Here is a 576716-nt window from a genome sequence, read left to right on the forward strand (position 1 = left end):
TTGGGACTCACCCTGCAGGAAAACTCAGTAGCTCTATGTACATTTTAACCGTTTGGTAATTCATGTTTGTTCTGCAGGAACGGAACGTAGAGTTTTCATATGCCTTGGTGACTGGCAGTGGTGCTCTCTCTGGGTTTGCATGGAAGAGTTTAGTGAGAATCCTTGCAAATACCATTGTCTTCAGCATATTGCCCTATACTTTATATCTGCAATTTCAGTGCAAAGGAACTTCTGCCATGTTATGAAAAATAAAAATAAATACAGTCATTCTATTTTTTATTTTTATATTGTACACTCATTTAAGTGGGGAGCAGGGCAGGATTGCAATTTATAGATTAACTCATTTGGAGGCATGAGCTTTCATGAGCTACAGCCTACTTGTCAGATGTTTCATAGCATGCTTTGTCATAGCATCTGACAAAGTAGGCTTTGGCCTATGAAAGCTAATGCAGCCTAACTTGAACCTTACGTGGCTAACTACCTCTCTCTACATACATTTAATTTGCATATTCCTGCATTTAACAAATTTATTGCTTACATGGTAGAATAGCCTTACTTGAAATCATCAGTAAAAGTGCTGTCAAATACAGGCTTTGTTCGATTAATTTAGTGTGTGATGTTTTTATTGTTTTTTGGTAGTCACTGAAGTTGGATCACATTTTGAAATGTCAAAACTTTTGTGAGAAAAGCAAGGATTTCTTAGGTTGATATCTTTTATTGGACCAGCTATATAGTTGGAATAGTTAGACAAGCTTTTGAATGCAAGGTATTCTTCATCAGGTTTCGCTACTGATTAAATACTAATAGTCCACTATTTAAGTTGGTCAAACACACTGAAAAATTCTGCAAAGGCACGTGCAAAAAATAGTTGAAATCTTAAAACCTGTGAACATTTTTCAGAGAGGTAAGCTAATTAGCTGAAAGTGACTGGTTTGGACATTGGAGTGATTCTGCCAAAGAATGTTAAAAAGGATACATGAAGCTATATACATATCTTTTAGAAACATTTTAAGAATTACTACCCTCATGCCTTTAAACAAAATATTCTCTAGTTATGTGAGGTCCCCCTTAAACTGAATAAAGGATCCAGAATGTTTGCCAGCACCCTGTGCTAATCCTTGCTGTAGGGTTTTATCCTGAACAATTTTTTTTTCCGTCAACCTGACATGGACATAATCAAACTATGTATTTTATTGCACCTTTGGCCCAATGTCCAAAACCACCAAATCTAGGTCATGTTTGTATTCAGCATATAAACCATATATATGTATCAAAAAAGGAACCTTGTCTTGACTGGCATTGCCAAAAGAGGTCTGACAATAAGTAGCTTAAAGTCAGTTTCAACAAATAGTGGTCTTCTGTAAGTAAAGATGTGGCACTTGTTATGCCAAAGGTGTTTTCTGTATCTGAACATGCTGCCATTTAGGTTCTTTTTTAGTACATGTGATGTACCAACTACCAGCTTCTAGGTTTGACTGTAGAATTGTAAAATGAGTGTGTCAATACTCTTCTTGAAAGCATTCAAAGACTATTTAGTTCTGTGCTTAGGGCCATATCCACAAAGGGTCTTAAATGTGATGATGCTGAGCATTACTGTAACTGACTTTTAGATGCCTGATTTTCAGTAGAATTCACAAACCTGAATTTGACCCCTAAGTTTCATACACAGTGAATAAGGAGCGTTATCCATCAGGAAAGGAATTTGCAGAATCCAGCACACAAACAGGGGGTGCCTAATAGGAAGTGATGAAAAGTAGTTAGTTGACACTCAGCTTGGATTTAATGAGTTTCTTCCATGTAAAGAGGAAAGAGGGTCATCTTCTCTTAACCTGTTGCCTCAGAGATGAAAATAGTCTACCTAACTAGTAGACATATAAATTTCAGAAGAGTAATGAAATGGAATACCCATCTCACTCCCAAAGATCAGTCTACATCAGCAAGACTCACTTTAGATGTGTGGTATGGCAGAAATAGACTGTTTAAAGGAGTGGATAACACAAAAGATTCCGATTATCCTCAGAACTGATAGAAACACAGAGCATGGCCATATGGCCAATTTACCAAGGTATAAAGGAAATTGTGCAAGGCAGTTACTACAAAGAGGCCAATGCATGTTAAATCCCCATCCATTTTTACCCCACAGAATTTGTTTTATATATTTATAATCACCCAGCATCATTTGCTGTTTATTGAACAGACTACTGGAACTCTACCTCCATGTCTTCTAGTATTTGACCCTTTTTCATCTGAAGTCCTGAACCTCTCCATGTATTTGTAGCTTTGTTGCTTTCATGTTGGTAAGCTCTCCTGTTATTAGAAAATACACGCTGATTTTTTTTTCCTAATGTTTTCAGTAGCCAAGACCCTTAATGCTTTTCATTACTTTAGCTATCCTTTCTCATGCCTTTTCCAATGTTATAATGTTCTTTTTTATCAATAATATAAAAAGAAAAATATGTAGAATTTCAACCATGACCTTGCTAGTCCTGTTTAAGGTGTTGGGATAATTTTCTCTCACACGTAAGATATCCAGTACTTCTATTTGGCAACACAATTCTTCTACTTTAGTTGAAACTTAAGCTGGTATATTCATCTCAGACCATTTCTAGACCTCTTTCCAGCATTTTTATAATATGTAACTGTTGATCACTTATCTCTATAGATCTACTGCAAGTGGAATAATATTATTATCTAATAACTTTATCTGCATACATTGTAGAAAGACATTTACCTGCCTTTGATATTTTTTATTATTATTATTCCACTTCCCAATTACATTTGCATCTAAGACATTTTGTATTTATCTCATGGTGCTGCTAAGATATTTATACAGAAAGGATACATTTTTGTCTATTAAAGTAATTAACTTCACTGAGAACAGAATAAGGCCCAAATATGGAAAATAACACATTATAGATAGGTGGCTTCTTCCTCATAAAAAAGCTGCAAAAAACATTTCAATTCCTATTTCAGCACCACAGTAATTATAACAACATGGGACTGAAGCAAGCAAATGCCGGGTAGTCAGCCACATCCTGATTAATAAGCCCTTCACCAGCCATGGCTTTATCACTGACAAGTTGTCTGGTCTAGCTGGCAGCTTGACACTGCAGATCCTATGATGGCTCACTTCCTTTCCCTACTCCCTCCCACACAGATGCTGACTACTTCTATAGATATTGTGTTACAAATGTCACTATAAATCATGATGCTACAAATTCTTGCTTACAAGGATGGGTCATAGTGTTGGAGTTCACTGGATTAGTCCCATCCTGTTATCTGGTTTTGTGCTGCATGTGTATTTGTGTGACTCGCCTCCAAAGGCACTAACCACAAAATTAACAATACATTATTTCATACAATGTTTAATTGTTTTTCCATCTCTCATTGATTTCGTAGAAGATTGGAGTTGGGAGTTACCTCAGTAGGTCATTTAGTCCAACCTCCTAGTCAACGGTTTGTCTTCCCAGCTTTTAAAAACCTGTAAGGCTAAAGATTTCACAACCCCTGTGGGTAACCTGTTCCTGTCCTTCACTACCCTCCTAGTGAGAATTTTTCGTAACACCTAACCTAAATGTCCCTGGCTGCAACTTGACACCATTGCTCCTTGTTCTGTCATCTTCCACTACTAAGAACAGTCTGGCTCCATCCTCTTTGGAACCATTCTTCAGGTATTTGAAGGCTGCTATTCAATCCCTACTCCAACTTCTCTTCTGCAGACTAAATAAGCCCAGTTCCCTCAGCCTCTCCTCAGAACTCATGCACCCCAGTCCTCTACCCATTTTCACTGTCCTCTTCTGGACTCTCTCCAATTTGGCCACATCCTTCCTGTAGTGGGGGTCCCAAAACTGGACACAATACTCCAGGTGTGGCCTCACCAATTGCGAACACAGGGGAAATAACAATTTCCTTTGATCTGCAGGCAATGTTCCTACCAATGCAGCCCAGCCCTCTTTGCAACAAGGGCCCACTCTTGACTCATATTCAACTTCTTGTCCACTATAATCCCCAGGTCCTTTTCTGCAGAGCTGGCATTTAACCAGTTGGTTCCCAGTCTGTACCAGTGCATGGGATTGTTCCATCCTAAATGTAGGACTTTGCATTTGTCCTTATTGCATCTCATGAGATTAATTGGACGATTGGACCAAAAGTAGTCTAGGTCTCTCTGAATCCTATCCCTGCCCTCCAATATATCTATTATTCTATCCAGCTTGATATAATTTGCAAACCTGCTGAGGGCGTACTCCATCCCATCTTACAGATTGTTGATAAAAATATTAAATAAGACTAGCTGCCAGAACAACCCCTGGGGTACTGTACTTGATACCACCTGCCAACTAGACATCAAGTCATTGATTACTACCCTTTCAGCCTGATAACCCATCCACTTTTCTGTTCACCTTAAAATTCATTTGTTCATCAAACCCTTACTTCTTTAGCATGTGCTGTTCCCTAAGTCCAGAGCTAGATCTTCAAACCCTGACCACAGTACCATCTAACCATGAAAACACATGAATCGTATGTGCTTATATGTACACCAGTAAAGATCCCTTGATGACAAACACACCCATCTGCTGCTGGACCCACTAAGAACTAGCTAGATGTTGATGGTGCCAAACAACTAGACACTTAAGGTACTCTTATATGCATGGGCGACTGGTGCCTCCTGAGTCAGGGGAGGCACTTGCCCCCTCACACCAACCCAGTGGGGGAGTTCCCCCACAGCTGATCATGCCAACCCACAAGTGCCAGGGGTCCTTCTTCTGGCACACCCACTCCCTGGCAGGAAACAGTAGTGACAGAAATTGAAAGAAAACTACTTGAAAAGTACTAAGCCCAAGAAAGAATAAGGAACAATAACAGAGAGCAAAACCTTAGTGTGTGCTACTAAAGCAAGGAAAATATAATAAGACAATAAAATCCAGCTCTGTTCTTGGATACAGATGTGGGTAATTGCATATAAAATATGGAGAGACAGTGCTACCTTCCATAGCTCTGGGGTAACAATATTTAGAATACTGTGTTGATTTCAGTTTTGGCAGAGGTACTATTGCAGGACTACAAAAATTCAACAGACTGCAATATAAATGTATATGATTTGTAGTGAAGTGAGCCTGGGAGACTTTCAGTGAAGCAAAATCTGGACCAAAATAAATAAATTGAACATTTCCTGAACTAGTTTGCAAATTCAGATTCAAGGGGGGGGAGGGCAGGGAAGAATAAAGAATAAACCAATAAAAGGCAAATGATCGCTGTGTCCAAACAGATAACTCAAGTCTAACGTGTGATATGACTGGGATAATTATATAAAAGAAGAAATATTTCCTCATATTTTTAGGAGATACAGCAATAGTTACAGAAGAAAAAATGCAGCATATGAATCAAGTATACTGCAAGTTACTGGTTACAATAAATAGGATGAAAGTAAAACATACCTAATGGAGGGGTCAGGATACCACCAATGCAGACATTCATGACTTAATTAGATTAAAAATGCATTAGCAGTCAAGATCATTTCTTGAAAATGAAGGGGGTCAGACTGGATCACAGAGAGCCTTTTGTGGCTTTGCATTATAAGGTGCTAATTACCACCTTGATTATTTAGTGCATAAAGAAGCACACCTTCTATTCTATTCTATTCTATTCTATTCTATTCTATTCTATTCAATATGTCCAAGGCTGCCTTATTCCTTAACTGGTAAATGATTTGATTTTGGTGCAGTCTATATAAGCACGTACTATAGGTACAGATTCCACTTTAAAAACATTCAAATCAACAACCCCCCACTGCAAAAACATAAGCAACATGCCCAAGCATTGTTTTTAGAAATTTGAAAAAAACAAGCTGAATATTGACACCGTTTATAGAAAAGACTTTGGGATGTCGATGGGAGAATCATATCTCATGAATGAAGATAGCTGTCAATTATGCATGACACAGATGCACAAGTCAGCATAGCTCTTCATGTTTTATGGAGTAGGTACAAATTATTTCCTAAACTGCTAACTGCCACCCTCATGTCCATCCCTAAAGAAATCAATGGAGAGCATGAAAAGGAAGAACTCAGGTTTTACAGGTTTTTTTCCATGCAATTTTCTGTATCTATTTTTCTTTTCTTTTTTTTTTTTTTAATTGACAAAATTCAAGTTGGCAGCATTCCTCTAAGGATCAAGTAAGACCATTTAAATTAGACACAGAAATGCCACAAATGCATGAAATACTTCTGGCATCCTCCATTTCAATTTTTCTTTTCTCCACTGAGATTCAGACCCCCAAAAGCTGAAGAGCTGGAGTGTTTAGCATAAGTGACTTCCTTCTGTTGCTTTTTATGATTTTGATACTTATGCGTAACAACCACTCCTCCCCCACTTCACTGGAGGGAGGAGCAGGCAAGGGGGAGTTTTTAATAGCTTTTAATAGCCTATTGATTTCACAGGATATAAATATTTCCATGCAAGCAGTATTGAATTACAAAAGAATCTATAACTATTAAAAGAAAAGAGAAACCCTTGGTATGGTACACAATATCTTAATAGACAATAACAATAAAAATGGAAATGGAGAGTTTCATCTGATGTGAATATATGTTACAAAGTATTTTTACTGCTATCAGCCAAGGAAACTAGAAGTAGTGTAAGCCAGCAAAAATAACATAAGCTCCTTCACACCCGGCTAGTAACTGTACCTTATTAATGGGCTGAATGGACTGCACACTTGTGGTGAGAGGCCAGTTTATTCTTGCACTGTATCAGGAAATATGGACAATCCATGCATGGTTGTTGCTTGTATGATATAAACGTCAATCCAGTAGGAACCAGAGTGCATTAAACCATTCTTTTTCTTAGGTCCCCTCTACATGTTACTGCCATTGTGCAATTAGTTAACTGGGCAATTACACTGAGACCAGCTACACATGAAAAGTGCCTATCACACCATAAAAGGGTCCAACCAGCTATAAAGTGAGACCTAAAAAATGTGTACTAACTTTATAGCTGGTTGGTTGCTATTCAGCTTTACATTTGCATATATAGCAGGGTATCCCCAGCAGCCACAGGGGTGCACCATGCCCAGCAGAGGCTGATGGGACTCTCAGCTCTTGCAGTGCTCAGCAGCTGCAGGGTGTGACTGTGAGCTTCCAGCCTCAAGCATCCATAGTATGCCCCTATGGCTGGAAGATTGCAGAAACTGTGATCTCCTAGCTGTGAGGATCATATCACGCTCCCCATAACTGGGTATTCATAGTCCCACAGCTGCTGGAACTCACAGCCTTGGCTACATCCCACACACCAGGGTTGCAAGTGCTCTACTTGCTGATGTAAAGGGAAAGTGCGTTCCCTGTTGGCACTAAAGGGCTTGTGCTTTTCAACGTTAGAGTGTTTGCAGTTAGCAATGCACGAGCTTTACCTCTATAGAGGCAGAGAAAGACATGGAACAGAAGGAGGGGATACAGCGCTCTGGCAAGGGCTGGACTTCAGGGGGTTGTTTCAGCCCCATATAGGATAGACTAAGGGACAGCTTTTGTTATCAGAAAGAGTGGGTGGGGGCTTTGTCAGTACCTTTCTGTTAAGTATCGATGTGTGAACCTGTAGTTATATAAGAAGCAAGGGTAAGATGTTCACTGAATAACACTGGAGTTTTAAGCAAAGTGAATGAGATGTTGTTTATCATGTGAGTATTATGTAATTTCTTAAAACTGTATTTGTATTCCCTTTGTGAGGCCTCAGGTGGGGTCCTTTTTAAATCTGTTTGATATTGCCTTTTTTCTAATAAAATGTTACCAAAAAAAAAAAAAAAGGGGAGCCCAGGAAGGTGATCCCAGGTCCCCCTGTACTAGCAACAAGGATCTTATTCTGGAACCCACAATCATGCCTCCTGCCATGCAGAAGGATCCCATTTTAGATCCTATATTGTGTGGATCACAGTTTGGATCCTATTGTGCTTTTACATGCATACATACAGGAGGCCTTATGCCACATAAAAACTCATAAGATAAAAGCATTGGGTCATTACCAGAAGCCAAACAGAGTAAGTTAAAAATTCAATTTACTAATGAAAAGCTCAGGTGCTAAATCAAAGGCCATCTCTTATCAATTCATCATCAATACTTTTTAAGTTTATGAGCTTCCAAGGCAAGCCAAATATTTATTTCACTGTCAGAACAAAATGAAAACACAGGGCTCTAACTTGAAGAAGGTAGAGTACCAGCTCAAACTAGCCATCAGTAAATGTAGTTTGTCTGTTTACCTTTTCTTACTGTTCTATCAGACCAGGACTGTCTGATAGACTCAAACATGAACAATAAAAAAGTATTCAACCTTTTCTTGGGCATGTAAATTCTATAACATTCATAAGAGACTTCTGAATAAGTAGGATGAAAAGGATCTATATACAGTAAAATTAGTAATCAGTGAACTCAGGGTAGCTGCTGGTCAATTTTGCAGGCAGATTGGGGCTGGCAGCGCCCCCCTCCCCCCAGTATCTTATTGGCCAAGGGTCCCAGCAGTCTTCCCCCTCACCACTGATTGGCTGCAAGGGGTGTCTATCATACAGCCCTGACCCTCACCCCTCACAAAGGGAGCCAGCATTTTATTGTTGGTAAATTCCCCCCACCCCCCTCCAGGGAGCCTGGCAAAAGCACAGAGCCCTCACTTTACCACAGAGCCTACCCAAAATCTCAGTTGTCCATGAAAATTACAAAATTGCAATTTTAGTAAGTCCCTAGGAAATAGCTCTCAGAGGATATTAAATTTGTTATGGTCACAGATTTAGGCCTACACAAGCTAAAGAAATAAACTGGTTTACTCTCAAACAGCAGATTCCTGTTGAACTTCCCAGCACCATCAACTATTTATTGTGCTACATTAGCAATAAAATTATGGCTTTACAAGGTCTTAGCATTTATTCTATTTCTACTTGGAATCAAAGCTATTAAGATCTGAGACCACTTCAATTCATGTTCACTGTTAAGAAAGCTCATCATCCTCAAAGAACATACTGAATAAATATGTATAAGCAATTGTTGAAATATAAATCTGTTTGCTCCAGTCTGTGAAAAAATTAGAGTTCTAGATAAATGCTCAGTACAGTTTTCATTTGAGAATAGCTTGAGTTTAAGCAAAGTCTGGATGAACTGGCAAATGGACAGATTGTTGTAGATCTGGAAGCTGAAACAGACTAGGATGGAGGTGAATTTTTTGCATCTTTGATGAACGTAGTTTTACTTCAGGTTTTCCTTATTCAGCCTGATTTAGCCACAGCAGTGTAACAAAGGAAGCATAAATGGGAAGGACAATGGGACAGCAACCCCAGGTGCTACCTTCATGGGTGGCAGGGAAATAGTCATTTCTGCAGCTACTTGCACCACTTCTATTGGCTTGGTGGCAGCTCATGCTGCCCCAGATGTCATGGCCAACCCAGGTACATAGCTGCACTTCTGCTCAATCATATTTATGGAGATGGAAGAAACTAATATTTATTATAATTAGTTAACTTCACATCCAGAAATAAATCTCAAGACCACAGGAAGATAAGTATAGGTCATGACAATGTAGAAAAGGTTGAGAAATGTAAATATTAAGGAGCAATAATCACTGAGATCAATCAAAAAAATGAAGAAAAAAAATCAAGGGAAGAATTTACAGTGCTTATATATGCCTGTTAAGCCTGGTTAAAATAATGGTGTCAAGGAATTCGACAGAGTGAATTAAAGGTGAAGACTGTAGCTGAAGGAATGTCCTGATTGCATGGATCCAACTAGAGGCAAATAGCAACTTATAGCCACATTGCATGTTATACTTAGCATGTATTAAAGGCACTTAAAAATGTGAGTAACCCCACGCTTAACCAGTAAAACATGCTAAATGTGCTCACATTGTAGCAAAGTCCCTATTTTTTGCACAAGGAGCATCTCCAAATCATATTAAACATTATGCATTTGACCAACACTAGACTGTTCCACTGAGATAATAAGAAATCTACAGTCCTCACTCAGCCATAATATCAGCCATGGATCCCTCTGATGTACCAAGCCTCTAGATAAGATAAGGAAAGCCACATGTCAAGAGTAAGAATCCTGGATTTTTGACCTATCAGATTCTTCAAAGATCAAATAGAAAGCCATGTGCTTTCAACCGCAAAGGGTCCCAGGGCAATCCGCTGATCATTGGTAACAGTCCTGGCACCATACCACACCGCACCATAGCTGGTTCAAGGCTCCAGTGAGGTACCAGGGCTGGGACCGACAATCAACAAGCTGTGCATAGCACGGATCCTAGTAAACAGTACCATGTGACTGATCAGAACACAGTTTTAACACTAAAGGCATTTACAAATGTGTTCTGGGAGGCGGCAGGGGGGAGGTGCTTTAATTAGTGCGGTTCCATATAGTACAATGTGACTTTACACAGACTAATACACAGTCTCATTTCATTGTGTCCAATCCACTTTCCTATTCTGAAGTAGCATAAAAGCTTGGTACCTTCTTTCTGGGATTTCTACATCTCCAATATCAGTTGTGCTGAAAAATAAAATGACAGTAGGACTGTTATTTAGATAGTTAATAAAATGTTGTAAATAGGGATCCTGGTAGTAAACTCTGTGTCCAAACATTCAAATCAAGTAGTTGAACTTCAGCAGTTGAAATTCAAACTGGCAGTGGAAGCAGGGGGCAGGAACAAAAGGAGAAGTATCAGCTCCCTGACCTGAGCTTGTAGGGATTTGGTAAAGAAGGCGAAAGCAGTACTAGAGCTTAGATTAGCTTCTGGGATTATGGATAACAAAAAGTCCTTCTTCAAGTATATAGGTAGCAAGAAGAAGTCTCAGGTAACATTGGACCCCTACGAGGCAGGACAGGGCAGTTGCTGATGGACGTACGAGAGAAGGCAGAACTCTTCAACAAGTTCTGTGCCTCCGTGTTCCTGTCTACTGACAATAAGGTGCTCTCGGGTGACAGCGTAGAGAGGCCCGGGAAGGATGTGAGTCCCTTGACTGTTAGTTCAGACCTAGTTAAGGATTACCTGGAGGGCTTAGATGTGTCCAAGTCGGCGGGCCCAGATGACCTTCATCCGCGGGTGCTGAGGGAATTCACTGGTGTCATTGTGGAGCTATTGGCACGGCTGTTCGAGGACTCCTGGTGCTCGGAGCAAGTCCCTGAGGACTGGAAAAGGGCCAATGTGGTCCCTATTTTCAAGAAGGGGAGGAAGGAAGAGCCTGGCAACTACAAGCCAGTCAGCCTCACTTCTATCCTGGGGAAGGTCTTTGAAAAAATTATCAAGGGCCACATTTCTAAGGGCCCTGCAGGGGAAGTGATGTTGAGAGGTAACCAGCATGGGTTCATGCAAGGCCGATCCTGCCTGACTAACCTGGTCTCTTTCTATGACCAGGTAACAAAAAGCTTAGACGGGAAGGAGAAGTCGATGTCATCTTCTTGGACTTCCAGAAGGCCTTTGACATGGTGTCCCACCCAATTCTGGTGGGCAAGCTGAGGGACTGCAGCATTGACGAATGCACAGTCACATGGGTGGCAAACTGGCTCCAGGGGCGCACCCAGAAGGTGGTGGTGGACAGGTTGATATTGATGTCAACCTGGAAGGGTGTGGGCAGCGGAGTCCTCCAGGGCTCAGTCCTTGGGGGCCGGTGCTGTTCAACATCTTCATTAGCAACCTGGACGAGGCTGTGGAGAGTACCCTGTTCAAGTTCACTGATGACACCAAGCTGTGGGGTAAAGTGAATACACCGGCAGGCAGGGACCGCATCCAGGCAGACCTGGATAGATTGGAGAAGTGGGCGGATCTGAACAAGATGTGGTTCAACAAGGACAAGTGCAAGGTGCTGCACCTGGGGAGAGGGAACCAGCATTATGGTTATAGGTTAGGGGCTGACCCTCTCGGCAGCACAGAGGCAGAGAGAGATTCCTTGGAGTCAGGATTGACTCCAGGATGAATATGAGTTGCCAATGCGATGAAGCAATAGGCAGAGCCAACTGCACCCTGTCATACATCAGCAGGGGCATCAATAACAGGTCCAGAGAGGTCTTGATCCCCCTCTATGCAGCACTGGTCAGGTCACAGCTGGAGTACTGTGTCCAGTTCTGGGTGCCACAGTTCAAGACAAACATTGAGAACCTGGAAAGGGTCCAGAGGAGGCCACTGGTATGGCTGAGGGCCTCTGTGGCCAGCCCTATGAGGAGAGGCTGAGGGACCTGAATCTCTTCAGTCTCCACAAGAGGAGACTGAGGGGGGATCTTGTGGCTGCCTACAACCTTATCAGGGACCACCAGCAGGGACTCGGGGAAGGTCTGTTCAGCAGGGCCCTCCTTGGAGTCACCAGGAACAATGGCCACAAGCTGAGGGAGGATAGGTTTAGGTTAGCTATTAGGAAGAACTACTTCACCGTAAGGGTGGCCAGAGCCTGGAATAGGCTTCTCAGAGAGGTGGTGCTCTCACCTTCCCTGGAAATCTTCAAGAGGAGACTGGATAGACACCTGGCTGGGGTCTTATGACCCCTGCCACCCCCAGTGCTCCTTCCTGCCCGTGGCAGGGGGTTGGACTAGATGGTCTGTCTAGGTCCCTTCTGACTCATTGATTCTATGATTCTATGAAACTGTTGATTTTTTTTTTTCAAATGGCTTAAACTACATATAAGTGAAAAGGGGATCTGCATGCTTTGCAGACCAGCCTGCAATGTGAAAAGGACCTAGCCAGGGGACCCAAACCATACATCCCATCATGTTTTGCAGGCTCCTGTCTGCCTGGTTATGGGAGACAGCAGCCCAAGGCCACAGCTTAGGGCCAGCTGGCTGGTGCTCCAAGGGACTCTGCTTCCCCATTCTCCACACCTCCCCTCCAACAATACCCCTTCCCTCCCTTGGCTGTCAGGCTGTCATGCAGTAAACCTACGTGTCTGTGGTGCTACATACTGCATGGCCACGCTTGTCTGGATGCAACCAAACTGTGGGGAACTGGGCCCATGAGATTCTGCTCCCACCCCTGCATGGACATGGCCCAGTGGCCTAGGTTGGATCTGTGGTGAAGGGATGGTGGGGGGCAGGGACACTGGAAATGATAACTGCCAAAACTACTTATAAACCTAAAAATGGCTCTGAAGCAACCTTAACTTCTTTATTTGTAGTGCTTTCCTGTGAAAGTCTGAATGATCAGAGGTTGACATGAGAAACATATCGGCAGATTTAATATGTAGTTGGTTCATAAAAAATATGAAGGTGAGACCAGTCTTAATTTCTTGAGCTATGAGAAGTTTATGCTAATCATATTTCAAGTGTAAGATGTTTTACACTTAATAGGTATAAGAGATTGAGTTTATTTTCCCTTTGACTGGTCCGTTATCTCTTTTCATGATTTTTCTCTTTTATAATAACGTTCCTTAGTATACGATGATGTTTCTTTGACCATTTTAATTGTTAATAAAACGCATTTGGTACAATGAAAGGTTTAATTGCAGCACTATAGCAGTTATAGTAGTGAGGCCTATGGCTATAATTTTACTGGCGTGTGAGCTAGCTAAAGTAAATATAGTCCAGGTAAGTTTAATCTGTACTGCAGGTGCAGTGCAATGCAATGATTATTACCTTGGTGGAGGAGAGGAGGGTGGAATCTTAAACTACCATATAACCCTGCTGCTTCCTGCTGGATATTTATTTAATGGTGTTGGATTTTCTAGTGACTACTGTAACATGTTTCTGCCCTGTTGACCTCTAACAGGTGGAAAATAAGGCCTCTTTGAGTGTGAATCAAAATAGAGTTATCCTGTCACCTGTAACAGAGTGTCATTCAGCTTGGCGGGCACAGTGCTTGTTTGGAAGAGCTGAAGCTTCTGTCTCTAAAACAACGTGATGGAAGGCTGACTGCATACATCCAGGCACTAGCTAACAATTTATTTGTTATGCCTCTGGACTCATGCATTTCTTTCTATACTTCCCTTTATAATAATGCAAAGTTAGCAGTTCACAGTTCTGTATAATATCTGAAACAAATTGACTTAAAAGAGAAAGGGAGCATACTGCAGAGCAACATATTCTGCTTTTTGCACATCTGCTTCTACCATGTAGGTAGTAAGTAAACCCTAATTTGGGGAAGCTGAATGAAACAGGGCTAAATTACCAGTTTAGCTTGTACTTACCATAAGATAGGAATGAATACACAGAATTACTGCAAAGCAGCTGCTCTGTGGTAAATGCTTCCCTCCTTCCTCCCCCACTTTGCCTTCTTAATTCAGCATAAATGTATTTGCCCATGCCCTTACATTAATTTTTTAATATCTATATTAAAGGTGTTATGATTCATAACATAGAGTTAAATAGCCTGATGCAATATCTAACCTTAATGGTGTGAGTTTCAGATATCTCTGACCCATTGGCTAGATACAGACATAACACTTATTACGCATTACGTGTGCAGAAAGTGTTCTACAGCCATAATTGAAGAGATGTTCACAGCGCATAGGGTGCATCTACACTTGAATTAATGTGACTGAATACTAGGCCTGTGAGAAATTTCAGCAACCATTTCATTTAGGAGGTGTTTTGGGCTGTTTCAGCACCTGAAATACCTAATCCAAATCAAAACAGAAAGCTCTGAAACAAATCAGATGGCTCTGAAATAGTTTGGAAATGTTTTGGAGAATTTCAGAGTTTTGGAGCCGGGCTTGCAGGGAAACAAAAAATGAAAAGAGGGACGGGAAAGACAGCTCTGATATTGACATCTAGCTCCCAGTTTGCTTCCCCCGGCTCTCTTATCATTTCCCCAGCTCTTCCTGGGGGGGTGCAGGCCCCAATCTGTACACGATCAGTCTCAATCAGCAGGCTGGGGCCAACAGCAGCTACTCGGTGCACCCCATGCCAAATGCCAGGAAGACTGCAGTGCTGCTGCTGGCCCCAGCCTGCATTGGCAGCCTACTGCAACCTGGCACACAGATCCAGGGGCCCACACCCTGCAGGAAGAGTTGGGGGAATGATCAGAGAGCTGGGGAATTGAACTGTGGGCTGGAGAATCCCTGCTGTGGGACTTGGCTCTGCAGAGATCAGAGATCTGTGCCCTACTCTGCCCTGCCACACTGGGTCCTGCCCCTGGAGGGAAGGCAGCAGGGTGGGGATCCCTGAGCCCACAGTGGCCAGTCCACATACACCTCTTCCCCATGCACAAGTCTGGGGGGCATGCATCTGCCATGCTCCCCGCCAGGAATGCAAGCAGTGGTGGGGAGCCAAGCATCCACCACCCCCTGGATAAGTTGCTTGTGGCTTCATTCCACTGTCCTCCTGGGTCTTGCAGCTGTGCATTCCCACCTGGGCCCAAAGCCCTGGACCCCACACACCTCTCCATCCACCACCCCATCCTCAGCCCTGACAAACTCCCTCTCTTCCTGTCTCACTATGAGAGCCTCAATCTCCCCTCTCTCCCCCCGACTTACCTGTGGGGAGCTGATGGAGGTGCTCTCCATGATGCCTGGCTACTATGTGTGTAAGTGCATGTGCATATGCATGTGGTGCCTCCTGCTTGACCTGCTCCCCACTCCACCCCCAGCCCCTTGCAGGCTAAAACTCTTCCAGGCTGCAATGAGAAACCCACTCTTTCCCATGTTTTTTCTCCTTTAAAGGAAAAAAAACAACATGTTTTTCTATGGTGAATGGAAAACCCAGATACCTGTTTATCAGCTTATAGCTAGTTGGTGTTTAATCCATTTGGTGTAGGAGTTAAGGCAGTACAGCTGCACTGGGACACAATGTATGTGTGTTAGAGAGAGAAAGAGAAAGAGAGAAATATGTGTGTGTGAGAGAGAGAAAGAGACGTGTCTGTCTAGCTCTCCCTGTACCCCTTCCATTCCCACCCCCAATCTGTGGCAGATCCAGGCAGGAAAAGCACCCCCACCTCCCATCATGGTTCCAGGGAGATGCCAGTGCCCAACCTGCCCCTGGAAGCACTTGACAAACAAGCAATCCCAGCCCCTGGGCATTGCCAGCCAAGCCCAGAGGCCCCTTAAAGGCCAGCTTCTCAATGATTTCTGTTGGAGACAGAGCGGGAGGCTGGTCCTGAATGCCAGGCAGCTATTCAGGAATGGCCTGCCCATTAAGCTGTGCTGTGGAATCTATGGCAGCCTGGGGAGCCTGTGGTACAAGATGGAAGGTGTGCAAGAGCAGCCCCAAGCTGCTGGCCCTGACTAGTGCAGGCAGGCTCCAACCCACCTCCCCATCAGCAAACAGTGCATGTTTGCTCCGTTCAATCCTGACCTGATCTAGAGTGATTTGAGTAAAATGTGATACTTAGAGTGCTTCTGCCCCAGGGCTTTTGAATGTCTGTATTTAGCCACTAATTCTACCTTCTGAAATTAGCAGCAAATATATTGCATACTGAGGAATGTTATAATAGATTATATTACTTTCTCTGGAGTAGAGAAGGATCTATACAGTAATTAGCAATAACATCAAAGATATATCAGGCTTACAGAGTACCAAACGATTATAATGTCAAAGGAAAAATGCCAACAGTTCAGTACAGCACAGGTGGAACAGCTGTCTTTCTGCAAAATACAATCATTTTGTTCTCAAACTAGCATATTAATTTGACCAGACTTGTTCTTTGTATGTTCTCATAAATGAATAGATGGCAAATACAGCAGCATTTTGAAAAAAAGGATGCAAAAATAAATTAATCTTCAGCTCTTAGCTGTTTCTACTTGGAGCCTAACCTCAATCCTCTAGCACTGGTAATATTTCCATACATCTGCAACCTGAAATAAAACTTTGACAATATATACTTCTGTGTTGCTGAAGTGGATGGTTAGATTAATGAATGTGGTTGAATAATCATATCTTCTAACTTGATAGCATCTTAAAAAGCAAAACCACCTTCTACAGGGTTGTTGGCTGTAGAACTGTTCATACTAGCCTTTAAACAACCACCGAACCTGGCTAACCTCATTACCAGAAGCAAACTTCCTATGGTCCAAACCACACTGAATGGATCCAGATCATGCCAAGACAAGAAATGTAAAACTTGCCAACACATCTCTACCACACCCACAATAACTACACCCCACAACAGAACCATCATCATTCCTGGATCTTACACTTGCACCTCCAGAAATGTAATATATGTCATCCAGTGCACCAAATGCCCTCATGGAAAATATGTAGGAGAAACCAAAAAACAATTGTGCATCAGAATGAATGCATTCTGAAAATCCATCAAAGACAAAATGATCCAATTACCTGTGAGTGCACACTTCTGACAAGACAAATGCTCTCTCTTCAATCTCTCAGTTCTAATCCTCAAAGGAAATTTACAGAACACCTTTCATAGATAAGCCCATGAACTTCACTTTATAAATCTACTGGATACAAAAAAATCATGGTCTAAATATAGACATTGGATTTATGACACATTACAACCTGCTGGACATCTGATAACCCCAGAGTCTCCCTATGCCTAAAGAAGGGTGTTTGTGGCTGAAAGTTTGCAAAGAACATTTCCCTGCAAATATTTAGTTGGTCTAATGAAAGATTTCATAGATTGCATAGACATTTGGGCTGGAAGGGACCCTGGAAGATCATCGAGTCCAGCCCCCTGCCCCAGGGGCAGGATGTCAGCAGGGATCATAGGATTCCAGCAAGATAAGCATCCAAATGTGTTTTGAAGGCAACAAAGTGGGTGCTTGAACCACCTCCAGTGGCAGCCTATTCCAAAACTTGGGGGCTCGGACAGTGAAGTTCTTTCTTATGTCCAGCCTGAATTGGGTGCGGTGGAGTTTGTGACAGTTCAATCTTGTCATCCCTTGGGGCGTTCTGGTGAACAGACATTCCCCCAGATCCTGATGAGCACCCCTGATAAATTTATAGGTGGCCACTAGATTACCCCTGAACCTGCACTTTTCCAGGCTGAAGAGCCCCATGGCTCTCAGCCTCTCATCATAAGGTCTGTTTTCCTGACCTCTGATCATGCGCATGGCTCTCCTCTGCACCGTCTCAAGCTCCTTCACATCCTTTTTGAATCATGGAGCCCAAAACTGGATGCAGTACTCCCATTGTGGCCTCACCAAGGTTGAGTACAATGGGAGAATGACATCCCAGGATTTGCTTGAGAAGCATCTATGGGTGCAAGCCAGCATTTTGCTCACTTTACTAGCCACAGCATCACATTGAAGGCTCATGTTCATCTTGTGGTCAATCATGACCCCCAAGTCTCTTTCATCTGTAGTGCTAACCAGCGTAGCATTGCCGAGCCTATAAGCATGCTTCAGGTTTTTCCTCCCAAGGTAGAGAAACTTGCATCTTTCGGTGTTGAACACCATCAGATTCTCATCCGCCCATTTCATAAGCCTGTCAAGGTCTGCCTGGAGCTCCCTTCTGTCCTCAGGTGTGGATGATTTACCCCAAAGTTTGGTGACGTCAGAAAACTTAGCCAGTACGCTTCTGACACCAATGTCCACATCACTGATAAAGATGTTAAATAGTTTAGGCCCTAGGACAGAGACTTGAGGGACACCACTGGTCACAGTGCACAAAGACGATTGGCTCATACCATCCTCTGGGTACTACCACGGAGCCAATTCTCCAGCCAGCAGATCATGGTGAGGTCGAGGCCACAGTTAGCCAGTTTAGCCAAGAGGTGATCATGGGATACTAGATCAAAGGCTTTTTTAAAGTCAAGATATACAATGTCGATCTCTTCCCCCTTGTCCAGGTGATAAGTCACCTGGTCATAAAAGGAGATGAGATTGGTCAAGCAAGACGTACCCGCAACAAACCCATGCTGGGTATCCCTCAGGATATTGTCTTCTGCTAGTCTGTTAAGGATGGCTTCTTTGATAATCTTTTCCAAGACCTTCCCCAGGATAGAGGTCAGGCTGACGGGCCTGTAGTTTGCTGGCTCTACTTTCCTCCCATTCTTGAAGATAGGCACAACATTGGCCCTCTTCCAATCATTGGGCACTTCAGCAGAGTACCAGAGAGCTCTCAAAGATCTGTTCCAGGGGCTGAGCTATGATGCTTGCCAACTCCCTGAGTACCCTTGGGTGTAACCCATCAGGGCCAGCTGACTTGAAGGTATGCAGCCTGTTGAGGTGTTCCTTCATGAGGTCAACTTCAATGGAGAGCAAGGAATCTCCCTCACCTGGGCCTCCCTGACCCATAGTGGGCAGGGCCATCCCATGGGACTTGTGAAAAACTGATGCAAAGTACCCATTTAGCAAGTTCACTTTTTCCTGGGCGTCAGTTGTCCCAACTGGTTTAGCAGGAGTCCAATGTTGCCCTTGCTTTTCCTCCAGCTCCCCACATATCTAAAAAAGAACTTTTTATTTTTCTTGATATTTGTAGCTAGCTGGAGTTCCATCACAGCCTTGACTTTCCTGATATGCTCTCTGCAGGTCCAGAGCAGAGTATTCCTCCTTGGTGGCAGTTCCAGTCCTCCATCCTTTGCAGGTCTTCTAAGATATCACATCTACCCAAAAAAAACTCCTTCTGCACCTTGGTGGGGCAGAGGGGTTGTTTTTCTTTGATTTTCTTTTTCTGTAACATATACATACCAGTTAGGGCAATCTCAGGGTCATTATATATTTGGTATATCCTGCATAAGCCTCAGGAGACAAATGATGTCTTTTGAAGAATACATCGCTTAAGATTTCTGTCAAGAAAAGGCTTAAATGATGACGAAGCTATCCTTTCCAATGCTGAAGTTGTGATTTTGAATTTTTTTCTCCAGTTCTGATTTGTTTTGAACTTATAACCTGAAGTACTTACCTTCTTGATTCTACTCTACCAAATTTCTGGAAACTTTCTTGTCATGTCTGTACTTCCAAGTCAGCTGTGTTCCTACCAATCTAAAACATCTTAATAGGCTATAATGATGCACAAGTTCTTTAGTGAATCACAGTTCATAACATTATCAGCCATGCTTTTTTTATGTGTTTGATCCTGTTTCTGCTGAATGCTGACTATCTCTAATAGATTATAAGTACCCTGTACATCTAATTAGTTCAAACTTTACTACGAGGAAGAAGGGGGGTGGAAGGCATACATGGTCCCTTTGTTAGAATGATGCTGTTGTGAAACGTAGTTTGTTGACTTTCATCTAGGAATGGCATACACAAGCACTCAGTTCGACGCAATAAGACAGAATGAAAATGTCTCTTGTATTATTAGAATGGAAATCACTGGTCTCAATATAAAAATAAGGTATTGTCTAATAACTGATGGAGTTGTTGAAGGAAGTGTTATACTGGGGACTGTCAGTTCCTGTTGTTCAGAATCATGAGCCAGACCTCCAACGTCATGTGATTGGGTTAAAAATGAAATAATAACTAGGAGACTCTTTATGTTTCCTTTTGGGAGAGAGAGGAAATGTTAGTGGTCACATTTACCAGCATTTCTCTGCAACCATTAGTGCTAGAAAGTTACTTAAGTGCAACTCCTGCACGTGACTCCAGGAGATAAGATCATAAGTAAGATATAAAATATCAAAGGACATTATAAAATTTAAAGAGCTGGCAATACAGAAAGACATTAAATGTACTCATGCACCTTTACATACAAACTTTTGCAGTGGGGTTCTTTAACCTTGCTTAAGAAAATCGAATATATGTCTACTTTGGTTCTCTCCATGTGTCATGTCTTCTGCGTCTGCCTCTCAGGCCCTTATTCTGCCATTTTTCATTCACTATTCATGGACAGGCTGATTTCAAGCCTCAGTGATTTCAGAAAGCTACTTCAATTTTTCAGACAGCATCAGATACCAACATCAGGATGTGTATGATGACTGTATACTCTTCTGGAAGGAACCAACCCATTTGTAGCCTGTGTATGCCTGAACAGATTATTTGGGGCTTGGCAAATATATTATTACTGCTATTTAGCATTTCTGATGTATTTGCCTTGTATAACTTGCCTGGTCAAATGGACAACCACCTTTTTAATGATGTCATTTGTATAATTTTTATATTTTAATTGAGTAGAACATTTTTTTTGTCCATCCTGTGATGTGACATTTTTATTGGCGCAATTGAGCTCTGAAGAAATGTTTACATTTTCTTTAATTGTTTTTAAATTAGAACTTTTATCTTTCTTACTGCTGACTTAAAAAATGCTCTACCAATTCTGGCTTGATGCATAATGGTCTCTGCCGTAGCTCTGGGTAGTTGGGAAGACTGTAACATCATTCTTTGCCCAGTAGGGACAGTTCTACCATGTAGCATATCCAACAACAAATATAGCTTTGTGAAAAACTGAAGTGTACAGGAACATGAGACAAGAGGACACATTCCTTCTGATTTTTAGTTCAAAGTTTGCAAAATGACAGAGCATTGTTGAATGCATGACAGTGCAGACTAGTACTACCAGACTGACTCTAAGAGTAATTTCCCTAAGAAGCTGCCACTGAGTTCTTCAGATGCTTTTATGTAGTGTGACAATAAAGAAAGGAAAACATATTCTGACAGGAAATTAAAATCCAAGGTGTATTGCAAAAAATAAATAAAACTTTGAGTCTACTCTACTGCCTTATTCATGGGACACTTGAAATCCATTGATATTAATAAAGTTTTGAATTAATTCAAAGTTATCAATGGGCTGCTTATCTCCAGTATTGCTATTTTTATACCAGGTCCAACATAATCATGCAAAGCGAGAGAAAATATATTTTTTATATTTACAATATTCTCCAAAGCTTTGCACTGCCAGAAAGGATACTTGATGTTGTAAGGAACTTTCCATTGAAACATCCACGGACAATATAAATAAGATACATGGCCTTGCTAATTGGAGAAGATCAGAGTCTGCCTGCATGGCCAATTTTGAAAAGAAAAGTTCAGGCTTTTGTGGGTGGTCAGACAGTAAATCTGTCATCTTCTCTCTGGCCCACTGTTGCCTTATGGCATCTGTTCTCAACCTTTTGAAACTTACATCCCACCAACCATTTTGTAAAAAAACCCTGGTCCCACCATGATAAAACAAAACCCCCACAAATTGAACTGTTTGAGATTAATTAAGAGGTTGTAGATTTCATAGATTTCATAAACGGGTCCAGAGAGATCTTGCTCCCCCTTTATGCAGTGCTGGTCAGGCCGTAGCTGGAGTATTGTGTCCAGTTCTGGGTGCCGCACTTCAAGAAGGATGTGGAGACCCTGGAAAGGGTCCAGAGGAAGGCCACTTGTATGGTTGAGGGCCTCTGTGGCCAGCCCTATGAGGAGAGGCTGAGGGACCTGAATCTCTTCAGTCTCCGCAAAAAGAGACTGAGGGAGGATCTTGTGGCTGCCTACAACCTTATCAGGGACCACCAGCAGGGACTCAAGGAAAGTCTGTTCAGCAGGGTCCCCCTTGGAGTCACCAGGAACAATGGCCACAAGCTGAGGGAGGATAGGTTTAGGTTAGATATTAGGAAGAGCTACTTCACTGTAAGGGTGGCCAGAGCCTGGAATAGGCTCCCCAGAGAAGTGGTGCTCTCACCTTCCCTGGAAATCTTCAGGAGGAGACTGGATAGGCAGCTGGCTGGGGTCTTATGACCCCTGTCACTCCCAGTGCTCCTTTCTGCCCATGGCAAGGGGTCGGACTAGATGATCTGTCTAGGTCCCTTCTGAATCATTGATTCTATGATTAAACATTAGGGCTGGATGGGACCTTGGAAGATCATGGAGTCCAGACCTCTGCCCCAGGGGCAGAAAGCCATCTGGGGTCACAGGATCCCAGCAAGATAAACATCCATTGTTTCTTAAAAGAGTCCAGAGTAGGTTCTTGCACACCACTGGAGGCAGTCTAATCTAGGCCATGGGGGCTTGGACAGTCTAGGAGGAGTTTGTGACCATTTGACCTTGTTGTCCCTTGGAGTGCTCTGGCATTCCCCCAGATCCTGATGTATACCCCTTACCACCACAGCAAGGCCACTGGGCAACTTTTGCAAATCCAGCAGGCTGAGGCACTCAAGGGAACCCACCCTTACCTCAGCCCCAGTACGAGGTATAGGGAAGACTAGGGCCTCCAATGAGACATTTACGTGCCTGTACACCAATGCCAGGAGCTTGGGGAACAAACAGGAGGATCTTTTCCTCCTGCTAAACAAGAATGTGGTTTTCTTTTCCTTTTGTTCTTACCCTTCTGCATAAGATGCAGGCTACCACCATTTCTCCCTCAATTCAATAAATGGGAAGATTTAATATAGAAAAACATAGGGACTTACTATTATACAATCTTTTTGTGTTTACAGAGTGCTTCAAAATTTGGTCAGTGGGAAAAACCATTTGTGAAAAGTGAGAGTACAGAGGATCTGGATGAAAGGAAAAGGTTTTTTTAATGGCAATCCATTGGGAGTTGAACCGATTGTTCTCTAGGAAGGAACAAAGGACTGATGCAGAATTCATAAGCTTTGAATCCGGTTCCCAAAGCTAAAACATAACTTAGAATGATACATTTGATTTATACATTTTTCTTCCTACCTAAAGTTGTAGCTTTGTTTAACTCACTTTCACCCTTTGCTTTTAAAGTCCACTTCTAATGGGGCAAGCACATGCACCATTTTCTACTATGCTCTTCTTTTAAACTGACAATGTTCTATCAATAGGTATCACTGAAGAAAGCATCCTATCAGTGTTAACATGCAACAAATCTAAAAGATTCAGAAGGTTAATTCAAAAATATTCTCCAATATTTGGATTTTTACTCAAATTTTGTTGAAACACTCCTAGCACATTAGGCCTAATAAATTAAAATAACATCTAGGAGAATAGAGATTTGTGGTTACAGTCAGGATAGCTTTAGAGTAGGGACATTATGTTTGTAAGAAGGAGAAATTCTTGGGATATTCCTCCTTCTGATCTCAGTAGGAACCATGCAATGCTGTGCAGATGATAAAAAGTAGCTGATATAACATATTGCCCAAACTCTTTTAAACAGAAAGTTTTCAGAAAAAAGCAGAAACATGTCTCCCCTTGTTTTAACAAATTGATTTGATGATGGGGTTGGTTAAAACTAGATTTTTAGAACTCTTCAGATCTTTAAGAACAGAAAGAGATTCTCCTTTCATTGTAAACTGCCTGTCTGGAAGCATTCTATAAATACTAATTAATTAAGGCCAAGTATGTTAACTGAGGCAGAAAATAAAGTGAATTGTTCAGTCACTGAAGAAATTGGTAGTAAAAGGAAATGAATGTTCAGGAGTCATAGTCCTCAGTCATCACCTTAATTCGGATACCAAGTCAAGTGCTGGAAATGAAGAACCAATCCATTTTAAAACAGTTATAGAGTCATAGAGAAGTACAGCTGGAAGGGACGTCAGAAGTCATCTAGTCCAACCCCTGCCTGAGGCAAGATCATCCCTATCCCAACCAACCCATATAACTATTACCTAAACTCTATATATGACTACCATCAACTCTGACATAATAGAGGTCTAACATTCGAACCTGCTACAGATAAAGCAGCAGAATCATGGCAGCCAATGTCCTGCTTCTAGAAAATTTTGTCAATAAATGCTCAAGAGGTAGGGGGCCATATCACCTCACTATAAAGGAAGGCAAAAAAACCCTACAGCCATACCAATCTGACCATGGGGCAAAACCTGACCCCAAATATGGCAATGGGTCTTTTCCTGAGCAGAGGGGCAAAACTCTACCTAGGAACTTCCAGCTTTACTGCTAGCAAGAGAATCAGCATACCTCAGTTGAAATCCCCAGCCTTAGCTGCAACCAATACCCAGTGCTTCTGGGGAGGCTTAAAAACACCCTGACATGTATAGCAGCAAAGAAAGGGAGGGTGGCAGGAGCAACCAGCAAAGTCCAGAAGCCTGGAAAATACCCATGGTAGAAAATAGGTATAGTTCTGCTAAGATCATTTCCTAGATCATATTGATTATATACAGATCATATCAGATCTCCTAGATCATATCAATCTGTATAAATGAGAACTGTGACTCTCCATTATAAAAGTGAAATTACTGTTTTCCTAAAACGCAACTGTCAAAATTGATAATGCCATAAATATCTTAAAAGGCTAAAGTTACCAAGAAACATGGCATATGAATTATTTGTGTTAATAAAAGGACTCTGTACCTCGTGGTATAACCAGTATGGTCTATGACTGGGGTAGAAGGATGATCTTTTCAGATAGCATCAATAATCTGTCATTTATAACTGTTAATCACAAAAAAATTTACCTTGAAACTAATTGTGCAGAATTAAGTACTGTGCTTTAATAAAATTAAATGTGTTTATTATCTGAGAAAGATGTTTTAAAATGAACATAAGAGCTAAATGGAGCTACTTTTGCCAAATACATAGCTGGTAACAACACCGATTTTGTACATATCTCCAAAAGAAATATTTTATGAATGATCCCTAGGAAAATTAAATCTTTTATGATTATTGCCAAACATCTAACATTTGTTTTCATCATTAAATTTTGTGTAATAAGGTGAGGCACACTGGGTGCATCCATACATGCAATTAATGCAGTTGAATAAACTGGTACAAGTTGAGTCAGAGTACACCAATCCCAACATCACCATCTACACGTGTGTTTAAAGCACAGTAATTTACTCCGCTGTTGGATAGACCCATCAGACACTGATACTATCTGACAGCACTGTAAATTAGTCTGTACCAGTCTGGTTGCTGCTCACATGTAGATTGTAATGTTTCACTGAACAATAAATTCATCTACTGTGCAGTAAAGCGCAGGTGTAAATGCACCCACTGAGTATTATACTTTCAGGTCCACGTGAGACAAGTACAGATGACCTTTCCTGCAGCAGTAGTCGTAAAGAAAGTTTGAGTAAGGTCATACTTATGGATCAGTGATAGGATCAAGAAAATGTTTTGGATAGTTCCTCATCTGGCGTAAATTCATGTAACTTCACAGAAGCCATTGGAACTATGACATTTTATACCAGCTGGAGATCTACATAACTCCTCCCCCCACCTCCACCCCCTGGTTAAAGAATCATAGCATAGTAGGGTTGGAAATAATTTACGGAGGTCATCTAGCTCAACTCCTGACTCAAGGCAGGATCATCCCTAGCTAAACCATGCCAAGCAAGTACCTGTTTAACTTGCTGTTAAAAATGTCCAAGGATGGAGAGTATAAAGCTTCTGGTGTAGCATGTTCCAGTGTAAATGGCCCTCATCATGAAAATGTTCTTGGTAACAACCAACCTGAATTTTCTTGTTGCAATTTAAAGCCATTGTTCCTTTTCTTGTCCCCTATGGATGCAGAGATTAGTTTGTCTCTTTTTTCCATATAGCCACTCTTGAGGTATTTAAAGATTGTCATCAAATCCCCTATCATTAATTTTCTCTTCTTCACTCTAAGTAATCCCAGTTCTTTTAACCTATCCTCATAAATTATGTTTTCCATAGTTCTAAAAATTGTTGTCACTGTCCACTTGATTCTTTCTAATTTGTCCACAACTTTCCTGAAGTGAAGGGCCTAAAAATGGACACAGTACTCGAGGGGAAGCCTCACCAGTGCCAAATAGAATCACTTCCTTTGATTAACAAGAACATCACTTGTAAATACAGCCGAGTATGCTACTGGGTTTTTTGGCAACAAGAGTGCACTCTTGACTCATATTCGATTTATAATTCACTGTGACCCCAGGTCCTTATTTGCAGTACTGTAGCAGAGCCAGTCCTTCCCAATCTGTTCCATCCCAAGTGTGGGACTTTGCATTTGTCCTTAACAAATGTATTAAGTATGTATTCAGTCTCATCCTCCAAACTGTTGATGGAAATATTAATTAACCCTGAGCCCAAACCAAGTCCTTAGGGAACCCTACTCCTTCTAGATAGAAATTAAGCTGTTGATTATTTATCTAGCGCAATGATCCAACCAGTTGCATATCCATCTAGTCTGTATTTCTGTAGTTTACTAATGGTAATGTTGTAAGAGACAATGTCAACATTACTGCTAATGTGCATTAACAAATCTAGCTATTAAAGTAATATCCTGGTTATGCTGATGTCAATGTCTGGATTGTAATTAATTTCAGTGGAGCCAGGGTTTTACCTGTAAAACTTAACCAAAGAAGATACCTACAATAAGATAATGTCTAGTAAGATAAGATAGGTTATCTACAATAACATGGTTTGATTCCTAAAAAAAGGTTTTGCTGAGTTCATAAAGGATGAGCCAAGTTTTCCTCTAAAGATGTCTGTTGAGTTATATCCAATTTCCACAAATTAAAAATTAAAACAAAACAAAAAAATCAGAAGACAAAGAAATGTTTGCATGCTTCATAAAATAGATACACTATTCCCAAACTGTACATAACTATTTAGATTTATATTGTAGTGAAAATGTTACTATAATACATAATCGTTATTTCATATTCAAGATAAAATATGCATTCATTATAAAATGTGATTGAATAAATTAATATACAATATGAAATACATTATTACTATGTTAAGAGCTGTGAAGTCAATTGAAACTGAGTATTATACATGGCACAGTGATACCTGGAGCACAGACTCTGCTCATAGATATAAGTGACTATGACTGAGAGCAGAATTTGATCCTATGTTTTAATTTATGCAATACAATTATAATTCAAAAAAACCAAAACCAGTATTTTACAATGTAAACAGTTTTGTTTTTAACACATTTCTTCGTTTCCCTCACTTCTTCAGGCATTAAGTATAATAATTTTTCTATTTTTTTTCTAAATCATATCTAATATTTTGATTTAGATTACCTACCCACTGCCTTATGTTTTATTACCTTGGTACAGCTACTGTATTTGTGCCAATTTTTATTAAGGAAATGTAGTCTATTGCTTCATGGAAAACCTCTTCAGCCAACAGTGCTCTCTCCTATCATGTTTTTGTTACCATTGCCAACTGTTCTTTTCCCGTTTGAACAAGATATTCCTAATTTTCTAGTCTGAGCATTCATGTAGCACCTTGTAATTAAAAAAATGAGTATTATATCATATCAGAAGTATTAGTATTCTGCTAAAATATGAGAAAAAGGACTATTCAATGTTATGTCATTATGATAATGCTGTTTAGTATATGAACAGTTAGCATTTATATTTTAGGGTTCCATTGTTCAAGGTGCTGCACAAATATAGTGACAGTTTAGAGTCTAAAAATCATTTTCATTCTTTAATGTATATAATAACTTCATTTACAAGGAAAAGCACATTGGAAAAATGTCTGTGAAGACTGGAACTTGCTATCGTATTTTAGTCTGTTAAGGAAACTTTCCGTCACAGCACTTAAATACAGTGTCTGCATTTTACCTATGTGTTCCAGCTCAGAAATTCCAGTCCCTTGTCTCAAATAACTTCTGTATAAAGAGCTCATTTTCCTCATGGAATTGAGTAAGTATGTGAGGGGCAACTGAAGGTGGTGCTTGCTCACACTATGGTGGCTTCTTAGCATGAGATTTCACATTACAGTTAGACTTATATCAGGAACACTTAAAACTTCAACAATTGCATATTAAGGTTCATTTACAAGTGCTAAGAGCCCTCTAGGCATCTTAAAGTTATGCCACTTTGTGTGCAGATTATGTTTGAGCTACGTTACCTAGGTTAAGTTAAGTTAATTTCTGCATATTCATCTGCAATAAAACCACCACTTTGTGGACCTCAAACATCCCAGAAGGCACTGCTTCCAGGTGGATTAGCTGTCATCCAGAACACCATAGCCCTGGATTGATAGCTGGGCAACAGTTGAGTGGGGAGAGGGGATGGAAGGGAAAAGGGTGAAGGGGGGGTGTATGGGAAATGGGGAAAGGGATGGGGAACAGGATGGAGGGAAGAAGAGGGAGGTAGAGAGCAGCTGGGCATGTAGCTGCCAGGCTGCTGTGCCCCCCACCCTGATTGCCCCCTGCCACTTGGATCACTGATCTGTTGCCCCCTCTGCATCCCCCAACAATTATTCCATCTGCTCAGGTAAGTGAGGCCCTGGGCTCCCATCCACTAAGGCCCCCCTACTGCACCCAGAGCTATGCAGGTAGGGCTGGGAAGCTGGGCAGTTTTTGTGGCTCCAGAGGGCTTAAGAACCCCTGGTCTAGATTTTATAAGTGTTGGCTTGGTAACACAGGAACCTATGGACTGTGTAGGTTTTAAATTGCTCTTAATGCATTTTGCAGTAGTTTAATTTTCAATCAAAATCCCATCTGCACATTGTCATTGTAACGCTTCAAAAATATATATTCTATTACTTTAATAAGTATAAATGTCGTTTTTGAGACTTAATCAATTTTTAAACTAAACTAGAGTCTGTAAGGAAGATTCCAATGTGAACTTCAATTAAACTATAATTTTTGTGTAACAATTTGGGAGTTTAACCTTGTTTTTCCCCCCAACAAAGTTGAACCAGGGCCCCAGTTATGATTCAAAACAGTTAGACAAGTAGCGAATAATATAATTACCTTTTAAGAACACTTCCTTTGCACCCTGTTTTTATATAATCACAATGCTTAGGATGTTCAATGTATAACCTAAAGTTTTCTAAATTTGAGGTAGTTGTAAAGACGGAATGTACCAGCATATTCCAACACAATCCTGTCATTAATCAATTTATTAAATTATTTATTTAAATCTGTGGGTGAACAAAGGGGAAATTATGCTTTTCCCTAATTAAAAATAAATGTGTCCCAATTCTGAATGACAAAACATTGCATGCCTTGTTCATCATTGGAGACATATGTTAATTCATGGATAGAAAAGAGTTGGATTTAATTGAACAAAGTGAGGAGCAATTTAAAAAGTGCACACTGACAATCTGAGAATAATTTGTTGAGGACTTGCATACTGTGCTGAACTATTGTCTTTTTGTACCCTGGCCTCTTTCCCTGTTCTTACTAATATCATTCATGTGAAAGAGTATGATTGAACAGAGTATGGGAAGATGGAGCTTTGCAATGTTTTGTAGATTTAAACTGATTTTATACCTAAAAGAATGAAATCTGTTTAAACAGCTTCAGCTGTGGCTGTTGGCACTGGTTTTATGACCCATATACCTTGTTTTGGGTGGACTCAAACTCTCAAACTGACCACTACCTTTTTATTTGATAATAGGTGAATGTTCTTGATACACAGTGGTAGCAGATAATAATAATGCAAACAATTGTATATCTACAGGCAGTTTTCAGACTTATGACACACTTGGTTCCTGAAAACTGCATCTTAAGTCAAAATGTCATAACTTGGAACCGATTTTCCCATGAGAACGATGTTTTAAATGGGGGGCTGGTTCCTGAACCAAGGCCTGACAGCCTATTTTCACCAAAAATAACCCAGAATTTTGTACTCAGTCAATTATAGATGAGTAATATAGCTACATTAATGTATTTATATTGTAAATAGCAGTCATATTGAATTGGAAGGACTTCTTTGAGGTGACTTTGCTGGACTTTTTGAAGGGCTCTTTTTTGGATTTTTTGAAGCCTTCTCAGGAGTTTTGGCTGCAGGTTTTTTGGAGTCTCGTCTGCTTTCTTAAAGAAAATGTCCAAGGAAGTTTGGACAGTTTTTCTCCAGGGAGATGGGTGACACAGCAAATTTGTTTGCTGGCATTGTATTGTGTCAGATCAAGCATCGTAAAGTCAAAGCTGATGTCAGAAAGTCGAAACAGGGTGGCAGTTTGTAAACGTTGTAAGTGCCATTTGTTGTAACTTGAAATGGCTTAAGTCCAGGACTGCCTGTACCAGTCTAAGAGTTCACAGAGTCAAGGTATGTTTGGCCAGTACATGAGCTTCACTCTGAGATTCTCTCGTGAATATCAGATGTCAGCAGCCTAGAGGTCAGAGGCCAAGGCCCACCCTCCCCCAGTGGGGTCGGTGAGATGAGCTGGTAGTGTGCCCTCATCCATAGAGGCCTCAGGTTCCCCTCTCAGGGACCCTTTTCTGCTCTGAAATCTCTCCTTTTTGTATTCTTTCTCCCATCTGATGACTCTTCATCTCTGGTCATCATTTCTTGGTCTCCCTGTTGTTGTCATACTGTCCATGTTCTGTCGTGTCAACATATTTATTTGTTTTACAAGCCCATCACATGTACACATTGGCTTTTACCAGTTTCTCCTAATTTGGTCCATTCACCAAAGCTAGAAATTTTAAGGGCCCTGCAGTTGGGCAATATGACTTAGTCAATGCGGCAGAGTCCCTTATGTCTTTTATGGAACACTGCAGTACGTCTTTAATTTCCCAGCCTGTGTGTCTGCTTGCCACTTGCCTGTGTCAGACACAGTGGGCCTTCCAAAAGCTGTCACAAACAGGCTTTGAGAATCAGTTAACCCTTGCCATTGCCATGTACCATTATTCTAATGCATATCTACTTTACCTGTAAGCCAATTCCCAAAAGCAAGCCTCTAAATACCATTTTCTAGCCATCAATTACTGGGGGCAGTGAGGAGGTATGGGGTGGGGATGCAGGGAGAGACACTTGCCAGGACTTTATATTCCTTATACTTGTCTTACACACTTAGAAATCCAGTGTATACATACTTAGGTATGTCATCTACATTCTGCCTTTAGGCTTATGCCTTTGCAACCTAGATAAATTGAAATGAGTTCCATGGATACAAGTGTGAACTGAATATGGTCCCAAGTCCACAATGCTAAATTAACTGGCGACCCTGCCATGTGCATTGGTTGTTACTAATCTGGAATAGTAGTTTACTCATTGGTGCCTATTAGTTACAGAACTGGTGACTTTTTACTTTCAACTGTATGTACACATGCAAGTTTTAAAGTTCTCAAAACAATATTAATTCAATCTTATTATTAAGATATATCAGTTTTAATTGCTATTTTAAATGTTAGTTTTAACACTATATGGTGCATGCAATGCAGCAGGCTTAATAGATTTTTTCATTTAGCAAACATGCCAAAAACATTTTGGCATGTAGGAAGGAGTGGGGAGTGGCAGGGATTGAAAAAGGAGGACAGTTGTTTATTACAAATTACCTTGAGTTAGAATTCCTGTCATTGAATTGAACAGCATATACTATATTACTGGTATAAATAATGCATTGGTTTGTCTGTTAAACTTCAGAGGTCAACTCTTTCTTTGTAAAACACTCTTCTCCTAAATGGCATTTCTATCAATGAGTACTTATGAAGCTCCATTTTACAGTATATACTCTACCTATGATAGAAGCCTCTACTTTTCATTGAAAAGGACTAACTGTACTTACTTGAATGCTTATGCCACTGACAGAATATGCTAGGGTCATTGCCTGGTTTTGCAGGTTGCTCAGGTAAGAGCACACTAAGTATACTCCAGATGCATTTTACTGACTTTCCTTGACCTTCAGGCAGAAAGAACAACTGAAAGGACATTAGACCTTGTGCAACTTACTGCCTTAGAACAGAAATGTGGAGTTCTATGATGCTGGCATGTTTAACATTTTTTTGTAGCTAGACTCTTCTCATTGGCTTTCCAATCCAGCTTCAACAGAATGGCCTTAGTTCTGTGAAATGAAGAAAAAGAGAGCTGGTAGAAAAAGAGAGAGAGAGACTATTCTTATTAAGGACCTACAGAACTTGAATCTGAAAGAACCATGTGGATTTTAAAACTATTGGTTCCCTAGTTTAGAACAGTTATCTATGAAGGTTTTCATATATACAGTTACTGGGCATAATAGTGTCAGAGGCCAAAACTGGTTGACTTATTGGTCAAACCTGCCTGAGGTTCTAACCAGCAGCCTCACCCTGACTAATAATCCGATTGGTCAATGTTAGGGCTGCCTGAAGGCCTGCTGTGGTAAGCCTCTCCTGTGCAGCTCCTGTGCTTTTCGTTCTGTGACCCTGTTCAGCTCTGCTTCTGGGGTAATAATGCTAAGCCATGCCTAAGAATAACTATAACTTAATTTGGTGTGGGACGAGAAAATGATTGCAGAAGTCAGGAACAATAGAAATGCATTTTGAAAGATTTGGTGGAGCATTTTGATTTTTAAAAAAAGCAGTCGTTGTATAGAAGAGATGACTAATAAAGAAAAGTGAGCTAGATTGGGAGAGGAAGATGGATAAATGTGTTGTTTTAATTTATGACTCATTAGTTGTTAGCAGTGTTCTCAGCACTGTGTTAACCAAAGAGAAGGCCTGGCTGCTGCCCCAACTATATCACAGTCTTATATGTAGCATGGGAAATGCAAGTTAAGGTCCAAGCAATACACCCATTGTGAGCAATACACAAATTGTGATTCACATCTTTGGTATATCAGCCTCAATTTTCTGCTTGTTTGTTTCATCTTGTTCTGTTTTTTTAAGAAAAAACAAGAGAGGAACTCTGATTTATTCTAAATCCCCTTCACTCCCCACCACAAAGAGAAAAAGAAAATGAAGTATTCCCCAAACATTGTTTTTCGATCTTGCAATTTGTACACCAGTGCCATGATTTTTGGCATCTGAATCTTATGAGTTTGTACAAATTGGATTGCAAATACAGTTTATCCCAGATAAAGCCCCCAAGGTCTGGAACAGCCTGCCATCGGAGGTGGTTCAAGCACCTACATTGAACACCTTCAAGAGTAAATTGGATGCTTATCTTGCTGGGATCCTATGACTCCAGCTGAGTTCCTGCCCTTTGGGCAGGGGGCTGGACTCGATGATCTCCTGAGGTCCCTTCCAGCCCTGATGTCTATGAAATCTATGAAATCTATGAAAGGTCCTTATTTGATGTTTTGGCTTAAAGTCCTGATCCAATTTATAAGTTGTAAAAACGAAAGTGGCTTTATCAATGCCACTGTACAGAAAATAGCTATTGTGTCCTGTGTATTTCTATGGTAATAAATAAGAGTAGATTAATAAGCAGGGATCTGAGTTTTCTGTTTCCTGTGGAAAAAAATGGGGGGAAAATGAAGATTTTCCCTTTTAACTGAGAAAAATGCAAATTTTTCATTTGAATGGATATTCCACTTTTGCAAAGAGCTCTCTGCAGGCTGGCAGAGTTCCAGCCTGCAAAGGGCTGGGGGGAGTGGGAGGAGGGCAGTCAGCAGGACAGAGCCATGGGTGGCTCGTCCAGGAGGTGGTGGGTGGGACTGACTTCCCACTGCTTCGTACACTCCTATAGGGGAGAAGGGGGCCATGTGAGATCTGTGCATTGAGCAGAGGCAGGAAGATCTATCACCTTTCCCCCAGGGCCTCTGCAGCCCAGTGGGTGAAACTTGGTGCAGCAGGGTAGAGCGGGCCTGGGTGGAGAAGCTCATTGCCACCACTGCAAGCCCTGTGCCTCCCTAGCAAAGTACCCCCTGCCTGCCTGCCTAGAAGCAGTGGGGGTGGTGGGGAGGAGTTGTGCCCCTCACTGCTGCCAGGCAGGCAGAGGACACCTTGCTATAGCAGCACAGGTCTCCCAGCAGTGGCAATGAGCTTCCCCACCCTGCTGCACCAGGACCCACCACTGGGTCACAGGGACTCTAGGGGGGAGGGCAGGAGGGTAAGGAGTCAAAGCCCACAGTGGGCAGCCTGCACCCACACCTCTGTTCCTGCTACCTTTGCAGCTCTGCACTGCTCCCTGCTGGGGTCATAGCAGACACTGCCTCCCACGGGAGGCAGCCAGGGCTCAGGAGTTGCTGCTGGGGGCAGGGAGCTGAAGACCTGGATCCCTGGCCCCATAGCCCTGGCAGCTGAGGGCCTTTCCAGCAGGACTGGGGGAGTGAGGGCTGTGGGTGGGGAGTGGGGGTACCAGCAGGGCTGGGGGGCTGTGACTTGGGAATAAGGGGCCTGGACTTATGTCCTTGTGAGTGAAGGGGGCAGAGACGGCTTCGATTTTTCCCTGACAAAAACCCCAATACCAAATACCAAAATTTATAGAATTAATTTTATTATAGTAATTGAGGCACTGGTAAACTTACAAATTGCTTTAAAATTGTAAATTTATCAAAAAAGCATTGTGTTCAGTAGATACCTATATATATAGTGGCATTTCATGTAAATCATAGATTTGGGGGGTTTTAATGAGAGAGTTTGTGATTTTTATCAGAGAATTTGCCATTTTTAAACAGAGAAAACCAGGATCCCTGCTGATAAGAGTGTAATAGGGCTCACTTGAGTCATCTGCAACATTGTAACACAATATGCCAGTTAGTTTTTTTTAATATTTTATTTTCTTCTGATCTGAAGATTTCGCAGGGGGGGAGGCATCTTTTAGACTCGTTTATTTGCTGCTGCTGCTTTTTTTTTGCTTAGAATGAAGTCATTCAAACTCCTAAAAGTTAAATAAATTACGTGAGCACTCTTAACCATTTATAGTATTCTTCATAAAGAAAATGTGCTAATAGTACTATATCTGTGCCAGACTAATCCAACATATATTTCAAACTGCCAAATGAGTTCTGTTCACAAATTTATTAATAGCAAATGGTAATAGTACAAAAAGTCCTCTTTGGCTTTTTAAGAAACATCAACAGATTACATTAAGAGTTGATTAAGCTGTTGTTAAATTGTGATGGAAATGTTTGTTTGAAGCAGTGTATTACCTTAAGGATAAAAAACACAGAAAATTCAATGGTTTATTACACCATTTCCAGCTCTTTGTCTTATCACTTACGATCCATTGACATTGATACATGTCACTATAATGCTACCAGAGTGCTCAAACTTCAGTTTCTATTGTTGCTTATTTTCAGTATAATCAAGGAGGAAAGATTTCTTAAAATAAAACAGTGAACTACTGAAAAGAGTAAGGAGGCCAGTATAGTGTATAGTACAGTGTTATCTAGTGTAACAAAGAAAAGTGAAGTTGGTAGCCAGGATAAGGGAGGAGATAAGCAGCCTAAAGTAGTAATATAACAACTTGGGGATTATTTCCCTTCCTCAAGCCAATGCTCAAGGACTAGATGACCTCCTAATGTTCCTTTCAACTCTGGTATATTATGGTTCTACGATCTATGTATTTTCATGTTTTGTTAAAAGGTTTTAAAACAGATTTTGAGATAATTTATTTCAAGTTTCAGTCACACAGGGATTGAGCAGCAGCTAAAGCAATTGAGGTAGTTTAATTGTTATTCAAATCAATCTGTTCTTTGTGTTTCTACTGCCAGGATGTGTGCTGTAATATACAGTTTGTAAATAGGAAAGTATCCTTGAAGATCTAGAGTAGTGACTATAAGAGCCAGTGTACCTTTCAGATTTTTACATAATGTTACTTATCTAAGCTACTCCAGAACCCACATTATAAAAAAAAAAAAAAAAAAAGTAGATGCTGGTAGTCTTAAAATGAAGCATAGGATGTGTGCAGATAAAATGGGGGCCCTAAATTGAAGCTGTGGGTTTTTTATCCCACCACTTCAATTTAGGGCCTTTAAACCCCAGTGTCATGCACACACTCCACACTTACCTGACTCTCCAGCAATGGGGAGGGGAGGGAGATCTGCCAGTGTGCGGAAAAGCAGTCTCTGGGCTGGGAGGAGTGGTGTTCCCTCCGTAGCAGCAGTGCCCCCCACAGGTGGCACCCACCCACAGGCACCTGGCTTGGGTGGTCCTGGGAGGGCATTGTAGCTGGTGAGGGATGTACTGGGCCCCCACTCAGCTCAGGCAAGCAGGCAAGCTCCAGGGGGCATGGAAATCAGACTTGCCACTTTTCTTAGATGGAGTCTGCCTTCCCAGGCTGCTGCCAGGCTGCCTGTAGGGCTTTCTGCATAGCCCCTGAGCTGTATGGAGCCCAGTGCTTTGCTCCGTGGCTGTAGGGCGGCAAACTAAACTCCTTCTTGGAGTTTAGTTTGCTGTGCTCCAAGTCATTAAAGGCAAATTACATCACCAAATTTGCTACAGCAGCTGAAATTACTGCGCAGTACACCACCAACGTATGCAAACACTGACACCATTAAAGCTGTGCAAAAGTTTTTAACCCACTTTAAAGTGTTGTGTACACATGCCCTTCATTTTATCTATACATGGTTATTCAGACACTAAAAAAGAACTGAATAAAAAAAAAAGTTTTCCTATCCTATACCAAACATTGTAATTGAAATATTGTGCACAGATCAGCAACTTTATTGAACCTATTGTTCCTGGAAGTTAGCTAGTCCCACAATTATTTAAAAGTTATATGATCTGTTTATCAAGACTTTTCATATATATATACATATATACATATATATATATGACAAGCGCTCTGTTAACCAACACCTTGCAAGCCAGCATGTTCTATTAACCAGCATGCCAGCTTGTAAGGTAAAGTGAAACCGGAAGTGCCCACTGTGACACTTCTGGTTTCACTGAGCCCCCACAGCCCGGGGCAAAGCAGACTGTGTAGGGCTCACCTCCTTGTCCCTCAGGGCCCACAGGGCCCAAGGGAGGGGTGGCGAGGCCCTGGATGTGGCTGGAGAAGTGGCAGCCTGAACAGGCAAAGAAGCCTGTTCAGGCCTCTCACTTAACCAGCATATTTTGTTATCCGGCACCCCTCATTCCCCATGGGTGCTGGATAATAAAGCTTTTAGTGTGTGTGTGTGTGTGTGTGTGTGTGTGTGTGTGTGTGTAAATACAACCTTTGTACATACAGGTCTTGATTTGTAAAGTTACTCTGAATATGTGCCTAACTCCAAAGGTATCAACCCAAGTCCCATGTAGCTTCTGTGCTAAAATGACCCCTCTAATTAATTATCCAGCAATTTAAGACCCTAGTATTAAAATGGTAAGTTACAATTTTAACACATGCTTACTTGTAAGTTAAATCCACATCTTTACCAGGCCCAAAAATAAATTTTACATTATGGTGACTTAAAAATATCAGAATTTATGAAAATTTGTTGGCCTTTCAATATTATGTTTGTAAACAATACTGTGCAGAAGCTTGTAAATACTTGAGTACATTTATCTAATGATAAGATAATGGTATAGTTCTTTATGCTTTACGTATAAGCTTGTTTACACATGAATTTACTTTTAATCTGTTATAATTTCATCCCACTTTAACAGTTTTAATTCCATTTACTGCAATGGAATTATTTCTGTTTTTCACCTGAGTGAGATTTATGAACCTTGAACTGTATTATTAAACAGTTCAGTTCAGTTCAGTTTAAGCAATTCAGGACATTTGTCCTGCACCAACCAGACAAGGGTTATGGAGTCACCAAGGGATTGAATAAACCTTACCACATCTGCAAGATGCTTCAGGACTGTAAAGAGAATTCAAAAGAGGAGAAGCCAGGTTTAGTGGGAAACAGTTTTGAGAAGAGGAATGACTTCTAAACCCCCATTCCATTTAGTCTAAATGAGGACAGATCTCCATATTTCATCCCATTTGAGCTCCCTAAAAGGAAGCTGGACTGTTGTCTAAGGTTAATTTAACTAGAAAACATTAAGCTTGATTGCATTTTACCCAAGTCCACAGATGGATAAGAAGCTGGTGGTTTATATAGGCCCCTCAGTTGGTTAGGATTTTTTCTTCTGTCTGTCCTTCTATTTCTTGAAATCTTGGAGAGGGTAAATGTAAAGCTGTAAAACTGATTTTTGGTCCATGAGCCAGTGATAAAAATCTGAATACATGCATGATTATATCATGCCCTGAGGACACATCATAGAGAGAATATGTCCTTGTCAAGGGATGGAGAATGCAGTCAAAACTGCAGAGCTGTTAAAGGGAATGCCAAAAAAAAAGGAAGATAGTATTTTTTAATTTTTTTTTTTATCATCCCAACAGTGTAAAGTGAAGAGTCAGGCATGAGATGGAGTGAAAGAGATTGTTGAAGTGGGTGACTGAGAATCACCAGGAATAGATTGCACTGTAACAAAAACAGCTTATTGTAGCAATAGGAAACCCAATAGCAGCAGCAGCATCAACATCAACTTCAACAACAGCTTGAACAGTTTGTGTAAACCATTATGCCCAACAAGAAGACAAACAGCAACACTTCTCTTCTATTGTGTTGGTATTCTTAAAATCTCTTTGTCTGTGATTTACACAGAAGCCAATAACTGGGGCTCCCACCCTGCTGAATCTATCAGTACTAATGAGACTTGTGAAAATGGGCCTGACTAGAAACCCTGAAGCATTTATTCTAACATGTAAGCAAGCAGCCATTTCAACATTTTGCTGGCTCTGCACCTACAAGAACTTTTGACCCAATACCTGCCCAAGACTCCCTCTGGGTGAAGGCAGGCTTACTGGATTTCTTAGACAACACCTAAGAAATAGGGCTGTGCAAAGCTTCAGTCCCTGATTCAATTTGGCAGAGATTCAGCCCAATATGGAGGCTGAATCGCTGAATCCAAATTGAATCCAAGGGTCCTTTAATCTCTCCGAATTGATTCGGAACCCTCCAAATCGATTTGGAGAGATTTGGACAGATTCAGCAATTCAGATGTAGATACAGCTTTAAATGTTTTTTCTACATATCTCGAGGTAGCAGGGGCTCTGAACACATGGTGCTGGGGCAGATGCAGCATCCCACAGAAGCAGGGAAGGCTCCTGAGTGTGCTTAGCAGCAGACCCAGAAGTGGACCAGAAGCCCTTCCAGTCCACTTCCTGGTCCATTGGGGAGTGCGCAGGGGTCCTCCTCCATACTCCCCCCAGCTTAGCAACTGTTGCCTTCTGGGTCTGGGGGGAGGCACCCGGGGTCCCCTTGTGGCTGATCGCTGATCCAGGACGGCATGAGGGGCCCCCCCAGCACACTCCCTGGGAGACCTGGAAGTGGACCAGAAGTACTTCCAGGTTCACTGCTGAGCACACGGGAGAGCCCCCCCATGCTCCTGTGGGACGCTCCATGTGCAAAACACCAAAGCAATCATAAGCTGCGCTGCTACCTCCAGGTATGTAGAAAAAAACCTTTTAAAGCTGTGCCTGTATCTGAATTGCTGATTCATCGAATCTTCAGATTTCATAGATTCATAGATTCATAGATTCATAGATGCTAGGGTCGGAAGGGACCTCAATAGATCATCGAGTCCGACCCCCTGCATAAGCAGGAAAGAGTGCTGGGCCTACATTACCCCAGCTAGATACACATCCAACCTTCTCTTGAATACCCCCAGGGTAGGGGAGAGCAGCACCTCCCTTGGGAGCCCGTTCCAGACCTTGGCCACTCGAACTGTGAAGAAGTTCCTCCTAATATCCAATCTAAATCTGCTCTCCTCTAGCTTGTGGCCATTATTTCTTGTAACCCCCGGGGGCGCCTTGGTGAATAAATACTCACCAATTCCCTTCTGTGCCCCCCGACGAACTTATAGGCAGCCACCAGGTCGCCTCTCAACCTTCTCTTGCGGAGGCTGAAAAGGTCCAGTTTCTCTAATCTCTCCTCGTAGGGCCTGGCCTGCAGGCCCTTAACCATACGAGTGGCCCTTCTCTGGACCCTCTCCAGATTATCCGCATCCTTCTTGAAGTGCGGCGCCCAGAATTGCACGCAGTACTCCAGCTGCGGTCTGACCAGCGCCCGATAGAGGGGAAGTATCACCTCCTTGGACCTATTGTCATGCATCTGCTGATGCACGATAAAGTGCCATTGGCTTTTCTGATGGTTTCGTCACACTGCCGACTCATGTTCATCTTGGAGTCCACTAGGACTCCAAGATCCCTTTCCACTTCCGTGCCACCCAGCAGGTCATTTCCTAGGCTGTAGGTGTGCTGGACATTTTTCCTCCCTAGATGCAGCACTTTGCATTTCTCCTTGTTGAACTGCATTCTGTTGTTTTCTGCCCACTTGTCTAACCTGTCCAGGTCTGCTTGCAGCTGCTCCCTGCCCTCCGGCATGTCCACTTTGCCCCATAGCTTAGTGTCATCTGCAAACTTGGACAGAGTACATTTCACCCCCTCGTCCAAGTCGCTGATGAAGACATTAAAGAGTATCGGTCCAAGCACCGAGCCCTGCGGGACCCCACTGCCCACACTCTTCCAGGTCGAAACCGACCCATCCACCACAACTCTCTGGGTGTGACCCTCCAGCCAATTCTCCACCCACCGGACTGTGCAGTAATCCAAGTCACAGCCCCTTAACTTGTTCACCAGTATGGGGTGGGATACCGTATCAAAGGCCTTCCTGAAGTCCAAGTATACGACATCCACCCCTCCTCCTGCGTCGAGGCGTTTTGTGACCTGGTCATAAAAAGAGACTAGATTGGTCAGGCACGATCTACCTGCCACGAACCCGTGCTGGTTTCCCCTCAGCATAATTTGTCCTGCCGGGCTCTCACAAATGTGAGCCTTGATGATTTTCTCAAAGATTTTGCCAAGGATGGAGGTGAGACTGACTGGCCTATAGTTACCCGGGTCCTCCTTCCTCCCCTTCTTGAAAATGGGAACCACACTGGCCCTTTTCCAGTCCTCCGGGACTTGACCCGTGCGCCACGAGCATTCAAATATTCCCGCCAGTGGCTCTGCAATGATGTCAGCCAGTGCCTTCAGTACCCTCGGATGGAGCTCATCCGGGCCTGCCGACTTAAAGGCATCCAGTTCCTCCAAGTGACCCTGCACCACCTCAGGGTCCACGCATGGAAGTCTGGTGCCTTGCTGCTGCCTCCCTACACTCCCAGTGAGAGACTTGTCATGCCTCTCGCTTAGGAACACTGAGGCGAAGAACTCGTTGAGAAGTTCAGCCTTGTCCCCTCTGTCCGTCACCAATTGTTTCTGCCCATTTAGCAGGGGTCCTATTCCTCCCTGGGCCTTCCTTTTACTCCCTATATATCTAAAAAACAATTTCTTATTGTCTTTTACTTGGGTTGCCATCCTCAGCTCCATGGTAGCTTTGGCCTGTCTAACTGCCTCCCTACAAGCACGAGCAGAAGAGGTATATTCCTCTTTGGTGATCTCTCCCTGTTTCCACTTTTTATGTGCTCCCCTTTTGGCCCTTAGTCTGCCCTGGATTTCTCTGGTCAGCCAGGGAAGCCTCCTGGCCCCTTTCCCTCTTTTACCTCGCACGGGGATCGTCTCGCTTTGTGCTCGAAGGATAGCTTCCTTAAGGCACAGCCACCCTTCTTGGGCTCCCATCATTTCAAAACTACTACTCTGCAGTGCATCCTTCACTAATCGCCTGAGTTCGCTGAAATCAGCTTTCCTAAAGTCCAGCACGTTCACCCTACTGGTTACCTTACCCACTCGACGCCTTATGTTGAATTGTACTTTTAGGTGATCACTGTCCCCCAGATGGCTACCGATCTGTAGGTCCCCTACTATGTCATCCCCCGTTGCCAATACCAGATCCAGTAAGGCATTCCCCCTAGTGGGACCATGTACCTCCTGCGTCAGGTGGAGGTCCTGTACACAGGTTAGAAACCTGCGTGAGCGGTGGGACTTTGCTGTCTGTGTCTCCCAGCAGATGTCCGGGTAGTTTAGGTCCCCCATGACCACCGCCTCTTTAGCTTTTATGGTCTCTGAGAGTTGCCTCAGGAGCCCCAAATCTATTTCTTCCCCTTGATGTGGGGGTCTGTAGCAGACCCCTACCACCAAATCCTTTTCTCCTTGCCCCCCATGTAGCCTAACCCACAGTCCTTCTACTTCCTCATCCTTTGATTCTGTCTTGATGAGGGTTGATGTATATTGCTCCTTAACATAGAGCGCAACCCCTCCCCCCCTTTTCCCCACTCTGTCCTTTCTGTACAATCTATAGCCCTCAATATGTACCGCCCAGTCGTGGGATGGATGCCACCAGGTTTCCGTCAGCCCCACTAAGTCGTAGTCGTTTAGTGCAACCGGGAGCGCTAGTTCATCCTGCTTGTTCCCCATGCTCCTAGCATTAGTATATAGGCACTTGAGCCCTGTGACTGGTGCTTTTGCTACCCCCTCGCTCCAAGTCCTAAAGGGCTTTTTGTCTCTAACCTTCCCGTTCCTTACCTGTGCCGTATTGCTGTCCACCCCCTGTCTTTCACGTTCCCAAAGCTCTCTTTCTTCAGGCTGGGCTGTCCTTGTGGGTGCCACCTGGTTTGGTGGTCCACAGCCTCCCCCACCCTCATCTTCCCCTCCCCCCGATGAGCCTAGTTTAAAGCCCGCCGGAGGAGATCCGCCAACCTGGAAGAAAACACACGCTTACCTTTGGGGGACAGGTGAAGCCCATCCCAGCTGAGCATGATTTGGATTTGGACGAATCAAATCGGGGACAGCGAGCTGAATCAACGGATCAAATTACTGTCCCCAGTTGGGGCTGAATCCCAGTCTGAATCAAATAGGGCCCATTTCTCACAGCCCTACTAAGAAACTCACTACCAAGATTTTTTGTGAAGAGAGGTATCCACAGAATGCCCAGGCAACAAAGGTAGAGGAAATGCTCATTCTGGTTGAAGTGTTTTGTTGAAAGTGGTCTGCCTAAGGGAGAAATATTTTGTTGCTGATAGTGCCTTTGGGGATACTGGGAGGTAGATACCCTAGGGCTAGATGCTTGAGATTAGTCTCTTTTCCATTGTATTTTCAGCCTCACCGAGATAAACCTGACCTATCACCAAATTGTGTAGGTGCCAGAACAACATGTCCAGAAGAAACAATAACTGCTTTCATATATAATGTGGCACAGAATTTGTAAGGGCACACCACAGTAGACCTGGGAGCTGTAGAATAGTTGTACAGTGGGTAGAAGAGTTGCATTGGACTTGAGCTTGATGGCATGATGAACTGTGGCACTGATTATTCAAGAGATCAATGTCATATGATGCTCATCCAGTGTTGAGGGCAAATTGATTACTAGAACAGCTGAGACTTCCAGGTATGTCACATTCCTTGGACTCAGAACATCTGCTTGAAAATCATGTCTCCATAGTCCTGTGAGGGATTATATGGCAAAAATATTCTCACTTCCCAAATGATTCAGGCATAATTCTGCACCATACCATCTGAGTATTTATGGCTTTCCAGTTGATGATGTACCAGACTGTTTGAAAACCTAACCAATAAGCTATGGTCTGCTTGGATAATGAAGTTAATTACAGCCACATCTGTGACAACCATCTGAAAAACACCAAAGCTGTTCTCCATTTACTAGTGGATACAGATCTATTTGCAAAGACAGATAAAATTCATGTAGGAAACTATGTGTGGAAAAAGCTACTATGCCCACTGTTTACTGGATTTCAAATCTTGGACAAAAACTTGACACAATAGGTTCTGGTGATGAAAAGGGGAGATGGTGCTTATTTGGCTAGTATATTGCAGATTTTTTTTTTCTAGGGTCACCACTTTTGTATCTTCTTTCACAATTCTCATAAAGGATAGCAACCCCAAAAATATAACCATATTTTTCAAAATATGATTCAAAAGCTTGTCATGCAGTCCTTAGAATGCTAGAATACTGCCTATGATGGGATCTAGTTATTTTTAAACTGGACTTTTCAATAAAAAAAAATGTTATAAATGTATGCCCCAGATCTAGGCAATGATCCTTCTGCAAGACATTAATGAACACCATCCTCTAAGCAAGAAGAAAACTGCTAATGTGGGAAATACTCTTAATAATTTAAAAGAAGGCCTTGGCGATTTAGTGATCTATACACTTGTTTGAATACTACCTCTTTGGGAATCCACTTAATCGAGTCAATGATCATATTCTCCATTGGTGACTGAACACCCATGAAGGATGTTAACTCTCAGATACGACCTGTGGACTCAGGTAGCCCACCTGATCTCTAAGGTGTTGAAGAGAGAGTTCAGAAGGGAGAAGCATGGCTTATTTGAAGGCAGCTTTAGGAGAAGGGTACACCTCCTAATCCCCAGCACCATGGGAGATGTCTCATTGAAGACAGAATGTGCACACCTTACTTTGTGTGCTTCCCAGAATCCAGGAGGGCTAAGCAATTCCTTAAAGGGACTTCCAGGTGCTAGATTGCAGCTTGCCCGAGGCCCCAGAATGGAAAGATACAGGTAGCTCATTTGGAACTGGTTGTCTTATAATCATCATCATTATCACTTTTATTATTTTATTTGTACCCTTTCCAGGGTTTCAAAAAAACAAAAGGAGGAAGAGAATTTCTAAACAAGGACTCAGTGTAGAGCTGCATTTCATCTTTGGACTGATAATGGGAATTACCTTGATATGGACAAGTTTGGACTAAGAAAATGCCCATATTAACTCAAAAGGGGCAGTATAATTACAATATGTAATGTCATTTTATATAAGGGAACATAGGAAAACAGTTATTCTTGCCATATCTACAGTTTTCTCTACTTTTACAATCACTTTAATGCAGCACTTAAACACTTGCCAATAAACTTTCTCATGAGAACCTTTCTTCTAAATCCATCTTTTTAGGAAGCATATAGGGGATTGTAGATGACTACCGGGGAGCTACACTAACAAATAAAACTTTTTATAGTTTTGTAACTATTAATTTACCATCACAAAGGAACTGAAAATTGTACTGGGGAGTTTTTTTCTCCTATATTTTTAACAGATGTGTCCTGTTCCTTCTGCTTCTCTTGCCAACTGAAAGTAAAGGATCAAGAAGAATCATGATTGAGAAACTTTGTGGATGGCTGCCAGTTCTCATCTCACCTGATCTTTCCCAAGTCGTCTTCATTTTCAAGTGGTAGGTTACAGATTGTCATGACAATGCTTCTAGACCCACAGAGTAGCTTGTAGGTTGAGTTTTTGATGTGTATGTATTAATATACAGATATGATACAGATTAAATGCAGGGAAAAAAAGAAACACAAACTTCAGATTTGTTACATCCTTATCTCCTCAGTATTTTATTACACATTCATTGAACTCTTATTTTAGGTCAGTATCTTATAAGGCCAAAACTTTGAAGAAATATAGTTAATCTGGAAAGATAGGGTATTTCCAGAATTTTGTTGTGCACAAGCTTGCAGAATAATCCTAAATATCTATGCAGGGGGATATTTGTGCGTGTAAAATATATGCACCCATGGGGCTTGACAAACTATGTAGAGATACAGAGACCAGCATTCAATTGCTCTCCAGCAGCTCATCTTTAATTTTCTTTTACCGTTAATATCTATATGTTAGAGTTGATGGGGGTGGGGAGGGGGGAGAAAGGGAGGAACACCTTGAAAATGCACTGAAGTGCAATTGATGCAATGCTGTCTGCTTGACTTGGCAGAGAGCCTGAAACAATAGCTCAGAAATTTGAATTATCCCAGTGGTTTTTCACTTGGAAGGCAATGTTGATACTTTACAATGACATTTTAAACTATTTTACTGCTTATCAAAGCAAATCAGAAATGAGGAAGTGTTTTGTTACAAGGTTATAATATACTGCTCTTAGTGATTGCTTATTTTTGTTATACCTTTAACAACCCAAAGTAGATTGGGAGCAGTATGCCATGGATTGCATTTCTTTGTTAAGTTTTCTTTTAAAAAAAATATTTTATATAGTCTTTAGCAGTAATAGCAATTTTAACCAAGGTTTAAAACCATGCTGAAAAATTCAACTTTCTGCTGAGATGTACAGGTGTTAATTATGTTTTAACAGAACTATGACTTTGCACCACTTATTTCTATCTATATTGTGTAGCATGCTGTATGGATTGATGCAAGGAAATAGTTTATACATTGAAAATTCTGAAGAATTGTGTCCTTGACATTCAGTTTACAGAACATCTGCTAGGCCATCATTTTACAACGTGCTCCTGTATCTGCCTCAAATTTAACATCTCACCCTTTCAACATGTCCTTCTAGCCCTTCCTGATGCTGTTGCTGTCACTTATACTGAGAGGATACATCTGGTCCTTTCCCTAGGCTATATGGATGTCAACCACTCCTAAAAATAATCTTGTATTTTGTTCTGCTGCACAATTGTTCTTTAGCTGAAGTTCCTGCTTTAATCATTCTTTTGTGACACATTTGCCAAATCCCAGACATGCTGGTACTGCCCCACAATGCCCATATTCATTTCCTGCCTTAGCACAGTCTTATCATTTTGAGGGATGTTGACTTCTTGTTCTAATTCAGTATGCCACTAGCCTTCTGTACAAAATGTGGTCTTGGATATTGCTCTTTAATTTGGCTGTTTCTGATATGACAACTAATCATTTGAAGCAATAAAAATATGCATAGTATTATCCCTCAATAGAATGGTTTATTACATTGGTCACAAAAGGAGCAATGGCTTCTGATTGTTCAAGCGATTTTGTTGAAAATTAGGCAGCATCATGCCTGACAAAGTAAAACCAGGTAAAGGAGTTTTTACACAAGAATTAGAAAACCTTGGGAAAGCAGTGGATTTCTTAGTGTTATTTCAAGTTCTGAATTTTATGTTTAAGGACACGCCTGAAATTATACCAAAATACATGAACATTAAGAATAATACGGCTTTTGATTATACCATAATACATGGAAGCCAGAATGTCATATAGAATGTGGACTGGTAGAGCTGTGGACTGGTAGAGCTGTCCTCAATTCGGAGGAAATTCGGCCCAATTTGGTGACCATATCTCCGAATCTGAATCATATCAGGGGACCAGTAAAAAGGTCTGAATCGATTCAACGCTCTCTGAATTGATTCGGAAAAAATTTGGAGACCTTTGACGACAGACCCCACCCACTGCAGCAGGGAGCTGGAGCCAGACTCGGAGCTGGTAGGTAGGGGGTGCGGGAGGAGAGGCTGGAGGAGGGGGGAGGGGACTATGGGGGGAACCCCACCAGGCCCCATTCCCTGCCTGCTCCCCCAGCCCCTCCAAGAACACCCAACCCTTGCCCGCTCCCCCAGCCCCGCCCCATGGCTGCCCTGCCCATCCCCAGCTCCTGGCCCTTTAAAAAAAAGCCCCCCACTCACCGGGTGCTTCCTCACAGGGTGGGGGATGATCCCTGCTGCCCCCCCCCACTACCTCATGCTGCATGGGGGACTCTGCCACAAGCACTCTGACCCCCACTCCCCTAGCCACCCCTGGCTGCCCCATCCACCCCAGCTCTTGCCCTTTAAGAGAAACCCCAAAAACCCCAAACTCATCAGCTCATACAGCAGCCTTGGGGCTTTGGGGAGCCCCCCACACATTGTGGGGCAGTGGGGATTGCCCCCTTCTGGGCAGGAAAATCTTTTTCCTGTCTTCCGCTTCTTCATTCAAATTACATTATTGTTGCTGTTTTCTTTTCTGTCGATATTTATGCATGTTGTAGTCTTTTTCCTTTATTATTATTGGGTCTGCCTTTCAGTCCAATGAGTTCTTATTATTCCTTTTCTTCTTTTCCTGTCTTATATGTTCTTCCTGTCACTTTCTTCATAACTTTCCTCAATATCTATTCCTCTTTCTTGCCAGTATTACACCATTTGTTCCCAGTAGCCATGCACAAGATCAAGCTTGTATCCTACAGATTCCCTTTCATAAGCATTTAGACAGAGGTAGTTATTTGCACTTTGATATCATTCTATACTTACTTAGGGCCTTGTTGCACAGGGAATTTAGGATGTTTTATTTAGCTCATAGTAAGAATTACCATAAGTTAGAATACTTTCTGAGCAATCACACTGTAATGCTTACTAAGATCTCTCAAGCTGGGCCTCTGCCACTGGCAATGTGCATGGAGAGGCATAAGGAGCTGAGCCGAGGAAGGGGTGCTACCCCTGTCACTGGATCCCATGAATGCCTCAGGATTGGAGTCAAATGAAGACTCTGGTGTGGTCCCTGGACTTCATCAGTTTCCAACTGGCTCTGGTGGGTGCTGAGGCTGACACTGAAAATCAGCTGATTGCTGGTCCCAGCTCTGCACTGCACCAGAGTTTTGAGCTGGCCCTGGTGCAGGAGCTAAGATGAACAATAAGTCCTAGGCCCTGCACTGCACTGGACCTGATTCTCAGTCCCAAGGCCTGCAGATTCAAGACTCCAGTGCTGTGTCAGGGTTAGGACAGACACTCATCTGACTTTCAGTCCCAGCTCCTGCAGAAGAGTTATTTCAAGACTGGTGCTTTGTTGGTCCGAGCCCTGAGATTGCACCCCAGTTTCCAGCCAGCTTCATTGAGGTCTTGTGGTTGGGACTAAAAATCAACTGACTGTTAGTCTCTGCCCTGGGACTGCAGTGGAGCTGCTACCATGCCAGACATGGGCAGTAAGATTTGGGATCTCTTGGGGATTGAGGCAAAGACCAGAGTCAGGCTGAGTGAGTAGAGTCAGAGGAGGAAGAGGGTCACAAAGCAGGGTTTCAGTCTATGAGTGAGATCGAGGTGCAAGCTGCATCAGGAAACCTAGAGATCAAACAGAGAGAGAAGCCCAGGAGAAAGCGAGAGCAACCAGCAAAGTGATCTTGGGTCAGATTATGTTTTGTTGCCCAGACACACTTTCTGTTCCAGTTCAAGGGTTTATATGAAGGAGGCAGTGCCATCTGCCCCTGAATGACCATTCTGGTGACAGGGAGTTGTGGAGGGTTAGGCTTTAAGTCAGCCTTGACTAGCCTGGTTGTCTAGCTATTATTGGTTGGCAGGCTGGGATGAGCAACTGTGCTGCCAGGCTGAGGCCCCAGGTGTGGCCTGACAGCTGATTAAAATCCAGTGTCCAGCCTGAGACTGATAATCAGCTGATTGTTGGCCCCAGCCCCTGCACTGCAGCTGCTTCAAGACCCGATGTAGCATGGGGCTGTAACCACACCAGAGTCTTCAACCAGAGCAAGTTCCAGACTCCCTTTCAGTCTGACAGATTGTGGGTCCTAGCCCCAGGACCACAATGAATTGTATTACCTCACAGACAAGTCTGATGTTGGGTCAGCAAGTGCTACATAATACCATCTGGAAATACTTCTTTCTGGAAAAGGCTGAACTTTGCTACAATAAGAGCTCCCTTAATACATATTATCCTGCTTGAACACAGGATGCTTGGGTTTTAAGTGCATGTTACATGTGCTGTCTTGGGTGACATAGGTCTATAGAGCATCTGGAATGAGCTTATCTCTTCCCTATTTCATTCCCCTCCAATTAACAAGAAACAGAATTTTCCCTGCCCTGCCCCCTTGCAAAAGTTTTCATGAGATTGAGAGAAGGAGCTTTGATTCTGCTACTTCCACGAAGTATTTAAGCTGAATATCAGCACTTCTGCTTTGCCTCAACACCCAATCCAAAGTCTGCTAATAGTTTTATTTTTTTATCTATTATTCCACACATGCTTGTGTATGTGTGAAATAATAGACAAAATGCGTGCATCCATGCATGCATGTACACGCCCCCCCCCCCCGTCTTCTCTCTTTCCTCCAAAATTGTGGCCTTCTGCAAACATCTGTCATGGAAACATTTCAGTCCAAAGAGCGAAATGCTCACAAATTTATAAGAGATGTCTTTTATGGGAAGTTTCATGCAACCTTAATAAGAGGCACAGCAGCCAACCTAATCCATAATGTATTTGTGTAGTATCATAGATATGCATGAAACATTACAAACAAATGAAGACAAGTTTCTTGTGCCTTTCACTCTACAGTCTAAATTAGATCAAGGATATGTCAAATGTATGTGAAAGAACAGTAACTTGGGAAGGAGAATAAAGCAAATCGGGGAAGGATATTTAGTGGAAGATGTTCCTGAAGAGAACAGATCATTTGTTAAGTAGTTTTGTGCTTCTCATTGGTTATTTCTTTTTGTTTATTTATAAGTTCTCTGTTTTCCTTATGTGACATGTTTTGTATATTTCAAATGCTCTACTTATACATTTTGACAAGGTGTCACTGGAGAAGCTATTTGACAGAAAATAAACTTGACTGCATGATATTATAACCAGCCTGCCACAAATGGCTAGTTTCTGGAATGTATAAGTACTTGGATTTTTCTGCTACAACCACACAATAGCTCAAAGATGAAAGTATTCTAATTAAACATTGTCCTTATATAATGGCTGTCTTTTCATTGCCTATTTAATTCTTATCTATTGAAAAAATCTTGGCTTAAAAAAGGGAAATTTGGGAAGCAATATGTCCATTACTTGAAATTCTGCAGATGCTGAATAATTTCTCTGGCAGCTATGACACATTAGTTCTAGCATATGAAAACATGAACCTCACTTTGCTATTCATGTGTAGTGTGACCTCTGAAACCATTAGCCACATGCATTTTTTTTAATCTGGGGAAAATTAATGTTTTAGTGTCTGGTATAATCTTCTGAAATAACTTTGCAGATAAGGTAGATATGTGGCAGCATTACAGTAATCTTTAGGGTTTTACTATGCCATACTTTATTCAGTGTAAAGACTAAATTGTATTCTAAATTGTAATGCTGATCACTGTACCTGGTTACACAAACCCTATAATATTGGCATGTACTCTACCTGCCTGACAGTTAGTTGTATATGGCTATTTCATATCCATGGTTTTAGCCGACTATATAATTAAGGTGTTATCCTTAGCTTTGCTGGATCTGCACTAGCTGGGTGGGTTTTGGCTTTACAGTGTTCCTTCTCAAGAGCTGTTTCAGGCTTTAGGGTAAATAAGAGCTAAGGATAGAAACTACTGAGCTAAGGATAGAAACTACTCATAAACTGGCATAAGTGATCAGGAACTTTTTCAAATCTATACACAAAAGAAATTCAGTGCACATAAACCATTTTCAAAATAGCCAAAGCCAGTTAAAGATAAACCTGGATGCATGTAGTATCAGACATAACTAATTTAGGTTAATGCAGTTTATTGAACTTCTGCCCCAGATCCTTTCCACATTCAAGGTAACTCACAGTCCCCCAGCATCCCAGCATGCTTTGCACCTCAAAATCCCCCCCTTACAGGCAGGGCAGGCTAGTCTTGGCCCAAGCTGTCTGCTCAAGTCCAGCAGGGAGGTGTGTTCTAGCACCACTTGGCTTCTGGCCGGGGCCATTGCAAGGTTGTGGCTGCATTTCCAGAGACAAAAGTGAATGTCTCTTCACTTAGCTTGGGTTAAACCTGTGAAGAGTGAATTGATTCAACCTTGATTTTTGACTGTATGTACTTAGCCCTGGTCTTTGTTGTTTAGGTAATTTTTAAGTGTGGTTATATGGTGGCATTCACGTACATCAGTTGAAGCAGAACAGAATATTTTACTAGCATCTCATCTTGTGTATTAATAATGAAGGGGTAACCTAATAAGACAGAAGCTGCCCAACTTGATGTTTGAGAAAGGTATGTAGGTTGCTATGATTTTTTGTTTACTCAGGTAGGAATTAAAATGCTTACTTCAAGGAATGTGTATTGCAAATTTTCCTTTAGGTTCTAAAATAAACAGTGCTACATTCACATCCAGCCTGTCAGGAGCCCCATGGTCTGGATCCAGCCTGGAATGTAGGGTGAGTTTGACACTTATGGTTTAGGACTGGCTCCTAAGCAGGCATATAACTTTCTGGCTGGCCAATAGCTACCCAGATGACTGACTTCTCACTTTCAAGGCTGCCTACATGAAGGGCAAGGAATCTACATAGGTAGACAGAGTTCTTTGGGTAAATCCAATATCTTTTTTTAGACCAACTCTGCATGTCCTTTCTGGGTACCCAGGTTGCAAGCGCCCCAAACTTCATGCTGTTTCTGCTGCCCACTATATAAGTGAGTTCCTGGCTTCCCAGTACCAGTTACAGAGGGATAACAAGAATAACAAAGGACTACCTACAATATTAAAGAAAGCAAGGTGTGGGGGGACTGAGATCTTATATTAGACCCACTGCATGGTGCCAAACATCTAAATCTGTCTCAATCATGCAGTAAGTCCAACTGAATATATCACCTGCAGAAATCCATGCCTCACATGTATCCTGAGCTATTAGGTTACAGCAGCACTCCAACACTATTTACTTGAATATCTAGCCAATTAGAATACTAATTCCCAATTAGATTATTCATTTTAAAACAAAATATCAGTTATAAAATAATAACATCATAATGTACTTTAAATTATAATTTAATAGGCCAAATGTGTTACTGTTCATTTTATTATGTTATGGCATGATATAATTGAAATGCTTTGATATTTTTATCCTATAAATTATATCATTAAAACAAATTAAATATTTTAATGAAGTTATTCCAATATTATTGTAACACAGGTAAAAACAATATATATATATCTATACATATATTTCATTCTGATTGAAACAACAGATCACATTTTCAAACAAATACCTTTTCACATTTTTCTGGGAATATGAGTTTTTAGTTCTGCTTATATTTACTTCTCTTTAGCTTATAGTGTATCAGGAAATACTGCATTGTAATAGCCACTGGAAAATAACTTCTATTTTTCCACCAGTACATATTTTATCTTAGTATCACCACTCTAATGGAAAACGTATATTAAATTATACCTTTTTAAAACATACTCATGGTGTAAAAGTGCTTGTGATTAAAAGCGTGGTATAAAGGCTTAGACTGAGCTGATTTATGCAGAGAGTATTGAATTGGAAGTAATTTTTTCATTGGATACTTGCTAATGAATAATAATCCCCTCAGCCTTTTCATTCTAAAAATACTGAGCAGGATTTTAGTATTCTTCTATTAAAAATGCGTGTGTGTGTGTGTGTGTGTGTGTGTGTAAATTTTCAGACTTCCAAAATGATTTATAATTTGTCTCATATAGTACAGATATCTTAATATTATTTGTATTATCTGAAATCAACTTTGAGATTTTAAAATCTTTGTTGATGTCATAATCAACATTAGTAGTACCAGAATATTATGGGCTAGCTGGCAGAAATCCTTGAACTTATGATTTATTTGTCATTTTCCCATATACCTGTTGTTGTTTAAGTTATGACATTTGACCTCTTATTGTCTCTAGTAGTAAAAGCAAGCTTTCAATAAGCAATCACACTAAACCCATTTGCAGAAATGTTAGAGTACATGAATTTCCATCCTTTCTTGAAAAAAATTAACCGAGGTTTATAATGCAATCTCATGTTTTCCTCAAAAACAAAAATCTCCATTAGAGAGAAGTAGTATCCTATTGTGATAGATACATTTTTTCCAAGCTAGTATAGTATACTACAATGGTCCAGATCTTCAGCTGGTTTGGATCGGCATAATTCCACTAACGTCAATGGAACTGCACTAATATACATCAGCTGAACATCTGGCCTAGTGTATATGTGTGTGTGTACGTATGCATGCATGCACGCACAGACACACACACACACGATGGGTGTGCTATGATCACTACATTTCTGAGAACATTCCATATGCTAAACTCAGTGTTTTATAAATACTTATTTACTTTCATAAATCGTCCATGCGAATCAGTTTGAAACTATTTTATGGGTGTAGAACCAAGCTAACCAGGTTGCTTATAACTTTCCTCCAGCCTGTTTAACACCACATAGACATTAAGGGACTGGATATAACTCAAAGGGAAATAATGCTAACATAAGAACTGAGGCCATTTTGCATGGACTGCCTTGTGCACGCAGGCAGAAGTTACATTTGTTCCACAATTAACCCCTTGAAAGTGCTCCATAGCCATGCCCTGAAACAAGTGCATGGCTACGGAGTGCTTTAAAAGTGCTTGATCACGCGAAAATTAACCATCATTACATGAGAGTTTAGAAAAAGGTGCTCCAAAACAGAGCTCCTTCTTTAACTTCTGTTTAATTGGGACTGGGGTGCATCAGCTCAGCCCTGTCTCTGGTGCTCTGTGTGTGGTGGGAAGGGGGAGAAGTTAAGGGAGGGAGCTTGGGCTGGGGTTTGCCTAGTCTTTGCTGGAGGCAGAGGTGGGTAAATTGAAACACCTGCTGAGGGGTGGGGAGGGACGACACTCTAATCCACCTACGCCACTCCAGTACAGGCTGGGCAAACTCCAGCCTGAGCTCCCTCCTTTCACATATCCTCTCCCCCCACATCATGCAGGCAGCACTGAAGCTGGGAGTTTTAGGGGAAAGAACCTGCAGACATGCATCTCCTTAGCTGGATCAGCTCCAGAATGGAGCTTAATTCCTCAGCCTCCTGACCCAGCAAGAAATGTCTGGTGGGTCAGGAGGGTAGATCTAAGTCATGGTGCTTTATGTGAAGTGCCATGATTTAGACCAAGGAGCTACACATTTGTCAGCATCTTGTATGTCCTAGCATGTGGGTCATCCTAGTGATAGGCCTGGGGTTGAAAAGCAAATATTAGGAATAGGGTGCAATTCATATGGGAGACTGGGAAGTATGACTGTGCTACTTAGAACAGACTGCTGAAACATTGGAGGGCTCTCTACATCACCAAAGGTACACATGTGGCCCCTAGAACAGTAAGGCTGCGGGGAGGGGCAGTTGAGTGATTTAAAGTGGCTTTAATATGCACCAGAGTTCAATGACAGAGTGAGAGGTTGAACCCAGAGATCTCCTAGTTCCAGTCATGTGCTGTAACCTCTCACAGAAGGGAGGCTGGTCCTGAACACTGCTAGTTAACTCTAAAATTTCAAATTGGTCTCCTATTCAAATAATACTCTTTTTAAAAACATTTTTAAACAAAAATAATGATTGTTACTCACTATCAGTTCAGTTTTACCCAAGTGAAGTCAAAGAGAGTCTGAGTTCCAGATAAAACAATTTGTAGTTTTAGAGAGATTGTATAACCATCAATAATAATAATTTAAAAAATAGAGCCATAAGCAGGAACACAACCTAATAGCTACTGTAGCATATATTAATTCCCTTAATTTTGCATTGTGCTTCATTAGATTCTTGACAAACTTGATTTTTTTACAGTGAATCCTTAATTGACACTGCTGATTAAGAACACTTGCAATTAAAATAAATTATTACCAGCAAGTAAATATCCTTCTTGTTTTAGCCAATTTCAAATGAATTAAACATTTCAAAACCTTGTTAGCTGCTAATTGCTAGCTTTAATTCTTTTGAAGCATGAGCTTTGCTAAGAGCTGGATGTTTCATTTAAAAGCTTTGTCAGGTGATTACATCCTTCATTTCTGGAAGAGCACACATGATTGGTAAGTTTACAGATTCTATCTAGATTTAAGCACTATTACCAGATACCTTAAAGCATGTGCAGAGTGGTAGCTTCAAACTTCCTGAGTATCTTTTAATTGATATTAATATTCACTCATTTTAGAGTCATATAATGGACATGAAAAAATCTATATTCTTGCATTCCCCACCCCCTTCCTCCCACACCACTTCCACTGACTTAAGCGGGTCTTTGTGGGTATGTCTCGATCACCTCCAGAGTTAGATAAGGAATAATAAGCTTCTTACCCACTTGTACCCAGCTGTACCTGTATTAAGGTTCTCCAAAGGCAGAGATGGCAAGTCTCTGACCATAGTGTTGGAGTGCCTGCTTACAACCACCTCTTAGTGATTTACTCTTGCAATATGCTCAGGGCTGATACAAGCCACTCAGATTTGCTTCTGAGCCCTTAATACTGCCTATATGGTGCTGGTATCAATAGGTGTGGTTTATTTCTTGGGAGTATTCCTGGATTCACTTGGGAGGTGGTACGAATACCTGGTGGGGGTGTTTGACTCTACTAATGTGGAACTGTACATTGAAATGTATGAGTTGGTACAATATTATGATCTTAATTAGTACCTTAAATAAATATCAAAGATGCATAATTTAAAAAGAAAATGTAAATTATGTATTTCCTATAACAGATGTATGGCTTGAAAAATACACATCAGAGTAGGGGTTGGGCACATGTATAAATGCCCTAAGGTTTTAATATGATCTTTTTGGGTTGACAGCCCTGCACATAAACTCCCACAAATTATTCTGGCGTCAACACACAACTGGGCTGGCTGGAAACTATGCAAACCACTTCATTTTACAATGTCACTTTATTTTTTCTTTCCAACATCTTAAAACCAGTTTTGTTTTTATTTTTTAAACTATCTAAATCTGAAGAAAGCCACTGGTCAATAATTACTATTCCATCTTAAAAATCTCTTCCCTTGCTTGAAATAGTCTTTGAATTATTTCTGAGTAAGAATTATTGCACAGCCAAAAAATATTTTTTCTCTTTCCATCATGTAAACATTTACAAGAAGCCCCGTTGACTTAAAAAATGGCATTAACCATAGAACCAGCATATAAAGAGGTAATTTCTTAATCAGGTACCAAATATAGAAAATTTAATTTCCAGAGGAGTGGTTTGTTGAAATTCAAGGTTCTGTTTGTAACATTAATTCAGGTTATGCCAAAAATCCAAATATAAGCTGAATAATAGCTTTCACAATAATGTCAGCCATGCTTAATTACCATGAAAATTTACACACAGAGGCAAAAATAAAGAAAAAAAAATGTCCAACACATTCTGGTGAATAAGAGGAAAAAGAAACAATATTTTACTCACACAAAAACCACGAATTATTTATCCTAGGTGCATGAGTTAATAGAGAATGGCAAGTATTAAAAGGTATTATAAGCCAAAATGTATTGTTTCTATGGAACAATATATGAATAGAAAAAAATTTACATATAATATTGTATTTGACTCTGTACCCCAAAGAATAAATGGTGTTTCTAACTTAGCTCAAGGTATTCTCAAAATTGTATACACATTATATATTTATTACTGTTGCTCAGGCACATGGAATCCTCTTTATGCTATGCCTTAGAATTTTTTAAAAATATTTGATACACTGTATCACAGAACTATTTTGTGCAATTATCTTACACTCTACTAGCAAATGGCTTGATTTATTAGGAAAAACAGAGTGAAACCCAACTGCTCAATGAATTTTGCTAAATGGAACAGACTTATTTTAGATCTAAAGGCCACCATAGTCTTCAACTAAACTAATAGTTTTTTACCCCTGGATTTCCCTTTAGAACACACATGCTGTAACATTGTATGTCAGTGCATATTTGTTTTGAAGTATTGAATAAATGCATATTCTGTCAAGGGGGTATCCAATTCTGTTCTCAGCCTATCTCACATAGCTTCATAGATGTAGGGTCAGAAGGGACCTTGCAGATCTTCTAGTCCAACCTCCTGCCCTGGGCAGGAGAGAAAACTGGGCTCACATGACCCCGGCTAAGTAATTATCAAGCCTCCTCTTAAAGACCCCCCAAGGTAGGAGCCAGCACTACTTCCCTTGGAAGTTGGTTTCAGATCCTAGCTGCCCTGACTGTGAAGTAGTGCCTCCTGATGTCTAGTCTGAGCCTACTCTCTAACACCTTATGGCCGTTATTCCTTGTTATTTTAAGAGGCACTCAGGGGAACAAGGTCTCTCCTATTCCCCACTGGTAAGTTTATAGATGGCCACCAGGTCCCCACTCAGCCTTCTCTTGCGAAGGCTGAACAGGTTAAGGTCCTATAGCCTCTACTCATAGGGTCTGCCCTGCTGTCCCCAGATCATGCGGGTGGCCCTCCTCTGGACCCTCTCAATGCTGTCCACATCCCTCCTGAGTGCAGCACCCAGAACTGGATACAGTACTCCAACTGTAGTGACCAGTGTCACATAGAGGGGGAGGATCACCTCCTTGGCCCTACTTGTGATGAATCAGTGGATGCACAAGGTGCAGTTAGCCCTACTGACTGTGTCCTCGCATTGGCAGCCCATGTTCATCTTGGAATTAATAATGACTCCAAGATCACTTTCTGCCACTGTGCTTTTGAGAAGAGAGTTCCCCAGCCAGGTATGCTGCTGGTTCTTACTGCCCAAGTGCAGCACCCTGCACTTGTTAGTATTGAATCCCATCCTGTTCTCATTTGCCCACCTCTGTAATCTGTCCAGGTCCAGTTGTATCCTGTCCCTCCCTTCTAGCATGTCCACCTCACCCCAAATCTTGGTGTCATCTGTGAATTTAAACAGGGTGCTTTTCACCCCTAATCCAAGTCGCTAATAAAGAGATTGAACAGTACGGGCCCAAGGACCGAGCCTTGGGGGACTCCACTGCTCACATCCCTCCAGGTCGAATATGACCTGTCCACCACCACTCTCTGAGTGCGGCTCCTCAGCCAATTTGCTATCCATCTGACATATGTTATTTGGTTTGCATATACAGGCAGTCCCCGATTAATGCTGTTTCACTATAACACTCTTTTTATGGTGATACTTGATTCTACTTAGCACTCAAGAAGTTTTGTTTTAAAACTCATGGACATCGTACAGCTGGCACTGAAACTGACACTAATCCTGGCAACCTGACTCTGTTGATTTTGGTGGCTTTAGAAAGTGAAAGTTGGTTTCACTTAACAATTGGTTTTGCTTACCGCTTGGTTTTTCAGGATCCAATTAAGACCTCTAAGTGGGTGTTGTTTGTATACAGAGATGAGCTAAACAAGTTTTGTATCTCAGGTTTTGGAGAATAGGCCAATTGTAAGAAAGAAATGAAGAAGGGAAACCTTATTCACTTTTCATAGATATATGTGTATCTTACTGTATTTACCTCTTATGAAAAATACACATAGCATTTTTCCTGGATAATTTAACTGTGGATGTTTGCTTTGCATGGTTACATACAGAAACTATACATAAACCAGTATAAGGGATCAGAAACCCATCTAAACCAGTAATGGAACAGAAGTTTAGTGCACATAGACTGGTTTAAAAATGGTGAAATCCAGTTTAAGATATACCAGGATAGAAATGGTGTCAGCTTTAATCTGTTTAGTTTATACTGGTCTATTTAACTTCTCCCAACTCAAGTTAAGTTTCTGTCAGATCCCCTACCAACTCAATGACTCAAAATAGGTCATTGTCTCCAAGCATCTCGTGCTTTGCAGTCCCTGCTAACCTCACCCCACCCCACCTCATGGGGCTCTTCTGCTCCTGCTGAGCCAGGCCAGGCCCACCCAAACCCCAACCCCAACCCCAGGCTGTCACAGAGCTGAGACAGCAAAGCCTCTGCTCCCCAGCCCTGTGTCCTGCCTGTTACCCCATCTTTCCTCCCTATTACCCCACCTGGCTGACAGCTGCAAAGTCCCTAGCCTTGGCCCCAGTCTGCCTGCAACCTGGTGTCTGTTGAACTGGTGAGGGCCATGCAGCAGGTGCTTTTTCACCACTGCTGTGCCTGCATGGATGGTATTTGTTAGTGGTGAGTTCATAGTTTAAAGATTCATTTTACTTTTTTTTAAATCATACTATCATTTTTCAATGTACCGTCATTCATGTTTTTCTTCTTTCTAGAAGAAAAGGTAAATTGGAATGATTGTAAGCTATTTTACCATTAATTTCTTGACTCCTGTATGGGAAAACTATTATTCCTACAATTTAATTACCCAAAGGGTTTTTTTTAGACAGAGGACTGAAGAAAAGGTATTTCTCAGCAGATGCGCAACATCTAGTTTAATAGTGAGTGCTTTCCACCCCAACCCCTTCCTTCCTATTTTGTGTAGGTACATACAGCATTAAAATGGCTGTAAGCATGATTATAATGAAAAATAATACTGTAGTGAGGCTTAAATGATAACGTTGTGTCCAAAGTAAGGAAAGCATTTGGAAAAGAGTGCCTATTTGAAAATAAATGTATACAAAGATAAAATGCTGCACATTATTAATCCCATTGCTCTGTAAAGGAATCTGAGAAATTTGCATCTAATATTATAAAATATTTCAAAACAAAGTGCACATATTTGATAAATGTAGTTTTATTCTGGGAATTAAATACCTAAGATGTTTCCCAATATTTTGAATTTGGACAATATTTTAATAGAGATCATTAAAATAACAATCCAAAGGAGCCATGGATCTTGGCAATTATGTAACAACCTGCACTAATTGATTTTCTGGGAAAGTAGCATATTTAGCTTCTCTTACTGTCCCTTAGTAAGTGTGTGAGTGGGGAGGGGGAGAAAGGGAAAAGCAAGCATCAAGTGATGAGCAAGCAGTTTGACATGGCCCATGGAATATGGTTTGAGAACCACTTTATCTTTCTGAACAAGTGTCTGTTAGCTATGATGATGACCATAGCACAAGTGGCATGCATAGGCAACTGTGTGTCCCGGTTTCCATAGCGTGGTCCCAACTAGTTGGTTAAATGTCCTGGGCCAGAGTCCAGCAGGGAAGTGGAGCAGCATGGAGCCAGGCAGGCTGCTGGGCAGGCACCAATGTTCCTGTGTGGGAGCGAGAATGTACTATGTGTAGGTGTGGTAGCACTCGCTCCTATTCACCTACCTTGCTCCCACACAGGAGCAGCAGTGCCTGCCTGGCTGCCATCCTGGTGTACCATGCCGCTCCACCACCCTGCCAGACTCTGACCTGTGACTCTTGACCAACGCTATGGAATCCTGGAGTCTCCTGGCCAAACTGGGATGTATAATCACTCTAGGCACAGAGAACGTACAAATGCTTCAGGGCGTACAGACCTTCAGAAAGCCTGAGGTGGAATTGATCAAACCTATGTGGGTTTTTGTAAGTGATATAGGTTAGATCAAGAGCAAAAAAAGAACACCCATTTACCCTGTGGTGGTGGGGCATGTAGGCTGCCTGTACTGACTGAGGCCAGCAGGTTGGGGCCACTCCCATGTGCCTGTCAGCATGCCCCGTAGGCTCCCTGGGGTGCTGCAGAATGCTGAGCACAGATGAGCATCTGAACTACCCCGATCAGCTGCCAGGCACAAGCAAGCATACCCTCAACCTCCTGCCATGCCACCGTGGACCTTCTCCCATGCCCAGCCCTTGATTTCCAGGAGAGTCCCAGAGCAGGTCACTTTTGGCACATGTGGCAGCCTAGCCAGTGGAGGTGGGGGGGAGGGCATTGCTCAGAAGGAAGGTTTGGGCCCCTCAGAGCTCTGGCATGAGTGGCAGTGGTGGCAGGACACATCCTGCAGCCTAGGAGGCTTGCACCTTACCTTATGGAGAAAGGGGACATGGCGGGGAAAGGACCACTCATGCCAGAGCTTCAAGGGGCATGATCCTTTCCTCAGTTGAGCCCCCACTTTCCTTGCCACCCAGTGCAAGGCTTCTGGGCACAGCCTGCTGCCAGAGCTCCAAGGAGCCCGATTCTTCCTTCTGTGGAACAAGGCACCCCCACCCCTCCGCCACCACCAGCCAAGGTGCTGGGGTCACACTGCAGCCACCAGAAACCATCCTTCATCCTAGTAGTAACTGAACATATTTAAGGCATTCCAGCAGTAAAATGTAAATGCAGTTTGTCCAAAAATACTTGGATGAATATGTATCACTTCCTACTTTCTAACATGTAAACACATCGCACAACATAGAAATGAATGTAAGTCTTGGAATAAATTCATTTTGAAGCAATTATCTTTATTTTCCACTCACAGTTGGCTGCAGGCAGGGCTGGGGAGTGGGGTTTTGCTGGCTTGGCTCTCCTCTGTTCCCTTCCCTTGCTGCCTGTCTGTGGCCAACAGCTGGCCAGAGGCTTGCGGAGAGAAGCTTTTCTGGCTCAGCTCTCCACTCCCTCTGCCCCACTCCCCTGTGCTGCCTGCTTGTGGCTTGTTGACAGCTGGCCAGAGGCAGAGCTGGGGAGAGGAGTTTTTCTGGCTTGGCTCTGGGAGAATTGAGGGATGGGGCCTACTGGGTGCTTGGCCAGAGTAGCCAAGCATGGGGTGAGTGCTAGTGTAGCTAGTCTGCGTCCCTCTGTTTTGTTAAGGGTATAGACTGGTTACTGATCACTTAAAGTGTAATGTCTGTACCTGGCCCAGATATAAAGTCCCCAGTCATGTTAAACACTGTGGGCACCTATACACAAATGACGCCTGCTCCAATGTATGCTGATTAGCACACATTGGAGCAGACTCAATTGAGTTTGCTGGATTGTACTAATTAGCATGTTCCAGAAGTCTTGGTGTCACACGTATTCAGTGTCCCCATGGTTCAAAATGGCGGCAGGGGCACTTTCATTAAAGCTTGTTGAATGAGCTTTAGTTAAGGTGCTCCTGCCACTATTTTGAAGTACAGGATGATAAATACATGCAATGCTGCTGCTTTAATTAGAGAAGCTCCTGAGAACCACTCTAATTAAAGTGCCCCTCCACCCCCACCCCAGAGCATGTGTAAAGATGCCCTGTAGCACTAATGGAGATGCAGACTTAAATTTTTGCTACTACATCTTTGTGGAGTAAACAAACTCTTTGTCATGTAAATTGAGTAATTCATTCAGATGTCTTTTTGTAATGATATGTCATTTTAAGGTCACTGTATTGTTACCTGATGAAGTAGGTTGTCACCTATAAAAACTCATTCCTCTCTGAATCAGTTTGTCTCTAATAAGATGCCAACCTGCCATGCCTTTGGTTTGTATTGTTATTTGTGAACTGTGCACTTCTAGCACTGCTGGAAGTTAGTCAAGTGATGAACTGTAATGCTGAGGGACAGACTACTGGAGCTCTGCATAAAAGAGAGAGAACATTATCTTTGACCCCCTGTATGTGCCTGTATTTTCTTCTGCAGGGGAACCATACTTAGTTGCAAGGATATTGAACCTTTGCTAGGAAATACAAGAAAAAGTAAAACAGAAAGGGAGAGAAAATAGAGGTGGTGAAAAAAAACAGAGTGCAGTAAAAAATATATGAAAGGGGTCACCACCTGCAGTCAGACAGTATCAGGCACATGCTAGGGGGAAAAAAACAACAAAAAGGTAAGAATAGGCCTGCTTAGAGCTGGGAAGCCAAAATGAGGTTGCTTACTGGGTACTTAAAATTTCAGTGTTTAGGAAAAATGCAGCAACTATTTCTCTTTGAAGGCAAATGAAGCTACAGAAAATATTAATGGAATGTTTTTTACACAAGGTGCACATCAATAAAAAGAACTGGTAGCAGCATATTATGTAGGAGTCGGACATAAACTTCAGAGATGACACAGATAGAATGAAAATAAAAATACTTGAAATAAGAAACTTTAAAATGGCCATAATGATCTGTGGCATGGATACAAACTGCCCCAAAATGTATAGGAACTACCCAACATGTGATAGGTGTCAAGATCCAAATTAAAGTACCATAATAAATCTGCATGGAAAGTTCTAATTTGGGGTTTTTTTCTGAGAAAAAGAGAGAAAATGGTCTATGAAACATTCTATCTTCAGACAAGAGAGAGAATTGGATGAAATACCAGTTTCACTGTCAAACTGTACCAGCCGATGATCGTAGGAAAACTTGTTAATTTAAATCCTGACATTAAGTGCATATTGGAAAATGCAGCCCATCATGCAAGCTTTGCAAAACGGTCTTTAGTCAGTCACAGCTTATGTTGGATATCCTTTTGTGCTTTTCATGAGTTACAGAAGTGACAGACTCACAGGACTCAAAGATGCAAGTCTATAGCTGCAGCAGGTTTATCATCAAGAGACAAGTTTTGCCAGCACCTTTTGAAGGTGACATGGGCCTATTATCAGTTTATTTAACATTTGTAAAGGATTTTCATAAATATGGCCAAAAAACTTACATCCTTGATCTAGTGATAAAAATCTTCATTATTATAATAGCAGTCATGCCTGTTATGAAGTATTTGAGAACAAACTACAAAAATGGGTTCATTAGCTCTTGGTGAACTTGTAAAGCAGACATGACAAAGTAATGATGCATCTCTTTTGAGTCATGGCCTTGTAACCTGAAAAACGTAGCACTGTTAGACATTCTAGAGCACCAGCTGAAATGGATTGAGTCCTTTCAATACAAAACATGAACTCTATCTTCTTATGTGCACTGGTTTTCACCCTTTCACCAGCAGATACTTTTTTTATGTATAAACAGCTATAGATCTGGGCTGTACGAAGCTTCAGTTGCTGATTCGATTCAGAGGAGATTTGGCCCAATTCAGTGGCCAAATCTCTCTGAATCAAATTGGAAATGTCCGATTTCATTTGGAGAGATTTGGAGAGGTATGACAATTTGGCTATAGACACAGCTTTATATGTTTTTTTTCTATGTGCCTCGAGGTACCAGGCACAGCTCATGAATGCTGAGATGGTGGGGTGGATGGAGAGTCCCATGGGAGCATGGGAGGGGTGTCCCCTGCACACTCTACAGCAGACCCAGAAGCGGACTGGAAGTACTTCTATTCCACTTCTGGGTCCACCGCAGAGTGCACCCCTTCACCCCACTTGGTGACTGCTGCCTCCTGGGTCTGGGAAGGCACCCAGGGTCCCCCCACAGCCAGTCACTGAGATGAGAGAACATAACAGGGCCCCCCACACACTCAGCAGCAGATCTGGAAGTGAACCAGAAGTATCTCATATCAGTAACACCCTTCTGCTTTTACACCCCCCAAATATCACTATCCTCCAATGACTATTTATTTGATTAAAAAAAAAAAAAGCTAAATGTATTGTATTGGTATGCAAGTATTACAGATACAGACCTATAATGGTAATAATTGCAGTTTTCATGTAACATTTTACAAACACTCCAGCACTTTTCTGTCTTCTCTATCATTGCATTTTTCAGCACTCAGAGGTTTCCCAAAAGTAGACACTCTAATAAATGAAGTTACTTTCTTGGAGACAGAATGTTTGTGAATAAAAATTTGAGTGCAGTAGGGAAAGGGAGGAGTATTCATGCATTAAACTTTTTAATTAGGGGTAGAAGTCCTTCACAAGAGGGAACCTTCTGAAGTCACACTTAATTGTTCCTTTCTGAAGGGTTTCTTTCCAAGTACTCTTACTTTGAAGAATAAATGGAAAATAAGCTAATGGTTACAATGAAAGGTCAATCATACAGACGAATAAGTTTGAATGTGTAGTGCAATGGGAAGTTGATAGAAACATCTGATCTCACTTAATTACACTTAATCAAATCAGTTGGTGTGCTTCATAAAAACCAGGAACAACTTTTCAGCTTCACACATATTCCTAGCCTCTTACAACTTTGATCTTTCCTCCTTTTTATGTAATGAATATAAACAGAGCTCGTACAGTGGAAGACAGTATCTTTCTACTTAATTTAGATAACTATGTCTTGCAATATCTATTCGTTCTTGGATTGAATTTTAATGAAAACTTTCTCTTTGTTTTAGACAAATATCACTAGCTGTGCCATAGCACATGGATTTCAGGACTACCTGTGAAGAGGTAGGGTTAGCATTTTTTCTTTTCAAATAGTAGTATAATGAATATCAAATGCAATTTTTAATTTTGGTTTTTTTTAAAGGCTGAAGTAAGAGGAATTATAATATAAGGTACAACCAACTCAGTACATTTTTATGTGGTGGGATTTGTTTTCTAATGGATTATAATGTATCTATAATCTGTTATTTATCTATTTGCATAATCAATTATCTGCAATCCACTCCCACTTTCATTTAGGGGTCATTATTGGGGTAGAAGTCTGTTTGGGTTAGTTCTCTTTTCAGGATCTTAGGCAAGCATTTCTAGCTTCAGTCTGTACATGAAGAAGAGTATCATTGGAGAGGAAGGGATACCCTTTCCACTGTTGGCAAAATCAAAGAAAAATTATGGAAGGAATAGTAATGAGCGCAACAAAAAATGAAACTTTTCCTCCTTTTATTTTCCTTTCTATCACAGGCATTTTGGGTATGTGGTTGTTCAAAAGCAAAATACAAAGATGTTTTGGAAAGTAACAGCAATTTTGAAATAAAAACTTTTTGTGTGCAGTGATTGTTTTCTGAACTACATCACTTCTCTACATAGTCGTAAATGATGGGAGCATTCAACAATGCCTGCCACTGTCAGTATTCCCCACTGCCATTGGGGATGCATGCGGGGGCATGTGCACCCCCTGTGCTTGTGGTGCAACCCCTGCAAAAAGGCTCTGCTGACACTGTTGGCGGCGCCTGTGGCCAGTCACCGCTAGCCCCCCCCCTTCACTGCCGACACCACCGGTGCTGTCTTCAGGCAGTCCCCAGTTGCCACTGGCCACTGCTGACACCACCGGTAGTGTCTGTGGGTGGTTGCCAACTGCTGATCGGCACTCACCACCCTTCCTCCCCCCACACTGCCAACAGCACTGTGGCTGCCTGTGGGAGCTCACCACTTGCTGCTGCCATGCTCCCACTGCCACCAGTACTGTTGCTGCCTGTGAGAGCTCACCATGCCCTCCCATCCTCCAGGGGCACATGACATTCATGCCTACTGCCGTACAGTTTCCCACTCATTGTACACAAAATAGTTTTATTTCAAAGTAACAGTTACTTTCTGAAGTACCCTCAAACACACATTATCAATTCTTTATACAAAACCAAGCAAGCCACACTGCTGAAGATTTGCTGTTTGATACAGAGACAGCAATTTACTACTTCTGTTCTGATTTTGCTTGCAAAACCATATAAGTTCTGGAAGGGAAGGGACTATATTATATGTCTGCCGGCAATAGCAGAGGATGGGACTGGATGACTAATGAGTTCCATATCAGTCCCCTATTGGTATAATTTGGAAAATTTCTTGATTTTAGATGTGAAAATATGGAATCTGATTAGGTTATTTTTTGGAGATATTTAATAAATGAAAGAAGAAGGTAAAAGTTCTGTTCATTTGTGGGATAAATAATTTTGTTATTAAAATCATAGGCCAGTCATTTTTTAGACAAATTTACTTCCTTTACTTCCTATTGTTACACACTTTGGTCACACCCTTCTATTGGTTTTCCCCAGATCAAAATGTCATCCACATAGACTTTCAATGCCCAGTATTTTTGTATTTTTCTTGTGAAACACATCATATTCAAAACACAAATCAAACAGCAGTCTGAGGAAAGTGTCTCCTACAGGGAACATAGAATACATACAAGTGTATGCTATTATTTTTTAAGCACACCTGCCACCCCCTGCTAAGGCATCAAGTGTTGACACATCTTTGTCATCAGCCACATCTCTGCAAATTTGTTACTTTGTAAGAAGTAGAAAATGTTCTTTTTTCCATATTTATATAATTCTTATGACTCTATACATAAAAGTTTCCTTTCTCCCCCCCGCCCAAGTGACTGACAGGTGTTTCCACTTCGGTGATTTTACTTAGAGTATGGATACATGTACATTTGGAGCCATTTCAAAAGAGGTAAAATCTTGCTCTGAACTATACTGCAGCAGTTTTGTTCTACCATTTAGGTATGGACAAGATGGGAATGATACAAAAAACTGTTCTAATGTTATCACTGGATGAAGCAGTGTTGGTACAGTTCATAGTTTTGCTACCTTTGCATTGTTCCTGGTTTGTCCCCATATAACTTAGAATATAATAGCTGTTGCATGCTTCTGCTCAATAGCTCCCCTTTTGAAACATGTCCCTTTTGAAAAGGCTTCAAATGTATCTGTGTCCATATCCTAAATCTATGATTTGCAAAGCAATGAACATATGCAGCTCCTTTTTTAGTATCTGTCTTAAGAACTTTCTTAAATAAATGAATTGTGGGATGACTGGGTTGTTTTATATGGTAACCATCTTTCCCAAGTGTCAAAACTTCCTCCTCATCTCTTCAGCCATAGGTCAGACACAACTTCTTTTTTTTTTGTACTTTCTATTTGAACACATGCATTTGATTCATTTTTGTGGAGTAGAGTCTTTCCCCTTTACTGTAATACAACTAGAAAGTTCTGTATTTTCTGCCTAAGCTGAGTGAAAATTATTTTTAAAAAATCAGGTTCTTCAGAATTAGATACTGTCAGAAATGAAGTTAACTTCGACTGTCTTTCTCTTTTCCTAGCACCCATTGCTTACATATGTAATATATAAAATGAAGAGCTCTATAACCTTTCTTCATTTGTATTACACATTTCTAGAAATTTCAGTTCAGGTAGTTCTAAGAGTAAAACAGAAAACCTCCTGTGTGAAGGAATGGAGGGGCTAAAAGAGCTATGTAGTGCTCAGAAGTCATCCACAACCAAGGAATCTGACAGAGTCCTGCTTCATTCACTCTGAGCACATCTAGATGAGATGCTTTACTATGCATTAGACTAATCTAATGTGCAGTAAAGTGCTACTGTCTACACGTACACAGGATTTACTGCTCAGTAAATTAGGCAAACATGCCATTTGCTAGTATCAGGAAATCCAGGTACTAGAGAAACAGTGTATTGTGCAGTGGTGCAGGTGTAGATGCTGACTGGGTGTGGTCAGCTCAGGCAGCAAGGGCCCTGCTGCTGCCTGGTTGCCACGATGCAAAAGCAACTGTCTCCCCAATATGTGAGGATCCCCAAATGGCTGGTAGAATTGTTGTTACTGCTATCAGATCCCAAGCTGATCCCCATGTGTCCAGGAGAGCTGTCCTGGCAGCCATGACTGCTGTATCCCAGCCAAATGGGGATCAGGAGGGTCCTAGTCCCATGCAGCAGGAAGCATCCCTGCCAAGCTGGGACAGCTCTCCCAGCCATGTGAGGAACAGGACTGGTTCTGGGGTCCCTACCAGCCCCAGGGCTGGCACCCAGGGGAGTCTGGAGCTCCCACTGGCTGCTGCAGGGGGGCAGAGCAGGGCAGGAGCAACCCTGAACTGCGCTGCTCCTGTCAGATGCAATGTGTTCCTCATGGCAGTGCATATGTAGACGTGTACCGAGGAGTGCTTTAACGAGCCTGAATTTTCTGTGAAGAAAATTTAGGAGCATTAATTGAATGTGTGGATGCATCAGCATTGATAACATGAGGCCCTGCAGCATACAGATGAAACAGACACCAGGTCTTAATAAGAAAAATATTAAAATGTTTATCTACTGGGGTTTTACTGTTTTTCTACTGGGGTTATACTGAGGCTCTTCAGTTTAAATCCCTTCCTACCACCTGGACTCATAGAATTCTTTAAGGACTCAAAACAGAAACAATAAGAACTAAACAAATATTGTTAGAGATGCAGTATTTTGGATAACTAACTCTCCTGTCTCTTTGGGAGCTTTTTTTCCTTGGTGGACAGCCTTTTCATCTCTGCTTGGTCAGGAAACAGAGAAAAGTGAGAAGCCCTCTGTCAAAGCTGAACTCTTCCTCTCATATTTGTTGCTTTGTTTATTATAAGGAAGAGGACTGATCTGATAAAAAACCTCTGGCGGTGTTGACTGATTATAACCTTATAGTGTACCAGTGGAGGAGTAAAGGCTCAAGTCTGAGGTGCATTCGGAGTGCAGAAGCCCTATTTGCAAGGATAGAAAGGCCATGAATCATTGCATCTGCTTTAAAACGGCAACACCAGGAGAAACCCCAGTGACTCCATAGCGAGAGGCTGGGGTAGTCCTTAACTCCTGCATGTTGTCTGGGCACACTCAAATGATGATATGCTAGATGCCTCTACACATGGGCCTGCAGTTGTTACTGCACAGTCATTTGCTAAATGACTAAATAGACTAAATGACTGCACAGTAACCACCATGACTGCATGGTCCCAGCACTGCATGGGTCGTTTCTGACTCTACTGTCAAGTAGTAGTAATCTACTGCACAGTAGCTTGTTGTTACTGCACAGTAGCAGCAGTGTTGAGGTGTACCCCTCACATCTCTGGGGTGCACCTTGGTAAGCAGGGAAAGTCAGATAGGCACTCCCAGGGCTTGAGGGGACAATTCTGCATAGGAATTCCTAGCACAAAGGCAATGTAAGGAAAGATCTGTTTCCATCCTAAATTCTAAGGTTGCCATGTAGAAGGGACATACTAGAGAAAGAGATTCTGTTGTCTTTTTAATCTGAGAATGTTGGTACATGATATAACTAAAAGGATCTGCTAAAACATGTTCTCTACATTCTGCATGACAAGCCAAGCACAGATTGGATGAATTCCAAATGTGCCTTGATCCTATAAACACGGTCCATCTGACTGACAACAATCCAGCAGCTTGAGTAGTTAGACTATATGAAAAACTTCCTTTATGTGTCACTGACATGTAGTGATGGTACAGTGTCCATCTCTAGCACCTGCTCTCATTGCCTCCTGAAACCAGTCACTCTATTTACCTTTTCTTATTTTTATGTTCACCTTTCTTGACAAGACTGGGCAAATCTCCAAATGTTTCAAAGTCAGATTCAGTTCATCCCAGTGTCTAGAAGAGTAGAATAGGCCACACAAACCAATAAACTAACTTTCCCATGGTCAACAGTCACAGAGAATTCAATCATTATTGTTGCTTAATGTTAGTGACAGGGAAAAATGCAAAACCAGAACAAACAAAATCTTACCCTTGTGGAAAGACTAATATTATCTTAGCATGTTAGGGAAAAGGAATACTTGAAGGTCTATTTGAAACTAGTTTGAAGCCTACAATACTTCACATGTACATAAAAGAACATTGTATAAGCTTAAAAATATGTTTTTAGAAACAACTTATTTTTGACATAGTTGCCTGTTTTAACAAGAGCTTGTATATTTCCTCCAAAATTAATTTGAAGGATGTAAATGTTGAACCAAGATGTTATCATTAGATAAGTATTCCTATACACATTATTTAAAAGATACTAGATTTGGAATTTTGGGTGAGATTAAAATGCAAAGGACAAAAATCTGGATTTTGATGGGCAAAGATGTCCTATATATCTTTTTTGCACTGCCATGATGCTGATGATGATCAGTTGGTTATGGTAGCAAATTGGTGGTACACTGTATGGTGGTACACTGTAGACAAATTCAAAGGTTGCTCTTACTTTGTTAACCTATAACAGTAACATAAATTAGAAAACAGAGTAGATTAGCACAGTGAAGCAGAGAGGTTTCCTTCATTGGCAAAAGTGGACTACAAGGCCTAAATGTTCTTTGTTGGCATTCAGGATCATACTAAAGAAAAACATTGATGTGAAGTATAATGCTATGTGAGTTCATGTCTCTGGGTGATCCTCTATAGGTTCATATATTGGATAACTTTACTTGGTCCGCACCTAAAGTATAAGGTTTTCTGTAGCAGTGACATAAAAGTATTGCATTGCTATTGCATTTCTATGTGGTATTTTGGTAGTGTAGGGCTGGACAAAAATGAAACATAATAGAGAACAGTCCAATGACTTTCTCCTATACCTAAGAGCTTTGCTTGAGATTATTTACTCATTTCAATCTTCACTTTCCTCTTCTAGAATCTGCTAGGTTTCAGTACTTTAGGCTTTCCTCTTTATCTCTAATAATGCTGCTCTCAGGGAGGAAGGTGGTGTGACTGCAGATTTAATTTAGAGATATACCATAAACCAGTTTTCTCCCAACAGAACAATGGTTACAGTGCTTCATTCTGTTTTAGATGGCCTCATGTAAATAAGATCTGTGAATATACCATCAGTCTTTCAGAGAACCAAAATGTTTTACTATTCCCATGCTTGTTTCTCTTGTATAGACTGAATAAACTCTGCCCACATGCATCTAGAAACGGACTTGAATCTTAATTTTATTGTAAAGCCTAATTGTGTCTGCTATGCTTATGTGCCACTTACTTCCCACAAAGAAGCCCCTTAGCTTTGTGCTAAAAGCTTCTTTGGAGGTTTTTATAGTGTAATTGACTGAATCAAACATGTGCAGTCAAGTAAATCAGAACTACAAAAAACAATGTTATAAAGGTTGAATTTATCCCAGGGCTAGCTGTAAATCTCTTATAGTTTTGGGGTGGGTAAAAAACTTGGCTACAGCCCTGATCAGTGGATGACTGCAGGGAGTTTGGGGGCTGTAGGTGTTTATAATTGTCCTTTTGTGGCTCACAGTAGTTGTTACTACCCTGTTCTTTTCAGCACCTAATGTCACTTCCTGCTTCCAAAATACATCCCATAACAGCAAGCAACAAACGAATGCTTTTATGACATAGGCATCAGGAGGAGTCTTCTTCCTGCAATATAATAGTCATAGTGTATAAACGAGAAGATTATCAACTAGATATAGAGACACTACTATTTAAAGAGAGAGATTTTCTTGCACTTGAAGCATCTAACTCCTTTTTTTTTTGGCTTTAAAATTCTCTCCTAATACATTTTTTTCACCATGTTTGGCCCTTACATTTAATCCATTTTACTACTTCCAATTTTTAAAAGATATAGTAATGTTAGAACAACAGCACTGTGCTGGAGCATGGGTGGGGTCACCCCCTGCCCCTACCTGCCCATGAATGGAAACTGCCTGGCAGGGACAAAAACCTTTTCATTCAGGTGAAGCTGAGGGAGTCAGTTGACTTAATGACACATTCTAAACTACTTGATTTTGCTAATCTGTTCTCTCCAGAGGTATTAACAACGCCTGATCTTCCTCTAATCAAGGTAGCCTTTCTTCTGCAGTTATCTTGCTACATAGTCCTGGTACTATTTCTCTGCTTACCCCTCAGAATGTCCAATAAGAGTGTGCTGTCACCTAGGAGTGTGCGCTGAGTGGCTTTGTTCCTAAGGAACTTGAACCCACGACAAATCAGAGACAGGGAAGGGAGGGTCAAGGCTAAAAGCAGACTGAGCTGTGCAGTGGTGTATCAGTCGGAGGCAGGAGGGAGTTGCAAAGGTGAGGGAAAGAGTTAACTTATTGCAATGACCTTTTCCTTGTGTTTTCATTGTAGCAGAGGATGGAGGCCGAACCAGTGGTGCAATCAGGGTGGCATAAAACCTGGCATGGTTGGAGGAGACGGCTCAGCCACCCAGAGTAGGGGTACTGCCAGCAGCTGAAGCGAGTCCTCCTCTGACCCAGCCATTTGTTTCTATATGTTGAGAGTAGAAGGCAGTGATTGGCCAGCTCTGGGCATGGTATGGGGGAAAAGTAGAGCAGGGGGCAATTACAGCTGTGCTCCCACCTGCCATATGGTCAGGGGCTACGAGGGGCAGAGAGAATTGCTTAGGAGGGGTTTTGAGGGGAAAGGGTTCCCAGAGACTATGGGGGGCTGGATGCGGTATCACAGACACCATGGGCCTTTTGGGATGGGAGCCTGTGGAGTAGAGGGGTGTGGGTTGAGGGGAGGCTGGGTCCTTATGGGGACAGGGAGGTGTGATGCTGAGGGGAGTGGTGGGGTTTCTAGTATGCCTGTGCGAGTAGGCAGCTATTCATTCGTATCCGGCTGCTTCAGGTGCCAGGGATCTGATCCAGGGCTCCGGACCAGGTTCCTGCCTTGATCCGGCTGAAGCAGCTCCGAAGCTTTAGAGCCACCTCAGATGTCTGGCCATAGGGTATAATGAGGAATCAATGAAATATCTATAACTTCGTTGTTTTTGTCTGATTTGGATTAAACTTGCCGGGGTGGTAGCTTCTGCTGAGAGCATGAAGCCTGCCAAGATTCAAGAAGATCGGTGCAGAACATGGAACTTATCCATGCAGGGTGCAGTGGGTTCATTGGGGGGGCAGCGAAGGGGCAGGATGCAGGGGCGGTGGTGTGTTCTGGGATTAGGCCATGATGGGGTGGGGTTGAGCAAGTGGGATAATGAGGGACAAAATGGAGCAAGGAGACACTTGAGGTGTCAGTGGCAATTCATAAAGGACAGTCAGAGGCATTTTGGGGCCATGGTGGGGTGTCTGGGGGACTTTTATGGAGGTGCAGGGAACAGTACTGTCTGTGGGCAGGCTGTGGGTTAACAACTGACACCTCGCTGTACTGGGTGCCTTCCCCACACCACAGCTGAAACCCCTCCCTGACAGGCTCAGTTATTTGTTTTTGTTTGGATCATAAACTATATAATATAGCCTAGCCACCTAGCATATTAGTAAAGTTTCTAGTTTATTTTTAATTGGATAACAACATGCTTTGTGTTATAGGACAATGCACCGCATCACCCACATTGTCCTTTTCAAAATCTGAGCTCTGCCCATGGTGCTGTGTATGAGGTCAGCAGCCCCAATGTTCTCTAAATCTAGCATCCCATAACTTTAGTGGGAGTTGTGCATGTGGAACAGTTACAACATTGGGATAACTAATACTTTCATTTATTTTTTAAAAATATCTTATTACACAATGAGGTAAATTAGAAAACAAAGGAGCAAAATATCTTAGATTTGTTTATAGCCTTTAACATGTTTTCAAAACAAGAAGCTTTCTAATTGAAAAGTACTTTACCATATCATAAAATCACTATAGGTATTTCATATTTTGCGGGGGGAATGTCATATGGGGGTTCTTGTGGGGGGTTAATTTTTTAATGAAAAAACATTTTGGTGAAGACTACTGAAATGTTTGTTTACAAAACCCCAGTTTTCATGAAGCAGAGACATTTTGTTTATTGAAATAAATGAAAACAAAATAATGCATACCTTTTAAAAATAACCAAATGTTAAAGTGCTTGAAAAATCAAATCAGCATTTTTCCTGCCAAAAAAAAATGTTTTTCTTTTATAACTAGCCCTTATTTTGTTAATTTTCTTGGCATCCTCCTTGTCTGAGTTCCTTTCTAAAGAATACTTACAAGTGGTAAGTGCTTTTTACATGTTTGAAAGAAAGCCAAAAATCATACTGAAGAAATCTAAAAACTTGATCTATAGGACCATGCTTCAAGCAGTTAATAGCTTCATATTTACTACTCTCAAGTTATAGAAGCCATTAGTTCCAGGAGTCCTTGTCCTTCTGAGAGAGGGTGAATGCATCAAGCACCAGTATCTCTCTATATTCAGAAATAGGACCTTCTTGTGTGCCTTCATTTTTTTGGACTTATTCATGTTCTTAGGATGAAAGCTGGGTTGTAAGAAAGCTGAGCACCTGTGGGTGTTCAGTTTGTTCTCTGTTCATCCCATTCTTTGCCTCTCCCACTCAATATGACTCACCGCATTGCAGTGAATGAGGTGGTCATCCACCTGAACCAGCGGGCTGCTACCCTGCTTTTTATGATCATATGCCTCGCTCTTTTATTATGTCTAATGTGTTTACCAAATAGACAAGGAAAACCTCTGATGGAGGTCAAGTCCATGTGTAACTGCTTTTCAATACAAGGGGCAAATTGCACAAGTTCGATCGTGGGTGTCCATGGAAAAAATAATCCCAGGACTGCATTTGAGTTTCTTTGTACTGTAGCAGCAAAAGAAGAGAATGTGTTAGCGTGAAGAAGTACAAGTAGTTTGGATCTCCAGAACACTATCAGACCCTGAAGTCTTTTGTATTCCCTGTGCAGTAGATTCAATAGTTTCTTTAGATTCTGATACCCCTCTCATAAATGTGTACACATTCTTTTTCTCTGCACAATCCTGAAGTAAGGTGTCAAGAGCTTATTCTAGGGCTCTATTCCCCAAAGTTTGTTGCCCATAAATGAGTAGCTCACCTTCCTGTTATTGACAATGTTATTGTATTATCGTATTAGTGTCTTCCTTGGCAGAAAAACCCAAAGAAAGCCTTGTTTAGGTCCCTATACCCATTCATCACCACACTGAAGAAAGGGAACATTTAGTGTCCAGTAGGTAAAATCCTGCTTCTAAGATACGTAGTTGAGAGTTCTAGCATTGGCATTTAATGGGATCAAGTTATTACTCAGCATAGTTTATTAGCAACAGATATATTGAATTTGGGGATAGACCACAGAAGGGAGTTGAATTCTCAACCATCTTAAATCCTTAAATTCACCTTCTGAAATTGTCTTAGGTTACTTACACTAAGAAGCCATGGAGTCTAATGTTAGATACATCAGACTCAATGATAGTCCTTATCTAGAGAAAGGGCAGGTTCATTCTGCAACACTGCTTCTATTATCCTCCGACTCCATGAATTAATTGAGCAAGACTCGAGTCCACAGTACGTGGTTGCCTACTATTTCCTGGTTGCTGAAACAATGCAAAAATGTTCACTATCTGGCAAAATACAAATATAATAGAAAAATGGTACTTTCAGGCTTTTATACATTTTTTTAATTTGTAAAATATACTTGATTGGTGTCATTTTTTTAATACACTACAAAAAAAAATCCTACTAACATGGAAGCCTTGGGTTCTGGCTTTGGACATTGCATGAACTCTTATAGAATTTAATATTTCTACAGTGTACATGGTGTATTTTCAGCACAGACCTTGACAGAAAGATTAATAAGTACTATATGTACACACACCTGTATCCACTTGACTTCTCAGACCTGCAGTGTATGCTGTATAAATGAAAGTTGTATAAGAGGCAACTCTACAATTACATTGTTCTTTGCTTGTAAATTGAGCAAGGCTACAGAACTGTTGATCTATTTATTTTAATATATTTTATATAGTTCTAAATGTAAATTGTACAAATCATAGCATAAAGTGAATTACCAGAGGCGGTTTGGTTCTTTGATCTCTTTCTCTTCTGTGCTTAATTTAGCATGCCTCATTTGAAAAGTAAGGTTAAGACATGAATAATATGCTCTTCTTATAGCCTGGTAAAGTACATGACTGTGTAGCACAGGCTTATATATAGTATTCTTTTTTTAGTTTGTTTTTCTCTTATTATTTTGGCAGTATTAAACTCATTCACCTTCCTTCAGTCTTAGCATAGCCTCTTTGAGCGAATGGTAATTCCTCTCATGTTCAAATGAGGAATTAGTACTTAATCATTGGAAGAGGACGCAAGAACCTGTTACTACTCCCAGCTGAACCTAATAATGAATGTTATTATTCATTATGAGTAGAATCAGGTCCCAAAACTAGGGAGAAAAGGAAAGGAACACAAGACTTCTGTGCACATTGCATAGATTGTGGTAGCACTGCTGATAAAGATTGATATCTGTCTTTGTGTATATTTTGGGGGAATGGATATGCCTTTGGGTGTTAAATCTGTTATTTTATGGGTTGGATTCCTTAATAAATAATGTTTTTAAAATGTCAAACTTATCAACTATTATCACAAGCTTACCACAGTTCTCTTCTATTCTGAGTAGAGCAAATAGGTACAGCAATCTCAGGAAACATTTTGTCATATCTAGTGGGGAAATATTCATGGTGAACACAGCATTAACACCATGCCTAAGAAACACCAATTATTTTGCTTCATGGTATGGCCACTGGAAACAATACAGACACTAAGCAAACTTTTCTCTCTGTTCCTTCCTTTGAAGACAAAGACAGGGATTTGTTTGCTGCAGGATGGTAACCAGGAGCCTTTCAAAGTGCGACTGCACTTAGCCAAAGATATTTTGATGATCCAGGAGCAGGATGTGATCTGTGTGTCTGGTGAGCCTTTCTATTCTGGTGTAAGTAGTCTTTATTCCTTCTGTTAAAGTGTATTATGTTAACAACACGGGAAGGTTATATGTGTGTGGGGGCATGAGCAGGAGTATGTATACATGTGCAAGTATACTATATATCTGTTTTTTTCCACTTGCTGTTCCCTTTAATGGAGATATATCTAAGTACATTTTGAATATGGTATCTGTATTGAGCTAATGCTTCACAGTACTGGTCTTGGTTTGGCCCTCCTCTGATCCCATAGTATGTACTCTCTCTTTCTCTCTCTCTCCCGCTCTCTCTCTTTTCTTTATCTTTCTTTCTCTCTCTCTCTCTCTCTCTCTCCTCTCTCTCTTCTTTCTCTCTCTCTCTCTCTCTCTATATATAAATAAAATAGTTGCAACAGTTCTGCTTAAAAGTATGTTTATGGAGTACCTGTGTTAAAACATACAGGAATTTTTCAAACAGTAAAATGTATCAGTTCTGGGCAAGATTGATTACTACAGGCATGCTTATTTAAAAATCTGTGTTTTCAAATATGCCATTTACGTGCTCAGGGTTTAATAGTAATGAGTGGGGTGGGAGGAAGGAGCTGCAGGAGGAGGGAGGACAGAGAGCAAGGTGTCTACCTGACCCCCAATTTATTTTCCTTGCTGTAGCAGTGGGAAGGAGAAAAATTCAAGACTAAACATCCAATAACTAAATTACATACTTGGAAAGTTATAACAAATTTATAAATTTCCCATGTATAGAATCTAATTACGGGGTGGGGTGGGGGGAGGGTTTTGTATATTCAAGGTCATCTTATATTCAAGTAAATATAGTCTGTAGATATAACTGTTCCTTTATACTGATATTGGTTGCTTATATATTGCCTTGACATTGAACTGCCTCTTAGCTACATTCCGGAAATTCATTAGTATTACTGAAGTGATTGATTGGAGTTCAAATATTGAATCCATTGACTGATGCACTTTCAAGGCATTTTGATCATTTTTGCTGAGTTTTAGGTGATAGAAGAGAGCAACCTCTTACTTTAAACTCCTGTTGAATTTAAAAGGCAAGGATGGCATTTTTTCTGGGTTTTTTGTTGTTGCTTTTAAATAAAATTTCATAGGATGTTTCAAAAACTCATAGAAATCCACTTACTTTTAATATCTATATATATTTTTATAGATAGTATATTATCCAAAGGGGGTGCTTGTTTGCTCATAATTTACTGGAAATGGTTATAAAATCCTATACTCCTTTTGAGCTAATGAGGTTATCAGAGTACTTCATGTTACATGCTATGAGAGACAACAGTGTAATGTAATATGCAACATATCTGGGATTGCTCCTAAATCCAATAATACTTCTGTCATGCCCCTATTTTATAGTATCTCTAAATATAATTGTAGTAAAAATATACTGAATACATAGCCAAAATCCACTCAGAGTATGTCACCAGTAGTAGAATAACTACCCAGGGCCATGTCCAGACAAGCACAGGCATGTGGTATGTGGTGCATCTGTGATGCCACATACCACACATTCAGGTGGAGATCCCAGGGTCAAAAAAACCTGCATGAAAAAAAAGCTGAGCAGTGTACACAGGGGCAGCATGCCCACCCAAAACTGGAGCCTGGCTGGCCAGAGCCATGCTCGAGCTGCCGCCAGTCTTCAAGTGGCAGGATCACCACTGCTGCAACCCCAGGAGGCTCCCAGGACCCCAGGTAAGGCTGCTGGGGTCAGCACAGTGCTGGCCCCAGCCTTCCCTACTCCACCCAGGGTAACCTGCCGTGTATGGCACTGGCATTCCATGTGGAAAAGTAACAGTGACACAAGGTGTGCCACTGCTTCTTGTCCCTGGGGAAAAAAGCATCCATACTCCCTGGATGAGGCCTCCAGAAATCCATACCTACAAAGTGAACAATCTTCCATACTCTATTTAGCCACTGAGAAGTAAAACCCCACCTGAAGTAACCAAAGCCATGCACATGTAGGCCAAACCAAGAGACTGATAAGAAAATCTCAGTGGAAGTGAATACATAGGCTTTTTAAAAATCTCTGAAAGGCTGTAAGTCCTCCTTCTGTGAATTGTGTGGTTATTTCTGTTGACACTGGGTACATCTATGCATGCAATTAATGCAACACAATAAACTCCGGAGCCATTTTGAGTCACAGTACAATTCTCCCAGGCATAGCATCTATATGTGTGCTTGGGGCAGCAGCAATTTAAGCCAGGACAGAGCAGCCTTGGGCTGGCATGAGTCACAGGGGGTGCATCCACACATGTAGGCACGTGCACTTGCAGCAGCTCAAACAGAAGTGGTGCAAATGTAATAGTTTCATAGATGCTATAGACATTTGGGGTTGCCAGGGACCTCATGAGATCATCGAGTCCAGCCCCACCAACATAGCCAGGAAGTCAGCTGGGATCAAGTGGCCCCAGCAAGAAATACATCCAAATATTTTTTGAATGAGTCTAGAGTAGGTGGTTGCACAACCTCTTGGGGGAGTTTGTTTTAGACCCTGGACACACACACCATAACGAACCTTTTTCTTAGGTCTAGTTTAAATCGGCCTTCCTGGAGTTTATGGCCATTAGACTTTGTTATCCCTTGGGGACCTCTGGTAAACAAGTCCTGATGTACCCGTCTTATGTAATTATACACAGAGGTAAGACTGACTGACCTAAAGTTACCTGGCTCATCGCTTCTCTCCTTCTTAAAAAATGGGCACTACGTTGACCCTTTTCCAGTCCTCAGGGATGTGGCTGGAGCACCATGAGTGCTCAAACAGCCATTCCAGTGGCTCAGCTATGACACTGGCCAATTCCTTCAGCACCCATGGATGGAGGTCATCTGGGCCTGCTGACTTGTATCCATCCAGCCCCTCCAAGTGCTCCTTAACTAAGTCAGCAATAACCATTGGTAGTCTAGTGCCTCCCGGACATCTATCCATGTTCAAATTGAGGGAATTGTCTTGGCCAGTACTTAGGAATACTGAAGCAAAGAACTCATTGAAGAGCTCCAACTGACCTGATTTGTCCTGCAGGGGCCCTATGTTACTCTGTGCCCCCCTTTTGCTCACTATGTATCTGTAGAAGGACTTTTTTTATTGTCCGTGATTATTGTGGCCAGCCTAAGCTCCAGCCCTACCTTGACCTGCCTAACTGATTCCCTGCAATAGTGAGCCAGGGATGTATATTCCTCCTTGGAGGCTGCCCCCCATGTCCACTGCCTATAGATCTCTTTCTTTGCCCTCCGTCTTTTCTGGAGTTCCCTGGTTTAACCAAGGGGGCATTTTAGTCCCCTTGCCCCCTTTCCAGTGTAATAGAATAGTCTCCTTTTGTGCCCCAAGGATCACTCCCTTGAGAAACCATCTTGTCTCACTAGCAGGAATTCTGGTGTTGCCTATTTAAAAACTGCAAAATCCCTGATAGAAAAAATCCAGAAGTCTTTCTTTAAAATACCTCCAAATCCATGTTCTTTAACAAGTAAAACAAAAAAACCACTAAACATACAGAGACAGAGATAAATTGGGCAATGTTTTATTGATATATTTACTACTTCAAAGCAATTTGGAAACCTGCCAGTGCCTTCATCATAATTATACAATACATTTTAAATATCTATACAGTTTGGCATTGATTTTTGGCTTTTTGTCACAGAAAAAACAGAGCTGCCCTTACACCCTTCGTTCACCAGGCTGTGAAGCACTGATATGCCAGTGCCCTGCCCCTGCCCTTGACCCTCACTCTCAACCCACAGCCTGCCCCCCACCCCAGTCTCCTCACTCCTGACCCACAGGGTCAGCTATGGGAGTATGGGAGTCCCTGACAGTGCTATCTTATGGCAGAGTTAGTTTACTGCTCCCTAATCCTGGTGTATATGCAAACAGTGATACTTTATTGTAGATGCACCTGCTGTGACTTAACATCTTGTCTGTTCAATGATCTTTCAATGTGTGTGGATTTGTATACTGTCTTTGGAGTTTGTATATTATAATAGTGAGCTTGTATATTGTATATGGAGTTTGCCTGTCATTATTTATCATCTGTAGAGTACTGTACAAAAGCTGTGTTTGTTCCTTCCATTCTAATGACTGTTCTCAGCAATGTGCTGAACTTCCATTAATCCAGGCAAAAGAGCATGAGTTCAAACTCATGCCTTGTTGGTTCTTGCTATAGCACCCTACTACTGCACTGCCACTTCACCAGGCCAGTTTTATTTATTACAAGATTTTATCATTCAAAAAATAACTTTCATTAATGTGTTGCAACTTCAGTTGCTTATGCTGAACATGGCATTTAAATAACTTCATGGCATGCACATTTAATATTTTTCATTTAGCCTGAGGGCTTTCCCTTATAAGCTTTGCCCTCTTTATTTTACTTTATTATAAAAGATAGCAAATGATTTGCTTCATTGATTATCCTGCTCAATTTTATTTGCAGATTAAATGCATAACTCATTAACTGATTTATATCAATGCAGCAATGAGGATTTTTCTTTTCTCTCAGCAGTGCCATTGTTGGGTGAGAGAGTTTTAAGCCCTTTACCCTTCTTTCCTCTGGGATTAACACCAGGTCTTAAATCAATAGGTTCATTCTAACTAAGGATGATTGGCATTTCACAGACTGTTAACTATCCTTTTGTCACAGGCCATTTAAATCATCTTGAATCATGTGCTCCAGTTGTCTAGGCTGATTAGACAGGTCTCAAAAGACTCCTCTATTTTCATCTTTACAGTTTAAGTCTTGAATTGTTGGGTAGGGATTTCTTGCTTGTTTTGGTTTGTTTGTATATATTTATGCATGCGAAATTCTACTGAATATGAATAGCCCACATCCCCTGTTGTATTACAAACCTACTATAAAAGGATGTGATTTTTATCTATATCCAATAATGAATCATGTGCAAAATGTGCAGTAAAAAGATATTTTTAATTGAAAAGAATACTGATAAAGATGCAGATTACTGTGTGTACTTCTTTTTCAGTCGTTATTAATAATTAAAATGAATAATAAAATATATTTTGGATCACATTTTGAACCTTAAAAGTACAGAATAATGTTTTACTTTGGTTCCAGCTCAGCAATTCATGTTTATTTAAGGAAGGACACTTAAACATGTTGTTAACTTTAAAGTGCAGAATATATATGCTTTTGTAAAGTATCTGACTTCAGCATGTACTTAAGTGAATTCTTGATGTAGGTGCTTCAGGTATACTGTTTTTGAAATCATAATGAGGTGCTACTTCACATGAACCAGTTATTCGACTCTAGCCCTTAATTTGATTTACTTACTATGTATTGCAAAAGTGGTTTAATTCCAAGTACTAAGGAGATCTGAAGGACAGTTTTCCTTTTGTTGTATAAGACTTTGAATATATGAGTAGGAAAATAAAATCATTAAAAGAATATAAAATTACAGAGATGGTGCTAACCTTTCAAGAAGGGTATCTCTTGAAGCATCTTTCAACATTATTAGAAATAATTACCCAAGATTACTTCTATGACAGTTCTATCCATATACAGCAATCCTGTAAAAAAGCTCTTGCCCAGGCTTTCATGAATAAGCTCAAATTTCACAGCAGCTCTATACAGCTCTACATATAATAATATTTTCTAGATTTAGTATCATCTGCATTGTGCTGCTGGTAGCCCTCTGATATAGATCTGAGCTCCAGTGCAAAGGCCTGATACTGCCTAACAGCAAGATAAAAAACTGTTGTGGAATACACTGGCCAGAAGGTCATGGTTTCCGTAGCCTAATAGCTCAAATTATTCTCTTTGTCCTTTTCTTTTTTTCATGAGGGTTGGCAGAGGACACCAGGTATGTCCATGGTTATCTATAATGAGCAAAACAGGAAACTGAGACTGGTAATTATGAAAGAAAGACTGATCTGTGGAAAAATTATTGCAATGTAGTGGATTATCACAAAATGTCTATCTATTTTGAGTAGAACATTACTGCAAACTCATGGAGCAATACTTTTTTTTGGAGTATTGGCAGTTGGCAGAAAAACCTCTGTTTGCTGAAGACCTTTAGTGGTACAGTCAGGATTTTCATTCCATTTGGTATAAAACCAAAACAGCTCCATTGTAACAGATATAGTTTGTCTAAGCAAGGAGAGTGAATTGCAGAAAAATAAAGAGGGGTTTTTTTATAGCCGATTCCTAAAATTACTCTGAAATTATACTTGCAAAAGACTTATTTACCGGCTGTTCAAAATAGAAGCAAAATATAACAGATGATAGTAGTGGGTAATAAAATTTCCAAGAACAATGTTCATAATGTCTAGCTCCTCGGTAAAACAAATTCAAATAAAAATGCTAATTCACCTAGATAAAGTGATGAGTTCTAATGTAATTGTTCTTATGTAGTTGTAAATAAGTACAGTCCATTGTAGTTATTTCTGTAATGGTGGTGCTTGGACTGAACCTTGACGAAGTCCTGGTACAAAGTTTCACAGCAGGTGATACTGGTTCCTGTTAGAGGTTTGCTTATAGATTTAGTAGTAGAGCTTCTCCCTCAGAATCCAAACAGCATTGTTCAGGCTGAGCCAGGGATAAAACCTTTCTAGACTGAAATGGGAAAGTTGATTCTCTTTCTCTTTGAATAAGCTACTTATGTGTTGCTGTGGAATAAAGTATTCCATAATTAAATATCTATATTTTTTCATTCAGTGATATAGGATTTTTTGGATAGATTCATAAGAGATTCATGACCTTTAATAACTAATTATCTACAGTCTTGGACATTTTCAGAATAGCAATACTTGGAATAGGATAGTATCTTCCCTCTAAAAAATTTATTGAGTTTGATTTTACACATCATTAAATGTGAGCTGGGAAGAATTATTTTTCCCCATTTTATATATGAGGAAATAGTCCACGAAGAGTAATTTTTCATTTTGTTGGAAAAAAAAATATCTGTGACAGCATTGTTTTAGAAATCAGGTCTCCTGTCTTCCAGTCAGCAGAATTAACCACAATACCACCAATTTAAGGATGAAGAATATAACGTTAAATATAAATGTTGTTTTCTGAGTTGCAGTTTTCTAATTATAAATGCAAGTGAAATAACCATAATCATAGATAAGAGACAGATGATGATTGAATAGAAATGAGCAAATTGTTATAAATAAATAATTTGATAAGTTTTAACCTTTTCTGTTTTCTGTTTCTGGGTAAACAACACAATTTTGTTCAAATTATTAATGTTTTAAAATTATGCTTTTTTTCTATTTACAGTAGAAATGAAGAATATATTACTTGGCTTTAACTGATCAATTGGTCATATACTATTTTGTTTGTTTCCTTCTGTTTTTTACAGTTTGGATTTTCTTTCCATTAATGTTCAAGTGTTGAATTTTAATCTTTACTTTTCAGATGCATTGGTGTCAATAAAATGCAGTTATTTGAACATTTACAAAAAGTGAAGACAGGAGAGGCAGATAAAAGGCACAGCAAATTATTTGAACAAATTATTATGGTATATTTTTCCTTAACATTGTCTCAAACTGTAGAATGATATAAAGAAATACAGTCTGGATTTCTGGTAGGGATTATTGCCAGGTACAGGCCTTATACTTATACCAGTATATGTGATCAGAAACCAGTCTACACCCATAACCACACAGAACTTTAGCACCCATGGACTGATTTAAAAATAGTAGAACCCAGTCTAAGATAGACTTGGATCAATGTGTTGGTAGACTTAAGTGATTTAGGTTGGACTGTTCTATCAAACTTCTGGACCAGATCCCCCCCTGACTCGAGTCAGCTTGTTGTTCTACAGCATACTAGGTGCCTTTGCAGCCTCCTGCTGACCCTCCCCTTGAAGGAAAGTGCACTAGAACTTGGCTTGAACTCAGCTTCTCCAGCTGAGCACTTACCTGGCTCTGCACTTGGGCTGTTACAGAACTGAGAAACCACAGTGGCTGATGCTGAGGCTGGGCGAGAAGGCTGCCTGGGTCCAGTCCTTCTCTGCGTAGTTGTGCCAGCTTGTGAAGGCTGGGTTGACTCCTGCACACCCACCCAAGGACACCTATACCTCTGCAAGCTGGCACAGCTCCAGGGAGCTGGACTAAGCTGCCAGGCATTGCTGAGCGAGGTTTCCTCCATTGTATGCCAGGAGCTGTCATGTCTGTGTCTGATGATGTCGGGGGAGGGCTGCTCTAGCAGCCAATCACAGGTGGCCCAGCCTGAAAAGACCACTGGCATTCATGCGGGAGCATCCCCAACCTTCTGGCCCTCACCCAGTGCAGGCAGCTTCTGTGCTCTCCCCCCTGTCCTCTAAGGGGCAAACATATACTCTGTTCTCTACTGATCTGTTGGCCTGTTCTCTAGAATCTATGAATCTATGATCTAACCTAAGACACCTAGAGTAAAGCATGTAATTTGGATCGCTTCCACCTCAGGCTTTTTGAGTAGCTGTACCTGGTTTACAAGGTTCTTTGGATAAATCTGATATATTTTATTAAACCAACTCAGATAGTTGGAAAAAAATCTTCCTTGCAAGCTTTCAGGCATAAATACCCTTTGTCAGGTAGAGGAAGCATCTGCAGTTGGTCTGTGCTCTTCCTATGACCATAGACCAACACGGCTATAACCTATACCCCTGTACCTGGTCTATAACTTGATGAAAAGCTGAATTCATCCATCAATCATTTTTATTCTGTGTGTTTCTACTGACACAGGAAGCAAAGAAAAGCATTTGTGATAATGTTTTCTGTGTGGTAGGTGTTTGCTGACTAGGAAGTGGACCGAGACTGCCAACTTTTTGTAAAGGCCATCAAAGCCATCAGATATGATAACTTGAGTTCTTTGCCAACCTGAATAGCTTTAAGTGACAACATAGAGCTGACAATTCTAAATACCATTACAGAAAGATAATTCAATCTGCCCTTATTTTTCTAAAGATATTGAAAAACTTCAGTATAACAATCTATTGACATTTAAAAAGATAACTGCCATTTTCTAGGTCAATTTTGAAAGATTAAAATGGCCTGCATGTTCTCACAGGAATAGAATCTTTTCATTTATCAAAAAGTCAAATGTCAAACACACAATATCTAGAAAAGACAAAACATCAGTCACTATTGTATATATATTAAGAGTTTTCTCACTTAGCAGCAAGCTAAAATTGCATATAATAAGGCTTTCCAGGAATTCAGGGGGGTGGTGACCTTGTTGTCTTTCACTTTATATATGAAGCAAAGTTAGTACATGTGAAATACTTGAATTGGCAGTCTTGAACTTACTGCTTGCCTTTGTATACAACTCAGTAATTGGAATGAGTGATTGTAGTAATGGTCAGACATAGAAATGTTAACTTTTCCGGAGTGAAAACCAGCAGAGACCCAAATGCATGCACTGCTCCAATAAAGCCAATATGAACTACTGATACCACACTTTAATCCAGCTAACCTGTTTTTTATCCAGCTAACCTGTTGGCCTATACCAGTCAACCTCTATGCCCAGTCAAAGTGTAATGGAGCTGTGGTCTCTACTGTTCCAGTAACTCGATCTTTTCCCATATGCAATCCCTGGTTGCCCAGGCTGCCTCCATAACTTGTGAACTGAACATAGCTAATGAGAAAGGAAGGTATCATTCCAAAATTGCAGTAACTATTGCATGAATTTGCAGAAGTTATAACAAAAAACAATTGTTTCCTTTATGTAATTACTTTTCATGTCGTAAGTAGTCTAGGACAAACATTTTCTCGCTATATATCAAGTCTGGCATTTGTGGCAACTGTTATATTCTTTTAAAAGAATTCAAAGAAATTAAAGGAAAACCCAGAAAAAGAAACCAAGGGATCTGCTAAACATTCAAATTAAAACTAAGTAGAAACCAGCTATAAAGTTATTACACATTTTCAAGCCCTAACTTTATAGCTGGTGGCTCTTTTTGTAGCTGGGTAGTCATCATTGTGTGATAATTGTATTGCACATGTGGCTGATCTAAATGTATTGTGCAAATAAACAGTTAATTGTGTGATAATCACTTTGAACTTGTGGCAAGTCTAACTTTGCATGTGTGGCTAGTCTTAAATTATTGAGGGATTAACCAGTTAATTTCATCATCTATGTAATGTGTAGCAGAGGCCTAAAGCAACTTCCCTTTGCAAAATGGAAAATGCAGTTGTCTTGGGTGGAGTGATAGTGCTAGCACTGGTAGGTGCTAAATTACTTTAAATTGTAAACACAGAAGTATTTTAACTTCAAATGTCAGTGAAGCTAAAGCTTTGATGTGCTTGTCAACATAGCCAATACATTTGTCTATCAGTTTATTGCATTCTTCTAATCTATTCGTCTTTTCCCACATATGGGTCATTCTCTCCCCACCCCAATCTTCCCCATGGTAGCTCACTTCTCTAGGTGCAGTTTCATATTTACCAGTTTTTTTTTTTATGTATTCATTCTTTAACTTTGATAACAACTTTTTTTGTGTTCCTTATGTACTCTTATTCTTCCTATCAGACTGAGAATTTATAGAGCAGAATTCTACCCTAATCATAGGTGTTTCAAATTGAAAATAGCATCTATGTGGTTTAACATAAAGAATGAAATAGATTTGGAAAATCTGTAAAACTATGTAAAAATGCATAGAAATCATGCTTAGGGTTGGAAGGGAACCCAGGAAATCATCTAGTCCAACCCCCTGCTTAAAGCAGGACCATCCCCAACTAGATCATCCTAGCCAAGACTTTGTCTTGTCAGCTCTTAAAAACTTCAACAACCTCTCTAAGTAACCTGTTCCAGTGCTTTACTAATCTTGTAGTGAGAGAGATTTTCCTAATACCTAACCTAAATGTCCTGAAACTTAAGTCCATGGCTCCTTATTCTGTTGCCTGCCAACACTAAGAGTAGTTTAGCCTCTTTGGAACCACCCTTCAGGTAGTTGAAGGCTATGATTTAAATCAATCCTCAGTCTCTCATCTCCATACTAAGTGAGCCCGGTTCCCTCAGCCTCTAAGTCATGTGCCCCAGCCCCCTAATCACTTTCATTGCCCTCCACTGGACTTTCCTCAAGTTGGCTATATCCTTTCTGTAGTGGGGGCCCCAAAACTGGATGAAGTACTACAAATGCCAAATAGAGGGGAATAATCACTTCCTTTGATCTGCTGGCAGTGATCCTACTAAGGCAGTCATGTATACCAGTTGCCTTCTTTGCAACTAGGGCACACTCTTGGCTCATACTCAGTTATTTGTCCCACTACCTCCCAGCTTGGTGTCTTCTGCAAACTTGCTGAGGGCATACTTCATCCCATCTTCCAGGTTATTGATGAAGATACGAACAAAACCAGCTTTAGGACTGACCCATGAGACACTTCACTTTGGTACCGGCTGCCAACTAGACATCAACCCATTCATTGCTGCTCTTTGAGATGGACAATTTGGTCAGTTTTCTGTCTACCTTAATGTACATTCATCCAACATATGCTTCATTAGCTTGCTTGGAAGATTGGTGTGGGAGGCTATATCAAAAATCTTGGTAAAGTCAAGGTATTCCATGTCCACTGCTCTCCCTTATTCTATAGAGCCAGTCATTTCATCATAGAAAGAAATCAGATTGGGCAGGCATGACTTGTCCTTGGTGAATTCATGTGGACTGCTCCTAATCACCTTTTCCTACAGGTGCTTATAAATTAATTCCTTGAGGATATGCTCCATGATTTTTTCAAGGACTGAGGGGAGGCTGACTGGTGCTGGCCTCCATTGGACCAGGTAAATGAGGTCATAAGGGCTATATAAGTTAAGGACTGCCCAGGAGGTGGGGCAGTTGCCATGATGAAAACTCAGAGAGAGAGAAGAGCTGGACCATCTGAAACTTACTCTCTCTCTCTCAAAACTCATGATCAGTGAACTGCCTGCCTCCAGAGGGAATCTACACCTGCCTGTGGATGATACTTGTGAGTAGGCTACCTAAGATCTAACTAGATATATAGCTTGCAGTAACTCAGATGAGTGATCAAAGGCTACTCCAGCCACCCTGTTTGCTCCATGGGATTTCTCTGATACTACTCAACTCTGTACCCTATTCCAACCCTACTCCTTGTAACCAATAAAGTTCTCTTTTGTACCTAGCATGAGAGACTTATTGGGAGTGGGTCTAGATTATGTCTTGGGGTCCCCTTGGTTTGGCTAAGGGAGACTACTACTTGTGCTTCCGACTGAGGGAAGCATCCCAAGTTCTTGAAATGAGTCAAATATCCTTGAGGGCTACTAGGCCAGTGTTTTCCAGGGAACACCAGGCCAGGATCAAGCCGGTCCCTGGGTGGTGGCAGCAATACCCCCAGGCTGGCAGGTGTGCTTCAGGAAGGAGGGTCGGCCAGACATGAGGTACCCCCAGGGAGGCACTTAGACCCTGGAAAGTGGTTGGGCACAGTGAGGTGGGTGGCTGAGCACAGGAGCACCCCCCTACTGGCCCTCCACAGTCCCTAACCTGTTTTTTGCCACTGTGGCTTGCTTACCTCCTCCCCAAACTGTGATCCCAGGTGCTGTAGTCTGGAAGCTGATGTTGCCTGTGAAGACTGAGGTAAAAGAGGCATTGAGTATTTCAGCCTTTTGCACATCATCTGTCACTAGCTTGCCTCCACCATTCCGTAAGAGGGCCACACTTTCCCTGGTCTTTCTCTTCTTGTTGATATACTTGAAGAAACACTTCTTGTTACCCTTCACATCCCTTGCTAGCTGCATACTCCAACTGCACTTTGGCCTTCCTGATTTTATTACTGCATGCCCAAGCAATATTCTTATATTCCTCTCTAGTTGTTGGTCTAAGCTTCCACTTCTTGCAAGTTTCCCTTTTTGTGATTTAGTTTACTGAAGTAATTCCCTGATAAGCCAAGCTAGTTTTTTGCCATACCTTCTGCTGGTCTTCCTGTACATCAGGATGGTCCATTCCTGTGCCCTCAGTAAGGTTTCTTTAAAAAACATACCGGTCTCCTGGACTCCCTTTCCCCTTAGACTGGCTTCCCAGAGGTGCTGCCCATCAATTCTCTGAGTGAGTTGAAGTCTGCTTTTCTGAAGTCCAGGGTCCTTACTCTGCTGCTATTATTCCTTTCTTTCCTCAGGATCCTGAACTCAATCATCTTCTGGTCACTGCTGCCCAGATGGCTATCCACTTGTACTTTCCCCGCCAATTCTTCCCTGCTTGTGCGCAGAAGGTCAAGAAGAGCATGGCCCTTATCTGACCAATACTTGCACCAGAAAGTTGTACCCAACCCTCTCCAAAAACTTCCTAGGTTGCATGAACACTGCTGTATCTTCCAGCAGATGTCAGGGTGATTGAAGTCCTCATGACAGCCAGGGCCTGTGATTGGGACATTTCTGATAGCTGTTTGAAGAAATCCTCATACACCTTATCCTCCTGGTTTGGTGGTCTATTTCCTAGGTTCTGTGCATATATGTAGAGACCTGAGATAACTAGCCATTGCCCTACTTTCTGAGGAAGAATGAGAAGTTCTCCTCTTTTCCCCCATCCTGCTTGTGCTTCCTCCAGATCACTTCCCCACTTACCTCAGGGCTTTGGTCTCCATCCCTAGTGGACCTAGTTTAAAGCCCTCCTCGCTAAGTTAGCAAGTCTGTCTGCAAAGATTCTCTTCCCTCTCTTTGTTAGGTGGGTCCTGTCTCTTCCTAGTAATCCTTGTGCTCGGAACAATGTCCCAGGGTCAAAGATGCCAAAGCTTACTGATGATACCATCTGCACAGCCATGCATTGATTTGCAGGATGTGTCCATTCCTGCACATGCCCTTCTTTCTTGACATGAAAGATTGAGGAGAACACCACCTAAACACCTGTCCCCTTCACCCTTCCATAAACAATGTAGACAGAAGTGAAGCTTCTCCCTGTAACTCAGAACACTTTGATCCCCCAGACCAAACAGAAGTTCACTGTTGCTTCCAGGGGGGAGGGGAATTTAGCTTCTGGCTTCCAGTCTGCAGCTAGTTTCTCCTAATAATGGCCCAACCTCAGCCTGTCCCTGTTTCAGAATGGGAGGGGGGAAAGTGAGAAGTGGAAGCTTGTTCTAGGCATCCTCTACCCAGCTCTGGAGGGTAGAATAGGTGAATTGGAGATCCTCCACCTCATTGTGGCTCCAATATGCCCTCTCCACCTCCCAGTGGGACTTGAAACCCTCCCTAGACTGAACTTCCTCTGCTCTCTAACCCCCTTCCCTTTTGAAAACAGCTCGAGAATGGGAGGCAGCGTAGATAGAAGTTACAGAAGACACTCTATTTTGAAACGTTTTCTTCTGAAACCAATATGGTCATTGCATGGCACAGAACACATGTCAGGGCAGAACTGAGAACTGTCATGGTGGTTGCATGGCACAGAGCACATACCAAGGCAGAGATGAAAAACAGGGGGTTTGTGGGGTCAGGAGAACTGAGGCACAATGAAGTGGCCACCCGGCAGTGGTGCGGCATTTGTCTGGTGTGAGGGGGGGAAGAACACCTATGGGGGGAGACCCATTAGCATCAGCTCACCTTGGTCTGCATTTAAGGTTATGTAAAGTGGTTTTTATATAATTATTTAAAGCATTTTGGTCTGAAATTAAATAAAAGAACTGGAAACAGGGAGACACAATAAGGGATTGGAGATACTCTGTTCCCCAGGGTGCCTCCTGGGGTAACAAGGAACAACAATTATAAAATGACAGAGAGCATATTTAAGCTAGATATCAGGAATAATTTCTTCATGGTAAGGAGGGCCAAAATTTGGAATGGGCTTCCAAGGCAGGTAGTACTTTCCCCTACCTTGCGGGTTTTTAAGAGAAGGCTGGATAGGCACCTGGCTGGGGTCATCTGACCCCAGCACTCTTTTCTGCCTTTGGTAGGGGGTCAGACTCAATGATCTGTTGAGGTCCCTTCCAACCCTAGCATCTATGAATCTATGAAAAAAATAGACTTTCTCAAATCATTTTTTAATAAATTAACAAATAAATTGTGGGTGGTGGTAGAGGTCTGGGCCCTGATGAGCCCCCTAGCTGAGCCCAGCTGGTTGACCCCATACCAGCCTGTTCCAGTGGCACTGCCCTTTCATGGGAAGGCTGTGGGGAAGCCAGGACTGGGTCAGGAGTAGCTGGGTCATATAGGCTGGAGTGGAACTGCTGAAGTATGGGGGGCACTGCACGTTCCCATCCTGACCAGGAAAGGGGAAATGGGCTGGCAAGAACCAGCTACCTGCAACAAACCCTTCTGAGTTTCCAGTGGTCCCATCCAAGGTGGGTGAGTTTAGGGGGACCCCAGTTTTCCTCCCATGAGTCCTCCATGGTTTCACCCATCATAGGATGGAATGCACTGGTGAGCAGCACTCAGGTGACTGGCTCCACACTGGCTGCCTGAAAACAGCCCTGCCAAACAGGACCTCAGGCTTCCCACTCCATCCCAGCCCCCATTCTTGGGGCTGCCCGTGCCTTTAGTACCAGTGCAAGGAGAACTTCAATTAAGCTCACTTTACCTGAAATAGAACATTTCACACAAGAACATGGCCTTTTCCCATGTTCTTTCCTGCCCAGGTTGGTAGAGTAAGGCTTTCCCTTGAGCACCCTCAGGTCCAGTCCTGGATGGAGGGGGGCTAGAAGGCTGAGGGGTGTAGGCACAGAAGGCGTGCTTCCCCATATCCTTGGATAGGATAACCCCTGGCACCTGGGAGTGGAGCTACAGGGTGGCCATGTCAGAGGCCATAAGACAAGACCTTGGAGCCAGAGGAAGTATGCTTTTCCCAGCTTTAGTGTCTTGATGCACTTAAGCCTGATAGCCCCCTTCTTAGTGTGGAGCCCCAAGGAGGTGAGACCCTGGAGCCAGGAAAACCGTGCTTCCCCTAACCCCAGGGTCTTTCCACCTGCCAGATCCCCACAGGGCTTAACAGGTACAGATCTTAGCATCCACATGATCAGCTGCATGATCTCAGGTTAATTGAGCCCTGGAGGCTCCATGCTTATCATGGATCCCCCAGGTAGGGATACCATGTGGCCAGGAGAAGCAAGGTTTCCCATGCTGCACCATCTCCCTTGAATAGAGCCCCAGTGGCTCCAAGCTAAGCCCAGAACCCCCATGAAGTGAGATCATGCAACTCTCTGCCATTAAGCACTAAGAAGGCTGTTCTCAGTATATAAAAAAAGGCGGGGGGTGCATGGAGACCACTAGAGATTTGGAGGGTGGGAAGGGGCAGAAAGGCTGGGAGCTATGTATCCTAGGATACTAGAAGAATCAAAGTAAGGCATTGTATTTCCCCAGAACATCCAGACAGTACCGTGGAATGACCTGGGCAAAACAAATAAAAAATAAACCTCATCTGAAGTGGCATATCTTTAACTCTCGCATGACAGTAAGGAGCCACAGAATTATGACACATATATAGTGGAATAATTTTGTGGCTAATTTCTCCCCTTATGCCATTAATTGCTTGAATGTGTGACAACCTAAGATGTAATCAACTAGTTAATAATATCTTAAGTGTAATGTATAGACGGAGCCTTTGAAACCTTCAGAGGATACTTATGGTGCTTTAACACTCCTTAGCTAATGGCTGTTCTTGTTTTAAATGCTTTTACGCCATTTTAAGGTAACTTGGGCCAAGGCCCTGAGGTCCCCATGATGAAGACACTAATATATGTGTTTAGCTTTGGGCATAGAAGTAGTTCCATTGATATCCTATTAAAATCAGTTCTTGTACCATTAAGTTGAGCATGTATGCATGCTTGGGATGTAAATTAATATAAGTGCAAAAATGGTGTAACAACTCTAAATAAAAAATGTATGTGCTAGGATGATGATGTCTGTAACAGGAGGGCATGGTAGTTGGGAAGAAAAATGGCACTCAGTTGGCACGTTTGATGGTTGATATGCATACATAGGGCTCTATACTGATAATGGAAAATACAGAATAATATAAATGAGCATAGTATAAATGTGACTAAATAGTTAGGTCTCAAACATTATGGCACTGTTTATTGAAAATCAATGGTACTACATTTATTATATTAAATATCCAGTATATTAATTTAAAACCAGGTACTATAGAAAAGAAACAATCTCTTCCTCATGGATTTGCTCCTGCTCCCTGGGGCCTTGCCCCACCTCATGCTTCCTGCAGGGGGAGCTGGAGACCTGTGGCCACCAGCCATCTTTAAAATACAGTCCTGCACTCTGCATCTGAGCCACCTGCTTCCCTATCCCAGAGCAGCATACAGAGTGTAGCGGCAGCATGCAGCAGGACTGTCGCCACAGCCTTGACTTGCTACTTCAGGGCTGTTCCAACCCTAAGCCATGGCAGTGATGTCCATGAGACCAGGCTCCTGCTGACCATCATGCTGGCCCTGCTCTCCCACCATGAGGATGACCTTGGCCCTAGTGGCCCTGTAGTGCCACGCAGACACCAGGCTTAGCTCCCCATGGAATCCTAGGCCCCTACCACTATGCTGCTGCCACCTGGACCCTGGCAGGGATGACACCAATGCATGAATTCCACCACTGGGGTTGTCCATGACCTGCCTGGCTTCAGCCCCACTGCCTTTGGGCCTGGCCAGCCAGCCAGTATTGGTGGCTGGATGTTGTCCAGACCATCTGGGATGATAAGCATTGGTTTGAGTCCTTTTACATGATCTGTGCCACCTTCCAGGACTTTCCAGAGCATCTCCATCCTCACCTGGAGCAGCAGGACACCACCATGTGACAGTCCCTCCCCACAGAGACCCAGCTGGCCATCACCCTGCTCAAGTTGGTCACACCCACCAGCCTCCACTACATCAGCTACCTATTCATCATGGGCAAGGTGACTGCCAAGGAAGTTGCCCTGGAGGAGTGTGCCACCCTTCAGAATATGCTGAGGCATCATTGGCAATCCCTCAAAATCAAGGATGAAGTCAGTTAGGTTCGATGGGTTCTCAGGTGACTGAGGAGCCAGATTCTGGAAGCACACATAGATTCTGGAAGATTCTGGGGGCATGTTGTTTCACAGGGGAGTGGGATTCAGAGCCCTGGGTTGGTCTCCTTCTCATTCCTCCACTGCTGCTGTTCTGTCTTAGTATCAATTCGCTGGGCCTCAAAGTGGAGCGCACCTTGGTGGATCAGGTGGATCACCACCTGCCTTGAGGTTGATAAGGCCAACATCCCCCAGGTCATTGCCACAGCATGTGTGCTACATAGCATCTGTGAGGCCCAGGGGGAGCTCTTCCATAAGCACAGCAGGAGGAAGATGCCTGGTACCAGGAGCACTAGCATTGCTCCTTCCACTGAGGCCCCAAGTAAGCTTTACACCTGCCAGTGGGGATTAGGATACTGGGTGTGAGGCACTGGCTAACCACCTCCTCTTGCACTCTTCAATCAGTATAGCCCACCTGTACTGCTGCCCATGGAGCCCTGCCCCACTGCCCATCCTTACCACAGTCACTACAGAAAAGCAGTTTAGTCCCCTCCACAGTAACAGACCTCCCCCGCCTTCTCCACATCAGAGCTCATTCCCCCTCCCCAAAGAACCTCTCTCTCTTGCCCTCTCCCCACAGATCCCTTCCACCACCCACCCCACCCACCACCAATAATATTTGCAGTGTGGGCTGTATGTGAGCCTTCCGGGGGTGGGGAGCCATGGGCTAGGGGAACCTGGAAGTGGAGCCTGGGGATATGCAGCCAGCACCCGAGCCCTGGCTGCTCCCCTACAGAATGCTGAGGCAAGGCCAATGGGTGGGGAACTCACCTGTGGTGATGGCGGGTACTGCTCAGCTGGTGTGCCTATCTTCCCCTCCTGCATCTGGAGGGCTGGGACAGCATATCCTGTGCATGGTCCTGACCCCACTGCAGGCAGCTTCTGCTCCACAGCTGTGTGGAGCTGGGGTGAGCAGGGGGAAAGTTTGGGTGGAAGGGGACCCAGGGTGGGGTCCAGGGCAGGAGTTCCTGGCCAGTGGAGGTACTGCTGCACCTTAGCCCAGGCCCATTGGGGGATGGGGACTACTTCTGTGTAGTGTTGAGCTTCCAGGGGGAAGGAAAGGCTAGGGCCAGGGGCAGGGCAGAGATCAGCATGGAGGACAATGTCTAGCACCCAATGGTCCTTATCCATTGCCCCCACTTCCCTGGTCACCAGGACAGGCACCAGCCTCCATATACCACTCCTCTGGGGCCAGGAGCCTCTTCCAGAACTCCTGGTCTGCCTGGTCCCACTGCCTGTCCCTGGCTTGCTTGTGTCAGTCCCTGGTGTCCTCGCAGGCAGTGTTTTCCACCTGCCAAGTCTGCAAGCCTGTCAGGCACTCCTCAGTCACTGTGACCAGCTGGTTCAGCAGCTGGGTCTGGTCCTTGGTCTTGCACTGCTGGAGCTGGTGCATCCACAGGGCACCAGCTGAGGCTGCCAATGATTCTGATGGAACATCCCAGTTGTCACCTGGTACCTCTCCCCTGTGTGCAGCTGCAGGGCCTACAGAGCCAGGAGAAAGAGGTTGTTTGTGACAGCTTGCATCATTTCTGAAATAAGATGCTTTGTACCAGGGGGCTGTGCAGTACACAGACCATGGTAAGTCAGCTGGGCAGGCCCTGGCTCAGGCAGCCACTGGCCAAGCCTCCTGTCACTGCCCATACCCTAGAGGAGCTCATGGTCCAGACAGAAATGTGGGGCAGGGGCCAGGACTGGGGCTGGGGCTAGTGCATGGAATGGGAGGGCCATCCCCCCACTGTGAGACCATGGCAGGCATCCCCAGTGATTTGAGTCAATTCCAGCTGGTGGCAAGGACTTGTGGCTCCTGACAGTGTTCTGGGTTGCAGCAGCATGGCATTTGGATGCCTTGGCAGGGGGGCCCTCTTGGGAGGAGTTGGTGGTGACATGGCCGGCCTGTTGGGAATGAGCACACAGAACTGTTGGGGAAGGTGCTGGCTTAGACTCCCTGAGCTACTGGAGGAGGCCAGAGGCTAGGAGCTCAGTGTTATGGGCTTCTGGAGGCCTGAGGGCCCCCCCAGGTTATTCATCTCTGTGGGTGCCAGGCCATAGTGGAGGCTTGGGCAGGCTGCCTGTGCTTGAGTACATAGCATGGCTCAGGCCAGGGTCTCAGGGCATGAGGATGTCATCCAGCTGCTGCATAAAGGACATAGACTTGCAAGTAGCCTTCAACCACTGGTTGTGGTCAGTGACCATGATCCACTATGTGCACAAGGCCTTGCATTTTATGTGGCATTGATGCACTGACTGGTTGTCCCTATGCTCTGACATGTGACTCGACAGCCCCTCATAGATACGTGCATTGGAGCACCTGCTCTTCACAAACTGGGTGAGCAGCTTGGCCTCACTCCACAGCACGATGAGGTGTGCAGTCTCCTCCTGGGACCAGCTGGGGCTATGGGAAGTGATATGTGGCTTCAGACAAGAATCTCCTAGCTCTGAAGCTGAGCTGAGGCTGCCCCCAGTTTTGAGGCTGCCCAGGAGAAAATTTGCATTACTGTTCAGTAAGTAATTACAAGTAAATTTGCTACTTGTATATTCAGGTAGCACATTTTCTCACAAATAGAGTTATTTACTGTTCAGTAAGCATCTGTATGTGTAGATATGGATGCTTACTGTGCCATAATTTGCTCTACTGTTCAGTAAAGCATCTCATTTAGACATGCACAGTGAGTGTGATCTGGAGTTGCATGTTTGCAATCCCCAGTTTATGATGATAAGGTAGCTCTTGAGGTATGAAAGATCTACTTTTATTCATTATCATTTGGGCAAAAGAAAACTATTTTTTCCTCTTTAATGCTGTAGGTTTTGAGGGGGGGGGACGTTATTTGTTTTTTGGGTGTTTTTGTTTTTTTGGTTTTTGTCTTCCTCCAAGGTACTAGGATATTGGTCACAGCTAATGTTGGGAATTTTGTACTGGAATCTACTGATGTTCCTGCTGGGTCTTAAAAAATTCAGAAGTTCCTAGCTAAAGAAACTACTCTTTCATTCAGGTCATAACAACCACCAAATTTGGTATCTGGAAGGAAATTTTCCCTTAGACAAATTGGCATGGACTATAAGGGGGAACTGCCTTCTGTAGCTTGGGACATGGCCATTTTTCCTGGCATCTCTTGGGCATGTATTGACTAACAGGCTGTCCCTGTTGTTGCAATGCCCTTGGCATTGGCAGTGCCCTTGTTTCCTCTGATTTTACCTATAGCATGTGTTGTGCCTTGTAATTGTGTGAGAGGGATTTAAGTGACACATAAGAGTTAACAGATGCCTGTAAATATAGAGGAATGTACACAATGTCTTAGGAGATCCCTACCAGTCCTGTGTTCCTATGAAGTAGATACTGGGCAAGTCTACATGTGCCCCCCACAATGCCATTATTACTTTTGGAAGTACTAAATGATGGTTCAGTAACAGCCGTTACTGCACCGTAATTTTTAGATGCTACATTGCTGTAGCAGTGCACAGATATTTGTATATGCTACGTTGCTGTAGTAATGTGCTATAATGAGGTAGGCCATCACTATGGCGGTGTAGCACAGGCATCACTGCTCAACACCACTTCATTGCTGTAGCGATAAGCTACATTTCTGTAGCGCATCGTTACAGCTACATAGTGTCATGTATAGACAGGTCCACATAGTGCTTCTGGAGAACTACTGCTTCTGTAGCATTAGTAGGTGTGGTATAGATAGCTTATATAGATCAGTACAGGGATGCTTGTTTACCACTTTCACACACACACAAAATAAGATTTAAGCATGCCCTTAATTTACATAGGATATCACCAGAATAATTTGCTTTGGAGCTGGATACAGCATAGTGATGAATTAAATTTGGATTACTAAGGGTATAATTTTAAACTATATAAAATAAATAACATGCACATGTGTAAATATGTGTGTAAGATCCATATCACTAAATTTTATTTTGAGACAGAAAAATATCAACAATTGTGTGTGTGTGTGTGTGTGTGTGTGTGAATCTATGTGAGTGTGCATCTCCATGTATGGTATATGGGTATAACTGATCATATGGTTTTCAGTATTAACTGAAATACTACATTTGTTCCAAGAGTAAATGTGGGTAGCAGGAACCTCAAAAATATTTTCTACTTGTGTACTTTTACAAATATAAATATCTAGGATGGCTGCCACCGAGCAGTTCTGCACATTAAATATAAAGAAGGTACAGTGGATGAAGAAAAATGTGAAGTCAATACTGGAATCTGTGGTGACATATTGGCAAAGTTCAGTTACTCATTGCTATTAAATTCAGCAATGTCATTCAATAGGAATGAAATCTTTAGCTAGAAAAAATAAATACATGAGCTTTAGTTTAAGATAAGGTTGCCTTTTTCAGACATTCAAGCTTCCAGAATTTATCAGTTTCTTCAGATTTTGTACTCTGGAATTCACAGATTTATTATGACAAGAAAAGATAGTGTGGGAAGGGGGCTAGAAACAACCCATTGACATGTGAATGTAGATATTGTGGCAGAAAATATTAAAACTAACTGAACTTGATCTAACTTTTTCAGGAAAGAACAGTAACAATTAGAAGACAAACTGTAGGAGGATTTGGATTAAGTATAAAGGTAATATACATTTTTTCCTATTGTTCCACAGGTTACACAAGAAATGCCTTTGTCTTCTACTTATAATTTGCCCTCATTAAAATACATATTTCAAAACACTTGAAACAATAGAGCAAATACGTTCTAAAGGGTTTAGTTAAAATATTTATTTACTTTCACAATAGGGCAATCAGCAGAAATTCTGCCTGGTGAAATGGAAGGCAGAGCAAAGTGCATCCCCTTAAGATTCAGGCTTAGCCCTCTCTAATAACATTTCATACAAGAATTACAAAAGGTGTGCAATAGCACAGACTGTTCTTTTGTTCAACAGAACTCTAATTTAAGTGCTTATTACTGAATGCTAAGTTATGGTGGCAGGCATGTGGAACAGCCAATGAGTTTATCATCAATTCTCTTACATAGAATATCACATTAATTCACTTTCATTCATTAATAAGACAGAAAGTATTATTGTTTCCTCACACTGTTTATTTTGCTGTAGGTCAGGGAACAGCAGCAATTTATCATACAACTTTATTTTTCCACACAGGGAGATATAAGGAACATTAATAGTGTTGGTGGACTCTTTTCCTTTAAAACAAGAAAGAGTTAATCATTTTGAATATCTTACCTCAACCTTGAATCTTAGTGTATGCAACACAGAATTAATTTTATCTTTCTTCTAAACACAGCACTCCTCAGCTTTAAGATAGCAGTGGGAAGAATCAGGCATACTTCACATGAATGCAAAAGAGCTTTAAGTTATGCATATGAAGTGGGAGTATAGACTTTTTTGTGAATAGCTGCTAGGACTGACCTTAGAAGAAGCGACTAAGAAAAGAGATTAATGTGCACTTGTGTTATCATCGATAAGCAAATTGCTGAAATATTAGTTCTTAAAATATGTCTTGGTATTTTCACTTTTATCCTATAAGCCCATTGAAGACCCCTAGTTATGGGAAATGAATTGTTACATTGTGGCCAATATTACTTGTGAACCATGTCAACACTAAGCAAGTTGTTTCCCTGCAATGCCTTCCTGGGTTGTGTTTACTGAATAAAGTAGCATATGTCATTATAAGATAACAAAAAAAGATGAATGAAATCCTATAGCTACTATAGAAACAACCAGAACCTGAGCCTAAAAGGAAGGATTTTTAAAGTCTGGAAGATGAACTTTAATAAAACTCATTACATGGATGTTGTCAGTTTCCAATACAGCAATGTCTCTTTTAGAATATACAATTTTGGGGGAAGTATCAGGTTATAGCAGTTTGTTTAAGTAACAGGGAAATACTAGAAAATACAAAGCTTTACTAAACATAAGTAAAAAAATAACTTGGGGAGGTGGGATATATGCCCTCTTCATTTAAAATGTTAAAAATGGTTTTAACTGATTCTTGTTACTGTCAAGGCATTTCCTTCATTAGTACATATTAAGTAACAAGCACCACTATAGAAAAAATAGAAAAAATGTATTTCTAAGTTTGGAAACTTTGGGGGAGGTGGGCAGTGGTCAGGGAAAAAGGGGAGAGTAGAAGCTGCTTCTTTTAGATATATGCTGGAATAACAGCTAGGACAGTAGGGCCATGATCCTTGATTCCCTTATAAAATAGAAATAATAAATAATGGCATGTGAAAAGTGAGTTTCAATAATTCTATTAACATTGATTAATCAAGATTTTGAAATAGACAAAAATATTTTTATTTGTTTTGATCAATTTTATTTATTATAATTTGTATTATGGTCTCTGACAAAAGGCATTCAATCAAACTTATGTCAGTAACTGTAAGGTGAAATTCAGGCCAGAAATAGCGTACAAATATTTAATTGCTACATCTGCTTACCAAGGGATAAGGGTGGTGTGACAACCTGACCCTGAATGCACCAGATGTGCCTTTGACACACACACCTGGGGTATTCTTTAGACCAGTTGTTCTCAAACTTTTTTGTACCAGGACCCATTTGTAACCATCCAACCCCTGCCCCCCCATAGACCTACATGCATCCAGCTGCTTGGGCTGCTCTAACCACCCTGCCTGGCTGCATGCCAGCCATGTGCACGTGCACATACAGGCCCCTGCCTCCAACCACCCCAAATGGAAGCTCCCACCTGGAGCCCTGTCCCAAAACCTGCCAATGGCATCAAGCTTGGACCCAGGAAGAAGCTGCTGCAATGCCAGGTGGGTGGCAGCATTTCTCTGTCGCTCTCTCTGTCTCTTCTCTTTGTCTCTCTCAGCTTCCTTCCTTCCCTCCATTCCTCTCCCTCTAGAACCCAGCTGAAGCTGTAGTTCACCAGGAGCCCTGATGCTCAGCTGTAGACCCAGATGGAGACTTCCATCTGGGCAGGTTCAAATTACATTATGACTCTTGGCGGGGCTGCGGCAGTGGCAGCTGAAAGCTGGAAGGAGCTGCCACCACTGTCTGAGCTGCTTAGAAAGGTGCAGGATGGGCTAAGGGCTCTCATCTCTTATGTGGGGGCTCAGACCCCCTGGACTCCCCCTGTATTTTGAACCCTGCATCTGGATCCACAGCTGAGAGTCAGGGCTCCTGGTGAACTGCAGGTTCTGGGTTATGGAGAGGGGGGAAGGGAGGGTGGAGAGGGAGTGAAAGAGTGGGAGAGAGACTGAGAGAACAGAAGAGAAAGTGAGACAAAGAGGAGGCAGAGAGATAAGAGAGAGATAAAGAAATGCAGAGGAACAGAGAGGAGATGAGAGTGGCCCTCAACAGGTCCCCAAAATTCATTAAGTGGCCCTCCAGCCAAAATAATTCCCCACCCTTGCTTTAGACTAATGCTTGCTCATCTCTCAAAGTTTAAGGAATCTGGCCAGTTACATTCAGTAAAGATGATTCAAATGGATATACATTAGCAGGAGGTTATATACATAATATTTGTTCATTTTTTCCCACGAGACTTGAAGTTAGGTTAGAAATCAGGAGAGAATTTGGTGGTTGATGAGCTCTGTCAGGTACATGATTTTGTGTCGCATCTTGCCTTAAAATATAGGCACCTTTTTGCTTCCCCGCAGAAGAAGTTTCAAATGATGAGGAATCCATTGTAGCCTTATGTTGTTCCAGTGGTTAATGATCTTCATTACCATTTTGCCTTACTTTTATAAGAATGTGTCTAGCTTTTAACTTCCAATGATTGATTTTCCTGCTAAATTAAAGGATATCTACTATTAGAAATTTCTTCTCAATGCAGGTGATGACAGATAATGGTTAACTTTAAGTCTCTCATGCTAATATGTAATTCAGAACTGTAGACTTTCCTTTTCTTTCTTAGAAACAGAAGAGAAGTTCATAGTCCCCTTGGAATTCAGCATTCTTCCACACTACATTACCACTCTGTTAATCTATCATCAGTTAGACATGCAAGAATTAATTTAACTTAGTGGAGGATTATTTGTGTGACTGGGGACTCCTCTACACATGCAGGTAGAAACGCAATGGGATTTAATGCGTGACTTGCACAATCTCTGCTCCTGCCATGCTACATGTGCATAGCAGGAAGCATGATTGTGGAACCATTCATTAGATCCCATTGTGCCTTATTGCCAGTGCAGGGGAAGCCTGATCCTGGGCTCTTCCTGCACTTGCAAGAAGCAAGCTGTCCTAGCTGGGAGTCCCCCTCAGCTGCTGGGGCTCCCAGCTGTGGAGGAGTCCATTGCACCCCCACAGCTGGGAGATTGCAGCCATGCCTGCAGCTGCTAGGAATCAGAGTCCTGCAGCTGCAGACACTGTGTTCCAGCAGCTATCTCCCCCCCTGGGGGCATACCATACAACCCCATGGCTGGGAGACTACAGGAGTGCTCCATGCATCCCCATGGCTGGGAGATTCCAGCTGTGCTCCTCAGCTGCTGGGACTCAGAGTCCACAGCTGCTGGACTCTGGGTCCTGGCAACTATGGGTCATTGGCAGGACCCAGAGTCCAAAGCTGCCTGGCACTGCTGGGTCTGAGAGACCCCTCAGCTGTGAAACTCCCAGCCCCGGCTGCACATAGTGCACCCTTCTGGCTGAGAGCCTGGTCAGCTGATGGGGTTTCCAGCTGTGGTGGCACACCCAGCTACATGTGCAAATTTAAAGCTGGTTAGCAACTAGCTATTACATTAATACACATTTTCAGGCAATACATTTATAGCTGGTTGGATCTTTTTATGGCACAATTGTTAATTTGCACATGTAACTTTCTAAAGTAATTAAGCAGCTAACCTGGTAATTGCATGATACTGATAACATGTACGGGGGGCCTAATTGTTACTCAATGTAAGGATACCAGAATCAAGCACTTACTCATTTGAACATCACCTGCTTCTGTGCTTTTTGATACTTCTTTTTTGAGAATAATCATTTGATATGCAATAAAAGAAAAAGTGATGCTACCTTTGCAGGGAAGCTGAATCAGTTCTCCTTAAACATTAGACCTTGCTGCCACTAAATTAAATGGGAAAACTTGAACTGATTTTTATCTGGAGCAGAACTAAGCTGCTTTACATGGTCTCTGGAGTCAATTGTGCGCAGTAAGTTTCAATCAGAAGGAATTATTTTCTCAAACTTCTGAATTGCCTTCTGAATACTCATTAAGAAGTCATTATGATAAAGCATGAACACTGGGTGAACTTTCGGGACTGATGAGTAAAGCATAGTGTTTCAGGCAGGCATCATATCTTGGTGACAAAATTAAGATGCAGCGTTTGAGAGAGAGTTTGAAAGGTGCATGTTTTTTTAAATGATATTTTTTTTATAATCTGACAGGTTTAGTGTTCCTGCTCAGAGAGGCGATCAAATTCATTTTTCATTAAACAAATTAAGGTTTTCAGTTACAAAATTGTAGCTACCAATAATCTGTATGGTACCTTTCCATCTTTGTTTTAATCACACTTCTTTATAAGATTAGCTATATCAAAAGTTGACTAAGTATTGAGTTTGTTAGGCATTTGACTTTTTAAATGTCTAGTTGCATGCAAAAAAAGAGTCATGAACCCAGGCATGTGTATAAGTGCACAATTATGCATATGCACACACATACAACTATTCAAGATGAACCTGTGATTTTTAGACATGGATATTTTTTCTTCATTTCAAGATTAAACAAGATATGTTTGATAAAAGAACCAGCTGGGGATAGAAAACTGCTTTACTCAACGTCTTTAATTGATTAAAAATATAATTTCTAGTTTGTAATCCATGTCTACCTTTCTATGATTGCATGCTTATTCATGTGAGTAAGTTAGTCTGGAATAAGTCTTGGAAGTGGCTTAACCTCACCTATAAAAAGCACTCTTAGGGCATGGGTAGATGTGCAATTATACTGAGACAGGTGCACAGCTTACTGCTTGGGAGCCTGTCAGTAGGTCCACAGTAACTGTTTTACCTGTCTACCCCTAAGCTACAGTAAAAGAAGCTGAGCCATAATCATTTGCCTCTGAACAAAGTAGCAGGATTCTTGTAATTTAATTGCACTTACTGCAGCTCAGGAGCAAGATAACAAACACTGTCACACCAGTTTCATTTATTTCTTTCAGGAAATGTACATACACAAGTTATATACACTTTCAGTAAGTGTAACTGTCTTGTCTTCTGCTTCATTAGTTTGGAGTGTCTCATAGTGCAGAGTGGTTATTGCTTGTCAGATTAACACTATAAGTTATTCCATATTAATGTTCTCATAAATGACTTGTGGGATGTGAATATGTTGGATGTAACATTTTGCTAGACATTGCACTGATTCATACTACATCTTTCAAACCCCCCAATGGATCAAAATTCATGTATTAATCAAAACTGTGCCTCTTTGGGCATTTGTAGATGAAATGGGGGCCTTAAATTGAAGCAGTGCGTTTTTAAAAACACCGCTTCAATTTAGGCCCCTTTAAACCCCATGTTGTGCACACACTCAAACTTCCCAGCCTCTTTGGAGGGGAGGGTGAGCTGCTGGCCGGTGGAGCAGTCCCTGGGCTGCGGGGGGGGGGGGGGGGGGGGGGGGGGGGGGGGTGCTTCCCTGTGTGGCAGCTGTGGCCCCTCCACCCCAGGCAGCACCTGCCCACAGGCACCCAGCTCAGGTGGTCCCAGCATGCACCGCAGCCATGGAGGGAAGCACTGAGCCCCTGCACAGCTCAGGCAGGCTACAGGGAGTGTAAAAAAAAAAAGATCTTGGGCAGAACCTGCTTTCCCAGGCTGCTGCCAGGCTGCCTGCACAGGGTTCCTGCTTAGCCCCTGAGCTTCATGGGGGACGGTGCTTTGCTCCATGGCTGTAGGGCAGCAAGCTAAAACTCCTTGGAGGTGTTCTAGTTTGCTGCACCCCAAGTCATTTAAGGCACATTATGCTGCAAAATTTGCTACAGCAGCTGGAATTACTGAGCAATACACCACTGACGTGTGCAAACACCAATACCATTAAAGTGGTGCAGAAGCATTTAACCTGCTTTAAAGTGTTGTGCACACATGCCCCTTGTTTCGTCTACACCTGGCCCTTAAGACACAACCCATGGATGCTTCTGCACACAAATGAGCTCTGATATACAGTATAGGTCTGCTGACAGTTCTGAATCTTCTTTAAAATACAGAAAGGTACATAGATTATATATGTAGTGAGACCTGGGCACTACGTTCACCATTAAGGATTTTTGTTTCGATTTGCTGGTCTTCAGATTTGTGAAACTGCTCCAGAAATGGTCACACTCAAACAGAATTTAAACAAGACATTTTTCACTCTGGGTATTAGTAACACTTCCATGGCGGATGCAGCCATAAACCTCTGCAGCAGCATACACCAGTGGATAGAACATAGGACCATGAGCCAGAAATTCTTGCATGTTGTTTCAGCTCTCTCTAACTGACCTTTAGACTTTGAAAATATTATTTGATTTGGCTGCTAGGCATGCTGTAAAATAGCAATATGTTGTGTCTGTTTCTTCATTTCTGAAATGGAAATATTCTCACATACCTACCAGACTCACTGGTATATACCAACCTCTAACCTCCTTTTTTTTTTCCTTTCTTTCTTTCAGAGTTACTTGTATTACTGATATTCTTATCTGCTGACTTTTACTTGTTTGGGGAAGAAAATTAATGTAAAACAACCATAGTTAATAATACCGTGCTAGATTGAACCTGAATCCATGTTAGTGACCCTAGATTTTACTAAGTAGGAAGAATGTTGTCTCCCCTTTCTCTAATCAGTATATATAATCTCATATGCAAAGGAGCAAAAAGGGAAATACAGACTGTCAAACTGCAAAAAAAGATCATGCTTCCCAGTGCTTTATGAGACGTTCTTAAAGCGTCAGGTACAAGAACTCCAAAAACTGTGCTTTAGAGGCACAATTTTGACTTAAGCATGTGTGTTGATCTCTTTGGAGGGTTTTGAAAGTTGTAGGATGAAACAGTGTTCGTACTACAACAATGTCTACAAAGACGTTATATGGGACCCATGCAGTTTCCCGAAGTCATTTACTCTGTTATCTTCTCTACAATCTTCAGCATTGTTTGAGTGAGGGTTTGTGGTGGGGGGAGGGGGTTGTTTGAGGGGTTTGGGGAAGCTGTAAGAAGAATTGAATGTGCACGTTAATGGGGAACATTTGAAAGGAAGGTGAATGTTAGGCCATTTGTTTAAATGTTTTGTCAACTGGAATACCTTGTCAATAGAGATACAGCTCTTTTGATTAATCCAAAACTACTACTTTTCCCATATTTCTGGTATGGCTAGGATACAGCAAGAGATTCATATTTTTTACGCTGCAATATTATTTCATGATTCTTTAACATTATTTGTTTAGAGGTGAACAATCTAAGAGACACTTTAGGATACTGCTTGGAAGTTGTAAAGGAGAATCAAATGTGTGTGTTAATTAAGAATATTTGAAAGGAAGATGGATGAGACTTTTAAAGTCGGTGAACTTGAGCTGGATTTTTCTAACCAAAGAGAACTCAATTATTCTGAAAAACAAAGCAGAACAAAACCTCAAGGGTTATTTAGTAACATAAAGTTGTTATATGGGTTCATACAGTTCACCTAAATCCTTGAATCTATTTAAAATCATGGTGGGCTCAGATTTTTTTCTATGTTTTGAATAATCAGAACATGCTGATGAGGGTCTGTGTTTTATAACTCTCCCCATATACTGGCAATATGAATTATGAGGCATCCAGAATCAACTGAATATATTTTATCTAACAAGTTCCCTTCAATTGTTGTGATCTCAGCATTGGTGGCATCCTTATCCCTTCCTCTCTCTTCCTTTTCTGCATGGTAATGTTCTTATATTGTGTGAATTGTAGCTATGGTTTGCAAAAAGTCATTCATGTGGGCCCTTTTGAACAAATGGTTGTCCATGAACACAAGGCATGGACTCAGTGGCCCTAGAGTTTATTTTCACTCCTATGTTTTCAATTCCTAGAAAATGTCATAGACAATCAAAGTCTTAAAGATCCTTTTTGTTGGCAGCTACTGCCAGAAGGTATATTAAGCCACTATGAATTACCTTGTTCCATGGGGATTCCAGATCATTTCCTGACATCTCCACAAGAATAAGCTGGCATTTGAAAATCTATAGATGATAGTGCCTCTTACCTGCTAGCTCCTTTGCCTATCCCTACCTCTAAAGAAGCTATAAGATACATCACTTTGCTACCTACATATGTTCTAGGAGCAGAAATCAAGAAGATTTTTAAGTGGGTAAGTTGAGAGAAAGAAAATATTTAAGGGACAATTTCCCAAATAAGTTAAACAGAAAAGAGCAAGGGTTATAGAGCACAAGTCTTGTTCTTAATTCCACCCTTATTCTACTGGATCAAACTGTTAGATGTGAGAAATCAAAATAGCTCCTCAGCTGCAAGTGACTGCAAGTTAGAAAGGGTTCTGTAGCATCTCTGTGCCATTATGAGTAACCTAACTGTCCTTGCTCTGTCCCACAGCTGTATATTGGTCTGGAGGTGGGGGCGGGAGGAAGGTTCAGTGAGAGATGAATTATGGTGCTGAAGGTAAATTTTCATGCTGAAGAGGGGTTGGAGGGAAATGCTTGAGGAAAAAATGACCATGGCCAAATTTGATGGGTTTAAGTCAGATTTATATTTCAAGGTAGCCACTGCAAGCAAAAATAATTCAGAAATTATAGTTAACCTGGACATTTCTGATTCCTACCAAAATAAGCAAGGGTGGAAAATGCAGCTGTGGAGCGCATGCCAGTGCAATACAGTTCTGCCCATACTGGTTTGCTCTATATTTCTTTTCTCTCCTTTATTTTGCTTTTATTTTTAATGCTTTACATATAGCACCATGCAGGGTAGATTGAATGGCACAGTACAGTTGAACAGCTTCTTTAAGACATTGTGGTCCACGCTTTTTCTTATTGAAGACCTGCTGTTCTATTTCTTAGTGACTTCTTTTTTGTTCTTTGTTACTTATTTTACTGCCTGTACACTGTGTGTCTTGTGGGGATGTGCAGGCAAAAGTGTGTGTGCACACTCATGTAGCAGCAACAAAGATTCCTTTTAATCTGAGATCCAAACCTTTTGATTTTTTGGCTTTTGTTTACCTGTTTCTTGCCGGCACAAAAATCAGATGGTCACAGCATGGTTGCCATTACAGCATGATGCCCATTTTCCCTTTCTATTACATGGTCTGATATACTAATCTGTAGAAAATGTGAAGAAGCTACAGTGATTTTTATTCTAGTTCTTCAATTTTACACATTGTTCAGTCAAATACTATACTGATGGCTCTTCAAAGAGAAAAAGGAATTAATTACATTTGTCAGCTAATTAAATCACAGAAAAAGGAGCAAAGTGGGATATTTATATCTATACATCTGTGTATGTATATATACATATATACACAAATACATACATACACACATCTCCACCGCTCTTTCTCTCTCTCTCTCTATAGATATACATATATATATATGCATATATATATAGAGAGAGAGAGATGTGTGTATATGTATGTGTGTATATATAAAGAGGGAGAGAGACAGACAGACAGATGCATCTCTCTCTCTCTAGGTCTGCAATGCATTCTTTGAAATTTGTCTAAGATGCATTTAGGGTTAAACCCATATTTATAAACAAAAATAGTGTCAAGAAGATGTGATTAATTGTTTTATATTTCCAGGGTGGAGCAGAACATAATATTCCAGTGGTCATTTCCAAGATTTCCAAAGAACAAAGAGGTGGGTGCCTTATAACAGATATAGTAAATCATTTTACTGTAATTTGTGCAGAGGGTGGGACCAGGTGAACCTTGCTGTCCCTTCTAGCCCTGCAATTCTGTTGACTTCATTCCACTACTTATAGCAATGCTGGGTAATATTAGATATGATTATATTTGTGTTTGTGTAATTGTATGTAACTGTGCTTTGATGTACCATGACATAATCATCTCTAAATTAAACATATTCTAACTAAAATATGATCCTAGTAGGATTTTTTTCATATTGTTAGACATGAGGCAACTGGTCAGGAAGGAATATGTGACATCAGTAGACCATCAAGTGTAACCTCATTGGTCATACTCTCTTCAAGCCAGGACTAATTTTATGGAATTGCTTCAAAAATATGAAAAATTTGAAAGAAGAAATGTAACCCCTCCCCACCAGCGACTCACAAATAATAATGCCTTTTATGTTCTTAATATGAAAATGATCATTTAGAAAAATGACAGTAGGTCTCCCTACTTTTCATCATTCCACTGAACTAGCCAACAGAGTGCAGTTAGCTTGGGGCTGCCACACTCTTCAGATGCCCTGGACAGGCACTTCAGGGGACCAATCCTGCAAACCCTGGAATTCCTCCTGCAGGATGAGGCACATGAAGACCCAGGAGCACTTGTCTGGGTTTTCCCACTTACAGAAGCATGCCCTGGGAATAATGACTTGGGATAGCAGGTGTTGTCTCTGTCCCTTAGTGCAGCAAATCAGCTGTGTCAGGACATATCCTGGCACAGCTGATCCTGTTCCATGGATGTTTATAGACTTAGAAAGATGGCTTAGTGGGCAAATAATAGATTATGTGGTTTTATCACATGTCTTAATGTATGGATGTGATTGTGTATTGTGTATTTTTTATCTATATGTTAGTGTGTATATGCTATTTATTGGCCAAGCTTGGGGGGCAAAATATGGCCCGTGCCCTGGATTTAGCCCACAGCATGATTTTGTCCAGCCTATGGTGTGTCCTTTGGCCCTGCCCAGCCCAGACACAGGGTGCAACCTGGGCTGTGGAGGGTTTGAATGGTCCCACTGCCCCCAGCCATGGAGGTGCTGCTTGGCACAATCCACCCTGTCCCTGCATGTGGCTCTTGTGTGCACTGGGAGTTGTAGTCCATGAAGCTGGGTGGTGGGTTGGGATTATGGTTGGCACTGCAGCAAAACTTAATTTCCTGACAGCCCCTCCTGCTGCTGCCCAGGAGTAGGTGTGTGTCCCACTGCCACTGACCCCATTGCCCAGGCAGCCAGGCCCATCCACCCCACACTTACTGCTGGGGGGCACCAGATGTAGTTGGCAGGCAGGCAGGTGGGGTGTTCATGGAGACTGGCCCAGCACCCCCACAGGAAGTGTACACTCAGTTGGGCAGCTGGGATGGAGCTGTAGATGAGTGGGGAATGGTATCTGGGAGTGGGATGGGTGGGCAAAGCTAGGGCTGCAGCTGGGATTGAAGGGCAGTGACAGCATGGGGCTGAGGCCTGGGGCAGAACCACGGTCTGCTCCCTGCACATCCCTGTGACAGGCATCGGTTCCAAGCCCTGTGGTTCCCTATGGAACCAGTGCCCATTGCGGGGATGAGCATGGCTCTCTCCCAGGCTCCAGCCCCATGCCATCACTGCCCTGCAATCTTGACCCTCACCCTGTGCCCAGACACTGCTTCCCACCCACACGTGGCCCCATCCCATGTGCTTGACCAAGTGCATCCTGCCTGTGGGGATCCCTGCCTGATCTCCATGGAGACCCCCCCTGCTCCATCTGGCACCCCCAGCAGTGGATACAGGGCAGACAAGCTTGGGGGCAGACAGGATAAATTGGCATCTCCCTGGGCAGCCCCCTTTCCCTCTCCCTCTCCGCTGTACGAGGCTGTGTAAACAGCTGTGAGAGGGAGCTGAGGCTGGGTCAGCACCCCGTCACCCACCCCCTGCCTCTAGCCCTCAGGAGTTCACCAAAATTCAAGTGGCCCTCTAGCCCAAATTATTGCCCACCCATGGATTAACTCTTTCTGTGAGCAGTTGGCCTGCAGAAGCTACAGAATGTCTGACCATCTACTACAGATATAAGTATGTGTTTATATATAAATAAAAAGGTAAAGTTTACTTGCCTACAAGTACGTGTAGGTCATCAACGACTTCAGAAAAAAATCAGCACCTTGGCATTAAGTTTAACCAAACATATACAGGAGGAAATCTTTTCATTTCATTTTTCAGCTACTCTGTACTTTTTTGTTCAAGGAGAGAGAGAGAGTTAATATTGTGAGATCTTCAACATATTTTAACACTGAGGTGCTAATCTATTTTCAAGTATATCTTCCTGGGACGATATCTGGCTTCATGGCGCAAAGTAGACACTTAAAGGTGCTGCACCTTGGATAGGGGAGAGTGAGTAGCAAGTTGTAGGCCTGAGGAAAGACTCTAAGATACAGAAAATGCTATTTGAACAACCTGTTTGTATTCCTTTTACTGCTTTTGCAAAACTATTCCATGTCTCCTGTTGCTTTGTAATCACTTTGCTCACAGGTAAAGAAAAAGACAAGTAGTTTTCATTAAGAGCTGAATCTGGGGGTAGGGAAAATACAGCTATTAAGTAAAACAGCAGTAATGCATTGCTTTCATGGGGCCATGGAAGGGAATGAATAGATTCTATCTGTTGGATTATATATCCCAAATGCTGAAAATCAAAAGGATATTATTTAGACCTTTTCTGTTTGACCTATAAGCATTATCTGACTTTTCTTGTATTGGCCATGCTTTATCTCAGAATGTCATCTAACTGAGAAAGGCAAGAGAGAGAGACTGCTTCTCTAATAAGAAGAAATTGCTTTTTATATACATAAAAATGCACTGTTTTCTCTTTTTGATTATGGAGAAAAGACAAAAACATTTTTCAAGCTAAATATGATAAAATATGCTCTCAGGTTCTGGGTGATAAAAACATCTACAAACCCAGAAAAAGTTTCTTAATTATGAAATAAAGTTATAGTTTATAGCCCATATTTTTAAAAGTGACTTGTAATTTTGTTACCTCAGAACTGATATTCTGTCAAATGATAGCCCTATATTACATAGGCTTTAGCCAGGCAGATATATACCTTTATTCTTCCTTTTACTGCACATGGGGGGGGAAATCTCAAAATAAGCAACCTAGAGATATCCAAAGGGTGTGCACAGCCAAGTGTTTGGTGGGAAGTTCAGTTTAGACCTAGTCCAATGGTTCTCAACCTTTTTGGACTTAAGGCAGCACTTGGAAAATGCCAGCCTTGTTTTTCACTTGTTTTTTGACTACAGAAAAATAATAGAGCAATTCTTCTGTTGCAAAGAATGTTGAAAGACAGCAATAGGTCAGAATGTTTTTAACACTATGGATTCCTATTTGAAATCTCTGTATTTATCTTTTGAATCATGTTTATACATGTAACACTGCTAACATTGTGTGGCATCTTTTGGCACCCTTGAAAGGATCTCAAAGTACCCCGAAGTTTTGCATCACCCTGAGTGAGAATCACTTTAATACTCTCTGCCCCCTTAATGGCTTAAGCTACTGCAGTTGTGTCATTAGTAAGCCTTAACACAATTGTGATACACCCTGTCCCTGGATGTAGCCAACTGTGCCCTTGAGACACACTTTTGAGGTGTTCTCACATCTTCAGGGGTGTCCTTCAGCCCAAAATCTTTCTCTGCTGTCTGCTGCTTGACCACTGAGAACAGAACAAGATGCCTCAAGGTCACTTCCCTGATCTATGGTGCTTCACCTTTTTCCACATCAGCTAAGTCTTGCTCACTCTTAGCAGATTAGATTTTGCCAGCTATACAAAAATCACACCCTACCAATATGTAGAGAAATATTAGAACAATAACCTGATTTTACCCTGCATCTTAAGCCTAAGAATGCAGCTTCTACTCAGCTCAGTAGGTTAGAAAATAGCTCCTGCCTGTAATGTTCATGTCAGGGCCTCTTGCAAATTTTCCTTTCATCCTTATTTACTCAGCATGCTGAATGAGGGGCTAAAGTCAGTCTCTATTTCAGAAAAACTAAAGACAAACACTTTGGGAGTAGACAGAATTGACAATTTACGCCTGATCTGGCCACAGAAAGGGGTTTATAGCCATGACCAAACATAAATGCACAGCAGCAGACTGCTTTAAAAATGCCCAATTGCATGAGGGTTCAGATGAAGACATTTCAAAACAGCATCTTCTGTAACTTGTGTCTGAGCTGTTTTCAGGGGAGAAAAGGAGTGGAGGGAAGTTGGTCTTGGGTTTTTTTTCAGCCCCCACTGGAGGGTGGTGCGGATGTATTGGAGCCCCAGCAAGGTGGAGGGGGGTGCAGTTCACCTACCCCACTCTCCAGCATTGGCGGGGAACCCCTAAGACAAGCTCCCTCTGCTCCCTTTCCCCCATCCCATTCTGAAAACAGAGCAAGCTCACTGCAAGGAAGGAGCTAAGATAAACTGGCTGCAGGCTCATAGACAGTGGCTAGATTCTCCTCGTCTCTGGAATCAACAGTTAACTCCTCTTTGCTCTGGGGGATTGTTGTAAGTCAGAATACATCCTGCAAAGCACATTCTGTTACAGCAGGCAGCCTCACTTCTCTCTGCACCCTTTATCTCAAGCCAAAGGTTAAGTATTGTTTCTCATTTGGCCATTTACCTACAACATCATCCAGTGGATGCTTGGGGAGCCTATACTCTGCATATAACTTTTTACCCTTCTGTGTGAATTTGCTTACCAGGCCAGACTTTTTTTCTTAATATAACTATGAGCATGAGAATATTTATTTTTTATTTGCTGAATATTTGCTGAATATCCTTTCAGACATAAGGTTACTAATCCAATATCCTAAATACACTGCTTTAATCCTTCCCTGAATAGCCAGGTGTCATTTTTGCCCATCCCTCTTCTTCTGAAATGTAAATTCATCATTGCCTGGAAGGGTTTGGCTTATGTGTGTCCACAATGACCTGTTTGACTGTTCATTAAACCCATGTCAGATGGTACTTCTCCATGACTTCTCCACGATTACTTTTCCAAAGTGTGAATAACTGAGGAACACTTAAATTAATCAGTGCCCTACTAAACAGTTTTGGCCAAAATATAAAAAATATATCAAAATTGCACTTATATCAAATACAACAATTCATGAAAACATCATAAAAATTAAGGCTAAATTAAGTTTGATGCTACCAATATGTAGAGACTATACATGCCATATCACTATGTGACAGACTCATGCCTGGCACCACTGCTGACATGCCATGGGTGTGTCCTGCACCCCAGGGGCCACATCACACCTGACCCACTCACCTTCCATTCCTTCATGTTCAAGTAGATGAACATGTACTTGCCTGCAGGTGGTACAGTGATTCTCTGAGGGTTCAGGTGTAATTGTGGTGGTGTATCTTCTGTGGGGCTCCTGCCCTCCTACACCCCACTCCTTTCCACTCTGGCATTGTTGCCACTCTTGTTGATATGTCAAGTATGATGCAGCCTGATCTTCTCCTTGGGGAGACTGATGGGTCTTGAATCCTCATGGATCCAATCACAGCCTTTAACTTTTTAAAAAGGAAAATTAAATGGATAATATAAACTCAAACAGCTCAAACTTGGTAACCAGGCAGGTTAATGATGTCTTGCTACACCAAGCTTCCATACTTTCTGAGTATGGGTTGCTCCATGGGATCTTGCATACCCTTCTCATTCCCATTATTGGGCCCCTTGTGCCATTGGTGAGATGCCCTTTCTGTACAGGCCTTTCCTAACGTGGTGCTGGGCCAGGTTTGGCTCTACCTCATGATGGTTACTGGCATGCCCATACCTGGCAAGTGCTCCCACGAGCTTCCTACTACTACATTCCTGGCCTGCATATACCCCTGATGGACTTGCACTATTAGGAGGCCTCTTTGGGGAGGGTCTCGCCTGTTTCCCTCTGCAGGCTTTCTCAGTTTACTTGCTCATGGCTCCACTGGGCTTGGGTCTCTTGGCATGGGCTCCTGGATAAGTGCTTGAACCCTGCCACAGGTAGGGCACTGCCTGGCTCCACCTGCTGGGGTGGCATCCAGTGGTGCACATCCTGCAAAGTGCCTCTGGGGTGCTCGCAATGGAGAGAGCATCCATAGTTCCTCCAGGCATCCCAGCTGAGAGACAGCCAATGTCCCCTCTACCACACAGAGGTTGGCTAGCTGACTGCCTGCCACAGGGTGGACATCTGGCACCTCTTCATGCCCTCTAGCAGTGAGGAGAGCATCCAGCTCTTCCCCAGGCACTCTGGCAGGGGTGAGAATGGCCAAACCTGCTCCTGGCATTCCAGCTAGTGTTCCCCTCTGCTCCAGTCTCCAGTGGGCTTTTGGCCTGCTGCTCCGGAGCACTGAACAAATCAGTGAAGTAGCTCTAGTAAGTGTGGGGCTGGCTGGCTTGTTTGCAGCTCAGCCACCCATACTACTGAGGGCAGGTGGGTCATGCATATGTCTGTTACACAGTAAAACAAACTGAAGGATATATGTGTGCCATTCCATGAACACCTCAAAATATAGTGGGTTTGTAACAACAGCCTTTCATAGGTGTGGGTCTTTGGGCTAAAATACTTAAACCCAAATAACTCAATTGTGAAGAATATGGGGAAGAAAACAATCCAACAATATATTCAGAATCATCTCATCTTAAGCTACCTGGTCACCCTGGGACAGGTACTGGATTTGAGATCTCCTGAAGGGGGTTGATTTTACAAAAATGCTTAATATTTGCCCACTGAATTCAATGCACATGCATCAAATTAATCCCATTTGTAAGAAATTGTAGGATCCAAGGCTAATTCAAAATTCTGGCTACATTGAAATCAACATATCTCTTGTCATTATTCTCTACAAAGCCAGGATATCATCCTTGACATTTTACTTTTAGAACTGTTCTCACCTATGTTTAGCTTAGTGTCACAACTATATAGCATAATGTTGCTTATATGAGTAATATTAACATCAATGGCATAACTTATCTGAAATAATAATGTATGCTTTTTAGAGTCACATCTTTACATTGCAAATTGTTTTGGATAGGCATTTTATGTTATTTTCTCTGTAAAATGCCATGTATGCTGATAGAATTGCATTATCATTCATTCTTTCTAAAGCTCAGGAACACTAATAATATATTTTGATTAGTTATTACATATTTTGTATTATATTTTTCTTGAGTCTAGGAGGTATATCTCTACATCCCTGTTATCCCACTCTAGAATTTTTTTCTTTTCTTTTTTTTTTTAAATAATCTTGTACAACACCTACTTTGCTCATAGTCTCTTATATTGATTTAAAAATGAATGTATATGGTAACTTTGTTTTTCAGCTGTTTGTTCATGAGATAAAAGTTAGGGAACAGAAGTGATGAAGGAGGGAGTGAAGCAGAATGTGATTTCTATGAGTATAAGCTACTGAACTGCAATAGTGCCATTAGGGAAACTACCCTTCTAGAAGAGTAGTTCTTAACATTTTTAGTGTCAAGGCATCCCTTGGAAAATGCCAGCTCTTAGATTTTCCTTTTTTTGCTTGATAACAGAAAAATAACAAAGCAGCTTTTCTGTTGCAAAGAACTCAAAGAACTTAGAATGTTTTTCACACGAGGCATTCCTGTTTAAAACTCTGGGTTTACCTTGTGAATTATGTTTATACATCTATAAGTGCTAACATCATGTAGTACCCCATAGCACTTTGAAAGGATCTCAAAATCCCCCAGGGTGCCATGGCACCCTTGTTTAGAATCACTGCTCTTGATCATAAATGTAAAGGTGTGACTTGAAAGATATTTACATCATAGATTTTCTCTATTAATAGTTTAAATTGAATAATGAGTTTTTTTGCAGGGAAGGGAAGAGTGATTGAATTCTGGGGACAGCCACAGACTGTGAGAGAGGGGAGATGTAGGCTTGGGAGGGACTTAAAGAGAAGGAGGAAGGGACTCCCCTGGGTGTGAGGCAGGGAAATGAGAGTGGGTAAGGATGAGAGGGAATATGGGTAGTGAATGAGGGTGAGCAAGGGAGGCTGGGTCAGACTTGAGAACTATGTCCTGGATGAGAGGCAGCAAAGTGGGAGTAGCTGGGGTGGCATGGATTGTTTTTGAAATTAGGGATATTTGAGGGGAGAGTTTGTTTTGTTATATATATATTAGTTTAATATTGTATTCTTTTTCTATATATTGTATTGCCTTTTATTTAGCTTTTGGGGGAAGGACAACATACAAGTAATAAACAATAAAACACTGCCCTGTGGATGGAGTTCACATCTAGTGGCTACCAACATGTAAAGTGATTCATTCAGGGAATTAATGGGCAGGATCTCCCCTGGGAGGCCAGTCTGAGAAGGAAAGGAGGCCAGGAGCGCTGGTTGTATTTTAAAGAAATGTTACTGTTGGCACAGAAACAAATCACCCTAATGTGCAGGAAAGCTAGCAAGTATGGCAGAAGACCGGTTGGGCTTAACAGGGAGCTCTTCAGTGAGCTGAAACATAAAAAGGAAGTTTGGAAGAAGTGGAAACTTGGGCAAATGACTAGTAGAAGAGTATTGCTTGAGTACAGGAGGATGAAATCAGGAAGGCCAAAGTGCAGTTTGAGTTGGCAGATGCAATTGCAGAGCTTTTAACTATTATCTTTGAAAACCATGGTGATCAGGAGAGGTCTCAGATGATTAGAAAAGGGCAAATATAGTGCCTGTCTTTAAGAAAGGGAAGAAGGATGAACAGGGAAACTACAGACTGGTAAGCCTTACCTCAGTCCATGGAAAAATAATGGTGCAGGTCCTTAAGAAATTCATTTCTAAGCACTTAGATGAGAAGATGATTAGCAGGGATCCTGATTTTCGCTCTTTAAAAACTCGTATATTCTTTGATAAAAATTTCAAATTCTCTGATTAAACCCCCCAAATCCTCATTTTTCTGTGATTAAAATGAAATACCACTGTATATACAGGTATCAGTTGACCACAGTGTTTTATTGATATATTTACAATTCTAAAACAAATTGGAAGCCTACCAGTGTCTCAATCACTAAAACAAAATAAATTCTAATTACCTATACATTTTGGCATTTGATTTTGCATCTTTTATCATGGAAAAATCAGAGCTTCCCTTGTGCCCATTGCTCACCAGGACATGGGGTCAGCTGTAGTAGTCTCTCCCCACTGCTTTGTGGCACTGAGCAGGCCTGATATGCTGGTGCCCTATCCATGCCATTGCCTGTCACTCACCACCCACAACCCACACCCCCTTAGCCCTGTCAGAAGGGCCCCCAGCTGCTAGGGCTGTGGTGTGAGGGACCCAGATCTGCAATCCCCAACCCCACCAGCAGCACTGAAACCCTGGCTGCCACCTGTGGGAGGTGATGATTGCTGTGGCTGGAGCAGAACCCAGAGGCAAGCTCCCCTTCCCCCAAGGGTGGCATGGATGGAACAGAGCCCATTGGGGGTGGGAGGAGGGAGAAGGAGATGTGGGATGGTGGCTGCACGCTTGGGGCTCCCTGCCCTGCTGCCCTCCCCTCAGGGGCATCCATGGCTGAGCAGGTGGGACCCAGTGCAGCAGAGCAGGATGGGGCAGGGAGACTTGGTGCCACTGCTGGGAGCCCCATGCAGTAGCAGGGGCACAATTCTATACCACCACTCCTGCTGGTGTCAGGTAGGCAGGGAGCACCTAGCCATAGTGGTGTGGGGTTCCCGGTGGAGGCACTGAGCTTCTCTGCCCCGTCCCATTGCCATGTCCCACCTACTGGGCCACAGAGGCCCCTAGGGGGAGGTTAGCAGAGCAGGAAGCCCTGAGCCTTGAGCTGCCAGCCTACATATGCCCCCAGGCTCCCCAGTTCCACTTCAGCCATCCCACCCATAGGGGAGGGGGAGCCTGGCTCCAGGCTCTGCTCTGGCCACAGCAGCCACCACCTCTCATGGGTGGCAGCCAGGGATCAGGCACTGGTGAGGGGGAGAGGGGAATGGGGCTTGCAAAGCCAGGTCCTTGGCCCACATCTGCCCCTACCATGCACATAAATCAGGGGGGCACATGCTCCCCATGACCCTCCTGGGAGTGTGTGCAGTGGTGGGGAGCCCCATCCCTGTCACCCCCTGGATGAACCACCAATGGCTCCATCCCTCTTCCTGTCTGGGCTGTGCAACTGCACATTCCCACTCAGGCCCAAAGCCCCAGGTCCCATGCACCACCCTGGTTGGGCAGTGCCCCCAGCCCCAGCCCTGCCCAACTCCCTCCCTCCCTCACTATTGGGGCCTCAATCCCCCCCCCCCACACACACACACACTATACTGACGTGCAGGGAGCTGTGGGAGCTGCTGTCATGCTGCTGCCTGGCTGCTACATGCATGTGTACATGTGCCTGGTCACCCTCCTCCCACTCCCCCCAGCTCCTTGCAGGCTGGAACTCTGGTAGATTGCAAGGGGAAACCCACCATTTCCTGCATTTTTCTCCTTTAAAGGAGAAAACCTGTATTTTAAAGGAGGAAAATCTGCATTTTACCATATTTTTTGATAATGAATGGAAAACCCACATCCCTAGTGATTAGGAACAGTTAGCATGCATTCACTAAAAGCAAGTCATGTCTGACCAACCTGATTGCCTTATATTATGAAATGGTTGGCTCTGTGGTTGCAGAGAGAGCAGTGAATGTGATATACCATGACTTTAGCAAGGCTCTTGATACGGTCTCCCACAACATTCTTGCATGCAAGCTAAGGAAGTACAGGTTAAATGAATGAATGGACTGTAAAGTGGATAGAAAACTGACTGGATTGAGCCAGGCTCAAAAAGAAGTAATCAATGGGCTGATGTCTAGCTGGCAGCCAGAATCTAGTGGAGTGCCCCTGGTTGTCAGTTCTGGAGCCAGTTTCGTTCAGTATCTTCATCAGTGATCTGGAAGATGGTATGGAGTGTACCTTTAGCAAGTTTACAGATGACACCAAGCTGCTGAGAGTAGTAGAGATGCTGAAGAGTAGAGCTAGGATTCAAAGAGACCTGCACAAATTGGAGGAAAGAAATTGACCGAAAGAAATCTCAGGAGGGTTAGTAAGGACAATTGCAAAGTCCTGCACTTAAGGCAGAACAAACCTTTACACTGGTAGAAGTTGGTTAAACAGTAGCTCTGCAAAAAGGGAGCTGGGGGTTACAGAGGATAATAAGCTGAATATGAGCCAACAGTGTGCCCTCATTGTGAAGAAGGCTAACAGAATACTAGGCTACATTAGTGGGGTTGTTGCCAACAGATCAAGGGAAGTAATTATTACTTTCTATTTGGCCCTGGTGAGGCAACATCTGGAGTACTGTGCCCAGTTTGGGCCCCCCACTGCAGAAAAGATGTGGCCAACTCAGAGAGCACCCAATGGAAGGCAGCAAAAATGGTTAGAGGAACAGGGCACATGACTAATGAGGAGAGGTTGAGGGAACTGGGCTTATTTAGTCTGGAAAAAAACAGACCGGGGGCAGATTTAATCACAGCCTTTAACTACATGAAGGGTGGTAACAAAGAGGATGGAACTAGACCATTCTAAGTGGTGGCAGGCAACAGAACAAGGAGCAATGATGTCAAGTTGCAGCAACGGACATGTAGGTTAGGTATTAGGAAAAACTTTCTCACTAGGAGGATAGTAAAGCACTGGAACAAATTACCCAGAGAGGTCGTGGAATCTCCATTCTTAGAGGGTTTTAAGAGCTCAGTAGACAAAGCCTTGGGTTGGATGATCCAGATGGGGATGGTCATGCTTTGGGCAGGGGGTTGGACTAGGTGACCTTCTGAGGTCCCTTCCAGCCCTAATTTTCTATGATTCTATGTTCTTAAAGAGAACCTGGATAAAGAAAATTCTAGGCTGAACCATAGACCTTGGCTTCTGATATATTTCTGGAGTTCAAGGTACTGTCTTAGTGTACAGAGCACTCAACCATTTCATTACCTAAGGATCCATCTTGTTATTCTGTTACACATAGACACAGCAGAGATGCATAAGAAACTCAATATAAACCAAGGGAAAGTGAAGACAAGCAAAGACTTGGAAGCATATTCTTCAGGAATATGCCTTGGCCTTGAGAATTGCTGTATCCTTCTTGGTTCCTTCAGAACTTGAATAATAATCACCTTCTGTGCTGAAAAGTCCATCTTCTGTGACATACATTTAGGGGCCTAGTCTATCCCTTTTAGTACAGCAGTTGAAATATGCTAGTCAGGTTCTAAAAGAAGCAGGAGAGGCTGGAGATTGATGAGTGACTCAGTAAAATCTCATGGCATAACTGTATTAGATGTTTGTTGGTGTTGTAGTATTGGTGCTGCTACTACCATGGCTATTTTGTGTTAAAGGATATTGCAAAACAAATACTACTTACTTGATCAGTTACATAGTTGCTTTCAGGTGCAAAATGTATTTCCTCAGTGACATGAAGTTAGATAGTTGGTCCAGTAAAAGATGTTACAAAAGAACCTCTAGTCTGTGGTAGGGTTGCCCTCCACCCTTCCCTTTTTTTTTATAGAAGTATCTATTAGTTGATGTTTGTGCAATTAGAAATATGAAGCTAAATGCATCTATCAATGCATCCATTTTAGACTTTATGTTTTCATTACGTGCTTTGACTTTCTTTTTTTGAGAGCATTCTCTGACTAGGGATAAGCACTAGATCAATTAATATCATGTATTTATATGCAGTGCTCTTTACCATTTATACAAAATAAGTAAAAAATGTTCTTTCTGTTTTCAGCGGAACTCTCAGGCTTGCTGTTTATAGGAGATGCAATTCTGCAGGTATGGAACACTTGAGCATTTTTCCTTTTTTGTTGTGATTTTTTTTCCTAGAAAGGTAAAGCAATCTCTATTTTATCTTTCTTTTTCCCCTTCCATCACAGATTAATGGAATTAATGTAAGAAAATGCAGGCATGAAGAAGTGGTGAGCTTATATCAATTTTATTAGCCGTTGGATTACAGTTATATTTTTCGTTGTTACTCTTTTAAGCAGATATAGCTTTGCTTCCAAATAACCCTGCCCTTGATTCAATTTCTTCTTCATTTGGTTTGCTGCCCTCAAAGCAGTTCTCCTAGTTTAAAGATGGTTATTTTTTGACTACGAAGTTTGGATGTAATCACTCTTTCTGGCCCATCTCCATTAAATTTCAACAGCAATACTGTTTCCTTGCTATATGAGGTCACCTGAACTTAAAAAGCTTTGTCATCTGCTTTAAACTGGGTGGGAAATGTTCCAATAAAGATTGTTTTTCTCTGTCTTCATTCCATGGTTATCAGCTTTTAAAGAAGTATTTAGTTCCTCTTTAGCTTAACCGATTCTTGTTAGGGAAAGTCAATGCATTAAGGAGACCCCTTCAAAATAAAACAGTGGTTATTTGAAAGATCTGCCCTATTGCCTATGTAGGGTAGCTTTTATACCCTGTTTCCTTAGTTATTTGTAATCTTCTTTGGTTCATCTTAAGTTGTTTATAAAAGTCAGGAGTTTTCTGCTGTAGAAAAAAGTACTCAGGAATGAGAAGATTACAAAGAGTCTATTCCTAAATCCGAATTAGATACAGGAAATGTATATCCAGACTTTTAAAATTCTATTGCAGTTGCATGCAAAATATTAATATATAATTCACAAGCAAAGAAGCTATATATTTCTTGGTATTGTGTTATAAGACCTGTTGTTGAAGATTTTCCATTCATATGCAGACGGCATGCTTGACAGAAATTTGAGATGAGGTTACGATGAAACAGATTAGTGGTGTATGAGAGATTTAGACTGTTTTTCAAATGCCACTTCTCAAGTCTCAGGTTCACGTTTGGTTTTTGTATTGGGGATTTTCACTGGAAATGATGTGTCATCTTTCTCAATATGACTGTCTCTTAAAGAGGCTTAATTATAACTCCCTTCTATAAGCTAATAGTCTTATTTACTGTATTTGCAACTTTGGCCCTCCAACAGTGATCAGATTTTCATTTTCTTAGAAGCTTTGCTGTAGTCATTTTATCTAAGTTAATGTAATAAATCCCTCAATAAGATCGAAATGATTTTTTGGAATTTCCGGAATGGAAAAAATAGGCTAGTAAAAAGCATATTTACATCTGCACAAAAGACTTATTCAGAATAATGGTGATATAATGTCAGTTATTATTTCTGTTGACATACAACGATCTAAGTAGAGTTTCAGAAGCAACTTATGCTGAGTTGTCAAACAAATTTATATGAATGTTAATGTGTTGGGTCCTAACTTAATTTTAAAGTCCAAAATTTTTTTTTGTTCTGAAAACATGTTTGCAAACTCAGGTGGGAACTGGTGGGCAGAGCAAGCCACAAGCCGCAGAGGGCATATGTCACTTTGGCAGCTGGAGGTTTCCTTGCCAGGGAGTGGGGAAGAGGTCGGGGGCAATGCCCACCGTAGGACAAAGGAAAGCAGGTACTGAGCTCAGCAGTACTGTGCTTGGGGGTGGGGCAGCAGGCTGACATCCTGGTAGCACAGCAATTTCTCCCCTGCATGCTGTGTGCTGGGCCTGCTGAGACCAACCCCCGGCTCCACCTTGGCCCTCCGCATTGTTCCCTGCCCTTCTCCCCTCATCCTCTCCCCCACTCAATGGCCCAAAACTGCAGGGTTTTTCTGCCTGCTGGTAAATTTGCTTTAGATTTGTTTTAATTTTTTTTTGCAGCCAGCTGCTACTTAGGGATGTAGCTTAATTACCCGTATTAAGCGTGGGAAGTCATTAATCCACACTTAATAATGTATGGATTAGTGACGTCCCCAGCCTTAATCAGGGTAACTAAGCCATGGTTTTGGGCCATCTGGCAATCTGCAGAGAAGGGCCCCCTAGCCTATCAGAGGTCTGGGTGGGGCCTGCTGCGCTGAGCCCACAAAAATGGCAACCAGGTTCAGGATTTGCCCCTGAAATTGTCTGGCTGCCTCCTCAAGTTTGGTAGGCCCCTGCCAATTGCCTATGCAATATGTAAGATTTTGGATATAATATTGCAGTCCTGATCAATATGTCTTAGTATCCTGTAAAAGACTTATAAAGACTTAACCTATAAAAGAACTTACATAAAACAACAACCCCCCTTCCACACACACACACACACACACACACACACACGCACACACATAAACACCAAACCTCCATTATCTTCAGGGATGTGTCGACCACAAGTCCAACCTGTAAAATGCAAGCATACTTAAGGGACAAGAATGCTGCTTTCTTCACATTTCCCTTCTTTTTTATAATTAATAAAGATTCAGCCTACTTTTGGTTGCATATACATTTTAAACAAGTGTTACGTGTACATAGTTCAGCAATGAATAAGCCAGTGACATAATCAGCATAGCTTATTGTATTATGATAAATTGGCCTTGGAATCTCATGGAGCTTTACTGATAAATGTACCAGACAAATATTTTTTTTCTATTTAAGTTCTTATTAAACAATTTAATCAAGGGAGTGTCGCTGTACTAGTATGGACTAATCTGTTCCTACTTCTTTAGTGGTGAATTTAGGTGGCTTGACAACCTTGGAAATTAAAATTATCCATTTATGAATATAGATGGTACAATATGTAGTGGTGCAAAGTTCATACTGAGCAAATAACCTAAGCACTGGAAAATCGATGCTTGAGAAGGGCAAGTAAAATAGTCTAGTAGTTAGCCCTGTAGCCTATGACTTGAGAGACCTGTATTTAGGTTTTTGCTCTGGCACAGACTTACTGTTGTATATCATGGGAAAGTTATTTACTCTGCTCCAGTTCTCCTCCTGTAGCATTTGTCTGATTCATAAAGATATTATAAGGATAAATATATTAAAGATTGTGAGGTATTCTGGTGATATAGTGTCAGGCCATATTAAAACTTAAGATAAACAGGTTCACAATACAGTTTGGGAGGTTCGCTCAAGAATACCCTGCAGAATGATTATTAGAAAGCCCTCCAGCAAGGTTGGAAATACAGCTCCAAACAGTCTAAACCAAAGAGAAAGAAGTCTTGAACTTGGGACTCCCAGCTCCTTTTAATTCATTTATGAATTTAGCCATTTTCTTTTATGCAAAAGAACCCCCAAACACATGCGTCCTAATCCCAACTGCCACTGAACTCTGACTATGTTACAGTGGAATAGCCATTCAGCCTTTCCATACTTCTCTTTCCTTACCTCTGTTGATGCTGTGAACTTCAAAAAATGCTTCTAAAGATTTAGTTGCTAGAATAATATGATGCTACCTAAGTACAAACTGTCATTATTCCAATACACACCTTGGAAAGCATCTGGGGAATTCAAAATCCGAGTAAATCTAACACAAAAGTAAATGAGAACATAATCAGATGCACAGATAATGTGTCTACATGTTAATTTGCTGTGGCACCAGTTTACTCGCTAGTAAATTACTTGCATGTAAACAGTGCTGGACAAGTGTCTACGCATGCAGGGAAGTGGGACAAGATTTGCTGACAATCTGCTCCCACTTCCTGGAGCCCTGCAGTGGGCTCCTGCTACCACAGGAGAAAGCTTCAGTCTCCACCTGCAGCTGCCAGCAGCTGGCAGCCCTCTTCAAAAGGTAGCTCCACTCTCTGCTCTCCTAGCGACTTCCCTGGCCAGAAGCAGCATGTCCAGTGCAGGCACAGCATATGGCAGCACTCTCCTCACTGCCTGTTCCAGCCACTGCCCTTGGCCATAACAACCAGTGCCATGGGCTACAGCTGGCCCACTGTGCTGACCACCACCTGACCCATGGCCATCTGGCACCTCCCAGCACCCCCCATGCAACGACCACCTGCCAGGCTACCACATGCTGTCCCAGGGCCACTGCTTTCTCAACCCTGTCTGCCTGGCTGGACCCTGGCAGGGATGCCAATGATGGGCTCCAGGATGCCACCACTGGGGCTGCCATCACTCTCCTGGGCCTCCAGCCCACTGACTTTGGGCCTGTTGGGCCAGCCAGTACTAGTGGCAACATGTTTTCCAGCACACCTAGGATGACTAGCAGTGGCTGGCGGCCATCAGGATGACCCAGGCCATCTTCTGGGAGCTCCTGGAGTGACTCCACTCAAACCTGAAGTAGCAGGGCACCAGCATGCGGCTGCCCTTCCCTGCAGACAGCCACCTGGCCCTAGCCCTGCTCGAGGTGCCTACACTTGCAGACTGCAGTATGTTGGCCACCTTTTTGGTATGGGCAAGGCCACCTCTGGGGAGGCCATCCTGGTGGTATGTGGTGCCCTCCAGGATGTGCTGGGGGACACTTTGCTACATATATATGACCACCTGGTGGTGGTGTGGGGGGGGGGTTCATGTCCTAGAATTCCCCCAGTGTAGTTTATGGGACACACATCTCCATCACCTGCCTGCCCCATGGAGACCACCCCTATTACAGCCAGAGGGGCTTTCACTCTGTGGTGCTCCAGTCCATTGTGGACCACCATGGGGCCTTTACACACGTGAGCACCAGCTGTGGGGGGAGGAACCAAGATATCTGCATCTAGAGGAACTCTAGCCTCATGGGCCTGGTGGAGAGTGGGCACTTTGCACCTGCAACTGTGTGCCATGGTCATCCCATCCCTCCTCATCAGGGCCCCCACCTACCTCCTACCCTGGCTCATGCAGCCCTACACTGGCCACCTGGATCCTGGCAGTCTAAGTTTAACTGCTGTCTGGGCCAGACCTGCACCCTGGTAGAGTGTGCCTTCAGCTGCCTCAAAGAATGCTGGTGCACCCTAGCCACTGGCCTCAAGTTTGCCAAGGACAACCTCTCCTTGGTCATCATTGTGCCATGTGACCCATTCTGTGGGTCATAACATTCATGAAGCCCAGGGGGAGCTATTCCATGAGACTTGGGCAAAGGAGGCACACTGCACTGAGGACCCCTGGCAGTGGGAGTACCACCTGTGGCAACAGTGGCAACAGCAGCTCCCCCTTGCCACAGTCCCAGGAGAGCAGTGCACCCACCAACAGGGACCAGGCCACCAGGTGCAGGAAATGCAGGCTCCCAAATGTAGCCCTGCTGCACCACCACCCCCAGCCCCCCCCAGCCCCCCCACCCCATCCAACACCACACTCACTGCAGAGATATCTCCCAAAAACAAGTTTTTATTCCCTTTACAAAAACCAGAGCCCCCTCTCCCCTCCTCCAACAAACAGATTTCCCTTCCACCCCATTAAAACTTTGTAGGATGGTCCTTTGTGTGCTATTATGGGGTAGGAGGCCATGGAGTGGGGGTCCCTGGGGGGCAAAGCCTGGGAACAGACAGCTAGCACCCCAGCTCTGACTGTTCCTCTGCTGCTGCACACATCACAGCAGGTGGGAGCCTCATGAAGGGGCAATGGCATCCAGTGCTCCACTGGTGAAGGCAACTCCCCTTCTGGCGGGCAGTGTCCAGAGCCAGCAGGACCAGTGTGTGGTCCTGGCCCACTGCAGGGAGCTCTGGCTCTGTGCCCACATGGAGCCAAGGTGAGTGGTGGGGCTGGGCTCAGACACGGGGACTGGGTGGCACTGGACCCAAGGCAAGGTCCAGGACAGGGACTTCTGATTGCTGGAGGTGGCACAGGACCTCCTCCCAGGCCTAGGTGGGGGCCTGCTGTTGAGAGTGGGTGGCTGCCAGGAAGCATGCGAAGCTAGGGTCAGAGGCCAGGCAGTGGGCAGTATGAAGGTGACTGCCAGGGCTCAGACAGTATCCAGTACCTGGCGGTCATTTTCTGTGGCCTGAACTGCCCGGGCCAGGAGAGAGTTATTCTCCCACAGTGCCTGCACCTGCTCAGACTCCAGAGCCAGGCACTGCATCTGGAACTCCCTGTCCACCCAGTCCTGTGCCTCCTTGTGCCAGTTCCATGTTTCCTCATATCAGTGCAGCTGGTCCTTATGGGTGAGGTTGTGTGGCCACCACCTGTTCTGGCAGGCCATGTCCTCTGTCTACTGGGCACAAGTATCCACTAGCTAGTCCTCCAACACTGTGACTAGGCTGCCCAGGAGAAGGGTCCTGTCCAGGGTCCTCCTCTGGCAGAGCCAGAGCTTCCACAGGGACCTGGCTATGGGTATAGGCAACTGTGGGCCAGTTGTCAACTGTGACCTCCCCCTGCATGCCACTGTAGGCCCTGTAGACCCATGGGAAAGAAGCTGTTTGTGTGAGTTTACAACATTTCAGAGATAAGATGCTCTGTACCAGGGGCCATGCAGTGTCCAGCCTCATTTAATTGATTCGGCATGCAAAGGTGCCCAGGGACCATGTCAGGCAGGCCGGCCAGGGCCCAGCTGGCCACTAGCTGATCCCCCATCTCTGCTCATTCTTCTTGGGACAGTGGGCCCCTGGAACAGGTGCTGTTTGTGGCTGGTGGTGTCATGGCTAGCTACAACTCATTTTGGGGGCTGGAGCCACAGAGCTGGCATGGCAGGCACTGGCCTAGGCTTCCTGAGATGCTGGTAGAGGGTCCAGCCAGGGAGCTCGGCAGGCTGGGCAGTTTAACACCCAGGGCCCCCCTCCCCCCAGTGGTGTGTCACCATGGGTGCAGGCTGGGGCAGGGACTTGGGAAGGCCACTTGGGCTGCTGTAGATGTCCTGTGCTGTCCTGGGGTATGAGGATGTCCATCAGTTGCCACCAAAAGAGTATGGACTTAGGGCAGGGAAGGCACTTATTTTAGGTTCAGGGCCACTTACCAAGTTTTGGCAAACTGTCATGGGCTTCACAGGTAGCTCAACCCCTTGACAAGTGCCCCGCCCCCTGGTCACCATCTTGTGACCAGAAGTCCCACCCCCTAACCCCTGACTTTTGTCATCAGAAGTCTGTACCTTGCCCCCAGAAGTACTCACTTCAGCAAGGGGTTTTGCCATCTTGGAACCAGAAAAATACAAAATTATATTCTTAAAAGTGAACATCTACAACAGGGGTTGTCACCTGTGGGGTCATGTACCCCTAGCAATACTTGGACCAGTCCTAGGGGGGGTACATGTGGGTGGGTGGAAACGGAGTGCCACCACCTCCCAAGAGGACAGGGTAAGGGCAGCATTGCCCTTCTGCAGGGTGTGGAAGCTCACGTGCAGCAGCTGCCACCACCATACACCAGACTGGTGAGCTTCCCTGCCCCACAGAGGGGTGCCACTGCCCTTACCCCGGCCTAGTGAACTTCCCCACCCAACCCTGGCCCTGCTCCACAGAGGTGGCAGCACTCCATTCCTGCCTGTCCACTGTCCCTGCCTCCCTGCTTGGCATCCAGCTGCACACTATCTCCCTCCCCCACTGCATTTGGCATCCAGTCACACGTGTAACCTCCCTCTCCTACTCGGCATCTGGCCACCAGAGGTACTTAGACTAAAAAGGGTTGAAAACTCCTGATCTACAACATTCATTAATTGGATTTCAAAAAATATTTTTGTCCTGTTATACATGTGTTTGTGTAGTGTAGATAGAGGTGAATGCACAATAGCTTAAAATGAATTTTACTTTTGTATGTTGTTAGGGAGTATAGGTTTGTGGGGGGGTTTGGGGTATGTGAGGGAGGATGTAGGTATGTACGTCTTTGGGAGCTTGATGGGGTAGGGGTGGGGTGAGGGAGCATGTGGGTGTGTGTATGGACATGTGGATGGTATGGGGTTTGTGGGGAAATGTGTGTGTGGGAGAGTGGCTGGGGTGTGTAAGGGGTGTGAGTATTGGTGTCTGCATGTATGGCAGTGTGACAGAGGGTGTGGGTGCATGTGTATGGTGGGATGTGCATGTGGACCTCACCTATGAACACATGCATGCACACACACACATTGCCCCTCCCTACACACATACACATACAAACACTCTGTTCCTCCCTACATACACACACTCCATCCTGCTCTGGGCCCTGGGGTACTGGTGTGGCCCTGTGCTCCCACAGTCTGGCAATGAATTCAGGAGCCACGTGGTACTGGACGCAGTGTGGGAAGGAAGGCAGGGAAATGACCAGGGGTGGGGAAGGGCTGGGCTGCCCGGTCCTGCTGTGGGTTCCCCCTGGGTCCTACTGCCCCTGTCTCCTGTAATTTTGACAGGCAGCTAGAAGCCAATAAATATTAATTTACTAAATTTTGGGGCACCTGGTGGGCTGGATAGAATGGCCTGGTGGGCCAGATGTGGCCCACAGGCCATATTTTGCTTGCCCCTGACATAGGGGCACTCATCGACTGATGTTCATAGTTGGTGATGGCAACCCACTGTGCATGCAAGGCCTTGACCTTTATGCAGCAGTGCCGTGCTGACCAGTTGTGCCTGTGCTCCTACATCTGGCCTAGCAGCCCTTCATAGCATTGGAGTGCCCACCCTACTCAAACTGGCACTGCATCTCCACCTTGCCCCACAGTGCCATGAGGTCTCCAGTCTCCTCCTGCAACCAGTTGGGGCCCTGGGTGGTGGGTATGGGCATAGGCATGGGTATTGGCAAGGCTATTGTGGGTCCTGCACCAGCTCTCTGGACTTCTGCTGCTGGGCCTGGGCAGCTGCTTGCAGCACCCAGTGCCGGGGCCTGGCAAAGAACTGAGAGCTACGCAGCAGAGGCACCCATAAGATTAGGGCAGGCTGATAGGAGTGGGCTGTGGGCAGTTGGAGCTAGTCCTGGCAGCTAGAAGCTCCCTGCAGCTGGGCCTGGCAGGCTTGGCTGTAGCCTGCACCACTCTGCAGGCCTGGATGCCATTTGTGTGGCAGTTGCATTGCAATGCCAGGCAGCCACACCAGGGTGCAGGCAGGATGGCGCAACTGGCCTGTGGCCTGCCTAGAGGGACTCAGGGGCCTGGGGTGTCCTCAGGATCCCTGCTGGTGTGCCCTAGGGCCCAAAATACCTACAGGCTTTTAAAGGCCTCAGGCAGGGGCTGCCATAGGGCAACCCACCCCTAGGATCAGGAGAGTCTCTCAGCCCAGAGTCCTGGAGCTATCCTGAAGCAGCAGGGCTGACCTGGGAGCAAATTTGTTCCCAGGTCATATCTACATGTATGTTACTGTGTAGTAACTAATAACAAGTAAATCTGATATCTGCATTTGCAATTCATGATTAAGGGTTTTTACTGTGCACTAAGCATATACATGTGTAGATGCACACACTTAATGCAGAGTAAACTATGCTACTATGCAGCTAAGTGTCTCATGTAGATGTGCCCAGACTTTTGTTGCCATTTTCTTAAATACTGCCTATGTTATGGAGAAATCCTATATGTCAAACAGATGCTTGGACTTTGTCTACAGTAATGGTTTCAAAACTACAATAGTTAGTAATTAAAATTATATTCTTCTTTCATAGAATCATAGAATCAAAGAATCAATGAGTTGGAAGGGACCTAGACAGATCATCTAGTCTGACCCCCTGCCATGGGCAGGAAAGAGCATTGGGGGGTGGCAGGGGTCATAAGACCCCAGCCAGGTGTCTATTCAGTCTTCTCTTGAAGATTTCCAGGGAAGGTGAGAGCACCACCTCTCTGGGAAGCCTATTCCAGGCTCTGGTCACCCAGTTCTTCCTAATAGCTAACCTAAACCTATCCTCCCTCAGCTTGTGGCCATTGTTCCTGGTGACTCCAAGGGGGGGGCCCTGGTGAACACAGTTTCCCCGAGTCCCTGCTGGTGGCCCTTGATAAAGTTGTCGGCAGCCACAAGATCCCCCCTCAGTCTCCTCTTGCGGAGACTGAAGAGATTCAGGTCCCTCAGCCTCTCCTCATAGGGCTGGCCACTAAGGCCCTCAACCATATGAGTGGCCTCCTCTGGACCCTCTCCGGGTTCTCCACATCCTTCTTGAAGTGTGGTTATTCTTTAAGTAACATAAACTATAATTGGTACTGTTTAGCAAAGTTTTTATGACTGAATTTTTTTTTGTTATTAAAAATAGTGAGCTCACAATTATTTTTAAATAAAATGATTATTGAATGCTTCTGTCACCTGTTTCCCAAAACTTTATTTATAGAGTAAACATATTTTGGTTATATCCTTTTACTGGGAGTCTGAAAGCTTGGATTCTGTTCCAAATTTGTGTGTGTGTGTGTGTGTGTGTGTGTGTGTGTGTGTGTGAGAGAGAGAGAGAGAGAGAAAGAGAGAGAGAGAGAGAGTGAGTGTCCATCCCTTGGGCAAAACATACAATTCTCCTGTGTTTGTTTCTCTGTGGATGAAGAGGAAATAAGCAGGTTGTTTTGAGGCTGAATTTAGTAATGGATTTAAAGTGGTTTGAGATGTTTTCCTGGAAATGATATCTACAGAAAAACTTTGTTAATAATATGTCATGTTAGTATGAGAAAAAGTAGAGTAACTGTCTTTCACATATTAAGTCATCAATATTTGTGCACTGTGTCACATAACTCATAACAAAAGCATGTGACTGTCTCCCCTGATCTCATCTAGTCATATTTTATTGTATAGAAAACATGTAAACAAAGAGTTCTTGCAAAGTAGAATCCTGAGCACAGGACAGTAATGTACCATACATTTTGAATAATAAATAACTTTATCAGGGGCATGACTTAGGTATAGATTTTATTTTAATAAATGATCAAGACCCCCTTCTCCCTCAATATGGCTATTCTTTTCACTTGAAGCATAATCAACAACAATCTTAAATGTTTCAGTAATTATTTTGAAATAAATGACAAACTAGAGAGGCTTCAAACGGTTGTTAATGATTTCTTTTCTTTTATTCTGTGTTGTAGAAAATCACTTTTATAGAATATATCCTAAAATGAATAATCTTGTGTGTGTTTCTTTGACTGCTTTTCAATCCAGTCATAGCTGTGTATTTTAATTGCACTTTAACTAGTGATTTTGTGCCAGTCTCAGTAGTCTGCTATTCTTTCCATACCCCCATTGATATTGTGCTATTAATCTTTGTTATGTCTACAATATAATTTAAATTTTCTCAAGATAGTTGTAGTTACCAAGAATTGGTTTTTGATAACATATCTCTTCCCAGTCTTATTAGCTAACCTGAATTGGATTGCCACAATAATAGATGTACATTGCCAAAATAATTATTTTTATTGCATAACTTGGAAAATATCTTCAAGAATAAACTAATCAATTTATTTTAGTGTTCTTGAAAGTGAGGGACAGATAGCATTTGTTACAGTAAAGTGTAATATCAATACAGGCCTGGATGAACTTCATCCAAGGGTGCTGAAGGAATTGGCCAGTGTCATAGCAGAGCCACTGGCATGGCTGTTCAAGCACTCATGGTGCTCTGGTTATGTCCCAGAGAACTGGAAAAGGGCCAGTATGGTCCCTATTTTTAAGAAGGGGAGGAGGGAGGAACCAGGAAAGTATAGGCCAGTTAATCTCTTCTCTATCCTTGGGAACACTCTGTAAAAACTCATTGAGAATCACATTTGTGGGAGCCCAACAGGGGAAATAATGCTGAAAGGAAATCAGCACAGATTCATTGAGAGTAGATCCTGCTTGGCTAACCTTGCTTCTTTTTATGACCAAGTCACAAAATGCTTAGACACAGGAGTCGAGGTAGATATCACCTAGACTTTTAGAAGGCCTTTGATACAGTACCACATTCACATCATAAATAAACTGACAGGCTGTGATGTAGATGATTACAAGGTTAGGTGGGTAGCAAATTGCCTTAGGGGTTGCACTCAGAGAGTGGTGGTGGATGGGTCAATATCAACCTGGAAAGATGCGGGCAGTGGAGTCCCGCAAGTCTTGGTCCTTGGATTGGTGCTATTCAGTGTCTTCATCAGTGACTTGGATGAAGGTGTGGAGAGCACTCTGTCCATATTCACTGATGATACCAAATTACAGGCTAAAGTTAAAGTTAGTTATGGGTTAAAGTAACAGTTGTCTCCAAGATGACCATGAGTTATCAGTGTAATGATGTGATCAACAAGGCTAACTGCACTTTATCATGTATTAGCATATGCATTCAAAACAAGTCCATGGAGGTGATGCTCCCCCTCTATGCAGCACTGGTCAGACCACAGTTTTGGGCACTGCACTTCAAGAGGGATGCAGAGAATCTTAAGAGGATCCATAAGAATACCACTCATATGGTCAGAGGCCTGCAGGCAAGGCCCTTTAAGGAGAGACTGAGGGACTTTGCTCTCTTCACCTTTTGCAAGAGAAGGCTGAGAGGTGGTCTTGTGGCTGCCGATAAATTCATCAGGGGAGGACAGCAGGGAATAGGAGATGCTCTATTCACTAGGGCACTCCCTGGAGTAACTAGTAACAATGGCACAAATTGATGGAGAGCAGATTTAGGTTGAACATTAGATAGAACTTCTTCATAGTAAGGGTTGCCAGAATCTGGAATGGGCTTCCAAAGGAAGCTGTGCTCTCCCCTACCCTGGGGGTCTTCAAGAGGAAACTGGACAAGCACCTAGCTGGTGTCATTTGACCCCAGCGCTCTTTCCTGCCCTGGGCAGGAGCTTGGGCTCAGTGACTTACTGAGGTTGTTTCTGGCCCCAACATGTATGAATCTATAGTATATAGTGCCCTAATAGCTGTTTTTATTCTCCTTTTGTTTTTGAACTATGAGCTGCTTTTCACTAGAGAGAACTGATGATTCTGTGGTGGTTTTGTGATGCAGATCATTAGATTCACTATGTTTGTTCCTTGGTTTACATAGATATTTTACTGTATAGACTGTTCCTTTTTATTTCCCCCTGAGAAACTATTTTTCCCCTCCAAAGACCATTTTTGGAAGTTTTTCCTTTGTAATTACATTTCTTAATTTTGTTTTGTGCCAGGGACTTCATCTTTATTTGTCTTACTATGCAGAAACATAATATTATAAAAGTAGTAGTAGAGCATAAAAAGCTAATTACATTAAATATGTATATGTGTGTGGCTTAAGTTTGAAAATGCACAATCAATTAGTTTCAGGTATATATTCTTTCCATGAAACAAGTAGTCCATAATAACCAAGTGGGACTGGACAAAAAGGGCATTATTGTTTTTGGACTCTATCTGTATTCTTTAGATTTCATAGATTTCATAGACATTAGGGCTGGAAGGGACCTCAGAAGACCATCGAGTCCAGCCCCATGCCCAAGGGGTCATAGTATCCCAGCAACATCTTGAAGGTGTTCAGTGTAGGTGCTTGAACCACTGCTGGTGGTAGGCTATTCGAGACCTTGGGGTCTGGACAGTGAAGAAATTCTTTCTTATGTCCAGCCTGAAATGGTCTTGCAGGAGTTTATAACCATTCGACCTGGTCATCCCTTGGGATGCTCTGGTGAATAATCATTCCCCCAGATCCTGGTGAACACCCTTGATAAACTTTTAGGTGGCCATCAGATCACCCCAAGCCTGCGCTTTTCCAAGCTAAAGAGTCCCATAGCTCTCACCCTTTTGTCGTAAGGTCTGTTTTCCTGACCTCTGATCATGTGCATGGCTCTCCTCTGCATTCTCTCAAGCTTCTCCACATCCTTTTTGAACTGTGGAGCCCAAAACTGTACTCCAGCTGTGGCCTCAGAGAAACACGGAGAGATTACTAAAGAGGAGTATACCTCCTCAGTTCGCAGTTGTAAGGAGGCAGTTAGAAAGGTCAAAGCTACCATGGAGCTGAGGATGGCATCCCAAGTTAAGAATAACAAAACATTGTTTTGTATATAAGGAGTAAAAGGAAGTCCCAGGGTGGAATAGGACCACTACTGAACCGGCAAAAGCAATTGGTGACAGACAGGGAGGACAAGGCTGAACTCCTCAATGAGTTGTTTGCCTTAGTGTTCCTAAATGAGGGGCATGACAAATCTCACAATGGTATTGTAGAGAGGCAACAGCTGGGCACCAGACTACCAAGTGTTGACCCTGAGATGTCGCAGAGTCAGTTGGAAGGACTGGATGTGTTTAAGTCAGCAGGCCCGGATGAGCTCCATCCGAGGGTATTGAAGGCACTGGCTGATGTCATTGCACAGCCACTGGCAAGAATATTTGAGCACTTATGGTGCATGGGACAGGTCCCAGAGGACTGGAAAAGGGCCAGTGTGGTCCTCCCCAAGAAGGGGAGGAAGGAGGATCCAGGCAACTATAGGCCAGTCCAGTCTCACCTGCATCCTTGGCAAAGTCTTTGAAAAGATTATTAAGTCTCATATATGTGAGAGCCCATCAGGAAAAATTATGCTGAGGGGAAACCAGCACAGGTTCATAGCAGGTAGATCATGCTTGATTGATCTAGTCTCTTTTTATGACCAGGTTACAAAAAACCTTTACACAGGAGTAGGGGAAGATATCATTTACTTAGACTTCAGGAAGGCCTTCGATACTGTATCCCACCCCATACTGGTGAACAAGTTAAGAGGCTGTGACTTGGATGATTACAGTCCAGTGGGTGGCAGATTGGCTAGATGGGTCGGTATTGACCTGGAAGGGCGTGGGTAGTGGGGTCCCACAGGGCTCAATCCTTGGACCATTACTCTTCAATGTCTTCATCAGTGACTTGGATGAGGGAGTGAAGTGTACTCTGTCCAAGTTTGTGGATGATACAAAACTGTGGGGAGAAGTGGACACACCGGAGGGCAGGGAACAACTACAGGCAGACCTGGACAGGTTGGACAAATGGGCAGAAAACACTAGAATGCAATTTAACAAGGAGAAATGCAAAGTGCTGCACCTGGGAAGAAAAATGTCCAGCACACCTACTGCTCAGTAGCACAGAAGTGGAAAGGGATCTTAGAGTCCTAGTGGACTCCAAGATAAACATGGGTCGTCAGTGTGAAAAAGTCATCAGAAAAGCTAACTGCACTTTATCAGGCATCAGCAGATGCATGACAAACAGAACCAAGGAGGTGATACTTCCCCTCTATCAGGCACTGGTCAGACTGCAGTTGGAATATGCATGCAGTTTTAGGTGCCACACTTCAAGAGGGATGTGGATAACCTGGAGAGGGTCCAGAGAAGGGCCACTCATATGATTAAGGGCTTGCAGGGCAAGCTCTGCGAGGAGGGACTAGGGTACCTGCACCTCTTCAGCCTTTGCTAGAGAAGGTTGAGAGGCAAACTTGTGGTTGCCTATAAATTCATCATGGGGGTGCAGCAGGGAATTGGTGCGGCTCTACTCACCAAGGTGCCCCTGGGGGTTACAAGAAATAATGGCCATAAGCTAGCAGAGAGAAGATTTAGACTAGACATTAGGAAGAACTTCTTCACAGTTAGAGTGGCCAAGGTCTGGAATGGGCTCTCAAGGGAGGTGGTGCTCTCCCGTACCCTGGGGGTCTTCAAGAGGAGGTTGGATGGGCATCTGTCTTGGGTCATCAGAACACAGCACTCTTTCCTGTTTATATAGGGAGTTGGACTTGATCATCTATTGAGGTCCCTTAAGACCCTAACATCTATGAATCTATGGGTAGAACAGGAGAATGACGTCCCAGGATTTGCTTAAGAAGCATCTAGGCATGCAAGCCAGTGTTCTGCTCACTTTACTAGCCACAGCATCCCATTGAAGGCTCATGTTCATCTTGTGGTCAACCATGACCCCAAGTCCCTTTAATCTGTAGTGCTAACCAGTGTAGCACCGCTGAGCCTATAAGGAGGCTGAAAGTTTTTCCTCCCAAGGTGGAGAACCTTTTATTTTTCAGTGTTAAACACCATCAGGTTCTCATCTGCCCATTTCCTGAGCCTGTCAAGGTCAGCCTGGATCACTCTCCTGTCCTCAGGTGTGGATGCTTTACCCCAAAGTTTGGTATTGTCAGCGAAATTGGCCAGTCTGCTTCTGACTCCAATGTCCACATCATTAATGAAGATGTTGAAAAATATAGGTCCAAAATATAGGCCTTGGGGGACCCCACTGGTCACAGAGCACCATGATGATAGACTTCCATCAACCACCACCCTCTGGGTCCTACCATGGAGTCAATTCCCCAGCCAGTGGATTGTGGTGGACCTGAGACTACAGTTGGCCAATTTTGCCAGAAGGTGATTATGGGATACGAGATCGAAGGCTTTGTTGAAGTCAAGGTATATGACATCAATCTCCTCTCCCTTATCCAGATGATAGGTCATCTGGTTGTAAAAGGAAATAAGACTGGTCAAGCAAAACCTACGCACAACAAACTGGCTATTCCTCAGGATGTTACCATTGGTCAGTCTGTTAAGGATGGCCTCTTTAATAATCTTTTCTAAGTCCTTCCCAAGGTGAGAGGTCAGGCTCATGGGCCTGTAGTTAGCCAGACCCACTTTCCTCCCTTTCTTGAAAATAGGCACCACATTGGCCTTCTTCCAATCTTCAGGCACTTCACCAGAGTGCCAGGAGTTCTTGAAGATCCATGCCAGGGGCTGAGCTATGATGCTAGCCAGCTCCTTGAGTACCCTGGGGTGTAGATTGTCAGGGCCAGCTGACTTGAAGGTATCCAGCTTCTCAAGGTGTTCCTTCACAACATCAGCATTAATGAAGGGCAGGGGATCTCCCTCACCTGGACCTCCCTGTCCCGGTGGGCATGAGCGTCCCATGGGACTGATGAAAGACCAGCGCAAAGTACCCATTTAATAGGTTGGCTTTTTTCTGGGCATCAGTTGCCAACTGTCCCATCTGGTTTAGCAGGGGTCCAAAGTTGCCCTTGCTTTTCCTCCGACCCCCCACATATCTAAAAAAAGGACTTTTTTTGTCCTTGATACTTATAGCTACTTGGAGTTCTGTTGCAGCCGTGGCTTTCCTGCTTTACTCCCTGCAGGACCAGACTAGTGCAGAATATTCCTCCTTGGAGGTGGAGCCCATCCTCCATCCTTTGTAGTGCTTTCTTTTTAGCTGCAGGAGGTCCGCTAGGTCCCTGGAGAGCCAAGGGGGCTGCTGTGCCCTTTTACATCCTTTCCTCAGAGATGGAATAGAATTAGCTTGTGCATCAAGAATTGCTCCCTTGAGGAGCAACCACTCTTCCTGAACTTCCCTTGCCTTGTGGTCACGGTCCCTTAGGGCCTCACCAACAAGCCTTCTGAGCTTGTCAAAATCAGCTTTCCTGAAGTCAAGGACTTCTGTATTGCTGACTGACTTGCCAGCTTTATGGCAGATGGTGAAGGTGATTAGCTTGTGATCACTGTCACCGAGCTTCCCATTGATCATTAGGTTACTGATTAGGTGGTCTCCGGTTGCCAATACCAGCTTGAGCAGTGCTTTCCCTCTCGTTGGCCTGTAGACATCCTGTGTTAGAGAGAAGTCATCCATGCATGAGAGGAAGCTTTGTGACTGCTCAGATTTATCTGAGCACTCTTCCCATGAGATTTCTGGGTAGTTCAAGTCTCCCATGACAGCCATGGACCTGGAGCATTCAGCCTCAATCAATTCCCTGGCAAACTCCTGGACAAGCTCTTGATTTTGGGTAGGAGGTCTGTAGTAGACTCCCACCATCGTGTCCCCTGTGCCATGTTCCCCACAGATTTTAACCCAGAGGGTCTCCAGCCATCCACCCTGGTCACCAATATCAGCTTGCAGGGACGCGTAGCTCTCCCTGACATAGAGCTACATCCCTTTTGTCTACTCAATCTCTCCTGTACAGGGTATAGCCCTCTATACCCATGGTCCCGTCATGGGTGGAGTCCCACCAGGTCTCTCTTATTCCTATGACATCATAATTATTTGCATTAAGCAGGAGGACAAGTTCCTCCTGTTTATTCCCCAACTTCCTGGCATTTGTGTGCAGGCAGGAAAGTGTCCCCTTGGGAGCCCTTGCCTTGTCCACAGATTGTTCCAGGGCTGGGATAGGGGTGGACTCCCTTAAGTGCCTTGGCCTGCTGGCTTTGCAAGGGTTGCTTAGTGCACCAGTAGTGGTGGTAGTCCCCCGGTCCCCTGGCAGGCTTAGTTTAAAGCTCAGTGGAGCAGGTCAGCCAGTTTGGCTGAGAAGACCCTCCTCCCCAGTAGAGAGAGGTGAAGACCATGCCTTTCCAGCAGCTTTTGAAAAGGAAGAACAATTAACAGATTCAAAACAGAAATAAAATAACTACAAAAAAGATGTTGGGAAACATTTTCTCTACATGAAGCAATTAACATTTGTTATAATCCCCTTCAAAGATCAACATTTATCAACACACAGTATATTGTAGTATCTGAAATAAAAACACAGTAATTCCCCTTTAGAAATGGGTGATGGTGCATTATAGATGTTTCTTCACAGCAATCACTAGTAAATATTAACTTATAAGAAGTGACACTGTATTAATTGTGCCTGGACATTGAGCCACAGAAAGTAGAAGGAGTGAAGAGATAGGTGCTGTAGCTAACCAAAAGGAACCACAAAGATGAACAATGTGCAAAGATGTGGCATGTGTGCCTGCACAAATGGAGCTCATCCCACTAATAGTTATCCGTAGTTTTATAGATTGAGCAGTTACCTTTTCACACTTAGGCAGAAATTAGTAAAAAAGTCACTTTGGCCACAATAAAATTAGGAGGATGTAAGAAGGGATTTTAATGAGAGGAGCAGAGACCTGCAGTATGCAGGGGCAGATCCAGAAGGGGTGCAGTCACACCCCTGTCTTCTCTTCTGTGCTCAGCAGCATATCTCCTCCCTTCCAATTCCTGCCCCACACCCACCACCCTGTTGGCACTTTCCTAGATGCTCCATAGGTGGGAGGACCTCCAGAGTTGTTCCTGCCCCAGTCCTGCCAGGCTGTGCAGGGAGCTTTATGGTGGACAGGTGGTGGTGGGCAGGTTCCCCTACCCTGCCTGATACTCCCCCTCCCTTCTCTGGGTTTTCCCTAGTAGGCCAAGAATGGGTGCAGAACTGGGAGTACTCACCCACCACTGCAGCTGTCCCCAGCCAAGCATTACTTCCCATGCAGCCTCTTCCTGCAGTCCTGGCTGGAACAGGTTATGCATGACCAAGCAGCAGTGGGTGGGTTTCCCTGTGCCCAGAGGGGTAAACAGAGATGCAAGGGGTGGGGGGGAGGGGAATGGGAGGACAGATAGTGAAATGAACATGGAGTGGAAAGGATTAGGTACCAACAGAGAGAGAGGGAAAGTGGGATTCTTACTTGCTTTGGGAATTAAAAAAAAAAGTCCGTGGCTGCTGCTTCCATGGTGTGGTGTATTCTACCTGTCCTCATCTGGGTGTAAAGGCCTGGAGTAGGAGCGTGCACACCTACCCCTGCAGTACTTCTCCCATACTTCCCTTTTAAAAATTCTGGTTCTGCCCTTAGCAGTATGTGATGTTGCGATTCATCTTTCTTAATGTTACCATATCTCTATGCTACGTATTTAAGAGGAATAGGTTTTGGAAACAGTCTAAAAAGATAAGATTTCAGGGGAAAAAAAACCACTCTGTGATATCCAAGATTGTGATACATGTCACTAAGTAACATTTGGATGGAGTTGTAGTTTTTCTTCAAATATTCTGATTGGGAATTAACAAAGACATCCATGCAGATTTTAAAAGTCATCTTGTTGACTGTACAAAACCAAAGGCCAAGCAATACTTCTTCTAGATAAGTGTGTTACACATGTGTTTGAGCAAGTAATTTGGATATATTGTGGATTAGTTTAATACATTTGTTTGAAATAAGCCTCTTTCTTATAATTAAGCTTAATATAGTTCTTGCCAAGTATGTGCTTATCACAAGATGTATTGCAGAAACCTATCACCACGTGTCCCTTATTTATTCAAGTTCTCTGACCATAAAATATCTATGATATATATATAAACAGAAAACATATATAAAACCTGTTCCAAATCATCTCTAAATTATGGGTATTGGAGAGAATTGTTATAGATAATTTTAAATAAAAAAGAAATTATATAGAGCACTTTTCCTCCTGAGGGATCCCACTATTTTACAAACTACATACAGGCAGAATTCCATCCATTATTGAGTACAGCCCCCTCTATGGCAGAATGGGTTAACAATTAAACATTACATGACAAAATAATAACAGGCTTGAGGACAGGGAGTAATATATTTTCCAGGAGCTTCAGGATTTGAGCATGGCAGCATGGTTAAAATATTACTTTTACAAAGACTTACAAACCTAGAAGTTGCAGGGGCTTCATACACGTATTCAAATGATCTGGGAAAATTCTCCCTGGTTTGCTCTTCTAATAGAAAAACCTATGCAGAGATTCCTGAACAGACCATTTGACTGTTAAAAGCTTGAAGAGCAGAAAGCTTGCAGTGCTGACCCTGCACAGCCATGGGGCCCCTACCCACACATCTCAGTGTGTTCTGCAGGATTGCCCAGAGATAGATAGCAGCAGTGCACCGGGCAGCCCTGACTGGCTGACCCAGACTGGTTAGAGTTAGCTTCTATCTCCCTGCAGCACAATGAGGAATTGTGAAGGGAGTGTGTTCCATTCTCTTCTTGCCTGGAATAGCAGGGTGCAGTGAGTAAAATTGTCTCCTTGGGAGGGAGCAGGTAGAATCACAGCTTGGATGGTGTAGGACTGTGTTGTGGCCTCTCTCAGAAGAGAATGTCTATAGGCTTTCACTATCTCAGGATAAGTTCTCCTGGGAGTGATCCAACTGTGGTTGTTCTTGGGTTATTTTTCTCCTGGAGTGGCTATTTTTGCTCTGGGACAAACATCCTGAACACTTCTGGTTTCTCCTGGGAGAAGCTGAATCTTATCAAGACATAAAACAGTACGATTTTCCTAAACATTATGCACTAAGGTGTAACAAAGGGAAAAATCTGCTTTTTCAGTTCACTAGTAGTTTTATCATGCTTAGGTATTGCTATTTACAACATAGCATTGCAGCAAAGTCTTACTTGGTATATGCCAGCACAAAGTGATCTGGAAATTCAAAAATATGTGAGTTTGATAGAACTGGATTTTGTAAAAGTAAGATTTTTAATTTATGGACTGATGTATTGAAAATTCCGATACCCAATCCAGCCACCATAAAGGAGAATGTTATCATTTCTATTTGTCTTTGGTTATTGACATTGTACTTTTTTCTTAAGAAAAGAAAGAGTCAAGAATTACCATCTATAAATTATAGTTTATAATAAATCATAAGTTTTAGTCTCAAATGAAAACTAACTGCTGGCAAGAGTGCAATTCTCTGGGCTTATTGCCTAATTAGAAATATGACAAGGAAATAAAGTCAAAGCTACGAAAAGATAAAATTAAACATGGATTGTTGCAAACATGATAATGAGTATAAGATATCAGTTTTATGCTGAACTATGAAAGTCATGAAACATATATACTATAAACAGATTACAGCTGAATTTCATATTTATATTACTCTGCTGAACTACAAGCCAAATATGTACAATTTATAGAGTACTTTATTAAACTGCACATCTAAAACCCCTTTGTTTCCCCAAATGCCTGTAGGTACATTGAAAGTAATTGATTCTAATGATATTATACCTAACCCAATGTTAATTAGGCCTATATTTCAGAGGCTAATGAGTGATCCAAAACTTTTGAAACTATGTTGTTATCTCTCTCTCTCTTTCTCTCTGCGCATGTGTGTATGTCTAGAACACCCATATTGTGGTCTGCTTCTGTAAAATAATTATATTCTTAATACTATCCATGTCCTTTGCTGAAGTGAGGCTTAATACTGTGCATGCGTGTGCACACACACACACGCGTGCACACACACAGTATTTTTACAATCTTTCCATAAAATTATTCTCCCACCCCTGCAAGGGTATCATTCTGTTGAGAGGCATAAAATATTTTTTACATAGATTTCAGATTAGAAGAAACATCTTTTGCAATTGAGCACATTCACAGCACACCTAAAATGTCTTGCTCAGGTTAAATTGAAACTGGAAGCTTAGCAGCAATATCTGTAAGTATTGATCTGAAGTAATACTTTAAACACAAATTTGTCAAAGGATTATGCTTTATGTCAGTATGATGTTCAGAAAAGATAGTTGCCACACAGTGATTTTGCCAACCGGAAATGGAAGAGGAATGTTGATAGATAATTCTTCAATAAAAATGCCATCCACACCATGAGAAAAGGTTGAAAACTGAAACAATAGATGTTGATGTTTTGAGATGAGCGAACTTGCAGGTGTGTTTATATAGCCATTATTTTTTACTAATAAAAAGCCACGTGCCAGACCTGGGGAATTCATTTAAATGTTTTCTAAACATTTCTACCTACTTTTAAATGGCCCCAGAAATGTGTTAAATTAAAAAAAAAAGTGCAAATTTCAGTATAGCTTGTTGTTCTTTGTTTACTGCAGCTGTTGTTTCTGATTAGTGGTCAGGGGGTCAGAGATACTTACATAAAGTCTCTGAAACTGCCTGAAGTAAGACATCCTCTCCTTCAACCAGTTTTCTACTTGTATATTCATACTTTTGAAAAAATATAAGAATTTTCGCTTTACTTCTCAGAATTTGGTAATACTGCTCCAAAATGGCTAATGGCTCTATTGCAAACAATTTTGTTACTTTCTCGTTCCTTAAAAAAGCTTTTTTTCCCTAACCTACATCACTTTTGTATTTGTTTGAGATGCATTTGATTATGTTTAGCTGCCTACTGTAGATCTTGGTTAAAAAACAAAATCTTCACATATTCCATCTTCTTAAGCTCTGTCCAGGTGCTGGAAGAGTAAAGTTGCAGTTGAATCATTAAAATATGTAGATGTGATATATGTAGATGTGATTAAGATCAGTGTACAATTCACAGAACCAGTCCTTACATGTTTTTCTTCAGTTTTAGTAAAAAGCTTTCTCTGTTACTCTTCTCTAGTAAGTAGTGAAGCAAACATCTTCTAAAGTAGCTGTGATCAATATCTTACTGGGAAGTGGGATGTGAAGTGGCTTCATTAAAGTTGTTATCCTTAAATGGAACAAAACCCAGAGGACTTTGTTTTCTAGAAGTTACAAAATTTTATATGTTATGTTGGTTCCACAGAAAAACCTATTGAATTCTCTTTCAATGTTGGTGTTGGCATGATTGCTTCATATACCCTAGCATTATTGACATATGAGAATATCATATCAATGCAAAATATAATTAGCCAATTAAGTGATTAGGGTATATTAATACAGATAATTTAATTAGAATTACAACTGGTGTTTGATTTCCAAAAAGAGCACTTGTGACCAGGGAACATCCTCAATTAAAATGAAAGGCCACTATATATATAAGTATCAGTTGAACACAATGTTTTGTTGATATATTTACAATTTTAAAGCTGTTTGGAAGCCTACCTATACCTCAATCATTATAATAAAATAATTTTAAATACCTATATTTTGGCTCCTGATTTTGGTTTTCTGTCATAGAAAATCAGACTTCCCTCTGCCCCCTTTGCTCACCCACTCCTACCCACAGGAACTGACTGTGGTAACACAGCAGGACAGGCCCACTTCTGTGGGTAGACTCATTGCTGCTGCTGCTTTGTGGTGCTGAGCAGCCCTGACATGCTGGTGCCCTGTTCCTGCCATTGCCCCTCACTCCCAAACCACAGTGCCCTCAGCCCTGCTTGTGCCCATTTCCCCCAAACTGCAGCCCCCTGGCTCTGCCAATGCCCCTCACTCCCACCCACAGGCTCCCCACACTCCCTAGCTTTGCTAGATGGGGCCTCAGTTGCCAGGACTACAGGGTCATAGCTAGGGCTCACAGCCCACTTCCCCACACCCCCAAGCAGTGCCTGAGCCCTGGCTGCCACTTGCAGGAGGTGGTGGCTGCTGCTGTGGCTGGAGTGGAGCATGCAGCACAGCCCTCCCTACCCCTCACAGATAGCATGGCAAAAGCAGAACCAAGTGGTGCCCATGGAGGGGTGGAGGATGTGGGCTGCCCACTGCATGGCTTGGGCCTCCCACCCTACTGCCCTCCCTCTGGGTGCCTCTGTGGCTTAACAGGTAGGATCTGGTATGGGAAGGCAAAGAGGCAAGGTGCTGCTGCCACTGCCACCAGAAGCCCCATGCCAGCCATGCCACTATGGCAAGGTGACCCCTGTCCACCTGGCAGCAGCAGGGGTGGTGGCACAGAGTTGTGTCACTGCTGGTTGTGCCTGCAGCTGGGTCAAAGCCGCACTGAATGCCATTGCTGGCACCACAGGGGGTGGGTAAGGGGACAGATGTGTGGAAGCCCCTGCTTGATCCCCTTCACAAACCTACCCACAGACCACAAATCCCGCAGTCATGCCCTGCACCCCCCCAACATCTACCCACCCCTCCTCACCCCCCCCAGGATCCCTCCACCACTCCTCACACCCACCCACCCCCAAAATCCCCCCAACCCCACATCCTTACTTACCTATGACACTGCCTGGGTCCCGATCCTTGCCACACTTCTGCTTGCCCCAGCATGCTAAGGGTTTGTGCCCTGCATGCTGAGGCAGCAGGAGCACCGTAGAAATACTCTGGCCAGAAACCAAGGCATCTTTCTGGAGGACCGTCCCAGTTTGTTTTTTTTCACCATGTTTTATTTTGATACTTGACTATCCAGGTATCAAATTTTGAGTCCACACTGCAAATATGCAGCACAGGGAACTTTTTTTTGTTCCCAGAGTGCATCTTGCAGCATCTCAAACACGTTTGAGACATCACAAGAGGCACATGCATGATTGTCTGGATATGCCCTGTGAGGTTTAATGGATGAAATGGGTGAAATATATGAATTGTTCCTTCCTATGTTTCCTTAGTTTGATGGCTGACTTCTAAAGTTAAAAAAAAAGAAAAAAGTTTTGAGTTGAACTGAAACGATATTTTTAGCAATTGAAAACATTTTGTTTAAGGATTGTTTTGTTTATTTTGGAATGAAAAATGGTGTAGCACTTTTAATAAAAGCAATTGGATGGAGTCCCCAAACTGGAACATAGGTAGTATATTTTGGTGTTTTTCAGCTGATGGGATCTTTTAATATATTTAACCCAGCTAAGACTGAGAAATGCTAATATATTGTTGGCAGCAGTCTAAAATATGGTGATACCGGTTTCTTTGACCCTTTTTAGAGAAAATGGTGGTTGCTTGCCTTTTGTTACTGAGGGATATGGCATAGAGGTTGATTTAGATCATTATCTACTGTTTTGGCAAATTTATGTATTTTAACTCCCATGTTGTTTTTCAGTATATAGTTTGAAATGTATGCCAGAAGTGCCCAGATCATTAGATTTTTTTATTATTATTTTTTTTTTTACACAAGTACATAAATCTTATACTCTGTGGTTTTCATGATTTCTGTCTTGAGCTAATAGCTTGTCTGTGGTTTGAAACACTATGACTGATGGTACTCAGCAATACAGTATTTAGTAACTTAGGGCTATGTAGTAACTGTAGGAGAAGCTAGAATACGTGAGCAGAGAATGTAAATTTAAGTACTTTGTTTGATTACAGTAGTATTCTTCTGGATGACAAGACTTAATGATGTTAAACATTTGTAACATCAGACTTTTGCTTTTGCAAAACTTTATATCCTTATTTGCCTGCATTTGTGTTTTTTGCCAATACTTCTGTGAATTAATTTTGAGAACTACTGCCAGCAGAGTTGAAATGTTACTGCATACTTTAATGCTGACTGAGACGCATAATGCTATTTAATTGAAATATTTGAAAGAAAGGACTGAAACAAATCTTTCAGTTCTCTCAACTAATACACTTTTAAATTTTTCAGGATGTTCATTTCTAGGTTTTGAAACAAGTTCCTCCTTTAAAAGCCTCCTTAATATCATGCACTCATATGTAAACATGTATGGATCTGCCTAAATTCATTTGTTGCTATTTTAGTTGTTTTTCTTTGTTTCTGAAAGCCACTAAAAATAGATGTGTGTGTGTGTATCTATATCTATATGTATATATGTGTGTATATATATGTAACCCGGGTACACCCAATTGGATGGGATAGGTGTAACCTGGGTACACCCTCAATTGGATGGGATAGGTTGGACAGGCAATAAGCTGTGAGAGGGAGGCTGTCACTTGGGTTCAGATCCTTCTATTCTCTATAGAGCCAGGCAAATGTTACTTAACTATATACAATTTATTGATTCATAATATAAATATAAAAATTCACCTGAAACATGAAAATAAATATTTACAGTAGATAGACAATAAGCAATACTCCAAAATAACTGATGGTCTGGGAACTGACCCTTCACTGGGGTGTCACACCCAGGACCAACATCCAATAGGGGAACCCTATAAGCAGCAAGCAAGGTGAGTCCTCTAGTCACCTCAGGCACAGAGGAGTGATGAATCCTTAAATAGGTAAGCACAGGTAAGTCAACACAGCAGGTGAATAACCAGGAACCCAACAGGCTTTCCCACTGTCACTGTGCCCTGCTCTGGGCACAAAGGGAAGGGGAGGGGCTCTTTTAGCTCTGCCAAGCTGCAGTACCAGCTTCAGCTACCTGGCCTCACACTGGGATCACAGGCATGAATCCCCTAAGCGGCTCCCAGGGGCCAAGGCTCTGTGCACTGAGTTGTACTCTGCAAAGTGGCCTGAGCAGTCCTGAACCGCCCCCAGGGCTGAGGCTTTGTGTACCGGATCATGCACCACTGGAACCTCCTGCTGCTTGAATCCCTGAGCAGCGTCTTCAGGGGCTCTTCTGGGCTATTGCTCACCGGGCAGCTCTCCCCAGCTCTTCTGAGCCTCAGTCTTCTTAAGTCCCTTGATGTATCTGCTCTGTGTGCCAAGCATGCTATCCTTTTATTTTCTCTGCGGGCTCTGCCCCTGAAGTCTACTAGACCCGCAACATACAGTTCCCAATCAGGTCCAGGGTTCATTGTCCCCTCTCCCACCCCACGCAGGGGTGAGGCAAGCCTCTCCCTGCTACCACCTGATTGGAGGAAATACTCCACCAATCAGACTTGCACTTCTCTGAACCCTGTGTGCTGGGCAAAGTGATGAGCCTGCTACATATTTAAAATATGACATATGTGAAAGTTAATTCTATGCTTTTTGTAGACTTTTATTATGAATTATATATGCAATTAATCACAGTAAAAACTTAAGAATCTCTCCTTTCTCCCCTGTAAACTTATTCGCATTACCAATATGCCATGAATGCACTGATTTTTTTTAAGTAAAACAAAATGAAACAAGCAAAAGACACTCTTCAGCTCACAAGTCCAGCAGCTAAGCAAGCCCTTTCTCCTCATCTCCTTCCAGTGGCTATGGTTCTCTGGGGTGGGATATAGCTAATCTTCACATCCCTCAACTAATGCATATGATTTGCTTTGCATGTGAGCTCGGATTTCAATTTAAAATCTTTAAACAGAGCCACAACAATAGATGCAACTTTTGGTAAACACAGACTATTTAACTGCAGTATTTCTAACATTGAAGGGCCTGTAAAATCTGATATTTGACAAATTGGAGAAAATGGAAGACCAACAGAAGCATCAGGCCAAACAGCCACTGGGTTTGTATTCCCACTGCTGTTCTTCCTAAGAAGCAAGAGTTATTCTGCTCTTATGTGGTCATCTTGTGGGAACATGATAAATGGTTTCTACCTGTGCAGTAATTTACACACAGACTTTATCTCAAAAGACTCTGAGTAACCCTGTGACGCTACGCTAATAGGCCAGCAATAAGAATTCCATAGTTCTAGTCAATCTGTTTACATTAATAGATATACCACTGGAAGAATTCAATTCATTTGTGGCTTTGCTGAGATGAAGTATGATTTCCTTGCTTTCATCACATAGGCTATTGTGTGATGTGGTTGAGGCATAAATTCAACAAGTTTTCCCATGACACAATATTTGAGAGGCAAGAATTACTGTGAATGATATTAGTTAATTGGAACAACTGCATGATTGGGATAAACAAAGACAAGCTTTTGGATAGCACAGCACTCTTCCTCAGGTCTCTGGGAAGTGGTGTAAATAACTGCCCCTGGCATTGACTTTGGGAGTGGGTAGGAGAAAGAAGACCAAAAAAAAAAAAAGGCTGCTGCCAGCAGATGTGTGATCTGTATATGAAAGTTGTATATGTGATTGCATGGCTGGTACAGCAGCAATCAGAAGTCACCCCTACCCCTATGCCCCATGTGCCTGGCAGCATCTCTATACTACTATCCCTGGGAAAGAAGTAGACACAGCACAACTAAGTAACAGATGGAACAAAAGCATGTGTAAATCTCCATATGTAAATAAAAACGGATATAACAGAAATTACGAGATACCCAATAGATGAGAGAGATGCAGTATAAACCTGATAATGGAAGAAAAAGAAATCTATATTGAGATACTTAGACACAGTGTGTGAATCCCATCTAGCCCTGCCATCACCTAGATTCTTTAAGTAATCCCCAGCCTGTTCTGCCACTACTCTGGGCCATTTGTCTCCTTCCCTATCTTTGCTGCCAACTGCACTTATCACTTGGTAGCTGCCCTCGTTGTGAAAACTGAAGTAAAAAAAAAGGCATTAAATATTTCAGCTTTGCCTGCATCATCTATAACCAAATTGCCTTATGCAGTCCATGAGAGACCTGTGGTTCCTTTGGCCTTCCTCTTACTCTTAGCATATTGCAGTATCCTTTTATATTATCTTCTATATCCCATGCAAGTTGCACCTCAAATCATTCTTATACTCTTTCCTAGTACTATCACCACGTTTTCATTTTTTGTAGGATTTTTTTGAGTTTCAAGCCATTGAATAGATCGCTGTCTATGCAGGATGGTCCATTGTTGCACTTCCCTTTCGTCTGTCACCTTGGGATTGCTTGCTCCTGTACTCTTAAAAGGGAAAGCTTAAAACACAGCCAGCTCCCCTGGAGATCCTGCCCACCAGTTTCCTGAATTTGCTAAAGTCTGCTTTTCTTAAGTCCAGTGTATTTATCCTATGACCAGCTTGCCTGCCTGCCTTCCTTCCTTCAAGATCTTCAACCCTCTCATTCCATGGTCATTGTCACCCAAGTTGCCTTCCATCTTTACATTTCCAAACAATTCCTCCCCATTTGTGACCTTCCCTTCTATTTGGCCTGTCTACCATATGTATTAAAATTTATAGCCAACATGTTTCAGGAGTGTACTGGACTGCTTGTGCACTGCTGTGTTTCCCTCCCAGGAGATATCCCAATCATGAAAATCCCCCAGGAGGTTAGACAATAGAAATAACCCTAAACTAGACATGAAAGCTCCTGTATTAGGGAGCTTTCATGTCTAGTTTAGGGTTATGGTCTTATGTTCTAATTAGTAGGCCTGTGCGAATAGGCAGGTATTCTATCCAGCTTCAGATCCAGCCGCGTTGGATGTCAGCAATCTGATACAGAGCTGCGGATTGGTTTCCCACTTTGATCTGTCCAAAGCAGCTCTGAAGCTTCAGAGCCACCTCAGAGATCCGGCTGTAGGCTATGGTATAATGGGGGAACAATGAAATATCTATAAATGTGTTGTTTTGTTTCTGATTTTGGTGAAGCTTGCAGAGATAGTAGCCTCTGATGAGAACATGAAGGCTGCCAAATTTCAAGAAGATAGGTGCAGGGGCTTGGGGGAACTGCACCCCAAATTCTTTAAAGCAAAACTCACGTCATGTCTATGTGTTGCACCACAGGGGATCCAAAAACTGCAGGGGTGGTGACCCCTGCTGAGGCCACAAAGCCTGCCAGGTTTCAAGAAGATAGGTTCAGGGGTTTCAGGGGAACTGCACCTCAAGCTGCTGGAAGGCAGAACTCACGACACAGATGACACTGTGTGTTAAGGCACAGCAGGCTGAAAACTGAAGGGGTGGTGGCCCCTGCTGAGGCCACAAAGCATGCCAGTTGTCCGTGTGTCTCACTGGGGGAGTCTTCTTCTGGGGCCCTGCACCTCTGGCTGCTAACAGGCAAAACTAATGATGTAGGTGAGTTTTTCGGCAACTGCATCTGTCTTGGGGCACAGGGGGGTGGAATCTAATGCAGGCCTGCGTGCTGGGCCCTGCCAGGCCACAAAGACTGTGAGCTGTGTGTATGTCTTGCTGGGGGAGTCTGTCTTCTGGGGCCCTGCACCTCTGGCTGCTGACAAGCAAAACTTGTGATGTTGGTGGGTGACACTGTGTGTGTTAAGGTGCACCCTTCCTGGTGCTAGGGCCTCTGCACAACACAGCAGTGTGCCACAGTGATGCCTCCTTCTTCCCTACGGCCTCATGCCTGGTCCACCACTTTACATGGCAACAGTTAAAATAACTTAACTGGCTCAACACCAGTAGCAGCAGCAAAGGTACCCAAATGGAACTGTCATAGAGCCTTTCTTTTTATAAAGGAATTGACAGCAAGAAGTAAAGATGTTGTGTTGTGTTGGACATACGACGTTATGGTATGTGATGGTTTATCTTCTGTTTTTATGTCTATATGTGTATTATGGAAAAAAAAGGAGTGCTTAAAAAATGTATGCTTGAAAGCTTTAGGTTTGAAAAACTCCTTTGTCAGGCTGAGGAAGTGCCTGCAGTTGGCCCTGGATAGAAGGAATAGTAAAGAAGCCAGAGGGTAGCCTGGCCCGCAATGCAGGCAAGAAAGCCAGTAAGTAAAAATGGGAATGAAGGTGTCAGGGAGTGAGGGACAGGCTGGGGTGGGGGGCAGGGAGGAAAAGGGGATGTAGCAATGTAGGTAAAAATGCAGAGGTGCCTGGGGTGTCAGATGTCCGGCAGGTTGCAGTGTGCCAGAATTCCACTGTCTGATCTATATTGAATCCATGAGTTACTGTACCTACCACCTAGGAGGTTAATGAAGTGCAGTTCATAGGCCCAGCTCTGAAAAGTGTTTTGTACATTCAAACAAGCACCAAACCTTGCTAACTTATCCTCATCACAGGAACTGAAGCTAACTTCCTACAGCTCAAAACACAAAACCTGCCAACTGTCTCCAGTACCCCCACAAACTGCACACCAGAATCTATCAAAGACAACAAAACCCATCTACCTGTGGAGGCACATTCCTCTCCAAAAAAATAAACTGCCTCCAGGCTCTCAGGCCTGATCCTGAGAGGGAACAAATTACAATGCAAACCACTTTTCAGAGCTGGGCCTATGAACTGCACTTCATCAGCCTCCTAGGTAGTAGGTACAGAAACTCATGGATTCAATATACACAGTGGATTCTGGCACACTGCAACCTGCCAGACATCGGACACCCCAGGCACCTCTGCACTTTAACCTGCACTGCTATATCCCCCTTTCCCCCTTACCCCCCACCCCAGCCTATCCCCCATCCCGTGACTCCTCCATTTCCATTTTCACTGACTGGCTTTCTTGCCTGCATTGCGGGCCAGGCCAGCCTCTGGCATCTTTACTATTCCTTCCATCCAGGACCAACTGCAGGTATTTCCTCAGCCTGACAAAGAGGCTTTCAGTGCAAAAGCTGGCATCTCAGGCAGCTAAGCTGAGCTCACTAAGAGCCTCACAACTACACTGCAACCAGCAAGCACCAGGCCTGACAAAGACATGACAAGCCTGGGCGTTCCCCAGCCAGGACTTTGTGCATGCATGCATTAGCTGGAAGTTATGGTGCCTCTTACCTGCCTTTCACCAGGGGATCATTGGTCCTGGCATTTACAGGGCTGCCACACCACCAGCAGTCCCACCAGGCCTCCCTACCCTGGCAGGTTGCAGTTTTAGTGGCCATTCCCAGGACCTGGGGCCTCTTCCTTCCCTATAGCCCTAATCCCATACCTCCAAGTTCGTCCTGGCAGGGGAATGAGCTCAGCAGGGACACGTTCTTCCCCTGCTGGCTGGTGATGCAGTTAGTGCCCCCTCCAGCTGAGAGTGGGGCATTACTCAGCTTTTAAAAAAAACTCAAAAAAGGAAATTGGTTCAGATGGAGTGAGGAGGGTGGCGCTCAGTCCATCTGCAGGTGGAGCTTGGGGAACCACAGCAGCAGGAAGTTCACCTTTAAGAACACCAGCTGCTCCACCAAAGCAGGATCCAAGCAGGTGTGGTGGGGTGTCACAATATCCCCAGCAATGCTGAACACCCTCTCTCTTGGAACACTGGTTGGTGGACAGGACAGGTGTTGCCGGGCAACCATGGTCAGACCCTGCCACATCTGGCTGCGGTTTGCCCAGTAGACCAGGGGGCCGCAGTCCAGTGGCTCCACATCCTCAGCAAGATAGGTAGCCACTGAAGCCTCGGAGCTACCTATCCAAGGCTGGGATCTGGTGTGCTTGGACCCCAGCATTGAAGCCATGCCTATGGCCCACATTGGCAGTGGCTGGCATGGAGAAGACTGGCTGGTGCTGTGAGTGCTGGCATGGGAAAGTGGATCCGCCTCTTCCATATGCCCTCACCTCTGCTTTTCAGCCTCCCTGACTTTGTTCACTAGCACCTATGTCCAGTGATCAAGGGTTTTGGGGATGCCAGTTCACATGCTCCGCTTCACCCTCAGGTCACACATGCTCGCCATCATGTGGACCATACTGGACTGCAAGGGATCCAGCCATTTCTTGATGTCCTCCTTTATCTGCCTTACCAGTGCCTGCATCTCTGGTGACAGCGACCTGCCCCAGCCAGGAACATTGATCCCCTGGAACTTCTCCATTTGGTTCTTCAGTTCCCTCACTAGTGGGATCACCTGGCTGAAGAGGGCACTGCCAGTGCTAAGGGTCTCGGTGGCCTCGAGGAAGGGCTCGAGGACCAGCAAGATCTGGGAGATGATACCCCACTCAGCTCTGTTCAGGGGGCTGCTGATCCCAATCTCCCCAAGGAAGACCATCTCATGGATGGCCTTCTGTTGCTCCACCAAGCTTTCAAGCATCAGTGAAGTTGGCATCACAGGCAGCCTTCACCATATTGGACCCATTGTCCGTGACCATCAACCTACAGTTGAGCTCAGCCTGCCCAATGAGTCACCCCTGTACCATGTGGTTCATGGCCCCCATGACTTCCCTTGGGGTGTGGGGCTCATCCAGCACTTCAGCTTGCATTATAGCCCACCGATGGCCTGACTGGTCACACCAGTGCCCTGTGAGGGAGAGGTAGGCGTGATCACCACCCTAGCTGCTCCAGATGTCGGAAGTGAAGTGCAAGGCTACCTGCAGTCCTGCCTTATGCAGCTCCTCCCTCAAGTACTCCCTGCATGCCTCATACAGGGAGGGCACCACTGCCCTATAAAGGTGGTGCATGTGGGCACTTTGTAAAATGGGGCCAGAAGTGCTACAAACCACCTGAATCCTGGTCACTCAACTAGGGAGAAGGGCTGGCTATCCAGAGCAAACATCTCCCCAGTGCTCTGAGTGATCTCACTCACCTTGGGAATGCACAACAATTTCTGTCCACCTTTCCCCCATCCAGGGTGGCCTGCCTCTGCTTTGAGGGGAAGCGGACTTTGGATTCAGTGGGAGACTTCCCTTTCAGCACACTTGCATTGGTTCCAGGCTGAGCAGGAAGAAGGGCAAGGGGGTGCTGCTTCCTGAGATGCAGCAGCATCACCGTGGTGGAACAGTGTCTCACATCCTTGCCATGGCTCACGTGTCTTTGGCAATGCTGGTAGATGGCAAACCTGGGATCATCTGCCAGCTCAAAATGATCCCACACTACACTACTCCCCACTTCTGGGTTGAGGTTGAGGATCCTGCCTTATTCCACTCCTCAGCAGGCTGAGGCTCAACAGCAGGAGGAGCTGCCTCAGCTGAGCCACTTGCCTTCACAATCTCAGCCTTCTCTGAGGCGCTGCTTTCCAAAGGAGACCTGGGTCTAGGGAAAATTTGAGGGTTGTAGAGCACAGACTCTGATTCCCCCTCAGTCCCCAGAATTGCTTGAGCCAGCGCACTCAGCATCCCTGGTTCCAGCTCCAGCTCCTCCTCTGGCAGTGGGAGGCTCATGCTGAGAGATGACATTGGGGAGGTCTCAGTGATTCCACTGCTGGTGCCCACTTCTGGACTGAACGGAGATGGTGGAGGTGCAGGGACATCAGATGCAGACACTGCTCCCATCTCCCATCTTCCACTGGCAGCACTGATGTCATGGCTGCTTGGGAAGAAAATGCATCTGTGTTTAGGGGGGGGGGCTTGCAGCTCTAGCTCTCCCCCTACCCCTTCTCCCTCCCCTGCCGGAAGACCTGGCATCTGCCTTTCTAGCACACTTCATATTGATCTTTCCTGTGCTGCAAAAGGTCTGTGTGTGTGTATCAATCCTTTTGTGTTGTGTTTTATTCCCTCTGTTGTGTGCGCGCCTTGGACTGTTCTTTGATTGTTTGCTTCAGTGTTAAGAGTTGTATAAAAATCGTGTGCTATCTGTCTGTCTGTCTTCTCCTATGAATAGCTGTTTTTTCTTATTTATATTGTGTATGTGTGTGCGTGCCTGTGTGCAATGTGTGTGCCTCCCTGCACAGTGATGGATCACGCTGGCAGGGAAAACACAGCTTTCTTTTTTCAAAGTTTGCACAAAAAAAAAAAAGCAAATATAAATTGAAAGAAATGAATTGAATAGTAATAGTAATTGAATAGCTAAGATAAGATAAGTTAAACCCTACCCAATCCTTTCTATCAACAAAAAGGAGCAGGCAGGTTCAATTACTGAGTCTGCTAGGATACCTTTCTCACTCAGTTCCTAAGAGGGAACAAGCTAGGAAAAGGCACAGCATGCCTCCAAAGGCTTTTATGCTGTTTCTAGGTCCCTCCCCCCAGATGCTGTCATTGGAAAGGCAGCCAGAGAGAAAGCCTTCTCACTGGCCACCTACACATGTCAGTTCCCCCCCCGCCCACCACCCTCCCACTCTCCCTCCCTCCTCCATTCCCCCTCCCTCTCCTAACTTTCACTTTCACTTTCAGCTCCGAATTGCTTTGGACAGCTTAAATGGGCCTGTGCTTTGCTCTGGGCATGCTGCTTTTGATGCCGAAGTGTCCAAAATGGCCCTGGATCCGAAGCACAATCCAAAGCCTCACACAGCTCTTCTAATTAGGGAGCCAGCTACCTAAAATCTTTATTTGTTTAGGGCCATATATGGTAAAAATTTCAGAATGAGAATCTCTTTGTGAATATTTTTTCACTGCACTATGCACTGTAGCAGTGTAGAGACATACAACTTGCCTCTGAAGGGTAAATTAGCCTGCATAGTTCCCTATGCTAGTGGCAATACTGCTTACATTGTCCAAGGTAATTTTCTTAGAGCTATTCCAGGTATCATTACCCTGCATTGAAATTTACCCTTTGTTTGTTGCATATATTCATGTACCTTCCTATGAAGTATTGTAAAGTTATAAAAATGGTAGCAGTTAACATTATTATCAAGAAGACCAATTAAATATGACTAGTATTACAATAAGTGTGTTAGGAAAGTACAAACCTCTTCATATTGTGATGTATTTATAACTTGAATATATTGCGTATATGTTGAGCACAGGTATATTCCATGGTGTACAGAACACTTAGAAAAAATCTAAATAAATATCTTTTAAAGTGCTTTAAGGTTGGTTAGTTTTTTTTAATTTGTGAGTGTTGAGGTTTCTGGCCTTAGCCTGTTATGGCCTTCTACAAAGATATGTGTAGTGTGCATCTATAATATTGTATAAAAGTGCTTGTATAACTGTCAGAGTTAGCCATGATTTTTTATTTCTATTGTCAGAAAAAAATTATAACTCCTAGTGGTCTCCTGTTAAACATATGTGTGTGCATACACACACCTGGATTTTGCATTATTTTAAGTCATTTGGCAGCATATAAAAAGGATTTTTTCCTAGTTCAGAAGGGAAAAAATAAGGCCTTATGCCCTAATTAAGACCTCCCCTCCATGCACATGACCCTTAAGTCTTTTATGTTGTGTTTTAAGTGGTATACAACCTTGTCTTTATTAGAAAGTCTTTATTTTGAATTCAAAACTGGGCTTGTTAGCTTCTATCCAAAACCAGAATAGTTACTTAATTCAAAGGGGACTCTTGTACCTGTGATGAAATTGCCATTCTTAGTGGTTTAGTTACCCTTTTATAGCAGTTTAATTGTCACAAGCATAAGTGCCTGGTGCCTCCTGAATTGGGGGGGGGGCACCCACAGAAGCCACTGATGGTGGCAGCCCTGTGAAGGGGAGCAGCAGCCCTACTGACAGCATCAGTGTCAGCCATTGAGGGGGGGCATGTGTACCCCTACCAGTTGCCTATATCACACGTTATGTGTGGTGGTATATTGCGATGTAAATGACTTTCTTATGTAGCAAACTAAAATACATTCTAATGTTTTTTAGTTTGCTACCTAACAAATTGCAGTGATACTTCCATTCCCAAGCCCACCCAGGCTTCCAGCACCCTGTGCACTGTCCCTACCAGCTTCTCTAGCCACCAACACACCCAGCTTGCTTCTGGGGCAGCCCTTGGAAGGAGGGAGGTTGGATGTGCCGGTGGCCAGGGAAGGTGGCAGGGATAGTGCACAAGGCACGAGAAGCCTGGGAGGGCTCAGGGAAGCTCAGGCTTGGCAGGTTTCCAGAAACCTGTACATGGTCCCCACTGCCTTCTCCAGCCACCAGCATACCCAGCTGCCCTCCTTCCACCTTCCCACACTGCCCTAGGGGCAAAACAGCCCATTTCCAGGTAGTCCCACATGGCAGGGAGGTAGCAGAGACAGTGCATGGGGCGCTGGAAGCTATGGCAAGCTCAGGGAAAAGTTGGATCAGGCTGGATGCTGCCTCTGAGCTGGGGCATCACCTGGCATACTAGCAGCCCATCCAGGCAGCCCTGGGGGATTCTGCCACTGCAGAGGGAAGAACTGGGAGCCCCTGAACATAAGGGGCCACTCAGTCCACCAGCAGCTTGTCCCCCAGCAGAATCTGAACTGTGGGAGGCCCTGATCCTTCCCTCCAGTGTGGTGGTGCCCTTCTCCCCTCCCCCACCCCCAGGCCATCCAGATGGGTTGCTAGTGGGCTGGGTGCTGCCCCAGCTCAGAGCCAGCACCCAGCCTGCTAGTAGTTTGCCCAGGTGGCCCAGGGGAGTGCTGCCACCATGGAGGGAAGAACTGGGACCCCCTGCAGCTCAGGGCCCAGTGGCAGCTCACGTCCTGGCCACGGGCAGACTCTGCTGGAAAAAAAAAAGGATAATAACAGTGACAGAAGCCTCTAAATTGAAATGATGGTTTCAATAATCATCACAATTAAAAATCCACTGCTTCAGTTTAGGGGAACTAAACTCCCATCATGTGTACAAATGGCCAGGGTAATTTTTAACACATGCTGCAGTGCTTTTCTAAGTAGCGAGAGAGACTTCATAACTTCCTTGAGTGTTTTCCTGAATTGGAGATTTAATAAAGCTATAAAATTAGGAGGCAATATAATGTGTGGATGTTTGTTTTTGAAAGTTCAGTTTAGCATTATTATGCATGTTTTCATTTGGCTGCTTCATACTGTTATGAGATGCAAGAGTTCAACCACTTCATTGTGCTTATATGTGAATATAAAACCTGGTGGCTAGAATGCTTGCTATTCTTGTATGGTATCTCTCAAACCAAATGCTTTTCTTTGGTTTCCTTATTTGCATCAATAAATTTATGCAGTGGTGAAGTGTGGTATAAGAAAAATGTATTCCCAAACCCATTGGTGATGATCTTTAACATAGAAAAGTTTTTTTTGTTTTGTTTTGTTTTTAACAGTAACTATACATATACAGGCATACCTCGTTTTATTGTGCTTCACTTTATTGCGCTTCGCAGATATTGCGTTTTTTACAAATTGAAGGTTTGTGGCAACTCTGCGTCTAGCAAGTCTATCGGCGCCATTTTTCCAACAGCATTTGCTTACTTTGCATTTTTTAGCAATAAAGTATTTTTTAATTAAGGTATGTACATTTTTTTTTAGACATAATGCCATTGCACACTTAATAGACTACAGTATAGTGCAAACATAACTTTTATACGCACTGGGAAACCAAAAAATTTGTGAGACTCACTTTATTGCGATATTCACTTTATTGCGGTGGTCTGGAACCGAACCTGCAATATCTCCGAGGTATGCCTGTATAGAAAGCAGGGCTTGGTGGCACCTATCTAGACTAACTTGTTCAGAGATGCCTGAGAATTTGCAGGCTACAGCCTATATGTAAGTTGCTATGAATGGACTTAGAGACCAAGGGTACTAAATAAAAAGCCAAAACATAATTTAAGTGATAGGGACATTGGTAAATACAAAGGGACACTGAGGCAAGCGATGGTGAGTTAAGGAGATCAAAAGGGATAAGCAGCACAGTTTCTCACTGACTGACACATGGGTAATAAAAGTTAGTCCAGGTGTAGCAGGGCACTGGGGCCCCTGCTACTTGTGAAGCAATAAGTAAGGAATCCAGCTGCGGGTTGCCAGGGTAACCAGTGGGAGTCAGCTGACCAGAAGGGGCAGGGCCTGGCTCCCATATAACCCCAGGCTGAGGCTAGGCAGGCAGTTCCTTGCTAGCAGCCAAAGGAGAAGGAGCTCTGTTAGAGTAAACAGAGGGGAGAAGCCTGACTGCACAAGCAGCTCCTGATTGCTGTTATGGGGTGGAGAATTCCCTGGTAGGGACTGAATGTTGTTTAGCTGGGTGGCTTAGATTTTATGTTATAGCCCAGGGACTTGTGTTTTGTGTTCACTGTTTAGACTGGTGGTTTAGGTGACTATTAGGGGTTGGAGGAGGCCTCATGGGGACTCCTGGTAGTGTGGGGACCCTGGCAACTGTGAGGGCACAGCATTTTGGGTGCACTGACCCTGGCAACTGTGAGGGCACAGCATTTTGGGTGTATGGACCCCAGCCCCAGAGAAGGGGTGTAGAGTCAGGTGGGGGTTTGAGACCCTGAGGAGGAGAGTTGGGGCCAGGCATGGCTATAGCCGCCTGAGCCTACCTGAGTGAGAGAAGCCCCGGGGGGGCAGCACTGCTGAATGCCCAGTGAATGGAGCAGGGCCACAGAGAGCCCAGCAAGGAAAAGGGGGCTAGAATATAATAAGGCCCAAACTAACCAATGTGAGTAATGTCTGTGAGGCTTGGGCTATGAGAGGGAAGGAGCCACAGATAGTGCCCCCTGGCATCGGGGCAGAAAATGGGCAGCCTCCCACTTAATTGCTTAATTAGAGCATGTTAATTAACAACAAGGCATGATGGGTGAGAAGGCAGGTTGCTGGCCCATAACAGGTGGGTGGGGTCACTAGTGGACAGACCCTGAAGAGGCACACCTGTCACACTAGGTAATGAGATAAGAATCCAGAGTCTTTATTGAGATGATACTTAATCCAGTCTGTGGACGATTTCTTGTTCTGCAATCCTCCTGGCTGAGATCAGAGGAGTTATGGTTGTAGTATGGATCTTGACTGTAGACAGTCAATTTAGTGGCAAGTTTAGGATGAAAGTTGGTGGCATGGAGGTAGATCTAGTGCTTGTTTGATTTATAATACAATGTGGTGATGCTGCTACCATTGTGAAGTTTCAGAGTGGTGCCAAGAAATGAATATGCTGAGTAGGATATTCAAGAAATTGGAGGAGGGTCAGTTCATGGGACTCTGAATCAGAAGGGTTTGAAGTCCCACTGAGATTTCTAGAGAGATTCCTTCCATCTAGTTATAGGGAGTCTCTGAATCTGGAATACTTGTGTTTTGAGGATGAAATGGGAAAGTGCAATAAAAACAAAAGCATTAAATGCAACTATATTCAGAGCATCCAATAAAGTAAACTGTAGCCTACCGAACTCATGCCTCTATGAACAAGTTATTCTATACTGGGATGGGCAAAAAGGCCAATTTGGACAGCTGCCAGACTCCATTTCCCAGTTGATCCTGCCCACATGGCTAGGGCCAGTATCCATGGAGGTGCCAGCTACACTTGCATTGTGGAAGCTCAAGCCTAGGGTTGCCATGGAGACCAGCCTCAGCCACATTGGCAGGGTGCATGGCAAAGCAAGGCAAGGGGCTTCGCCAAAGCTGTGGGATCTTGGGATAGGGGCAGCTTGCTTTGGAGCCAGGGCAGAGCTGTGATCTATAGCCTGCACACTTCGGGCAGGGACATGCAGGCTGAGGATCACAACTCTTCCCCTGCTCCAAATCAGGGTGTCACTGTTGCAAGAGGCCAGGGCAGAGCTGTGATCCACTGCCTGCGTGCCCCTGCCCTGAGCATGCAGGCTGCAGTTCGTGGCTCTGCCCTGGGTCTGGAACAAGCTGGCCCCATTGCAAGATCCCAGCAGCTCCGGTGCAGCCCCCTGCCCTGCTGTGCACACTGCCAATGCATGCGCAGCTGCTCTTCTTGGCAACCTTACCCTTGAGCTTCAACAGTGCAGGTGAAGCTGGAGTCACCATGGAGATTGGGCCCAGCCATGAGCAGGGGTAACTGGGAAATGGAGTCCACTGCTGACCGGATCCGGCACACGGGCCAGACTTTGCCCTTCCCTGTTCTATATAGTGCCATTCTGCTCTGCCTTCTGTCTAACTTCAGACTTAATATCGTTAACTACATGTTCATACTTGTATAGTTTCTTTCTGTAGAATGATTTGAGAGTAGTCCTTTGATTTCTGAAATGAAATACAGAAGCTTAGACCCCCAATTGCTCAGGACATAATGTAAAGAATAAAATGAATTTCACTACTAACAGCAACACTAAATGACAGTAGCTTCCATACTTAATCCTCTTGATAGCTCATTAGTATTGTACATATTATTTCTATTTTACGTCTGGGAACACTGACACTGTAACGTGAAGAAGCTACACATGGGTAGGGATTCTGTACCCTAAAATGAATACCTTGATAGTAGACAAGAACAGTTCCTGGGAAAGAAGTGTTAGATGTTTCTTATACTTTATTTCCTATGTTTTTGGTAGCGAGTAATGCTGTATTGCAAATATCATGATGTTGAATAAGTGTAAGCAGTGAGAGCATTGCTTCCAGTTCTACAGTGGATTTTAAAGGGTACACTAATTAAGTTTTTGCACACTTGCTTTAAACTAGAGACACTAGTCTACAGATCCTTCTGTGATGCCAGGTCTTTACAAAGGCCCAGACAACCAAAATGCTTGTTTACGATTTCCTAAGATGGCAGTCTATTTTCTATGTTTTAAAACAAAATACCTTGAGTATGGTTTTGGTTTTTTGGTTTGGTTTGGGGGTTTTTGCAATTACTTATCTTTTGATTCATTTGATTCACATTCTCTCCCATGATCATTTTCTTCCACACAAGTAACACAAAGGAGATGGCTATATCTGGTCAAGTGAGACTGTTTCCTACACATATGAGGGCAGAGTGGGTGAAATTTTACTTCCCTCTCTGCATCTAAATATCAGCTTCCTCACCAAGTAAGTGCCCTTTTTAGCATGCAAGTGTGCATGGTAATTTTATTATCCCTACATTGGAGGAGTTTGAGCATGTGGAATAGATAATAAACCTGGCAGGCAAGTATACACCTACATACTGTATTTGCCTGAATCTTAGACAACTTGGAATTTATGACAACTCCATAATAATTAGATGCTATACATGGAAAACTTGTCCCAGACCACTGCAGCAGGGAAAGCTATGTCATGGTGGAGCAAGTGGTAAGGGAAGCAGCCATGGAGGGGTAGGTGTTAGGGGTAGGCAGCCTCACTTTTGCACCTTGTCCCATACACCCTGCCACTTGGCCCCTTGCCCAATCCCTAACCCCAACGGCCACCTGATCTCCAGTCCAAGCTGCCTCCCAGTTCCCTGTCTGTGTTGCTGGCCCCTGACTCGGACCCGCTGCATGTGCTGCTGACTTTTGGCAGCAACGGGAGCTCTGGTTCCAGCCCTGGGCCCAGGTCCAGGCCAAAACCATCTGCTGCTTGAATGAAAGATGAGGCTTTTTCCCCTCTTGTTGAATTGGGGGGCGGGGGGGACAGGAGAGAGAAGAAGGAAGGTTCCCTGGATTCAAGTAAATACAGTATGTGCATCTGTTCTGGATGCGTAAAGATATCTGTGTCTTGAAAATCAGATAAACAGAAATTGCATTTCAGGGCACATTCTGTTGTCCCCTTGTGCACAAAGTGGGTTTAGTGGTCCAGTGAGCTTTTCTGGCAAGACCCCTCTTTTCTGCAGTTCAAATAATACCCTGACTTGTAATCTAAGGGAAGTCAAGAATCATTAGAGGAGTCTGAATTATTTTCTTCCTGCTTGGTCTAATTAAAGCACTCCCAACCATATTTCATTATCTCTCTTGTTCAGAGTAATCTTAATCATATCTCTGGCTAATGTTAAGTAGCTTGGGCATTGGCATGCCCACACAATTCTATGTTGAGTTGACTGCAATTTTTCTGGATGCATGGTCAGACATAACACCTTCAGTATGTTATGTGACTTTTTAATTATTTTTTTTCCAAACTTTGTCCTGTGTTGGTTTTAAAGAAACTTAGGCCATAGTTTAAAAAAATAAAAAAAAGGTTCATTTTCTCTCTCATCTTTATTTTCTAATGTGAAATAGTGGTTTTAGAAGAAAGAATTACCAGCTTGTTTCACTTCCAGTAATAACTAACTATTTGAAATGAATGAGAACCATAGGGTTACAAAAGACCTAAGTGACAGAGTCATACAGGGTAGCTTGTACCCTGGGCAAAGGCAGCAGGTGGGGTGGTGTTGGCTGCCGTGCTACCAGCAGAAGTCATAGGACCAGCCACCAGCTGCAGCAGCAGTTATTTTGTACCCTTGCCACCCCTCTCCAGGGCAGTGCCTAGGGCTCCTGCTCTAGTCTCCCACCCAACCCTCATTTACATTACTGCCAGGGGCAACACATAGGGGGTGCACATTCACCCCTTGAGCATGGCAGTGCGCCCCCTACAAAAAGGAAATGCACTGGCACTGCCAGTGGTATCTGCGGGTGGTCCGCAATCCCTGCTGGCTGCTGGCAACACTGCCAGTGGAACTGTACCACTGCGCTCCTGCCGCTGCACTCCCACCACTGCCACCATGCCCCCCCAGCCACTGGGGGCATGAGTCATTCATGATTACTGGTACGGGATCATCTAATTCAGGGGTAGCCAACCTGTGTCGCAGGCAATTTCTGGATGTTGCATGCAGCAGATTGGGGAGGGAACAAGCAGCATGGTTAGGGCAGGAAGTAGAAAGTAGAGCAGCAGATTAGGGAGGGTGCACAGAGCAGGGAGTAGAAACCAGAGCAACAGGTCTGGGCAGGGGAATGGTACTTGTTGAGGGTGCAGGGTAATGTGTGGCAGCCCTGTTGTAAAGGTTGGCCCCCACTGGTCTAATACAATCCAATATATAGATGTAAGATGCATTGTTCTTAAACCATCCCAGACAGATGCCAATCCAGTTCTTTGTTTTTTTAATAAAACCTCCAGTGAAGGAGATTCCATAGCTTCCACGGTAGCTTGTTCCATTGTCATTTAGTTATTACAGCTAGGAAGTTTTTCCTGAGACTTAAACTAAACCTGCTACAGTTATAAATCCACTGCCTCAGGCCTCCCCTCTATGGCAATGGAGAACAGTTGTTTTCTCTCTTCTTTATAGCAGCCTTTCAAATACTTAAACTATTATCTCCTTAAATCTCCATTTTTTTCAAGCTAAATACACCCAGTGCTCTTGACCATCCCCTATAGTGCTTGCATTCCAAGTCCTTTAGCATCCTTGTTGCTAGCCTCTGGATCATCTCCACTTTTTCTATATTCTTCTTAAAATGGGGATCCCACACAGTACTCTAGCAGAAGCTTAACCAGCAGTAGAATGATATAACAGTTAAACCATCACCTCCCCTATCATACATGTAACAGTTTTGTTAATGGCCCAGAAAGTCGAGCAACATTGTTATGTGTTATATTGTTGAATTTCTTATGCTCCATAACCACAGATCCTTCTTGACAGTTCTACTGCCTATCAAATTATTCCCCATTCTGTATCTGTAGTTTTGTTTTTTTTCCTTCAAACTTATCATTGTTTTTGCTTTGAATTTCATGTTATTGTCTATAGCCCAGTTCTCTAATTCAATATTCTTTACAATTCTAATCATATTTGTGAAAGTATTTGCAGCCCCTTCCAGTTTTGTGTCATGTGCAGGCTTGAGATGCATATTATAGAATGTAAAAATCTTGGCCTACTCATTTACCTCTCTTGCTTTGACTTTTTGTCATTATATTAAGACAACATGCCACCCCAGTTTAATGTTGCTTCTGTGTCAGTGCTACTTTCATATTGATATGTCTAACTTTTTGCTTCTTAGGTTTTTAGCTGATCCATATTTATTTCAAATAAACTGCATCTCCACAAAAATCATTTCTAGCACTTGAATACTTTGCACTTGTTTTGTTTAATTTATTCAAGGACCTTAAGGCACTTAATAAAGTATTAAATATAGGTAAACACCCTCATCATATGGATAAGAAAAACAGATGAGACACAAAGAGCTTGTCATTTACTTCAATGTATATGACTAATCATTACAGAACTAGAAACCATTGACTCCCACTTCTAAGGATCAGGCTTGCCACCTATAAACAGCTGCAACTTCCTAATGGAGTTGCATCTTACTACACAGCAGAATATAGTAGATTTGTTTGTGTAGATTTATGTTACAAATAATGTTTTGGCAATGTTCAGAAGAAACTAAGTGTGATATACCTATAATGCTTTGGCAATGTTCAGAAGAAACTAAGTGTGATATACCTATGGTTGCTTTAATATTGCCTCACAAATCAGTTAATATGCTATTAGTGTAAAGGATAGTTTGAGGAATTTTTAGGTGTGCTACCTTCTTATATGTTGATCATTTTTCAAAGTGTATTTGAAACACTTTTGTAGTTCTCACTGCAGTTGATATAACTGACAAATCCATTGGCTACGATAGTCTTGGATTAACAATATATACTGGATAAATATGTGGTAAGTGATAAGTGTCTGTCTGTTTTCTTCATTAAGAAGGCTGGATGGCTATGCAGATAAAATGATTGTCAGTGACATCACTGACAGCTAAATTCTTCTTGACTGTCTGCATGAAATGAGCTAATTGGCGAGCAGAAATTTACCACATGCATCTAACTCTTTAGATAGACGTGAACTAAAGATATCCTTGGCCTTACTTGAAGAACTTAATTTTTTTCAGTCATGGCCTCTCTCCTTTTCCACTGTGCATTCATAAAAATGAATTTGAAAGATGCATGCTCATTTCTTGAGCTCTGAGACAGCTCACCATGTACAAAGCTATGACAGCACACATTGCCCAGAAATTTATTGAGCTAAGGATAGATATTGAGAGGGTGAAAATAAGGAAAATACACTTTATTTCCCTTAGAGAGAATGCTCTTTTCTCACATGGCCTAGTTATTGGGGTAATTCAACTTATCTTAGTAAAGCTCCACAAATCTATGAAATATTTTACCATTCAATCCTCATCTACTCAATCCAAACTATTCAGTGATTATTTTAACAATAACTCTCTCTTCCTTCTGACCCCTTCCTTCTCCAGTGTAGGCAGAGAAGTAACCCTGTATTAAAGCAATTTAACTTACTTTTGACCATTGACCATTGACCGTTACTGTGTGCTGCATGGTAATAAATTCATTTGCTATCAGTGAATGAATTATTTTGCTGCTTCAGTAATAGGTAGAGCTGGATGAAAAGAAAAAAAATCCCCCACAGAAAATGTTCTTTTTTTTACTTTGTCATTTTTTTAAAATCAGGGAATAACCACAGATTTCCTATGCTATCTCTTATACTCCATTTTCTACTGTAAGTTTGCTTTCACTTACCAAAGGAAAACAGTGAGTGCTTCATACAACCTGAAGTATGACATAAAGCCTGAAACATAAAGAACAACAATGAGCTGAAGTAATTGAACTACATAACTTATGAGGAATCTTGGCAGCATATCTAAGTAAAAACAGCTCAATCTCTGGCGGAACAATGAAAACTTTTAAGAACTAATGTATAATTTTGGGGTAGGGGGAATGGGGGCGTGGAATTTTACAAGAAGCAGATACTTCTTTATTTATTTATTTTTTTAAGTTTAGTTAAATCCCATTTTTGGTCAAAAACAGGATTTTTTTTTACTAGGAAAACTTCCACCAGCCATACTTGTAAGGATACTTTTTTATAATGGCTGGAATTTAACTGCATAGAAATTCAAATTAGACATAAAATGCGCACATTTAAAGTTAAAATAATGGAGTCTACGGATCAAGACTAGATAAATTTCTAGAAAATATGCCTTAGCTGAATACAAATTTGGCTCATTAGAGGATAATTGTTTAAATTGGGGGAGGGGGAGGGGTAAAATGGCTTGTATTAATACTTACAGATAATCTTGTTAGAGCACAAATGAGGCACTCTTTAATTTTTTAGAAGAATTTTAATGTGATCTTCAGGAGCAGTTTTCCTCCTTTTCATGTTTTTGGTTCTTTTAATTCACATTGCTAATGGCTCTGCTCTTTCTTTCTACCCTTTTCCTTGGTTTCATAATGAAATAAGTCTCACCTTTCCAGGGGGCTATAATCCTTTTTCTCATACACTGGTCATCTTTTCAGCATGAACTAAATTCTGTAATATGTTCCCAGAAGCTTCTGCTTCTGTCTGTGGTCATTCTGAGTCACTTGCCTGTACATAAGGAAAAATAAGTCTTCCATTCAGGCAGATGATGATGGCTCTATTTGGGGAAGCAAGGCTCATTCAAAACAAAATGGGCTCAAGTGTTTTAAACCTCCTCGCTAATGGCAATAGGCCATTCCCCTTCTTGGGAGTGATGTTCTGTCCACTGCTCAATCCAAAATAGAAAACATATTGTTCTGTGGAATGACCAGAGCCCCTGTCATAGTTTCTGAATAAACATGCAGCTTAATGGAGTAAAAAAAAAAAATGTTATTTTATATGCCTATATATCATGTTTACATTTACAAAATATTCCAATCTACAATAAATGCATACTGTAATAGGGGCTCAGGCAGAAGCCCTATTACTTGGATAAAATTAGGCAAGATTGACCCAGTGTTGAACCCTGCCAGGTGAAAGGAATTACACACCCGAGACAGGATTGGGTGATTAGCCTGCCAAAACTGGAATAAAGCTGGCGGTGGGGAAAAGACTGATTGCCTTTGGGCACAAGATGATGGATAGAGGGTCTCCAAGACTCTGGGGAGAAAACCACGGGACCAACCTGTAGCTGGAGAAGACGCCGGGAGTGCAGGGCTCTGGGAAGCTTGGCAGGTTCTCTACAAAAAGGTTATCGCTTCTGAATTAGTGGTGGATCTGGTGAGTGCAGGAAAGACAAAGGAGTCGGGAGAAGGATCAGCTGGGAGGCTGTGAAGAGAGGAATAGGATCCCTCGGTGTATATAGGGGGACAGAAATTGATATCAACCACTAGAATGCGGTCATGAATGTGGCGTCACTGAAAGTGGCGATACAGACTGAGAGGGAGCAGCAGGGGGCTGCTCACAGTCGGAGATGCGTGTAAAGAATAAAAGATGCGGCAGATGCATCCCACTAACGACGCAGTTGGTGGCAACAATCAGTTACAGAGTATCTGGGTATTCTGAACTGGAAACTTCAAATCTACAGTCCAGACTGCCCTCATCAATGAAGTAATTGATGAGACTAGTGTTACTGTATCTCTTTAGTTCATAAAATTAACAATTTGAGCATATAGCTTTGGGGTGGCAGTTATTCATTTCCAACATCAAGAGGCACTAATTCCCTTCCTTTTCTTCATCCAAGTCATGGCAGGTGAGTACAGAGGAGCGATGCACCTAAAATTCCCCACCCCCCCTCCAACTCACACATACAATAACAGTAACAACCATAACTATACATTGTGAGCCAGATTCTGTTCCATCTATTAGCTGTGCAAGTGGATTTAGGCACCTACATTATATTCCACCATGTTCTTGTCTCTGAAAAATTAATAATACAAAAGTGGGTGTGTCCTCTTGTTTCTCACTGCTTTTTTGTTACTCAGTCTTAAAGGTTTAAGAAGTAATATGTTTCAGAAGTAGATGGATCAATGAATTTTCAGGGACTTGATCAGGGTGGAATAAAGTAGTATGTTGATGCCTTAATCCAACTAGATGCTTACTAGGTGGAATGGAATTGGGCATTGTAATTATAAAGCTAACTTTAAATACTATATCCAATTTGTTGTCATTAGGTCTGCTTAACTAGTACTTAAGAAGAGATTTACACACACAGCTGTCCAAGAGGTACATTTTCATATCACATACCTTAATATTGAGGAGTATTTCTCACTACAAAATTTTACCAATCTTAGCCTGTGTGAAAACAGCCATGATATTGCTATTATCTCATGTGCTAAGATGGTAGGCTGTCCTATATGATCTGTATACTAATGCATTAAATCAGGCTACACTGAATTGTAGCATTTTTTAAAGTGACCCCTCTCTCTGTTGCCTTCCAGGGATCTGATGTCTACAGCAGTATACAAAATCAATTTAAAAAAACCCCCAAAACTGTTCATATGGAGTTATTCATTACTAAGGGAGGTAATTTTGAAGGCAGAAGTAAAGGGTCTTTGTCAGCAAAAAATGTAAACAATGTTATTAAGAAGTTCAGTTTGCAAACCAGAGTGATTTGTACTGAATCTAAGTTCTCTGTCCCACCTTGTTTCCCTACTAAATGTAACAATATTAGCTTGGGTAAATTTCCCTAAATATGGATCTTACTGATAACATAACATAGATTTTTTAGAAAGTTGGTGTCTTTTCTGGCCAACTGGCAGCGTAAGTGAAAGGTATCTTGGATGGCATCTCTATTCAAATGCTAAGGAACTACACCAGAGAAATATGAGGTGAAAGGTAAATGACTTTCAGGCAGAAGAAGGGAAGGAGATAGAAAAGCAAATACAGCCCAAGTGGAGTTGTAAAATAACACTGGAGAACTAAGATCACTGAAGCTTAAATTAACCTAAAATGTCATTGTACAGTGACAGGGTAAACAATCTAAGCTAAAGCTAAAATGGGGCTCAAGCTTATAACACTTAGGCCATGAACAAACATTTGTTTCTACAGGCAATAATCTCTCTGAAACTTACCGGTAGGGAGATAACCTGGAAGTTAGAGCATAAATGTGTTCCAGCCCCCTGGCTTGAGAGCAACAAGGTGAGCTCTTCATTCAGGCTGCACTAGAGGGCTTTACCCTGACCTCCCCCCTAACCTTAGGGGAGCCCATTACTTGATGGTCTGTCTGATCTCCTACCTGGGAAGAGTTCAGTCTGTCAATACACAGTTCCACTGTGCAGCTAGGGAAGTGGGGCTGGATGCAGCCTCTCTGAGTCTGGGTCCCAGCTCCCTTGCTTTTAAATTGCCACGTGCTGTTCTGGGGGACAGCACATGTGGTATTTAAGGCTCATGGGACCAAGAAATGGAGTGGGAGTATGTCATTAAATCCCAAGGCCTGGGAAACAGGGCAGATATAGCTTCCCCATCCCTGTTTCCCAACTGTGAAGCTTTGCAATCCCTGCCCCTGCTGCCCAGCTGAGTGGCACAGGTGGGAGGGGAAGCCAGTGTGGGCTAGGACCCCAACTGTGCCACTTGGCTGAGCAGTGGAGGCAGCATCTAAAGCTGGGGTGGGAAATTATTTTAGCTGGAGAGTCACTTAAGGTCACTTAAGGAGTTTTGGTGAGTTGTCAAGGGGTGCAAGGGTAGACCTGCCCCCTGGTCAGCATCTTGGGACTACAGTACTCAACCCAAACCCCTGAATTTTGCCACCAAAAATCCCTCCCCTTGCCCCAGAAATACTCCTGGGAGGTGGTGTGGGGTGTGGTAATATCTTGAAATCAGAAAAAAAAATAAAACATAGTGTATACTGAAAAATCAAATATCTACTATAACTTATTTTTTAAATAAAATTAAAATATTTTGCACTGATTTGTGTGTGTTTGCATAGTGTATCTAGAGGCAATTATAATAGCTCAAAATACAGTCTTAGTCTTGTATATTGTGTGCAGTGGAGGTAAGGGGGTGTATGTGGGGTGTGTGGTTGGGGAGTGGATGTGTGTGTGGTGGGTGGGATATGGGGGAAGGTGAGGAGTGGGTATGGAGAGGTTAGTGTGGGGTATATTTTTGGCATGGAGTGTCTTGGAGGCTGTGGGTATATGCATGAGTATGGTGGGGGTGTGGGAGTGTGTTTGGGGGTATGGTTGGGGGTGGGGTGTATGAGTGTGTGTGGAGGGGTTGGGGGGAGGCCTTTGGAGTTCCTGAAGTGTGCCAGTCCCTGGATCTGTATGTGGTGGCAGCAAGTGGGGCCAGCCCTGCCTGGATCCATAGCATGCAGCTTCCTGTGATCCCAACCCAGTCCCTGGCCACAGGTGGCAGCAGATGCAAGGCCAGGCCCACCTGGCCATGCAACATGCAGCTTCCATCCAAGGCCCTAGCTACACATGGTGGCAGCATGCAGGGCCAGCCCCACCCAGCCTAATAGCGCTTCCACCTGACTTCCCATTCACACATGGTGGCAGGGTGTGGGACCAGCCACACTCAGCCTCATAGCCACAGCTCATGTGCTCCCACCCCAGGCTGCACATGGTGGAAGTGAGCAGGGCCAGCCCCATCTAGCCCTGTAGTATGCTGTTGCTGCACTACTGCCCAGTTCCCCAGCGACGTGTAGTGGCATCATGTGGGGCCAGCCTGACCCAGCCCCATAGCACACAGCACCTGCAGTGTGCAGGACAAGCCCCAACTGCCCCTATAGCACATGGCTCCTTGTAATGCTGCTCCTTTCCCCTAGTAGGAGTCCCTGGCCCTGGCTCAATGGGGCCCTTACCTGAATTCCCACTCTCCAGGGAGGAGGCAGGAACCAGCCATGGGGTAGCCAGGCAAAAGCTCTGTCAAGCAGGGGATTCTTGTCTTTAGCCCCCCTTGGCTTGGAGAAGGGGGTAGGTCAGGCCAGGCCAGGGTCAGGGGGTGGGTGGTTGGTTAGCAGGGACTTACCATCTAGCAGAGTGACAGCTCAGGGCCAGGGCCTACAGAGGGCTTACAGAGGGGCCCCACAGGCTGGATGGAATTGTGTGGCAGACCAAATTCAGCCCCACAGGCCATATTTTGCCTGCCCCAATCTAAAGTTTAGAGGGCCAAGAACCAGGGCAGGGAGCCTGGGAGGTATTCTCTTGGGTCTGGCATCCTCCCTGGTGCACCTGTCTCCCCCAGTGCACTCCTCCAGTTCAACCTGGAGGGGCACATGGGGTAGGGGCACTTCTCCATCAGTAGGAGAAGCTCTGGGAGATCTCCAATCTCAGGTGCAGTTAATTGCAGTCCTTCAGGTTGACCCAGAGGAGTGCACCACTGGGGGGCTTTTCTTTCACAGTGGGAACCCTCCCAGGTTCCCCGCCCCCCAGGAGAATGGTTCTCCCGGCCCTGCCAGTCAGCTGATTGACAGGACAGGCAGCAAGGTCCCCACAGAGCTACCTGAGATCTTGGAGAACTAGAACTTTGTGGAAGAGCCATTTTTCTTCTGGGAGAAAGCCCTTGAATGGCTGTACACTCTCTTTGTGCCAGGGGAAAGATTTTTCTCCTGGTACAAATGTAATGCCTCTCAGCCTGAGTTTGAGGGCACTACAAGGCTAGTTCTTCTGAGTGAGTGGAAGAGGAATTGGAGCCACAGTATAATGTTAGACTAAGGATAACTGCAGTTGAAGACAGACAGAACAATGGGCAGGTCATGGAAGCTGCCAACATAGAATCTCACTTTATTGTCTGGAGACATTTAAAAGACAGCCCTTCATACAAACATAGCTATTTTCAGATGTTGTTCACTTTTTTTATCAAGGATACTAGAGATAAGAATATGGCAAGATTCATGTTTTTCCATCTTTTTTTTTTCCTATAAGCCATTTTATAGATCATGGAGCAGATATGATCAATGTGATAAATTAGTAGTTTTTATTTAGATTTGTTACTTTATTTTTTTAATTTATGACATTTCTGTTCAATCCTTAGGTACAAGTTCTTCGCAATGCAGGAGAAGAAGTGACCCTAACAGTGTCCTTTCTGAAAAGATCACCTGCTTTTCTCAAATTGCCATTAAATGAAGACTGTGCATGTGAGCCTTTCTGGTTTTGCTAAAAGAACAATCCATTCAGTGTTCATGTGAATTTCTACTGTTACAGTTTCCAAACCTCCTGTACACTGACAGTGATTGACAGGCGCTTTTGCAGTCAGTATTGTGTCCTGAATATGAACTTTTCATAACACCATGTGCTTTATTAGTATTCATTGCAAGCTGAACAATGCTATCTTTACTTGAGAAACTGAATACCAGACCCTCTGCTGGTGTGAGTCATCATTGGTTTGTTTAAAACCACAGTGCTACACCATTGTACACCAGGAGAGGCTCTAGTCCCACATACTTAACAGATATTTTTCAAGCAACATAAAACTAACATTGTGATTAGGAAGTATGTTCTTTCCAAATGTGAAAGTGGGTTTGAAGATAAACTTTTGAAGGCTTAACTTCTCAATTTATAGTTCAATCAGTGGGGTTAGTGGAAATGCCTCTTTAACTGAAGATGAATATACTCTGAGCTGATTAGTGTGTTGTTTAGTTCCAGAGAGTCTTAGTTCGCTAGCCCCAGTGGGAACTTGAAAGAGATGTATGGAAGCAGCTGCCTTCCTATAATTATAATAAATTATAAGTGTTGGTGCATAATCAGTATATCCATGGATGTTTATATCTGTGTGCCTATGCCTTTAGTCATTCCTGCTTTCTGTCAGCTTCCCTTTTCTAAAAGAATAAACATAATTTTAATTTTAAATTATAACACAAATATTCATTTGAAAACCTATTTTATTTAATATGGTTAATCTTTTGCACATGGTTTTGAAAGTAAGAGGAAATGACCTAGTATGAATTTAAGTAAACTTAGATCTAGTGTATAATTATGGGGGTGAGGTCCTTTACGTACTTCCTGGTATCATGTAAGTACATACACAGAAAGAAAATTTGGTCTAAAAATATTTTCATTTAAGAAAGTAAATATATGCTGTAAGAAATCCTTGCCTCCATTCATGACAGAAATCTACAGCTACTATAGTATTACTTCAGTATTGAACAATTAACACAAACTTGCATTCAGATAAATGTAGACAGTGTCCTTTATGCTATTCTTAATTCCTTCTAGTTCTTACACTTTCTACAATATTTTTTATATAAGTAGAACTGTTGAAATATTTTCATGGGGCAGGTGTCTCAGGTCCAGATTGGACCCTGCCCAGAAAAGAAAGACCAAATCTGTAGCTCTGGAATTACAGCAATGGCCTGTGGGCCAGGACTTGAACATGGCTTTCCTACAACCCTAACCAGAACCCTGATCTATACAATGGTTTGAGAGTCAAGAAAATCAGGGTGTGAATTGTGTACAGCTGATACGCGGAATATTACTGGGTTTACCTCAATTATTCACTAATTTAATTTTGAACGACGAATAGCTGGGAAGTCAAGGGCTGTTCTGTTGATATTTCAGAAATGAAAAAAAGAAGCAAACTAGTCCTTGCAACATAACAGTACTTAGGAAAAATTTGTACATGAATGTAAATTCTAACAGCATGAATTAATGAACAACTTTATATGCATGAATACTTTTATTAGGTGTCCCTAGTGACCAAAGCAGTGGCACTTCCTCTCCCCTGTGTGACAGCGGTTTGCATCTCAATTACCATCCCAACAATACGGTAAGAGGTTAACTTTCTTTTATATGTTAATGATAACTAGGTATTAGTTAGTGAATTGAATGCAAGTGGTAAATATCTTTAAAGATATTAGTATAATGGAGTCATCTACATAACACTGGATTTGGTTGTTGATTGAAGGTTTCCACATACTTTTGTACATATCTGGAACATAGTTAATTTGTCCTTTAAAGATGCATCTTCTGTTGATAAATACAATGGAGTGTAGAGTTCCTGCCAAAGAAAGAACATGCTGTAAGTGTAATAGGGAGAAAACACACATTTTAACATTAGAAAGCATTCTTATTTATATAAGCAGGAGATACTTCTTACAAGGTATGTTTAAGAAGACTTTTAAAAGCAACCTGGATGCTGCTGCCAAATAATCTATGATTAGCGCTGAAAAGTGTTTTATCTAAAAAAATGTTTCTTCATCAAAACGTATATTGTTAAGAGAAAATAGTCATTTTAATACATTTTCTGGGTTCAGGAGAATTTAAAAGTCTTTTTTAAAGAAGTTTTGAAAATGTAAAAAAAATCCCATTTTAACTTTTTTACAATTCTGATTTTCATATAAAAACATCAGTCGTTCATTTTGAGTTTTAAATTAGTTCCTAGTCAAATGCCAAAAAGTTCAAATTTAAAACAAAATACATTGAAATGATCATAATAGTGTATTTCTATTAACTCCATCCACAATGGTTTTTAAAAAAAATTTTGATTCACAAAAACATTTCAGCCTTTCAAATTTTAAAATGTCCAGACATTTTCACAGAACCAGAAAATCTTTTTGCCTAGCTTTCTCTCTCATACAGTATATGCAAAACAGGATATTTTCAAGATTAATTTTATATCTGTTTTAATATTCTCTCTCACAAATTCTGGCCTTGGAAAAATAATAAAAAATGATATTCATTTTTAACAACAACCAAAAAGGCAAGGTATCAAGATTTTTCCACAAAAGAAGGCAGCCTACAAAACTAATGTTTCTCCAGCTCAGTTACCTGAAAACCTCTTTTTCCACCTTAAAACACCTCTGTGAAGCATGGAGTATGTGCCAGCCCCCATCTCTGCTCAAGTTATTTCCAGAACTGAAGCTTTGTCATTTCTTACAAACAAAACAAAACAAAACCTGTTTCTATTAAAATGTATTGATTTTATTTTTTTTTAAGGTAGAATATTTCATAGTACCTTTTTGCCTGTTGTTATGGTCTGTGTGTTTAAAATGTCATTAATTAGCATAAAGTTCTATTCAAAAGTGATAACAATAGCACACTGACATTTTAACATGAAAATCTGCAGATAAATATTCTGATTTTTGAGTCAGAAATACCTCTGGAGATTATGGTACACTTTCTTAGCAGTGTAAGAAAATGGCTTTTAGAAGAGGAACACAGTGTATTATTAGGGGAAAAATAGCTGTCACCTTACAGGTGATATTTAACAATTACATTATGAATATCAAACAGTATTAAGTGAAAGTTTCTGCTTAGCATAGACAACTCTATGAATAATCCATTCTAAGTTGTGCAGCAAATAACAGTTATATATTAAAAAGCTTTATATCTACAAGAAATTATCATCATTTGAACTGAAGAATCCACAGGTTTGCAGTCAGTTGCACTCTGGTTATAGTGGGATTCTGCTGAGACACAAGAATCTGCCTCTATGAATCAGACTTCATTAGGTCTCAGTGCTTAACTGATACAACCTTGGGGATATTCCTCCACTGGTTTTTGAGACGACCCACTTATTTGTTGTTTAGAAGTTTGGATTGATTTTCAGTTGGTAAAAATACACGTAAAACCTAACATTTCCTAGTGTTTATTTAATTATTAATTTAAAAGGTTGTTGTTTGGAGTTGATTGGCTGTTGTTCTCCTATTTATAATTTTCATTCATCTGAAAAAGAGACAGAAAATATATTGGTGGCAAATCATAAACCAGGAGGTAAGAATAATTAATAATCCAATCAAACAATTGTTTGAAACCCCATGTGTGGCCCCAATAAATGTTTCTTTATCCATTTATTTATTAAAACATAAGAGCATAAAATGTTCCATGTTGGGTCAGACCAGTGCTCCATCTAGCCTAGTATCCTGTCTCCATCAGTGGCAGGAGTGGAAGTGTTACCAGATTTGCCCATCACTTTGGGGTGTGCTCATTTATTAGGGATATGATCCTAGGGTCTCTGTAATTCTATCAATGTGCTGCTTGTGTACTGGTGTTTCTACGTGGAGCTGTATCTCTCCCTTCTGCAAGTCCTCACCCCCAATGGAGCTATCTTGCAGGACTCAGTTCAATGGGGCTGGGTTCCTCCAGCAACCAAATCAACCACATGTATACAAATACATACAGATTAACGTGACGTGCCTGACCCAGCTGGGTTGATCAGCATAGACAGGCTGGCACCCTCATATGCCAGGAATCAGTCCATTAAGGTAACAACTAAATGCAATCAGACACAAGCACACAGGTAAACAGAATGCCTCTGAATCTGGCTGGGTGTCCAGCTGACACCCTCATGGGCCAGCATTCAGGTCATTAGGGCACGTCTGAGTCAAAATGGGTTAACCAGCCCATACAAGCTTGATCCCCTTATGTGTCTTTAAACTCAGCACGTCCCAATCTTTTGCCCTAACTGTCCTAGTAGTGATAGTCTTTTGATGAGCAGACCCCACAGTATTTCTGGGCTTCACAGGGATCTTTGGCTTAGATAAAAGAAGCGTTGCTGGAGAGCAAGTGGAGAAGGGGAAGTAGAAAAGGAAAAATACACCCGGTTACCACTAGTTTGGTAATAAAAGTTATTTATTACTAAGTATATGAAATTTATAATGGTACTGGTAATAATAGACATGCAAGGGAAAACAATGAAAAACAATTAGAATATTACCCTGGTTTAATTGAGTATTTGGGAAAACCTAGCTCAAGCTTAACTAATACAATATAGGTTTAGAAAGCTATGCCTAGAGAGAAAAAGAGAAAGAGAGAGAGTGACAGCTGGGATCTGACCATTCCAATGCACTCGGGTTGTTTGCTGACAGGTAGAGTTCTTAGCATGATTGTCAAGGGTTAAACAGATGATGGAAAGAGGCGATCTGTTTCTTCCAGCTTCTCGAGATCAACGGCAGATGTTGTCAGAGAGATTTCTCCCTCTTGAAGCATACTGTTTGCTGCTTTTACAACCTTCTTATACCCCTAGTCTAGCCTCTTCAAAGCATTCTTTTAATTGTGTAAATAATTGTCTTTTCTAGTGACAAGGAGTTATGTGGTTTGAAACATGTCAAGCAACTGATTAATAACCAGGAAAAACATAAGGTTAAGGAGTAACCAGACACTTAGGAGCCAGCTTCAAATTCTTATGAATAGAACATATACTGGATGGGATACCACATTGTTTCTTCTCAGATGGCTTAGCTATGCTTACAGCATCGGGGTTTTGTATTTTTACCTGTTGTGAATAAGTTCCAGTTTAGCATGACTTCTAGATCTTACTTAAAGGGATTATTTGGAGTATTCATAAATGTTGTGGGGAGGACTTCCCCCAGTCATCCCAGGAAAAGTACTGCAGCATTTGTGGTCAGGGCTCCAATGGGCTGGAAGCTGTGATGAACTCTTAACCATTGTTCAAATGTTGCCCATACCCCCTCTGACTTGGTCTCTTGCCTCAGCATTCCCTAACCCAGTGACTGAGTTTTAGTCAATAAAGTTTAAATAGGCCTCCCATACTGGGACCGGGGAATATACGACCCGAGATGCCTATTAAACTTTTCTTCTGCTTAGTTTTGGTTAAATAAGGTGTGTGTGTGTCGGGGGTGGGGGAGATAGAAAAAGTCCTTTGTAAGTCTAGCAAGCTGGGAGCCTGGGCTCCCTCAGGAACACAGAGCAGATAGGTAACAGAAGCTTTAGAAAAATAACATTGAACTGGATACCTCTAGAGTAGTCCATTTCTTATTCAGTACCCTTCTTGGCACCCACTATTTATTGGATTAGAGATCCCAGAGGAAACATGCCCAATCATTCTGTTCAATAGCCATTAATAGATCTATCCTCTATTCATTTACCCCATCCCTTTTTGAATGTGCCTAAGCTATCTTCTTCCACTACCGTCTACAGCAACAAATTCCACAAATTAACAATGCATTGCATAAAACTTGTTTTCCCTTGTTAGTTTTAAATTTGGCTCCCTATTATTTCAGGGACACCCCTTAGTTCTAGTATTCCATGATTTGGTGAATTGTGTTCATATAACTGAGGGTCCCTCTCCCTCCCTCTCCCTCCCACACAGTGCATTACCTTGCACTTGCCAACATCTGAAGTTCATCTGCTTTTTTTTTTTGCTCACTTATTTAGCTTGGTGAGATTGTGCTGCAGTTCACCTCCACCACCTTGGGACTTATCTGCCCAGAATAATTTGCTTTAATCTGCAAATGTGAAGATTTCACTGAGCAGCCCCAATTCCGGGTCCTTGATGAAAATGTTAAATAAAATATGGTACTGGTACAGAACTTTTCACCTCCCTCCATTCTCAGATGTGATCGTTTAGTCCCACCCTTTGCTTCCTAACTTTTAACCAGGTCTCCATCCACAAGAGAACACTCTCTCCAATCCTGTGGCAATGGAGTTTTTTAAGTCTTTCATGATGGGTCATGCTAAATGCTTTTTGAAAATCTAAATGTATTATATAAACTGGACCCCCCCCTTGTTCACATGCTTGTCAACAGCCTCAAAAAACTCCAGCAGATTTTGGAGGCAGGCTTTCCTTTAAAAAAAAAAACTTTCAGGGATGGAAGTGAGACTCACTGGTCTGTAGTTTTCAGGATCTCCTTTGGAGCCCTTTAGAAGATGGACATTCATCGTCCAGTCCTTTGGTACAGAGGCTGTTTGTAACTATAGGTTACATATTATTGCCAATAGTTCTGCAATTTCCCCTTTGAGTTCCTTCAGATCTATCAGGTGAATACCATCCAGGCCTGGTGACGTATCAGTATTTAGTTTATCAACTTGTTCAATTAGTGAATATGATAAACAGTACTTTTTACCATCTTGTACCATCTATACTTTTCCCAGAGCCTGATAAAGGGACTTTGATCCCAAAAGCTTGCAGAAAAGGACAATTTTCTTGCGATTTCCCAGATGGTCTAATAAAAGATATAGTTTTGGAACCAAGAGTTCTAATTTTTTTGTATGTCAAATTAATTTGTCACACTTGCAGCAGACATTATATATAACATTAAATTATATATAATGTTGATCTAATCATGCCTATAAAGAAACTCTGGTTGCATATCTGTGTAATGAGCCAGCCAGAGGCTTTCACAGTATCATAAAGAAGTAGCGTTGGAAGGAACCTCCAGAAGTCTTCCTGCTTGAGGCAGGATCATCCCTTTTCAAACCATTATCCAGAACCCATGATCTAAACTGTACATAGCACTCTGAACCAACACAAACTTAAGACCCTAAACTGCCGCAGGTAAATCAGGGGAACCATGTTAGCCAGTGTTCTGTGTCTATGAAATGTTGTCTACACAGGCACTCCTGAGCATATATTGAGGGCCACACTGCCTGCTACAGTGGAAGACAACCCCCCCCTCCCTTCCTCAGTCCATACAAACCCAACCATGAGGTAAAATTTCTTCCTGAACCCAGATATGGTGATCGGTCTGATGCTGAGGGTCAAGACCCTCTAGCTAGGAACCTCTGGCACATCCCAGTTAAAGTCCCAGGCCTTGTCTTTAGCCAACACCCAGTGCCTCTGAGGAAGGTTTAAAAGCACCCTGACACATGTAGCAGAAAGGGAGGTGTGGGGGCAACCAACAAAGCCAAGAAGCATTGGAAATACCCATAGTCGAACATAGGCGTATCTACACCTAGATCTTCCCCTACCAGTAGCTGTTCAACAGCTTTTTTAACACCTTCAGTAATGGACAGTCTACAGTTTACCTAGGCAGTCCATTCCACTGCTTCGCTATTCTAACATTGCAGAAGTTTTTCCAGATATCCAATTTAAACTTCCTTTGCTGCAACTTTAAGCTATTGGTGAATGCCCTTCTCTCTGCAGCAAGAAAGAAAAAGTGATTTCTCTCTTCTTTCTGGCAGACCTTCAAGTATTTGAACACTGCTTTCATGTCCCCTCTTAAGTTCCTTTTCCACAAGCTGAACATGCCTAGCTCCTTCAACCTCTCCTCATATGACTTGCCTTCCAAACCTCTGATCATCTTTGTTGCCCATCTCTGGACACTCTCTAACTTTGTTACATCCTTTTTAAAATGCAGCGCGCAGAACTACACACAGTACTCCAGATGAGGTCTACCCAGCGCCAAGTAGAGGCATTATCACCTCTTGTGTACTGCACCAAATGCTTTTATTGATGCATCCCAAAACTGCATTCACCTTTTCTGTGGCTGCATCACACTGCAGACTAGTACTGAATCTGTAATCTACCAAGTCTCCCAAGTTCTTTTCCATAGTGCTGCTATCTAGCCTGGATCAGCCATTTTATGGAATAAGTCTGCTGTGTCCCACTATGAAATGCTATTTGAGAGTGAAATAGTAACATTTTATTTTAAATATATATTTTACAACCCACTGTAGTTAACGTTTTTTTATATTGGTTGATCAGATTGTGACTGCTGGTGGTATGTAATAACTTGTGAAAGATGAATTTTAAAAATCCAGTGTTTCAAAGAACGACCTAAGGTGCTACATTATATGTGTCATTCATTTGTGCCTATAAAATTGAGCTAGGATTTTTTTTATATTAGTTCAATCATGAAAAGTCTAGAATGTTGTGTTTCTGGACATACTAGATTTATATTATAAATAGAATTTTCTGTAGGCTTTCTGTTACTTTTACTTCTAATCTCACTAAGAAATGTTGGAGGAAAAAACCATTAAAATGAGATTATTTCATATGGAAAGATTTCCCTTTTTATTATTTTAAATACAACTACTTGCCATATACAAACATAATACAATTAATTAATAATTTAATATCCATATATTTCTACCTGCTGTTCCATTTTCTTTCAATTACTAGATTCCTTCCTATCTAGGTCTTATAAAACTCTAAGGAATAGATTCACCTTTTAATTTTCCAGAGAGTGAGTTTTCTATATAAAAGCTCCAGAGTGCCAAAAATTTGAAAAGTCAAATTCCCTAGAGCAGCCTCGTTTCTATAAAAGTCTTTGTGGAGAAAAGATAGGTAAAACTAACCATTTTAGCAAAAGAATATGGATTTTATAACTGTAATTACACATTTAAAATGATGACTCTCCAGGAAAATGTCTCATAGAACTAATCCAAATGATCTAGTGAATCAATATAAAACAAACTCAACAAGCTTAGAAAACCATGTTACAATGCAACCAATGACTGAACCCTAAGTGTTCTGGCTGATCTTGATTGGCATTGATTAGGAATCCATATTTCAAATATAATTTTACCATAGGAAAATCATTTGTTTTAAAGCAGGAAAGTAAGATTTCATTCAGAGTTGTAAACCCAAATCATCAACTGCAGGAGAGCTCTCTTTGGCATTAGCCAATGCTTTTTCAATCCAGGGCTTATCCTAGGAGTACCTTGAGGTTGTTCTAAATTTCTTTCTGATTGAAGCCCAGTGGGATAAATTTTACAGGGTGAAAATGACTTAAGTGCAGCTCTTGCTGAGTATGATCCAAAACATTGGGTCTCGTACCCCCTAGCATAGGGGCAATAAGAAAACAAATTCTAGCTAGTTAAACATGCTTTCCTCATCTCACTTGTACACAATGGGGTTTCTTAACCAACTGCTTAATAAATTATTTGGGCCCCTTTTTGCCTATCTGGCAAACATCATCTACTCCTCAATATAAGACTTCTAATCAAGGATAGGTTCATAACATCTGAATTTATTATTCCCATTGAAGGACAAAGATATGATAAAAACAATTCAATGGCAAGTGTTGCTGATCTAGGCTCATTTTGGCTAAGTACAGACAGGAAAAAAGCCTGAGAAAGAATTGATCCAACCTTTGTGGGTTTCTTAAAGCTACAAAGATTTAATCAAGAGTAAATGTAATTCACATTTGTCCTTTGCTGGGGGAGTAAGGGTGGGGAGGGAAGCAAATGCCTGCTCTTGCCAGTCCAGAAGGTGGCTCCCACACATCTCCCACCCTTCTGGACATCGCCAAAGGCAGCCAAGTCCAGCTGAGCAGAGCCATCCATGACTGGCTATCAGACAAACAGCCCTAACCCCCTGCTGTAACTGCAGACCCTCCCTGTGCCAAACCCAAGGTTTCCAGAACTGGTGGCTGGGGGCAGGGAAGGGAGAACAGAGACCCTGGCCCAGCCCGCCTAGCTAGGATCTGCACAGAGGGACCCTCACAATCAAGGTACTTCCCCCCACAGGCCCACCCTCACACCAGACCTGGCATCTCAGCTGTGGGAGCAGGGGGGAACAGAGCCCCTAGCCCTGCCTCCCCTCCCAACTGGGGTCTGCACAGTGTGGGGGACCCTCTGCAGGAGGAGGTTTTCCCTTTACACCCTGGCTTTCAACCCCTCAGCCTGGCTGGGCAATCACTCCAGCCCTGCATCAGATCCAGCCTTTCAGCCACAGGAGGCAGGATCAGGGTATGAACCGAAAGGAGAAAGCTGAGGGGGAAGATGGCAGGGATCTATAAAATCATGAAGGGTGTGGACTGAGTGAACAGGAAACTGTTGTTAATCAAGTAACAGAATACTAGAACCAGGGGGCACCCCTGAAATTAGTAGGTGACAGGTTTAAAACTAACAAGAGAAAGTACTTTTTTATGCAATGTGTGGTTAACTTGTAGAATTCCTTGCTGCAGATGGTGGTAGAGGTAGATAGTATAGCCAGGTTCAAAAAGGGATGGGATACATGGAGGATAGATCTGTTAATGGCTATGGAACATAATGGTTGGAAATGTTTCCTCTGGCATATCTAATCCAATACATGGTGGATGCCAGGAATAGCAGATGGATCATTCTAGAGATATCCAGTTCAATGCTCTTTCTCTCTTAACCATCCACTCCTGTCACTGTTGGAGACAGAATACTGGGCAAGATAGAGCATTGGTTTGACCTATTATGTACTTCTTATGGTCTTATGTTCTGGGTAAAATTTAAAAATATTGTGTGATCAAGTGATATGCTATTAGTTAATAGCTGTTAGGTATAGTTAATATTGTATAAATGTTTCCAGGTGAATGGTGTAATCCTAGTCCCCCTGAAGTCAATGGCATTTCTTTTTATGGGTATGGGATTTCACCTGTTATCTCATCTTAAGTGAATATTTTTTCTTAAAGCAATTAGTGGAGCTTTCTTAATGAAAGTGGGAAAGAATATACTTCCCCCTCTACTAGCTTAAATAAATTATTAGTAGTTATTCCAGTAATGAGAGTGTATCCTTTCATGCTAGACCCTGCACAAGCTTCTAATAAGAAAGCATGTTGTCCAGAAGGATTTTTCATTATTTCTCAAATATCGTCTTAGAAGGACTGAGAGTAGAAACTTGGAATTCGACCGAGAACATGCTGTTGCAGAGGACTGCCTCAGAGTGCTTTAGTGAGATAAATTGTCTTGTATTGTATAGGCCAAGGGATGATGTATTAGAAAGCTTTTATTTGGTTTATCTGTATAAACAAGGAAGGTAGTGACTCACTAAAGAAGAAGACACTAATACTTAGCACTGAAGCAATTACAAGTTAAATGTCATAATTTCAAAATATTTATGGAGAGCCCCATGAAAAAGCTCCAAGTGTGGCATTGAAAATATATTCATCATTCTAAAATATTCTACTGTATCCCTGACTTTTTATTGTAATAACGTGATTCATTTTGAAGAATCTCCACACACCCTCCCTGCCGCCCCGGTTTGTAATATGCAGTTCAGTTAACAATTATAGAGAATTGATTGTCGTGTTCGCAGTGGTTTACACTTCCTTCGAGCATATTTGAAGCAAGTAAATTAGCTTTTGTTTTCACTCAAAGGTGCAAAAGAGAAGCTTAGAATTGTCAGTACCAGCTACAAACTGACAATAGAATTTCAGGGAAGATTATTTAATACTGAATTGTGCAACAAATACTTCAAGGAAGTCTGTCTGTCTGTCATGCTTATGATACAGGCTAATCACTCAGACATGTTTGAAATCTCTTTCAGGATACATTATCATGTTCATCATGGCCAACATCCCCAGGACTTAGGTGGGAGAAGAGGTGGTGTGATCTCCGATTAATCCCACTACTTCATTCCCGTTTTTCTCAGTACCTACCAGGATCAGATCTGAGCAGGTAAATAAGTTTCATTGGCCTGGAATATGCTCAGTCTCTGGACAGACATGGTTTTATTGATTGTTAGTAGATACGGGGTTTAGATGAACAAGTAATATACATCTTTTTATAGTCACAGACCATAAAGTTGTTATACTACAAGATCCTGTGATTACATGCCAGTATTTATTTTAATGGTTCCATGATTACCCCACTGTTTTCAAGCTAACATGTGTACACGATAGCAATAAATGTCTATGATGCACTCCTCTACCTTGACAATCAATCATTAAGAAAAGTTTGTTCTGAAGCGCACAGTAATCTAGATCCTGATGCCATCTGTAACAGAACTGTTACTATATAGAATTAATAACTACCAGTTATTTCTGACACACATTTTCCTCTCTCTCTCTCTCTTTTTATATATATATATATATATATATATATATATATACACACACATATATGTGTGTGTATATATGTATGTATATATATACACACACATGCGCGCGCGCACCACTTGCTTCGAGCATATTTGAAGCAAGTAAATTAGGTTTTGTTTTCACTCAAAAGTGAAAAAGAGGCTCCTGGAGCCTAACTAAGACTGTTTTGCTGTTGGCGGGCCCTTTTAAACTACGTGCATGTGCAGTGGGCCCACCATCGAGGAAGCTGCTCTCAGGCTAGGGGGGCCCTGCCTGGGATTTGGGGGGCCCTACCCACTGGAGAGGGACTGGTAAGTACCCTTCCCCTACCTCTCTCTCTTCCTGGGGGACTGGGCCAAGTAGGGGCCTGGGCGGGGCGAGGGAGACCCCTGCCTTCCATCAGTGCTGACCTTATAAAGGAACACCATGAGAGGTTGGATACCTTCAAGTCAGTTGGCCCTGACAATCTACACCCCAGAGTACTCAACAAACTGGTGAGCATCATAGCCCAGCCTCTGGCACAGATCTTTGAGACCTCCTGGTGCTCTGGTGTAGTGCTTGAAGATTGGAAGGCCAGTGTGGTGCCTATCTCCAAGAAAGGGAGGAAAGTGGATCTGGCAAACTACAGGACCATCAACCTGACTTCTTTCCTGGGGAAGATCTTAGAAAAGTTTATTAAAGAGGCCATCCTTCATGGACTGGCTGACGCCAACATCCTGACGGAGAGCCAACACGGGTTTGTTGCAGGTAGGCCTTGCTTGACCAATATCATTTCCTTCTACAGCCAGGTGACCTATCACCTGGACAAGGGAGAAGAGATTGATGTCATATATCTTGACTTCAAAAAACCCTTCAATCTGGTATCCCATGATCACCGCTTGGCAAAACTGGCCAGTTGTGGCCTTGGGTCCACCACGATCCACTCGCTTGGAAATTGGCTCCGTGGTCAGACCCAGAGAGTAGTAATTGACGGAAGTCAATCGTCATGGTGCCCTGTAACCAGTGGGGTCACCCAAGGCTCTGTCCTTGGACCTATATTACTCAACATCTTCATTAATGATGTGGACATTGGAGTCAGAAGTGGACTGGCCAAGTTCGCTGATGATACCAAACTTTGGGGCAAAGCATCCACGCCAGAAGATAGGCGGGTGATCCAGGCTGACCTGGACAAGCTCAGCAAATGGGCAGACGAGAACCTCATGCTGTTTAACACCGATAAATGCAAGGTTCTCCACCTTGGGAGGAAAAACCTGCAGCACCCTTATAGGCTCGGCAATGCTACATTGGTTAGCACTACAGAAGAAAAAGACTTGGGGGTCATCATTGACCACAAGAAGAACATGAGCCTCCAATGCGATGCTGCGGCTAGTAAAGTGACCAAAATGCTGGCGTGCATCCATAGATGCTTCTCGAGCAAATTCTGGGACTTCATTATCCCCTTGTACTCGGCCTTGGTGAGGCCGCAGCTGGAGTACTGCGTCCAGTTTTGGGCTCCACAATTCAAAAAGGATGTGGAGGAGCTTGAGGGAGTCCAGAGAAGAGCCATGCACATGATCAGAGGTCAGGTTGCGATGACAGGTTGAGAGCCATGGGGCTCTTTAGCCTGGAAAAGTGCAGGTTCAGGGTGATCTGATGGCCACCTATAAGTTTATCAGGGGTGACCACCAGGATCTGGGGAACGTTTGTTCACCAGAGCACCCCAAGGGATGATGAGGTCTAATGGTTATAAACTACTGTAAGACCGTTTCAGGCTGCACATAAGGAAGAATTTCTTTACTGTCCGAGCCCCCAAGGTCTGGAACAGCCTGCCATTGGAGGTGGTTCAAGCACCTACATTGAACACCTTCAAGAGTAAATTGGATGCTTATCTTGCTGGGATCCTATGACCCCAGCTGACTTCCTGCTCTTTGGGCGGGGGGCTGGACTCAATGATCTTTCGAGGCTTCTTCCAGCCCTAATGTCTATGAAATCTATGCACGCACACATTGCTTAGGGAAGGATAGTAGTTTAAATAACAACCTGGCTTCTCACTAGCAGCTAGTGATTTTGGGGTAGTGTGGGAGCAAATTATTAAAACAGTAGGAATGAATTGAGGGAATACAATTTTCCAATGGCAATGAAGATATATCACTTTGGGCAAATTTAAACAATTTACTGGAAACCCAATAAAAACCATGGATCTCAGTGGGATTACACACTTCATTAAAATTATTTTTTTTCTAAATATTGAATATGGAGCTTTGGATGCTGATAAAATATTACACATCATGTATTTTCATTTCATATGGTTATTTTTATCATTTTATCCACAATAAACTTAGAGGAAATAACCATAAATCTAAGATTCAAATCAAGTCCCATGTTTATAACATACCTCAGAATTTAACAGACTCTGGGAACTGGTGAACAAGATCCCCTGGGAGGGAAGTTTGAGGGAGGCAAGGAGTATTGACTGTACTTTAAGGGGGCCTTTCTAAGGGTGCAGGAGCAAGCTACCTGATGTCATGGAAGAATGGGAAATGCAACAGAAGACCAGCTTAGCTAGACAGCAATCTCTTCAATAAGTTAAAACTCACAAAGGAATCCTATAAAGAGTGAAAACTTGGTTATAAGAAAGAGAATAAGAGTACAACGCTGGCGTGCAGAGAAAAAAATTAGAAAGGCAAAGGCATGATTTCAAATGCAACTGTCAAAAGACATAGAAGGCAACAAAAAGGGATTTCACAAGTAAAACAGTGAAACCATAGGTCCCTTACAGAATGCTGAAGGGTATCTAGTTATGGATGATACAGAGACAGTTGAAATATTTAATGCTTTTTTTAACTTCATCCTTCAAAAGTAGTGGCAGGTATCACATGATGAATTCAGTTGGCAGCAAAGATAGGGAAGGATACAAACAACCCAGAATAATGTAAGAACAAGTTAGGGACTACTTAGAGAAGCTAGATGCTTTCAAGTCAATACAGCGAGATGGGATGGATGCTAGAGTACTGAAGGAATTGGATGAGGAAATGTTGGAGCCTTTGGCTATCCTTTTTGAGAACTCATAGTCATAATAAGGTCCCAGATGACAGCAAGAGGGAAAATGTAATGCTCATTTTTAAGAAATGAAAAAAGAAGGATCCAGGAAATTAGAGACCAGCCAGCCTAACCTCAGTCCCTGGAAAGATGATGGAGCAGCTCCTCCAGAAATCGATCGTGAAGCACCTAGTTGAGAACAAGGTGATCAGGAGGAATCAGGTGATCAGGAAGAGCCAGCATGGATTCACCAAGAGCAAGTCATCCCTGGCCAGCCTGATTTCTTTCTACGATAAGATGACAGCTCTGTGGATGAGGTTAGAGGAGTGCATGTGATAAATCTTGACTTTGGCAAAGCTTTTGACACTGTCTTCTACAACATTTCTATTAAATGGAAGCACATACTAGACAAAAGGATTGTGAGATAGATATATAACTGGTTGGATTATCATGCTCAAGGAGTAGTCATCAATGGTACAATGTCTGCTTGGAAGGAGGTATTAAGTGGGGATCCCCAAAGGTTTGTCCTGAATCCCATATTGTTCATCATCTTCATTAAAGATTTGGATGATGGGATTGAGTTTACATTAAGAAATTTGCAGATGATAGCAAATTGTGTGGAGTTGCAGATGCTCTGCAGGGTAGGGCTAGGATCTGGAATAACCTGTATAGACTGGAAAAAATGGTCCACAATTGACGAGGTGAGATTCAACAAGGCCAAGTGCAAAATACTGCACATGGAATGGAATAGTTGTATGCACAAATGCAAACTGGGGAAAAACTTGCTAGTACCTGAGGGTTATAGTAGACCATAAGCTGAATATGAGTATGATCTTGTTGAAAAAAGGCAGGCAGGTAGACGGGTATACTGGGCCATTGTAATGGGAGTTTCACTTCCCTATCAAGGGGACTGATTCTTCCACTTGCTTCAACACTGATGAGGCGTCACCTGAAGTACCGTGTCTTGTTTTGCGCCCCACACTTCCAGAAGGAGATGTTCAGATTGGAAAGAGTCCAGCACAGTCAACAAAATGACTGGATATACAAAGAGGATAGAGGTGGCATATTCTATGCAGCCACAGGGAATGGGACTAGGAACAATGGCCTCAAGATGAAGCAGGGAAAATTTAGGCTGATGATTAGGAGGAACTTTCTGACTCTGAGTGCTGGTCAGGCATTAGGATAGGCTATATAGAGAAGTTGTGGAATTACCATCCTTGGTAATTTTCAAGAGCAAGTTAGACAGACATTTGGCAGGGGTGGTTTAGTCAGCTGTCATCTTGCCTTGCTCAAAGGGCTGGACTAGATGAGCTTGTGAGGTGTCTTCTAACCCTTCTTTCCTAATATTCTATGATAATCCTAATCCAGGTGTTTTGCAAGTTCTTAGCTGGCAATGGGTTGCCAAATGAAAGACAAGCTGCTGCTTTTTCTGCTGTGTGGAACCACTGATGATCTTCTGCTAATCAACTGAGTGGTTCCATTTCAAGAAAAAGCTGTAATGAATAGCTGGAGCACCTCAACTGTCCTGCACAGTTGTTTGCTGTGGTTATATATACCCACTGGTTAGTTGATAAACCCTGATATTAATAGAGTATGAAGAATGTATATTTGCTATATATATGTAAAGGGTGTTATCTGTTTTCACACCAGAATAATTACTCCATTTCACTCCTTGTATTGTTCTATATCAACCGTATATCACAAAAAATTAACTCAACACTGCTTAGCATTGACATAAAGATAGCACTAAGAAAAATTGTATTTTGATACAAAAGTGGTTAAAAACAACTTTTAGTTTTCCTGGGATGACAAACTTATTAGTGCTCTTAATTAGTGAAGAATACTCTACAATATAACACCCTCTCAAAAGTCCTTGTTATTACGGAATTGCAGATAAATTCTTAAAGAGGACTGAAAACACTAAGGCTTTTGGAAGCAGTATTAAGGAAAGGATATTGAATACAAAATTATGGAAAGAAGCAATATGAAGCAGAAATAAATTCATTTTTCTTTTATACAATTAATAATTAAAAAGCTGTTGTCACTAAGTAAATCGTGTTATGTTATGGCTTTTTATGCCCCAATTAGTTAATGTTTGTGCTTGGAAAATATCAAGTGATAAATACTGAGTATCATTATTATATCCATCATCATTACCCATAATCATATTTTTGTACTTTTTCTAATGGACCACTTCATGTGCACAACACTAGAAAAAAAATTATGTAATTGAAGGTTAATCCATGAGAGTATTTAAAATAGATTTTACTATGGTTTCCATCTTTTTATTTTAAGAAAAAAAATAGCCTGTGTGTTTCATAGACTTAATTTCTGGGTAACTAAAAACATTAATAAAAATGAGTGCCAACCTTTTAGGCAAAGTCTAATGAAGATAACATACCCATAGCATTTTTCCTCTTCTGCATAGTGGAAATAAATGACTGCCTTGGTGTGTAAGAGCCTGAGAGTCTTTTTAAATCCTTTGAAAGGATCTTGGTAATTAATATTATTAACAACTTCAAAATAATAATAAAATTACAAACCTCTTTTAGAAAGGCAAAAGTTCTGCATTCCCTTTTGCTTTTACTTAAGATGTATGAATAGAAATTATTTGCCTTTTTCCACCATAATTTCTCCATTTGTGTCTGTTGTTTAGGCTAGAAATTCCAGCTTTTTCTACTTTTTTCCTGTGATAACCTGTAAACTACTATATTTACTCAAATACAAGCAAGTCCCCCCCATCCCCATCAGCATAGGAGAAAAAGTCCCTCATCTTATATTTGCATATCAGCACCCCCCACACACACACACACACACACTGTGAGTTCTCAAAAATAGTCTGTTATTAATCTGATGCTAGAAGCGGCATGTGCTCAGTCATGAAAACCAGCTATGAAGTTGATTGAATGCAGCCCATGCTGAGCATGCCCATAAAACACATGGCCCATATTGGGCAATTGCAAAGAAGCCTAACAGCATACTGGGCTGCATCAATAGGAGTGTTGCCAGCAAATTGAGGGAAGTAATTAGTTCCCTCTATTCAGCACTGGTGAGGCAACATCTGGAGTACTGTGTCCAGTTTTGGGGCCCCATTACAGAAAGGATATAGACAAATTGGAGAGAGTCCAGCAGAGGACAATAAAAATGGTTAGGGGGCTTGGGCACATGACTTCTGAGGAGAACTGGGCATATTTAGTTTGGAGAAGAGAAGACTGAGGGGCAATTTAATAGCAGCCTTCAACTATCTAAAGGAGGGTTCCAAAGAAGATGGAGCAAGATCATTCTCAGCGGTGGCAGATAACAAAACAAGGAGCAATGATTTCAATTTGCAGCAAGAGAAGTTTAGGTTAGACGTTAGGCAAAAAATTATCACTAGGAAGGTAGTAAAGCACTGGGACAGTTACCCAGAGAGATTGTACAATCTACATCCTTGGAGATTTTTAAAACCTGGCTAGAGAAAGCCTTGGTTAGGATGATATAGTTGGGGATGGTCCTACTTTGAGCAGGGCTTTGGACTAGATGATTGCCTGATCTCCTTTCTAATCTTAATTTTCTATGATTCTGTGATTCTTCCCTTGATCTGCTGGCAGTGCTTCTACCCATGCAGCTAAGTATGTCATGACCCTTCTTCACAAGAAGGGAACACTCTTGGCTTCTACTCAGCTTATTTTCCACTGTAACCCTTAGGTCCTTTTCTACAGGGCACACTGTTGCTTAGCCAGTTGGTCCCCAGCCTGTAATGGTGTATGAGATTGGTCCATCCTAAATGCAGGACTTTGCAGTTGTCCATATTGAACCCCATGAGATTTCTTTTGCTCTAGTTCTACAATGTATTGATGTCTCTCTAAATCTTAGCCCTATCCTCTGCATATCTACTACTCTCTCCAGCTTAGTGTCATCTGCAAACTTGCTGAGGGTGCAGTCCATCCCATCTTCTAGTCATTGATGAAGATATTGAAGAAAACCAGCCCTTGGACTGACTTGTGGAACATTCCACTTGATACTGGCTGTCAACTAGTCATCAACCCATTGAATGCTACTCTCTGAGCCTGATGAGCCAGCCAGCCTTCTATCCACCTTACAGACCATGCTTTCAAACTTACTTAACTTGCTTGAGAGAATATTGTGGGAGACCATATCAAAAGCCTTGCTAAAGTCAAGGTATATCACAACCACTGCTCTTCCTGCATCCACAGAGTCAATCATTCATCATAGAAGGGAAATCAGGTTGGTCAGGCATGACTTGTCCTTGGTAAGTCCATGTTGACTGCTCCTAATCACCTTCTTCTCCTCCAAGTGCTAAGAAATGGATTCCTTGAGGACCTGCTCCATGATTTTTCCAGGGACTAGAAGTTCCCAGGTTAAGAGGAAAAGTCTATTATCTATTCTATTGCTCCTTGGAATGACATGTAGGAGGGATTGTTTGCTTTTTTGAAGAAATGGTATCTGCCTGGAAAGAGCTACGCTTACTTTTTGCTGGTAAAGAAGGACTCAAAACTAATTTGTTGGAAGCAAAGTGACCAACCATTTGACCTCTCTCTCCTCTCTACCTCTTCCCCCACTACTACTGAGAAAGGTATTCTTTTTTTTTTATTGATGCTATCCTTTCCAGAAGAAATATCTGTTTTTATTTTTTTTAACTCTGAAAATAACTATTATTCTTTGATCTTAACATATGAGAAATCCTTTGCGCTGTCTACCTTTAAAGAGGAAGTAGAACTATTGTACACAAATCCTGCTGGTTACACTGTTGGCCAGAAAATGAAAGCCCTGAAAAAGAAAAATTCTTCTCAAAAGAGAAAATCATCCTGTTTTTCTAAATATACCAGTGAGCTCTCTGTATAGTAGGTTAGTGACCCCTTATTCTTCATAGTTTCTAGGGTCGGAAGGGACCTGAGCAGATCACCTAGTCCGACCCCCTGCCATGGCAGGAAAGAATACTAGGGTCAAACGACCTCAGCAAGATGTTCATCTAACCTCCTCTTAAACACCCCCAGGGTAGGGGCCTGCACCACTTCTCTTGGAAGTTGGTTGCAGACCCTAGCCGCTCTCACCGTGAAGTAGCGCCTCCTGATATCTACCCTAAACCTACCCTCTGCCAGCTTGTGACCATTATTCCTGGTCACCCCTGGCGGTGCTCGGGGGAACAGTGACTCCCCCAATGCCTACTGATCCCCCCTGACTAGTTTATAACTGCCCACAAGATCCCCCCTCAGCCTTCTCTTTTGGAGGCTGAACAGGTTCAGGTCCCGTAGCCTCTCCTCATAGGGCCTGCCCTGCTGTCCCCTGATCATACAAGTGGCCCTCCTCTGGACCCTTTCCATACTGTTGACATCCCTCTTGAAGTCTGGCACCCAGAACTGGATTCAGTACTCCAACTGCAGTCTGACCAGTGCTGCATACAGGGGGAGGATCACCTCTTTGGACTTGCTTGAGATGCATCTGTGGATGCATGACAAGGTGCGGTTGGCCTTCCTAACTGCCTCCCCACACGGCCGGCCCATGTTCATCTTGGAGTCAATGATGACCCCCAGATCCTTTTCCACCTCTGTGCTGACAAGAGGGGAGTTCCCTAACCTGTAGGTATGGTGCTGGTTGTTCCTCCCGAGGTGCATCACCTTGCACTTGTCTGTGTTGAAACCCATCCTATTCTTGTCCGCCCACCCTTGTAACCTGTCTAGGTCTGATTGTAGCCTGTTGCATCCTTCCAGTGTGCCCATGTACCCCCACATCTTAGTGTCATCAGCAAATTTGAACAGGGTGCTTTTTACCCCCTCGTCCAAGTCACTGATGAAGATGTTGAACAATGCGGGCCCGAGGACCGAGCCCTGCGGATCCCCACTGCCCACGTCCTTCCAGGTTGAGAAGGACCCATCCACTACCACCCTCTGGGTGCGGCCCACCAACCAGTTGGCGACCCATTTGACTGTGTGGGTGTCTACACCACAGCCCTCCCAGTTTCTTAATGAGAATGGGGTGAGAGACAGTGTTGAAAGCCTTCTGGAAGTTCAGGAAGACTATATCCACTGCTACCCCTGCATCTAATGATCTGGTAATCTAATCATAAAAGGCCACCAGGTTGGTCTGACAGGACCTGTCACTGATGAACCCATGTTGGATGCCCCTAAGCATGCAGTCCCCTGCTGGCCCCTCCTGGACGCGTGCCAGCATAATTTTCTTGAACAGCTTGCCTAGGATCGAGGTAAGACTAACCAGCCTATAGTTTCCTGGGTACTCCTTCCTGCTTTTTTGAAGATGGGGACCATGTTGGCCCTCTTCCAGTCCTCCGATACCTCACCAGAGCACCACGAGTGCTCGTAAAGCCGTGCCAGGGGACTTGCAATGACCTCGGCCAGTTCCTTTAGAATTCTAGGGTGGAGATCATCCGGACCAGCTAACTTGAATACGTCCAACCCCTCCAGAAGATCCCTAACTAAATCCTCGCTAACCCGTGGCCCAGGTGTGCCTCCCCCGGGGCCCGAGGGGGGCCCAGCAGGGAGGTGGCTGTTCTGGTCCCTACTTAGGAAGACGGAGGCAAAGAAATCATTGAACATGTTAGCTTTGCCGTCTGGTGTAATGACCAAGTTTCCCATTGCGTCCTGCAAGGGCCTCACATTACCCGGGACCTTCTTTTTACCTCCTATGTATTTAAAAAAGGACTTCTTATTGTCCTTAACCTGGGAAGCTAGTCCTAGTTCCATCTTTGCCTTGGCCTTCCTAACTACCCCCCTACATCCCTGAGCAACTACAGAATAGTCCTCTCTGGTGATGACCCCTTCTTTCCATTGGGTGTAACCCTCCTTTTTAGCCAGGAGACATTCCCGGATGCTTTTGGTGAGCCACGGAGGCTTGTGTGCTCTCCTGCTCCCTTTGATCCTGGTTGGGATTAACTTCCTTTAGGCTTGGAGGATTGTCTCCTTAAGGAGCGACCACTCTCTTTGGACACCTGGCTCCCCTCCCCTCCGGGACCTCAGCGCTTCTCCAACTATCCTCCTTAGCTCGCTGAAGTTTGCCCTAGGGCTGCTGCCTTACTGCATGCCTTTGCCACCTTGCGCTGGATGGTGAATACCAGCAGGCAATGATCACTGTCATTCAGGTGGTTGAGCACCCGCAGCCCCCTCACCACGTCATCACCCATGGCCAGCACTAGGTCCAACAAGGCGTCTCCCCTGGTGGGGCTGTGCACCTTCTGGGTTACATGGAGGTCCTGCACTCTGGCCAAGAACCTACGTGAGCATTCAGACCTGGCTGACTGTTCTTCCCAGCAGATGTCTGGGAAGTTCAGGTCCCCCATGACTACCACATCCTTAGCCTTCACTACCTCTGTGAGCTGACCCAAGAATTCCTGGTTAAGCTCTTCTCCCTGGTTGGGTGGTCTGTAGTAGACTCCCACCGTTTCATAGATTTCATAGATTTCACAGACATCAGGGCTGGAAGGGACCTCAAGAGATCATCGAGTCCAGCCCCCTGCCCAAAGGGCAGGAAGTCAGCTGGGATCATAGGATCCCAGCAAGATAAGCATACAATTTACTCTTGAAGGTGTTCAATGTAGGTGCTTGAACCACCTCCGCTGGCAGACTGTTCCAGACCTTGGGGGCTCGGACAGTAAAGAAATTCTTCCTTATGTCCAGCCTGAAACGGTCTTGCAGGAGTTTGTGACGGTTCGACCTAGTCATCCCTTGGGGTGCTCTGGTGAACAAATGCTCCCCCAGATCCTGGTGGTCACCCCTGATAAACTTATAGGTAGCCATCAGATCACCCCTGAGCCTGCGCTTTTCCAGGCCAAAAGAGTCCCATGTCTCTCAGCCTATCATCGTAAGATCTGTTTTCCTGACCTCTGATCATGCGCGTGGCTCTCCTCTGGACTCTCTCAAGCTTCTCCACATCCTTTTTGAATTATGGAGCCCAAAACTGGATGCAGTACTCCAGCTGTGGCCTCACCAAGGCCGAGTACAAGGGGAGAATGACGTTCCGGGATGTGCTCGAGAAGCATCTATGGATGCAAGCCAGCATTTTGGTCGCTTTATTAGCCGCAGCATCGCATTGCAGGCTCATGTTCATCTTGTGGTCAGTGATGACCCCCAAGTCTCTTTCTTCTGTAGTGCCAGCCAGTGTAGCACTGACAAGCCTATAAGGGTGCTGCAGGTTTTTCCTCCCAAGGTGTTTAACACGTTGCATTTTTTGGTGTTAAACACCATCAGGTTTTCATCTGCCCATTTGCTGAGCTTGTCCGGGTCAGCCTGGATCACTCGCCTATCTTCTGGCGTGGATGCTTTGCCCCAAAGTTTGGTGTCATCGGTGAACTTGGCCAGTCCACTCCTGACTCCAATATTCACATCATTAATGAAGATGTTGAACAGTATGGGTCCCAGGACAGAGCCTTGAGGGACCCCACTGGTCACAGGGCACCACGATGAGTGACTGCCATCAATTACAACCCTCTGGGTCTGACCACGGAGCCAATTTCCCAGCCAGTGGATCATGGTGGACCCAAGGCCACAACTGGGCAGTTTGGCCAAGAGGTGATCATGGGATACCAGATCAAAAGCTTTTTTGAAGTCAAGATATATGACATCAATCTCATCTCCCTGGTCCAGGTGATAGGTCACCTGGTCATAGAAGGAAATGAGATTGGTCAAACAAGACCTACCCACAACAAACCCGTGCTGGCTATCCCTTAGGATGTTAGCCTGGGCCAGTCCATCAAGGATGGCCTCTTTAATAAACTTTTCTAAGATCTTCCCCAGGATAGAAGTCAGGCTAATGGGCCTGTAGTTAGCCGGATCCACTCTCCTCCCTTTCTTGAAGATCGGCACCACATTGGCCTTCTTCCAGTCTTCGGGCACTACACCAGAGCACCAGGAGTTTTCAAAGATCCATGCCAGGGGCTGGGCTATGACGCTCGCCAGCTCCTTGAGTACCCTGGGGTGCAGATTGTCAGGGCCAGCTGACTTGAAGGTATCCAGCTTCTCAAGGTGTTCCTTCACGAGGTCAGCATTGATGGAGGGTAGGGGATCCCCATCACCCGGATCTCCCTGTCCTATAGCAGGCATGGGCATCCCATGGGACTGATGAAAGACTGATGCAAAGTACCTATTTAATAGGTTGGCTTTTTCCTGGTTGTCAGTTGCCCCATCTGGTTTAGCAGGGGTCCAACGTTGCCCTTGCTTTTCCTCCGGCTCCCCACATATCTGAAAAAGGACTTTTTGTTGTCCTTGATGCTTGAAGCTAGTTGGAGTTCAGTTGCAGCCTTGGCTTTCCTGGTTTGCTCCCTGCAGGACCGGACCAGTGCAGAATAATCCTCCTTGGAGGTGAATCCCATCCTCCATCCTTTGTAGGCTTTCCTTTTTAGCCGCAGGAGGTCCGCTAGGTCCCTGGAGAGCCAGGAGGGCTGCTGTGCCTTCTTGCTGCCTTTCCTCCATGATGGAATAGATTTAGCTTGTGCATTGAGGATTGCTTCCTTGAGAAGCAACCACTCTTCTTGAACTCCCATCTCCCTGGGGTCATGGTCCCTAAGGGCCTGACCGACAAGCCTCTTGAGCTTGTCAAAGTCGGCTTTTCTGAAGTCAAGGACTTCTATGTTGCTGACTGACTTGCCAGCTTTATGGCGGATGGTGAAAGTGATCAGCTCGTGGTCGCTGTCACCCAGCTTCCCATCGATCACTAGGTTGCCGATTAGGTCAAGTACCCCTTAGCAAGTACCAGGTCGAGCAGCACTTTGCCTCTTGTTGGCCCATAGACTTCTTGAGTCAGGTAGAGGTCATCCACGCACGAGAGAAAGCTTTGCGACTGCTCGGATTTAGCTGAGTGATCTTCCCATGAGTTGTCCAGGTAATTGAAGTCACCCATGACAATCAAGGTCCTGGAGCAAGCGGCCTCAGTCAGTTCCCGGGCGAACTCCTGGTCAAGCTCAGGACTTTGAGTGGGAGGTCTGTAGTAGACTCCCACCATTGTGTCCCCTGTGCCGTATTCCCCACAAATTTTTACCCAGAGGGTCTTTAGCTGTCCATGTCAGTCACCAACATCAGCTTGCAGGGACATGTAGCTTTCCTTCACATAGAGAGCTACACCCCCACCCCTTTTGTCAACACGATCCCTCCTGTACAGGGTATAGCCCTCTATACCCGTGGTCCAGTCATGGGTGGAGTCCCACCAGGTCTCCATTATCCCAATGACGTCATATTTCTTTGCACTGAGCAGGATGATGAGGTCCTCCTGCTTGTTGCCCAGGCTCCTGGCATTAGTGTACAGGCAGGCAAGTGTCCCCTTGGGGGCTCTTGCCTTGCCCACAGATTGTGCCAGGGCTGGGGCAGGGGTAGGCTCCCTTAAGTGCCTTGGTCTACTGGCTTTGAAAGGGTTGCTGAGCGGGCCAGCAGTGGCAGTAGTGCCCCCATCCTCCAGTGGGCTTAGATTAAAGCCCAGTGGAGCAGGTCATCCAGCCTGGCTGAGAAGAGCCTCCTCCCCAGGGGGGAGAGGTGGAAGCCATCTCTTCCCAGCAGCTCGCTGCCTGTCTCGCCGAAGAGCGGGATGTGGTCATGGAAGCCAAAGCCTTCCCAATGACACCAGCTCCGCAGTCTTTGGTTCACTGTGTGGATCCTCCTCTCCCTCTCTCCCTCGCCCATAGTCCGAGACTGGGAGGATCAACGAAAACACCACCTGAGCTCCCAGACCCCTAAGCCCCACTCCCAATTCCCTGTAGCACCTCATGACCTGGCTGGGGGTGCTCCGAGCCATGTCATTGGTGCCCACATGAATAAGGAGCATGGGATAGTGGTCTGTGGGCCGGAGGAGCTGTGGGATCCTCTCCGCAATGTCTCGGATGCGGGCCCCCATGAAGCAGCAGACTTCCCGGGGTAAGGGGTCGGGGTGGCAGATTGCCCCCTCAGTCCCCCACAGGATGGAGTCTCCCACAACAAACACCTTTTGTTTTGTCTTGGGGAGAGTGGGGGCAGTAGCTGTGGTTGAGCCTGGGTTGCCTGCGGGAGCTGGCAACTGAGCAGGCTCTGCTGGGGCTGCAAGAGTTGCGAACCTGTTGCTAAGCTCCGGCGAAGGAGGGGCCTTGGTGTGGCGGGCCTTAGGGCCCTTGACCACCTTGGTCCATGCCCCTGACTGGGCAGAGCGGGAGGTCCCAGAGTCCTCCTTAGTCCTGGAGGGAGACAGTGCTTTACCCTGCAGCTCCCAGGGGAGAAGGGCCTGGCAGTAGGAGTCTATCTCCTGCTCGCAGTCCCTGATGGCACGCAGTCTCTGGACTGTGGCCTGGAGCTCCTCCAGCTGGCACGCCAGAGACCCCAGTAGGGAGCAGACTTCGCAAGGGAAGGTGGCCATGCTCCCGGGCCCCAGAGCCTGAAAAAGGGACAGGCAGCCCCCGTTAAGTCTCTTTCCCCTCGACTGCCTTGTACTCTAACCCAAAGCACTTCAGACTGCCCCTCCCCTGACTCCTTGCTAATTGATGAGGATGTGTATTCCTCCTTAATATAGAGTTCCACACCCCCACCTCTCTTTCCTATCCTGTCCCTCCTGTACAGCCTATAGCCCTTGACATTCACCGCCCAATCACGCGTTGCATCCCACCATGTTTCCGTAATCCCCGCTATGTCTGGGCTGGTGTCAGCCAGCAGGAGGGTGAGTTCCTCCTGCTTGTTACCCATACTATGAGCCTTTGTGTAGAGGCATTTGAGGCCTCCTGTGGGTGTGTGTACTGACCCCCTAGTCCCAGTGTTACTGTGGCCCCTATCTCTTACCTGTTTATTCGCTTCGCTCGTTGGTCTGGGCTAGGCTGTAGTTGTGGGTGCTGTTTGGTCTGGCAGTCTGATGTTTCCTCCGCCCTCATCTTCCCCTTTCTCTGATGAGCCTAGTTTAAAGCCCGCCAGAGGAGGTCCGCCAACCTAGAAGAGAACACACGCTTACCTTTAGGGGAAAGGTGGAGCCCATCCCATCTCAGCATGATGGTAACGTTCTAGATGTTAGGTTTGACCCATATCTCCTTGGGGATTCATAGAAAGGAATGGCTAAGGGTCAATAGGAGAAAAAAATCAACTGGTAGGGATCAGAAAAAAACATTGCCTTCTGCAGATGCAGGAAAGGTGTAAAACTCTGTCCTTCCAGCCTGGGCCCCTCTGATGTTATAATTGCTCTTGCTGAATATGTTCCTTTTTACCCTTTAAATGACTCTGTTGACTAAAAGATGGGTTCTCACTTGCCACAAGTTTGTCCAAGACAAATATCCTGGAGATATAGAGAAGTTTTACATTCCACAGAACTGTAATGCAGTTTTAAGAAGTAAAAATAAACTTTGCAAAATACACATATATCTATATCTTGGAATGTCAGAAATTGATCAGTCATCAAGTGACCCACAGCTTTATTGTTAAGGATAAGCAGCTGATTTTACACCATATATTCTAAAGGATCTGAATGATTTGTGCCAATTTTGCGCACTGAATTTAGTGCTAAAGGATGGGACTGTGGAATAAAGCTAAGTGTTTCACTTGGTGTTCTCCATATGTTTTGCAATTTCTTGTTCTAGGAAATGTAATCACTTCTCATGTTTGTGGCTCTGAACTAGAGAACCATGAACCTTCTATAGGCTGGATGCCAAAATGGCTGTTTACTGAAGAATTTAAGTCTGTTACTGCTATAGTATCCAAAATTTTACTGTTGTCTTTGTAATTGCCTGGTATTGAACTGTATTAAATCAGGCTGTAATGCATGACAGAACATTATATAAGTACTCAGAATGGTACTGAGATACAGAACACTTGGATGGCCATTGCTTATATCTATGGATGTCTCATACACTTCTCATACATTCAAGTACCTCCTTGGTATTTGTTTATATTCAAATATTGCAAAAATTCAATATAAAGAATCATTCTAGCTACATTTGGTCAGTTTTGAATTCTCCAGTCCTTTTGTAAGTAATTTAGAAGAGGATTATTCATAAACATTCCCATAACCCCACCCAGATAGACAAAGCCTTGAGTGGGATGATCTAGTTGGGGATGGTGCTGCTTTGAGCAGTGAGGTCTCTTCCAACCCTAATTTTCTATGATTCCATAACCTGTCAATGTTAATATGGAATATTTAGATGCAATATAGATACAAAGCTCACTGAATTTAAAGAATAAACTAAAAAAGACATTTCACAACTGTTAAGAATAAAATAGTGTGTTCATAGTATGTTTCAGGAAGGACTGCTTTCAACAGTTGATAAATATGAGGTAAAAAGAAACATTCCACATCTTAGGATGCCAGAAACCGATCAGTCATCAAGGGATGCCCAATCTCATTGTTATATTTAGTACAGTTTTTTTTATATATTTTTCTTTGTTCACTTATGTTAGTGTAAACTCCAGATACAAGTCCAAATAAAATGCACATTAAATGACTTTAAAATGCACCAGCTACTCCATTTATTCTGCTTCTGAAGCTGCATGAACAAATATTTTGTTTATAATACCACTCCAGGAATTAAACCTCAGAAGAGGTGTGTTGTAGAGGGGACCATTATTTTCAGATAAAAATCCAGGATTGTCAAACCTGGGAGTTTAAAGACAGGTTTCTAAATTTAGGAATTTAAATTACCTAGCTAAATATGGATTTGGACACCCAACTTTAAGCAGCCAAGTTTGAAAATGTTGGTCAGCATCTTTAAGGAGCCATTCTAATTTTTGTGGATGTCCTATCTTTGCATTACATTCTTTTTAACGTATCAGATATTTATAAAACTGAAAAACCAATAAGATATATGGATTCAGTGGTTGACCTTCATTATAGTTGAAAGAAAAGTTTTTCTACAAGTATGATTATGGTATTTTAGAACAGAAGAAATATGCTTCTGACCTGATATGTTGTGATGTGTCCACAGGCAAAATGCATTCCAAGTAATTGCTGTGGATGGGGTTTGCAGTGGAATAATTCAGTGTCTCTCTGCTGAGGACTGTATTGACTGGCTACAAGCAATAGCAACTAACATTTCCAACCTCACAAAGCACAATGTAAGTATGCATCCAAGAAGTTCATCAGATTTCCCAATCATGTTTGATCGTAACTGTTGTAAAGGCCTTATGGGTTCAAGCATGGAATTATATGTACATCAACAATACTTGAAGCTTCCCCAGAGGAGTCATCTCAAGTCTGTCATCAGATCAGACTTTTAAAAAACTCATTGAAAGGGAAATTATTCCCTCCCCCTCCAGCTCTGCAATCCACTTCTTTACTATCCAGATTATTTGTGATGCTGGTCAAATTTAGAAAACCAGATCCCAAGATATTGTTATGTTATCCAGCCATGACTAAATTTGTAAATTTGATCATTTTCTGTTTCTTTATAAAAAGTTGATATATATAGAATAGAGATAAATTTTGGCCTTTGTGTTTGGACATTCCCCAACATAAAGAAAGGCTCTGGGCTCTTTCTTAATATGTAAGCACATTAATAATAAGACCAGGTTTAAATGCATTTGTGCTTCATGCTCTGTACTTGATGCTTGGTTTAATCTTATGTGAGAGACGAGTTTCATATTGCATTAAGGTTAATTTATACAAAATCTACGAGTAAATTTAATTCAAAGCTTTTTCCAAATAATCTTACCTTGCCATTTATGTTTGGATTTTGGTAGCTCTTATGAGATTTGCATTAAATGTTCTGTGTGGTATTTTTTTCTCTACTCAAGGGGGGGACAAAACATGTCAGGCTAAACCTCTGCAGCACTGAGCTGAGCTGATTCACAGTAAGGTGGAATTTGGCCTATTTTGAGCTTTAATTTACATCCCATAAGATTTTCTTAAATCTTCTTTATGCTTCAAAACCTGTCTCTAAATGTGTTTTTATTTTAAATCCTGAGAGCACTCTGAAAGATATTGCAATTCTTAGATTTATATTCTAGTTACAAAACTATGTTCCAGCTGGCGGCTATATGTAAAAGTCAATGTATTATAAAAACGTGACAGTCATGAATTCATCCACCATCTGCAAGCTTCTGTGCAATACAAGGCAACTTTTATGGCTATTTATTCAACCCTATAATACTGTCATTGCAAAGAGCTCCTTTTCTCACTGGGAATCCTGACAAATGAGGATGCTGTTTCTTAGTTACCAACTTTAGCTAATGCTACAAACTGTTTTTACTATTTAAAGTAATGCATATGCTTTGCTTATAATAATATAAGTAATATAATAACATTGCTGTACTCAGCGTTGTCTATGGCAGCCCTTTAAGTAGCTCTGGTTACTCTGGAATCATAGCTGGCTAGAGTAACTGCATTTTCTGTAAAGAACTGCTCCTTGATGTCTGCCATTTCATTACTTCAGTACAGTTACTAATTTAATGTTAGATTCTATAAACTACAAACATAAATAAGGCAGCATTTCATAATAAGAAGGAACTAGCTAATTACTGCTTTCAAATCTGTTTTTTATAACAGTGGCACACAGAAGAATGGTTATGATTAAGGACTGTCAACATTCACAATCCTCTTTATCTTAATTGTCTATATGTATTTAAAAATTGCCCAACCTTCCTCTAGCAGTATTAATTTGTGGGACCTGATAGAGACTCTGTTGTTTATAATGTACTTATGCTACTCTTTGAAAATGTCAGTTGTCAGTAAGGATTAGACATTTGACAGAATATGTGGTAAGTGGGCATAAGAACATTTAGTAACGCAGATATGAGAGAATAACTGAATTGCTCCAAACAATGATCAGATGTGATTAGAGGTGCCTGTGATTCATCTCAGTACAAAATGGTTATTGACATACACAAAATGCTGATGCTACATTTTCCCCCTGTGAAGAGACATTTAGCCTAGGACTCAGCTTATTCTTGTTTAACTTGATATGCAAAGCCATGGCACAAGGGTTACAGGGTTTTCTGTGAATATACAGTCAGACTATAGACTCTGATGAAATTTGGTGTGAATTAAATTCTTACTTGCTTTTAAGCACTTTGACAATTTTTCTCTTCCCCTATAATGCTGTACAGTCACAGAAGTGTAGCACTATATTGCTATTGGCTCCTTAAAATACAGTTAGAAGGAAACTCAAGGATCATCTGGTCTAGTGCCCTGCACAATTGAAAGTATGCTACTTCTTGAAAAACAGAGGGAGCAAATGAAAATGAAAAATCTTTGTAGCCCATGAAAAATTTCCATAGCCCTTGTGCATGGCTGGATTACTTTGGTTTAGTTTTTGTGTCAGCTGTTGCCCAATGAAGGAGCCTACCAGCATGCTAGGAAGAATCAGTTTTATTGATGTAAGGTTGGATCAGAAAAAAATTGGCTCATGGGATAATTTACAAGAATAGACTTCATTTTTTATCTTTTCCTTCAGTTTTCAGAGAAAGATACTTGAGCTCAGATTGATATGTTAAAAAACTATCCCCCATATGCAGTTCAGCAGGATTTGTATTGTTACAGGCCCCTCACTTTTTGGATAAACTAAAATAAATTAATGTGCAAGAAACTAAAACAGGATTGGGTGGGAACAGGAGCAAGACTAAATTTGTAATCCTCAGCAGGGCTCTAGTATGGGGCCAAAGAAACAGCTGTTCTCTGGAATATGACACCATGAATCCTACATTATGATTAATATTCTAATAGAAGTTTAATGTTGCTGTCAGTCATTTTTGTGACCTGTAAAAATTCTGAAACATCAGCTCTTGCCTCAAATCTCAGTAATTGCTGTGCTTTAGAGGTGTTTCTTTCTTCCTTTTACTTCTTTGAGAGTTGGGGAAACACAGGTCTCTGTCTCTAAAACCTGTAGGAGGATTTCTATGTCAACTGAGACCTCTGTAGGAGTGTGGGGTCATAAGCACCAGATTTGATAAATGAAGGCATGAGATGAATGAGAAAAACTAAAACAACTAGTTTTATTGTGGAACTGAAGGCTAACTCTGCAAACCTTTTGTGTAGCTCAGGCTGACTAATTAGCTAGTTGCTTCCTAACTGAGGGCTCCTATACATGTGCAGGGAGGCTGCTCCGACACACTGGCATTAGAGCACATTGAAGCAGACTCGATTAATCGGGTCTGCTGGAGTGTGGTAATTGCCATGCTCCAGTAGACTCCAGTGTCATGTATGTCAGTGTCCCCCCACAGAAAAATGACAGCAGGGAGCTTTAAAGCACGTTCTATGAGCTTTAGTTCAAAGCACCCCACCGCCATTTTTCACCATGAGGATGCTGATGCATGTGATGATCCGGGTGCTTTTAATTAGTACAGCTCTCAGAGCTGCGCTAATTAAAGCGTGCCGCCTTCTGGAGCACATCTATAAATGTCCTGAGGGAACAACTGCCAACCCCGAACTCTCTTGGTCTCCTGTTAGGGAACATTTCTATTTTACAACTTCTTTTACTATATGTAGACAGGAAGCTGAAGAAGGTGCTCTCAGTGTGGATATCAGACAAGAAACAGAAGAAGAAAAGGAAAAGGGTTTCTCATATTCTGCTTTGTCCATGATTAATGTTAAAGATTTTTACTATTGTTAATCACTATGGTGTAAGCTACTAGTCACTCTGTGACCCAGTTCTTCATAGCAGAATTAAAACAGTTCTGCTCTAAACAGTAAAAGCTCTGCTTAGCACAATCTACTTACATGGAGAGGAAGTTATGGTGGAGGCGTGACAACACAGCTTTTAAGAAGAAGCCTAAGTATTGCTCTGCCAACATGAAAAATGTATAGAAGTTTAGGTCTTTGTTACAGGTAAATATAGTGCAGCAGGCAGCAGCCCTAGATATGACTTCATGGTATATTTGGGGATTTATCCCCTGAGTTCATTTGTCACTGTTGTCCATTCAGAGTAATAGCAGACATTTACATAGTGCAGTGCTATATCCTTGTTGTATCTTCTCCCCTTCTCTCATTTCCTCAGGACATTCCCTAATCCATTCATATTTCTGCTTGTGATACTTACCCTGGAAGTACCTTTTTCTCTGAATAGCAAAAGAAGTGGGGGATCTCTCTCAAGCATTAACTCCAGAAAAGGCCACCAAACTGGGGGGGGGCATGGCAGTTAAATGTCTTGTAGAAAGTGAAGTGGTGACGAAAAAAAAATAATTTTAATTTTAGCATAAAAATGCCAATAAGATGCTGCAAATGTACTACAGTATCTCACAATAACTCAGCTTTAGTCAGTGAAGGGAAATGGTCATGCTTCATATTTTCCAGGTAAATCTTATTAAATGTGACATACTTATGAAATTATTTTGCTATTGTCCCTAAAAGATTAAAGTACTAGACTATGATTTAGAAATCTACCACAAAGTGAATCTTTGACTTTGGGCGAGTTCCTTATTTTGTTCTGATTGTTGTGCCTATTCATTCAGGGCTAATCCTATTCTTAAATGCCTGCTCAAGTCATGGGAGTTTAAGCATATACCTAAACATTTCCTTATGAACTTTTCCTGAAATGAAGTTTCAATCTCTTTGCCTCTATTCTTCATTTATAAAACAAGCAAGCTAGCACTCCCAAAGGTTACAGGAGGATATATTCTTTTATACTGAAAGGTACTAAGAGACTATTGTGAGAGACATGCGGAAATATATTGATAGAAACAAAGATATTTTTATAGTTATGATTGGAATAACTTGTTTTTTGACCACAAACTAGCTACCATGATAACAGAGTTGTAATTTATTAGGTATCAGCAGCTCCAGAGTAACTGTCCAAGTGCACACTTTTATCTCTTAGTACCTTAGTCATCTTTTTTATTCTAGTAATCCTGGAATAAGGAATAAAATGCCATGGCTTAGCTTTAGTCTGCCATGCATAAGAATATGAACCCAGCTGTACCACAGCATGTTGACATGGAACAAGTCCCTATATCTTCTGCTGTGAGGTAGCTAGCACATATGCATATACTCAGAGTTTATCATTTTAGTATAAGCTTTATGCCGCATATTACTATGGCAAGCCACAACACATGCCTTTTTTAACAGGGCATGCTGTAGCTGTTAGGGACATATAGAAGGTTATATTAAATAATTGAATCACTCTCACTAATCTGAAGCCAACAAAACTGTATTCCAATTTTCACTTGAAACACCACACCAAAGTGTCAGGATTATGCAGAGTCAATCGTTTTGGAATTTCAGCTTTAGTTCTAGTCTGTGTTTTCAATAGAAGTAATGTAATAGAAAATACTTACAGAAAATATAATCTGTTTCTTGTTCATAATATTACACAGTTGATTAATGAGCTTTTTTGGCTTCAATTTATGGTTGATTTACCAGGGGTAACCCGTTCCAAAATAGTTTGTTTACATTATATTTGTATCAGTACCTGTTCAGTGTTATATTATGTACTGAAGTAAAAGGTGACTGCATTCATGTGGATGCTGTCAGTCTGAGAGGAAAAAAAAGGAAACTCATATAAAGTCACTATTTTAAAGCATATGAATTTGATATAGACTGGTCTTGAGTAGATAGTTCTTCTCAGAGCAGAAAAAATGTGCAAGATGCTCAACTAAAATAAATTAAGCTATATCTAGTATAACATGTACCTAGTTGTCTTCTAAGCAGCATTGTATATCCATGCGAGAGCTTTACTTTTTCTACTCCCTCATCTCTCAGTAAGGGAGATCCTGAAGGACCTCTTTCCCATACAGATAGCTTATTTCTCTTTTGGTATTAAGGTCCCTTTGAGGACATTTGTATCTAGAGTTTGGAATAAGACCCATTTGCAGTACAAGATATACCTTTGGTTTTCATATAATTCTCCTGAGACATATTGACGTAAATGAAAAATGTTCCAGAATTAAGAAATACGTAAACTAGCTCTTCCCTCTGTTTGTCCACTACTTTTTATGCCAGTTACAAAGCAGATATGTTTTCATGTCATTGAATAGTGTTCCTTTGAGTTATTTTTGCTTTTTACACATTCTATTGTATTTTGAGCATGCTGTACATATTTCTTCATTTATTGCTGGTTCCATATTATTGACTGGCAAATTATGGTATAATTTACATGCTCTTGTATGTAATCCTACTAGCTGCTTCAAATATAAACAAAGAAAAATGTCATGAAGTGCAAAGATTTCTTTCTAGTGCTACAGAAATTTTCATCAGCATTACTAAGACACATTTTAGTGTGGCAAATATTTTTAAAATGAAAATGAAGGAGAGACCTTTGAAGCAGAAGTGCTTTATATTTCTTACACTGTAGACTGTCTAACATTTTTCAGAATGCTAACTATTTGGTTAACTTTCATAAGTACTGAATTTCTTGTGTAATCATGGTGGTGACTCAAGATAACAGAACTTGCAGAATAGACTTATAATGCATATCAAATCCAAATTACAGTTGCTTTTCAGATGGTGGGAAAATTTCTTTTTATCATCCTTTCATTTTCTCCCAAATATTCAAGTTCTTTCTGTACAATATGTCAATTCATATTATGAACTAGACAGAAAGAAAACTTGTCAGCAGTGTTAGTCATTTGTCTCACAGCTATTCAAGTGTAATCAATGTTACTAGATGTAAAATATTATCATTTGTGCTGCTATAAATTATTATAGCCCCAAGCCACAATCAGTTTGAGAGGAAAGCCTTCTTAGAGAGGACAAACTGAAAAGCTTTGTGTTTTATTAAATACTGTTTCACACAGAAGAACCATAATTTACCGGTAAAATGTTGTAAGCTTTTAAAAAAATCAACACGTTGCTAAACTGCGTGCATTATCCTGATGCACAGGGAATACTTTCCTTGTTTTTTGAGAGAGATTTCAGTGTTGCTGACACACAGCTGGAAATCATTCTTCCCTCACAGGTGTATGAGTCTAAGGAGGCAGTCAAATAATAAATAGCAACAGTTTAAGATATTTTCAGGGATTCATAGATGCTTGGAAGGAAAGGACCTAAGAAGATCACTGAGTCTGACCCCCCGCCCTTGGCAGAAGTGAGCTCTGGGGTTAGATGACCCCAGCCAGGTGCATGTCTAGCTTCCTCTTAAAGACCCCTGAGGTAGGGGAAAGCACCACCTCCCTTGAAAGCCCATTCCACCCTTACTGTAAAGAAGTTCTTCCTGATGTGTAACCTAAATCTGCCTGTCAGTTTGTGGCCATGGTTCCTAGTTACTTGTTCCTAGTTACTCCAAGGGGTGTCCTGGTAAACAGAGCATCTCCTATTCCTTGACACATGTTTATCTTAGTGTCAACAATAACTCCAAAATCCCTTTCCCACTCCTGTGCTGCTGAGAAGGTCATTCCCCAGCCTGTAAGTGTTTTTGGTGATTCCTTCTCCCTAGATGCAGCTATTTGCACTTGTCTTTATTGGACTGCATCCTGTTCTATTCTGCCCACTTTCCCAACCTGTCCAGATCTGCCCAGATTTGTTCCCCGCCCTCTAGTGTGTTAACTTTACCTCATAATTTGGTATCATCCACAAATTTGGACAGACTGCTCTCCACACCCTTATCCAAGTCACTGATGAAGACAGTGAACAGCACAGGTCTAAGGACCGAGCCTTATGGGACTTCACTGACCACATCTTTCCAGGTTGATACTGACCCATCCACCACCGCTATCTGGGTGTGCCCCTTAAGCCAATTTGCCATCCATCTAATCATGTAATCATCTGTGTCATGGCAACTCCATTAATTTAGGAGAATAGGAGGAGATACCATATAGAAGGCCTTCTTAAAATCCAAGTAAAGGACATCTACCTTGACTCCTGCATCTAAGCATTTTGTGACCTGATCATAAAAAGAAACAAGATTTTATAGGATATACCTGCTATGAATCCATGCTGGTTGCCCTTCAGTATTATTTTTCTTGCTGGACTCCTACAAATGTGATCCTTAATAATTTTTCAAAGGCTTTCCAAGGATAGAGGTGAGATTAACTCGTCTAAAGTTACCTTCCTCTTTCCTCCCCTTCTTGAAAATAGGGACCACATTTACTCTTTTCCAATCCTCTGGGACCTGGCCTGAGCACCATAAGTGCTCAAGCAGCCATGCCAGTGGCTCTGCTATGACACTGGCCAATTCCTTCAGCACCCTTGGATGAACATCTTCCAGGCCTGCTGACTTAAACACATCCAGGCCCTCCAATTGTCTCTTCACCAAGTCGATGCTGACAGTTGGTGTAGCCTTGAGATTGGGTTATGGGGTTTTTTTTAAATCCCATTGTCTAAAAATAAAGTATACTTGTCCAAATCCATCTCTGATCATCTGCTATGACCTTTCAAATGATGTCATGGCCCTGCACTAACTCCCAATGCAGGACATCAAGGATACTACTATAACTAAAAAAACAAACAAAAATACCTCTAAACAAATTTTAAATGAGAAAGCGAGCTAATCAGGGAAAGGACATAGAAGATAGTAACAACCAGACTGGAAATGTAGAATGGCATTTAGGATTTTCTAGAGTGGGAGTGATGGAAGGAAAGAACCAATAATTTGAAATGGCCCTTTCCTGCCAAAATAGCAAGCTGCCCTTTCAATAGCAGTTGGGGACTTCTAGCTACTTAGCCCAGATTCTGTTTTCCCTGGGAACTGTTCGATATTCTGATTGTTAGTTTATTAAAATAGAAAGTACCTTGAATGTGGCAGTTGAACCACAGACAGCTGTTAATAAAACAGCTGGGCTTCTGGGAATAGGGAAGAGAGTTTAATAAAATTGCTTCGCTGATATGTAGCAACACCCTCTCCCCACCCCCCGCTGCAGATCTGGAAATGTTTTAATGATTTCATGATTTTTTTTCACTTGTCCCTTTTTCCATCCTATCAGATGGAAACATCAGAATCTCTTTTTTCTAACAAGATGCACTCAAATAGCAACAAAACACTTTCAGAAGTACCTGCAGGTAGATTATGATAAACTCCTTGGGTGGTAGTCAACAGCCTTACAGGAAGGTGTAAAGCTTGAAGTAGTGTAATAATGCACAACCTATGATGACTAGATAAAAATAATGGGATGGGGATAAGTAGTCTGGGGCAAAAAAAAAGCAAGATTGATATTGGAGGGATGCAGAGAGAAAGGTTGTGCAGAGGGAGTCAAGGTTATAGAATACGTGCACAGAGTTTGTATCCAGTATATCAAATTGTACTCTTAGCTATTTCTTGTATTTCTCTATATAGTTGGTAGTAGCCTGTTACCACAGTTCCATTAGTTCAAATGGCCAGAAATCTATATGGAGGATATAAAGGTTACAAACAGGTTAATAATCTACGTGGGTGCTAGTGTTTGGGCATATGATGGAATTTCTTCTTTTTTTTTTTTATTCAGTTTACATTTAAAAAGAAAAAGAACTGTGGGAAATTGCATACAAAACTTACATTGAAAGATTATTAGAGTTGTAAAGTCAAACTCTCAAAGTTTTGAATAATGAATCAGACACTGGAATCTCAGATCAGATGCACAAAATGAGGGGCAGATAATTAGTGACCATTAGGCCTGTATGAAGTGGCAAGTATTCAATCTGGATTTGGATTTGGCCAATTTGGAAAGACAGTGATTCAATTCAATTCAGCCAATTTGGATCCAAAGATTCAGTGCCAATTCAGAGATTTGGCCATAGACTAAACAGGCAGCAGTCCTCAAGGACACTGGACACAGCTGGCTCCAGCTGGTAAGTCTGTTCTGGTGGATGAGGGTGGGGAGGGAAGGGGTGTGTGTAGGGGTGGGCAGATCAACGCCCTCACAGCAAGGGAGGGATTGGGACTGGGGCTGGGCCTAGGACAAGCTGTCCAGTAAGAGCAGAGGCAGGAGTCAAGGTTATAGAATATGTGCACAGAGGTTGTATCCAGTATATCAAATCGTACTCTTAGCTCTTTCTTGTATTTCTCTATATAGTTGGTGGTAGCCTGTTACCACAGTTCCATTAGCATGTCTGTTCCTCCGCATGGGAAATGGGGAGGGGGATTACCGCCACTATGCACCACCCTACATCACCAGTCTGGGAAAGCATGGAAATGGGCATGTTCCCTTGGATCTGCATGGGGTGGGCAGAGCCAGGCTGTGCTCCAGACGGGTGGCAGAAGTAGCTGGGAATGGGGGATCTGCCCTGCTGCCACTTGTCCAGTGTGGGTGGGGGGGTACGAGATGTGAGCGTGGCAGTGTTGGGATCAGCAGTTATGCCCTGCTGCTGCTTGCCTATGTGGGGTGGGGCATGATGCAGGAATGGCTCACTCCAGGTGGAAGATGCTGGGGATAGAGGCTATGCCCTCCTGCTGCTCACCCAGGTGAGGCAGGGAGGCATGGGACAGTGCTGCTGCACTGCCTCCGACAAGTATGTGCAGCAGTGGAAGCTGCTCCAGCCTGCCTGCACTTCCTGAACAAGCCGTGGCTTGCCCCACTGTGCCCCAGCTGGACAAGCAGCAGCAGGATGTGACAATGGGCACATGCACCCGGATTGGGGTGGGGCCAGCAGCTGGGGCTATGGGAAATTTTATGGGGGCTGCAGCCTCCCCAAAGCCCCCACTCCACTGTGCTATACAGGGTGGGCAGAGCCAGGGCTCTGCTCCAGGCTGTGGCTGGAGCTAGCTGCCCAAAGCACAGCTCTGGCTCCAGCCATCCACTGGGGGCAGGTGGCTGGGATTAGCCTCCCAGAGTGCAACCCAGCCCAGCCTACCCCATGAAGATCCAGGGGTATATGCCTGCTCTTATGTCATCCCGGAACAGCAGCATGTGGCAGTGCGCAGTGGGCAGCTTGTCCCAAGCCCAATCCCTTCCTCACTGTGGGGGTGTTGATCTGCCCCCCACACACACCTTTTCCCTCTGCCCACCACAACAGACTTACCAGCTGGAAGCATGGTCGAGGACTGCTGCCTGTTTAGTCTATAGCTGAATCTCCAAATCAGCACTGAATCTGTCTGAATCGATTGGGAGACTTTTGATTTGATTGGGAGATTTTAATGGGTCTCCCAGTTCAATTCAGATTCAGAGATTTGGCCACTGAACTGGTCTATATCTCCTCTAAATTGAATAGGCTACCAAAGCTTCGCAGAGCCTTAGTGACCATGTATTACTTTCATTTTCACACATAGGAGCTCTGTGGCAGAGGCAGGGATAAAATCATATTCAAGTAGCATTCAACTTATTTAAGAAAAAGACTGTCTTTTCCTGTCATTGCCTGTTGTATGCAGAACACATTTTTCAACTTCTGCAATAAGTGAAACAAAGATCTTACAGACAAAAGCCTCCTTTTTTACACAATTCTATTTTGTGACCAAAGTAAGATTTTCCTGTACCCCCAATGTCACAGAAGTCATTTGGGAGAGGAAAAGGGAACATAATCATGGAATTAAAGGCTGCTATAAAGCTTAAAAACAAAAGATACAAATTAAGTATGACCAGGAAACTTTAATCCCGGTGTTGCTGAACTTTTGTACATATGTAATACATATAAAACTGAATTGCCTAATGGCCTCTATAAACTGAAATACTGAATAAATACTCTGGGGTTTAATCCAGAAATCATATTAATCTGACATATTTGGCAAATATCAAATTGGCTGTTAAATTTTTATTTGACTGAGATAATGGACAATTTTAATGTCCATTATATACAATAAATCTGGCTTATTTTAAAATAAAACTGTAATTGAAAATAGGAGTTTATCAAGGCTGACCTTTCAAAGTCATCTATTTGAAATGCAATCGAAGTTTATACTTTCAAACAATAATTTTCAGGATAAAATAGTAAAAAAAAAACAACAAAAAAACCCTAAAGAAAACAGGAATATATGACATTATCCTGAAATATTGAAGAATTTTTATTTATATTATCAGTAAACTAACAAATGACATACTGAGATAAAGTTGAGGGAGAAAGATGTTGATTTTATTTCACCGTGTAATCGTATTTGTGCTGTTGAAAAGAAGTAGTAGTGTTTATCCCTCTAAAGAGTACATTGGTTTTTGTAGTTTTGCTTGTAGGATTTTCAAGTCAGATACCTTTCTTCCAATCTAAAACCTGAAATGTGTCCTTTATAAACCAAACCCATGGCTTTTTTTTTACTGAACAAAAGCTTCACATACAACCACACGTTTTTATCACTTTCTGTTTGAAATTTCCATGCCCTCCTCACTTTATAAAATAATGAATTCATTGTCCTCCATATCTTTTTGCATAGACTCCTTTGCTTTGTGTACAAACTTATTTGCCTCCAATTAAAAAAACACAATAAAGGTAAAGAAAACATTGATATTAAAACAATTGAAAAGCACAGAATTAACATAAAATCTTAATAACTTTATTGGGCAAACAATGAGTATAAATTTAAGAAGTAAGTATATTCTACATGTTAAAGTATGTTAACATAAATGATTAAATTCTCATAGAATGACAATGTTACAGAAATATTCAAATGAATGTATACAATCCATAACAAATAGGTTTCATTTTTAGTAGAAGCTGTTATTTCTTGGCAGAAGGTAGCTGTTGGATTTTTCTTGATAGGAGAGAGAAAGGGAGTGAAACTGTTTCTAAATGAGAAAAGAGATTTCAGACTTTTGTTTTCAGAAGGCCTAGTTTCCATACCATATAAAGTGTACTTTCCACATGAAATGGAAAATGAAAAAGGAATATAATAAGAAGGGATAGACTTCATAGTCTAGTCATGTCCTCAGGGTCTGTGAATAGAGAGTATCCTCAATGTATGTGACACCCATGAAATAGCACTTGGCCATTTCCACAGCAGTGATTTTGCAGTTCTTATGTTTGACTCTCCAGGTTTACTTGAGTTTGGAAAGAAGAGTCATGAAGAATGTGTACCATTGTTTCACCAGGTCCATGGACCTTAGGAAGCAGAAGTGAAATTGTCAGGGTTTATTTGGCTTGTTGATGTGTGGTGAATCTCAAAAAGTTTCGTTGTCTTCATAAGCTTTATTAGATTGATTTCATAGCGATCACACTGACAGGCATCTTGGCCAGGACACCAGATAGTCATGGTCAGTAGTCTTAGAACCTGGTGAAATTTGTTGCTTATAGCTCAAAGTGAATCTGGCCTTCTCTCACAAGTCTTCATTAATATACCCATTAGGTAATTTCACTAGAAAATAGTCTTAAGTCTGATGCCTACAACAGATGTATCAAGTACATTTATAGTAAATGAAAAAATAATAGATCATTTCAAGTTAAAGTCAAAATAATATGATAATAGAAGATGTAAAACATAACAAAATAGGTTTTGTTCATGTAAGGTTTTAAATAGCATACTGAAATAAATTGTTTCAATTCATTTATTTCCTTTCTGTGTATTTGATATATTTAATATAAAATAAGACCACAGCAACTTGATTTGACAGCAACTATACAAAACACCTAGAACACAAATACTTTAATAACTGAATTATTTTGTTTAGTAGTCTTATCAAGATATTGACATTATCCTTTCTTCATAAACTGGTAGCTTAGTTAGAAAGGACCCCTGGAAGTGATCTAGCCCACCCCTCTGCTCAAGATAGGATTGTCTCTGACTAAGCCAATTGTGGTAAAGTGTCCATCTAACCATCTTTTAAAAATATCCAAGGATAAAGATTCCACAACCACTCTCGCTAACTTATTCCAGTGCTTAACTACTCTCAAAGTAATAAAGTTCTTCCTAATAGCCAGCCTAAATTCCCCTTGCTGTAGGGAATTTAAGACGGTAGCTCACTGTTCTGTCCCCTTCAGCTGTTAGACTCCGACTCCATGCAGCGCCCAATGACTAGGGAAATGACAATCCAATTGCCCCTGGATCCTGTAACTCATTAGCCAGAGCATGAAGGGAGCAAACACCAGTACGCATTGCTTGCAACAGCTTTATTCAGAATGGAGACGCTTTGGACTAGCTCCCCCCAAAAAAACAACAAACCGATGAGCAGCAGTGAACACTAGTTGTTTCCACATTTATACACATTGGTTCATACTCATTAACATTTATTCCACCTCTGTCCCTCCTTCTGTTCCACCCATTTCTCCTCCCATCTCAAGCTCCACCTCTGTTTACTGTTTACTTCATTAGGATGGAATTGCCTATGCATTTTGTTCACTTGCATGCCTCTCTGCTAAGAGCAGATGCTCAAGACTTTGACCCCAGCTTAGTTTCATAGTTGGTAGAATAAGGTCGGAAGGGACCTGAGCAGATCAAGTTCAAAACGCTGCCATGGCGGGAAAGAGTACTGGGGTCAAACAACCCCAGCAAGGTGTTCATCTAGCCTCCTCTTAAAGACCCCCAGGGTAGGAGCCTGCACCACTTCTCTTGGAAGTTGGTTCCAGATCCTAGCCGCCCTGACTGTGAAGTAGTGCCTCCTGATATCTAACCTAAACCTACCCTCTGCCAGCTTGTGACCATCATTCCTGGTCACTCCTGGTGGTGCTCGGGGGAACAGGGACTTCCCCAATGCCTGCTGGTCCCCACTAACTAGTTTGTAACAGGCCACTAGATCCCCCCTCAGCCTTCTCTTGTGGAGGCTGAACAGGTTCAGGTCCCATAGCCTCTCCTCATAGGGCCTGCCCTGCTGCCCCCTGATCATGTGAGTGGCCCTCCTCTGGACCCTCTCCATGTTGTCCACATCCCTCTTGAAGTGCGGCACCCAGAACTGGACGCAATACTCCAGCTGCGGCCTGACCAGTGCCACATAGAGGGGGAGGATCACCTCCTTGAGACGCATCTGTAGATGCATGACAAGGTGCGGTTGGCCTTCCTGACTGCATCCCCACACTGCCGGCCCATGGTCCATGGGCATCAATGATGACTCCAAGATCCTTTTCTGCCTCTGTACAAACAAGAAGGGAGTTCCCCAGCCTGTAGGTATGGTGCTGATTGTTCCTCCGCAGGTGCATCACCTTGTACTTGTCAGTGTTGAAACCCATCCTATTCTCATCCACCCACCCCTGTAACCTGTCTAGGTCGGACTGCAGCCTATTCCTCCCTTCTAGCCTGCCCACATCCCCCCACATCTTAGTGTCATCAGCAAATTTGAACAGGGTGCTATTTACCCTCTCGTCCAAGTCACTTATGAAGATGTTGAACAGTGCAACCCCAAGGACCAAGCCCTGGGGGACCCCACTGCCCACATCCCGCCAGGTCGAAAATGACCCATCCGCTACCACTGTCTGGTTGTGGCCCTCCAGCCAGTTGGCGACCCATTTGACTGTGTGGGTGTTGACACCACAGTCCCCCAGTTTCTTAATGAAAATGGGGTGAGAGACAGTTCTCCTTACACAGTAAATTATGCATCCTGCACTCTATCCCACTGTTAGAAAACTGCTTGCTTAAGCATTTGCAAAGTTTCTTGTAATATATCATTCTGCCTTGTGACCAGCAGCTTTTACCTAGACATAGGAAAAAGCCTTTATACAGCTGCACACCCAGTGCTCCCCAAGATCCAAATATCATCACCCTAACAACAGCCACAGAGAACCACCCATCACATAGAGTGTTATCATATCCCCCCTCAGTGTTCTCTTCTGCAAACTAAAGAGTCCAAGTTCCTTCAGTCTTTTCTTATAAGCCATGTTTTCCAGGCCTATAATCATTTCTGTAACTGTCCACCTGAGTCTTTCCAATTTGTCTTTCTTGAAACTAGTGGGCCAAATGCAGTAGTCCAGGTACTCACCACTTGTGAACAGGTCAGGAGAGTAATTTCTTTTAATTTGCAAGTGACTGACAATTCAGGCAGGTATGCTATTCGCTTGTTTTACAACAGCAGGACACTTTTGGTTCCTATACAGTTTATGGTCCACTGTAACCCCCAAATCCTTTTCTACAGTTCTGCAAGACTGCACTTGTCCTTGTTTATTTTCATCTGACTTTGGACTGTTTTCCAAGTTATGGTTATTCTGGAATTGAGTACACACTTAGTAAATTTAGAGATGACACCAAGTTGGATAAAGTTTGCATACATTCTAGAGAGAGAGAGACAAAGCAAAAAAGCATTGCAAAAATCAAGGTATATCATGTCAGCTGCTCTCCTAACCACAGAGCCTGTCACCTTGTAATAGAAAAAAATCAAGTTGGTGAGGCATGACTTGCTTTTGATGAATCTATGCTGACTATTCCTGATGGCCTTGTTCTGGGTGCTTAGGAATAGGCTCCTTTGTGAGCTGTTCTGTAATAATTCCTGTTACTGAGGTCAAACTGACTAGTTTGTAATACCCCAGATCCTCCTACTTAAAGATGGAAAATGTATTTCCACTTTTTCAGTCATCTGGGACTGCACCTGGCCTCCATAAAACTTTCAGAGTTTATAGCAATTGGCTCTGAAAGTTACCTCTGCCAATTTCTTCAGTATTCAAGGATGCATCATATCCAGACCTGCCAACTTGAAGACATTTCAAAGTCAAGGCTGTGCCAATTTGGTGTGGCTAAATAATGCATGCTACATGAGCCATATACTGCAGGGGTGGCCTTTCTGAGGTTGCTCTCACTCCCAACCCAGGCCCTTACCTGTTGTGTGACAGTGGAAGAGGCTGCTACAGAGTCCCATGGCCTGCATGTTAATCACACCTTGGCTAACTACACATGTTCAAAAAGCCTGAGGCAGAATTGATCAAACCTACATGGGTTTCTGTAAGTGACATACATTAGATTGGGAGTAAACAGAACATAGATTTCATAGAGTCAGAAGGGACTTGGTAGATCATCGGGTCCAACCCCCTGCTCCAGGCAGGAAAGAGTGCTGGGGTTAGGTAACCCCAAACAGATACCTGTCTAATCTCCTCTTGAACACCTCCAGGGGAGGAAAAAGCACCACCTCCTTGGAAGCCCATTCCATATTTTGGCAACCCTTACTGTAAAGAATTTCTTCCTTATGTCCAATCTAAATTTGTTCTCCTTTAGCTTGTGGCCATTATTCCTGGTTACCTGAGCAGTGCCCTGGTAAACAGAGTGTCTCCTATTCCCTGCTGGCTCCCCAGTGAGTTTGTAGGCAGCCACAAGATCACCACTCAGCCTTCTCTTGTAGAGGCTGAAGAGATTCAGATTCCTCAGTCTGTCTTCATAGGGTCTTACCTGCAGGCCCTCAGCCATACAAGTAGCTCTCCTCTGAACCCTCTCAAGGTTATCCATATCCCTCTTGAAGTACAGTGCCCAAAACTGGATGCAGTACTCCATTTGCAGCCTCACCAATACCGCATAGAATTGCGGTACACTTGCCTACACCTGTTCATGATACTCCTGCTGATGCAAGAGAGAGTGCAGTTAGCCTTGCTTATTACTTCATCACACTGGCAACTTATGTTCATACACTGGTGACTCATGTTCATGTTCCCTTTGGTGAGGAGGCACACAGGCTGCCTTCACTGGCCTAGGCCAGTAGGTTGGGGGCACTCCTGAATGCCTCCCAGCTTGCTTCACAGGCTTCCCAAGCTGCTGGAGAATGCTGAACCCACCTGAGTGGCTGGGCTACCTCTGACTGGCTGCTGGGCACAGGTTACCATGCCCCTTTCCCCCTGTCACTTCACCTTGGATCTTTCTCTGTGCCCAGCCCTAGGCTTCCAGAAGAACCCCAGAGTGAGCACCCTTCATCATGACTTGCACATGTCTCTGTCTCGATCTGCCCGAACCCTGCCATGGCATTCTGCTGCCTGTTTTCAAGCAGGGATATCCAGAAACTGGTGTGTCCTGCTTGTTGCCCTATGTGACTTTCACCAGAGGCTGTGAGACATAATGCATGCATGCCTGTACATGAAGCGGCATAGCACATGCCTTCTTTCCCATAAGCTAGCAGCCATCCATCCTGCATGGGGCCAACCACTGGACCCTGTGTGGGCCAAGCATCCTGGACTGGGACACTAACTTTCATGTGGTCAATAAGGATGAGGCCACCCAGGATGGCATGGACACCAAGTGCCACCAACACCAACTGGTGTGACAAGATTGTTCTGGGTGGCTGGGATGGCAAATGGTGTGTCCAAACCTTCAGTATTCTGTGGTCCACCTTCATGGACATTGTTGACCAGCTGGCACCCTGCATCAGGCACCAGGATGTCAGCATGTAGCCACTTTTCACCCCAGAGAAGTGTGGCAATTATCATAAGAGCAGCTATCCTTAGCAATCTCTATTACCTCACCAACCAGTTCAGTGTAGAGAAGTCCACAGCTAGATAAGTCAACCAGGAGGTGTGTTTGGTCATCCAAAAGGTCCTGGCCAACTCTTTCATTGACATCATCAACCCACAGGAGGTGGTCCCTGGTTTCCATCACATGGGCTTCCCCTATTGTGTAGGGGCCATAGATGGCATACATATCCCCATCCTCTGCCCAGCTGAGACTGCCCAAGCATTCATCAACCACAAGGGCTACTATTTCATTATCTTGCAAGGCATTGTCAACCACCAGGGCAATTTTACCCACATCTTTGCCAGCTGGGTGGACAAGTCCCATGATGCTCATATCTTTCACAGCTAACTTCTACCTGGGCTGATGGACAGCAGGCATTATGCTCCTGGGGTCCCCGATTTCATCCTTGCCAACATCATCATCCCTTCAAGCATCTTTGGGGACTCAACTTACCCCCTCTACCCTGGCTGATGAAGCCCTACTAGGGGGCAGATGGACCACTGGGAAGAGCATTTCAAATACTGCCTGATCATATGCTTAATGATGGTCGAGTGCACCTTTGGCCACCTGAAAGTGCATAGGTGAGCTCTCAGCATGCACCTTGAACTGGACAGAAAACATGATACAATTCATCATTGCCATGTGTGTCCTCCACAACATCTGATTTCTCATCCCCAGTAGCTTGAGAGAGGATGGTGATGGCAGGGATGGCCTGTAGTGATAGTGGACTAACCAGATCCCCCTTCTTTTCTACCCCCCACCTTCCTTCCAGAGGGTCCATCTTCCCCCTGGGTCACTGTCATGGCTGCATGGAGTGGGGACAAGCTGCTCTTCCCAGGCTGCATGACATGTCAGAAGTGTGGAGATGGCTGCCAACTGAGCAGTTCAGCTACCTCTCCAGCTGACAGCTGTGAGGACAGTTGTGAAGGTCCTGTTACAGAAGTGACCACTAAAATGGTAGGGGGTGGGGGTTAGGGGTGCTCTGCTGGTCTGGGAGGGAGCCAGCAGGGTGTCAGAGGATTGGGTCCAGAACAGGGTGACAACTGTGAGGGGAATGGTTTCCCAGAGCCTGCATACTTGGCCATGGTCCACAGGGTCAAATACCAAGGTGGGAGAGCCACCCATGGGGTGGGGAGCCATCTATGAGGTGGAGGGCATATCTTTTGACTCCACATCTTGAGACCCAATGTCTATGGCATCAGAGATTTCCCCCCACTCCTGCGTGCCATGCTCCCTGCTGTTAGTCACACCCTAGAAAAGGGAGCTCAGTTCTAGTTACAGGCACACTTTGGCTCCCACATCCTAGGATGATGCAGAGACCAAAACCAATTGGGTGGACTCTTCAGGGGTTGTCTCCAGCAGTTGTCCTGTAGCCCCTGGGGACCCACTCCTAGGCACCCAGTTATCACATCATCTCTGTATCCTGTCATCTGACAATATCCCTACTGACAACTCCTCTCACCCCCTGGTGGTTCTGTAAGTGTGCAGGATCTCATTGACCTTTCTTTGGTGAGGTAGCAGGACAGCTCCTCATAGAAGGTTATGCTCTGCCTCTGGGCCCCCAGACCTTTTGCTGGCATCCTTCATGTGCCTATACTGACTCTTTATCCATTTGCTTTAGTCATGGCACTGCTCCCAATCCCTTTTGTAGCCCTGAACCTGCAACAGCTAAGCAACATGCTTGAAGATATTCCTGCTCTGGTGCCCTTTCTAAAGCTGGTACCTGATCTTCTCTTCACCCTAGATAGGGACAAGAACCCTCATCTTCTTGTAATTCCAGTTGCAAGACCAGGGTTGGGTAGTGGAGGAAGACAGAACAGTGTCTTCCATAGTCCATGACAGTGCCTATGGGGTCTCAGCATCTATGGGTGGCTGAGGGTCTGGCTGTGAGGAGGTGGATTGAAGAATGGAAGGTTGGGTGGATGGATGAATTGAAAGATGTGTGAAGGTGTGGTTCCTGTCTTCTGGCAATCCCTTTCACAGGAGCAGGGTGTGGGGTCCAGGTGACAGGGTGACAGGCTCTGATCTCTGAGATGTAGCATGCTGGAGTGGGGCAAGCCCACTGGGATGCACCTGCATGTGCAGGCATGGGGTTCCCTGAGCCATGTGCAGGAGCCGGGGTTGCAGTGTGTGGCTGCACCCACTCACAGGAGTTCTCTTGGGCACCATATTAGGAATCTGTGTGCATCTTGGGGTGTTTCATGATGGGATGTGAGGGCATGGTCCAGGGGCATGGGTGCCCAGGTCTAAGGGTGCATGCTGGAGACACGGATGCCTTTGTGTCCTCCCCCCTCCTGCCCTGCTGCCTGACTGTGGCTGATGCATAACCAGAGGAAGGAGACAGGGCTGGGGACAGAGTCTTTGCCTGCTTGGCTCTATGATAACTTAGGGGTGGTGCTGGGTAGGTACTCAGCTAGAGCAGGTGAGTACAAGGCAAGCGGTTACACATCTCCCTGCAAGGGGGGCAGGGACTAGCAGGGGCCTGCAAAGATACCTTAAATGCTGGTGGACAGCAACCTAACCTAAATTGATAAAGTTATCTAGTAAAGATGTGTGATTCCTGGTCTAACCTATATCAATTACGTTTGAGTGCACATCAATCCAGTTTAATCTTAGAACAAGTTCCACCATATTTAAGCCACCGTATATAAGCCAGTCTGTATGTCCCACTTTTCATCTGATGGCCAACCCTTATTTAAGAACCCTTTTCCATATCATCTGTTACTAGATAACCTGCTGCGTTCAGTAAAGGACATACACTTTCCTTAGTCTTTCTCTTACTTGTGACATACTTGTAGAATTATTTTATAATGCCTTTTATATCTCTTGCTAGATGGATCTCAAATCTTACCTTCCTGATGTTTCTCCCTAAATGCATATTCAACACTTGTATACTCTTTCCTAATAATGTGCCAAGGTTTCTCTTTTTATGGGTATCCTTCTTGAGTCCAAGTCATTAAAGAGTTTACTGTTTGGCTCATCCAGCCTCCGGCTGCACATCCTATTCCTCCTTTACATAGGGTTAATTGCTACTGTGCCCATAACAAGGCCTCCTTAAAGTACAACCAGCTATCCTGGACTCCTTAGAGACCAGGAGTACAAGGATGGGTGGACAAGCTGGACATAAGCCCTGGGCACTGCATAAGTTTAAAAAGTGCCAGAATGGAGTGAGGATGCCTTGCACTCCTATTACCTGTTCTACCTCCCCTGAAACTTTCCAGCCCCAGCCCCAGCAACAAGTAGCAGAGGAACATGTGTCTGTGAGTGGAGGACATCCTGGGAAATGTGGTTCTATTGAGCAGCAGCAGGAGGTAGCATGGAAATGGCAACCTCCCAAAAATGGGAGGGTTTTTGCTCACTTGCCATGTGGCCAAAAAATGAGGTGATGTCTCCCCTCTGCAGTTGCAAAATTCAGTGGTTGCTCCTGCAAACTACTTTCCAGAGCAAATGCCCTGTAAAGAGTGTAAGGGAAAGGATAGGAGAGGAAGAACTGCCTGGGTACACTACTGGCCAGTTGCATCTCTATCAGAAACTACTTGGTTCAGAGGCATAAGTTTTCGTAGGTATCAGCCTGCTTCATGTGCAAGTCAATAGACTTGTAGAAAGCAGGGTTTCTAAATAAAAGGGGATTTAAATGCAAAGAATTTGTATCTCTCTGTGATGGAGAAAGGGCAATGCTGAAGAGGAGAAAATGGGTTAAATTGGGCTTCTAGTCCTTCTACATTCACTTCTTCACTCTACAGTATGTAGAAACAAGTTGTTTGCAGATTGATTCCCAGAAGATTTCTCCTTTCCAAATAAGAAGCATAATGTGGATGGTTCTGGTGTGAACTGAAAAGTATGATATAAATGAGGAAGAGAAGCTCACGATGGTTGAAACTCTTTGCCAATGTTGTTATATTCTGTCAATCAATGGATGTGTTAATTCACTGACCATAACCCACGGTTCATAAGCAAAATTTTCTATGGCACTGTAGGAAGTTTTTAACAACCACAGGAAATTAAACAGTTAAAACTGAAGTTGACAGTGAGAACAAAGTACAGTATTGCTCCAGCACATTACTTGTTTAATATTGTTCTTCATGGACCAATAAAAGTGAAGGAACGCTGTTTTAATGCCTCATTGAGACTGCCTTAACTTTCCCCCAAAAACCAAATAAATCTAACATTCTTGGGGACCATGGGACTAAGGTTTTCTGCAACAGCCCAGCATGGTATGGCTAGATTGGAGTAGTGAGGTCACTGAGACTGTAGGCAAAGTGATGCTGAGCTGATGAAAAAGTGCTTTCAGTTTCTCTTCAGTCACTGTTTTACTGCCAGGAGTTCTTCTGGGTAGGCAAGATGTAGCCAATATTTTTCATTTGTTTACAAGCAATGGCATCAGCAACCCAATGAAGTGAGAAGGGACACAAATGAAAACATCTGTTGTTTTCCCTTTCCAGTTTGTTTCTTCATTAATTGTTGCTGTTGCTTTCCTCAGTATGAATTCAAGTGCAGTGGACTCTGTGTGAATGAGCATTTCTGCTAGAAAATCGTATAGCTAGGTATAGACTCTATGCCTCATAACAGTGCTGACCATTGCTCAGAGAATTCCTGCCTGTTTCTCATTGGGGTTTTTTCCTGACATGGAAAGAGAAAGTATTTTTTCCTCTATTGTATATGTTCATCTCAAAATAAAATTTTTTCTCTCAAGATAGATTTATAAAAGAGGAGCACAAAGGATTATGCCACAGCATTTCCTACTCTCTTGACACATCTACGTGTGCCCTTGGCTGCACAGTTGGAACAGTATAGTTATTTAGTACTGGCTTTAGCATGCACTAAATGACTGTTCAGTATATGTCGGTAGCACATGTAAAAGTACCCATAATTTTCTGTTCACCTAATTAGGAGGCCAGCTACTTCATTCTGCTGCAGCTAGTCCTTCCTCAGTTGTCATCAATATCCCAGCTCCTGCAGCCCCCTATTTACACTCTGGAGACTGCAGCTGTAACAAGGTTTGGGTAACGACTCTCACAGGATTCTGGTGCCTGATAGTGGCTTCCCCAGAAATTTGGAGCCTAACAGAAGCTCTCTGTGCATTTTGAAATCCAGTTTATGTTCAAAGTAGGGTCTTCTTAAAGGTTCTGCATTCCTCTTCTCAGTAACAGGGTAGGGGACCCATTACACAAACCCATAAAACACATTAATCATAAATAATGCAGCATGTTTCAAAAGCAAATCAATTTTAGTTACTTATACCCTTTTATAGATTCATATTATGTGTGTTTTGTATATACATATTTATTCATCTGCTTTATTCTGACTCTCAGGCAAAAAAAAGTCAAAAGCTTCAAACTTTTCAAAGATTCTGAAACCCTTAAGTTTGGTAAAGCCAAGGTGTTTCAACTGAAACACAACATTTTGATAGTCTCTAAATCAATTCATTTCAATTTGCTGATCCTGATCACCCCTTTGGGTTCAGGTCAACCTTAATATGTGTCCTCAGGGATCCCTACTGGGGGACAGAGATAGAGACCATCTTGGGGAGGAGGAGGACCTGGGTGGGATGATGGAGAGGGACCCTTTGTTACTCTCAATCTCTGCTTTTGTATTCTCTTTCCCTCCTGATGACTCTCCATCTGTGGCTGTTGCTGGTTGCTCTCTGTGGTCATCACACTGTCCACATAGCTCATTACATGCACACACACTAATTTGGTCCTTCTGGGACTTCTTCTAATTTGGTCTATTCCCCCAAAACTGGGACTTAGGTCCCCCTGCTCTGGGGCCGTATTACCTGGTGCCACCTAGTCTCATGTTATGGAACAGTATGGTACATGCCCCCAGTTTCTGAGGCTGTGTTTATCTGTTGGCCTTCTTGTCTTAGACAGCCTGGCTGCTTTGAAGGTTGTGTGAAACTGTATGTGTGAGACCCAAACTTTTAGAAATTATGTGTGAGTATGTGTGTGTGCATGCACGCGCCAATTCCCCAAAAGCAAACCTTTAAATACCATTTTCTAAGACAAAATGCATGATACATGCATGGAGGCATGTTATCAAGGATTGCAGCAGGTTAGATTAGGATCTTGGTTAGAAACTTATGCTTAAAAGCTGCCTAAGTGACACTTTAAGATGAGTTAGGTAGGATAGGATATGGGCCTGTATGTAAGTACTTTGGAAAAGATTAACGACCCATACAACTTCTCTGAATATTTTCCCCTCTATCTGATTGTCCTCTTTACAGTAGAAGATGCCAGTCTGTACTATGATTTGAAATGAGTAGAAAGCCTAATTTAAAAGCATTCACTTCTACAAGTCAACTGAAAAGATATCTGCTCTTGGTTGTACAGATACCTCTGGTCATCAGGGTCAGGACTTTTTATATGAAGTGATGTGATTATAAAGTGGTATAATTTTTTCTTCTGTAAAATAGCTTTAACCTCCACTTTTATCAATAACAATGGTATTGATATCAAAGAATACTAATATAAGCTGTTAAAATGTAGCTCAGTAGTATATCTAAGGCAGGGTGCCTGGTGCAGCAGCCCCTGCTCTGACTTTGGGGATGCGGGGAGGAAAGATAATAGTTGGCACTGTCACCCAGGATCTGCCTTTTGTGTCTCTGAGGTCCTAGGTGCATGGTTCTACCGTTATGACTGCATGATTCTATAGTAATAGAAGTGTAGCAAAACTACTACAAATGTAAAAGACCATATGCAAGTATAGCATTATAAGAGGTAGGCATGGTAGACTGTGAAGACCTCTCTGTATTAACTATCGCAATGTTTTTTTTCAAAAACATGTACTTGAAGACTCAGTGCAAGGTTCAGTTTTGCTTTCACAGATACCAGCCTATAGGTCTATGAACAAGTTAACAAGAATATTCTTTATCGTGTGAACTCTAACTGAATCCAGTATACAGAGAAAAATATTCAAAAAGTCAACAAGAATGTATAATCCATGTCCTGACTACATTGATCATGAACAATAAAAGATTATAGTTCCTGTTCCAAATAATTTTATTGTATACAGAAATTTGTTAGATTTAACAAAAGATTACAAACAGACATGCCAACCCTTGTATATGTCTTACTATATGGATTAAAGAGTGAACACTGTCTTGATTTGGCTGTGGCTGCATTTAAATTGCTAAATTATGAACAGGTCTAATGAAATTCTTTACTAATTGCATCAAATGCACTTACACAACCCTAATTACTGCTAGCTACTATCAATGTCGAAACTGGGAGAAAAAAAGAACTGGCACTGTATCCTGCCTTCACACACCTTTTAGCCACCCTACCCTTTAGCACTTCTAACTAATTTCCTTACCACTTTGCTGTAAAGACAAGCTCCCTTTTTTTCCCATTGGAAGGTCCCAATTTGACAAAGGAATTGTACGTAGTCAACACGGATACATAGTTAAACATCAGGACATGATAAATCTGGACTAGTTGGACTATTGTGCAATTTGAGTGTTTTATGACCAATACAGAGCATACATTTGTTTGCTTTGGTGTTTTTATTTCAGATGCACATGTGCAGTTTCTTGTGTTATTGTATTCTTCCACCATTTTCATTGGCATTATAGTCCAGTAGAACTTCAGTGACAGCCTTTTTTTGTATAATTTCTCTTTAAAGTATTGTAACTTAACTCAGTATGTATATACTGTACTTATTTCAATATAAAATATTGCTCTGTGCTTAAGAGCTGGAACTTTGTTATTGCAAAGTAGTATAACAACTGATATTACATTAGTGTAAAGTATTATAGAAAGTATTCTAGGGATTGGATTCATTTTACCTTAATTCCATTAAAATAGGTAGTTGCCTAGTAAATGAGATGTGTAAGCCAAACCATTTTACCTGATATTTGTGATGATTCATGCTTCATTAAGTTTTCTTTGAGGAGTAGGCAGATTGATTTACATGTATTGATATCTTCAAGGAGGACTTGCTTATAAACACAATAGCTTATAAAGACATTAGCTTATAAAGCTATATTTTTTCTCATAAAATTCAAGACGAGATCATTGCTTCCTAATGAAACCAAAATCTATAGTTTTAACTAAGCAATCTTTTTTCACAATTGTAATAAAATATGGTTTAAAATACCGCTCTAAACTATATTGAAACAGGTGAACTTTCAGCAAAATGGATTAAAACTTGTATTAAGCTTCATATGCAGCCTGACAACCTTAAGTCATGAGGAAATATATATATATTTTTAATGCCTTTGTAATTTTTTTTCCTATGAAAACATACTAAGTAGAGAAATGATTGTTATCATTAAGAAGTCTGAAATATAAAACTCAGCTTTATAATTGAAGAACTTATAGATGGCTTTCTGCTTTCAGGACTTGAATGAAGAGGTAGAACCCATAAAGATTTTACCCTAATTCTTTATCAGAACAAAATCCTTCCTGAGTAAGGATCACAAAGTTGGATCCTTTGTCAAAATTAACCTGCTTTTGAGTTCCATTTACATTTTGACAAATTATTTAATTGTGACCAATAAAACCCCCTGTCACTGAGTCACTGTTGCCCTCCTTTAGTTGGCTAAGAACATCTCAGTGACCTAGAATAGTCTGGCTCTTAGAAAGGTGGCCTGGTTTATTCCCTCCTCAAGGTGAAGCTGTTCCTGTCCTCATTCAGTCTCACTTGCTACTACTTTCATGGAAAAATTATAGGAGGTGGTGGTCAGCCTAGGAACAGTCATAACCCTTTTTTGAGGGAAAAGCAACAGAGGCCACAAGTCCCATATACCACTGAGCCCCTCTGGAACAGCTGGCAAGCCTTAGGGGCCTGAATGGGAGCTCCTCCAACCTTTCCATTGCTGCCTTATACCTTCAGGTGTATCCTGTATACCCTCAAAAGGGATTTGCAGTCCATTCACATTAATATTTAAAGTTTTATTTGCACCCAGCCTTGTAGTTGAAGGTACTGTGTCAGAAGTACCCAAGAGTCTGTCCTGTATATGTATAACAAAAGGTGTATAACAGCTCTGCTCATCCTCAACCATCTGGTGCTTGGTTGATCAAATGAATGTGAGTTTCTGTAAGCAGTGTAGGAGTGAACAGAGCACAGGTTCACCCTTCGCTTGGGGGAGAGGAAGGGGGAAGCAGTCAGTGGAAGTTGAAGATACATATTACTGCACAGAAAGGAGGAACTGTTAGATATTTTAGATAGTCGATTCCTATATTAAGTGATTATCTCTATCAATTTAAAGGCTTTTACCCCATGTATCTGAGAATGAACAGTCCTACTTTATAATGCAACAAAAACTAAATATGCACTGGTAACCAACAACAAATGATAGTTCAGGAGTTTGTCGCACCAGTTAATTATAGTGGGAAGAACTGAAGTTAAAGTTGTATGAGCTTTTCCATTTTAATTCCCTACTTTCTGGTTACTTCTAAAATTTCTAATATGTCTTTTGCTTATTAAGGTGAAATTTCCCATACCTTCTAACTTACCTGAAGATGATTATTTTAAAAGTTTGATCCAAAATAGTTTAATACTTTATGGGCAAATACACACAAGATACTTACTGTGCAGTAACCTAAAAAACACTGAATGGTAGTGTGCTCATCAGAAACCATGCCAGTAGCCTACTGCACAGTGTTATTAGGCTACTGCACAGCAAGCATCACAAAAAAGTCACATGTCAGCACTACTCCACAGTAACTACAGTTACTGCACAATTAGTTAGTACTTCATTAAGCAAGTACTAAACTAAATACACAGTAACTACTGTGCATTAGTGAACATATACATGTACCCTACGAGTATGAGGAGAGAATTGGAAAATAATTTCTCACTTAAAAATAAGTAAATAAACCTGGCTTTTCCTTTTTTTTTAAGTTCCAAAGATGTTTCTCTTGAACAGTTTGTGGGCTCACTTTTTGAAATATACTTTTTTTTTTAGCAAGCCTATCCTAAAGGGATGTCACAAACAGTTACAAACAGAGTCTTTTGGGTCCTTTTCCTGGTTCATAGTGGCACTTCATTTTTTTAACTCAGTTGTGAGTTGAAGTTTTTGATAAATATATTTTCATAGTATCATAGTTTCTAGGGTCGGAAGGGACCTGAGTAGATCATCTAGTCCGACACCCTGCCATAGCAGGAAAGATTACTGGGGTCAAACGACCCCAGCAAGATGTTCATCTAACCTCCTCTTAAAGACCCCCAGCGTAGGAGCCAGCACTACTTTGCTTGGAAGTTGGTTCCAGATCCTAGCCACCCTGACCGTGAAGTAGCATTTCCTGATATCTAGCCTAAATCTACCCTCTGCCAGCTTGTGACCGTTATTCCTGGTCACTCCTGGTAGTGCTCGGGGGAACAGGGACTTCCCCAGTGCCTGCTGATCCCCCCCGACTAGTTTGTAACATGTCACTAGATCCCCCCTCAGCCTTCTGTTTTGGAGGCTGAACAGGTTCCAGTCCCAAAGCTTCTCCTCGTAGGGCCTTCCCTGCTGCCCCCTGATCATGCGAGTGGCCCTCCTCTGGACCCTCTCCATGTTGTCCACGTCCCTCTTGAAGTGCAGCACCCAGAACTGGATGCAGTACTCCAACTGCGGCCTGACCAGTGTCGCAAAGAGGGGGAGGATCACCTCCTTGGACCTGTTTGAGATGCATCTGTGCATGCATGACAAGGTACGGTTGGCCTTCCTGACTGCATCCCCACACTGCCGGCCCATGTTCATCCTGGAGTCAATGATGACTCTAAGATCCTTTCCTTCCTCTGTACTGACAAGAAGGGAGTTCCCCAACCTGTAGGTATGGTGCCAGTTGTTCCTCCCCAGGTGCATCACTTTGCACTTGTCAGTATTGAATCCCATCCTATTCTCATCCACCCACCCTTGTAACCTGTCTAGGTCAGATTGTAACCTAGTGCTCCCTTCTAGTGTGCCCACATCCCCCCACATCTTAGTGTCATCAGCAAATTTGAACAGGGTGCTTTTTACCCCCTCGTTCAAGTCACAGATGAAGATGTTGAACAGTGCGGGCCTGAGGACCGAGCCCTGCAGAACCACACTGCCCACATCCCTCTAGGTTGAAAATGACCCATCCACCACCACTCTCTGGGTGCAGCCCTCCAGCCAGTTGGCAACCCAATTGACTGTGTGGGTGTCGACACCACAGTCCCCCCAGTTTCTTAATGAGAACAGGGTAAGAGACCGTGTCGAAGGCCTTCCGAAAGTCCAGGAAGACTATGTCCACTGCTACCCCTGCATCTAATGATTTGGTGATCTGATCATAGAAGGCCACCAGGTTGGTCTGACAGGACCTGCCACTGATGAACCCATGTTGGTTGCCCCTAAGCATGAAATCCCCTGCTGGCCCCTCGTGGATGGGTGCCAGAATAATTTTCTCAAACAGCTTGCCTAGGATCAAGGTAAGACTAACTGGCCTATTGTTTCCTGGGTCCTCCTTCTTACCCTTTTTGAAGATGGGAACCACATTGGCCATCTTCCATGTCCTCTGCCACCACACCAGAGTACCAAGAGTGCTCATAAAGCCATGCCAGCGGTCCCACAATGACCTCAACCAATTCCTTTAGTACTCTAGGGTGGAGATCGTCTGGATCGGCTGACTTGAATATGTCCAGTCCCTCCAGAAGCTCCCTAACTAGTTCCTCACTAACCCTTGCCCTAGGTGTGCCTCCCCTGGGGCCTGAGGGGGGCCCGGGGGGGGGTGGCTGTTCCAGTCCCTCCTTAGGAAGATGGAGGCAAAGAAATCATTAAACATGTTGGCTTTGTCGTCTGGTGTGATGACAACATTTCCTAACGTGTCCTGCAGGGGCCCCACATTACCCAGAACCTTCTTTTTACCCCTTATGTATTTAAAGAAGGACTTCTTATTGTCCTTAATCTGGGAAGTTAGTCCCAGTTCCATCTCTGCCTTGGCCTTCCTGACTGCCCCCCTATATCCCCGAGCAACTGCAGTACAGTCATCCCTGGTGATGTCCCTTTCCTTCCATTGGGAGGGGACATCCCCTCTCTTTTAGCTAAGATACATTCCTGGATGCTTTTGGTGAGCCACGGAGGCTTGTGTGCTCTCCTGCTCCCTTTGATCCATGTTGGGATTACCTCCTTTTGGGTTTGGAGGATCATCTCCTTAAGCAGCGACCCCTCTCCTTGGACACCTGGCTCTCCTCCCCTCTGGGATCTCAGGGCTTCCCTGGCTATTCTCCTTAGCTCATTGAAGTTTGCGCTCCTGAAATCTAGGGCTGCTGCCTTGCTGCAGGCCTTTGCCACCTTGTGCTGGATGGTGAATTCCAACAGGCGATGATCACTGTCACCCAGGTGATCGAGCACCCGCAGCCCCCTCACCAGGTCATCTCCCATGGCCAGCACCAGGTCCAACAGGGCGTCTCCCCTGGTGGGGCTGTGCGTCTCCTGGGTTAGATGGAGGTCCTGCATTCTGGCTAAGAAACTACATGAGCGGTCAGACCTGGCTGGCTGGTCTTCCCAGCAGATGTCCAGCAAGTTCAGGTCCCCCATGCCTACCACATCCTTAGACTTCACTACCTCCGTGAGCTGACCTAAGAATTCCTGGTCAAGCTCTTCCCCTTGCTTGAGAGGTCCACACCCTTGAAATGAGAACTATGTTAAAAAATTCTCAAGGTATTAGTAATTTTAAAAATGAAGAGATAAAGAAAGCATTAGCACAAAATTCTATTCCTCCAATTAGGATTCTATCTATGTTCATATTGGTGCCTAAGCAGAATCCTGTTCTACCTTATTCCCTGAAAAAACTGCTCATGTAAAAGGTATATGGGTAATCTTCCTCCTTGCCACTTTCTGTGTTTTAGTCTTAAGGTTAAAGTGACATAACCATTAGAAATGTGCATAAGTTAACTGTTTTTCAGGTGCTTAATAGCAGGAAGGAAAAAGACCCTTAGTCTCTTCTCCTGAAGTCAGTTTGAAGGATTTCTACTCTACAGAAGTCTTCTGAAGGAGATTCATAAGATGGAGTAATAGAAAGTGGCTATGATATGCCCAGATGTGAGAGCAATGACAATACAAGAGGCTTTTGAATATACACAGGACACAAACTTCAGAAGTTTCATAGTTTCATAGTTGGTAGGGTCAGAAGGGACCTAAGCAAATCATCAAGTCCAACCCCCTGCCCCCCAGGAAACAATGCTGGGGTCAAATGACCCCAGCTAGGTGATTAGCTAGCCTCCTTTTGAAGATCTCCAGGGTAGGAGCAAGCACCACTTCCCTTGGAAGTCAGTTCCAGATCCTAGCCACCCTGACTATGAAGTAATGCTTCCTGATGTCTAGCCTGAACCTACTCTCAGTCAACTTATGGCCGTTCTTCCTTGTTATTCCTGGTAGTGCTCAGAGGAACAGGGACTATCCCATTGCCTGCTGGTTCCCCTTCGGAAGTTTACAGACAGCCACCAGTTCCCCTCTCAGACTTCTCTTGTGGAGGCTGAATAGGTTCAGGTCCCATAGCCTCTCCTCATAGGGCCTGCCCTGCTGCCCCCTGATCATGCGAGTGACCCTCCTTTGGACCCTCTCCATGCTTTCCACATCCCTCCTCAAGTGCGGTGCCCAGAACTGGACACTACTCCAACTGCGGCCTGATCAATGTCACATACAGGGAGGGGGAGGATCACCTCCTTGGACCTGCTCATGATACATCTGTGGATGCATGACAAGATGCAGTTAGCCTTCCTGACCACGTCCTCACATTGTCAGCCCATGTTCATCCTGGAATCAGTAGCGACTCCAAGATCCTTTTCTGCCTCTGCACCGATGAGAAGGGCGTTCCCCAGCCTGTAGATATGCTGCTGGTTCTTTCTCCCTAGGTGCAGTACCCTGCACTTGTCAGTATTGAATCCCATCCTGTTCCCATCTGCCCACTCCTGTAACCTGTCCAATCTAGTTGTAGCCTGCCCCTCTCTTCTAGCGTGTCCACTTCTCCCCACATCTTAGTGTCATCTGCGAATGTGAACAAGGTGCTTTTCACCCCCTCGTCCAAGTTGCTGATGAAGATATTGAACAGTGCGGGCCCAAGGACTGAGCCCTGGGGGACCCCACTGCCCACTTTCCTCCAGGCTGAAAATGACCCATCCACTACCACTCTCTGGGTGCGGCCCTGCAGCCAATTTGCCAAGTCATTCTCTGGAAATAATTTTCTTGATCAAGTAGTTTTGAACAAAATATTCTGTAAGTATAATGTTACTAAGTCATCCTTAATACATTATAACAGTTTGTTGTTTTTCATGTAAACTCCACAACCACTACTAAAAACTATAGCAGGTCATACAAACATTTAATATCTTGTTAACAGTTTACCTTTTTACTAGGAAGAAACTTCCCAAGTTTGGACTGAATGTGAATAGTTGTTTTTAAGTTTTTTCCATTTTGATTGCTCAGTTGAGAAGCAATTGTAATATAGCAGCATGACAAATGACAAAAATGATGCCAGAAATGAATACAGAGTAGAGAGAAGTTGTATTAATATTTTTTTGTTAGCTATTGTATTTTTTAACTTTTGCATTTCAGCTGAATCATATACTGCATCAGGGAAGTATTCTGGTGTGTGCTCAGTAGAAATTTTGTTTTAACTCCCTTACAAGAAGCATGCTTTCTGGCATTTCAAATAGTGCTCTTCATTCATAGAGTTTAGGGATTAAAAATCAAATTTGTACAGGCAAAACAGTATATGTGACACCATACATCTAATACTAGATGTTCTGCTTTCTTGTTCATTAAAATATTTAAGGTAATGTAAACTGAAAACAGGAGAAAATTGCTGCTTAGGGCCATGTGTAGATAAATGAGGGGCATGTGTGCATGTCACTTTAAAGCAGGCTAAATTTTTTTGCACTATTTTAATGGTGTCGGTGTTTGCATGCCTCAGTGGCGCATTGTGCATTAATTCCAGCTGCTGTAGGGAATTCAGCAGCGTAATGCACCTTAAATGACTTGGGGCGCAGCAAACTAAAACTTAGAGGAGTTTGTTTGCTTCCCCTACAGCCGTAAAGCGAAGCACTGGGCTCCGTGCAGCTCCACAGGAAGCCCTGCAGGCAGCCTGGCAGCAGCCTGGGAAAGCAGGCTTTGCCCAAGAAAAGCAGCAAACTTGATTTCCTGACCCTGCTGCCCCCTGGAGCCTGCCTGCCTGAGCTGCGCAGGGGCCCAGTACCTCTCTCCGTGGCTGTGGTGCCCCCTGGGACTGCCCGAGCCTGTAGGCAGGTGCCAGCCAGTGGGAAGTTTGCCACTGCCATGGAGGGAAGAACAAGCCACTCCCCCCCAGAAGCCCAGGTACTGCTCCACCCACCGGCAGCTTGCCCTCCCCTTGCCGCTGACAGAAAGGCAGGTAAGTACAGGGTGTATGCATGACACGGGGATTTACTTCACCCTAAATTGAAGCAATGGGTTTAAAAATCTACTGCTTCAATTTAGGGACCCCCATTTCAGATGCACATGCCCTAGGTTACCACTTAGGTGTACAGAAAAAAACCTCTTTAACCTCATTGCCTCCAGGCATTCCAGTGGCAACTGCCAAAAATAGCAGCAGAAACCCCTTTTAGACCCATACACAGATTTAAATAATATGTATATATTTAAAAAATCAATAGCCATATTTCTTCAGGACATTAAGTTCCATCAGCAATTAGTTCATTATTCTACATTTTATACATAACTGGATGAAATACTTTTGTCCTCTTCTACAAATCTGCTTGTCTTACAAAGCATTGCTGCCACACTACCAACCCCAAAGTTAACCCTCTTTTACTAATGTAAGTCTTGTTAATGACACTGTCCTAATGGCATTTTTAATACATTAAGAATAAACTGTATTAATTATATTAAGAACAAATATGAATTTGATGTAACCTTCTTCAGGTAAATAAAGGTATAAGTGTGTTAAATTAGAGACAAGTTTGATCCAATTACTATTTACTTGAAAAATGCAATTCTAATTTCAAATAGAAAGCAATAATTCATAATATCATAACCATTTTAACTATTTTAATTCTCAGCTCCTCTTCCCCAAAAAGTTACATTAAATTGGAAGTCTATTTTCAAGGCAGGAAGATTTCAAATCTATACCTGATGTTTGCATTGACTCTATTGGATGTGTATCTAGCTGGGGTAATGTAGGCCCAGCACTCTTTCCTGCTTATGCAGGGGGTCGGACTCGATGATCTATTGAGGTCCCTTCCGACCCTAGCATCTATGAATCTATGAATCTATTCTGGTGACATAAATTGGTGAAATAATAATATAGATGGCAGTTTTCAAGTGCTACAACCCCAAGCCTAATTTTATCCAAACAATCTCTGTGACAATGGTATGATCTAGCATACACCATAAGCAAAAATGCTACAACACATGCTACATTTAGTAGCATCCTGTGGGACGTATATTTGTAACTACCAGTCTAACTACAAAGGCTATTTCAACCATTTAGATTGATAACCTTTCTAAATCTAATTTAGCATATACGTTTAACAAGAACATTCTGCACTTTCATCACACTCATTTCAAGAGGCTTTCAGAGATGGATAAGTATTATTATCTTTACTTTGCAAATGAGGGAGCTGAGAAAGCTTGGGCTTATCTTTACTCTGTTGTTGTTTCATGCTATATTTCAGGTCTTGCACCTAGCTTGATTTCCTTGTTCACACAAATATCTCCAGCTCAAGTTAAGTGGTGCTTCATTCACAAGACAGCTGGTCCAGCTGAAGTATGACTAATGATTGAGCTAGTAATGAAGTGGAAGCAGCAGCTCATGTAACAGTATATCAAGTATTAACCCAGTCAATTTTCCACCCTGAGTGATATTTTGCAGTATGATTTGACATTCCTTAGGCAAAGGTCTAACTTACATGTACTAACTAGAGCTAACTGTTTCAGTGGAGACAGTTCCAGTCTATAAAAGTTCAAGAGCATACAGTAAGACAGTGAGTATATGTCTACATGATGCAGAACAATGCTGTGAAGAGGTACCTTGATTTATCCCTAGAATTAGAAGCAGTATAGCCACACTAACTGAACTTAAGCTAGTTAACTATACTGAGAAGCAGTGTGATAAGCTGGGCAAAACATACCTATATTGCTCCCTGTTCTGCAGTTGACATGTGCTGAAGTGTGCTGCTTTGCTCCATGTAGAACGGGGGTGGGCAATTATTTTGGCCGGAGAGCCTCTTAACGATTTTTACTGAACTGTCAAGGACCCCAAGGGTAGCCCTGTCCCTTGACAGGTGCCCTACCCCCTGATCACCATCTTGGAGCCAGAAGTCCCATTCCTAACCCCTGCTTTTGCCACTAGAAGTCCCTCCCTTGCCTTCAGAACTACTATTTTTGAAAGGGGGTTGCCATCTTGGAACTGGGAAAAAAAATCATATACTAAAAATCAAATACCGACTATAACATATTTTAATTTTATTTCAAAAAATATTTTTTTCTGATTTTCATGCGTTTGTCTAGTGTATGTAGAGGTGATTGCATAATAACTCACAATAAAGTCTTACTCTTGTATATTGTGGGGGGGTGGGAGAGTGGGTGTGAGGTTTGTATGTGTGGGATTTGTGGGGGCATATGGGGAGTTTGTTAAGGGGTGTGGGGGATGTATGGATGAGTATGGGATTTGTTAAGGGGTGTGGGTTTGTGTGGGGGTGGGTATGGTGTTTGTGGGAGGGTCTGTGAGTGATGCAGGGGGTGGCAGTTTCTGCTACACCATCCACATTGTCAGAAGCAGCAGCAGGTGGCAAGCTCATGGCCAGTGGTAGGCAGAGCCTCCTGGTGATACGCAGCTCCAGCTGAGTCCACGGATCTGCCTCTGGTAGCACAGAGCTGATCCAGCCTGACCGTCTGGCATGCACCTTTGGGCCAGACCAACTTGACTCCATGCCAGCACATGGAGCTCCTAGCACTGCAGGCAGGAGCCATGCACCACTGGGTTGGGCCAGGCCAGCTCTGTGCCTCCATGTGGGATTTCTACCATTCCAGTGGGGAACCGCACATGGAGGCATGGAGCCAGCCTGGCTTAGCCTAGTGGTGTGCATTCCTGGCGGCACAGAGGCCAATTGCCCTGATGGTATGTGACTATCCACACCTCCCTTTCCACATGCCTTCAGGCCAGGCTGGCTCTGTATCAGCATGTGAGGCTCCTGGTACTGAAGCCAAAAGTGTACACCATTAGGCCAGGTTGGTTTGGCTTTGTGCCTCCACATGGGGCTCCTGGCACTGAATGTGGGTGCTCCCCTCCCCACTCACCAGCTGTCCAATCTCATGCCATTGCACTCCATTCTCCATGTGGGACTCCCAGCTAGAGTGCTGGGAGCCCCATGAAGTTGGAAGCACAGATCCTGCCTGATCCTATGGTGCATGACATCTGAAAGCCTGCATCCCACTGGTTTTCAAAGGGACAGCCGTGGACCAGTAATAATTGTTTCTTGGAGAGACCCAGTGGGCTATATAGAATGGGCTGGTAAGCTGAATCTGGCCCATGGGCTATATTTTGCCCACCCCTGATGTCAGCCTGCTACATGAGCTAAAGTACTCACAGCTAGATATATCTGTACGACACTACATGGTGCCACGTAAACATATCCAGAGATGGAGGTCCAGTACTATAGAATGCCAGTGCAAATCTTTTATTCTAATCAACAGACTTGTTGCCTTCATTTTGTGTTAACAATGAGAGTTTTGGATATTTAAATATAGGAGTGTAGCAAATTCATTCAAAACCCAGCGTGGGGGGATAGTATACCAACCAATAGGATGGGTGAAGGAAAGGAACTTCTTACCTACCTGGGGTCTCTATGTTTCTGCCACAGCTCTATCAGCACTGGCTCAGGCAACAGCAACCATGTGATACAGGCTCCCAGGGTGCCCCATTGACTCCCCACCCTCTGCCTTCCCTCCCCAGTCGCTCAATTATGCTGTTAGATGCAGGGTTGCACCTACTATGGCACAGAACCCCAAGGTAGAGAGAAACACTGTTTTGCTTATCCTTCCCCCTCCCACCCCCCAACTCCATGTTCATTGCTCAGTACAGAGCTGCATTGCCATAGCTATGACTCCAGGGAGGGGGCTGGATTCTGGTGGCTCTTCAGGACTGGTGCGCTACTTACCCCCCACCCCCCTACTTATGGTACTGCTCAAATATATTTTAGTAGTATTAGTATCAGGAACACTAATTATATTAACAGGAAAAGCAGTAAAAGGAAAAAGGAGGGACGATGTCACACTTTTGGAAAAAAATATGGAATTCCAATGGGAGTTTCTCTTTAAATTTTTAGGTGCTCTTTGAGCTTTTAGAATTCAAATTACAAATAATGGACTGTTTTCAAAGAAGCTTTCATAGCTCCAGAAGCCACACCTCAGAAAACAAATTCATTTCCTACCGTGAATATTTTCTCACATCCCTGGGCACCATTAAAAGGACCTTGCAGGGAAGTTGTGTGGGCAGCAGAGGGCAAAGTACCTCTGAGACCATGGCAGAGGTGGTGCATAGTGGTTACTGCTAGCAGGGGCTATTCAGAAGGGCAAATTGGGAAGTTGGGGGTTCTTGAAGGAGGCAGCTGTCCCTGAAGGAGGTAGAAGGGGGTATGCAGGCTCTGGAGGTGCAGAAACTACTGCTAAGTGAAGACATCAGGGGCAGGACTGAACTGTGCCTCAGTCTTTCAGCCATCTGTTCCCTCTCTGCCTCTTGTCTGTACTTGAGGTAGTGCGTGGTCAGCACAGGTGCTGCAGGAGGAGCCATGCTTTTCAGCCAGCTTTTCTTTCCCCCACTGCTCCCATGCTCCCAGAGCCAGTGGAAGGGCCATGGAAATGATGTGATGGGGCACCATCTATCCACAGGATGCTAGTGTGGGCACATGGAGTACCTGGTATGTGGAAGAGTGAACACTTACATCCTCACACAGGGACCAAGTACTGTAATAGCCTGCAAAGGATCTCACAGCACCCTAGTTGGGAATCACTGGCATAGGGAATTGGGCAACAACAGGTTTTGAAAGGAACCCCTGAACTAGAATAAACCAGTGTATATTAATTACAGAGATTAGCATGTGAAGAAGAAAATGACTTCAAATAAGAAGTTCTGACCCATGAAAATATAAAGATAATTGGCTTGGAAGTTGCTGTAAGTGCTGCAGTTTGACTCTGCTACATATATATTTTTCTTAACAAAGAGCTAAAAACTTAACTACAGAGTATTTACACTGATTTATACAGCAACACTGCTTTACTTATATATGTTATAGACTGCTTAAAATCATAAGTGAAATGGATATGCAAGAGAAATATATTACACACTTTATGAGTTGATGTTTTTCTATATCCTTCACCAGCTTTTTGGTTAAAATGATTGATTCTTTCAGTAACTGTGCTCCATAAGACACCAATGTTATAATAATATAAACTACAATGTTATAATGATATAAACTACAATCATCATGTTTTGCTTCATCTCTCCAAGGTATTAGGTCTTGACACCAAATGCACTTCTTTCTAATGTTAGTCTAGTTTTTCATTTTTCTGCAAGTGCTTGAATTGCTTGTCATTGTGGCACATTACAGAAAAGAAATGAATAAGTCTGCCACTTCCAGAGATGGTCAGAGTAGTTTTCAAATGCTGTCTGTAGGGAGGTAATTATCCTTCAGGGGGCTGAAACCCAGCAGCAGGTGCTCAGTAGATATAATCTGCCTAGGTGTGAGACTGGGAGCCAGCTGAAGCTGATACCAGCTAATGAGGGAGAAGCCATGAAGAGGGGAGTAAGAGGGAGAGGGCAGGTAGTAGTGCTGGAGAGAAGCAAAGGGTCAGAGAAGCTTCTTGTTTATTTCTTTACCCTGGTTTGGGTACAGGGTACCAGTAACAGAAGTTCCCTGGTTCCTGCACAGTCTTGTGCCTCTGTGCTACAACCCATGCTGACCCATACCTCATGGGGAGGCACAGGTCAACATGGGTCCAGGTGTGGGGTAGGCTGGAATGGTATAGGAGCTGGGAAACTGCTAGTACCCCGTCCCACCACACTAAGACCCACCCTGATCCATGCCTCCACATGAAGGTTAGCATGGGTTATGGCATGGAGGCGCAGGGTAGCACAGGAGCCAGAGCATACTTGGAGCATTCAGAACCAAGCTCTTCAAAGCCCCTAGAGCACCTACCTGTGGTGCCTGGAAAGTGCATCCCATCACTGTTGGAGGATGAAAGCACAATTCAGAAGGATCTTGAAAGGTTGGAAAGATGGGCTGGAGTAAAAAAGGAAGAAGTTCAGTGCTGACAAAAGCAAGAAGAATATACATTCTTCATAAATACAAATGCAAAACGGGTGATGCCTACTTGGGTGGCAGCACTCCACCCAGAGTAGGATATGGGAGTCTTGATAGATCACAGACTCAATGTGAATCTTCAGTGTCATGGAGCTGCACAAAAAGTGAATGTGGTTTTGGGATGCATCAACAGAAGCATGAGGTGCAAGACACAAGAGGTGATAGTGCCTCTCCACTCAGCACTTGTTAGGCCTCATCTAGAGTATTGTATGTGGTTATGGGCTCCAGTTTTTTTAAGGATGTGGTGAAGTTAGGATCCAGAGGCAGGCAAGACGGATGATCAAGGGCTTGGAAGGTAAATCATAAAACTAGAGGTTAAAGGAACTAGACATTTTCGGCTTGCAGAAACGGTGGTTAAGTGGGGACATGATAGTAGTCCTGAAATACTTGAGGTCCTGACATGAAGAAGAGGGGAAAACACCTTTACTCTCTTGTTGCATATACTAGGAAACAGACTAATGGTTTGAAGTTGCAGCAAAGTAGGTTTAGAGTTGATATCAGGAAAAACTTCTTCACCATTAAAACACCAAGGCAGTGGAATAGACTGCCTGGGGAAGCTGTGGATTCTTTATCACTCGAGGTATTCCAGACAAGATTGGACAACTACTGGTTAAGGATGATCTAGGCTCAGCTATGCCCTTGTTTTACTATGAGTATTTTTCATGCTTCTGCGCTTTACTGGTTGCCATGTGTGAGGCTGGGAGGGAATTCCTCCTCTCCCCCACTCTCTACCCCCTGGCTTCCTGCTGCTATATGTGTCAGGTTTTTTAAAGCCTTCCTCAGAGCACTGGGCATTGGCTGCAGCTAAGTCTGGGATTTTAATTGTGGTATGCCAGTGCTTCTGTTGAGACTTAAACTCTGAATTTCCTGGTGATAGGGTCTTGCCCCTCTGCTCAGGGTCAGACTGATCCCCATATTTGGGGTTAGGAAGGAATTCTGACTCATGGTAAAACTGGTATAGACTGTGGGGTTTTTTGCCTTCCTCTGTAGGTTATATCCTCTTTATGAGATCCCTTGAGCATACATTAATAACCTTTGCAGCAGCAGGACATTGGCAGCCATGGTCTCCCTGCTTTACTTGTGGCAGGCTACAGTCTTGTTGTTGTGTTAGGGTTGACTATGTAGCTTTGCTAAGAAATTAGACAATGGTTTGGGTTGATCCTACCTCAGGCAGAAATTTGGACTAGATGACCTCTCAAGGTCCCTTCCAACCCACTTCCCTATGATTCTATGATTCCATGACTGGTGCTATCTCTAAACCCAGAATATCTACAGGTAAGACTCCAGTGGTTTGTTGGAGGAATTCTGAAGACAATTGTTTAGTGGCTATACTATAGAATGTGATACAAAGCAAAAAGTCCAGTACAAGAAGACCATATCAGGCAAAATATTTGTCTTTATGCCTTTATCTCATTCTTTATCAAGTATAACTAGGGCTGTGTGAAATTTCACTGGCTGTTTTGATTTGACACTGTTTCAACTCATTTCGAGCTTGAAACAGCGAAATCAAATTAAAACAAAGGGCTTTGAAACAGCCTCAAAACAAAACAAGGCTAAACATTTTGAAATGTTTCAAGTTTTGAAGCAGCCAGGAGCACAGCCCTAGCTCTCCCTGTCTCCCACCGCTGGACTGTGGTGGATCACAGCTCAGGGGAAGGGAACTGAACCTGGGCTCAGTTCCCCTCTCAGGCACTGCAATGGGGCTGGGGAAAGGAACTGAGCCTATCGCTCAGTTCCCCTCCACAGCCTGACAATCGGGCTGGGAATGGAAATTCAGCTGAGCTGGGCTGACTTCCCATCCACAGCATGATCTAGTGCTGCCCAGTCATGGGACTGGGGTTGGAAACTCAGCCCAACAGTGAGACTGTTTCAACTCAAAATGAAATTAGAAAAAAACACTGGTCCGTCAAACCTTGAAACTGAAGTCAAAATGGAACAGTGCCATTTTGCACACCCCTAGTATTAACCCTTTTGCCAGGCACCGGTCAGCAGCAAAAAGGGCCAGGTTCACATTTCGAGGTACCTCATAAATCATACCAACGGCTCAAACTCCCGCCCATAAATTTGGTAACACTAAATTTGCTGTGGTGTCCTGTTAAAAAACCCACCACCCTCCTCACAAGCAATGTAAATATAAAACCCAAATTTATTGCAGAGAATTAAAAAGAACAAAACAAAGCACTAAATATAATTTTAAAACGCTATTAACAACAAAGTAAAGTCTGTAAGAGGCCACTTCTTGGGGGAGGATTCACCCATACCCAGGCAGTCTGGGACTTGGGGCCTACGTCCCTCTACCTGCCCTTCAGCAATGGGTTGCGGGGGGGGGGGGGGGGGCACACTGGAGAGTCCCAAGCTGCTCCTTGGGTTCACCTCCCCACAGGGAGCTGCTCAAGAGCACATGTCCTTTTGTGTTGCAAGGGGCTATGTTGCTCTTGGAGAAGTGATAGAGTGCTGATCTTCCAGTTCTGCATGGTGACTTTGAGGGATTAACTGCAGATTTCATCAGCATAGTGCACCCCAAAATTCCTACTCCCAATCCCAGCTCTGCTGTGCAGAAAACTGCAGAAGAACTTGAAGGAAATGTTAGGCCTATTTTGGCTTGGGCCTGAATTAAAAGTAGCACCCAACCATACCACGTGGTTGGGACACAAACTCCAAAAGGACAAAAGGAGGCCCAGGGCTATTTCACTGGGCCTGGACTGGGTAGCAAAAAGTCAGCCAGACCTATGCTGTACTGAATCCTGGATCAACAACAAGTAGTACCGGGTCTTACCCTGGCTGAAACAATGCCAGGCTTTACCCTGGCCCAAGTCTGCCAGCCAAAAATAAGGCTAATGTTTAACCGCACAGCTAGGCTGAAATGCAATAGGTATCAAAGAGCAAAAGGGGCCCAAGCCTATGGCTGCACATCCCATCTCATCTATACTATTATGCTGAGACACTACAGTTACAAAACAGAGAGTGCCAGGCCCGGCTCATAAACACTAAGATGCTGGGGCAGATGGAGCATCCCATGGGAAGTACTCCTGGTCCACTTCCAGGTCTGCTGTGTAGTACGCAGGGGGGGACCCCCCCCGACCCCTCAGCTTGGGAACTGGTGCCTCCTGGGTCTGGGGTGGCACCAGGGTTCTCCCCATGGCCAATCACCCAGATAAGGGGACATTGGGGGGGGTCCCCCATGTGCTTCAAGTCAGACCCAGCAGTGGACTGGAAGTACTTCTGGTCCATTTCCGGGTCCACCGCCAAGTGCATGGCCACCCCCCTCCCCCCGCATGCTTCTGTGGGATGCTCCATCCACCCCACCATATCAGCATTCACAAGCCACACCTGGTACCTCAAGGTACATAGAAAAAACATATGAAGCTGTGTCTATGGCTGAATTGCTGATTCTCCATATCAAAATCAAATCTTCTGATTCAGCTGAATTGGATTGGGACAGTGATTTGACTCAACTGATCAAATCACTGTCCCCTGAATTGGGCCAAATCCGAATCCAAATCAAATACTGCCTGCTTTGCACAACCCTAATATCTATGGCTAGTTTAAAAGGATGCCTATCCCTGAAGTCTTCTAAATAGCAATACAGAGTTCAATTCATACTTTTATGAGTTGCTACTCAATTGTTGCAGCTTGCACATCAAATTCCCAGTTTGGCAATAACTGTTCTATAGTAGTAATTTACAGAGGGCCTTGAAAACCACTCCTTCAGGGCTAATTCCTAATTATTCAGCCGCAGTGAGATTCAAATGGATGAAAGATTAAAGGAGTTATTCCTTATCTTACAAGAACTGTAGTTTTTCAAGATGTTTTTGTTTACCCTTATCCTATAACCTGCCTTCTTTTTTAACTAATACAGATTTGTTGGACTTCTATATTGGTGAAGGAGCTGAAGATAGCTCTGTGCATGCAAGGTAGACATTCTTTGAAAGGAGGTTAGGATTGCTTTGCTATCATTGTAACACTGCTGGAATTACAGGTCATATGTGCAGCCACCACAGGCACTAGCAGCTAAAAGGCTCTGGCCTTATGTGTCCAAGGTAGATATAATGGGACTCTTGCGGACAGTAATATTTCAATGAACTCCACTTTACACCATCCAAAATTTGGACTTATCAGTGTACTGGGGGGAAAAAAATAGGTTATGAAGAACAAGATATACAAATCATTAATAGAATAGTAATACTTTACTAGTACCCTTAGTAAAATATCATTCATACTATTTGTGACTTGCAAATATTTGAACTTGGTATTGTAACATCATTTTTTCATAGGAAAATATGTATTAATGTAAGAATGTAAATTATTAATTTATTAATGTATTAATGTATAATAAATGTGTCTGTGCTTTTACTGATGCACCAATCCATCAACTTCAGTTAAAATAGTCAGCAGATCTTTTTAACAAACAATGTATTTCTCAAATGGAAGACTGCAGTCACCAAGTTGTGATGGGAGTGAGGTACAAACTCCCATTGACTGCCGGTGGGATTTACACAGCTGTGTTCCATATATATTTTTGAAAATCACTCCTTCAGATCACAGAGCAACAGAACAAATAGTTATTATTTAAGTTAGATTTTCTGTGCTTTACATACATAAAGTTGTTAAGATACAGAAGTCCTTGACTTCAGGAAAGCTGACTTTGACAAGCTCAGGAGGCTTGTCAGTGAAGCCCTAAGGGGCCATGACCCAAAAAGGAGGGGAGTTCAGGATGAGTGATTGTTCCTCAAGAGAGTGATCCTGGGTGCACAAGCAAAGTCTATCCCATTTCGGAAGAAAGACAGCAAAAGGACACAACAGCCCCCTTGGCTCTCCAGGGAACTAGCGGATGTCCTACATCTAAAAAGAAACACCTACAAAGGTGGAGGACTGGATCCACCTCCAAGAAGGAATTTTCTTCACTGGTCCGGACCTACAGAGAGCAAACCAGGACAGCCAAGGCTGCAACTGAACTCCAACTAGCTACAAGTATCAAGGACAATAAAAAGTCCTTTTTCAGATATATGGGGAGCCAGAGGAAAAGCAAGGGAAACATTGGATCTTTGCTAAACCAAATGGGACAACTAACAACTGAAGCCCAGGAAAAAGCCAACTTTCTAAGTGGGTACTTTGCATTAGTTTTTCACCAGTCCCAAGGGACATCCCTGCCCATTACAGGAGAGGAAGGCCTGGGTGAGGGAGATCCCTTACCCTCCATTAATGCTGACCTTGTGAAGGAATACTTTGAGAGGCTGGACACCTTCAAGTCAGCTGGCCCTGACAATTTACACCCCAGGGTACTCAAGGAGCTGGCAAGCATCATAGCTCAGTCCCTGGCACGGATATTCAAGAACTACTGGAGCTCTGGTGAAGTGCCCGAAGATTGGAAGAAGGCCAGCGTGGTGCCTATCTTCAAGAAAGAGAGGAAAATGGATCCAGCTAAGTACAGGCCAATCAGCCTGACCTCTATCCCAGGGAAGGTCTTAGAAAAGATTATCAAAGAGATCATTCTTAACAGACTGGCCAATGACAACACCCTGAGGGATAACCAGCATGGGTTTGTTGTGGGTATGTCTTGCTTGACCAATCTTATTTCCTTTTCATAGTTTCATAGTTTCTAGGGTCAGAAGGGACCTGAGTAGATCATCTAGCCCGACCCCCTGCCATGACAGGAAAGAGTACTGGGGTCAAATGACCCCAGCAAGGTTTACATCTAAACTCCTCTTAAAGAACCCCAGGGTAGGAGCCAGCACCACTTCTCTTAGAAGTTGGTTCCAGATCCTAGCCACCCTGACCGTGAAGTGGCACTTCCTGATATCTAGCCTAAATCTACCCTCTGCCAGCTTGTGACCATTATTCCTGGTCACTCCTGGTAGTGCTTGGAACAGGGACTTCCCCAGTGCCTGCTGATCCCCCCTGACTAGTTTGTAACAGACCACTAGATTCGCCCTCAGCCTTCTTTTGTGGAGGCTGAACAGGTTCAGGTCCCGTAGCCTCTCCTCATAAGGCTTTCCCTGCTACCCCCTGATCATGCGAGTGGCCCTCCTCTGGACCCTCTCCATGTTGCCCACATCCCTCTTGAAGTGCGGCTCCCAGAACTGGATGCAGTACTCCAACTGCGGCCTGACCAGTGCCGCATAGAGGAGGAGGATCACCTTCTTGGACCTGCTTGAGACGCATCTGCGGATGCATGACGAGGTACGGTTGGCCTTCCTGACTGCATCCCCACACTGCTGGCCCATGTTCATCTTGGAGTCAGTGGTGACTCCAAGATCCTTTTCCACCTCTGTACTGACAAGAATGGAGTTCCCCAACCTGTAGGTATGGTGCCAGTTGTTCTTCCCCAGGTGCATCACTTAACACTTGTCAGTGTTGAATCCCATCCTATTCTCATCCGCCCACCCTTGTAACCTGTCTAGGTCTGATTGTAGCCTATTCCTTCCTTCTAGCATGCTCACATCCCCCCACATCTTAGTATCATCAGCAAATTTGAACAGGGTGCTTTTTACCCCCTTGTCCAAGTCACTGATGAAGATGTTGAACAGTGCGGGCCTGAGGACCGAGCCCTGTGGAACCCCACTGCCCACATCCCTCCAGGTTGAAAAAGACCCATCTACTACCACTCTCTGGGTGCAGCCCTCTAGCCAGTTGGTGACCCAGTTGACTGTGTGGGTGTCGACACCACAGTCCCCTAGTTTCTTAATGAGAACAGGGTGAGAGACAGTGTTGAAGGCCTTCTGAAAGTCCAGGAAGACTATGTCCACTGCTACCCCTGCATCTAATGATTTGGTGACCAGGTGACCTATCACCTGGACAAGGGAGAAGAGACTGACTTTAAAAAAGCCTTTGGTCTCGTATACCATGATCACCTCTTAGCAAAACTGGCCAACTGTGGCCTCAGCTTCATCAGAATCTGCTGGCTGGGGAATTGGTTCTATGATCAGACCTAGAGGGTGGTGGCTGATGGAAGTCAATTGTCATGGTGTGCTGTGACCAGTGGGGTCTGTCAAGGCTCTGTCCTTGGGCCTATACTATTCAACATCTTCATTAATGACGTGGACATTAATGTCAGAAGTGGAGTGGGCAAGTTCGCCGGTGACACCAAACTTTCGGGTAAAATGTCCACACCTGAGGACAGGAGGGTGATCCAGGCTGATCTTGACAGGCTCAAGAAATGGGCAGATGAGAACCTGATGGTATTTAACACTGAAAAATGCAAGGTTTTCCACCTTGGGAAGAAACACCTGTAGCATGCTTGTAGGCTTAGCAGGTCTACGCTAGTAACACTACAGACGAAAGGGACTTGGGGGGTATGATTGACCACAAGATAAACATGAGCCATCAGTGTAATTCTGCATCTAATAAAGTGACCAAAATGCTAGCTTACATCCATAGATGCTTCTCAAGCAAATCCCAGGACGTCATTCTTCCATTGTACTTGGGCTTGATGAGGCTGCAGGTGGAGTACTGCATTCAATTTTTGGCTCCACAATATAAAAAGGTTGTGGAAAGCCAAGTGCATGATCAGAGGTCAGAAAAATAGACCTCATGATGAGAGGCTGAGAGCTGTGGGACTCTTTAGCCTGGAAAAGCACAGGTTCGGGGTGATCTGGTAGCTGCCTATAAGTTTGTAAGGAGTGCTCACCAGGATCTGGGGGAGCGTCTGTTCACTAGAGTGCCCCAAGGGATGACAAGGTTAAACAGTCACAAACTCCTTCATGACCATTTCAGGCTGGACATAAGGAAGAACTTATTTATTGTCCAAGCCCCCAAGGTCTGGAATAGACTGCTGCCAGATGTGGTTCAAGCACCTACTTTAAACACCTTCAAGCGACATTTGGATGTTTATCTTGCTGGGTTCCTATGACCGTTGATGGCTTCCTGTCCCTAGAGCAGGGGACTGGACTCAAAAATCTTCCAAGGTGCCTTCCAGCCCTAATGTCTATGAAATCTATTAAATCAATATCATGTGGAGATGTGTTTTTTTAATATTCTGCTAGGCTAGGCAAAGCAAAAATTTTCAAAAATTACCCAAGTAATTACCCAAGTTACTTAAGAGTCCAAGTGACCTTTAAAATCCTGAGAGAGGATTTAGGAAAGTGACCAGGTAAGATGAGCAGAAAGCTTACTAACTGACTGTTTATATTTTTCCAAGATAGCTTGACAAATTCACATTTATTTGTATGAATTGAAATAATACTCTTTGTTTGTTTTTGTATCTCAAAATGGACTAAAAAACCTGTTATATAAAGTTAAAGTAGGTAAAACATGCATAAAATGTTTTACTAAAGGGACTCTTTATAAATTCAGAAGAAAAATGAAAATACTCTGAAATACTCTATCTGCTACTCCTACTGTTTTTTCCATATTTACGTTATAATTTTCTTCCTCAGTATCTGTTTAAGCTAATTAAAGCTTAAATTAATGGAGCTTGTCTGGCTTCCATTATCAGTGACCCTTGCACTGAGAAAAACCAGGTCATCTTATTTTTTTCTTTTTGAAAGGTGATGGATCATGAGCCCTATAAATTGCTGTTGGATAACTATTCAAAGATTACGTATGTTATAGTTGCTAGTACACGTTTCATAATACTACTCAGCCAGTGACCATGCATTATTTACTCACAGGTGAAAAAGTACTGAAGACTCCAACCCCACTTGTTTAAGTGAATTAACTTAGATTGGGCCCACCATTTTTGGCCCAATTGTTAATACCCCTCCCCCGCACCAACATCAGCACAGATTGGCATTTAGGTTAACGTAGCCCTAGTTAGGTTGCTTTAAATGTAGCATTTGCATGTACTGTAATCTCTCTTGAGACTTCCTTGATACCATGTGATGAAGGGCCAGACACATCTTTTCAGAGAAAGTATTTTCTGAGACATCTCCTTTCCTTTCTTCATACAATGACTTCATATAAAAAATATATTTCTGTGTGCACAGCTGAATGTTTTCAGGTTTATAGTTCAGTATACTGTCCTCACATAGGTAACCATCTGGAGAAAAGACACTGTTATTGATTTGTCACAACTCACTTATTGTACAACACTGTGTGCACTTAGTATGCTACATAAATAATAAAATTACTTTATGGGAGAGAAAATAAGGTTTGGGTTTTTTTCCTCTGCCCTTTAATGGTGTTAATGTATCTAGCATAATAATAGCATAAAATAAAATATGTACAAAAATACAATAATTTAATTTCCAAAAGTGTTTGAGGGCTTGTATATAGTACAGTAGTGTATCCTGGTCAGGCCTTTTCCATGCATACTGCACTATCTGAATCTCCACATACACTCCATACCCAGAATAAGCCAGTGAGACCACTCCAAGTTCATGTGTGTGACTCTTAGAAGCGCCAGAGACAAAGGTCTTAAGAGCAGCCATAGGGGGAAGCATCAGAGCTTCTTTGTATTTCCAGATTTGGAGTATGCATAATTCATAGACGTTTGGGTAAGAAGGGACCATAGTAGAAGGGAAAGAAAACGTTTGGTAAGAAGACGTTTGGTAAGAAGACGTTTGAGTAAGAAGGGACCCTAGTAGATCATCAAGTCAGACCCCCTGCCCTGGGCAAGAAAGAGCACTGGGGTCAGATGACCCCAGCCAGGTGAATGTCTAGACTCCTCTTAAAGATCCCCAAGGTAGGGGAGAGCACCACCTCTCATGTTTGGGAATGGTCCAATAAGAGCATGCCAATGTCATAGGGGAGGCAAGCTTAGAAATCTAAGAGTTTAAGGCCTGTTCATCTGCAATGTGCTCTATGTTCTTAAGTGCCTAGGTCATTGCTGAAAAAAGAACTTTGGCTCTGAAGTCACTTAGATACTTTTGAAAATTTTACCCTTTAGCCTTTAAGTTATGACAATCTATCTATGTTTTTCTGTTTTAAAATATCAAAGTATTTGACACATCTAAAACCTGTGCTGATTTGATTTGATTTGATGTGATAGTTTTGTTCATGGTGAACTTGAAGAGAAATTTCGTGCCTGCTAGCAAATACTCAACACTGGTTAATTTGTTTTGATGACAAACCTACTGAGTTTTCAGTTTATTATTTGCAGTGTCCACTATCTGTTTCAGTTCAATAACTGAGCAAAGGATTAAAATGAGGCTGTAGTAAACTGTACACTTACCTTGAACACTTTTTTTTCTTTAGCCATTTGTACTGTTTATGTCATCTTTATATATAGCTGTGTACTTAGATGAAATTAAAAACTCTGGAGGAAAAATGTTCTTTCGTGTTTCCTCTTACATTCTCAGAAAATGTCACACTTTAGAATGAAAGTGTAAATATTATGCTATGGCTTGGGGGTCTGGCTGTCTATACCATTAATGCCTGGCTGTCAATACAATTTATTCCTCAATGTTTGAATTGCTTATTTTGAAATTAAAAGCAAAACATCCTTTTTTTCTTACAAGATGGAGTGGACACATTCCACATTTGTACTGTCAGCTAGGAGTTTTGTGCTTGAGGCTACCAATGACTTCCAGAGCCACATCCAAACTGCTCCAGAATTCAGCAGTTTTTAATGTCAAGGCTCACTTCTACTCATAAACTTGTGTCTGTAGATATTTTGGTGTTTCTAGACTTTGGTTATATTGTCCAATGATGACAGTTTAAAATAAGGTTTCTATTTATATATATATATATACATATATATGTGTGTGTGTGTGCGTGCGTGCGTGCGTGTTTGTGTGTGTATATATATATAAAAAATTATTTTCATTGAGTTGGTAAAACTCATAAGAAACTTGCCTGCATTGTATATTTCTATGAACCTGAACAGGATTTTAAATTAACTGGATGTAATAGGTCCAGAAATTGTCTTGCTACTTGCTCACTAGGGTCACTGTCATTTAGGGTCATTTAATTGACTTCAGTGTAGTTGCTCTTGTTTTATATGGTTGTAGTTTGGGGGATAATATTCCATTTATTAAACAAAATGATTCTTGTTCTTGTATTTAGTTAGCATACTTATTAATCAATGTCTTAATTCATTTTTTTATAGATAAAAAAAATCAACAGGAATTTTCCAGTAAGCCAGCAGGTAAGAAAGAGAAACATTTGGAAGTATAATTCATAATTCTTATAGCATCTATACTGGACTTGTCTAGTAGCGAAGGTAGAAGTACTAGCTACTAGCTGAAGAAGTCTTATTATTTTTCTTTACTTTGGCCTTCTTCCAACAATCTATGAAGAGGTCATGTTTTAGTTAAAATAAATGGGAATTTGAATGTTCAAGGAAAAAAGGATTTTGCCCATTTTTTCAAGTTATACTATTGTTTATTTGGTTGTCTCCAAAATATATCTGTACTTCTACTTTTATATTTAAAACAAAGATAGTGGTTATGTACTTATGGCCTTGTCACATGTTACACTGAGTTGCTCAAATTTTGATCAATGTTAGTGCCAGCTTGAGTTTGGAGCTGTTGCATATTCAAGCCAGCAGGGGGCCTGGCGGTGAGAACCTGCCCTGCACGCCACCCCACCCCATATCCAGTCCCCCTGCCCTCTGTTCTCTGGGGCTTCCCCAGTTTCTCCCAACCCCCAGGCTTCCCCTTCCCCCAGCTTACTTGTGGTTGCCTACCCTATCTGTTCTGGGGGAGCAGGCAGGGAAGAGTTAATCTGCCTGCCTGGCCAACTGCTGCTGCCAGGCTGCTGCTCATCTCCAGGTGGAAACAAGCCCAGGCAGCAGGAGGTGGTGGGGAGGGGGGATGGGGGAGATGACTAGTCAGGCAGGTTAACCCTTCCCTACTGCTCCCCCTGGGACACACAGATTGGACAACTGCAAGGAAGCAGGGGGAGCAGTGGGGATTTGGGGTGCTAGAGAGAGTGAGGGCTGGCAGTCGGCCAGCAGGGGAGGAGGTGTGGTTGGGGTGTTTACACTGAAGTGTAACCTAGAGTGGCTACATGTTAATGTAGCATCAGCTGGGTAACATGGATCAAAGATAAATCTGCCCTGGAACGGCATTACTTTAAGAGCTTAAAACTAGTTTCAGGTGTTAATGTGTGAACAGTCTGGGGGTTAAGAGCTCCAGAGTCTGCCTAAAACTAATGTGTAAAAAGGACTTTATTCACCATTATTTATTTATAATTCTAAAAGTGTTTTACAAAGAAGATCCTATAAATTTCACTTTACTTATGAAAATACACAGAGGAGCGATTTGCCCAAGGTTAAATGGTAGGTCAACGACATAAGGAACAAAGTCTCAGTCTCCTGATTGTCAGTCAAGTGGTCTATACTTGCTAATGATGCCTTTTTATATGATTACATTTTGGCTGCGTATTCATTAGTTGCTGACTGCACAGTAGCTCAGTACTACTGCACATGACACAAAGCATGATGCAACACTGCTGCGCAATAGTAACGAGCTACTGCACAGCATCACCAAAAAGCTGTTCGGGGATGCTACTGTACAGTAATGCCGGTTACAGCACAGCCATTTAGTGCTTGTGTATGCACGTATTAAATGACTGTGTAGAAACAGCTGCTCTCATACAGATGGGACCTTTAATTAGGCAATAAGGCTCTTGACACCTCCTTCCCATGTTGGAGCTGCTCATATCATTATTCAGAAAGTTTCATATGAAGCATTGTATCAGCATGATAGGGCATGCCATTTTGAATGTGGGGAGCAGAAAAGAGGATTGTAACTGTAATAAATCCTCCAGAGTTTTCTTCTTGGATCACATTAATATACCCAGCTCCATAAGAAGAGCTGGAACTAAAGACACCAGAGATTTTTTTAGTTGGCCTTGATGAAAATATATACAAGCTATGCATGTAGGGCAGAAGAAAAGGTATATTTTTTTTTCCAAAGTATAAAAACCAAAAAAATAAAACTTTTGGGAACAGCAAAGTTATTAAAAAGGAATAAAACTGTTAGACTTTGAAACTTGTATGTCCTCCATGACATGATTTTCAACAACCTTCATTACAGCATGTGAACAACTGAAAATATGATTTTGTGATGAGATGTTGATCACCCACTATGGCATAGTTTTACTAGGATAATCTGCTAATTTATATAGTTTATTGTTCTGTGACACTCATGGAGGAGTTGGATATTTTCCTTTAAGGATGTTACAGTAAGGGGAGAAAATCTGACCCTTTAAGGGGAATGCTGTAGACAGAAGCCGCAGAGGCGGGGAGGGTCTAAAATTGTAGCTTGTCTTGAGAAGCAGCAACAATGATGGTGCCTTCTCCACAGGCAATAGCTGAGACAGCTACTGTCATTCAACTTCTTTTCCTGTGTTTGTGTAGCCTGACCTCAACAGGTGTGTGCAGTCATTTGCTGCACCCATTGTACATTTACATGGCTTAATTTTAGCCATGTGAACATAGAGCCGGCGTGGCATGTGCAGCAGTTTGCTGCTGCCAGGAGCAGTGTGCAGCTATTCACAGCTCCCAGGAGCTGCTTGGGGAGCCTGTTGTAAGTAACTTAGAGCGGGTGGTTTCTTAGGAGGGTCTTCGGGGAGAGATTGGGAGAGGGGACCAGCCTAGTCAGGATTGAAAGGATAGGAATAGTGCAACCCCAGGGCTGGGACAAGTGGCTGAGCTTTCCCAGCCCTGCAGCTTCACTGAAAATATGTGCAGGCATTCACAAGATCTTAACACCTTTGTTGTTCACATTAACCCAATCTTGAGGTAAATTGACCCTGGTTAGGTCAATCTAAGTGTAACCCCTGTACACACCCAATAAGATTGCATTGCACTAGCTTGAATTTTTAGGGCAGGGCTATTAAAATCTGAAGGGAAAAAGTATAAATAACTTTGGCCCAGTACTTACACACCATTTCCTCAGAATGCAGACATTGTTAATTTCTCTTTGATGACCTTTACATTATTAAAGTTGGGTTGTATTTGAGAGGAATTTTCTATCCCTTTCTCTTAAAAAAGAAAGATGTTTACTATTCTCAGGAGTAAAAAATGCATTTTCACCACAAGTTTCAGCATTGCCTCTAAAGATGTCAATTCCACTTGAGCTTCTCCAAGAATATCTACTGTGAAATCATTAAGACCTCAATAGCATAACGGTTGCCATTGACTGATTTGAAAATAAGAAAAAAACAAAAACACTTAGTAAACAAAACAGAGGCTAGGTAGTTATGGTTTTCTTTATTGTGATATTATCTGATAGCTTTCATTATCATACAACAAATGCAATAAAAATATAAATAACAGATATCGTAGCTCAGCAAGCTAGCGTATTAGTATGCCATGCTCTCTGCTATTCAAGACCTTCTGGCAACTGTGATTAGAATAGCATTTGGTTTCTCTTCATTAATATTTCATTGGCTTGAAAAGCAAAAATAACTTTCTTGGCTTGAGTAGCTTGTTGGTCATGGTATCCATAAAGCAGCCTGCAATTAATGCCCTCTTCCCTTTTCAGTATCCATCACTGTATTCCAAAGGAATTACCGTGGAGTATTTCAGGGAAAATAGCCAAAACTCTTACTGGAAATGAGCTAGACTGATTACTGAATGAGGTTCAATTGTCCATTATCTGGAAGGATATATTATATTGAACTATGGGGATGCTGGAATTTTGGGAATCAGTCATTTCAAATCCAGATGTCCTTCTGGCTTTATTTAACTGCCCATCTTTGAAATATCATGTGATCTAAACTGAATGACTCTTGGCTGGAAATGATTCCAATCACACAGATATAGAACTAATTTTAGTTTTAAGTATGCAGCAAGCATAAGAATGAACTTCAGGGAAGGATCAAGCCCTTTGTTGTTACATTAACTGTGTATTATTGATTTGCTTGGTAAATTATCATCTTGAATATTTTTTTTCATCCTGACATTTATTTTAATACAAAGAGTACATGTTTAAACTAAATAATTGGTTTTAACTTGTTTTATGAAATTATGGTATTTACCTTTTGCATCTAAAACAATAAAAAACCTACAAGTGCTAAAACCAACATGCCTATATACATGTTCCAATGGTTCTAATTAGAACATGCCAGAGCAAACTCGATTAATCAATTAATTGAGTCTGCTGGAGCATTCTAATTAGAATACTTCAGTGTGCCTCACCATCATGCATATTAAAAGTCCCACATTTCAAAATGGTCACAGGGTTGCCTTAAGTAAAATTCGTCATATGAGCTTTAGCTAACATGCCCCCATGACTATTTTGAAATGCTTAATACACATGACACTGTGGCATTTTTATTAGAGCGGCTCTCCAGGAGCTGCTCTAATGAAAATGCTGTCCTTGTTGTCCCCCTCTTCCTCCCTCCAATGCGTAACCCTGGAGAATGTATTTAGACACTCAATGGTGCCTGGGAAATTAATCCTTGAAATTTTCTTTGAATACTTTGTTCTAATGATGGTGATTAGCTCAAACTTTAAACATTTTTTATTTAAGACAAGATTCCTCAGGGCAATCCTTTGTTCTTTTTTTGCCCCATAAAAACCAAGAACCCTTAAGGTGCTCTACAAAGGAACAATAACAAAAGAAACTAGTATTAAGACATGCAAAATGGTGTGCATGAAGACAACTTTATTCAGACAAGTCAAATTTATAGGTTCACTCAAGTGAATAACATTACACACACACATATTTGTAGCTCAGCAAGTTACTTTTATTTGAAATCTGCTGAGAAAAAATATTATAGAACATGTAATATTTAACTATTATATAAAATGAATGGTTTATAAGAGTGTGTAGCTTTAAAAAGCTGGACAGGAGGCGGTGGTGACGATGGCGAGCCGGAGCACTGCCACGATGGTTGGATTGGAGCAGGAGGCCAAGGCCAGTGTGCCTGTCCTCGCCCCTCCCCTCAACCCTGCTCCCTGAAGGTGGTGCACAGGATGCTGGCCAAAGGGATAGAGGGGACAGTGGGGCAAGCTCCCTGCCCTCTCTACCCGCTCCTGGGAGACAGTGGTGGTGTGGGGTGATGGGTGGTGGTGCTCCACCCCTGCCGTCCCCCTGGTGGACACAAAAGTGTGTGTGGAGGGGTGTAACATATCCACCACACTATCTATCTATACACATGCACCAAGTCAACAACTTGGTTATATATCCATTTTACGTATCCTAGTATTTTACTTACTAAAATAAGTAGTGGTTTTCTTGATTTTAGTATATTAATAACCTATGTGAATGTAAAGTACCCTATGTGAATGTAAAGTATCTAGCCATAATGGAAGCTTCCTACAGAATTTTCCATTGGTAGTGAAAAGTTTGCTGTCATATAAGGTCTTGGGGTTTTGTTTTTGTTTGGAGAGGTTACTTTTAGTTTTTATTGTGATGTAAAAATACAATATGCTGTAAAAATATAAATAAAAAATTGTACTTCAAAAAATATGGAATGTAATTTTCCGTAGAAAGAAGCTAATCATAGTGTCCCATGTTAATATTGTGAAAATCATTGAGAAGAGGGGAGAGAGTTGCCATTATAAATGGTGTGAAAGATTTATAAATGTAGGATGGAGTCCTGTTACCCTTTGCTTACATAAATGGCAGTTTTCTAACTTAAGTTTTATTTTTAGCACTTGAACACAGTTTGCAATTTTATAACTTCTGCAGTATGAATGCATACACATGTATACTGTACATGCTCAGTAGGCTGTTGTGTTGGCTAGGTAAGCATACAGCCATGCCTTTTTGGGTATTTTTGGTTTGTTTATAGAAGAATGTAGACATATGCATATGTCCATTGTGGGCCCCTAAGTCTTGGAAATGTAGCTAAAAAAAACTCATCTCTATTTCTTTGACTTCCCAGCACAGTGCTCTGAGAAGTATTAATTATCCAGGACTCTCTCCAGTCTCCTTTAGAAGCTAGATCCCAGAACAGCCAGGAGAGGGTGATAGGTGAGGTTAACTGAATCAGAACAAACTAGGGCACAGGTAGAATGGGCAGTTGCTGTGTGTGACTTATGGCAGATCAGGGAGGGGACAGGGAACACAATGACAAGTAGGGCAGGGAGCACAGAGCAAGGAGGAGAAAGCAGAGCAATGGTTCTAGCAGGGGAAGGGGGAAGAGGATCAGAATAGCACTTGAGGAGGGAGTGGGGCTTACTTCATTGCACTCCTGCCAAAAAAAACCTATTGGCTCCCGCTGAACTAGGAGATATGTACCTTAGTGAAGTGCTTCTCCTTTGGCAGGTGGCAGTCCCAGGGTTCTAGCCTGGATCCCTGCTTCCAATGGGAAAGAAGTTTTTCTACTACAATGCCCTTCAACCATTTTATTTAATAGCAATTAAATGTGAAGGATAATGGCTTAGCTTCAGAAAGAGCACTGGAGAGGAGATAATGCCTAACAAGTTGTGTTTAGAGCATTTTTCCAGGAAGTCAAACACCTTCTGGATAAGGAGTGCCTAGAATCCAGGTATCCTGCTTTGGAGTGAGTGCTCTAACCACTCAGCAAGTAGAGATAAAACAAGGGAGGGTCCATCCACCTTTTAATTTTCCCTTTGAACATACATTCAAGTCTGGGCATATATGGATGTGTACTCTACTGCACATATTTAGTGGATGCTTGCACAGATGCATCCACACGGCAGGGGTAATAGAATTACAGACAATGGGTAACTGCAGAAAATGCCAGTTACATGACTAAAAAACTGCATTTTGGTGTACACAAATGGTAAGAGAGTTCTGCCTTTAGTGTCATTTCATGAAACCAGTGGCTAAATAGCAGTAGCTCTTAAGTGTGAGATTAGAGGAAGCAGGTAATAGAATAGAGGAGAGAGGCAAGAACATGATTTTACAGGGACTCCTTTTCTTTGTAGTAGTCTTCATATAGAGGAAGAACTGGTATCCCACAGCAAATAGGTAAGAACAAATCCACAAGAGAGGAAAATAAAAATATCTGCATGGTGGCAGACAAGGAGGAAAGAGAGATCCAAAGCCTCAGTCTCCACTAAAATCAAGATGAATAAGGAAACAAGAAGTAAAAAAAAAAGGCATTTAGGTTCTAGTTGCTGACTATTTGATCATGGATGAACAGCTTTTATGGTGAAACAATACTGTGAAATCAGGTTTTTGTTATTTGAGAAGTAATTAGACAGATGAGACATGGTTATGATCTAAATAGCCTGTGCTGCAAATTGAAAATTCTGAGATGGCATGGTGATTAGAAAGTGGCAATGCAGAAGAAAGAATGGATTAGAAGTTCCAAAATGAGTAATTTATATAGTAAGGTAGGGTCCCAAAAATGAATGATGGAATCAGTCTTTGGAATAGAATGCTTAGAAGTTTCTAGGAATGAAAAGAATAAAATTAGGGAAGATAGAGTTAGGAGAAAATAAGTGGTGAACCAATATCTCAAATAAAATTATGACTGCAAATTAACCGTTTTTTTCAATTAAGCTTTTTTTTATACTCTATATGTAATAGACCATTCAGTAATGGCTAATTAATATCAATGATTAGGAAAATCTAGATAGTTTTAACTTGATACCAAAGTAAAAATTTGATACTAAATTTCACTTACAATTAATATTCGTCAAATGGAAATCCCATGACTTCCTGGGAAGATGGATCAAGCCAGTTATCAGGTAGACAATAAAGCTAGAATATTTCAAGGTGACAGCCAAAGGCTGCTATATTTGCTATGCCATGGTGAGACAAACACAGATGTGTTTCGTTTTCTTAGAACACATCACTTCTCTGCAGCTGTTATATTAAGCACAGTAAATGTCAGCTCCTGAGAGAGACAGATCATTAGGGTAGGGTGAGTTTTAAGAAGCAATACAGAGTACTTTAACCCTCACAACTCTGCAGATGAATACATTCCCTCACTATTTGGCTTGGAACCGGAGTGGAAGGGATCTCATGCATTTGAGTCCAGTCCACGGTGTTCACAAGCAACCATTTACTCTAAATTGTCACTTCAAGCCCTTATCTACAACTATAAGGCAGAATGTCTGAAGTACACAGAACACCTTATCTTATACCACTTGGAAAAGGAGAGGAGATGAGGGGCTGCTAATGCCCCACCGATGGAGCAGCAAGATAGTAATTAGTGAATATCTTTCCTGCCCAAGTGCAGGGGGGCTGAACTTGATGATCTGTAAAGTCCCTTCCAGGCCCTAACAACTATGAAACTATGAATACATGTTCAGAAGATAACATGGCCATGTTCCAAATTAAAGGAAGGTAGCAGTTCCTACTAATCCTACCTTGGGGAAAAAGTCCTTCCTGAACTTAAATTTAGTGATTGGCATGACTATGAGCATAAGAGAGTACTTTTCATTGATAACATTCATGGAGGCATTTAGAAAGCAGTAATCTGTACTTAAGAATCATAGCCCATATATCAGGGGTGGGCAAAATGCGGTCCAGGGGCTGGATGCCACCCGCCAGGCCATTCTATCTGGCCTGCAGGGCTGCTAAAAAAATTAGAAAATTAATAGTTATCTCCCCTGGGCTGCCTGTCATGTGGCCCTCGATAGCTTGCCAAAACTCAGTAAGCAGCCCTCTGCCCAAAATAATTGCCCACCCCTGCCATATATAGAAAAAGCAAAGCAATTCCTTTAATTTTTGTAGCCATGCATAACCAAACACTGTAAGTAGCTGTTAATGTTTATACAATGAGTGCTGTTAAAATAACAAGAGGAAATGTCCACTGACCAGCTGCCAGTTTGTCTTCCATTTTGCTAAGTCTGTCAGGAACCTGGAGCAAATTCAATATCATGCAATGGTTTGTTAGCATTTGCGTAATTCTTCATTTTATTGGATTACTACTATACTAAAGTACACTTTCATGAATATAATATGATCATTACACTTTCCTTCTGTAGAGTCAAAATCAAATTGCAATTAAACAGTTTTAATGCTTAAATGACCTACTTAAAGGAAGAGAGAAGCATTAACACACAAAAACACAAAATCTTCTCTTAAGTACTACATGATTTTCAAGGAAATTGCTAGGATTAACCTTTAGAAGACAAAATCAGGTAACTACTCTAAATTCTTCTATTTGTAACTAATATCGTTTGCATATTTTGCTTTCACAATACATGAATGCTTCCTTCGGTTTTAAGAGGTACATTTCCATAGCTGGTGAAAATTCAGGCAGACATTCAAACATGAGACTAGAGTTTATCATCCTTTCTGTTGTACTGCCATTACATTAGCCACCAAAAATGCCAGCTTCAGGGAAAATAAAGGCATTATTGGAATAAAGTGTTTCTTTTCCAAAAAGCTTGGTTTTTAACATTAGAGTAATCTACTTTAGCCCCAGTGTTAAACAAAGAAAACAAATATAGCAAAACACTCAGAGACAGTGAGGCACACAAATATGGCAAATTAATCCATCTCAGTGCAAGCATTTCTGATTCTTTCCAAGGTTATCGTATGCTGTAGGCCTGCCCTTGAAAAGAAGCACAAAAAGTGTTTTATTCTATCTTCCGTACCTCTCCCCACCCCCACTGTAAATAAAATATGTGGGCTTTTTTTTTGGTTTAGACTTTATTTTTCCTTTTCTGCAACAAATGGTTCTAGTAAACCATGCTAGCACCTCCTTATACAAACAAGAGACAAACAAAGATGAAGCCAAAGAAAGAAAATGTTCTCTTAGCAGGACTTTCTACTGGTATAGAAAGTAATTGCTGCTCTTCCCCAACAAAGAAACATTCTTACAAAAAGGTCAGCTTCCTGATAGTTTTATTTTAGATTCAAAATAAAAAAAAAATCTCTGCTTCTTCCTACACTGCCACCCTGGGTCTCCAAAGTGTACTTAATGGTTCCTACTGCTGTTGCCTTTCTTCAACCTCCTGAGAACTGTGGTTGGTTCACCTTTTCTTTTGAGGATCTATACCTATCACTCTGTCCCAAGGAAACCATCAGGAAGTCCTAATTTTCACAAACCAAGTTTCAGCAAGATCCCTTTGTTGCTAATCAGTCTAAGCAAATTCTAAAAAAATACGAGCAGAACCAACTTAACTTTTCAAGAAAAGCACCCTGCCTACATGGTAGAAGGCTTGACATATCTTCTTCTCCTAAGAAGCTATAAATGTCCATAGCAATATCTTCTCTAAAACCTGAGGAAAAAGACAAATGTTTCCATTATCTTCATGTTCAAAGTCTGATTCCAAATGGCTGCAAAGCAGAGGACATAAACCACTGCTGCTCTCGCTCCCACCAGCACACATGCACCCAGTTTCCAGTCCAGGATAGAGAATTGTTAAGGTCAGGAAATGCCATCTGTCTATCACAGATTATTATCCTTTGATGCCTTGTTTTATTCTTTCAGTTTGTTTGCTAAAAAAGTACAGATTGGGACATCTTGAAAATACTTGCAAAATTGGGTTATGTTGCTGAATAGTGTTGGCGTGGGAAAATAAAATGCAAGTGTGACTTTAAAAAACTGGATGGAGAAGGAGGTAAAAGACCTTAATTTAAATCTATACTCAGAATCAAGTACTTCCCTAATAAAAGCTGTAACTATCAGATTGTAGGGTAGTCTAGAATGGATCATCCTCACTCCCTATTTCTTGATTTTTTTTCCCACTTTTCACAGAACACAAAAATATCAATGAATCAGAGAAAAAGAAAATGAGAATGGCAATCTGGTTTGGTGGGCAGAACTCATGCAAAGTAAGCTGGGTACCTACGTTCTGGTTCCTGCTCCACAGAAGTTTAACTTTTTATGAAAAGTGGAACAGCATTAAAAGAACAGTATCTAACAATAAGTTATTTCTTAAAAATACTGATGAAGGTACTTTTGCGGTACTTGTTAAACCAGTGGTTCTCAACAGTCCTACAGTATCCTGAGGTACCAGGATTGCCTTTTGAGGGTGCCATTAGGTCTGAGCAAATAAGCACTCACTCCTCCCCTCGTAGTCTCTATGCATGGAGATAAGTACGGACTAATTTCTTTGTAAGCTCACACTAGTCCCTCCTAGCCCCTGTGTGAGGAGTGAAATGCTTATTCCTCCTTCCTGTCTTTCCCCCCCTACCCATGTGCAAGGACCTAAGTACAGTCTCATCTCTGCCAAGTCCAGTTTAAGGAAACAAACTCATGGTTGTCCCTTTCCTTCTGTTCTGTGGGAAGTTAAATGCTTGCTCCTCTCCCTCTCCATCGCCTTCCCCTCCACTACTAGGAAGTAAGTTCTTTGATAAATAAACCCACTACTGAAATGGGGTGCCACTCAACCCATAGGAGTTATGGAGGGGTGCTGGGAGCCTAAAAAGGTTGAGAACGTTAGGCAAGATTGAACCTGCCTGTTACACATCTCGGTTCTCACCACTTAGCCAGTGGATAAAACAACACTACCTTTTCTATATCTAGTCCTTCATTTGCTTTGCTTTGCTTGCAGGTACTTGAAAATGAAATATTTTGTGCTGAATGGAGGATTTGGTTTGACACAAGCAAGGCTGTATGCATTTTTGTTTTGTTTTTGGCAAGAGAAACAAAACACAATTGGAAAGTTTGAAGGACTTTTTTAAAGAGAAAAAAGTCAGTTCTGATACCAAATTGAGAAATCAACCAGCCCATGTCCAAAGTCTTTCAAGTACACAAAACCGAAGCTTATTAGTAGTGCAATACAGGGAAGCAATTTACTGTCTTTTCCTATGCTGTAACCATTCTCTAGAATAGATAAAGATTTGTTCATCCTCAAGAATGTTGCATACAGCATTACTCATTAATACTAAATTCACAAAGAGGAAGCATACAATTTTGTAACTGGATAATATTTTGGATAGACCCAAAGGCGATGTTGTTAAGGTCTTTCTTTCCTTTACAGAGAGAGAAGTAATTCATGCAAAAGAATTTTTAACTGTTTTTTCTAGAACTCTTCTTCCAGTCTTGGATTTCCATATACATGGGAGAAGAGAAATTGGTAGCTCTCCTGCACAAAAATAATTGAATTTTACAGAGACCTCACAGATTATTAATAGCTCATAATATTTCTTCATGATAAATCTCTTTTCCTTATTTATATTCAGGTTTAACTTATTTTGTTTCTGTTTGATGTATAGTATCTCCAATTCCAGAACTGGGATTAATTACGTTTTAAAACAGTGTAATTAAATGATCTAGTGGTCATTCAGGAGAGCAGGAAGCTGGGATAAAATATGTTTCATAGTTTCTTAGTTTCTAGGGTCAGAAGGGACCTAAGCAGTTCATCAAGTCTGACCCCCTGCCATGGCAGGAAAGAGTACTGGAGTCAAATGACCCCAGCAAGGTGTAAATCTACCCTCCTCTTAAAGACCCCCAGGGTAGGAGCCTGCACCACATCTCTTAGAAGTTGGTTCCAGATCCTAGCCACTGTGACCATGAAGTAGCGCCTCCTGATATCTAGCCTAAATCTACCCTCTGCCAGCTTGTGACCATTATTCCTGGTCACTCCTGGTAGTGCATGGGGGAACAGGGACTTCCCCAGTGTCTGCTGGTCCCCTCTGACTAGTTTGTAACAGACTACTAGACTCCACCTCAGCCTTCTCTTGTGGAGGCTGAACAGGATCAGGTCCTGTAGCCTCCGCTTGGAGGGCCTGCCCTGCTGCCCCCTGATCATGCGAGTGGCCCTCCTCTGGACCCTCTCCATGTTGTCCACATCCCTCTTGAAGTGTGGCACCCAGAACTGGATGCAGTACTCCAGCTGCGGCCTGACCAGTGCCACATAGAGGGGGAGGATCACCTCCTCGGCCCTGCTTGAGATGCATCTGTGGATGCATGACAAGGTGCTGTTGGCCTTCCTGACTGCATCCCCACACTGCTGGCCCATGTTCATCTTGGAGTCAATGATCCTTTTCTGCCTCTGTACTGACGAGAAGGGAGTTCCCCAACCTGTAGGTATGGTGCCGGTTGTTCCTCCCCAGGTGCATCACTTTGCACTTGTCGGTGTTGAATCCCATCCTATTCTTATCTGCCCACCCCTGTAACCTGTGTGTCTGATTGCAGCCTATTCCACCCTTCTAGCGTGCCCACATCCCTCCAATCTTAGCGTCATCAGCAAATTTGAACAGGGTGCTTTTTACCCCCTCATCCAAGTCACTGATGAAGATGTTGAACAGTGTGGGCCCGAGGACCGAGCCCTGCGAAACCCCACTGCCCACATCCCTCCAAGTTGAAAATGACCCATTCACCACCACTCTCTGGGTGCGGCCCTCTAGCCAGTTGGCGACTCAATTGACTGTGGGTGTTGATACCACAGCCCCCTAGTTTTTTAATGAGAACAGGGTGAAAGACAATGTCGAAGGCCTTCTGAAAGTCCAGGAAGACTATGTCCACTGCTGCCCCTGCATCTAAGGATTTATTGACCTGGTCGTAAAAGGTCACCAGGATGGTCTGACAAGACCTGCCACTAATGAACCTGTGTTGGTTGCCCCTAAGCATAATGTCTCCTCCTGGCCCCTCATCGATATGCACCAGAATAATTTTCTCAAAAAGCTTGCCCATGATTGAGGTAAGATTAACTGGCCTATAGTTTTCCGGGTCCTCCTTCCTCCTCTTTTTGAAGATGGGAACCACATTGGCCCTCTTCCGGTCCTGTGCCACCACACGAGAGTACCACGAGTGCTCATAAATGAGCCAGGGGTCCCACAATGACCTCAGCCAATTCCCTCAGTACTCTAGGGTGGAGATCATCCAGACCAGCTGATTTGAATACATCCAGTCCTTCCGGAAGTTTCCTTACTAATTCCTCACTAACCCTTGGCCCAGGTGCGCCTCCTCTAGGGTCTAAGGGGGGCCCAGAGAGGTGGTGACTTTTCTGGTCCCTGCTTAGGAAAATGGAGGCAAAGAAATCATTAAATATGTTGACTTTCTCATCTTTGATGACCAAATTTCCTAACGTGTCGTGCAGGGGCCCCACGTTACCCGGAACCTTCTTTTTACCTTCTTTTTATGTATTTAAAAAAGGACATCTTGTTGTCCTTGATCCAGGAAGCTAGTCCCAGTTCCATCTCTGCCTTGGCCTTCTGACTGCCCCCTTGCATCCCCGAGCAACTGTGGTATAGTCCTCCCTGGTGATGGCCCTTCCCTTCCATTGGGTGTACGCCTTCCTTTTTGCTAGGAGACATTCCCCGATGCTTTTGGTGAGCCATAGGGGCTTACGTGCCCTCCTGCTCCCTTTGATCCATGTTGGGATTACCTCCCTTTGGGTTTGGAGGATCGTCTCCTTAAGAAGTGACCACTCTTCTTGGACACCTGGCTCCCCTTCCCTCTGGGACCTCAGTGCTTCCCCGACTATTCTCCTTAGCTCATTGAAGTCCACCCTCCTGAAATCTAGGGCTGCTGCCTTGCTGTAGGCCTTTGCCACCTTGTGCTGTATGGTGAATTCCAGCAGGTGATGATCGCTGTTGCCCAGGTGGTCGAGCACCTGCAGCCCCCTCACTAGGTCATCTCCCGTGGCCAGCACCAGGTCCATCAAGGCATCTCCCCTGGTGGGGCTGTGCACCTCCTGGGTTAGATGGAGGTCCTGCGTTCTGGCTTGGAACTTATGTGAGCAGTCAGACCTGGCTGACTGCTCTTCCCAGAAGATGTCTGGAAAGTTCAGGTCTCCCATGACGACCACATCCTTTGACTTCACTACCTCCGTGAGCTGACTTAAGAATTCCTGGTCGAGCTGTTCCCCTTGGTTGGGTGGTCTGTAGTAGACCCCCACCATTAAGTATCTTTCCCCCTGACTGCCTTGTATTCTAACCCAAAGCACTTCAGAGTGCCCCTCCTCTGATCCTTTGCTAATTGACGAGGATGTGTATTCCTCCTTAATATAGAGTACCACAGCCCAACCTTTCCTTCTTATCCTGTCCCTCCTGTACAGCCTGTAGCCCTTGACATTCACCACCGAGCCATGCGTTGGTCCCACCACGTTTCAGTGATCCCCACTATGTCTGGGTTGGTGTCATATAGCAGGAGGGTAAGTTCCTCCTGCTTGTTTCCCATACTATGAGCGTTTGTGTAGAGGCATTTGAGGCCTCCTATGGATGTGTGCACTGGCCCCCTACTTTCAGCATTATGCTGGCCCCTGTCGCTTACCTGTATATATGTTCAGCTCGTCAGTCTAGGCTGGGCTGTACTTGTGGGTGTTGCTTGGTCTGGCAGTCCGATGTTTCTTCCACCCTCATCTTCCCCTTCCCCCAACAAGACTAGTTTAAAGCCCACCGGAGAAGATATGCCAACCTAGAAGAAAACACACACTTACCTTTAGGGGAAAGGTGGAGCCCATCCCATCCGAGCATGTCTCTTGTTGTGTTGTGCCGGCGATATGTGTGGTCAGCTTGCCAGCAGCAGCCCAATGTGCCAGCTTTGGAAAAGTTTGAAATGATTGGTGGGGTATTTCCTTTTCCCCCACCTATCAGGTGAAGGCAGGGGAAAGGCTAGCCCCACTGCTTCTGTAGGGTGTGGTGAAGAGATGGACCTAAGAAGGGACTAACAACCCTGCCCTCTCTTATTGGTCCATTTCCGATTTGGGGGAAGAGCCCCCAAAGAGCAGTTTTCCCAGCACACGGGTAGCTCCATTGAGGGCCAGAGCAGGAGGCAAGGAAGAGCTGGCCAGCAGGACAAAGCTGTTGCCCTGGAAGAGCCCAAAGACTCCTCATTGGACATGGAGCAGCGAGCAGCAGCAAGGCATCGGTACACAGTCTGTGAATGGAGGGTCAGGAGTGAATTGAGATGCCGAATGAGTCAACTCAGGTCCCCCACCCTGGTATGAAGCTGGGCATGTGGTGCCTAGCCGGTGCACAGAGGGTCCAGGAGTGAACCAAGACCCCGGCACTGCACGAGGTGGCTCAGGTTTCCAACCCCCTGCATGAGGCAGGGTGAGCAGTGCACAGCCGGTGCATGGAGGGTCCACGAGCACACTGGCACCCCACCGCTGCATGAGACAGCTCGTGTCCCCAACCCTGGCATGAGGATGGGCACCCAGTGTACAGCCAATGCATGGAGGATCCAGGAGTGGACTGAGATCCTGGTGCCGCACCAGGCTGCTTGGGTCTGTAACCCCTGGCACAAGACAAGGTCAACAGTTCTTGGAGCAGTGCACAGAGCCCCCAGTGGGCCGGAGGCTGGGCGAGCCCCAAAGCAACTGAGGCCCCCTGCCAAGGGAAGAGACACCTCACCTTAGAAGATGAGGACAGCCTCACCAGACCCTTGGAAGAGTTATGAGTTGCCTAGGTAGGGGATTCCCAGAGGGGAGAAGGGTCTTTCCTTCCATGACAAGCAGTTGGGACATTTAAATTGGTTAAAGAGGCAGCTGGGGTATCTGGGGATCCCAACTCCCCTCTCATCTGGGGCATTGCTATTGTAAATTTATTCACCCCTGGGCCTCATATTTTGTGCACCCCACACCTCATATTTTGTAGATTTGTATTTCATTAGAGTATAAGATTGCATGATGTTTACTGAGACCTTTGCTTCACAGATCCCTCATCTGCATCCAACATATTTACATAGAGCTGTATATATATTGCGCACAGTTCCCATGTCTTTTATATATATGTTTCATTTTAACTCTTCATTAATAAATTTGTATATAGTTAAGTCTTAAGATGTGTCCTTACTTTGTAGGGGAAGGAGAAAACTGCATGTAGTAGGCAGTTTCACCCCACAACACACCTGCCCATTTAACATTCCCTTCAGTTGGAGAGGAGAGTACCTAATTGGGTACTAGCTGGGCTACATATGCATGCCTGAAATTCCACTCTACTTGCATGGAGCTTTTATGAAACATAGTTATGTTGCATGTGTCATTGGTTGCTTATTGAAACACACAATTGCATGTGGGTTTTTTTCCTGTTGTTTTATTCATTTGATGTGCTAATATGAACATACTAGTATATTCAAATTGAATATGAAATTGATGGTAGTATTGACTACTTTATATGTTCTGGCTTTATTCTGAACTCAATGGAAGCCAAGTATGCCAAACAGTCAGTGCATGCTTAAAAAAGTCTGTCTTAAAACTTAGCTCAATTGGTTTTGTTTGTTTAATAAACTCTAATTTATAAATACTGAATAAAAAGTAGTTATACATGCATACAGAGCACTACAGGCTTCCTCCCTATTGGTCAAGCAATTGCCTTTTAATTTCACTTTTATATTATCTGTTAATTCGACTTCTTAAGGTGACAGATGTTGCTCATATAGGTCAATAGCATGACCTCTATTTAAATGATAGACATCTGCTATTGAATCTACTCTTTGTATCAATGTTTTGATTGTTGGATTATAACCTCCAAGACAGCGTAACTGTTATTCCATATATTTTTTAAGTGAAATGAGTAAATAGGATATTCTGCTAAAATCTTGACCTGCTCTCATTTAAAAGCACATCATTATAATTCTAGCAGAACACAGAGGACAGTATGTATGTTCTATCTCCTTTAGATTTTTCAAAATCGCGTGAGTGTTGAGTTAATTATTTTTCAATACTCTTGTAACTGATGCTCCACAGAGTCACCACTATACAGTTTTTGACTGACAGATATTGAACTCAGGTGCAACCGTACATCTGTGCTAGCTCCATCTGTTGTCATAGTAAAGACTTTGATCAAGTTTCTTTTGAAGGAGAAGACTGTAGAACGAAACTCCTATTGTTAAGTGTTTATAGAAACACACAGGAGGAGGTGAATTCTAACTGTTAAATTAAGCAGAAGTGCACAATAGGGTGTAAATTATTCTGTGATAATTCCCTCCTATTGTACTGTCAGCCATCTATGAAACAAGGCATGTATTATTACTCCATAATTTAAGTCCTAGTAAGTCTTATATTGATTATAAAATAGTTTATATAGTTTCCTTCAACAAAAAGGAAATATGTAAAGCTTACATCCTTTCCTTCTCTTGTGGAAATATCTTTCATGGAATAGATCAGTTTGGACTAAACTTTTTGGCAGGCATGCGATAAATCACCGCTTTTCACTCCCTGAGCCCCATGCCTATCCCTTTCTACCGCCTGATCTGCTGCTCTGCTTTCTGTGTCCTGTACTATCTATGTGGTCTACCTGCCCTATTTGCTGCTGCACTGTTTATCCCCTCCCTGATCTGCTGTGTGTCACACCAGAAGCTTCCTGAGCTACTTGTGGCACAGTTTCTGCAGGTCGGCCACCACTGGAATAGATGATCTGTAAGACAGTTTAAAAAAAAAGATAATTCATCTCCTTCCTGTGAACCACAAGATGGAATCAAACTATTAAAAAAAAATGAGAACCTTAGCTGGTAGAAGGCTACATAGTTTCCAGTTGGATTCAACCAGCATGTTGGGGTGTATGGAAGAGCAGAGCAGGATCTGAATTCTTGTCAACAGTAGTTGGATGCTTGGTTAGATTCTGAGAGGTTTCTCAGCACTTTACCTGCATACTCTACTGCTTGCAAAGGGACTCAATTAATTGATAGGCTTTCTGGAGATATAGGTAAAAGGTTGGCAAATTGAAGTCAAACCCTCTCTTGAATTTTAAACTGTTTCATATAATATTATGTGTCTGCTTCATGTATGTCTTGCTTTCCTTAAACTCAGCAGTTTCATTTTTGCATAGAGTATGAATCTCTTCCGCATTTGCTGTCTCACCCATTTTACTCTCAGGTTTACTTGTTCCTTCTCTGAACAGTTCTAAGTGGCATTCTCCATCATGTCAACCCCAGGTGCCACAAATAAAGGTCTTGTCTTATGGAACTGTGAAATCTCATCTAATCATCACTGGTGTTTGGTCTGCAAACACCAACAAATAATGGCATTTATGACTTTTGTTTCCTGAAGAAGTGTTAGATTTAGTTTCTGATTTTCAGTGAAAATAGTACAGTGATGGGAACATTACAAATTCCTAAAACTAATCAAAGGTTTTTTTTCTTTCTTGAAAACTGCTTTGAAAATGATTGAGGCTCACAGTAGCAGCAGCATTGTTAAAGCAACAACCGTTCATTTATTATTCCAATAGGGCTTGCATTTGCATTTTGTTCACATATTTTATTACTGGAGGGGTTTTTAACTGCCATTAAATAAAGCACCAAAGCAGACATATTTCACAAAAAGCAATTTTCAGTGACAGGTAACTTGTCTATGCATAGATGTCCCAAATGATTGGTATGTGCTGTACTTCTACCAGGTGCTATAAAGGCATAAGTAGCTCAAGAAAAACGAAACAAAAAAGAAAGTGATCAAGTCACAATAGCATTGCAACTTAAAAGACAGAAGATTTTCATTTACAAAGGTCAAATATGGAGAAAACACTACTGTCTCTCTAACTTTCAAATCTGTAATTATTAATAACTGCAAACTGCACAGCATGGTTATACTATCTCTGTGATCACTTCAGAATGTTCATTTGAAGGTAATATTAGAAATAAAAACACTCTAACTACTTGTTGCAATGTTTTCTTTATTGCATGAAAATAGCGTAAAAGTTCCCAAGAATAACATTATTTTTATTGGCATAGAATTAAAGTGTTTCAATAAACCAACATACAAATTACTCCTTAGGGAATCGTATCAACTAAATAAATTAATTGGAACCAATGAAGCAGGTATTTTAACTAGTAGCATCTCTTCTTGAAGGAACACATGGGACTCAAAATGCCTAATGAAAGTACTTTTAATTACACTTTACAGGGAAGGAAGAGTTGTTTAATGGCATCTTTTTATTTTTCATTCCCAGTCTTACATCTAGATGATTCAATCGTGTTATATCAAAGTGTCTCTGAAAACGTAGTCAGTTAATTCCCACCCAAGCTCAGAAGAAAATAGAGATCTACATATCAGGGACAACCATAAATATTCTTTTCTTCCCATTCTACTGTTCATGAAAATTGCTACCTGAATTCCAAAAAGTAGGACATGAATTTGATCACAAGAGGCAGTGTGTTTTTGTTTCCACTGTTTGGTGGGTTTGTGTCTGTGTGTATCAAGTAATAGACCCTAAATTACATACTTGTGATAATGGGAGAGAGCGTGGTTTAGGGAACAGGGCCAGGACTCAAGTAACATGACTCAAGTCACCTGTTTGATGAACTAAGGCAGCTAAATTAATCTATCAGTGTCTTCGTTTTCCTGTTCATAAAATGAAAACAATGATCCTACTCTTTTAAAGTACATCCACATCCACAGATGTAAACTGCTATTGAAAAGGTAAAGTTTGTAATTGTTGGCATTTGTTTTTATATCAGGAATGGAAACTCAGTAGATACTGGTGTTGTTTTATAGGGTATCCTGTTTAGCATAGTCTATTTAAGTATTTATTTTCTATTAAAGATAAGACAATTTCGTTTTCAAATTCTTGATATATTTTACAAAAAATTTTACATGATTTTAGTTTATCATCAGATCAGAACATTAATAATCTTTCAAAGAATAATGAATAAAATATAGTCAGCCTATCTCCCATAACTTACGAACATATAGCCTAACGTAAATCATAGTGGTGTTTATTAGGCGAGGCCAGGAAATGGAGATTATTAGGATTCTACATCAAAGCACTTTTAAACTCTTGGTTATTGATCATTTCATAAAATATTATATGTGCATCTAACTATAGCTTTATGTAGCTTTATTGTGCCTCTCTTTCTATTTTGATCAGTGCAGAGATGTGTTTATGCATAACGTAGAAATTAGAAACCTCCACGTACAAAGGAAAAAAAGCTTGTGTACTCTCTGGGTATATATCTACATGTGCAATTAAGGCAGTGTGTCACGGATGGCCCCGCGAGTGGCCGTGAGCTCGCGAGCGCCCCCTTGCCGTGCCAATTAGGGTGGTCTGACACCCTCTACTCGCCCGCCACGTCTTTGCTGTTGAGGTTCAGAATGGGAGGCTGCCTACTTATACCTAACGGCATCTTGATGGTATCACCTCCGCTCCAAAGTGGGGTCCTCTCACCCCAGCCTTATGGGCAAATGCGTGACTCCAAAACCTCCCCTTTAGCACGCCCCAAGCCTCGCAGCTGTCCCGGGGAACGTTGTCTGGTCCCCTGCCCCTTGGGTGCTCTCCCTCTGGCACCCTGGGCTCGTCACCCACCTGGCGCCCCTGGGCCAGGCTCTCACCCACCGGCCTATTACTGACGCCCTTGGGTCTCCCTAGCTCCTCTCACCCCTCTCGGGATCTCCGCCACGCCCTCTGCGCTTGCGGCCCCACTCGGGGTCTCTGCCGCGTCCTCCGCGCTTGCGGGTTTCCCGCGTTTGGGGCTCAGGTGGCCGTAGCCGTGCCTGGCCCCCTTGACCCTTTCCTGGGTCGTTTCTGCTCTGCGCCCTCTCCCTCTCTGGGCCTGTACCGCGCTCTCGGCGCTGCGCCCTCTCTTGGGCCTCGCCCTCTCTGGGGCCTGTATACCGCGCTCTCTCAGCGCCGCGCCCTCTCTTGGGGCCTGTACCACGCTCACCGCACTGCGCCCTCTCTTGGGCCTCGCCCTCTCTGGGGCCTGTATATCGCGCTCTCTCAGCACTGCGCCCTCTCTGGGCTTGGGGCTCAGGTGGCCGTAGCCGTGCCTGGCCCCCTTGACCCTTTCCTGGGTCTTTTGCCCCACTGGGCAAAGTGCCGTCCTTACGGGCCGGGGTCCAACCCCGTGCTCCGTGCCACTCCGGCACAAGCAGTTGTGCCCCCCGGCACTGTGCCCCTACTGGGCACCCGGAGCCCCCAAACTGCTGGGGAGCCCCGCTGAGGCCTCCTCGCTCCCCTACAGCCTCACCCAGTCCTCCGGTTAACCATAACTCAAGCCAAGCCCGAACGGCTGTAACAAAACCAACAAAGAGCCTACCCGCTCGTAATGCAAACTCTCAGCCCCGCTCGGGCTCTCAGCCCTACCTCTTATGAGGGTGTCCTCGTCCCTAGCATCATCGCAGCCGGTCAGTAAGGTAAGGCTGCAACCCCCGACTCTGGCCGCTCAGCTCACCCTGTGACATCCAGAAGGGTACTGCCAGCTAGGCTTTGGCCTAGCTGTTTATAAGGGCCTGGCCCTGCCCCCTCCTGGCCACATGACCTGCCTGGTTGCCCTAGCAACCCCCATCTGTATTGTTCCAGGGTGCTTCAGCAGCCCTATTCCTCCTGCTAGTAGCAGGCACCCTGGTGCCCTGTTACACCTCTCCCCTTCCTGGGGCATCTCCTTAGGAGCGGGGCGCGGGAGTGCCCCGTGACACAGTGAAATAAACTCTGGTGAAGTTTGTGCCAGAGTAAACTGTTTCCAGGCTCAGCGTCTACATGGGCATCTGGGGCAGCAGTGATTTGAGCCAGAGAGGAGAAGGTCTGGGTTGGTAGGAGATACATGGGGTCAGCCCAGGGCTGCAGGTGGCAGAGGAGCTGGCTGAGGCCCGAGGGTGCTAACCTTGCAGAGCCATGTGGCTAGGTAGCATGCAGGAGTCTGGTCCCTGCCTGATCACCATTTACATGCACATTTCAGCGCAGTAAATGACTCCACCGTAAGATAGTGCTATCCCTGACTGTACTGTTTTAAAGCAGAATTCATTAATTTACTGTGTACTAATGCCAGCACATGTGCAGACAAAGCACTTTACTGTGGAGCTAATTGGTCAACTCCACAGTAAAGCACACATGTAGATGCACCCTCTGTGAATAAACTGTGTTAAGGCATTCAAAGGGAAACAAAATATTGAAGCTGAGCACATTCTTAGTGATGCTGCCTTGAATGTATGGATTACAATATAGTTTATATGATGATTCTGTAATATTCTTAAAGTAATATATGAATGTACAGTATTTTTTGTTGTGTAAGGTAACTTCACAAGAAGAAAAAGGTCAGAAACAATAGCAAAGGTGTCCCAGGGCTTATTTAATAGACTGTAAAAACAAATACAGTGTAGGAGAGAATGCAGAAACATTAGAAAGAAAATAATAATGTGTTGTATGCAAGTACATCTTTTGGGTCCTTTCAGTCAATTTTAGTTACAGTAAATGTGAAGTGTACATAGATAAGCAATAGATAATCAGACTTATGTTTAACACACAAGAGAACATTTGATTTGAATACTGATGGGCATAGATTTATGACTTAAGTAGATTTTTAGGTACCTAAATCCAAAATTACACTCTAACAATATTTATTCCTTAGCTGCTTATCCATGAGCAGATTCAAGTTTACTAGATGCCTCCTGAACATTCCCTAGGTCTCTACATTTCTGATTCTGTATGTTTCCAGTACTGTCTCAATCTGAGCAGTTGGGCTTACTACCTAATAGGTCTGTGCGAACTGGCTAGTATTTACTTTGGATTTGGTCGATTCGGGGGACAGTGATTCAATTCGGTGATTTGAATCACTGTCCTGAATCAATTTGGTTGAGCCTGATACAGAGATTCATCTGCTTCCATATCTCTGAATCACAAAGGCCCCATCCCCTGCCCACTCCCCCAGTTGTGCCTGGCCCCAGGTCTTGGGGAGAAAAAAAAAGCCCCAACTCACCCACTCCTGCCACATGGGAGGAGTGATCTCCGCTGCCCCCCACTACCCCATGCTGCAGGAGGGGTTCTGCCATGAGCCCCCAGAAGTCCCAAGGCCACTGCAGCAGTCAGTGATGGGGGCTTCTTTTTTTTTTAAGAACCAGGAGCTGAGTGAGTGGAGCAGCCATGGGGAGGAGAGTGGGCAGGGGTCAGAGGTCTCATGGCAGAGCCCCCATGCAGTGGGGGGCAGCAATGATTTCCCCCCACACTTGGCAGCAGCTGGTGAGTGGGGGCATTTTTTTAAACAACCAGGAGCTGAGGTGGGTGGGACAGCCAAGGTGGGGAGTCTGGGAGAGCAGGCAGGGTCACTCAGGGGGTCTGGGGGAGCAGGCAGGGGATGAGGCCTGGCAGCAGTCCCCCCATGGTCCCCTCCCCATCCTCCAGCCCCCACTCCTCTGCCTCCTACTTATCAGCACGAAATCCAGGTCCAGCTCCCTCTTGCAGCCAGCAGGGATTGCCCAAATCTTTGAAGCTCTCCAAATCTTTTCTGAATCAATTTGGAGAATTTCAAATTGATTTGGACCTTTTAATTGGTCCACTGATTCAATTTGGATTTGGAGATTCAGCCACCAAATCAGGGTAAATCTCCTGCAAATTGAATCAGCACCCAAAGCTTTGCACAGCCCTACTACCTAAGTCCTGCTGGGTTCCAGGCAGAGCAGTGCCTAACTTTGAGGTGCCAGTTCTTCTAGTCATTCTCAGAGCACGTGTGATAGTAGCATGAATTTAATATGTCTGTGCTTTCCTTATTGGCTAGCTCTAGGTTTTCACATTATCTTTCTGAATACCTAATGATCCCAAGGATCCAACTCTGGGTTTTGGAGACCATGTGGGTAGAAGTTAGGCATTGAAATACCTAAATTGTAGGTACCTCTGGTTTCTTTTGCTGGATCTAGTTCTCCATATAAGTGTTTATAATGATGAGACACATTTGCTTTTATACAAAAAAAAAAAATCCAATAACATGAGAGTATACCCCTGGACTCTAATGCCATTGCAGGATAAATTATGGCCGGATGCTCAAGACAGTGCTGAGCTTTTTAATGAGAATAAGTGTCAAGATAAATCCAAAGTTGAGCCTCAAAGGCAGCAGAGAAGAGTCAGCTTTTGTCAACCTTTGCCCAGTAGAGCTAAAGTAGTTCAGTTCAAGAATATCTTCAAACTTGTTTCCAGTCAGTGGCTTCCATGTCCTAGTACCTGCATATGGCCAGGAGTCCCACTGCTCTGTATCCTCAGAGTGCTTTTGCTGAGAAGTGCTAACAAGATCTTCATTGCAGACAGCATTTTGGTTTTTTTGGAACAGAAGAGTAAAAATACTTCCCCATTTTAAATCAATTAATGTCCTTAATTTATTTAGAATATTTTTAATAAAATATTAGTTTCCTGATGTAATAAACTATCTTACAGAAGAAACCGTGCATAATAAACATTGATACCAATAAATATACTTTCTTCAAATCAAAGTTTTTAAAAATCCACAATTTCTCCTTATTTTCCAAAATTATAGCCAACAAATGTTCCCTTTGCTTTTATAAAATGTGCTCCTACTTCTCCAACCAGTTGTCATGTAATGAGAATTCTCTGCTTACCGATGTAAAAAGAATGGCTAATACTGATTTCCTTATTTAATTGCTGTTGAGAAAAACACACTTAGGGGTAATATTCTTAAAAGGTACACTATTTTCTTCTAACTTTGCCTGCTTCTTTAAGCTAGTCTCTTCACATCAACCTGTGGATAAAAAACCCTGTGGCTTATAAAATAGTTCAGTAAATTGAAATGAGATATCTTTGATGCAGGCTAGAGTTTGAAAGGAAAATAAATATAACCTCATAATTTCCTGAAATATTTTTGATTACTTCATAAACTTCAATAGCAGTGTGTTCATCTAATTGTATTTGTTTGCTTATGTCTCACACTGTGTGACAGCCAACCTCCAGGCCTTCCTTTCCCAGCAACTTATGTTGCTCAATATGTTTTTATTGCTCTCCAACATTATTATAATCTGCTTGAATGCAAACTTAAGCATTAGTGTACTGCATTTGCATTTTGGAGATTTAGGAACAGGGTTTATATGCATGGTACTACTCTTTCCTAGGCTCCTGGCAGATGTTACAATTAAGACACCGTTAACCTGTTAATTGTGCCAGAAATGGTAGCCAGCCACACATTCAGGCAATTAATGGTTTGACAAAATGGGAAACCAGCCACAAAAATATTCTAGAAAATGCATGCAACATTTATGCCTGGTTTATAAACCATAACTTAGACATGTGGCAGGACAGCCCTGCCATGCTGCCTAAGGATGGCTGCATGGTGAGGATTAGATGATATCTCCCCATAATGATAGGCTGACAGTTTCCATTCTTAGTAACCATGCACTCTCTGCCCCTGCTCTCAAAATCTTCCCACCCCTCAGTTCACACCTGCTCTCAGAACCACATGCCCCTTGCTGTCCTGAAGAGTTTGCCCAGGTGCCAGCTTATTAGACCACTGAGTAGTAATCAAACATCCTGCAGCAATCATAAACTGTGTGTGTATATATGTGTGTGAGTGCTAGAAGGAAATATACTATGTTTTTATAATGCATATTTTAAAGAGGTATGACTTACTTATGCCAAGAATTTTCCTGTTTATTTCAGTACTAGTTTCCCAAAAGGGATAAAAGTATAATGTTACTTATTTCAGTTCTTTCTGTTTTTAATATGTTCCTCTTAAATGTAACCTGCACCTCCAAATGTATATTTGTGGAGGATATTATTGTTTTTTATTGCTTTGCTCTAACAGGCTAAGGACAAAAATATGCATATACTGGTATAACACATGTACCAGTCCAACTCTGTAACACAACAGAAGTTCAGTGCACATAAACCACTTACAAAATGGCCAAATCCAGTTTAAGATAAACCTGCATAGATGCAGTGCCAGACTTAACTGATTTAGGTTAAATCAGTTTATTGAACTTCTGTCCAAGATTCCCTCCTGATTCAAATTGACTCGCAGTCCCCCAGCATCCCAGGACGCTTTGTACTTCCCTGCAAACCCTCCACCCTACATGGTGGATTAGCTATCCTTGACCCAAGTTGTCTGCTGCAGATGAACAGAGAGGCATGCTTTAGTGCCCTCTCCCCTTTCTCCCCTCTCCCCCCACCAGCTTCTGGCCAGAGCCACTGCAAGCATGTGGCTTCATTTCCAGAATCAAAAGCTAATGTCTGTTCATTTGCTTATGAGTTCAATCTACACAGTTTAGACTAACCTGTGAAGATTGAATCAATTCAGCCTTGGGCTTTTTGGCTTTCTGTACTTAGCCACAGAGTTCAAAGTTTAAAGTTCTGATATCATAAATGCCATAAAAAGACACTATTGCACTTTAAATCTAACCTATATTGGACAGTGCACACCAATAAAAGTGAACATTTAATGCTAAATTATAGTATTTAATCCCTTTTTTCTATTTAAAAATGATGTTTAGACAGAGAAAATTACTTCTAAAACTCTCTGCCTTGGTATATTAATACATGTACTAAAATTATGCTTTAAAAACTATGCTTATGTTGGATAAAAGATTTATTTAAACCTGATACCTTAGTCACCTAACATGCAGCAGCTTTAGCTATTATATTTATGTCCAACCAATTTCTTATAATGCCCTATTTTCAGTGTACCACCAGCATGATGATAGCATAATGAAAATATATGGACAGTGTTTGGAGATGCATAGAATACTTCTGTTATGCCATTTTACACTTTATTAAAACAAAGTATTACTGCAGTAATCTGTTAATAGACATAACTGGCTGTGTTAGAGCACAGTTGGGGTTCTCACCACGTGTCAAGGACTGCAGCAGACTGGGACAAAGCAAGCAGTGGAGGCACCCAGATGAAGCCCCTGAATGTCATTTTTAAGGGGGAAGGTGGAGCATGTTTGGGGGGTGCTTGCTATTCATGGACTTTCACAGCCTCTGAGGGGAGCCTGCTTCAGTGAAGCATTAGGGTAAACCTTCCTCAATAAAACTATTGTAAGGGGGAAGGTGCATGGCAGAGCACCTTTGTGTCTCCCATGTTAAGAACGTAAAGAGGCAACTGGCAGGTGTGGCCCCAGCTCAGATGAATGACCATTTTAAGATTCAGGCCAGAAGGGCTGGAGGCAGCAGTTTGCTGCTGGACGCTGTTGAAGTAGCATCTCCCAGTGCAGCTGCTGCTCCTGCAACAACTTGAAGGAGAAGGCAGGGGCTTATGGGGATGGTTTGGAGGCTCCTAGTCGCCAGCATGACCTAAAACTGCACCCTTCTGGGGATGGGTTGCCTGGTGGGGCTGTTCATGGTGGAACAGTCCCCCAAAAATGCCAGGCCAGTTACCACCCTGGTGAAAGGTGAGGAGGGGTGCCTTAATGCCAGCCCCTGACTTTGGGTGTGTTATGTATCATTGGAGGCAGTAGAGAGCCAGGCATACTCAGGTGTGGCACCTGAGCCTGTGTGGTGTGCAAGAGCCTGGAGAGTGGGTTGTGGGGCCAGGCATGGCTGCAGCCACCTGAGCCTGTGTAGGGTGTAAGACCCTGGAGAGTGAGAATGGTGAGCCAAGCACACTGACGAGTGGCACCTGAGCCTGTGGGGGGTGTTTGGCCCCAGTGTAAGGGGCAGAGTATGTGCCCCAGGGGAGGTGGAGGTACAGAGCAGGGTGCAGAGGGGCACCTATCAGCCTGCACAAGAGTGGTGAGGCCCTATTACCATAAGGACCTGAGATGAGGCCCTGTGAGGAAGGGGCATGAAGTGCGCCCCAGTGAGAAAGGGGCTTGAGAGTAGGTCCTGTTAGCACAAGGGGCCAAGTTAGGTCCAGATAAGCCTTTGGATGGCTGAGACCACAAGTGGGCTGGAGGCTTATTGGGTGGGGTAGCTGAGGAAGAGCCACAAGTAACCAACGGGGTGAGTCATGAGCCCCTGAGTGAGAGCAGCTGGGTGAGCAACCCGGAGAGAGACCCTAGGCAGAGTCAGTCCAGTGTTCTGCAAACTTCCCAGTGCTCACTCAGATGAGGGCTGTGGGAGAGGCCCAAAAGGTCACATGGATGGATGTAGAGTGCAGATCCTTATCTTCTTTATAGCAAGACTATCCAAACTTGAGGTCACGATGAACTGCTGTCTTTTTTCACATCGGTTATATCCTTCTGTAGTCAAATGTAATTAATCACCATTCCTGATTTTAGAAAGGGTTCCTATTGCAGTGATTAATGATTTGTTTTAAAATGTATTCTATATCACGATCTAACCTAACAAATTATTGGTAACTATAGAATTAGATCAATTTAAATAATATATGATTGATTGCACTTTTCTGGTGAGCTCCTTTCCTTTGTACTTTTTAGCACTTTCATTTTGTAACCAACCTCCATAAGCATCACTTGGGCTTTTAAAAGTCTTTCCTCTCCCTGCTCTTCCAGTCAAATTTTTATCATAGTATCGTAGAAATTTAGCTCTGGAAGGCAAGTAGTCATTTACTGCAACCCCCTGCTCAAGGCCGGAAAATAACCTTGGCCTTGACCCCCAAGTTCTCCCTCCTCCCCTCCACCACAGAATCAGAATGACCCTTGGTTGCTCCAGGGATAGAAAAACTTTATCCATGCTTTATCCACCCTGAGTATTCTTTGCCTCGTAATTCTACTTGAGCTTGTATTTAAAAGAAAATGGAAAGGTGATAATGAATGGGAGAGATAAAATAGACCTAGGAAGAGCTGACATTACAATTTATTTGATATGGCACTTTCCTTAAGAAATCACTTTCTCCTTTCTTGTGATATTTAGGCAAGGAAGGACACATCTTTAATACCGACCTGTTTCTTGAGCAGTAATTAAATCTGTTTCTCAATATTTTAGTCATATTGACACATCACATGACATTTTAGATCACGGTGATTGGTTTCTTTCTCCAGCCAATAACTGAAAGCTCTTTCTCGCACAGAGAACCTGTCTTTCATGCAACCTGTTTTCTTAGTGAAGAAAGTGATAGAAAATCATTCATAGAATAAAAATGGCAAGACTTATTTATATAAGCAAAAGTGCCAGATTCTTCACTATCTTGAACAGTTCTGTTAGGCATTTTTTTCATCTGTATTACACTTTACCACAATTTTTTTTCCTTCATTTATATTAATGCCCCCTCTTTCACTTACACTTGACATGATGGAATCTTTCTTCTATTGTCTTTGAAAATATTTGTTAACCTATACTCTGCTCATTTTCATTCTGGTAAGTTTTTATCATTGTTTGTTAACCAATAAGCTGAGAGCTCCAATATGAGACAAGAATGCCAATAACAGTAGAGAAAGAGTTCTCATAATTCTTTGCTGGTGATGCAGTTGTCCTCAGATGTTTTCTTTGTCCTCTCTGTTGCATATAATGCTGCTTTTAATATAGCAGTTCCAACAAAAAAATGGAAATAATTCTCCACTGATCTTTGAAATGCAGTTTCAGTCTGGGTCTTAGTTTCACCTTTATTAACATTATTGTGTGACCATTTCCTGTATTAACATTTTTCCATTCTTTATATAAAAGTAAAATTTTCATGCACTCTCACAATTTCTAAAAACTACATGTTAGACTAGAAACATTATTTTTAGGATACTTTTAACAATCTACTGGCCACATATGAAATATGAATTCTATAAATACATCCTGGCACATTATGGATCATGGTCCTTCTCAGCTGTAATGCTAGTGTGATGTAAATGTATATTGAATTAAATGTATATGGATTTTTGACTGAATAGAGTATCTTGGTTCATTTATCATATAGATATAGATTTTTTTTCAAGTATACATGATTTACCTGATAAGCAATAATTTATCGAGCTTTTGGTACAGAAGCACCATACAGTAAATTAATTCAGTGCCACCTATTCCTTTTTGATAAAAGGCCTGCCACAGGCAACTTGGAAACTAGAAGAATTGTAGAATTGGGAAGTGCATCACAAACCAAATTTGTTCTTTTCCATAAGACAAGTCTGATCAACTTAGCAGACCTCAAAGAAAGCTGCCCCTTCACTTTTCACTTATCTAAGATGAAAATGCTATCTAATTGATAGCATTTGAATGCTATCCAATTGATAGCATTGAATTCTAGCATTGAATCCAATTGATAGCATTGATAGCATTGAATGCTATCCAATTAATAACAGTACCTGGAGCAGTACATGGCCCCTTCCAAGTTCCCATGTTTACTACATGTACAGCAGTGCAGGAAACTGGTATATTATGCAGATGACAAATTCAACTAATTGTAGCAGTAAAGATATATTTGTTTAGCTCATTTAGTAGTAAGTGGATATGCTAAAGTTTATTTATGTTTTATTCTACATACATGTGTTTCCATTATATGATGACTACAGTATCTGCATGTATATAAACAAAAGGATCCAAAATCAGGGATCTTTCCATCTACCTGGAGTCACATTCAACTATATTTTATGCTGAATTATTTTGGACAATATATATTACCTAAAGGTGCATACAGCTGTTTGCCACACCCAGTCTGTGTTCATATGGCTTATTTTAAGATAGGTGAACCTAGATCAAGAGTATATTCAGCCATTTGCCACTTCCTGGAGCCATGTGGGGAAACTGGTGGGTAGAGGAGTGGATAGGATTGGGGAGCCAGCAGAACCATGAGAAGGATTGTTGGGATTGAGGTGGGCTCACAGATCCATGGGTTGGGGGGGTCAGTGATTTTTTTTTTTGCCGGGGGGGGAGTTGCCCAGCCAGGAAGGGGTAGTGGATTAAAAATTAGCTTAGTCAGGTTTAGGGTAGGGGTGGGGGAAGACTGCAGCCCCAGAGCTGAGGTGAGCATTTGGGCTTTCCTAGCCCCAGGACTGCATGCAAGGTATTTGTGAGATTGGGCTCATCCTTTCTTAGGGTGGGCTAACCCAGTCTTGATCTACTCAGATAAACCAACTTTATCATCTACTCAGATAAACCAACTTAAACCAGGCATGCCATTTTGGGTGCAATTTAAGCCGTATCATTTTGGGGGCAATTTAAGCCTCTGCACAGCTATAGAGTTGGGCAATTAGATAAGCCTTGTTAAGTTGATCTAAATGTAATGCTTATGTGTACCCTTAGTCATCCTTTGCATGTTAATGTTTACCTTTTTTTTCTGTATATAGCTTACTCTAAAAATGTTCTCTTTTAAATTGAATTTCAATTTTTGTTCTAGATTCTTTAAGTCAAATTTGGAACATTTATCAGTGTCTTAGGCCATGTGTAAATGAAACAAGGAGCTTGTATGAATGACACTTCATAGTGCGCTAAATGCTTTTGCACCACTTTGATGGTGTCGGTATTTGCACACCTCAGCAGCATATTGCACATTAATTCCACCTGCTGTAGGAAATTCAGCAGCATAATGCACCTTAAATGTCTTGGGGCACAGCAAACTAAAACTCTTCTGAGGAGTTTTAGTTTGCTGCTCCTATAGCCATGTTGAGAAGCACCAGTCTCTGTGCAGCTCAGGGCCTCTGCAGGAAGCCCTGCAGCAGCCTGGGAAGGCAGGTTCCACCCAAGAAAAGCTGCAAGCCTGATTTCAACCCCTCCCTCCCCCCCAAGCATGCCTGCCTGCCTGAGCTGTGCTGAGCGGTGCTTCCCTGCATGGCTGCGATGCCATCTGGGACTGCATCAGCCGGGTGCCTGTGGGTGGGTGCTGTCTGGGTGCGGGGGACACCTCTGCTGCAGAGGCACCAGCCCCCCCCACCCCCCCAGCCGCCGGAGCCCAGGTACTGCTCTACCTGCCGGCAGCTTGCCTTCCCCTCCACAGGGGTTTTAAGGGCCCTAAATTCAAGCAGTGGGTTTAAAAACCCACCACTTCAATTTAGGGCCCCTGATTCATCTACACACACCCTTAAAAATCTCCAGCCTATTATGTCAGTTTAACCTCCTGAAGGATAAGATGTTCCTAATAAATTACTCACTCTTTACAGACAGGCAACACCAACACATTTCATATATCCAATTTTTTCAGGAGAGCTTGCAGCTGTTATAGTAACAAACACTTAAAAATAAATTAAGATGCTAATGCAGTGAGCCTTCTTTCCTTTTCTCCTCTCCTCTTCAGAATCTGTAGGTCTGTCTTATATTCATTTAAATCACAGAAATGGGACACTTTAAATATTCTCACTGATAATCTGATAGTTTCTTTTTAACAACGGCTTAATGGTGGTTATCTAATCTGATAGAGAAATACCCTTTTTTGTTAATAAATCATTAATAAAGACTATCATCTGATAAATCAATCTAATTTCTTCTTCTTTCTTCATGATATAGAAAGACAAGGGAAAATATCTCAGCAATTGCCTTTAAATTTCATGGCTACTTTAGTACTGAAGCAATCAAATGTGAAATATCAATACATCTACACAGCATGAGTGACTATCCTGTTAGGCTGATGAATAGTAGAAGTAGAAACTTTATAAAATGTAATCAGGGTTGTAGGAAAGAAAAACTGCTAGCTGAACACAAATTACTTACTAGGCTACAAAGTGATTAAAAATCTATGAGCAAGATGATATCTTACCATGTGTCCAAATCTAATGAAACAAATCAAAATAATCTAATCAATTGAGTCTGAGTGCAAGATGTCTCAGTCTCCAGCAATCAGAGGCCATTCACCACTAGCAAGAAAACTTTGCTAATTCTGCCTAATCTTGCATCGTTTATGACCTGAGTATCCCCAGTTTAAGTCAATTATTTCTCCAGACTGCTGGAAAATCTTTGGTGCAGGGTCCTGATTTGTTTCTGATTCTATGAATAACATCATTAACACTATAAATGGGAAATGTGAATAGGAGTTTCAAAGGAACTTGCTTCATGTGGATTTGTGATATCAGTGCCTGCGACTCAAAGATAATCTTAATTTTATAGTTTCATAGTTAGTAGGGTCGGATGGGACCTGAGCAGATCATCAAGTCCAACCCCCTGCCATGGGCAGGAAAGAATACTGGGGTCAAATGACCCCGTCTAGCCTCTTTTTAAATACCCCCAGGGTAGAAGCGAGCACCACTTCTCTTGGAAGTTGGTTCCAGATCCTAGCCATCCTGACTGTGAAGTAGCGCCTCCTGATATCTAGCCTGAATCTACTCTCAGTCAATTTACGGCTGTTGTTCCTCGTTACTCCCGGTAGTGCTCGGGGGAATAGGGACTCTCCCAGTGCTTGCTGGTTTCCCTTGGCCAGTTTGTAGATGGCCACCAGATCCACTCTCAGCCTTCTCTTGTGGAGGCTGAACAGGTTCAGGTCCCGTAGCCTCCGCTTGGAGGGCCTGCCCTGCTGCCCCCGATCATGCAAGTGGCCCTCCTCTGGACCCTCTCCATGTTGTCCACATCCCTTCTGAAGTGCGGTGCCCAGAACTGGACGCAGTACTCCAACTGCGGCCTGACCAGTGTCACACAGAGGGGGAGGATCACCTCCTTGGACCTGCTTGTGATGCATCTGTGGATGTATGACAAGGTGCAGTTAACCTTCTTGACCGCATCCCCACATTGGCGGCCCATGTTCATCTTGGAATCAATAATGACTCCAGGATCCTTTTCTGCCTCTGTGATGACTAGAAGGGAGTCCCCCCACCTGTAGGTATGCTGCTGGTTCTTCCTCCTCAGGTGCAATACCTTGCACTTGTCAGTATTTAACCCCATCCTGCTCTCATCCACCCACTCCTGTAACCTGTCTAGATCTTTACAGGTTTTCAAGCATGGAACTGATCATGGCAACTTTTAAACTAATTCCATTATTTTTTCTTTTGGAATCTTATAATTCACAGATTTTAGGCAAAGCCAAAAGGAACTACCCAACAGTATACCAAACTCTGTAACAGTGGCTTGTGTTTATGAAGGATTAGGGTCTCAGCGATTTAAAACAAAGAGTTGTTCTTTTTAAACACGTGGAACAACCTTATGAAGATAGTCCATAGTGTTGTCTACTGAAACTATAAAAAATAATACACCACTTCATCAGTTTGTGTGCGGTCACATGTGCGTACACACACCAATATGTACACACATGACTGTCCAATACAAAGTTTGCAGTAAACCATGATAGAGATTTACAGCAAAATCTCTGTAACTAAATACCTGATAATATAATACATTAACTATGGTATAAACAGCAACTGAAAAAAAAATTAAAAAATTATGTAATCCATTATATATTTCATGTGGAACTCTTAATGAGCTAGAACCACTGGTAGCAATAAATTTAGGTAAACTAGTTATACTACTAAAAGAATACGGGGCAAACATTCTTTGTCCTGTATACTGAAATGTCATGGGATAATCATGCCTAGTCACATAAACATGAAAGTGGCATGAGTAAATTTACTACTAATATGATTAAGAATATTCATATTCATAAGCATTGCTTAGGCTGGATCCTCTGTGCTCTTGGTACTCAATCTGGAATACATCAAGGTTCTGGACAAAAACTGGCCCCACTTTATTAGCGTGTGGACAGATGAACAAATTATTCAGAGGATACAACTTATCACAGGTCAGCTATCCATGCTAACTGTTTTATGTGTCCTCTCTCCCATAGTAAATGGAAGCAAAACAATTGTAACTTAACAGTTGTTTCAGGGAGAGGTAAGATGCTTCAGTTTAGCTGCTACTTACCATGGGATGCAGCAGACATATCAAACAATTGCCATAAACAGCTGTGATGTATTGTAAGCCTCATTCTGAATATAATTTGTTCATCTATATGTACTCTTACAGAAGATACATGATAGGCAAACTTACTCTTCCAAAATCAACAGATCTATTCCATTAATATTCAAATGCCCCAGAATTTTACCACAGACACCAGCAGTTAATATTTATTATTAGCAAAAACTGTTCCTATTAATACTAGTTATCAAAAGTTCCTGTGATGCATTTAATCCACATATATGGGTCTTTTTAACAGGGGACCCTAACCCTGTTACTCAGCTGAGAGGGAAAGAGAAAGAGAGAAGCAGGGGCCAGAGTAGTCGATGTGAAAGAGAAGGACCTGCATCCAGCAGTCGTGATCATACCCCTTCAAGAGAGTGGAGCAACAGGAACAGAGGTTGCCCTTTAATTAAGATTTAAAATCCCCAAACAGGCATGAGATGAGGCGCAGGAAGGGGCTGTTGGACATATAAACCCCCCTACCTAAAGCTGGAAGTGGGGGTGTGGGAGGAAGACAGACAGTGAAAAGATGCTGCTGAGGAAAGGCAGAGACCCAGCACTTCTTGTGTTACAGGCACCAGGAACCTCCACGGCCCAGACACAGAGAGCTGGTTAGGAGTCACGCAGCTCTCCCCACTCTAGTGGAACACTGTTTAATCAGAGTGAGAAGACTTCTGTTAAAGTAGCATTTCTTTTTGTGTCCTTTGCTCCATTTTCCCTAAATAGGGAAGAAGTTCTAATTGAAGCAGCAGCTTTTTTATCTTAAACTTACCCAAGTGGCTGTAGGGGCAGTTCAGAAGCCACAGTGGGGTGCTGGCAGAGCGTACCAAGTCTTTGTATGCTACTGGGGTGGGGTGGGGTGTAAGACAGAGACAGTCAGGGGCCAAGAGGGCGAGGGGCCATTGCCCATGAGGGGAAAAACACAGGGTCAGGAATCCTGAATCATAAGCTGGGCTCTGGTGCTATGGAGCTTGGTTGGGGGACCCCAGTTAAAAAAAAGGTGGGGGGGAACCTGGGAAGGCTGAGAGCCCAGTAAGTGCTTGGGGGCTGGTGTAGGCAACGCACCTCCCAAGAATGATAACTGATAACATCTGCAAGGCATAGGCATGTTTGTGGAGGTGGGTAGAGGTCATGATTATTGCCCTGAAGGCTTGCCTGGAGCTGCCTTTAAAAGGTGGGGCATACCTCAGAGAGTTTAGGACAAAGAAGCCCAGAGGATAGCACACCAAGCGAAGTCACTTAGAAAGAGGCTACCCCAATCTCTTCCAACACCCTCCCTAATTAAAAACTCTTAAAAACAAAGTCATGGCAGGAGGGAGATAGGAGGCAAAGTAAAAAGCAAGGGTTGTGAGTCCAACCACTACGGAGGTCCAGCCACTAGCAGGCCTTTGACAATAGGTGGATTGTTTGAGCCTGCTACAGTCTTCCATAACTTCACATACTGGTGTTGGTAAATACTCAGCTTTCTACTATTTTAGACCTTAATTCACACACGAGATATAAATGAGTTCATGACTAATTAGATCTCAAATGGACTTATGTGCACTGCAGTAAATCAATTTCTAAGGAGAAGGAGGTATTAGTAAGGTGCTATGTTAAAGTTCGTTAAAAATGTGGACATAAAGAAGGTACCTGAAGATAGACTCCAAACTTTATATTTCATCTCCTAAATAAGAGGCCAGTTTCCATATGCAAGACTAATATTTGGGTTCCCGTCTGTTTCTTTTATTCATGTTATGGTGGAATCTTTTGTCAAGTGGCTGGAGGAGGGGGCAGCTACTATGTTTAATTCCCAACACTTTCACACCCTTCAGTTGTGTCTTCTTGAGCAACCATTGAATTGAAAAAGTCCTCAGCGTAGTTATATCTTATTAGGAGATACTGCTGGAAAGCTAATCTCAATTTCTGGAATGAATGTATATAAATAAAAATCAAACAAGGCTTTCTTATACTGGAATCCTTGTTTCCACAGACAGTGGCAAACCACCACCTAGTATTATATGCATGAGCAGTTGAACTAATTATTTGATATTATACTAGTTTTCCAGTTACTTACCCTTTGCTTGCATTACATTGCTCTGATGTGAACTGACAGCATATGTACAATTACTCCAGCAAGACTTTAATGAGCTGATAAACCTTTGACATCTGCTTGAGTATTTTTTTTTTACTGTTTTGACTTTTCTCCCCCAAATTGTTACAAACAGCCTCTTATATATGATTTTAAAATGATAACTGAACTATCAAGATGTCACTTTGAATGAACAGATTGGGATTTTTAGCTAAATGGCACCTGTAGGTTGCACAAAAAATATGTAATGAATCTATTGGAGAAAATGCATGTAGAATTTGTCAACACTATTGATTTTTCTGTCAGATAGTCTACATGGGCTGGACAGAAGAACGGGAACAAGACTCCCTTCAGGACCGAATGTACACACCAAAGTTTCTAGCGCTGAGAGGTTCTTCTCTATATAAATTTATAGCACCACCAGTAAGTATTCTTCTCATATTCACACAAATAAGTGTTTTTAATTAAGCGTATTCTATGCAATTCATATAAAGATTATTTTGATATGCAGTAGTGAAAAAGAGATGAGGAATAACCAGTAAAAGAAGCATAAAATTGTTGATCAGAAGCATCAACAATTGTTGATCTTGTACAGCAATTGTACTTTTCTCTCCAGTTACCTGGAAAGCTTAGGAAAGTGAGAAAGGAAGTGTACAGGTTTTGCCTACTAGGTTTGGAAGAGAAAACAAGCCTGAAGCAAACTGGCTGGATTTGTTCATCCTTTCAAATTACAATTGTTGTACACTTGGGAAATACCAGAGCTGGTGCATGCTGTGGAAATGTAGTTTTCAGAACAACATCTCACTCTTCAGATTTCATTATAAACTGAAGGACATTTATTATATGTGGAAGCACCAAAAAGGAGGATGTGTGGAAAATGCTTAAGTAGACTGAGCAATAGCTGAATTTGAATTTAGCTAGCAGAACATGTTACTGACATTAAGTGGCAAGTTGCTCAAGTCCAAACTCAACAACATCCTTAATTATGTTTCGGGAGTGAGATTCAGGTGGCAATGTAGGCATACCCAAAAGTCTCTTTAAACAGCCTAGTTTAGGTACCAGTAACAGGCTTGCCAAGGCAGCACAGAACACATGGCTAATTTTTCCTGCATCTCAAGCAGGTTTTGAAAGCCATATTGATATCCCTTCTGCTGTAGGTTAGATTTATACGGGTGTCTGAACTGGGAGCTGCACATCTATAATTGGAGGTAAACTTGCTCTAAATTTATTTATCTGGCAAGCATTTGACCACATGCCAACATCCCTTTAAAATAAAATATTTTTTGAGTATTTGCATGAATATGCATTAAAGATAAGTCTATGCAGTGTTGCTAATTTCCATGATTTCTTCACCAGTAATAGGATTTTGGCTCCTACTAAGATGATGCAAGAGGCTCAAGCCTGCACCTACCTGGTGAACCCTTAGCCCCAAATGTCTGCCTTCCATCCTGAGAAAAAACAATCAGAGATTGGAGGCACCAAAGTTCTTCCTCTTCTCTTAGAGGCTCAAATGAGCTTTAGTCTGGGAAAGAGGTAAAAAAACTTAATGTCAGTAACATCTCTACTTCCAAAAAGGATCTTTCACACTAGGGATCGGATGGATGTGGAGGTAGGGAAGGATAGAAAGGATATGGAGGAAGAGAAGATACATAATTAATTTATGATCTGAGTTATCACCAGATGTCAGACAGGAGAGTCAGAACTGTTATGGGGCCAAAGATTAAAGTAGAAAATTAATTGTTGGGGTGGAAGTAGGAAAAAAATCAATTATATTTTTAGGCTTGGAATAATCTGTAAATTACACACCATCAGGCATTGAGAGGCCATCTTGCAGCAGGGACCAACAACACTATTTGGTGTATAAATTTGGTAGAGGTGGCAATGCAGGAGTTGTCACATTCACACATTTAGGTGGGCAGGCACAGTTCAGTAATCAAAAAAAAGGCCAAATGTCACAATCTTAAAAAAAAAAACAAAGAAAAAGAAAAAGTGAAACAACGTCGACAACCTGCTACATAATGGCAGCTCTACACATGATTTGGTGCTTTGACAAATCGGGACCTCAGCAAGAAGATTCAATTGTTTTAATAGGGTTAAGCACAGATTAATGTGAAAAAGTATGGAAGATGCTGCCCCTTGCAAAATACAACAATCGTGTTAATTTTAAAATGTTCCTTTTTCAGGTACAAATTTTAATCTTAATTGTATAGCATAGCTCCTGACTTCAATAGTTCATTGTTCTTCATCCAGTGATTCACAGTGGGCCTGTCTACACATGCATTTACTCTGACCTAAATTTACTGTGGTGTGAACTACTCTGGATTAAGCATTTTGGGGCAGGTGTCTATATGTGCAGGGATTAAGGAGAAGATTTGCTGCTCTTTGCTCCAAGTTTCCTGCAGCCCTGCAATGGGCCCCTGCCACCACTGGGGGGAGCTCCAGGATCCCCCTGGGTGGTAGCCCAAGAGCAGGCAGGGGACACCAGATCAGGAGACAGCTGTCTCCTGGCCCCGTGTGGCTGCCTGCTGTCAGGGTGGAGACAATGTCCCCCTGCCCTACCAGCAAGGAGCTCCTGGCCCTGGCTCCCTAATAAAGGCTCAGGGAACTTGGAAAGAGATGCAAGGGAGGGGCTGTTCCCAGGCCCCTGCCCTGATCCACCCCTGTCCTGATCCACCATGCACAAGCTTACTTCACAGTAAACCAAGCTAATGTGAAGTTATAGATGTACCCAGTGCCATTCTGTCCCTTTTATACCAGATTAAAGCATAAAAGGTCTGAAAACCAGAGATAAATCCACAGGGGAAATTCTTTGGCACAGTCACTGCAAATGGCTGTCAGAAGCCTCACTTCTGAGGATGCCTTCCGAAGCACATAATATGCATGGTACAAGCGAGAGAGAGGGAGAGAAACTGGAAGCTGGGTCACACAGTGCTATCACAATAAAGATTGCAAGCCTCCAGGAAACTGGTATAATTTGAGAGAAGCCACCAAAACCTCAATCCTTCTTTCTAAGTCTTGCAAGTTCTGTGTAGCACAAAATCTCACCCACTGTGAGAACAGGCATCAAATTCTGGCCATTGACTCTGAGGCAGTGCAAATATGGAAAAGTTAAAATATAAAATGTGAGAAAAATTAAATGAGTGGAAAAAACAAGTAAAAACTGACCTCATGAGGTGCATTCCAGCCATATTTCCCAATGATTCCTCTGTCCTGAAGCAGTGGTTTTTAAATTCCTAAAGTCATGGAAGCCTTTCATACCACTTCTTCTGCCCTGCCCCTGGCTCCTCAGGCCTATAGGAAATAACATTGATCCAGCCATCCAGATGGCAGTAGTGTCACACAGCCTCCTGGTCCACTCTGCCATTATCCACAATTTCTTCTCAGAATAATGACCCATCACAATCTCTGATGACCTATCACAAAACCCCAGGACTCCACAGAACACCATTTGAAAACCATTGCCCCCGAAAGAATGACTGCAAAAATACCTCTAAAAATACTGTATCCACCATCTTTTTGTCCACACAGTATGTTTAGTACATGCACTTTTTATTTTTTGGGAGGAAGGGGGTTTACACTGTAAACTCCTTGAATTGATAGTTCCTTTATAGAGATGTGCTGCTAGTATTCTTAAAAGGAGTGCCTAAAAAAGCATGTCTTTGGCATGTGATGGTGTGCTATATGAGGTGTACACCTACTTGCACAGTGTGTGCTATCTGCTCATTTTTTTTTAATTTAGACACAAACACTCTTCCTAACAGAATTCAAGAAAGCAGACATGGCCTTAATTTACTTTCTTTGTGTTTTGTTGTCTTCTTTGTGTAAGTACTTTTCTTGCTTCTTTTAAAAAACATTATCCTGCACCTTAAAATCACGTTAAACAATAAGATCTTATTTCCCAACCTAGTTTTAATTATAAAGGGTCAGACTGGACTTCTAGGCAGTGTAATGAGTGATGCAACTGTAAAAAAGATTTTTTACAGCTGCTCACCATGCATCTGGATGAGCTCCCCCATGCTGCACCTCTGGACAAACTTCCAGGCTCCAATTGTCCCACAACCTAGCCCAGCTAGGGCATGAATGGGGCCCCATCTGGGCCTGGCTGTGGAGTAATTCCCACAGTGCAGGAGGGAGTGGGGCAGAGGCAGGGGTAAATGATTGCCCCTGCCCCACTCCCTCTTGCACTATGGGTGTCTTGATTCCCAGCCCCACTCCCTCCCTTACAACTGTGTGGGGGGGTGCAGATCGAGGCCCCTGCAGTGAGGGAGGGAGCAAGGCAGGAGCAGGGGCATGAGTGGGGCCTCAGCTGGGCCGGGTGGTGAGACAAGTAGAGGCCCAAAGATTAGGTTCCCCACTCCCTCCCTCACCATGGGGGACTCAGTCTGACCCTCTCAGCCCTTTCTCCTCTCTCCACCCCTTCCTTCACCTGTTGGGGCTAGGGGGTGTGCATGCACGCTCAGCCCCTCCAAATATTTTTTTCTCCCCCTGCCTATGCAGTGCCTGCCCTTGCCCCTGCCCCACTTCCTCCCTCACTATGGGGACCTCGATCTGCCCCCTCTCTTAAAAACAAGAAAGAATATAAAGGGGTACATGAGCTGAAACTTTGAGACCATAGGGGTACACTTGTTAAAACAGGCTGAAAACCCTTGCTCTACCCTATACTCAGATAAGGAAGAAGTGGGGGGTCCTCCTTCTGCCTCCATCTGGCCATATCACAAAATGTTTATATTTCCTGTAATTCCTTGTTTCTGTATAGGGCTACTGTGTGAGAGATATGATTTATTGATAAATGGTATATAATTTCTCTCTTCCCAGAAATGGAATTTTTGTAAGAGGAAAGAATACATGTATAAATGAGGATGATGGCCAACAATTATAACTCTATCAAAAAAGAAAAAAAAAATACTTTTTGAGCTCTTTATTGTTGAATTTTGTTTTATTAAGATAATGGTCTTAACCAATCTTTGTTGGAGTTTCTCTTTAAAAAATGTATATGCTAAAAAATATACTTAATGTTATTAGGTCAATTGCCATGCGTCTCCATTAAGAGTGCCAACTGTCCATACATTTACAGATATTCCATGAAAAAGTACACCCTAAAAATACCTGTCCGTAAAGGTCTATAAAAACATTTAACCTTCTGTGAAAACATGGAGCTGCCACCGTTTTAAGCTCCAGCACAAGACGAGAGGTGGAGCAGGGCTGAAAATCAAAGGGAGCATAACAGTGCCACATTCTGTCTGAGTGGGAGTGCAGTACTATGCAGGCACTGAGGTTTTATCACAACATTGCTGCTCACTGCCCCTTGGTCTTCATGCCTGTCTCTTCCCTTCAAAAGCTGCTCATATTAAAGGTCCAGAGTAGGAGGCAACATGGCTGGGATGGAAATTTGGGCTTGGAGAAGGAGAGGCAGTGGGTGGCAGTCTGTGCCAGGACAGGGGAGGAGCAGGGCTGGCAGGGGGCAGCAGGGTGTTGGGTGAATAGGGGATCTCTGCAGTGGGGCAGCAGGGTGTAAAACCTCTGCTACAGTCACACAAGGCTGCTAAGTCAAGATTTTTGTTTAACAGCAGTAAAAGCACATGTCAGTAAAAACATTTTTCTTTCAGCAAAAAAAAGTACAGATCGTGAATAAAAAAATAATAAAATCTTGGTTTTGTAATCCTCAACTCCATGCTCAAATTAACTGTAAAGTTGCAATGTTATTCATTAGCAGTTTTGGTATATGGAGAAAGGAATTGCCAAACAGAAAGTAAAATGATACCAACAAATACTCAGAAAGAAGTTTTAATAATGTTTAATGTGTTTATAAATCGCAGTGACAAAAGCCATACGTAATAGCGTAAAAATGTGGGAAAGGAAAAGGACACTAAGTAAACATTTTATTAAAGGTTCCTTTTTACAGATTTCCTGTACTGCCATACCTCTTCCCACAAAAGCTCCTTAGTAATCTCAAGCACCTCTCGCACAACTATGGTTTCAGGAAATAAGGGGAGAAATTCTTCCCATATCATATTTTCTCATATGCATTTTTCAGGTGACTTGTATTCTTGTTTCTTGGAAATCAAATACATTTGTTCTTTCCTTTTTTGTGGCCTTGTGTATTAGGACTAGTGATGCTATAATCACCTTCTTTGGAGTCTGCTCCACATCCAGCTCTTTTAACTGTTAAAACCTTTTTCTGCACACATAGTTTTGTTTTTTCAGTCCTTGTTCTTCCATCTTATAGGACTCTGAATAATTTCATTCTTCTTTTTCATACATTTTTCTTGGAGGTTATATATAAATAGCTATCATATCCTGCTTTTCTTTTCTCTAGGCTGAGTATTTAGTTGTTTCATCCTGCATTTCTCTTACCTGTTTACCACTTACCCCTTCTTTTGAATCATTCTGTTTTGGGGCAATATGGTTCGTTTAAATTTCATATGAATAAAAGGAAGTTTTAAGTCCTTGCAATGAGCTTTTTGGAGGTACGGAAGTTCTATTCATAGTTCAGTATTTGAAGCAGAGTAAAATAATATGATCAGAGGGCAGGAGAACAGGCTTTATGAGGAGAGGTTGAGAGGCATGGGACTCTTCAGCCTGGAAAAGTGCAGGCTCATGGAGGACCTGGTGGCTGCCTATAAGTACATAAGGGTTGTGCATCAGGATCTGGGGGAACACCTGCTCACCAGAGCGCCTCATGGGATGACAAGGTCCAATGATCACAAACTCCTTCAAGACTGTTTCAGGCTGGACATAAGGAAACATTTCTTTACTGTCTGAGCCCCCAAGTCCTGGAACAGACTGCCACCAGAGGTGGTGAAAGCTCTTATTCTGGACTCCTTTAGGAGTCAGTTGGATGCTTATCTTGCTGGGATCCTGTGACTGCAGCTGACTTCCTCCCCCTGGGGCAGGAGGCTGGACTCGATGATCTTCTGAGGTCCCTTCCAGCCCTAATGTCTATGAAATCTGTGAAGTCTATGAAATCTATGAATTCAGAGAGATGTAGTTAGCCATGTTAGTTTGAAGTCAAGTAGAAGGCAGGGTAGATTTGTACCTTAAAAACGAAGCAAAGTATGTGTGTGTACTATAGCAAAAGTTTTTGTCAGCTGAAGCTTACTTCATCAGATGCCATGAAAGGATGTGCAGCAAGAGGTGTGTAAGAAGAAGAAAGAATTAGAATACTAAAGACAAGAAAAGGGGCTAGCAAGCAAATAAGCAGTAAACCCAAAAGAACAAAAGGAGTCACAAAAGCTAAGCCAGGAAATGGGATAAAAATCCATAACTCCTGTTTATCAGCCAACACACTGAGATGAATGCTCCACGAGATGCAGGTTACTCCATTGTAACAGGTGGTTCCCCTTAAACAAAGGCCGCTGTCTGCAGGTCACTCATGGAGTATAATCTCTCTTTGAGCTCTAAGGCAATATTGCCTCCATGTAACAAAATGGTGTTCTCATTTCTGTTTAAGTCTTATGTTTCTCTTAAGGTACTACTTTTTACATGCAAGAGCTAAAGAAATGATCTTGTCAAGAGGGAGAAGTGCTTTATAATGTATCTTAGAAACAAAGATAAATTATGTTACTTATTTTGTTTGTTTGTTTGTTTTTCCAAGGTTACCACCTGGGATTGGACACGAGCTGAAAAAACCTTTTCAGTTTATGAGATTATGTGCAAAATTTTCAAGGTATGAGCAAAATGACATGTCATTGTGGGGCCAGTGGGCAGGCAAGGGAGAAAAACATCTCATCTAGAAAAAAGTATACAGCATAGAGGCAGCTTTTAGAAGGGTTTTAAACTTGCCCTTTTTGCAATCAGTAACAAAACTCTTACTCACATCAATGGGAACAGGATTCCAGCTCTATCTGGAAAACATTCCAAAGGTGCAGCAAGATTTAATTTGACTGGTTTACAGTCCACAAGGGAAATTATTTTATTTCCCCATAACACAGGATATATTTTGCATTACAAAGCATTGTATAACTATACTATACCAGTGAATATGTCTAACAAAACATTTATGATATAAATCACTGAGCAACAAAAAGAAAAGACAATTCTCCCTTTGGATTCATGGATTCAGTTCTCATTGACTATGAAATAGATTGCACATACATATTCAAAGTATTGAGTAGAACCCTAAAAATATGTAAATAATGCTCTGCAAAACATACAATTTTACCATAATTTACTGTATTTGCTGTAGCTGAGCAAGTAAATACTGTATTTTGTCTGACTGAACAAGTAAATAGTGTTTAAACAGTTGGATTTATAAATAACAAGTTTTTAAAGGGACTATGATAGCCAAGGTATTGCATACTACTTATTGTCTCCAGTATTTAAAAAATCATGGGAATTGAGCTAAGTATTTAGCACATTTTATATACATTTCAATGTAAAAGCTGAGAAGGAGTGGGGGGAGATGGAAAAGAAAAAGAACAATAAAGAAAACCTTTCTTTCTAACATTTGAAATGCTTTCCCCTGGTTCCTTTTCTTATTCTCTAATTCATACAAGTTAACCATGTCTCATATGTCTTTCAGCTGTACTGAGCTGAATGTTAGAAAAGGAAATTCCAAAACCAAATTGAAAAAAAAGACAATTTTCTTCTACTAACCCAGCTGAAAAAGCTAAAGATCTAGGAGATAGCTAAGTTCTTTTCCTTTTTTTTAGAACAGTCTTAAGTTAGATAGAGCAACACCAAACTTGTAGTCATAAAACAGTATTTATGGTCCAGGTTAGGCTAACATTGTGGACCCAAGGTTTGTCATAGTAGCCAACAAAGCATCCTAGGACCCTTCCTCTCACTCAGTTTATTTTTCCCATTTATGTAGCTGAGCCCAAAATAGGACAGATGAGTGATTATCAGGGATCCAGGTTTTCTGTTTCCTATGGAAAAACGGAGAAAACTACAGATTTTCCCCTTTGCCAGAGGAAAACATGGGCTTCTCATTTTACCAGAGAAACCAATGGATTTTGCAGTTTTGCAAAAAGCTCTCTGCATGCTGGCAGAGTGCCAGCCTGCAGGGGGATGGGAAGAAGTGGAAGGAAGGTGGTCAGGCCAGGGGCCATATGCATGTATATATGCACATGGCCCCCAGGCAGCCTGGAGAGCAGCTCCCTCAGGTAAGCAGGAGGGCAGATTGAGGCCCTCATAGAGGAGGGGGGAAGGAGTTGGGAGGGCTAGGGCTGCTGTCCAGCTGGGTGGTGCATAGGTCTTGGGACCTGGGGCCACAATGCATAGCCACAGGGCCCCAGGGAGGAGGAGTGAATGGGCTTTCATTTTAATCATGGATTTGGGATTTTTTATTATAGAATTTGCAATTTTTTTAATCAGATATTGTGCAGTTTTTTAGCAGGGAAAATCAGGCTCCCTGCTAATTGTGCCTTAGTTGCTTTGACTGTAAGCTCCAGAGTGTTCATGGAAGACATAGGCTATATACATGCTTTACATTTAAATTGCTTTGACCAGGGTTAGGTTGATCTAAATGCCCAATTGTGCAGGCATTCAGTGAGCCTAAATTGCCCCAAAATGGCACACCTGAGGAGATATGCTAACTCAAATTGGTATCTGGTTAACCCAAACTCACAAATGCCTGCATGGATTCAGTGCCATCTTGGGCCTGGGAAAACCCAGCCGTGCTATTAGCACCCCTCTGACCCTGACTAGGCTATTTTTAGCCCCCCTTCTCCCTCATCCCTGGTCCCCCTACAGACCTGCCAAACCAGGGTCACCAAATTTCCAATTTCAAAAAAGAGGACACCTGTGGGGGTGAAGGGAGGAATGCCAGGGGAGAGGGGTGAGAGAGGGAAGAAGGCGTGTATGATTGTGGGGGGGGCAATGATATGCCTATGCCCTATCCCTGCCCCTCACTCCCAAGACACAGTCCCTCAGCCCTGCTGCTGCTCCCCACTCCTGACCCACTGTACCCTGCCCCCCAAACCATGCTGGTGCCCTTCACTCCCAACCTGCAGCCCCCCATCCCTGCTGATACCCCTCACTCCTAACCCCCAGCCCTGCTGTCCACACAGCTCTCTCTCTCTCTCTCTCTCTCTCATCTGCCCGCAGCTGCAGGGCCCATGTGCAAAGCACTTGGTGCCTGGCCTCCAATCACTTTTTCCCACTGCCCCCACCCCTAAGCAGCTCCTTGCTCGGGCAAGACAGAAGTGCTGGGGGAAAAAGCAGGGCTGAGCAAAATCCCAGACATTTGCTGATCTTTAAAAAAACTGCCTGAACAGAAATGGGAGGGTCCAAAAAGAGGACATGTCTGGGAAAACCCAGATGTATGGTAACCCTACACCAAACACCACCCCTGGATCATCTAGCTTCCCAATCCTGCCAGCCTCTCCCCACACCCTGATCTACTTAAATTGAGCTCCCCACTCAGCTCCAAGTGCAGCTCCCAGGCTACATTTAAGTGGCTTAAAGTAAGCTGCATGAACATAGACTGGGTGTGGTAAATGGCTGCACATACCTATTGAGAGGTTTTGCATTGATAATCAGAGTGCAGGACCAGGAATCCTGAATTTTGAAGCTTGCTTTCCTCTGCTGAGGGAGAAAAGTGAGGGTGGGGCGGAAGCATAGTTAATCTACTTTTCCTATTCTCTGGCACCTAAGGGGAGTGAAATGGCTCTCCACACCCATTATAACAGGTAAAGATCTATTCTATATTACACCTAACAGAACAATGCCCTAAGAGTCACTTGCCTGGAGTGTAGCCTGCCCTAGCCATATTCATTTTGCTTCTTGGCATGTCTTGAACATTATCTTTGTGGAGAGGGAAAGATTATGTGATATCAAATAAGTCATACTAGGTCTGTATCATCAGAGATTTCCACAAATAAAAAAATTTCTAAGGGCAATTTTAAGTGACCTTCGTGGCTCTGGAGCAGTGACCTAATTTAAACCAATGTCACAACCTTATTTACTGCCTAAAACATATTCTTTTGCTTTCATAATAATACATTTGAGGTTGAAATTTTAGTTGTGTGCACACAATCACTCCTTTATTAATGTTTAATAATTTCTTTATTCAAACCATGAAATGGTCCTGAGTAGATTCTTCAGTTCAAAAAGTGGTATAAGTAAAATTGCTTTACTGTATGTTTTGATTTGAGTACATCAGTTCTCACCTTTTTCTAGTTCTTCATAGTGGCACCTGGATTTTAGCTCTGTTTTGCCTAAATATAAATGTGCTTTTAAAAACAAGACTGAACTTTCAGCTTCATGTTATGAGTTAGTGCATGAAGTCTCTCTACTGAAATTTTTCACATTTTCTCTCAGCATCATACACCTTGTTTGATTTTAACAGTTTATGCTTCTTGAGACATTCTTACAAGTCCCATGGTCCTTCATATTACTGAAGGACATATAGCAAAGCAAAATTATAGTTATTTTGTTATTCTCACCTCCAAGCCTCTCCTTTTTGTAGTACTGTATATGGTACTTACATTATGAATTTGTTTTCCTAGTGGAATGAATTAGAAGTCAAAAGGCCTAAGTGAGCAAGAAGGGTACCAAAGTGATTATGTGAAGGACTGTTAGCTAGCAAGTTCAGGAATTGTGCTGAATAAATTAAACAATCTTGGTTCTTTTATCTTTACTAGATTACATTTTCCATTTACCTACCCCACTTCCCCATGAAGAACAACTGATTCTGGGGGATTTCTAATCCAACCATATTTTTCAGGAGCTACCCAGGCACCCCATAATATTCCTGGGGTCATCTATTAAGTTTTTAGAGATACTTCATATGTCAAAATGAGACACTTACTGCGCAGTAGCTCATTACTACTGTGGAATAACATTACTGGGCACAAACCATGATGCAATGCTACTGCACATGGTAACAAATCACTGTGCAGTAGTAAGCTATTGTGCAGTAAGCATTACCAGTCAACCATGTCAGGATGGTACTGCACAGTAATGCCAGTTACTGTGCAGTCATTTAGTACTTGGTTATGTAAGTACTAAATGACTGCACTATAACAACTGCACAGTGGGCATCTCATGTAGACATGCCCACTGTGTGGATTTCTCCTTGGGGAGAAAAACACTGCCAGCAATATGCAAGAATCTCTACAAATGAGTCTTTACTGAGCTTTTTTTTCTTCCTTGCATATAACAGACACACACATATCTTACCTCCTTTATAAAGTCTACATAGAGATGAAAGAAACAGGCCTCCCAATACATTTAAAATTTGGGTCATTAATGCTTTCATACCAATTTCCATGAGGATTAGAAACTGGATCCCACTTAGTCATTATAGCTTAGGTAAAGGGAGAACCTAAAGGGATTTCATGATTAAAATGAGGCAATGTATGTACTGTGAGAGAAGAAAGAAATCTCCATAGTCCAATGGTCTATTAAATGGAACAAACAAGGGTTGCATACTTGTCAAGTTCAATTATAATAATTGGTTTCATGTCTATGTAGTCATTTGAAATATATTTAAACTGCTGGATTTTTCTGAAATCCATACCTTTCCTCTCAGACTATCATTTTATGTCAGTCACCTTCTCTGGGCTTTAGTTTCCATGTTGGTAGAAGGGACATAATACCACCTCACAGCAAAGTTGTGAAGCTTGGTTAAATAAAGTGTATAGAGAAAATGTAATACCCCAAATGAAGACACTGTAGAAACCAAAATTGATGAACAAATGCAAATTGATGAAAAATGTCTTGCATTTGAAAGCTTGTGTAACTTTATCCCAATTACAGAGTTGATCCAATAAAAGATATCACTCTAAGAAATTATTTCCTCTAACAATATTTTTTCCTCTTACATTTTTTTAACCATGTGTTCTTATAGAATAGTAAATTATAGATTGAATCTGAATCAGTTTTTGTGAAACTTCAGAATACAAGCCACAAAAACCTTTCATAACATGATTCACTCAGGCACAGACTTAACTTTAAGTATATGCGTTTGCCTATCTCTGTTTCTCACAGACAAAGCAAGTGCTTAGTGCTTTACAGAACAGTGTTGTTTGGTTCTCTGTCTTAAGCACTTACCCAACAATGCGTTGGTTAGGGCTGGAATTTTATCATGTTTTGCAATGTTCTGAGAGAAACACATGAAAAATATACTCTAAAATATTTTGGAGTTGCCAGATTGTCTGGATTTTCTCGCCAAGGCTTTCCAAATGCTAGAAAACATGTAAAATTTATCTCAGGGGCATAGTGAGTTTGGTACTTTGGGAATTACAGCTGCCAATCCGAGGCCAGTGCTCTTTGTGCTTTGTGTTTCTTTGCAGTTGTTTTTGAGTTTATTCTATTAATCACTCAGATAACTCAGGAAGTAGCTTTCCAGGTCCTAAGAAATTTTGTTTATGCCATTACACTAGAGTCTGTAACATAACTACTGACTTGCACACAGATGTCCCCAGTGTAAAAGATAATGAATAACTTCAAAATTTATAAAAGTCTTGATGATCATTATATCTGTGAAAAGGTTCTAGTCTTATTATTTCACCTAAACATTAGCCATAGTTCAACAGTCTGTATTTCCCAAGGTTAGAGAACTATTTTTAACATTTATTAAGAAAAATAATAATTTCTAAATGCCCATATAAAGCTACCTATGTTAACTTAACTGAGTGCTACATACTTACTAATTCAACATCTCAGTGACCTAGTCTGCTTTACAGTATTTTATTTTATATAGGTTCTTTTTCAGATAGCGCACTAAGTGAAATGACTTACTTGCATCACATGTTGGTCATTCATTCCATCTTTTCCCCAAAAGAATATTCATGCAATGGAGTCATGTTTCAGGAAGATTTTTTTTGTTTGCTTGTATGCTTGGTTTTTGGAGGGAATCTTTTTTTTCCCCTTTGAAATACATGTTGCTATGTATGTCAGTGTAGCAAGACAAGCTTTGGGACAACCAAGTCACCCCTAGCAGCTGCCTAGATCCCACCTTATTTACCCGCTCTGCCCTCTAAGGGTCCTACCCTATTGTCTCACCTGCCACACCTTCATGTTATAATTGGACAGGGAAGCTATCCCTCACAGCCTCTGGACCCCTCAGTGGCGAGGTCACCCTTCATGGGCTCTGGGCCCCTCAGCCTTGGGCTTGCCTTTCATCGACTCTGGGTTTGTGCCCTTAGTCTTTTCTGCTTTCCCATGCTACTGTCTTTCAGCTGTTATCAACACTCCCCCACCCTCCCCGCCCTCCCAGATGCTCCAAGCTTCTTAGGGCTCACAATTTTAGGGCCCTCAGCCTCAGCCTACTTATGCTGCCTGCCCCACTTCGAAGTGTTTCGGGCCCAAGATGTCCCTAGCACCCTTCTTGATGGCTTTATCCTCCCCTACAGCCACAACCTGGTCCTCCAGTTCAACTTCAATGAAAAATATAAGTATCTGCTTCCAGACAAAAGGTTCCCCCAACTCTAAATCAATGTCACACCATTGCAACAAGCTGCAGCACAAGGCCAAAATACTTAACTCTTCTGCCTAGTGGTTCAGGGGCTTCCTTGCAACTCCCCACAATCTGGAGCCCTTCCTTCTTTGCCAGTCAGGCCCCTTCCTCCTGATGCCTCAGCCATGGTCCTGGTTTTATAAGACCTCTAACCACCTCTCTGTGTCACTTGACCCACTGCTTTTGCCCCAGGCCTTTTAGTCACTGACCACACTGTGCTGGAGCACCTGGGGCAGGTGACCATTTTATTAAAGGCCCCTCTGTCACTGTCAGTTCTTTCAGGGAGCTTGAACCAGCCAGCTGCTCCCTAGCTCCCTCTCTCATTCAGTGATGGGACATGGGCCCCATTATGATATGTCACAAAAGCAAAGGTCAAATATATGCATCTTCCACTTGAAGTTAAGATGGGGAAGTGAGATAGGTATTTCTGTCTCTCCCACACCTGAGCTTTCCCCTTCTCATAGTGTGTTTTGTTGTGTAAGAGCAAGGTTGTCACTCGTTATCTTCACTCTGGAGTTGTAGGTAGCTTTTTAGGTGTCTTGATCATGGAGAATCTTCAAATAAGACTCTGAAATAAGTAGAAAAATGTGGAACTTGATATGGTACTCCGAGGAAAGACACTGTGTAGAGAAGGGTTTCTCAACCTCCAGCCCATAGACCAATGTAATCCAGCCCACAGGGCTCCCCACAGGTCCACATGTTTTTGGTGGGGGAGTGGGGTAGCCTTAATTGCCACCAGATTTCTAGATCCTTTGTGCTAGATTGGGCTGAGAAGGTGGAAGCCCCAAAACTGCTGTGCAGGGCCAAGCCAAGGTGGCACAGAGCTTTGCCCAACCAAAGCTTGGTCCAACAATGGACCATGAGATCTAGCCCATAAATTATCCCCTTGCCACTCATTCAGCCAAAAGGGGCAAAAAGGTTGAGCTCCACTGGTAGAGAGTAAAGAACAGTTCTGATGTGCTCCTAGTAGACTAGGTTGCTAAAGAGATGTGGTGAAATGTTTTGTACATACTTTCCTAACGTATGAAGGCATTATACCAACATTGCTGTAGTTTTAAAGGAAAAAGTTTTAAAAGCATAAATAACAGAACTCATTTCATGAAGTTGCACATTATCTGCATACAGATGGCACCTAAATACAGCTCAACTGACCAGTTTATTTAGTAGCTGTGTATAAATGTTGAAAGGGACAAGAGAGAGAATTGACCCTTGTAGGACTCTTGAAATGAGGGCCCCTAGTGGTAGAGGCATGTTTCCCTACTGTTTTTCATTGTTTGCATTTCAAGGACATGCTCAAACCATTTTAACACAACTACTGGACCCACCCTACCCTTTTCAGGTAACATGGCAGCATTTCATTGCCAACAGTGCCAAACTGTGGAATGAAATAGGAGAATAAGAATGGATGATTGCTCTCCAGTCATTTACAGGAGAAGAATTCATCTATTTTTGCCACCAGAACAGTTTCAATTCTATACCCCATAATTCCAGTTAAATTAGAGCTGCTGATGCATTAAGAAATACAGGAAACCCTCTCCATTTATGAATCTGCTATTTGTGGAGCCAAATATTTGCAGTGTGTCCCACCAACTGGGTGGGTCAGGGCGAGTAAAGAACTTTTACTCCTGCTTGCAGAGAATAACTTTGATTTAGTTGGGCTAACGGAAACCTGGTAGGACCCTAACCATGACTGGGCAGTACACTTTGAGGGCTACAGGTTGTACAGAAGGGAAAGAGTAGGGAGGAAAGGGGGCGAGGTTGCTCTCTATGTAAAGGAGCATTATACATCTACCCTAATCAAAATGGGATTAGAGGAGGAGAAAGTTGAGGCATTGTGGGTTAAGATACATTGAGGGTGAGGGGAGAGGGACTTGGTGGTAGGGGTCTGCTACAGACCAATACACCAAGAGGAAAGGCTAGACTTGGAACTCTTGAGACATCTCTCAGAGGCTGTACAGTCTAGGGATGTGGTTATCATGGGGGATCTAAACTATCCTGATATTTGCTGGGAGGAGCAGTCAGCGAAATCCAACTGCTCACGTAGGTTCTTAACCTGCGTGACGTTCACCTAACATAGAAGGCATATGGTCCCACTAGGGGGAATGCCTTACTCAACTTGGTGTTGGCCACAGGGCAGGACCTGTTACGGAAGCTGCAGATTCGTGGTCACTTTGGGGACAGTAATCACCAATCGGTTGAATTCACCATATGGCGTAAGGTAGGGTGGAAGTGCTTGACTTTAGGAAGGCTAACTTCAGTATGCTTAGGAGTCTAGTCAATGAGCACTGCAGGATAAGAGTACTGATGAGATGCGAGTCCAGGAAGGGTGGTCATTTTTAAAGGAAGCGATCAGGGGCAGAGGGAAGCTATCTCAGTATGAGGGAAAAGGGGGAAAGGAGCCAAAAAACTTCCTCGGCTAAACAGGAAAATCCAGGGAAGCTTAAGGGCAAAAAAGAAGGCATATAGGCAGTGGAAGCAGGGGAGAGCTACCAAGAAGGAATATACCTACTTGTCCCACACTTGCAGGGAGGCAGTTAGAAAAGCCAAAGCAACTATAGAGCTGAGGCTGGCAACACAGATTAAAGACAACAAAAAGTCTCTTTTAGGTATGTAGGGAGTAAAAGGAAGATGCAGGGCAGCATAGGACCCCTACTAAACAAGAAGGAGCAATTGGTGACAGAAAGGGGAGACAAGACTGAGTTATTCAATGAGTTTTTTTCCTCAGTGTTGCTGAACAGGGCTCAAGATATGTTTCCTAATGGATTCTTAGATGGGCATCAGAGGGATACCAGCCCACCAACTGTTGATGCAAACTTGGTGCAGAGTCACTTGGATGGATAGGATGTGTTTAAGTCAGCAGGCCCAGATGAGCTGCATCTGAGAGTATTGAAGGAATTGGCCAGTGTCATAGCAGAACCACTGCCATGGCTGTTTGAGCACTCAAGGCACTTGGGTCGGGTCCTGGAGGACTGGAAAAGGGCCAATGTGGTCCCTATTTTCAAGAAGGGGAGGAAGGAAAATCCAAGTAATTATAGGCCAGTCATTCTCACTGTCATCCTTGGAAAGATCTCTGAAAAAATTATGAAGGATCATATTTGTGTGAGTCCAGCGGGAAAAATAATACAGCAGGGAAACCAGCATGGATTCATAGCAGGGAGATCATGCCTGACCAAATTGGTTTTGTTTTATGACAGGGTCACAAAATGCTTAGATGCAGGAGTAGAGGTGGATGTCATTTTCTTGGATTTTAGCAAGATCTTCAATATGGTATCTCATCCCGTTCTCATAAATTAAGAGGCTGTGACATAAGTATGGTAGTAGTTGGGTCAGTATCGACGTGGAATGATGTGGGTAGTGGGGTCCCACAGGAGTTCAGTCCTTGGACCTGTACTCTTCAATATCTTCATCAGTGACTTGGATGTGGGTGTAAAGTGCACTCTGTCCAAGTTTGCAGATGATACTAAATTGTGAGGTGAAGTACACGCTCCAGAGGGTAGGGAATGATTGCAAGCAGACCTGGACAAGTTAGAAAAGTGGGCAGTACACAACAGGATGCAGTACACCAAGGACAAATGCAGAGTGCTGCACTTAGGATGCAAAAATATCCAGCACACCTACTGGCTGGGAAGTGACCCTCTCAGCAGCACAGAAGCGGAAAGGGATTTCAGAGTCCTAGTGGACACCAAGGTGAACATGAGTCATCAGTGTGATAAATCATCAGCAAAGCTAACCACACTTTATCATGCATGAACAGCTGCATGACAAATAGATTCAACGAGGTGATTGTTCCCCTCTATACGGCATTGGTCAGACTGCAGTTGGAGTACAGTGTCCAGTTTTGGGTGCCATACTTCAAGAAAGATGTTGATAGACTCGAAAGGATCCAGAGGAGGGCCACTCATATAGTTAGGGGTTTACAGGACAAGCCCTATGAGGAGCAACTGGACCTCTTCAGCCTCCACAGGAGAAGAATGAAGTGATCTTGTGGCCGTCTACAAATTCATTAGGGGGCTGCAGCAGGGGATTGGAGATGCCCTATTCACCAGGGTGCCTCTTGGGGTAACAAGGAACACTGGTCACAAACTGACAGAGAGCAGATTTAGGCTAGATATCAGGAAGAACTTCTTCATGGTAAGGGTGGCCAGAATTTGGAATGGGCTTCCAAGGGAGGTGGTGCTCTCCCCTAACTTGGGGGTCTTTGAGAGAAGGCTGGATAGGCATCTGGCTGGGGTCATCTGACCCCAGCACTCTTTCCTGCCCAGGCAGGGGGTTGCACTCGATCTGTTGAGGTCCCTTTTGACCCTAGCATCTATGAATCTATTGAGATGTATTACAAAGATATTGAGAGAAGTGGAACACTTTTGACCACAAATATGATTCAAAGACAGAAACAAATCTTAAAGTAATAGACATAGAAGCTTCATCTAGTTAACTTATCAAAATGAAAATCAAAAGTTGTTTTGATCATAGTATAAGTACCTTCATGGGCTCTTTAATTTAGTGAAGAGAAACATAATGAAAAACAATGGCTAGACGTTAAGCTTGATTAACTCGAGTCTTAATTTGAATTCTTATAAATTGCAAATTTTAACACTAAGAGCAATGAAGTATTTGAACAAAATATCATGGAAAGCAGTAGATTCTTCATCTCTGCAAGTCTCCAAATCAAACTAGATACCTTTCTGGTATCTTCTGGAAGTCCTGTTTTATATAAATACAAATTATTTGGGTCTATAGAAATGTAACTGGAAGAGCGACTATGATCTGTTTTATGAAGGATACCTCACTAGATGATTTAAAGTTCCTTTCTGGCATGAATATATCTATATCTAGATATCAATACCTATGGATATATATCTATATATAGATAGATCTAACCATTTCTAATCGTATAACTATTTATTTTTAAAATATTGGTCCAGATTCCCTCAAGGAAACTTGGGACAGGTGTAGAAGGCTAGAAGTAGGAAGGTGGGATATTTTCAGTGATTGAAACATAGATTGAACAAACAGCTTCTACCAAATTCTTTTTTTGTGGATAGTGCCCAACCTATTGCCAGATAATTCCAGCTTCTTTTACAGCAGTAGTTTGCAGCCTTTTTAGACTCAAGGCACCCTTCATAAAAATGCCAGCTCTTAACTTTCATTTATTTTTGACTATGGAAAATCAATAGACCAATTCTTGTGTTACACATAACTCAGAAAGATCACAATGGCTGGATCCAGATGTGCAGGTGCATGCAGTTTGTGGTACTGCAGACATCTTTGCTGGAAATCCTGGTAGCAAAAAATAAAATGCTGCAAAATGAGCAGCATGAAGCATGCACAAGAGTATGTACCAGCAAACATGGAGGCTCAGTCCTCCAGGGAGATGCTCTGGATGCCAGCTAGAGCACCTCCCCTCCTATAGTTCTGCTCCAGCTTCTCCAGCATGCTAAGAGGTAGGAGAAGTGGGGAAAGGGCAGTTTGCCTGAATTGAAGCGTACATGCAGGGGTGTACACAGTGCCATAAAGTAGCACAGATTTGTGCCGCTACTATTTTTGTCAGTGCAAGCACGTGCCCCTATACGTGGGGACATGCCCAGCAGGTCAGAATATTTTTAATACTGTGGGTTCCTATTTGAAATCTCTGGCTTTATCCTATGAGTCATGTGTATGTATTTGCACATGTAACAGTGCTAATGTTGTGCAGCACCCTAGATGAGAATCACTGCTCTACAGGCATCAGACCTGAACAAGAATAGCAACACTTCAAACAGAAGGGGATTTACCAATGCACCATTCCATAGGTAGTTTCATCCTCTCAGACTAGTAATCTCTGTGAAGCAGGCTGAAATGATGGGGGCCCCTTTATGGTATCAAAAAGGTATGTGACAATCAATTAATTAGAATGTACATATTTGTGTACATAATATTTTGATATTCTTAAATTAAATGAGCTCTGTAATACTAAACTATTTAAACCATTTCTTTCTTTATTTTTAGATACTGCTAAATTTTGATATTATACAAAATAGATTACAATATACCTGTGCTATCCAAATTTGCTTTTTTCCCAATATTCTTTTTTTAGCATTAAAAAAGACTCCACTTTTAATCATGCTAAAATCCTCTCTGTAGTCTGATCACCCCCTTTCTATCTCCTGTGTGGCAAATCACAGATGTTTGGAGACCTACAATAAAAATCCTTTTTCGTTTGACATAAAAACAGCAGGCATACTCTGATGGCAGATTTGCTTGGAAAAGAAATATGAGCCTGGTTATGAAAGGTACTGTTGGCTGGCAAGTTATCAGGATGGTGAACAAGTAGTGTTTATGCCAGGTATTATTCAAAACTGTGCAACAATAGTTTCCTTATGATAATCTTAATCAGTGCCAATTTAATGGCTCAGAAGACACATACCATATTTAAGCTCCTGTTTCACAGCTATTACTGGACTCATGGCTCCCCAAATGTAATTCTATTCATTTTCCTCTTAATTGCTGTAATGCCATGGTTCTTTATTTGTGTTTAGCGGCGAGTAATGACAACAGCTTCTAATCTTTCTTTTTTAGAAGCACATCGTTACACAGTTACAGTTGGTGAAAAAAACTTTAACTGCTTCAAAATATTTTCACTATATAAATATACATAATGTTAAAGAAGTGGACAAATACAGGAAGCACAGAACACAAACAAGCATGTATTACTGATAGATATAATAAAAGGGTCGCATCCATAGCATTTGGCAATCAGCATCGGTCACTGCAGGTCACAAAACTGGCTAAGCCTTGCACATGCCAATAAAGTCCCAAGCCTCAAGGTTGCTCAAAGTAACATCAGCTATGGAGAGCCCTAGGGGTTTATTCTGACAGCCAGGGAAGACCAGAGCACTAGTTGCATACCTAATGCCAGGGGCTGAAAAAGCAAATTTGTGTATTGTCTCGTTATTCATCAAATGACCCTAATTTCTAGCACAACAATTTTGATCACTTGATTTCTGGACCCAGATGTCTCTTGCTTGCGAAACATGGTATAAACGAGTCAGCCATGAATGGAAAACAAAACAAAACAAAACAAAATTCACATGCTAAACAATAAGTTTTATTGTGGAATAGAAATCAAAACACTTCAGTCCTTCAGTTTGTCTCCCACTTACTACAGCTGCTCCCTAACTGAGGGATCTATCCCCTATTCCCAACTCTTCTAAATGAAGTATGTCTAAATTATAACTTGTATTGATGCAACTACCTCCCTTTCCACATCACAACCCCATGCTACAAAATTTCAACAAAATGGCTTAACAACAATTATTTAACATAAACAAATCAGTGTATTTCTCCTCCCAACCTTATTCTCAGAACTGACAGCACTTTGCATCTGAAACTTGAAAATTCAGCCTGAAGGAGGCAGTCACTGTGGAGAAATTTAGCCCAAGTAGCTGCCAAGCAAAGTTATAAAGAGCTAAACAAAGGTCACATATTAAAAAGTTTCAAGGAATTTAAGTATGTTTGTTGCTATATGCACTGCCTTACATAATAATGTCATCTCCAAATGCCCAGTTCTGACATTTGTTCATTTTCAGCCAATAGCACCCAGCACTTCCAAAGAGGTGTTTAGTGTGTGCCACCTCCACGTAGCAATGTTCTATTCTGAAACTATTCTGAGATTTCCATTTAGTACAAATATCCTTTAATGTTTCTTTGTTCAGTGTATTAAAAAGAAAATACTAGGACTGTAGACTGTTCACAGTTTTAGAAGTCGACAGTGGACTTCCCACCTAGGAGAATGCATCAGGTAAATAGACAGAATTGTTTCATTTGCCCATGCCTGCACCAGTGTAATAGATCTAAACTGCTGAAACTTTTAAAGAGAATGAAGTGGACTTGAAATTACAGTAGTTAGCTCCACTTATACCAGTGGACAGATGAAATAGTTACGTCAGTTCTGCATGGCCAGGATAATCGTCTGCAGCCTGAGCAGAGCTGTCTGGAAAACAACATGTTTTCGGTTTGTTTTTTAAGTTCCATGTTCCAACCAAAACAATCTTCAAACATTTTTGATCTGTATGCTGGTGATTAGGGCAGTGGCTTTGGAGACACTCAGGTGCAAGTCTCTGCTCTGGCTAATTCAGATAAGAGTTTTTCATTAAATTAGGTTAATGTGCCATTTGCTAGTACTAGGACATACAGGTACTTGATTAATGGTGCATTAGCTACTGTGCAGTACCGCACATGTAGCTAGTGACCTGGAGCAATTTTCTCCCAGTCAGCCTGGGCAGCTGGGGGCCTGCTGCTGCCTGGCTAAGCCCCAGTGTGGGGAGGGGAGAGCTATGCCAGCTACAGGACAGCTGTCTCTCTGCCACATGGAGATCAGGATCCATCCCAATTCCCACATGACCAGTACGGTTCTCCCAGCAGCTGGGACTGCTGCATCCAAGCCATGTAGAGAATGGATCCCATCCTAATCCCCACATGGCTGGTAGAGCTATCCCATCAGCTGGGACCACTGCATCCCAACCACATAAAAATCAGGTCAGAATACAATCTTCACATGGCCAGTACAGCTGTTCAAGGCATCTGGGATTGCTGCATCCTAGCCACATGGGGATCAGGTTAGGATTTGATCCCCACATGGCTGGGAGAAAGGTCCCATGTTGGGATCCCCGTGTGGCTGGCAGGCAGTGTCCTCACTGAGTGGGGATGGCTCTCCTGGCGATGTGGGGATTGGGACTGGTGCCTATGCCCCCTGCCAGCCCTGGGGCTGGCACACAGGGGTGCTTGATGCTCCCCCTGGCTGCTGCAGGGCAGGAGCAAATCTAGATCGGGCTGCTCTTGTCAGGTGCAATTTGCTCCCAACAGGGGCATATGTGTGGACGTTCAGCCCAGAGTGCCTTAATGAGCCTGAATTTTCTGTGAAGAAAATTCAGGTGCATTAATTGCGTGTGTAGATGCGCCCAGTATGTATGAACACGTATCTATGATCTCAGCATCTTTTAAACTTTGAAAAGAAGCATGAGTGAGTAGTTCAACCAAATGAAAATGGATGAAAAGTCTCAACAGACATGCTAGGTGTGCATAATTGTGTAAACAAATGTACTGCAATTTTTATCTTTTGTTTTATTTTACTATTGAAACTCTTTTCACAAAAAAAAAAAAAAAACCCTTTATTACTCTGGGATGTAACTACTTTTGCTGCTCTTAAGTGTTATTTGCATCATCTCCATAGCAAACCATACAAGAGTGTTTTTTTATGTGAGGCATAAGTAAAGAGATGCAAACTGGTTAGAAAAATATTCTTTATTTATTCAGAGATCTCAAAGAGAAAGATTGGAAATATCTAAGCTAATACTATATTGGGACATAAAGTGAGACTCTAGTGAATGGCCTCTTTCAGTAGAAGATTGCAAGGATGGTGGGCTATGTTGCATCTGGATGTGAGATAAAGGTCTCCCTTACAGTAATAAAAATAAAACAAGAGGCACACTGGGTCAGACCAGTGACCCATCTAGCCAGTATTCTGCCTCCAACAGTGGCAAGAAATGGGTGCTTTAGAGGGCAAATATTGAACTGGATGCCTAGAGTAATCTATCCTCTCCCTGGCATCCATCATCATTGGTTCAGAGATGCCAGAAAAAACCTCTCCAATTGTTCTGTTTAATAGCTATTAGTAAATCTCTTAGCCATGAATTTGTCTAGAACCTTTTGAACCTGCCTATGCGATCTGCCTCTACAACCTCCTGTGTCAATGAGTTGTATAAGTTAAGCATGCCCTGCATAAAGAAGTTATTCCTCTTGTTTGTTTTAAGCCTGTCTCCTACTCATTTCATGGTATGCTGCCTTATTCTATTATTCTGGTCCCCAGTAAATAATAGTTCCCTATTCGCTTTGGTCAGACCCTTCGTGATGTTATATAATTCTATCATCTCCTCCTTCAGCTGCCTTCTTTTCAAACTGAAAAGCTGTACTCTTTTTAGTCTCTCCTGGTATGACAACTGCTTCATACACCTGATCATTTAGGTTGTGCCTTTTCCAATTCTACTTCATACTTTTTGAACTGCACACAGTATTCAAGATATGATCATCACACCATGGCTTTGTATAATGGCATGATAATGGTGCTCTATTTTGTCTTCAGTTCTCTTCTTAATGAGGCCCAACATTTTATTGGCTTTTTTGGTTGCTGCTGCACATTGAGCTGATATATTTAGATAACTTTCACCAACCATCACCAAAGTCTCTTTCCTGAGGCATAACAGGGGTTCAGAACCTAGCACTGTGTATGGATAGCTGAGGTTATTTCCCCCCACGTGCATTACTTTGATGTAATTCTGCTGCTTCAAAATTTTTATTTATATAACAACAACAACAAGGGGGGGAAAAGAGCATTTTTATTTGGAGAGTAGGATATTGGTGATCTAACATTCTCTTCTTTTGTGACCACTCTTTCTCTAGAGAATCTGTTTTTAATTGAAGTCACAGAGAACAGTACAGTTCAATCATTATCCATCCTATTTGGATCATATGAAGTCATTATGTAGTCAAATAAAGTCCTTTTTCAAAGAAAAAGAGCAAACTACTGTGGGTTAACATCCAGGTACTACAGAGAAAGAGAACAGAGTATCTGACCTATAATAAATCCTCACCCTATTTTAGTTCATTGTTACTAGTTTATAGATGTATGTATCCTTAGACAATCATCCTATATCTTAGGTTTGATAAAGGACACGCGTAACCAGTTAAACCAGTTATTGGAGGATTTTATCTACTTTCCTCCATCTATGTTATATAAAAAGGTAATAATATAAATAATACAAATCATGCTTTCTCATGAATTGGAGTGCTTTATTTGAATGATTTTTTTTTTTTAAATATTAAGGTCACCTTCATTACCACATCTTCTTTTTCCCATACATGCCTGTGTGTGTATATATTACATTATATTACAAATGTATTACTCTTACTTAATATGAACATCATTATTAATGTATAAAGGCATATGTATTTATGTAAACATACATATGGACAGATTGTGACCACTGTATTTAATATTAGTGAGTGGTTACTGCCATAGTCCTTTGCCAACCATGGGATTACTCATGACAAAACTGCTCAGCAGATGTGGGTAAGAGATGTACAATCTTTCCTAATGCAATCTATGCAAGGTATGCACAATATGGGTAGCCCAGTCTTGCATGCTTCTTCTGAGCACTTGTTATTAGTTCCTGAGTACCCTTAATTCTTGTTGATTTCAGTGGAGGCTCAGAGTACTCGTATCCCAGAAAAAGGAGTCCAAAAACTGATTAGATTATTTTTTTACTAAAATAACAAGAAATTAATACAGCATGATATGAACAAAGTTGATAGAATTTAAATAGAGAAAATCCACTTTTTGGAAAGGTAAGAAAGTATGATGATGCCATTATCCAGTGACTATGAAGCATTCCACTTTAATTTGAAAAGATCTGGTTAATGAACCATTCTGGTTTCCCTTGGACAAATTTATTACTTTCACTTAACATGAACATCATTATTAATTAGGCGAGTAAGACTCACACCATCCTGACAACAAAGACACTGGGTTACATTACATTTGGATCTAAGCCAGAAACCATCTTCAGAGTCCATTCAGTCAGTTTTGTTGCAAAGCTGATGCTTGTATGTGTGTGTGTTAAATAACTAATATGACCTTTTGCAAGTGGAAAGTTAAGACATTAGTAGTCAAACTTTGTCTTCACCTTTCCCATCCTGTGATTATATCTTCTCCAGAGAATTTTATTTAGGTTAAGTTGTAGATTGCCATCATCAAAAATCTCTCGCTTTGAGGATGATCTCTACCACAGCTCTTTGATGGGTCTTGAGTTGCCTTAAGAGTCCAATTCTTGAGCCACAAATCCATCCACAGAAGTTCCAGGTCTTCTCGGGGGATGGGAGGCCATAGACTAGGATTTTTCTCCTTTTCCTTCCTCCACTCTCTTTTCTCTGCTTCAAGGCTGCAGCACTTTACCTGGAAATAGGCAGCTGCTCATTAAGGTTGTGATGCCACTAGAGTTGGTTGGCAGCCAGCTCCTCCCTGATTTTGATGTCAGCTTCAGTTTTCTTAAGGTGTGCTTTTAAAGTGTCCTTGTAGTACCATTTACTCTAGTCATCACAAAATCTCAGGCTGTTACTATGCTGAGAGTAGAGCACTTGTTTTGGGAGTGGAGTCAGGCATCCACACACAATGGTTAGTCCAATGAAGTTGGTACTTGTGGATCACCAACTCAGTGCTAGTAACATTGGCTTCAGTAAGAATGGTTGTATTTGTGTGGTGATCTTCCCATTCAATGTGGAGGATTTTCTGGAGGCATTGTTGGGGATACCTGTTCAGGCTTGTGAGATGACAACAATAGATCACCCACATTTCACAGAGATAAGAGTGGTGATGATGTCTGCATTGTAGACCCCGATCTTGGTGTCTTTCCAGAGATTACAATGAATAAAGACAAGCTGAAGCGATTTCCCAAAGGAAGCACTTGAGCACCAGATCCAGTGCTGGATCTCCTCATCAATGTTCGCTCTCTGAGAGAGGTGGCTGTCGAGGTAGGGGAAGTGCTTGACTACCTCCAGGGTAATTCCCAGAATGGTAATTTGGGTAAAGGGGTCTGTAGCAGGGCACTGAGGTGCCTGCTACTTGTGGAGTGATAAGTAAGGAATCCAGCTGTGGGTTGCCAGGGTAACCAGTGGGAGTCAGCTGACCAGAAGGGGCAGGGCCTGGCTTCCATATAACCCCAGGCTGAGGCCAGGCAGGCAGTCTCACACCGGCAGCCAAGGGAGAAGGAGCTCTGCCAAAGCAAACAGCGAGGAGAAGCCTGACTTCATGAGCCACTCCTGATTGCTGTTATGGGGTGGAGACTTCTCTGGTAGTAATTGAATATGGTTTTAGCTGGACATCTTAGATTTTATGTTATAGGCTGGGGGCATGTGTTTTTTTGTGTTCACTATTTAGACTGGAGGACCGAGTGAGGTTATTAGGGGCTGGAGAAGGCTTCATAGGGGCTCCACGGTAGCATGGGGACCCCAGCACCAGAGAGGGTGCAGCATTCAGGGGTGCACTGACCCCAATCCTGAAAAGGGGAGCAAAGAATCAGAGGCCAGGGAAGGCTGAGGCCGCCTGAGCCCTGCAAGGGGTTCAAGACCCCGAGGGAAAGATTTGGGGCCAGGTACAGCTCTTGAGAAGCCCCAGAGCAGGGGCAGCGTGAGTAGCCCCAAAGCAAGGGAACAGTGATTGACGAGTGCCAGAGGGCCACAGTTGTGAGAGACAAGCCAGAGTGCCTGTGTGGTGCAGGCTGCGAGACAAGCCAGGGCGCTGGTGGCATGCTTGTTGCGAGAGTGGAACAGATCCGAACAACGTCAGGTACATCCGTGAGGCTTGGGCTGCGGTGTAAGGGGAGGAAAGGAGCCGCAGATAACGCCCTAGGCATCGGGGCAGAAAATAGGCAGCCTCCCACTTAATTAACATCCTCTAATTAAGCAAGTAACAACAAGGCATGGCAGGAAAGAAAGCGGGTGGTTGGCCCATAACCAGTGCTACGGAGTCACTAGTGGATGGACCTCGAAGAGGCACACCTGTCACAGGGTCACATTCATGGCCTGAGGCAGGCTAATAGAGAACCTTGGTCTTCTCTATATTGAGAAGGAGGCCCAAAGTTTGGTAGGCTTCTCCAAAATGATCCAGCACAGTCTGGAGATTTTCCTCAGTGTGCACAAGGATGGTGCAGTCATCAGCATATTGAAGATCAAGAATGTTTTTGATTACTCTGGTCTTTGACTGAAAAGTCCCAGACTGAAGAGCCCTCCATCTGTTTGGTATCCAATGTCAGTTCCAGAATGAAGGTAGTCCTTAATGAGAACCAAGATGATTTCTAAAAAAATGAACAAAGAACAGATAAATACTACTATTTAATCATTATCACCTGTTGAAAGTGTTTATGAAATCATCACAAAGTCAACTAAATTCCACTGCAAACTAAATAATGATAAAAGAATGTGACTGTGCTGACCATTAAATTCCTGAATACATTAGAATTATACAAACATAAAATATCTCATCAACAAAATAAGTTCCAGAAAAATAAAAGCTAATTAATGATGAAAAGTTTCTTCTATTTAAACACCAGAAAATTTTATCTTGGATTTTTAGAATCCTTTGGAGAATTGCTCAATTTTCATAGTGAGCAAATATCACTCTAAATCCACATTGTGTATATGAGATTTACATAACAATTTTTATTTTTGAAAGCTGTCCACATAGTAATTAGTCTATTGATACCTTAATTCATAACATTACACAAAGTGGAAGTAGATGTACCAGTATCACTCCCTGGCATGGAGTATTGCATGCCTATGAACAAATGAAAAAAGGAAAGGTTAGAGAAGGCAAGAGGGTTATGCATAAATAAAATCAATATTACATGCATTGCATATCATTAAGAACAATAGCTACCAGAGGAATGAATATCACAGGATTTTTTGCATCATGAGGATTACTTAAGTTCATACAAACCCATGATATCCATGATTGATAAATATCTGTGATTGACAGCTTCACAGTCTGAACTGATAGTCATCACATCTAAACTTTGTGGAACTATGCAGGAATGTGTATTCTAAGACCAAGGACTGCTCAATACAAATTAAAAGTATGAACCATTACTCATGTTCATGTTGCTTATGATACTGGAAATCATTCCACTGCATGGTGGGACTCTTTTTTTTCTTCATGTTATCTAAGACACTATTTAAGACTAAGGGAGTTTATCACATGCTCAGTTTAGTAATAACGATTTGTTCTCCACCATAACAAATATTGTCAAGAATAAATTCTATTTGGTTCAATATAATACATTTTTCTTCTGTATTGAAACAGTTCTCAGATCTGCAGGACCATCATGTAAGCCCCTCTTTGGAATATTGTGTGCACATTTACTTGTTTATTTTTCCAATGTACCATGCTTATGAAGTACATTCACTTATCTGAGTATAGCTCTTGAACCCTATAACCTAAGACCAGGAGATCCCAGTATTGGACAAGAGCTCAGACAAGAGCTATGATAATTCTTCCAACAGAACATAAGTTGTTATTTAACAATGTCTTTAATAAGATGGTGACAGATTTATCTACTTGTCCCTTCAAAGCTGCTGGAAAAATGTGCATATTTGGGGATATGTTTAGTTTTAGTTCTTATATTTATGACTGACCAAGCATAAAAGTGTTTTGTGTTATTCCCACAATGCAACAGTATCCAACTTGTGACACAAGGGCCACTTATAAACATTGAGGCTCCAAATTTAGTCCTTCAGTGGGAATGTCTTAAGAAAGTTTGTGTTTGATTTTCAGTTGCAAATATGATTTCTGGGCCATGCTTTCAAGTTTTAATTTGAAGTGTGTGCCCCATCACCTTGGTTATAAGGTTAGGGTTGTCAACTCCTCATCTGATTGCCACCACTTTTTCTAAAACTCCAAGTGGTTTAAGGTGTGGAACTGTTTGTATCCCTTATTCATAAAAAGTGGTAGGGTTTAACTGGCTCTCTGTGTGTGTGTGTGTGTGTGTGTGGTTAAGGGTGCTGTTTCTCTGTAGCACAGCCATCAAGGTCAGAAAAGGATAGGAGAAAAATATTTGTTGCTGACAACCAGCAACCACTTATGGGTCCATGATTTTCTGTCTCAGCCCCAGTGGTAAATAAAAGTGCCATTAGACATTTTTGTCAGCTGACTATTGTCTCCAGGGGCATCTACACTAGTGGCAGATATCCAAAGTGTAACACACACAGGGCGTTTTAATGTGCAGTAACCTATTTTACTGCACATTAAAGTGGCGCATTAAAAAACATGCTATTATACTAATGTGCAGTAAAATAGGCTACTGTGCATTAAGTGTCACCTAAAGCGCATGAGCTTGTGCTACTGTGCATTAGCACAGTCTAATGCACATTAATTTAGTACCTGACATTGGAGGTACTAAATTTAATGCGCACTAGGAAAAGTACATTAATGTATATGCACCTCCGAGTAGTTCTCTTTATTCACTTCCCACATGCCCCTTGACTCAAGCCCCAAATCACTTGCTAACATGAATGTGGAACTTGAAATGGCCTTCTGGGCCATGAGGTCCAGTCTTCTGGGCCATGAGGTCCAGTCTTCTGCAATAAACTACCTTTAATCAAAGATAACCCCTAAATTACCACTTTGAACCCTTATCCACAACTACAAGGAACACTTTCCTAAACACCGAGAATGAATACCAAAAGGAAGGAGGGATAAGAGCAGTGCCGCTACAACAGCAGGGAAGTAATTAGTTAATGTATGCTTATAAGATCCTAGGAAAAGGACTGTGTCCCAAACCACAGAGGAAGGCAAAAAACCCCCCACAATCTGCACCAGTCTGAGCAAGGAAAAACTTTCTCCTTGACTCCAAGCTTGGTAAATAGTATGGTCCCTGAGTGAAAGACCAAGGACCTCTAGGTTTCCAGTACTAGCAGGAGCATTAGCCTACTTCAGACAAAAACTTCAAGACTTAGCTATGGCCAATGTCCTAATAGCTGGGTATATGCACTAATGAAGCTGTGCTTTTAACTGTGTTGGTAGAAGGAAATGTTCAGATAGTCAAGACTCATGTTTCCATCATAGCTTCTTAAAAGTTGTCACTTTGATGTTCCCATACATTAGTTATGTCATATTTCTGAGTGCAGGTGTTATGTTTTTTACAAATATGTGTAAAGGTACATTTTTGTCTCAGTTTAACTTTCAGTTTTTTCTGTTTTCAAATGTTCTTCATGACCACTGTGAATTTCTCAGTATAATGTCAGCTACAGCTCCTGGTAATTAATAAATGTTAGGTTTTTCTTCATCCGATATCAAATGTACGTTCTGGTCATACAAGTACTTTCTTTAAAACCCACAGACAAGGAATTTTTAACAGGGGATTTTGTAAGAAATCGCATATGAACTCTGCTACTATTTCAAAAGACAATACAAGGATAAATTGACTGCTTGCACTGAAGTGTTCTTTCATGTCACTTCTGAACCTTTTAGGGTTCAATTAATTTAGAGAAACTTAGGCTACACTGTGCTTTACCTTTACCTTGGATAAATGGAGGACACATTTTATAACCATTAAATTAGTTTAGAAATTTTTTGTAGCCTGCATGAGAATTGGCTTGTTAAGATGTTGAAACTTATGCCTGGGCTTCTGTAAACCAAAATGCAGCTTTCTGTTTGAATGTGCAGCTCTGAATATAAATTTCTTGCTTCAGATGCTTTCAGATGTCAAGGTTTAGGCCCAAACATCAGCTATACTTCTGAATTTTGCAATATGTATGAAGTTAAAACTGCCACATTTTAAATAATGTATTTAAATCATAGGCATTTACAGTAAGAATTATTAATTGATGTATGCCAGATTATATAACTTCAGGTTTTCATTAGGACAGTGATCTCTTGGACCGTCGGAAACACTGCTTTGGTGTCCAATCTGAATCTGGAGAAGACCTCTACTTTTCTGTGGAATTAGAGTCTGACCTAACACTATGGGAAAAAGCCTTCCAAACAGCAACTTTTTTAGAAGTTGAACGGATACAGGTGAGACATCTGCGATGATGTTTTGGTACATTGTTATGTTATATTTCATGATGGCAATTGATCAGAAAAAACACCAAATGAGAGAGAATTGTCTGGCCTTCTACTGGGTAATTCATGTTCTTACTATTGTTTCTATGTAGTGTCAAAATTTGTCCTGGTTTTTTTTTTATTATCTGTCTGTCTGTTATTTTTTTCTGTATCGTTCATCTCACTTTTATTTAAACACAATAGCACTGTTTCTTTCCCCACAAGGTTATGAACTAAAGTCTTCAAAAAACACTCATGACCTCAAATGATATCCTTTGATATTTATAGGTAATTACAGAATATTATTAGACAATACAAGAAATGATGATAAAAGGAAGGTGAAGAAAAGGGAAAAAAGAAAAACGTGGGAAAAATGGATTAAACAACTGGGATAAAACAGTAATATGAAGAGCACTATGATGCAATCAGAGCACATAAAGATCTCAATTCTGCCCTCACTGACAAGGATTAAATTCTCATTACAGTTGTTGGGAATAGCACCAAAATAAGTAGCTTAAAATATTTTATTTTCCACACAGTTACTGTTCAACTTCTTGTTAATTTTCATATGGCAGAGCACAAATAGCTGACACTAAAGTAGACATTTGTAGTGGCTTATTATGGCTACTATTATAGATCAGATTGGAGAATATTCGAGAAGTATCATTTTACTGAAAAATTAATGTGTCAATATGTAAGTGATAGTTTGTGTTAAAATAGCAAAAAAGAATGTCAAAGTGTTTTTGTTTCACCTATTAATAGCTATTTTACTGATCTAATAATCAGGAAAAAATCTTTTAGGGACATCTTTTCAATGAATGGCTTTATGAGTTTTCATGCAGCTGTATCTAGAAAAACTCCTATTTCCAAGTAAGTAGAGTATTTAGCATCTACATGTTAGATGCTTATGTTGGATACAAATGCTAATTTGTGCTCAAGCCTGAGTTTCTGTGCATGTGTCTTTTGTGTTCTTTGAACATCTACTCTGAATATATTAAAACTCAAAGCCAACATCAGAACTGGGATAATATTAGTTTATAACCTGATTCCTATATAATAAAATAACTGTCACAAAAAGCAAAATGTATTTATTTTCAATATGCATAGTTTTTTCCATAACAGTAGGCTCAGAAATGGCAATTTTAAGCTTGAAAATATTATACATTGTTTCCTTTTATAGTAATATTTCCTGTCTTTTGCCTTTGAGTGTTAGGCTGAAAACAATATATGTGCAGATTCACTCTTTAAACACAACAACAAACAATTCCCCTGACTGGTAAATATTTGACATGACTCTTCCTTCTCCTGTCATTGACTGCCGCATTATTTATAAGCAAAGTATTAGGCCTTCAACAGAAGAAAATAAACAAAGGTCTGTAATTATCATTAGTACTAGGATACTTCATCTTTAGCCATTTTCTACATGGACACCTGCTGTGCCTCTCCTGATTGTTGGCTTTTCCTCTTAGGTTTTAAAGTTGAAATTTATTCAATATGTCCCCATTTCCCCGGCAATATCTCCTTTAATACACTTATTCGCACAGCACCCCCACAAAGATAAGCAAGCCTTGCTTTCACTAAGCTGAAAACATATTTGCTTGCTGAGACTGCATATTGGTGATAAACAAACTCGAGAGATCAGGCTAATAAAATGATTTTTTTTTTGTGAAATAGACAAAAAAAACACTGATTGAGTGATTTAGTGTATAAATGAAAAATCACCTTTCTTTTATACATTTTACCTCCACCTTGACCTATTTTCTCATTCACCACGTGAAGGTGGGGGAGAGAAATTCACATTAAAGTCCCTTATTTGCCTTCAGTTTATTCTAGTTGACTCAATATTTTCTCCCAGAAATTTGGTGCAGCTAGATATCAAACATGGCCTAGGTTTCCAGGTATCCAGGTTATAACTGTATTGGTCTAGAAGCAAAAGGAATCAAAACTCATGAAAGAAGTGATATCTTTTATTAGACCAACTAAATATTTGCAAACATATTATTGTATTTATCTGCAAGCTTTTGGGTACACTCTCCCTTCATCAGACATAGGAAAGAACAAAATTGTAAAAGATTTCGTAGGTAGAAATGAAAATTCATATTTCACAGGAGAGCTGAAGGTGTGGTAAACTCTCCTATTTGGACTAGTTCATTTTCTCCAAGGTAAGCACAGAGAAAAGTTGAAAGTCTTTTTACTTCAAAGTTGACTAGTGGCAAGCTGGATGTAGGAAATATGCCTCCATGGATAACTATGCATTCAGTAAGCTATTTACATTTACAGTTAACTGTGGGTGCATCAACATGGGATGCTACATCCCTGTAGCGACGCAGTCCCTCATTATGGCACATCGCTCCTGGAATGTAGTACCTAAAAACAGCCACGTGTCGCACACTTGGCACAGTATGGATTGTTACTGCACTGTATTTTAGTGCTTCCAAAAGGAAGCACTAAATGATGGTGCAGTACCAATGGTGCCATAGCAGCTTGTATCAACATGCCCAGTGTGTACAAATCCAAATATGTGTATATTTTTCTACCCTGTGCCATCTACTTTTAAATGTATATTTCATTTTGGATTTTATTGATCTTCCATTTGTAAAATATTATTAAAATGTGGGCTGTACTCCACCTTATTCTTACACATAGTATAGTTTTTTACTAGTAGAAATTGGTGTAGCTGCGCTGAAATCTGTTGGGATCCTAATATGATATATTTTTAAAATAATATGTTACAAATACAATTATTGAATAATATATCAGACTAGGGCCACAATTCAGCAAGGTACTTAAGCACATACCTCACTAACATTCATAAGATATTTCTTTGAATAAGATATATCCATAGATTCTGCAGACGAACGTCTATAATGGAAAAAAAGTAAACTTATCTTCAGGACAAACGTGTTTTAGGAAGCAAGCAACCCAAAAAAGCAGGAGAGCTGGTAACAGTTTGTCATTAACATGCAAATGCTGTTCATGGATGCATGCAGACATAGCAAGTGAAACATTTCATAAAGGAAACATTTCAGCCAAGGGAAACACGTATGTCCCTCTGCCATTCCCAACTGGAATATTTTGAAATACCACAGCCTCCTCTAGTGTCATGCAGGAAGAGCTAGAGGAGATTATAATGATCTGCAGCTCTGCTGTCCTGTCTCCTACCCTCACAGGGGCAAGAGATAGAGGGGATGGAAGAGTAGAAAGCTGGAGAAGAGAGGGAAAGGGGGAGTCGGGAAGCAAGCAGTGGTTGGGCTCCCCAACCCAAGCACTAGAAGTTTGATGCTTCAGCTCCAACCCCTGCTAGCTCTCCTCTCCCTCTTTCAGCTAAACAGAGAGGTTAAACAGAACTGGGACTGGATGGCTTACCTCTACAGATGGCCCCTGGAGTTGGCAGGGGTCTGGCAGGGAGGGAGAGAAGGAGGAGTTGCAGGTGCAAGGGGAAGAGAGGGGAAATCTGGTAGGATTTGGGGAGAGCTGGGACCTGAAGCAAGGCTAATAGCTGCACAGCTGGCAGGTTATCCATATCCTCTCCTTCCCTGTGCAAATGTAATAAAAGATTAAGTATTCCACAATAGTACCCCTTTTTAAAAGATACTGTTTTTTAATGTTTCAGACACTCTTGGAACATTTGAGAGGGCTTGTATGGTTGTACAAGTGACCTTTCAAAATATTTTAGAGGCATCCCTGTGATGCTGCAAGTATGTCTTTACGTGGTATGTTATCATTACTTTTTAATTTCTTTTTGATACAGCAGTAAGGAACATCCATGAACATGATAAGATAAAAAAACCCTAAAAAACAAACACACAAACAAACAAAAACAGATGACTAACTGAACATTGCCCAGGAGAGGACTTTTTTCTGGCTGTTTTATTGCATCTTTTTCAGTTGTGCATGAAGGATTTATTGCACTGTGCGAATGAACTGGAATCAATTGAATGTAACAGCAATCTCCCTTCCTGTCCTTACTATGTTGAATATTTTACCCATTTCTTTATGGACCACCTTTCTTATTAGTTTTCTCATTTATACCATAGCCATTTTCTTGACAAAAGATGGAGTAAGATACCTTGTGATCACAACTTAAAGTTTGCCTCCATAGGAAAGTCTGTTTTGAATCTTAGACCTATAATGTGAGTGTTCCCAAGTTCTCTGAGATTCAGATATAGTGTACAGTAAGCTTACAAAACATCATGCTTTCCATAATTTAAAAATCTCCTTAGACCTGTAGTGTGTACAGAAGGCCTCAGGTCTAAGAAATGTAAACCTTTGGCTGTCTCCTCCTGTACCTAAGCTTCTGAATTATTCATGGACCCAATTTAAGATTCTGTGCTGTGTGAGTGCACAGGGTTGAAAGATGAAATATTTCCAGGCTTTTTATTTGGGATGCTTTCATTTTGACAAGGTTACATATTTTTTGTGTGAGAAATCAATAATCAAGGGCAAATCAAACAATTTTTAAAAAACTTTTAGATTTCTATTATACCCATAAGAACTTCTACATTCTCTGTGATCCTCAAAGTGTTCTTTATCTAATTTTCTCAAAGGTCATGAAGTAAAAGATGAATTAAAGATGGCAGAGACATTTGAGGTGTGAAAGAGCTCATACTGGAGAAAAGAAAGTTAGAGAGTAAATTAGTTTGCCACTTTATCCTACAGTATATATTTCAAGCTCATTGCAAAATAATAAGAATATGAATACTAAAATTAATACAAATGCTAATACTAATTTTGCCACAATACAAAGGACACTTAGTTGTGGGCTGATACTTTTGTATGTTATATGGTGTACAACATAAAACAAAAAGATGGTCTTGCCTCAAAGAGTTTACTTTGCTCAGGCCATTATGAATTCTTCTTTTTATACCTTTCCCTTGATAAATGTAGCTCATATGCTTCTGATAGATTTCTAGATATTACAAAAAAGTATAAACATGATTCTTAGCCTGGGGTTACTATTAATACTGATGTTACATATAGGTGGAGATTCTGTTCATAAGTACAGGACTGAGGTGCAAAGTCAGCACAATTGGAGTTAAATAACTATTCTCAATTTGAGATGCTGTCTTTTTGCCAAACGTTAGTCCTGTGTATAGTTGGTATTTTTAATGTATCTATATCCTGGGGGGAAGATAAATAACGCAGTTGTTGTTTTATGCATTGTATAAGGAGGTAATGAGAAAACTCTGCAAAACTACCAGGTTTTTGCTTTCCCAGATTTCCAATGTTTGAACATTAATACATTTGCACAAGTATGAAACATATTATTTTCCATTTACAAATCCACTTTTTAAGTATGAATTGAAAAAAAATGTGTTCCCAAGCCAAGTAATCTAATCTCCTAACAACAGTGATCAAGGTGAAAGTTTTCATGTTTGTATCTTAATAGGAGTTTTACTGCAGTTCCAAAAACCACCTCTTCTGTTTGCAGAGTCAAGGCCAAATGAAATTTAATGGTGAGCTGAAAAATGAAATCCTGATTTTTAATTACTGTATTTAGTCAAATATAAGACAAGGTATTTTTCCCCACAATCAACATGTGGGGAAAAAAGCCTCTTGTATTGCATTCACATAAAAGGAAACCTCACTAAATGCATTGTCTGTTATTAAACTGCAGCCAAAAGCACCAGGCAAACAGTTTTTTGGGTAGATGTGATATCTTTTATTAGACCAACTAAATAGTTGGAAAAAATATTTTTTGCAATCTTTCAGGCACAAGCACCCTTTTTCAGGCATAGAAAGAATCTGCTGCTAAATTGTGTATTCTCCTGGGTAGAAAGAAGCCAAAAGCATCATGTACTCAGTAATGGTGCCATCTATAAAGATGATTAAATGCAGCTAACACTGAGTATGATTATAAAACACATAGCCTACATGAGGCAAACAGAATGATGGAAACCTTTTTTTGGGGGGAGGTTGACCTCAGAAAAGAAAAGTGGGTAAGTGTTCTACCCACAGGGTACTGGCACCAGACTTGTAGCATACTTCAATACCAGTTCAACACTGGGAGAGCCAGAGCCGGCCCCAACACTCCTCTCCCTCTGCTCCCCCCCGGTACTTACTATTTGATTTGTACTTACCATTTGATCTTAGCCAAAAAGGCTGAGAAGCTAATGGGATCTGACCACAAGAATAGATTAGTACTGCCGATCTGAATAAGATGTATTGTCGTGCCCATTGAGGACAGTCCCCCTCAGTACTGACTCATTTTCAAGTCATGGTGAGCCACTACATTAAATACATTTCAACTCCTTCACTCCCAGAACTGAGCTGTACCTTTCTTTCCCTTTTCCAATGAGTCCTGTTTTGTTTTTCTTTTTTTTAACCATCCTTAAGTATTTAGCAAACATCAGTGAACAGGGACCCAAATAGCTTACTTAGAATCCCTATGTCACCTCCTCAGCTCCTCCAATATGATTAGTTTGGCCTTGCATTCCATGTGGTGGAGGTGGAACAAGTTGCCCAGTACCTCATTTTCATATATATTTTTGTAGACTCTAAGGTCTGTTGACAAGAACACCTGCTTCCAGTCATGAGTGGGGGCCTAATTATCATGTGAAACCCTGCTTGGGTAGGTATCTGGAGTACACACACATACTGAGCATGGCTGAGCTGTGAGGTGACCATGGTTTGAAATGCTGTTGTCTCTTCTGAGGCCCAACATGGTAAGCTGTATGGTAAATTGTGAGCCTTTTGGCTTTGGACTAATGTCACGCATAGTTTATACTATATACAAGTAGGTAAAAAAGTGTTTCTTAAAAGTGTGTTTATGAAGTACCTGTGCTAAAACTTGCTGTTCTGGGGCTACTCTGACTTAGCTCAGTGTACTGCAGAGGGGCTGGGTGGGACATAAGGATGTTTCAGTGTGAGATTAGCCAGCAGGCAGTTCCAGCACTGAAGCATCCTTATGCCCCAGCCAACCCCATCAGCATCTACATGTGCACTGCTGCACACTAAAGAATGCAGCTATAGGAGAGTACTTCTGTTGACAAGTACTAACCTACAGCTGAGTTAATTAGTTTCCTGTGGCCTTATAAGGTCACATGTGAAGACTCTGAGTCTTTATCGTAGATGCACCCACTCTTTTCAGATTTGCTTCTTGCTTGCATGTGGTCTGGGAGAGCATAGTCTGACAGGAAGGAATAACGGAAGAGGCTTCAGGTGAAAGAAGTTTGTTGGGGCAGAGGACAATGGAGCTACCTGATCCCCCAGAAAGTTTTTCCCTGATGTAGCAGTGAGAGGGGGACATATTCAAGGCAATTCTCCAATAATTAGATTCTATACCTTGAAACTTATAAAAAAATGCATACATTTTCCATATATAAAATCTAATTATTGGGGGGGTTGTTTTATAATCAGGGTCATCTCATATTCAATTAAGTATGTTAATTGTAGGAATTAGATTATTTTAGAAATAATTGTAAAGAATTAGACTGTGTTCTTATTTTGATTTCATATTTTGATTGTATCTAGGTTTAATTGTTTGTTTCACTCACAGAAGAACCATTTGATCATTTGTCTAGCACAGTAGTGGCTGGCATATATGTATTGATGTCTATATACAGTTTAATTGTGTACTGTAATGAATGTTAATAGAAATTCTCCATGAACAGAAGTGGTTGAGGTCTGAAGCTTCAGTACATGAATTCCATGGCGTTTGTTTACAATTTATGCAACAACCTTGATGTGTGTCTAGAACTGGTCATGACTTGATTCTATTTGGGACAAAAAAGTAGCACAAAGATAAAACAGCATAGATATTACACGAACATTCAATTTCCAAAAAAACCCCAACTTACAGTAAAGTGTCAGAGAAATCAATTTTTATATCATAACCTATCAATGACTACTGTTTCAGGCAGTATAAGTAGCAGATATACTTGACTTGTCCTTGTGGGGTCATGCTACACATTCAAATTAAAGCTGGATAAAATCTAACCGTGGAGTTGTTACACATTTCCAAGCACTATCTTTATAGCTTGTTGGCTCTTTTCATAGCTGGATAGTCATTTTTTATTGTCTGATAATTACTTCGCACATGTGGCGGGTCTAAATTTATTGCTAGATTAACCAGTTAATTGTGTGATAATTACTTGGCAGTTCTGGCCAGTCTTTGCACATGTGGCCAGCCTAAATTTATTGTGCAATTAAATAATTATGCAACAGTTTAATTAATTGCATTATTATGTAATTGGTAACAGGGGTCTTAAGAGCAGAGAAGAGCCCTTCAAAAACAGAAGATGTAGTTTGTGATCCTTGTGTTAAGAAAACAGCCAGTTAATTTGTGTTTCAAAAAAGAAAAGTCATCTTTTATATAAATGTATGCATTTACAATGAGAGGCAAGGGTTTTTGTGGGTGATATCTTTTACTAAACCAATGGCCTGGTTGAGATAGACATAAACACATTTTCCAATAAAGTACATTCTTCTTCAGGTTCCCAGTCTAGGACTATACTAATTATGCGCTGTATCCAATAAAAGATATCACTCACACAAAAATTTTGTCTCTCACTTATTTCTTGCATCATCATGGCTACAACATGACTACAGAACTATTAAAATATGGTCACAATTACTCTTTCTATATATGTATTAGTATATGTGTAAGTTTTACTGTATACGATATGGTGTTAATGTTGAAATAATGTGTCATTTGTACAACTAAATGGGATTTAGAGCATTAAAAATGCCAAAAATATAAGGCACTGAATGCTTTTGAAAAACCTTACCTTTATTTATCTTAGTTCCATTCTAAGAATCCTGCCTTAAGTTCCGATGCTTCCAAAGATATTTAAGATCAAGTTTCAGAATGAGGGTTTCTCAAGATAGGTTGCTGAATTGACACTTAAAAATCTAACTAAACACAACCTGTTTTTCAGAGGTTATAAGCAATTAAACTCCCTTGCTATTTCATTTTGAGGGAAAAGTCTTAGAGTTTGAGAGTCAGTAATAAATATATTGCCATTAATAGCAATTGAGCTGAGATTTTACCTTGCAATGAGGCAAAGCCAGAAATATGAAAAAATAAGACATTCATTTGAATGGGATATAAGTCAATAAACACAAATATTAATTATGTTCTTACTTATTTCTTATTAGGAGAGAGAGGTAGTTAGTTGTGTTACCTGAAGTTAGGCAGAAGGCAAGGCAGGGTTACACCCTATAAACTACCTTGTTCAGTAGGCTGTAGTAGTCTGTAGCTTATGAGAGATCATTGTTCTCTGAGGTGCCACCCTCTCCTACCTTCTGTTTTATTTCTCAGTGCTAGTCAAAGCTTTATATGAAACAAATATTCATCTTAAAACTGATGAACATTTAGTAACTTAACGTTGTGCCCATGTTAATTATTTATACTTCATCCCATTGACATGGTGTGTATATAATACATACATTTTAGAGTGGTTGAAACTGAATGTAGCAAAAAACATTACTCTTTATGCTGTTCCTTGCAATCATCAGCAATTGAGCAGTCTCTGACTTAAATCCGAAATGCAAAATTTCCCATTAACAATTTCCTTTATGCATAGTTTTGTAAAAATGGCCTTTAAAAACCATTTTAGTGCATCAGATTTTGTTTTAATTAATCTGTTTTACAGTACAATCCGGAAGTTGCATTAAACAATGCAATTTTTCCTTTATGAACCTGAAACCAAGTTTCAAGTAGGGCATTCAGTTTGACAGGAAACGAATTGATTTTCCATGTCATAGCCCAAAACATCATGTTTTAAAATAAATAAATAAACCAAAGAATGATACAGCTATTGAATGTGTCAAAGTTTACTCATAGGCTACTGTCTCCTAGCTGAAAAAAGAATATCTCTTATAATTATAGGAATTCTTTCACCAAAATAAGATGCCTATTTTAACACTGATATTTAAGAGACTGGGGGGGGTGAGGGGAGTAACATACGTGAGCACCCCTTACATCCAGAGTTTCAACAGATATTATTCATACACTTTATTTTTTATCTGGACTTCTGAAACTTTTGTAGAAGTTATTAGTTTCATCTTCTAAAATCAAAGTTAGTATCTGGATAGAATGAAACTTTCCTTTTAGCAGTTGTCATATTAGGCAATTAAAATTGTTGAATTTTGATTTGTTTCTCCTTAATGGAACCATAGCCTCGTCCTATCGTCTTTGGAAAAGTTCATTTCTGATATAACTCCATTGTTTTGTGATATGTCAAGAATGAAATTGGCACATTATATAAGTGATTTCTTCTCTAACAATAAAGTTGAGTTGTATGCAATAGAAAATGTGTGCATTAGACAAAAAAATACCTTTTGGAAACGAATACATGAGTGCATAAGACAGAGTATACTAACTTTGTTTTCTGATATTTGCAGTGCAAGACATATGCCTGTGTTTTGGAGAGCCATCTTATGGGGCTTACCATTGACTTTAGCATGGGCTTTGTATGCTTCGATGCTGCCACAAAGGTAAAGGTTGAAGACCTGTATCCACTATACATTAATATTCCTCTTCTATGTATTCTGTTTTGCAATGGAGAGTTACACCATCCTTGATCTATATTCTTTCAGTAGGCCAGCATGTGTTAGATGTCTTTGTACTTTATTGTAAACCTGGGGTTTTGTTACTGTATGATATAAGAAACTGAGAAGCTGTATTCTGGAATGCATTTGTTACAGAAAAGCTAGTGTCAACTGATATAGAATGTCAAGTTCTTATACTATAATTTCACAAGAACCCTGAGTGATTTATGTTTATCTTTTCTCTTGATGTTACCTGCTTTTCATCCAGTAATAAAGAAAATCATCCTCTGAGATCTATAGTAACTTAAGGATTCCTCAAAGAGACCTCATCATTCCAATCTCTGAATACACTAGTGGAAAATACTGTTACAGTAGCAGCTGTTAACATGTGTTACGTTGTTACAGAAATGTAATCTATATTATTTATTTATTTTTACTATTTCTATTTTTACACTGAGAGAGAAGTCATCACACAAGTACCTTAATCAAAGCATTTTCTATTAGCTTTTCCTGGTTTTTCTATTAGCATAAAACTGATATTTCACCAATTTAAATGGAGTAGATGGCAGTCATTCACTTCAGCTACTGAAATTATACCCTTTGATATTCATACCAGTCTTGCAAAAGTCTACTCACTCACTCACCTGAGCCCAGTAATTCGTTTTGACAAGCAAGTAGCATACCATTAGGTTTTACATTATAGTTACTACAAGACAACAGAAGTCAGTGCAAGTCATTTTCATTGACTTTTTCTTTGAGTCTGCACCAGGCCCTAGTAGTTAGGGACAAAAATACTGCACATGATGTTCCCTGAACATTTGCTTGAATTTACAAATGAGTTTGCTTTGCTCAGGCAAGTACCCATTTTGCGTTCACTTTCCAAGCACATTCAAGTAATTGACTTTTGCTTATATGAGTCTTCACAAGAAAAAGGTAATTTATACAGATAGTGCTTGCATAAGCATTCATACCAGATTTTTTTGTTTTTAATTGCTTTGTAGGTTTGAGAGGAAGAGAGAATCAGTGGGGAAATGAGCTAAAAATAATAAAATAATGAGAAGCAGCAGCAGCTGGGTGAAGTCCTGCAACACCAAATACAGCAATTTGCTGTCATTACCATTTCCTCCTTCACCAGTTTGCTGAGAATAAGATAGATTTATACTAGATGGATAATTGTAAACCCAGGCATGTATCAAATGCAAATGGGACCACAATTGGCAAAGGAAGAATGAGGGTTTGTCCCTATAAACTGGCTTTCTTGGTTAAATCCTATAATGTGGTGTAATTAAGTCACATCCATATGACATAAGCTCTTGTACTGATATAAGGATGTAAATGTAAATCAGGACATTTTATCCAAAGAGAATTTTGTGTAATTGTATCCCAAGTTTGTGAGCCTGCCCAGATTTATTTTGGTTGTCTGCCAACTACCTTCCCACATTTCTTTGTAAACTTCCTTGGTCTGGGCACTTTGCTTCCCTGTGTGGTTTCTTCTGCTCCTATGTCAGGTTCCTTTTCTCTGCCCAGATGCCCCATGGAACAACACGTTGATAGTATTCACATGGCAACACATGAAAACATTTCCTTAGAAATTTAGAAATGTATAGTCTCAATCATGTCTGCAACTGGACAACACGCTGAGATTTTGGCCCCTTGCACAATGTGGGGAAAATAAAAGATGCATTAAGCCTTGTTCAGAACAATCATAACCAGGAGGCATATGAGGCTGTCTATATGGAGATGGAGCATATAACTTGAAGAAGAACTAGAAACAGGTGAGGGACAAAAACTGCTCATCTGGTACAGAGCAAACCACCACCTATACTACAAGAAGCTGGATGGACTTTTGTCAAGGGATGCTAGCACTGAGCAGCCCATCATGGCCCACTTGGGGAGTCTCCATGGGAGGAATCACCAGACAGCTTGGTTGGGCACTAATATAACCTGAACTTCCCTGTCCAGTTCTGTTGCCAGGCAGCCTACCACGTCTAACAACGCTTTGGTCTCAATAACACAAAGGAGGATGTGGTAAGCACTGTACATTTGCATTAATTGTTAATGCATGCTAATATTTACGCAGCTGTTTTTTGTTTTATTGGCAGTACTGGGAACTGCCATGATAGGAAGATGTGAGTTCTGATCACCTTCATTCCATATTCAGCCTCTTTCTACATGCTCGAAGTAGTTACTTCTGAGTATAGTTTTTTGGTGGGGGGAGGGGAGGAAGCAACATCCTCCCTTCCCTCATCTGTTCTCCAAATCAAACTAATTCCTCAACTGTGTTGCATGCTTTTGCTAGAACTCCAGTATCAACCTTTCCCCTGTTGAAGTTGCTATCCCTTGTGTTGTGGTGCTATCTGCTCCATTCCCCACTCCATCAAGCTCTGGCCAATGCAATTTAAAAAAAATCCAAAAGATAATTCCTTACTGTGGATTCCTGCTTATCAAGTAATTAGATTTTTATAGTTTTTCAGTAGAGTACATGTTGTTTGTTTATTTAAGGAATATTAATACAGGAAACCAAGTCAAGAGTGATAGGATGTAACTGCTCAAAAAATGAATAGTTTTTTCATAACCTCACAAAACCCCCCACTTTTGTAACAAAGCCATTAAAATTTCTCACAAATCCCTTGGCAGAACCACGAAGTGTAGAGGATGTAGAACCTTTCCAAACCATTCTGCATAGCACCAAATGATGATACCAAACTGTGACTTATAAAACACAAATTCTGCTATTCCCTATACATGCCATTACTGCAGAAGGGAAAGTGTTGGTGCAACAATCTTTGAGCATATCAGTAGATAATATAAGATGGCATATCAAGTACCAAAAATACTCTAGTACTGCTCTAACACTGTAGGTTCTATCTGTTTTCTCCCTTTGTTCTTGAATAAGTTGCATGGAAGATCTCTAAGAACATCATCATTATAAATAGCCATGGTGCATACATAGCTGGATTGTCTTGTGCCACCATCCTTACTGTTTCTTTAGATACAGAAGGAGTATTTTCTCCAAGGTTAGGGTACAGACATCAACCTGGACTCAGCAGCCCCTCCTCACTTAGGGTATGTCCTCTGAAATACTACTATAATTATATCATGCCCCAGTGTTAACACAAACACAGCAAGTGACAAAACAGCATGTAACATACAGTGCAAATCATTACAGCTCTGACTAGGTAAATTGGGACTCCTAACCCAGAAAACATGTATGGCATAGTAACAGAGTAGCAGGTAGCATATGATGCAGACCTCTAGAATACATGGTGGCCTGTAAACTTTAATGCTTCCACATGCAAGTGATCCAAATTGACACACTTTCTTCATCGGCTCACAATTCTGGGAAGAGGCTATGAAAATGGCTTTCCAAAATAGTAGGAAGGAAAAAGGTGTTATCTCAAAAGCCAAGGAGACATTACAATAAAAATAATCATTTGTTACTTTTTTGGCCTTTAGGTTTTGCACATGCAACTACCAGATCCTAAACCTACCATCACTAACAATAACCAGTGTACTGAACTTAAGGATCCAAAGAAAGCAAACCAAAAAGAAGATAGCCAAGGACCCTGTAGCAGCATCATTGAAGAATAAGTGGCCTGCAGATGAATTTAAAGCTGAAAAAAGTTATGGTTGTCACCAAAATGCTGGCTGTGGTTCAACCAAACATAGAAACCTAAGAAACCTAAGAAGGATCCTGGCTATCAACTCAAAGAATAATATGAATGAAGGCAGAATGTAGCAGCAATTAGTGGGCATCCTCAGCGGACAGACTCCACAGTTAGTGACTATATTCCTTGGTGATCACAAATGTTACATCTGAATGCCCTGCATCATGAAAAACTACCAGAGGTCCTACAACTTCTTGAAAACCCTTCTAATTGGCACCATATGACCAATGTCAGGACTCTCAGACTGCACTGTTTTCTGGATGAACAGCACCGAGTGAGAGCTCATTGATCCATCAGATCCTTCACACTGGCCAAATATCATGGTACTCTAATTCCATGGGTTTGTGCCAATTCACTGGGAGAAGAAGATCCTACCTATTGCATCAATGAACCCTTCTTGACAGAACTTTTTTATGTGTTCGGAAGTTATTTTTACTGCACTGTTCATTCCCCACACCCAATTTTCTCTGTTAATTTTATTTTGTACTTGGATTTTTTTTGTCTGCATTATATAGAACAAATAAAGGCTTAAAGTCTGGGTTTGTTTATCTGTTTTGTTTTTACTTAAAAATACCATTTTTTCTCACATCATGCAAACATCTGGCACTCTTTCAACTAATAAGTGATCACATAAATGATCTTTAATGAGAAAAGGTTTTAAAATAAGGAAATAAGACAAACTATGCAAAGCAGATTACAAAGACAGTCATACACTTTAAGCAAAATGCACACAATGCTGAAAATTCCTGATAGGCTAGACAGCATTCTCTCATCCCAGGTCTACAGCACAATCTACTCTCATTTTCTCATCTCTTCTAGCCTGGATGGAGAAATTGGTATAGATTCTCCAAGAACAATTTTGTTCTAGAGCATTATTTACAACCTCATCATCTTTATGCTTGTCAGCTTGCTAGCTCAGATATTGCCACAGAATGCTACTGCAGAAACGTGCTGCTGCTGCTGCTGGTCCAACAGCCAGTCCTGACACACTTTAGATCATTTAAAGTGACTGCTACAGAATGGCAAGATTAATATCACAATTTTGTTAGTGCTTCTGACTATTGGCATCACAAAATTCTCTCTCTCTACTTTGAAATTCCATCATCTCCTGTAAAGAGGCATTTCAAGCAGTGGGCAGAAAAAGAATCATAGGAGTTTTAGAGGTTGGTTCCTGAGAGACTTACAGTTATTCTCCTTAGTATATTCTCCCATGTATAGTCACAACTAGCTCTACAGGGGAGTTACCCAGAGTCTTGTGTATGCATATCAGCAGAAATTTCCCATGTAGAAGCAATGGGATTGTGATGAGGTAACAGGCACCTTTTGCTGGCATGCAATTTAACAAAGCTTTTGCTTTGATGTTTTTTATTTCAAACTAAAATCTGTTAATTTAGGCAAATTTTGAGAATGACAACAGGAAGCTGATAGACAGAAGCTTCCTGCAGTTGTTTAATTGAATTGTTCAACTTTGAGCACTTTTTGTCAGAAAGCCTGGACCAGATGATGGGAATGAGTCCGGAAATAAGATCACAGGAACCTGGGCAAATGTTATCAGGCAGAATTGTCAATCTACTAGACTTCCTAATGATGAACAAGACTGGGATGTGTGTGACTACTGGTTTCCTTACTGTCATGAAGACCTTTTCAGCTTATTCAGTCTCATTTATAGAAGCCCTGACATCAGCAAGACTATAAAGCATACAAGATTTTAATGTAACACCAAGTGATAGAGCACCAGTTTCTTTGCAGGTAGAACTGTATACACACAGAGATGCATATTTCCATGACTGAAATGCCTGACTATTAAGTTTGTGCTTGTGTATCGATGCAGCATTGTTTAGCATAGGAACAGGACTAGTATTTTAAGACACTTTCCAAGCCCTTGTATACTGGAAACAAAATGCAGGTATGCAGACATATGACTGTGAATTTCACAACAAGGGTTACACATTTATAGAAAATGTTTATTCCTGAATGTGGTGAAAAATGTCAGATATAATTTATTCATATAGCAAATGCATTTCATTGTAGCTTCGTTATTCTGAGAAGGAACACTCAAAAAAAGCTGGTATGGCTGAAATCTCTAAAATTCTACAATACTACGTATAATCACTTCCCCTCCTCTCCCCTCCCCACAACCCACCCAAAGTAGATTCAAAGCATTTCAAGCCTTCTAACTATTTCAAGAAATATTCATTCAGCAATAGTAGGTAACATATGTAACCAATCACTAGATAACAGATGCAGTTAAAATACTAATTTTAATCTCATTTTAAAAATGTGCGAAATGAATAATGAGTACATTTAAAGGAATCAGATTTTTCTCATAGACATTCCACAGCAGAACAGAGATTATATTTCTCAAGGCAAGTATTTGCTCAGAAATCACTTTTTATGGTGAGGGAAGGTAAGTAGATTTTGTTCCTATGTTGATAATTTTGCTAGACAGATTTAAACTAAAGTTGTGGGTCTATGCCTAGTGCTATAATTTTTAATTCATTTCTAATTCATTTAACAGAAGAATTAGAACGAGATCTGGATAGAGACGAAGGATGCAGATAAAAACAATGGAAAGTTGAAATCAACATATGAGATAATTTAATGGAATTGGTGAACTATGTATATAGTTAAAGAAGAGTTTTCAAATAGGAGAGAAACTCAGATAGCTGGATCTTTCAATTAGTGATGCCTGATCACTTCCAACTCTGCCCTTTTGGTTTTTAAAGACTGCAAAATAGGGAAAGTGAGTCACGCTGGGCAGCTGAGATGATAGGAACTTCCAGGTTTGTGAACCATGGCTGGACAGCTCCAGTTGCAGAAGGAAACTTTCCTATCAGAGACTACACTGAGAGCCCAAATGCAGCAAAGGTGTTGAAGTTGCAGATGGAGGACATAACCCCAGAAAGAGGAAAGAGACAGAAGTCTATTGTTGTTGCAATACTAAGGTAGGAAATGATCCAAGATGTGTATGTGTGTGCATGTATGAGTCAGGGGAAAGAGTTAGATGTGTTCAGACAGGCTCAAGGCGCCAAACTTTGACCCACTAGAGCAGATTGATCTGGGGTCTTCCTTGTCCCAGCTCCTGTAACCTAGCAGAAGGAGTGATTGACTTGATTTCCATGCAGTTAGGACTTTCCAAGTCCTAACTTTGGCAAAGAGCTGCTCAGTTTTACTTTCTGTTGAAAGAACTAAATAGGCATCCTGCTGAGCATCAGGGGAGACTCCCTTGCATGCTGCAGCAGACAGGAGGAATGTAAATAGGAACTGAACTGAATAAGACACTCATCAACAAAATTTACAAAGTCCTTAGTTCTGGTCCACCTGCCAGTAGATGGATGCATTAGTGGATGCTGAAGCAGAAAATGGTATTTAAATATTATTTCAGAACAGGAACAATAATAATTATTTGAAGAACACTTTATACTTGTTTTTTTTATAATCAAAATATTGTGTCAAAAAGAAATGAATAATCAGCTACAGCTAGATCCATGAAAACCTTTCTTATGAGAAACTAGAACATATGCAAACCCAAGGTATACATCTGAACCTGAATATTTATGAACCCGTTAGCCATGAATTATCCCTGCTTCAGCTCTCTCAAAATATGTTTATCCTATTGCACTAATTTTCTGTTAACACATGCCAAATTTGTATTCCTTTTTGCCTCTTCTGAAATATGAATTTACGTAAAAATCCTTTTAATATATTCATAGAGTTTAAGGCCAGAAGTGACCATTAGCTTATCTAGTTTGACCTCCTCTCTGTCGCATACCATTTCAACCCATTACCACTGTATTGAGCACACTTCTCTTGTATTTAGGAACAGCTGAACAGCCTATTTTCTTGCTCAGAATAATTTCTAGCTGGTAGATGGCTGTCCAATCTTCCAACAGATCAAAGCAGTGTTGACCAAACATCATGAGAGGATCTTGGTTTTTTTCTTCCTTCCCTCTTTCCCTCCCACATTTACAACACAAGAAATCAACAGGGCTCCAAGACAGAACCTACTTCTCCTTCCCTAATTAAAGGAGAAGGTTTGGTTTGAGTTCTCCAACAAATATTTTTGTTTGTTTGTTTCCAACAGTTTCCCATAGTTTCTAGCGCAAGATCAGTAAGTATGTTTTGTGGGTTTGAAATGTATATACTGAAACAAGTAGAAGAATGGAGTGAGTACCTACAAGTCACTGCTGCATTAGAAAACCCCAGGTCCACAGATAAATGGGTCAGTCACAACTAAGAGAAACCCTAATCAAAAGCTTTCCCAAACTCTTGTGATTACCATCACTAAATACTGCTGAATTCCACTACTACTCGGGTCTTTCTGTTCAGGCCATATTAAATTGTCAAAGCCCCAGGATTCTATAGGAATTCTTAATGATAGCATGGGCTCTGATACTCTTATAAAACACATTTTTCCATTGTCTTTGTCTACAATATTTTAGCATCAATTTTATATTTGTATTCCTTTTCTGTCATGGCTCATGTTTCTTAAAAGTAGGTTTCTTTTATCTGTATTCAGTAGCTCTTTGGCTAGATGTTAAACTTGTAGTGCTGTTTTCCAAAAGTAAAAGGGATTAAAGACAAGAAACTCATTCTGAGGCCTTTTAGCCTCATGCTTTGTTTCATTTACACCTACTCAGACAACCATCCTTTGGAATCAGTAGGAGTTTGCCTGAACAGGGTTGAATAAAACAGTTCTTATTTTAATAAAACAGGTTCTATAACTTAATCTAAGGTTCAGTGTATAACATCTGTTATGTTTGCCTGCCAGTTCATTTCAAAACTATTTTGAAATGCCTCTATCTATTCTAACAAAATCTGTTTGTTATGACTGAACTTCCTGCATCAAAATTTGCACTAATTGTCAGGAAAGTGGTTATAAAAGATTACTGTATTCTGATACACAGTGGATGCATCTACATGTGCTATTAATTCATGCTGGAGTCAGCTGCTTCTTGGTGTAGTGTCTTCATGTGTGTCTGAGACCACAGCAGTTTGAGCCAAGGTAGAGCAGCTATGGGCTGGCAGCAAGCTTGGGCAGGACGGGAGGGGTGGGGGCTCATACCTGGGCTCTGGGTCAAGGTGCTGGGTGGAGGAGGGGCAGCTGCGGCATGAGAGTGCCCAAAGAGCACAGCCATGTGGCTAGATGGCAGGCAGGGGTCTGGCACAATGTTTTTTGTGCCTGATCAGCATTTACATGCCCGCTTAGGCACAGTTACTTTTTCTGCGATAAAACAGTACTCTCCCCAACGGTATCCATTCACAACTTCAAGAAAAGTAAAATCTTTCTGAGCTGATGCTACATGCAGAATAATACCACTTAACATGGGGGGAAAAGTTCTTCATCTTGGAATCAAGTATGAGGCGGCGGGGGGCAGGAAGATGCTGTGGCTCTGGCTCTGGCTTTGACCTAGGGTCAGGGCCACAGCCACAGCTATTGCCTGTACTTACACTGTCTCTGTATCCCCCCAGCCTCAGGCCCCCATATTCCACTTTTTCCCCTGTCTCCCCCCAACTCCACTTCTCCTTTTGCTGCCTGCTCCCTCCCCCCCCATCCACTTACCCTTGCTTGATCATTGGCAGTCCTGTCCTCACTCCAGCCTGGGGCCTGGAGCACACGTTTGGTCTATCCTTAACCCAGCTCAGGAGGGGCAGTGCCAACTCTGACTGGGTGCCGGAGTCAGGGACAGAGCTTCCATGTTGCTACTGCTGCTACAGGATCAGGCTGAGACCATGCTTCATGCCCCAGGCTGGAGCAGAGATAAAGCCTGCTGGAGTGAAGCAAAGGGGATGTGGAGGGCAGAGACAATGTGGGGTTCAAAGCTGTGGGCGGGGCAGGCACAAAGGGAGACAGAGGCTTCAGGGTGAGGAAACAGGGTAGAAGAGGAAGTGTGGGACCTGAGGCTGTGTGGGGAACAGGCACAAGGGAAATAGGTAGCAGGGGGACAGGTGATGGGGAAGATAAGGAGCAGAGGGCTAGGTGGGGGGTGGTCAAATGGCATAACTCCCTACATGGTATGACTCTCCGACCATATCTGGCTCCCACCTCCCCCACCTTCCCACCACTTGTTTCCCCCACCCCTCCCAACTAGGCAGTGCTTGTTCCCCTACCATTGCTTTCCCCGCTGCAGTGGTGGAAAGGATGACATTTTTAAGAAAACATTCCAATAATTAGAATTATATATAAAAGACTATAACCGATTTATAATTTTTCCTTGTGTAGAATCTAATTATTGGGGGTTATCTGAAATTCACAGTCATCTTGGATTTGGGTAAATATGAAACATACATGCATTACTATATAATAGTTTTTGGCATATTTGGCTTTTAATTTGTGGCACTAAGATGTTTTTCAGAACATCCATTGTCCTTTTGTTTCTCACACTACTCAAATATTGGTTCTGAGGATGCCTGGGAAAGCCTCTTCTATATTTTGATGTACAGTGACACTCTAATGCATGCTTTCCTGCATTAAAAATACAAAAAAAACCCCCTCTAGATTCTATGTTCATCGTAATGCTGTCCATGTTCACCAGGATTCCTCTGTAGTGCTGGGAACAGAAATTACATATAAACTAGTATAAGCGATAAGAAACTAATTCAAATCTGTAACACAACAGAACTTTAGCACACATAAACCACTTTCAAAATGACTGAAACCAATTTAAAATGAACCTGGATGGATGCAGTATCAGACTTAACTGATTTAGGTTAAATCAGTTTATTGAACTTCTTTCCCAGATCCCCTCTAAATTCAGGTTTTCTATCAGTTCTGCCAGCATCTGAGAACGCTTTGCTCCTCCTCCTGCAAACCCTCACTTGCAGGGTTGGTGTGCTAACCTTGGCCCAAGTTGTCTGCTCTAGTTTAGCAGAGATGAGTATTATAGCACCCCTGGCTTCTAGCCTGGGCAACTGCAGGCATGTGGATACCTTTCTGCAATCCAAAGTGAATGTCTGTTCACCTGCTTATTGGTTCAGTCTACACATCTTGGAGTAATCTGCAAAGATTCAATTTTAGGCTTTTTGACTGGCTGTATTTAAGTTTGCTGTCCAAATTATCAACCCTGACTCAAAATTGTGCATAGTCCCATTAAGTTCTTCAGTTTGTTCGTTTGGATGGTTGTGTATTTGTTCTAACAGGGAAAGCATTTATGCAAGATAACACCGTTTAAACAATATACTTTCTTCTTTTTTCTTTTTTAGTTTACTCTACATCTATTACACTTGATTTTGTTTCATTACTTAATCCTTCAAATTAACAGAAAGCATTTTCTAGCATGACAGTTAAATGTTTGGGAAAAGAAAAAAATTATATATGTGGGCAAGTGCTGGGGCACGTTCCTTTCTAAACTAATATTTCCAAACTAAAACAAAAGAAAACAAAACAAAAAAAACTATACAGATATCCCTGGCTTGCTTCCTTGTCTAGTGTTGTTTAATCAGCAGGGATAGTTCCCTTTTGGAGTCCTAAATTAATTATTGAAACTAGCATCTGTACTGAGGTTATATCAACTCAATCATATCATCTTTAAAAAAAACCTAAAAAAAAAATTTTCTGAATCTGTGCAAAAACTATGATAAATATGGGCATGGAATCTATTTAAATTGTGTTATTTAGAATAAATCTTTATCATGATATGATTTAAAAAACCAACATTGGCAGGAATCTTATCATTTCTATCTGTTATTTCTGTCCTGCTTTCTCTCAAGCATTCTCTAGCTGACAGCTTAAAAATAGAGCCAACAATAGTTTATCATGTATAACAGTTGTTATGTAACTCTACAAACAAGGCATTTTGATTTGCTGTTAAGAGAATGAGCACACATTCATATTAAAACTGTTCCTACTTAAATCACATTCTTCCAACCAGCACGGAAAATGGCAATTAACCCACCTGAACAGTTTTACAAAATATCAGGTAGCATAATGACTACCCTACAAGATAAATAGCATATAATTTTCTTACCCCTCTGATAAAAGTATGCAAAGCTATGCTTATTCTTTTGAGGCACTTTCCAGACCTAAATTTCCAGAGAAAGACATGTTCTGCTTTCCTCCCTGCCTGCCTTCATTACTTTCTTGATTTACAGTGTAAGGGAGCTTTATGTTATATAGCTTGTGCAGGCTTTAGCAAGTATTTGATTAAGATTTTATTTCACAACTTTGTCAGTCATTCACAGTAACAACACAGATGAAGTGAAAAGGATGCTTTCTGGATGATTTATATGTAGACCATAAGGAAATATTCACAAGAAGTGCCAAATGAAAGTCCTAATACATAAGTTATGTATATATGTCATTATTTAGAAAAATGGCATATATGGGAGGTTAAATGTGATAGTTCATAAGTATCTGTAAAATATCTGTCCCTGGAAACCATCTAAATCTAAACCCACCAATCTGTCTGCTTTCAAGCTATTTCATTAGCATTATTTGAAAATATTGTCAAGATTTTGAAACTAAAATTCTCTCCCATATTCTACTGAAATGGGATATAAACAGCACATACAAGATTGGAGCAGACATCTTGACTGTCCTGGCCATTTATCAAAATTTTGGCTTGCTTCATCTGGCCTCTCTGCTATAAGCAGTCTTCATCTCATGATTCCTATTTAGTCAGGTGTACCTTTCCTTTTTTTAGCTCTTAATGTTTGCTATTGCAAGGGAAATTTCAACCGCCTGTTTCATTTTTTTCCAGCTATTGAATTTAGAGTGTTAGTGGTGCAAAATATTTTTCTTAATCTTGCTAATTGGAAGAGGTTTCATCAGGTTCAGCATTTCACTAGTGTCAGTTGGCGATGATGATGGTGTTATGATTGTCATTACAGTAATGTCTACAGGGCCTTGAATGAGATCAGGGTCCTACTGTACTGAGCATGGCACAAACAAATTGAGAATTTAAATTTGCGTTCTTTTTGTTTCAATTAATATAATTTTGACAGAGTATTCTAGTGAACATACCATCAGTGAAACATGATGTGTACTACCATATGTCATTTTAGAACTGAGGACTTTGAAATGGCTTAACTTTCAAATGTCGTACCTATTCAGGTGGAGGCACTTCAATTTTAACATGTTTAAGATTCATATTTTAAATGATACATCTGGTCACCCTTCTCTCAGTTCATACCAGTAACACAAACAGAACAAGCTTGATTTTTTTCTCTTAATTTAAAATAACAGTCTTCCCATTCTGTTCTCTGTGAATTACACAGCACATACACACCTGACAATTTTCTCATCATCCCTCAGCACCACTCCATAACAGAGCAGAAGACCTTTTCACCAATTCAGTATTACTGACATGTGATTTTACAGTCCATCGGTTTCTATTACACTTAATGTACTGTAGCTGCAAAGTATGTTTTTTTCCCTAAATTCAAATATGGAAAAAGTGTGTAGCAGACCCCTAAATCATAAAACTTCATTCTAAAATTTCTTGGACTGTTTCTTGAGCTGTAAATGAATTATGCTCACCATTGGGAGGGAGGTGAAGTAGTGTCTTTAAGTCAGTTTTTATGTTCATCCATTTTATGCTTTGGCTGTCTGAGCATCATTCCTTTCTCTGGTTTAATCTGTAACAGACTCACTAACTTACACACACACCTTTCCATACCCCAGGCGTGTCTTGAAAGAAATGCATTATCTGGGCGTCCCTTGTGTCTGGAGGTCAGGAAACTGGGTGGCAAACACCACAGTAGCAGCACGATGCCACACAAGTTACTGAAGCTGATTAACACTGACTGCAGAGTATCTTGGAAATGCTAGCAAAGCACCCAGAGCACAGTAGAAGATCTGATCCCTTGTATTGCCATTAGCAAAGTTATGGCACATCCAGACAAAAGTACGGACCTCCAAAAAATAGTGTGTGTGTGTGCATGCTCACACATATGTACACTCTCACAAAAATCTTTTGTGCAGTTAGATATGCGTTCTGTAAATTCATGAACATAGTATTAAATATACAAAGATTTACGGTGGGTTTAACTCTTTAAAAAGTCATGGATTACATTTATAAATAGACTGCTGAATTCTGGCTTGGAGATTCATCTAGCTCAAATCCAAGCACAATGCAAAACTATTCATTAAAGTGCTATTTTGTAGCTGTTTTTTAAACTCTTGATCTTTCCAAATTATGAGAAAATTGCCTATGCTCCTGAGTCCACATGCTTACATATGGATATCTATCATTTACATTTGTTTGTTCAGATGCCAACTTGCATAAACTAAAAGAATGTATTCATGTATGATTAAATATAGGTTTAGCTCTACATATCTACAAGCATCCATATGTAAGCATGCATGAATACCTGTGAGTGTGTGTACATGTATGCTCATATTCATACAATCATATATCTACCTGTGCAAAAGTGCCATGGCTGCACTCTAGCACGTTTACTGCTCATTAAAGTGGTAGTAGAAAATGGGTATTTGCACCTGAAAGCCTGCAAAGAAGAATTTTTTCCAGCTATTGAAGTTGGTCTAATAAAAGATATCAGATTTACTCAAAGAACTTTGTCTGCCTGTGGTAGAAAATGTGCATTTGTCAGAGCAAAAAAAATCATTCCTATACAAGAACGGATAATAAATTGTAAGTGCTGCTGCATTATATTATGATGCTGGAACAAAGTAACAAAAGGCTTCATAATGGTCCATGAGGTGCATAGCAACAAAACTCAGTACAACTGTCATTTGTTCTTTTACTGACATACTGCATGCTTCATCAAAAGCAGAGAACACATTATAAACAACAAATAGTACAGCAAATGCCTTTAAATTTTTCTTGGCAACTGGCTACTTAGAAACAAAGAGCAACCTTCAGTATTACTTCAGAAACAACCACTGTTTATTCTAAGGCTAACCTTTTGTGTTACATACAAAGAAGTTCTATGCACTTTCTGAGAGAGAAATGACCTTCAGGGAAGGTTAGCTGCCAAAAAAGCAGGGGTAAGTCTGATGAATAAACAGTCATGGACCAAGCAGCACCACCAGGGTGTGGTGAGGACAGCAGATGGCAATACTTTCCCTCCTGAAAAGTCAAATATACCCTTTGACAGTGTTGTGAAATGGCAAGTAGAGGTCACCACTATAATAAGCCTGCCCCGCCCAGCCATGGGTTTGCAAGTTCTCAGTGGTGAAATAGGTGAAAGATGTTAGAATTTCAATGATTGTGAAGGCGGAATGACATTTCCAATTGTCTTGACCTCCTTGCCATTGGATTAAGGTCCCCTTCTGTCAAGAACCATGTAGAAGCTGATGTAGCTTCTTCATAATAAAAGAAATCAAGCACAAGTGTCTTTCATGAAAAAGGCTTTTCCAGAACATTTTTAAAGCCCTTTGACAACCAGATACTTATGATGGGAGCAGGATTGTGAGGTCTGTAAGCTCCTACTCATGAGCATGAAGGCAGCAGTTGCAAGAAGGTCATTTAGCACTTGGATGAGGCAAGAGTGTGATTCAGCAGCTATAATTGTGACTGAGCAACCCTCTTCAGGATCCACTCTGCTCACCCTACATAGGAGCTAGAAAAGTTGCCCTAAACGTAGACTCTTTACCTTCTCCTGACTGGATAACTGTTTCCAGTGGGATCATCATTACTGCAGTCAAAATCAGTGAAGACACACAATCAATTTTGGGACCTGGAACATCAGGACTCTCATGGACAATCCTAATAGTGAACACTCAGAGCACTGCACTGCATTCATGGCTTGAGAACTCAGGTAACACAACATCAATTTTGCTGCACTAACTGAGATGTGGTGAGCTGGAGATAGGCAGCTGAAAGAATGTGGATGCAGCTATACCTTCTTCTGGAAAGGTAAACAGGAAGGAGAATGCTGGCTTTGTGGAATAGGTTTTGCCACCAAGAATGAACTCATAAATCAACTCAGTGATTTCTCTATTGAAATTAATTGCACAAGACAACATGGCAATGGAACAAGACAACAATGGCACAACTGTGTCATCATCATTCATGCCCAGGATCACAAAGATGTCCACTTCGCCAGATCTATGCTAGACACTGATGACTGCTGGACTACTCACTGACTCATCCACTCAGTTACGTCACTCAAACTGGCTCCCAAATAACAACTGCAGCAGAAGCAATAAAGATAGAAGATCAACACTGAAGGACTTAAGGAGCCAAACAAGTAAGAGATCTTCCACCAGGGTCTCAATGAAAAACTGGTGAATTCCAGTAAACAACAATAGGAAAATACCGGTAGCCCTCAGGATACCTGTAAGTCTACTGTCATCAGAGCCTTCAAAGAGACACTTGGATTCTCCACCAAGAAACATCAAGACTGGTTTGATAAGAATGATGGGGAGATTGAGTTCATTGACAACAAGCACAAGGGCTTTGTGGTTGGGAGAATGATATCAACTCCAAGCAAAAGAAATTGAATCTCCAGCAAGCCAAGGCAGAGGTCCAAAGGAGGACTTACAATATGAAAAACAGATGATGGGAAGACAAGGAAAAAGATTTAACATCTCACTTACATCCACAATATGCACGGTTTTTCAATCAGGTGCCACTTAAGCCATCTACTGTTCAAGCACTCAGGGACCAACCCCTTGGAACCTTAGGATGGAATGAAGCTGATTAAGGAAATGGAATCCATCAATGCCCTTTGGAAGGAGCATTTTGAAGACTTTCTCAATCAAGGCTCTGTTGTTGACAAGAGTGTTCTCAACTCCTTCTATAACAACCCCCTGATCCTTGATGAAGTGAGGAAAGCCATCAAGCAGAAGAACAAGAAGACATCTAGGACTGATGGAATCCCCATCATATCACAGCTCCATGTCCTCACCTTAAGGATCTGGAATGATGAAAAAGTTCCGGGTGACAGTCTTCAAGAAAGGAGACAAGTCTAAATGTGGAAGTTTCAGAGGAATCACCTTATTGTCTACCACAAGAAAGATTATCAGATAACCCTCCTTATCTATCTCCTTCTACTTCCTGAAGAGCTCCTCTCAGAATCTCAGTGTATGTTTAGGGCATCAAGAGGCACAACTGATACGATCTGCACAGCTTGCCAGCTGCAGGAAAAATTCTGGGAACAACATAAGCCTCCCTACATGGTCTTCTTTGACCCCACAAAAGACTTCAACTCAGTCAAACAAGAAGCACTACGGAGGATCCTTCTGAAATATGGATGCCCACTGAAATTTGTCACCATTTTTTGCCTGCTCCATGACAGTAAGTGGCTCTCAGTAACAGATCTATCTCAGATCCTTTTGAGAATAAAATGGGAGTTAAGCAAGGGTGCATCATCTCTCTCGCACTCTTCTTGATATTCCTTACTGTGATGCTACATCTGACCACCAACAAGCTTCCACTCAGAGTGGAGCTAAACTACTGAATGGATGGTAAACTGTTTAAGCAGGCTTTGAATCAAAACTAAGACCACCCTGACCTCAGTCATTGAACTCCAGTATGCTGGGGATGTTATAGTATGTATTCACTTGGAAGCAGACCTTCAGGCAGTCATCAATGTCTTTACCAAGAAATACAAGAAAATGGGACTGATGCCTTCACATTCAGAAGACTAAGGTCCTCTATCAACAAACTCCTTAATGAGCAGGCTCTGGCTCCAATAATTCAGATTCATCTGAGACTAGAAAATGTTGAGCCAGAGCCAATAGAAAATGTTGAGTATTTCCTGTACCTTGGAAGCCATCTCTTGTAGAAGGATGACTTTGATAAAGAAATGCAGTGTCAGCACAAATGTGCAAGTGCAGTCTTCAGGTGCCCAAGGAAATGGGTGTTCAAAGACTGTGACATCAGATCTGAAACCAAGATCATGGTTTGTCAAGCAGTTGTGATCCCCATGTAGCTGGGATATAGACAGTGTACAATAGACACCTCTAGTTGTTGAAGAAGTATCATCAATGCTTCTCATGGAACATCCTTTGAATCCAATGGGAAGACAGATGCACCAACATTAGTGTCCTCTCACAAGCATATACCATGAGCATCGAAGTGGTGATCATGCAACATCAACTTAATTGGGCCAGCCACAGCGATCTGAATGTTCATCTCCACACTCCTGAAGCAAGTTTTATTCTTCCATCTCAGTCAAGCCATACATTCAAGAAGAGGACAGAGAAAGCATTTCAAGGATATCCTCAAGGCCAAATTGAAAAAAATGCAACATCAACTTGTAAGAGACCCTCCCAAATGCAGAAAAAGTCACCTGCTAGGTTCTCAATACTTTGAAACCTCACAAGTACAACAGGAGACAGAAAAGCAGGAGCGGCAGAAACAGTGTGTCATGGGCTTAGTAAAAAATCCAGAACCACCCACCCCACATGGAAACATATGCCTGAGTTGCAACAGAGTCTGTTAATCCTGGATTGGTCTCATCAGCCATCTTTGGACCCACAGATATGACAATCATATAAGACAGTCATCTTCATTTGTCAGGAATTGCTGAAGAAGAAGAATATTCACTTTGAAAGGAGAAATGGGTGGATGCAATGAGAAAAAGACTCCCCATTCCCATCCCAAAATTACCATACAGTAACAGAGAACAAACTGGATTTGAATTACAGGGGAGAGGAATTTTAAATATGATCCCTGTGAAACCTTATATGTCTAGAACATTAAATATTGAATGAATGGTGGCCACAGCTCTAGTTAAAAGAATTGGGCACCATGGGCTTGTTATGCAGTCTACTGGGTAACATACAATCAGTTCTAGTAGGTCAACAGTCAATAGTAAGATTATAATTAGTTAATATTATATACAAGATTATAATTAGGTTATTAGTCTCTGTGTTTTCTATTCTTTTCCCTTGACTCAGTTTGTTCTTTGCTCTCTGGGCTTTCTTCTGTCTCTCCCTTTTGTTGTTATAAGATCACAGAAACTAACTAAATAAAATTGACTCATATCATAATTCTTTACAGTAAGGCATTCCTGTATGACTGACAGCAGAACCTAATGAGTATGAACAAGATTTTGATGCTAGTCACTTCCATACTACTGCTAGCAATCTGGGCAAAGTGCCACTTTATGGGAATGCAATCTCTCTCAATTTCATGAGAGGCATGGACCCACATTGAAGTGCAACCCAGAGGCCCAAATTACCAATCAGTTTTATCCTTGAAACTAAAGAGCCATAGGAGAGATGGGTGTGCTCCTGATTAGATTTGACTTAATAACAGTGCAACTTACAGTAGCAAACACCCAAATAACATAGCTTGACAAGGTTTCAGCTGAAATTTAGAATAATTCTATATTTTATGTTGTATGTAACAGCTGTCCTGAAACATGATTTTTTAATTCAAACCATTAAATAGTTTTAAAAACAGAATTAAGGCATTTGAAAGCATGAAGTAAAAGGTAGAGAACAGGTATATTGGAATATTTTAAAAGTAGCCTCTGATTTTGGCCCCACTTAAAAGAAGAAAAGCATATTTAACAGTGCTTGCAGGTATAGTCTGAAATTAGTCATTCAATCCTTGTAAATTTCTGACAAACATGTTTTTTCCCCAAGCATACAACCAGAGTCCAAATTAAAGGCCTTATAACAACATAATGTGGCATTACATATTATGTTAATAAAAGAGAACATTTAAATTGATGATATACTTCCATGTACATAACTGTAGCACAGTACTTCAGAAACAGGAGTTCATGGTGAAAGGTACAAACTTATGGTTGTCTATCCAACATGTATAGAAACTTCAGTCAATTAATTGGATGATAAAAAAAAGGAATAAGATACAAAGTCATTCCACAAAATATGTGCTATAGTGTTGTAGCTGCTTCCTATCACTCTGAATTGAATATGTGGTCAGGGACCAGTGTGGCTTGGACCTCCCAGTGGTAGAGCCCATGTGTACCCCTAAGCCTGGGAGCTCCCAGCGCACAGGGCTTCAATTATGGGGGGGCTCCGTGCACCCTCACAGCTGAGAGATTGCAACAACTGTAGTTTCCCTGCTGCAGGGACTCCTGGGGTGCCCCCATAGCTGGGAGTCTGGATCAGCTGATGGGTGTCCCAGCCCTGGGAACACATGGTGTGCTTCTATACCTGGGAGCCCACCAGCTGACCTGGGCTCCCAGCCAGAGAAGTTTGCTTCTTGTCAGTGCAGGAAGAGTCCCAAATTGGGTTCCCCCTTCACTGACAATATGGTGTAATGGGATCTAATACATGATCCACACAATTGTACCTCCCGCCATGCACATATGGCATGGCAGGAGGTGTGATTGTATGGATCACACATGAGATAGCATCATACCTTCACCTGCATGTGTAGAGGGGCCCTTGCTTACCTAATTACTCGTGTTCACATTCAGTTACAATACCTGATTTAGATAAACCTATACTATTTCAGCAAGTCAATGAGTGCATAAGTAAGGTTGGTTTTTTTGCAGGTACAGAATAGACCTGTAGTGCAAAATGTACTAGAAAAGAGGCATGACTCTGTTGTAATTAACATGAAGACAATTCTTTATTCAACACACTGGATACCTGATAGTTTTCTTTTACTCCCTAGCTCCTAAATTGATGAAGTATAGCCTTATTTTCCTAGTATAATTATAGAAGGCACCTTAAGCATTGACTGTATTCAACCAGTAGTCATGGAAAAAACTAATTGACTACATGAAACTTTCATGTTTCATAACTTGTCAAGGAGTGTGTTAAGTACATTAAACACAGACTGACCTGATTATTACTTTGAGTATTATAATTCCCTATATTGCTGTTGGACATATATACACAGGAAGTGAATAATCATGAAACTGTGAAGGAATACTTACTATTTCTTTGTTGCTTCTATCTGAATATAATAGACACTAAATTAGTTCTTGTTGTACCATGGAAATGTAACATGCTTTAAAAAATGCATGTATTCTTAGCTCAGGAATGTGAAATGACTGCAGTAAGTAGAAAAACTCCCTGTGAGTCAACTATAACTGAAAATATTTTCTAAGCTGTGTGGAAGAACAAATCTTCTGTAAGTAGCATGAAGGGGGCACACCTTTCCTCAAATTGTAAGACAGTGAGAAGCCAAGCTGGAGATAATAGCTTTCCTTCTCCATGTAATTTTTCTAGAGGTCTTACATTGTACCTACAAAATATAAATATGCAGCTGGTAGGTAATTATAGCAATATAGCATAGACTGGACGTGATAGGCAATATCTATGTTACAAAGAATATAAGATATACAAGGTATGTGGTCAATCATTTTTTTCTTCATGAAAAGATTTAGCACAAAATCCTTCTGCCAGGATTGTCTAACTTCTAAGTGCCTGAGGACTACACACCCCTTGGACCACTAGCAGGGGCTATGGGGCTGGGACCTGCATGTCCACCCCCCCCCACTTCATCCTGCACCTCCCCACTGCTGCCCTTGATGCATCCCTGTGCATCCTGGGGCACCCCAACTCACCCTTCACTCCCTGGCCATGAGTTCCCCAGCTACACTGCACAACTCAAACACCCTGGGCTGCAGGCTACCTTGATACTTCAGGCTGGCTGTGCTGTACTGTTTTGCCTCCTGGGGCAAGGGAAGCCAAAGGGAGGGAGAACCTGGAGTTTGTGGCTGCTGTTACACCTGAAGCAATGAAGTTATTTGCCAGCTGGATAGCCCTGCCATATGTCACTGATATTAAGAACAAAGGCCCCTTTGACTTCATCAAGGACATGTTGTACCTATTGAATTTTTTATATTACCATCATGTAGCACTGTTTCAGGCCATGTCTTATGTCTGATGGTCCACTACTTTTATTGTTTTATTCTTGGGTTTATGTTTTATTGTTCACTGGGATTAAGGTTCTGTAGTTATATTATGCCAGTAACAATATAGCTCTAGAGTTTGAATATAAGTCATAGAAAATTACTCCCAAGCAATTGTTTGGGAATTGAAAACAATTGTTAAGTGTGCTAACTGTAATATCTGCTTTTTGCCATTATGTGCTTTTTAATATATATACATAGGTTAATTTACATTTTTCTGAACACTAGAAGCTTTATTGACATGGCCATAACATTCATCTCAGGAGATTTTAAGTTTTTTTGTGATATTACTTTTTTTTAAAGTATTTAATATATGTGTGTGGAGCTGTTCCGCTTCCTAGAGTAGTGTACTTGCTTTCATTGGTGCACTAATATTAAAGAATCATACAAATAAATATCTGAGTTTCTTGCTATTTCGGGGCTTTTTTTTACATAAACAGAGGATACCAAGCAGAGGTTGCTGTAGAGTGCCTAGCAAAATAAGACCTATGCTTTGAGACTTATAGCTACTACTGGTACAATAAATAATTTAAAAATACTACACCTAAACCAGATTGGCTTCTGGTTCTAGACATAATTTTTCCAAAAGGTATTACTCAAACTTTCTTTTGTCTGTGAGAAATAAATAGTGCAGAAAACGATGAAAAAGCAAATTAATAGGTTTTTAAAAAAATATTTTACTGTATTTACTCAAATTTAAGATGACCCTGAATGTACAATGACCCTCCCCCCTCCCAATAATTGGATCTATATATAAACAATTTATAGATTTGTTATAATTTCCCATGTAGAGCATCTAATTAATTAATTAAGAGGGTCATCTTTAATTCATCCCTCCTACCACTCCTGCCAGGAGGGCAGGCAGTGAAGAGCAGGTAGTGTGCAGGGGTCAAGCATCTTGCCCCTCACTTGTGCCTGGTCCCCACCACCTCTGCCCCCTTTCTGTCTACCTTCTGTTCTGCCTTGTACCCCTTCCCCTTCTGGTCCCCTTCCTGCTCCCCCCTCCCAGCCTGTGCTCCCCCTTCTCCATCCCCCTGTCTCTGCTTCCCCCCTCTCCCTGCAGCTTCTGTTAACCCCTCTCACTTCACCCCACCCCAACCTCTATGCCCCACCACCCTTGTACTCAATTCTAAGAGGTACTTGATTCTAAGATAAAGGGCTTTCCCCCCATGTTAAATGGGTGGGAGCCTTGTTTTAGAATCGAATAAATATGGTACATACTTTTTGAAGCCTTTGTATAGATTCTTTCCCTTATTATATAAAATGAAGGGGATACAATTGCATCTATTGAATATCCATTTGAACTTTCACTTTTAAGCAGGCTTGTTCTTAACTGTAATCCAAGAAAAAAGTGATATCTTCCTGTAAATTAATTCTAGCCACCAGAAGTAGTTTGTGACTTCACTCCCTTAAGATCTACTTTAGAAAGGTCCTTAAGCAAGTGTCTATCTTTGTAAAGAATACCCACACACTCAGTCAGCTATATGCTTCAATACCTTCCTGAATCAGGGCCATGCTTTGGAATGCTCCACATTACTCAAGTAAGTTCATTCACTGAACTAGTAGAATTATTGTAGATGAAGAATGAGGCAAACTGACACTGCTGCATGGGGAGTCATGAATGCAGAGATTCTAAAAATACTTCTTCATTAACACCAATTTCAGCTAATTTTCTTCATTAAAAATGTAGTCTTTAACAGCTGCGGTAGTGCTAATGTGATGCGGTAGCTGTGATGATCCAGGACTTATGTGAGAGGCAAAGATTTTGAGGGGAAAGTACCTTTTCTTGGACCAACTATATCATTTGGATAAAGTTAGACGTGCTTTTGAATGCAAGTTAGTGAATAAAAAATGCTTTGCATTGGAAGCTTGTTTAAATTTATCCCAATTATACAGTTGATCCAATGAAAGATATTGCCAAAAAAATCTTCATCTTTAACAGTTTTAAGGCAAGCTTTTGTTTTCCTAAAAGTAAAAAACGATTTGAAATTAAGTTGTATATATTATAAAGACTCTTATTCATGAGTTTTGTATACCAGTACTGGTGACAGTAAAATGCCAAAAAACAGGAAGGGAGGGAATTTGGGAATTTGGCATGATATCTTTCAATAGCATTTCGAAGCTTATAAACTGTAAATGTTAAAATGGACTGAGATTTGATTTTTTGGAATTTGGGAATTTGGCATGATATCTTTCAATAGCATTTCGAAGCTTATAAACTGTAAATATTAAAATGGACTGAGATTTGATTTTTTTTCCCCATCTTCTGATTTACCCTAAAAGCACAGAAACATTACATGTGTCTTCGTGAACAGGAACATGTGTTTCACCAGGGATAAACAGCAGCAGCACAATGTGTGCCACTACCACTTGTCCCCAACTAATGCCAATACCACATGCACTCTGACACATGGTACAACCTAGGTGGGGTAGGGGAAGCTGAGCCTAGCAACTATGTTGGCCCCAGCAGCCTTACTTGGGGTCTTGAAGGCATCTGAGAGCTGCAGCCATGTCAATCCTGCAGCAAGGAGCCTGGCCAGCAGCTGGAGTGTGGGTCTGGCTGGCCAGGCTCCAGTTTTAGGCAGGACACGTTGCTGCCACATGCACCACCCTGCTTTTTTTAGGCATGGCTTTTGTTCACCTCGGGATCTCCTGGGGTCAACCCTCTCCCTGCACTAAAAATTAGCAGCATGGAAAATGCCCGCATGTGCAACACTGCAGACAGGTCTGTGGTTCTGCCTATTGCACATCCATGTTCATCTAGATATGCCCATTCTGTGTAAAACAGTGATTCAGAGTGAGATTGAGAGAAGCAGAGAAGGTACACTAAGAAAAGCAAAAGCAGAATGTGAATAGAAAATTAATTTGATGGTTAGGTATGCAGATTTCTGAGTGATTGGATGGAAGGAATTCATCCCAGTCACGACCAATAGCAATCTGGGTGTTATCTGGAAGATTTTTGACACAATAATCACTCCTAATATTCTTAGTAGTTTGAGTCATTATTTGTATTACTGTACAGTGAGACACATTTTGTGTTTATTTATATATCAAATGCAATATTGACCATAGGCTAAATCATACATTCATAGGTACTACGATGGTCTGTGTTGTATTGTCAGTGGTACTGCTCACTAACATGCAATAGATTTTTATGTGTGATGATTATACTCTCTAGTACAGTACTGCACTATTTTAATGCGTAATTAACATTTGCTACCACCTTCTATTGTTGTTCATAAGAGAACTAATATTTTCATCACAGATTCCTAGAAATTCTGAGTCTTATTTTTACCATGACTAAAAAACTCCATGAAAAAAAAATCAGTGAAAACCACTGTTTTGTTCTTTTTGTTGCCATTTTACACCTGCTGTAAAAATGCTGGGTGGAAAAGGTTATCGGTTAAATGCTATACTTACTATATTATCCTTATCTATCATAGCACATCTGATAATGCTCATATAACTATTAAAGTATTTATTCCTCTGCCTCATTCATCTTTTAGTTAAAATTAGTCTTTAAAATTTTGGCTGCACATCTTAAATGTGGAGGTTGATTTTTCTACTCAGGATAGCAGCAGTGGCATTTCTATTCAGTTGGTACTGAGGGAATCATTGAATTTATGGTTCATTAGAATATGCTACATTTCTGCTAATTGCTTTCCACTCAAATTAATGACCCACTCTTCTTTTTTTAATGGTCTTGATGTTCTACTAGTCAAGCTGTTCTTCTTCAGCAATATTGTTTCCACTACTCCTGGTCTATTTTTTCTCATTTCACAGTCCTGCAAACTATTTTTAGGTCTTTTTTCAAAATCCTAGATCTTCCCATGGAGTCTAGTCTTCAGCAGCAGCTATGGTATCAGCTTTTGGCAGAACAGCCAAAACCTAGTCACAATTCAACTTTGAAAGGGTTGAAACAGTAGCTTTTGTCTAAGCAGGTAAAAAAAAGATTTTTTCTAGAGTTTTGGCTCCACACAGTAGGGGGCAGAACCTGAATTGTATGCAGCCATAATACTGGAAAAATCTTTTTTTCTTCATTCTGCCTTCCCAAAATTAAGATGTATGTTTTATTCTGGGGTATATGATATGCTAGAAAATATGGTCAGTCTCATGAGAAAGAATAACTCTTATGACTGTATCTTTATGGTATGAATAATATTCTGCAGAAAGGGTGCTACTGCTACTAGGGACTCAGTCATCTTCTGGAGTAAGTCTTCTCTTTCAAAAAACAAGGAGGTCTTAAAACAAGGGAAGGAGGAGGCACTTCACCTTTAGCTAGTAAATTTAGGCAATAGATTAATGGGCCACAAAAAGAAAGCATGTCTAGGGCATAGGGCATTCACCAGAACAATCTGTGTGAGAGAGAGAAATCTTGTATATAACCCTAATGTTCCAACAAATATTTCAGTATTTTATGTTAAGTAAACACTGAAGCAGGGATGAAAACTCATATTTCTAACTTCCTTTGGTGAGTGTCATAAGTACTAAGCTAGGGAGTCACTAGTTCACTATCTTCGCACCTCACTATGTTTTTTTTTTAAATTGATTAGAGCAGTGTCCTGAAGACTGATCCTCAAGCAAATGAAGAATCTGTATCCAGGTCTCCTAGAACCTGGATGAAATTTTCTTAACCTACCTATTTCTCCATCTCTACCTCCCACATCATGTGTTTTGATGAATCTGATCCATCAGTCTTGGTCTGAAAATGCCTGCTGGATGAGGTCTTGTAGGTGAGATAGGTTTGTGAAACCCATCAGGATTTTGGCATAAGTGTTTAGGTGTTCAGCACTGTTGAGAGTAAGGCAGTTATCATCATGCTCAGAGATGCAGAAATGTTGGAAACTTGGAAATTTTAAGGTTAGAAATTTCTAGGAGCTTTTGGAGCTTCATAGGCTAAACAGCAGCCAAGTATGGGTTTTGAGCATCTAAATTTTGGACACAGGCATGTAAACTACCTGTTAGGCCTAAATTGTATGCGCACCATTTTGTGGTTTTGGCTTTATAAGCATATGTAGAGTCTCAATTTTCCATCTCAAAAGGTTTAGAGAAGATGTATCATAAAGGGTTTTATGATAGTCTAAAAGTTTTAGTGTGTCTAAAAGTAATTTAGCTAACCAATTTTTTTTTTCCAGTCTGCCCATACCAAGTTAAAGACAACTTGCTTCTTTGAATACACTTTTCTTGGAACATAGATAGGCATTAGCCATCTAACTTTACATATGAGAAGTAAATTATTGTAATAAAGTTTGCTGTTGTTCCAGCAAGACAAGGGGCTTGACTTTCCAGTTCCAACGCACTTTGCATAATCCTGAAAACACATAAAAAGTGAATGAAAAGTGGATGTGAAATATAATCAATATGATTTGATAGCTATTTAGATGTGTTATGCCCTAATTTCCCACAGGTGGGAAAGATAGCACAAGATACAGGGAAATTGCACTGGAAATGTGGAATAGGATAGGATATTCCAGTGAGAAAGCATTTCAAATGTATATGGTATAATTTCACATGGAGTTTCAGTCTCCCCTTTTTTATATACAGCAATATGTGCTTAATTCTGTTTGCAATAGTTGAAGATCACCTACAGAATGAAAGTATCTACTGAGTTTTTTTCTTACTTGGGGCTGATATTCCAAGTTATGTTGCATTGCAATTTTTACTTCAAATCACAGGAAAAAATAGTGCCAAGACTTGAATGGCAATGTTCAGTCATTATGTAGTAAGTACAAAACTAAAATTCTCAAGGCAAATGGATGCATTTGTTATTTCCACAGTTTTGTTTTGTCTTGATATAGAAATAGATTGCTATTATTTTTAGCAGTTATTAAAACAGCTTCTAACAGAAATTACTCTGTTTATTTCAAAGGGAAAAAAATGCAAAACCAGATCATCACGTAGTATAAACTCATAGATTTTCATTGTATCCAAGGGAACCAGCCTGAATTATGGTGATGGAAGTTCTAGACCATCTCTAACTTTAAAATGCTAATTTCCAAGTACATAAATGGTTTCTGCTTGTGGTTAAAAAGCACAGATGGAAGTGTGATGCTAATTAAGCCAAAAGAATTCATTTACAGACCATTAGATGAAAAAATTAACAAAACTTCTTACCTTCAGTGTTTGTCATCAAAAGTCCATGAAATTAATGTCTCCTCAAAATACCAACAAACTCCAAGTGGAAAGAGGGTTGTTAAACATGAAGTTTTGTTATCCCACAATGAAAGATTTTAATACTTCAGATAATCTGCTGGTCCAAAAATACTTCATTTAGACTGAACAAGAGAAAATTTCTGGGAAGCAATATATAATTAGCTTGTCCTCCTCACATGAGGTTAAATATAGCATAACATTTGGTTTCTCAAGTATCTATGCATAACACTAGATCAAAACTACAAGATGTTCTTTTAAACATTTGTATTATCTAACAGGTACAATTATTACAGTTAGTCAATAACAGTATTATAACAATCATATATTAATTTGCTATGTTTGGTATGTTAAGTCATATTTTTAAAGTTTGGATTTGCTGCTCAGTCTTGAAGGTGTTGAGCACTAAGCACTGTGTCAGAATCAAAATTAGAAGGCAGTAGTGTAACTAGGGGGATCTAATAGGGATGGGGTTGGGGGATTGTGATAAAAAAAATAGCTTTTTCTGTAGCCACTCAATTGTGATTGTAGTGGCAGTGACAAACCAAAGTTGTCACTGCACTGTGTGCGGCAGTCACCCCAAGTGCCCTGTACTGGGTTCTTATACTGCTATTGGAAGGGGGTTATTTTTCAGTTCTGGCTTTGAATCAACAGTAATTTTGTGAAATCAGCTCCTCCTCTGGGATTTCTGCCTGGTTTCAAAGCTCAGCAAAGCACTTCACTATGTTTATTTTCACCCATGTAATTCTTGTCTTTTTTTTTTTTTTTTACTTTAATAGGTTTTTCATAAACTTGAATTTAAGCATAGACTTGATTATCCTCTCCACAATTAAGCTCCCAGTGCATATTGCTGGTTTTCATTACTACATTGTTTTCTCTTACTACATTTGGAAAATAAGTATTTGTTTTAATTTTGTTTCATTTTTATGCATATATATATATATGAATAATTTCTTTTATGGAAATAAAAAAAGAGAAATTCTGTGACAAGTTAGCACTTAAAGGATGTGTGTGACTTATCCACAGGGGAAAAAAAGGCCTTTATTTTTTTGACATCACAGTGGATTAAATGACCCTTTCTTTTTGTTAACCAGGGTTGAATAGAGCTAAAGGGGTTTCAAAGAAAATTGCACAAATGCAGTCTGACTGATCTGAATCAGACACTGCCAAAGTATAATACAGCTATATGATCAAAGGGATTTCAGGCTAGTGAACACTGCATTGGTTTAATTGTGTACCATAGGTAGGTTACAAAGGTTCATGAACATCCTATCTTTTTAATTCACTTTTATATAATACCTATTCTGACCAATCTTTATGTTTTGTTTTTTTTAGGCTGTACTTTGGAGGTACAAGTTTTCTCAGCTTAAAGGCTCTTCAGATGATGGCAAGAGCAAAATCAAGTTTTTGTTCCAAAATCCAGATACTAAGCAGATTGAAGCAAAGGTAAAAATAAAATATTTATTATATCATAAAGTCAGAAGTATATTAACAGCTAAACAAACAACCAAGGTGTGGCAGGACTCTGGTGGTGCCTGCCACTTTAATGGCTGAGCCAAGCAGCCAACAGGTGCTGGATTGTGGTGGCCATTTTAGATCTCTGGCCACCTATATAAACACAGCAGTTTGCTGCTAGCAGGCCAGGCAGAAACATTGCCTGGCTGCAAGGCTGCATGCAACAGCCTATAGGTAAGGGCAGGAGCTGTAGGGGTGGTTTGGAGGCTCCTGGTCCTGGGCATGACCTAAAACTGTACCCTGCCAGGAGTGGGTGGCCTGGTGGGGTTCTGAGTGGTGCAGGAGCCCCCAGGAAATACCAGGCTAGTTACCACCCCGGTAAAAAGTGGATCAGGGCACCTTAATCCCAGCTCCCACAACCGCGTGGGTTAACCCATAGTCGGGCCAAGAAGGTGGACCCAAGTTAGAGAGTGGGCTACAGACTCAAAAGCCTGACCTAGAATACCCTTGACTGGTCAGTGCTGGGGCCTGGACCAGAACGGTCAAAAGGACCAGGGGCCCACCATGAGAGATGCCCAGAGCTGAGGGCCTGAGGTTTCTGACTGGCCTTGGAGGCCAGGGCCTGTGTGGCCAAAGGTACTGGGTGGACCATGCCTGAGAGGGGAAAGAGTTCAGGGAGCTAGGTAACCCAGAATGAGGGTGGAGTAGGCGACCTGATTGGAGGGAATCTAGTTTGGGGTCTGGATTGGAGGATTCTGGGGCCCAGTGTGGGGACGGTGATGATAAGAACTTTGGATGCCATCTGCAAGGCTTGGGCTGTGGTGTAAGGGAGGAATGGAGCCGCAGATAGCGCACCTGGGCATTGGGGCAAGAAATGGGCAGCCTCCTGTCTAATTAACAACATAATAATATATCATCAAGGGAAGGCAGGAGAGGAGTCAGGTGGTTGGCCCAGAAACTGGGCCAACTGGGTAGACTGGCCCCAAGGAAGCCCCCTGTTACACAAGGAAAGACAGAATTAAGTTCAGTCTAATTGACCAATGCTGAAATGATATTCAGTTTAATGCATAAAGTTAGTGAGAGAAACAAAATTAGTAGATATTCAGCAGAGTTGTATGAATTGTTGCACAATGAAATTGACCAGTTTGGAATTTTTGGTAGGTTTTTACAAGTTTTTTAAATAATTTAAGTGATATCAATGTATTTATACACTGTTTATAGTTTTTGTGAATGATAGCTTGCTCTTTTTATCATAATCAGAAGACCACAAGGCCTATATGGTTATGTTGGATCTTATTCTCTGTCTTTATACTGTCTTCATTCTTCTCTTCATCCCTATCAGGAATGACATGGATTGTATTCTAAGGTATATGTAACACCAAAGGTAGTGGTGGTCTATATAGCTCCTTGCTTTTTCTTGAAGAAGTCATCAGCATAATTTTGTTTCTGTGCCAGAATCAAATAAGAAGGAATCTAATTCTCAGTTTTGGTTTTGAATCAACTGTAAACTCATGAAAATAGCATTTCCTGTGAGATTTCTTCCTGGTTTGATCGATAAGTTATAAATGATAGTACAAGATTTATACAGATCTATATACTTGTGGAAATCTTGTTCTTACAATAACTTGGTTAGCTGTAACTTCACTTAAATCTAAACCCCAATCTTGATTTGAACCAAAACCTCTAAAAAAAATTAGTATAAATTTAAAAAACACCAATTTCTTGGCTATCTGTGGGCACATCCCATGCTGTGGTGAGGCTGTAGCTTAACTGAAAGAGATTTTCCTTCCTGTGCTAGAGGAGAATGATCTGAATTAATGTAATAAGTAAAAAGCTCAGAAGCAAAAATGCAAGTGTTGTATTAGTGTCTTAAAGGACTAGGAATCTACATAATTCATCATGGTATTAATTCATAGTGGGAGAAAGACACTATACTTGCCACTTGTAAAATTTAAAGAAAAATGGTTGATGCATGATAATCCCAATGAAAATCTTCATCTTTTCTTCCTACACTACCTTTTGTGTTTTAATAACATTTGTTTACTGAATTGTTTTTATTTTATGAGTTGCAGCTATCTTCTCAATTACAAATGTTGTTTAAAGTTGTGTGTGTAAAAGCTACCATTGAAATAAGTGGCAGAAAATTGTGGTAAAATATGGTCTTCAGAACTTTTTAGCGTTAATACATTTTAAAGAAGATGAAGATATTCATACTTTTTTCCTTCAAATAGCTATGAAAAGAAATTCTTAATGTGTTAATGAGAGGCAAGATCAATGGCCCAATTTCCTGTGGCTATTTTTTTCTTAAAGCAAATAATTAGTAATTTGTATCACGCTCCTAAGTACAGTCACAGCACAAAACTAACCATTCTTTACTTTTTTATTATCAGTCTCTAATTGCTGTTCTGGGAACGTGGGGTCTTCATTTTAAGACTAGTTAAACTAATGATGCAATAATTTCTTTGGCATTTTCTTAAAACAAGCATGGGGTGAAGTTTCTTGCTTTCAGCTAAACTAAAATAACCTTTTAATGGATTAAATTAAACATGATATGTCATACAAAGCCTATATTTTGATGAAACATTTCAATTTGGCCCTGGAAATGTCTGTATTTCTAATTTAGTCTCATAATGCTTACATATACCTTTGTTAGGCACTTTGAGAGGGCCTTATGATGGTGCTGTATGAATAGTAAGTATTGCTAAAGGCCAGATTCTGCTACTTTTGCTTATGCTGGACAGGACCTTTCTATGCAGTAAATTCCAATGAAATCAAGTGTGTGCAAGGGTGGTGGATTCTTGCCCTATTTATTATTATCATTATAAATATGCTATTACAATCCCTAGTTTCTTCTTAAAGTTTTCTTTTTATTATGATAGAATATTTTCCTGATGTCTGGAAGCAAGCATCTGTTATTTTTATTTTATTTCTTTTCTCTTAATGATCAAAGCATAACAGATTAGAACATAATTAAAGAATCTCATACTGTATCAGCACAGGAAAGCACTAAGGCACTTGAATTGAGGTAGATCTAGTTATTTCAACTTGCTGATGTATGAACTGTGGCACACACTCTATATCAACTAACATACCCAGTCTCCAGCACAAATCAGATTGTTTGTACAATTACTATGTTGTAAATTAAACATATTAAACCACAGAGCACACATGCATTTCTAGTGGGTTAAATATCAGCGGCACATATTTGCGCCGCTGCTATTTGTCCCCAAGCATGCTCCTACCCATGCACTCCAGGACATGCCAAGGTGACCTGGGTGGGGTAGGTGAATCCGGGGCCAGCACCTGTGCTGGCCCCAGCAGCCTTTCCTGAGGTCCTGGGGGCCTCCCAGGGCAGCAGTGGTGCCAGGCCAGCCACTCACAGCCCGGCTGGCAGCCATAGTGCAGCTCTGGCAGCCAGGGTCCATTTCTGGTGGTGCACACTACTGCTGCATGCACCACAGCACTTTTTTTGGTGGTGCCAAATTAAAACTGCTGCACTACAAATTAGCAGTGTGGCAAATGAGCACACATGTGCTGCATGTGGTTTGCAATGCCTGGAACTGCTTTGAGGCACCACAAACTACACGTGCACAATCATCAGGATGCACCCATAGGGCTCATTCTTTGATCTTATCTTTAAATCACTCTGTGCACAAGGGAATGCTATGTACAAGGAAATACATATTCTTTTCCCATTCTCTCAAGGGACACCTTACACTTATTCTTGTGTCCTGTCAGGATTCCCTCACTCAGAGAGGAGGCAGTTATCTGATAGACAGCAGGAGTTAAAAAAAATCAGCAGTAGCCTAATCAGAATCAGAGGAACTTCTCATACAAAGTACTGCTCACCATGATTGGAGGTGGTACAAAGTAGTCCTATCGCTTTGTTACTTACAAGGTTTACCTTTCTCTTTTTTAACACTTGGTTTTCATTGGGAAATGTTGATTGGATTTTCAGAAATGCCTGTAATCCTGGATCTCATGTGTAGCACATTGTCTGGAGACTTCATTTAAAATTAGATCTTGGGAATTTTCCAGAGCATCTGTTAAAGATTTTGATGAATATTCATAACTATAGCTATCTCACTAAGAAGTAAATGGCCTGTTAGGCATGGTCTTGTACTGTGGATGGCTCAGAGCCATACTGCCCTGGGGAACGTAGGAAATCATTATGCCACAGATAGATGTAACATTCTAGATCCTATCACATTTCTAAAATGCCTGTTTTTTCTGCCACAAGCCCATTAGCACATATCCAGCCTCAAGTGTGTTGTCCTATTCCACACAGGGAAACAAATAGCTTTCCCATTTTGGCAGTGGGCAGCCTTGTACCATTCTAGAGGACAGTACTATGGCCCTTCCATTTTCTCAGTGAACAGCTTCTCTGTATATGCTTGCCTCATGTCTGGATCCCTTCACAAAGGGGATAGTTACCTAGCAGAGAGCAGCAGTCATGGTGCCCAGCTTTTACTCAATTTCCTAGAGTTTAAGATCTAGGAAGGGGGAGGCCTGGGTTCTAGGCTTAGCCCACCCCAAAGGGATTTAAACCCACATTTGCACTTCCCAAGAATGTATCCTAACCACCAGGCAGGAGACTAAGCAGTAGGGTTATGTGAAATTTCACTGGCTATTTTTTGTTCCAATGCTGTTTCAAGCTCAAAACAGCAAAATTGAAATGAAACAAAGGGCTTCGAAACAGCCTCGAAATGAGAGCAGTTGAAATGTGTCAAAAGTTTCAAAACGTTTCACGTTTCGAAGCTGAAGCTGGGCTTGCCTGCAGGGAAACAGAAAGTAAGGAGAGGGAGGGGGAAGAGCAGGGAATGACTGCTCTGCTTTGGACTGTGACTGTTTGGCTGCCTGAGATGCTGCTGGTGCTACTGTGCTGTATATCAAGTTATTACCTGTTGTCAGTTGAGGTGGTGGACTGAACTGAGGCTGTAAGGGAGGAGGAGACTTCATTGGGGCACACTACCATGTCATGTAGACACCCCAGCACCAGTGATGGTGCACCTTAACACACACACACACACACACACACTCACACTCACACGCCACGAGTTTTTCTTGTCAGAAGCTTGAGGTGCAGTTTCCCAGAAATCACTGCACCTATATCTATGAAAGCTGGCAGGCTTTTTGGCCTCAGCAGGGGCTACCATGTCTGTAGTTTTCACCCTGCTCTGCCTTAACATACACAGATGACATGAGTTTTGATTGTCAGAAGCTGGAGGTACAGTTTTCCAGAAACTCCTGCACCTATCTCCTTGAAACGTGGCAGACTTCATGCCAACAGAATTGGCAACAATCCCTACTATTTTCATCCCAATGTGCTAAAAACTGACAAGGTTATAGGCAGTTTTGTGCTTCCCCATTATAGGCTATGGGCAAAATGTCCAAACAGCATCAAAACAGTGAAACAGTTTAGATGAAACAAGATAGAACAGTGCTTTCGAAATTAAATGAAACTCGAAACAAAGCACAGTCCCACTGAAATGGCAAAATGGAAGTTGAAATGAAATGGTGCTGTTTCACACAGCCCTATTAAGCAGGCGCGAGCACATTAAGCAATAATTCAGTAAAAATGTGTCATGGCCACTGGGAGCCAGAAGCCTTGGAAGATTACTTCATGCGAGTCACAAGCTTATGTGAAAGTGTTTGATGTTGATTTCACAGATTGGGAGTCTGGTCCCTGAGTTTTCTTCCTATCCTTCCCATATACATTGCTACATGAACTGTCCTTCTCATGCTGATCTGATAGCTATGCTTTACTGTTTACCTGTGTGATAATAGCTGTCAAACCAGCAGTATTTGTGTGCCCAAGCACAAGAGAATTCCACAGTTCATTGCTAAATTTGGATTCAATTTTGGATGAAGTTGCTGATATTGTATATGTATTCTAAAAGCTGTGCATGAACGCATTTTAGAGAAATCCAAATAACCAGGTAGCAACACCTTAAACCTTAGCACTGCAGTCTGTTAGATTGTTCCTCAACTGTTTTAGATTTCTGCAAATATTTAGAACTACAGCTATTAATATTAGAGGAACCTAAGAAAGCTGCTTATTGCCAGATGTAAAACAGCATCCATTCATCAGTCAGCCTTGTTTTCTTCTCAACTGGATCGCTACTGGAGTTTATATTCCTAAGTAGTGATGGAAAGCCCATCAGTGACACTGATACCTAATATTTTTTAATGCTGCTGAAGTTTTGTACAATGTATTTCATGCTTGAGTTAACCAAATGCAAAATGGCATACTTTGAGGTATGCATTATTATGCACTATACATTTAGTTACAGCTCTTGCAGGTGTATTTCTTTTTAAGCTTGAAAATCATTTACCATATTTTAATGTTTACTCTATACTCTACAAATATCACATGCATATTGCTTACTGTTGTATAATGACTTTCTATTGCTGCTTTTCTTTGGCCAGTCGGTTAGTAATTATGTGGTTTATATAGCCCTTAGCAGTTATGCTATCACTAATCAAACTTCAAATTGCTAAAGGTCAGATTCTAGTTTGTCCATGGAAGGGTGTGGCCATTAGGTCTTGATGAACACAAAGACAAAACCTGTATCTCTTCTAAGGAGAAAACTAAACTAGTAAGGGGCATCCTTAATCACCAAAGCTCTCAACCAGTAATAGTTATTTCTGAGCTGTCACTCAGGTGTAGATGTTGCAAAGCCTGAGAGCTTCAAAATAGAGCTTCCGCTCAAGAGACTCAAATCTTTTTACTTCCTCTTTTTCTTGCATAAATATCGGGAGTGGAAGGGGTAAAAAGATTAGAGTTTATTCCTCCCATCGCTGATACAAATGCAGGAGGAATATGTATAGGTATCTACCTGTTTACAAAGGACAAGGACATCTGACTGCTTAGAGTTCTGTGACTTGTTACTATTTTTAATCTTCAGAGTAGCAACTCCCAAGTTTTAATGCAGTCTCAGGGCTTCAGTACTCTTCAGAAGCCACTGCATTTCTCACCTTAGTCTAATAATGCAAAACCATGATAAATAAATATAATAGAGACTACTTTGGTATTATTTTTCTGGCAAAAAATATGAATATTTTAAATCCCACAAGAGACACTGTTTAGTTTTGATAGGCCCTCAAATAGAGTGAACTACTTAGCACCCAAACTGAACCAACTTTTGATATTTTTTGATATTACTATACATAATCTAATTTCGAACTTAGTAAGTGAGCAAGTAAAAACAATTTATGTACCCTTGATATATAAATTAATTCTGATAGAATTAAATGTGATTGCACACCTACTAAATTAGAAAATATGATTCTGATTTAGTTAAAAGCTGATTTTAAAAACTACTGACTAAAAGTATATTTACGCAATTATGCTATATGTATGCATGGTATTATAAAGCAAAAATTATGTATATTGTCAATATACAATTTTGTTCTTCAGCATTAATTGAATAACAAAACCCATGTATATGTCTATCATAATGGGTGGGACAAGAAGGCCACGTGTACCATTCTGGCCTATTGCGTATTCTGTCATTAACCTTTGTAACTAGTGTCCAGACCAATATTTTTCAGGATTTACATTATGCTCCTGAGTTAAAACAGTTTAATGTTAGTGGAGATGGCCTACAGGTAGTCTGGGTTCTTCTGCTTAGTTAATAACCTTGTTACTTTTTTTAACACCAGCATTATAGGTATGAAAACTTGTTCGTTTCAATATTCCAGAATGGAGTTGCATTTACCTGTACAACCAGGAAGCTTGTATATTGAGACCCCTATTAAATACACAGCTGTTCTTAGGGGGATATGAATCAGGGCAACTGCCCTGGGCCTCACACCTTGCGGGGCGTAACAGACAGTACCGTACAGGCCCTGCTGCAGCCGCCATGTGCCACACCCCACCCCATGCTCCAGCCACTTGCCACTCCCCCCCCCCCCCCATATTCCGGTCACTCGTGCCTGCCCCCTGCCCCAGCCCCGGCCCCGCACAGGCTGATGTGCCCTGGGCCCTGCACACCCCTAGAGATGGCTGTGATTATAAAACTGGTTTTTGACAGCTTTATAACATGAAATCTATTCTGCACTGCCACTCCTGAGTCAGCATAATGGATACCCATTGCCCCAGAGGGCAGAGCAATGGATACCCTGTTTGGAGTAAGAGAGATTTCTATGTATTTCGGTGTTGCTTTTATGTGGATTCAGTGAAAGTTGCTTTCAAACTGTAGAATTTTGGCTTTAATTTTGAAATTCAGCTGAAAAACAGGAATTTCTAACTTAGAAAAATATAGCTGTATAGCTGTAGGTTTGCCCCAATATAATTTTTAACAGCTTTTTACTGCTAAATCAAGTTTTTGCTATAAGTACATTTCTCATTCATTTGCTGAAAGTACAGCACTAGTCACAGACCATGTTTGTATAAGGTGATTGGTTTTTCAGTACAAGAGCCACAAATAGTACATTAGTAATTTACAGTTAATTTAGGATACGATCATTTGTTTAGAGCTGACAGTGTACTGTACTTAGTTCTTTACAAAACATAGGCCCCAAGAGCTAGTTCTTCAGTCCTCCTCAACTTTTTCATATCAGACTTTAGCAACGCAGATGGAACTTAAAGCTGCCTCAAGACAAAATCTGAGAATCCTTCTAGTATGGCAGTTTTCATCTGCCCATGTAGAGAAGGCATCTCTAGAGGGGATGGGAGTATTGCCATTATCTAGACACTCAGAAGAAAATAGGCTAACGATCTTCATTGCCAGCAAAACATAGGATGGGGGCCATTATCTACTGACACAAATTATAGTTATCTTACAGCTGCTCTGTTCAACCCCTAGAAGTCTGTAAGTTAAGAGGCTGGAGAGGATGAGTACTGTCAACTCCACTGCCCTTTTTACATTGTGCTCTGACACATCAGAATATCCTAGAAATGATCAGAAAATTGAATCGAATACACACACATTTTCACAATTTCTCTTTTCATTTTCTAATAGACTGCAAAGGATGCATAGAAGATTTGATGACAGGGGAAATTCAGTAATACATATTACTTTTAAAAGGAAATTTGCCTCTGATTTGCTTTGAACAAAGCACTGAAGTTTTATTAAATCTTTGAAAACAGAACCAGTGCTGGCTTGCCTTATTGGCTGACAGCCATCAGTCTACATATATGGGACAGCATTTCTGAGGCACAAAGACAGGAATGAGCATTGGGGGAAAATGGAAACTGGACAGAGGGTTAATATGATAGTTCAAGGCCCTGCAAACAACAAACAGAATTTAGGCTATGTAGTACGTGACGTGGCAGCTAATGAAAGGGTTCAAAGAGCACTGTTTTATATCTGAAGATCATGTTAGAGGCTGAATTTTCAAGAAAGTGGAGAGGTGAAGGATATTTCAGTTAGGCCAGAGAAGAGTAACCACATTATCATCATCTGGTCAAGATGTGTGTAGAGCTAGAATATAAGCACCAATAGATACAAATAGAGTTTAATTCACCAAAATGTTATAATCTCAGATAATACAAGTGGTGTGAAGTGGCATAACTGCAGTGGAAATATTGTGCCTACTTTCTTGTGTATTGTCATATAGCTTATAATGTCTCTATATTTTATGTATTTAACTGTTTTTAACAGACTTTTTCCCTTTTCTTAAACTTCTTTTCACTGTTCTGAATTATAATTCTTTTTGCAAGCCTGGAACTTTTCTGTGAATTTCACAGCACCCTGGATTTAGAAGAGTGGTTTCCTACCCATTCATCCCTATGGACTGGATGAGCGCCACAGGGCCTGTTTGGTCATGGGCTAGATGAGTCTTGTGGGTTCACTCTTCAGGTCCAGTCCAGCATGTAGGGTCAGTCCACTCTGATGCACAGTGTCACAGCACATGGCCTCTGGGGTTTTTCATTGACCCAGATTTTTGGTAGCAGGACAAGTTGTAGCAGCATCAATTGCTGCAGCTCTGCGAGCCATAGCAATTAATGGTTCTACCCCTCCCCTTCTGCCAGATAATGGCTTATATCTTCATCGCCCCTAATTTAAAATAATCAGCTTTAAATGGGTGCTTAAGTGTGTACACATGTGATCTGTGCACACTAATTACTCTGTTTTGATGACTAGATTCCAAGGTTTAATAACTTAAGTAACTTCATGAATAATATGGTCCATAGTGTTAGCCTCCTCACAGGATTTCCAAATGGGCCATCCATTTTCAGATCAGGTGCAAGTTTGACTCTTGATATAATGCCATTTTTATATAAAAAGACTTCAACCAAGTTTTTCTGGAACAAACAATCATTTTACACAAGAACTATTATATACATGAATGAATGAAAAAAATGATTGCTGACATGAATACTTCTAAATTACCAGATGTTTGAAGCCATAAATATACATTTAGATAGTTGAGAAGGCATTAAAAGCAGATTTGCTCAAGGGTTACTCCATTTGTCAATACAGCTTCTTCTGTTTTATATGGCCTTGTCAGTTTATATTTGCTTTGTAAGGGTTATCAGTTTCTACAAACCATGCATCATACACAGCGATTTTTGTCCTTTCCCCCCACTTTTTTTTGCACACCACTTTTTACCAATTTTTATTTCATCTGATACTGGAAGTTGTAGATGCTTGGTATAGCAGCTGTTGGGTTGGATAGTTTGATATAACACTGTGTTCAGAAAGATAATTTGTGGCACGGATGGAAGGACAGAGTGAAAATTGAGGTATATGGAAAAGAGTAGAATAAGAAAAATTTTGAGTGTGTGTGTGGCAACCTTCACAACAGAGGGGATTTGTGGGTGTATGTGTATGTTTCCTAGAATTCATTTGAAGTGGGGATATCCAAGTTTGGCACAGTCCCCTGCTGCACATGGCTTGGCTCTCGCCATCCCCTGCCACACACCATACAGCAGTAGGAAATGCAGCTGTAGGATCCCACAGACTGCATGTTAACCTCTCAGGGGCCAGCAGTTGAACAGACCTGACTTAAAGGGATGTTTGTGGGGGGCCATTAAAAATATTTCTAAAGCTGGGCACACAGAACTGAATGGAAGGTCTACTTCCAGGACTTGGTTGATGTAAAAAAGTGGTGTCTGCAGAAGAAAAACTTGTTTCTTGCTCCCTCAGTTGTGGTCTACTGGCAGAAATATTCCTAATGTATCTATTTATTTGGGGATTTATAAATTCAGACAGGCCCTTTCTTTGCCCTGTGTTGTTCTTTTGATGAGTGTAAAAACGTTATTGCAGTATAATGTAATACACATCTTATCTGTGTTTAAATTATTTTTAAAGCTACAGCAATATCATTCAGATTTATTATTTATGATGCACAGATGTTTTGAGTTTTTTCCCTACCATCCAGTATAAACAAATTAGCTGAATACAATTATAGTTGCATTATTAGCATCAGCATTTAGAATTTTTTCACCTTTCTCACTATTTTAGAGATGCCCATCAATATCGCCCTTTGAAGATTCCATGACCCTATAAGAGTGTCAACTTCAAAATTACACAGCATGGCTGTGTCATCCCCTATCATGGTATCTCTACACCTCAGAAATTACTAGTATTATACTTACTCTTTTCACGCCCCAGATATTTTTCATTTTCTGTTAGGGCTGATCCCATTTGCCTTTGGTCACTTCATTGAGCCATATGTCTTCTGGCTTGTTTTTTTTTTTTTTCTCCTTCCTCCACATATCTTCCCTTCTGGCTGTTCAGTGGGCCAACTTCAAGAGGAGGACTGGAGAGCACTCTGTGCAATGTCTAGCCTATGGCCTGTTAATTGAAAAACATTGCTGGGAAGTGGTAGAAGCAGGTTCAAACTCCCTGAAAGTGAGGGGGGTTTTAAACCTGGATCTTGTATTCCCGAGCAAGTGGTTAATGGATTAGGTTACTGAGCTAAAATGATGAGAGGGTCTTCTTCCTCCTCCCCATTTAACATGCTGCTTAGGTGTATAAAGCTGAAATAAGATTTAGCTCATAATGCCCAAAACTTCTGATGATCCATTTCTATCTGGTACAACATTTCTTCAAGCCAAATGGCACTCCTCTATGCTTTGAAAAACAAATAATGTTAATCAGTGAATACATCTCTGCCTCATTCTGACATAAAATGGGTCATCCTCATAAAACTGATATGAAATAGGCCTCCCTTCTTTAGACCTTCCTTTTATGTCTCCTCTTTGGAGGCAACAGAAATAGCAATATAAAAAAGACCAAGTTTATTTTACTTCTATCTTGACTGCAGGTCTGCTGCTGACAAAATATACTCCCTCCACACTTATTTGCCAAGGACCAGCAATAACGTACAGCAAGAAGTTTAGGAATGGTCCTGAGCAGCTCAGAGCTAACCTGAGCACCCCACAGCATAATTCTCGGTCTCTCCAAGCACTCTTTTATGTTCATGCTCACAACAGTGGAATCTGCATACTTGCCAGTCGGTTGTTCACGCCAGCCAGGGCAAGTGGACAAGAACTTGTTTGTTGGCAGTGGAAGGGTGGGAGGAATGTCCTGTAGATGTGCCCAAAGATGAAAAAGTCGTCTTGGAAAATTCCAAGATCTGCTTTTGTCTAAAATTATTATAGTTGCCAGTATTATGATATTATGTTGCCAGTAATATTGCTCCAGATCCAGCATATACTTTACCATTTATACTTCATATAAATTTCATCAATAATGGTTGTTTTTATATCAGTTCAAGCACCACTATAATCCATTTGTGTGAATTTTGTTATATGCATTCAGGCAGTCTTTTTGATCTATCAGTCTAGCTTTGTCTGCTATCAGATGGGTCTTTGTTCCCGTAGTACTTCTCTAACATTATTTCTGCTCTTGAGAAACATCTTATCAGTTGCAGCATACTGGACCAGCATCTCACTAATGATTGCAAGAATTTTGCAGGTTACATGCAGTGATGTATTTTAAATTTCTGCCATTGGCTTTTTCCTTTTCTGCACACCTTTTTCAGTGCTTCTTGTTGATATAGACTGAACGTAGAACACATGTTCATTAAGCTCTTTAGCCCACAATTGTTCATTTCTCTCCTACTGTTTACTTCATACATCCTCATTTTCAATCTGCACTTTACTTTGATTAACCACAACACTTCATTCACATATTATTTTTTAATCCATTTTGCTATTTTGTATTAAAGAAAATATCCTATCTTTAATAAGAACCTACCTTATTCAGGCAACTACTGGTTGCAAAACTTTGCTAAAAATGTTCTGTTTTTTTCTCCAACTCATGTATTCTCTTTCTGTATATATAACTACAACTTTTAGCTGGGGATGATGAGGATGCTACTAAAATTATATACTATTTGTGAGGTTCACATTGTGACTGAGTTTTTGCATGTTGCCACAAAACATTTACTTCTGTGGCATTATGAAATATTATTTGACTCACAGCTATTGAATAATTATTTCCTTGGCACATGGGAAATGTAACCTGCTCACCTGGAAGTCATAAGTATAGATTTTGTACCAATGTTTCCCAAATATTGGAAAGCTGAGCCTCTTTGTACAGGGAAACAAAATTAGTATCCCTTGCATTCCTGCCACATGATGTTTAAACCCTACTGATCTTAATTTAAAACTTCTTTTCCACATTAATCTGGTAAGCTCAGCACTTCAAAAATGTAGTTGTAGATCTTAATAATGCTATTCTTTTGCCTGTTCTTGATGGCTTTCATGAGTAATAAAATAATTAACAATGTTGACATTTGAAGTGTTTTCACTGATATCAGATTTAACACCCCATGCACTAAATGTGGCATTTTATGTCTCAAACCTATTTTTTACAGTTGTCTTCAAATCAAGGCAGACATCTCTGCTTCAGTGACATTCAAATCACATTAGAAATGTTTTTCTCACAACCATAACGGTTGAAGACTTTGATTTTTGAGGAAAGAGTTGAGAATCTCATCTACCATCACTAATCATTTGGGCGAGCACATTTTAGATATTAGATCATACTGTATAGTAACATTATTACTTATTTTCCAAAGTTTTTATTTCTCATAGATGTTAGCAAGGTTATTTGGTCGCTCTGGTTTGTTGCTTGAAATATGTTAATTCTAGTTTAATAGTTTCTAGGGTCAGAAGGAACCTGAGTAGATCATCTAGTCTGACCCCCTGCAATGGCAGGAAATAATAATTTGCTGAAGATAGACTGAAAAGTAGTTGGGTGAATGAACAACTTGAAGAGCCTATATTGAATGGAGCATGTATTAAACCCCTTTCTTTCTGGATAATTACAGTTTTTAATTGTATGATACTATTTTATTTTTTTTTTCCCATGAGAACACTCTCTCACATAGTGTACAGGTCAAATATACAAAAAGGTATGCTTAGACAATAATAGATCTGTCCGTCTGTCCGCTAATTTCTAGTGCTTTATTTTGCAACTTAAGTATTTTAATACAGTATTTTGATAACGCAATCCTACGAACAACAATAAAAATAGCAGAAATGTTAAAAAAAAAATGTAGACATCCAGTTTCCCCTCATGTTTTAAAACATGACAGATACCAATTTGAAATCCATTAAAAAATGCGTCTGCCTTACGTGGTACAATTACAGATATACCTCTGCTAACTGATAATGATAACTGTGCTAATGCAGTGTGAAAATTTAGTGTCCAGTAACTATAATTGTGATGTAGATAGAAAATTTCAGCTCATCTGATTACTTAATTGACTTGAACAGTCTTCAAGTTATAATATCTGAATTAATAAGCCTTGATCTGTTCAGACAAACAAAGGGAAAGTACATTCCTTGTACTCATAATACACAGTAGTGAGACAGTAAATATTTCAGTGTTCAGTGACACATTTATTTCGCTCCTTATTAGTATTTGCAGAAGGATGAGTAAAAGAAAAAAAAAGAAATTGATTTTATTACAGTGGGACTAGTGCTGGTTTATAGAACAGCTTTCATCATCACACTTGGTTTTTTTCATGTATAGATCTTTTTCAGTTTCCATCCCTGGTTTCTGTTTAATAAGATATTGTTTGTTTTGAAATTTGAGTAACAACCCTGGCAGAGTGGTAAAAATACATTTTTCCGGATGTTTAAAAACAAAAATTACTCTAAACAGATTGCTTAAAAAGAGCAGATGGCAGATGTGTGAAATTTGGCATGAACCAAGTCATCTTCATTGAGAATTAATTTAGGGAGTTTAAAACAACTCTTGAGCAATTAAAATTTTATTTCTAAGCATGTCCAGTAGATATGTGGTCAGATTCTAGCAGAATTTATTGAAGTCCTACCCACTGATTACATCACTCCATTTTCTCCTTTTTTGCCATTCTGTGTTAAAACCCAGATCGTTTGTATCATTTAATTTGCAGCATGTTGCTCAATCAGGGTAGGCCACTCAGCTGTTTGAAATGTTTTTATATCAAAGCAGGTTCTTTTGAATTCAACTCGAGCTCATCAGTGGTCCCATGTGCTGAGTGAAGGAGCAGCTCCCTTTAAAATACAAGCAACAGCATACAACTAGGATCTCAGTGGCCCCATTCAGTATCCCTCAGATAATTTGCAAAAATTCACTTTTGCAGGGGGATAGCAAACCAACCCCTGTGAAATATATCTGCTGTATATTCTACCACATTCTTATGTTGGTTTTTTACATGAAGAAGGTCATAAATGTCTCAATGAATTATGCATAGTAAATATAAAATAAATACATATACACAGGAAGACAAGTTTCTTTGGGTGAATCTGATATCTTTTATTAGACCAACTTAAGTAGTTAGAAAAACAGTTTTTAACCAAGCTTTCAGGTTCAAAAACCCTTCATCAGACTAAGGAAGTTTCAGCAGTTGGTGTGTGCTCTTCCCAAAATCTTGCTAAAAAATTGTTTTTCCAACTATTTAAGTTAGTCTAATAAAAAATACCAGATTCACCCAAAGAACCTTGTCTGCCCTTTGTCCTTAGACCAACACGGCTACAACCTACACCCCTGTATACATATACACATAAATGAATACATAAAATATAAGTGCTAACAGCACTAGTCATATTATGATAATCATAATATTGTTATAATTATGGTGTTAAGGGCAAATGAACAGTTTTGGAGATCCTGATATATAACTGTTGCTTGAGCTCTGTGAAAACTGTTGTAATCACTCTCTTAGTTCTAAAAAGTGTCTAAATATTGAATGATAAAAATGTAAACGCCTCAAACAGTTCTTACTTTCTTCTTGCTTTACCATTGCAGTGGATGGGATGTTTCATTTTTGTGTGAAAGTTTTAAATGAATTCAGTTTAAAAAATTCTATTAGGTTAGACAATTCTACAGTTAATTGAATGTTCAACTTCCTAAAAAGAAGTATGCAGCCTTCTATAACACAGCTAAGACCATTTATATTTGAGTAATAGCTCAGTGTTGGGGATTTCGTTGTAATGTTGTTTTGTCTCTTATGTTTAATCTCTTTGGTTTCACTTTCAGGAGCTGGAATTTTCCAATCTTTTTGCAGTCCTTCACTGTATCCACTCGTTCTTTGCTGCCAAAGTGGCTTGTTTGGACCCCTTATATGTAAGCAGTCAAGCCACAGCTTCTGCTGCTGCCACAACTTCTGGTACTGGCAAGTTAAAGTATGCTACTTGACATCTCACATTTCAGCACTACTACTTACCATCAGTGCAAAACAACATATAAATATTCATCAGATCTGGACCTTTGGGGAGCTATGAACATGGAAACCAATCCAAGAGACAAGTCTTGTTGCAGTTTCAGCAGATAAATGGTCACATGGGATTGTAAGTTCATCTCTGTTCTGCAAGACACCAGTAAATAATTGAGCTGAAAACCCAGAATAGGATGGATATACTCTTAGTATGATCTATTTGTACTTATATAGTGCTTTAAGCAACATTGGAAGCAAACAAATAAATGACACAAGGAATCACTTCATATTTAATAAAATTTTCAACTCTCTATACTAATACACAAATAGAATGGTCATTTTCTTGTTTTCAGATGTTTTTATGAAAATATGCTAAACTCTGAGTCTGAACTTAATGCCATGTCATTATATTATAAATGATACAACCACAAGAAAGAGGCATATAGTATGTGGCAGCAAGGAGATGAGCATGAAATGGCACTTGTGTAAGTATCTCCTCAAAGAAAAAAGCACTTTAAACACTGTTGTAAACTCATACTTGTGTCCCTCCATGAAACCATGCTATTGTTGTTTATTTTGTTTGTCAATTTTAATAATAGAAATGACAAAGGTATAGCCATAATAGTCTGACATGCAAATCTGCATAAGGTGGGAAAAAACTTTCCAGGCACAAGATTTTCTTCTTGAAGTGAAAAAAAGATATGGATTCAATTTAATTGTAAGTGAAGACCAGTAAGTGATCCATCACATCACATCACAAGGTACATTTTCCTTGCTCGTTCTTCTAATATCCAACAGCCTCTATTCACAAAACACGAGTATTGAATTTTGCTTCAGACATGATATACCTGGCACATCGTTTCAGTATTGAATTCTGATTTCATATCACGAATAGGAAGATAGAACCTCTTTTCCACCATAGGCTTTAAATATAATAGGCATTATCAGTTATTCTGGAAAAATTACACACATTCAATCCATACCAATTAATGGCATTGGTCCTTCAATTTTTTTAGTACAAATTAAATTATTACATCACATTTAAAATATAATTAATTGTGCCGGTATAATACATAATATCTTTACATATTAAAAGTACATCACAATCCAAGACCACATATTTTACATTTCCCAATGAATGTAAGTTCAAAGTGTTGTAAATTTGAAACTACTTTTCATACAGGCAGCATTGATTAGCCTCCAAAGATATGCTACTTGAATACCATTTCTGAAAATTACTTAATTTTGTTCTAGCACACTCATCACCAAATATGGCCAATTGCTAGAAATGTAAAGGTGATATAGCTGAAAGATAGTATATTTCAAGCAGGATCACATAACTCAAATGAATTAATTATTTAGGCACATAGCACTTAAGAATTATATTGCAGGAAGATAACCTGATGCAGCCAAGGTATTTGTATAATTTTAAATGCTAATTGTTAATCTGCTCTGTTACGTTTTTATGACTGAAAATATGTTTTAATGGGAGATAGAAGGAGAAAAAGTAAAACATCAAAATGTTGCAAAAGAACATTTAAAAGGAAAGAGCTAAGTAATTTAGTTTGAATTTAAGTATCATTTGCACATTTTTGGCTCCACTATTGTAATTTCAAATACATTGGTATTTCAGGAAGTGCCAGTACTTTTGAAATAAAAACCATTTTGTCTGCAATGTTTATTGGCAGGACCCCATGACTTCTCTATATAATCATAAACGATGGGTGCGTTCAAAAATCAGTATTCCCCACCGCTATGAAGCTTACCATTCATTGCGCACAAAAAGCTTTTATTTTGAAATTTCTGTTATTGTCTGAAACCTGGGCCCTGACCTGAGGTCCTTCTATGCATCATAAGCTGCAGGAGCATGGGCTTACTTCCCTTGTATCTTATTTCAGCTTCTTATAAATTAGAAAACTACATATACACAGGTAAAAATTATAAGCCCTGTTTATTGTTCTGCCTTGTGTACCACAAAAAATGAAATCAATCATTATTCTAGGTACTATATAAATAAGTATATCTTCATATGTGAATGCAGGTGAATATTTTCTCCGAAGGGTTCAGTACAATGTGAACTGTTGCAACAAATGTAATTGTTGGTATTTCTGTCTGCCTGATTTGTCGCACAAATACATAGATTTGTGTACATAAGAAAACCACCTTTTAAAAAAAATTGAAAATGTTAAATACCGCTTATATGAATTGCTCCTAGTTGTAATAGTAGTGTTAGAGTGATGCTGCATGATAGTCCAGGAATTATGAAAGAGGCAAGATTTTTGGAGGGTGATATTTTTTATTGGACCAACTACATAGTTGAGATAAAGATAGGCAAGCTTTCAAATGCAGGGTATTTATATTTAGGTGTAAGGAAAAAGAAAGATAAGCACAGAAATTGTTAAGAACAGCGGACAGACCTGTGAAATTGGAGGGGGCTGAAGGGTGGGAAGAGAATTCCCAGGAGTAGCAGACAAGCAATTAGCAAAAGAAAAGAATATAGATTACTGGGAGATCAAGACCTATCAAAAAGGGGAGTAGGGTCATTACCACCTGTTGTCTGTGTGAAGAATTTCAGGACTCAGGTAGATTATAGTGTCATAAAATCAATAACAGTGCTCAATCCTTGGTTCCTGGTGTCCAACCAGCTTATCAGTTTTTGTTCCCAAGCAATCCTTAATGAACTTGAGAACACATTTCAGGAAATTTGTATCAGAAGACGCATAATAGTTGCTGATCTCCTGTGAATATTAAGTCCAGTTACAGTGACTGCACTGTTAAATGGTCAAAAACTGCCAACATATTTGAATTGTTACCATGGTTATTTGTCATGCTAAGCAGAGTGAAGTTCTATGGAAGTCAGTTAAAACAATATATAGTGATAGAGACCATTGTGTGTATGTAAATTCTCCATGTGGTAAGGGCCAAATCCCTTTGAAGTCCATGCAAAACTGACATGGATGTCAATAACATCAAGAATTTGGTCCTAAGAGAATGAAAACCCCAGCTGTTTTGAATCGGAAATTATAGAAGTCTAAGGGGACTAAGAGTGGTAACTCAGCTTCTTACTCCTGTCAAGAAGGCATCTACTGGAAACATTGTGACACAACATTGACAATTTTAAAACTGAAGCCCAGTTTTCTCATAATAACAATTCTCTTCTTCCTGTTTTTCCAAAATGCTTCCTTCACTGTTTTATATTATATTATACTACATCTATGACATAGATTGAAAAAACCGATTTTTCTCTCATTTGTTCATTTGATTAGTCTATTTCAGGGCTAAGTAGGATTTTTTTGCTTTCAATTTCATTGTGCCATGTGAAACACATCCAACCTTAGTAGTTTGACATGGAATGCTTTAAGTTAAGTGAATGTACGGTACTGTATAAATAGCTTTATAGTTCAAATAGACTCTCTAAAGTCAGATCCAATGGTGCAATATGTGTTTGAGAACTGCATTTAGCCCAAAGCAGTTTAAGAGGTTTAGTTAAGATATATAACGATGAATATAATAACATGCAATAAAGAATTCTATGTCAAAAAGTACTGTTTTGATTTTTTAGTATATTAGAATATGACTTGAAAGCAAAAGTATTCCACTCAGAGCTGAAATCGGTTAATGAAAATGAACAGACAAGGCAAGATTCTCCCTTCCAACTCACCACAATCTTTGTTACATATTCTATATATAGAGAGCTATCATGGTCACCAGTGGGAGTATTGATCATGTAGCAAGTGCAAATTTTTTTAAACAGGCAGTAGTGCAAATTGATGAAAATGCTTGGTTCATTTAGGCTCTCTCAATGAGTGGGATTCACCATTATTTTGGTTTCAGATTGTAAGATTATATACTGTATTAGGCTGGTTGCATTTCTTTCTTCCATACTAACATTACAGAAACAAATTGTTTCCCAGTTATTCAGAGATAATAGGGTAGGTAGGGTATCCATCCTGAGGAAAGGTAGGGTATTCATCCTAAGGAAAAACAATTGAAAACTCAATATTTGAACCAGGTTTGGCAAATTCTACCATGTATGTTATGCAGATACTATAAACCATGAGAAATAGTAAGGTATGAATTACAGCAGTGTTAAATGACCAGATATCAAAAGCTTCTCCTGAATGCATTTATGAGACTCCCATTTCAATCATTATGAATCCCATACATGTCTGTATAACAACAGACTATATGTATATATATATGCTGCTATTAGTACAGGAAATATTACAGTCCCATATCACATGCATTGTTAAGTAATTAAGGTCTTTATAAGTTGATACATCCAAACAATTATCAAAACTAATGAAGTTGTCCTTAGACTAGCATTTTCTGGGGAAAGGGTGCCTGAGAATTAATAACCAGCAGTTCTGTTTTAAAAAAAAAAGCTGCAATAAAATATGAATTGTGATATCCATGATATGGATCCTGAAATTTAGGTTGATTTTTTTTTAAAACAAATTGTACTGTGCTTGATATTATCTTATATAATACCTAGGGTGACCATATGTCCTGGTTTGCCTGGAGCAGTCCCAGATTTCAAAGGCCAGTCCCAGGTGGTTGGTAAAAATTAAAACAAGAGTCCCAGGTGCAGGCAGCGGTCCAGTGGGAAGGTAGAACGGCATAGTGTTTCAACTCCCCACTGGACTGTGCCTGCACCCCTGCTCGCAGGCCTTTTTCACTGCCTGCAGCAGCACCACTGACTTGGTGGAGGGGGCAGTGGAACAGTGTCCTGGATTTCCGTATGGTCATCCTAATAATAATGCCCCCTCCCCAATGGACCACTGTCAGTTATGGTTAAAAATATTTGATTTTATCTCATTTGGTTCCTGATAAATTCTAGATTCAGATAAACTTCCAGAGGTAACCTTAGCATTTCATGCCTAGAAGATAGATCTGTTCTGTTACAAAAATGCTGTGGATTTTGAAGATACAATACTCTGAATTTTCCACTGGTTCATTTTCTTAAATCTATTTACATAATACAGGACTAGATTTTTAGAGCATCTCAACATGCAGCAACAAAATAACTTTTGTGAAAAGTGCTGCTTTAGGTGCCTGTACAATAGATGCAGAAAAAAAAATGGCCCCAACTCTGGGTGCTAACCAAGTGCTTTTTGAACATCCAGTCTCTAGTTTCCAACACTGAACTGCTTAAACCAGAATTCTTAGAAATACTGTTATAACGATCCTGTAAAATGATAATACACTGTCTCCATGTTCTTTTGGCTTTGATAGATTAAATGGACTTCCTGCAAAATTGATCCCTAATCCTGTGGAAATCTATTCTTTTGCTTAGCTTCAATAGAACTACTCCTCATTCTTACCGGTAAGCACTTGAGTAGATCTTGGCAAAGCTGGGAACTTCATTTCTAATTCAAAAGCTTCAGCTCCCTTAATTTTCAGTCTATAGCATATTGTTTTCATCACATACAGTTAACATACTGAATGTCACAAGGCAGTCTTGTAAATATATAGTTCCTATCATTAAAAAGTCCATATATACCAACAGTTATTGTACAAAGGTATCTCAGTTACCATAATTTTCCCTATGCTAGAAATAAATTGAATTTGACAACTGTGTGGTAACGGAACTTATTAGCACATACTGAATTTTTAAGTTATCACTAAACATGTACCTTCTACTGGCTCCTTGGAATGTCTTTTTTGAATAAGTGATACCTGGAAAACCATTAGGTCTCAAAACAGTTTTAATTTTAAACCTTTACATTTGAATGTTCAATTGTGTGCATGTGTGTTAGGGTTGAATCCTCCCTTCAATACCTATCTGAAGCTAAGGGTGTCTATATGGTTGCATGGGATGGAAAGAATCTTTGATCAAAATAAAGAAATGATTGTGGAAGCCTGCTGCAGCTCAAGCCTAAGTTTCCCTTTCTACATGATGCAAGACCTGAATAGAAATGGTCATCTTGCCTTGGCAATACTTGTATCACTGCTCCACCACCATCCCTGTGTCTATGTCCCCTCTGCTACCTCCCACTCCTGTTAGAACTATACTTTGTCTGCACATGGGAGCTCCTGCACCTGTGGAGAAAAGGGAAATATTAGCCTTAAAAAATGATGGCCCTGATCTGGAAAACATCTCTGTTCAGGAAGGGTGGTTAATGTGGCTACCATTAAGATTAAAGTGATTAAAATTAAGCATGCACTTATGGGCTTTCCTAAATTGAGGCTTATAATGCCAAACAGTTCTGTACACTAAGTTCCATTAAAAAGTTACCCTGTTTCTAGCAATTAAATCTGATATCTATTCATCTTCAATTTGATCATCTGATATCTATATCTTCAATAAGATATCTATTCATCTTCAATTTAAAATTTACTTGTGACATCAGAGCGTGGCAACTGGTGGCAAATGGAAGAGACCACTCAGCTGCATGTTAGAGATAATGATCTTTTCCAAAGGATGAAGGTAGTTTTCATTTGAATTCTGTATATTATTACAGTAATTTACAGACACTTAATCTATTTAAAATTAGACTGAACAAAGCATAACCTTAGTTTATGTGGCTAACATAATCACCTGTCATCTATTAGAAGTATACAATGCTTCCACCTTCAATCACCGTTCCAATAAAAAAAAATCCCAGTTAGATATTATAGATGAATTGCTTTACTTATATATAAATTCATAAAATGTATCTATTGGGCACAAATTAACAAAGCAAATATAAAAGTCTAAAACATTATATTTTAAACACTTCACCTTCTGAGATTATAAATTTAAAGTAGAATATGTATATTAGTTCAAGAAATTACTATTTTTGCAAAAGGTCACAATCTGGATATACAATATAAAATATCATTAGATTCTCAATTTCATACCTTCAAAAATTCTGATTTTAAATTATTCTTATTCCTTAGAACCTTTGCAGTGTCGCATAAATTTTAATTTGTTATGGGAAAAATGACTGAACAGATGTAACAGAAAGTGCTATATATTTTATAAATATTAAAGATTTAAAATGAAACAATTCTGATTATTTATTTCATTTTTAGTTATGTTTTGTGGCTGTTTGTAATATGTATTTGTGACAAACATTAGTCACCTAGTTGTTTAAGCTCATAATGTACCACTAATAAAATTCTATCTTCTGTTTTGTTTTGGGGTTTTTTTCCTTTTGTAATGGAACATACCTGAAAAAAATAGAAAATAAATACTTTTTTAACCACTATCTGTATTCAGGGGCTGTGTGTGTATGCATACTGTAATGTTAAAAGTGAGTCTGGAAGATAAGCAGAATAGTGAAATTATATATAGTTACTTGACCACAAAGCTACTACTGATATCCTACCTTAAAAAGGAATTAGTAAATGGATGAAAGTTGTAGTATGTTGACATTCAAATTACTGCATCTGCTTTCACACACGATCTATATGATACTATGGATTCAGACAGCTGTAGACAGTGATTGCCTCTATAGCATTTTAAACACCTTTAAAGAGCTTGAAAGAGAAAGTTGTACAGACATAAATGACCCCTGCAGTAGGCCTGTGCAAAACAGCAAGTATTTGCTAAAGATTCGGATTTGGCCTATTCGGAGTGACAGTGATTCCATTTGGTGATTCGAATCACTATCCTGATTAGATTCGGCCAGTTCAGATCCAGAGATTTGGTGCCGATTTGGAGATTCAGCCATAAACTAAACAGGCAGCAGTTCTTGACCATGCTGGACACAGATGCCTCCAGCCGGTAAGTCTGTTGTGGTGGGCAGATGGGGGAGGGAAGGGGTGTGGGGGGGGCAGATCAATGCCCCCAGAGCAAGAGAGGGATTGAGGCTACTACAAGCTGCCCAGCTGGAGTGGAGAGGGGTGCAGGACTTGGGAAAGGGGGCTCCCACCACTGCATGCCACCTGTACAGGAACTGCTCTTCTGGTGGCTCCTCCAGCAGCTCTCACCACCGGTCTGGGAGGGTATGGAAGTGGGTGTGTGCCACCTCCACAGATCTGGGCAGGACAGGCTGGGCCAGGCTGTGCACCAGATGGGCAATGGAAGGCACTGGGAGCGGGGGTTATGCCCTCCTGCTGCTTGACTAGACGGGGTGGTAAGGCATGGGACAGTGCCTCTATGCTGCCTCAGATGAGTGAAACACAGTGGCAGAAGTCGTTCCAGCATCCCTGAGCCTCCTGGACAAGCCGCGGCATTGTCCTGTTGCATCCTGGGTGGGTGAGCAATGGCAGGGCATGGGGGGGTGACGTGTGCACCCAGATCAGGGCAAGGCTGGTGACAGGGGCTATGGGGAATTTTGGGGGGCAGCAGCCACCCCCTCCAATCACCCCCGCTCCACTGCACTCTGCAGGGTGGACAGAGCCAGGGGTGTGCTCTGGGCTGTGGCTGGAGCTAGCCACCCAGACCATAGCTCTAGCTCCACCCATCCTGCAGAGCACAGCCCAGTGGCGGTTAACTGGGTTTAGTCTCTTGGAGCACAGTCCGGCCTAGCCCACCCCACACAGATCTGGTGGCCCACACCCGCTCCTATGCCCTCCCAGACCAGCAGCAAGAGCCACCGATGGAGTCACCAGAAGAACGGCTCCCGATTGGTGGTGCGTGGCAGCGCACCATGATGGGAGCCTCCCTCCCCAAGTCCCGTGCCCCCCTGCCATGGCTGGGCAGCTCGTCCCAGCCCCAGCCCCAAACCCTCCCTCACTCTGGGGGCATTGATCTGCCCCCTCACACCCATTCCCTTCCCACTCTGCCCAAAACAACAGACTTACCAGCTGGAGGCAGCTGTGTCCAGCATGTTGGAGGACCTCTGCCTGTTTAGTCTATGGCTGAATCTCTAAATCAGCACCAGATCTCTCCAAATTGATTCGGACCTTCTAACGCATCTCCCAATTTGATTCAGACTTGGAGATTTGGCCGCTGAATCAGGCCGAAGCTCCTCTGAACTGAATCAGCTACTGAAGCTTCACACAGCCCTATCCTGCAGCACTCCAAAACCTGCTGAATCATGACAAAATAGTATTGGATTGAATTAGGTACTATACTGAAATATTCCTCAGCTCTCTACATCTCTACATTATAGGAAGCATGATAGGGAATCTCTGGGTCCCTCAGTATCCCAAAGTATTCTGCTCTTTCCTTAACATAGAAAGGAGAGAGGTCTGGGTAGACAGTGGGCATTTTCCCGGTTGTAGCTGGGACCACAACAGCCCCCCTCACTGGGGTCATTCCTAGAGCCCTGGTAGTGACAGTCCACACTGCTTTCCCTAACCTGTAGGGAAAGAGGGGTGGAAAACATGGAAACCCCGGTCCTGACAGCTGCTGTTGCACCCTCTGGCTAGAGAGCAACAATTTTGAAGAGCTCCAACTGGGGAGCACAACAGATGTTCTGCATGTGTCCAGTGACTCATAAAAATACTTTTCTAAATGTTTCCAAGCCTGGTATACCTGGGAAACATTTGAAATGTTGCATCTATTTCCACCCTCTATGGCCCTTTGATAATGGATATATTTCATAGCTATAATGATATAATTGAATTGCCAAATAACATAGTAACTCGAGTCATTGCATCTGACAAAGACAATGGTAGTTGCAACAATGACTTCAGTGGAAACAGGATCAGGGTCCTACTAATTAAAGAAATATGGACCTCCCAAACTCAACACAGTATTTAATCATATGCCTAATTTTTGCAATATCAGTTACAGGTGCTTGGCTACACTGGGGCCTTGGTATTGTTGTATGTGCTTGATTGTTCTAAATAATGAGAATTGGATGAGGAGACTCTTTGATATAAGTTGTAGCCATGTGCTAACTTGTACTTTGTCCATGTCTGTAAAACATAAACTGATGGATAAGGCCTGCTTCATGGCCTACCATGGTAAGGGGGAAAGTGAAAAAACTAATATGGCTGAGATAGATATTCTGAGGGAGTGTAACAAGAGAATTTACACATACATCTAAAACTCAGGGATATAGGGGTAGAGGGCAGGAGAAAAACATTTTTAAACACTGAGAAAGCTCCAGGTGATTCTTTCTAAAACTGTGTGCAGCACTTAACAAACAGCTATTTCTGCCCTTCACACTTTGGATGGCTCCAAAGTAACCACTGCAGAGCCACCCTGACATTCCTTTTCTGCCTCCAACTCATCCCTTCCCTATATTTTGGAAGAAGGATCCTTACAAGATGGCCTGTGGCATGAACAACATGTGCCCGCAGTGGCTTGGGGGCACAGCGGTGGCGGGAGCACAGCGGTGGGAATGGTGGAAGCATGATAAGCAGGGCAGCGCAGACACCACCAGTGTTGTCAGTGGTGGGGGGTAGAGGGGGGCGAGCATCTACCAAGGCTCAGCAACCACCCACAACCACTGCTGGCAGTGTTGGCAGCAGCCAACAGGGACTGTGGATTGCCCGCAGATGCTGCCAGCAATGTCGGCGGCAGGGGGGCAAGCGCCAACTGCCCACAGGCACTAGTGACAGTATCGGCAGTGACTTTTTGTAGGGGGTGCAGATCCATGCTCAGGGGGTGCACATGCATCCACGTGTACCCTCTACCTATCACCCCTGGCCTGTGGCTATTTTCCTTGGTTCCTGCAATAAAGGAAGACTGCCCTGCCTGGATGTGGGATATGGTTCCAGACCTTTTACTTTTTACATGGGGGATGCAAAGCATGTACATGTGTAATAACTATGTGGTAAATATAATTGCTGGTCAGAGGGGCCAGTCTTTTAGTTCTAAATCTCATTTATCGGACATGGATGACAAATAGTTAATGCTCAAAAACAGAGCAGTCAGAGGCCTATGATTCTAGTTGCTATGGCTACTCCTGGTTTAAAAGTAGTGGCAGAAATAGCACAGGAACCTTTAAAAAAACCCACCAAAAATGTTGTGTGAAAAATAACAAATAGATTCCAGGGAGTAGATAAAAATGCACTTCTCACTATTTCTCAAATACTTCCTCTTATCGTTTAATTAAGAACTCCTCTTCATAGTGGAAATATGCTATATTTTCACAGAGTTTGTCTCATCTTATTTTTAAAGAGCTGCTTGTTTAGGAACTATAAATATTATTATATATCCACTTTTCACCAAAGCCCTGCAGATATGAACCACCGCTGAGAACACTTGCAAGGTAGGGTATATCAGTTTCTTAATATACCACTTTTAATGTGCCTAGCTAACTTTTTGGAGATTTTTTCCAAGTCGTCTGATACCAATTCCATGCCTTATAATAATTTATTTTGGCATCATATGTTATGTGATGCAGTATACTAGATCATGGATGTTCAACTTTTGAGCAGCCAGGGACTACCATGTGTTCTACAGAGGCTTCCTGCATGTCCTCCCCCAGCACAAGGTGTAGACTGTGGAAGCCAGGTGAGGGAGGGGTAAGCATGAGACCCACCTCCTCCCATACAGAAGTGGCAGGAGTGGCTGGGCTGGGGGGGAGAGGGGTTGGGGAGTAAGAGATATGGACTGCAATTGAACAGCCCTGTGTTAGATCAATACATGTTAAAACAGCATATAATCTGGTCTCAACTCGTTACCTCTACATTTCCCCTGTTTTTCATAGCAGCATCAGTCCCTCTTTACTCTACTAGTCCCTCAGTACTTTATTAGCTATTCTACTTATAAAAAATAAACATGTGGCTTTCATTTTTTTATTTTTCAAAAGTAATTCCCTTTACAGTACAACTTATATTATGTACAGATGGAAAGCTAAATACTTTAATTCTCTTATTGTAAAATTTTAATTCACTCTCTGTAGAGCTGTAGTTTAGATTTCCATGAAACTACTCACAATAAACAAAGTGTGGGATTTGGTATACAGGGAAAATGGGGAATTCTTGGCTATGACTTTGAGTGAGCAGATCCTTTGCTGTTCAGAGACCCAGTTTTGTGTCATCATCCAAGCCTAAGAATGATTCATTCCTCTTCCTAGCAACTGAAGAAATCAGGAGTTGCTGATGATTGTGTGGAATTGCTTAATGACCTAAAAGAAGGCAATTCAGTCTATATTCTACCTGCAGGTGACCTTGAAAGCTTTGCTACCATACTTATGTTGCTTAGATACGTGCTTTTTTTTTTTCCACCAAAAAAAATGATTCATGCTTACCAAAATTGGGAGACTGGCTTAGAAGTGTGATAATTTAGAAAAAAAACTCAGTCCCTAACAAATTAGTGTTGCTTGTCTTCATAGATTTCATAGACATTAGAGGCTGGAAGGAGCCTCGCGAGATCATCGAGTCCAGCCCCACTGCCATAGACAGGAAGTCTGCTGGGGTCAAATGATCCCAGCAAGATAAGCATCCAAATGCCTTTTGAATGAGCCCAGAGTAGGTACTTGCATAACCTCTGTGGGGAGTCTGTTCCAGGCAGACCCTGGACACTTGGACTGTAAAGACGTTTTTCCTTATGTCCAGTCTAAATCAACCTTCCAGAAGTATGTGGGCATTAGATTCCTTGGGGAGCCCTGGTGAACACCTGTTCTCCCAGATCCTGGTGCACACGCTTTATATACTTATAGGCTGCCACCAAGTCTCTCCCCTGAGTCTCCAGGGTGAAGAGTCCCGTGTCCCTTAGCCTCTCCTCATAAGGCTTGCTCCCTTGGCCTTTGATCATATGGGTGGCTCTCTTTTGGATTCTCACAAGCTTATTCACATCCCTTCTAAAGTGAGGGACCCAAAACTGGATGCAGTGCTCTAGCTTTGGCCTCACTAAGGCCGAGTAAATTGGGAGGATGACGTCCCTGGTTTTGTTTGAGATGCATTGGTGGAGCCGGCTACAGCATTGCAGCATCACATTGGTGATTCACATTCATCTTCAAACAGGAGGAACTTGTTCTCCTGCTAAATGCAAATAACTATCATGTCACTGGGATAACGGAGACCTGGTGGGACTCCACCTATGACTGGACCATAGGTATAGATGGCTATACCCTGTACAGGAGGGATTGAGTGGTTAAAAGGGGTGGGGGCATAGCTCTCTATGTCAAGGAAAGCTATGTGTCCCTGCAAGCTGACATTGGCACCCATGGTGGACGACTTGAGACCCTCTGGGTTAACTTCCATGGGGAACACGGCACAGGGGATACTATGGTGGGGGTCTACTACAGACCCCCTACCCAGAGTCAAGACCATGACCAGGAGTTCACCGGGGAATTGGCTGAGGCCACACGGTCCTAGTGTATGGCTGTCATGGGAGACTTTAACTACCCAGACATCTCATGGGAGGAGCACTCAGCCAAATCCGAGCGGTCGCAAAGCTTTCTCTCATGTGTGGATGACCTTGTGATCCTGGTGAACATCCCTGATAAACTTATAGGTGGCCATCAGATCGCCCCAGAGCCTGTGCTTTTCCAGACTGAAGAGCCCCATAACTCTCAGCCTGTCATCATTAGGTCTGTTTTCCTGACCTCTGATCATGTGCATGTCTCTTCTCTGGACTGTCTTAAGAGTCTCCACATCCTTTTTGAATTGTGAAACCCAAAACTGGATGCAATACTCCAGCTGTGGCCTCAACAAGGCCGAGTACAACAGGAGAATAGTTTCATAGTTTCTAGGGTCGGAAGGGACCTGAGTAGATCATCTAGTCTGACCCCCCACCATGGCAGAAAACAATACTGGGGTCAAACAACTCAAGCAAGATATTCATCCAACCTCCTCTTAAAAACCCCCAGGGTAGGAGCCAGGACCACCTGTCTTGGAAGTTGGTTCCGGATCCTAGCCGCCCTGACCATGAAGTAGTACTTCCTGATATCTAGCCTAAACCTGCCCTCTGCCAGCTTGTGACTGTTATTCCTGGTCACTCCTGGCAGTGCACGGGGGAACAGTGACTCCTCCAATACCTGCTGATCCCCCCTGACTAGTTTATAACAGGCCACAAGATCCCCCCTCAGCCTTCTCTTTTGGAGGCTGAACAGATTCAGGTCCCGTAGCCTCTCCTCATAGGGCCTGCCCTGCTGTCCCCTGATCATGCGAGTGGCCCTCCTCTGGATGCTCTCCATCCTGTCCACATCCCTCTTGAAGTGTGGTGCCCAGAACTGGACACAGTACTCCAGTTGCAGCCTGACCAATGCCGCATATGGGGGAGGATCACCTCTTTGGACCTGCTTGAGATGCATCTGTGGATGCATGACAAGGTATGGTTGGCCTTCCTGACTGCCTCTCCACACTGCCGGCCCATGTTCATCTTGGAGTCAATGATGACTCCAAGATCCTTTTCCACCTCCGTGCTGACAAGAGGGGAGTTCCCCAACCTGTAGGTATGTTGCCGGTTGTTCCTCCCCAGGTGCATCACCTTGCACTTGTCTGTGTTGAATCCCATCGTATTCACATCCGCCCACCCTTGTAGCCTGTCTAGGTCTGATTGAAGCCTGATGCTACCTTCTAGTGTGCCCACATCCCCCCACATCTTAGTGTCATCAGCAAATTTGAACAGGGTGCTTTTTACCCCTTGTCCAAATCACTGATGAAGATGTTTAACAGTGCAGGCCCGAGGACTTAGCCCTGCGGAACCCCACTGCCCACGTCCTTCCAGGTTGAGAAGGACCCATCCACTACCACCCTCTGGGTGCAGCCCTCCAGCCAGTTGGCGACCCAATTGACTGTGTGGGTGTCAACATCACAGTCCCCCAATTTCTTAATGAGAATGGGGTGAGAGATAGTGTCAAATGCCTTCCGGAAGTCCAGGAAGACTATGTCCACTGCTACCCCCGCATCTAATGATCTGGTAACCTGATCGTAGAAGGCCACCAGGTTGGTCTGACAGGACCTGCCACTGATGAACCCGTGTTGGTTGCCCCTAAGCATGCAGTCCCCAGCTGGCCCCTCATGGATGTGCGCCAGCATAATTTTCTCAAACAGTTTGCCTAGGCTCCAGGTAAGACTGACTGGCCTATAGTTTCCTGGGTCCTCCTTCCTCCCTTTTTTGAAGATTGGAACCATGTTGGCCCTCTTCCAGTCCTCTGGGACCACACCAGAGCACCACGAGTGCTCATAGAGCCGTGCCAGGGGTCCTGCAATGACCTCGGCCAATTCCTTAAGGACTCTAGGGTGGAGATCATCCAGGCCGGCTGACTTAAACATGTCCAGCCCCTCCAGAAGCCCCCTAACTTATTCCACGCTAACCTGGGAATGACGTCCTGGGATCTGCTTGACAAACATCTATGGATGCAAGCCAGGATTTTGGTCACTTTACTAGCCACAGTATCACATTGAAGGCTCATGTTCATCTTGTGGTCAATCATGACACCCAAGTCCTTTTCATCTGTAGTGCTAACCAGCATAACACTGCCGACCTATAAGGATGCTTCAGGTTTTTCCTCCCAAGATGGAGAACCTTGCATTTTTCGTTGTTAAACACCGTCAGGTTCTCATCCGCCCATTTCCTAAGTCTGTCAAGGTCAGCCTGGATTGCCCTACTGTCCTCAGGTGTGGATGCTGTACCCCAGAGTTTGGTATCGTTGGCAAACTTGGCCAGTCCACTTCTGACTCCAATGTGCACATCATTAATGAAGATGTTGAATAATACAGGTCCAAGGACAGAGCCTTGGTGGGACCCCGCTGATCACAGGGCACCATGACAATTGACTTCCATCAACCACCACTCCCTGGGTCTGACCATGGAACCAATTCCCCAGCCAGCAGATCATGGTGGACCCAAGACCACAGTTGGCCAGTTTTGCCAAGAGATGATCATGGGATACCAGATTGAAGGCTTTATTAAAGTCAAGCTATAAGACATCAATCTCCTCTCCCTTGTCCAGGTGATAGGTCACCTGGTCATAGAAGGAAATGAGTTTGGTGAAGATCTACCCACAACAAACCCATGCTGAGTATGCCTCAGGATGTTCCTGTCAGCTAGTCTGTTAAGAATGGCTTCCTTGATAATCTTTTCCAAGACCTTGCCCAGGATAGAGGTCAGGCTGATGGGCCTGTAGTTTGTTGGATCCGCTTTCCTCCCTTTCTTGAAGATAGGCACCACACTGGCCTTCTTCCAATCTTTGAACACTACACCAGAGTGCCAAGAGTTCTCAAAGACACATGCTGGGGGCTGGGCTATGATGCTAGCCAGCTCCCTGAGTACCCTGGTGTGTAGATTATCAGGGCCAGCTGACTTGAAGGTATCCAGCCTCTCAAGGTGTTCCTTTATGAGGCCAGCATTGATGGAGGGTAGGGAATCTCCCTCACCCAGGCCTCCCTGTCCCATAATGGGCATGGGTGTCTTGTGGGATTGATGAAAGACCGATGCAAAGTACCCATTTAATAGGTTGGCTTTTTCTTGGGCATCAGTTGTCAGTTGTCCCATCTGGTTTAGCAGGGGTCTAATGTTGTCCTTGCTTTTCCTCCAGCTCCTCACATATCTGAAAAAGGACTTTTTATTGTCCATTATGCTTGTAGCTAGTTGGGGTTCCGTTGGAGCCTTGGCTTTCCTGGTTCGCTCCCTGCAGGACTGGACCAGTGCAGAATATTCCTCCTTGGAGATGGATCCCATCCTCCATCCTTTGTAGGCCTTTCTTTTTAGCCTCAGGAGGCCCACTAGTTCCCTGGAGAGCCAAGGGGGCTGCTGTGCCCTTTTCCTGCTTTTCCTCTGAGATGGAATAGCCTGAACTCCTCTCCCTTTAAGGTAGTGGTCCCTTATGGCCTCACCAACTAGCCTCCTGAGCTTGTCAAAGTCAGCTTTTCTAAAGTCAAGGACTTCTGTATTGCTGACTGATTTTCCAACTTTATGGTGGATGGCGAAGGTGATCAGCTTGTGGTCACTGTCGCCCAGCTTCCCATCGATTGTGAGTTCGCTGATTAGGTCATCCCCGGTTGTCAGTACCAGATCAAGTAGCACTTTATCTCTCATTGGCCAGTAGACTTCTTGAGTCAGATAGAGATCATCCATGAACAAGAGGACCACACAGTTGTGAACATTCAGATTTAGCTGAGCTCTCTTCCCACAAGATATCTGAAGTATCCCATGACAGCCATGGACCGGGAGCATGCAGCCTCAGCCAATTCCCTGGTGAACTCCTGATCAAGCTTTTGAATTTGGGTGGGAGGTCTGTAGTAGACTCCCACCATCGTGTCCCCTGTTCCATGTTCCCTATGGTGCCTTTTTTCTTTTTCCGACTTCCCACGTATCTGAACAAGGACTTTTGTTGTTCTTGATTCCTGTGGATAGTCTGAGTTCAGTTTCTGCCTTGGCTTTCTGGGCTGTTTTCTACAGGTGTGGACTAGTATTGTGTAGTCCTCCTTGGTGATGATTCCTGTTTTCCATCTGTTGTAGGCTTCTCTTTTTAGTTTCAGGAGGTCCAAAAGTGGCCTATTGTGCCAAAGGAGTACCCCAGAATGCTGACTGCATTTCCTGTGGGGTGAAATGGACTTTCCTTGTGCTTCAAGGATTGCACTCTTAAGGAACAACCATTCATCATGGACTCCCCCTTCTAAGGGGTCATGGTCTCTTAGTGCCTGACAGACCAGTCTCCTGAGTTTGTGAAAGTCAACCTTCCCAAAGCTGAGGATTTCTGTTTTACTGAGAGATTTTCCGACCCTGGATTAGACAGAGAAGGCAATCAGTTCATGGTTGCTGTCACCAAGCTTCTCCTTGATCCCCAGATCACTCACTACCCTTTGACCAGAACTAGATTCAGCAGTGCCTCTCCCCTAGTCAGACCATAGATCTCTTGTGTTAGGTAGAGCTCACCAATGCAAGGGAGGAAGCTATGTTACTAGTCAGATTTGGTCGGGTGTTCATCCCATGAGATATCAGGGAGTTTAAAGTCCCCCATGATGACCATGCATGGGGAGCATGCAGCCTCAGCCAGTTCCCTATTGTATTCTAGCTCTTCCTCTTGCTTGGGAAGTCTGTAATAGACTCCTACAGTTAAATCCCCTTCCTCATGCTCTCCCTGTATTTCAGCCCAGAGGGTTTCAAGATGCCCTCCTTGGTTGCTAAACTCAGTTTGAAGGGAGGTGCACTGCTCCTTCACGTAGAGAGCTATACGTCCACCCCTCTTCCCAACATGGTCTCTCCTTTTATACCTATGAACCAGTCATAGGTGAGATCCCACCAGGTTTCCATTATTCCTACAAGATTATAACCATTGCAACTCAGGAGAAGGGCCAGTTCCACTTGCTTGGGAATGAAGCTTACACACACACAACAGATAACAGAAAGATAAATGCAATAAGCAGAAAATGAAGTATTAAAAAGCTAATAGTAAATAATAACAGATAATAACAACAGAGAGATGGATTAATCTGTCACAGGCCAACTGGGCACTGCAAGGGTATCAGCCACTGGGGTGTTTAAAGCAACAAATAGACATGGATTGGCAACTTATTGATAGTCCCTCGATGCCAGGTGCGTGCCAAGTGATTCCAGCAAAGTCAGGCATTACCGATTGACGATGTTTGAAGGATTACGGGGAGAGGTCCCTTGATCAGGATCTGATCCTCACTCACACTGGGAGTTCAGGGTCCAGGCTTAGAAAAACAATTACCATTCTGTTCCCTCCTTCCTGCTGGTTACTTGACGCACGCACTTTTTGTACCTAGTCTTATGCTAATCTATTGGCTTTAGAGCCACTCACAATCTTGCCCTATAGCTGTTACCCTATGCGATTGAAAGGTGTTAAAAATTATCATAAAAGGTTACTACCCAAACTTGGGTTTATCCAATAAACAAATTACAATGCAGCTTTTTTCAGGTTTGAAATTAACATCACTCCGGCTAAATCTACCCCCTTTTAGGTTTCTCTGAATATGTTTTTTTGAGATGTGTTTTTCTTGAATGTGTTGGGTGTTCCAGGTGGTTGGATCCAGTTTTTATCATCAAGGCAAAAACCATTAGGTCAGCTAATCTTACAGCTATAGCTTCACCTTTGAGGCTCAGACAGTTCCACAAACAGTTAATATTATCATTTTGGTTAAAATTTTGACAGGCAAGTTACATTTGTGGGTTACAAACTTACAAGCTTTATATTAGGCAAAAATTCCAAATGCCTCCAAGAAGCACATATTTATTGCTTATTAATCTCTTTGGTTCTGGCCATCACACTTGGGTTACCTAACCTGTTAACACTGTAGTTGACATGACCTGGGCTAGAACTGTTAATTGATTGCCCGTCTCCCAGTGATCCCACTATAAAGGCCCGTCAAGTAGGTTAGACATTCTGATCAAGAAGAGCTTCTTACCTTTCAGTGTGAGGTGGAGGCCATCCCTTCCTAATAACCTGCTGCCTCTCTCTTTGAAGTGTAGACTGTGGTTGAAGAAGCCAAACCCCTTGCAACGGCACCATCGCTGGAGCCTTCTGTTAACCTCTATGATGTACCTTTCCTTCCAAGACCCATGACCCATGACCAGGAGGATCGAGGAAAAAAACTACCTGCACTCCCTAACCCTTGAGCACAGCCTCCAGAGTGCTGTAGTCACTCATGACTCAGCTGGGGTTGTACTGAGTCATGCCATTCATGCACACATGGATGAGCAGCATTGGGTGGTGGCTGGGGGGCCAGATGAGTTTGGGGATCCTCCCAGTTACATCCTGGACATGAGCCCCTGAGAGGTAGCAGACCTCATGGGCTAAGGGGTCAGGGCAACAGATCACTGCCTCTGTCCCCCTCAAGAGAGAGTCACCCACCCTTCTGGTGTTTGAGCTTCTTGAGTATATTCAGAGCATGATTTCAAAATTTCCCCTGCAACCATTACAACTAAAAGACTAAAATTCTTACATAAGCTGTTGTCTTCTAAGAGATAGTATTTTAAGTAAAACACAACAAATCACTGAGAGTTAAACTAAAATAATAAGGGTTAGCAGAATTTCTAACAGACAATGTCATAGCTCTAAATCTTCACCCCTGCATAAATAGAAAGTGATTTTGCTCTAAAAGCTTTAATTTTCTCCTTCCTCTGCTCTGGCTTCAGCAGATTCCTGTGGGTAAAGGGAGGGGAAGTGGCAGATACCAACCCCCTTCTCCACATGAAATCAGAGAGCAGATCTACCAAACTGTAACCACAGAGTGCTTTCTGAGAGGAGGAATCATATAGAGCAGAACTACAATTATCAAAAACTCTTCAATTTATCTCATATTTCATAGGGCCTAAAAAATGTTTTTTTTTCTCTAATTAGCATGAACCTGAAATGAAGGGAATCAACACCTAGCTTCCATGATATTTCAAAGAAGCCACAGGTGTAGGTCTATGCATTATAGACAAATAAAGAGCTCTTGTGATACAGCACTGGTAAGTGTGTAAATAGAGAGCAGAACTGCTTCCTGACTGAATCAGGGGTAAGACGGCCTAGGCAATCTGGTGGTTCAGCACAAAAGAGGAGAGAGTTTGTGATCTGATGGAAGGGATAAACATAAGACTGGAAAAGACCTCCTTGCTCATCAACTCCTGTTTCCCACTATTTCATGTAACTATCTCATATACTTCTAGTCATAAGGTCATCTAGCTCCACCTTTAAAAGCTGTGGTGGACTGCTCCTACTTTCTAGGTTAATTTTATTCAGTGCCAGTTTTGGTTATTGTGGTATTATGTTCTTTGTGCGCTGTAATCAAATAGTACATGTGGATCCTACTATTTTTAATTGATGAGTTCCTAGTGCATCATAAAGAGACTGGTCATGTCTACCTGAGGCACTTACTGCACAGTAGCCTAACAACGCAGAACAGTAGTGTGTCAGTCAAAAACGGTGCTAGTACATTATTGTGCAGTGTTATTAGGCTATTGTGAAATAAGCATTGCTAAACAACTGTGTGCCAGTGCTACTGTGCAGTAGCGTGAGTTACTACGCATTGAATAGTACTTGGTTAATCAAGTACTAAACTCAATGTGCAGTAACTAAGGCTGTTACTACACTAAGTAAATCAAGTACAAAACTAAGGTGCATTAATGAATGTGTAGACACGCCCACTGTATATCTCTCATCCACTGAAATTGTGTTGTTTTTTTTAATCTCTGCTAAGTTTTAATAAAGGTGCTGTAGTTGGCACAAGTTTTGTTTTTTGTTTTTATTATTTTTATTGGGAGAGAAGAACGCAAGAATAAATGCATAAGAGACTTAACTAACTGATTTTAATTAACTCCGGTCATGTCTACACAAGACATTTACTGTGGAGTTGTGTAATTAGCTCTGCAGTAAATGTCTCAGCATCTACACATGCAGTGATATTAGGACAGGGCAAACTAATTAACTCCACAATAGGTTAATACTTATGTTTACACCTTTAAAAGCTGTTTACAAGTACTAATCTATTGTGGAGTTTTTTACTCCCATAGCACCACACTTGTAAACAATGATGGGGCTGGCTTGGGCAAAAGGGTGTTCCAGTGTGGTGGCTGCCTGCTAGCTAGCCCCACGTTGAAGCACCCTTGTGCCCAGATAGTGCCTGCACACTGAGCCAGGTTGAAGCAGCCCTGGGCTGTCAGACCGACCCCCTGAGCTCCCTGCCAGCCAGGGCTGCTCCACCAGCTCAATGTCCTGCAGTCCTGGGCTCACATTTAAATGTGACACATGGGAACAATAAATTCCAGTGTGATATGCACAAGTTTATTGCTGTGCACTAATTACACATATAGATGCACCCACTGAGAGACAGGAAGTAGGAGTTAAAGTCTTGTCCTAACCCCATCTCTTCTTTTGGTCACCAAGAAGAAGAAAATAATGAAAGGTCTGGAAAGGGTAAAAATATAAGAAAGGAAGGCTCATAAGAAATCATCTTTTCTTTATGGGTTTCCAGAGGTAAAATATCTCAAGCATTTATTAAAACTTGTGCTATCTTTGCAGTTGGACAGTTTAATTCTGAGCAATTCATCTTTTTTACCCCCTCTCTCTCTCTGTCTGAAGTAGGATTATATTCATCCAGCCTTGGTTGAGACAGAACTCCAATTACAGAAGCAATTCTATGTTCTTCTTTGTTTGGCGAGTAAGATTTGCAAGGTGAGGTAATATCTTTTATTGGCCTGATTTGCACAGTTGGAAGAGATGTCAGACAATCTCTCAGGTATCAAATGCCCTTCAGCAGGTCTGAAAAAAACTAAGTAAAAGGCTTAGTCACAGGCTAAACTAAGTAAAAAATTGAAGAATAGATGTAAGCTTCAGCCAACTTTGTTAATCAAGTTGGCCACTTGAAAGGGAAGTATGCAGTTTTCAATTGTGGAACAAGAAAAGGTTATCAGAGGAAGCAATGTGAGAGAAGCTAAAAGGAACTATAAAACTAATCTCTTCTACAGTAACTTACGGATTTTTGTCAGATGATGGGTCTGGGAACAGATATTTATAATTTTTATCGGCAGAAAAAACCAGGGACTGAATTGACATGAGATGTCAGGTAACCAAAAGCTTGTCCGTTATCCTTCTAGGGCACTTGTACACATTACTAGATATGCCAGTTGTTCCAATAAAAGATATTCCTCCTCTCGTAAATACAGCTTCTCATATACCTGGACAATGACAATGCTACTGCTTCATGTTTGAGTCTGGAGCATCCCATTTTTTCAAGGGTAATTACCTGATTCTTCAAAGCAGCACAAAGCCCAACTTTTCCTTTCTAAACAGCAGAAAGTTTGGCATATTTTAAACTTATTTTTCAGTCTAATTTTGAAAAGGTAAGCATAACACTTACATCCTATAACTTCTGTTCTCCCACAAGTATAAAATGAAGAATTAGATGTCTGTTTATTTTAATGGATATATTAAGATATGGTAAAAATCCTATGTCAAGGATTTTTTAAAAAAGAAACTGGGAGCAAGGAAGGGAGAAACTGACAGCAAGAAACTGGGAGCAAGTTACTTCTTAACTTTCAAGAATTAGGCAATTGGGAATCTGGGAAAGTCACCTGAGGTTAGTAATAAAGAGCCTCTGCAAAATAATTTTAAAAAATCTTTGAAAAGTTCTTAAATAAAAAGGAGCTTTAAATTATAAAAATGCATATGTCATTTGGTTACAGTTTAAACCTAACCTTAAGGGATGGGTCCTGATACGTTTCAGTGCAAGAAAATAATTTCTGGTTCATAAGATAAACCTTATGAGAAATATATGAATGCATTAGTTTGGGTCCAGCTGCATTAGATCTGTATGAGATATTCTAGAGCTAGGGCAATAAAAGTGGTACTGAGAGAGTTAGGAAGTCACAGAGCAGTAGAGGAATAAATGACAGAACTGAGCACTGTGTAGGACTGAATGGCAGAAGGACACATTCATTCTGTGAAGTACCTGCTGCACAGGATGGTGCCATTTGCTCCCAATTCGGAGTCTGGTCTCCCTTTTGCCCCTTTGTGTGAAATGTGGGCATGGAGATGTACTGAATGCAGAGATGCTAACTGTAAGTTTAGAGCAAGGGTGGACCACATAGGGAGTTCTCAGGCCACATTGGGAGTTTTGGAGTGCTGTTGGCACCCATGTAACAGCTCACCAAACCTGTCTATATAGGGTGGGGCACAGGTGGGCAGGGAGCTGATATGGGCATGGGCAGGATGGCATGGGTGCTCCTGGTAGCAGCTGTGGGGAGAAGGCACAGGGCATCCCTGATGTCGGCTCTGGATCCTTCTTTTTCCCATCCGTGCTGCTTATCATGGCCAAGGCTGGTGGGTCCTCAGTGGGCACCACAGGGACCCCAACCCCACTCATGGGTTGGGTCAGGGCTGTGCACTTAGCTTGGGTCTTGGCCCTGTCCACACAGGCCCCAAGGCAGGGGTGGGGCTGCTGCCTGGCTTCAGTGGTGATGGCCTAGGTGCAGATGTGGCAGCAGTAGCTTCTTCCAGATGCTGCAACCAACTGTCATCCCATGGAGACCTGCTGGGACTTATGTGGGCAGGGCCCAAACCCAGAGCTACTGCTGCCATCAGCTCTGCCTCTGGACTGCCCCAAGCCCCCAACCTGGTAGAGTAGTGGGGAAGAGCCACAGGGGAACCCCCATGCAGGCTCCAGGTCCTGCTTTATCCTACTGCCACCACCACTATGACCAAGGTGGCTGGTCCAGAGCAGGCAATGAAGGGACCCCAACGCCTAACATGGGGTTGGCCAGGGCTGGTGTTGTGTGCTCAGCCCAGGGCTTTGGCCCCGGCCGTGTGGGTCCTGGCCAATCTCCATGGGGCCAAAGCCAGTGGTGGTGGCAGCTGGAAGGAGTCACTGATGGTAAGGCTGCCAGGAAATAGAGTCTGGCTGTGGAGCCACACCAGCTCCACTGCACACCTGGGGGTAGTGGGATGAACCGTAGGTCAGATGGTGCCTGGGCCACTCAGGATTAATTTTTGCCATATTTTGCTTACCCCTGGTTTAGAGTTTCCATGTAACAGGGTTCTTGTACTCAGGTTCCACATCTACTTTCATAAGGGCCATTTCCAATTTGATATTCTGGGAGGTGCATATGTGTAACAACAGTGCTTGTCACCCATAGATTCCTGTCTTGTGAAGTTTTGTAATGCTAATCCCTTTTAGGTGAGTAGGACTAGAAAAAGAATGGTCTCTTTCCAGTATAAGGCAGGCATGCTGACATCATAAAAATTAGCTGGTTCAGAACCAATTATTCTCTATGACAGGGGTGGGAAAAAATAGCTCATGAGCCAGATCCAGACCACAGAAGTACTTTATCTAACCTATGGTGGGTCCCTCAGTTCTGCCTGGCCCAGCTGCCATCCAGGCTGTAGCTCATCCTGCTACCCTAGGGCACACACCAGGGCTGGGGCCAGTCCATGGCTGGACTCTGTATCCCAGCAGCCCTGGCAGTGGCAGCTCTTTCCAGCTTCTGCCACTGCTGGTCCTGGCCCTGGCCACATGGAGACAAGCCAGGACCCATGCAGCCAAGGCCTAAGCCCTGGGATGAGTGCACAACTGTAGCCACAGACTGCTCCATGCAGGGGTTGGGATTCCTGCAGTGCCCACTCCAGGCCCACCCACCCTAGCCACAGTGGTAGCAGTGGGAAAAAGCAGGACTTGGAGCCCATCCTGGGCCTGCCCTGCAACTCCTGCCCACCACTCTGTGTGTATGGGGTCCTGGAGTGGACCAGATGCAGTGCTGGTGGCAAGAGTACCGATGGTGGCAGTGGTAGTGTCAGGGAGGAGCCACAGGGCAGAACTGGCATGGACTTTGGATCCTGCTTTCTCCCACTGATGCTCATTGTGGCCAAGTTGGGAAGGTCCAGAGTAGGTCATGCAGGGATGCCAACCTCCTGCATGGGGCAGTCTGGGGACTGGGCTGTGTGCTCAACACAGGGCTTGGGCCCTGCTCACATGAGTCTCGGCAGGTCTCCATGGTGCTGGGACTGGCACCAGCAGTGGCAACTGCCATTAGGAGCCACTACTGCCAAAGCCAGGCAGTATCTCCAGCCCCTCCCAGGGACTCACTTGGGCAGGGCCTGAGTCCCTGGCAGAGCACACAGCACTGGCCCACCCCATTAGAGGGGGCTGGGGTCCCTGCTGTACCCACCCCAGATCTGCTTGTTCCGGCCATGACAGAAGGGATGGAAAAAAGCAGGATCTGAAGCCTGCATCAGGGCTGCCCTGTGGCTTCTCCCCATCACCACAGTCATCTGCACCCATTCCAGCTCACCTACAGCTATCCCAGAACCCTGACTGCTCGCAGCCCCATTTCACATAGCAAGGTTTGGTAAGTTATTGCATGGGGTGGGTGCTGACCCAGCACACAACAGCTCCCCAAAACTCCCAATGTGACCCATGGGCCCAAATAATTGTCCATCCCTGCTCTAAGGTGCTATCTTGCCTGCCTTCTGCCTGTCTTCAGACAAATGTAACTTTACCTCTCTGTATTTTGGTATATGGCAATGTAGTACTGAATCTTTTGACTCTCATTAAGAGTCGTTGTCTTGACACTCATTGGCTTAGCTCAGAATCGAGTATGCCAAGCATCTGATTCCCAAATTAGATTTCTGTTAAGATTACCCTGTAGCAAAACCCCCATTTTTTCTTTTTTTCTTTTTTTTTAATTTTAAAATTTAATTCCCTCCACTTCCCCAACCATTTCTGACTTTGTCTCTCCCACTCTATTCCCTATAGATAAGTATAAGTGAGCTAAGACATAGGATAAGCTTCAGTATTTTATTTTGGTAGCAAGTTGTATCTGTTTTGTTTTTTACCCTTCTTTATATTGTATAATTATAATGTTCATATTGATTTTTACTGTTCTATATTACTGTTTTACTGATAATATATGATTTAGGTCTACATATGTAAGTTAGCATAAGTCATGTCAAGTTTCTGTTTTGTGTGTCAAGTCTCTATCCTGTCCACAGGCCCTGTTGTGTAACCTATGACTCATACCTAGCCCTCCTGTGTAACTTGGTTCCTGAATGAATGGGGATGAATGAGGGTGCTTGAGAGACAATGGCAGTAGGTCTAAAAATAGCTCCCTCTGAATGACTGAATCATCAAAACCAATACCTGGACCAAGGACCCAGCCATTGGAACCACCCTCAGCATTCAAGAAACAGAAGATAAGGCAAGCCACCATTGTGCCACAGCTGCACATGCTAATAAGAACACCTGGAACCTTCTGGAACAGAACTGACCTTGCCTGGACAGGCCCTTCTCATAAGAGATCAGAGGTAGCCTGCCCCATAAAAAGGGGTAGTGAAGACTGACTCCTTGGAATGCCCTCTCCATCTGGACCAGCACCGTGCCACACCACCTCTTTCCCTGATGTGCCCCATGTGGGAATACTTTTTTTCTCCCCTTCCACTTTCTTACTGACTAGAGAATTAAGTGAATAATCCAAAGAGAACAGACAAATCTACCTAATACATGAGAATATGACAGAGCATTGCATGGATTTGGCACATGAATGTCTTACTCTAAATTTTGCAAAATGTCCCTTCCTTTATAATGGATAATACAAAATGCCCAAACCAGAAACTTTGCAGTGTCGTGAGTTTCAAATAAGGTCCAATGTTATGGTTCTGTCTAGATTAAAATATCAGATGTTTATCATTTGATGGACTTATGCCTGCCTCCTCACAATGTGCCTATAATGATGGGGGGACAGGGTGAAGAGCCAGACATATATATTTGCTCTGGTGATTCCTCTGCTAGAGGAACACAGCATTCTATACACCATCAGTTCCCCCTTGGAAAATATTTCTTCTTTACTCATAGTTTACTCTTGCACTACTACCGTTTAATCCCCATATATTTAAATTGTAGCAAATATCTGGGGGGGGGATTAGTATTCTTATTTAGTAATATAATTTTTCATAATCTGCTTTGTTTATTAGGACTCTACCTTGCTTGCATTGTGCTTTGGAAAGAGGGAAGAGGGAAGGTGGGGGGGGGGTTCTTTTTACTAATACAATTAAAATTATCATTGTTGTTTATAAAATTATAAGCCACATTTTTTGATGTTCAGCATACTAGATAATAAAAGAAAACAGCTGTCTTGGGGGCTGTATTTTCTTTTATGAGTTTTGCTGCATTTCTTTTTGTGCAGTAAAACCACAGACATGTTTTGGCTTTTTTTCCTTGAGGCAGAGATTTGTTTATTTGTTTTTGCCACATGCACTCTGTGAAGCATCACATTTTATGCCTACTCTCCACAAACTGAAGCATTACTCTGAAATAATGTGAAGCAACTTGGAAATAAAGGAAGTCACAAAATTATGGTTATTTACGATAACTTCTATGGGTTTGATCCAGTGGCTCATAGATGTATAATATATTTAGTTTGCCATGTTGATCAGAGCCCTGTTCTTTATTTTCTGCACAAAAATTAAAGATAACGTATCCAAAGAGAAAGAGCTGCTAGCCTTGTTGAGTTTTACTGCATTCTTGTACTAGGATTTGGGAATATTAGCTAAATCATAGGCCCAGGGGAAGAGAGCTGAAAATCTTCAGTACCTTAAGATCCCATCAAGTCAGTGGTGCTCCCAGCTCCTCATCTCACAGCACAAAGAATGTCATTGGTTTATTTTCAGGAAGCCATTTCCCACACATTGTTTATGCCCAAATGACCCTTCCTCCCCTCTCTACCCCCAGCTTTTTCCAAGCACCTTGCTTATTTTGTTCTCATACTCTTTCTCCTCCAGCTGAGCTACTTTTCTTTCTTTCATGTACATGGCTTGTCACTCGGTTTTGTACCTCAGTGATAAGCTGACCATTCCTATTGTGAATATTTTATAGTAAAAAAAGCTGCAGTTTTTTCACTGCAGTGAATACATTGTCCCACGTTTGATAACGTCAATGATACAATTTATTTGCACAGGTGGATTAAGGTTTATTGGGGCCTTGGGCTAACACAAAATTGGAGACCTCTTCTATTCCTTGTGCTGCTGCTGCTAAGGGTGGGGTGGGCCTCTGAGCCCACAGTGGAGGCTGGGTGGACCTGGCTGGGCTTGGGGTAGGGGGACACATGCCCACTTCTCCTTCCTGCCACCCCCTTCCTCCCCACCATGGCCGGAGCAGAGCCCAATGACGTGAGGTTGGATATGGACTGGTCGCTGCAGGCTCAGGCCTCTCCACTCTGCTTCCTTTAAAGTGGGGGGGGGCTGAAAAACCCTCAGACTGAACTACTTCCACTTCCTTTCCCCCCCTCTCATTCTGAAAACATCAACAGGTTGGTAGGCAGCACAGACAGAAGTTACAGAAGATGCTCTGTTCTGAAACATCTTCATTTGACCGGCTATTTTTTACACTGTCACAGTGATAAGCTTTTGATATTTGATATTTTAATCTAGCTAGAACCATAAAACTGGACCTGATTTGAAACAATTATAGACCATTTTCTGTGGCCAGATCAGGCAAAAATGGGCAATTCCAGCTGCACCCCGATATATCTCTATCTTATGTATCCTATGTATTTTAATCTTTGACTTTTAGATGCCGCTGAACTCGTATTGAATCAAAAAACAATATATAAACATGAACCTTGCCTGCAATATATAAACAACACATTTTGAGAGAGAAAATTAAATGTTTCATAGTTTCATATTTGGTAGGGTCAGAAGGGACATGACCAGATCATCAAGTCCACCCCCCCCCCCCACCATGGCAGGAAAGAGTACTGGGGTCTAAGGACCTTGGCAAGGTGATCATCTAACCTCCTCTTAAAGACCCCCAGGGTAGGAGCCAGCACCACTTCGCTTGGAAGTTGGTTCAGATCCTAGCCGCCCTGACAGTGAAGTAGCGCCTCCTGATGTGTAGCCTGTATCTACCCTCTGCCAATTTATGACCTTTATCTCTAGTCACTCATATTAGCTCTCGGCAGAACAGGAACTTCCCCAATGCCTGCTGGTCCCCCATGACTAGTTTGTAAATGGCCACTAGATCCCCCCTCAGCCTTCTCTTATGGAGGCTGAACAGGTTCAGGTTCCGTAGCCTCTCCTTGTAGGGCCTGCCCTGCTGCCCCCCTGATCATGCAAGTGGCCCTCCTCTGGACCCTCTCCATGTTGTCCAAATCCCTCCTGAGGTGCGGCACCCAGAACTGGATGCAGTACTCCAACTGGAGCCTGATCAGTGTTGCACAGACGTGGAGGATCTCCTCCTTGAACCTGCTTGAGATGCATCTGTGGATGCATTATAAGGTGTGGTTGGCCTTCCTGACTGCATCCCCACACTGTTGGCCCGTGTTCATTTTGGCATCAATAATGACTCCAAGATCCTTTTCTGCCTCTGCACTGACAAGTAGGAAGCTCCCCAGCCTGCAGGTAGGGTGCTGGTTCTTCCTCCCCAGGTGTATCACCTTGCACTTGTCAGTGTTGAAACCCATCCTGTTCTCATCAACCTACCCCTGTAACTTGATTGCAACCTATTCCTCCATTCTAGTGTGCCCACTTCTCCCCACATCTTAGTGTTGTCTGTGAATTTGAACAAGGTGCTTTTTTTCCCCTCATCCAAGTCGCTGATGAAGATGTTGAACAGTGCAGGCCTGAGGACCGAGTCCTGGGGAACCCCACTGCCCACATCCCTCCATGTCAAAAATGACCCATCTACCACCACTCTCTGGGTGCAGCCCTCCAGCCAGTTAGTGACCCATTTAGTGTAGGTGTTGATGCCACAGTCTCCTAGTTTTTTTAATGAGAATGGGGTGAGAGACAGTGTCAAAAGCCTCCCTAAAGTCCAGAAATACTACATCCACTGTGACACCTGCATCTAAGGATTTTGTGACCTGGTCACAGAAGGCCACCAGGTTGGTTTGACAGGACCTGTCTCTAATGAACCCATGCTGGTTGCCCCTAGGCATAATCTCCCCTGCTGGCCCCTCGTGGACATGCACCAGGATAATTCTCTCAAAAAGCTTACCCAGGATTGAGGTAAGACTAACTGGCCTATAGTTTCCTGGGTCCTCCTTCCTCCCTTTTTTGAAAATGGGAACCACATTGGCCATTTTCCAGTCCTCTGGCACCAAGCCAGAGCACCATGAGTGCTCATAAAGCCGCGCCAGGGTTCCTGCAATGACCTCTGCTAATTCCCCCATGTAAGCATAGGTAAGTCATGAAATAACATGAGCCAAAACCTACATAGCTAAGTTACATCATCTGTACTGTAGTATAATGCATTAGTATAGCTCACACATACATATTGAACTGTGGATTTATATGAATATGTATATTTTAGGTTTCTGGTATGCCAGTATACTACAGTGGTTTTGCTCTAAGCAGGTAGAATAATAATGGATAATAAGATACCCACATTTAAATAAATATGCAACGTAGCATATATGTTAGAGTATTATTTTTTATTATAGATTTGTTTTTTTCCTAATGCAAAGAACAGTGTATGCTTCTTATTTACCAGAGATTCCCTCCACATTTTATTTAAAGGAAAATATATATTCAATGTACAAGGAAATAGTTACTGCTTGTGACAGGCATTAAATAAGTAAATAAATCCAGGAAAAAAGGCAAATATATTCCTTTTCTTATTTTCCCTCAGTTTAAATTCTCCCCTAGAAGAGATCAAAGTCTCCTTGAGAGGCCAGGCTCACAGTTTGAGAAATGCTACTTTAGAATTAAATCAATGTAAAGAGAGATGACAGACCAGAAGATATTTCCTGCCAGAAGTTGAGATTCCTCTCTGTGGTCAGCAGTTTAGTATAGGTTGCTTTGATTTATCAGCAGGATCTTACACCGTTTCTAAATTTTTCCCTATAGAGTATGTTATTTTTCTTTGGATAACACTTTTGCTGAGCAAATCACATGAAAGCTGAATGCAATGTTGTAAATTAAGCTATGGCAGAAGCCATGTGATTTAAGATTGTGCTTGTGTTCCTAGAATAAAATAAGTCCCTATCTATGATGGAGGGTGTTCTAGTAGGTACAGAAATGGACTCTGACTTGGGATACCAAAGCCCTATTCCTTATTCTTTCACTGTTTTGTTATGTGATGGCTTTACAGATTCCTAATATGTCTTTTTGCCTCAGTTCTTCAGATAAAAATGGTTATCATGCATCTGTTATAAAGTGTTCTGATACCTGCAAATGAAAACTGTTTGATAAGAGTTCAATTTGTATTTATCATTAAAAACAGTAGTCTAGAATAATTTAATTTAAGTCAATAGAGTTTATGTTGCTGAAATAATTTGTTTTCTCCTTAATTTAAACTTTATTCTATTTTTAAAAAGTGACATGTGGACCTTAAAAAGCAGCAGAAGTATTGTGAAGATATACATTTTTGGTGATTCTGATGTTACACTTTACAGTTTTTTCACTTTTTTGGTGGACATGATTTGTAAGATTGAAATATAACATAAATGTATATGAAAACCTATGTGCATTACAAAAATGCAGTATCTATGTATGTAATATAGATATAAATATTACACATACATCTAAGGTGTATATGTGTATAGAGTTTAATTTATTATCTACCTTCCAAACTACATTCTCCAACAAGTAGTGAATGTACCTCTATATAAGCTGCTTGTACAGGAAGTTTTTTGCTTATTATAGGCTTTAGGTCCATGATGAGAAAGTTTCTTTTTGTATTTCTCACATGCAAGACAGAAATAGTGGTCATTGGTTTATTAGTTTAGTCCTATAAAATTCTATTTATGAAAAAAAGCTTACAGTGTATGACATTGTATTAGTATGTATCACAGCAATACCAACAGTACTAAGCCGAATTTAGTCTCTATCTAATTCTTAAAAAGCTTACAGATATGTATTATTACACTGAAATTAAAGATTTTGGGGTAGTCTATTGAATAATATTAGTATTAAATGAGCAGCCCTGTTTATAGGTGTGAATAAGCTAATTGATGTTGAAAAGGTTTAATAAATGTAAATGAGAAGTTTAAACTTGCACTGTTGTTGTCTTTGTTTTTAACTCCACTTGCTTTTGGTGGCATTCCTCATTTACACCATTGTAAAACTGGTGTTACTCCTTAAGGAAGTTGAGGTGTTAATGACCATAAAATAAAATCTACACATTCACAGTGAAAACAGGAACCTGGTCCTTAGCAATTTATTTATTTGTAACCACAGTTTTCACCTAATGGACCTGAGAAGGTGTTAACAGTTTTTCACATCATGTTCTATGAGTTAGTGTTGATACTTCTGTTTTAAATAGATTAATGCATCCCAGTCAATTAAATTGTTTTGCTTTACAATATAGAATATATGGGAATATAGTCAAGGCAGTTAGCTAATCTAAACTTGTAAATAGGAGAACAACACTGAAATAAAGAAGATTGATAAAAGAACTCTATAAAAGCACTTAGAGCAGAGCTCTGTAGTAAATGGGGTTACTAAGCCCTTCAAATTAAGCTTTATTTGGAGGTTTGGAGCTGAAAGAAAACGGATAGAGAAGAACGGAAGAAAATAATTCTCCCCTCCCCCACAGATCATAGCTCCCAGCATTGTTACATGGTTCTTTTTGCCCTTCTCTCCAAGGCGCCACAAGCTGCTTCTCCCTGATCTCATCCATTCTGGCTAGGGACAGAAATTACACGCAAACCAGTATAAGAGATCGGAAACTGGTTCAACCGTATTGTAAGGCTAAGTACAGACAGTCAAAATGCCCAAGACTGAATTGTTTCAGTCTTTACAGGTTTTGGTAAACTGCCTAGATTGAACTGACAAGAAAGTGAACTTATCACTTTTCAAATGGCAAAGGCAGCCAGACCCCCTGCAGTGCCCCATATCAGGAGCCAAGGGGCACTAGAGCATGCCTTCCAGCTTGTCAGCCACTGCAGAGAATCGGGAGATGGGCAGTTCCCCAAGCCATGTCCCCCTTTGGCCCCAAAGACTTTGAGTAAGTACAGTATTTCTGTTTCTTACGTCTTCATCCCAAATAATATTGCAAATGCATGTCCAATACAGACGTCAATTTAATGATTCATATACATATATTTGATGGGAAAAATGCATTGTTAGATTCTGAGAAATCCAGTTTGTTCCCACAGTGCTGGAGTTGACTTCTTTGAATAGGAGAAATATTTTTCTTATTTAATCGGGATACACTTTCAGTTCTATTTTAGGCATTAATTATCAGCTATATATGCTACTCTTCATGAAGTGGGCTGTTCTTCAAGTTCACTGTTTCTGTAGCTGCATATCCCAAATTCAATACCTACTGAAGCCTTTGGATCAGGCCCATTCCTTTGCTATCACTGGGAATTGACTTAGATCCAATATACATAATTGTTTCTAGCTCATAGTCAAGTCACTTAGAGGCCTTGTCCTGTCTATTAACACATAATCATTCCAGAAATCAAAGCATTAATTAGAAATTAGCAATTAGCAAAATACATCCTTTACAACCAGAATTGTAATGTATTTATGCTGTAAGTTGATGGACCTAAATGGTTAGAAGCACATTGTTTTTGCAAAATAAATAAATAAGTATGTGTGTGTGTATAAATAAATATATGTATATATAAATAAATAAATGTGCATATATATACGTATGTATGTATTTCTGTATATTGATTGTTACTTTATTAGTCAGAACAGCAAATACTTAAGCACTTAAGCACTTAAGTCCACAGAGACCCTTTCTTTCATGTACTGGCAAACTGACAGGTACTTGCATGGGCAAGAAAGAAATCAAGAGCCATCCTCTGTTGCAATTGCAGACTCTGTTGGGATACCCTGGGGCCACAATCACAAAGATAAACCATAATTGGCAAGGCTATGGCTTTTGTGCAGTTGACTTGCGGATTGGGCCCATTCAACAAGAGGAAGCAGGCTGCAGTTTTCTAAAAATGGTGCAGCCTGCATCATAATCCATTTGTGTACTGAACTAGTAAAGCACATTTGTTCTCTTCCTCAGCTTTCCATGAGGCAGTACAACTATATAATCTCTGTGTGTAGGACAGATGCTAAGGGCAAAATCCAGATGGCTAAACTAAGTGTCTAGGTCAGATGTAGGGATTTTGAGCACCTAAATTCCTGAAAGACCAGATCTGGTAGAGATTCTACAAGCACACCAATACAGACCAAGACTACAGTGCTCTTCTGCAGAAAGCACTGTAGTCACTGTCAGCAGTGGTGGGGTTACTGCCACTCACTTTCTAAGTAATAACCTTGTAGTTAGTTAAACCATTTTCATGTGCAGTGGGGAAACCTGGGGTTGAGGCCCCTATTAGCCTGAGGGAATTAAAACCCATATATCCCCAGCTATCACTTGCATATCTTGTGTACATCTGGTTCTTATCCAATGATCCCTCATGTAAAATGCATAAACAATCCATGGATTGGGATCAGAAACAATGCTTTTTTCCCACCCCCAGCTAAACTCTAATCATAAAGCTATGGAGTTAGGTTTTCTTCTGCTTTCTCCTTCTCCTACTACCATTCTTTCATTTTTGCCTGGCCTATGGGTAAAATATACAATAAGCAATAATGCCGATGTGGAAATTCAGACAGGATCACTGTTTGGCTGTCAGAAATGCTTTATTTTGCATGACCACAGGAGAAAAAGCAAGGGAGAACTAGTTCTCAAGGACAGCAAAGCACAGACTCCTTTATATACTGATAGGTCACATACAGGTCAATCTGCCCTGTAACACTCTTGGCAGTCTGACAGCGACTCATCTTGTTGTCTTGCTGAACCAAGTCCGTTTTCTCAAGCTGTTTCCCAATAAACTTATCCTGAAGGCCATCTTGTTATTCCCACTCAGCCTTCACCCACATCCCCCATCCTGCCTCAACACGTATACACTTCTTTCAGTACTTTTCCATTCCTCATCAATGTAACAAAGATGGAATGGAGTATCCCCACCCACCTCCGCAGCAATTCCTACCCTTCCCCTCTCATTGATGCTTAGGGCACTCTCCTTAGAAATGACAGATGTATGTTTGCAGCTGAAGCAGCCTAGAACCTAGGTTGTCTACTGCTTTGAAAGTTTTTAGCCAAGTGGCTCTCATCTGGCAGCCAAGGTATGAAAGGGGGCAGGGGGTATGAGAACCTGCCAGGGTGCTATGCTTTGAGTTGCAGGAGTCACATGGGCTGCTTGTACATGTGATAGGGGTTTAGTCCCCTAAATTGAAATGGTGAGTTTTTATTTGCAATAATCAAAAACCCACCCTTTCAATTTAGGGGCTTCCTTCACTGTTATGGTGAGGGGCCTAATCCTGTTGCTTGGGGGTTTTTTGGCCAGGGGGTTGCAGAGACTGCCTGCATCTCCTGTGGCCAGGAGGTGAGCTGCTAGTGGGTCAAGCAGCACCTGAGCTGCAGGGGAGTGGGGGCAGTCCTTCCCTGTGTAGTGATGGCACCTCCTAGGGCTGCCTGTGTGGGCTGCTAGTGGGCAGGTACTACCTGGGTGTACTGCCATTGTGGAGGAAAGGTCTGGGACCCCTCACAGTTCAGGCCCACCAGCAGCTTGCCCCCCAGCTGTGGAAGAGGTGGGCAGGCTCCATGAAAAAAAAAAATCAAGGATCAGGCCCCTTGCCACTTTTTTTTCCTCAGCAGAGCCTGCCCATGTGAGCTGTCACTGAGCTGTGCAGCCCCTGACCTGCAAGGAGGCCCCGTTCTTCCCCCTGTGGCACTAGCACACCTCAGGCAGGTCACTAGCTGCACAGGTAGTACCCCAGGTCACAGGCAGCACCCGCCAGATCCAACCCTTCCAGGGCTTGGGGAAGAGTTGGAACCCGTGGGTGCTGCCTGCAATATGTGCAGCACCTGCACAGCTAGCACCTCCCCCCCCACCCAGGAAGCGCCAGGGCATGCCACCATCATGAAAGGGAAGGGCTGCACAACCTGGCAGCAGCTCACTCAGGCAGGCTCTGCTGAGAAAACCTGCCCATCCAGCAGCAGTGAGGGTGGGGGCAGCAGCAGTGGGGGCAGAAATGTGGAATTGTGCCTGCCAGGTAGGCAAGGGGAGCCGTGAGCCTGAAGTGGGCAGCCTGCATCCACCCCACTCCACTCGGCTTGGCTACAGACATGCCCCCAGCTGAGGGTGGTGGGGGGGAGAAGAGCCAGGTATGTGTCCCACCTTTCCATTTTTAAAAGTTGTGGAGGAGTGCCTTGAGTCAAAAAAGGTTGAAAAACACTTTTCTACTCTCCCCCCCCCCCGCACCAACCAAAGGGCAGCTGCACCTCTGTTCTTGCTTACTTAAGTTCCTTGCCTGAGATGATACCTCAGGGTTCAGACCCAGAAAACAAAGATGATCAAGGGCTTGGAAGGAAAGTCACATTAGAAAAGGTTGAAGAAGCTAGGTATGTTCAACTTTCAGAAAAGAAACTTTAGAGGTGTCAAGATAGCAGACTTCAAATACTTGAAGGGCTACCAGAAAGAAGAAGAAAAGTACCTCTTGTCTCTTGCTGCAGAGAGCAGGGCACAGACCAATGGCTTGAAGATGTATCCAAATAAGTTTAAATTGGATATCCAGAAAACTTCTTCACTGTGAGAATAGTGAGGCAGTGGAATAGACTGCCTAGGAAAGTTGTGGACTCTCTGTCACTGGAGGTGTTTAAGAAGTTGGATAGCCATCAATGGGAGATGACCTAGGTATAGCTCTGTGTGCCTATTTTCTGCCATGACTTTTTCTCATGCTTTTGGCTTTGCTGGTTGTTCCAGCCCACCCCCCTGCTCCCCACCACATTTTTTCCTGCTATATGTATGTTTTTAAGCCTCTCCAGAGGTATTGGGTGTTGACTACAGCTGTGTGCCACTTCTGCTAAGAGCAAAGCTGAAGGTTCCTGGCTAGAGGGTCTTGCCCTTCCACTCAGGGTCCAACCAATCACCATATATGGGGTCAGACAGGAATTTTACACCATGGTCAGATTGATATTGACTTTGGGAGTTTCTACTTCCCTTTGTAGCAGGGGCCGTGTCCCTCAATTTGGGACCTCTTGTGTGTGTAAATTGACAATACTTTTTAGAGGCAAAACATTGGCTGCTCTAGTTCTCCTGCTTTACCTGAGGCAGGTTAGGGTGTTAGGTTTATTTTGTGTCAGGGTTGAGGGTAGTCATATGTAAAGTTTAGATCCGGGCAGCAACATTTTTTGGGGGGTGCCAAAAATACCTGCAACCTCAACTTGTAAGATGTTAGTATGCCGGGGCAGATGGTCAGGGAGCCTCAAGGGGCCCAATCCTTGTTGTAGCAATGCAACCATGGCCCCTTCCCCACTGTCTGCCCCGACGCGTGCATGCCAAGTAAAATGCCTTTGTCTGCCATACTCTGGCACCCATGCCAGTTGGTTCTCTACCCCTGATTTAGATTATGGCTGTGTGGGAATGGTTTGGATAGGGATTACCCTGCCTCAGGCAGACTGTTAGACTAGATGACCTCTGGAAGTCCCTTCCAGCCCTACTTCTCTAGGACTCTATGTCTAAGTTCTTTAAGCCCCAAGTGGCTAGAGGTGCCAAATGTGGAGTCCCGATTTATGTGCCTAGAATCTGAAGGGAGCACAATGTTTGGATCATCTTCATTACTTAGTTTTCTGTCTTATCTCTAAGTAACTCCCTTCTCAGTACTTCAGCTCCCAAAGGCAGTAGGATATCTGAAGGGGTGTGGAGGTGACCAGGGCAGGAGACCCAGGAGCCACCTTTGCAGGGGAGTGCAAAAAAAAAATCACCATTGGCTTTTTGTTCAGCAGTAGCAGCTGACCATGTATCAGCAAGCTGTACTGGAACAGCTCGAACTGCCCTATCCATTGTGGCTGCTCCAGGTACACAGCTGCCCTGTTATGTTTCTGTTTAGAGGCACTTCAGTTTCCTTTCAATTGTACAGGATGCTTAGGCACATAACCCTGTTTCTCTGAATCATCTTTTTGGGGCCAGGTACCGAGCTTGTAGGAGCTAATCTGGCTTCTTCCCTAAATGACATAATGGAAACATCAGGATTTACCTCTTCAAGTATCTGTGATAATTCTGTTGTCTCCCTACACTTAAAAAGTGTAATTGAGTGGTAATGCAATTACCATAGACTATAAGCTACTAAGTCCATAACCCCTGTTGTATTCTTATCTAGCTACATATTGTATTTACCTGCTAACAGAGATAAGAATATATATCAGAGATATTAAACAAAACTCAACCTTGGAAGGTTTTTGACTATTACGTGACCTCACATCATTTGCAATAGAATTATAATCATTATCATGAACTCTGTAACCTTCTGTTAGTTAAAGAGGTTGAAAGCATGAAACAATTTAACAGATATCCCTGAAGCACCTAATGAGGACAACCAACGCAGCAGAAGAGAATGGCAATCTAATAATGCAATGGGATTTAAGTAAGAAAAAGCATCTCCACCTAATGAGATGGTGATTAACCTCTCTCAGCCAAGTTGCCACAGTAAAGTGTTGTGATCCATATCCTTGCTTTCATATTTCAAGAGCATTATCCTTAGACAAAAACAGAGAATATTACAGGCAGAAACTATGCCAGTTTCATTCATAGTAAAAGAGAAAACATTTTAGGAAAGTTTATTTGTTATCTGTATTCCATACATGGTTTGGATTTATAAAATAATAATCATAAAATGTTGTCATTACATTGCTTCTTATAGGCAGTGTTCTCTAAGCACTATGTGGACATTGGTGATTTACATTCACAGCCTCCTTCTGTGTTTCTATTAGAAGAATAAATTCAACACTGGAAAACTGAGACAGAACAGGACTAGGGTTTATATCTTGTGAGTCACTGGTCTGTATTTTACCACAAAACATTTTAGTCTGGGTACGTGCAGCAAAGCATCTTTAACTACACCACAAGTATTAATGTGTAGTCATCCTGAAATCTGAAAGACAAATGACAAGCCTCCATGCTGTCATTGTGTCCTTAAACTTAACACCATTGTTTGTACCTCCACAGCAGATTTAAAGGTAGCAGAATATATTGACATGCACATGTATGCATATATATGTTGAAACTATAGAAATGAATGCAGTTGAAAAATAAAACTGTGTGAGTTATGAATCATGCACGCATTAGGACCAGGTGCAGACATTACACTTTTTTCCAAGTTATGTGGTCACAAACCAGTCTGTATCCATAACAGAATAGAATTTCAGAGCACATAAACTGCTTTAAAAATTGCAAAACCTGATCTAAGATAGAGTTGAATGAACGTAGTATCAGACTTTACTGATTTAGATTAAACAGGTCTATCAAACTTCAGTACCAGATTCCTTCCTGACTGAAGTTAGTAAGTCCAGTGGCTTCCCAAGCTGCTAACCCTCCCCCACTCAGGGCAGCTTACTAGCCTTGGATGTGCTTGGCTTCTCTGAGCTGTCAGCTGCAGGCAGGGGGTGGGGGAAGGGAACATCTGTAGCTTAGGAATGTTCTATCTAGGTGGGGAGCATGGAGGAGGCTGTGGCACTCGGTAAAAAGAAGGACTGAGCTTCTTGGAGCTCCGGAGAATGGCAGGCACCTAGTATGATTCCTGCAATCATGTTATGCTGTTCACCAAAGCTCTGGGGGCTGTATGAAACCCCTGGGGCTGGGAAATTGCACCCTCTGTGATCCACAGCTGCATACACTGGGTCTCAGCAGTGCACTGCCTTGTGCTAGGACCCAGATGCGTGCTGGCAGCTACAGGGTATGGATGCAATCTCCCAGCCTGGGGTGCATGAAACCCCAGGGCCTGGGAGATTACAACTGCTGCAGTCTCCCAGTCCCAGGGGATTCAAGCAGCCCTGAGGCTGGTAGATTATGGCAGCTGCAATCTCTCCAGAACTCCAGTGGACAGCCTGGTGTGATAGTAGGAATTGTGCCCAGTGCCTGCTGCCACTCCCTGCCCCCTACTTCTGCCACCAGCTGGGCTGCCAGGTGTTAGGGCTGGGTGCATGGGAGGGTCTTCAGTGACAGAAGGGAGTTGGGGGCATGTGCCTGATAGCAAATCAGTGGTGGCCTCTGCTTGACTGTGACTGACCGCCCATGACAATCTCTGGCATGCTGAGAGGCGTGCAGGAGTGCCCCCTTGCCTTCTGGCCTCAGCCATTGCAGGCACCTAGATTCCCACCACCCCCACTGAAAGGCAAACGTGTTTCACGTTCACTCCCAATCCAATCTACACAGCTTAAAGAAACTTGCATAGATTGGATTGATCCTGCTTCTGGCTATTTTAATGGCCGTACTGTAGCAAAAAGGGGCAGTGAAGACAGACCCAGTGGGACACCCTCTCCATCTGGACCAGCACCATGCCACACCAGACCTCTACCCAGAGGCCCTGTCGGTGACCCCCCTCTGGACAACACCTACTGGACAAGGACCCCTTTCTAGCCTGGATAGGTAGCTATCACTCCCCTCACCCCCCTCTACAACCAAGGACTTGGACTCTTCCCTACCTGGACTCCAGCCCTTCCACTGAGTCTCTTTCTCCTGCTGCCATTGTGAGTGTGTGTGTATGGGGGGCGGACCAATAACTTCATGGGGCTGTATAGTGTGTTGTCTGTTTAATATAACTGTTGTTTGGACACCTAAATTGGGTTTTACTTTACTATGGTTTCACCCTGCTCCAATCTCTGCTCCTCGCCCCTCTAACTTCTGTCTCATTTCTCCTTCTCCTGCTTCTGGCTCACTGCCACCTCCAACACCTATCCTGAGCTCCTCTCTGCCTCCAAACCCCCTGTTTCTTTGCCACTGTCTTATTCCCTCTGCCTTTTCCTTTTCCCCTGAGCAACCAGGTTTCTGCTTCAGTTTCTTTCCTGGCTGTCTCCTCCTTGCCACCACTTATCTGCCCTCACCCCCAATATCTCAGCCGTCTGCCTCAGTTTGCAGCCCTAGTCTACTTTAAGTAAACCCAAGCCTTAGTTCCTCATCCAGTTTCTCTGTAGTCCACCAGTTCTAATCCTGGTTCTGGCAACTTTCACTCCCTACACTTGAACTCTCTGTCTCTCACCTGAACCTTCCCCCAAGTATCCCAGGTACCCCAAGCACACACATACACCCTGTACCATCCAAGTCGGGAACTGAGGGGGGGGGGGGTGTGTATATAGATGTCATTGTGTGCATGATACACAAATTAGTGATCTGTATCTAATTTCTGGGGTGTATCATGTATGTGCCTGAATTAGTGATAGGTATGCATATGCCTAGGCTGGCTTGGATGTGTATGGGCCAGAGCTGGTAGTGTGTGTGTGTATGCACCTAATTGATCTGTGTGTTTGTATATGTGCAATTGTGTCACACCCTCCTAACAGCGCAATATTGAGATTCTGAGAGTTGGCCTGACCCCACAGGGCTACAGTGCTTAGCCTAGGAGTTCAGCCATAGCTCTAAACCTTTTGCCTTTTGTACATTTCATTTACATTAAAGTTATCCTTAATTTCTATTTGCATTTGTGGAAAGGAAAATAGTAGCTTGGAGAAAAACAAAAATAAAGCATAAATATAAAATCAATAGCCTTGGGAAAGTCTAATCCACCACTCAGATCTCCACTTTTGTGCAGTTGATGGTTTTTCAATGTTATAATTTTCACAATAGGCTAGAATTCACATAAGTTCTTCACAGTCTATTCTCATAAACAAGAACAGGTCCCTAGTGGCAGCAATGACAGAAACACTGAAAATTAGAATGGCTTCTGGCAGTGTCAGCCCTCTGAGAATCTCCTTCCCTACCCTGAAACAGTGGTACCATGATGGCAGAAAAGCCTTCTGGCATTATGCAATCTGAGACTCTTTGGACACTGCTGACAATTTTGCAGTCACCAGGTAACTGGAGTTCAAGCCCCTTGGGACAGTTTGAAATGATAGTGTTGTGTAGTGTAGAGCACAAGGTCATATATGATGACTGATAATAATAAGTAGCGGGAAGAATCAAGTTGTCTCTACCTTTACTGTACTGTTGACTGGATCACATGCTTCTTGCTTAATGGAAATTACTCTTTGTTAATATTTTCCACTAGTTCATTATGGCTGCTTGAAGACATTGGAAGAAATTAAACAAACGCCACACTTTACCAGAAGCAGCAGCACATTACTTCCACCAGGCTCTGCAGTGTCTGGATAGACTGGGTACATTGAGGGGTGTGGGGGTTGGCACTTTTAGCTAAAGCTGAATCAATCAGCTATTAGATAAAAGCACCAAAAAAGCCCCACTAAAACACCTGATCTAGACAGATGTTGGGAAAGCCAGATCTAACTAACATGCTGCCTCTTCTGGGTATGTGCTAGGCTTGGCACAGGAATGTGCCGAGTTTAAAATAAAGCGCCATTTTATTTTTTTTACATCTGCAAGCAGTCTATGTTCTCAACCTACCTTTTTGCTTCCTAAGTCTCCAAAAACATGAATTTAAATACAGTCAGCTATCATAACATTTAGATTAAATCAGAAAGCAATACTCCCCACTTCAAATTTTGGTTCTTGCAACTGAGTAGTTCAGTTAAGGGAGAGTGATTGGGTCTCAGTTAAATAGTTTTGCTTAAAGCTCCATTGTCTGTAATGTGGACAGAAAGCTGGCTGGATCATCAGGCTCAACAAGTAGTAATCAATGGCTCAATGTCTAGCTGGCAGCCAGTATCAAGTGGAGTGTCTCAGGGTCAGTCCTTGGGCCAGTTTTGTTCAATATCTTCATTAACAATCTGAAAGATGGGATGGATTACACCCTCAGCAAGTTTGCAAATGATACCAAGCTGGGGAGTATAGTAAATGCACTGGAGGGTAGGGCTAGGATTCAGAGAGATCTAGACAAATTGGAGGATTGGGCCAAAAGAAATGAGGTTCAAGTGCCAAGTCCTGCACGTAAGACAAAAGAATCACATGCATTACTGCAGGCTTGGGACCAACTGGATAAGCAGCGGCTCTGCAGAAAAGGACCTGTGGGTTACAGTGGACAAGAAGATGGATGTGAGTCAGCAGGGTGCCCTTGTTGCCAGGACGGCTAACAGCATACTGGGCTGCATTAGTAGGAACATTGCCAGTAGATTGAGGGAAGTCAGTATTCTGTTCTATTCTGCACTGGTGGGGCCACATCTGTAATACAGTGTCTAGTTTTGGGCCGCCCAGTATAGAAAGGATGTGGACAAATTGGAGAGAGTCCAGCAGATTCCACATGATTCCTCAGCAGCCCTGAAATGCTAATCCACCATGCTCTCTGCCACTTTCACTAATTTACCTGACACTTCTTATCCTAGACTTAGAAGTGGAACAAGCTGAGATTGGCCAAAAAAAGACTTGGGAGGCATACTGCAAGTTATGGCCCTACATCCATATTGAGAAATTTTGTGTAACTTCAGTAATAGATAGGTGCCTGTTTCCAAATCAAGCATGTTCCTCCACAGTTTGCTCTGATCATCCTTGTCTAAGCCACATTTAACATTACTTTATTTTTGCTGAGATGAAGCAAGCAGTAATAAACACAATATTTAAAATACATATAGTATTGATTCTAATTCTGTTTTGTACTACAGCTGTATTCTGGGTACAAATTTTTCCTCTGTATATTGAGCAATACCCAAAACTGATTCTTAAGGATTACTATAGAAACCTGTCTCCAATCATAAAATTCAATTATTCCCCTTCTCTGACCTCCCTCCCATTAGACTATTTCTGTCTACTCTTGTGGCCCCAAAGCTGAACTCAGGGCATTTATAGATGACGTGGTTGGGGGGCGGGGGGGTTGAGGGGTGCCTTAATTAGAGGGGTTCCAAGAGCTGCTTTAATTATAGCACCTGGAGTGTCACATGTATCAGCATCCCCACTCTGAAAAGTAAGTGGGAGTACTTTTACAACAAGCTTTAGTTAAAGCACACCCCCCATCATTTTTCAGTGTAGGGATGCTGATACATGTGATGCTGGAGTCTGCTGGTGTGTGGTAATTAGCATGCTCCAGCAGACTCAATTAATGAAGTCTGCTCTGATACATTGTACAGCACATCAGAGCAGCCTCAATGTCTGTGTATAGGTGCCCTCACTGTCATAACTAGGTTTTTTATCAGAGCCATACAGGCGGAGGCTTTCCCATTCATGTCGCCAGATGTACTGGCTCTTCCCAGGCTTTAGCCAGGCCTATATGCCTAAATAAAACAAAAGGTTTTCAGTTTAAAACATTGTTATGTAAAAGTCTCATGAAAAAGTGCCAACTCATGGACTATAAATGAAATCACTATTACAATACCACTATTTGTGTTTTTCATGGTAAGTTGGTGAAAACTGAAGCACAGGCAATAGAGTAATCAGTAAAAATGATCAGAAGAAGTTAAATATAATCCTAACATCAAGGTTGTGAATCTCTCATAAAGAAGGTTCAATTTTGATGATGGTCTGCCTATGGCAAAAAGCCACCTTGGTTTCTCCCCAAAATCTCTGCCCTGTGACAATGTGATTAGATGGGCCAGCACAGAGGAGTCACACCTCAGGCTGTCTCTTTAGGTAACATGAGCTGGCTGCATTCCTGAGGGAGGGGGGAAACCTACTCCCTCTGCCTACGTGACTGGTACCTGGGTGAGGGGCATCTACCTGGTGAGCTGGAATCTGCCTGGTAACAGGTGATGTATTTCAAATTGGTTGGCTGACAGCCAACTGGGACTGACTTCCACTGGACCAGGTGAATGAGGTCACAGGGGCTATATAGGTTAGGGGGGGAGAAGGAGGCTCTCCCTCTTCGGCCATGAGGTAAAGCAGTAGCCAAGCAGGGGAGACAGAGAAGCCTTACCATCTGAACCTAGCTCTCTCTCTCTCACCCCAAGACTCCAGAGGGGAAACTCAACCAGTCTCTGGAAGATGCTTGTGAGTAAGCTACTCAGTCTGATTAGATATTTAGTGGGCAGTAACACAGATGCATGATCAAAAGGCTACCTCAGCCAGACTGTTTGCGCTTTAGGATTTCTAAGATATTGCTCAATCCTATACCCTAGTTTACTCTACCCCTTATAATCAATAAAGTTCTCCTTTTTGACTGGTGTGGGAGACTTATTGAGGGGTGGGTCTAAATTATGCCTAAGAGACCCCTTAGGTCTGCGCACTAAGGGAGACTTTACTTATTGCCCCCTGACTTGGGGAAGTGCCCCAAGTGCCTGTACTGGGTCAAGTACCCGTCGGACTATTAGGCCTGTGTTTCCCCGAGGACACAGGGCTGAGACAGTCCCTTCTCGGGGTGGTGGCATCACGTTACCCCCAGTCTAGCGAGTGTGCTCTGGGAGAGGGGTCTACAGGGCATAAGGCGCCTCTAGGGAGGCATTCGGAGCCTGGAAGGTGGTCGGCTCAACACAGGAGCGCCCCCTACTGGCCCGCCACACTGCCAAAATCCTACCTGGCTTCCAGATTGTCTGCGTATCTGACTCATTGTCAGCCTACTTGGTGGCCTACAGGGGGACCTGCTCTTATTTACTCTGGGATCCCTGTTGGTGGACAACTCCAGGGTTTGTAGCTCTGGAGGAACCTGCCAGAGAGATTACCTATGAACTGGCTATGCATGGCATTGAATATCTGCAGTTCTGCATTCATCATAGCCCTAATGTCTTCCAGGGAAATTGTTGGAGCCTGGTGTCAAATTTCACAGCGAATTTATAATTCTGGGCATGCCACAGGAGGTCCAGGTTAAGGATAATGAGATGAAATTAGAACACAGTAAGGCTCTCAACTGGGGCTCCACTTAAAATCTTGCAATTTCATTAAATGTTTTCTTGCTTTTGTCTTATATTATGATATTAGATATCATGAATAATGAACATGGTGTAGGTGGATGGACAGCCAGACAGAGAGTGCATACAGTGGCACGTAAACAGACCTGAATTCTAATGATGTTCATGGCAACTGCTCTAGTAAATCATTTGACTGTTTGTCTTTTTCTAAACTGTTCTATAGTGCTGCAATTGTTTACCAGCTTTCTCAGATTAGTCTCAAGGCCCATTTACCCCCAAAATTGACCTCTGTGACTTACAATGTGGGAAACTCTATGTACTTTTAGTAAATCTGGAAATGATACACATGATTCTTTCATTCTATGGCCCAGTGAAGAAGTCAGGTAATGGCTCTAGTGCTTAAAGGAGAAACAGAACAGGAACAGAGCCCTTCAGCTACTCCTTGAAAATGCATTAAGGAGTAGGTGTCCATTTCACGGGTGGGTCCAGGAGGAAGGTGGGATCTGGGGGAGGGTGGGGAATAGGAGAAGGTACAATCACAACCCCATTGGTTGTTTGGACCATATGGAGTGAGCTCTGTGAGGGGGTGAATACTACTGTCCCCTTCCCAGCCTTTTCCCTGATGCCCAGTTTGACAGTAGGCAAAGAGGTTGGGGGGTGGAGGGGAGTGGCAATGACACTCAGTCCCAGGTTTCCAGAGCCATGTCAATGCTTGCTTCAGGCGCAGCTATGTTGATACATGGTTGAGCCCATAGAGTATATGCCATGACACTGAAAATGGATGGATGCAACTGCAACCCTCCACTTCCTGTGCTCTGCTGGATCCTCCCAGGATATCTCCCTATACCTTTTTTGATGATATGCGCTGTTTTTTCAGTGCCACCAAAGCAAAGTCATCTATAGTTTGAGTACTCAGGAACCAACCCTCTTCAGACCTAAGGATGGAAGAGAATTAATCAAGGAAAGGGGAGCTATCAATGCCCATTGGAAGGAGCATTTTGAAATCCTTCTCAATCAGGACTCTTTTGTTAATGACAGTGCTGTCAATTCTATCTTGCAACATCCAGTGAGAGACAATTTTGCAATCCCTCCAGCCCTTGATGAGGTGAGAAAAGCCATCAAACAGATGAAGAATGACAATGCATCTGGAGCTAATCGAATCCACACTGAAATCTTCAAGCAGGGGAGGGAGAGCTGCTTACATCATAGCTCCACTCTCTCATCTTAAAGATATGGATGAGGAAATCCAAGATAAATTTAGGGATGATCATGAAAATCTTCAAGAAGGGAGACAAATCTGACTGAGGAAGTTAAAGGGAGGATCACCTTGCTGTCCACCACAGGAAAGACCATTGTGAGAACCCTCTTGAACTGTCTCCTTCCACTTGCTGAAAAGCTCCTCCCAGAATCTCAGTGTGGATTTAGGTCATCAAGAGGCACAACTGACATGATTTTCACTGCTCTCCAGTTGCAGGAAAAATGCCAGAAAAAACATAAACCTCTCTACATGGCCTTTGTTGATCTCACCAACCAAGAAACACTGTGGAGGATCCTTCTGAAGTATGGATCCCCAGCAAAATTTTTCACCATTCCTTGCCTGCTCCATGACAGTACGCAAGTACTGGTTCTCAGGAAGGGATCTATCATAGATCGCTTTTAGGTTAAGATGGGAAGTAAGTGAGACTTCATCATCACGTCAACACTATTATCAATATTTCTCACTGTGATGCTACATCTGGCCACTAAAAGGCTCCAATTTGGAGTGGCGCTAAACTACCAAATGGCTGGTAGCTGTTTAACTGCTGTCAACTCTAAGCCAAAACCAAGACCATTCCAACCTCAGCCATCAAGCTCCAGTATGCTTATAATACTGTAGTGTGTGCTCATTCAGAAGCTGACCTTCTGGCAGCTACTGACTTCTTCACCAAGGCATACAAGAAAATGGGACAGATCCTTAACATTCAGAAGACTAAGATCCTCCATCAACAAGCTCTTAATGAGCAGTTCACAGGTTTGATAATTCCTATTTATGGTGAGACTCTGGAGACCCATAAATTCTGGAGATTCTGGAGTTATTCTTCTGCCTCAGAAACCGTCTCTCATGGAAGACTGACATAAATGAAGAGATCCAACATCATCTTAAAAAACAAGTGCATTCTTTGGACACCTGAAGAAATGTGTGGTCAAACATATGGGAGACACCTCCAGCACAAGCACTGAGGGGATCTGACATTAACTTCATTGGAGAAGACACATCTTCCAGATGCCTAATTCCAGATTCCCAAACCAAGTTTTATTCACCCGGCTCAGTCAAGGTGTATGGTCAAGAAAAGAGCAAAGAGAGCACTTCAGGGACATCCTCAAAGCCAATTTGAAAAAATGTAATATTAACATATTAGAGACAATCATCCAGGACCACCTTAAATGGAGGAAAGTTTGCTGCAAGGATCTCAGTACCTTGAAACCTTACAATAACAATAAGAGATAGAAACAGCATTTTATGGACCAAGTCCAGAATCCAGAACCACCCACCCTGTACAGAAACGAGTGCCCAAGTTACAACAGAGTCTGTTGATCCTTTATCAGTCTTGTTGCCCCAAGGATTCCTATTACCAGAGACCCCCAAGAATTGACACAGCCTCTCATCTGATTTGGTATCAAGTAAACTTTTAATAGAAACCTCCAGGCTCATTACAAATATTTTTCCTTGCAATACGACCTGGCAAGATATTACAGCAGCAACCTTCAGTGGTACCAGCCTCAGGTCCTCTGCTGGGTGTGTGGGGTGTTTGTTTCTGAATTCCTCATTGTTCGAACAAGAAGTCCAAGACTGCTCCTGTCTCCCCAAGGTGACAAAACCAGAAGACACACCCATTTTCCTTTGTTTGTCCATCACTTATGTAACTTCTGTCATCCCAAAGTGTCCAATCCTCTGGCTCTGTGCCAGGCACATTCCTTATAAGGTAACTGTTGTCCCTGGCTTGCCTAGTGCCCAATCAGAGCATTCACATCACCCAGTGCCACAGAAGGTGCTCTGTTCAATTTTGTTGCTTAGTTCTGGGAAGGCCTGGACTATGGCTAAAAGCTTTAGCATAACTCAGTTTGCCTGCTACAAGTCTCATGAGCCATCTTTAGACTCAAATATAAAGTGATCATGGAAGACCCGTGAGGGATTGCTGATAATGGTATCTACCTATAACTTTCTTGAATAAATGGAGCACTTCTTAGATTAAGATGCTTTATAAGGCCACTTTTGCAGTACTTTCTGAATGGCTAACATTGCCCTCTAAAATTTCTCAACCTACAGGACTCATATTACAACAAAAAAATCAGTCACTATTCTCATTTTAGTCTATGCATGGAACCATGGTACAAAAGTGTTTCATAGATATTATTAGGTAGGTTTTCATTGTGAATACTGCAACTGGCAATTTTCAAGGGCAGGAAAATTATATAATGGACAAGAATTGTCTGTTCTTTGAAACTTAGATGTAATTCTCAGTCACTGAAACTGAGAGGGGAAAGTAAAGTCCAATGGAGATTCTATTCTACAACAGTTGCTCTCATCACTGAATTCTTTCACTGACTAAATCAAAGACATAGGACCATGTGCTGCATCTATTCAGTTTGTTCACCTGAGCAAATCCTTTCTACACCCCTTAGATATATACCAAGATAACTGAATTGTCTGCTCATAGGGGGGTTTTAATTTCCGAGATACTGGAAGAATGAAAATATAGCTTTGTCTGTTCCACATTTAACTTAATACTCAGATGTCTACTCCATTCCATGTTTTTTATTATGGTAAAAGATGCATATAGATGGTTATGATGACTAAGTAATAACATTTTATTTGCCTATCAACTAATAGTGTGGGGAAGTCACTAAATATGTAAATGATCCAAATTTCATATCATAATGTGATGTCTACTCAGGAATCAAAAAGAAAGGAAACACTTTATCTCCTATCTTACCCCTACAATCAGGGACATATCCAGGATTTTCAAAAGGTGGCATGGGAACAACCACCTGAGCTCCAGAGATGGCTACACATGGCTCCTAGCCTCCAAACCCTCCCTGCCCAATTTGTGTGTAGACTGCACTGCTAGAGCCTCTGGGGACTTTTTCAAAGTACCCAAAGCACATAAGAATCCCATTCCCTTTCTGCTATGATCAGAGTTAGGTCCTCTTCCCTTCCCTTCCCCTGCCTCCTTACCTGCTGCTATGGCTCTCCCTCTGTCCTGAACTGGGGGAAGACTCCTGCCCACTCCAGGTGAGCTACAATGAGTTGGGAAGGGGAGGGGATGTGTCTCTAACCACAGACAGAAAGGAGCGAGACTCTTATGTGTTTTGCAGGGACTCTTTGGGGTGCAAGCCAATCCAAAAGGGGACCCCCTCTGGATCTGCCTCTTTCTGAACAACAGAAATGTACTTCCTTCCACTTACAATTTGCAGTCATAAATCCTACAGTTAATTAGGTGCTCAAGTCTTTCCCTCCCCCACTCCCACACCCAGACACCAAGAAGGGAGCCAATCCTTGCTTTCTAAACTCAGGAATTAGCTAAGATTGTTTTTACTCTTTTACTCAAGAGCTGTGTAGCTACCATTCATTAGCTGTGTGGTTAGAGAGCAATAATGTGGTTCGTCTGGATCAACTCCCTCTACTTAAGTAGACTTGAATCCACATCTTCTACAACTGGAAGAAAGCCTTAAACCAGGATTGGGCAAAATAATGGATCCAGCCAGTGGCTGGACTCCATATCCCAGGAGCCCCTGCCCATGTGGCTGGGGCCAGTTGTCATGGACACCCTAGCAGTTGCCATGCTGTGATAGTGCAAGGCCTGGATTTCCATGGAGACTGGCCCCAGCAGCACTGGCAGGGTGTGCAGCAGGACATGGAGCTGCTCCAAAGCCTGGCTGGGATCTTGCACTAGTAACAGGATAGTCCATAGGTGGGCAAAGCCATGATCTGAAGCCTGAATGCTCCTGCCCAGGGCATGCCAGCTACAGATCATGGTGCTACCCTGTCTCTGGACCATGCTGTCACCACTGAAAGATCCCAGCCTGTTTCTGGAACATCACTGTGCCCTGCCACACACCCTACCAGCAGGGGCAGTGCTAAGGAGGGCTTGTGGGGAAACGGGGGCTATAGCCACCCCAAAATTCCCTGTAGCCCCCCCCGTAGCTACCCTCCCAGTGGCACCACTGCCACCACCGCTGCTGCCTGCCCCACACAGGTGGCAGCAGCTAAGGCCTCCCCACTCCTGCCCGCAACACAGCTCCCACCACACCCAGCCTCCCCACCAGGAAGATGCTGGCACCACTGCTGCCTGTCAGTGCTGCTGAAAACTGGCCCTGTGTTATAACAGTGCAATAGCTGGGGTCTCTATGGAAACTTGCCCCAGCCCAGTCGGGAAGGGCGGATGGGAAATGGAGTCCACTGCTGGCCAGACCGGACTTTTTCCACCCCTGCCTTAATCCCAACATGTAGGCTATACTGAAGGGGGTGAGAGATAGGAGACACTCACTACTTCTTATTTAATATTATTCACTGTGCAGTGAATAATAGAAGTTACATTGGATCTACAGAGGGAGCAATCATAAGAATGACTCTCAGGTTAGTCAGTGGTGCATTTGCTCCTAGTCAATATTTATATATTTTATATTTTTTTAAGTACTTAAAGAAATGGAATTCTGACAAACCTAGTTTCTAGATATTAACTGAGCTTAGGCAAGAACAAGATAACCAGCTGCTCAGCATTATAAAGACTGAAACACTTGTCAACTTGCCAAAAGCAGAATTTAGGACTAAGCAGGATTTACTTAGTTGTCCAAGTCTGTTAGTGGATCTAGTGATAAAAATTTACACTCATAAGGGGTTTTTTTTGGCTACAAGAGCTGCATTTCCCAATAGGTAAGAATAAGCCAAAGAATCAGGTAAGATGGCCATATTCTGCCCTTTTCGGTAGTAAACATAAGTAAAAATATTTATAATAAGAAGCAGAAGTGCAGCATTTCTCATTTCCATGGTATGGTAGGGAAAGCAAGAGGTTCATCCAATGCTAACTGTCCACCTAACTGTTCATGGTTAAGGCCTGCCAGTTTCTGTAGCCAGAGGCTGCTAAGGGAGTGTTGGAGTACTGCATCCAGTGCCTAGCAGGTACTTTTCATTTCCTGCTTAAATGACCAAGAATCCATTTTCAGCTGGGTCAGCTGGGAGGCCACTTTCCATCTTAGTCTGAAACAGGACTTTCACTTAAGTCCTTGGCATCATAATAAGATACTCTTGGAGCTGGATTGTCAGCACAATCCAGCTCCAAGTTGACTATTTCCTACCATGGGTTTTATTGGTATTCTTTTCCTTTTTGTATCTAATAATACTGATTATACTACATAAATGAGTCCTTGGCGAAGGTCGTTTCTTAAATGAGAGGTGTTTCTGCTTTTCCTAAACATATTTCAATAATTCACCACAAAATTATTGAAATAGTTTCACTTAGGTCTTCGGCCTCCTCCCACTGCCCCTCACTCCAAGCACAGTAGAAGGTAGTGCTGTCACTTATTGCTATTTTTCTATTTCATTCTCACTGGACTCAGTGATTCTAGTTTCAGAAATATGTTTCCCAGCTGACTTCCCCTCCAACACTGAAGCCTAGGATGAAGGAATTAAAGATATTTTCTCATCTTGTTAAACTCCTTATGCTAACTAAAGAAAGGATTTTCAAAGGAACTTAAAGGCATTAGGTGCCTTGGACTCCTTTGGATATCCTCTCATGGGCTTTTTGTTTGTTTGTTTATCTATCTGTTCCATTGTGTTATGGGAGTGCCTCTGTTTGAATTTGTAAGGGCTCCAACACAATTACATGAACAAAAGCAGTAAGTGGGATTTTGATTTTTTGACTCCAGGGTTTTTTGTTTGTTTACCTTATTTAACAGTTTTCAACCTCCCTTAGTGTTCCCACCATTTTGTTGAATTAGCTTTCAATTTAGCATTACAGTCTCCCTGGTTGTTGAATTGGGACCAAAAATGCTCATTACAAAGTTCTACAGTATGTTATATTTACCAGATAGCAGATACCTCCTAGAGAAATATGTTTCAGGTAGTAATATTTTATCAAATCCACTTTTATGTTTTTTATGAGCATCAAACTTTTCAATAGAAACTTCTTTCTTTCAGTTCAAAAGAACCTTTTCAGAGCATGTCCTGAAGAGCTTTCAAATTCTAAAGGTCATATCTCTATTTATGTAACAGCACTTAGTCCATTACATTAATAGTATTTTGGCAATTACACCAATAAAGAATTTGGTCCTAGGGCTTTCTCTTTTCTCTCTTCAGTATATTAAAAACCACACTGGATAGGCAGCAGCATGTGTTGCTGAACAAGGAACTGGACTGGGACATAAGACACCCAAATTTCATTCCTAGTTCTGCTACTACTACATTGTGACTTTAGGGGCACTTAGGACATTCACTTTTAGGTACCTTGCTGCCTTATCAAATTTACATGACCATGTTAGGTGTCTACATACTTCAGTCAATATAACACATAAGGAGAATGAGGTAAAATTAAGAAAAAATAGCAAGAGGAATGGGAAGTCACCTAAGCTAACCAATAGGCAACAACAAAGACTTCTTTGCTTTGGATATGGAATAGAGATTGTTAATGAGCATACTGTGTTACTGGAATACAACACACATCTTTACCCCTGGAAATTAGCTGCTGGATATTGGAGAACGTGTTTTAAACAAGGAAAGGCAGGGAGCAGAGGGCTCAGTCTTGTAGTGGTTATAGTGTCTTACCCAGTAGTCTCCAACCTTTTTAAGGTGAAGATTACTTTTTGAAGTAAAGGGCAACCCCGGATCTACCCCACACTCCCCACCGCCCAGCAACTCAGTCCGTGTGGGGGAAGGCAGATCGAGGACCCTGCAGTGAGGGAGGGAGTGGGGCTGAGGAAGGGTCAGAGCCTGGGCGGCTCATCCAGGTGCGTGGGGAGGGGCTCCTGCCACTGCATGCACCCCAGCAGAGACCTGGGGGCATACGCAGAGGGAGAAAAAAATATTTTGTGGGGCTGAGCTCCCTCAAATGGGACATGGGAAGAGCTCATCTGGAGGCGGCCCAGCACCGGGGGGGAGCAGCTCCTGGTGCTGTGTGCACCCCAGGAGGGCTTGGGGGTCTGTGTGCTCCTGGATCTGCACAGGGGTAGGCGGGCTAAGCCTAGCTGTGTGGGGCTAAGTCAAGCTCTTCCTGGCGGGGGAGTGCTAGGCTGGGCTCTGCTCGGGGCAGGCAGCAGTGGGACTGGGAGGGGCCAGGGGGCTACAGTGAATTTTGGTCTGGCTGCAGCACCACCTGCCCTTTCCCCACTCCTAGCACCACTGCTGCCCACCCCGAGCACAGCCCCACCTAGCACCCCACCTCCAGGAAGAGCCCGGCTTAGCCCTGGCTCCTGCCCACAGCTGCAACTGAAATAAAAGGACTTGGCAGTTCTGCTACAGCAGGGTAGAGTCTTCAACTAAATACACAGTTGCTGCTAACTAGGACCAGGCCTTCATCAGCTTTGACAGGCTATGCTGGCTCAGCTGGAGAAGAGCTAAGAGGCTGAGCAGTTTGTCTTAGTCAGCAGCATAAGTGCCATCCTGCAGTCTGGGGAGGTTAAGAGATTTTTGCCACAGGTTATTGCACCCCTCTACTGCATCCCTAGGGCTCAGGAAGGGAGGAGAGGGTGCTCTGGGGAGTGAGGAAACATGTTCCCCATGGCTCTGGTTTATTGCGGAGGCAGGACAGAACTGAATGAAAGCAATCCCAGGACAGGAACGGGGTACAGAGGGATGTCATAGCAGCCATTGCCAACCTGATGACAGGTTGTCCCACTGCTCCATGTTCTCTGGGGTGGGGGGTGGGCGCTGGCTGGGGCACAGGGTGCCTCAGCAGGGGCTAGCCATCCCTTGCGCTGAGGCACTCTGTGTCCTGGCCAGCTGGGGAGTGGCATGTGGAGATAGGGGAGCAGGCAGCCCAGGGCTACCTACTGATCCATCTCCATTTGCTGCAGAGTCCCCACACAGAAGCACCCTGTGCCCCAACCAGCCACTCCCTTGCTGGCTGGCACTGGAAAGCAAGCAGCCTTGGCCTGGCTGCTCTCCTGTCTCTGTGTGCCCCTGCGCTAAGGCATGTGGAGCCCCCACAATGAAGCACATTGCATCTTCAGTGCACGTCAAGACTGGGAAGCAGGCAGCCCTGGACAGGCTAGGACACAGTGTGCTCGATGCCTGGCAGGGGCCGTGTGCCTCAGTGTGAGGGCTCCATGGAGCATAAAGACAGAGAGTGTTTGCCCCAGCAGTCACCATTTTGCTGTGGTTTGCTCTGCTTCTTTTCCCCCAAGGTGGTTTTGGCTTTGGGGGGGGGGGCGGCGGTTAGTTTTTTTGCTACTGGGAAATCCCATTGGCGAATGTTGCCCTGGCACTGCATATTAGCAGTGTAGCACACTGATTAAGGTGCAACTCATACAGTTTGCGAAGAGGTTTACAGAACCATACACATGTGCCTGCACATCTGGATCCAGCCAAGGCATCCAAATCCTTTTATAGGCTGTTGTAATTCAGCTCAACTACAGATACACAGAAGTACAGCATAAATGCCCCAAATTGTTGTTGACCAAAAGCCATGACCAGTGACTTTTTGATGCTCGTGGGTATGTTTGTATCCATCCATTTTGCACATCAGCCTATTAATTTGAGCATCTACACAGAACAAAGGAGATCTGGGGTTTTTCAGGTTCTAAGTTCACTTCCTCCTGAAGGCAGGGTAGGTTTGCGCTTTATAAACAAACTATATCAGAGATGCATAATCTTTCAGAAGTACCAGCTTACTGCATCAAATGCTGTGAAGGGACTTCAGGAAGCAGAGCTTCTAAATAGAAAGCAGGCATTAGAACTCAAAGAGCGCATCTAGGCAAGATGCTATAGCACGGTGGCAATATGCTACAGTGCCATAGTGTCCATCGGCAAAAATTGTAATGCCACCACTACATCATCATTGCAACATGTTCCCTTATTCTAGCATGTTGCTATGGCAATGTAGCAGTCAAAAATAACTGTGCACAGCTGGCATTATGCAGTACGGCCTCTTACTAAGCCATCTTTTAATACTTCCAAAGGGAAGTACTAAATGATGTTGCAGAAACAAAGGTACTGTATGGCCATGTGTTGACATGCCCAAAGGGTAGGGAAGGGGAAGAAAAAAGATAGGGGCGCTGCTGGGAGAGACCAGATGAGTAGGGGAGAGACAAACAAAGCAGTTAAACCACTGAGGTACACAGGGGTTACAAAAGCTAATCTAGGTAATGAGATCAGTTACCATAGTATTGGTTTAGACCAGGGGTGCTCATCCTTCAGGCTGCAGGCCAAGTGCAGCTTACAGACCCTTGAAACTGTGACCATTGGGCTTCTGAATGGTCAGAAAATTTGGTAGCAGGGGAGCAGTGGTTACTAATTTCATCTCTTCACACTGCCAAAATTTCAAGCCCCATATATTGGGTCAGAGCCCATACATGACCCTCCCACTGTGTAGATGGTTTGGGGACAGGCCACAATCCCCTCTCCACCCCTTGCACAGGTCTGGGCCATGCCCTGTTCTGTCTGTCCACCTAGGCAGGTTGGGGCTGGGCCATATCACCTTCCCCCTGCAGGGCCAGGCCATCCTTCCACTTCAACAGCTGGTTTGGAGCAGGCCACATCCCTTTTCCTGCAGAGCTGGATCATCCCTGCACTGCTCTGAAGCTTGCCCCACATAGCTGGACCAGGGCCAGGTGACCCCCTGCCCCCTCTGCATAGCCAGATGGATTCCTGCTGCACTTGCCCCTCTGCTGCATTGGGTACACCTATAGATCCAACCCATAGAGGTACTGGGAAAAGCCCATTTGACCCCTGGATGAAAAGACTGAGCTCCACTGGTGTAGACCATACTTAACATAATCCAGTCTGGGGATGAGTTCTTGTTCTGTAATTTCCCATTTAGGATGATTTTTAACGTTTTGTTATTCAAAATCAGAGGTCCGTGATACTACTGCCCAGGAAGGTGAACAAGTTCTGTCATAAGCTTATATTACTTTCTGGAATTCATGTCAAACAGGTGTTCATTCATTCTGCCGCATAGGGATCACCCTATCTGTCCAATATAGACAGCAAGGCACTGTAAACAGGTGTTGGCATGTAAGATGTTGAAGAGGACCAGGCAAATGAACCTCAGATGTTATCGTCTGTCCTATTTGATACAGTGTGGGTTCAGAGCAAGTTCTGGTACTTCGGTGAGCATAAGAGTTAGCTAGCTTGTCACTGGAGAGATGCTGTTTGATGTTGGGGTGAGGGGGGAGGTACTGTCTGTAAGCCAGGACAGGCTTGTCCGCCATTGATACCTTGAGATGTCATCATTTTTTCAAGAGGGGTTGGAGGTCATTAACAATGTGGCAAAAGTGTTCAAGCTGAAGGATACAAGTGGCAACCAAAGGGATTCTGTTCTCTTTGTCTTGGTGTTGGTGTGGTCTGAGTCTGGCTGTGTTGATTTGAATGACTTCAGTTTTAGGATTGTGGTGTATGTATAGGAATCCCTCATCCAAATCCTGAAGGTGTGCATCCCAGTCAGTGGGATCAGAACAGATACAGCTGTAATGTAGAACTTGGCTGCAAACAATGGGTCTAGTGGTGTGTTTAGCATTAGAGCAACCAACATGGAGCTGTAGCAGTTGATTGGTTCACCTCCTCCTGAGTAGATGGAAACCTACTCCACAGGCCTTGCAAGATTGAGAGCAATCTCAATCCTGTTAATCTCAGGCCATTGCTCATATAAGAAGGAAGGCATTCTGGGGGAAAAAAACAGAGGATGATGGGTACAGATCTGAGCCTTTGGATTTCACATTTGTGCAGTTTGTGCAACCACAGCTGCAGATTATCCAGTGGACGAGCTACAATTTAGTCCTAATATATCAACACTTGAGAGACAAAATCTGAAAATTCCTTACATTTAATAAAGTTAAAATTGGAAACTTAAATACTATCTTGAGTTCAATTTATGGAAAAATGAGAGCAAGCATTTGTTAGACTTTATGTATTGGTTTATTGCCCTGCACACACAATTGATGAGATCTAAGTCAGAGTTGTTTTGCTTATTGAATTTTGCAGCTTTTTTGATATGACACTAAAGTTCACAGTTAGGTGACAGTTATATTCACAACATCCTCGATCATTAAAATTTATGGTCATGCCACATATTTACCCCCTTGTTCTTGGGCTTCAATTTAGGGTACAAGGGATTTTTTAAAATTCTAAAACAGCCTGCTGAAAATGCTTATATGAATTGAATTACAATGGTCTGTATAATTAGGCAAGTAATTGGCAGGCAGAAGCAGGCATGTCTTGAAAATGTAGTGCAAATTATTAATTAATTTTGAGCACTCTCCATGGTGCCAGATTTCTTTGGAAAGTAAAAAAGAAGAAACTAGACCAGTGCCAGAAGACCTTCATGTTAGGCAAGTCTGCTGCAGTCTAAATAACCCTTTGGATATATTCTCTTCCCAAATTGGCCATACAAATTCATGTAAAATCGAAATCTAAATAATTTTCTGGAGAGTGTCTATGTGAGAGCGTTTGTATATGGAATAGTGAAAACAGGTGAACAACTGTAAAACTAATAAATCAAAGAGGTTTCTGACTTTGCAGCACACTTTCAAATCACTTAATTTTTTTCACAAACATCCTGCCTTTTCATACAACATCTCTGCAAAACAGAGCATTTAACATAGCTTGTTAATATAATTTGTTTCTCTTTCTTTTCCAGAGTGATTGAGTTGCTGAGAACGGTATTAGCTTAAGTTTGAAACTAAATCTGAATGCTTTATTCAATTGTAGCTATCTCAAAGTACATACACATTTGCTGGAGGAGGTATGTTTTCATTAAATACAGCTTTTCTTGACATCATTTGGTGATTTGTGTGTGGTAGTAAAAGCAGTAGATTTAGTTTTTAGGAAAACAAAATGTAAGTGTAATGCCACATATACATTCTTTTCTCTCCCTCACTTTTCCATTCAGTGATTGTAAGGAAAGTTTTCATACCACATGATTTTGGGCTTTTGAATTTTCAGGTGCATCATTATTCATTACAATGAAACATAATTTATTACATCAATACCAGCCTTAAAAGAAAGGGCCTATTTGAGGGGAAAATGGTAATTTACAGACCTAGAAAAAAGTAAATGAAACAGAACAAGAATTCATAGAAAATAATACTACTACTTAGAGATTCATTCTTAAGAATATATTGAGATCTGCTATTAGAGTGCAATTAAAAAACCTGTCTGTTCCACAAAGGAGTATTATATATTTCTTTTGTGGAGAGGCTGTGGTTCTTTTTCCAAGGGGAGAAATATAAATGACTTTTTTCCTTAGGATTTCACCATAAAATGCAATTCAGAGTTGCTCGGACTTAACAGCTACAATCCCTAAACTCCACAAAGAAGCACTGATAATGTCTCAGATAGAGGATGAACACAAATGCCTAAGAGCAGTTTTTACAAGTACTTTGGCATTTAGAAGCCTGAATTTCAAACAGACTTAGATATCCCAGTGGCACTCTGAATCTTGTATCGGCTAGGTGGGTTTGAAGACTTTACCTGTAGACTGTAATCTTAAACTCATAGGCTGTGGCCACACAAGCATGCATGTGTGTGTTGCAGGACCTCAAAAAAGTTTGAGATGCCACAGAAGGCATCTCATGCATGAGAAAATATTCTTTGCACTGTATATTTGCAGCACAGGCTCTAAATTTGATACCAGGGAATCCCAGTTAAAAAAAAATGCTGGAAAAAAGCAACATGGGGCATGCTATTAAAGCATGCCCAGAAGCAACTGGAGGCTGGGTCCTCCCAGGAAATGCTCTGGCAGCCAAAGTATCTCTATGGCTGCTCCATCCCCTTGCTTCTCCAGCATGCTGCTTCAGCACATAGAAGAAAATAAAAGTAGGGCATGGCTCTCAACGGATTGTGTCAGCAGTAACAGCAGCAGCTGGCAGGACCTTGGGGTGCTCATGGCCTATAGCAGGCAGAGCCCCCCAGTGATACACAGCTCCAGCTGAGTCCCAGGGGCTGCAAGTGGTGGCATGGAGCCAGCCTGGCCCACTGGCATGCGTCTTGGGGCTAGCAAGCCAGGCTGGGCTGGCTCCGTGCTGCCACATGCAGACCCCGGAACTCAGCTGAAGCCATGTGCCACGGGGGGACTCTGCCTGCCAAGGACCACGAGTGCCTCAAGGTCCTGCTGCTTGCTGCTCTTGCTGCTGGCCATGGCAGGAGCTGTGCACCATGGCAGGGCATGTGGTGGAGGATCCCCCCACAAGCCCCATACCCTCACACCCCACAAATCCCACACATCCTGCTACACCCACCCACAATCACCACACACTCCCAAAGCCACCTACACCCACACCTATTGGTGATGCATAGAGGTGGCGCACCCCATGGGATTAGCAGTGCATCCCCTGAAATTGGCTGCCACCAACACTGCTGATGGTGCCTGTTTGCCACCTCCTGGTAGCATCTGAGGGTGATCACCAATCACCGCTGGCCACCACCAATGCTGGCAGTGAGCATATGTGGATGGTCGCCGATTGCTGGTCACCACACCAACACTCTTGTGGCCATCTGTGGGAGCTCCCCACTCCCCACCAACACCGTTGTCGACACCTGCAGGTGGACATTGTGCCCCTCAGCCTCAGGAGGCATGCGACATTCATGCCCCCCCACACCCATTCATAACTCTCCCCATAAATCCCAGACCCTTCATGCCCAGCTACTAGATGGGATAGGACCTGCTGGTGGGAGTCATGGCTGCATGGGCAGCTGCCACACTGCAGACCTGCCCCACACCTGGACCAGTGCCAGGATGTGCAACCCCAGCCTGGGAGGACTCCTGGTCCTGAGAGCCACTTGCACCAGGGGGAGGGGCAGCACCTGGTGGGTGATGGGTACAGTGGCAGTGGGGTCTATGTGTGTATGTGATGGGCTGGGAGTGGCAGAAGTGAGGTGTGTCTGAGAGAGAAAGAAAGAGATGTGGGAGTGGGTGCTCTGGGTAAAAGCAGCCATCAAAGGTGGTCTTGGAGCTCCCCTGCTCCTGTAAAGCAGCCTGTGCAGGGGGAGGCCAGCCTGGAAGGGAAGGGGCTTGCCCAGCCAAGTCCCAAGTCAAGGACTTCTCAAACAGGGCATGGGAATCACTGGGGCCTGGGCACAGGCAGAGGGAGCAGAACAGCAAAGGCTGGCACTGATCAGGGCCACAAAGCAGTGGGTAGAACAGCTGCAGCTGGACTTGTGTCCTGGTGCAAGGAGGGAGCTGCCACTAGGAAGTAGCAAGCAGTGGGGCAGGAAGAGGCTGAAGGTCAGGAGTGAGGAGCACTGGCAGGTCTGTGTGGTCTGTGACTGTAAGGGCATGACCGGGGCAGGGCACCGGCTTATCAGTGCTGCTTAGTGCCACAAACGACTTCTTTGCCTCCATTTTCCTGAGCAGGGACCAGATCACCCCCCCTCCCCCCACTGGGCCCCCTCAGGCCCCAGGGGAGGTGCACCTAGGTGAAGGGTCAGGGAGGATCTAGTCAGGGAACTTCTGGAGGGACTGGATGTATTTAAATCAGCTGGTCTGGACGATCTCCACCCCAGAGTGCTGAGGGAATTAGCTGAGGTCATTGTGGGACCCCTGGCACGGCTTTACAAGCACTCCTGGTGCTCTGGTGTGGTGCCAGAGGACTGGAAGAGGGCCAGTGTGGTTCCCATCTTCAAAACAGAGAGGAAGGAGGACCCAGAGAACTATAGGCCAGTTAGTCTTACCTCGATCCTGGGTAAGCTTTTTGAGAGAATTATTCTGGCACATGTCCACAAGGGGCCAGCAGGGGAGATTATGGTTAGGGGCAACCAACATGGGTTCATTACAGGCAGATCCTGTCAGACCAACCTGGTGGCCTTCTATGACCAGATCACCAAATCCTTAGATGCAGGGGTAGCAGTGGACATAGTCTTCCTGGACTTTCAGAAGGCCTTTGACACTGTCTCTCACCCCGTTCTCATTAAGAAACTGGGGGACTGTAGTGTTGACACCTATGCAGTCAAATGGGTTGCCAACTGGCTGGAGGGCTGCACCCAGAGAGTGGTGGTGGATGGGTCATTTTCGACCTGGAGGGATATGAGCAGTGGGGTCCCCAGGTTTCGGTCCTCGGGCCCGTACTGTTCAACAGCTTCATCAGTGTCTTGGACAAGGGGGTAAAAAGCACCCTGTTCAAATTTGCTGATGACACTAAGATGTGGGGGGATGTGGGCACGCTAGAAAGAAGGACTAAGCTACAATCGGACCTAGACAGGTTACGGGGGGGGCAGACGAGACTAGGAAGGGATTCAACACTGAGAAGTTCAGGATGATGCACCTGGGGAGGAAGAACCATCACCATACCAGAAGGCTGGGGAACTTCCTTCTCGTCAGTGCAGAGGCAGAAAAAGAACTTGGAGTCGTCATTGATGCCAAGATGAACATGGGCCGGCAGTGTGGGGAGGCAGTCAGGAAGGCCAACCACACCTTGTCATGCATCCACAGATGCAGCTCAAGCAGATCCAGGGAGGTGATACTCCCCCTCTATGCAGCACTGGTCAGGCCGCAGCTGGAGTACTGCATCCAGTAATGGGCACCGCACTTCAATAGGGATGTGGACAACATGGAGAGGGTGCAGAGGAGGGCCACTCGCATGATCAGGGGGGCAGCAGGGCAGACCCTACGAGGAGAGGCTACGGGACCTGAACGTGTTCAGCCTCCACAAGAGAAGGCTGAGGGGGGATTTAGTGGCCTCTTACAAACTAGTCGGAGGGGACCAGCAGGCACTGGGGGAGTCCCTGTTCCCCCGAGCACTATCAGGAGTGACTAGAAATAATGGTCACAAGCTGGCAGAGTGTAAATGCAGACTACACATCAGGAAATGCTACTTCACTGTCAGGGTGGCTAGGATCCGGAACCAACTTCCAAGCGAAGTGGTGCTGGCTCCTACCTTGGGGGTCTTTAAGACAAGGCTTGACAATCATTTGCTGGGCTCATTTGACCCCACTACTCTTTCCTGCCATGGCAGGGGGTCGAACTTGACAATCTGCTCAGGTCCCTTCTGACCCTACTAACTATGAAACTATGAAACAAAGCAGCTATGTGAACAGCCATACCTGAACCCACATCCTGGTGAGAGAAGAGGATGGGGAAGCTCTGATTTCCTTTGATTAAAAAAACCCAAAAGTAAACACCAAAATATATAGGTATTTAGAATTAATTTTATTATAATGATTGAGGAAGTGGTAGGCTTCCAAACTGCATTAAAATTGTATATATATCAATAAAACATTATGCTCAACTGATACCTATGTATACAATAAATTTCATTCTAATCACAGAAAAATGAAGATTTGGGGTTTTTTTAATCAGAGAATTTGTTGTTTTTAAACATAGAAAACCCTGATCACTGCTGGTAAGACAAGTGTGAGGAACAGGGCAGAGGATCCTGCCCAGGGCTGGCACCAGGGACCCAGCTGGAGGGCGGCTGATGTGGCTAACTTCCTAGTCATTTGGGCCCAGGAGGACCTGCTCTGACAGTTCAAAGTGGGTAAACACAATGAACACATCTTCTGGTCAATGGCTGAGCAGGGGCACTGAAAGACATGACAACAGTACCACACTAAGGCCAACTTTGCAGCCACAGCCCACTGTCAGCTGGCCCAGAGGTGCAGGGAGCTCTGCTGCAGTGCCTGTACCACAGCCTAGGTGGCCGCATGGTCCCCATCTGGGTCTGGCAGGTGCTCAGCCATGGAGCCGCATGTCCAATGGGGTGGATGCTGTTGCAGGTGGCAGCAGGGCACAGCCAGGCAGCAGTCCTCCTGCCATACTGCTACAGTGGGTAAAGGATACAGAGGCCACTCTAGGTCAGGGCTCCTGCAGCAGTCCAGCTGGCACAAGGGGTTGTCTCCAGATACCAACTGGCTGGGACTCAGAAGCTCCAATGGGCAAATAATTCTGAGCAGCTCACCAGGGCAGCTTGTTATACTGCATTCCCCAAGCTCCCCCTGGACGAAGATATAGGGAGAGCTTGGCAGCAGCACAATTTGCCCCATGCCAAAGTGCATATTCAGTCACGTGCTGAAGCACAAATCTCCAGCACAAATTTGTGTCACTGATAGTTGAGCTGCTACAAGTGCATGTGTCTGCATGTCTGGACATGCCCACAAGAGCCATGTCCACACAAGCATGGACACTGTTTCCCTGGGGAAACAGTGTCACACCTTGTGTAGCTGCTAGTTTTCCCAGGGGCTGCCTGTGCCATGCAGCCTTCAGAGCCAGAACTAGAATGTGGCTTGAGCCAACCAGGCTCTGGTTTTTGAGCAGTGTGCACTTCCCCCATGTGCAGCACTCTGCTTTTTGGGGGAGGGTGGTTTTTTTTTTGGATCCCTGGATATCCAGGGAACCTTGTGCCGCTCTCTTGCAGTGCAGGGAACAGCTGAATGTGAGGTATGTGTCGCTGCAGAATTGTCTGGGGTGCCACATACTGCACAGACATGCTCATCTGGACTCTTCCAGGGTGTGAACAAGCATTTACATCACTTGGTCTAGGTTTGGGTGGCTTTTTTTAACTTGCTGAAATCTGGACCAGGAGTAGCCATTTACCCTCACCAGGCATGGTGCTGGAAGCCCAAGGTAAGTAACTTAGGGTGGTGGGCAGGATTTGTAGGGTTGGCAGGTCTACATGGGAGGTTGGTGGGTCTGTGTGGGGTAAGCAAAGGGGGTTGCTCTGTCTGGAAGTGGTCAGGAGGCTAAAAATAGCACGGTCAGGGTCAAGGTAGGGGTTAAAAAAGCAGAGCCCTGAGGCTGGGGCAAGCAGCTGGACTTTCCCAGCTCCAGGACTGTGTTGCAAATACATGTAGCCATTTGCAAATTTGGGTTAACTCCTTCCCATATCAGGTTAATCATTTGTCAATCTAGCCTCTCCTGAGTTAAGCTAATTTATATTGGGTGTGCCACTTGTTTTGGCTAATTTAAACCATCCAAATGCTTGCATTAGTGGGCATTTAAATCAACCTAGCCCTGGTTAAGTCAATTTAAATCGTATTATATCATGTAAGGCTGGAAGGGAGCTCAAGATATCTAGTCCAACTGGGGATTCAACCTGCAATGTTGGTGTTATTATAGGACCACATTCTAACCAACTGAGCTAAATGGCTGTAATGCTTGTAGGTATCCACAGCATTTGTGGGTCAAACTCAGCCTTAGTTTAAGCGGGTGTAAAATGAGTCTTTTTAATATGTTCACTTGTAACAGAAGTGCAGCTGAACCACAGAATCTTAATTTTATTTATTTATAGTTCAGTTTAGTAAGGAAAAAATGTAGGTAATATGAATGCTAGAAACACTTCCAGATGAGGTCTGACAAAAGAGGGGAGATAAAGAGATAGTTTCTGGAGCATTTATTGCTATGTCAAAACTTAATAGTTTAAATTCCCAAAGTTGAGTGAGGTTTTGTAATCACAGTCTGTAGGAAATGTCTTTATAACTATGTCTGAGGAAGAAGTCTTTGTTTTGGCTACTCTGAACACATTAATTTTGTAACAGAAAAGGGAGTTGGGAAAACGTATCTGTAACTATATGATATGATTATGTACACTGGAAAGGGAATTCTCACATAGAAAAAGTGTTTCTGAAGCTTTTATGAATACAAGTTATGTGGGAGAAGAATTAAATACTATCTAAGAAGCATGCATTCTCAATCTTTATAGTTAATAGAATTGCATAGTAATAGAATTGATAATTGTAGTGTGCCTTTCTCTAAATGGTATCTTTCCTATTTGCCTGTTTTTTCTTGCTTCCCCTATATAGAGTTTTATTTTGCAGTCCTAAAAATGGAGCCAATGGGGAAAAAAGATATAATACTTATCACAAGAGCCAGGCACTTGGTTGTTTCTTTTTCTTTGGTGACAAAAGAGAAACAGAGATAAAAGATTTATGATAGCAGGTGAATTCTGTAAGTTTTTGCCTCTCTATATTATGTATTGATATAAACAAGACAAACATTAACAGGAATTAAAGTTCCCAACTGCATATTGCACCAAAAATTGAAAAGAAAAAAAAAGTCTTGAAACCACTAGTTTTGTTTTCACCAAACATCTTGAAAGCTGTGACTTTCAAGTTGCAGGCCAGCCCAGACAAATCCCACCATTATTTTCTCTCACCCTTCCAGTTCCTTGAAACATGCCGCATTGATGGTAAAACTGAACATTACACTTGGGCCATACTGAGGGCATTCAAAATGCAAGTGTCCTCATATAAAACTAGTTAACTCATGCTGAGCACCTCCAACTTATGCCACTTTAGGAGGGGGCTTATTCTGAGCTGTGCTACCCAGCTTATGTTAGGGTAACTTCAGTGTGCTTCACGGTGCTAAAAAGAGCAATTTACACTCCTACAGCATCCCAGGGTGTGTTGCTCCGAGCCCCTGCCCCGCCCCCCTTCTATGGATAAACTTTTTGTCCTTCCAAATTCTACTGCCCAGAGGATAGTATTGCCCAGGGACAGGCATGTCTCTGACAGTGCCAGGTGGTCGGTTGTAATGAGGGAAGCACAGAGCTGGGAGGCAGAGAAGAATGGGGGCTGTGTCTTCCTTCCACAGCCCCCTGCACTGCTGCCCTGGGTGGAGAGATGGAGGGGGAAGTGCTGTGCTGTGGGGAGTACTCCACTAACCTCTGCTGACCCAATCCCAGCCTCCTGCCATGATCTTAACCCCTTTCTGCATTCCTCCCTGGAGAGTATCAGAATGGGAGAAAATATTAATCCTCAGTTACTAAAAGTTAATTGAAATTTTCCCAGTGCTCTTAGCCCATGGCATCAGGTTGGCAAGGCTGCTACTGCAACCTGTCTCACTGCTACTGCAACCTGTCTCAAGGCAAAGCACACAAGCAAGGGCATGCACTGTGGCACAAAGTAGTGGCACAAATTTGTGCTGCTACTATTTGTGCTGCTGCAAAGGTACAGTCTTGCTCATGTGGATGCAGCCCTCCAGTACAGCACTGAATCACTTCCAACCATGTGTGGTATGAATAATCTCGATCACATGTACATGTGATCAAGGGCATTCGTAAGGTAAAGTGAAATGTTGCTTGGTGTCAGGAAAATAGAATTCTGTGCCAACAATTTTGTACTCTATGTCAAGGAGAATATAACTCCTTGTGTGTGACCTATTGCTAGTCTAGTAGCATCTAGCTGTACCCATACAAAGTGACATTATACATAAAATATTCATTTAAATTAACATTCAGCTCCATTAATCATTGATGATTCAGATTTGGTCTGGTCCCTTTCGTGTACCCAGCTGCATTGGTGCTTCTTCAGTACCAGTTCTTCCACCTCTCATTTAATAGAACATTACCTTCATTTTTCTCTTCCTCTATTTCATTGTCTTTAAGGGCATTGCAGGTGATGAGCATTGGTTCATCAAACTAAGATTTCTTTAAATAGTATAGAACTAAAGGAATATTCAGTTACCACATTCTTTGTAAACATGGATTAGACAATCCAAATGTCCCACAACTCCAGTTTATTAATAGTTGGATTTAACTGGTCTCCACCAATATTACTACACCTCAACCATAGAAGAGGGTGTTGGTGGGTTTTCTTTATTTCTTACCCTTGAAATGACTGTGATAAATGGGTCAACAGTGACTGCCACTATCTTTTCCATTCACAATAAGTGAACATCAGCTTACATCAGGACGTTATTTGAAAATAAGGAAAACAACAGAAATGGTCACATTTATGAGTCAAAATTCCTGTCAGTTACCTGCTTTCACTGAGGCAGATTGACTTAATCCCTATGGGCTACATCTAAATGCTGAAATCAAGCCATATAGTAACAAGAATCTGACAAGAGATTGTACAGTGGAGGAATTATTTTGAAAGGAGTGACCTTATCATTTATATTGCTACCAAGTTATATGGGCTTATTTCACAGATGGGAATGGTTTATGAGTGTATTGGATTACCCCACGGGATGCTGGTTCAGGACTCTGGCACTGTGCCTTCTCATTAGTGACCCCTGAAGCCAGAACAGGTGTGACTGCCCTAAGTCCTTCCAACATTGAGATCCAGGCCTTTCAGTCCCTGACCCTCCCTGGCTATCCCTGGCTCAGCTCCAAGGAGCTACCTCCTAGTTCAGTTCCCAAGAAAGGAACTTTACCTGTGCAAAGGAAAAAGGAGTATGCCCTAAGTCCCAAGCTGTAAATCAGACAGATTCTCTTCAATAAAGGTAGATAGAGCAAATGTCACCCAGTAAGAGGACCCTGTCCCTTCTTCCCTCAGTCCAACCCACACAGTCCTGAGCTTCTTCCCCCCGTCTAACCTGTACAGCCCTGAGCACATCAGTTAGCTCAGCTCTTCTCACTCTAGTCTGAACAGCCCCAAAGTAGCCCCACTTGTCCCTTGCTTCAGACTCTACGGTTCACAGACGGATACCCTCCTTTTTAGGATGCTGCAATCATTGTGCTGCTTAACTCAGTTTGCTTTCCTTGATGTATCTGGGGTATATCCTCTAAAGGATGAAGTCTACCTTCAGCATCAACTAAGCCTACCTGCGGCAGTGACATAGGTATTTCATTCCTGTGTTGCTAGAGCTCCATCTTGTCTCCTTCCCCAAGTATGGAGCTCTGGGATCTACCAGGTACTCCATTAACCCTGCTTTCCCCATGTACAACCTGGTCAGGGAAACTGAGGCACATATCATTATTCCAGCATGAAACAGTTAAAACAGAAATATGACAGTACAGCCCACAGTCCATCAGAGTTATTCTAAAGTAAATCTTGAAATCCTTTCTAATTTTTTTTTAGGTGGCACACCATTTGTGGTACAAAACGCCTCTGGGAGAAATAGTCTCCATGTTGAAGTTCCTGTAACTTGGGATTTAAATAATGGTTTAACTACAAGCAAATCCCACTCTTTAGTTAAAGTCCCAACAATAAACCTCTGAAACCAAATGTTAAAGTTTCGCATTTCTTTCCCCTGGAAAATAATAAATATTACAAAACCCCATAAAATGATTTTGTAATGAGCACAGAAATAAACTCGGATGCTTTGTTACAATGTTGATTAATCATATTCATTGCTACTCTGAAAGTGTCCTGTGGGGCTGCACTGAAACTGTTCTAATCATCTAAAGAGACAGGAATGGGCTTTTATCCAAAGGAATGAAACAAAAGAGAAAAAAATATCCTGTGCAGATTTGTCAGTAAGCCACAAGAAATATCCAGTTTCACACATTAGTGCTTTTGGGTGAGGTAAGTAATTTAAAGGAAGGATAAACCTACCAATTCAAGCATTAAAACACTATAAATAAATAAATAACCCCAGAGTCGCGCACACAAAATCCTTTTGCTCTAGTGGCTGAAGCTTATCTAGTGAATGTCAGAAATCTATAGCAGACAATTCCAAGTACAAAAGCAATACCATTTCTCACAATGAGTTTCACAGGCACACACTTACCACAGCTAGCTAACAGCATAGGTAAGATACAAAGTAAAATACATTTAAGCATGACTCGATACAGCATGAAGCAGTTAGTTACATTTTTTAAAGTCTCTTGCTGGTCTTCCATCTGACTTATAAAATAACTGTAGCTTCAGTACGAAACATAAACACTGTGAAGAAGTCCAGAAATCCACCATTGTGTAATGAGGGACTGGATGGTTTATGGAGTGGACCCTGGACTCTTTAGGCTTTCACCTTTATACCACCACCTTAGTTCCAGCCTAGAGTGGGTGTAGCTGCAATGCACTAGCAACTGATACCCATTTGGTAACTTTCTGAAGATGACACTATTGATTATAATCCAGATCTAACTGCACAAGGGCACTTAATACCCAGGTAGGTTATCTTAATAAAAGAACCAAAGAAACCAAACCAAACCATGCTGTCCAAGAAGTACAAAATATGAAGAAGCAGTACAGTGATGTAAAGTTCATCTGAATCTTTGACATTTAAAAAAATTAATAATTTAAAATTACCATTTATATACTAGTTTAGGAATCAGTCACAGTGAAATAGTAGGGATGCATTATCCCCTGATTGGTTGTTTCAGGAGTGGGGGTGGCAATATTGTAAAGCTATACATGAATGATTATTACTACTAATAATTAATCCTATCATAATTATTAGTCATCAAGTATTATTCTTAATCAGTCATTAATCATTAGTCATTTCAATAGCTCCATAAATTTGCATAATGATTTACAAGCAAAAAGAAAAACAAATTTTCACCTTGAAAAACTTACATAGGCACAAAGACAAGAAGCAGTCTAACGGATCAGTGGAAAGAGAGTAAAAGAAAAAAACTTAAAAACCTTCTACTTTATATTTAAATAATACTATAAATCTATACAAAGATTCTAAGCATTCCTGATACCTCATTACATTTGTAACACCCGCAGAAAGCACTAGTGGAAAGGAGAACAAGAACTCATCAGAAAGTGGATTCTTAAGTTGCTTAGAGCATGTCTAGCAGGTAAAATTTGAGAGATGTTGCAACAATTGGGGAAATGAACAGATAAATGAAAAAAGAAATTAGTGAGAATATTGTAGTGATTATGTCCAACTACAATGGCAATACAAGCACAGCACTGTTGTAAGAATGAAATAAATTGGGATAAGATTTTGTGAAGTTTTGAAAATGATGATAAGGACTGTAATGGGCTCGTCTACAGATGCATTTGATCTGGGGTCGGTTTACTCACAAGTAAACACTCCCAGGCAGGCATCGACATATGCAGGAAAGTGAGAGCAGATTTGCTGCTACTGGTAACAAACTCCCCAGCCTGTTCTCCACTCATCTCCACATTCATGGAGCTGAGCAGTAGAGGTGTGCAAAATGGGCCATATTTGATTCAGATTCAGATTTGGCCCAAATCTGGGATCATGATTTAATTCATTGATTTGGATCACTGTCCCTGATTCGATTCAGCCAAATCCAAATCTGAAGATTCAATGCTGATTTGGAGAATCAGCGATTCGGCCCTAGACATAGCTTTAAATGGTTTTTTTTCTGCATACCTCAAAGTACCAGGCATGGCTCATGAATACTGTAATAGTGAGACAGATGGAGTGTCCCACAGGAGCACAACGGGGTGGGCCGTCACATGCTTGGCAGTGAACCTGGAAGGGTCCACTTCCAGGTCCGCCACAGAGCACATGTGAGGGGGACCCCCGCACCTTCCTGGCATGGCAATCAGCTGCAGGGGGACCCTGGCTGCCCCCCCAGACCCAGAAGGCACAGTTACTGAGCTAGGGGATGCAGGAGGGCCCCCCAGCACACTCCTTGGTAGACCTGGAAGTGGACCAGAAGTGCTTCTGGTCCATTTCTGGGTCTGCTGCCAAGCATGCTGGGGAGCCCCCTGCACTCCTGTGGGATGCTCCATCTGCTCCATCATCTCAGCATTCATGAGCCACTTGGTACCTTGAGTTATGTAGAAAAAACATTTAAAGCTGAATCACTGAATCTTTCCAAATCTCTCCAAATAGATTCGGAGGGTTCCAATTCAATCTGGACAGTTTAAAGGGTCTCCTGATTTGATTTGAATTTGGAAATTTGGCCACCAAATCAAGCCAAGTCTCCGCTGAATAGAATCAGGGACCAAAGCTTCACACAGCCCTACTGAGCAGGGAACAGTACTCCCAGCCTGTTTCCCAGCCAGCTCTGTGCTCATGGAGCTGAGAGGGGAACAGGCTTCCCAGCTGCTGCTGATAGGGGACTCCCAGAGTCAGCTCCATAACTGACTTATCTCCCAGCCCAAGCTCCGTGGTCATGGGGCTCAGGCTAAGAAACCCTTATTTCCTAGCACTAACTCTGCTGTGGAGCTGACACTGAGAAATAAAGGTCTCCCAGCTCCACTCTCCCTGACTGAGATGGCAACATAGGGGTTGAGAAATAAGAATCTCCCAGCCCCTACTCCCTGATTGCAGTCTTGGAGTAGGGGGCTTGGAGCTCCCTTATGCCAAAGCTGGGGGACCTAGTCCTTGCCTGGGCTCCAGTGGTGGAGCCCACCCCAACAGCAGGCAGCTCCTAGAGGCAGGGAGCAATCTTTTGCCCCCGGTCACTGAACAACCAGGAGCACATTTGCTTCTGGTCAGGTGTCTACATGAGCACTACTACACCATTGCTAATCAAAAGTAAATTTGCTACTTGCATTTGCAGATAACAAATATACTCACAATTAGTGAGGCTTACTGTGCAGTAAGCAGATCCATATGCAGATGCACATGCTTACTGCACAATAAGCTATGCTCTGCACCGTAAAGTGTCTTGTGTAGATGCACCCAATGTGATGCAGTATGAGGCCCCATTATACATGTTACAGGTGCAGCAGACTTACTGATAACAGCCCAGCACATCCAGGCTTGGAGAATCTTCACTGTGATTAGTGGAACACACCCACCAATCAGGTAACTGCTGGGAAGGGTTCCCCCCACCCCTACCCGGAGCAAGGTGAAGAATCCTTGACCTTTTTGAAGCCTGCACTTTGCTTCAACCCAATTGGTCTGTTGCAATCTGGGGTCAGAGCCTCTGAAAGGTATAAAAGAAGCAGCATGGCCAGAATGCAGTGACTGTGTTGAGGGATGGAGAACAGGACAGACAAAGAAAAAGTGGGAGCAGCGAGTGGCTGCATCCCCAGCCCCACTGAGGAGGAGCATGGCAAATGGTGCACTGCTCAGTGCACAGAGCCTGACCCTGGGACCTGCCGCTCAGGTCTGCAACTCGGGTGTGCAGCCAGGGATGCAGTGCACAAGCCAGTGCATGGAGCAGGACCCTGGGAACCACTCAAGGCAGCTCGGGTCTGCAACCCCTGACTCTGGGCCAGGCAGTTGGTGCAGACAGCATGGCATGGAGTGGTCAGGGAAGCATCAGGACCTTGGGAGCCGCTGGCAGCAGCTTAGGTTTGGGTCCTCTGGCACAGAGCAAACAATCTGGTGCAGAAAACATTGGACAGAAGGTCTGGGAGCAGACTGAGCCCTGGCATTGCATAAGACAGCCAGGACCTTCAACCTTTAGCAGAAAGCAAAGCCCCCAGGAGCAAGTGACGGTGCTCGGGGCTCCAAGCGGACAAGTGGCCCAGAAGGAGTCAAAGGTCCAGGAGGCTTCTACAAGTGAGGAGCAATGTGCCTGAGGAGCCAAAGACCACTCACTCTGGACCTCAGAGTTGTGAGTTGCTGGGGAAAAGGATTCCCACAAGGAAGGGGAAATTCCTTCTAGCTAGTAGGGGGCTCCTGGAGGGGAGGTCCCAGGGGGAAAGGGCCCCTCTAAGTTTATAGGCTTCATTCGGGGTGGAAGGCCCAAGAGCATTCGAGTTTTCCCCTCCCACTAGTCACTGGACTGCATCCAAAGCCTAAGGAATAGTCTGGGCTTTGGGGACTTTTGAAGAGTCAAGTTATTTTTGATATTTATGCACCTTATATTTTGTGAGAGAGCACCTCATATTTCATAACACTTTGTCTTATATTTGGTGTATTTTTATAACTGTATATTGGTAGTTTAATAGAGTGTAGAGTATATGACTCTTAGCTAGGGCTCTGCTGAGATCCCTTCCTTGATGCTTACCTGTACTTACCTGAAACCCTGGCAGTGGTAACCTATTATAGAGAATAAGGTTTATAGTTGTATATCTAAATATATACTTAAATACATATATATCTGTATATATGTTTATATTTATGTCAATCTTTTATCCACTTATGTAAATAATAATACATTTGTGTATAGTTAAGTTCCGGATTGGCCTGACCTGGCGTCTTTGGGACAGAGGGAAACTGTGAGTAGTCTGCAGTTTCATCCACAGCATACCTGCCAGCTAACAATCGCCTTCAATTGGAAAAGGGAGTATGTATCTGTGCACACCCAGGCTACACAGATACTAGGCAATTAACAGGTTAAATGTGCACTGACCTGGAAACCATCTACACATGCAAAGCAGTTATCACACTATAAAGAACTCCAACCAGGTATAAAGTTAGACCTCAAAAATGTGTACTAATTTTATAGCTAGTTGCTATTGAGCTTTAATTTGTGCATGTAGCAGGGTCTTCCCTGTGACTGGGAGCCCCACCAGCTAACAGGGCTCCCAGCTGTGGGGGTACACCATTCCCAGTTTAAAACCCTTAAGATCTAGGGATGGCAGCTGCCATGATATACAGAGTCTGGGGTGTGAGACTGCAGTGATCCTCTGGTCCCAGAGGTTTCCCACACCCCTGGGATTGCGGGGTATGGCCCTTTAATGATCTTCCAGCTCTAGGGGTTTCCCCACAGTTGGAGGGCAGGAGGGATTGCTCCTGCAGCAATCTCCTCCAGCCCCAGGGCTTTCATGTACCCCTCAGGGTGGGGAGATGACTGTAGTGGTAATCCTCCAGCTCTGGGAGTTTGTGAGGTGCTCCCACAGCTGGGAGCCCCTCATCTGGGGGGGCAGGGCACTCTGAGCTGTGAGAGCTTACTTCTTGCTGATGCAGGGGGAGCCATGTATTGGGCTCCCCCCAAACTGGCAATAAGGTGCGATGGGACAATGTGTGATCCCACATTTGACCCTCCTGTCATGCATGTGTGGCATGTCTGGAAGCACGATTGTATGAATCATACATTAGATCCTGTTGGGCATTTATCTGCAGGTGTAGAGAGGGCCCAATAGCAAAGGCCAGTGAAGAGATTTTAAGATAGATTATGTAGCTAAAACTCTGAGAGGAGGAGGTGAGAAGTTTGGAAGTAGAAGAGAACAATCGTCATGATGAGCTATAACACAACCATGAGGATAATAGTGAGTAAAGGGGTTTGGGGGGAGTTATAGGAAAAGAACTTAATGAAAGATTGGCTATGAAAGAAATAATAAGAGAAGAATAAAGGCTTGTATTGAATTTACAAGTATTCAGAATACTAGTGAAGCTTTCAATAGGTATAGATAAATGAGAGCAACTAAGAGAAGCAGTGTAACTGGGGGGCTGGGGGAGAAAGACTGCAAAAATTGCTACTGCTGCTGTCCCTTGTGCCACTGCTGTCCAGGATGCAGCTCTATCCTGTTACTCGTCTGATTAAGAAAGGAAACAAATATTCCATTCTGAAGCATTTTAGCTGGAGAAAATGTTTTAGTATCTGGTAAGTTTTGACAAATACTTGAAGATACGAGACTGGTCAGAGAAGTAGAAATGAAGATAGTAACCTAAGTGATAGGAAATGAGCTCAGCCAAAAGCTGAAGCATAGGAGAAAAAGTATAGAGCAACGCCTGAGAGTTTGGTGTCTCGCATTAAATCTACAAAGGGATTTACTTGCCAAGCTGCCATTTTAGGCGGGTGAGTCTAACTAACACAATCTCCACACTTCTCTCCAGTATCATCTAACCCAGTGATTCTCAGCTTAGGGTGCCATAAAATTATTTGAAAGATGCTACAGAAAATAAGTGAGGAAATAAGCAGATAAGGACAGGCTCAGGCTTTCCCTGGTTAGCTGCTCCCCCAACCACAATGCTTGCCCCCTCAGGAAAGAGATAATTCCTGTAATAAATAAATTATAGGAATTTTTTAAATGTTCAGTTCACAAAAGTTATACAGGGATGCCTGGAATCTGACAAGGGGTGCCTGAAGTCTAGAAAGTTTGAAAACCATTGACCTTGAGGTGCCTAAAGTTCTTTTGTATCTGTGTTCACACCAGTAAACTTCCATAGGTATCTACAATTTTGTCTCTCGAGAGGCATCATGTCTGAGACCTGGTAACACCCCTTGGAACCATAGTTCATGCCTAAGTCCTGGCAACATTCTCAAATCTGACTTTTTTTCCCTCACCTATGAGACGTGGTAACTGTTTTTGGAGAATATCTAACTTCAATAAAAGATACCTGAGCAGTATCATGCCTTCTTAAATACTGTAGCCCAATAGTTAGAAAACTCACTGTGGAAGCAGAAGATCTAAGTTCAGCCATCTGATCATTCAGCCTCAAGGAATATTTTGAACTTACATCATTATTGATATTAAGAGGTTAAAATGGCAATTAATATTTATAAAATATACACATACATGGCATGAAGGGTTTTGTAACTGGTGGCATACTTCTTTTTAATGCATGCATGCAGTTCCTTGGTTGTTCTTTCAGCATTCTACTCAAATGAAACAGGACCTCTCAAGGAGATAAGAAAATTAAAATTCTAATGGTTTGAGTCAAACTTTATTGAATTAATTCAGTTTTCATGACCTTGGTAATGCCAAAGCAAACAGCATGGAAAATGGAAAATTATAAAGAAAACTGAAAAATGTTAAAATTTCAAATGTTACCTTCTTTTTTGAAAAATGGTGATTAGTTCTATAATAAACTGGAGTTCATAACTTCACTTTTGCATCTTTTCTATAAGAGAACGTACAGTACAAGGTATTTGGAGGATATATTAAAATTTTGAGTTGGATATTAAAGTTTTGTCACCACAAGCTAACCACATCATTCACAAATAATTCATGAGTGAATTATGGATGTTATAAATATTAAACATTTAATTCACCATGCTCCTCCATGTTGTTACAATATACATATATATATTGTAATAACATGGAAGAGAAAGAAATACATATCATATAAAAGATTATATTACATATAAAAGAAATAATATATATGAAATAGATAATATAAATGATAATTTACATATATTCTTTTCATATATATATACATATATATATGAATTAAAGAAACATCCTGATCTCCCAGTCAGGACCAGCATTTTATTGTGCCAAAGGCTGCACAAATGCAAAGAAGGGCTCATTGAAGTAGTAACAACAAAAAAAAAGAGATTGCATTAGGGTGAATAAGGAAAATAATAGGAACAAATAATGACATGGATCAACTATGTGCACAAGTAGATGGCTGAAATTTATTCAACTTTATTTTGACTTTGTTATCAATGGTATCGTTAATAATAAATAATAATGTATTATTACTAAATCATCATCATAAGAACAACATACAAGCATATGATAAAGTAGACAGTCGCCTTGATCCTACAAAAACTTATCCACAAATTTAGTTTATGCATTTTGAGCGTTCCTACAGTTGGCTTCAATGGCACCTGAAGCCTTGGTACAGAAAGCTCCCCCACTACTTGGGAGTTTAAAGAAATGAGAGTTTCAATATTAGATCAGATTTTCAGTTGCTTTAAATCTATATCAGTCCACCTACTTCTCCAACCTATGCCAATTTACAGTGGCTGAAGCTCTAGCTGATTATTTTCATGTTCTGTAAAAGTAGAAGTGTTGAAAGTCCACAAAAGTCACTTAGGTGCTGGAATTCCATTTCCAACAGTAAAAGTAATCTAACAGATTGTACTAGGGTGTCAATAGTTAAACTAAAATAAAAGAAAATACAGTTTTTAAAGTATAAATTTGGTATTGATTTTACCATGAAGGGCTTGACAATCTGGGATGAAATACTCTTGCATCTACATCTGTTTTGAAAAAAACATGATCTAGTTCTTAGGCAAAAACCATTAGCAAGGAGTTATATGCAACCTACTTTATCCAAAGAGTAGCCCCAGGACATATTATGACTAAAAGACACACTTATGAACAATAAACCCTACTTCTCTCCTTACTCAGAAGATAACAATATGTTGTTGGACTACATCAATAAGCAATTAGGACAGACTTCCTGCTGGTGAAATAGTGGTAATATGAACTAGCTCTTCATTCGTTTTTGCACAAGCCTGGATCCATTTTTATAGTAGAATCCTGTGTTAGTGCACTTCTTTAATTCCCTCTTCTGTGCAAGCCATCTGCATTTTGAAATAACATGAGGAAAAAGATGAAGGTAGCTCCTGATTTTGAAAGAAGAAAATGCTCAGTCTTTCTAAAAACGAAAGAAAAATAAATACATTTACATTTTTCCAAAAGATTCTGCAGTTTATTCACATTTTTGAGTAACTTTGTTTCAGACTGAAGGATTACAATAAATCCAGACAATTCTTTCCATACAGATTCTATTTCCTCTGGTGCTGTTCTCATATTGTATTTAAATCACCTTTTTTTCAGACATATAGGAAGTGACCCTCTAAGATACTAAATATTCTAACACCCATGCAGGTCAAAGGGGGTTGAGGGGACTCAGCCCCTTATAACATCATGCTCATGCAACTTCTATGGCTTAATTTCTACAGTGACGTCCCTTGATTTCATCATTAGCAAGTGTGCTAAGTGTTCTTATGCAACTGTGAAATCAGGTTTGCTTGGCTGACATTTATGATTATGGAACTGTAATCGTGACAACACTAATGGTGGTAAATATGTACTATTTTGAAATACTAGCACTGGTGTTCACTAAGACTGGTGTAACATTCTATGCTCTTGCAAAGATGCACACTTCATTATCTCTTCATATAAAAATTATTTCCATCCTCTTTCTGCAGTGTTCTTTGTTATTACAACTATACTTAGCTCGAGGCAGCTGCAATCAGTGCTGGCCCTGGCTGAGGGGTACTGAGTTGCCCAATGGTGCCCCGAAGCCTGCAGCAGCATAACTGGGTGGTGCAGGCCAGCGCTGGCTGAGGGGGTAAAGCACACCGCCTCTGGCTTTCCTCCTGGGACAGCACTCTCTCGGCGAGGGTGAGGTGGCCTGAGGCCATGGGTAGAGCAGGTTAGCAGGTTTGGAACTAAACACTGCACAGTGATGAATAAACCAAGTTGTGGCACATCACGGCAGGGTCAGCGCCTCTGTGACCCTATGCCTGAGGTGGCAGTGGACAACCACAAACAAGTCACAGCAGCCTCCTTACTCAGCAGGGCTCCACACCCAGGCAGCAGTGCCTGCCCACCTCCACCCCCACACCTGGCACCAGACTGAGGGAGAGGCACAAGGATCCCCTTTCCCTCTGCTAGTACCACTGTGGGGAGCGCAGGCTGCATGAGGCAGGGTTGCTTTCCGTGGGCTCCGGGCAGCAGTGTTCAGGCCCCTGGGAGTGGCTACCCAAGTGCATTCACTGCACCTACTTTAGGCACTGGCCCCTGTGTGACAATGGGGATTGGGTCCAGCCATTACCTGGGAACATCCCTGGAGGCCCCAGCACCACACTGCCAGGTGGAAGGTGAGGCTGCAGTGTAGCCACCTTGGCATGGGACATGGAGGCTGCAATGCACAGGTGGGTCACACCGCCCCCAGTAAGGGGGCCCGAGGAAGAGACAGAACTACCCAGGGCCTTTTAATGCCTGCCCAACAGAAACCACTGCTGCTGGAACTGTCACTCCAGCTCCAGGATCTGTGCCTTGGAGAACAGCTATTGCCTCTTTTTTTTCTTGGCGGTTCCTGGCACCTCATGGGCTCAGTTCCATCCCATTCAGTTGACATACACAGCGTTAGTGCTTTAAAGCATCTACACATCCCTTAAGGTGCCTTAACTATTCGAGCATAAATTTAATACCTGGTTTATGCAGATATCAAATTAAGGTGCGATTAGCCTAAAATTGGCATTTTTAAGGTGCTTTAAGGATGTGTATGTGCAGATCCGTGCCCTTAATGCAGCTTAAAAATGGCTAACATGCCTTAAATTAGCACGTGTAAGATGCACCCCTAAAGAAGGAATCTCTATTCATAGTGGTTTTTAAGGCCTAGCTCAACAAAGCCCTGGCTGGAATAATGTAGTTAGGGATGGTCCTGCTTTGAGCAGGGGTTTGGCCTAGATGACTTCCTGAGGTCCCTTCCAACCCTAATTTTCTGTGACGCTATAATAAAGATCTCTATATTAAGAAGATGATGTATGAAAAAGCACTCAAAAGTAAGTCCACAAAAAAATAAGTAAATCATGAAGTCTAAAATATTTTCTGATACTAATGTTGCATTATTGGGATATCATTTATTGTGGTTTAGTAATTCTGAGTTTGAGAATTTTTTAATATAAACATCAATAAGTTATTCTGCTAAAGACATAAATTTAGGAGAATGAAGTGGCATGGCAGTCACTGAAATATGGGTAAAATGAAATATTGGGCTACAAACAGAGCCCAACATAGTCTCTCTTTTTTTTAAGGAAATATCGTTCTTTCTGTCTTTCAGCAGTTTTACTGATTTGCTGACATAGAAGTAGGAAGACAAAGTATGTCCTGATTTCTGAAACATTTGTACTGAAGTGTTTCCAAAAGGCATGTTAACATTTCTGTCAATTTTTTTTTGCACAAAATTGCAAGCATCAGTGCTTAATCTATGCTTTGCAGGGACACCTAAAAACGTTCTAGACTTATTTTGGACATACAGTAATTTGGATTCTAAGATAGCACAAATAGTGATAAAACCATCTGATTCAAGTTGTCCTGATGTACAACAGCTGAGGATCTGGCAGAGGTTTTGCATAATGAGGGTAGAAGAGTTAAGCCTAGAATCTCCAATTTCAATATTCTATCTATTTAAATCTCTGTTTGCAGTTTCAGTTCACTGTCATCAGTGATCCTTCGTGGTTGAGATTGATCATTCCCACAGGTCAAGCAAAGTGTTGTAAAAGAGTCAGTTGAGGACTAAGAAGACAGATCAGAGTCACAGACTCTCTGGAAAATGTCACAGATAGTGGTTAGAGGGAGGGTTGGACCATAGATTTCTTGGTCTTGCTTCCTTTCCTCCTGCTTCTGTCATTTTTCTGCCTCCAGGGCGAGTTGGTATTCCTTAACGTAAGATCTACTTTCTCTCCCAAGGGTTGCCATGTAGCCCCGTCCTGGGCTAGGTTTTCCCAACTTGTGGTGTCAATGCCACACTTCTTAATCTTGAAGCATTTCCTCTGGCCCCCACATGTCCTGTGTCCTTGGCTGAGTTAGGAGTATAGCAGTTGTTCGGTAAATTTGCATCAGTCATGCACACACAATGTCTTGTCTACCAAAACTGATGGTGAATAATCAGAGTTTCTATGCTGATGATGTTAGCATCAGTAAGGACACTGGCATTTGTGTGACAATCCTCCCACTTTATGCCAAGGATCTTCAGGAGGCAGCCCTGGTGATGGCACTCCAGGCTTTTCAGGTGGCCGCTATAGATCACTCAAACTTCATAGCTGTAGAGAAGGGTAGGGATTACTACAGCCCTATATAGCAGAAGCTTTATTCCAGCCCTGATTTCATGATCATTGAACACATAATGATACAGTCTTCTGAAGACAGAGCTGACACACTGGATCCTGTACTGGACCTCCTCCTCCTCAATGATGTTGACCTTCTTTGAGAGATGACTGCCAGGGTATGCAAAGTGTTCAACATTCTCCAGCTCCTGTCCACCAGTGAGGATCTTTGCCAGGAGAGTTGATTGCCCTGGAGCAGGTTGGTGAAACACTTTTTTTTCTGATGTTGAAGGTCTGATCCAGGCACTGGTATGCTTGAAATAAGCAGTTAAGGGCCATTTGTAGGTCCTCCTCCATTTGTGTAATGCTAGAACGGTCATCAGAGTACTGAAGTTTCACAATCCAGGCTGAACTTTGAATTTGGTAGGGAGGTGGGAGAGATTGAAAAGGTTCTGTCCATCCTGTACTCAATGCCAATGCCATGTGGCAAACAGTCATGTATAAGCATCTTGATGACCATAAGAAAGATGGAAGACAGAATTGGTGTGATCACACAGCCCTGCTTGCTGCCAGTTTGAATGGCAAAGATCTCTATAGCAGAGCCACTGCATAGGATGGAGGCAGTTACCATGAAGGTCATGAAGGGGCCTTAGGATGGCATTTTTGTGGATCTGCTGAGCCTCAAAAATCATGATGCCTCTTGATGGTCTGAAGCCACATTAAGACTCATGAAGGATTTCCTTGGCCAGAGGCAGCAGTTGCTTCACTAGAATTTGAGAAAGGATCTTCCCAGCAATAGAAAGGAGGGTGCAATATCTCAATACTTTCCACAGTCAGACTTACCTCCCTTTTTAAAAATGGTGACAATATTGGTATTCCTTAGGTCAGCAGGAATTTCCTCAGTGTTCTAGATTTTGAGAAACAGTGTGTGGAGCTTATTGGTCAAAGTTTCCCCACCTACTTTGAAGACCTCAACTGTTATGCCTTCCGATCCAGGTGCTTTGTTGCTCTTCATAAGTTTTATTACCTAATGGACTTTTGTGGGATGGGTTCAATGGTTTCAACAATAACCATAGATTCTCTGTTCAGGAGATTTTGGTAGTGCTCCTTCCAGCAGTTTTTGATGGACTTATCCTTAAGAAGCGTACTGCCAACTAAGTGGAGTGAGTCCACAAGGCCTTGATCTGTATACAGCCTTGATTGCACTGAAGAACAAATTGTTGGATTTCTTTTGTGTTTTCTTCCCACCATTTCCTCTTGACTTCTCGAATCTTCCTTTGGGCTTCAGGTTTATGCCATCAAACGTTCCCTGCTTCTAACTAAACATAGGATGGTTTTGCCAGTCACAGAAAGCTTTTGTTTTCCAAACACGGAGGGCTTTGATCTCAGCAAACCAGTCCTGATGGCATCACATGATAAAGTCAGTTAATTCCATGCAAGACTCATGGATGGTCTCCTTCAGAGCTTGCCAATCCTCCTCAACACACGTGTTATAATTTTCAATCCTAAGATTGGCAACGTTCTTGCTGATACGTGTTTGGAGGGCTTTGCAGCGTCTAGAGGTCTGAAGATATTTGATGTACTATCTTCAGACTGATTTGTGTTTTATCACAACCCTGATGGACATGATGGATCACACTAAGCGATGATCGGTCCAGCAGTTATTGGATCCTCTCATAACATGTGTGATATGAATATCTTCTATATCATTCACTCTTACAACAATGGAGTCAAGGAAGTGCCCTTGTTTGGACCAGAGGTGTTGCCAGACTTTTACGTGTTGCATTGTCTGAGGATATTGCTAGCCATGACAAGGTCATGCTCTGCACATTTACTAAAAGGATGCCATTGGAATTGGCTTTGTCCACTCTTTCCTTTCCACTGATGACTCTTCACATGTTAAAGTTATGCCTTGAAATCTCCAAGAAGGAGGATCTCATCCTCTTTTGGAATGGTAGTTGGGATTTCATCAAACTGTTCCTTCTATTTTTCCTCAACATCAAGTGTTGAGGTATATGCATTGATAATGGTACCAAATTGTTGGTCAATTGGAGGCAGAGAGGCATAAGGCACTCATTAATGCCAGCAGGGAATTTGGTCATTCGGCTGACAATCTGGTTCTTAATGATGAAACCAACACCAAGTATTTGCCTGTCATAACCACTTTTTACAGACAAGCCTATGAACTGCACTTGATCAACCTCCTAGGTACAGAAACTCATGGACTCAATATAGAAATTGGAATTCTGACACACTACAACCTGCCAGACATCTGACTCCCCAGGTACCTCTCCACTTTTACCTGCGCTGCTACAACTCCCTTCCCTCCTCACCCCAGCCTGTACCTCACCCCTTGATGCCTCCATTTTCATTTTCATTGACTGGATTTCTTGACTGCATTGCATGCTAGCCTCTGGCTTCACTACTACTCCTTCCATCCAGGAACACCACACACACCAACTGTAGGTGCTTCCTCAGCCTGACAAAGGGTTTTTCAACCTGAAACAGGGTGAGCTGGTACCCCAGGTAGCTAAGCTGAGCTCACCTGGAGCCTCACAACTACAGGTGACAGGTCAGGACTTTTCCCCAGCCAGGGCTGTGTGCATGTGTATGGTGGCTGAAGGTTATGTTGCCTTCTATCTGCCTTTCACCAGGGAAATCCTAGGTCCTGCCATTTCCTGGGGCTGCCGCACCACCGGCAATCCCACCAGGGCTCCCGACCCTGGCAGAGTGCAGTTTTAGTGGTTATGCCCAGGATCTGGGGCATCCTCCTTCCCCATAGCCCCAGCCCATTCCTCCAAGTTCACCCTGGCATGGGAGCTCAGCAGAGACAAGATTTTCCCCTTCTGGTTGGCAGTGCAGTGAGTGCCGCCTTCAGCTCTGAGAACGGGGCATTAAATGGTTTAAAAAAATGAAAAAGGAAATTGGTGTGGACAGAGTGAGGAGGGTGGCACTCACTCCAGCTGCACCTGGAGCTTAGGAAATCCCAGGAATGGGAGGTTCACCTTGAGGAACACCAGTTGCTCCATCAAACCAAGATCCAAGCAGGTGTGGTGGGATGTTATTACATCACCAGCAATGCTGAGCAGCCTCTCACTTGTAACACTGGTTGGTGGAAAGGACAGGTGTTTCTGGGAAACTGAGCTCGATCCAGCCACATCTGGCTCTAGCTTTACCAGTAGGCCAAGGGGTCAAATAGCAGTGGCTCCACATCCTCAGTGAGATAGGTAGCCACCAAGGCCTGAGCCTGATGGTGGAGTCTGGTGCCTCTGGAACCTACCACAGAAACCAATGTTGGCCCATGTTGGCAGCACCTGTGGTGGAGGAGGACACTGGCTGGTGGACGGTGTGCTGGCACGGAAGTGTGAATCCCCCTCTTCCACATCCCTCTGCCTCCACCCTTCTGCCTCCCTGACTCTCTTCACCAGCACCTCCATCCACTGATTGAAGGTTTTGCTGCCACATGCTCTGATGCTCCCCTTCACCAGCATGTGGACTGTACTGGACTGCAAGGGATCAAGCCATTTCCTGATGCCATTCTTCAGCCACCTCACCAGTTCCTGCACATCTCTTTACAGTGGCTTGCCCCATCCAGGAACACTGATCCCCTGGAAGCTCTCCATCTGGATCTGAAGTTTCCTCACTACAAGGATCACCTGGCTAAAGAGAGCATCACCAGCACTGAGGGTCTCAGTGGCCTTGAGGAGGGGCTTCAGGACCACCAAGATCTGGGAGATGACAGCCCACTCAGGTCTGTTAAAGGGACCGCTGATCCCAATCTCCCTGAGCAAGGCCATTTCATTGCCTTCTGTTGCTTCACCAGCCTCTTGAGCATCAGGTATGTGGCATTGCACTGAGTCTTCACATCCTGTATGATTTTGTGCTACAGGATGTTCAGCTCTGCTTCTTTGCTCTCTTTGATGCTCCAGTGGAAGTAGCCTGCCACCTTCCTGCATTTCAAAATGAGCTTGCTGGGGATGCTGGCACTGTCACTGGCAGCCCTGTCCCCCCTCCAAGATATCCCTGACAATGAGGTATAACTTGTGTGCCACACAGCGGATGCCAACAAATTTGGCCCCATTGTTGGTGACCATGAACCTGTGGGTGAGCTTGCCCTGTCAGATGAGCCACCCCTGAACCAAGTGGTTCATAGCCCTCACTGTCTCGGTTGCCACGTGGGACTCATCCATCACCTTGGCTTGAAGGAGAGCCCACTGATGGCCAGACTGGTCACACCAGTGTCCTATGAGGGAGAGGTATGTATGGTATCCACCTTGGCTGCTTCAGATGTCTGAGGTGAAGTATAAGGCCACCTGTGGACCTGTCTTGTGCAGCTCCTCCCTCAAGTACACCTTGCATGCCTCATACAGGGAAGGCACCACTGTCCTGCTGAAGGTGGTGCATGCAGGCACTTTGTATGATGGGGCCATGAGTCCATGGGCTGCCTGAACCCTGTTTACTCACAAAGGAGAAGGGCTGGCTATCCACAGCAAACATCTCCCCAATGCTCTGGGTGATCTTGCTCACCCTTGCGACACTCCCCACTTTTTGTCCACCTTTCTACATTGTTTCAGGGTGGCCTGCCTCTGCTTTGGGGGGACGAGGGGCTTTGATGTGAGAGGGGGACTTCTTTTGGGCATGCTCCCAGTGGTGCCAGGGTGAGGAGGAGCAAGGGCAAGGGGGCAGTGACTGCGGAGATGCATCAGCATCCCCGTGGTGCTTTTGTTCCCTTGCCCGAGCCAGTTTTGACTTGGCAGGGCAGGCAGATAGCATATATGAGATCATCTGCCAGCTCAGAATGATCCCAGACCACACTACTGACTCGCTTCTGGGGTGCAGGTGCATGTGTGGATGCTGCTCCACTTTCATCCTCCTCAGCAGTCAAAGGCACATCAAGAGAAGGAGTGGACTCAGCTGAGCCACTTGCCTCCACGTCTACCTCAATGTCCTCCAAAGTCTTTGGGGGAAACAGATCTGGTTCTAGGGGAAACTTGAGGGGTGTCGAGCACAAACTCAGCTGATTCCTCCTCCTTCCCCAGAATTTCCCTTGCTAGAGCACTCAGATCTAGATCCAATGCCAGCTCTTCCCCTGGCACTGGAAGGCTCAGCATGGGAAGTGAGATGGGGTGGAGTAGGCTACCATGCTGGTGCTGCTGCTGCAGCTTGTTGTCATGGTGGTGGTAGGGGCAGGGTTAAGGCTGCTGCTCGTGGAGGGGATGAAGTCTTGGCACAGGCACTGTTCCCCTCTCCTTGCTACTTGTAGCAGCTTCATCCCTTTTAGCTGGAGGAAAGAGGCTGTGTCTCAGTTTGGTGGAGGGGAACATACAGTTTTCCCTCTACCCCCTCTTCCACCCCTCCCTGAAGGCTGGCTAGTGTGGCCACCTGCCTTTCCACCACACTTCATGGTGTGTTTCATGTCTTCCTTTTCTACAAATATATAAATATATTTGTGTTCCTATATAAACTCAAGACCATAGCTGCATGGTGCAAATAAAAGTATAAAAGCAAATAGAAACATAGCTTTGTCCCTGTATAAATTCAAAACTGCAGCTGACTGTGCGTGTGTGGTGCAAATAAGAAATGTATAAAAGCAAATAGAAATATAGCTTTGCCCCTATATAAATTCTATAATGTATAATGTGTAGAAGTAATTGGCTTACTTGACTAGAAAAAAACAGACAAAGACCAGATTTCATAAATCATAAAAGCTGTCCCTCTGTTTCTCTGGTCCCAGCATGCTAATGAAGTAGGACAAATCCATACTGCCCAGCCTGTAAAAATTAGATTAAACCCAGCTAAGCCTTTACCCAAAGTTGCTCAATACTCTTTACATCCAGAAGCTGAAGAAGGGATACGCCCTGTTATAACTGCCCTTTTAAAGCAAGGTATCATTGTCCCAACTAAAAGCCCTTGTAATACGCCTATTCTTCCTGTAAAAAAACCTGGAAAGAATACCTATCGCTTTGTACAAGACCTCCGTGCAGTAAATTCTGCAGTTTCACCTACTTTTCCTGTTGTACCAAATCCAGCCGCTATCTTGGCCTGTATTCCCCCTAAAGCTTGTTATTTTACTGTTGTTGACTTGTGTTCTGCATTTTTTTTCTATTCGAATACACCCTGATAGCCAGTTTCTCTTTGCATTTACCTATCAAGGACTTCAGTATACCTGGACGCGATTGCCCCAAGGCTATACTGAATCCCCTTCTCTTTTTTCCCAAATTCTGAAAAAGATCTAGATGACCTAATATCTAAAGAAAATTCTGTGCTTGTGCAATATGTTGATGATTTGCTCTTGGCATCTACCTCCCTTGAAGCCTGTAAAACTGATTCCTTAACTCTCCTCACCTCTCTTACCCTAAAAGGCCACAAGGCATCAAAAGAAAAGCTACAACTGTGTGTTCCTCATGTCCATTATTTAGGTCATGAGATTTCTGCTGGAGAATGACTGCTTTCCTCTTCCAGAATAGAAGCTATTCTTAAAATCCCTAGACCAACTACTGTGTCCCAAATGCATACCTTCCTAGGCATGGCTGGCTACTGCCGCCAGTGGATACTTGGCTATGCCTCTATAGTCAAGCAGTTGCAAAATCTGACTCTTGTTAATACCCCTGAGCCTTTACCCTGGACTTCAGAAATCGAAGCCGCTTTTGCCTCTATTAAACAAGCTCTGTCGCAAGCTCCTGCCCTAGGTCTTCCCGATTATACTAAATCTTTTATTCTTTTTTGTCATGAAAAGGACGGATTTGCACTTGCAGTACTTACTCAGACACATGGAGACAAGCACTGTCCCATTGCTTATTGTAGCTCTGCTCTTGACCCTGTTGCAGCTGCATTTCCCCCATGTCTCCGTGCTGTAGCTGCAGCCGCCGTCACTGTTGAACTTTCCTCCACCCTTGTATTAGGTTCTCCCCTTACTGTTGCTGTCCCACATGCTGTAGCAGCCCTTTTACTAAAAACAAAAACACAACACCTTTCAAATGCTAGATTAACTAAGTATGAAATCTTGCTTCTCTCTGCTGAAAATATCACCCTAACTAGGTGCCCCATTTTAAACCCTGCTTCTCTGTTACCTACCCCTGCAGATGGTGAACCCCATGATTGCATTTTTGTTACTGCGCACCTAACAATGCCCCGCACTGATCTAAAGGACACCCCCTTGCAAAACCCAGATCTAGTATTCTATGCTGATGGATCGTGTCAAAGAAACTCAAAAAGTTCCCTTGTTGCAGGATATGCAGTATGTTCCCAATATAATGTTATAGAAAGCCATCACTTACCTAATGTGTATTCAGCTCAAGTTGCCGAGCTTGTGGCCCTCACTAGGGCTTGCACCCTAGCCTCTGGTGCCTCTGTTAATATTTATACTGATTCTTGCTATGCTTTTGGTATTGTACATGATTATGGTCAACTTTGGAAACAAAGAGGCTTCCTCACTTTAGGAGGTACCAAGATTAGTAATGGTCCATACGTAAATGCCTTGTTGAATGCTTTACAATTACCTTCTGCTGTTGCTATTATTAAATGCCAAGCTCACCAGAAGCCTTATGATGATGTTACACATGGGAATGCTCTGGCAGATTCCACTACCAAAGCTGCGGCTATTTCCAGTCCTCAGGCTATGCCTGTGTTTTTGTCTATTCCAACTGACCAGTCTCTATTGGCAAGTCTTCACAACATTGCCCTCCTCCAAGATCAGGCTCCAGAACCAGAGAAACATACTTGGAGACTGGCTGGGTGTTTGTTACACTCTGACCATTTGTGGCGCTCCCCGGACGGCCGCCTGGTTGCCCCAATGGTCTTTCTTCCTCATCTTGCTCGCATACACCATGGCATGGCACATGTGAGCAAAGGGGGGATGATAGAAGCTGTTAAGCTTGATTGGTTTGCTCCAACTTTTCCATCTGTGGCTCAGCAGTACTGCCACACCTGTCCTATTTGCCAAGCCCATAATGTGGGAAAGCCTGTAAAAACAAAGAAGGCAGCACATCCCCCACCTTGGGGACCATTTGTAAATTTACAATTAGATTTTATTCAAATACAGAAATGTTGCTCTTATGAATATGTTCTTGTTATTATATGTATGTTTTCTGGATGGGTAGAAGCCTACCCATGTACAAAAGCTGACACCATAACTGTAAGCAAAAAGTTGCTCAGAGACTTTATTCCAAGGTTTGGTATTCCTTTATCCCTAAACTCTGACAGAGGAACTCATTTTACTGGACAGATAATAAAAGAAGTCTGCAAAGTCCTGCAGATCCAACAGAACTTTCATTGCCCATACCATCTGCAGGCCTCGGGTCAAGTAGAACGCCAAAATGGCATTCTGAAAAATAAACTGGCCAAAATTTGTGCTGAGACTCACCTAAAATGGCCAGATGCACTTCCCATAGCCCTTATGAGTATGAGATCTACTGCCAACTGAAAGACTGGGCTTAGCCCACATGAAATTCTAATGGGAAGACCCATGAGGCTCCCCGCCTCGCCACCTGTTGCTTCCCACTTTTGTGATATACATTCACTTGATGATACCATTCTAGACTAATGAAGTGTGTTAAGGCTTTTCATTCACAGGTACAGGCAGCTCTCCCCAAAGAACCAGGTGAGCCGTGCCATTCTATCCTGCCTGGAGATTGGGTCCACATAAAAGTCCATCAACGAAAGTCATCGCTGGAATCTCGCTGGAAAGGCCCATTCCAGGTACTCCTGACCACCAATACTGCAATAAAGTGTCAAGGACTCCAGACATGGATCCATGCTTCACACAGTAAGAAAACATCAGCCCCATTAGACCTAGAGTCTCCTCCATATCAATCTTGTAATCAGCCTCCACAGCCTGGTAGTGAACCTAGTGCCTGCCAGCAGGAGAGCTCAAGACCAGTAGTGAGCCAAGCGCCAACTGGCGAAGAGGATTTGCCACTACAGAGTGAAGAGGATGTGCCCCAATGACACCACTATGCCCTTCGGGACAGGAAAAAGGCCTCTACCTAGTTCCTGGTTCCTGAGGTGGAGTTGGTTAGTCATGATTTGGATAGTTCTCAGTATTTCTTTTTGGGCCATCTTATATGAACTTGACTCATCAGTTATAAGAAACTCTGTAAACCAAACTACATTTCTGAACTGACAAAGAAGATCACTTCATGAAAATGTATTCTTGTCTTTAGATAATCAAATTGGAATAGATTTAAATGTCTCTCGTTGTTGGATATGTAGTCATGTCCCTATCTATTCTACTGGAGGAATACCCATGATACCGGTACCCTTGAATGCAACTCAGATATTAGCCCCTTACTATTCAAATTTTCATAGAAATGAAACTTGGCAGAATGTAAGTTGCAACCGGTCTGACTATGTACGATTAGCTTATGCCACCCCTGGAAAGTTCTGTTGGACCCGTAATAGATCTCGTGTTGCCGTAGGAGTCAGTAAGTGTGAGGTAGAATTTAAAATAAATGGTGCTTAGTTTTCTAATGCCTATAAATCTCTAACTTGTTAAAAAAAAAAATTAGGGAATGTAGAAGTAATTGGCTTACTTGACTAGAAAAAAACAGACAAAGACCAGACATGCTGATACTGCTTAATTCAAATGTTCTGAGATAAGGAATCTGCATTCCTGCATTCCTTGGGTTATCTTGATATCTTGCCCTGTGCATTCCTGCATGCCTTGGGATAGCCCTATGCATAGATATTTGTTTAAGTAAACTTTCTAAGTTTCTGTGTAATTTACTAATGTTTTGTTTCTCCAAGGTGTATTTTTTATCTCTTTCTCTGTCTTTAGTATAAATACGCTTGTAAACTTAGAGAGTCTGAGAAAAGCTTTGAAATAGACAAGTGGGTGATTCCCCTTGCTGTATGGAATTCTCCCTGTGATCACAGTATAGCCTTAAATAAAGAAAAGCTGGCTCTGTCAGTTCTGATTCAACCACAACACGAAGTTTGATTTCTTCCACAAATGTATGCTGCAAAGCTTTAAACGTATATAAATAAAATACACAACTATTTCCCTTCATATTTAAATTAAATTCTATTGTAATCCAATCCAATAGAATTATAGAATTCAAAAGAATAAATCAGTGAATATAATAATAAAATAAAAGATCCCAGAAGAAAAAGTTATTCTGAATCTGATATCCCTCTTGCTAGGCTAGCAAGTAGGGAATCTAGCCATAGTTGTCTGATGCTGAGCTGCTGGAACACACAACTCAATGACACCAAGGCAGAAAGCAAAGCAGGATAGTTCAGGAAATGCTGCCTTTTATGCTGTTTTTCCATCCCTCCCCCAGGGCACTGGGATTGAAAGGGACTTCAGGGAAGGATGATAGTTAGTGGCCAGCTATACAGTCAATAATGAAAGCAGTCCTTCCCCCTTCTTCTCCTTCCCTCTCCTTACTTTCTGTTTCCCTGCAGGCAAGCTGGGCTTCAGTTTCAAAACTTGAAACATTTTTGACTTGCCTCGGTTTGTTTTGAGGCTGTTTTGCAGCCCTCTGTTTCATTTTGATTTCGCTGTTTCAAGCTCAAAATGAGTGAAAACAGCATCGAAACAAAACTGCCGGCGAAATTTTGCACGGCCCTACTGATAAGCTCCTAGGGGAATGAGCTTTTTCAGCTCTGTTTTCATTCTCCTGGGAGCATCTAAATTCCCTAGTGTATTATCCTCACACTCTACCTCCGGTGTTTTGGTTCCCTGGCCCTTCAGTGAGCAACTACTCTTGATGAGAGCAAGTGACTGACACATTTTTAACTCAAAACTTAAGGTCAGTTTTCCCCCTTTGTACTAATAATTTGCAACTTTTCTAGTTTTTCTAATTTACCCCTACATTTCATTAACATTCTCCTTGCCAAGAAGCAGAGTGAATTACCCTTCACAGAGCTCTGTGCTGTCATGACTACACTACTTCTAGTCTCTGAGATGTTTTATTTGCACCTAGCCTAGGCATCTTTACACTGTACTTAAAAATCTAATGTGCTTCAGAACTAGCTATTGTTTGAGCTAAACCTATGTGTGCATGTTTCTTTTCTGGGGACTGCAGAGAGTGAAAGTGAGTACATATTCTCTAGTTGTCTTCAGCATATCTTGAGAGTTTTAACTGTGGTGGGGTTCAACTGCGTCATTCTTCCTCTCAGGGTATTTTCTTTTTCCTTTTACTCCTGTGCTATACATTGCTTGGAAATAACACAGAGCTAAGGGCACTGCTGGAGATCTATTTCAATCAGTGTTCAACTTCAAACTAATCAGCATTGCTTAATATGAGCCTCTGCATAACATAAAAATGAGATGCAACTGGTTCATGCCAGAGCATCTTCAGGTGTGTCTATACAATGCAGATGCTCCACCTAACTCACATTAAGCTAGCTAGTGTGCCTGAAGCAGGAGAGTCACATAAATGCAGACCACCATGTGGTTTAACTAGCCCCGCTAGAAAGCAAGGCTCTGATGCCGGCTGTTAGGCAGCAACTGATTAGGGTTTTTGAGGACCTAAATTTTGGACCTAAAATGGCAGTTAGGTTTGTGCATCTAGCCTTTAGTCTCTAATCCTGCAGTTGGTTAATCATGGATAGACCTGCCATGAGGCCACTGGGACTAAGTACAAGCACATGCTGGCATTCTGCATGGATGTAAGAATCTGTTCACATGAATTTAGTTGTAGTTTAGTTGCCTTCGACTATCCTTTAGTGGTACAGTATGTTTAAACAGCTATTTGCCTTTCAAAATTGCCTCTCTTTCAGTGGCAGCCAAAAATAAAAGGGTGGGGGGAGAAAATTCCATTGGGGTAAATCCACTTTGAAAAAAAAAATGTTAAAAACCAAGCTCTTGTTGAAATTAATTGTGAATGCCATACCACGTATTTTCAAAAGTGCTGAGAAGCCCATGGCTTCAGTTAATTTTATTCTTATCAGTATAAGAATGCCCCTTGTTCTCATGAACTGCATGAAGAGTGAAGGAAGAGGAGCTTTTAACATTTCAACAGAATAAGAGGCCGCTACTCAAAATGCAGAGTAGCACTGCCTCTGTGGACATCTCCATCACCATCTGCAAAACTTTGACATATGGATCCACAGTGACTGATAGGAAAGAGCCTGCATCTCTTGCTGACTGCTGAATAGTCAGAAATTCTGGTTGTCCAAGGTCTGTTCAGGATATTCTAGGGCCTGTTACTAAGCACACCTGAATGTACTAAATAGCTATACAATGAGCTTCAGCTAGATAGCAGGCTAGATAGTCCAAATAATTCAGATATGGGGGGAAATCTAAAACCTACATCCTATTTTTAAAAATGGTCTGTTCAGGGACTCAGAACCAAATCCTTAAAGGCATTTAGGTACCTAACTCCTTCCAGAATTGAAATTAGTGCCTTGGAAGACCTGGAGTTTCAAGGTTCCTGAGAACCCAAAGATGCAATCAGAGGTATCATTAGCAAAGTGCTTGTGGCACATCTCAGTTACAAGCTATTAAAGCAAGTAAGCTGTGAAAGAAACATATGGGGAAGGGCTACATGGTCTACCTGAAACATGTCTTAATTATCTTAAGCTGGCTATTGGCTGATGATGCTCTGTGTTAAAGGAGGGTATATAGTTTCTAGTGTACAAAGTTCTGCTTCAGAAAGTGTGATATTTTCCTTTGTGCTCCAAAAGCGTTTTTATCATTCAGCAATGTTACTCACTTCATTAAATCCTTCAGAGAAGAATCTGACTGTTTGCTTTTGATGTCTTTCCACATTTAATGAAGGTGGCTGCTGACTGTCATGTTTTCTCATTTGATATGGTGACACTTACTGATAGGTTTCATCTACAGTGTAAATCCAACTGAATTGAAGAACCTAGTAACCACATGGTACTCCCCTATTATGGTTCATTGTTGTTATTTCAATTGAACTGTCATCTCCGTTAATGGAGTTATAATCCCAGTGCCATCTAATAAACTGCTGCTGTATCAGAAATGGACAAAGAGGATAATGTATCATACAAAATGGAAAACTTTACTGTAAACAGATTATCCTCATGTTAGCAAGAGAGTTAGAGTGTGTTAGGCCAATGAAGTATTTTGTGTCATTGTGGTTTCTAATCGGGTTAGACCCTTGGGCTTTTAGAAGGTTACAGGCAATTTCAGAGAAACAGTCCTGCCCAGGTTTTGGGACTCTTAAACGATACTTATATTATTATGGGGAATATCACCTAAAGTTACTGCATCCCTCAACAAGGTAAAAGTTGCAATGAAGATGGGAGCTCATAACCATTGTATATACCAAAGAGATTTTGAACTAAAATAGGCCTGCTGCTGATTGAAGGCAATCATTAACTCTACTATCCTTTGGAGACTTCCATGTATCTTGTATCAGTATACTCTCTATGACAGTATCTATACTGTGTGATCCAGGAAGGTGCAAGAAACTCAATAATATACAATTCTGGAAGAATCAGGGACTGTTCTGGGACTAATGTCACCTCTGTCCCCTCTCCATGTTTTCCTTCTTTTTTTTTTCCTGGCAGCTAGGAATTACCACATGACAGTTGGATGTATTTAGCAAGATGACCCATTCAACTTTCCTGGTTTACAGTTCCTGGCAATTGTGGGAGTAGGTTGAGGCCATCTTCCCCGTCTGGCATTCAACGTGTCATCCCAGAAGTCCAAAACCACATTTTGGGGTACAGATCAATATTTATTACTGAACGCCTTTGTCACAACCCTTCTGTTAGAGAGGGAATTCCATTGTTCTAGCACAAGATACATGAATTCTACTGTTTCCAATATCCTTTCTTAAAAATGTTCTATTATGAACAGTTATTGAGATTTCAACATTGAGATCTGACCTTTATTTTTAGTCAAAATAAAATGTGTATGGTTTATACAAATGGCACAATAGGTAGGAAGGTGTTAGAGAACTGCAGTGGACTTACTTGGCTGTTCTGCTAAACCTGTAATAGGTGCCTGGTTTGAAAGGTGGAGCTAAAAGGGAAAAGCCTAGACCAATTATGATCTGCCTGGGAGAGGCAATTGTAAACTCTCACTCTGTGGGAAAAGCTTGACTTCACCAGAGCTGCCTGGCAGAACCTCCCTGAAGGAATAAGGTAGGCATGATAAGGATGCTTTGTTTTGTTACCAGTGACTTGTCTGTTGTTGCTGAGTAAGTGGGCCCTCGCTTTTAGGGAGAAAAATGAAATTTAAAAAAATGCTTAACTTGTGTATCCAACAGCTTAAATGCAGGAGTGCTGTGGTCAAAGACATTTTTTCTAACTCTTTTCAATCCAAATTTCATGCTTCTCACTCTGCCACTGTGAGAAAGAGGCTCCTGGGCTTGATGGTTCCATGGTCTCACCTGACTTCTTATGTTCTCATGCTTCTAACTTTTAAATACATTATTTTATTCTAGTTGCTCAGTAGTGTTATTTAACATTCTGAAACTTTACATAACTACCATAAATAGTTATGGTTCATTGGTTTTCTATTTGCTGCGTTTAAATCTGTTCTTCAACTTCTCTATATAGTTGGCAATACGGCTAGAGACAGAAATTACACATAAACTGGTGTAAGTGATTGTAAATCGGTGGAAATCTGTAACACAACAGTTCAGTGCACATAAAAAGCTTTTAAAATGGCTGAAACCAGTTTAAGATAAACCTGAATGGGTGTAGTATCAAACTTAACTGATTTAGGTTAAATTGGTTTATTTACTGTGCAAGGTCCCCTCCAGGTTTAACTTAACTCACAGTCCCCCAGCATCCCTGGATGCTTTGCATTTCCCCTGCAAACTCACCTCACAGGGTGGGTGAGCTAGCCTTTGCCCAAGCTGTCTGCTCCAGCTGAGCAAGGAGGCATGCTCTAGCACCTCCAGCTTCTGGCCTGAGCCACTACAGGCATGTGGCTGCATTTCCAGAATCAAAAGTGAACATCTGTTCACTTGCTTATGCGTTCAATTTATGCCAGAACAGACTCCCTGAGAAGCAAGCCTGAGGGAAAAAGGAGTCCAGGAGCGTAGGTATGATCCATGAAGTTCTCCAAAACAAATCAAAATAATGCCACCAGAAAATACATTATGAGCACCTAATACAATAGGGAGAAAAAAAATTCAGATAACCTTTTAAAAGCTGTCTCTGAGCTAGAGCATACAATCAAGCTGGTGGAGAAATCTAAGTGCTATTCTCCAAAATTCTGTAAGGAAAATTGACAGGGTCAGGAAAGGCTATTATAACTGCAACAAGCATTAGCAAGATCATGTGAAAAGTGGGTTGTTGATATTCCACTAACATTTTATAATTCCTTAGATACTTTTAGCTTTTGACAACTAAACTAATTGTGGTGTATATATTAATTTAATTTTGTTATACTCCATTAGGGGTAAAATGTTCCACACCCAGGGGAGAGTTATGAATTAAGATTTTGGGAGTGGGAGGCGATATGATTATCAATGAGAGAGATGTTAACTGTCTCTCATAAATAAATAAATAAATAAAAATGTCATAATTATTATGCACAAGAATAACCTTCAGAATTGGATATTAAAAATGTAGCATGCTCCCTCTGTCTCTGTTGAAGAACATTATTATATTATAATCCCTAGGAATTTGTACTTCTGAAGTGTGCTGGCCCATATAATAGAAAAGGTAAAATTCTTATTAATTCTAATCTCCTGCAAGTAATAAGTCTATTGTGAAGCAACAGTCCCATTCAAAGAGATGTGGGCAGCTATAACCTATTTTACTGGTGCTTAAAGAACAGGAGCAGCAGATTAACAGTGTATACTTTCAACAGATATAACCCCATCACGGGTAGAATGATAAATTGCCAATATGACTGCCATCTGGTGGCTCATATGTAGTACAGCTTTATTTATACATAGCTTGGCTTTAGATTACAGAGCATATTATCTCCTGGGAACCTATTTGCAAACCTGTTTCAAGCAGTGCATTCTGATCACTGATAGCTAATGTGTGTTCTTTGCGAGTGGGGGCAGACTAACATTTTGACAGTTCATTTGGATTTTGGAATGTGCTGTTATCTAATACAGCTAATACTGTAAATTAAAAGTAAAGAATGAAATAAGACACTGAAGATAAAGTCTTCATAATATAGTGTACTTCAAAATATAATAACTTCATAGGCAATAAACAGAGGTTCTATATTCCACTTTCATGTGTGTTAGTCAAACACTTCCACTAAGATGCCCATCTAAACTATGAGTAAAAATTGACCTCAGGTCTTGGTCCAATGTGAATTTTAAATATTCAGTATTCTCCTTGCACCTGAAAGAAAAAAAAATACATCATTAGAGTTTAGACACAGTGACCACATCCACACAAGCAGGTGTGTGTGTGTGTTGCAGCATCTCAGAGGAGTCTGAGATGCCGCAGAAGGCAACCCATGCACGAGAAAATGTTCCCCGCACTTCATATTTGAAGCACAGACTCTGAATTTGATACTGAGGAATCCAAAAACAAAAAAGGATACCGGATAAAAGAGACACACAGCACACCCTTGAAGCATGCCTGGAAACAAATGGAGGCTGGGTCCTCTAGGGAGACACTCTGGCAGCCAGCCAGAGAGTCTCTGGCTGCTGTGTCCTGCTGCTGCTCCAGCACGCTGCCTCAGCCTGCTGGAGAAAAAAGGAGGCATGGCTCGCAGCAGCAGTAGCAGTAGCAGCAGCAGGTGGTGGGCCCTACAGCTGCTCATTGCCTGCAGCAGGCAAAGCACCCCAGTGGCACATGGTTCTGACTGAGTACTGGGAGCTACATGTGTGTGGGATTTGTGGGAGGAGGGTGTGTGGAAGTGTGTGGTGGGTAGGAGGTTTGTTGTGGGGGGGAGCCCCACCAATTGCTCTGCCTTCCCCCATGGTGCACATCCCCTGCTATTGGTGGCAGCAGCAGCAGCAGGCAAAAGGCCCTTGGGCTGCTCATAGTCCAAGGCACACAGAGTCCCCCAGTGGAATGTGGCTCTGGCTGAGTCCCCAGGGGCTGCACTTGGCATCATGGAGCCAGCCCGGGCCCCCTGGTGTGTACCTTCAGGGGAGCCTGGTCTGGCTTCATGCCAGCACATGGAGACCCTGGCACTGCAGGCAGGATACATATTAGACTGGGCCAGCTTCGTGCCCCCTCCATCCTGGCGCTCTGCAGCCCCTGTCTGCCTATGGGAATCAAGAGCTGAGCAGTGTCAAGTATGGGGCTCTCTCTGCTTCCCTGCCTAGCAGGGGCAGGCTGGGACCCTCCCCATTCCTGGAGCAGCTGCCAGAGAACTGCCTACTAGCCTAGAAAGCCCCTGGGAGCTGTGTGTAACAATGTACACAGGGGTGTTAGAGCTCTGCCAACTGTAGTGGCAGCTGTCTCCCAGCCTGTGCACATCAGGATACTTCTTGATGTGCACAGGGGCAGGAGACAGCTGCAGCTGCAGCCAGCAGAACTCTCCTGGCCCTGTGTGCAGTATTTTACTGTGCAGTAAGCCTATATCACATTAATAGCATGTGTAGACACACTCTTTGTGAAACAAAACCAAATGCTCTTGTGCAAGGGTACTTCAGATGTAGTTTTAAGTTACAACCAGGGGTGACATGTAGGGGGTGCGCATGCCAACAAAGTGCTGTGGGCAGTGTTTGTAGCAAAACCCCCAGTTTCTTTCTTTTTTTTTTTAATTGAATTCCCTCCCCTTCCCCAACCATTTCTGACTTTTTCTCTCGTTCTCTATTCCCTATAGATAAGTATAAATGAGCTCAAACTTAGGATAAGCTTTAAACATTTTTATTTTCATAGCAAGTTTTGGTTTTGGACATCCACTGTTTTATATTGTATAATTATTAGGTTTGTATTATTTTTTACTATTGTATATTGTATTATTATCATTTTTGTATTGCTTTTTTATTGTTTCATATGGATATTGTATGGTTTAGGCCTGTGTTTGTAAGTGAACAAAAGTCATGTCAAGTTTCCATTTTAGATGTCAAGGCTCCATCTTCTGTCCTCTGTCTGGGCATCCCATGTTGCAACAATATGATTCAGTGTACCCCTCCCAAGTAAATTGGTTCCCCATGAATGAGAATGATTGGGAATGATTGAAATACAATGGTAGCAGGCCTGTACTGAATGGCCTGTAATGACTGGGCCATCACCTCACATTGATTCATCCAGGAACCACAGACATCACCCAGGAACAGAGACAAGACCAGCATTTGAAAGACAAAAGACACTGCAGAATCAGCAACTCTCACCATTACAGACACCAGAAACTGCACATCCCTTCATGAAGCTCACATGCTCAGTATGCCAGGGGCTGGCCCTTGCCTGGGCATGCCTCCTGTCACTAGGGTCACACTGCCCTATAAAAAGGGGCAGTGAAGACAGACCCAATGGGATGCCCTCTCCATCTGGACTAGCACCATGCCACCTGTCCACCCAAAGGCCCTGCTGGTGACCCCCCTCCGGACAATATCTACTGGACAAGGATCCCTTTCTAGCCTGGATAGATAGATATTACCTGCACACCTCCTCCTACAATTTGGACTCTCTCTCTGTCTCTCTCTCTCCTCCTGGACTTCAGTGGATTTCAGCCCCTGCACCAAACCTCCCTAACCCCTGCTGCCATTGTGTGTGGGGGGCGGGGTGCAAGGGAACCAAGAAGACCTTGTCACAATCTCCCCTGTTCAATAAAACCATTATCATTTGCAACCCTGAGTTGGGTCATGTTTTACTGAATCCCAGTCCCTTCCCTTTCTTAAATTTCAGCCTCATTCTCTTTCTTTCTCTCAGCTCCAGTTCCCACCCTCTCTGCTAGTTTCCTGATCTCCTCCCAATTCCATCTCCCCTTTTCTACCACCTCTCAGCCTCTCCTTGCTTTTCTGTTGTCCCTGATGCCCGCTGCTTTTCCTGTGATTTTTCTGCTGCCCGTCTCTCTTTTTTCAGGCTCCCCCCCACACCTTCTGTAATCTCCCCTCCCCATCCAGCTTCCCAGCTCCTGTTAGCTGTCATGCAGTTCTCTCCAGCTTCCAGCACCTACTGCCACTCTTTGCAACTTCTCTAGCTGCCCTAGAGCCATCCTCTGGCTCCCCACACCCAGAACCCCTCTTTCAAACCGGCATTTTCCCTTAGTCCCATTTTTCCCTCTCCCTACCTACCTTTTCAGCTCCCCCATAGCTGTGCTGGCATTGCTTTCCTGTTCTGCAGGCTTTGGGCATTGTCTTTTAATCAGTTAAGATCAATTAACCTGAAGTTACCCCCGAGCCTCAGTTCTTCAGCCCCTGTAGTTTACCAGTTCTAATCCCAGTCCTGGTAACTTTAACCCCCTACACTTCTACGTTCTTACCTTAAGCTTTCCCCAGGTATCCCAAGTACACCAAGCACATACATACATATCACACTACCCAACTTAAGAACTCACTTGTGTGTATGTGTAGGTGGGTGGTATGTGTATAAATTAGTGAATACAAACATACATACATAGATATAGACAGCATTGTGTGTGTGGTATATAAATTAGTAATCCACGTATGTGTATTGGATGTGCAAGTGTTGATAACTAGTAACTGATTCTGTATAAATTTGGTGTGTGTAGCATGTATGGGCTTAAATTGGTAATACGTATGCATGTGCCTAGGCTGGTTTGGATGTGTATGTGCCTGAAAAGGTAGTGTGAGTGTGTATGCCTAGTAGGGGTGCATGCACCAAATGAGTGTGTGTGCTTAATTGATTTTTATGTGTGCATGTGCAATTGTACACCACGCCCTCCTGTCTAACAGCGCAATATTCATAGATTCATAGATGCTAGGGTTGGAAGGGACCTCAATAGATCATCGAGTCCGACCCCCTGCATAAGCAGGAAAGAGTGCTGGGCCTACATTACCCCAGCTAGATACACATCTAGCCTTCGCTTGAAGACCCCCAGGGTAGGGGAGAGCACCACCTCCCTTGGGAGCCCGTTCCAGACCTTGGCCACTCGAACTGTAAAGAAGTTCCTCCTAATATCCAATCTAAATCTGCTCTCTTCTAGCTTGTGGCCATTATTTCTTGTAACCCCCGGGAGGGCCTTGGTGAATAAATACTCACCAATTCCCTTCAGCGCCCCCCTGATGAACTTATAGGCAGCCACCAGGTCGCCTCTCAACCTTCTCTTGCGGAGGCTGAAAAGGTCCAGTTTCTCTAGTCTCTCCTCGTAGGGCTTGGCCTGCAGGCCCTTAACCATACGAGTGGCCCTTCTCTGGACCCTCTCCAGATTATCCGCATCCTTCGTGAAGTGCGGCGCCCAGAATTGCACGCAGTACTCCAGCTGCGGTCTGACCAGCGCCCGATAGAGGGGAAGTATCACCTCCTTGGACCTATTTGGCATGCATCTGCTGATGCATGATAAAGTGCCATTGGCTTTTCTGATGGTTTCGTCACACTGCCGACTCATGTTCATCTTGGAGTCCACTAGGACTCCAAGATCCCTTTCCACTTCCGTGCCATCCACTTCCGTGCCACCCAGCAGGTCATTTCCTAGGCTGTAGGTGTGCTGGACATTTTTCCTCCCTAGATGCAGCACTTTGCATTTCTCCTTGTTGAACTGCATTCTGTTGTTTTCTGCCCACTTGTCTAACCTGTCCAGGTCTGCTTGCAGCTGCTCCCTGCCCTCCGGCGTGTCCACTTCGCCCCATAGCTTAGTGTCATCTGCAAACTTGGACAGAGTACATTTCACTCCCTCATTCAAGTCGCTGATGAAGACATTAAAGAGTATCGGTCCAAGCACCGAGCCCTGCGGGACCCCACTGCCCACACCCCTCCAGGTCGAAACCGACCCATCCACCACGACTCTCTGGGTGCGACCCTCCAGCCAATTCTCCACCCACCGGACTGTGCAGTCATCCAAGTCACAGCCCCTTAACTTGTTCACCAGTATGGGGTGGGATACCGTATCAAAGGCCTTCCTGAAGTCCAAGTATACGACATCCACCCCTCCTCCTGCGTTGAGGCGTTTTGTAACCTGGTCATAAAAAGAGACTAGATTGGTCAGGCACGATCTGCCTGCCACGAACCCATGCTGGTTTCCCCTCAGCATAACTTGCCCTGCCGGGCTCTCACAAATGTGAGCCTTGATAATTTTTTCAAAGACTTTGCCAAGGATGGAGGTGAGACTAACTGGCCTATAGTTGCCCGGGTCCTCCTTCCTCCCTTCTTGAAAATGGGAACCACATTGGCCCTTTTCCAGTCCTCCGGGACTTGACCCATGCACCACGAGCGTTCATATATTCCCGCCAGTGGCTCTGCAATGATGTCGGCCAGTGCCTTCAGTATTGAGATCCTGAGCATTGGCCTGACCCATCAGGACAACATGTCCACTCACCACCTTGACACCACTGACAGTGTCTGCAGGTAGTCACCAACCCCTGGTCAGCGCTCACCATTCTCCTCCTCCCCCCGCCCCAGCTGCCAACAGCCCCGGTGGCATCTGCAGGAGCTCCCACTTACCGCTGCCATGCTCCCACCACTTTCATGTCCCTCCCCCTGCCAGCTGCCAGGATCACGCATCTGTGATGGTTACAACTGAATGGTTCCTGCCAATCAGAATCTTTCATTGTTGCTGTGTCATTTATGAAAACAATATTTTGTGGAGAATGCTGCTATTCTAGAAAGAACATAAGTTATTCTTTTTAGGTAAATAAATCGGTAAACACTAAAGGAAAAAGTGACACTGATGAAGCCCAGGAGCCTGCAAGAATGGGATTCACTGTTTAATAAATCAGCTTGGCTGCTCTCCATAAATGTTAAATGTTTTTATTGTTGTTTTGCTTTATTTAAAAATATATATCTATTGCCCTAACATTTTTCTCATGCTGCTATGAGCATCAGCATGCATCTTCCTATCACTTTTATTGAATAAACAATGTAGAAAAAGAAATGTTGCCTGAGTTTTAGAAAAAAAATTCTGTGGCATTCAGTGTACCTTGCTGTGATTGTTAAATTTTAAGTATGACATATGACACTAGAACCCTGTTTTCTGCAGCAAGTACATAGTACTCTTTGGCTAATGGATTATTATTAAAGCTAATATTGTCTGCTGTTCTACTATACTCCACATTGACACAGAATGGTAGTCTCTGCATACGCAGGAGGCACAAATGTCTTGTTTTCAGTTCTTTGGTTCCTATAGAAGCTAATATATTTAATATTTATCAGTAGAATAAACAAATAAATATTAAATATATTAGCTTCTATAGGAATCAAGCAGCATGGAAAGTGATGAACTCTTTCCTCTCTTGAAAATTTGAGAAGCTTTAACCTGTGATGATAAAAAAAAAGATTGCTGTAAAAAGATAGACAGTAATGCCAATTAGTAAAACAGACTGGTATTACTGGTAGGGCTGGGCAAAAATGTCACTGGCTGTTTTGTTTCGACTCTGTTTCAACTCATTTCGAACTTGAAACAACAAAATCAAAATGAAAAGAAAGGCCTCAAAACAGCCTTAAAATGAACAAGGGCAATCAAAACATTCTGAAAGATTTGAAACATTTCAAGTTTTGAAGCTGGGCTTGCCTAAAGGGAAACAGAAAGTAAGGAGAGGGAGGGGAAAGAGGAGGAAAGAACTGCTCTTATATTGACTGTGTAGCTGGCCAGTGACTGTGATCCTTCTCTGAGATCCCTTCCAATCCCAGTGCTCTGGGGGCGGGATGGAAAAAACAGCATAAAAAGCAGCATTGTTTGAATTGAGCTGCTTTCTGCCTTGGGATCAGTTACTGTGTCTTCCAGAAGCTCAGCAGTGTCAGGCAACAAAGGCTATTACTTCCTACTTCCTAGCCCATTGCTAGCAAGTGGCATTCATAAATACTTTTTACCTTATTATATTCATTCATTACTTTCAATTTATTCCTCCCCCAAAGTCCTCTTTTTGTTTTAGTGTCTATTTTGATTTTTTTAATTCAGAAAAGAAATCTCATAATATGGACTCCATTCACTGTGCAGGGAAGCACAGCAAATATTGCATATTATAATATAGAATTTATTCAGGAACACGTACGTATATTTATATATGTTAGTTATTACATACATACATTACATAAATACACATACATACAATTATCTTATCTACATATATTACATAAATCAGATTACATTACACAAGAACACACAGACTTTTCAGCACACCTAGGTAAAGACACTATGAAACACACCATGAAGCATGCTGGAAAGGCAGCTGGCAAGCCTTCAGGGAGGGGTAAAAGATGGGGTAGATGGAGAGCTGTAAATTCCCCCTGCCCAAGCTGAGACGCAGCCTCTTTCCTACAACAATCAGGTATATGGTTTCCAGTTCAACAGGCAAGGAGAAGGGAGCAGTGCCAGTGCCACTGCCTGTACCTGAGTCTGCATCCCCTCCAAAAGCATCAGTCATAACTCCACACCACCACCACCATGATAACAAGCACCAGCACCAGCATGACAGTCTCCTCCACCCCCATTTTACTTCCCAGGCAGAGCCTTCCAGTGCCAGACAAATAGCTGGAGATAGATCTGAGTACCATAGCAAGGAAAATTCTGGGGAAGGGGAGGGAATCATCTGAGTTTGTGCTCCACACCCCTCAGGTTTCCCCTAGGGCCAGGTCTCCTTCCCCAAAAGGCACTTTAGAGGAGGTTGAGGTAGGGGTTATGGAGGAAAGTGGTTCAGCTGAGTGCACTCCTCCTGTTGTTGTGCCTCTGCCTTCTGAGGAGGGGGAAAAAACAACATCCATACATGCACCTGCACCCCAGAAGCAAGTGGGTAGTGTGGTCTGGGATCATTTTGAGCTGGCAGATGATCCCACATATGCTATCTGCCTGCCCTGCCAAGCCAAAACCAGTAGGGCAAGGGAACACAACACATGAACACCATGGGGATGCTGATGCATCTCTGCAGACACCAGTCCCTTACCCTTGCTCCTCCTCAGCCTGGCACCAGTGGGAGCATGCCCAAAGGAAAGTCCCCCCTCTCACTCCAAAGCTCCCATTCCCCCAAAGCAGAGGCAAGGCAAGCCACCTTGGAACAGTGGGGAAAATTTCATAGAATTTCATAGACATCAGGGCTGGAAGGGACCTTGGAAGATCATCAAGTATAGCCCCCTGCCCGAAGGGCAGGAAGTCAGCTGGGTCATAGGATCCCAGCAAGATAAGCATCCAATTTTCTCTTGAAGGTGTTCAATGTAGGTGCTTGAACCACCTCCGATGGCAGGCTATTCCAGACCTTCGGGGCTCGGACAGTAAAGAAATTCTTCCTTATGACCAGCCTGAAATCGTCTTGCAGTAGTTTATAACCATTTAACTTCATAATCCTTTGGGGTGCTCTGGTGAACAAACATTCCCCCAGCTACTGGTGGTCACCCCGATAAACTTATAGGTGGCCATCAGATCACCGCGAGCCTGTGCTTTTCCAGGCTAAAGAGCCCCATAGCTCTCAGCCTGTCATTGTAAGGTCTGTTTTCCTGACCTCTGATCATGCACATGGCTCTTGTCTGGACTCTCTCAAGCTTCTCCACATCCTTTTTGAGTTGTGGGATCCAAATCTGGACGCAGTACTCCAGCTGCGGCCTCACCAAGGCTGAGTACAAGCAAAGGGAGAATGACGTCCCAGGATTTGCTTGAGAAGCATCTATGGATGCAAGCCAGCATTTTGGTTACTTTACTAGCTGCAACATCACATTGCAGGCTCGTGTTCGTCTTGTGGTCAATGATGACCCCCAAGTCTCTTTCTTCCGTAGTGCTAGCCAGCGTAGCACTGCCAAATCTATAAGAATGCTGCAGGTTTTTCCTCCCAAGGTGGAGAACTTACATTTTTCAGTGTTAAACACCATCAGGTTCTCATCCGCCCATTTGCTGAACCTGTCCAGGTCAGCCTGGATCACCCTCCTGTCTTCAGGTGTGGATGCTTTGGCCCAAAGTTTGCTAACATCAGCGAACTTGGCCAGCCCACTTCTGAAAAAGCAGACAGACAGTGGGGTGCATTGCAAAGGTGAGCAAGATCATTACAACCTGCCAGACATCTGACTCCCCACGTACCCCTCCACTTTTACCTGCGCTGCTACATTTGCCTTTTTCCCTCCCCCCACCCTAGCCTGTTCCTCATCCCCACCCTCACCTCCATTTCCATTTTCACTGACTGGCTTTCTTGCTTGCATTGCATGCCAACCTCTGGCTTCTTTACTATTCCATCCATCCAGGAACAGCAGACACACCAACTGCAGGTGTTTCTTCAGCCTGACAAATGGTTTTTCAACCTGAAAACTTGCTACTTCACTAACTATTCAGTTGGTCTACTAAAAGATACCAGATTAGATTGACCCAAAGTAATCTTGTCTGCCAGTGCCATGTCCTGAGACCAACACCCCTAGCACCTGTCCCCAGTCAGCTGACCGGAAGGAAGCAGAGCCCTGGGCACGTCTAAGCCCCAGGGCTGGAGCTGGCAGGAAGAGCTCTCTGGCAGCTGCTGGAGAAGAAGTTCCTGCAGGAATGGAAAGAAAGGCTCTGATAGTTTGGCTGCCTGAGATGCTGCTAGTGCTACTGTGCTGCTTGGTTACCTGTTGTTATTTAAAGTAGTGGACCAGGATGAGGTTGTAGGGGTGGAGGAGGACTCATTGGGGCACACCACTGTGTTGTATAGAGGCCCAGTGCCAGTAAGGTTGCCCCTTAATGCACACACAGTGTCACCCATGCCATGAGTTTTGCTTGTCAGCAGCTTGAGGTGCAGTTTCTCAGAACCCCCCTGCACCTATCTCCTTGAAACTTGATAGACTTTGTGGCCTCAAGAGGTGCTACAGTTCCTGCTGTCTTCATTTGAATCAGGCAGGAAATGACAAAGCTATAGGCAGTTTTGTGATTCTCCATTATAGCCTATGGGCAAAATGTCAAACTGTGTTGAAACAGCGAAACAGTTTTGATTAAACGAAATGGAATAGCGTTTTGAAACTAAATGAAACATCAAAACAAAACACTTTCCCTTCACAACAGTGAAACAGAAGTTGAAACAAAATGGTGCTGTTTCGCACAGCTCTAATTACTAGTCTGATTACAAAGTTTGGCGGTTGTCCTTCACTACTTTTTTAGTGTCCCTTATCCATTTTCTGTGTTCTCTCTTTCTTCTCCTCCTCCATTTTATCTTTCTAAATTCAGCTAAATTCAAATCCTCTAAAATAATGGAATAGGAATTCCCATCACCAATGTACTGTCAATATTCCTGGTTTATTTGCTTTGTTTTTTCTATCATATCTGACAATTCTGATATAAAAAGGAAAACATCTGTAGTTCTTTCATGGTTAGCTCTGTGGACTACTAATAATAACTTACAGACATTTTCTGTAAATCACAATAGTACCATACCACTGTCCCACAAGGCACTAGTACCATCTTGCCATAGCACACTTCTGTGGGGATTATGTTCTAGTTTGTTTCATCTCTCAGTTGATCTGCTGTCCCAAGACTTCATGTTCAGCACATCATACCTGTTCTATGGCTAGAGCTACACCTATAGAAATGACTGTTTTATACAGCCAGTAGAAAGAAGTGAGAATAATCAAAATGGTCTCAACAATTATCTGCCCACTGTCCCTGTTTTCCTATTCTGCTGGTACGCAAAGACAGTAAATAGCCACAAGACAAAGTCTGTTTCAGAGCTTCTGCTATGGATCTAGTTTGGGGGTGGTAAATTGGCACCTGAAGCTGCTTTTCCTAAGTGAAACTGTTGTTTCTGGAAGCACTGATGTAGCCTGGCTGCAAGGCATGTATTGAAAACATTGCAAAACAATTTTATGGCTCATGGTGGTGAAGACACAGATACTTCAGCCCAAATTACAGTTCAGATGAAAACCAGGGACATGGACTGGAGAGAGGTCTATTTATTATTTAAGTGGCAGTTGGATGCCTTCAGTGTTCTGCCATCTGTTCTTCCTGTAGCCTCCTGCTTGCCCTATAACTCTTCAGTGTCTTTAATGGCAGTTGGATTGTGACCATGATCACTATTGAAAAAACTAACAAATGCAAACTGGGATGCACACTGAATACTGTCTAAAAAGCACCCTGAATACTGTCTAATAATGAAACTCAGAGTGGAAGAAACACTATGAAATCACTTCCATCTCGATTTACTGAACATCTTTAGTTCTGTGCAGTCATATTATTTACTCACACAAAAACATACAGTTTCTGTCAATGCCATTAGCTGCGATGCTCAACTGCAGATTATTCTGAAGGTGTCCAATTTGCACAAAGTAGGAGACTGACAAATTACAAAAGCAATTCAAATTGGACACCTAAAAAAATCACCAAAATCTTACCTCCTGTTAGAAACTCTGATCACACAAATCAACCTGGGGTAATTACCCAGGCAGCCACACCTGCTCTGAATAACTGGCTAACAAACCTTGCCCCAATTTACAAACTGCAAGCGTCCTGATTGGTGGCTGCAAGTCTATCTATTTAGATTCAGCTGTGGCCACGTGTTTCCAGGCCAGTCAATGGTTCTGACTTACTCTGCTGTGGCAAGCCTCCCAGCTCTTATGTTCTGTGGTTTGTGATACAGGTTTCTGACTTTTCCTTGGACTTTGTTTTTGCATTTCCCAGTGAATGTGAGTTCTGGTTCTTCAGCCTCCACTCGACTCTATATTCAGACTTCAACCTGTGGATTTCCTCCCCAACTTGGTAACTCGGCTTCTGACCTTCTGGATCCTGACCCTGTGTTGTGGAAGCTGCACTGAATTTTCCTTCTGGACTTGGTAATTTGGCTCCAGGATTCTGCCCCAGACTGTCCACCTGGCCACCATTCAGTGGCCACATCGTTAAATCAGGCCATCTACAATTTGGCCATAACACCGCCAAGCCCCAGGGAGAGTCTGCTCTCCTTTTAAGAAAAACAAATATTAATCACTTTGTACAGGACTTTGATTCTAACTTAGCAGGTGTTAGCATATGTTTAAAAGTATATCTTAAACAAATATTTTGACTTCAGAAGGTCAAAAGTACAAAAAAAAGATTGAATAACATTTTAGATTGCTTCTCACCTAACCACAGTTAAAATCAAGTCACAGAATTGTTCCTTCTGGAAAAGTAGAGGTCTGTATCGATAAATGAAGGGAGCTTGCTGTTAATAAAATAAATGATCACAAGGGTTCTATTATTCTGAACTCTTCTTTTCTTTAAAAGGCTTCAGGTACACCAGGTGTTTTGCTACATTAATTTAAATATGGAAGTTGCTTCATCTCCTAATAAGTCGTTCTCTAGATTGTCCCTAAAAACTTTTCTTTCCAGGCGTTCATAAAGTAATTTAATTGTGAAGGAGAAGGAGGGAGTTGGTCCGTACCAGAGTATGGAATAGATACTAGTCTGCTGGAAACACATGAGTGAGGGTCATTATCCATAATTATTTTGTCAACTCAATTAACTCTCAATCAGTTGCAGTCACTAAGCACTGCAGTAAACATTGCAGTACAACTGACTGCTGCTGTTAATTTAGACTAGGGCTGCTGGCTAGGCTTTGTCTCCACAGTTGATGGCTCTGATGAAATGGTATTTTCTGAATGACCTTGCTTTTGTCATATGTTTCTCATCATCCCCCTTAAGGGCATTTGCATACTGTAGTTGCTAATACTACTCATCACCTGCAGGTATAACTGTGGGCTGTTGTTATCCCAACTGCTACAGCAAGCTGAAGAGAATTCACCTTTACGTTTATTGAAGAAGCCAAAAAAGAACAGAACCTCAAAATGAAAGCAGTTTGTGTTTTCAGGCCCCCATTTTCTCCCAGTGTTTACTTCTGAGAGGCCCATCCCAAAACCTTTCTTCTCCTAACTCAGCTTACTTTGAATCTGCTTTCAACTGATCACAAGGTTGAAATTCAGTCTTCAAGAGCATCTCCTGGATATAAAAATTATCATTTGGTCTTTTCCACTAATTCATGCTGTGATGCAAACACTTCATTTTTGCAAAGCAAAAAGCTGTTTGGATGGCAAAAATATGTAATCTACTTCTGGAGAAATAAAAAAAAATCTTAAATTAATTCTGGGAAAAAACAACAACTTTTCTTAGTCTCCATGGCCATGTACAGACATTACGCTTTTACTGATGTAAGTGATTTGCGATTGGTCTGTACCATAACAGAACAAATAGAAGTTTGGTGCACAGACTGCTTTAAAAATGACAGAACGTAGACTAAGATTTGTGTCCCCCCACCAAAGGATGAATGTGTATTCTGTTGGCTACTGATCTAAACCACACTGCTTACAGAAAACCGTGTAACTTATATCAATTCTACTTTGGGCTTTTTGAATGTCTGTACCTAGCCAAAATCAAATCTTCTTTGTAAAATCTTTCATTCAACTCATGACGATGATTCACTCATTTATTTCCTCCAACAGGCAAGATATGTGGGTAAAAAGTCTTTGTTTCATCTGTAAGAAAATATCAAACGTTACTCTTTAAAAGTCACACCATGTAAACTGAAACTCTGTGCAAATTTCACTAGCTGAGACATGTCCATGAAATGCATAAAGATATATAATTCATCAAAGTAGGTTATCCTTCTGCCTTCTCCAGTGGTGGGGGAAATAATCTTTTTTTTTTTAATTGCTTTTAATGTTGTTTGTTTAACACACACTGTTTTTTCTTCAACCAGAAAAAAGCAGATGGTGTTTTCTCCACACACTGCACAGGTAGCCCCTGATAATTACCGAAAACACATAATCAACATATTAAAAATCCAGGGGATCAAATAGAATGTCACAGCTGTTTCATCTATGTTTCCCTCAGCCCTTTAGAACAGTGATTCACAACCTTTCTGGATTTGAGGCACCCCTCCAAAAATGCTAGCTATTATATTTCACTTGTTCTTTTTTTTTATTACAGAAAAAGAATAAAGCAATTCTTCTGTTGCAAAGAACTCATAATGAACACAACAGACCAGAAAAGTTTTTCATGCTATGATTTCCTATTTGAAATCTCTGGTTTTATCTTGTGAATCATCTTAATAATATTTCTACAGCTAACAGTGCTAGTATTGTACATCACCCTTCAAATTACCCCATGGCACTCCTATGCTGCAGGCCCCCAGCTAAGAATTGCTGGTCTATAGCTAATGCTCTCAAATGGAAATGACACTTTAGGTATTTTCCAGCTAGGTTTCTTCTATAGTAGAGCCACTAGATTTGCAAGGCAGGCAGCTAAAGTAAACCAAAGATGGTCTGTTGTGCCTGCTAGAGAAACTAGAAATACATTTTGCCAGAGTATGCTAGGCTTTTCAGCCACAGTAGATAACAAAGGTTCAGCAGGTCAAGAGCAGCTAAATGAATTTCTTATTGCTGAGAATATTTTTGAATGCAGCAGGACCAGAAGTGCATACACTGCACAGAACCTTGCATTGTGGAAAACAAAACCACAAAATAGCTTAATTCATTACGGTGCCATCTTGTTATATTTGACTAGTCAGAAGAGTCCGTCCCTCACAAACATTGATATGTCAAATAAGTATCACAAAAACTGAACAATCTCTTTCCTTTCCTTTCCTTTCCTTTCCGGTAGACAAATTAATCATTGTGCAAAAATTGTATGCCTCCCATCATAGTGATTCTTATAAAAATCATTTTCTTTTAGTCTTGGGTTCAGTTAATTTTAATTCCTTTTTTCTTTTCTGGGTAGTCCGTATTATTCCAAGCTCATTAGAGTCAGTGACAATCAACAAGTAATGGAGCTATGCCAGGAAAAAATGTACTGCACATTCTGCCCATTTATGACCACGTAGCCTCACATTACCCGGTTTCAGCATTTTTCTTATTAGAAATACTGGAGAGCAGGAGTGCATCATCTGATTTCTCAGGAAATGCTAATGAAATCAGCTTTTGAATGCCAACTTATTCTCAAGTGGAATGATATTATTAGAGTTTGATATATTGATAACTCATCTTGTTAGCTTTGTCTTGAACTGAGTGAGCAAGCCAGGCACCTCTACAGTTGCTCAAGTGCTCATCCTTCTATTTTCTTATTTTTGTACTAAAGGGACCCTGTTCCTATTGAAAGAGGATTAAATCAGCAGAACTGAGCACTGATTATTCTCCTCAGACAGCTCAATAAACTACATGGTTCATTTTTTTCCTGAGTAAAGTTGGGGGAATCAGCAAATGTCTGGAGCATCCTAAAATGTATTCCTTTCAAACACTGAAACACCCTGATTTCTTATCAAATTCAGAGCAGAATTTGAACTAGAAAAGCCTATTATTTTATTTTCTTTGTCTAAAGGCAGTTGAAATAAAATATGCTACTTTGCACATTATCTATACCATACAAAGCTATCTATGCAGTTTATAATATTCTTTTATTTTGAAGATTAACTGGATTTCCTCATTTAAAGATTGTGATGGTAGATAACTCACAAACCTTGTCTGAGCACTTTCTAAGACTGGTACTTAGAAATGATTAATCAATTAATCATTTACCTGGCCACACATTAATGCAATTAATGGATTGATAAAACAAGGAATAAGCCACAAAGTTATTATACAAAATATGTGTAATAACTTTGTGGCTAGTTCCTCTCATTAACTGAATGTATGGCCAGGCTGATGGAGGCTTGCAGCCTCCATAGTGCATGGAGTCGAAGGCTCCCATGCACTATTAAGGTCAAATATGCCAATCAGCTAAGTAGCTCTCCCAGCACTGGGGGTCCATCAGAGGCAAGGGCTCCAATGTGCTCCCAAGGCTTGGAGCTGCAATCAGCTGCTGCTCACAGACAATGGGGGCACATAGGAGCCTTTAACTCCAATATGCCCCTTACCTAGGAGCAGATGCATTCTGGGCTCCCAGCCTTTGGGGCACAGCTAGAGTGAAGTGCTTTACTGTGCATCTACTGCTGGGAACCTAGATCAGCTAATTACTCCCACCCATAGGATTGCATGGTGCACCCCAACAACTGGGATGGTCAACATTTGATTGGGGCTCCCAGCCACAGAAGCTTGCTACTTGCCAGTAATGGGATTTGATAGGATCTGATGCTCAATCCCACAAGCATGCATCCTGTCATGCATATGTAGCATGGCAGAAATCACAATTTGGGGATTTGTGCATCATATTCTGTTATGCCTTTAATTGCAAGTCCACCAAAACCTATTTGATCAATGTTTCCCTTTCCCCTTCACCTGTCAAAATGTAATTCAGAGTGAACCCAAAAACCAAATACCAACAGAAGCCTATTGACACAAACTAAACAAAACTAAACTAATGTAACAGGCTTTAAAACAGAGTGGGCATGTCTACATGTGTAAATTCTGCAGTCTACATGTGTAAATTACTCTAGAGTAAACCCACCCTGGACAGGCATCGACATGTGCAGAGATTCAGGAGCAGATTTGCTGCTCCTAGCAGCAGTTTGCTCCCACCCTCTCCAGCTCTGCACTGGCCCCCTGCAGCATCCAGGGGGAGTGTTAAGCTCCCAGGGGCTAGCAGGAAGCATGGGGCGAGGAGATAGCTGTCTCCTGTCAGGGTGTGGGAGATAACTCCCTGCCCCCAGGGTGGCAGAAACCAGGTGGGGACAATGTCCACCTGCTCTAGCTCTGGGTCTAAGATTGGGGTGAGGGGCTTGGAAAGAGCTGCAAGGAAGAGGCAGGTCCCAGTCCCCTGCCCCAATCCACTGGTGGGGAAGCTAGCAGTGAGCCCCCGGCTGGCAGTGAGCCCACAGCTCTTTCCGAACCTCATGCCTTGATAGCCTGATCCAAGCACAGGGCTGGGAAAATCTGCAGGGCTAGGACCTGCCCCTTACTGGAACAGATTTTGGCCAGCCCTGGGCTGTGAAAGGAAGTCTGCACGTGAAACCTGAAGCTGGCTGGGGGCTGCCTGAAATGGGACAGTGCCCAGCAAACTCCAGGTTGCACATACAGACTTCCCTGTGCAGTCCAAGACTAGCCAGGAACTATCTTAGTCAGGGACAGGTCCCAGCTGGCTCCAGGCTGGATGGGGTACTCTCCTCATGAAGGAAGCTTCCAGCCATTGCTCCATGATTGCAGAGTCGGGACTAGGAACTCCCTGCTGCTGGGCAGGGAGACATTGTCCCTACCCAGGCTGCAGTGGCAGAGCCTGCCCTAGTAGCAGGCAGCTCCCGGAGGCAGGGAGCAATCTTTTGCCCACTGCTGCTCAGCTAACTGGGAGCAAATCTGCTCCTGGTCAGCTGTCTACATGTGCTGTACTGCACAGTAATTACCTGGCAGTTAATTTGCTACTTGAATTTGCAGGTAGCAAAGTAACTTCCAGTTCGAGCAAATTACTGTGCCATAAGGTTCATCATATGTTGACAGCGATGCTTACTGGGCACATCTACATATGCACCCAACTGTGCAGTTATTACTTGCTAAAGCAAGTACTAAATGACTGCTCAGTAACTGCCAGTACTGTGCAGGCCCAGCACTGCACAAGGCATTTCCAACCTTATTGCCCAATATCAATGAGCTACTCTTCGGTAGCTCAAAAAAAAAACCAAAAAAAAAAAACCTCTTCAGTAGCTCATTGCTTCTGTGCAGTAGCAGTGGCATCGCAGTTTGTGCCGTGTCCCCACATAGCATTTTGTGCAGACCTTCCCTCTATGCATTACCTTTATTGAACAGTAAAGCATCTTATTTAGATGTATCCAGTGATGACTATTGTCCAAGGTGTTCTAATAGCTAGTGTTTTTGTTTGGCATTATCAAAGGCTATGATCTTCATACATTACTTCTCACAATAGTTTCAAAGAGGAAACATCTCTTCTAACAGACTAGAAAAGTCCATGTAGCCACAAAAATGAGAGAATATAAAACTACAGAGTAAAATTATGATGTAGATATTATTACTAATTCCAGATATTACTACTATTTCTTAATAATTATTGATAATTATGAATATTACTACTATTACTAATTGCAATATATACATTTGTAATTAATTTATGGTTGAAAGAAGGACATAGACATAGTAAAGAAAAAGCTTTTCAAAATGATGAAGGAACTCTATATATTTGCTTTAATCTATAAACTTGGAATATGTTCTTCAAAGTTCATACAGTGAACAAGCAAAATTCAATTTGGAGAATAGGTTTTCCTGAGCAGAAATATACTTTCCAAACAACTTCAGCATGTTGTAGTTTATATCCCAAACCATTTTGTAACAACAAATTTCTCTGTCAGACCAAATCAAAATCTAGAATGCAAACTTTCCAGAACACAGCTGCTGAACAATTGAAATAATCATTCATGAACTTAGTGAGGGGACACTTATCAACAGAGGTCCTTGAATAGCAGCAAAGTGTATTTGCAAGTAATTATGGTACTCGATAAAAGCTGTGAAAAAAGTTGTTCTTATATCAATTTTCATTTTGTTTTTGTTAAAAAATCCATTGCTAACTAACTGTGCTGAATATGAATTTGGTTTAAAAGCAAGATGCCTTGAAGTTAAAAATTCTTTGTATGTGTGAAAAGGGTTAGAAGAATACCATCTGTTCAGTTATACACACTGTATGTGGGAGTACAAATATCCCTTTGACACTCATTACGGAAGTACTTCACCATCTATTCAAAACTGTGCACCTAATCTTTGTCCCCTGTATTTGGAATTTGTTTGTATATGTTTACCTGCAGTAAGAGTTACTGTCATCTTTGTAGTGTGTCTTTTTTTGTGTTTAACCTAACACTACACACACACATGCACATGTAACCAGCCATTCCACTAAGAGGTAGAAATGAAAAAATTAATGAACTATTAAATATTCTGTTGCCATATGACATGACATACTGGGTGTGTCTACACGTGCATTTGATTCAGGACCAGTTTACTTGTGAATAAGCTACTCATAAGTAAATGCTCCCAGCCAGGTATCTACAGGCATACCTCGGAGATATTGCGGGTTTGGTTCCAGACCACCACAATAAAGCGAATATCGCAATAAAGCGAGTCACACAAATTTTTTGGTTTCCCAGTGCATATAAAAGTTATGTTTACACTATACTGTAGTCTATTAAGTGTGCAATAGCATTATATCTAAAAAAACAATGTACATACCTTAATTAAAAAATACTTTATTGCTAAAAAATGCTAACCATCATCTGAGCCTTCAGCGAGTCATAATCTTTTTGCATTCACAACTTGGCTAACTGTTGGTGCAAGAGGCCTAGCCTTCAGCCTGTCTCAGCTTTCAACATGCCTTCCTCACTAAGCTTAATCATTTCTAGCTTTTGATTTAAAGTGAGAGACGTACAACTCTTCCTTTCACTTGAACACTTAGAGGCCATTGTAGGGTTATTAATTGGTCTAATTTCAATATTGTTGTGTCTCAGGGAATAGGGAGGCCCAAGGAGATGGAGAGAGACGGGGGAACGGCCGGTTGGTGGAGCAGTGAGAACACACACAACATTTATCGATTAAGTTCACCGTCTTATATGGGCGCGGTTCATGGCGCCCCAAAACAATTACAATAGTAACATCAAAGATCACTGATCACAGATCACCATAACAAATATAATAATAATGAAAAAGTTTGAAATATTGCGAGAATTACCAAAATGTGACACAGAGACATGAAGTGAGCAAGTGCTGTTGGAAAAATGGTGCCGCTAGACTTGCTCGACGCAGGGTTTCCACAAACCTTCAACTTGTAAAAAACGCAATATCTGCGAAGTGCAATAAAGCGAAGCACAGTAAAACGAGGTATGCCTGTACATGTATGCTTCTTTGCAGTTACTACTCACAGATAAATGTGTTACTTGCATTTTCAGGTAACAAATTTACTTGCAAGTAGTGAAGTTTACTACACAGTAAGCTTGTGCATGTATAGATGTGCATGCTTGCTGTGCAGTAAACTATACTACTTCACAATAAAGTATCTTGTCTAGGTTTGTTTCGCGGGGTGGTCTAAATGTTTTAGGGGCCTGTAACATCATAATTTATAGTGCCATCTTTCTCAGAATGCAAGTACTTGATACTTGTATTCTGGGCCTGATGCCTCATTGGCATTGCTTTGATCATATGATATGGTGCTAAGTGGGAATTTAACCAATTCTACACATGTAGGTAATCTCTACGAGATCTAGTATGTCAGGATTGACTAACCAAGGATGCTTGTTGACAGCTTTAGCTGGATGTGGATAAAATAAAGCCGTGATGATCATGACTATATGCATTGGTAACCAGTAACAAAGATTATTTCCACACGTGCAGGCATGTGCACTTACAGCAGCTCAAATGTGAGTGGCACAAATTTGAGCTGGGAATTTTTGCCTCAGTGCTCATGTCCATACTTGTGCTTCAGTGTGGGGCAAGTTGTGCCACTTGGGGCAAAATAAGCCTGCCAAGCTCCTCCTAGATCTGCAGCCATGGGGAGCTGAAGCCTGGGGCCAGCACCTGTGCTGGCCCCAGGAGGATAAAAACCTGCACTGGTGACAAGTTCAGGGCTACTTTCTCTCAGGATCTTCTCAGGTCCCACCAATTGGTATCTGGAGACACTACCTTTTTGCCAGCTGTATTGCTGAAGCAACCCTAACTGAGAGTTCCCTGTACCCTCAACTCACCGCAGCATTCTGGCAGTTAGGGTTGTTGCCTGGCTATGACTTGCTGCCACCTGCGGCAGCATGTGGCCCCAAGGCTGTGTGCCTGCCAGACCTGGATGGAGTCTTCATGGCCACAGCAGAGATACCTGCACCTCTGGGCGAGCTGCCAGTGGGCTGTAGGTGCACATTTAGCCTTTGTGCGGCACTACTGCCATGTCTGCCACTGCCCTGCCATCTAGGCAGCTAGTGCCCAGAAGATGTTCTCAGAGTGATGGCATGCTTTGAACTGTCAAAGCATGTCTTCCTGGCCCCAAGAGGCCAGGAGGTCAGTCATCTCCAGCTGGGTCCTGAATACTAGCCCTGAGCAGGCACCTCTACCTGGGTCTTGCTACTTACCTCACTAGCAGGAATTCTGGTGTTCCCTACTGAAAGACTGCAAAATCTCTGATTAACAAAATCCCAAATTCAGTCTTTACAATACTCCAAAATCCATGTTCTTCCACAATTAAAACAAAAGAACACTTTATATATATGAGAGAGATATCAGTCAATGTTTTATTGATACATTTACAAGTTAAAGCAATTTGAAAGCCTACCAGTGTCTCTATCATCATAATAAAATTAATTCTAAATATCTATATGTTTTGATGTTTGCTTCGGGTTTTCTTATCATAGAATAATTAGAGCTCTCCCTGACTTCTTCACTAACTAGGATGTGGGGACAGCTGTCCCTGCAGCCACAGCTCCTGCCAGCAGGTCTCTTCTTGCCTGGTAGCTTGGCATGATGGGTATGTGATGGGGGGATGTGGGGTTTGCAGGAGGGGGGTGGGAAAGGGTGAGGGGGTATCTGGGTGAGTGTGGAGGGATGTGGGGGGACTGTAGGTTGGGGGGGAATGTGTGGGGTAGGATCCTGCCTCCCCACAGGGCACAGCCCCCCCACAACACATGGACTGCCCCCGCTGCATGGCCCACATGCCCCCCCATATGGCCCCAGCTCCCCACAGGAGGCAAAGCCCCCATACAGGGACCAAGCACCCCCCACATGGCCCACAGCTCATCAGCAACAGCAGCCACCATTGGAGCACTCAGGACCTCCTGGCACAGCCCCCACCCCCCCGCCATATGGCATGGGGCAGTGCAGCTCAGCCCCAGCCACCTGGCACCAAGTGTTGCCTGTACTACATTGCATTGGCCCGGTCTGATGCCATGCACTTTTGGGCAGCTCCAGGCCACTCAGGCTGTCAACTGGGGCCTGGCACCGCTTGTGGGGACTGCCTGTCATGCTGAGCCAGGTCCTGCATGCACGGAAGCAACCCAACCCAACAGTGCATGAGGCCCCATGAGTGGTGCAGGGGACAGGTGGGGGAACCACCCCTTCCAATTTGCCCCCACATGGTCCCCAGCACCCTAACAGCCCCTCCCCCCTAGCTCCCCATGCCCCCTACTTACATGGAACAGAGTCCCGGTCCAGGTTGCTGCAGCCTGCATCACTGTTTGCCCTGCACAGGCAGGCAGGCAGCGTGCTGCAACATCGGGGCAAGGGGCAGGCATAGAGATGCTGTGGCTGGCTACCAGAGCATCTTTTTGGAGGACCCGAGCCTGTGGTTGCCACCAGGCATGGTCCTGGACCATGTTCTGCCCCATTTTTTTTCTGGGGGGAAGTCTAGAAACCTTCTCTGACTGTCCCCCACCTGCACAGCTCTGACTTGCCACCGGAGACCTGGTAAGCAGGGGCCTGACTTAGACCTGTAGCTGTGAGTTGGCACTAGAGGGCTGGTGATTCAGGACAGGTTTCTGTCACTGCTCTGTGGGTGGAGCAGTGAGAGACCTTGGATTCCTGGAGGACTTCAACTTGGGTGGAGAGTAGACATGTTTTAATGGAACAGGAACTGAACAGGATAATGCGGATCAGAGATAATCCTGCCTGATGTGGCATAGCTTTGAACCAGATGAGTGCTTGAGCCTGCTTTAAGACGTTAATATGAGGACAATTCAGGGCTTAAAAGCTCAAGGAGCCACTCAAATTTACTGTGTAATAAGGCCCACAGATACCTAAGACTAGGGTCCATAAAAGACCTACATTTACCGGGGAGCTGTCTAAGCTAAACAGTAAGCTGAGAAGATGGAAGGAGAAGGAGTATATGGCTAAAGTAGGCCAGCAGCAGTCAAGACTGAGAGAGAATGACTATAACCCAGAAGAGAAATAAGGATTTCTTAGGGTCATATCTTTTATTGGACCAACTACATATTTAGAATAGAGTTAGACAAGCTTCCTAATGCAAGGCATTCTTTATCAGATTATTCATTAAAAGCTTCAAAAGTTTGCCTAATTGTATTCCAACTATGCAACTGGTCCCATAAAAGATAACACCCTAACAAATCCTCACCTCTCACATAAATCCTGAAACATCATGCCTACAATATTTCTCTAATACTACTACATCATGGTAATTAGGGCATTCTTTGGAAGGAGAAAGTTCCAGTCTCTGGTCCTTGTTCCAATTAGACATTTAATTAGTCTATGTAAAATGGAATGTCTCCAATAGTAGGGTTTGAAATAAGAAGTTTAGTACTGAGGACAGAAGCCAGACATAAGAATATGGCATAAGAAAACTGTAGCAAGCTGGTACCGAGTAGAGGGGGCATCCTACCATAAAGGAGCAGGTCAGTATATCAAGTTCTTAGTTTCCTGCGAGAAGCAGTCTAAAGGGAAATTACTTTCATTGGCATGGAATTTTTTTTACTTTTTCATTAAAAAAAAAACCCACAAATGTCAATTCAAGATGAAGGTAAAGTATTTGGCTCACAAAGTACTCAGAGAGGACTTTTCTGAAACCTCATGTAACATGTAACTATACTTCCTGCAATGCTGACTTCTGATATTGTAATCCATTAGTCAGCGTGTTTGGGACAGGATGAAAGATGACTCCTGTGCCATATGTTACAGAGACTCTGATGCATACAGTTGTTAAGACCAGTAGAAACGGCTTCTACAATAAAATGTCTGGCACTGTCCCAGCTTGTGAACCACAAATAATAGTATATTAATAAGTAGCATCCAGAAGTATGTAATATTGTTCTATGCAAACAGAAAAAAGTCCTTTTCATTTGATTGTGCTGGTGATAATAAGGGAGAGAAAACAAAGAAATATATATGATGATTTAGGCTGTTATTTTCAGAGACTCCAAAGATATAACTGCAACTCATTTAGCCCTTTCAAATAAGGGATGATGTATGTTTTCCTGCAAGGTGTAGAAGTTAACAGTTTTCTGAAACAGGAAAACCTTTTCATTAATCTATATTATCATTATCCAAGCTAAAAGTTCAGAAAATGGTGCATCTTTGAGTCTTTCCCATCCGTGTTCTCAGTCATACCACTGGCTACCGCCTTTTTCATTAATTTATTCTCAATAAGGAACTGTAGTTCCTTACATAGATTTACAGTGGACTTATGAATCTGATCATTTCTCTGATCTGAGTTCATTTTAAACTGGGCAATTGGGAAGATTTGAGGAGTAGCAAGAAGTTGCAGTATTTTAGTGACCTCTGCATGGTATGTTTGTCTAATGTCAATTTTTTCTAACATTGCAACCCATAATCTTAGTTCCTAATTAAACAGTGTAAAATAAGATATCCGTTAACACTAGGTAAATATCATTTGACATCATTCAGTAACAGAGACATAGAATTAGGTCCTAATCTCACAAATGAATCTGTGGAGATCTGTGTGCTTCCCTACTGACTTCAAAAGTAATCTGTAAAAGTGCATGGATCTAACCAGGTCCAGCTATAGGGTACAAGCCAGGCTTTAAGATCTCTTGAAAACCACAGCAAGCTGGTACTGCAAAAGTGACTCTGTTGGTTGCAATGGGCACTCCAGGGTCAGGTCTGTACCTCTGGCCAGTCTCCAGTTCTCCTGATGAATTTTTCCTTACCTGAATAAGCAGTATTTGAGCTCTGTTAATCACACAATGGAAGAAATGTAAAAAATCACCATGAGCTAGTTATTACAGAGGTCACTAACAAGCTGCAGTCTCCCCTGCATGCTTAGAAGATTGTTTAATGCTATATCCTTTTATGCAACTAATGTCCCTAAAAACATAATCAGTATTTAGGACAATTTCTAATTACTGCTTCTTGTGTACATTAATACATTTGTCTTATTTCCATCTGCTGACAGAATCTACTCTCTTATTTTCCATTTTTTAGGCAAACCGTACACTTAGAAAAATCAAAATAACCCTCTAATAACTTCTCAGTTGGACTACTAAGGAAAATGTAAATATTCTGTTGTTATCATTTAACCCGTACTTATTGCTCTCCATCCTGGACTTTGACTACCAAGAGCTCATGCTCAATTCAATACTGCTTTTAACTTTCAAAAATGCAGGACTAGGCCTAGGGTATGTGTATGTAAAAGTGACTCAACCAAGGTCTATGTTGTTCTATGTTATTTATTATTTCCAATCTGCATTTTATTTTCCAGTTTTAAGGGGGAAAGAAAAACAGTAGCCTTTCTCTTTGATCATGTACATATGGCATATTGGAAATGGAATAAACTAGGGAAATAACTGTATATCTCAAAGCAATGACAATAGAAAACTGAAACCAGTAGTTTTTATCTGTTCTTAAAGGTTTATTCAAAAAAGTGTGTACCCTTCTAAAAAGGAAAGATACTTCACCATGCATGCTCTGTATGAAGTATAGTCTCAATACCATTCTAGGTACCATCTTGGGTTGTAATTATCACTGTGACAGTATACAGCTATCTAGAATAGATAGTAATCCTGTACCTTAAAAAGCTTGTCCTCCTCTGCAGTCAGGTCATCCAAGTCTAAAAGCAACCTTTATCATTAATAAACTTCTCATATACATTGATCTTCCTAAAAGCATCAAACTATCTATTTAAATCTGCTCTCAGTACTAAATCTGGCAATGGTTATACAAAAAAAAATCCTATCCTTTTAGCTCCTTGCTTTTAGCAATCTATTTCACTTCAAGATTTGTACACTTATTAGAGGCTGCAAGTGATTTGTCATATGAACTTGAGTTTTTTCTATTAACTTTTAATTTTCAACAAAAATATCCTCCTCCCACAAAGAAACCAAAAAATCTCAAAATCTCAAATGGCAAGCTGAATCCTAGTGTGTCTACTACTCCCCCCAGTTTGGGGTAATTTTCGAACTTGCTGAGGGTGCACTCTATGCCATCTTCCAGGTCATTGATGAAGACATTAAACAAAACCAGGACCAACCCTGGAGCACTCCACCTGATACCAGCTGCCGACTAGGCATAGAGCCATTAATTACTACTCTCTGAGCCTGATACAGTCCATTCATTCAGACCATACTTCCTTAGCTTGTCTGCAAAAATGTTGTGAGAGATCATATGAAAACCCTTGTTTAAATCAAAGTATACCACATCCACCAGTCTCCCTGCATCTCATCATAGAAGGCAATTAGTTTGGTCAAGCATGACTTGCCCCTGGTGAATCTATGCAGACTGTTCCTAATCATCGTGTTCTCCTCCAAGTGCTTAGAAATTGATACCTTGAGGCTCTGCTCCATGATTTTTTCCAGGGACTGAAGTGAGGCTGACTGTTCTGTAGTTCCCTGGATCCCCTTCTTCCCTTTCTTAAATATGGGCACTATGTTTGCCCTTTTCCAGTCATCTGGGACTTCTCCTAATCACCACGAATTTTCAAAGAAGATGGCCAGTGACTCTGCAATCTCATCAGCCAGCTCCCTCAGCACCCTCAGATGCATCCCATCTGGCCCCATGGACTTGTACATGTCCAGCTTTTCTAAAAAGTCCCTAACCTATTCTTTTACCACTGAGGGATGCTCACCTTCTCCCCAAACTGTGATGCCTGGTGCAGCAGTCTAGGAGCTGAACTTGCCTATGAAGAGGGAGGCAAAAAAAGCATTGACCATTTCAGCCCTTTTTCCATTCTCTATCACAAGGTTTCTTCCCCCATTCAGTAAGGGTCCCACACTTTTCCTCATCCTCCTCTTGCTACTGACATACTCCTAGAAACCCTTCTTGTTACCCTTCACATCCCTTGATAGCTGAAACTCCAAATGCTCTTTGGCCTTCCTGACTTCATCTCAACATACCTGAGCAATGGTCTTATATTCTTCCCTAGTTATTTGTCCAAGTTTCCACTTCTTATAAGCTTCCTTTTTGTGATTTAGTTGAATTAAGTGTTCCCTGTTAAGTGAAGCTGGACTTCTGCCATATTTGCTAGTCTTCCTATGCATTGGGATGATTTATTCCTGCACTCCCAGTAAGGCTTCTTTGAAACACAGTCCTGGACTCCTCTCCCACTCAGACTGTCTTCCCAGGGGATCCTGCCCATGAGTTCCCTTAGCAAGTCAAAGTCTGCTTTTGTGAAGTCCAGGGTCCTTACTCTGCTGCTCTCCATGCTTTGTTTCCTCAGGATCCTAAACTCTATCATCTTGTGGTCACTGCTGCCCAAGTTGCCATCCACTGCTACATTCCCCACCAATTCATACCTGTTTGTGAGCACCAGGTCAAGAATAACATGACCCCTAGTTTGCCACTCTAGCACTTACTCCAGGAAGTTGTCCCAGGAAGTCATTTTAATTTTTGCATCAACTTTTTCCCCAGATGTTTACTTGCAAACATTCCAACACCACATATAGGTACATGTCCTTATTTTTAATAAACCAATATATAGCTAAAATAACAACTCTTATCTTTTATAGTCTTGCCCTATCCTCTTTATCCTAAATGTATTTTTGTGCAGTTTATTTAAAACAGAAAGGAACAAAAAGTACTTAAAAGTGAGTATATGTTTAGAGAGTCTTTATCCTTTCGCCAAAGAGAGGCTGGGAAAAGTGAGCACTGGTTCATTTCCTTTCTTCCATGTGTGGCAAAAGTTAAGGCTTTGCTTCTTCTTCACTTACTAATCAACCATTTGAAGCTGAATAATGTATTCTGAACATCCATGTGACAGGGCAGCAATTAAACCCTGCCACAAAGAACTGAGAGATGAGCAAGTTCCCTGGAGAGGGAAATGTCTTCATGATCAAACTATCAGCTACAAAGGGCATGAAGCCCAGGACTGTAATTATTAGCATCCACTGTGCTAGGGAGCTGTGGAGGACTGGAAATTCCACTGCTAGGTGTGGACAAACAGGTGGGGTGAATTAAACACCAGTGCAGGCAGGTCTTAATCCCCAGGAGGGGAGACTGGCAGGGGTGAGAGCCTGTGCACCTACACGGAGGTGTAGTGATTGCCCAAACTACCCAAGACAGTGGCACATGCTAGAGCAGAACAGACTTACTGAAGATGAGGCTTGCTGCAGAGCATTCCGTGAAGTCTGGCAGTGATCCTGCCTCAGTGCTGGTAATCTGGAGAAGAGAAGGAAATGGGGAGACAAACAAACAGTCAGCCATGTGAATATGCAGCTCCCTGTGAAGAGGGAGTTAATTTCTAGTAGAATTCATTAAGGACTGTGTTACTTGAAGGACAGTGCTGGCTAATGTGTGCAGAGCCCAACTGGCCCCTGAGCCCTGAACTGATGGACTTGAGGACTCTTAGGTAAACCCAGAAGGGGAGTATCTCAGGGTTACAAGGACTGAGTAAGATTGAGGCCAAAAAAAGACGGTGATAACCCTTTTGTGCATGATTAATTTGAGAAAATTGACACAGTAAAGTCCGTGGGTCTGAACTGTAGAAGGTTGGAATAAGGAAGAATAATGCCTGGGATCTGAATAGCACCAGAACATCTGGAGTGGTAAAGACAGGGTATGGGGTTGGAGGAGCCCTGTGAAGGGTCAGGTGACCAGTTAAGTTGCAAAAGGACCAGCTGATATACTTTCTGAGACTGACATCTTTCTTTGGGTTTGTTTTTTTTTTACATCAAAGGTGTGGCAGGTGAGTTCCAAAGAAGGACCAACCATTCCTGGCAGGCTAACTGCAACCTACTGCTCGGCAAGAGCAGGCATTTCTACCATCCATATCCATAAATGTTCTGGAGCATTTAGCTCAAGAAAATTCCTAAGGGTGTGGTCATGTTGCAGTTGCAAATCATTGGAATATTATGACTTATTAAAGTCAGTACATATTAATGTTATGTAGTCACACATTCACTTGCAGAGGTTGCAAATCAGTGGAATACTGTGACGCATTAAGCTTAGGACATTAAATAATCCTGACTTGAAAGAGAGCTACTCTGCAATACCAAGACATCACTTAACATTTACTAAACTGCTTGAATGTGCATTTGCTCATGCTTTAACTTCATTCCGTAAGTGTCAAGTTGAACGTGTGACACCGCCCCGATCACTCTTTGGAGGTAGGATTAAGTGTGAACCAACAAAATTCTCAGGCTATGCATACCTTGCTTCCTCTTCCCCACAGAGGCCTTTTCATGGAGCAGCCAACTGGTCAACACTGTAGTTGTTTCCTGTCCTTTGAGAAGAACAATGGTGAGATGCACAGAATTTTCTGTATGGGGAACCCAGCAGCAGAGCAGTTTTTAAGACGCTTGGCACAAGGGATCACCAACGCCTCCACAGAAAGATACAAAAAGAAGCAGACTGTGTGAGAGAAAATGGTACATTACATAATTAGGAACCAGTGTAATTCAGGCTTCAGGGGATTTCAGGGGAAAGCCCAAAATTTAACATTTCCCCTGAATCCCCAGAAAACTGTGATTTGGCCAGAAATGGTCTTAAACCATGTGTGAGAGAGAAGGCAGGGAAAAAAGTTGAAACAAACCAACAAACCACCTTTCCTGAAGCACGGAGAGGAAAGGCAGAAGAGTCCCAGAAACAACGTGGAAACCCCATATGTTTCCAGGGACAGCCTAGTTTCCAGGATAGCCCTGATGGGGCTCAGCCAATCAGGTTGTTTGAGTCTCCATTTTGGAAGTTTAAAGGCCCCACCCAGAGCAGAACAGGTAAGTATCCTCTGCCCTAGGGGCTGTGGGCATAGGCGTGCCAGGTGCTTGCCCTCACTTTGTTAAAACAGCTGAAAAATAGCCTGTGTGCTGCTCTTCAATTGGTAATCAGCCCCATAGTGGGCTCCCTCAGCCTGTCAGAGGGGTAGGAGAGCCCACCCTGGAAAACCCCCAAATTTGGCTCTGGCGAGTCTACAGGAAGTCTGCTTTCCCCACCACTGGAGCCTGAATTACAGTGGGCCCTATATATAATATAGTGGGACATACTTGTGACCACTCTTAAGAGGGGAAGAGGTCCCCTTTATACCTTTAAACAACAGAAAAAGAAATTTGAAGCACCCTTAAGATAAGCAGCTACAGATACATCTAGTAAAAAGCCAGTAGAGCAAAGTTGATTCTCCATTATGATCTAAATGTTAGTGGTTTTTTTGTCTAAAATCTCTCTCTCTCTCTCTCTCTCTCACTCACTCACTCACATACTTAACTCTGATGGTCTTCAACACTTGCAAAAGCTATGCAAGTAAATTGAGTGCTAGGTGAAAGAGTTCTTAGGGAGCAGATTGAATCACTTCAAAGGGTATTTCTTAGTCAAAGAGGTCCACTTTGACATGAGCTGTCTTTATGCAAGATTTAAAATACATGAATTTGCATCAGGAGAAATTCGCTTATCTATTCCTTTTTTGCCATTTCCACTGGCAGTGTAATATTTGATTTGTCTCTTGTTCCGTGCTTAAGGTTCAGAGCCAAAATGACAGGAGTAAAAATGTAACATGTCAAAGTTAACATATCTTGTTCTTTTAAAAAACCCAACAAAGCAAAAGAACCTGAATAGTTTTAAAGAAGGAAAATTCTAACATAATACTCAAAAAGGATTAGAAATAAAGTTCACTGTAACTAAGTGAAGGGAATCCTTGAACTGTGTTTTCTAATAAGTATAGTACTATAGTCAGCTAGGTTTTTGGTCGTAGCTGTGTTGGTCTAAGGACATAGGCAGACATAATAATAAAAGATATCACATCTACTCAAAGAACATTGCAATACTACAGTCATGCATTTAAATATTACAGAAGAAATGCAGCAAAATCCTTCAAAAAGGTACAAACAGTTTTTATACCTTTCTGACGTACAATTTAGCTCTAAGAATGCCAGGGGAACTATGCTGATTTTCACCAGTTAAAAATATTATTGAAAGCTAAGCTTTAAAAAAGTTAGATTACTACATTTATTTAATGTGCACCCAGGCATTATAGATGAACATAGTAATACTTTCCTCAAATACTACAATTAATTTCAGGGTGCAAAATATACAGGTGGGATATGAAACAAGTATTGAAAATACTATTGAGTTCTGTGGAGTTCAATGTCTTTGAAATGTATGGAACTATCTCAGAGCTTAGATAAACTATTTATCAGACTAGTCAATGATGGTAGCACACTAAAATAAAGCCGTAAGGCAACCTGATAACAAATGATTACTCTTTGCAACCCATTCCCCCTGCCCCTCCCCAGAAAAAAATGGAATATTTTACAAAGCCACTTTGAACTGAAATTATAAAGAAAGATAATAGAATCAAAACCAAATTTGAGCCATCAAAAGGAGCTGTGGGATAAGTTAAATAAGGAAGCCTAAAAAGTACAAAGAAACCAAAACATTAGATTAAGTTAAAAAAAATCATATCAGGCTAGCTCATCACAGTGAAGGCTGAATTGACAGCCTAGAAAGGGAGAACAACATTAAAATAAAGGATCAACACTTAAAAGTGTTATTCAGAAATTCAGCATGGTAAAGTAATTGTGCTATAAGCTTCCAGTCAGCACACATTTTGCAGGTATCCAAAAAATGCTCTACTGTCTGCTGATTTTGGCAAGCTGTAAACAAGAGGAACAAGTTAAAGAAAGGGAGACGGAGAATATCACCAGACAAGATGACAAAACATTAGAATCTACCTTGTAGAGCTAAATGAACCGTATGTGGGATACCTCCCTCAGCCATCACTGAAATACTATATTGATGTTTAAACAACCAAAATATTGAGAGCTGAGAGGGAACTGACATACAGCAATCAGGGGAAATGCAGGTTGCGAGGGAAAGAAGTTATCTAGATTGCTAGGACACTCATTGCAGTTGTAGCACCTCTAACTTAATACAGAGCCCATTTTAATTTTTTAAGAAAAGACCCTTCAATGTTAGTACCTACATGTCATTCATGAACATTTTTGTTATATAAGTATCTTCCATGTCACTATATGTAAGGAGCAAATTATACTAATTAGAGCAGTAAATAGTCCAGCCTAATACTCCAACAAAACAGATGTTATACCATCATGTTCAGGATATTTTAACTCAGGACTCTGGTTTTGAGGAAAATATTGAAGAAGTAGAGTTGGGATGATGCTAGTATTCTTTTGGGAGGTGGGGGAAGCTGCTCTATTAAAAAATACCATCATATAGTTTTGACCAGTTATGAGAGATATCATTGTTTTCTCTACCCTAAAAGCAATAAATGGTTGCGGTAAACAAATGCTTTCTTTAATTAACAAACATTATTTTTTTATCCACTCCTAGAAATGATCTCAGCCCTGTCCAAATTTAGATGCCTTGAAAATTAGAATTCAGGAAATGGGATTTTATTTAAAAAACCCAAAATCAGGAATCCAGAAATAAGAAATAAGAAGTGATCAATAATTAGTTGAATTTCACAGAAGAGTTGCCTGGACCCCAGTTTCCCTGCCTTTGCATTCAGTCTCCAGCATAGAATGCCAGAAGCACACTACTAAAAAATACAGTTCAAGAAAGTTGATGAATGGACAGACAAACAAGTATTTCTACGCAATGCTCCTTTGCTTATAGGAGGTCTTTCAAAATATTTTTAAAGATATAATTCTGGTTGATAGCATCCAGAAGGTAAAAATAATGAAAGCTATTTCTCTCAGGTAAGATTTATATTTTAGTTATAATCTAATGCATATGGACTCGATTCTGATTTCTTGTCCTGATGTAAATCAGAAATTAGGAATTTACAGCATTATAGTTGTGAAAAGGTTATATCCTTTCTGATCCTTTATGAGCTGAAGTCATCAGACAACACAGATTTTGTAGGTTTTTGCTCTTCAGGCTCTATATTAAAGGTTATCCCACTCTATATTGTAATCTATATGATACTATGAAAGTCCCAGATGATTTCTGTATGTTTTCCCATGTGCTAAGCTGAAGGCTACCATACTAAAACTACAGTATATAATTGTTTGGTCAGCTATGTCATTGATTGAAGCTAGCATAGTCATAAATTCAAGGACTGTGAAGGCCAGTGTCATAACAATTTCCTCTTTGGGCTTGAGTCCAGGGTTTTTATTAGATTGTATTTTCATTTAATAACATGTATAGTTCAAATCATTTTAAACCAGAATTCACTTTGTACTCTAGACTATAGACGTGCTGAGGTAAATGTTCTTATGACAAAGAATTACGAGGAAATGGCAAGGACTCTGCAGTACATTGTATCATAAGATCAAGAGAGGATTGTAGTGGGGGGGCTTGCAATGGAAAGCTTTATTCTGTGATTAAGCTAAAGTATATTGGGTCAGTTTCTTACCAAGATCCCAGAAATCGGCAGATATTTAGATTAAGGTGAAATTCTCATCTGCTTATGAGTACAGTGCCTTGAATTTTTTCCCCTTAGTGTAATTAGTACCAAATAAAATATGTTGCTAAGATAAATCAGTGGGTAGACAGAAGTCATAGACAGTATATTCTTGATGGAAAAACAATTGCTCAATTTAATGGCACTGTTAATCATAAGTACTTGTTGGCAACCTATTATTCTCCATTAATATCTACATGAGTAACATAAAGCTATAGAGCAGATGGGGTAGGACAGCTTTACATGTGCCTAGTTCACTTAGGTATCCCCATTGACTCCCAACAGTCAGTATTTAATTTCAAAACTCTGAAAAAATATATTTATTTTAACTAAAAAGAATTGAAAATAATTTTTGTCCACTTTTTTTTTCAGTCGTGGGAATAAAAGGCTGAAGAGGGTAAAGGAGTTTTTCAACCACTCTAAGTAACAAAGGCCAAACTATGCCTACACAAGATGTTTACTGAGAAGCTGCCTAGTTAGCTCCACAGTAAACATCTCACCATCTACATGTGCATCCCTGTTAGGGCACAGGAACTAATCAATTCCACACCAGGGTAGTATTTGTAAATACAAGTACTACCCTGCTGCAGTTTCTTGTGTGCTGACCCAGCTGGCTGAAGCACAAGGGTGCTTCAGTGAGGGGGCTGCCTGCCAGCTAGCCCTGCACTGAAGCAACCTCATGCCCCAACCAGCCCCTCCAAACTACACTGAGCCCAGTCAGAGCAGCCCTGGGCTGGCAGCCTGACCACCTTCCCTCCCAGGCCACCTGCTCCAACGTGGCTCAACATGCTGCAGTCCAGGCACATGTGTAAATAGTGTACCTGGGAGCTTCCTGGGAGAAATAAACTCAGAGCAATAAGCTCTGGAGTATATTGTTATGCATTAATAGCATGTGTAGATGTGCCCAGTTACACATACATAGCGGTTTCTTCTAGGCCCAAATCCTGTTTCACTAAAGTGCTACTCATTCAGCTGAGTGTAACCACCTAAAAGAATTTTTTGCCATTTATGTGGATTTTAGATTGTTTTTCCATCTGCCTGACTAGATTTACTCCTGTAAGAATAGGCTGAAGAGATTCACTGACCATATATGCTCGGTGCTGATCCTATTTCAGCTGGGTAAGTGTGAGATCAAAGAGAAAAATCAGGGAGACCAGCTGTTTAACTGAAGAAAGCCCTGCCACCTTTAGCCAATAATGTCATGCTTCAGGAGCTTGCTTTCCTACTCAATAAATGGCCAATTTCTGTTTCCCTCTTGGCTACACAGTAAGCTCTGTTTGAATACAGATGGTATAAGGTTCTGCTGACCCTGTCTAGCCCATGGCTTGGTTATTAGTTTTGCAAGAAGTGAGAGAGACAAGTTCATCACCCCTCAGCCAAAATCAGTTATGCACCCATTCCGACCAACTAATAATGATCCAAAACCTTAATGGCCCTGCAAGCAAATGAAGAGATGGTTCTAACATCCACTGTCTGTGAAAGGAACCAAGGACACCTGGGCTTTAATTCTTAATATGAGCTTCATATCAGACCTTTGATCCCAGAGAATGCATGCAAATGGCCTAAAGGGACAATGAAGACCAAATGTGTCTGGTGTTTGTGGATCTTAGGCAACACTCCCAAAAAGAATGATAAGCAGAAGCAATTCTGTTAAGAAAACATGGAAGTTTCTCTCCAAATGATAAATCCATGTCCTCAGTACATACTGAGTCATGCATATTAACCATGTCTTACAATCGACTATCTATTGCAATTACTTTCTGGGGTTGTTTTTTTAGCACTTAAAGCCAATCTGCTGAACTAATAGTTTCCTGGAGACATTCTGTTTCTTCTCACTCCATTACTCAGTTCCCTTCTCACTGTTCAGTTTTCCCTACTGAGCCACTAATTGCCCAAGGTGTAGATAGTCATATAGAAAAATAAATTAGGCTAGGCTGTCTTTTTTTTCTGCTTGATTTTATTTCTCTGATAAACATTAAAGTAGCAAATCCAGTGGGCTTTCAGGAACTGGAAAGGCTAATATGAAATGTTCAGTTATTAGTCCTATTTCATATTTATGCATTGTAATAAAGTAAACAATTTAATTTTAAAAGCAGTTTTAGACAGACAATAGTTTTAGCATCAAGGTAAACAAAATTTGGAAGCAGTAAAATTATACAGAAAAAGTTATCTATGCATGTATGTATCATTATGACTTATAAGCAATATTTTTTTCTACAATAACTTTTAATTTTGCATTTTAAAATGGAAACAGAACATAACTGAACCTTCTAGGATCAAATTAAATTACTACATCACTGCCTACTTGTTTGGGGTCTAAATTATTTCCTAAATCTACAGAAAAGCAATGGTGGAGAGAAATCCAGCATGGCTGTGGGTATGAAGCCATAGTTCCATTGGCCAAGTCCAAAGGCTTCATAGGCCAAATCTGGCCTACAGGATGTAGGTTGCCAACCTTTGGTCTATGCCTCCAGGTTAAAAATAATATCAGTCTATGACTATCACTCTTCAGCCTCTCAGTTAAGACTATCTAACAGCAGTACAAACAAACATGAAATGTAACGTAGACATCTGATCAGCGACAGATACATTTTTGCCACTTTTTCATAGTGTATGCAAATAAGCATTTGCCATACCCAGTCTAGGTTTAGGCAGCTTGCTTTAAGCTGCCTAAACCTAGGCCAGGAGTGGCATGTATAGCCTGAGGTTAGCAACTTGGACTAGAGGGAGTGGGTGGTGTGATCAAGGGGGGCCTGGCAGGGGATGGGTTGTCCAGTGGGAAGAGGTGGCCAGGAGAGGTCGAGAGGCTAAAAATAGCCTGGTCATGGTTGGGGGTATGAGTGAGGAACAGCACAGCCCAGAGTTGAGATAAATGGCTGGGCTTTTCCAGTCCAGGGATTATTCCGAGTGCACGCAGGCATTCAGGAAATCAAATTAACCCCTTCCTAGGTCAGGTTAACTTATTCTTGATCTAAGTTAGTACACCTCCTGATTGGGTGCACCATTTTTTAGCCAAATTCAACCCTCTGAACTCCTGCACAAGAGGGCATTTAAAACAACCTACTCTTGGTTAGGTCAATCTAAATGCAATACCTGTACATACACAATGATGCCAGTGGTTACCATAGTATACAATAATACCATCAGCTGCAAGAAACACACACATCTTTCAGTTACTTTGGACCACAAAGCAGTAATTCACCTTGTGTTACAGCCGCACTGTAAACTATGTGGAGTGAGATGCAACACAGAACTTGCTTCTGGAATCAGAAAAAATACAAGCTGGTGATAAAGAAGTAAAAACTTGAGTGTCTGAGGGCATTCAGTTCCCCAAACTGTGTCTAGAAGAAAAATGTGTGCAACTAGAGACATCACTGAGTTATTAAAAAAGCAAAAACTCATCTTACCCTGATATCCACAATCAGAACCTTCTGTGGCAAGGTACTTACTTATCACTGCAAGTATACTAAATCCCAGCCTACCTATGTTGCCTGAAAAGATTTTCTCAGTGAAACTGCATTTATTTCATGTTTCTTTCTTCAGGCAAAAGAGAACAAACTAATACTTAAGTTTCATGTATGCCCAAACTTACACAGGATTGTTACAGAAGCTTCTTGAAAAGGTCTTGCTAAGCTGTTTCATAGAATTTGATGAAACAAACAATTGTAGTACACAAAAATGTTACAGAATCCTTTAGCCATCTGTTCTCTCCAATATGAAACTTCTATTCCATACATTTTTAAAACAGTAAACAGAGAAACAAAGCTAAGACCTATTGAATCAGCACAATTCAGAGAAACACGGTAACAAAAGCATTTCTTCCCCTGGATCATTTCAGTATAAGTCATTTTACCTGTATATTCTTATAGGAATGTGTTCTGACCGAGTGCACACAGAAATGGATTATCAATCTCAAAGTACAAGTAGACTATCACTTTATAGTAACCTCTAGTCATTCAGCCTGTTTTTATTCCACCTCTCTGCTCCCTGCACACAGTGGGCAAGCTTTTACTCTTACTCAGGATTGTATTAGTCAAGAGTAACTTAACTGAAGTCAGAATATAATGCACTATTGAAATGGAAAGGGTTCAGACCATCCAAGAGGCACTTCCAGTTCTATACACACATGCAATTTCTCCTCACTTGAAATATAAATCTCTGACTTGCATCTCATAAGATATAAGGGGCTAGATTTGGGGCTTAACTATGACATAGGCCCTATGAGAAGAGGCTATGGGACCTGAACCTGTTCAGCCTCCAAAAGAGAAGGCTGAGGGGAGATCTTGTGGCCTGTTATAAACTAGTCAGGGGGGATCAGCAGGCACTGGGGGAGTCACTGTTCCCCTGAGCACTGCCAGGAGTGACCAGGAATAACGGTCACAAGCTGGCAGAGGGTAGGTTTAGGTTAGATACCAGGAGGCGCTACTTCACGGTCAGGACGGCTAGGGTCTGGAACCAGCTTCCAAGAGAAGTGGTGCAGGCTCCTACCCTGGGGGTGTTTAAGAGGAGGTTAGATGCACATCTTGCTGGGGTCGTTTGACCCCAGTACTCTTTCCTGCCATGGCAGGGGGTCGGACTAGATGATCTGCTCAGGTCCCTTCCGACCCTAGAAACTATGAAACTATGACATACCACAAAGCACTTACACATACAAAAGACCCTGAGTTGGCTCTTCTAATTCTAGACTAAGTACAGACATTCAAATAGCCCTGATGGAATTGATCTAAGTTATGCAATTCTCTGTAAGTGGTGTAGTTAATATTGGTAGCAAATAAAACACACATTCAGCCTTTGGTGTGGGGAAGGCCATACGTTAAATGAAAATTTCAATTTAAAAAATAAATAAAAGTTAGGCTTCTTTATAATGCCTTTTGTGCCTTCATATTTTCAGGCCTTTTGCCAAAACCATAAGAATAAGAGACCTTCCTTTTTTAAAGAAAAAGTAAAGCTAAAATATCACTGTATATTTTGGGATCATAGAATCATAGAATCAGTGAGTCAGAAGGGACCTAGACAGATCATCGAGTCCAACACCCTGCCATGGGCAGGAAGGAGCACAGGGGGTGGGAGGGGTCACAAGACCCCAGCCAGGTGCCTATCCAGTCTCCTCTTGAAGATCTCCAGGGAAGGCAAGAGCACCACCTCTCTGGGAAGCCTATTCCAGGCTCTGGCCACCCTTACAGTAAAGTAGTTCTTCCTAATAGCTAACCTAATTCCAGGGCCTAATTCCAGAACAAAATGCATATATATATATATATATATATATATATATAGAGAGAGAGAGAGAGAGAGAGAGAGAGAGAGAGAGAGAGATAAATATATATAGATAGCTATATAGATCTAGCTCTAAATATATCACAAAACTTAGTAATACTGAATAGCCACCATTCCCCTATGGAGTGCAAATCAGAGGAAGACTGCAGGTGGACCAAGGAATTAGGAATATCTTTACTCTATTTGTTAACAACACAGATACTAACCAGAGAGAAACCATGAAGATGTACATTGATGAAAACTTGAGACAGCCCCTTAGGTTAAAACTGAACCAATAATACTGGTCATTCCTTCTCACATGAGGTTTCTGAAATACTGCAATCTTTTTTTTCCCCCCTAAGGGAAGGACCTGAACTTCCCTAGCATTTGTTGTTTCGCTGTGTACTGATCCCAACCAGAAGTTAAAGCCTCAAATCCTAAAAATATTTTCCCTGATTTTTTCTTTTAGACTATAGATGCTCTTCCAGGATATTATTTAAATTCTATTTCCAACAAAAAGGCACCACCAAAATATAATGTGAGGGGGAAATCAAGTTATTTTAACTCCAACAATACTAATCTAAAATAGTATTTCTTTGCTCGTATCCTGGTACAACAGTTATATGATCCCAAGATTTAGAGTGAGAGACATTATTACTTAGTATAATCCTTTCTTAGTGCTGGATTATTTCATACAGTTCAATTTCTAATGCATTTTCCATATTTAAATGTATCAGATGTAGGTACTTACATTTCTCTGTTTTGCATCTAAGCTATTTCTCAGTTTAACAGGAATTACTAGAAAGTTCTTCCCTCCCCATTTAGGCTAAACGGCCTCACAATTTCATTTGTAGTTATATGCCCTTCAACACTTCAAACAAATCAATGCTTTTGCAATAGAGTTGCTAGGAATCACAGTGATAGTTTCAGTTTTAAGCAACTACTGGTTTCTCTCTGACCATTTGAAATTGGCTAAGTTTGACTGAAAAAATGAATCCAGTGGCTCTCCACTGTTACTAATTGCAACCCGATAGGATTTACACCACAGCTGTCTACATACTGTACACCCCTTCTCTGGACAGGACAAATGAGTTGAAACAAAAAAAGAGAAACAGGAGCTTTCTCTGTCTTACTCCAAGTAATACTTCTAGAGATATGCTTTGTTAAGAGAATGTTACCTCTGGCCAGTGCTGTAGCAAGTGCGGGAGGTGAGTGCGGCAACTGCCCCAGGCACCAAAGCAAAGGGGTGCCAATAGGCACTGCCCAGCTTGGACGGGGTATTGGATGGAGCCTCCAGTGGCTCATTTGGGGGGGAGCATGGGGATGGGATCAGGACAGCTCCTGCCTCTGCATGCACTTCCATACAAGCATGGGGGGGAGAGGCGTGTGCCCCCTGGATCTGTGTATGGGGCGAGGGCAGGCTGCTGCTGAGGGCTTTGCACCAGGCTCCAGACTTAGTGCTATGACATGGCCTCTGGCTATTAGAATGCTTTAATAAACACCTATAAGCACATTGAGAAGGTTAATGGAGTACTGGATGCACCTCTAACCACATCACAACTACCTCAAATAGCACACAGAAATATGGAGTGGTATTGTGCAGGAGAATACAGTGGGAGAATTCTCTAGAGCAGTGTGAGGCCACCATTTGGGCACAAATGTCACAACTTGATCCCCATACCCACCCCAAGTTCCACTCTCACCCTCTTCCCAAGCCTGATTTCTTGCCCTTCTTTCTGTTCCCTGCCATGTGTTCCCTGCTAAATCTGATATCTGCTTTCTGCTCCCTGTCCTATCTGCTTCTATATTCCCTGCTCTCTCCTAGATCTACCACTTCTGCCACTAGTGGTACAATGCCACATAGGTTGGCATTCCCTGCCCTAGGGCATGTCTAAGGGGTACAACTGGGCTAAGTTATCTAGTACTGTCAAGATACTCTCAGCCCAGAGGTAAAGGAACAAGCAGGAAGGGGCTCTTTTATTGAAAGTTTATGATATGCACAAATACACTCAAATTCGTGGTTGCCTTGGATACTTACAAGTATTGGGTCTGTGGAAGTTTCCACTCTTGTTATCCTATCTGCTATCTTCCAAACTCTTGTGCAGTACATGAGGCAACAGTTATCTAGTTCCTGTATTTAAGGAGTTTCATTTTTCCAGCATGCGGCTAGGCTCATTTTACTTTCTCCGTCACTCAGAACCCATGCAGAAATGAGAAAAATGTTGGAATAAGTTTTCTAAAATGCTCTAGTCATAACTGCATAGCTGCCATTTAAAATACTGCATCTGCAAAGACACTTGATCTGCTTAATATCTTAATATGGTTTACATTAAGCTTAATTGTATTACCTCCCCCAAACACAACTGAAAAGCATCGGGGACTCGCAACTTAATTCTGTGTAGTAGAGCTGTGTAAAATTTGATGGGTGATTGGTTCTGATGCTGTTTTGACTTGTTTCAAGCTCAAAACAGTGAAATCGAAATGAAACAAAAGTCTTCAAAACAGCTTTGAAATGAAACAAAGGCACTTGAAACATTTTGAAAGTTTCAAAATGTTTTGAGTTTTGAAGCTGGGCTTACTTGCAGCTAAAAAGAAACTACGGAGAGGGGAAAGAGGGGAGAAGAACTGCTCTGATATTGACTGTGTAGCAGGCCAGTGACTGTGATCCTTCCCTGAGGTCCCTTCCAATCCCAGTGCTCCGGGGGAGGGATGGAAAAAAGCATTGTTTGAACTGAGCTTTTTCTGTGCCTTGGGGTCAGCTTACTAAGCTGTGTCTTCCAGCAGCTGAGCAGCATCAGAGAAAGGCTATCGCTTCTTACTTGCTAGTCTGTTATTATTAAGTGGGATCCTCCAATACCTTTTCCTTTCCTAATACCCTTTATTATTATATAAATTCCTTTCAATATATTCCTCCCTCAAAATCCTCTTTTTGTTTTTGTTAGTCTATTTTGATTCTTTTCCCCCAGAAAAGAAATCTGTGCCTTCTCTCAGACTGTGCATTCCATTCACTGTGCAGGGAAGTACAGCATATATTGCATATAATATAGAATTTATTTAGGAACACATACTACATACATTTATATATTTTATTTATTACATAAATACATACATCACATAAATACACATACATACAATCATCATGAACCATTCTGGAAAGGCAACTGGGAAGCTTTCAGGGAGGGGTAGAAGAGGGGTTACAGGGAGAGCTGTAAGTTCCCCCGCTCCAAACTGAGATGCAGCCTCTTTCATACAACTAGCAGGCATGAGGCTTCTGGTTCTACTGGCAGCAAGGAGAGGGGAGCAGTGTCAGTGCCACTGCCTGTGCCTGAGTCTGCATTGGAGTCCCCTCCAATAGCACCAGCCATAACACCCCCTTCCCACCACCACCACCATGACAAAAAGCAACACCAGCATGACAGCCTTCTCCATCCTCATTTCACTTCCAGCCTTCCAGTGCCAGAGGAAGAGCTGGAGCTACAGCTGCACCTGAATGCCATAGCAAGGAAAATTCTGGGGAAGGAGAGGGAATCATCTGAGTTTGAGTTCCACATCCCTCAAGTCTCCCCTAGAGCCAGGTTTCCTTCCCCAGAAGGCACTTTGGAGAAGGTTGAGGTAGAAGGTGCAGAGGTAAGTGGCTCAGCTGAGTCCACTCCTCCTGTTGCTGTGCCTCTGCCTTCTGAGGAGGGGGAAAAGGCAGCATCTACACATGCACCCACACCCCAGAAGTGAGCTGGCAGATGATCCCACTTATGCTATCTGCCTGCACTGCCAAGCTAAAACCAACAGGGGCAAGAGAACAAAACACATGAGAACCACAGAAATGTTATAGATTTCATAGACATTAGGGGCTGTAAAGGACTTCTTGAGATCACTGGGTCCATCCCCCCCGACGTAGGTGGGAAGTCAGCTGAGATCAAGTGACCCCAGCAAGAAATAAATCCACGTGTTTTTTGAAGGAGTCCGGAGTAGGTGCTTGCACCATTTCTGGGGGAGTTTGTTCCCGACCCTGGACACAGACACTGTAAATAACTTTTTTCTTACGTCTAGTTTAAATTGGCCTTTCTGGATTTTATGGCCATTAGACCTTGTTATCCCTTGGGGAGCTCTGGGAAACAGGTGTTCTCTCAGGTCCTGATGTACCCCTCCTAAGTAATTGTAGGCTGCCACCAAGTCCCCCTGAGCCGTCTCTTCTCCAAAAGGAAGAGTCCCAAGACCCTCAGACTCTCCTTGTACGGCCTTCCCTCCAGGCCTTGGATCATACAAATAGCTCTCCTCTGGACTCCCTCAAGCTTCTCCACATCCTTCCTGAAGTGACAGGCCCAATACTGGATGCAGTACTCCAGCTGTGGTCTCACCAGGGCCGAGTAAAGCAGGAAGATGAGCTCCCTGGTTTTGCTTGAGATGCATCGGTGGATGCACGCCAGAGTTTGGTTAGCTTTGCCAGCCACAGCATCACATTGATCATATTCATCTTGTGGTCTATCAAGACCCCCAACTCCCTTTCAGTCATGGTGCTAGTGAGTGTAGCACTGCCAAGCCTGTAAGTATGCTGGGGGGGTTTCCCACAGAGGTGCAGCACCTTGCACTTTCCTGCATTGAAGGCCAACAGATTTTGGTTGGCCCACCTTAAGAGTGTGTCCAAGTCAGCTTGTATTCCCAGCCTGTCCTGTAGTGTGATTACCTTCCTCCATAATTTGGTATCATCCACAAACCTGGCCAATTCACATCTGACTCCTGAATCCACATCATTGATGAAAATGTTGAAGAGTACTGGCCCAAGTACCAAGCCCTGAGGGACTCCACTGGTAACCCTGTGCCACATTGATTTGCTCCCTTCAACTAGTACTCTTTGGGTCCAATCCCATAGCCAGTTGCCTAGCCATTGGACCATATGGTGATCAAGGCCACAATTCCCCAGCTTAACCATGAGGACATCATGGGGAACTAGGACAAAGGCCTTCTAGAAATCCAGATGTATGACATCCACATCATCTCCCTTGTCCAGGGCAAATATAACCTAGTCATAGAAGGAGAGGAGATTGGTCAGGCAAGACCTGCCAGTCACAAAGCCATGTTGGTTGGCTTGCCTTCTGTTAGTCTGGTGTTGATGGATCCCTTTACAATTTTCTCTAGGCTATTTCCAGGGACAGACATTAGACTGATTTGTCTATAGTTCCTCGAGTCATCCCTCCTCCCTTTCTTGTAGATAGGGACTACATTGGCTCTTTTACAGTCATCTGGGACTTTGCCTGAGCACCATGATTTTTCAGATAACCTTGCCAAGGGGGATGCAATGATGTCTGCCAGCTCTTTCAAGACCCTCAGATGCATTCTGTTAGGGCCCACGGATTTATGAATCTCCAGTTCATAAATCCAGTTCAAGGTGTTCCCTCATCTGATCCACATCAATTTTGGGTCCATCCTCTGCTCCTGAATTGGTTTGTGCCATTCCTAGTAGTGTGATTCTCCTGGGAGGGTGAAAAAGCAATGCAAAATTGTCATTTAGGAGATTGGCCCTTTCTTGGGCATCTGAAGTCAGTTGCCCCACTGGGTGTCTCAGGGGCTCAGTGTTATCCTTGTCCTTTTTTCTGCTTCCCACATATCTGAAGGACTTTTTGTTGTCCTTGATACCCATAACTAGCCTAAATTTGGTTTTTGCCTTGGCTTTTCTCGACCACCCTCTGCAGGTGAGGACAAGTGCAGAGTAATCCTTTTTGGTAATGCTTCCTGTTTCCAGCTGGTTTAGGTTACTCTTTTGAGCATAATGAGATCCAAGAGTTCCTTATTCAGCCATGGGGACTTCCTTGCCCATTGACTGCATTTCTTGTGAGATGGGATGGCTTTGCTCTGTACTTCCAGGCTTATGTTTTTGAGCGATGGCCATTCCTCATGTACTCCCTTCTCTGATTGCCTAACTGACCAATTCTCAGTTTGCAGAAGTCAGCCTTCCCAAACTTAAGGACTTCTGTTTTACTGAGGGGCTTGCCAGCTCTTCAGTGAACTAAGAAGGTGACCAATACATGGTTGCTGTCACCAAGCTTCCCCATAATCCACAGATTACTCATCAGGTCCTCCCCTTTGGCCAGGATCACATCAAGCAATGCCTCTCCTCCAGTCAGCCCATAGACCTCCTGTGTTACGTAGAGGTCATTGATGCACATAAGAAAGCAACACGACTGGTCAGATTTGGCCATGCATGTATCCCAAGAAATGTCAGGGAAGTTGAAGTCCCCCATGACAATCATGCATTGGGAGCGCATGGCTTTGACCAGTTCCCTATTGAAGTCCTGATCTAGGTCTTCTCCTTAGTTGGGGGGAGTCTATAGCTGATGCCAGTGCATCTCCACAGGCAGCACCCCCTTACCCTTGCTCCTCCTCAGCTTGGCATCAGTGGGAGCATGGCAAAAAAGAAGGCCACATCCCCACAAAGCAGAGGCAGGTCACCTTGGAACTGTGGGGGAAAGGCAAACAGAAAGGAGGGCACACTGCAAGGACAAGCGAGATCACCCAGAGCACTGGAGAGATGCTTGCTGTGGATGGCCAGCCATTCCCCTTAGTTGAGAAGCCAGGGTTCAGGAGTTTCATGGTGCTCATGGCCCCATCATACCAAGTCCCCAAATGCACCAACTTCAGCAGGACAGTGGTGGCCTCCCTGTATGAGGTATGCAGGGAGTACTTGAGGGAGGAGCTATGTAAGGCAGGTCCACAGGTGGCCTTACACTTCACCTTGGACATCTGAAGCAACCGGTGTGAAGATCATGCACAGCTCTCCCTCACAGGGCACTGATACCACCAGTCAGGCTGTTGATGGGCTCTTCTACCAACCGAGGTGATGGATGAGTCCCACACGGCAACCAAGATCATTGGAGCCATGAACCACTTGCTGCAGGGGTGGCTTATTGGGCAGGGTGAGCTCATCTGTGGGTTCATGGTCACTGACAGTGGGGCCAGTATGGCCAAGGCAGTCCATGATGCAGCAGCCAAAGCCTGGATCAGTGGATGGAGGTGCTGGTGAAGAGAGTCAAGGAGGCAGAATGGTGGAGGCAAGGGGACATGGAAGATGGGGATCCACACTCCATTCCAGTACACCATCCACCAGCCAGTGTCCTCAACCGCTGCCAGTGTACGCCAAGGGCATGGCTTCCATGGTGGGCTCCAGAGGCACCAGACCTCACCATCAGGCAGGGAGCACTCATGCCTTGGTGGCTACCTATCACTGAGGATGTGGAGCTGCTGCTTTGTGATCCCTGGGCCTACTGGGCGTGCTGCAGCCAAATGTGGCCAGATCTGGCCATGGTTTCCCAGGAACACCTGTCCTGTCCACTAACCAGTGTTACAAGCAAGAGGGTGTTCAGCATTACTGGTGATGTAGTGACACCCCACCATACCTCCTTGGATACTGGTTTAGTGGAGTAGCTGAACCTCCTATGTTGGGGTTCCCCAAGCTCCAGGTGCAGATGGAGTGAATGCCACCCTTCTCACTCTATCTGTACCTATTTCCATTTTTCATTTTTTTTAAACCATTTAATGCCCCACTCTCAGAGCTGGAGGCAGCACTCACTACATCACCAGCCAGCAGGGGAAGAACATGTCTCCGCTGAGCTCCCACACCAGGAAGAACTTGGAGGTATGGACAGGGGGGAAGTTGGAGGCCCCAAGTCCTGGGCATGACCACTAAAACCACCTGCCGTGGTTGGGAGGCCTGGTGGGACTGCCAGTGGCATGGCAGCCACCAAGAAATGCCAGGACTGTGGACCTCCCTAGTGAAAGGCTGGTAGGAGGCAACTTATAACCTCCAGCCACCACACTCACACACAGTCCTGGCTGGGGAAAGCCCAGACCTGTCATATCTTTAACAGACCTGAGACTTGCTGGTTGTAGTAGAGTTGTAAGTCTCCAAGTGAGCTCAGCTTAGCTGCTTGGGATGCCAGTTTGTGGGTTGAAAAACCCTTTGGCAGGCTGAGGAAGCACCTTCAGTTGGTGTGTGCACTGTTCCTGCATGGAACAGTTCCTGAGGCTGGCATGCAAACCACTTTTGAACTGCACTTCATCAACCTCCTAGATACAGAAATTCATGGGCTTAATATAGGCATTGGAATTCTGACACTACAACCTGCTGGACATCTGACTTACCAGGTACCTCTCCACTTTTACCTGCTACATCCCACCTCCCCTTTATCCCAACCTGTCTCTTACCCCCTGATGCCTCCATTTCCATTTTCACTGACTGGCTTTTTTGCCTGCATTGCATGCCAGCCTCTGGCTTCTTTACTATTCCTTCCATCCAGGAAGAGCACACACACCAACTGCAGGTGCTTCCTCAGCCTGACAAAGGCTTTCCAACCCGAAAGCTTGGTTAGATATATATTTTCCAACTATTCAGTTGGCCTAATAAAAGATATCAGATTGAACCAAAGAACCTTGTCTGCCATGTTCTTAGACCAACATGGCTACAACCTACACTCCCAGAACCTGTCCTCATCGATCCAGTCCAGTTGACTGAAAGGAGGCAGGGCTCTGGACACATCTAAGCCCCAGGGCTGGAGCTGGCAGAGAGATTGATCTGGCAGCTGCTGGAGAAGAAGCTCCTACAGGAAAGGAAAGAAAGGAAAGAGATGCTGCTTGCACTACTGTGCTGCTTACTTACCTGTTGCTATTTAAAGTGGTGGACCAACCTGAGGCTGTAGGGGAGGAGGAGACCTCATTGGGTAACACTACCATGTCATGTAGAGGCCACAGCACCAGTGAGGGCCCAGCACCAGTGAGGGCATGCCTTAACACACACACAAAGTCACAGATGTCACAAGTTTTGCTTGTCAGCAGCTTGAGGTGCATTTTCCCGGAAACCCTTGCAATTGCTATCAACCTATCTCCTTGAAACTTGTCAGGCTCCATGGCCTCAGATGGGGCTATCATATCTTCAGTTTTCACCCTGATGCACCTTAACATACAAACATGACATGACTCTCCTAGTTGTGTCACTGGCTGCCCTGCCCAGCCCCAGCATCCTGGTGCATTAAAAAAAAAAGCCCTTCACTCACCGGCTGCTGCAGCAGCCATCAGTGCTTCTGGGGGCTCATGGCAGAGCCTCCTCATGCAGTGCAAGGCAGTGGGGAGCAGCAGGGATCACCAAGCCCCACTTCCCACCCCCGTCTTGGCAGGAGCTCTTGAGTATGGGACTTTTTTTTTTTAAGTGCCAAGATGCTGGGGTTGGGAGGGGCAGCCATTGACAGGGCTGGGAGAGCGGGCAGGGGATTGCACCTGTTGAATTTGGAGATTTGGCCGATTAGGTGGCAGCCAAAACTCCAAATCAGATTCGGCCAAATGAATTTGAGACAGTGATTTGAATCACCGAATCAAATCACTGTCCCCCGAATCAGCTGAATCCGAAGCAAATACTAGCTGCTTTGCACCAGCCTATTATACAGCTGCTCATTCAAAATATTTTATATTCTAATAAATATTTTCCCCTAAAATAGTGGAATTTTCATATTTTTATCTTTTATATTTCTGTTAAGCAGACACTCTGACACAATCATCACAGAAGGTATCTGAGCTATCCAGATATAAACATAACCTACCTGGGAGGCACTTGTGTTGCAGGACTTTATTTTCCATATATTGTAATATGCACAGGGTAAACTGACTATTTTTAAGTCTTTGTAAGATTTGTCTCTTCTATATTGCCTACAATATCCTCACCATCTGACAGCCATAAGTATAAATTAACACAACATGCTGTCATACTATACATAGGGGAGCTGTTAATTAACATTAATAAAATTCTGACTGCCAGTTCTTGTCTTCAGTGTCACTTAACTGAGGCTTTCACAACTCTGTTCTCTATTCTAAAGAGAATCCCATTTTCTTAGCACTTCAAACACTTAGAGACTGATAATTAAGACTGTAAGGAAGATTTTGGCTCAAGAGCTCACCCTGGAAACATAGTTATCTTAAAATGAGTAGAATCAAGCAATAAGATATGGCAAGCTATTACACAGCACAAATTAGTGCATACTTCAGATAGATATAAAGTGAGATCTGAAGTGAAGAAGTCTGTTTTCCATGTAACCAGGTTTCACTCATACATAAACTTATGCCTATAGAATCAATCATGTAATGTGCACCAAAATCATACTAACTAATTTTTAAAAAATTAAGATTTTCAGGTCCTTATGCTTGAGAGCAAAGCCATGCAGGTGAAAATTCATATAGAGATCCTACCTCCCTCTCCCCCTTGACCTCACATAAGCAGATTGAGGGCCTGGAAGCCATGATAAATAGACATTTATCTTCATAGCATATTAACTGTGAAGCCCAATAGTGATGTCTAAATACTAAGCCTGTTAACTGATTCTCTGCTAAGCATGTTACTGGAGTCATTCAGCTAATTGCTACTGCTGGAGGCTATCAGGCAACTGATTCTCATTTAATGTTGCTGAGACTGGAATGTAAGCACCCTCCCTTCAACCTGCCAAAAGAGAAAAAGCCCTTTGCATAATACTCAACTCCTGTACACTTTAATCTATGTAAAATCCAACCATTTTTAGTGTGAATGCATAAAAGTCAAAGCAAAAACAGTGTATGTGTGCAGGTGAAAGTCAGCCCAAGAATCCATGCTTATTTCTTTTGTGATGATAGACTCAGTCAAAATGGCCTTCTGCTTGGCACTTTGTAAACATGTGAAAAACTTGACACAACTATAGCCTCATACTTTTGGCGTAATAATCTCCCCAAGGGATTGTGTTTGGAGCTCATTGCTAAAGTGCATGGGAAATATTTGCCCAGCTCATGAACATTTCCATCATTTCAAAATATGTTTGTAGTTTGTATTGGTATAAAATGGAGACATTTTGAAGATTATTCTTTTGGGAGTGGTGAAAGAGCAGCTTGAGTTGTAATTTTTCTGGTTTAAATGTACGCCTGTTATGATATAAGCTCCCTTGACTAGCTTGTACACTTTAAAATAAAGAGTTAGTTGTGTTTGGAACTAGAGCTGTGAAGTAAGCCTGTGTGCTGTATTGGAACTATAAAACAATAAGGAACTAACTTGCCTGTGTGGACACATCAAGTAGACTCCAGGCCAGCACTTGAAAGGATTCCCTGCTGTTTCTGGGGAGGGAGGCACTGTTAAAAAGGAAAGTGAAAAATATGTTTCATAGTTTCATAATTTCTAGGGTTGGAAAGAACCTGAGCAGATCATTGAGTCCGACCCCCTGCCATGGCAGGAAAGAGTACTGGGGTCAAACAACCCCAGCAAGGTGTACATCTAGCCTCCTCTTAAAGACCTCCAGGGTAGGAGCCTGCACCACTTCCCTTGGAAGTTGGTTCCAGACCCTAGCCGCCCTGACCGTGAAGAAGCACCTTCTGATATCTAGCCTAAATCTACCCTCTGCCAGCTTGTGAACGTTATTCCTGGTCACTTCTGGTAGTGTACGGGGAAACAGAGACTCCCCCAGTGCCTGCTGGTCCCCTCTGACTAGTTTGTAACAGGCCACTAGATCCCCCCTCAGCCTTCTCTTGTGGAGGCTGAACAGGTTCAAGTCCCATAGCCTCTCCTCATAGGGTCTGCCCTGCTGCCCCCTGATCATGCAAGTGGCCCTCCTCTGGACCCTCTCTGTGTTGTCCACATTCCTTTTGAAGTGTGGTGCCCAGAACTGGACGCAGTACTCCAGCTGCGGCCTGACCAGTGCCGCATAGAGGGGGAGTATCACCTCCTTGGACCTGCTTAAGATGCACCTGTGGATGCATGACAAGGTGTGGTTGGCCTTCCTGACTGCACCCCCACACTGCCGGTCCATGTTTATCTGGGCATCAATGATGACTCCAAGATCCTTTTCTGCCTCTGTACTGATGAGAAGGGAGTTCCCTAGCCTGTAGGTATGGTGCCGGTTGTTCCTCCCCAGATGCATTACCTTGCACTTGTTGGTGTTGAATCCCATCCTATTCTCATCCGCCCACTCCTGTAACCTGTCTAAGTCCAATTGCAGCCTATTCCTCCCTTCTAGCATGTGCACATCCCCCCACATCTCAGTGTCATCAGCAAATTTGAACAGGGTGCTATTTACCCCCTCATCCAAGTCACTGATGAAGATGTTAAACAGTGTGGGCCCGAGGACCGAGCCCTGCGGAACCCCTCTGTCCACGTCCTTCCAGGTTGAGAAGGACCCATCCATCACCACTCTCTGGGTGCAGCCCTCCAGCCAGCCGGAAACCCATTTGACTGTGTGGGTGTTGACACCACAGTCCCCCAGTTTCTTAATGAGAATGGGGTGAAAGATGGTTTCGAAGGCCTTCCGAAAGTCCAGAAAGACTATGTCCACTGCTACCCCTGCATCTAAGGATTTGGTGATCTGGTCATAGAAGGCCACCGGGTTGACAGGACCTGCTGCTAATGAACCCGTATTGATTGCCCCTAAGCATACTCTCCCCTGCTGGCCACTTGTGGACATGCGCCAGGATAATTCTCTCAAAAAGCTTACCCAAGATTTAGGTAAGACTAACTGGCCTATAGTTTCCTGAGTCCTCCTTCCTCCCCTTTTTGAAGATGGGAACCACATTGGCCCTTTTCCAGTCCTCTGGCACCCTTCCAGTCCAAAAGGAATCTCATTAGGTTCAACAAGAACAATTACAAAGTCTTGCACTTAGGGTGGAACAATCCCATGCACCAGCATAGGCTGGGGGCTGACTAGCTAAACAACAGCCATGTTCTTGATATAGGAGACACTTTGGCACAAGATAGAGGAATGTGAGGGAGGACAAGGGTGAGAGAGACAGAGAGAGAGTTAGAGAGTAAGCGAGGCAGGACTAAAGAAGCCTAAGAGGCCTGAGATTACAGCTCAGAGCTGTTTTTCCTGATGTAGACTGCATGGGTTTTGAAATCCAAGGACAATGTCTGCTACACTGCTGCTGACCAATAAATACAATTTTTCATAAAATCATAGAAAGTTAGTGTTGGAAGGAACCTCAGGAGGTCATACAGTAGCCCCAGCTAGATCATCCCAGCCAAAGCTTTGTGTAGCTGGGTCTTGAAAACCTCCAAGGATGAAGCTTCCACCACTTTTCTGGGTAACCTGTTCCAGTGATTTACTACCCTCCTAGTGAGAAAATTCTTCCTAATATCTAACTTAAACTTCCCTTGCTGTAACTTGACATCATTGCTTCTTGTTCTGTCATCTGCCACCACTGAGATCAGTCTAATTCAGGGGTCTTCAATCTTTTTGGATTGGTGTGCCCCCAGGGGCTGGACACAAAACAGTGTACCCCCAGTGGCTGGATGCAGAGCGGGGGTGGGGGGAGACATGGCCAAACGTGAAGTGGGAGAGGAGAGGGTGGCATGCAACCAAACATGTGCAACCACCATGTGTAAGCTTCCTCTGTCCCCCACATCTGGCCCAGAATGTGGCACCTGCATAGCAGTGCAGAATGGTGCATGGTGGCACTCCATCCTCACCCACCCACACATACCCCCAGGGCTTTCTCAAGTAGCCCCAGTGGTACATGATCCCCCATTTGACAACTCCTTCTCTTCTTTAGACTAAATAAGCCCAGTTCCCTCTGTCTTTCCTCATAAGTCATGTCCTCCACCCCCCTCACCATTTTTGTTGCTTTCCACTGGACTCACTCCAATTTGTCCATATCCTTTTCTATAATGGGGGGACCCAAAACAGAATTCAGTACTCCAGATGTGGCCTTACCAGTGCTGAGGAGAAGACTCACTTCCCTGGAACTATTAGCAAATCCACCTAACAATCCAGCCCAGTATGCTGTTAACCTTCTTGGCAACAAGGGCACACTACTGTCTCATATTCAGCTTATTGTCCACTGTAACCCCTAGGTCCTTTTCTTCAGAGCTGTTGCTTAGCTAGTCAGCACCCAGCCTGTGCTGGTGCATGGGATTGTTCCATCCTAAGTGCAAAACTTTGCACTTGTTCTTGTTGAACCTCATGAGATTTCTTTTGGCCCAATCCTCTAATTTGTCTAATTTGAATTTTCCTAGGTCACTTTTGTTCAAGAGCTGCATGCTTCACTGCATATGACTTCAGATGTACTCCATCCTCTTAGAGAGGTAAAGTCTCTCTTCATGAGGCCAGTCTATGAGTGGTGTGGGGGGACATAGATAACCAGGAGTATAGAGATCCAAAGGTCAGGTTCAGAGTCCAAGAAGCCAGAAGCTCACCCTCTGTAGAAGCTAATTCTGGGTTGGATTCAGGGAGTACACCAAGAAACTGTGTAAGGCTGAGGCTCCCAAGCACATTCTCCTTTGGAGAATCTATGATGGAGTATCTTCCCTCTCCTCCAAAACAGCATGGGCTAAGGACAAAAATTAGACATAAACTACTATAGGTGATCTGAAACTAGTTCAAATCTGTAACAACAGAAATTCAGTGCACATAAACTGCTTTCAAAACAGCTGAAACTGGTTTAACATAAACTTGGAAGGATGTAGTATCAGACTTAACTGATTTAGGTTAAATCAGTATAGTGAACTTTTGCTTAGGCACCAACTTTGTATTTTGCCAGTGGGTACTTGCAGATGGGGAAAAAAAGCATTTACTTTAAACTTGGTCCATTCCCACACTAAGCCCCACACATGCCCAGAAGAGGTAGTGCATTATTTCAACCTGGCTCTGCACCGTCTGTAAAAATTAGGAGCTTTAGTGGGGATTTTTTGGTTCTTTTATCTAACAGTTGATTGAATCAGCTTTAGCTAAAAGTGTCAAAAAGCCCCATTGAAGTGCCCAATTTTTACAGATGCTATAGAGCTGGCTTGAAATACTGTGCTGCTTCTTTCTGTTTTTTTTTAACAAAAATTTTAAGCAAAATGGCCATGGCTCATGGGTGCTTAGCACCCACTAATTTTTTTCTGTGCGTGCTTGAGTCCTGGAGCAAACACAGAGTCAGCACCTATAAATTTCTGTCCCAGATTACTTCCAGATTCAAGTTATCTCACAGTCCTCCAGAATCCCATAATGCTTTGCAACTCCTCTGCAAGCCCCCTTTCTACACCCCCCCCCCAGGGTGGATGGGCTAGCCCTGGCTCAAGCCGTCTTCTCTAGCTGAGCAGGGTGAGACACTCTAGCACCCCACAGCTTCTGACCAGAGCCACCACATGTATATGGCTGCATTTCTGGAATCCAGCACCTCCAAGCCACTCATCTGGGACATAGTGCTAGATGAGTTTGACCCTAAGCAAAAAGAGTACATCTCTTAGTATTTTAGAAGACATGCTGCTGGTTCAACAACCACTGGCTCTGAATAGGAATTACTTGAAAAAACAAATTTTATTAGAAAAGCATGACTTGTCAACGCTTAAACATGCCTGTTGAAAGCATTCCAAATTTTTCTGGAAAGAGCTTCTCAGTTACAGGGTGGAGTCATAATCAGAGAGACTCCACCAAACTATGGACTTGAAAACCTAGGTTCAAGACCTTGTTTGAATGGATATTTAATTCTTTATGCAAGGACAGTAGCTCAAGCAGAACATAAGAGAGAGAGAGAGAGAGAGTCATACTTAATAGCCCTGGTTCAGGCATCACTTGAGTTGGGGTAAACAGCACCTTGTATCCCAACTAAAGGTATCCTAACCACCAGGGCTAAGTACAGACAGCCAAAAAGTCTGAAGCTGAATTGATTCAATCTTTGCAGGTTAGTCTAAGTTGCATAGATTGAATCAATAAGCAAGTGACCAGACATTCACTTTTGCTTCCAGAAATGCTGCCACATGCCTGTAGTGGTTCTGGCCAGAAGCTGGGGAGTGCTAAAGCATGCCTCCCTGCTCAGCAGACAGCTTGAGCCAGCACCCACCCTGTGATGGGGGGTGGGGGTGCAGGGGAGGTGCAAAGTATACTGGGATGCTGGAGAACTGTGAATTAACTTGAATCTGGAGGAAACCTGGGACAGAAGTTCAACAAACCAAACTAACCAAAAGCAGACAATTCTGATATTACATCTAGCCAGGTTTATCTTACACTGCTATTGGCCATTTTCAAAGTGGTTTATGCACACTGAATTTCTGTTGAGTTACAGATTTGAACTGATTGCTGTGTAATTTATGTCCCTAGCCCAAAAGTCAGGCAAGGCATAACATTTTTTTTAACATTAAGAATGATGACAATTCCAAGAAATACAATTAATTCACTACCACATTGGAGTCTGTATCTCTGCTACCACATGTGGGCTTCATGAAGGAAGGAGCAGGTAAAGTTCTGTAGTCCATATTATGTAAGAAATAAAGCTAGATCACCATCACAGTCCCATTTGGTCTTTGGTATTCCAGAAGACAGACATGCTGACCATGCATCCTAATGTTGAAGCCTTCTGCCCCTTAGTAATTCCAAAGAAGCCTATGGAAACCTATCTCCAGGAGTCCAAAAGGCCAAGATCAGGATAGATAATTTTGCGTAGCTGCACACTATGACTTCCATGGCAAGAAATGAAGCCAATGCCTGAAATAATTCTGCCAACAAAATTCAAGTTGCATTTAGTTTTCTGTCCTGAGTATTGAGGTATAATCTCCTTTTCATTCTTTTACTCGTACTGTCCTTAACAAGTCATGCATTACAGGGAGTGACTGGATACATTCATACGTGGTTTCTAAAGTTGTTCTGGTGCATCCATTAGTGTTTCAGCACTGGACATTGCCAGAGTTCCAAAACATCCCTTAGTAAAATATTTGTATTATTTATTTTTTGTAATCACTAAAATATTTGAATGAACACAAAAACTAACAACAATAACTTGAATAGAAGATCACTTGCTTCCTTAATTATCACAGCATTTCCCAATTATATCTTAATTAATTTGGACTGGCAGGTGTTTCCAGCAGGAAAGAAAGAAACACACTAGAAAATATAATGAAACATAAATACAATTACTTTTATTATGCATGTGCCATAACATAGTACAAGAGGGGGGGAGATTTAAAATGTACAAACAGCAGTTAACAATTTGTGCTTCTCCCACCATAACTCAAAACAAGAAAGAAAATATTGCGGTTAGTTCGAGCTATAACTTGTACATAAATACTATGTGTAAATATTGTAAACCATATTTTCCTGTCAATGGCTTGAAATATCTAACTAAACCCATTTTTTAGAGAGGGGGGTTCATCTCTGGAATTGTTAGTCCTTGGAATTAGTGGATCATTTGCATATTCATCTCTTATAAAAGGTTTTAAAAGGTGTCTGTCAAGATGCTGGGTTTTGGGTTGTAGCCAAGGACATAGGCAGGCAAGGTTCTTTGAGTAGATGTGATATATTTTATTAGACCAACTTAGTAGTTGGAAAAAAGTTCTTAGCAAGCTTTTGGATGCAGGCACCCTTCTTTGGGCTTATGAAGTCTCGACAGGTGTGAGTCTCTACTGTATAGAATCTCAGAAAAGCAGAGACTGTCTATGCCTGCAGAACAGTGACTGTGCCTCAAAGCTTGCTAAGAATTTTTTTCCTGCCAAGAGGGACCTTTGCATCTTGCCTGTCAAGATATATAGGGTTATTGAAAAACGTTTGAATATATGCCTTAATTAACTTTAATGAAATGTTCTGGAAGCTACTCTTCCTCTGAATACAGAAATCCCTTCATCCACCTGCTCAAGAAATGCTAAAGAAAATCCATAAACCTAACACAAATTCTTTGATGGCTACTGAGATAGGGCAGACTAAATAGAAAAGCAGATTCCAGAGACTAAAGTACAGCTGTACAACACAGTGTGGTATATCATGTAAAGACACCTGAGCCAAGCAAGTTTAAGTACCAGAAGCAATGTTATTGTGGAGCTCCACCCAAACCTTTATATTCTGCCAGTACATTGCCTATAAAATCTTGTGGCAGTCACTGATCTCTCTGAGCCAGAGAAGGAAGTGGGTTAAAATAGTCACTCAGAAAGTGAGAGATTTGTATTCAGTTGCCTCCACTGCTTGAGGTGGGCTAATCTGTTATCTCCAAAGCAAGTACCTTAACTATGAAGCCATAAACTATCTTGAGTAGGGCACTCTCCACAACTCTCCTTGAAGCTATGCCACTGTCCAGAGAAGAAGATGATTCACAGGGCCAAACAAAGAGCACAAAAGGGAGTATGCTGCCTAGGATATTATATAAAAAGGTGGGAAAAACCTTGTCCTTGGGCCATACTTCAGAGAACGCTGAACCCTTCTCTAATCTTTAAAAAAACAATTTTCAACACCCAGTCTCAGGAGAGAATTGTGAACTGTGAATACAGAGCAGATAGAGGTACCTCCCACAATCAAGCATTATACTCCAAGATAAAAAAGGATTCCAGACAGACCTTAGCCCTTAGCATTTTCTATAACCTAGCTTTCTGCATTTAAAGCAGAATGCTTTAGATCCTGTTCTGAGGTGCACTCTCCTATGTACTGCATACAGTGCCTAGATGTCACTAGTCCGTGCCAGTGGCAGTGAAGTTCTCCATTGCATCCATAAATTGCCTTCAAGTGAAACTGTTCTCAGTAGTGAATGGTCTAGTTAATTTGGGTTATCTCCACTTAGGAAGTGACTCATTTACAGGGGTCCAGGTTTTCCATTCACCACAGAAAAAACATAGTAAAATATGGATTTTCTTCTTTTAAGAAGAAAAACCTAAAGCAGGAGGAAGGCAGTCAGGTGGGGGTGGGGCATGTGCATGTGCGCACATACACATGCACGTGGCTGCCAGGCAGCCTGGAGAGCAGCTCCCACAGGTAAGTCTGGCAGGTGTGGGTGATTGAGGCCCCTATAATAACAGAGGGAGTTGGTCAGGACTGGGGCTTGGACTGCTGCCCAGCTGGTGTGGGGCATGGGGCTTGGGGCCCAGGGCCATGTGTGGCCGCTGGGCCCGGGCAGGGAGCAGGATGGGGATTGTGCATGGAGTGGGGGCAGGTGACCTGCAATGCGAGGTCCTACCCACTAGGTCTCGGAGGTCCCAAGGGGAGGGAAATAGACTAGGGAGCCTAATCTGTCAGTGAGCAGCCCACACCCACTTTCCCCACAGGCTCCACTCTGGCTGTGCCATCTATGGGGGAAGGGAAGCTGATCTCCACACTCTACTCTGCTGCAACAGCTGCCACCTCCCAAGAGTTGCACCCAGGGTTTGGGCACTGCTGTGGTGGTGCAGGGGGCTGTGGCCCTGGGTCCATAGCCCTAGCAGCTGGAGGCCCCCCTCTGGCAGGGGGCTATGGATGGAGAATGACGGATACCAGCAGGGACAGATAGCTGTGGGTCAAGAGTGATGGGCACTAGCAGGGCTGGGAATCTGTACCTTGGGACTGAGGGGCAATGGTATGGGCAAGGCACCAGCATATCAGGCTACTCAGCACCAGAAAGCAGTGGAGGGGTAAACAGCTGTAGTTGGGCCCATGTCCTGATGGGTGAAAGGGGCAGGGAAAGCTCTGATTTTTCATGATAAAAAACTCCAAAACAAATGCCAAAATGCATAGGTATTTTGAATTGATTTTAATACACTGATTCAGGCACTGGTAGACTTTCAATTGCTTTAAAATTGTAATTATATCAATAAACATTGTGTTCAACTGATACCTACATATATATAGTGGTGTTTCATTTTAATCATGGATTTTGGGGGTTTTAATCAGAGAATCTGTGATTTTTAAACCGAAAAAACCAGGATCCCTGGTCATTAACAGTCTGCTGTGATAAGTTTGTCATCTACTCTTCAGGCAAAATCACATAAGCTGCATCTGGCACATCATGGAGACCAGAGTCAGAGTTCAGGCTGAGGAAGATTGGTCTTGTCAAGCTCATACGTACCAGTTTCAGTTGTTGTGGTTCATCTCTGCTGAAGACATGCTCAGAGAGATTCAGGTGACCTGTTTTGAACTGGTCCTGTGTCCATCCTAGCTCATAAAACCTAGCTTGGAGACATGGGACCATTCCTGGCAGGAAATGTCAGTGCCTCCCTTCAGGAGAACAGGGTGCTGGATGTTCTTAAGCTTGCAGTTTTCTAGCCCCTACTCAGAAAAGCATCTACTGACTCTGAACTCCCAGCCAGTTATTGTCTTCCTTTTCCAGGTAGGTCATTGAACAGGTGGTCACTCCACAGTTCCATGCAACTAGAAGCTATCATTTTCCTGGACTCCTATGCATCTGGTTTTCATCTTGTGTATAGTATGAAGACAGCTCTCACGACCTCATTTGATAATCTTTACCTAAAGATCGACAGTGTTATTAGATCTTTCAGTGCTCTTTGATACAGATAACCATGAGGTTTTAGAAGGTGCTTGTATAACGTAATGGGCATTGATGGGATCACCCATGAATGGATCACCACTTTAAAATGGTTCCACTCTTTCCTAGCAGGTAGCTCCCAGAGGGTGGCTAGGGGTGTCATCTCAGGACCATTACTGTGAGGTTCCCCAAGGTTCCATCCTGTTTTCCCTGCTGATCAAGACGTATCTGAGTTGACTGGGTAAGGCTGGGCAGAGAGAGCGGTGCTAAGAGTATGCTGATAACACCAAGATTTTTCTCTCTCTCTCATCTGACCCAAACCCTGAAGTTCCAAAACTTCTAGGAGCTTGGATACAGTGGGGATTGGATGCAGGTAAGCCAACAGAAGCTGAATCAGGACAAGACAGCTGATGATGACTGAACAGCCTCATGATTTGGGGAGCAACAGGAACACCCAGCATTGATGGGTTTAGCCTCCCCTACCTAGTCACGTTTGCAGCCTTGGGGTGTTCCTGGATCCTTTGCTGAACGTAAATCTTCTGGTTGTTGGAGTGGCAAAAGCTCCTTTCACTGGAGGGGTAGATTAGCTCCTTTCACTAACTCCCACTTAGAAGGCTATGATCCTTTCCTTCAGATTAAATTCTGGCCACCATTGTCAATGCTTTAAAAACATTAAGGCTAGACTACTAGAATACACTGTATGTTGGGATGCCACTGAGGCTATGGGCTGGTGCAGAATGTAGTAGTTCGATGGGAGTACAACCCCAGGAGAACAAGACTCCCGTAGAGTACTCTAGAGTCTGCCTTGGTGCAATTCAAGGTGCTAGTTTTGACTGATAAGGTCCTAAATGGCAGGCATTACATACCTGAAGACAATGTCATCCCTAAGCTTATTTAAGAATAATTTCCTGTAAGCATTATACATGTATCAAGTTCTTTCGCTAAAAATATATGGGAAGTTATTCCTTAGCTCTGAAACTCCTTCCTTGTAGTCCCTCAGAGCCCTACCCTGGATATCTTTCAGAAGACCTTCTTATTTGAGCAGGCCATGAGGAGACAGAGTTAAGTGCTGAGGTATTATCTGTGGAGTGTGTTCTATTTCACATTATCCTATTTTAATATTTTTATCAGTATTTATAATACGTTTTTATTATAAGTGACCCTAAGCCTCATTTGGGGACAGCAAAATATAAATCAAATAAAATAAGTAAATCAGTTAAACAGCTTCCACAGTAGGCACATTAAATTTAGTTAAACTTTTATACACCTAAGCCCCTTATTGGAGCTAACCTTAAGTTTAATCATCCTAATTTAACCAAAGGACTAGTCACTAATACACACAGAGTTTAAGTCAAGAAATACCAAGCAACTTTGCTCACACTCTGAAAAGGTATTCGGCCTCAGAAGTAACTTCAGCTTGCAAATGTAGTCTACCAGTGTATGAACACTCTTTTTACTGTTACATTATCCTGTTACATCACCTAATGTTTCTAAGGGAACTTCAAGAGTAGGTCTGGAAGAATGCACTGGGATAATCTAGTCACAAGTAATTTGCCAGGACCTTGCTTTGAAGAATAGACAGGAGGGAAGGGAACAAGAGGACAAAAAGATCAGTTTACACACTGTTGCTATCTGGACATCTAGAAATATCTGAAAGTCCAAAAGGATTCTCAGTCATCTAACACCACTACCATCTTACTATGATCAACCTTCACTCAGAGAAGATTGACCATCTGGCATGCTCTAACCATGTTGGCAGCTAGAAAATAAAAACAATTTTAGCTTCTAATATCAGTGAAACAAAATGTACTATTTAGTGTCAGTGTTGTTCATCCAAAGCTTTCTGCAGAAAAATTAAGCTTCCCAATTATATACCAACCAGGAGGATCTCCAGTACCCCATGACAACCCTTGGTTTTAAAAACATTCATGCAAAATATCTGTTTGGGTCCATTCTCAGGGTGATAAAAGACCCAAACAGTTTCTCAGGGTGGCAAATAGTAAAATTATCAACACCAAGGACTGCTTTACTCATTACAGATCTATAATTATTCATTTTGAGGAATGTTATCACATTATAATTTTCTCTGCTAGATTTTACCAGCCAGGAGAGGAATGCCTCTATACCAAAAGTCAGTGATCAAAGTTACCCCAAAGTTCCCAGACGGTCTCAGTGGGTGTGTCTACATGAGAGACTTTACTGTGCAGTAGTTTAGACTGCACAGTAAAGCATCATCATCTACATGTGCACACCATTCACTGTGAAGTAAATTAGTCTACTGAGCAGTTAGATCAGGGGTGGGCAGTTATTTCGGGCAGAGGGCTGCTTACTGAGTTTTGCCAAGCCATAGAGGGACGCATGACAGGCAGCCAGGATCAGATAAATATGAATTTTCTACATTTTTTAGGGGCCCCACAGGCCAGACAGAATGGCCTGGAAGGCTGCATCTGACCCGTGAGGCACATTTTGCTCACCCCTGAGTTAGATACTGTACAGTAGCATGTGTAGATACTAACCAGGAACAAATTTGCTCCCAGTCAGCCCCAACACTAGGGGGTTACAGAGGACAAGGAAATCCCCCTGTCCTGGTGCTGCTCATCTCCTGGCTTCCCACAGGAGCTAGGAGCCAAAGGCACTGAAATGGAGTAGCTCCCTGCCCCCACTTGTCCCAGTGCTCCTCAGCTCCCAGCTTCCCACAGGAGCTGAGCAGCACTGTGGCTAGGGAGTTCTCTGCTTCCCTGCATAGGTGGGGGCTGGCCAGGAGCTGTCCTGCTTCTGTGGCAGTTCCCAGCCAGCCTCCAGCTGTGCAGGGAAGCCCAGCTGGGCATGGGATTTGTTCCCATGCACAGGAGGGCAGGAGCGCTCTGCAGTGGCAGCTGTCTCCAGGCCCCCTGCACATCAGAACCCCTCCCAATGCATACAGGGCAAGGAGACAGCTGATGCTGCAACTGGCAGAGCTCTCCTGGCTTCATATGTGTGGGGACTGGCCCCATGCTCCCTGCCAGTTCCTGGGGAGTCTGGAGATCTCCCTGGCTGCTGCACGGGGCCAGGGCACAGTAGGAGCAGCTCTGTACTGGGTTGCTTCCTTTGGGAGTAGATTTGCTTCCAAGAGGGAGCACATGTAGACGTGCCCAAGGAAAGCTAAGTACACAGTAAGCCTTTATAGCATTAACAGCATGTGTAAATGTGCCCAGTGGCCTCATCCAGACATGCGTGGATGTTTGCTTCCCCAAGGACACCTTGGGTGGTGCACCTTGCTTCCTTGGCACACCTTGCACCATGGCTAGTTTGCCCAGGGGAATGCCTGTGCCATGCACGCGCTGGAGCACTGACATACACGCTGGAGCACTGCAAGTTAGCATAAGTGGGGTGGGCACTGAGCCGGTTCCAGCAGCCTTAACTGGAGTCTTTGGGGCTTCCTGGGGTGATCCCACTATGCAGAGCCTGGCTGGCAGTGGAGTGCAGCTCCAGCCAGCCAGGCTCCAGCTTTGGGTGGCACACACTATGTGCACCACCCTGTGTTTTTCTATCCAGGGGTCAAAAAAACCCCTCCGCGCTGCTCTCTTGCAGCATGGAGAACAGCGGAACATCTAGTATGTGGCACTACAGACATGTCTGCAGCCCCACATACTGCACAGCTATGCTCATCTGGATGTGGCCAGTGAGTCTCGCTGGGATCCAAACAGTTAGGATAATGCCAGATTTTATATCAGCTATCAAGTGGTAACCAAATCAGTCTGAATGTGATTGAAATGTGAAAACTCTGCATGGAAAGAAAACTTTGACTCCCTCTGAGAGTCAAACCTGCCTGCTGTAGAACACCTTTTCGGGACTTGATCAAAGGCCTCTTGACATTAATGAGAGATTTTTTTATTTATTTAATGGGATTTTCATAAGGTGCTATGTCAAGAATTTGTAAATAGCACTAAAATAGAAAAAAGGAAGAAAAGAAGGAAGAAGGGACTCTGTAATCAATACAGATAGTATAAAGTTTCAAGTATTGTTATTACAAACCATTGTAGCAAGATCACTTTGACTGGCACTCCTCCAGTTTCACACACTATGCAAGGGAACTGCATACAGAACTACATATGTGCCATCTTTGCAATGCAAGTAGACAAGAGCAAGATTAGGCAACAGGAAATATTAGGTCTGTTAAACAGAATGATTTTCCTCTGCTTTGAAATAACCAGTTCCAGCTGTGAGTTTTATAGCCTGTTTCTATCAAAGGCAAACATTTCCCTATTCTTTTCTATATGAGGGGTTAAAAAAAAAGGGGTTGAGCTACAAAAAAGGCAGTAAGGGGTGGAAAAGGGATCAAAATTTTATTTTGTATGCAATAATAAAAAATGAAAAAACTCATACTAATACATACATATATCAGCCTGCAGACAGTAAAAATGCATCTAGGTAATGTAAAGTTTGGGACTGGCTTCCATTCATTTTAAACATTTTGGAAAAACCTCTCCACAGCTAGAGACATGCATGTATTATATTGGTGGTTCAATAAATAAATATTAAATCACAAAAATGCTTTATGGAGAATGCTGAAAAGCTATCATATTTAGAAGATGTTCTATTAAACATTTTTCATAATTGTCTTCCTTTATTCCTGGAAAGAAAAAAACCATTTCTCTCCTCTTTTACCAGAAAATATTCTGATTTAACAAATAGTTGCTATGGAAATGGTTAGGATATAAACAAAAAAATGCCTGAAATAAGGAAAACAACTAGAACAAATGAACTCCTTATCACATAACAGTCCAATTATTGTGCAAGTGCCCTTGAGCTCAGTCCTGAAATTTTTACTCAGGTTAACCCTGCCATAGAATTCAATGGATTTTTGATTACCTCCAGGCTTCAATCTTATGTCAGCACAGCTAGTAAATGTAGCACCAGTAAAAAGATTTTCATCTGACTATGTTTCCAGTGACTTTTAGAGACTAACGCAAAGCAAGGACTTAAGAAGGACTATAGCATGGAGCTGGAAGAGATGCAGGGAATTTCTATCCCTCTTGAGAAATCTTAATGAATTCATTACTCATTGTGATCAGTACCATCCATACCTACTCCCTCATGAAAGGGCAAAGCTATAGATTATAACAAGGTAGCAAAAGGAAGAATATACTTGCTTAGCACAACTATGGGTGTAAATACCATACAGGAAAAATATTGCTATGGTATTCAGTCTATTTATATCCATCAGTTATTGTGACATCATCTTCCCAGGCACAGTGTTGCAGTAAAGATGGAAATGGTCATGGTCAGTTTTCATTTATAAGTTATTAGCCTGTATAGTTATCTATTAACTAAATATGTCAAATGCATTACTCCAAGAACGTTTCCTTTCAATATTCTGTGTCCATGCTTTAGTAGGGAGCTACTCCATTACAAGAGCATTTGTGTATGAAAGAAGAGTTTACATCTGGCCTTGGATATAAGTGGGTTTACACAATCCTCAAACTGTGTACATATGAACAACAGTTACAAGAATCAATGTTAGTCTTTTTAACCATCATCTGCATTGCTATAGTTCTTCTAATCCTCCAGATGTAAAATTAAACTAGAATAGACAGTTCTGGTTTCTATGTAGGTTAATTCTTTGGAAAGTGAGTTTTTACCAGTAAAAGAAGCTCTTATATTTTACCAAATCTTGATATTCTTCTGCTTCTTTAAAAATTGCCCATCTTTGTACTGAATTAGTTATGAGTTTTTATTATTTGTTTTAGTGCTTCTTTCCATCTAAAAAAACATTCATGTTCATTAAAGTAAGGGGATAATGGCTATTAGGTAGAGCCCGTTTTCATTCCTGCCACCATTTCTCAGTTTTTTCAAGAACTCGCTTAACATTTTACTTTTTTTTTTATTTCCGGAGCAAAGATATGAAAAAAAATCTTGTGACAGTAAAAGCAACCTTCATATTAACTTAACAAACTTAATGAACAGTTGTATGTCTCCACAAAGTACACAATGAAGAGTGTAGATATAAAACTCCCAAGACTGCCCTGCCAGTGGGCCTCAACTATAGACTTGGCGTGCTCCATGCCATGTCATCTTTGCCTTCTTGAACAGACTAAGTTAGATCTCTTGATATTCAAAGGAATGAAACTAGTATTGACTGCTTCAGTAATCTTACTTTACTTTAGTTATTCCTGGACGCAACAGCACACCCAAAATCAGGGCACTTCTACAAGTCTTGTTTTGTATCGCTAGTACTAAGGGAAGGAAGTGGAACAAAAAGCATACATCTAATATAGTTATTAGACTATTAGATTATAGTTATTAGACTATTATGGGTATTAGACCCATAATTTTCTTTTCTCGTCATTCTAGCAGATCTGACAGAGGCACATCCAGGTATGATGTGCAACCTAACATCAGAATTTTCAGAGACACTCAGCCTAATTGTTCTCTTTCAGGTGAGTGGAAGTTTCATAGTTTCATAGTTTCATAGTTTCTAGGGTCGGAAGGGACCTGAGCAGATCATCTAGCCATGGCAGGAAAGAGTACTGGGGTCAAACAACCCCAGCAAGGTGTTCATCTAACCTCCTCTTGAAAACCCCTAGGGTAGGAGCCTGCACCACTTCTCTTGGAAGTTGGTTCCAGACCCTAGCCACCCTGACCGTGAAGTAGCACCTCCTGATATCTAACCTAAACCTACCCTCTGCCAGCTTGTGACCATTATTCCTGGTCACTCCTGGCGGTGCTCGGAGGAACAGGGACTCCCCCAATGCCTGCTGATCCCCCCTGACTAGTTTGTAACAGGACACTAAATCCCCCCTCAGCCTCTCTTTTGGAGGCTGAACAGGTTCCAGTCCCAAAGCCTCTCCTCATAGGGCCTGCCCTGCTGTCCCCTGATCATGTGAGTGGCCCTCTTCTGGACCCTCTCCATGCTGTCCACATCCCTCTTGAAGTGTGGCGCCCAGAACTGGATGCAGTATTCCAACTGCAGCCTGACCAGTGCCTCATAGACGGGGAGGATCACCTCTTTGGACCTGCTCGAGATGTATCTGTGGATGTATGACAAGGTACGGTTGGCCTCCCTAACTGCCTCCCCACACTGCCGGCCCATGTTCATCTTGGAGTCAATGATGACTCCAAGATCCTTTTCCGCCTCTGTGCTGGCAAGACGAGAGTTCCCCAACCTGTAGGTATGGTGCTGGTTGTTCCTCCCCAGGTGCATCACCTTGCACTTGTCTGTGTTGAATCCATCCTATTCTCATCCGCCCACCCTTGTAACCTGTCTAGGTCTGATTGTAGCCTGTTGCTTCCTTCTAGTGTGCCCACATCCCCCCACACCTTAGTGTCATCAGAAAATTTGAACAAGGTGCTTTTTACCCCCTCGTCCAAGTCACTGATGAAGATGTTGAACAGTGCGGGCCCGAGGACCGAGCCCTGCGGAACCCCACTGCCCACGTCCTTCCAGGTTGAGTAGGACCCATCTACTAGCACCCTCTGGGTGCAGCCATCCAGCCAGCTGGCAACCCATTTGACTGTGTGGGCATCGACACCACAGTCCCCCAGTTTCTTAATGAGAACAGGGTGAGAGACAGAGAAGTTTTATCACTGACTTCAACAAAGGATCAGTTAGGCTGATACTGGCTGTGTCCACACATGCAAATGCTGCAGGGTGGGTTTACTGTAGAGTAAATTACTCTGGAGCAAACCCTCCCCAAGAAGACATCTACATATGTGGGGCTTTATTAGGTGATTGAGGTGCATGGCTTGGAAAGAGCTGCAGGGGAGGGTGGTGGGCTAGGTGGCAGTGAGCCAGCTGGTGGGTCCATTGGTGGGTCCGTTGCCAGTGAGCCCTCAGCTGGGCAGGGAATCCCAGCTGGGGGTCACTGTTAGCTGTCCCACTGGCAGATCAGAGGAGGGACTAGGGCCTGCCCCTCCCCTGCAGCTATTTCCAAGCCACAGGGATGGGACAGTGGCCAGTCCCTGATTTGTGATTGTGGGATGGGGGCTGGGGAGCATGTCCCCATCTCTATGATCAAAGAATATGGGCTTGGTGCTCCCTGCTGCCAGGGCATGGGGATATTGTCCCCACTCGGTCTCCAGTAGCAGATCCCACCCTGGCAGCAGGCAGTTCCTGGGGGTCAGTAAACAAACTCCTGCCCTCTGCTACCTGACTGACTGGGAACAGTTTAGTTCCCGGTCAGCTGTCTACACGTGCCATATGGCACAGTAACTAATTGCAAGTAAAGTTGCTATTTGTATTTACAGGCAGGAAATTTAGTCACAGTTAGACCTGAGCATAGACAGAAAGCATTTGCACATATACATGATGATGCTTACCTTGCTGTAATTTTGCTCTAACCTCGAGTAAAACATCTCTTGTAGATGCACCCATAGATGCTGATATTTTTGAATATCCCAACCTGAAGGTCCTTAAATTTAGCCTCTGGCAAACCACTTAAACAATGCTTGTGGGTCCTCTAAAAAAAACTGTGGGCCCATCTCATCAGGAATGAATTATAATGCAAGTGGTGGACCTTTTTTAATTTTGAAGGGGCCATGGCTGAGGCATGTAATAAGTTCCCACTCCTCACATGTAATGAATTCATTACTTTTCCTCTAAAGGAAAATTCTAAAGCTGTGTGGAGATGGCAAGAAGGATCAATAAGTAGGACTGATGCAAGGAACAAGCCTGACATACCAAAAGACAATAATAACCTAATTTTCATAGGTGTTGAGCTCCCACAGCTCAGAGTGAATTCAGCAGTATGTACAGCTTTAAGAAACAGACTGTAAGTGCATAGATTATTAACTTAAGACGATCGTGTATGGAACAAGCCTTAAAAAAGCAGAGGCTACCAACAGGCCAGTTTTCCTGTTTTTAGTGCAACTAATGTCAATTCTGAACTGAAAAGTAGGACAAAATAAAAATAAAAGACTGAACTTAAAGAAAGCACAAGAAAATTATTTGAATTCACCTTTCTATCATGGAGCCAAGAAATGTAGATCATAAAATTAGTTTTAGTCCAGGGATTCATTATATAAGGCATTTCCCACTAAAAAGTACAAAGTAATCTTGATCACAGATTTTGAGGCTGGCACTGCTTAAAAAAAAGTTTTCTGCTCTGACTGCTTGACTTGTTAAACTCCAATATTTCAAGCTAAGATGTTTGGAAACATCTGACGATGATATGAAATACAACCTTCTTTCACTTAACTGACTTGACAATAACCTCAAGCCTTAAAATTGGCTGAATGCCATGAAATACTTTGCAAAATGCTTCTTTGAACATCTGAGTACTACTGTATCTCAAAAGGGTAGAAAAGTAAGGTATAGTGGCCAGGACACTGGAGTTGGGATTTAAGAGCTAGGTACAATGGCTAGAACTGACGCCTAATTCACTCTATCACCACCAGTAAGTCATTTAAACTATTCTATGCCTTAGCCCCTAATCTGCAAAATGCTCACAGGATGTCTTCAGGAGCATAGGTTGCAGCTGTGTTGGTCTAAGAACATAGGCAGACAAGGTGCTTTGGTGAAATCCAATATCTTTTATTATCTTTTACTAGAGTTGGTCTAATAAAAGATATCAGATTTACCCAAAGAATCTTGTCTGCCACAGAAGGTCTGTGAACTTCACTCATAGTTGCAATGATAAAATCCCATTGCTGATTTAAGGATCACAGATACTATGGTAACAAAAGCAATACAAGTGACATGCCAGGGACAACAACAAAGGGCTTGCTTACTGATGTGTCCCTTGCTTTACATTCTCAGTTGTGCCCAGCATAAGATTTATACCACTGTCAAACAACAGTGAGGGAAAGGAGATGATTATACAAACACAGTTTAAATGCATACATAAGATTCATTTGGATGTTATTTCAGAAAGTCTCCCAGACCCTGAGCTGCATTTTGTAGCCAAATAGGCACTGTCCACTCACATACCTCTCCACCAGTAAGGATGTGGAATATTAAACAGATCCTAATTTAGCTTTTAGACAACAAATGAAGGTGAGTTACTGAAAAAATGAAAGTTTCCTGTCAGAGGGAGATACCACAAAGTTTCTAGGATTATTCAACACATTTACTTTATATTTTAACAGTAGAAAACTCATATAGCCCTTACCACAGCATTATATTCTCTTTGGAACTGCGATTAGGTTATGCCAAGTTAGGACTGGGTATTTTTGTGTTTATTCCAGTTGCTACCTGATGGTCAAAATCCAAGCTTTCATTTAATAAAAGTCACCCTTCTAGCTGTGAGAAAACCTTGCAAAATGTATGTTATTTAATAATACTGGAACTCTGAGGAGTTGATGCAGATATAGCAGCCTATGTGTCTCCCTGATCAACTTTTACTGTTGACATTAGAAAAGAAAATAGACATGGGAGACTTACTGACCTATGCCAGTGATATCTCAGTTTACCTGGAACGGATGACATTTTCCCCCAGATCTTCACGGTTTTTTGGGATTGTTTTTTGTTTTGTTTTGTTTTTTTAAATCTGAACAGCAAAAAGCCAAGAGAAGTACATGGTATACAGCTAAGCCCATTCCCAATCCCCTAAGTTTTCCACAGGAGAACCATTCTATAGGAGAACCATAAATTTAACCAGGTCATCTTAGTCTCCAAACCCAGCGAGCCGTATTATAGTTGTTGCCGGCACAAGGTGCCCGAGGGAGGCAACAATTGGGTTCGTTGCCCGGTGTGCGTCGCGCCAAATAAACACAGTTGGGGGGGAGAAGCAGACAGAGTTTATTTGAGCTCAAGTAAAAGGCACGGGGAGACTGTATGGTCTCAAATCCTGCTTGCTTAACCCTGCAACAGTGGAATTTTTTATACCTTGGTCAGTTTTTCAGTGATTTTCCACCAGCTGGCCTCCCTCTTCCTTCCCTTTCCCTCCTCCCTTCTCTCTCCGAGCGGTGCCCTTGCATTCCACAGATAACAGTTTTAGCTCGCCTGTTTTCCAGAAGGACAGGAGATTACAGGCGCCATAGAGAGGGTTACAAAGGTTGGGCAAGGGGGGATCCTGGCTCGTCTGAGCCCAGAGCAGAAGGACTTCCTCGATGCTCGTGGTCTTCCATCCCTCTGAGTTACCTGGGGTTATGCCCAGTGACACCAACGTAGTTATAGGCAGTGCAGTTGTAGAGGTGAACATGAGAACAAGTAGTTTCTCCCCTGGTTCTGCTCTTTTAGAGGCTATCTGTAGACACAGACAAATGTCACTACATAAGGTTTAACCATGGTTTGAACTTCCAAAGACTTCTACAAGAGCAATCTTACTCTGGCATCACAAGTAAGGGTAACTTGGCTCAAGGTGAGAGCATCACCCTCCCTCACATTCCTTTTAAATTTCATTGTCAGGAAAAATATCTGGTAAGTAACGGATAAGTGTGAGATGGAATGATAAAAGGAGGGACTTACAGCCTGTATTAGGTTCGTAATTCAACTGTTGGGGGAGACTGAATCAAAAATATACTGGGGAAAAGTGGTTATAACATCCATACCTTCATGGATAGCTGTTTTACTTTATAACACATAGGCTAGGGACAGACATTAACATAAACTGGGTTAAACCTGTAACAAAACAGATGTTAAGTGTGCATAAACAAGTCTGAAAATGGCTGAAACTAGTTTTAGATAAACCTGGTTGAATGTAGTGTCAGATTTAACTGATTTGACTCAAACTGGTTTATGCAATGTCTGCCTCAGACCCCTTCCTGGTTTAAGTTAAATCAGAGTCCCACAGCATCCCTGCATGCTCTCTAGGCTGGGCGGGGCTCTCCGCTCCACAACAGGCTGGCCCCTCCCCTCTGCTCCCTGTCTGCAGCACATCACAGACTTGTAGGCACAGCAGGGTCTGCTGACTTCCTCATGCCCCACTCTCCCCTCTCTCTCACCACTCACTGCTTAAGCAGAGATCCCTTCGTCCTCTTTCCCACAGAAAGGACTGCAGCCAACATGTGGTATACTAGCTAATGCTGAGAGGTGTGTGTGTGTGTGTGTGTGTATGTGTGTGTGTGTGTGTCTCCAATTTCACTGGAATAGGCAGACAGAACAGAGATCACTTAGGACTTTGAAACAAATCAACTGGTCAGTCAGTACACTGTTTAAGAAGTTTGAAGTAATGTGGAGAGAGGCTATTGTTCTGCTAATCAAGTGATAAAGACTATTATCAGCCTCCCAGCTGGCTTGTTCACCTGTCAGTTTGCTGCAGACAGTATGACACAGTACGGATGCAGCAAAACCCTCAGGTTTTCTTTTTTTCTTTTTTATTATGAAATACATTCCCTCCCCTTCTGCAAACCATTTACGACTTTCTCTCTGCCCTCTCTGTCCCTTATAAGTGATTACAAGTAGTACTAGGTAAGCTAAGTTCTTGTATGCTAAAATTGTAATAAGCCCCTTTTTATATTGTAAATAGTGTTCTGTTTGTATTGATCTTTTTTTACTCTTTAATACTGAATTTATATGATTTTAGGCCTATGTCTGTCAAGTAATGTCAAGTTTCCATTTTGTATGTCAAGCTTCCACCTTGTGTCCCTGCCCTATACAATATGTTGCCACTATGACTCATACCTACCCCACCTACATAAATTGGTTTTCCTTGAATGCCTGAAACAAAAGAGTGAATGGTTGAGTGAAACACAAGGATAGCAGGTCCCCCTACTAAATCACCCCACCATCAAAACCAATACCTGGACCAATGACCCAGCCATTGGAACCACCCTCAGCTTTCAAGAAACAAAAGATGAGGCAACCCATCACTGTGCCAAGGCTGCACATACTCAGTATGAACATCTGAAACCCTCTGGAGCAGGGCTGACCTTGCCTAGACATGCCCTCCCCATAGGAGACCAGAGGTAATCTGCCCCATAAAAAAGGAATACTGACTTCTTGAGACACCATCTTCACCTGGACCAGACCTGCTCCACATCATGCTCCCTATCAACCCAGAGTCCCTGCCAGTGACCCCCTCTGGACACCACCTGCTGGAGAAAAACCCCAACTGGCCATCGAAGACCCCCTCCCAGCCTGGATAGGTACCTATCATCCTCTCTTCAACCACGGACTTGGACTCTGTTTCTTTTCCTTACCTGGACTCCAACCCTTCCGCTGAGTCTCTTTCTCCTGCTACCATTGTGTGAAAGCGTGTGGGAATGCTTGTGTGAGTGTATGTAGAAACCAAGCCGTACAGTACAGTGTTCATTTAATAAAACTGTTATTTGGAACCCTCAGTTGGGTTTTGCTTTAGTACAGTTCTGGCCCTGCTCCAATCTCTGCTACTCGCCCCTCTAATTTCTGTCTCATTTCTCCCTCTCCTGTTTCTGACTTACCGCTACCTCCAACACCTAGCCCATGCTCTTGCAGTTCCGCCTATCCTGAGCTCCTCTGCCTGCAAACCTGTTTCTTTGCTACTGCCTCATCCCCAATGCCTTTTCCCTGATCTCTGCCACTTGGTCTTTAGTTACCAAGCACCCCAAGCATAAGTACCACAGGCACTAACACACACACACTGTCACCTGAGTCAGTGTTTAACCTGTGTGCATATTTGTATGTATGTGTGTATTGTATATGATTTCATGTCATTATCATTAGGGTGTATATGTGCTTGAATTGATGATGTGTGCATGTGCAATTGTACACCATGCCCTCCTGTCTAACAGCACAATATTGAGATCCTGAGCATTGCCCTGACCCCACAGGACAACAGGGATCGATACTGAAAAGCTCTGTATCATCAACAGATGCATGCACTGCACACCACACCCTTTGCCTCAGGGTGCTAGCCTGGGGCTGGGGCCTGGCAACACTCCTGACCCTTGAGCAACCAGTGGGGAAAAGCCTGGGACCATGCAGGCAGACCTCCCTAATGAGAGAGACCAGCCGGGGCCTGGCCACACCCCACTCAGCTCAGCACTGGAGCGAAGGGAGGGCTACTCTAGCACCCCCTGGCTTCTAGCCTGAGTGTGAGGCCCAACCTGAGGAGGCTTCTGGGAGGAGGCCACTCTCACACCCTGAAGCAGGAGTTGGTTTCTCAGAACCTGGAGGCCATGAAGTAATGACCTAATGCATCTGCTGCAGTTTGCTGATGAATAAAGAAAAAAGGGGAACCACCTTAAGATGACCAGTGGTCCTGGAAAGTCCCAAGGGTCTAGCAGAGTGCAAAGATAGCAATTTTATTTTGAAAAATAACAGCTTGCAGAATGAGATAACAGTTTGGCTTTTATCCCAAAAAAGGTAGTAAGGCTAAAAGTGAACCCCCTTCTGGGGGAGATAACCGGTAGGAGGAAATGTATAAAGTGGAAGAGCCGGGTCCCTTCTGGAACTACTTCAGGGAGGAAAAGGCTGAGGACCCAGTAAAGGAGGTAGTCTCGCCACCCTGGACACAGAGTGGGGTTCCCAAGACCTATCAGGTAATAACAGGGGATAGAGTGTGGAGTGCCTTACCTCCAACCCAATGTGCTTGCAGTTCAGAAGTTTGTTATAATATTATGCATGTGTGTTATTGATTTTCTTTTGCAATAAAGAGAGGCATTTGGATTTTACCTGGTGTGTGACTTGTGGGTTACTCACCTACCCCCTGTTGGGAAGGGAGGGAGCCCCTAACATTGAGCCACTGCAGGCATGTGCCTAAATTTCCTCAGTCCAGAGAGCATGTCTATCCAGTTTCAAGCCATTTCAGCCTAGCTAGGTTAGACTAACCTTCACAGATTGAATCAATTCAGGTGCAGGCTTTTTGAATGTCTGTCCCTAGCCCTACTGCCTTGATCCCATTGTACTCCTTTGCCTTTTGTGTTCTTTTCTTAGTCATTTTTTTTATATCAATAATTCTGGTCCTTTAACATGAAAGTTTTCTCTCTCTGTTCCTTTGCTTCCTTTTCCCCTCCGTTCTTTTATTCTGTCTCTGAGAATATTTGATTAGGTTAGCTCTCTTAATGTTTTTTCACATGCCCATTTAATACAAGTAGAAATAAGTATGTCATCTGTGTATTTAAATAAAGTGACAGTTGTGTACCACTGGGAGCTGTGACATCAGAAATGTCTTGGCAGCCTACAGCATGTGTTTCAGAGAACTGATGTCTCCAGGTATATGTCCAGAAATTATTTCTGTTCTAGGCTATTTCAATGGGATCCAGAAAAATGTTATCAACACAGGACATTTCTCAATTAAATAGGTAACTTTATGTGGCACAGCTGTAAAACTGACAGTGAAGAATTTTCCTCCTCCTCCCAATCACAACCTGACCATGTGACTTGTGAATTAGTCTCTCAGTGACAAACTACTACAGCCTGTCATAGTGTTTCTATTACCTGCACCCAAGGCCTCTTATAAGATCACTTTGTAACCACTTCAAGTCTATACTAACCTTTCCCTGTGTCATTAAAAACAACAGACTAAATCTTTCTGTCATTCATGTAAGACTCCCACAGGCTTCACTTGGAGCTTTCCTGTTGAACAAAGACTGAAAATGTAGGGCCATTTTCTTTCTGAATGCTCTAAAATAGACAAGTTAGGTTTCTATTAAAATAACTACTAGTTAATAATATGTAATTGTTAAAGTACATTGAGTGCTTTTAATTGTTTTCAAATATGTTGAAGATCTTTTCTGATGAAAGAGCAAATACATAAATCAAAGAATCCTACAAAATAATGTCACAAATAATCAAGGGAAGCATAACAATGCTTGAAATAACACATATTTCAGTAAACCATATGTTAATTTTTTAAAATTTTCATTCTGATTGCATTATGAATGCTATCAGTAGTGCAAGTGGACAAATACCTTATCATTCAATATTATTTAATCACTGAAAAACATTAAGTGGATATCCTCCTAATTCGATGCTTTTCAGTAAAAATACTTATCTATGATGTTTCATTTAATTGAGCTGTCCGTAGCAACATGTGAAATCACTAAGGTATGCAAGACATCTCCATATTTTAGCTGGTTGGTCCAAAATGTTGTATTAATAACTACATCTGAAAAAACCCTAGTATTAGTTGAATGTGCATAGGGCTTTTGCATATTCTCCAATCACACATGAGACTTGGGCCTACAGTTAGTGAAAGTTCTTCATAGCTCATAAATTTGAACAGAAGGAATCAATGAACTGGATGCATTTGCAAATGAATCTATGGAAAATCTGAAGTTGATTTTGATGATAAAAATGGCAAAATCATGAGATCTAATTGACTCCATAGTCTATCCACTACTGATGGGTGTGCTGTAACCTTATTGTGCATTGAACAATTCTTCCTTACTATCATTTGTATTCACGAAAATGACATGTGTTAGAAGCTCATTTAGATTCAGTTTGCATGAACAAGGAAGTAGGAGTATTTTTCCATTCATAAATTGCATACATAAATCATAAGAGCATAAGGAAAATAAGACCACACATAGAAAGCAGCCATTGTGTTTAAAGTTATTCATCTGGTAACCCAGTCAGTACATGGACTGACTTCAAATATTTTAAACTTATGAATATACATAAAAAAGAAAGTGTATACATCGCAAAATCTGGCTTAGTTCTGACAATCAAAATCTCATCAATTCCATCAGTTTTAGTGAGAGCCAAATATCTCTAGCTGCAGTATAAAAATGTTAATACCCATAGCACACCCAAAGTGTCCTTTACATTTTAAAGTACACAGTCTTATAGGTGGATGGAACAAAGTCAGTCAGTCAGAATAGGGTCGACTGGATTTGGGTGAAGGCTAGATTGTCAAATTGGTATGCCTACAGGTAACCTAAATGCAAATTAGGATCATACGATCATAAGAAAGTACAGCTGGAAGAGACTGCAAGGTCATATAGTCCAGACCTCTGATCAGGGCAGGCTCTTTCCTGACTAAACCATCCAAGCCAAGCACCTGCTTTTGCAAGTTTTCAAGCACAGGGATTCCACAAATTCTTTAGGTAGCCTGTTCCCATGTTTGACCACCCTCACAGTCAAAAAGTTCTTCCTAATCTCCAGGCTAAATTTTCCCTGCTGCAACTTAAAGCCATCGTCCCTAGTCCTGTCCCCTACAGCCACAGAGAAAAGCCCATCTCTATCCTCTCTATAATCACATTTCAGGTACTTGAAAACTGTTAGCAAAAATCCCTCCAGTTTTTTTTAGGTTAATTAACTAGTTATTTTAGCCATTCTTCATAAGTCTGGTCTCCCAGGCCTCTGATCATTTCTGTTGTCTTGTGCTGGACTCTTTCTAAACTGTTCATGTCCTTCTTGAGCTGTGAAGCCCAGAACTGGACACAGTACTCCAGGTGAGACCTCACCAGTGGTGAATAAAGTAAAAGAATGACTTCCCTTGATTTACAAGGGATATCCCTGTTAATATAAACCAGAATGTTGTTGTCTTGTTTGTTGTTGCTTGTTCATATTCAACTTATGGTCTACTCCTGTAACCCCCCCAGAACCTTCTCTGTAGTACTGCAGCCTAACCAGTCATTTTCCAGTCTGTATTTGTACGTGCAATTGTTCTGTCCCAAGTGCAGGGTTTTGCCCTTGTCCTTGTTGAATCTCATCTGATTGATTGCAGAGCATTGCTCCCATTTATTCATGTCATTCTGGATCTCAGTCCTATCCTCCAGAGTGTTCACAAGTTCATCCAACTTGGCATCATTCACAACTTATTAACTATTCATTCAATCCCATCATCCAAATCATTAATAAGGATGTTGACTCAGGAAAGACCCGCAGCAGACTCCTAACTAGACATTGAACCATGGTGGACTACTCATTGGGTGCATCTACATGAGATGCTTAACTGTTCAGTAGACCTAATTACTGCTCAGTAAGCATCTGAATCTAGACGCAGATGCTTACTGTGCAGTAACTGGCTCTAACTGTGAAGTAAATTTGCTACTGAAAATGCAAGTAGTAAATTTACTAATGATTAGTAACTGCACAGTAGCACATGTGTAGGCCCCTGATCAAATGTGCTCCTGGTCAGCTGGGCAGCAGGGGACAGGAGATTGCTCCTTGCCCCCAGGAGTTGCCTGTTGCTAGGGCGCAGGGACAATGTACCCCTGCCCCAGCAGCAAGGAGCTTCTACACCCCGCTCCATGATCATGGAACCTGGGCTAGAAAACCCTTAGCTCCCAGCACCAGTTCTGTCATCATGAGACCTAGAAGATCTTTATCTCCCAACCCAAGCCCCATGGCTGTAGAAGCTGGGCTGGGAGATCCTTATTTCCCAGCACCAGCTCCATGGTTGCAGGGCCAGCACTGGGAGATAAGGTTCTCCCAGCCTGGGCCTTGTGACCATGGAGCTCAGGCTGGGAACTCCCTGCTGGCAGGAGCTGGAAAGCCTGTTCCCTGCCTAGTTCTGTGCCCAGCTTTCCACTCTGTTCCCCACCCAGTTCCATAATAATGGAGTTAGGGCTGCAAACCATCCAGGTCAGGGGCAGGTCCCATTCCCATGCCCCAATCAGATGATCAAGGTGCAGGGCTTGGAAAGAGCTGCAGGATGGGGCAGGTTACTCTGGAGTAAACTGATCCTGCATTATTTGCATGTGTAAATGCACCTGGTGTGTACATATGTATCTTATTGGAGGGATATATATTGAAATCCAACACTGGTATTTTGCTGTCTTCATATTAGCTTAGTTGCTTAACTAGAATCTCAAGTTTGAAAATGGCCAATTGAAAAGTATATAAAAATATTTTGACTTCAGCAGAAATCACTAGTGGTAACTCCTGCTTAGCTAACTCTTGTAAAAACTGCAAGTAGTTTTGATCACTTAGAAAGTGTAGAAATGTTTGTTCTCCCAGGAGAAACTCTCCCGGACTCCTGGGAGTCATTTATCCCTGGTTGTTCCCAGGTTACTTTTCTCCTAGGAGAAAAATTCTTAATGTCTGTACACTACTGTTTTCTCCTGGGAAAACAGTCGAAAATCCAGAAGGAATAGTATATTTTATTCTGACTATGGAGCCAATAAATTTGAATTTGTTTTATGTTTCACTTTTCGTGCATAACATTCATGTGGTTTGCCATTTAAGCCATCTATCAAATAGGACATCTGTATTTTGTTGACATTTAAGACAGTGCCAAATAATGAAGTATTCCCAGAAATTTATTACAGCTTCTGGGCTTTATATTTCAGGTTTGAGAAATAATAAAGAATTGGGGACCAGCATGATTTTCCTACGTCAAAAAATCCATTGACAACAGCAGTGTACTATCAACATCCCAAGGTAGAATCGCTTTCCTTTTAATTGATAAGCCACATCTTCCCCATGACATAGGAACCGTTCTATTTTTTAGTACTTCATTTCTTTAGGTCCAGGATAGAACATCTTTAACTGAAAAATCCAAAGATACCAACATTTTATTTGGACTACTGGTTATATCAGCTGCAGCAGTAATATTTGTATGTGGTTATACATCTACATGCAACAATTTGCCAACATGTATGAAGTCCAAGTTGGTGAGGTTGGTGAGATTTACAAAGCAGAGATGGAGGTTTGGGGGAGGGGGACTTCACCTACTTTAACTTGTGCCTTTTTACACACACATGCTAGGAACATAGTAGGGGAATGCTGCTTTCTTTTTTGCCCAAAGTGATAGAAGAGAAATAAGCTCTCATTTAAAACTGTTCTCATGTCTTTTTACTAGCAAAATAATTTCAAAGTGTAACCTGACTACTAGGAAAGCCTGTCATTGAAAAACATATCCGCCTTAATAGCACAAATCATTGAGAAATTAAAATCATAGTAAAAAGGGCAAACAGCATGAGTATAAATTTCTATGATATACAAAAAGAGCAAGGATCTTATCTGGTAGAATGTATTTATTCATTTATTTATTTATTTACTTATGTATTATCTTTATGTACCACCTATCCTGAGAGACTCAAGGCAGCTTACAGAACAGAGTGAAATCATTTATGAAACAAGCACATGAGAGAACACAAGGGAGGAAACAAAATACTGTATAAAAGCCATTAGAGTATTAAAATAATCTAAAGAGTACAAGTTCCCTAAACAATATTCCAGTTTAGCCCTGAATGCTACATGCAAGCTCAAATAAGAACGTTTTACAATACTTTTGGAATACGTCTCAGGGTCCAGCGGGCCTCAACAGGGAAAGAATTCCAGAGTTAAGGAACGACATCCCACATGTTGCTGCCAAGCAGACTAGGCTGAGTTATGATGCTTTCAGAAAGTTGCCCTTGGCTGACCTTAGGGATCATCCTGGGCAATAAGGGAGAAGGCTGTCTTTTAGGCACATAAGCAACAGACAGTTTAGGTCCTTTTAAGTCAAAACTAGCATATTGAATTGTACCTTGAAAACTACTGGGAGCCAGCACAGACTCTGGAGCACTGGAATGATGTGCTTCTGACAACCCAGCCCCACCATCAGAAAGTGGGACAATGTATTCTGCACCAACTACAGTTCCCATACTGTCATCAAGGGCAGCCCTGCATAGAGCACGTTAAAAATAATAGTTAAATATTGATTAAAGTTTACATTGTAATATTTGCATATACACTGACAGCAAGGAAAATAAAGTACAATCATACTGAAGTGAATGGAACCTTTCATTCTGAGTACGAACATTTAACCCACAGGAAGGAAAGGCTAATATCCACAGTGGGCACATCTACACTTGTAATTAGCACACCTGAATAAACTCTGGCACAGTTTATATATATGCGCCTGTTGAACTGGGATGGCGCAGCCCCAGATGACAGAAGGCCCCAGAAGTCAGCCTGCCAGCCTGAAGCTGCCTGCCCTGGTTCAATGTGCTGCAAAGAGGCTAGCTGGGGCACAAGGCTGCAAAAGTGTAGGGCTAGCTGGCAGGCAGACCCACACTGTCGCGCCCTTGTACTCCAGCCAGTCTCAGTCACTGTCTACATGTGCATTGCGGCAGAGTGAATAACTCCACCACACAATAGTACTAGTGTTGGGAAGTACTATCTTATAGTGGAGTTAATTAGTTTACTCTGGCCTAATATGGTGCACATGTAGATGGTGACACTTTACTGCAGAGCTGATTAATCAACACCACAGTAAAGAATACACATAGATGCCCCCATTTTATTGTAAATGAATTTGTTACATTGGAAGTTTAAGCTGGGTATATCAGCTAAAAACCTGGGACTACGCTTCAATTAGGGCAATGCTACACAGCTGATTTAAGTTACGTTAGTCAGTGGAGCTGAAGCTACATCTCAATGATGCTGATATTATTCATTTGATTAGTGAACCAAGTGCCCAACTGTTGCCTATACTCTGCCAAATATCTGCCTCAAATCTGCAAACTTCAGCCATCTCTAATGAACTGGGAAAAAGTTCCATAATTTTCCATTTTGATATACAACTTAGCTAGGAACACATTTGCAAACAAGGTTTAATGTTTTAGCTTTGAATAATGTAAAATGTAGGTTCGTGATCTTTTAGTTACCACTGCATTTGAGCTTAACACTAAAGGAAAAAAATAGAGCCCTTGTTTCCTTTAACTGTGAAAGGCTTTCCACATACATACCATGATAGTAGGGAGAATCAGGTAATTAATTGGGATGATGCCAAGTTGGATGAACTTGTGAACACTCTGGAATGATCTGAATTTGTAAAGTACTATGGGTAGAATAAATCCTACTGTACTATTAAAACTGCATAATTTACAATGGAAATATTTAGGGGATAATGACATCCTAGATTAGTTTGTTGCTGATTTTGTGCATTTGTTTGCAAGCATGTCCTTTGCCTTTGCATGTTGTCTTGAGGTAGGGAATTTCCTTGCAATTCTATAGCAATGTAATCTTATCTGTGAATTTGCTGACATTGTAATATTTGTTTTCATTGCAAGCTAGTCTGTTCCTGCTAAAGTCTAATTTTTGTTAAGAAACAGAACAGACCTCTAAATGGTCCCTTCCATGCCTATCTTTTAAAGAAAGCCACATTCACTGTGGCTGCACACCACATTGCTGGGTGCTGGTAGCTATACCTTAATTTATACTTTAAATGCACTACAGCATTTAATCTTCTTCCCTGAGTTCTTCTGTCCCTCCAGGTCATCATCCGTCCTAGCTCCCTAGTTGCTTCTCAAGTGTGACTTCTTTATATACCACTGAAGTCCTTTATTAGATCTAGTACTTGAAGTGAAGCTTAGGCACTTAAAATCAAGGTTGCAAACCTGAAACCTTCTGGCTCAACTGCTGCCTATCACTGGAAATGCCTCAATTCCAGCTTCATTTTATTTCATTTGGTTTCTTTTCACTTTAATGTTCTACAGATGTTGAGAGCTGTGCATCCTATATTTCAAAAACACACTTAAGCCTATTTGGGATTTAAAAATTAAGTTCTATCTAGGCTCTATTAAGCACTCACAGAGCATGTTTAAAAGAGAAAGACAGAAGACAAAAAATCTGTGGTGACTGTGCCTAGCCAGAGGGAGGGTATTCTTGTGTCTATATTATAATCTGGTACATAGACCCTTACCCAGGATGTGGGAAACTCGTTGTCAATTATCTCTTCTGCCCAAAGGCTTTCAAGCCCATACATCTGAGGAGAGTGCTCTAGCCAAAATACTTATAGGCATTTTGGATAGGAGTTCTTTTAACTCCCCAATGAACCTCTGCCACCTTGCAGAAGTGAATTACAGATAGAATGAGACATGCAGAGAGAAAGCAAACAAGGAGATACACGTGATATAAATCATGACTCAGAAACTTAATGGCTAGTTTATTGACAATGTGGGCGATAGACCTGGCTTCTGGTTCCTCCTTGAATTACTACCATATTTAATCTCACGCCACACGCACCTTCCCCCACCAAAAGCAGCTCTCCAAAAGTGGGGTGCATGTCTTAAGTGAGGAAGGTGAAATTTCTTCACTTGTATAGAAGCATGGAGATATTGGGCTGTAAAATAGCTGCAAGCTTCTTTCTTGGGAAGCAAGCAGAAAGGCAGTGGTCACTGTTAACTGTTGCAGTTGCCCTCAAATTGGCAGCAATTTTTGTCCGAGCAGCCAAGTAAACAGTCAAACACCTGTCATTTTGTGAATGTCTGTGAAAAGGTTAACATTGGACTCTATTCGCCCTTCTTCCTGTTCCAGAAAGAAGTTGGCAATCATCATGCTTCTCCATGAAAAAGCTAGCTCTAGGCCATGACTCTGGAAATACCTTTATTTCATTCTGTCATTCAAAAACAAGATTTGTGTCCTATTTTGGGGCATGTGGTATACAAGAAAAACATCATATTTCTATATTAAATCCAATGACTCTAGTATAGTCTAATGTAAAATTCAGAAATAATCTTGAGAGTACGGCTAAAATCTGGGTCTCTCTCTCCATCCTCCACTAAGTTCCCAATAAATCTTGAATTCTTTCCAAGTGGTGCAACAGATGGATGGGCAGGGGAAGTGCCTGAACAAATGGGGCATTCATAAGTATGACTACATAAAAATAAGTGTATGATCATGATTGAAGTAAATGTTTTAGAATGAGGTAACTTGTCTTTTTATGTGCTCATGTAAAACAGTTATTAAAGATCTGTTATTACATTGTTGCAAACCGTACTTCTCTACATAATTATTACTTGGGATCAAATAACATTAAAGTAATGTTTGGACTGGAGAATAGCTGTGAGAAAATATTGAGGGTGATATCAAAACAAGGACCCAAATCCTTGACAGTTTCAAAAAGTGAGAACTCAAGTTTAAGAAAAATATCCAAAAATATTTAAGAGAATCTTAGCAAACACAGCTAGAAGTGCAACAGAAGATTTGCAAAAGGTGGGCTTGACTTATAGCTGAACACAGCCCAAAAACAGCATAGACATATAGAGATGAAAGATCATGGCTTTGTGCCCAACACTTGTATTCATTAGGGAACTATGTTCTTCCAAGTATGCTTTGCACTAGCTGAGGTCCCTTTAGAGTCTTCAGTCTCCACTTCTGTCCATTGCTATATCACAGCATGTTCTCAGTTCTTGTAGGATGCTTTCCAACAAAGATTCATGGTGGTTTACAATAACGGCAGAATAACTTATAAAACAGGAATGTGACAAGAACAAAACTCCTTAAAAGGGAACTAGAATATTCACCTAAATCAAAGACTCCTGTAACTAATACCTCAGCTGAGCTTTGTTTGCTAAATAGTAGGTCTTACAGCATTTCCTAAGGACATCCAGGCTCAGGCTCTAGCAGGATAGAAGAGGGAGGAAACTCCAGAGCTGAGGAGCAACTGCCAAGAATGGCCTCCCATGTGTTTGTGCCATACTGATGGTCCTCGCAAGAGGTCTTAGTATACAGCCATATGCTTTTTTCCATGATAATGAATACCAGGTGAAGATTTGGCCTGTTTTCTCTGTTCCTTTCCATTAGGAGCAGCATTGCAAAGCTTGTACCAGTCATTGATTTACCTGGCAAGGATGTGAAATGTGGCTCCAATTTCAACTTCTCAGGCTGTTTAATAATCTTTCCCATATTTTCACAGTATAGTTCATCGTAGGCACCTTCAGACTGCAGCAGTGGTTCCGTGCTTGTTAAGGAAAGACCACCGAACATTATTTAAGTATGTTAAGGTTGTAAATGTATCTTATTAGATTCTGCTGCAAAAACAGGTGCCTCTTTATGAGTTTATTCAAAAGTCTTATGAGGACACTGAGCCTAATGCAAACTGTTTCATTTAACATTAGTAAAGTCCCAAAGAAATTTGGGGAAGTCACAGCACAAGGAGTAGAGAGACCTGTGGCAAACTATTACACGTTTGTGTTTGGAAATAAAAATGAAACATCAGCTGTCTCTAAACTCCATTCCTGGTCCCAATCCCTGCTCACTTTTCTAATGCCAGAAAATCCAAGATAACAGCTATTATTTTTTGCTTTTGTACAGTTTTAACAGCTGAAATTACTCGGAAAGCTGCCCTAAGTGTGAATGTTAGAGATAGCCAGACTGTGCAGTACTAGAGCAGTTGTAAAACATGGATGCAGCAGGTGCCAAAGATTTTACAAAGCTGGAGTTATTTCAGACCCTTTCCATTCTGTTTTTTTCTTTTGCACTTGTACCTTTATTAAAATGCAACTGAAGAAATAGGAAGTGACTTTAAAGGACCCCTCAATCTCTTTGTGACTTTAAAACTCTTCTCTGGAATGCTTGATACATTTATCAGGGCAAGAGATTTGCTTTGCTTCAACCATTTTTAAATACCACATGGCCCAATTCACTAAGGTATCTGCAATTTCATAAAATAAGAATATTTAAAATAATTGATGTGTTTCCTAAATAAGTTGTCTAAGACTGTAAACAGATTTCTTATTTGAGACAGACCTGATTGATTCAAGTCAAAACTTCGGACAAAAGAGGGGTGGCACATGTACACACATAGCCATTCTAAACTGCATTGATGCTCCTCTGACAGAAAGGGCACACAGCCTGACAGACTTGTCCCTGGAATGAATGATAATTAAAACTCCAAGGAGCAATTATTAACTTAGTAATGAACACAACACTGTCCTGGGGACATTTTATCTTGCATATTTCACAGGTACTTAAAGTGAGAAAACAGACTGGTACCTCCATAGAATTCCAGACAAAAGGCTTTCTCCCTGGAGAAATGCTACCTCTCCCTACACCCTAAAGATTGTCAACCCAGGAAGACTCTCGCTGTAAGCATTTTAGTTTCTTTTTTATTGGTTTAAATCAACCTGTCAAACCAGCAAGTCTTTAGTGTAACTGTATACCACATGCTAAAACCTGTATCTGAGCATGTCTTGCCAACTCACAACTGCCTACCTATATGGTTACTATGCATGGGGTCCTGTACATTCCCCCAAGAACATGCTGCTATGTTCTTTTCCCACCCTTTACCCTGCATGACCAACTGCATTTCTTAGATCAGAGGTCCCCAACCCCTAGGCGGCAGGCCAGTACCAGGCCACAAAGGATTGGCTGCCAGTCTGCAGGAGGATTGGCTGCAAGACCAGAAGTTTGGAAGTGACTGGCATACTGGCATACTGCACACTAGCAGCTAACCCTTTTTTATATGGAGTATACTGCCAGTCCACAGTATGCTGGTCACTTCTAGTCTGCAGTATGCTGGTCTGAAGCTTGCTGGTCCATGGTGACTTCCAGTCAATGGTTTGCTTGTCCATGGTCTAAAAATCATAGAATCATAGAAGTAGGGTCGGAAGGGACCTTGTAGATCTTCAAGACCGACCCTCTGCCTGGGCGGGAGAAAAACTGGACTCAAATGAGTCCAGCCAGGTAGGCATCAAGCCTCTTCTTAAAGACCCCCAGGGTAGGAGCCAGCACCACTTTCTTTGGAAGCTGGTTCCAGCTCCTAGCCGCCCTAACTGTGAAGTAGTTCTTCTGGATGTCTAATCTAAACCTACCCTCCAATAATTTGTGTCCATTATTCCTTGTTATGCCACAGGGCGCTAGGGGAAACAATGTCTCCCCCAAACCCTTCTGGTCTCCCCTAGTGAGTTTATAGACAGTCACCAGGTTCCCCTCAGCCTTCTCTTGTGAAGGCTGAACAGGTTTAGGTCCCGCAGTCTTTCATTGTAGGATCTGTCCTGTTGTTCCCAGATCATGCGGGTGGCCCTCCTCTGGACCCTCTCAATCCAAATCCCTCCTGAAGTGGGACACACAGAACTGGACGCAGTACTCCAGCTGTGGCCTGACCAGCGTCGCATAGAGGGGGAGGATCACCTCCTTGGCTCTACTCGAGATGCACCTGCGGATGCACAACAAGCTCTGGTTAGCCCTGCCAACCATGACCTCACATTGTCAGCCCATGTTCATCTTAGAGTCAATAATGACTCCAAGATCCCTTTCTGCCTCTGTGCTCTCAAGAAGGGAGTTTCCCATTCTATAAGTGTGCTGCTGGTTTCTACTGCCCAAGTGCAGCACCCTGCACTTGTCAGTGTCGGGGAATAAAGGCCCCAAGGTCACGGTGGGCCAAGTGGTTCGAGAACGAAACAGGTGGGATTAGCGGCGAGGAGTTCTGAGTGGTATCCGGACTCGTGCAGTTTCAAAACAAGATGATTTATTACTTACACTTTGGAGCATAGGCAGAGAAGCTTGCTTCAGTTACAGTTACAACAAACAACAAAGGAGACTGTTGGCCCACTTGTTAGTCCCAGGGACTGGTCAACAGCTTATTGAATGGGTGACAAACAATGAAAACTGTAACACGATGAACAATGTCGTGACGCCAGTCCAAAGTGGACGAATGGGTCGTCGAAGAACAGTGCCAAGGTCGAATGCCGAGATGAGAGGAAGATGTCGTAGCCAGTCAGGTTGGTTATGATCGAAGTCAGTCGGATGAGTCAGTCAGATGTCGGAAACGAGGTCAAGAAGATCAGAACGAGTATCAAGTACGAGATCGAAAATGAATTGCAAAACTGTGCGGTGAGAAGACCAGTGGGCTTAAGGCCCTCCTGAGAAGCAATCCCTGCAGCCGCAGCCTCTGCTTTCAGGATCAGGTTAATCTCTCCCTGTGAGACAGTCTCTGCTAAAAGCAGTCTCCACCCTCAGGTTGAGTCTCTTCCCTGTCTCTCTGGTCTCCTCAGGGGCTCACAAATCTTTTATTGCAACCTAGCGGCCAATCAGGTTGCTTAGCTGTTAGAATGTTCTGGTTTAATTACCTCATTCTGTTGGTACAGCTGAGCATGTGCATACCAGATCGCTTCATATCTCTGCCAGTACTGAGCATGTGCATGGTGGAAAAGTAGGTCAAGCGTGATTGACAAGCCTTCAGGTCATCCAGGGGGCACGTGCTGGGCATGCTGTGGAATTTTCCATTAACCTGGCTTGTTCGTACATGTCAAATCCAACTCTCTGTGTTGTCAGCAGTCAATCAAAAATTTTGCTCTGACAGTCAGTATTGAAATGCATCCTGTTTTTGTTAGCCCACTCCTGTAACCTATCCAAATTTTGCTGCAATCTCTCCCTCCCTACTAGCATGCTCACCTCACCCCAAATTTTGCTATCATCAGCGAACTTAAACAGGTTGCTTTTCACCCCGTAATCCAAATCGCTGATGAAGAAATTGAACAGCGCAGGCCCAAGGACCGAGGCCTGGGGGACTCCACTGCCCACTTCCCCCCAGGTTGAATATGACCCGTCCACCACCACCCTCTGAATATGACCCTTGAGCCAACCTGCAATCCATCTGATTGTGTAGGCATCAATGACACAGTCGCCTAGTTTTTTAATGAGGACGGGGTGGGAGACGGTGTCAAGGGCCTTGCTGAAGTCTAGAAAGACTACATCCACAGCAACACCTGCATCCATTGCCTTTGTGACCTGATCATAAAAGGCAATCAGGTTGGTCTGACATGACCTGCCCCTAATGAAACCATGCTGGTTGCCCTTGAGCATCATCCCTGAAGCCGGCCCATTGCAGATGTGCTCCATGATGATCTTCTCAAAAAGTTTTTCTAGAATTGAGACAAGACTGATGGGCCTATAGTTGCCCAGGTCCTCTCTCTTCCTTTTTTTGAAGATGGGGACCATGTTAGCTATCTTCCAATCAACTGGCACCTGGCCTGAGCACTACGAGCACTCGTAAATCCATGCCAAGGGCCCTGCAATAACCCTCAGCTAGCTCCCTCAACACCCTGGGGTGGAGAGCATCTGGACCTGCTGACTTGAACACGTCCAGCCCCTCCAGAAGCTCTCTAACCCAGTCCTCCCCAACCTGAGGTCTGGAGGTGTTCCCTTTGAGTCCGTCCTGCATCACGGCGGGGAAGTCCAGTCCCTGCACAAGTTTGGGAACCTTAGATTGTACCAACATACTCGAACTATGTTCCATATAGCCACCATACACAGGGTTCCATATTTTCTTTAATCTCTACAAACCCATGAACTTACTACAGTTTTTTTAACATTCATTAATAATGTCTTTATTTTCTTTATTAAAGGGATTTGTATGGGTGGGTTCAAATAGCACACTAGTTTGACAGCCAATATCTTATTTATCACAGTACTTAGGGTTACCATGCATCCAGGTTTTCCCAGACATGTCCTCTTTTTGATCTCCATCCAGGTGGGTTTTTTAAACCTGACCAAATGTCAGGGATATTGCTTTGCTCCACTAGTGGGAGCAGGGGGAGGGTGCTTGGAGGCAGCAGGGAGCATAGACATACCTGCCTGTAGTTGCAGAGGTACACACAGACCCATGTGATGCTCCCTGATGCCTCTGATTGCCCTCCCCCTGCTCCCACCAGAAAAGCAAAGCAAAATCCTGGCCATTTGGTGAGGGCAGGCGGGACAGAGCCAGAGGTGTGTGTGGGGGGGGGGAGGGGTTGTTTGCCCCTCCAGTGGGGAAAAGGGCCAGGGGGGCCCTCTGAGGGCAGTGGAGAACTCTTTGGCTAAACTAGCACAAGGGCCAGTGCCTGTACTCACAAGAGCTGAACAGCCAGGAGATGCTGCCTGGGGGGAGAGGGAAGGGGGTCGTGGCCATGTTGCCATCCCATCCCAGGGTGAAGAGTGCCACAAATCTCCCCTCCTCTTTCCTCAAGCCTGCACTGGGGCTGGACACACTTGGCCACCACCTGCAGGAATCAGAGCCACCATGCTCTGGCCCAGTCAGGATGTGGACAGCTGGGGCCACTCTGGCACGGCTGGGAGGGGCCAGGGGGCTGTGGGTCAGGAGTGAGGGGAACCATCAGGGCTGGGGGGAGGGGCTGTACATCAGGATCGAGAGGCACCAGCAGGGCTGGGGGTGGGGGGCTGTGGCTTGGGAGTGAAGGGCACCAGGGGGTACAGGGGATTGTGGGTTGGGAGTGCAGGGCACTGGCAGCACCAGGGGCTGTGGGTCCAGAGTGAGGGGCACCAGCAGAGACAGGGGGGGCTGTGGGTCAGGATTGAGGGGATCATCATGGCCCAGGGGGCACAGTACTGCGGTTTGGGAGTAAGGGGCACTGGCCGGGCTGGAGTCAGTGGGTTGGGAGTGAGAGGTAGCAGCAGAGCTGGGGCTGGGGCTGGGACTGGGACTGGGGCTGTACCTTTGCAGTGAGGGGAAATATATTCTCCCCCCTCCCCCACGTAACAGGTATCCTCTTTTTTGTACCTGGAAATGTGGTAACTCTAACAGTGTTGCCAAACTTCATCTCCAAGCTTTTCTGAAAAGACTTGTGCTTAATCTCTCAAACAGACATGAGACTGGATTAAAACCATTAGTTTTTTAGGAACAACTAATTTGGAGTTGTTCTTGCTTGCTTTTAGATAGACTTGCTTGCCTTTGCACTTAGAGTTTATGGTTTCAAAAAAATGATGTAGTTTTCTTCTGGGGGCAGAGGAGGCTGAAATTTAAAAAAAAAATATTACTTTCTTAACTGGCCACATTCAGTTCAGCTGCTTTTACAATTCCTAGGAATACTGTAGCACCAAGTGTTCAAAAGAATGAGACTTTTTCACAATATCAAAGAAATCCAATAAACTTTAAATGAGGGCAGCACCTTCGTATAGTAGTACCTGTCTCTCCTTAGAGCTGATGCCAGAAACTTACATCACTAAAAAGTGCCTATTTCCAGTAACCTGATTTCCCCCAACCTCACTCATTAGCTAACTGTCTATTGAAAGAGAGAATGAATGATTTTTATATCATAAAAATAATAAAAGAAAAGGAGTTATACATTTGTGTGCCATCTACAAAACCACTAGGTGAAGTGTAGACATTTAAAGCTATTGTTACTAGACTTAAACATGACAAGATACTACATAGATATAAGTACCCTGTGAGGTGATACACCCTCAGTTCTAATGGGAATGATGAATATATTTTTTGGAAATTTTAGCTTAATTGCAAAGGAAGTTAAGAAGGTTATATCTCCAAAATGTACAGTGAGATACCTCTGCTACATCTGTATGTCAAACCCGTGACACTCCTGTATGCGATTTTTTTAAAAACATGAAGATATTAGCATTGTGTCTCATTTGGGAAAAATGACCAGCTCTATCACACTTGGGTGTTTAATTTTAGAAGAGAAAGAGTAAAATGACAGAAGTAATGAGCACCCACATTTACCAGGAATTTGCATGCACCTCTCACTGAAATTAAATGGTGACTGGGTGTTGAAAACTGCTGAAAAATAAGACACACATTTAGGAGCTACACTAAGTGCCAGCACCTGATTTGACATAGGCCTGAGCCCACAACTGAATCTCACTATTTATGTGCATTAGCTAATTGAAAAGAGTATTCCCATTTCTGAAAGATTGAATACACAGGATTAAAGAAAGGTCTTATATTACTGAAACCTCATTATTTTTACAAATTACCAACATTTCTACAGAGGCTAACACCACAACACTGTGTCTTCTGTAAACTGTAGTCATTAAAGATTAAAGCTGCACTTGTCAAATAAAAAAAACATGTATTACCCTTTCATTCTTGTTTATTCAAACTTCAGTAATCAGCAATAGAACACTCACTTAATGCAAATAAATGATGTTGTACTATAAAAGTGGCAAAATTATTGGGTATGTGACATATGTCATGGTCCAATCAGATCAGAGACTTTAGTCTCAGAGTCTCAGGAGGCTGATTGCTGAGGCACTGAGAAACCATGAGCTAATAGAGAGGGGAGTGGTCACTCCTTAAGGAAGTGATCCTTGAAGCACAAGGGAAGGCCACCCCAGCCCATAGGAAAGGTAGCAAAAGGGCTGGGCAACCCCTGTGGCTAAATAGGGGACTCATGGAACTTCTGTATCTGAAAAGAGGAACCTATAAGAAATTGAAGTCAGGAAACATCACCAAGTAGGAGTATTCAACACTGGCCCGCACCTGTAGGGAGCAAACTAGGAAAGCCAAGGCCGAAACTGAACTCAAACTTTCTACAGGTATCAAGGACAACAAAAAGTCCTTCTTCAGATATGTGAGTAGTCAGAAGAAAAACAAGGGCAACATTGTTAAACCAAATGGGGCAGCTGACAACCAACACCCAGGAAAAAAGCTAATTTCCTTAACAATTTCTTTGTGTTGGTCTTCCACCAGCCCAAGGGGATCACCCTGCCAAACAAGATGCAGGAGTGTCAGGGTATGGGTGAACACATGCCTATCATTGGTGAAGATCTCGTCAGGGAACACCTTGAAAGACTAGACATCCACAAATCAGCTGGCCCAGATGGAATTCACCCAAGAGTGGTAAAAGAACTGGCTGACATCATAGCATGGCCAATGGCAAGGATATTTGAGAACTCGTGGAGCTTGGGAGAGGTTCCTGAAGATTAGAAGAGGGACAATGTGATGTCTATCATCAAGAAAGGGAGAAAGGAAGATGCAGGGACTGACAAGCCAATCAGTTTGACCTCAATCCCTGGTAAGATATTGAAAAAAAGTCATCAAAAAACCATTAACAGCATGCTAATGGAATGCAACATTCTGAAAGATAGCCAATGTGACTCCACTGTGGCTAGGTCTTCCATGACCAACCTCATTTCCTTCTATGACAAGGTGATATATCTCTAACCCCAGTGCACCCAGTATGTACTCCCTTCTCCAAATAGAAGGGATGGGTGTCTAGGCAGGAGTGCTGTGAGAGGGATCTGGAAATGCAAACCAGTTCCCTCTATTCCCTATAGAGTGAGGCCAGGACAAGGAATGCTTAACTATGTACAGCTTTATTAATATATACAAAATGTAAAGAAACTAATATTGAGGAACACATATACACAAATATACAACTGTCGTATAGCGTTATATCCCACAAATAAGGCTGAAAGATTACACTACCTCAAGAAGCATCGAACAATGCATGGGTAAGCAGTTGATCTGAAACAGGTAAGTACAGAAAAGCATCAAAGAAGAGGTCCCAGCAGAGCCCCAGCAAAGAGTCTACATGCTCTACACCCTTCAACCCGATTGGTCTGTTTGCAATTTGGGGGTGGTATGGGGTAGCCATGTTTTGCACCGTGTTCTTGGCTATGCACCAGGAGTTGCAGACTTTTGCTGCCTCAAGCAGCTCTCAGAGTCTGGCTCTGTGCACCAAGCTGTGCACTGTTTGCCACGCTCCTCTGCAGTGAGGCTGGGGCTGCGACTGCTCTCCACTTCTGTTCAGCAAGGGGGGCTTCAGGGCTCTTTAGGGCAATGGCTCCACCCTGTTGGCCAGCTCATACCAGCTTCTTCACACCAGTGTCCGCCCTCTTATCTGTCTCTTGACACAGCTGCCCATGGGCTGGGCATGCTTCTCTTTTATACCCACTGAGGGCTCTGGCCCTAGATTGCAAAAAGACTAATCAGATTGAAGCAAGGTACAGGCTTCAACCAGGTCTGGGTTTTCTGCCTTGCCCCAGGCAAGGACAGGGTAAGCTCCTCCCAGCAATAGCCCAACTGGTGGAAGGGCTTCACCAATCACAGTGAAGATTCTCCAAGCCCGGACGCACAGGGCAGCTACTGGTAAGCCTGTCACATATCACCTGGACAAAGGAGAAGAGGTTGATATAATTTATTTGGACTTCAAAAAAGCCTTTGACTTGGTCTCCCATGAAGTCCTCATGGTTAAACTGGGGAACTGAAGCCTAGACAATCTTATGGTCCAATGGCTTAGGAACTGGCTCTCTGGTCAGACCTAGAGTGATAGTCGATGGAACCATGTGAATATGATGCATGGTGACTAGCGGCATGCTGCAGGGCTCAGGACTTGGACCAGTCTTTAATATATTTATAAATTATCTTTAATATATTTATAAACTATCTAGATTCAGATATAAGAAGCAGACTGGCTAAGTTCTCTGATGACCTCAAATTATGGGGAAGTGCAGTCACATTAGAGGATAGGCTGGTGATTCAGGCCAACCTGGATGGGCTCATAAGGTGGGTGGATCAAAACCTGATTGCATTCAACACAAAGAAATGCAAGGTGCTCCACCTCAGGAAAAAAAATTCATATCATACTTATAGACTCAGCAGTGCTACACTCACTAGCATCATGACCAAAATAGACTTGGGGGTCATGATTGACCACAAAATGAACATAAGCTGCCAATGCGACGGTGCAGTCAGCAAAGCAAACAAAACCCTGGCTTACATCTACCAATGCATCTCAAGCAAGACCCAGGAAGTAATCCTCCCACTTTACTCGGTCTTGGTGAGACTGTAGCTGGAATACTGCATCCAGTTCTGGGCTCTGCACTTTAGAAAGGATGTGAAGAAGCTTGAGAGAGTCCAGAGGACAGCCATGTGCATGATTAGAGGACAAGAGAACAGGCCTTATGAAGAGAGGCTGAGAGGCATGGGACCCTTCAACCTGCAGAAGTGAAGGGTCAAGGGTGGACTTGGTGGCAGCCTATAACTTTATAAGGGGTATGTGTCAAGAACTGGGATAATGTCTGTTCACCAGGGCATCCCAAGGGAAGACAAGGTCTAATGGTCACAAACTCCAGGAAAACCGTTTTAGGCTAGACACAAAAAAAAGTTTCTTTACTGTCTGACTCCCCAGAGCCTGGAATAGACTTCCCCCAGACGTAGTGCAATAAACTACTCTGGACACTTTTAAGAAACACTTGGATGCCTATCTTGCTGGGATCATTTGACCTCAGCTGACTTCCTGTCCCTTCAGCAGGGGGTTGGACCTGATGATCTTGCAAGGTCCCTTCCAGTCCTAATGTCTATGAAATGTATGACATCTATGAATTTATTGTAAATTTAGGGTAAGAAAGCTAGATGGCATACAGAATGGCACTTGCAAACTTTTAATACAGTAGTAGGTTATTCCAATTAAAATTGTCAATTGTCAAGTCAATTGTATTAAAAGCCGAAGATTCAGAAGTTCACTTTTCATCCCATACTTATGAGAATCTGGGAGTAACTCCACAGGCTTCAATGGAGTTATCAGTGCTAATGTTTTCAAGGAAGATTAGAAAGCAACTCAATGTCTGGGGAAATAAACAATTTATAAAGAGACTGACAAAAATGTTAACTCTTTATACAGTGTCTTTGGACTCTTCCATGCTTATTTATTTTTTAATTGTATAGTGATTTTGACCAAAGGTTCATTACCAAAGAACCAGAGTGCCAATTCACCAAAACAAATTTTTGGAGAAATCTTTGGTCTTGATAGATTCATTTTGGGGGGTTGAACTATTCAACATTTTTTATTTGTTTCTTTATTATGAAAGTTTGAGATCAACTTTTTATCCCATTTTGGGATACGATTTTTTTTTAATTTCTTAAAATTCTCCATGATAGGAAGATCATTCCCCTCCCTAACTACTTATAACTTATAAGCAACAAAGACAAAATGAAACTATAAATCCAGCCTTGATTAAAAAAACCCCCAACCTATTCATAATCTATTCCCTTATAACAGTATAAGCAAGAATAAAAGGAGATAAAAAGTGTAAACAACAGGTATACGGTAAAGGTTCCTCCAAAATCCATATTAGTTTTTATGAAAAGAATTCTAACACATGATTAGAATGTGCTTGGTTTGAAATGTTTTAGAGAAAACTTTGTTCAAGGTTTAAATTATTTTAATTTTTCAGCTATTAACAAAATAGTTACTTCTCCCCTTTCCATTTTAGTTTCCCACTACTTATACATACACATACACATCTTGAAAATGTTTCACTCAATCACTTGTAATATGTCTAAATACCCTAGACCTAGAAAACGTTTAATATTAGAAATATTAATACTCTAAGAGGTAGTTCTAGAGAATAACTGTTAAGAAATATTTGGGGGCACTGCTGAGAAGCACAAGTAGGGGACTTCATCTGTTAGAACAGTATCATTCATTGAAAGTAGATGCACTTAAAATTCTGACTATATAGAAATATTCACAATTAAGACCAATGTCTAAGTGGACCTGTGGCTTTCCAAGCATGTCCTTTGAGTGTTGCCAGGTTTTAAATGGATGATGTTGATCAGCACATAAAAATAAAAGAAAGAGTCATGGCTGAACAAGTGTGCCATTTTGTTCAAAATTATTTTTAACAAAGACCATCTGTTCATTTCAGAATGCATTGCACAAAAAGCATTTAAGCAAATTAAGAAATAAATGTTTTCTCAGATTTTATTATCTAATTTAAAATCATTGTATCATAATCATCATTTATAGCTTACGAATATGCCAGCTTTATGAAACAATTACATTTCAAAATCAGGTACTTATTAGCCTAGGTTTCATAATTTGTTCTTTTGTAGAATTTACAGTGTTGGAAGCTTTCTAAAATAATTGTCGTTAAAATAAGTAACAATTTTATTCAATGAATTATAGAAGTCAGGGTACCTTTTAAAGCATCCAGCAAACATTCATTTATCCAGGACTCAAAGACTGTTATTTGATTTTAATAAACTATAATAAAATCCTGCTGTTGTCATCTCCTGAGTTCAAGTCCATGTTCTCTTTATTGCCAACTGTTTTGAATATCAATAACCTTTCAGAAATGAATGGTCATGCCGTTTTAATACCAGAAACACTTTTTAATGCATGTTATATTCTAAAGTTATTTCCCAGGACTTATCCTGGGAATTATTTCCCTGGACGTATCCCATTTAGCAGCACTAGGTCCTTGAATTCTTATGGGCTCATCAATTCTTCACTTTTGACATACCATTTAACATTCAATCTTTTTTTTCTCTCAGTACTGTGCAGAAGTTCACTGAAGTTGTTCTGTACTGTATAACAAAGTAATGAATACAATATCAAAGAATGTCATGACCTCCTTTGACTTGTGGAAGAGTGCATACATTCCTTTGAAGTCTAGTCAGCTTCATATCCCTCAAACTGACTGCAAAAGACAAATACTCAAACTTAATTACTTAATAGTTCAATCTTATAATGACAAAAAAATGTCACAAGTTATTTAATTCAAGTTGTCATCAAGTAGTCCGGTAAGGATTACTTCTAGTTAAATAAGGCAACTAAAGCGACAACATTTTCTTAAACCTAGAGGGACCATTTCCTGCATGCATATAGACAGGTATTCAGGTTGTAGCCATTTTGGTCAAGAGGCAAAAAGAGGCAAAACTCATGGCAGAGGTGATATCTTTTATTAGACCAAATAGAGATTTGCAAAAAAAAAAAATCTTTATTTGCAAGCTGTGAGGCACAGGCACCCTTCATCAGGCATAGGAGATTGCAAAGACTGTAAAAGTTCTAGTTAGAAAGGAAAATTCATAATTCACAGGAAATTTCACATTTCTCTTTTTGAAATTAAAACTTCATAATTTGACAAGAAGAAAGCAAAATTTACCACCTGAACCCTGAGACCCTGCTCCCGCCTTTGTTCAAGCTAATGTGCATTCCAACAGAGCCCCGAGATACGTCTCCACAAAAGAGATTCCTGCCCACAAGAGCATTCCATCTTTCCACTCTTCTATGAAATATGAAACATCATAACCATAAGGCAATATAATTCTACATCCTCCTTACCACTAGACAACTTCAAGGTTAAAAGATTTTTTCCAACTTTTTTCTGAGCCTAATCTGCACAAAATGAACTGTTCCAAACAAGAAACTTTACCACACCTGCAACTCTCCATTGAAATAAGAATTTTCCTTTCTGTCAAGGAGAACCTTTACAGTCTTTGCAGTCTCCTACCCCTGATGAAGGGTGCCTGTGCCCAGAAGCTTGCAAAGAAAGATTTTTTATTTGCAAATATATAGTTGGTTTAATAAAAGATACCACCTCTGCCATGAGTTTTGATTCCTTTTCGCATATTGACAAGCATTTTTTTTCGTTTTGTTTGTTTTTTATCCAGGCCATCAATGAACAGACACAACTGACATTTGTCATGTGCAACATGACTTTTAAAAAATGACTCAAGCAAACCACCTATTTTCAAATCAGTTACTGTTTTATACACTTTTAAAATCCATTTTATTGTTTTCAGAGCATTTCAATGAAATTTTGCTCTCTGGCCAAAATTTATTTGAGGAAATTTTTGGTTAGGCTTTTTGAATAAATAACCCTATAAACTGAATGTTTTCTTTGGCAAAAAAGTTATTGGATTTTAGTTTTAGTGAAAATGAAACTCATTCTCAGCCTGGTTGAATTCACCTGGGATGGCAGAGATACAAGGGCTTGAATCTTGGTCTGCAACTTGCCAGGTGAATGCCCTAACCACTCAGCCATTACTTAGCTGCATGCTTAGCCTGCTGAATTTCATCCCAAACCTAAGAAATGTTTTGCAGCGAATGTCACTTTAAAAAAAAAGTGATGAACATTTTCATGAAATATTTTAATTTTTATAAATCAACATTTTTGGTTTTGTTGAAATCTGTTGAGGCAATGAAAAGTTCCTAATGATCACTAACTGCAATTTCTGTTTTGAAACTTACCCTAAGAAAGAAACACAATGGGAGGCTTGCTTCCTATAGCATGAGTTCCACTCCAATATCTAAATATTTTCAAATGTGTTTTCCTGGTTTTTCCATTTTAAAATTTGCAACAGTGATTGGATTTACCCCATTACCGTACCTTTGTACATAATTGTGACAGAAGCAACGTAAAGGCTACTTTTTCAATGAATTCCCAAACCATGATTGTTATGTTATCCATCTTTCCCTGTCCATAATGACAAAACTGACTCCAAAAAGCTGAGTATACAAATATACAGGGCATAGCTCAGCGCTGTTCTCCTAGGGTTCTTAGTGTGTTCACTAGGGCTGTGTGAAGCTTAGGGTGCTGATTCAATTTGGTGGAGATTTGGCCTGATTCAGTAGCTGAACCTCCAAATCCGAATCGAATCAGGGTACCAATAGAAAGGTTCAAGTTGATTCAAAGTTCTTCAAATCTTTGGAAAACTTTGACAATTCAGGCAGTCCCCACCCACTGCAGCAGGGAGCTGGAGCTGGACTCAGAGCTAGTAAGTAGGAGGCGGAGGAGGGAGGGCTGGAAGACAGGGGAGGGAACCATGGGGGAATTCCTGCAAGGCCCATCCCCCATCTGCTTCCCCAGCCCCACCCCCCCATGGCTGCCCCACCTGGCCCCAGCTCCCAGTGCTTTAAAAAAAAAAAAGCCTCGACGCACTGGGTGTTGCTGGGCATGGCAGATGGGGAGCTATCCCCACTGCTCCCCACTGCTCCATGCTGTGTGGGGGGCTTCGCATGAGCCCCCTGACCCCTACCTCCTCTCCCAGTCCTCCCCAAGGCTGCCCTGCCTGCCCCAGCTCCAGCCCTCTAAGAAACACCCCCCCAAAAAACTCCCAAACTTACAGGCTCATGCAGCAGCCCTGAGGCTTCAGGGGTTCGTCGAAGAGCCCCCCATGTGGTGGGGGCCAGCAGGGATCACCCCCCACACCAGGCAGGAGCTGGTGAGTCCAGGAGAGTTTCATTTTTTTTGTAAGGGATGCACCGCCATGCTCAGGGGGTGCATGTGCACCCCCTACACATCACCCCTGATGCCTAGTATTCACACTATCTGTGTGCTGGAGATGGGAGCATTACCATGAAGCACATGCAGTCCGGTAGTTCAACTCTGTGTGGGCCAGCTCTCAAAAGTGAGACACGGTAGCCACCCTCAGCATATGCATGTTTGCTGATACGTTCTCCAGGTAACATTAAGGGTAGAGTGACACATTACACTTAAACCAATAGCTATAGAATGTCCCTATGATTACTGAGTGAACCTTATTGCACACACACATATGTATGTGAATATATACATATATTTAAGAAAAGTGTTTTTCTGGATAAAGTAGTTTACCCACACCTAGATCTTCAGGTTGCTTATATTTGGAATGGAAGCATTGCCTTCTGAAGGAAAGGAACATTTCTTATAATGACTGGTACAGTGCCTAAGCACAGAACGATGACAGTTTGTGACTGGGACTCCCTAGAACTACCATTCTTCAAGTAATAACATATTTCCCGCAAAATCCCTGCAGGAACACAACTCTCTATATGTCTCTATTCATTGATGTACTGAGGGTTTTGGGAAAGGAATTCTACACCTCCTACACTCAAAAATATAGCAGCTGAAATGCCATTTATATACAATGGTGAGATCCTTTCCTATTGTCCTGTTGCTGCTGGAAATAAGAGAAGAGAAATGAAAATGTATAGTGTCTTTTCAGCTCTGTCTCAGCTTGAGGTAACTCATTCTTCCAGGCTGCATCTACACGAGACACAGACTGCGCAGTAGCTCATTACTCCTGAGCAGTAGTATCACATGGCATGAAGCTTGGCATGAGGCAAAAGTACTTGCGTACATTTAGTATTTATGTTCACAAGTACTAAATGACTGTGCAGTAACAACTGCACAGTCAGCATCTTGTGTAGACATGGCCCCAGTTACCTTTGAAGGGGTCAAAATTACATCACTATAAAACTGATATAAAAGAGATAGTAACCAGCTGTTGTACCTGGACATTATTCTAGAACCTTATCCTCAGAAGAGCAATCCCTGTGGATTCTCAATAGTCTCCTAACTGCCATTTAAACTAATTTTCAAAATATATGGGCCCATTCTTGTATATTGCAGTACAGCAATAATATTTATTTTAGAGGAGGCTTATATAGTAAGTATTTCTTAACCTCTAGTATTCCAGGAAAACATAACATGGCACATGTTTTGTGTCCCTCTCACCCTCTTTTTTTGGAGGTTCTAGCAAACTGGAGGGTTAACATTAAGTTTTAACGTATTCCTGAGCCAGAGGACTTGTCTACAAATTTCATTTAGAATTCTTTCCATTGAGAGAATATTTGTAACTATGAACAATAGAAACGACAAGGTCATGTTCGAGTAAAGCATAAAGGGAAACAGATGTGACCTTAATGAAGGTCCTTAGCAAAAAGCAAGTCATGCTGAGTTCCCACAGAACAAACTGGCAAAGCCCAAACCCAGGTTTAATCAAAATAGCGATAGTTCTACAGTGCTAATTAAATGTCGCAATGTTCTTTTAAACTCTAGACAACAATATAATTATTTGCAGGGACAAGAAGAGATATTAAGAACTGCAGGCAAGTTGTCCAACCAACTGATTTATATCATTACCTGCTAGTATTGATAGAATGCTGGCAAGGAGTAAAGCATCATGACTAAAATTAAAAATCAGACCTACTGTGAAGTTGAAAAAGGGATTTTTATAGCTGTACCACAATATGCTCTGAGTTCAGAGGTCCTGATAGCAAACAGCCACAGTAAACTCATGTTATAATACTAGAAGTATATTTTAGGTACATTATATGTACAGTACACATATATACATAAAATATGTATAAACAGGACCAAATATGGCTCAGACACTTACCTGTATCTGTATTAAAGTGAATGCAAGCTGCATATACATCTGTGAATCAAATTTATTTTATAGCATGTATTATCAAATAAAATAAATCCAAGCACTCTTAAAATTAAGTAAAGAAATAATTCCTAATGATATGCATATATATTTTCTTCCCCCTTGAGCAATTCCACCAACTGAGACCAAACAATGCAACTACATTTCTTCCAAACCTTGCATACTGCTCAGAAATGCACTTAGGAAAACAATTTAAGCTTTGAAGATTTTCTCATATCAGTGAGAGCAGGATGTAAATGCGGTACTTAAGCAACAGCTAGCTGGACAATCAATCCAGTCACAAAAGAGCACTCCAAGATTATGGCGACCTAAATGTCCCAGTGTGCAAGTGTTCACAGGGCTTAGGTTACCCTAAG

General features: G+C 42.4%; 1 protein-coding gene across 1 annotated transcript; it reads left to right on the forward strand.

Annotated features, from left to right (window-relative positions):
- Positions 1-45264: 45264 nt before the first annotated feature.
- On the forward strand, positions 45265-380670 carry SNTG1 (syntrophin gamma 1). Its single transcript, XM_090037318.1, has 18 exons — positions 45265-45380; positions 65605-65659; positions 77446-77580; positions 100013-100069; positions 110164-110221; positions 122973-123016; positions 123118-123159; positions 174787-174889; positions 176435-176517; positions 186673-186803; positions 204090-204219; positions 254482-254520; positions 291870-291986; positions 299158-299229; positions 323414-323566; positions 333941-334033; positions 362992-363102; positions 379542-380670. The coding sequence occupies exons 2-18, from the start codon at positions 65633-65635 to the stop codon at positions 379698-379700; spliced, it is 1554 nt and encodes a 517-aa protein (XP_089893444.1). The 5' UTR covers positions 45265-45380; positions 65605-65632; the 3' UTR covers positions 379701-380670.
- The last annotated feature ends 196046 nt before the right edge of the window (positions 380671-576716 follow it).

The sequence above is a fragment of the Crocodylus siamensis genome, chromosome 3, assembly GCF_052110815.1.
Source record: "Crocodylus siamensis isolate JL-2025a chromosome 3, ASM5211081v1, whole genome shotgun sequence".
In the NCBI taxonomy this organism is placed as follows: Eukaryota; Metazoa; Chordata; order Crocodylia; family Crocodylidae; genus Crocodylus; species Crocodylus siamensis.

Coding starts and splice junctions, on each gene's coding strand:
- SNTG1 (XM_090037318.1), top strand. CDS start 65,633: ATGGATTTCAGGACTACCTGTGAAGAG. Junction 291,987..299,157: donor ATAAATTTATAGCACCACCA/GTAAGTATTCTT, acceptor TGTTTTTCCAAG/GTTACCACCTGGGATTGGAC. Junction 334,034..362,991: donor GCTTCGATGCTGCCACAAAG/GTAAAGGTTGAA, acceptor TGTTTTTTTTAG/GCTGTACTTTGGAGGTACAA.